Consider the following 563500-nt stretch of genomic DNA (forward strand, 5'->3'; position numbering starts at 1 on the left):
GAGCAGTTTACAAAAATGCAAAAAATGTTACTACGATGATAAATGTTAAAATATGGAGGTAAATATGTCCGCTAATCAAATATAAATATGTAGCATGCGTATTCCGCAAATAGCCAACGCAACGTGATGAATGCGTTTACGGGCAAATCTGACACATTCAACATGGTGAACGGATTTACGTATCCCAAACAAAATCCTATTTTGGTCATTCGCGTCTGGTTAATTTTCCTCTGCAATGATTGGTTCAAAAGTGATTACGCTGCATTTCCCAATTGGTTATTATTGTCACATGACAAGACGTTTGATATTCACCCAATCACCGTACGTAAAAGTTCTTCAGCACAGCGAGATGTCAAGGAATGTCTGAGTGTAACCTTTGAACGTATTTTAGCTAATCTCCTCGGTATGGATCACCTCCTTGTCGGCAAAACTCCGCTGCTGATCCTCGCAGTGTTCGGATGGTGTTTCGGGGATGCGTTTGTTGCCGGAGAGGAGAGCAGCGAGTTCACTTTCCTTTTGCAAGCCGGGAAATCCGAATGTTTCTTCCAACGAGCAATACACAACGGTTCGATGGAAGTCGAATATCAGGTGACTATATGGTTATAATGCTCCCCTTTTAGATATCTCGTCGTAACTGGTTTGAGCTTGAAATTATCCACGCATATTTTAACAACTGCAGAGATAGGCCAGCAATCAAGTGTGTGAAACATCACAGTTGCAGTCGAGTTTAATATTCGGGATAAAAGCAAAGGCAATTTCACTTCAAAAATGTATTATGTATCGTTGTTCGTCTATTTATTCCAGTGACGTATAACGAAAGTCGGATCAGTTACGCTTTCTTCTTTCAGGTGTCAGAGCAAACACTTGTGCTCTATATTTACTTTTCGTCTCATTCCGCTATCTATCTATCTATCTATCTATCTATCTATCTATCTATCTATCTATCTATCTATCTATCTATCTATCTGTCTGTCTGTCTGTCTGTCTGTCTGTCTGTCTGTCTGTCTGTCTGTCTGTTTTTTTTTTTTATCGTGGGCTTTGGTTCAATTATCAGGATGTGCCTAATGTTGTTTCTAAATTATACACATGCATTCTGATTTACAAATGATATACCTGCACGAGTGCAATGTTTGCCTCCGTGTCGGTGAGGAAACCTTTGTCTTTCATTTCCAGGTGATTGGAGGTGCTGGCATGGATGTGGATTTCACCATCCTTGATCCAGAGGACACCCCGATAGTTGCAGAGACTCGCCGCTCTGATGGAGTTCATGTGTTAGTGCGATGTCAAATCTCACCCAGACCCTCCATCTTGTTCCTGGATCCATTCATTTATTGCTGACCTGACCTCCTGTTTTTTGCTCTTTGCTCAGGGTGGAGCCCACAGTGGAGGGAGACTACCAAGTCTGCTTCGATAACAGCTTCAGCCACTTTTCGGAGAAGTTGGTGTTCTTCGAGCTGTATATCGAGGGGCAAGGCGGAGATGTTGGCGGTGATGAAGAATGGGCTATGTTAGAGCAGGTCGATGAAACCATGTTGCAGTACAAGTTGCGGGATATGAGGGTGAGCAGTTCACTTATTTTATAATGACAAGGCATGGGCCGATAACCAGTTTGACGATATAGCATGATTTTTAAAACCGCCCAAACCTGCCGGAACAGGTAAGTTGTCCCTTTGAGCCATCAGCCCAAACGGGAACCTCCAGAGGCAGCCTCATCTCATTGTGTATCTAATGTGAGTCCTCCGCTGCAGCATCCAATCACATTACTGCAGCTAACTACATTGAATAAAGAGGCTAACATGTTAACATATACTAGTTCAAATCACGTTGTGTTTATATAAGTCCCTCAAGGTAGAGGGGAGCAGTGAAGGAATCATTTTTGGGCCATTTCCTTCCACATCATTTTTCTTTTGGCCAAGGGCTGGCACACTGGTAGTGTGTTAACAAACGGTCGTACCAAGGTGAACTTTTTGACATGTTGTCACCATGGGTGAAAATTCATCTCCATATGTCTGCTTTCAATGCTTTCCCTTTGATATGAACGTCAAAGGATTGGACAAAATACTCCACAAGGCTTAAACTCAATCCTTTTTTGAATTATTGTTGTTCTGTAGATCTATACTTCTAGAATTTCAGTTCGAATTTGATGTGTTGAGCCAGAAAGAAATAATGTCGAGTTTTAATTGTTGAGCTCTGAGTTTTGCTAACTTGTGCGGTATCGTGTCTAATTCTTGGACATGTAACATCTAAGTTGTGTTACATCAAAAGGAAAGCATTAAATATTTGAAAATAATCTATTTTAGAGCTGTAAATCCAATACCGTGACACGTTGATATTAAAGCTTAAGGTTATAGGGAGTATGTGTAATTTTTCGCATGTGCCCGTGGGAGTTTTATGGGCATTACGGTAAATGCAGCAATACACACTCCTCCTCCGGCTGCCCATAGCTATAACAGACATGGCGACCTCCGGAGGAGTGCCACTCCCAATGTAATACTCATTTAATGATATCAGATCTACGATTATATTCAAAACAGGACCGTTGATCGTTAACACATTTTTTGGCAAGTTTTTGAAATGTATAATTTAATTCATTCATTTTTAATGTATTTAATGTCTATCTCCTTCCTCAGGAGTCCATGGACTTTGTACACAAACGTCTAGAGCGTAGTCGGCAGATGCAAACGGTGTTACGAGCTTTTGAGGCGCGGGACCGAAACCTTCTGGAGGACAACTTGTGGAGGGTCTCGTTTTGGTCGGGCGCCAGTGTGCTGGTGATGCTGTGCGTGGCCTTCACCCAGGTAAAACGCTGTTCATGACTACTCGCGGGGGATCGGATGGGCGGCGTTTACAAGATTGTCTGTCACCTCCCCTTATTCAGGTTTACACCGTGCGTAAACTGTTTGACGACAAACGGAGGGTGTACACATAGACGGAACTCTCTGGCGTGACAAGACGGGCCGGAACGGGACTCGCAATCCGCTACAAGGGTGGAGATATTTCATTATCCGTCAAAGGCAGCTGTCGGCACCGAGTGGTGTGGTTCACGTTGTCATGTACCAATCTGAGCAATAACAGTTGACAGTGAAGAACACTTTCCATGTTGGTGGCCTATTTGTTTTCTTTAGTGCCTTTTTAAAGTGAAATCATTCTACAAAGTGATGCAAAAATACATTTTAAAAGGTACTGCAGTATATTTTCTGAGTTTTGCTCTATGTTTTTTTTTTTGCCAAAGTTGAAAGGTCAGTGACTTGGAGAACCTCTAGGCCTTTTCAGTCTTCATGTGATAATGTGCAATAGTCTTGGAATTTGTTCTAAAAAAATTCTAAGACGGACTTCCAAAAATAATGAGGAACATCATCATAATGTGCTTTTGTGCTTAAAGCTTCTGCTTTGTCTTTTTTTTTTCAAATGTGTCCAGGTACTATCGAATTAAAAGTTAAAAGCAAGATGATTAAAGCATGATTTTAGGGTTTTTCAGTTCAGACATGTCTTCAGTATTTGAACTGAACAATAAAATGAGAATTACAAAAAAAGTGTGACTTTGTAAAGTTATGACAATTTCCTGTTTACAAATAAACTTTTATATTGTAACGGAGTGGCATGTTTGCCGTATGTGAGACGTGAGCAAAATTGTTTGAACAAGCATAAATATGCTATTTTAGGAGCTGTTTATGTTTTTGCATAAGGTATTGAATTTATTGAATTGAATCATAAATCATAATTATTGTTATATTTAACTTAGGGGCACAATACAAGATGGCCACTGGCAGTTTCACTTCTCATTATGGCGATATAATGGACATTTTTAAGTCATGTATATTTATGTTGCTCTGATGATGTGTCCTATCACAAATGACACTAAATTTGAAATAACACATTTATTTTTGTGATCATCCTCTATCGTGTGGGAAACACAAATTTCTGATGTGCAAGAGCTGAGTGGGCCATCCACCCTTGCTTGCTGACACAGTTGGCCATCACCTTTGATTGCTACGAGAGGAGGGTGGAGGACGTCTGTGGGAAGAGGCAGATTTTTTTTTTAATTCACCTTTCAAACACAATGGAGAAGCTAATACAATACAGAAAAACCAGTAAAACTCCTGTTGCATACCTTTAAGTACTTCCAGCTCTATGAATAGCCCCATGCTGCACTGTCTTTATTCTGTTGCTCCTAGCAACTATACTTACCATAGCAACACTTTAAAAAAATGAATTGAACCCTAGAGGCACAAATGTTTTCACCTGACTCTAATATACGTCAGATGTTACCTGAGCTGACCTGTTCATTACAGCATATATTACATTAGTGGCCATGCTAGCTATTAAACTGCGCACAAGACCAATTAGCATGCATAAGAAGGTGGTAAAACACCCAAGGAAAGGTATGGCTGCAAAGTGAAGCAAGAGCACATTATCATTTTTTTTTCAATGACACCACCATTTAATAAACATTCTGAAAAGCAGGCACTTTTACTCATAATGATAATTATGGCTTTTGATGCGATAATCATGATATAGAAATAAAATCAAGGCAGGATTAAAATTCACCATTGGTTGAGCACAAGTAAATGGGATATCATAAAACCAATAAAGCTCATGTCCTATGAATGTTGCTGAATTAGGTCATGGGAGTCAATTTGCAAAAAATATTAAGGGACATTGTACGATGACAAAAAATATAAATTTGTAGATTTAAAAACCATACAAAAAATGGTACTTACATCATGAGGTGCTTAGTGTGTAACATTTTTGACAGTACATTAGCATACAGAAATCTCTTGATGATTATCTTGAAAACAATTCTACCACAACAATGAATTCAACAATAAACAATATGTATAAAATGTAATGGTTCTTAAACCATATGACTCATAAGAATATTCCCTTTGCATAATGTCAAAATAGTGAAGGAAAAATTCGGCCTCATGAACCACTTGTGCTATGACTCCTTTAGATGGCTCTCTTAGTTTAGAAATAAAGGTTAACGCATGGGTCAAAATAAGCAATTTTGCATTGTTGTTTGCTGTTTAAATTTAGTATGTAAACACATGGACTCGCTAGACCGAGAATCAAGCGGCCGCCGACGTCCAAAATAGTTTTTGAGCGACAGTTCATTTGTGTTCAAGTGCCAGGTTTTGTTAGCCTTAATCAGTGATCCATATGGAACAATGGGCTGCTGTTTAGGTCGGAGGAGGCAGACTACTAGTAGTAGTCATATTAAGAGGCGAAACACCATAACTTAACATGCCAACAAGGCGCTAATTAAGACAACTTCAAAATAAACGCACACAATGACATGGACCTCAATGCATTAGCCTTATCAGGCTTTTGTTTTGTATTTTTTTTCCTTGGAGTGGTCATTTCGTTTCGACTAGCTTGACACCGGTAGCTGCTGACCTGAGGAGACGTAAGGCGCTTTCAAATGCAGTCGGACGTTTCAAACGCATACAAGATATCAGGCCATGCATTAAATTTAGGGATCGCCAACCTTTTTTTAAACCAAGAGCTTCTTTGGTACTGAGTAATACAAAGGGCTACCAGTTTATGTGAAGACCCTGATCATGTTATTGATTTCTCACAATAATTAAGAAAAAGCTGTCGTAAATACATAAATCAAGTATAATATGTAATGTATATGTCATATAAGCACAATCGTTAGTTAGAAAATCACAATGTTCTATCACTTGTAAACTATTTGCAGAACAGGTCTGCGGACTACTCACGTGATACTCGGGGGCTACCCAGTGCCTGCTGGCACCACGTTGGTGACCCCTGCATTAAGTATTAACTGTAATACTACTACTACTAATAATAATAAGATTTGTTAATAATGTTATATTATTGTTTGAAATAGAAACCGTTGCTTCAGGTCCCAGGGATAAAAATGCAAAAAAAAAAAAAAAAGTCAATGAACCCAATATTTCAAGTCCTGTAATTCCCTGAAAATCTATTCAATTTCAAATACGTTTTTAACCCAAGAGTGCCATCTAGTTGAGCATATACTGTGTATCATAAGTATAAGCATATATCAAAGTGCTTCATGAGGCTTCATTTCACTTGTCAAAACTCACTGTGCACGTTGTTCAAGAATCAACGACACAAAGTCAAAACGTACTGCACATCTCTGAACTGCAGATATTAATAAAAAACAACAAAAAAAACACTGGAAGTATAAAAGTGTAAACTAAATGAAATGTTTGCATATTTTGTGTGTGCTTCTAGTCAAGCAGAGAGGGTTCAGAAGGACGAATGATGGTGGGTCTGTTGGGGGCGGCCGGGGGTCTCCTGCTGCAGGAAGAAAGAAATGGGGTAGAACAAGGGAGGAGAGAAACATGCAAGGAAGAACGTCATCAGCTATTCATGCATCATGATTCCCAAAGCACAAGCACCGCCACCATCAACTTCCCCATTGCTTACACCATACAGTAAAAAATGAAAGAAAAAGCATGGCTTCTGTGTTTAAGTGGTACGATGTCGCACACTTTACGAAAATGTGCTATTGCTAGCAATGCAGCCGTTCATGCTGCTTACCTTGGAATGCCTGGGGGCAGCGCGGGAGGCACACGCGCCGGTCTGGACGGAATCATTGGAGCGTTTGGATCAAAACCGGACTGGGCTGGCATCGGACCGGGCCGAGTAGGTACTGGCGGAGCTCCGAATGCAGGAGAGGGGTTCAGCGGCGGGGCAGGACCAGGCGCGGGTCCTCTCACGACTGGGGGTCGGTTTGGAGGAGGCGCTGCTGCAGGGGCAGGACGAATTCCTGCAGGAGGACTGAAGTAGATGAACATTTTAGTATAGTTGGGTCATTTTTACCAAGGCGAAGGGAAGAGAGGAAATCATTTGGGGCTTTTGAATGAATTCAAAAACAGTCAATGCTCTTAGGTAAGGTAATGATCAAACTAATAAGTTCAAGAACATTTTCTATAATCCGTTTATTTTTTTTAATCTCCATGATAGTGAGACCTAAAATTCCTTTACACATTTGTTACCTGGACTCTTTGATCCAGGTGTCGTCTACCGGTGGAGGCACAGGGGTTGAAACAGTGGTCGTACTGATGTCACCGATAATGACCAGCGATTCCTTCAGAGCATGATACATTCTGAGCATCTCATCTCTTCTCTGAGCCTGCTCAGCAGACTCCTCCATCAGGCTGCTCTGGTCCCCAGCTGAATACAAGTAGGCCAGAAGTTCGGAGTGGATGAAGTCCTTTGCCTGGAGGTCAAATAACATAATATATATATATATATATATATATATATATATATATATATATATATATATATATATATATATATATATATATATATATCCCGTGTTTTTCGCAGTTAATGGCAGCAGGAGTCAATCACGTGTCTTGTAGGAGGGCCCGTGAACTGACTGAACTGCGGGCTAGTTTATCATAACATCTACAAAGAGACCCTGAAAAGCTCCATCGGTGCCGATAAAAAATGGGACACCTACGCTGTTAATCATGAGATGCATAATGGTCTTGGGCATGAGGTCTCTAATGGACTTGTTGACAATGCTGATGTAGGAGTCCACCAGGTTGCGGATGGTCTCCACCTGCCGTTCCAACTGCGGATCCATAGACACGGTGTCGCTTGGATTCATTGCATCTTCGTTTTCTGGCTGGAGGGCAAGAGAGAAACAAGCCAGGTTAAGAAAGACAATGGCTGTCCTTTCATTGATGGCGCATGCAGAGATGATGGTGTGTGTCCTAATTGTCATGCAGGCATAGGGTTTTCTATGCCAGTTTGGCAGCCCACTTTGCACATTGTTGGGCATTCTGGTGAAATGAAGGTGTACTCTTAAAGATATGCAGAGCAGAGTGACAATATAGGCAATTACTACTGAAATAAATAAAAAATGCTTTTTCACTGGTTTCAAAATGTAGTATGAATTCAAGATACCAAAACTGACAATTCAAAACAAAGACTAAAGCCTTATGTCCACCTGCACGTTGAACACTTTATTCTTGAACCCTTTATTCTTTTTGTCCAGTATAAAATGACCTTATAAATATGACAAATTCAAGCCTCTTGCATTGCCTCTCGCATGCATGCACATGCACGCACACACATGCCACCATTTGGTACATTAATCATTTTCCTTTAACTATAATCCTTTGAAGTGTCAAGTCAAAATTGAAATCAATATTACATTTCAATTACTCATCCAGTTTCACGGTTAGCTGTTATGACCCCGTGGGTCATTTGCTGTTTTGTGTTTGTGTTGTTCTGCTGTGTTTTCTCTCTTTTTGGTTTGTGTCTGTGCTTTGTTTTGAATGAGTGAATTAAGAACAGGTGGTGAAATTTAAACAGCACTCAGTCTCTCTCCAGCCATCCCACTGCCAGGAAACGGTAGCTTTCAGAAACCCTTCAGTCGTGTTAAACTCATCTGTGACTTGTGTATTTTGTAAATAGTTGTAAATAGTTGGAGCAGTCAGTAGGAGGGGGATGCCATTTTCTGTTAATCTTTTTTTTCTTGTTTTTCATTCGGTAGGTAGGTTAGCGAATTGTCATGTTTCCTTTTATTTTGGCTAGTAAGGTAGGATTAATTTATTAGGTTTTTGTTTTTTTATTTTGGCACATGTTCTCCCACTGAAGGAAATGAATAAAAAAATGCCTTTTTTGTTAACATTAGCACATTTACAGAATTCTAATAACGGCTCTGATTATTTGAAACAAGTGTGTCGGTTGAAAGGAAACATTGAAAACAGGCTGGATTGTGGCTCTCGAGGACTGGACTTGAAAAAAACATGAAAATTGTAAACCCAAGTCTTCTTTGTAAGCTGGTCCAAAGAGTCTAAACATCCCAAAACTGTGACCGTCTCAATACTTCACTATCTTCAAACATTACCTGTTTAAAATGTTATTACCTGGTCTTTCTCAGGGTATACACCAGCTCTGAGGAATGAGGCTTTCCAGCTGTCGACATCCTCCTGAGTGTCACACGCCAGCTCGATCTGCCGCAGGTCTTTGTACACATTTCTGTGCAGCACACCCAGAAACATGCATAACAATGACAGGGCAGTCATAGATGTTCAAAAGCTCTAAAAGTGCAAATGATAGCAGCACTGCACTCACCTCTGCTCTGTGTTGAATATGGCAAAGACGTGTTTGCTGGACATGAATCCCTTCTCTACGTCTCTTAGCTTCAGGTTGTCAAGAGGCAGCATGTACTTCTTCTCTTTCTCCTGATAAAAACACATCAGCATCATCACTTTGCTGTGAAAAATGTAATAAATAAATGCACTCAGAATGCACTTCGATTCAGCAATAACTCTGCATTGTGATTACTGTTCTTTTCTAATGACAAATTCTTGGCAAATTGATCCTTTTTGTAAATTATAGGGCAATAGTAATAAAGGAGATTGAAACAAACATTTGAAACCAGTTTCACAACCAAACTTTAATACCAGCATGACAGAAAGTATTGTGCTGTCTCGCATCCCTCATGCGTGAGTAACAGGACACAACAGGCACTGTCATCTCATAAATTTGTCTTCCGTGTATTTTGCCACACTTGTGTAGCTAAATCTTTTGACAGTTTCCATTAAAACCGAGTGTTGTTGTTTGCAAAAGCAGAATTTCTGACACAATACTTGTATTGGATGTCAACAGTGTCATGTACATCATATTCAGTGTATATTTTTGTTATCCTATCTCTCTCTCTCTCTCTCTCTCTATCCATCCCTCCATAAAGAGAAAAAAAAATCTTTTCTTACCTCCTCATCTTTGTACCAGGAAAGAGACTCTGCAGTGAGGACGAACCAATAGTCCTTGGAGCCTCCCTTCATGATGCTAATGTTGATTGTCAACCAGCCTCGACGGATAACCTGAGCACAAGACACCGACAATTTACACAAAACCAAAAGAAAATGTCAAAAGAATTACGAAAACACCCAACCCTGAGTATAAAGACCAATCCTGAGAAGTTCCCAAAACCAAACATTGAAGGTAAACCCCTACAACGGATACAAAATATGACCACACGTGCACGCTCATAATGTGAACTTCACACACTTGAAAGAGTCACCTTCAATTCATCCTCTCTGCCAGACTTCGGCATAAGGAGACAAAAGGTAAAAAGTGTGTGAGAAAAATCAGATGACATTTGTAGTACACTAGTGTGCGTAACTGGAGAGACACTTATTGCAACCAGTTTGTCTGAACGTTTCATTTTTGTGCACTTTGTATGAGATCATGATAAAAAAAATCTCAGGGTATTACTTTGCCTCTTAAACTGATCATTTCCATTTCTCAAGTCATCCATGATTGATGTCTTTCATTTCCCCCACTGTCACAAAGTACCACTAAAAACTCAAAGAGATAGTGAAAACCGATATTTACCCAGGAGAAATAGAAAAAAATAGATGGGAGAAGGAAGATAAGATACAAGAATCTCTCCCTTGACCATGAAATAGAGGACAATATGGGAGAATCAAAACAAAAGTACACAAGAGCAGAAACATTTGTTAATGGGGATTAACAGAAAACGGCTCTGACATGCACCCACACACAGAGCAAAATAAATAAATCACCATGGCTATGTAAAGCAATTACCTGGTTAGGCATGACTCTCTTCTTGGTTGCATTGGCAGCCGTCCTCTGCTGGGCACTGCAAGAGCAGGAGTTGTACTAAATTTACCAATGGATGACTGTATGTAAAATACAATGCACTTTCATTACGTGGGTCATTACATTGCAATTAAATGTTTCTTGGGTGAAACAAAATCGTTTGGTTCGTGCTGACTCAATTCATCTTTTATTTCAAAATTTATCATAAATGTGTAAACTTGCTGTGAAGCAGTGAATTGCTTAAATTGGGGTTTTAATTCACGTTAATCTAATTTTTAATATCTAGATTCATACTTTCTCTGCGGTGTATACATTTTTTTTATGCATCGAGCTTCTTGTGCTTGAGTTATTGGTTGTTGGAAAACAAAGGTCAATCATACCCTGGTGGACACTGATTGGCTACTGTTCTGGGTGAGAGGGCAGGTTCAGGAGCAGAAGGAAGACGTGAAAATGGAAGAGCATGTGAGAGTTGTCCAATGATGTTTAATGTTTAAAAATGCCCTGACTGCAACTTTGATAAAAGGAAGTGACATGTATACTTTGTGAGGAAGAGCTTGCTTAGCACAGAGCAGTTTACCACATAAATGCAAAGCACCCAGGTGTATCCACACCTACAACTAACTATAGCAGCAAAGACACTAATGTAGTGAGCCATAGCAAAGCTCTTTGCCAAACATAACTTGAAAGCACCCCGCTGTCAAGAATGTCTGCAACAGACAGGATGGACGATAGATATATATTTTTTACTGTTATTTTCTAATTATTTGGTGATCGACCAAAGAAAAGAGGGTCATTCCTCCAGATGGTTGAAACTAAAGGTTGTAGCCAGCATTTTCAAATTATCGCAATTACAACAGAGGGGAAATGTTTACAAGTGCATTTGGTCAAAAAAAATAATAATGAATGAAGCCACTTTTTTGTTGTTGTATATCAATTGTTTTAATCTGAAAAAATAATATACGATTTGTAAATTTGAAAAAACTTTGGTTGCGGGTTTTCTCCAGAAAGGTTTAGGTAGGAATAAAATGGGGTGAATTATATTATTTAATTATACATCCTAATTATTAATCTCTAATTTTCTGTAATTTATTGACAGCACTAGTTTTGAATTAATTAAAACTGTTGATCAAAACTTAAATGGATTTATATCGACAAAATAATCAAAATAGTAATCGATTACAAGAACAATGTTAGTTGCAGCCTTATTCATCACTATTAAATATTATATTTAATATAATATTTATTCATAAAAGTATAAAAACACAGATTTGAAGCAGTAAAAAAAAAACAGACATTTGTTACTCCTGTGTAACCAAAAATTATATCTCACTTGGCAAACCCAATGAAGTCCTCATGATTAGTGTTGATGTAGGATAGTTCGATGTCAATTAACAGGAGCACCTGATGGGCCAAACATGACAAAGAATCGCTAAAAATGTAATTGCAAAAATTCTGATACACTTATACAAGCACACACTTATACTGTATATGCACTCAAACACACACACTGACCTGGTCTTTAGTCTTGCTGTCCCTCTCTCTGACATAAGTGGTGACGATTCGCTCAGTCTCTTCTCTAAGGCGAGGGTATGATCCAAGCTACAGAGAGCAAAAACAACAAACACTGCTGCAGGTACCGTAGTTAAAAAATAAAAATAAAAAAAAGTGTCAGGAGAGAAACACTAATACACACTCTCACAGACATTCAGTGTGCATTTTTAAGAAATGCCTGAAGCAAGAGTGAGTCATGCAAAGTGACGACTGTGGTACCTCCAAGTTCGATCACTTTCTCTTAAAAAATTTCAAAAAATTTTCCATTAGGCCCAAAAATAAGGGGACTTGTTTAATTTTCCTCCAAATTAACATTGAAAGAATTGTGTTGGAGCTTCGAGGTTTCACTGTCTTAAAGTAGCAGAATTTTAACCTGCACCAGAACTTGGGTGAGATCCTTGGAAAGGATGAGTGCAAAAAGTTGTAGTGAGGATTGAAGATGCTTTGAGGAACAGGAAATATAGTTTAGATCAAACCTCGCTGCTGACTTATTGTGTCTTGGGAAATTGGTTTAATCAGTGAGTGAGGGGTGGTTAAAAATCACTGCTCTTAGCACTGATGGTGTGAAGAGGGCTGGTCAAAGTCCAGGGTCAGAGGGGCTCTTAAATTTAAAGAGGGAATGAGATGGGTGCCGAGTGAAGCCTGGAATCATTAACAGCAGCAGACAGTCAGTTAGTTCTTTTCTCCCGCGCAATGTTCTATGCCGGATTGCCTTCCATCATCCTGTCACACCACCTCTCCGCATCTCCCGTTTACCTTTTCGGTGCACTTCCTGATCAGGGTGACAAGCTCGGTGACGACCAGATCAACACATTTCAGACAGGGGTCTTTCAGCTTAATGATCTGCTTTTTCACTATGGCTTCAAACGCCAAGTCAGGAGTGAACAGGCCTGTCCTGTGGTGATGCATCATGGGAGTCGGACAATTAATGGATGATGCGGTAGTGTAGCAATGTGTAGAGAGGTGGTAGAGAAGGGTGGCAGAGAAAGGAAAGCCCAAGTTTGAGGGGTAAATTGCGATGCCATTGAGGAAAACTGACAAACAGGGAAAGAAGGGAACATTTCAGTTAGTTTTGCTTCATGTTCTGGCTAATTAAACAAGCTGCAGGTTTAATCTGAAAAAAGAAAAGTGAGAGCACACCTTCAATCGCTGTTTATTTAATTAATCAAGGTAGCTCACTCAGTTGCCACTGGATCTTTCTATTTAATATGGGTAGTATCATAAGAAAGAATGATTTCCATTCCTTACTTAAAATTGCATGTTGGTAACAGCTTTGTTATACGTGTGAAAACACTGCCATCCAATGGTCACAGTTAGCACATTAGTGTACAATTGGCTTATATTAGTTAAGCATTAGTCAAGGTTGTCAGCTACCCACCATAAAAATTGCATTTGATGAGAATTTTATTTTATATTTCTTTTCGTTAGTACTATTTTGAAAAACGAGAATTCTCGTCGATGACACCTAAAGAGTTAATAGGGCCGATGCTATGGACTTTTTAGGCCGATGAGGATTGTTGATTGATTGAAACCATTAAAATGAATAAAATAGCATTTGTTTCCTCCTAATGCATTTTAATAAGCGGCATTTATTTGAGGGTTTCTCTATTCATGGCCGGCCTGGTACTTGTTCCTAGCTCATAGCAGGGGTCATCAGTCAAAAATCCTTTTCAGTTTACAGACAGCATAGCAGAATTAATGTCATCATTAACACATGCATGCTTAATTTAAGTTGCACTGTTTGTGACTTTAGGTTATGTGTAGAGCTGTCATTATTGGATATTTTTAGAAAGGACAATCGTATTGTTTATTTGATCGATTAATCAAATATTCTGACAAAATTGCAATTTTCATTTGTGTATCGCAAAAACGTTTTGTCCAATCATTGTTTATTAACCTATTACTTTATCGTCAGCATTTTTAAGTGAAAAAAAATAACATTAATGTGAAATGCATGACAACTGTCCATGAGCTTTACAGAGCATAACTGTAACTGTGTATAGTTTACAGCAGGAAATGCAATGCACTACCTGACACAAAACCACAAACTAAACTGACTCTGAAAAAAACAAGTGACAGGTGATTATAATCACCAAGAAGACAAAAACAAATTAAAACTGAATATGCACGGTCATAGATGATTAAATTGTACCCCACATGAAACCTTCTCGTTCATGATACCTAATAGATTTTCATACAGCTTTTTGCTGGTCTACATTAAGAAACATCTTAAGTGAGCATGATCCATGTGACAAATGACTATAAAACTAACACTTTAGATACTGTATATCCAGCCCAGATATAATAAAGGCAATTAGTGGTTCAACTTCACTTGACTCCTTCTCAATATGAACGTTTTTCAATTGAAAAACCACAAAAACCTGCAACTTGTTTTGTCACAAACCGGCACAGGAACATGTAGACCTGTTTCTGATCACACAGCTTCTCAGAGAAACCGCTGCGGTGAACCCAGTGCAAATTGGACTTTGCAAAAGCAAATCAATTTTAGCATTTTAAGGGAGACATATTATGATACCCGCCACCTCTCACCCAAACGCAAATTTAGCAGCTTAACCCCCATTACCGCAGAAGCAATGATAAGTACGCCTTTTGTTCAGATGATGATCAGGGCTGGAAGTAGGGGTGTCCTGACCCCAAACACAAACTAATCTAAAGAAACAAAAATACTTGAGTGTAATACTTGAGACCGAATTATTTATGAACCGTTATAATCCCAATCTTTCATAATATGTCACCTTTAATGCTAGTATAAAAATTAATCACAAAAAATGTGTATGTAGCAGCACAACAATCGGATCTGGGAAGAAAAAAAAAGGATGCTCCTGGCAGCATTGCAGTTGACCATGCTCTCCGCTGTACAAGCATGTCAGAGACCGTGCAGTGATACCTTATTAGTGCACTGCCTGACTGTGTTGATGAGCTCCTGGATGACCATGTCGATGCATTTTAGACACGGTTCTTTCAGCTTAATGATCTGCTTTTTCACTATGGCCTCAAACGCCATGTCTGGGGTGAACAGGCCTGTCCTGGAGGACATACAGATTGGACAGACATGGAGCAGGAAGACAGGAGGTGCACATGGGGAGGACGCTTAACTAGAAAATAAGCCAGAGTATTAAAGGGTGGATGTCAAAAGGAGGACAAACAAGGGAGGGAGCTAAGACACAAGCAAACAGAAGGAAGCAATGTGTTCATGCAAAATGTTTACAGGCTCTTCCAACTTGCCTGACTCCATGAATGTTTTTGATAGCGTAACTGATCTCTTTCCTCAGTTCCTTCTCATCAAACTCCATCTACGATACATGGAAGAGAAATCTTAAAAACGTCATAGATAGATGGAATGTTTTGCACATCCTTTCAAGCTCCATGCTTGCCATATGCCTAGCAACAAAAGAACAACGACAACATCAGCTTTGCTAGTAAACGCTGTATTGATAGTCACCTTCACCAGCTCAAAAGGAAAACGCTCATGAAAAATGCGGTTGATCTTTGCTCCTCCAGATAAATTGGATGTGTCCACCTGGTCCCCCGAGCCTTCGATGCACTTCTCAAAGTCCACGCCAAACTGCTGCACCATCCTGCATGTGAAGCAGTGGAGTCGTCTTTAAAAATATTAGCGCCGGTGTTATACGTGTGGGTGGGTGTATGTATGCACTGACTGAAGCAAAGCCTTGGTTTTGCGTGCAGGATCATCGGGACGAAAGTTTTTGTATTCTTCTACCTCTTTCTCCAGGGAGAGAAGCTGGCTTTGCAGCTTACTGCGTAACCCTGGTAGAGTGTCGCGGATGTGGTTGGTAAGTTGCTGGAGAGAGAGAGGGAAAAAAAAAACATGTGAATTGAAGTTTAATATTGTACAATGAGTGATAGTTATTCAAGCTGCACTAAAGAACTTTTAAGTTTTGTTGATTATGGCAGCACCATGTGGACAAAAGCAGTAGTATTTTGACATTTCCCATGAAATCTTACTAACCCAGGGTCTTGGTGCCTGCATACAGACTGAATTACTTTTTTGTTTCCAGTGGTGAATATTCAAAGGAAGAAGTGACACATGCTGTATAGCAGTCACCATATTAGTAGTTATTTGTGTAGCAGGGTACTCAGAAAATTTGTTCTCAAAGTTGTTTAGTGCCAGTAAAGGTGACACTCTTGGCATCCAACATTTCAGTATTTTTGGAATTTGAAACTTTTTAGTGGAATTGTAAATAGAATAAAGTCAACCACAGTTGGAAACAATTTTGCTATTTGTGGACAATTTGGAAGCCCTATTTGTATTCATCGCTTCCTCTTATTGGGAAAATTGTATTGATGTGGATACATACACTGCAATCTAGTGGCAAGATGTTGTCACTTCCCTGGTAATATAACTACTGGATCATGCATTGTGTGAAATGTAGTTTCTGTGCCATCGTGTTAACTGAAATTGTATGGATGGTTTGTATAAAGGTATCAAACAACTATGTCATTAATAGTTTATGTTTTTGTTAAGTAGATTTGTGACAGTGTGACAGTAATTACCCCGGCTGGGTTGATGCCTTACCTGATTCAGTGTCTTTTGCAGGTGTGGCGTGCCCATGCGCTCTGCAAAGTGTCTGTATGCAGGATGGGACAAGAAGAACTTGCGCTCAGCAGCCAAAGCTGCACGAATATCTTTCTTCCCATCAATGTCCTTCTGACTGCGGTTCACCACCCCTATGTAACCTGTAGAGAATAAACATAGCACATTCTATTGTTGTGATGTCAAACCACGAATGAACTTGATGGGAATGACAGGGAAGGAGCAAACACTAACTCTCTGAATCCCTGATTGAAACAGCTTCTCTAAAGGCATCAATATTGAAAAAAATGACACTTTTACTCTGCTTAAAGTGTGTTTTTGTTGAGTGTGTTAAGTGTAAGTAGTCTCACCCCTGCGGAGAGGAAGTAGTTTGTTTTCCAGAATGTCTCGAGCATCAGTCCCCTCATCCATCAAGTCCAGCTTGGTAATCACTCCAATCGTCCGCAAACCTGAAGATAAAACCTGTCACTAGCCAATGTTGCGTCTAAGCTGTGCATGTGTGCAACTGTGCATCAATTATTTATTTATTTATTAACATCAAGCTTGATTTGTATTGGCAATTTGCATTTTCATATTTGCCTCATTCAAAGGGTTTTAAAAGTTTATTTGGCACATGTGGCTGGCGTGTGAAGAAAAATAAGAGAAAGTGGAGAAACTAGGAGCACTTCAGACTGAAATGTGAACCATATCATGTAATCATTGTCACTTGTACCAGGCCCTCCGTCGAAAACGTATATTTGGTTAATTTTACCTAGTCTTACATCCTAGACACAGCTTTTTACCAGTGATTTTAATGTTGATGCATCACCAACATTACTCCTGTGAAGGCCCTGTTTTTGATCATTATGACTACTGTTTAGTTGTGGCCTATTTATTACCATGATTACAAGTGCAGTATATGCTAATCATTATGCATGTAACCCTTATTGCTCTGGATAGGCCTATTTAAAAAATACATCAGAAATCACAGGTTCACTGGTTGTTCAAGGTTCAAAATGAATCCAAAATTGTTTTGATGTGCTTGGACACTCATCACGCGTGTTGTCCAGCATTTGTGGGGTGACGTCTTGTCATCTCACCAATTTCCTCAAAAACAACATTGGATATTAGTCCCCAGAGGCTGAGTTATGCTGACATCCCATTCACTAGCTCAGGGGTCACCAACGTGGTGCCCGTGGGCACCAGGTAGCCCCCAAAGATCACGTGAGTAGCCTGCAGTCCTGTTCTGCAAATTAACAGCTTACATGTGAGAGAACAAACGACAACAAACTTTATCCTACCCTGAGGATCGACCTCCTTGGCAATCTTGAGGGCATCGGAGTTGGCCAGGTCAGTATTTGCAGGAGTGACGGCCAAAATGAGGCAGCTCTCCTTGGTGATAAACTGGAGCAGCATTTCTCTGATTTGGTGTTCGATGTCGTGAGGCTGGTCCCCAACAGCCACTTTAGTCATTCCAGGCAGGTCGATCAAGGTCAAGTTTAACACTAAGAAGGATTGACAGAGCAGTAATTAAACTTGAAGCATGGCATGGAATCATATGTGTGTTGCATTTGTACGTGTGTGTTTTCCTCACCGTTAGGGGAGTAGACTCGAAGATTGATAGGGATGGGTGAAATGCCCTTGTTGGACCCGGTGAGCCGGTCAGTTTCTGCTTCAATCTCCTGACGAACTTCATCAAAGTCCACAAATTTGCGGCCTTTGCAGTGCAGGAACTCTGCATACTCTGCATAGAGAAAATATGAAAATGTGATGATGCGGGGATGCAATAGAATAATGTTGGGAGCACAGATCTGGCGGCCATATTAGTAGTTTTTTTTAATTTATTTTGGATCATTAAGTGATTAAGAGGAGGGCATTTTTTCATAAAATGTTTAGGAGTCAATCTATTTTTCTATTATGTATACCACTGTTTCTTAATATGTTTGTTGCTGGTTTTGGGCGAGAGGCAGTTAAACCCTTTAACACATTGCCAGTCAGTCAGTCAGTCAACAACTGGGCACATATTGACCTAACCCTGAGCTCTCAAATGAAGAGTGTCAAATTCTTTTTATTTATTTTCATTCAAATAATCACTATAAGAATACTAATTAGAACACTTCTAATAAAATAAAATAATAATCTTGCACATTTAAAGACTATTGAAACACTACCGTACTAATGAAGTATTCAGATTGTACCAAAACTCATCAGCATGTAAAAATGCCCCTCGTAGATAAAGAAGAAAGTTCACTGGTGCTTTGAAATATATACTTTTTAAAAATGTGGACATTTGGCCATCAATATATGCACAAGCTGGTAAAGCCTCCTAGACTTACACCCAAGGAACGTCGACCATACTACAAGTTGATAGCATCAAATTACTGGGTGTCATGGTTGACTCCTCTTTTTCATGGTCCAGTCACATTAATTCTATTGTCTTAAAAATTAGAAGAACAATCAGATTAGTTAGGAGATGCTGCTCGCCTGTTTTGCTACATCAAATTGTTCTAAGGCTTGTTTTGTGTCACCCCGATTATCACTTGGTTATTTGGCCGTCCGCAAATGTCGAGGAGCTAAGGAAACTCCAGGTACTGTAGTTCAAAACAGAGCTGTGAGATTGGTACTCCACTGCTCTATGAGAACTAATGTCATGCTGATGATAACAGTCTCTCCTGGCTGACAGTTCAGAAGAGGTTGTCTTTTGCCACGAGCTAATGGGGAACTTTATTGAAATAAAATCAAAATATAATAGGGTAGAGACAAATACATAGAGGTTGGGCACTCAATGAGCGTATATGCGGGAGATGTGACCCCCCAGCACCATTTTTCACTTGCCTGCTTTGTTGTTAACGAGTTGCAGGATAAGAGGACGGCGGGTGACGATACCAGATCCTCTGGGCAAGAAGTCTCTGCAGGGGAAACACCAGTAATGTTTAACAAAAAAAAATCATGACAAATCAAAAACAACAATATCTGATTGTGTTTCCTGAAAATGTTAGCTAAATAAAGAGGTGAAAGGATTAATCAACACATAACTGAAAAAAACAAACAAACAGGAAAACCCTACTGGAGAGACGTCGGTCTGAGAACACACTTGGATACCCCTGGATAAGCTAAAATAAGTGCAAGGGGAGAAAGAAGTCTGGGCTTTACTCATTTGGTAACTCACAATCTGAGTCCACTTAAAATGAAGAAATTGGATAAATGGAAAAGTTGGACTTGCAAGGGAATAATGTACATCTTTTTTGTTTCCCTTTGTGCACATACAGTAAAAGTCAGTTAGAATGGAAACTCCCGTTCAATAGAATTGTGATTACTTCCAGGTCAGTGGTGACACAGCACTTTCGGCAATGACAACGTGTCTGTCGTTATTAGAAACACACTGATTCAATACTCTCAGCAAAATACACAGTAAGTGTCCAAATTATCAATGCCAATGAAGCAATATTACCAAAGTAATAATTCAAATGTTGATGTAATGTCTTCTAAGTAACATACTATACATTTATTATTACGTTAATGAAGTCATGGGATAGTCGGATTTCCAGAGCGACCAGCCCCTATATACTGTAGCTGCCACTTAACTTTTGTGACCAGCTTTGGCAAATGGATCTGTATGTCCAGCGAATACATTTTTGTATAAATGACAAATTTAGTTCTCATGGACAAAATGCTTGATATTGACATTTCTCAAAACAAAACAAAACAATGGGTCTCTATTTTCATTCCCCAGTAGCCAAAATGGTAAAAGTGTACTTGAAGTGTGTAAAAATAAGAAATAAGTAGACGACGTGCATCATTGCTAGCACATTTTTAGCCGACTAGCTAACTAGGGCTTCTGGTAGAGCTGTCAACAAAAAAGCCATAGATCCTAGACTTTAACTACATTTATTTGTATAATGCACACAGCAACTAATAAAAGTAAAAAATACACCATAATGTTACCTTCCAGCACAAAGTAAAACAGAAGACTGACTTAGTATGTATGGCTGTGTTGTTTACCATGTTTTGGCATTCTGACACCTCGTTAAAGAGTACAAACATGCACTTTTTTTTCCACTAAAGAGCTTTTTCTTTTAACTTTTGAGCTTCACTTGGACAAATAAGTGTGATTTTTATCTTCAGGGTTAAGGTTATTTATTTATTTATTTTAAAAAAATCAGATGTTTTCAGAGTATTATGCATCTTACTAAATCTGAGATGGCTATTGAATCAAATTGACTCAAAACCGAATTCAATTGTGAAGTTCTTAACAATACACCCCAAAAAAACTACATTTAAATTAGGGCTGGAACTCACAATTATTTTAATAATCTATTAAGCAGTCAATTATTTTGCTGATCAATTGATGAATCAAATAAATAAAAAACATGATTTAATAGCAATCTCTTTATTTAGAAAAAATAAACAGACATTAGTTCAAAATGCTAGGTCAGAAAATGCACAAATATTAGAATTCAGTCAACTGGTTTGGTCGTAACACATCGTAAAGTTGGGAAAATCATCAACATTTTTGCTTAAGTAATTATTTTATTTTTTACTTTACTGTTGCCATTGAACATTTATTGTTTGCAACATGGTCAAGATCAATTACAAACTTGATTCCTTACAGATGAGCTATTGCTGCTTCAATCTGGACATACATCAAAAACTCACTATATCGGTCAAGTTAACTGTCTGATATCCACATACTGTATACACATACACACACACATAGATGACCGTTCACACCCACTATGCCTGTTGTCCAATGCTGACGGAGCAATCAGGAAGTTACACAACAATCCCATCCTCATTCCTCAGTACTTCCTATCACTTGTGAAAGCACCAAACTAAATTCTATGACTGTACATATATGAAAGTTGAATACATTTACATTAAATGAATGAAAGAGCTGCTAAAAAAGTAACAACTCCAATCATTTGCATGTAGAAATACTGAATGGGTAAAGTTCATGGGTAAATCAGTATGTTGTAATAATAATAATAGTAACAAGAGGACCTGAAAGACCTACTTCATAACATTTAAAGCATTAGAACAGTCAAAACACATTTAGTCGCAAAAAGCACAATGACACAGAAATTTATCCTAAATGCAGAAGATAACTTGGATTAACAGACTCATGCAGTGTGCGAAAGAAAACAACAAGATGCCTCAAGATACACAGTAAACCTGTCCAAATATGCAAAAAAAAATTACGCAAATACAATAACATCACTGAGGTCCACTGGTCAAAATGCTACCGGTACATTAGGGTACATGTTTAATTTGAAGTTGTGCTCAGCAGTATGTCATGGCGTAACAGCTTTACTAATCTTTCTACCACCAATGTTGTTTTGTTGTTCAACACCGTACAACGTTGTTCCAAAATCCCTCCCGTTCCATTTTAATAACAAACGTAATAATCCATCTTGATGACAAAGAAACACTGAAATAAGGCATCTGTTGTCAGTGTTTACTAGTAGATCAGGCTTCATTATTAAATCTAGCTGCTAGCTACCAGCGCTCAAGGGCTCCATATAGGCAAGAATTATAGACATTAATGACTCAACACACTTTGATGTTGACAATCTGATACAATTGCCGTTCCTACTGATCACATTTTAACAAACCATACTGCTAATCTATCTATCTATCTATCTATCTATCTATCTATCTATATATATATATATATATATATATATATATATATATATATATATATATATATATATATATATATATATATATATATATATATATATATATATATATATATATATATATATATATAAATTGGGTTTATTTACATTCCTTATTTCTAATTGATCTAAATAATTGCTACAATGGGGTCAGAGTTACTTGCAAACAGATTAGTTCCTTACAAGTGTTTGAGACCTAAAAAGTCACCAAAACTTTCAAACTAAACAAAGAATATGGACAGCTTCATGAATAGGCTCATTAACAGACATGATAATAGCGCAGGCCCCCTTTTGGAGAATCTGCAAGAGTGTGTCCTGTACACATGACAGTGCAGCTGGTGATATCACTGATGACCCCACACATCAGCGCATCAATGGCTCTACTGTCTCCCCCAGGAACTGCTTGGGACCCACGGACAAAAGGCAAAAGGAAGGCATGGCCACATAAGCCACATTCCCCATTTCAACACTGACAACTTCCTAAAACCTAAACACGTCAGATGTTCCTTTTCTGAGCTTGAGTGAACAATAATTGCTTGCAGAAAGACTGTGCGCCTGCATGACCAATGATGTTCAAACAGTTGCTTTCTTGTTATTTGTCTGAAGGGGACCTCATTAAGATTCCGTCAGTCTCGTTCAAAAAGCTCACAAATTCAGCAGTGCTGCCACCCTAAAAGACTCCAACCGGTTCTGCCCATTTATGCTCATAATCTATTTATGCAAAAACAAAACAACAACAAAAAAACAACATTGCAGGCCCCTGGTGTCAAACTCAAGCCAAGGAGCCAGATCTGGCTCACCAAATTGTTTTATGTAGCTTTGAACAGCTTTGCTGTGTGTATGTAATACTCCGTATATGTCAATAGGAGGGGACCACCTAATGAAAACGCAATTTTTACAGGGGAGCGAGAAAAGGTCAGAACTTACCGAGTAGTCGAACAGAGTGAAGCGCTATTGGTTCATTTTTCACGCTATTTTCCACGCAACTTCCAGTTTAAGAGCATAAAGTACAGAAGAGAACTGAATATTAGTTTGTTTTGTGTTCGGAAAAACTGAAGACATGTTGACCTCAGGTTTTCAGCACATTGCTTCTGTATGTTCAACCAACATTTTTTTTTGTTTGTTTTATTTGGTTTTTTTTTAAACCACATTTAAGATCAGACATTGACCTGGCCTATATAGTGCATGGCCAATAAAATATGCATTTACAGCCTTGAGGTAGGTATCTTAAGACTTAGTTAATGTTTCATAAAATTGCTGAAGCTGAAAAAATATCCTTTGTGTGCGTGTGATAACTTTGGATGCATTTGTTCAACCAAATGAAAGCTTGGGTGTTTGTCTCGTGTCGAATAAATTTCCTTGCGTAAAAAGCGTAATTGCTATTGGTGAATAGCTCATCATTCCAAAATGCAAAGAAACCACTGAGCTCGCCGAGTTGGCCACTTTTACACGAGACAAAAGTAGCGAACGATTGGTGAGCCGAAAATATTTTACTTCATAAATGTCACATTCACATTCAAAAGTTGATAGAAAGCGGAACAACCTGCCAACGAAATTCTCCAGAACCGAGCTCTTCCCTGCGCTCTGGCCGCCGACGACCGCTATTTGGGGCAGCTCCAAGTTGCAACTTTGACCGATGGAACTGAAAGCGTCCTGAAGCTTGTTGATGAGGGGAATGAGATCTTCCATCCCCCGGTTTCCCATGGTGGCACCCCGGTCCGTTCAGCTACCTCAAAGTGTTTGCAATGTCAAAAAAAAAAAAAAAAAAAAGGCCGACGGATCGCTGATCCAAAGTTCCAGATGGAATTGCCAGCTCAGCCAAATACTTGGTATTTATTTTTTTCCCATGTAAAAGGAAAATATAATAATTCCTGGAATCCTCGGGTTGTAATACAAATAGGAAGCAGGCTAAATAACGAATTACTGTAGCCACATTGACTAAAAACTTCTGTCATCATCCGGTCAGGCGACACACACCCAACCTCCACTAGGATTCTAAGCCCCGCCTTTTTTACTACTCTCCTCTCTCTTTGGTCGTCTGGACCGTCAGTCAAAAAATACACACATATCCCAAGATGCGTTTTAAAAGCAATATGTACAGTAAATTGATGAATACGTGACATCACACGATCATAAAAAGTTACATTTTATGCAAAAAATGCATACAGTGTCAGTGGCTGTTGCTCTGGAGAAGATGACGTTGACCAAGTGAGAGGAAAGACGTCAAGGAAGCTCACGTTTCAGCATTCGATCAAATTCATATTCTGCCGCCAGAGAGCGCAAAAAAGACATATTTTACTTCGGCTCTAGAAAATGGATGGACGGATAACATTTTACTTCATACTTCACAAAAAATTACCAGACATCACCAAACAAAAACATTACAAGTAAATCTCGTCTCAATTTAATCGACCCTTTGGCAAAATCTAGACTTGCTTTGTTGAACGCAAACGATTCTTATGTTCTATAAATCGCGATAAAAGGTTTACACACTAAAGTAGGCTATAGTAAATTTGTGAGGCCACCTTTTTTGAGACCACAATTAAGTAGTACTGTTTATTTTAATTTGAAGTAACGCTATCCTCATGAATGTAGCTTGCTTACACCCTGAAGGAATAATTATAAAACTTGAAAGCCATGCTTTTTTGTAACATTTTTTTCATTGGTGTTCTGTAAATTTTCATTTTTTGCCTTTACTTAATACATTTTGGATGATACAGAGCTCAACAACATTGCACTCATACTGTACACATTCTGTATTACAATGCACACGTGGAGTGTGTAGATCGATCCAGGTATTGACAGAATTGATACAAAAGTCTATATTGGTATTCTATCTTTATCATAGCATTATTATTGCTCCTTGATATGATTATTTTCATTAATGTATGTGTTTCATGGGTCTCTTGAGCAATATCTTTTTAGTGCATGTGAATGGGACACAATTGTCATCAGCTATAGCGCCAAGGACGTGTATTATCCTTCAGTATTGTTTAATATAGTTTTGAAGCACACTTTATTCCTGTTTACATATTTTAAATTTCCGTTTCAGGTTTACCTACTGACAGTGTAGTCCTGGTTTGATTCCAATGTCCATTACTGCTCGATATTCCATTATTTTTATTCATGCCAATTGTAAAGCTTATATTATGGCATGGTTGAGAACTCAACAAGGAAGTCAAATTAAAAACAACAACAACATAAGAAGTAGGAACTGTGATGTAGATGTGCTAAATACAAGGACATGTGCTTAAAAAAATATTTTCTTCCAACTCAATATGTGACTCGTGCACCGTCGAAATGCTGCTTGATTCATGCTGAAAACAAACAATGGAATAGTGCACTTGGTCTGCTGGAGGGCTGACTGTGCCATGTCCTGGGAGGGACTCCATCTGTATCTCCTCACGCAGGTGATCAGAATGTCTCTGTTGTGGACAAGAAAAGTGGGTGTGGAAATTGACATGTAGAACTGAGATGAAAACAACCAGAAACACACAGCACTAACCTCATCCTTGGTTCCACCATGAGACCCAAACAATGATGAGCCTCCTGCAGCACGTCAAATCAAAATTAGGAATTTGAAACATTTGATGTTTCATAATACCTGTAATGATGGCTTGGGATACGCGCTATGAAGTTCCAGCACCTGAGTGATGCGGAATTGGCTGATTTTTATGCATCTGACATGATACTGTTCCATCTGTTTGAAAGTTAGTATCATGCACAACATCAGTGCACAACTCTTCCAGTGCAATAATATAGGTATTTTATAGGTAGATAGGTGGCTAGATAGATAGATAGATAGATAGATAGATAGATAGATAGATAGATAGATAGATAGATAGATAGATAGATAGATAGATAGATAGATAGATAGATAGATAGATAGCTTTATAACAAAAGAATTCCAATAAAAATTCAACTACATCCACAAATGATTCAATAAAATGTGTTTTAGTTAGCCAAACACTGCCCTCACCTTGTTTCCAGTTGAATTTGGAAATAAACACTATAAATGCAATCACAGGTAACACCAATAATATGGGACACACCAGAGCAGCCATATTGATACCTGGAATTAAACAGATGAATGGGAGGGGACTCTGAGTGTGATGTATGAGCTCCTGTGTGTGTGTCCAGTGGTAGCAACAATAGAATAACCTTTGATCATAGAGTGTGTTGATGGTGTTGTCGGTGAAGACAACATAGTAGATTTTGGTCTCAACACCGATGCTTCTGTCACATGCACAGCAGGATGTCTTGAATTTTTACTTTTGGGACTTTCATCTGTATTAAAAGTACAGAAAAGCATGGATACACTAAACATAACAGGGCACATTCACAACACCATAACTGATTTTAATCAAACAAACAGTCATCAAGAATTATACGTTGCAGTTTAGGAAATGTATACAATCAATCAAAACCAATTTTCCTTCATAGTTCTCTAGTGAAAAGTTTTCTAGCTTGGAATTTCAAGTAGCTAATAATAAAGACATAGTTCTTCAAATAAGGAGTTGTGGCCCCAACAATTAAATTGTCATCCTATTGCTTTGCGACGACAACTACATACATCTAAACAACATGATTTAGAATGTCACTGGTACTCACCAATGATAAGTTGCACCTTGGTATATTCACTTTGCTTCCAGGTTGTATTGGACCGACACCAATATGTTCCAGAGTCGGCTTGGCTCAGGTCACCGATGTTAACCAAAAACTGTTTTTTTCTTGTATTTAATCTCAGAAATTTTGCTTTGTCCATCCTCTCACAATTGTCAGGATTTTCCCCCTTGCACAAAAAGTGATCATCCTTGTCATGATTTTTTGGGTAGGGACACTGGATTCCAACAGATTTTCCAACAGGTTTCCGTATTACTTCCAATTCTGAAAAGAAAGAAGAAATCCACATCTACAGGAAGTGAAAATGGAAGATTCAAACTAAACCATAGAAGACTTTTGACATGATTTTGGCTTGTGTCAGTTACTTTTGTCTTTGAATTCAGAAGCGCAAAAAGGTGCTTATCTTAGTTTACATTAAACATGAGGCAGGCACCACATGTACTTATATATACTTATACGTATATACTTATATATAACAATTGTTCAAAGTCACTTTCACACCATCACCGAGTAGGAACTAAACACACCTGCTAGGAAGTCAGTCAAGAGACCCACTACACACTCTTTGAATTATTTTTTATTTTTAGGGGGTGTGATCTTGTCTTTAAATTCATTAAAAGTCTTTCCTGTTCTGTCTTGAATCAAATCACAGTGGATATTTAATTGTACTCACTTTTACTGCGGTTACCCTGAGAACCATATTTGCCTCCTGTCACTGTCAATGAAAGCACTGTCGCTAAAAAAAACATATTTGCAGCATATTTAATGGTGACATTAAAAGCATCACACAAAACACAAAACCATCTTCATTAATTAACAATAAAATAAAAACATATTACCTGTCATGATGTAAATGGAACCTTTCAAAACTATTGCCATTCTTTTTATAATTTGGTTGATATCGTTTGTTATTCCAATCAATACATTCTGTCATACAGTATGGCCCACTACTTATTCTAATTATAATATTCTCTGTTGTTATACAGTAACTGTGTTTGAAAACATGTAACGGTCTCTCTTTTAAGCCCCTGACTTAAAACATTTGCATATTTTTTTTAAAAAGGATGTGAGTCTTGCTGTGAATCAGAAATGAAAACAAAGTCAAACGAAGGGGGTGTGGGGGGGATAACAAGCAAAATACTTTTTTATTTAGATAAATAAAACATTTGGTTCAAGTTATTTGATTAAAAGTTCATCCATTACATGAAATACAATAATCAGAACTTTGACTTTCATCTCCATCAGACATTGCCGTACACTGCTGAATCATCTGCGAGCATAATGGTGGCGTATGTCACGTTTGTAGACTGATTGGAGATCTGGCCTCTGCTCATATTGTGGGCAACAGTGGAATAGTGAAGACTGTCAGAGGCAATCAGAGAGTCACTATATCTGCTGGTATCCTGGTTCTGAGCAGCAGATGATGGAAGAACTCCAGATGTATTGACCTTCTCTTTTGAAACTGTTGCATAATTTAGGGTTTCTTCCTTTTCCTTTCCTGTGATGAAACACATGTACATTATTTCGAAATGTACTCACTGTCAAATGTGATCTCTTTCTAAAGTTATTATTGACTAAGCAGTATGCAAAATGCATTCACAATAAACATTCTCTGTTAACTAATTTAGATGTCCTGAATTATTCTTGGCAATGTTGTGAACCTAATTTTACTCCTTGTGCGTATGATACGAACACATAATTTGGTTTTGAACACGTTCCAACTGTTTTTGACGCGACCTCAACGACTTTAGACCTGTTGTGCTGACGTGACGTCACATGTCATTAGGACAGTGCTTCTCAATTATGTTTTATTAAGCCCGCACTGAGGAAAAAAAAACATTTTTCTCAATCCTTACTCGCCATGCCAACTATGAATAAGATATTATCACTAAATATTGTATAAGTATACTTAAAATCTTTTTTACCATTAATAAGGGAAAAAAGAAATATATGCTAATATATATAAAAAAAAATGCTAATCCTTATTTTATTTCAATTACATTTCACATGACAAAAATAAAGCATTTCCCTGCAGTCATCTGCACCCTCCATTAATAAATAAAGCCATCCATCCATCCATCAATCCATCCATCCATCATATTTCCGTGGGTTATTCATACCAGATGAGCTAATCCTGTGTTTTTGCCGTGTGAAGTATATGAGAAGGACTAATGCCAGTGTTAGTGTGATTACTCCAAGGATCGCTCCAATGTAGAGTGGTGTCACTGCAAAGATAAACAAAATCAGTTATCATAATTATTTGCTCCAGCCATACTTTTCTTAAGTGTGTGACATTTCGCTTGATAGCTAACAAATAACTTACTGGAGTTACTAGAGGATGAAGTACCAGAAGTTGGATGAACTTGCAAAGGTTCGGGTGTTGTTGACTTGGGCTCCACTGTTGTTGCTTTTTTAAAAAAAGGGAAGAGAAACATGTGAAACAGTTACAAAGAAGACCCACAAACAAACAAAAAAAAAGATGTATTCTGCGTGTCTTTGACTTTACCACATTTTATCATTTTGAAGAGCCATTCACAAGACTCAATTCTTTCATGAAGAGGACATCACTTGTGAAGTGGGCACTTCCACTTTGATCATACATGTTTGTGTATGACTTTTTTTTAATACAGTTTATACCGTTATAAGGAGGAGATCGTATCAATAAACAAATATTGCAAATCAATTATTTCTCCCTATATTTGCTTTGGGCCAATTAAATAAAAGTGTTACGGTGACGCCTTCACAAAATATTGTATGCTTATATTTGGAAGTTTAATATTGCCGTGCATCGTCATTAGTGATGTTATATCTCAGCAAACTAGTGATAAATAAAACAGATGATGTTAGAAAATCTCACTTCTAAAATACATCCAAAGAAATCACAACAAATATTGTTCCAAGTATATTGAATCAGACGCGTATGCCACTGCCCTCTTTTTTAAAAGTACTTGGCTGAAAAATATTTCACAGTGGATACATCATTGACTATTGGCCAACAAAAATAAGCTGATATGATGTGGCATTTCAATTAATTCTGTCATTGCTACATCAGTCACTTAAACTGTGACTCATTCGGGACACAGGATTACTCTCATTGATGCTGATGGTACTTGGCTGGAAAAAAAAAACATTTCACAGGGGGTATATTGGCCAAGAGAAAACCTCTGATATGGAGTGTTTTGTCAAAATAGTTCTGCCATTCCTGCATCAGTCACTTATATTATGACTCATTCATATATTTTCTCTTGCTGTTGTTGAAAAACATTTTAGATGTAAAATGATGTTAAACCCAAAACACACACAAAAAAAACACAAAAATAACAATAACAATAACAAAAATAACAAGAAAATAACACAAACATTTAAAAAAAGAAATCATCTAAAATCGAGGAAGGGCATTATGTGTACAGAAGGTTATGAAAAACTGAAAAAAAAAAAAACATTACACTGTATAAACCAGTGGTTCTCAAATGGGCTTATGGCGATACATTATCAGGGTTTTTACATGTAGCAACAAACCTAATTTAATGCTTTTAATTTTAATGGCGTGGCTGGCAAATTAAATATTTCTTTTCAAATTAAGAGTAAATTAACTGGAACATAAAACAGAAGAAGATGAGAAGAATAGAAGTATGTACAGGTGCATGTACATTCCAAAACAATGTTTTGTTGCAATTGCATGTGAAATCACGAGGTGGTTTTGGTAGAATTCCAATACGCAATTAAGGGTTGACTGATATATTCTGCATGTGATTTAACGGGTTGGATTCCTGGATTAATTTCAAGTTTTTCCTCAGAGCTTACTCAAGTATTTTCGAATGGCTCCAGAATAACATCATTTTCATTGCTCATCTCATTTAGGTTAAAACTTTAGAAAGTTCATCATTTGTTTAGGATTTAGGGCTACACATTGTAGTTGCCGTTGGTTTAGTGTTTTTTTTAGGATTTGAAGGGATCTTGGGAAAATGTTCTACCTTGTACTAGGTGAAAAAGACCCCCTTGGTGCGAATCTAAAATAGAGGTCCTGAGTGTAAAGTTCTTTATCCACTCACCTTCTGTGACGGTGAGAACAACTTTCTTGTATATGTCCGTAAGAACATATCTTTCCCATACACACCAGTAGGTACCAGCATCCTTCTTTGACAGTTTAAAGATTGTAACATAGAAATTTTTTCCCGAATCAACTATTGTGTATTTCCCTGTTGAATGTGATTTCCCTCTCTTGGTTTTTATTAGGACATCTTCATCATATTTACAGTCATTCTTGCAGAAGTATTTGACTTCATAAAATGTGTGATAAGAGCATGTAATTGTTATGTCTCCTCCAGACACTCCAGTTTCTCCAGCATACACACTTTTTCCCCCTGGACCTAACAGAGAGAACAAACAAATAACTTATTTTGTGATTTGTATTCCAAAGGGTTAATGCAACAGTACAGAAATACAAATAAAGGTAACTCTTACTTACCTTGCATAAGAAATGCCATCACGAGGAAAAGTATGTCCATGCTTTCATAGGTTCGTTTTACTTTTGCTCTCTTGTCCCTTTTTTTTTATTATTATAAACCGTTGTTAGCTGTCGTTGCTTGGTTCCTCTTTATTGTTGCTGCACTTCCTCTGTTAACATCTGCCTCCAAAAACCCCAGGGGCATGAGAAAGCCCTATCGGAGCGTTTTAACGCACAATATTTTATGGCTGTTAAACTGTACCGTCACTGTGAGTGTTTATCTGTGGGTGTGCTGGTATTACACCAATAACTTCTTGATGGGTGGCCCTCGTGTCCGAGTCAACCCAGCAAGGCTTGAAAAGGCTTCTCAAGAAAGTGAAGAATAATTACATTAATTAAGTAAGATGCAATTAATGGCTGAATGTATCTCATTTTAAGCTCACCAAAAAAATTCTGGAAAGAACTCAACCAACCAAGAACAGAGGATAGCTATACAGCAACAAAAAAGTGTCTTTACTTTAGTCATTTATTTACATTATCAAATGCATTTGTAACTATTTATGAGACTAGTAATCGCAAATGTTTTTTGCAATGCTTAGTTTCAATCATCATGAGGATCAATGCTGCTTTCTTTTGTCTATTGCCAAATCATGAGAAAATATTATTCAAAAAAATCATTGACCATACTGTCCCAGTCACACTCGCGCTTTGTTGCGCTCATTAGCTGTGGCTGCAGCCACAGCTGGATGCTTTGCATTTATGTGGTAGGTTAAACTCGAGTAATGTGGTAATGTGGTAATCGAGCTCATTCATGCAAAGAACAAATATCACTCTACCTTCATCAAAAGTGTCGTTGGGACATTTTTAAAGAAAAAAAATACCATTCATCACCTCTCGCATGCTTTTCCTTCTGCTACTAAACTTGACCTCCCATCCCAGGTGAAGATCATCAATAGGTAACATTTAATTTTAGTTTCTGCCAGTGACAACATTCCTAGAAAATCACTGTGTCTCATCAACTAGGGAGATCGTTTTAGAATAGGCCTTTGGGCTGCCCATGTCTTTTTTGGGAGCTACCTGGAGGCTATGTGCGTTACAGCGTTGACCCTTGGTATACATTTTCTATCGCAGAAGTCAAATGGACTGTATAGAGTGTAAGACATTCAAACAAACAAAACTACAAACAAAATATAAATAAAATGGTCATTATGTTATTATTGAAACCATCCGTTTAAGTCCACAAGAAAAAATCCGTGACTCGAGAGCTGAATTTGGACATGTATTTTCTTATAAACTTCCTAAAACATAGAGACTGAGCATTCATCAATTCCTAGTTGTTTCTACTTCGGGGTTTTCTTTTTATGGAGGTTATAATACACATGCGTCTCAACTTGGCTGAGATCTAAGTCAAGGTATTCACTGAGGGCAAGGCAGGCTGTGGACTCTTGACTGGCCTCTCTACGGTCTTCTGATCCATCCAAACAAGTGATACACTCCGGACATGAGCTGTCACAGTCACCCTCACTGAAAACAGCCGGCATCATGGTCTCATAGTCAGAGGACATCTGTTGGATGAGCGCATTTATTAGTGCAATGATATCAAATCTTTTCCACCGAACAGATTTTCAAAACATAAAACTGGGACGACGAGTTTGCTGGAAATGAAATGTGCCATTTTTTCTCACCAGGAACTACTCATAACAAATTTTAATAAACTTAACTCTGGTGAATGGTGTTGTTTTTTTGCCAATGCTAAATGCAAGCATGGGTTACAAGTTCAACAGTTTTAATCTGCTCAATACACTCAGCATGATCCAATCTTTTTTTTTGGCCCCGGTGTTCCGTCAATGGTCATTGGTTTTGGTGCATTGAATTAGTATTTCTATTGACCTTTTCTATAAAAATTGTATACCTATACCTAAATCTGTATTGTTTTTAACAATAACAAGAGGAATAAGCAAAACATATCGACTCTTCATTATTTTTACAATGTTTATACGGGTGACAACTTTTCATCTAAAACAAAAAAGTGCATCAAAGTGCCTGAAATTAAAAAAAGAAACATAATAAATAAAAGATGAAATTCTTATTTTATTGGAACTACACCCCGAGTTATCACCCCACACACCCCCCCCCCCCCCCCCCCCAGTGAGGCCCTCCCAACTCTTTGAGAAGCAATGTCCTACTGTGTGAGTGGTCACTGACAGCATCTCCAATCAACTGCATGAGCATTTGTTTCTATAGATATTTTTTGAGATATTTCGTTTTTTTTCTGACTTTTTTCTGATTTCCTATAATTCATCAACACAGAAACAGGAAGTATTTCGTGTGAGAATAAACATTCCTTCCTTTATAATTGGTGTATAGTATAAATCCTGATACCAACTGTGTGAATGATAAAAGCAATGCCCACACAAATGGCTTGCTGGACTTAAAAAAAAAAAGAAGCAACTGACATTAAATCAGGGCATAACAATATGGCTGGCAAAATCCATTGAAAATGGGGCAATGTTCAAAATCAAATTAAAAAACAGTTGGGCAGGTCAGAAAGAAATTGCAAATCATTCAATTGAAGATAATTCCATGTGATGTGTGTTTCATCATGAACAAACCTCTCTATTCTGTTGTGGGATCACACGCTGGGATTTCATAGTTGCTAGCAAAATAAGTGTGTAAAGACACACACTTATTGCAACTGTACCTATCACGGCAGCCACAAAAAGCATTGGGTTAGGGTCTGCAAGACAGAACAACTCATGTTTAGCCTGGAGTAATTCATACATGGAGTAGATTTCAGCCTAGAAAATTGGACTCTTGTCATTAGAACTCATATGTCTTGTAGTATATTTCAACTTTCTTGATTCCAAACAAGGTAAATAATACATGGAAAAGTAACAATAAACAAAAATCTAATTATTCCCTTGTCAGTGAAGACTCATCTTTTGAACACATTTACATGCAATGCATACCTCAAAGATATTTAATTTACTGTAACAATAACACGAGCTTTATTTTGTGTCTTACTTACACTTAAAGTCCTCAATAACATTTCTGGGAGTTGCCAGTGTTCCATTTCCTAGAAAAAAAATCATTGCAAATATTAAATGTTGGAATAAATGAGCACTATATACAGACATGTTTGGTCCTGGAGTTAAGCGGCACATACTCGGACAGATCACTGCCATATGTGTGTGATTTCAAAATAACCAACCCTCAAGTTGTACTTACTGTCTACTGTAGACATTTTTTTTTACTACTGAAAATGGCCAATGGTATTGTCATTGAATATAAAATATTCTTTGACAAAATATTTGATCATTTTGAAGTTGTCTTACACATTCATGGACTTATTTTATTTACATATACAGTACTGGACCATTTAGCTGTAACTACCGGAATAATAAATTCAGGAAGGTAATCGCAAAAGAAAATATTCAATGCACGTGACACATGGTGTGGGAGCCTCACTCACGGCCAGGCAACACTGATTTCAAACGAATTTACCTTTCTTCTGTTTGCCCTTTCGATTTTCTGTGTTAATTTTAGTTTTTACTCCTATTTCCCTTTGACTTGAAATTAAGAGCCAATCGTAGTAATTTGGTTCCATATAATCAAATTGAAGGTGAAATTTTTCATGACCTTTGGTGCGCTTAGAATTTGCCAAAGTTCACCAAATGGATGAGACCAGGGGTGGAGCCAAAAAATTTTCAACAAGATAACATGACACTCAGTGAAGAGTGACCATCTATGCTTGCATCATTCTTTATCATACCTTTTGCAAATTTTTCCTAAGGTCTGCTGTGGGTGGCTTGAGATTGGCCATGACCACCATATAGTTCGGCCCATGGGTAAGACAGCCCAACTCATTCTTGCGTTAACAGTAACTGCAAGTTTCTGAACCTATGACCACTTCTGACAAAACAAAACAAAAAAAGCCTCCATTGATGTTGTTGAAAAGAGATCACCTTCCTTGTTGGACGCAATTATTATGTTCTTTCATTCATTAATCTCATTCCAGGCAATGAGAGGGCTTGTTCATCGATATTTTTGAAGAATATGACCTTTTGGATAGTTACCTCTAATGTCAATAATCTCACATTCCCATCCAAAAGGAATAGTATAAATGTTGGATTATTGTGTTATGATAAACAATGTAAACCTATGCATTGTACAGTACTTTAAAATAAGAACAGGCAGCCTACCTTGAAGATGTTGCATTATGATTATTTAAAATGTTCCCATCACTTTCAGGCTTCTCGTGAGTGTACCAAGGTTCTCTTATGCAGGACTGAGGAAGCATGTCCCTATATGTCCATGTGCTACCCCCGCTTCCTCTTTCAGGAGCCACCTTGTTCACATCTAATGCTCACCACCTAAAAATGAAATAAAGTATTCTTGATGGACTCACAAAGTTTTGCTCTTTGCACACTAAAAATGATTCGTTCAGGCAGTGTGCCATTTCTTACCGAACGAAAACTTTGTTTCTATATTCAGTGTGCACCCAGCAACAACCTTCCTGTAGACTATTACACACAGTAAAGAGGCCACCTCACAAAGTAATTATCATCGAGCTACCATCGATGATAATTAATAGCTGGTTAGCGTAGCTAGCTAACCCTAGATAGATTAGAGAGATACATTAAAATAGATACGTAGATTAGGTAGCTAGATCAGATTGATAGATTAGATAGACAGATTGAATAGACAGATTAGTTAGATTATGTAGATAGATTAGATAGATAGATTAGGTAGGTAGGGGTAGGTGGGTGGTTTGATGGATAGATGGATGGATGGATGGATGGATGGATGGATGGATGGGTAGGTAGATAGATAGATAGATAGATAGATAGATAGATAGATAGATAGATAGATAGATAGATAGATAGATAGATAGATAGATAGATAGATAGATAGATAGATAGATAGATAGATAGATAGATAGATAGATAGATAGATAGATAGATAGATAGATTTATTCATAGGTTTTTCCTCAGAGCGGTAGTTGTGTTTCGACTATCTTGTGACTCTTTTATCTCGAGTTATTGCCATCACTTCATAAAGCCTCTAAAACCAACATACCATTGTTAAAGAATTGTATTCAATGATTCAGTTTCACTGTCATTGCATGATTCAACACGAGTTTCCGCTACCTGCTAAAGGAGAACGAGACGTATGGTACAAATGCAGTGGAACATTTGTACTCAGACAGAAAAAAAAAACACTGATGCATTCAACATTAATAACTATAATAATAATCACCTTCATCATAACAATAATACTAGTTGAGTAAAAAAAAATACTTTAAGTTGCTGGGATTAGTCAATTTATTTGTGTGTGTGTGTGTGTGTGTAGCTTTGAATCACCAGTCACAAAGGGCATCATACAGAACATCACAAATACACAATAACATCCCCTATTAATCCCCTATTATACATATATATATATATATATATATATATATATATATATATATATATATATATATATATATATATATATATATATATATATATATATATATATATATATATATATATATATATATATATATATATATATATATATATATATATATATATATATATATATATATATATATACACACACACACACACACACACACACACATCCACATGCGCAATATATGAGATACAACTACAAGAATATTTAACTTCATCAGTCACTCCCACTCTTAAAGACATGAAATTTACAGTGACTTCGCTTTTTAGCTCAGGTAGTGGTTGAATTGAGCAGACAATTTGGTACAATACGTACAGATACTCTTTTTGACCTTTTAACATTTTTAGTACCATTAACTAATGCAAGTACAGAGTTTGCAAAAGAGATGATAATAGCCAACAGGTTGTGACAGACAGTTGATCATTTGATCAACTGACTTGATTTATTCTACAGTGAATGACTTGCTGCAGACTTGAAGGAAGACTGTAATGAATGGCACTCGTGACTAATTCCCACCTTTGCCTGACTGCATACCAGGGAAACTGCAGATTTTTCTCGTTTTAAAGGTAATTAACTGCAATGAGGCAACTGCAATGTAGACAAGCAGAAGTGAAAGTATTCTGTTTCAGTTTTCTTAATGCCTGTTTAGTATTGTCAAAAGTGTGCTTGGATGAAAGAATCTTGACATGTCTATTTGTTGTGTTATGAGGAAAATGTCATACAAAATTTAGGCTAAAGTTTATGGAGTTAGACAACCTGTCCATAAGTATATTTTCCGGGTTTGACTTACTTTCTGATATGTCAACACCAGACTAATTTTATATTGATTATGCAGTCATGGCAGTCATACCACTTCGTAGGTATGATTTTGTTGGTGTTTTCTTGAAAAACCATCAGTGCCTTCATTTTGATGTGATAACTTTGTGATTGATCTCTGTTGAACATACATCGTTGACATGGTAGACAATGGAAAAGTATTTCTGACGTTGATATTTTCATAGATAGGATGAGTTTGGTGACACAGGGCTGCAGTTGAATCCACTTTTGATTGGTGATCATGAGAGAACCTCTGGTTTAGTCTTGTAATGGACCGGAGTTCCTTGTCAACGTTAACGTAATCTTCATCCTGTTTGACATTAGGGGTGAGATGTTGTTGTTATGAAGTTGTTTTTTCTTCATTAATATTATCTCATCTATATACCTTAAACCTATCAAGATCATTTGCTATAGCTGTTGAAAACATGCTGTTAATTTTAAATGTTTTCATAAACATTTGGCATAGTAACAACACTTTTCCTATTAGGTAAACTCTAAAAAAGGCCCCGCGAGCACCTTGAAAAGGTAGAGTAATATGTATTCTTTGTAAAGCAGGAGCTTGCTTACCACAGAAGTAGCTCAAGCTTCGCCTATCACATAAATACAAAGCATCCAGCTAACAATAAAAACAAAGTGCTATTGTAGCAAAGTTATTTGCTAAACTAAACTCAAGAAAACCCCATCGTAAATGTGCGACAGATAAGATGGCCAATGTTTTATCTAAAAGCAAACACCACTTTTCATTCTTCGATGGCAAAAACTAAAGGTTGCAGGCAAAATTTGATACTAGTCTCAGCAGAAAGTAATTTGGGCCAACTGTGGTAAAGCAAATAAATGTCTGAAGCCAGTTAATTATTGTTGATCAAGCTTTTCGAGCTGCCAAAACGGATAAAAAAGGTTTAGGATTTTTCTTAGAAAATTTCGGTGACATTCAAATGCTGATATATATATATATATATATATATATATATATATATATATATATATATATATATATATATATATATATATATATATATATATATATATATATATATATACATATGATAAATGACCAAATATGATAAAGAAATACCCATCTTAATTGATTTCTTTAATTAGGTTTTTCAATCTCTTGGCATCATGAGCTAAAATCTTCAACATCCAATTACTCCAAAAAATGAATAAATAAATAAAAAATAAAAAAATAAAAATATGAAAAATAACAAATAAATTGTCCACACTGTTGTTCTCATGAATGATCAATTTTCAACATTATCCTCAGCTTCTTCTCTTCTTTGTAGCCCAGTTTGAAATGTTATGGTACTATTAAGGGGTCAACTTGAAGAACACCTTGGAATTGTTTTCAAATATTTAGAGACGCTCATGTTTACATGTGGCTTGATATTTTGTATGAACAATTTACTGAAAACATTGAAGAGTTGCTTTCGTGTATGCATGTCATCCACAAAGTTAGCACATTTGCAACTAACCTGTTCTGGTTTCCGATTTGTTATGCACTTCCTGAAACTTATACCCACCACTATGACCAAGAGCACAGCACCAGCAATAATATACCAAAGAGTACCTAAATCAAAAGAGAAACATGGGTTGACAGTTATAACTTTGCCCAATATATCAACATAATTCCTGGGCCTTATCTTTACTTCCATTACTAGTTTAAAGGAGGAGTCAAACCAAAATGTTTCCTTTGAATAATAAATTCCATGCAGCCCCACTAGTCTAAACACTGTATTCTGAAGCAAAGTCCACCTGTTTTTGTCCACCTTAAAGGGGCAGCCATTTTTTCACATGGTATCAAGTGATCATATATTGGGTCCATGGCAGGTGGATTTTTTGTCCACAGAATCAAGATTAATCTGAATGTCGTGTTTGGACTAACAATGGCACTTAGAAAACATGCTTGACCTTTAAGGTGATGATGCAATTCAAATCTCCCATCCGCATGTTTTTGGAGTTTGGGAGGAAGCCGGAGTACCCAGAGAGAACCCATACGGGCTTGGGGAGAGCATGCAAACTCCAAACAGGAAGGTCGGAGAGAGGTGGATTTGAACCCGGGTCGATCAACCGAGCGGCCCAATTTCAAAACGTAATCTTTTTTTTTTTGTAAGTGACACTTTAATTTCTCCTTTTGTCATTCTGTCTTGCAAAGAAGGCTGGAATAGATCGAGAACGTTCTTTGCACATCTATTCATTGAAGCAAAATTAATTTCCATTGAATAATTTTGTATTATAACTCATTTTCTGAATCAACTTGAAGACCTAAAAATCCAAATAGAAACAAATCAAAAGTCATGCAAAGATTATCACCCTTAATATTCATACTTGAAAGAAGATGTAGAGAGATGATCAAAGTGACTATTTTGGAGGTGCAAGGTTTCAGCCCGATGCCGAGGAAACAGGAAGACACATGAAGCGATATGTCAGTGAAACACATATGAGAGAATTGCATCAGAAACTAAACTCACTTGCACTACACTTTTTTTAGTCTATCTTTGTTAAAGATGAAGAAAAGTCTGAAGTTCCTTTCTGGTTAATTCATATACCGCAAATGTTACTATCATCAGAAGACTGTGTTTACAATAGTGGGTCGCATACTAGATCGTAAAGATTTTTTTCATTTGACTTCCCCTTCAGCCCTTTTAAGGCAAAGATGTTGCAACATCTCGATGAGATTTCATGACATTATTCTACTGTACGTAACACATGTGCATAACTGGCTGTCCAATAAGGTACATGAGAAATTTACTTGCCTGTGAATTGTATTTATGTGAAAACATACCCGTTGTCCTGTTTGCATTGATTGCGGTAGATTGTGTGGAGATTGAAATGGTCCAGGATCCCAGCGTTGTAGAACTGAAAGGCGCAAGTGCTGTGGGGACCACAACAGCTGTATGGATAATTTTACAACGTGAAAATGAATAATTAGATATATTGAAGAAATTAGAGCTTATAACAAATAGATTATTAGACCTTTTTTGACATGAAGTAGCACTTGAATGAATGTATCAAAACCTGGTCTGTCCACTGCACACCAGTAAGTCCCAGAGTCCGACAGCTGGAGTTGCTTGAAGGTTACCCAGAAGACCCCGTTTCCTCTGTCTTCTAAACATATCTTACCTGTTGAGGCTTTTTTAGCAGATTTCACTCGAGCGAGCACATGGGTCTTTGTCTTACATGGATCCTTGCAGAAATATTTATCCCGCCAAGCGGCATATTGGTGGGAACACAGAAAGGAGACTTCTTCCCCCTCAAAACCTTCCACTTGGATAGCCATCCCATCAGCCAAGACACCTGTCTCAAAAAATGTTTCTAAATGTTTACTCCTTTTTGGTAAAAGGAGTTTTTAAACCAAAACACACTTACAGGAAAGAACAATTAAACAGATGTGTACATGCCACATTCTGTGTGAGAAGGCCTCGCAGGATGTGTGTGCAAGTGAAATCAAACACCAAGTTACAAACACACACACACAAACACACATGAAAAAAATGGCATTGGTTGCAGTGTGACAGGTTGCTTTCACTTGCTACTACATTTCCGGTCAGGATGTCAACCATCTGCTGAGTAACTAGATGAAAACAAATTATATACCATAATTAAAGCATGAAAGCTTTGGCATAGAAATATGATGAGCTGGATCAGATCTTATCTGCAAGATAAGATAGATAATATCTAATGATTAGATCTTATGTGCAAAATTGCACATTTTGCTGTATTTTAACTGCTCTTTGGAAGAAATAATAAAATTGGTTGAGTTTTACATTGCTGCAAAAGGATGGAGATTACGTTAACGTTGCTATTGCCATGTGATAAGGCGGAGACATCAATATTCATGTTTCTGCACTTTTCGACGATCTCTATGAAGACCATTATCATGAGATGCAGCACTGTGCACTGTGGCATGCAGCCGAGAGCATGAACTTTTTCAAGTTTATGGTGCCCTCGACTGGCCCATGTTTGATGGTGCAGTCAGCCTGACAGACTCTAGTAAAAGCTTAATCGACTAGGTGTTTCTTGGCATTCTCAATCAACAATTAAATGCTTTGCTTTTAATGGAGGTGTTGGCAATGAACTAAGTTGTGTGCTAAGCGCTACGCCATCACAGGTGTGATGGCTAACTTCAAAATAATAGCATAGTGTACTAAGGCAAGTGAATTTTTTTTTTTAATAGATTGATTTGAAGACATTTTATACTAATTCTGAATTGAACTATACTTATACTTATACTTATACTTATACTTATACTTATACTTATACTTATACTTATACTTATACTTATACTTATACTTATACTTATACTTATACTTATCAATTAGGGGGGGGGGGGGCACCTCTAATAAATTAAGACGCAAAATCCACCTTGTTTTCCTCCATTTATGAGGGTGCCCAATTTGTTGCTTGCTGCATACAGAAAATGACATCACAGTTGCTCAGGGATCAGGTCATCAGATAAGGCCAATCATGGTTAGCTTCTGAACATCACATGACCAAACTCAGCCGCGATTAAGCCATGATTAATTGTTGCCTTTGACTTCGACATGACCTCTTTCCAACTGCGAAGCCCTTTGAGCCTTTGGTGATTCAGGGATATAGAAATAAAATTTGATTAATTAATTGTATGATTGATTGACCAATTTGTCATTTTGCTGGAATGTGTGATTTTGCCTGTGTGATTTGTTTTTTTCTGCTGACATACATTTTTAGTGCACAACAAAATAAGTGCCAATGTTTTCAGAATTCCTGAGGTCCTCAAAAAACAAACAAACACAACTAGGGTAAAGGTATATTGTTATTTATTTTCATTTGCATATATATATATATATATATATATATATATATATATATATATATATATATATATATATATATATATATATATATATATATATCCCACATTTTTCAAGTGTTTTGATGAAAGAAGGGTCTAAAAATTACTGGTAATATTTGAGTGGTGTACTAAAGTAATTGATTGCCATACAGACTTTTTAGGTAATAAAGACATTAGCCAACCACTTGGAAAAAAATATTAAATTCGCTTAAGTAGCTGGGACTGAATTCCTGGATTCTTGGAAAAATTTAAAATGATGTATTTGGGATAAATTAATTTCTCTGCAGTTGATATACATTTCAGAATAATTTCTAGTTAATGTCTAAACAAGGAGTCTTGATCACAAATTAGCATAGCCATCTCATCATCATAGTCAGTGCTTAGGAAAGACAAACAAAATTCCATCCAGTCAAGGTTTTCCAGATGTGGCTGGCTGAGTTGAGGATGTGCCAAAGAAGTGATTGTGCTCATTGGTCTATGAGCCACCACAGGAGTGAATGCGGTGCAGCATTATGGGTTGATTTCCCTCAGCCTGTTCACAAGTAAGAGACATCATTATAAAATTACTGTGTAAACCTCAGCGAATTATTTGCTTTAGTCACACTCACATCCCCTTTGTTTGTGCCTTGTCTGTTCTGAGCTCCTGAAAGAATCAAGGGGCACAGCTGAGTAAGGACGGGATGCCATTCATTGACGAGCCCTGAGTTCAATTTGTGTATGCGTCTCACCTGCGCTACTTCTCCAGTTTCCATAGAACATCAGCGGGATGATGCCACAAACCAGAAGGGCCAAGCTAACAGACACAATGATGACCATAGTGGTATCTGTAACAATCACAAAGGTCGGTGAGTTGGAAATGAACCTGAGCTGTTTCTTCATGCTGCCCCTCCTGCTGGCCCTCTTCAAACCAAAAATTGACAAACTGCTGTAGTTCAGAAAAGTTAAAAAAAAAGGATCATCATTAATTATCTATTGATAATGTGGCATTATATTATCATGCTTTCTCTGCAAATTTGTTTCCAAGCAGATACAGTCATGGAATGGATGTATCACAGGGCAGCTAAAATTAATTCTCAAAATTTTTATTGCTGCACTGGATCTTATTTTAGCAATCATTTTGGTCTTCTTCAGTTACCAGTGAGAGACACGATACTGTTAAATGACTTCTTCGGGAACTGCAGCCAAATGTATCAATTTTTGTCTGCTTATTCAGCTATACATATTTTTTTTATATATTCAGCTGCTTTGCAGCTGGCCAACAAGCTTATTTCGACTATGCATAAACGAGTGGGAAAATTAGTTTTTTGTTTACATGGGACCATTAGTCCCTTAATCTATTCCTTTAGTTTTCCATAAATCATACTGAGTTCATAGACTGGTGTCAAACAGTACAGTATATTTAAAAAAATGATCAAACATCAACACCCACCAATGTCTCTTTTCTATTGCGGTCCTCTTAATATACTGTTGAGATTATACACTATTGTTGACGGAAACATATTTTAAACATGTTCCTTCGTTAAGCATAAAAAGTATCATTGTTACCATCTGACCGATTTGACATGTACAGCATTGTTAGAGAAACCTATTATTGGAACCTGAGAGTTTGCTTGGCGATCTCGGGTGGGCCTGCTCCTCCGTGGTGGGCACCGCTGATGCTGTAGGCAATGTCACGGTGCTGGATGGAATGCTTTTTGTTATGGTCTGCAGGCTTGTTGAGGGGGGAGCTCCGGGAGGAAATGCTGACACTAAGACAACAATATATGCTTTCACTGTGTGATTAATGTATTACAGGCTTTAAAGGAAAAAAACAAGCCAAGGGGCTTTTTCACATTCCCATACATTATATGACCAGTCATATCATCTCGTAAGTAGAATTAGACTTTGGAATAAATAATTATAGCATATTAAACTATTGTACAATGCACTGAATTTTGGATAAATTTATTTTGGGGTATTCCGAGTATCCACCTAACTTGATGAAGTTCAAACAATAACAAAACAGACAAATCATATGCACATAAAGACTATTTTTTCCGCCTCTGCTTTTTCAATAAAGTGCATTACGCCTTTTGTATTTTTATAACCATTCAATAAACAGACATAATGTCTCTTTTAATGACAAATGACAACAATCCCTTGAAGAAAAAAAGAATGTTGTGTTTGGTTCGCTGTTGGCTCTAATACAGTACAAATTGAGTATGAACTGCTTTCATTTGGTCAGCGTGGCTTTCAGTGATCTAAATATTATATGTAAGAGTTAGAAATTAAATCTGCACATGCTTAATTACTGTTATAAAGTGAAAATCTCAAAGTACCAAAGAACTGCTTTGACCAAGCTCTAATATCCTAGACCAAAGTAATTTACATTCTTTTTCACTGGATTTAATTGTGTGCTAGCACTCCTGAGTGATGAAGTTAAACTGATTCAATTTTACAGTTGACTCCAAAAAACATTTTTAAAAAATCTGAAGCGCAATGACTCCAAAACAGTCTACAATATTGAATGACCTCACAGTACAAGCAAAAGCAATGTTTTTTTTTTGTGATGAAGAGTCGAAATACAGAACTCACCTGAGAAACAGCAAAACACGACAACATGAAGAAAATCCATCCTTTATCAAAGAAAAATGGTGAAAGAACGATGCAATCAAAGAACCCTCACATTGGTCTCCTGTTTATGACCATAAAACTTGAGTGCCTCACAAGCTACAAAGATGCCATTGTGTTTTGCATGAAGTGGAGTTTGATATAAAACCGGAGCCTTCCGATTGCCTCTTCCCCTCCCTTATCTGTTGCTCAGTCTGCCTATGACAAGCTTCCAGCCTGGACATGAGTGTTTGCAGAAAGATGCGGGCCTTGGTGCATCTCCAGCACAAGCGGCTCGGAGGCTTGAAACAGCCGTCTGCTGACTGTGTCACGGGAATCTGAAGTTATTCTTGGAAAACAATGTTATGTACACGTTCCTTGTGACTATCCATTTAAAGTGACTTATTACATCAATGGTGTACAATAAAAACAAGTGTTTAATTTGGTTAATAACGCACCTACCTGTGCTTCACATTGTTGACTACCGTGTTTTTCGTGCTATAAGCAGCAACTTTTCATTTCAGCATTTAACCCCTGCAGTTTTTAGTGCAGTGAGGCTTGTCTGCAGTATATATATGTGTAATTTTTGCTAGTCACAAGACAATTCACAGGTAAAGCACAGTATGTATCCGTTCAATGTGTCAATTGTATGGAACAACTATGAAATAGAACTGAAAAGGGGAATCAATGGTTGTAGTCAAAAAGAGTTGTAAAAATCTATTTTTATATATAAAATTACGTCTAAACCAAGTAAGAGCTTGTATAAAAGATTGTCGGGCATATTTTATCTACTTCATAAGCATACATACAGTAAATACCGGCATATAATGTACTGAACGACGTTGAACAACATGGACTGATTTGGAGTACATAGTATATATTCTAGGGTAAAATGGCTAAACATTTCAAAGTACACAATTACATATGTCAAAACAGTTTTACATTTTACATTTCCTACATTTGTTTTGTCTAATATGCTTTCCATTAAGTACCTAATTTAACCAATGTTAAAAAAAAAAAAAAAAAACATCTTCGAAAGCAATTGTTTTGGGGTTGTTGTTTTTTTTGGGGGGGGGGGGGTGTTAGCAGTTGCAGACCATCACCATTTTCTTAGATGCTTGTTCTGACTGACTGGATTGGGCTTGTCACGAGAGTGCAACTTATTACTACTTTACAAAAATTCAGATGTTTGTCCTATTTATAAGGTATTTTGTTTTGACTCCATACATAAGTATTTTTGACTGAAGTGGCTAAAAGATTACATATTTGAGTCTTAGACCTACCACAGCTCATTTGACTTGTCAACATCAATAACCACAAAAATATTCAATTCCTTTCACTTTTTTATTGCAGTGCACAACACCTTGGCTCAAGTCCTTTGACTGCATACATAAACATTTCAGCAAAATATTCTCAGCCAAAAAATGTTAACACGAAACAAAGTTGGCTTTATTTACAATCTAGCCGGTAATATGTTACAATTTCCAATGAGACATATACAGTATTGGTGACTGGGTATTATGTCCCATTTGTATGGTGTGACAACAGCACACAAAAAATTGTCTCCAATGTGGTGACATACAAAAATAAAATATAATTGGCATCTTAAGGAAGGGTTAGGGTTTGAGTCCAGTTTAGCCTGTTTACGACCGAGGCAGAACCTGGGCGATGGTGTCCCGAGCGCTTTGACTGAGCCGCTCTGGGAACTTGACCTCATATTCCACAATCAGGTCACCTCGACGATCGGGTCGCTTGGGATACGGCAGCCCCTCGCCGCTGATTCGCCTCTTCATGCCGGGCTGCACCACATCTGTTGACGTCACGGTGACGGTTCGGCCTTCCAAAGTAGGTGCGTTGACCGTGCAGCCGCATAAGGCCTAATGACAGAAGAAAAAGCCAAGTGAGCTATACATATTCATTTGGGCATTTCCGGCACATTAAAGTGTTTGTAGATATTGAACTTACATCTCTGAGTGAGATCTTTGCTGTGTAAACGATGTCAGAGTTGTCCCGCTTGAACACAGCATGTGGTTTGTCCTTTAACACGAAGACAACATCGGCTGGAATGTTTGTCGGCGTTTCATCCCCCTCTTTGGGAAACGTGATTTTCGTGCCTTCCTTCCATCCCTTCTTTATTTGCACCTCCAGGATTTTTTCCTCTCGCCTCAGCGTCCGCCCATCAGGATTCACCCTTTTGCGAGAGATCTTCATTTTCTTGGTGCAACCAGTCAACACCTCTTCCAGGGACACTCGCAGCTCATGAACCACGGGAGGGTCTTGCTGTTTCTTCACAACACTACTGTGACCGCCGAAACCTCCCATACCAGAACTAAAGGAGCGGGGGAAGCCACCACCGCCCATTCCAAAGCGGGCAAATGAATCATCAGTGTCCATATCTTCATCCATGCCGCCATTGCGCCCACCAAAGAATTGCTCAAAAGGATTGCGTCCTCCGAAAAACTCTTGAAAGATGACATGTGGGTCACCTTGGAAGGTGTAGCTGAAGTTGCCTGGACCACCGCCACCACCCGAGGGTCCGCCTCCTTTCAGACCTGAATGAAAGATACAAATACAAATGGTAAAATTGTAGTGTATGTTTTTTTTTTTGTCTCAATGATCTTATTGTATATTCTAATCCTCTACTGGGAACTGATAGTCATTAAAACCACGCCTGTAAACACGCTGTCAATAAAAAAAAAAAAAAAAAAAAAAAAAAAAAAATCACAAGACTGAAGTAAACATTTTAATAAGGCAAAAATATCTACATTGCCACTAAAAATGCAAATAAATGGCCTTTTGTGTTCCAGAAATGCTCAAAGCGACAATAATATACTCTCTTTGAGCTGGAGAAAAAAAAAAAAAAAGCAAGTCTGATGACACATTTGTGTTGGGTCTACCAAGGTTAAAAGCAGAATTTGTTGCTTTTTTCACACAAAACTAAGAGGGAAAAATGTTCTGGAGGAGAGAATGGCCTCAAATTAAAATAATTGGACATGCTGACATGTTACAAAAGAAATTACTGCAGTTCAAATTTAAAAGTCATGTTTTTTTAGATAATTTGGCTGATCCTGCAACTTGTAGTCTTGTGAAACCTGTATTCAACAATATTAAAGCTTGGACTAGCACCCTGAATCCCTAACCGTATTGACTATCTTAGCAGTTTGAGAATACTTTTGATGCATCATCTCTGTTGTCCAGAAGATGTCGGTAATGTCGCAAAAGCACCTACCAACCTCCTAAATAAAGTAAAAGCAGAAGAAAAAGATTGTATTGTATGTTTAGTAGTATTGCTAGTACTGGTTTAAGAGTCTGAAATATAAAGTACTTGGTCAACTACAATACTACAGTTTCAACAACAATATTTAGTAGGATTCTAATATTTAGAGATTAAAAAAAAAATCTCACGCAAATGTTGAGAGACTAATGTATATTGATTTAAAATTAGTATCTCTGCCTACTCTTTTTAAATGCCACAAATTAGTTATTAACCAACAAGTGTGCAAAATCCTAATTTCACTTGATAGCTCATTTTCAAATTGTCAACTTTTAAAATGGCAAATTGATAAGATTAATTCGACTTATTACCCAGTCCTCGAGTTAGCCAAAGTGTTCTTTTTTCCCCGCATTGGGATTTGCTTTGTATTGCTCATAAGGCTAATCAGTGTTTTTCGAAGCATGAACATGGCTCAACTTTTCCCTGAAAACATAAATGATAAACGCTTTCTTAACAGATATGTAATAAATAAGACTTAAAAAGGAAAGGTGTTCCTTTTGTCAAAGTATGCACTATATGTGAACACAAGTATTCAACATTCAAAATGTTTATGCAATGAAACAAGCATTCAGACTATAGAGCTAGGTTGATCCTTTTGTCTGCTTTCAAAAATACCACCACACCCCAACCAGCTCTCTCAGGTACTGTTGTACAGGTGGGACAAAAAATAATAAAAAAAATATATATTGAGAATTAAAAGCAGATACCTGGGGCAAATGTTTCCAACAAGTCAATAAATTACTGCTATTGCAGCGTACAAATGGGCAGAAATGTTCAGAAATATTCCTTTACACTTGTTTATTTTTATTTGTAAAAATACACAAAAAAAGATTTGTTCACGTTCATTAAAGTTACTAATAACTTTTGTGATTAAAAAGATTGGTTGGGAAAGTTCCTGAATGATTGAGCAACACTGATGCCGCTTTAGTAAACCATGTCATCTAATCACAGCCATGTTAATGCTTTGACAAATTGAAGTTGCTCTAAAAAATGATAAATTCAAATTTATTATAAAATAAATATCGTTAAACTTGCCTAACTATATAATTGAGTTTGGGAGGTAATTGAGTCTGTCAATATATATTAACTTTCAAAAAACAAACCTTCAAATTCAGATGTCACAATTGGGATGCTTTATATGCTTGCTGGCGTGAGCAGAGGCCACTGCCGCAAATTCTATGTTTTTCTTACATTGTAATTCCGAATTAGTCCACTCTATTAAGAAACGTGTAAGAAAACGTTCACTAAAGACAAAACTGAAATACATTTCTTAGCAATTATGATGTCGATTATGCTTTATGACCTATATTGACTTTCAGTTCACTACGGTGCATTCTATTTTGAATTTCCTTTCATGACCTCACAATGTCATCGACCATTTGAATTGAAAAAAAAAAGTTTCCAACGTTTTGGAATTGTGTGACATTTTACATTAGGAGCAAGTTAGATCTAGCTCACAGGGACACTTGTTTATGACGTTGCCATGGTAACATTACATGAGACATCAAAAATAGATGTTTCTCCAGTCAGAATTTCGTATTTAAACGTTCTTTATATTTACTGTACTGACATATTCTACTGTGAACATTTGTGACTCACATTTCCATTAGGGGGTTAGATTTGCCGTTCCGAGCATGAAAAAGCATGACGATGGATTGACTAAAAATAGTAATACACGTCACTTTCAAGATGCGTGCCTGCCTATTATTTGCATCCATCTGTTAATTCGTAGAATTTTTAACTTCAGAGGTAAAGACTACCAGCAAAGTTGCTGTTTCAAGATCGCTTCGGTTCTAGGACACCAAGTTTAATGCTGATTAAAACATTAGACAAACGGGACATCTGTGTGCGCCAGCTGTCAAAAGTAGACCACCGGGGGAAAAAAAATAAAAAATAAACAAGCATAGCTTACCTTCTTCTCCATAACGATCGTAAATGTCCTTTTTCTTTGGGTCGCTCAGGACATCGTAAGCCTCGGCAATTTCTTTAAATTTTTCCTCAGCTCCAGGCGACTTGTTCTTGTCAGGATGGTAACGAAGAGCTTGTTTGCGATAAGCTTTCTTGATGTCGTCCTCAGATGCGCCTTTCTTAATTCCCAATATGTCGTAGTAGTCTTTCCCCATCCTGCCTGCGGGTTGCCAGTCACCCAGCCGGTCAGTCGTCGGAATTCAAAACTATCAGGAGAGCCTCGAGTCTTCGTTCACTGTCCCGTTGCAATCTGCGACACGCCCGCGACCGCGTCAATATAAAGCGCATGGAAACTTCCAGATACTTCCATAACAAGCCAGCACAATCTACACTGTGGTGTGTCTGGCGACTGCAATAAGCCGCGCCCCCGCCTACGTCCCTTGTGATGCCTTCAAGTACAGTCAGAAATATTCTTATACAGTAAAGCGGCATCCCCATTTGGTCCTTCCATAATAAACTATTTTTAAAATAGCGTGTGCTAGTTCTTATTGCACAGCCAACAGAGAAATTTATGACTTGAATACCGTATAAAAACACGTAGGAAACACCCGTTGCTCTTTCTCAACCCAATGTCAAATTAAATTGCTGACTATTTGTTTCAGTAAGGTGTGGCCCAGATTTTACACACTAGTGAGGAATGCGGATAGTGGTTACTCAAGTCCTGTCACTTCTTTAAAAAAAAATATATATATATATATATATCCATCAACCATCTTCTTCATACTGCAAATTATGGCTGGTTTAATTTTTCAAAATCTACAATGATATCTTTCTAAAGAGCAAGTCTTTTGGGATTTTGCTCAGTTTTAGGGTCGTCAGAGACACTGTAACCCATTAAAAAATGCCAAACGCTGCATTGGTCAGCAGCCTGAATTCCATCTCTACATTCAGATCTAAAATAGGAACTATGTTCTGTCAAATACAAGCCATTTATTAAGCAGTTACTTTCAAATCATTCGTGTGACTTTAACGTTTTGTACCTTGACATAGAGCCAAAAGAAGGAAAACATTTTGCTTGTGAAAATGATCTTGAGTAACTACATGTTTAAATGCAAATAGTAGTATTAAAATATAATTCAACTACAAATATAAAAAAGAAAACGTAATTTGAATTTATTTCCCTTTTGTTTTTTTTCTTCAAACCACTTGTATTACATTTATTTTAAGTGTTTCGTTTGATTAATATTTAGTGAATGACAAGCTATGAATTTGTAATTAATAATATTGCTTGTAATCTGTTCACTTATTTCAATTGTGCAAATGTGACGGGAGGGTTTTTCTCTACTGGCTGCATTTCTTAGCGCAACTGTACACGTTTGTGTCGACAATGACCTCTCAATTCACTGAAGTCCTATTTGTTGGGAAGTAGATACTAAGGCGTAATCTTTTTAATAATGCGGCATCAGATTGGTCAACAGGCAAAGCAACCCGTCCAATAGTCTCTCAGAATTTGGGATACTACTTCTCTGATTGGAGATCGCCTTGTCAATCATTTGGGATACCAAGGAAAAGACTGACAAGATGAAGCACTACGAGGTAAGTAGTGACAGAATCACTCAACTGACAATGGATCTTTCATAGATTCGGCTAGTGCAATGAGCTGCTAAAGTTTAATGTGAACGTATCGAAGCGAACACCCTCTCAAATGTACATCTTTTGAAGTATAAATGTTAGCATAGTACAGCACGCGGCAATTTGTAGCGCCTGTGTGACCGAAGCTTTGTGGTTTAGCGGACATCAGCGCTTTTATTGTTGAACGTACCCTTTCAGTGACAAATTGGTTGTAATGTGGAGAGTGAAAACTAATGTGTCGCGATTATTTCAAACGCACTTTAACTCAAGAAATGTGCAATCTGAAAACGTGGATTTATGATTAGCACAATGTGCAGTATCACCGCCATCTCTGGCTGGAATGACTCATGGCGCTCCTTATCATGTTATTGCTCAATAATCCAGATGATAAAACAGTCTATTTTCAACGGTCCCTTTCGGGCCAGTGACGATTTTACATCTCTGCAAAAGGACATGCAAGTCGCGTATAAACACAACCATAAACAATGCAAAGCACCGAAAGAGGTAAAGAAAATGTGTCCTTGAGTTCCAATAGCACAAAAACCCAACAGACTGGACTTTAACAGAATGACAGAAACTAATCCAACCAGTGTCTCCTGACATTAGTGGGTTTGTGAGCCTGATGGGTGAGTTTAGCAGCCCGTGATACAAGTTAGAAAGCATCTTAAATAACGATGCTGGGGATAAAGCAACTCCTGAAAGCAACCAGCACAGTTGGTGAGGTTTGATGCATCAGGTGCATTTTTATTCACGTATTTTTTTACCATTATGGTAAGCGATTATATACATTCATCTTTCATCAAATTATATTCAACTGTATTTACGAATTACATCAAATGTAAGAGTTATGTCAACACGATATGCTTAATTGTAATGTGCAAAATCAGGGTACTTATCCAACAAGGTATTTTGATTGTTAGCAATAGTATAGAATGGCAATGAATATTACTGAATTAATATCAACACAATGACGCAACACTTCTGGATAAGACCTTATTTAACTTAATCTTAACTGTTGTTAAATAATATGTACCATCAGATGTAAAATTTGAGATATTTTAACTAGTTTTAACCTAATCTTATTATTTTTACATTTTTTTTCTTTTTAAGTGTTCTTGACTGGGGACAGTTCGTCACGATTCCACCATGCGTTAAAAGCTTATTTTGGCTTCCTGTGGTACTGTTTAGTACAAAAGTAAACCTTCATCTAGTTTTTGCTCCACCAAGGGCTGCAAACTTGTTTGGAATGTTACTTAAGTCCATTCTAATGTGTTAAAAGTTGAGTCGATGTTGACCAGTTGCTAGTGATATAATTGAAATCTTTGTTGTGATCTACAGTGATTAAAAAAAATCACAGGAGAAGATAATGCTTTGCAATAATATTTACTGGCAATAGATGTCTCTTACACTGAATTTACACGAGGTACGGTATATGTGTTGGAACACAAATGTACTGTGGCTTGAAGGTATTTCCAGACAGAGGAAAACAAAAAGTTTCACTCAGTGTGCTTGGCTCTGGAACAGTCAGGTACAAGTTGTACAACTTGGTCAAAAAAGGAAATCTGTCCTTGTTCTAGGCCCACTACAACAACAACAGGTTTTGAATGGTGGGCATTTGTGTTGGTCATAAATAATCATAAATCTCTTAGTGAGAGATGGAATAATTCCCTCCTCTTAATCCACCTTGATGGTGTAGGCCAAAAACTTGTTTACAATCTTTTTTCCGCTTCACTGGTTCTCCCTCACTTACCTAGGGTGAGCATTCAGAAAAAAACGATTATTTCAATCATTTAAAGTGAGGTTATAAGCTTCCAGTGCATTCATAAAAAAAAAAAAAAAGTCAATATAATCTAAATTTCACTGTAGAGTAGTCAACAAAGCAACTTGTCAGTACCACCCCAAATAGGCATAGCTGCATCAACCGCTTACATTTCGGATAACGCAGGAAGACATATACGTACATTCATATTTTTTACGGACTAATTTGTTTGAAATGCCTTTGATGTAAAGATCTAATGCTGCACAAGGGTTTCATGAATAATTCAGGTCGCCAGTAGCATTGTTCATTAGACAAAGTAAGAAGCCATTTAGTTTAATTCATGAATATTTCATGTGAATTCTATTAATGTCATATTTACATTTTTGCAGTGATTATCGGCACTTCTCATATTTTATGGTTTAGATTAGAACATAGGTCTCAGGCTCCATTCTTCGAGGGCCATAATCCTGCATGCTTTTGATGCTTCTGTCATCAACACATCTGATCAGGTTTGCAGCCCTCGAGGACTGGAGTTTGAGACCTATGGTTTAAAATGGTGGTGAATCTGATGTTAAAGAAAAGTTCTTACATATACTTCATAATAGTCAGATAATATTGTATGCTAAAAACAAAACACATTTTTTTAAAGTTGTCAGTTAATATCATGTTTTTTTATCGGGCAAAATTAGTAATCTGTATCATACCAGATTAAAATAAGTATCACACTTTGCTTGAGGTAAATTAAAAATCAGTGATTATTTTTGTAAATACTATTTATTGTGAATCACTTACTTTTTCATTTGTGTTTTCGTATTGAGCAGAACTTCCTCAGACTAACGCCATCTTCTTCTTGTTGAGAAAGAAACAACAGCACCTCTTCTGGTGAAAGCTAAATAACACATTCCATTTTGACCTAGTTGATAACACAGCAACCAATTCCATACATACGACAAAATACTAGACGGTTAGCATGCCGATCCATAATTGGAAAAAAAAAAAATCCACATATTCCTGTTGTGTAAAATGAACCTCAGACTGCGCTGGATGGCTATATACTGTAATTCCAGACTCTTTCTTCCACTATAAATCAACTGTGTCTAGTGGTTGCCTAAATTACAAAATCGGCACCCAACATTCAAGCAATCTTTACTTGACGATGAGTATCTTACCTTGGAGAGGGTTCTGGCAAATGAGTCAATCTTTATTTGTATTTACCGCAACAAGAGCTGTTTAAGTCAGTTCTCCTCGCTTCACCCTCAGGTCATCGTGCCTTACGCTGACCGGCTGTTGCTATTAGCCTGAACCTTTATATAGACAAGGATGAGAGGGTGTGTGTGGGGGGTCTAAAGTTGCCATGGGTATGCTTGGATGCTTGGCTCAGAAAACGGTATCAGGGGCTATATCCCCCTCATGCTGTCATTTTCAACACTTTTCTTCAATACACAGTCGATAGTATAAACTGATCCGCAAATTGAATTAATCATAGGGAATTGTGTGGACTAAAATAAATACAAAGACTATGTTTAAAAATGTTTTTACTGCCATTGACTACCTTTGTCAAAAAAGTTAGTCACATATTTATAAAATAGATGTTAACAAAACTTAATTAAGTGAAGGCAAACATGTCTAAGAAGAGCCCATTAAATTTGAGTGTGATTCTTATCCAGGTTCATAAGGTAAGGATGAAGTTATCATTTGTTTTAATTTTTGACATTGGAAATACTTTTGTATCTTCAATTCTTATAGCAGTCTTGTATTCTTAATATCCTTTAGTGACAAGATTTTCCAAAAATGGCAATCTGTCGAAGTTTTCATTCTGGTTTGAATGGCCAATTTGGCCTCACTATAAAAGTCTTGCATTTTCAAAATCCAGTGAACAATTCTGGAGGAATATAATTTTTTTTATGGGGTCTGAAAGATAGCCCTTATGGTAAAATTTTGTGTGATCCCGCGTACAGTCAAAATTGGCTTGAAATTAGAGTAAAACAGTATCAGGTCATTATTTCTAAACATATCACCTTGACCCTTTAGGGTTGTCTTATGGAATCCCTTTCTGACATTTCAAACACGCCAGAAATGGTTAGAAGGCTACCTTCAAAATAAACCTTAGTTTACCAAATAATATATGAACATAAATGCCTCAGTATGCTTTTATTTTGAAGCTGTTTCCGGCAGCGTTCCGTGGCGTAAGAAATTTACTATTATTTCTACCGCAGCTGTTGCTTCATACGACAAACAAACACAACCTCATTCTTAAATCACGTCCAGTCTTCTTTTCAACGTGGTAACAAACTACTACAAAGTGCTCTATATAGGCTGGCATGATAGATGTATGTAAATGAGCCTGTTTCTGTTGGCAAATTCATCTCATTGACCAAAATTTTTGAGGAGCGATTTGTCCAAATGCTAATGTTTCTCGAAAGGTAACCAACATGCTGCTAAGCACAGTTTAAGTACATAGCAAATGCTGGTCATCAAATGTTTATTAAATTCGGTCTTCATAAATTCATAATTAAGTGGAATTGTGCTATTTGGCCTTGTGTTTGTAATCCTATTTCACTTAGCCAAAAAATATTCATTGAATGTAAACGTCATCTAGTCTGTATATTTTGAATCATTTACATAATTTTCCATGAGACAGAAAAACATCTGCTAGCTAAATTATAGTGCTCAATGCTTCAATTTTGTCAGGTCAACCATACCCGTGATCTGCTCTAACTTGCGTGTGATGTAAAAATATTCAACGTTCATTTAGGTTTATATCAGACGGTAAACACGTCTGAGCTGAAGCGCCACTTTACAATATTTAACTGTATGTCTTTCAATGAGAAATGGCAACTGTTGGCCATTAGAGGGAGAAGTGGCATGGGGGGGCTTTGCCAAGGGGAATGCCCTAACTTAGCTGGGAGAATCGGAATTGGTATTATCACCCTTGGCTGTCAAGAAAGTGTAACTACCCCCTATGTTGACTGAAAGATGGGAAAGGAGGTTTTGAAATTACAGGTTAACTAACAGAACTTGTTGAAGATGTTTTTGAGACACAAATGGCAGTGCCAATCTAATGACATCACCTCATAGACATATTGAGGATTTGGGGGGTGGTTGGTCAGTAGTAAGAGGGTTGTGCAGAGTTAGCAGTAGTTTTATATTTAGCTGCAGGGTGAGGAGGAGATGGGGTCGCCCGGTGTTGGTTGTCATAACACCCACTCCCTCTGACGACCTAGCTTGTAGACCAGACTGAGCGGTGTCTTTTTTTTAAGGGCAAGATTGGGGACAGGAGTGAACATTGCATAATCAAATATTCTTCATATTTATGTGCCTGCTCGAGAGGTTTTCCACCACGTGATGTTTGCAGATGACCATTCTGACTATGTCCACACATGTGTCCACTCTCCGGGGGTCGGCTGGCAGTTAAAATAAGCCGTTGGCCAGAAGTGAAGGAATGAGACAGGGGCAGCCAGCTAGGGAGGGACGGGGTGGTTGGATGAGGTAAAGGAGGAAGAGGGAGGGGCTGCCAAAGCACCAAGCATGGAGAAGACAGATTTATTTCCACAGCTGAGTGCTGCAACTCTCCTGTTGGACTCAGAGCGGTTCTGGACGCTTGGGTGGGGAACAAGGGGTTAGGGGATTAAGTGAGTCCAGAAGGTGCACCATTGACATGGATGCCCTCGCGCTTGAGGCTGCCATTGGTAAAAAGTCAGCAAACGGGGCAGCGGCTGCACCTGTGCTGGCCCCCGCACCGGTCAAACGTAAACCTGCCAAAAAAGCTAAAAAGGCTGTCGTTTTCTTTGAGGTGGAGATACTTGATGCCAAGACCAAGGACAAGCTCTGCTTCCTGGACAAGGTGAGCAACAACATCTTTAACTATTTTCACTAACACTCATCTTACATCCTGTGTAAAATAATTGTTTGCATTGCTTGGGCGTGTGAATACTTTTTGCGTACAAATGGTCTCCTGTGATTTAAATAATATCTTACCGTGTCAGTGAGAGTCGAACATTTTCTAGAACAGTCAAGCTGCCTTAGTTGTCGTCAAAGAGTGTGCAACTGTAAACCCACACTTTCACACGTGACCCAACTCCGCCTGCTTGGTGGTTCGACCAAAATGTTGACAGATACAGATTCAATATACAGTGGATCCTCACTTTCTGCGATGGCACCAACGCAACCATTTTTGAAAGGGTTTTGGAAAGACAATTTAAAAACTTGATTTGTTGTCAAAATAGTTCAATTGCTAATATAGTTTAGGTTACATCAGTTAGCTCTCCTGATTCTGCAGGCTCTAGATAAATTAGATTGAGCTATAATAGCAGGAAAAAATAACGCACAAATTAAAAGCGGTGCAGCTAAGTGAAACAGTATGAATGAAAGAGGTTGACTGTTGTGACTAAATAAAAACAATTTGTGGAACAACTATACAAATTGAGATGTAAATGTAAGCCAGTGTTTCTGTTAGTGTTCAGACTAGCATATGCGGAATTGTGGGTGTCAACACATCAGCAGGAATCCTCGTTGGAAGCATCGCTTGGATTTTCAATGCCTCATCATCTTCCTTGTGTCAGTTCAGTCCTAGATGTGAGATTTGTAAATCAATGTGTTTGTGTGTGTACAGTTACGTTGGCTACTTCGTCACTTGGAGATGGCTGGCCTTTTGCAAGGATTCTCTGGTTTCCCTGATCAAACTATGGTGTTGCTTTGTAAAATTTTAACAATTGAATTAGTTGATTTAGTTAACTGTTTTTTTGGAATGGACGGGTGTCCCAATGCAACATCATGTTCTTTTCCTGTATGCCAGACATAGAAAGAATGGGGTTGCAGTGGTAGGGGATTTTTTCTTTAAATGGTTTATCATGTCTAGTCAGGGTCTATAGGACAAAGCCATGCTCTGACAACCTAATGAGGCCCTTATAGTCGTGGGGGTTGTAGGCACGTAATCCTAAAGGGACAGTTTTTTTAGTGATATAATCCTCTTGGCAATGGTGCAGGGCCCTCAGAATGACGTGGGCACATTTGAAACGTGTCAATCTTGCAACGCTGGGCTATAGTCTGTCTTTTTTTTTAAATAGTACATGAAGTAAGTTTAGTTGCCTTATATGCAAAGCAAATCCATTCAGTTAATTGATACAGGATCATCTGGGCTCAAGGCAGTATACTGTATTAATATTGTGTGTCGATTTTCAAAATCGATTCACAAGGCCTGAGCTGGTTAATAATGGATTTTGTCGATTCAGTTAAGGATTTTCCTCATTACTGATTTTACGTTTGTATGGAATACATTCTCAGATGAGCCGATGCTGATAATCGAAACATATTGCTTTAACTTGTTGCAGTAGTAAAAATATTAACATTTTACATCAGGTTTTTAAGCATACGCAGTCACAGTGCATGTATGTCACCGATTATCAAAACAAACCTGATTATCAAAAGATTTTATACATCCAACATGAATGATGATCAATGATGTCACCTAAGCTTAGCTAGCTTCACAATTAGCACCCTATGATGTACCTACATTAAGTGGTACATCTAATGTGGCTTATTTGAGCTCAGCAAGAGCCCATTTAATAGAAAACAGTTCCTCACGTCAATACGTGCACACTTTGTAGGTTTCTTCAAACTAACAAGCTTATTTTTAGAGAAATGTAAAATTATTACAAGCTGTATTGATTGATGTTTTTTTTCTCTGATGTATGCCAATAACAGCTCACGGTATGGTGATTACTTTTTGTAAAGTAATTCACAATTTTTGTTGTATGCGTGCATGCGTGTGTGCGCTATGCTTTTGGGTTCGTTGGGCTGGTTTGTCACGATGCCATCTGCTTTGGCCGTGTCCGTAGGATCCTTGAAACCCGAACACCAGCTGTTGGTTTGCTCACATCCACAGGGTGTGTGTAGGCACAGCCAGAGCTAAATTTACCGCTAATCACTGTCATGAATGGAAAACTGGATTGTTGTCTGTTCCTCTGTATGTTTACATCAATTTATTTGTCACGCTGTTATTTGTAGGTGGAACCAAATGCCACCATTGGGGAGATCAAGTCTATGTTCCACAAGAGCCGTGAGTGTTTTCTCTATTACCTCATACCTCCTAATTAAGAGCAAGCAAATGTTCATGCAGTTTGTCTGTTTTAGATCCTCAGTGGTACCCAGCCAGACAGTCCATTCGCCTCGACCCCAGTAAGTCGTTTGAGGCTTCATTAAAGTCGTCTCATAGTTAATGGCCTGTACAGTATGTACACAACAATTCTGATGATGGTGATAAAAAAAAAAATCTGAAAATGATGCAGGTGTAAAACAATAAACATTTGAGTGCACAGCAAAATTTTGGAATTATGTCAATAGTGCGGATGTGACAGAAGTGGCCTTTGGTTCTACAAAAGTCTTCATCTTTGACCTGTAATAATAACAATATAGGTGTCGTTATAGTAGGTTCTTCAGTGTTTAGTTACAGTAATCATTGGTTGTCTCAATTAAAGAAATGCTACAATGCAATACAAGTCATACATACTGCATTGAAGATCGGAATTCACCATGAGAAAGCAGAAAATATCTTTTTTTGAAATAAGGAATATCTACATATAATGTAGGTAAATTCACAAATGCCGGACTTGAATTTTGTCTCCTAAAGTCCGCTATCTTAATGCAAGTGTTGCCCCGACACAACAGTTTTCACTTTCGCAACAATACCGTTATTGCAAGCTGTCCAATTCCGGTATTGATCCGATATGGGAGTGCAAAATAGCAATTCTAGTTTGTTTCAGTACCTTTAGAATACACTATACATACAGTATATCCTAGGAACAAAAGAGGGTGACAAAAAATGGTGAAAAAATAATCATAGGAGCAAAGTGTAATGTACAGCTTCTATATGAGTGCTAAAATCTGCGCTTTGGGATGTAGACCAACGTAACTTGATTTATTTATTTTTTGCTGATATCTGACTTTTATCCAATACAAATACTCGATTGGGACAGCCATTCTTAACGCCATCATATAATTGGTCATTATAAACCTTCAAACAACGAGTCCACGTGACTCTAAATTCTAACGATAAACCACGATATAGCTGGGGACACTGCATTTCTCCACCTATAATACAGAGGATCTTTCCGGGTGTATGTTAAGTAACTGTGTGTGTTTCAGAGGGAAAATCGCTGAAAGATGAGGACGTTCTGCAGCAACTTCCTGTGGGAACCACAGCAACTTTTTACTTCAGAGACCTTGGGGCTCAAATCAGCTGGGTCACGGTAAGCAGGTTCTACCATATGCACATATGGTATAGTACAGTAAGTTCCTAAATTACGCTTTGGAAGTTGATTTCTTAATATTCTCTTTTACTGTGTTTTATAGAATTATATTATTGATACAGTATTTTTCTTGATTAGAAACATTTTAAAGAGCTGGAACAAATCAAAGGCATTTCCGTTTATTTGAAATGGGATGAAATTTGATTTAACATCCATTATTTAGCATAATGTTACTCTAGTAATTTGGCTGTTTGTCAGAGGTCTTTAAACGATCATGCTGTTTGTTCGTTATCTTTTTGCAAGAAATGGGATTATTCTGTCTTGAGCATTATACTACAATTAAAGGAGATGTTTTTACTATATTTATGTTCTTATTAAAATGTATGGGAGTAAAAGAAGTACTCGCAGTGAATGCATTATTCATATACTTACACATTCACACTGGTGGTGGTAAATAAAGTAAATAGCCACAACTGCCCTGAGGCAGGCTGAATATTATATGTATTAACTCATTCGGTGCCCAGCATCCTCAGACCCCATGTAAATTACCACGTTAAAAAAATGAGAAATTATATAATAAATGTGTATCTAAGATTGAATGTCTGTAATATTTATAAAAAAAAAAACACTGAAAATACGTCTTTGGCTTTGAATGAATCTATATTAGAACTTTTTTTATGGATAAATCTCAACAAGTTTATTAAAATAAAACAAAGTATCTTTCAGCCATGAGTAGCAAACAGCTGTAGCATTTCTTTGTACAATATGTGCAGTGCTTACCACTTTTATTAGACCAACACCTAGTGCAACCGCTGCCCTAAATTAATAACATTGATATTTACCAAATGTATAGTTTTTTTTATGTTTGTAGAAAAAAAAAATCAACAGTCCTGTTAAAATGATCCCTCTCTGACAATGGCAATCACATGTAGATATTATTTGTGAAGGAAGAATTATGGATATATACGTAGCTTAGCATACATGCATAGTTGGTGCAGTATTCAATGCGACCATGTGTCTTCTTGTGACTTGTAGGTCTTCCTGACAGAGTATACCGGACCTCTGGTCATCTACCTGATGTTCTATTTCAGGGTCCCCTTCATCTACGCTCCCAAATATGATTTTACGACCAGTAAACATTGGGTTGTACAGTAAGTGTCTAGGACAATATTGCTCAGGCGCTCACAGTGATACATTTAGCTAATCGGCGCCGTCAAACAAATATGCTTGGTTATGAAAGTTGAACTATCCGCCCTCTGACATGTATGAATGAGTCTTTATGTTGTTGACACAAAAGCCATAAATCTACTTTTGCTGTTAAATAAGCAGCTAATATTGATTTTTTTGCTTTTTCTAGTCTAGCCTGCATGTGCCACTCTTTCCACTATGTCAAGAGACTGCTGGAGACACTATTTGTCCATCGCTTCTCTCACGGAACCATGCCACTACGCAACATCTTCAAGGTGAGACCGTTGGACTATGTGAGTGCAGTCATCTTATTATGATGTACTGTGCCCACTTATTGTTGAAGCTCAGGTTTTAGTGCTATACCTTTAAAGATGTGTAAACTGTATTTTCAGAATTGTACATACTACTGGGGCTTTGCAGCATGGATGGCTTATTACATCAATCACCCGCTCTATACACCACCAAGTGAGTGTGCAAAAAGTTCACACTCATACTGTAATACTCACCCATACAAAAGAAAATGCCTCCTTGGAACTTCATTTTTTTTTTTTGTTACAGTTTATGGCGAGCAACAGATCAGACTGGCCCTCATTTTATTCCTGGTAAGAATCTTTACACTCAATGTATAACATCTCCATTGGTCAACACGTGCGCTGAGCAATGACATTTTCTTTCTCAGTTCTGTCAGATTGGCAACTTTTCCATCCACATTGCTCTCCGCAACCTCCGCCCACCAGGTACATGCACTGTTGTTGCACCTGACTATCTATTTATGTAATAATCTAAATGTACACAAATGTATATGGTTTTATTTGTATAAAATAAAAAGAAAAACATATTTTCATCATTCTCTGTGTTGCTAGTGCCAAAACCACTTAAGTCACATTTTGGTCAATCAAACGATTTTTAAAACATGTATACAAATATTTCTTGGTCAGTTCATACGTGTGGGTGTATATTTTACGATGTATTGACTAATCTGAAGTGACTTGAATAGATTTCTTTCATTCAACTACGAAATGTAACTTGGAAAAATACTTCCAATACAGTAGATGAAGATAAAATTCAACAAGTACAGTATTGTTAAAAAATTATTATATCGTAAAAACTACAATTACTGGTCAGTTAAATAAAATAACCTGACTGCATTTTTATTCAGGCTCCAAGACCAGGAAGATACCCTACCCAACAAAGAACCCCTTTACCTGGATTTTCCTGCTGGTGTCCTGCCCTAACTACACTTACGAGGTTTTTATTTTTATTTATTTATTATTTACCTCACGGTGTTAACTAGTCTTGGGAAAATAAACCTTCAACTTCGCTTCATGAACCAATTTTTTCCAATATTTTTCCTCACCTCCAGATGGCACTGTTGGTTTAACGACAAGGGCAAGTGAGCGTGTTTTAAGCCTTATGTTGAAGAAAGTGGCTCTCGATGAGTAATAAATACTACTGGTGCAGGAAGCATCTTAAAGCTTCATTTTCCCATCGCGAGCGTTGACTGAAGTCCAACTCTGGCATATGCTTCATTGCTTTGGAATAATGATATAACAATTGAAGTGTCAGCTATATTTATAATTTCCACATTCCGCCTCTTGTTGCAGTTGGGCTCTTGGCTGGGCTTCACTCTAATGACACAGTGTCTGCCCGTGGCCTTCTTCACCATGGTGGGTTTCATCCAGATGACCGTGTGGGCCAAGGGAAAACATCGCAGCTACCTGAAGGAATTTCGGGATTACCCTCCTCTCCGATCACCCATCCTGCCCTTTGTCCTGTAGTTGAAGGCTTCTTGATCTAAATCATTGATGGTAGCAGCTCCCCCTTTTCTGCTCAAACATGAGGAGCAACATGTCCCTTGCTTACAGTCCCAATTCTACACTGGAACTACATTGACTGAAAACATGCTTGCGATGCGCGCTGCTTGCATGCTTGATCGCGATAAAGCTGTTTTAACACATTACTGGTTTTGTTTTAGTTAACAAATTCAAGAAACCAAACAATTTTGCCTGTTTCGTGAATACTTATATTTTTTGCACCCCCGGGGATATTCTGACCTCCGAACTGGCTTCTGTGCACTGACATGATACAGCTCATACAGGTCTGGTTTATGTTTTGATGTTCAGAAATGTATGAATTGTTGTTCACATACATTCATCTGAAAAAGTAATTTATTGATTCATTAAAAAAACAAATCTGTGGCTGGCGGTGGTGATTCTGTTTCTGTCGGAAATATGTAGCGCAAGAAAACATTTGACAAGTTAATGAAGCATGTCTTTATAATGAGAACAGACAAAACAGCAAAGATGCATGAAATTTAGCTACAAGTGTTGAGAACACACCCACTAAAGGTGATTTTTTTTTCTTTTAAATAAATGATCGTGAAAACGTAATTTTACCATGAAAAATGTTGGAATTTTGTCAGCAGACAGAACACTGCCAAGAGAATGTATTGTTTCAGAGGATATTAAATTTTAGTGTGCTTTGCAAAGTTTTGGCACATCAGCAAGACCAATAAATAGATTTTTAATTGTTTTTAAATGTGAGAAAAAGTTGGTAGTAAGTGGAGAAACCCCACATGGTGGTGGCTTATTCTCCTGATGAATCTTCATACTTGCAAAATGTTCATTTATACACGATTGTTTTCATGAAGATTTTTAATACAAGATCTGCAAAAAGCAAAAAAAACTACATTTATTGCTCACACTTAAATTTTTGTTCAATTCGCGACTCAATGTCACAAATGCGTCATTATGGTCACTTCTGTAATATTCTGCCTTTCTTCACAATGGTGCCAGTACTATTTGCTTGTTTTACAACCACCGTCCTGATGGTTTGTGCTCCTAATTTTATTTGGGGCGTTTAAAGCCATTTCTAAATTTTCAAATAATGTAAATTAGATTCATAAAAAAAGTGAAATGAAGTGAATATGAAATGTGAAATCCAAACGTTTGACACGCCACCGAAAATGTAGAGACCGCAATATGTGATTTAGCAACACTGTTTAATGTGGGCAGTGTTAGTTATATACAGAGATGAAGAAACAGATGTGCATCATTATGCAGCTTCAGCCTGGGCCTCGATCCTTTTCTTCCTCAGCTGGAGCCTCCTCTCTCTCTCGTACTCCTTCATCCGCATCACATAGCTAGACCAAAAAACAAACAAACAAACAAATGCATGAAATAGACATTTAGCGTGACAGCTATGTGTATCATTTGAAGTGATCAGGATTTTGGAACTTTAGCACTTTGCCTTTGAACTGCACTGCATCAAACCATCACAACCATTGAAAGAACATAAATAATGAGAGAAAAACTCACTCTTGGTGTTCACAGTAGTCCCAATCATGTCTTTCATGTTTGCAGGCGAAAATGTTTGGCCAGTTGTCTCTTTTGCACTTCATGAGCTTTATTAGATGATGAGCACAGTAGTCCCTTTGCTCCAAAGGTAGCATGGCCAAATTCATCTGCTCCTGGGTTGCGACCATCTCTGCAACACACACACAAATAATCATGCATTTTCTTTAAAAGTAATACTTAAGTTTAAGCTAGCAGCTAAACTATCATGAGAAATTATGTTGTTTTGTTTAACAAAATCATCATCAAGCTGGTTAACAGTGTGTACTAACTAATAACTATTATTATTATTATTACTATTAATAATGAATTAGTATCAGAGCCCATATTTCATAACTATTATCAGTTATAGGTGAATTGCTTTATTTTATGTTTTGATGTAACACTGGGTCCATTGTTTTGTCTTACAGAATCATAATTCTCAGCGGTGACGCTTTGTAAAAATAATATCCGAATGGTATCCATCCATCCTCAATGACGCTTGTCCTCATGAACGTAGTGGGTGAGATTGAGCCAATGCCATGTGACCAATCATCAGTAATCACGGGAAACATTCAAACATTTACACTCACATCCAAATCCTGCGTCAATTTAGAATTCTAAACGAACCAAACAGATGTTTTGGGGATATGGGAGGACGCTGAAACATGCAAACTCTTTAGTGCACATGCGTTAAAAGTGTGATCCGGCCTGCAAGAAGATTTTCTGTGGCCCATGGGATGATAATTGATTTGTTATTAGAACTGGCCCGCAGGCCTAATACGGTTTGCTGGCCGCAAGTGTTTTGGACACGCCGTTTCTAGATTTCCCACAATGCAACGGTGGTGCATCTGAGTGCGAGAAGCTTCATTCCAATATTCATCAGAAGTCATTAGCTAGCATGACGGCAAAAGCTAACTTACAGATACCGATCATAGGTGATTTTTGTCCGGTAGGTTATGAGTACCCCCTGAAGTTAAAGGAAAACTGCTGATATTATTATTTCTCTCAAAAAAAGGTAAACTATTTTTGCCATTTCCTGGTGAAAATATACTGATGTTGCCTTGAATAATATCGTCCCGTTCATTTAATATGCATGTTATGGGGATTTCTGTGCGAAGTTTGTCTTTTGAGCCTGTTAAAAATTAAAATTGAGAGCCAGAGCCATCAAAAAATGTTGCATTATTCTTCCAATCATTTGTTGAGTCTTCAGTATGTTGCATTGGGTGCACTACTGTAGATTAAGTGTGGTCTTTTTTTACTTTTTAATAAACATTTGATCAGTCCGGCCCTCATATTGTCGTTTATTTGTTTTGGTTTTTTTCATTTGGCCCCCCTGTCCATTTGACTTCGAGACCCCTGTTTTATAAGCCTTCGAGTTATAGATTTAAACTCTCACCCTCTCTATAGGAAACATTATGACGAGACCCGAATTATAAAATGCAAATTCCTACACATTACGCCATCATAAATAACATGTAAGATGTCTTGAAACAGCTTCGAAAATGCACAGGCCTTGTTGCCAAACTATCGCGAGATTTGGTCTTGACAGTTTCAAATAGATGCGCTAATAACAATAAAGCTAAATGGAAAACGCCATCATTCGACGCGTAAAATGCTGCACAAGTTATTACTACTTACCTCGCTCTTTTCTCTCAGGAAAGCCAAACTGGGGGTCGAACTCAAATTTCTTCGTCGGGTCTGGTTCGGTGTCCGTTTCGGTGATATACCGTCTGGCCAGGTAAGCCCCCATGGTATCCTTTAAAGAAAATGCACTACAATTTGTTCAACCTTATTGTCTTTCTTACTGGGATATATTTTGCTTTAGCAATCTGCCATTCGGTCACCTACACAAGACCCTTGGATCCGCTTCCGTTTCTACCGGAAATAAACAGCTGACAAGTGAAGTCCTTCAAGAATGCCTTCCCCATTTACCGAATAACAAATGTTCCGCTCCGAGATTTCAACCAATGTGAGATTTTGTGCTTTCCTTTTTTACCACGATTGTTGGATCAATCGATTCCGCACAAATTACGAGAGGGATTATTTTTCAATATGCACGAATTTACTCGAGACAAAATAATCTGTTTGCGAATTTTTGCTGCTGCTCGTACAAAACGCATCTTAAAGTTTTCAGAAAGCCCCAAGAAATTAAAAATGGCAAAATAAACATTTCTATTTTTTTAAAAGCAGATTCCACGGTTGAATTCTAACCCTAAGCAAAATCTTGGTGTGGCTGAGACTGATAACAGTACAATTATTAATTCAATTCTCAACTAATCTAGCTATTTTCAGAAAAAAAAGTGAATATTTAGTCTATAATTTTTTTCCAACAATTAATCCTTTTGAAAACACCCTATTCCACTTGTTGGAACTGAAAATGACATGACTTGTGCTCAAAGATCGTGTAAAGACCAATGATTACTCAACTTGCAAATACAGTATCACATGAGCAAACCCAGGTAAGCTGTTATGGTCTTGCAGTGTATGCGTAAAATGGTTAACATTTAAGGTCCACAGATACCGTTTTGTTCATTCATGCATCAGGTTATATAATACTATAATGGTATCCATAAAGTCACTTATTTAAACTAAAGTGTGGTGCTACCTGTTAGGTACTATTAAGTCAATAATTTCCTGTTCTTCGTCATCTCCTTCCATGTCTTGATGAGCACTTTTGATTGGAAAAGATCCCAACCTATTTCATTCGGGAAACTCTGTCTCGCTAGCATTGCAACATTGTGTACATCTGCAAGAAAGGTTCATGTTGAAAACAGAGGCACAAAAATTGTTCTGGCAGAGTTTTGAGGTGGCTGTTTTTTGTCCACCCATTTTTAGTTGACGGACCCGACTTAATAGTCTTTTTTCCCAGCCCTAATTATATACCTGTAGATAAAAAGCAAAGCTTGGAGAGACCTTGTCATGGAAATAGATTAAACCTTGCCAAGAATCTCTCAAATATCAACACTATTTTTTGCTATTTTCTTCTGTATGTACAGTATTATCTTTCAAATCGCAGTAAAACAACTAGCCAAGCATCCGTTGCTCATTAAAACTAGTTGTAGAACCCTGCACAGTTTGCGACAGTTCAGTCGCGTTCAACCATGTTGCCCTGTCTGCGTTGGGGCCCAACCTGTTGCTTGGAGCCGGCTTCTGTGATGTGATTCTGGCAGGCAGCCAGGTAGACAGACAGAACCACCCAATGAGAGAGAGAGAGAGAGATACCGAGAAGTGAGCAAAATGTTCCATTGCATAGATAGAATATAAATTTGTGGAAGAGAACTGCCCACCTGTCGCCTGTCATGTCTTATAGTCAGGTTGATGACTCATACTCTGTATTTTGTTGATGATGGTGCCAGCACACGTGTTCTCAGGGTCATCTTTTTTTTTAACCTGTCTTGTTTGGTTGATAGGTCAAGAGGATTGAACGATTGATTCCCTTTAATGCCAGATTAATATTTCTGTTGTGTGAGGGTGTTGTCTTGTGGGTGACAACTGAGGAGCAAAAACAAAAATGTTTACGCAACACACTGTCATGTTTGAGATAAAACACCATTATATCTTGAGCAGTGATGTGAAGTAACGAAGTACAAATATCTCATTACTGTACTTAAGTAAAATTTCCTATGTACTCTGTACTTTTAAAAGTATTTTTCTGACAATTTTTTACTTTTACTCTACATTTAAAACACAAATGTCATACTTTATCATTTATATGTCATACTTTATTTAATACTTTTTAATTTCCAAGCCACTTACCCTCGCAAGGGTCACGGGTGTGCTGGAGCCTATCTCAGCTGTCTCCATAGGCGGGGGACACCCTGGATTGGTCGCCAGTCAACCGCAGAGCACAGATGAATGACCATTCAAATTCATAGTACTGCATGCACTTGCTCAAACGCCTGTATTACCTCGGTGCATGCACGCAACAAAACACACCCAGAGTCCCAAAACATGGTTACAATTACTGTACTTACTTTTCTCTAAACATGTCAGAGCGGAGGCACAATTATACACACACCGTTGAGATCGTTGTTTTTTTTTTTTTAACTTTATTAAGAAAACTTTGTAAATAACAAGCATGTCGGATAAAATTTGACCTTGTGAGGACCAAAAAAAGATGTTCAACACATATGTAACCGGTCCATCATATACCTCAATATGTACAACACGTATGTAACAGGTCCATCAGATACCTCAATATGTACAACACGTATGTAACAGGTACATCATATACCTCAATATGAAGTGAACATGTGTTCTTTCATGTTGAAGAGACAATTGGTGGGCAGTGAAAAAAAGAGGTAGGCATGCTTGTTGAGGACAGTAGTTATCAAATGGAACCACATACGTTATTTCAGTAACAAAATGAGCACTTTAAAACTGAAGCTCACTTGAGAGTCTCAGGCTTCTTTAAGATAGCAGCTGAGTATAACTTCATGTGTAGCATTTCTCGTGTGTTATTTACAAAGAATTGTATTGTATTTTTCTGAGGCTAGTGCCAGATTCTTTTGGGATCACCTACATCTCCATGGGTAGGGATCACCTACCTCTACAATATTAGGTACACTTGAGCAATAGGATGTACAAGAAAATTCTGTCTTTAGAAAAATAAAAACGCTCCATTTTTGATTGACTGTCAGTGGATTTAATTTACAAATGAGTACTACCGCACTTTAGTTTAATGTGTAACAGGGATGAAAATAAATTGTGACACACCACATTACTCACCATCTAAATTAAAGCCTCGCTTTGAAGATCTATGTTGTTCTTGTATGATGACAGTCTCTGCTTTTATGACAGTTACATTAGCACAAAACACTCGAACAGTGTGAGGAATTTAGTGTCATTTAGTGATGAACTATGAGAATGCAACGATTTTGAAGCATGTACACTGGTGTCTCAGAGAGACCGTATTTTGCAAGGCTACTACCATTACTCTACAGTCACAAAGTTCTTCTCTTTCGATATCTGGAGCACAAGAATGGCAGCAAAATATCAGCCTCTCTTAGGCAGTCGGGACTTGTGTAAGAGTAATGGATTACTTGCCCATGAATAAACAAAAAATAATAATGATGTGACAGAACATAATTATTTTGCATATTAAATTGTATTTGTGTTTCTTAAGATTAAGGATTTTTTAGTTTGGCACTAGATGTCGCTAATTCTCACACACTGTCCCTTTGAGTTATTTGCCCTTGTGCAACTATGAATTAAAAAAAATAGCAAACAGCAGAAATCCTCAATTCTTCTGTAGATTTGTTTGGATTGTCTCAAAACGCATGCAGATCAAGTGTAGATAGCCTCTTAACTTATAATTATTGACAATTTGCAACTTCAAGGAAGGTGTTCCTGACAGAAACCAACCCCAATTAATTGTACCTAATGTTTAACAAACATCCTTGTTGATCATTATTGTTGATGTTTCATTTATGACAACAAAATGAATATGAAAAACTGTAAGCGACTTTGTAGGGAAAGATACGAAAAATCTTCCTTCTCAAGGACTCATGTCATCATTGTGCACACAGGAAGACTAGATGACGTTTTTCAACAAGTTAATGTATCCATGACCACGTGTGATTAGCACACCATGATGTTGATGTTGAACGTGATTGTGATGTTCAGAAATTAAAAAAAAAAAAAATCTCAGGGCCAGTGATGAGGAAATGACGCTACACGAACCACCTGTAATATATATATATTTTTACTCTAGATTGTGTTCTTGATTTGAAAATAAAGAATAACGTCATGGAATTATATTGAGTTTCCATTGCATTTGTAAACTAGAGTGCCATCTAGCGGAGCAAAAAATATTAAACGTGGAGGGTAGATTGTATCCATCCATTTGCAAACGTTGGGTAATTTCAAACATTTTTTTCCAAAAGGCTGTCATTGTCAATAACTATTGTTGCACAGATAGAAAATACAAGTTTCTTTTAAATCCAGAAGTGTACACGTGTGTTCACGTGTGTTGTTTAGTGCATTTTTTTTAAGTTTGGGGGTTTTACATTCTGCGAGTTTCAAGCGCTGTCTTCATCCCCAAAGTGTGTTTTTTGTAAAACTTTCACATGACGCTCGTAGATCTTGAGGGCGGGGCCAAGCCTGATTGACAGGCCAGTCAAAACGTCATTACGCTGCATGAGAAGAAGAGACTTTCCATCGATTTCCTGAAGACAGCAAAGCCATTATCCAGTAAATAGACATAGAGATGTAAGAAGTGAATATGTGCAACTGTTAAATGTTCTGTGCTTTTCCCTGGTGGTCAAAAGGGAGCTACATCCTTACCTGTGTCCCAAAAGCAGCGGCCTGTTCAGGGAAGCCTGCTATGGTAAAATAAGTGACCACGTCAGACACAGTCCAGTCTAATGGGCTCCCCCTGTCCCCTTCCATCTTTGTAATCCTAGAAAATGAATGAATGAATGAGTTGATTGACGTACGCTACGTTCTATAATTTAGTGTTTTGTACTATATCAAGATCCATTGTTCAACCCAAGCTGTCATACTTTTACTGTACGTGTCGTTGCATTCAGGCCATCTGTACACACACACACACGGATGGTTGGGGAAAAAGGATGTGCTTACCCTCCATTTTTAACTTCATCATTCATCCCTTGTTCTTCAGCCAGGCTCCCGTCTCTTGGGGAGGCAGTAGGTGTGAGCAGGCACGAGGAAACACCTGCTTCAGATTTACATTCAACACCTGCCCAAAAAAAAAAAAAACTTTTGAATCCTTGTTCTTGTAGCAAACATCAAGTCTCTCTCTCTCTCTCTCTCTCTCTCTCTCTCTCTCTCTCTCCCTCTCTCAATCGCTCACTCACAAACACCTACACACACACAAGGAGAGAGAGGAACTCACCGTTAAAGTTTGACTGGGTGTGCTGGGTATGAATCTGCATGTAAATAAAATAAAAAAAACATTTAGCCTATAACATTCAGTAAACACGTGGACAGTGTAAGAGATTAAATCATATCAAACACATGTATACTTCTGAAATGACAAATTTGCTCTAATTACCTATATCTTCATAATTAGCCATTAATTTATGTGAAGACAGACCCTATGTTTTACTGTGCTCATTTGAGGGCATTCTGGGCTTTCCAATCATTACTTAAGCGTTTTGGGTGGTATACAATTAACTTGTCTTGCTGAGTCAAAATGGACACAACCGTGGACACACATACTGTATATAGGCTGAGTCTCGGGGATGGCATATGTTGAAAAAAAGATGGAACCTAATTAATTAACTAGATTTTTAAGCCAATTTGCCCAGCACAAGTCTAGCTCGAATTACAGTCAAACTGTGCGCTTGTGTGGAGCTTTTTCTTTAGGTATTTTGTAGACGTACACAGTTAAGAGTCAGGCGTTTTTGTTGCGAAAACATGTCATTGTCTCAGGAAAGATGCCCATTGGATTGACTTGTCAGAGCTGTATCTAGTGAACAAAAGATGAAGGAAAATCATTCTCAGTGACTCCGACGAACACTCGTGAACACTCGTGACGGTAAAACGAAGCCTCATAAAACACTTGTGATATTTTGTTGCTCCTCTAGATGGGGCTCTTGCTTTAAAGATGAAGGCTAATGAAATGGAATTGTATTGAAATTCTGTTTCATCTGTAAACTGAGAGTGCCCTCTAAAGGAGCAAAAAATATCAAAAGTGATTAACGAGGCTTCATTTTCTCCACCACTGCTGAACACTACAGCATTTACTGTTTTATGAGAAAGTAAAGTATAAATATATTCAGCCAATAATGATTAATATCTGGACGATAATTAATATTGGTCAATAAATTCAGCTCACTGATTAATCTGCCTGTATGTCCCTGTGTGTCCATTTATCCATGATCTATACAGCTAATACATTCAGCATTTGGGGAAATGTGCAGCCTATCTCAGTCAACTTCTGGCGAATGTTGACTGCTCCTTGGACTTGCAAGAAACTCACAATTACTCATTCAAAGAGTGGAGAAATAATCTAATGTAATGACTGCATTCACTTCACGTTTTTTGTTGTGATTTGATGATTGAATTGAAACCTAGCAATTTACCTGATCGGGTGTGGCAGGCCTTTGTTCTCCATATGCTGCGATACACTTAGATAGAGGAGCACCCATGGGAGGTGAACACCCGGTCTCACGGAGGGGATTCACTGAGAAGGCATCGGCACATAGAGGAAGGATTACTCGATAAATAGTTGCCACATAGATACGTATATCATCGCACAGTTAAATGTATTCCAGACACAATATTAGGTACACTTGCACAGTTTAACTAAACCCAACGTGCAGATCAATGAAAAGATTCTCAGTGTTGACTAACATGATCAGAGGTATTCATTTAATATGTCTGCAGAAGGCTACAACAAACAATTACTTGAATAATTGATTTAATTTGTAATGAATGAATGGGATTTTTTAATGCATGTTTTAAATTCCATCCCTTTATCCCTTTTTGTTCACAAATTATATTTGTACTACAGTACTATTCATGAGTGCACAAAAATTCTTGGGTCAAAAAATAACCCAATCAAGGGTTAAAAAAAAAAAAAGTACCTGCCAAATATTTGGGTCCATTTTACTCAACTTTCTAGGTTGTTTTGTAAAAAAAAAAAAAAACATTAAACAAAAAAAAAAAAACAGATCATTTTTCAAAACACTCTCAAAAAGTGGGTTGTTTTTTTATCAACCAAATCCCAAATTTGGGTCATACTTGGGGTCTTTTTTTTTTTTTTAAAAGGGGTTATTTTTAAACCAACTGTTTGTAAAATGAGCTTTTTTACTAGTTTCAATCAAATCTGAACAATAGTACTTTCGTGTAAGGAAACAACAACATTCAGCTTTTATATGGGATCTTATGATACTGCACCATGTTAAAAATGTCTATTAAGTGAATGGATGAATTCTTCAACAAACAACAAACAACAAACATGCACCTTCACCACAATGTGGATAATGAATGAGGTTGTCCACTTCCGGCGCTTTTCGGATCACGCTATCTTCACTGGCTTTCCCGGCCGGGGCTGCTGCGGTTGTCATGACGACCAGGGAATGTCCTCCTTCCTCATTAGAACTCCTGGGATTCTCCTCTTCTCCACTGGCATCCTGCACTTCATCTTCTTCACTGGCTTCTTCCATTGGCTCACTCTCCTGAAAGAACGTCATAAGCAGCAACAGTATAGAGACTTTTGAAAGAAAAAAAAAAGAGCACTGATTTGGACTTCACCAAGCTTCTTCTGTTTGCACCAGAACCTGCAGATACAACCCCAGAATCAAAATGAAACCAAAAGACGTGGGTGAGGTTGGCCCGTATTTACTCTTGCACGGGAGATAAGAGGGCTTGCTATCATCATCAGGCCTCTTGTAATTTATGTCTATCTGCTGGGGGACTGGTACTTACAGTGCAGAATAAGCAAAGAATGCCTCGAGAAGCACAACTAAAGGGAAATAACGGGGTGGGGAATCATTGTCATTGCAACATGGTTAATCGTTGGTTGTTTTAGAATGTTTGCCATGTTTCAAAATCAACATTCAAAGAAAATGACTGTAAATAATTTCATCAATGTATGCAAGCACTTCAAGCAGTGGGCGAGGAGAGAGGGAAGAGAAGAAGAGGGCGATACAAAGGACTGCATAATGATGACAGAACTTAGGACAAATGGCGAGGACGGAAAAGAGAAAAAAGGGGGATGGGGGGGCGACCGATCGGATTATGCAAATTACGGTAAAGGCGTCAAGGACCGGCGTCGGGTTGTCCGAACCTTGATGACTAAAGTCGACAACCAAAATGAAACGTCAATGATGCCACTTCCAAAGAACTCGCTCGTGCGCGCGCCGTGTAGAAACGCGCTCACAACAGGCGCGCGCGTCTTTTTTTTTCTTTTTTTTCGGGAGCGCTCCTGAGCTGTAACCTGCAGCTTTGTGCTTGAAAGAAGGCGAAACGGGAAAATGCACGCGTATCCCATGCACACGTCCCATTGTCATGAACGAGAAATAAACGTAGACATATGCAACGGTATTCTTTTTAATGTTGAGTGGGTGGAGGAAGTGCGATACGTTGCAACATGCACGATCGCGAACCGCTTTCATTAATTTAACAGCAGACAGCGCTTCGCCGCGCCGCACGGGCCCGGACGTGTTGCAAATATTAAGTTCTCGTCACCCACCTTTATCGCGGACTGCAGCGCGCTCTTTGCAAGACTCCCGGCGGACGCCAGCTCCGTCGTCATCGTCCCCCTGAGAGGAAGAGTAATGTTCCCGCAGCGGGTCCTGCGCCGTCGACCCCTGCCCATGTCTCTCCCCGTGACCACTTTGACTTTGCCCCTTGTCAGCTTTTCCTCAAAGAGGCGCTGCTCCTGGTTGTTCAGATAGCCCCAAATCTCATTGTGCCCCAGCGGCTTCACGGGGCCTTTGTCGGGGGCGGCGGCGGCTCCCGGGTGGTTCCTTTCGGACAGGCTCCGGACTGAAGCCGCCAGCCGGTGGCCCAGGTCCGAGACGGATGCGGGCCCCCCTCCCCCCACTGTAAGTTTGGGCTGCAGGGCTACTGAGTGCTTGCCCGTGCCGGTGCAAGTTTGGCTGCGGGAGTCATCCCCGGACGGACCCGGCTGCTTCTCTTGCCCAAGTGCAAGATCGTCGCGGCCGGGACGGACTTGGCGTGCTCCCGCGCAGGCTGCACTTGCTTTCTCTTGAGCCGCAAGGCCATCACCGCCGATGCTCCAGTTTCCGCTGGTCGGGCTGGAGGGAGCGCCGCGCTTCAGCTGAGACGGGCTGGGTTCCGAGTCATCCTCCTGGTCCGTGAAGCTGAGCGCGCTGTCGCCGCCGTTGTTGTTGTGGCTGCTCGCGGCGTCTTCACACTTCTTCCTGCTTTTCCTCTGCACCTTGGCCGCGTTCCGGTACGAGATGGAGCCCTTGTAGCTAACTTTAAGCACAGTCTGCTCTAGGATCAGTTTTTCCAATTCTGTCCTGGTTCGGTCCGGGTCTGACCCGTGCCGTCTCCGGACCATTCGGCAAATCCGCTCCAGATCCGGACGCGCTTTCCGCGAGCGGAGAGAGTCGATGGTTTCCAGGATCCACTCTCGGTATTTGTTAGGTCCGGACATGGTCTCCTTGGGCCTCGGCCCAAGAACGTGTGAGTGTGTGTGTGTGATTGTTGTTCCTCAAGTGGCGCTGCTGTGTCAAAGCTGGAAGCCGAGTGCGACTCCCCGGCCGGAGGACCGCTACGGAAGCCCGCTGGGCATTTCTGCGTTCGTCGGCCGCAATGTGCGCTTAAGGTGGACCGAAGATGGCGTTCGCGACGGCATTTAAGGTGGAATTGTCTCGCTTTTGGCGCATCACAGCCAAGTTCTTTGTTCGCCGTGTCATCGTGTACAGTCCACGGTGGCTGCACAAAGACTGACGCACGCTACGCGCGGCGGGCTGCGTGTGCGCCGCGTGGTGGTGGGGAATAGACGCTCAAGAGATGGGCGTCTTTTCCATCGCTTGAAGGGGGGGCCGGGGGGGGGGGGTGCTTTGGCAGGCGGCAGGACAATCGGAGAAGTGGAAGATGACTGACTTTAATGCTACAACAAAACTACCCTCAAACTGTACTTTGGAGCAAAAGTCCAAGTGTCGACACTATTAACACGGCTGGATATGGTTAAAGTTACAATCGGAATTACTTGTAAATATAGAACGAGGATGTACTCAGAACTTAAAGAATCTGTCTTTCGTAAATATGTGAAACTTAAATTAACGTTTTATTCAATTACATATCAATCATGAAAATGGAAGATCGAACCCTTGTTAGATATTGTAAATCTAAGTTAAATGATTGAACATTTGTTATAATTAAGTAATATACAATAGGCCCCCTTGTTACGAGATTAATCCGTTCCGCTGTCGGGCTCGTAAGGCGAATACATCGTGTGGCGGACAATCCAAACCTATAAATAGCTAATGCGTTTAAAACCCCACTATTAAAAACATCAAAATTGTGCATACATATTAAAAGTTGGTACCAAAATAGTATCGTAAGTGCTTTGTATGTATAACAAACATTTATACAATCAGAAAACATCATAAATAAAAAATAAAGAAAAGATTTATTTAACTTTGAGTGGCGCTTGTTATGCCCATATTCCCTAGTAAGGGTAGCCTAGGCTAGGCTAGCTTCATATTTCTTGATTGTCGCCAGTTTCATTTCCAAATATATCATCTTCTTACGTCTTTCTTGAACATCACCAGCAATCTTGGGAACCATGGATAACCCATTCAAGTTTGAATTAAGCAGTAAAATGCACTATAAACACGGTTTTACAACCACTCACAATCAAACAAAGCTTTACCGTTCCACCATTTTGAAATGAGTGAGGCCGACCAATACCAGACCAGCATCTCCGTGAGGAGACGCTGACCAATAGCAGACCAAAATTGTAGTGACGCGTTGCATGGAAGTAATTTGACGGCAATAGTAAATAAGTGCAGTTACCTATTACCGCCAGCAGATGGAGGCAAAACAACACAAAAATAGCCAACCCCCTAGGGAAATGACAGTTGTTTTTCTCGCAAAGCCGTGAAAAGAGGGGATGAAAAAACTCAGTATTCCACATCGCAACATGAAAAAAACGTAAGCCGGGGACGCTGTAACACGGGGGTCCACTGTATTCGAGTAATTTCACCCTCATCGAGGTTCTTGATATGTGGCAGCTTTATAGAATGATAAACATGTTTAGCTATTTCCAGTTATTACCATTAAATGCATAGTTGGACCGTTTTTCTGCCAGAGTTGTAAATGTCTGACTGCATTTGAATGAACCATTTAGTTAGAGGTTAGCGCTAGTGCTGCAAACTTGTGCCATATTGTACAATGAATTAACTAGAAGTTTCTTAGCCTCCTTATTCAGGGTTTGAATATGACTTTTTAATGGCTATGTTGATGTCGGTAGAATAGTGATGTGATGGCAGTAAAAATGGAGTCACGAAGAGAAGCAAAGCTAATTAATAGCAACCACACACAAACGCCACACAGGGGGGCCAGAGCGAGCATGAATTGAACTCTGGACTGTGAGGCGGATGTGCTAAACACTGTTCCACCACGACACCCATATTGAGAAAACATGATATTATTTTTAAAGAGGATTTTTTTTTTGATCTTCAAATAATGATAGATAAGGAGGGCAGACATTCTGAGGATAGGCCAGCGGAGCAGAAGAGGTTTTGTCAGTCCCAGGGGAAAAAAGACATAATTGAGCATAGAGCACAATGGAATCAGCAACATAACATATGTATAGACTCAAGGCAGGCAGGTAAATTCATATAATCTCCAGCAATGGAGAAAGAGAGAATATAGAGGGAGGATTAAAAAATAAGCATTTACAGTACCACTGTAAGGCATATTTTGCACCGCAACAGTTAAAGCACACAGCCATTGATAAAGTGCAACATTTTGGGCTGAAGTATAGTGTACAAAGTGAGCATTAAAATTGCTGCATCTTGATTGAATATCATGGAAATTAAAGGTTTCTTTAGTTCCTTGGTCATCTATTATGAACCACATTTAACAAAAAAAAATGTTTTCACCTTGATGAGTTTGTTTAATATGTTTATATTTTCTTTCAGTTGTCCTTTTAGTGTAGCTGTAGAGGAATGTTTGTTGGAGCATCAGTTCCTTATTTGCAGCATTTACTTGTTGCGGGATAGTAATTGACTTACAATTTAGTAGTTTTAATTACTATAATGTACTACAATGTACAAGGTAGTAGTTTCAATTACAGTAAGCTGTTCTATTAATCTTTTCTGCCCAGTGCACCCAGTTTTTTAATGCCCAATAGACTGTTACTCCTATTTGTGCCTGTCAGTTTTAAGCATGGCAAAGACAAAAAAAAATAGCAACAATTTTTCAAATATTATATTATTACTTTTGCAGATACTCGATGTAAACAGTATATAAGTATATGCAGTACATGAACCAGTTATATAAATACATATATTGCTCCATCTTAAGATTGGATCATTGACCGATTATTTTTAAATTTGCTGATCTCAGGGAGTAGTAGTAGCACACATAACAGAAAAATATACTTAGGCATAGTGACAGTGTTTGCATGTTAACTTTGAAAAAGCAACAATCACCCTTGGAGAAAGACAGGCAACTTCAAGATAACTTTACCAGTAAAACTTTATTGAAATGATATTCATGTTGCAAAATTTTACACTCATGTGGTTTTTTTTATATTACTGCTGCCATAACATCTCCTTGCTGTGTGTGCACGTGTGTTTGTGTGTGTTATGTACTGTATGGCGGGGTTTAACATGGTTCACACCGGAGTCTCTCATTTCCCTAAAAGTGTGACAACATATACCAGCATAGTGGCCGCTTGGAAAGGAAGTGTCACCGCAGGGATGGCGATAGACTCACGACATTGTTCCATTATACTGAGCGTAACTTCAAACTTTGTTTTGTCCTTGTTAGTCAACATTGAATTGGACATGGATGGGCTACAACAAGCGTTAGGTCTTAACAAGTGGGTTAGAACAGTATAAAAAAATTGAAATCATGATGATCGAAAGACAAAGTGGACTTGACATCAGAATGACGAGTCAATAATTACTCCTCTCTCCTTTTAAAAGCAAAAGCATTGTGATCAATTGTAGTTTTAAGCACAAGCATCAGTTATGGCCCATTTCTTTGGAATAAACCCTTTTAGATACATTATCGCATTTTCAAGGTGGTTCCAAGTCAGTCCCGAAAATTCAACAAACACATGTGTTTTGTTTATTGTTCCTTTGTCTTAGTTTTGATATGACACCGCTATAAAAAACAACAACTTATTTTCAGATTATGTTGGAGGTTGACCTGTGCAAGGAGCCGATAAATAAATATGTAAATAAAGAAAACAGTGCATGTTGCCTGTTAGTGATTTCAATCAATGCTTTAAGTGGGAAAAGCAAATGCCGATGCTCCCCTTATTCGACTGTTGCCAGGTAAATTAGGCGATGGGTCATAAAATTAATGAATTAAAAAGTACATCTATAACACATAATAATAAATAAAAGTTCTGCTTGAATTTAGATGTAGATGTGAGGTTAAAATACTGGCATGACATACTGCTATGAACCAGTCCACGTAAAGCACTGATTGAAAAGGAAATTAAAAAAGTGGCATACTAAACTATTACAGTTTAGTTTGGGTTGAACCAGTTTTGAAATAAGTATGATACATCAGAATATCCTGCACTAAACCATCGGGCACTGCATTGAGTCATCATGCAGACACAATGAAAGGAATGCTGGGGCAAACGGGGCTAAGACTTACAATGAAGTCATCACAATTTCAAATAGGGCATGGAGCCCAGATCAGCTGTACAAAATTCAGCTACAAGAACTGCTACACCACCAAGAGCTCCCTTGATTTTCCCTCCACATTCAATGTTAAATTCATAAAAACATGACATTTTTATAGAAACTACTGCAGATGACATATTTGCACTATTTACGGTGCACAACCTTTTGAGTAAAATGTGAATGGCAGTGCATTAAATTTGAGTTTAAAAACTCTCTGAAAGTGATCATTGTTTTGGTTTGGAATTGTCTATGTATAATATATAATAGGTAAAAAATATAAAATAAAAAAAGAAATTCTGCCTGAACTTGAAATGTCCGAATGCATTTGAAAAAAACCTAACGTCTGGCGCATCTCACAACACGTCAACATTCCTGCCGGTGACATGTGCACATCCTACATTGACATTGTCGTTATCTTGCAGGGTTTTTTTTTTTAATTAAAAAAAACAAAAAAGAAATATCTATATATTTATTTGATTTCAGTTTGGAGTACTTGAATTACTGAAGGAGTTGTATGAGGATTGCAAAGTGCAAGAGAGAAACATAAGAAGAGAAAGCAATGACGTGGGCTTGTGTAAAGTTCCAGTATGTTGTAAAAACCTGGAATTTCTGCAGATGAGTGAGGATAAGCGCCTAAAGAAAATTGAATGCCGGATGGAAACTGCAGATGAAATAAGTGCATTTGCACTATTTACAGTGCACAACTGTGTGAATGGCAGTGCTTTAAAATGTAGCTATAAAATGATATTAAAAGAATCTGATGTTTCTTTTGTTTTAGAATTGTGACAAACCACTTGACCATCATATGTAAATAGGGTATTGGCCACATGTATCATGTATATTAAAGTGTATACGGTGCACGAAGAACCATGTTAGCCTCTTCAACAACTAGCTGCAAATGCTTTCCGTTTTTCTTGGTCAGTTCAATGATATGCTATAGCTTTTTCTTATTTTATTTTATTTTTTTTTACATTAACACATGGAATAAAATACATTTAAAAAAGAGGTGATGGGCAAGAGCTGGGTATTTCTCGTTTTTAAAAACAATAATAAAAACAAAGACACAAATAAGACCAGCATCAATGACAGATCAAAGTGCTCTGGTAATCCAGAAGCAGTTTGAGATAGACTGCCTCAGATGGTCCCTTTCAGCGCAAAAAAGAACATGCAGAGTAGGTGAGATCTGAGCGTAGAGAACACAGGCTTTAGTCCAGTCACAAAACCAAATGGAAGGGCAAACGTGGAAGACACTAATCAAATATCTAAAAATTCCCTTTTGTTCCTTTGAATTCCGACCACAAATTTGCAATTTCCATGTTAGCTCTATGTTTATCCAATGTCCCCACTGAGTGATATGTTCAAACCTGAGATACCATTATGTAACATTACGTGCTCCTCGACGAAGGTGAGCTTGTCTATTTCCTTGTTCACGTCTTTGTGTTAGTTAGCGTGACATGATACCACGAGACACATTTAAACTTTTGATAGTGGGTGCCGTGGAGACGGATAAAGTCGCGACGAGAGTAAATACTTACACACATAGTCATCAACAGTGACTTCTTTCTGCAATGCATCACATGATTTATGATATCACACTGGTGACTTAACATACGCCGTCTACTACATGGAGAATGGAGTTAGTCGAGAAAAAAAACAAAAACAGTTGCAAAACCAAAGCCTTTCAAGTGTTACGTGTCCGATTCGAGCGTTTACTTGGAATCTCCCCCGGAGGAAGACGCAAAGCAAGCGCTTATCAATATGAATTTAAAAATTCAGTGCAGACTTCAGCTGGTCCAGTTCCTGTGGTCCTCTCGTAAGACGAACACATGTTGATTGTGACGGATGGATTTGCCACGCTCTTGGGCGGGAAGGATGAAACCATACCAGCAAGGGAGGCGATTCTAAACAAGAAGGGTTCCCCGACCCATGAATTTGAATTCATTATAAAGGGATCCGTAAATGAGACCGAATTGTAAAGAAAGAAGAACGGAAAAAGGCAACACTGCTGGTTATCAGTCTGCTCGCTCCATCCCTTTTCCCTCTTTTTGCAGCTGGTGCTTGTGATTGTGACAGGAGACGGTAACGCTCCTCCTTACATCTTGACCAATCTAGCACAGACTCCCCCCGGCTTTCTTGTCGACTCCCTCCCTCTCACTCTTAGACTCACTCTAGAACTCAGCAAACTCCTTGGCACATTTCTCATTGAAGGAAATGCGGATCTCCTCCTCCTCGTAGTCGTCAAAGTTGCTGGTGTCGCCTGGCCCCTTGAACTTGGGAACAAAAGGAGCTTCCACCTGATGATGGACAACAAAGACAATTTGCCTTTCTCAGCATGCAAAAACACAAAGAACCCCAACGAAGCAAGATACAGTACATACTTTTTTCTGGTAAATGGCAATCCAGTCTGTAGTTGAAAACCACTTGTGGCCCTTGATGTCATTGACCCCGTTTTTGAGGTTTCCGTAGCGTTTAGTGAGATCAACCTAAGAAGCAAAATGTTACAATTCCTCCATTATGACTAGGATAAAAACGCAAATGGGACATCATCATTGAAATAGCTTCATTTTTTTTTTTTTTTTTACCTGTAGCAGGTTCCTCAGGAGATCCTTCAGGTCGGAACTGAAGTGAGACGGGAAACGCACCTGGGGGCAGAACGCTAAGTTGCTTTCTTTTCTCAATCAATCATATTTTTGTCATTTCACAATAAACCAACATTGATCCTCTTACGTCTCACTTGCAAAATGAAAAACAAAATGTGACACAAGAATACTGTACAAGTTGTAAACACTGTAGTAGTCACGATACCAAGTACTGATAATACTAGTACTTTTGATTAAGGCTGGAAGATCGACTGATCAATTAAAATCAATTAATTACAGTCATAGTCAAAGCATTTGTTTTTAAAATACAATCTTATTTTTAATCTCTAACTTCCTGGTCCATTTTTGTGCATCGGGCTTCTTTTGCTTGAGCTGTTGGGTTTGGAAAACAACGGTCAATTACGCCCTGTAGCAGGCAGTGTTTGGCTGTCATTGTGTTAAGTGTAACCTGATTGGTGGGAAGGCAGATGGATTTTGTGAAAATGGAATAGCGTGTGAGAGTGTCAGAAAAATGAATGGTAAAATTAAACTTCAAAGAATTGCAGCATTGCCACCTCTGATAAATTAGATTAACTTATTTTTGTAAAAAAAGGATCTTGCTTACAATAGAAAAAGCTCAAGTTTAGCCTACCACATAAATGCAAAGTATCCAGCTGCAACTGCAGACAGAGCTAATAATAGTAACAAAGAGGTTAATGTAGCAAGCTCTATCAAAGCAATACTAAACTCCATAGTTTAAGCAAGTCTGTGACTGACAGGATGAACGGTGTTTTACCATAATATCAATTTCTAATTATTTGGAGATAACACCAGTGGTCGAAACTAATGGTCGCGGACAGCATTTGGGACTTGCCTCAAATACAGCAGAAGATTAAAAAAAAAATCAGCATCATCTTTTAAAATCTGTTAAGGAAAATAAATGACTGAAACCACTTTTTTTTTTTACTGTTGAATTTCTGCCACAATAACACAATGTATCAAATGGAAATGATCATAATGGGTTGATTACGACTAATGACTGCAATAAAATACGGCCAACAGCTTTTAATTATATATTTTGTTTATAATTGAAGTCGCCACATGAAAATGACAAGCATGCAGCACTGCTGCTGAAAACACTCTGTTCTGTACAGTTGTGCCTCTCTCTAAGAATTGTGTCCAGAAAAATACACATATTTTACAAATAAAACATTAAATGCGTCATAATCAATAAATACTGGCTCACATGGCTACAAAAAGACATGTTTAGGATTCGGATCCTTAATCTGTCACTTGTCTGAGGTGTATTTTAATCAAAAATGTCATAAACTTGTTCCCCCAAATTGCAATTTCCAGCACATTGCTGTCAGTAGACGGTGAATATATGCATCAGAGAGCGAGTCATACCTTCCCCGATACAATCTTCTCATAGATCTGAATAGGCTGATCAGCGAAGAAAGGGGGGTATCCAGCTGCCATTTCATAGACCAGTACCCCCAAGGCCCACCAGTCCACTGCCTTGTTATATCCCTAAATAAGAGAAGCCCAGAGAAGCTTGTTTCAATAAAAGGAAAAATAATAATAATACTTCCTCAATTAAAAAAAACAACCCAACAACAACACAAAAACAAATGATGAAATATGGTTAGCATAATAAATAATATGGAATATTCACAGTTTACGTAGTACATTATGTATACATACTGTACTAGATAGATAGATAGATAGATAGATAGATAGATAGATAGATAGATAGATAGATAGATAGATAGATAGATAGATAGATAGATAGATAGATAGATAGATAGATAGATAGATAGATAGATAGACAGACATGACACGTAAAAATAGCAAAAGAGTGGTTTACCTTGCTAAGGATAATTTCTGGGGCCAGATATTCTGGGGTGCCACACAGTGTCCATGTCCTGCCCTTTACACGTTTGGCAAAGCCAAAATCTGTCACCTTCAAAAGAACAAGAACAATGACTGACAAGTATTCATCCATCCATCCGGCATGCTATTTTTCCATGTACCTTTGAGTTATTATGTTGCATGATTGACATCTGCCAATCTGGCAGATTACTACTACTTTTCATGCGTGTAATTATAAACGGTACCATGGCTAACTAACAACTTCTGAGGAACGCTGCAAATTATGTACCTGGGAATGCCTGTTTATTGACTAATTGGTTTGATATTTTGAGGCAAAAAACCTATGTCAGAAACACGAGTAGACAGACGCAGATAGTTTTACCTGTATGTAGCCCTGTTGATCAATGAGAAGGTTTTCTGGTTTCAGGTCTCTGTAGATCAGGTCCAAAGCATGCAGGTACTCGAACGTCAGAACAATTTGAGCAGCGTAAAACCGAGCATGAGGCTCACTGCAAATGTAGACAAACATGCACAGGAGTACAAGATGTACAGATTGACAACTTTCTATATGCCCCCCAAAATGTAAACGCTATACTAACCTAAATCTGCCAATTCTCCGTAAATGGGAGAACATCTCTCCACCTGGCACATACTCCATCACCATGTAGAGGTTAGTGTTGTCCTGAAAAGGAGGGAGAGTGAAAATACATTTTTTGCTAATTTACATAAATCAGGTCCAAATCAATAACTACTTTTTATATTATCAAAATGAAAAACGGCCTAAAACTTTTACAAACTAACTAAATCAATATTTTCACTGAGTGAATGAATGCCCAGAATGCATAAATATTCTTATGGTGCCACCTGCTGGTAAAATCTTCAAACAATCTCATGATTTGGAAAGTTAACAATTACATTCTTCTATTACTGTTTCATTCTCGGCCTTCTCTTTTAAATATTGTTTTATTAATACCTTACGATCCATAATTGACACAAAATCATTAATTATTTATATCATAAAAATACAAATAGATGTACCATTAGTAAGTAAATGAAACAAATAAAGGTCCTGTAACAAATGGGGAAGTTGAGTTGATGGGTTTGACTCTCACCTTTTCAGGAATATTATTTTCATCAAGCTAAGTAGTACTGAGCTATGACATTAATAGTTTCTATTACAACAAAGAAGACATACTTTTAATGCCACCAAAAAACTGACTGTCATGTTTGATCAAGCGAAGCCCCTATAATCTACTCCCAAAAGTGTACCACTCGAGGCCCTGCTGCACAAAAACGCAGTTAAAAGCAAATGGGATTTCAGTAGTCCAGATAGATAGATAGATAGATAGATAGATAGATAGATAGATAGATAGATAGATAGATAGATAGATAGATAGATAGATAGATAGATAGATAGATAGATAGATAGATAGATAGATAGATAGATAGATAGATAGATAGATAGATAGATAGATAGATAGATAGATAGATAGATAGATAGATAGATAGATAGATAGATAGATAGATAGATACTTTATTCATCCCCGTAGGGAAATTCACATTTCCAGCAGTATCCTCAAGTCGAGATATAAAATATGAGAAATAAAATACACAAAGATACACATAAGTCCAGTACAGAAATATACTTCTGTATCAGAGGAATCTGTTCCCACATGGAATGTGGATGGATTCAACTGCTGATCATCGATGTTTGCCTATGAAATCAACAAACCAATCATTCCATATGCCGTTCAATTCTGTGAAATGTCAGGAAAAAAAACAACACTGGGCAAACCTACTGTAAATAGGTTTATCTGAGGCATCAAAGTATTCAGTCCTGGGGCATTTAAGGTTCATCCAAACAGCTTAAATGGATAAAGTCTTAAGTGGAGAACAGACAGCTGAGGAACAGATACAGCATCAAACAAGTCTGCTGTCAAGGTGTTCCCACATGGCATCAACATACAACCATACACTCGGAGCATAGCAAGAACCTTTTCTCCAGGGTGACACAACACCTGGCTGTCCATTTTTTTTTAATTATACTATGCACAGTCAGTTTTATGAAAATAAATAATTAAATGTATGTTAGTATACAATTAAATGTAAATGTGCAGTTAATAAAGTTAATATAACTCACGGCAAGCATCAAATGAAAATGAAGCCGTTGTGCAAAGTAAATTTGGCACTACTTTGAAACTGTTCAATCATTTGAGCAAGTACCACTCAAGTGGTGAAGTGGAAAGCATAAAAATGTGATTACGTTTGTGCAAACATAAATATCAGCTAGCAGGTTAGTCTCTACAAAATAGTCGTTCAGGCACCAGACTAAAACATCAATTAATCGTGCCATCTTTTGATTGTGCGCAGTCACAAGTAGTAGCAGTTGTGAAAGCCATATGTACTTAAAATGAACATTTATACATTTACAGTTTAAGTATATTCATTATCCCTGAGAGGTCCGTTTGCAGTAGTTCAGTGAGTGTTGTTTTTGTGTTTTTTTTTTTTTTTACATTTGTTGTATTGTTGAAAATTGTTTGAAGTGAATAAAACTAAATTAAAACACCTTTTTATTTTTGTTAACTCTAGTGCTTATGTTAATAAAATGTGTTAAAATGTACATGTGTTTGTTTTCATAACAATTGCTTTAAAACTGGCAATTTAAATGCGATAATGTGAAGATGGTTGTGCATACTCTCCAGTGCTCTTAGGTGAATGGCTGCAAAAAATAAGAATGTACTTTTATCAAACAGTACGTGACACAAAAGCGGTTGGGGAACACCGATGTGGATAAACTGACACTCAAAATTGTTCTTACCTTAAACGAGTACTCTAACCGCACGAGAAAAGGAAAGTTGACGGCCTGAAGAATTCTCTTTTCATTCAAAGTGTGTTCTATCTGCTTGAGTTTCACCACCTGAAATTGAGAGAAATTCAAAGAGTCAACAGCCTAGTTGTCAAACAGATTTTTTTTTCAATTCTTTAACAACGCTGCACAGTTATGAATTTCAGATTTTAAACTGAGCTTCGGCTTCCCTGGGGGAAATTGTTTAGTCCTACCCAGACTTGCTTTTCTGTGGGCATTCTAGTTTCCTCCTACTAACCGAAACCATGCATGTTAGGTTCATTGTCCATGATGCGTACGAGAATGTGAATGATACCTCCATTATGAAAGCGTATATTAGAGGCTCATATTCATTCTTTGAATATTTGGGGGGTATGAATTTCCGCAAGTAAGTATGTGTACTGCAGTAATATTTGTCTTAAATGTGTGAAGTATAAATAGTTTTCACATTTAAAACATTCCGGTACCCACATATTTTTTGCTGGGGGGTTTTGGTCCCAATCAACTGCGAAAAACTAGGGATTACTGTATTAGGTTCTCAGGTTAGTTTTTGATATGATTTTTTTCATGTTGTTGTGTTGATGTTTTTATCTCTGAGGTGTGATGGCAACTAAAAACCAGTTGCAAGGACTCATTCCAGCCACTCCGTTGCAACACCGACAAAGACCAACTTCAAAATAAAAACCAACTAGGGCTATTGCATTCTTGTACTTGTACCTTTGTATTATTTCCTCTGTTTATTTTGAAGTTGACCTTCATAACATGAGACGATTGTTGTTGACCTTGGTTGGTCGTGTTATGATCAAAATAATAATTAGAATCCCTGGCACCTCAAAGGACCTTTCCCCATTGTAATACAGTAGATGAGTAGTACATAGTTGTATTTTGTTTTGTTTTTTACAATTACATTGCAATGTTTGTAAACTGGCATGGGAGCAGAGAGAACACTCTGACCCCTGGACCCGACTGACCTTCTGCTTGTTGAGGATCTTCATGGCGTAATGCTGTCCCGTTTCCCTGTGCCTGACCAACATAACACGACCAAATGAGCCCGTGCCCAGAGTTTTCAACCTCTCAAACTGCTCCAGGCAAGCAGTGTTCTGAAAGCACAAAAATATAAAGCGTCGGTTCAGTTCTTTTGCTTTGGCGAAGGCCTTTCAAATGTTGGGCTTCATTCGGGAATTATCATTATGTCATTTACTGTATCTGATAAGGACAGCACTTTAGGCAGACTTCAACAACTTTGTTAAAATATGAATTACTGTCCTACAAAAATAAAAAACTATGTGTCATACCACACTTTCAAAAAATTTTGTGAGTTTAGAATCATGGCACAGTGTTCAAATGGTTTGATTTTATTCAAACATTTCAGTTATAGTTTTAAACTATAAGTCATTCTTAAGTTTCAGATGCACCACCAAAAAATCCTGTAGGCAGAAAAAAAATGTAAAAACATATTATAGAATAAAAAATATATTTAAAAATGTATATATAAATGTCACACTAGAATATAAATTGCATTTTTGGAGGGAAATCAGTGTCCAAAAACTGAAATCAAGAACAGTAGCACTACACCCATTCTCATCGTGTTGACGACAGCTAACGAGTTCAGGTTTGATTCAAAATGTTAAAGTGTAACAATGGATGGAAACAGTTTTCCTTTTAGTTTTAAAATGAATCGATGGTGACTAGAATTAAGACAATAGTTGGTGATTTAAAACTAATAAATAAAGAATCATTATCTCGTTCAACCTGCAGCCCAAAATATGCTCAGCATTTAAATACTTAATATTTTACACAACATGATATGATATTGATCTATCGTCCTCATTTATATACAGTTTCTTCCCCTTTATTGCCTACTTTATTATTTGCTCGATTGTGGAATATAGTCTGCTCGAGGAAGTGAACAGAAAGAGAATTTCATTATGTGGTATTACTATGTATATGGCAATAAAACTCTCGAATCTTGACATATCTATGAACAAATGTACTCTTCCCACGTGTGGTTTATTGTAGCCTAGCTTTAATATTATTCATACAGTGGCCAATATTTGTCTGGGTGGTTCAAGAGTAGAATTTTGATTTTGGCAATGGCTATTTTTTAGGATAGCAATAACAAAAGGAATTTCCAAAGGATGTATAATATATCAAATATGTTTATTGTTATACATTTATGAAAAGTTCCATATCCATTTCCATGAGAAGTATTCATGTATTTTCTAAATACAGTCATCTTCAATGCTGAATTTACAGACGATTCAAATTCTATGGCTTGTGCTAAAACAGAGGTCACCAATGTGGTAACTGTAGGCAACAGGTAAACCACCCAAAGGACCATTTGAGTAGTCTACAGGCCTGTTCTAAAAATAGCTCTCCAGTGAGCTGCTGTTTTGTGTCGCTAATCTTAAAAAAAAAAAAAAAAAAACTGTGACATGTACCAGTGAGTTTCTCCTACTGCTTCTTTTATCAGTGTAATACATGGAAATGAAAATATTAAAACAAATAAAAATGAACATACTTCAAAGGTCAGTATTGTGTGCATGGCCAAACCACAGCATTTGTGGAGATGAGATATTGTACGGCAAAATAAATTGATTTACTCAGAAATAATTTGAGCAAATGTGTTCTTTCAAAAGTGTGGATCAATCTGTTTGCTCTTTGCAGTATCCAAGAAATAGCTCCTTGTTACAAAAACTCGGTGATCTCCGTCCTAGAAGGTGTTACCATCCTTTATCATGGTCAGAAAATTTTGTTTCCTAACAACTGACCTACAACTCAAAAACATTAAGTGAAACTCAAGGAACATGGACAATATTTATTATTAAGATCCCTCATACAACCTCACAGTCTATTGCTACTTTTTTGTATTATTTCTAGTCAATATGTACAAATTCTGATTTGGCATGGGAAATAATATTTTGGGGTCAAATACAACCTCTTGTACTCTTTCGAGTTCTTGACAGGGAAATGAAACATATTTCAAACTACTTTGAACTAAACCAAATGTTTAAACATATGCAACTGAGCTACTTGATATTGCATGACAGCATTTGACATGTTGGGATCAAAAAATTGAAAAAAACAAAAACAAAAACAAGAAAAAAAGAACATCTTCCATCCAGGACTATCTACGCTGTTGGTCAGTTTCTCTCACCTGTTCGGGGCTCTCCCACTTCTTCAGGAAGTCCTCTTTGGCTTTAGCGAGGAACTCCTTCACTGCACAAGACAACACCAACAATGCTTCAATTTTGTTAAAACATTTTTGATATATGCGTCCATCTTTAGGGTGGTAATTCTTGACTGTCTCATGATTTGTGAATCACAACTGCTATGCTATTCTTTTTTTAAAATAAGAATTACTAATAAGAATTTGTTTATTATTTTAATTTGTTTATTATTTTTATATTAGGCATCCCTCCAAAGGTGTTTGCATGTAAGTATGTGTAATAGTCTTCACAATATAATCTTATTTCAAGAATTCTACTGAGCCGCACACAAAGTATGCACGTGCTGCACTTCTTTGATGGTTCTGCAACTTCTTCGGCTTGTACAGTCAGGTAGACCAGGCATGTCCAAATCCGGTCCTCGACGGCCACCTGCCCTTCATGTTTTTGAGGTTCTGTCCTCCCAACATCTGATTCAAATGATCAGTTCATCAGCAAGCTCAAGGAAGCTTGACAATTATTCTGATCATTTGAAAGCTTCACTGGATGAGAATAACATCAAAAACATGCCCTCGTGAATCGGGTTTGGACATGCCTGAAGTAGACACTCTAATAATCCTCTAACATGACTATTTTAATACATATTGAAATTGATCAACCATATTGATATTGATCAACCAGTCCTGATTCAAATTGATGACAAAAACATTTAGTAGACACATTATTTACTTTTATCGCCCACAAAAAAATCAAGTGTCAGGCCTCAACTGGTCCACGCGCCTCAAGTTGGACACCTATTGTCTCAGAGTCATCACTGTTGTGGATGGTACTTAAAAATGCCACGCGTGACGCAGAATTGTTTTTAATGGTTTCATTTAGAGATGTCGAGATCACTTTAACTTGCCCCTGAGTCCAAGTCACCTGATTTTTGAGAATTTGCTGAAACCTAATTTGACCTTGGCAACGGTCTAAGGATAGGAAAAAATATCCATATTGTCTTTTAATTTTGTTATTGTTTACAAAAAAAACACAACAAATTTTATATGGCAAGTAAAGCAGTGGTTTAAACCAAATAGCCTAAAATATTTAAATGTTCTCCCACGGGCAGTGTTTACTTTTGCGGTTTCTGCCTATGTTGATAATTTGGTATAGTACATTAAAATAAATAAATAAATAAAACAAATTATATATATACATATGTATATATATATATATATATATATATATATATATATATATATATATATATATATATATATATATAGATAGATAGATAGATAGATAGATAGATAGATAGATAGATAGATAGATAGATAGATAGATAGATAGATAGATAGATAGATAGATAGATAGATAGATAGATAGATAGATAGATAGATAGATAGATAGATCATTTTAAAAAGTGACATTTATATAACCCTGATCATTTTGCAACGTTTCAAACAGCTGAAAAAAAAATCAGCAATCACAAGCTCGGTTTTCAATCACGTGATCAGGATCCGAGCATCCCTAGTTTAGTTACCTAATTTGGCTTCACGAGAGGTGCAAACCATTAGTAAAGGCTGATGTAATGCAGTTCTACCATTGCAAGTAATCCACGAAATCAACATACTCCACAATACTTACATAATGAAGAGCGGCTCGGATCGTACTACTGGCAGTGTGTAGTGCACTATTTATTTGGATACATTAACAGCAAAGTGCGGCGTTGCTCTTAATAAATAAATCGCGAGGCCTCTATCGCTGATGTGAGGAGGTTGGCACCGGCCAGGTGATGCTCAGGTGTGAAGCGTGTTGCTTTGCTCTACTCACCGCTTTCCATCTCGCTGCCCTTCCTGGCCGTGGGCGCGTTGCCCATGATGACAACCTGTCAACGGACGATCAGTGGCTCTCGGGCTCCGCCAAGCAGGTCGATTAGGATTTGACAGTATTTCCTAAATCCCAAAGAAGGTGTTGATCTTGAACAGGCTGGTGCCGCGAGGGTGCAGCCGCCCGCTCACGGAGCCGATATCGAGCGACAAACCTGGTTCGCGGAGGAGCCTGTCTTCTCTGCCTCCTTGCAGCCCCCTCCGAGCGAGGCCCCTCGGTTTCCCACCGTCACCCCAGCCTCCCAAAAAAAAAAAAAAAAAAGGAAAAAAAACAACGGGGAGGATGGGGGCGCGATGTTCTCAGTCCAAATCCTGAGTAGTAGCAATCTGAGGCTTTTTAAAATATACGGTCCACCTATGTCTACGGGAATTCATCCAAATCAACATTGGTCCCTTGTCGCCCCGGAGATGAGCTGGATGACGGAACTACAGCCCAGTGGACGTCCCGCCCACTCAACGAATCCCACTTGATTGACAGCTGCGTCACGGTTCTCCATTGGCCAATAATCTACAGTGACATCCGACTGTGCGCTGTGATTGGTCTTGAGCAATCCAACGACAGTAGCTCACCGCCTTACTAAACCAAGGTGGGGTGGTGGGTGGGATGGAGCTAATGTCACCGATATTTTCCTCCACCGTTGACCTGGCGTGGCAAGACCGTCACAATGTTTGTGGAGTGCGATGCTATCGTTCGACTGCTGAATGTAGCGCACTCTAAAACCCCTCAAAACGTGCACAAGCTCCAGACTCCTCACTACACCCCCCTCCCTCCCCCCAATCGCCGTTAAGCGACTCATACTCCGAGTGACGTCAACCACCAGCTATTTTTAGAAATGTTGGTCAGAATGGAACGCACGCGCGGCGCGGTCTGGCCAGCTTGGCAGGACGCGGCATGGCAGACGGACGCGGGAGGGAGAACGACTCGAGAGCGGAGTCGTTCTGCAGCAAAAACCAAAGACCCATTTACTGTGCGTCGTTCTTCTCATGTTCGAACGTGCTCAAATCAGAACCCCGTGTTTAATGATGATAAATGTACAGTATCTTGTCACCCACGCTACACGCATGCAGGTCTGAAAAACGATATATATATATATATATATATATCTTCTCTCATATTATAATTTTGTAAAACAAAATGTTCATTTTCTTCAATGAACAAAAATTAAAACAGAGGTGAGAGGGTTTTTTTTTTCTGCGTCTTGAGGAGTTCCAAGCTTGTATCGTGGTCTACGGTTTCCCCCGAAGGGCTTTTATGAATATCGGAGGTCATCAACCCTTTGAAACTTTGAAACTGCTTGGGTGGTAATAATGTGGTGCTACCTTTGAAAACATCTGTTCCTTGAATTATGTTACTATCAATAATGAATGCTATTCATCGATGTGAAGAGGCTCATCATCTTAATGATTTCTCACAATTACCTATAACAATTTAACAACGTAGGAAAGGAGTTATTTCTATAAATCTCTGCAAGCACTGACATTCTTTAAATGATTCCTCCTACAGCATTCACGTCGCATCACTGGTGATCTATTTTTAGAAAAGGCTACTTGCAGGCTACTCATGTGGGTCTTGAGTGCAACTTGTGGTCATGTTAGTGACCCGTGGTGCATATGTACGCTGTGACAACCCAGCGACTTTCCATTTTCAGTTGTTTCATGTTTTCAATTATGCTTTTAGATGCGTGAAAACAAGCCCCCCTCCCTTTATTTTGCAGTTGTTGCCTAGCAACTTTAGGGTAGAGTGGAAACGTGGCAGGCGAGTGATGCTGCATTTTATGAATGAAATATAGAAAAGCAGAGGTGGGGGTGGGGGCGGGGGGGGGGGGGGGGCTGACGCTGATGTCTTATGTCACTATCTGGACTATGAGACTTCCACGGAATATGCTCGGAGTGGTCGTTTTTCGGGCTTTTTCATGAGTATGAGGTGGTTTGAAATGGAGGACATGTTGACGTGTAACGTGCACGCGCGTGCCTCATCCCTCGCCGGTCTGCCAAACTTTGTTTTTTTTTTTCAACACCCACCAGAAAATGAATTTAAACTTGCATTTTGGTGGGTGTTAATTTAGTGTTGATTGTATCTCTTCCTGTGTCAAAACAACGCAAATGTTAGCGAATCTTACAGATTTTTGTCAGATATGTTTCAAGCACGATTTTTAAAATCGTTAGTGCGCGTTAAATATACAACAATTTAAAAAAACACAAACATTTATTGGATTATTTAACTATAAAAAATAGAAGAGGTGACTCAATGTAGCTTACGTAAATATGCACATACACATGCATGGCACGCATGTATGTCAAATGCAAAATTCTGGTGAATGTTTTGAAAGCACATTACTGTCATTATTGTTCTTGTTGCTATTTGTTATTGGACCGTTGAAATGTTTGAGGTGTCACCAAAGCTAAAATGTTCAGTATAAATGTAATTGATGCCATGAAATATATATTTTCACAAAAAGCTTGTTTTCTGTTTTCTTTTATTGTCTAAAACGGAGATTTGGGTGAGAAAAAACATTTGCACTGGTGATTTGTAAATCCTGGAATAAGATAAAAACAAATGTTTTGTGATAAAAGAAGACTGTCTAATCTTTCATTTGGTAGTTTCTTCGTTTACATGGTAACAAATCACAATATTCAGTGATGATTTTGTAACGATCAGTCATATCAGGTCGAGCACTCAGGTTTTCTCCCTCTTTTTATTTTATTTTTTTAATATCTTACATGAAAAGAGTACTTATATCAAACTACTGAGCCGCGTCACTTCACTTCTTTCTCCAACTGTGAGCACTACTGCTATCTACTGGTTATTTGCTGAATAACCGCAACAATCTGCATTCAATTCACTGACTTAGAATCAGCATTGAAAAACGTTTAGTTGGAAGTTGCATACATAATCACAAAAAGCATGTACGTATTGAAAAAAATGATACGAATGTATTCATTTAGTTTCATGTGTGTCAATTATTTAGTTGAAAAACAAGTCTGAAATGCATTTAAGTGTGAAAGTAAAAGGTATTTTGCTAGCTTGGTACAATGAGGAAACACTACTTTATTTTTTAAATAAGAACAGCCAAAACAAGATAGATCTTGTGTTGTTCAGGGACGAGAACTCTAGTGACGTTTTTATCAAGACGAGATCATAGCTCAAAATGACTTTCCAATTCGCTATTTCAAAGTAAAACAAAAGCAGTGATATTAGTAAGCATTTGATTTTAATCAACACAGTGCAACATTTCATGACATACAAGAAAATTTACATAGTGAAAAAAATGAAATTGTACAGGCTTGACTTTGACTATTGCTCACATGCAAAACCTTCATATTTCCTTATCAGGAGCTCCATGCCTAAACATGTTGGTCTGTGTTGTGGGGTTTGACACTCGGCAGGTGTAGGCCAATACTCGATCCAGGTTTTCTCTCCAAGAATATAGTGGAAGCTGAAGAGAAGGGTGTGAAAAGAAGTTTATTTTTCAAGTACACCATACAAAACCAGCCTTGATTTAAAAAAAAAAAAAGGCAATCATCTTAGGGTTTGCACACAGCGACATTCAAAGACTCACCTTTGTTTCTCGTCATCTCTGTGAATATCTTTAGATGAGCCCATGATCAAATAGGATTTCCCTATGTCCAATTCTAAAGCTTCTCTGCAGTGTGGATAACTGAGGAATGTGCGCAGTTTCCCTTGGGCACCCATATCTTTATTTCCTGTATTTGCAACATGGGAAAAGGAAGAAAATATGTTTATGGGAAAAGTAGCAGTAAAAGAACATAAATATTCTTCGAAAAAAAACATCATTGGAGATGAGCCAAAAGCTCCAACATCCAAATTTGGTCACTAGTTACTCGTATTGCAATTGGACAGTCCTGCAGCCAGTCAAGTATTTTCACAATTTATTGACTCATTTATAGTGTTGAAACTGGCATGCTCTTTTTGACTGTGCAATATTAGTGGTTCAATATACACATATTTTTTTTTCTTTTTTTCCTGAAATGTGATTGTTTTATAAAAATGTGAAGCTTTTGCCTGACACCAGTGATATCTACAACACAAAATGTTCATATTTTATAATTCAGTTAAAATCAAATCCTACCTTCTTTGATGACTTGTGTCACCCGGGCTGTGTAGATGTCAGTTGACAGACCGTCTTGAAATTGCTCTATTTGTATGCGGTACACTGACGACAGACAAGTTACATGTTATCCTCCTACTTTCTCAATCTCTCCACCATCTAATATGACAAATGAAATCAAAATAATGCATGTTCTCTTACCATAGTCTATCTTGCTGGTGGGGGTACTTTCACAAGATTTTTCTGCACGCAAATCATTACTGATTTCGCCCTTCTTTTGAAGACTACAATTCTCTGGACGGGGAAAAAAGAGAATATTTCAGTGGATGTAATGATGTGTTAGCCCTGCAAGAAGTCAAGCTTTCTTTTGTCCAGTCCAGCAGGATCTTACAGCTAATTGGTGACATATAATGCACATATAGTGATGGCAATTTAAAGAATACTTGGGGAAAAAATAGTCTATAGGTAACTTTTGCCATTCACATTGACTCATATGTGGCTCATGGCGAGATACTGAAAGTGAATAATGCTTTACAAAAAAATGTTCATTCAAAAACTTTGCCAGAATCCAACATCAACATTCATCATCATGTACTGACGTTGAAGCATTCTCACGTTCCTTCCTTTCAATGTATTTCTCACAAAATACACATTGATTGAACTGGAAGTTGTCTAATACCTTACCTTCAGCACAGGTACATTCATTCTTTGAGCAAAGTTTCAGAAGCTGACCAGCTCTTCTTTCCGGATGGTAGAACTTCACACAATGTGTCTCTACAAAAAGACAAGTAATTTGCTGTTGTTCTAATAAGCAAGCAGGTAATTTATTATCTCTATTTGGCTTGTTAGCTAGGTATCTAGCAGTTATCTAAGTAGCTAGCAATCAGCATCTCTCTAGCTACCAACTATCTAGCTAACAATCTGGCATCACTCTTGCTAGGTGGCTAGCAAGCATCTATCAAGCTAGCTAGAAGCTATTTAGCTGTCTGTATAATTTATAAAGAAAAATACATCATAATTTTGTCCGCATCGTATAACTACAAATCTGAGTCAGATGTTTCCGTGACTCACGATCATAGTACTCATAAACAGACACAGCAGCTGGTTGTAAGATGCCAACTTTCAGGGTTTGTATGATCCTGAAGCTGATTTCCTCAGGACGCTTATGAGAGACCTGTGAAGGTGGTTAAAAAAAAAAAAAAGTGAAGCAGATCTAAATGATCAAAAGCAAAGCAGGTGTCAAAAGCAAGGTGAAGAAATATCTGTCTTACTTTGTCTAGGTAGATGATGAGCGAGCCCTTCTCTGACAAGACTGTGTTCATCTCATATTTTGAAATAGTGGGGGCATGTCCTTTGGACAGCTATACGGAAACAGAAAATCAGCAAGTGCCCAAAGCTACAGTATGTTATTGTAACATTGTAATGTTTGTGAGGCCTCGTACCAAGCCCAGGTCCCTTTCGTCAACACGGAAGCCAGTCAACAAACCAATGTCCAAGATTGACATGGATGCATCATGCTCTTTGTTTTTATACCTGCCCAGACATCAGAAATCACATTATTTCATAATACATTGAAAACAATTCAAACAGTATTTGTAATATTTTCAACTGGATTGAGGTCCAAAAAAAAGATCAAACTAGCAACCTAAAAATTGCTAGTTCTTTTTTTTTTATTTTACTTACATAACTTCTATTTTTAGCTTGTAAATCTTCTCTTCTTCGTCAATTTTTTCTAGAAACACATGCCACACAGATGAGCAAATTTCATTTCATGATTTTATGCAAAGAACTGAAACATTCAGGCAGATGAGCACATCACCAAATACATTTAAAAATAGAAATATTAAAATTACCTGGGATAAGTTGCACCGACAGGGTAAATTTGTCACAGACACTTTGTTTTTCAGAAGGCAGGGCGTAATACAGCGACACCATCTGTTAGATTGACGACAGACAATTCAACGGCGGAACTCATTTTAAAAGGATGAAATTCACCTGTCACTTTTCCCATATAAAGATTAATTTGCATATACAGTGCACACACATTTATATTTACCGGTACAGACAGACAGACAGACATATAGATAGATAGATAGATAGATAGATAGATAGATAGATAGATAGATAGATAGATAGATAGATAGATAGATAGATAGATAGATAGATAGATAGATAGATAGATAGATAGATAGATAGATAGATAGATAGATAGATAGATAGATGGATGGATATAGATAGCTTTATATCTAAAGCGATAACTGGCTATTTCCAATAGCAGACCAGAGCATGGACAATTAGTTGACTTACTGTAAATGTTGCTTCTCCACTTCCTTCCGCTGTCACTTTCACATCTTGGTTAATGCTCTTCATCTATGGGTTAACAATGCACATAAAGCGTATAAATGACCAGATTTGGACTATCTATTGATGATGCTTTTCTTTCTTTTTTCTTTTCTTTAGATTTCCATTTTCATTTTTGGTAAACAAACAATCAAGATTTAGAAATTAGCAAGAAAATAAATAATAAGATATAAGGCATTCTCACTTCAGATGTCCTTGTGGCATGTTGGTTTTGTTTGTTGAAGTTAAATTTGAGAGGTCTTGATCTGCCCGGCACATCAACATCTACTTTCAAGTCATACTCGGGCTCTTTGGCGCTGGACCAGTATTCCGATATAGCTTGGTACACTATGATTGTAGCCTAAACAGAGGAAAACGAGAAAAAAAATGTATGATGTTGAGCCCAGATAACACAAATATTACCATAAAACCTTCTCTCACCTGAGTTGATCCATATCCTCCGCCCACCTTTCTTTGCTTTTGGAACCATCGGACCACGGGTCTTGCTTCTTCAAATGCCTTTAAGAACACATTAAAAGAAAAGTTTAAAATGTTTATAAGTTTATAAAGTACATTATATGTAGGAACTATCAACTACTGTCAAAAGAGGATTTCATTAAGTAAAATTCAGTGTGCTAAACTTTGACTTCATCATTGTTTCAAGGCTTGAAAAAAATAATTAATAAATAATAAAATAATTATTTATTTGAGAAGCAATTTCTGAATTATGAGGAGCAACCTGTCTGTCTAGACCAGGAGTCCTCAAGCAATAGCTTTGTTAAACAATACAAGTACAGTGGTACCTCGGTACTCGACCGCCTCTATACTCGACCAAATCGGTGCTCGACCAAAAAATTCAAGTAGATAATGCATCGGACCTCGAACAGATTTTCGGTTCTCGACTAGCCGAGCCGAGCCGAGCCGACCCGAACGCGCTCCTCGGCCCTTCTCGGCCAGCGGGTAAGCGCCAGTTCAACTCAGACCCCCAGCGGAGTAAGACGTTTGTTCGAGTATTTCTTCCCGGATTTAAACTTTTTCGTGTTGCTCTAGCCCTTAATAATGGATCCAAAGCAAGACAGTGATAAGGGGAAGGCAAAGAGGAAAACAATGAGGACCACTATTGAACCGAAGAAGGAAATTATAGCAAAATATGAACGTGGTGTACGAGTGTCCGACCTCGCGTCGCAGTTAGCTAGCGTCATCATGGAAGGAGTAACTCCCTCCCATCCTCTCCACATCCATTCCTGTATGCCATTAACCACTCTCCAAAACGTAAGTAAATTATACAAAACGGTTTATAATGCTTTATTTATCTTTATCTTTATCATGTACTGCTTGTGCACATTTACTTGTGCACACATACTTTCCATTATTTCTTATGGGAAAATTGGTTTCGGTGTTCGAACAAATCGGTGCTCGACCACCACCTCAGAACGGATTATGGTCGAGTACCGAGGTACCACTGTACACCAATTTGAGGAATGAACAATTGGCTGTCTTGATATGAATAGCACATTTCAAGTCCCATTGTTTACAGTATTGTCTAAAACAATTCCAGTTGGACAATTTCCAAACACAAATACATTTCAGTTTAAACTTAGCACTGGAGGTTTTGCTGTCCAATGTGCTTTCATGACAGGCAAATGCAAATTTTCCCTGTCAAATTGCAAACAAAAATGCTGACACATAGCCTTAAGATTTGCATTGATTTTGATGTAGCAATTGTGACAAGGTCAACCTGGAGCACAATTTACATTTAGAAAATGCCCCTATTTTTTCAGTTGTCCATATTAGTCAAATTCACTTACCCCGGCCTTGACCAAAGCCAGAAGAGCATAAGCTGTAGCCTCAAGTGTATAAATATGTCCCTTAGGCACCGGCCAATGGCTCAACTCTGCAACGAAAACATGCAATTTGTAAAATATTTTCCTCCTTAATTAATATTTATAATACATTTTCATCCAAACACAAGAAAACATGCAACAATCGGATACATTATTAGTTATTTTGATTATAACATATCCACTTTTTAATTCAATAAATTGTTCATGACATTGGTCATCACAATACCATGGCTACAAAGTGTCAGTAGCATTTACCCACAATACAAAAAAAAGTAAAAAAAAACAAAAACAAACATTCACCTGGGGAAACAAATTTGTAGAGAATTTCCTTGTTCAGCTTATCCATATTTGCTAAGGCATATGATGTTATGGCTACAGCATACGGGTTGACAAGGCTGGGCAGACGTTTTTCCAGGTAAGAAACAGCTTTACCTTCGCTATCTTCCAAACTCTGGATGGAAGGAGAAGAAGTAAGAAGTGTGAATCCATGAATTTTGCTCACTTGCAAATATAATGATTTGACTTGCCGCCATTAGCTAGAAGTATTGAACTTGTGTGTGTGCCTATTCAGTGGATTTAATGTTTCTGAATGATGGGAAAATGTCACTTCTATAGTATTCACATGTAGTACTCACAGTAACAGTGGCAGAGCAAAGTGCCTTTGACTCCTGCATTGCAATGAGATTGAAGGCTGTCATGGAGGCGTCTGAGTCTCCACCTCGCACATCACCCTACACACAAATAAAATAATGATAAAGCAAGGTTATCATCAGAATCTTTGGCAAAAAAATACAAATGGATTTCCTGCATTGCGAAATGATCGCCCTTACAATCATCTCGCCGTGAGCCACCGAGCCTACTTCTCGAAACATGCCATCAGGTTGCTGTGCATGGAGAATAAGAAATTTGACAGCATCACAGATCACATCTCTTTGCACTGCCACCAGCTGGTTGGACATGGAGAACACTTTGGCAACATAGGCTGTTAGCCTGCAAGACGAGAGGGCACATAGTTGCGTTCACGAGCGTCCACAAAACTCTTACTGTATTATTAAACGTATTACAGATACATTTTGTTTGTTTGTTTGACTCACCAGCTGCTACTACCCCGATTGGTCCACACAGAAAAAGAACCATCTTTCTTCCGGTAAGCAAGCTGATTTTTGTAGCCTGCGCACAAAACAGAAATCCCAAACGACTTGACATCAATACGTTTCGTTTTTAACTGTTAGATTTTTACTTAATCTATTTAATGCCCGTTCCTCAAACAATACACTGTGAACTTACCAGTCTTTATGTGTTGCAGGGCTTCATCACGTTTCTGAAAGCCTACAGTTTCCCACTGGTTGGTTTTGTCCAAATATATGGTTGCGATTACAGGCAGGGTCATGTGGATCATGTTTTGCTCTCCACATCCTCCAGGCTGATAAATTAGACTACCCATTGATGTCCCAGCAACGGCATTCTCCACCAGTATGCTAACTTGTTCTCTACCTGCATGCACACAGAGAGACACAGTTAAAAGCAAAGAAACACCAGTGTATATTATATTATTATTGCATAGTTTTTCATTTCATGTGTCAGAACAGGTTTTTGTAATTTTATAGAAATGAAGATTGCTGGAGACAAAATTTCTTACCCATCACAGAGATCTGTGTGACGGTGTCTGTGCCTGGTACTAGATCTTTTGTGGGAATTTGACTGTTGATAATGACTTCTTGTTTACCATCTACAGTGTACACAAACAGGTTAGGATATGAAGTGCCAAATTATTGAAACGTTACACGCAAGAATATTGTTCTTGCGAAAAAGTTGTAGTGGAATTTGGAAACTTACTTTTTCCCTTTTTAGCAGGGTCAAGCTCTATTATTTGAGGAGACTTAACCAGGACGCCTTCGGGCTATAGAAAACCAAACAAAAAAATATATATGAACGTTCATTTTAAAATGATTCAATTAGGAATGTTTGAGTACGGAGTGAGATTTGTATCGAAATAATCCACACAAATTCATTCGCGACTTTTACATGTTTTTCTTATGCACAAACACTTTCATCGCGTGTTTTTAAGATCCACAAATGTGTTCGCAATTTTCAAGCTTTTTCAATTACACGAGAGTATTCATACATGTTTTTTCAGATTCACAAATATATCCGCAATTTTCACGTGTTTGTTGCTAATTATGCGCATGCATTTATCACGACTTACCGTTTGTAAGTATTAAATTCCGCTTGTGAGAGGTCGAATGTGCGTTTTTGGAAAGGCTGGTACGCGCATTTATTTTTGAGACAAATATCACGCAGTTGCAAAACAGCAACCCCCCCAGGTCCTCTAAAATGCCCGTTCCGCTTCCGTCCGCTAGAAAGCAGTGTTGCTCTCGTGAATGAACATGAACACGCCGCATTCCATTTTCATTTAAAATTGAAAATTGAATGACAGAAAATGATTCGTGTTTAATATGCTTTAAAGATAAAAATATGATGCAAATCAATTTTCCAATGAACCAGAAATTACAAATTAGAAGAGTAGAAAATTGCCATTAGTTTCATAAAATTTGAAGGAAAACGCTGTAGTGGAATAGAGGTCTTTCTTTAAAATTATACGTCACTGTTTTCTTTTCTCTTGAATCCGATTACTGTTCTTGAACGATTCTAGTTCATCTGTAAATTTGGTTGGAAAAAAAAAAGTAGATTTTCATACTCAGTAAAAGTTCATCTAATTGGAAGCGCGGGTATTGCAACGCAATTTTGTTATAATACATAGAGACTAAGGCAGGCAAATTAGGCCTTATGCAGATGTGTTTGGTGGATGTCATGATATGTCACTCACAATAATGATAACAGCGGGGGACAATCACTCTGAATCATTGTAGTAATCAACCCATTGAACAAATCATATTCATTATCATCTGAAAAATACCTAAACAGCATCTTGCAAAACTGTGGGCGGAATTAATCAAGATTCAGCATTTCTGAAGCGACTCTCAAAAATTCTTTTACCACAACTTTCAGCTCCTTCAATATTCCATCAGCGAGATGTGAACCTCTCACAGCTGCTTTGACCTCAATGCCAAACTTTCCTTTCTCCATGGGGATGATGATAAAGGGGACGGCTAGTGTAGTTTGGGCCCCCATGTCGACCTCCTGCCTGAACTTTGAGCGCTTGGAGGCAGCACTACACACATGCGCTGTCTCAAACAGATCCACACGAACCTGGAACACAAATATGAAGAAAGGAGCTGAGGGATGGTCATACGCACGGTCAGGAAAAGCCTGTCTACCCTTTTAAATATGGATTCATCTTCACAAAGAGTAGAGGGAACACACACAGACTTACTGTGATTTCATCGGGGCTGTAGTTGTGGAGGATCGCCTTGATTTCAATCTGCTCTCCACGCACAGCAGAATATGGAAGCTTTAGGTCAATGAAGAAATCTTTGCGTACTATCACCTCTAAAGGTTTGCTGACACAGATTCCTATAAGATATTTCAGATTCAAAACAGGTTCGAAGGGCTTTCAGAGCCAGCAGGACATCATGCAGTATATTGTTTTGAAGGAAAATTTAAAATGAGTGGATCCTCACCGTGTGTTTTGGATAGACTAATACCCATGAACTGCCATGTTGTTATAGAGTCTTGCATGGGAACATAATTTAAATGTGATGTGGTGTCACTGAAACAAAGAGAAAAATAAAGATAATTTTGGATGAAGAGCATATCGTGTATGTGCAAGAAAGTATATATATCTAATTTATTTAAAACATAGTAGAGCCAAAGGCTATGGCAAACTTAATTTTGTGTATACAGTTGGACTGATTCTTCTTAGCTGTGTGTTCAGGCGTACTTTCCTAATAATGGGTTGGAATCTTTGATTGTATCGCAATACGACTCTGTGCTTTAGCCTTACGATTCAATTTAGAAATGATTTTTGATTCAAAACAATTCTCAATTCCAAATTGTTTGATTGACAATGATTTCTGCTTCAATCTATGAATATGTGAAGATTCATCATGAGCTTCTCCAGTCTGCTTAAAGTGTATTTTTTAAACACTGATTAGATTTTGAATTGTAAGAATAGTGCTCTTTCCCACTAAATAGTGTGTTTATTACTGTTTATTAAAAAAAAAAAAAATCAGTGATTTCACTCCCATCATTCTTTTCGACATAATGTATGTTAACTTTTGTAGGTGTTAGAAATCTCAACTTGATGAGTTATTTACAGTGATTAAAGTTTAATACATGGATGGACCGTTTATTTCTATCTGAGTTGGAAATACATTTGAATGCATCACATAGTTAGTGGCTAGTGGTATCGCTGGAGTATTGCGCTGTTGCAAACAATGACGTATTGATGTTGGTCGAGATGTGATGTCATGGAGGACTAAAGCTAGCCGCAAAGGCCACTTTCAAAATAAAAGTGGACTACAACCATGGCTTTGACTTATCAATTCTGAGAACGTTGATTCTTTTGCGAATGTATTTTTGTCACACCTCTTTTACTTAATATGCATTAAATGTATACATATACATTATAGATGAATTCCCTTACCAGTTAGGTGTTTGTTTAGGACAAGCAGGCAATTTGATATCGGACCAAAGCCAACTTTCGGGGAAATTTGTGCGGGTAACAATCTCGATGTTGTCCATGTAAATGTGATCGCTCTTCTCACCTTGAAAAGATGTTTCAAAAAGAGTCATATGACAGAGTGACTTCACTTGGCTATGGATTGCGTCCCCATGCGTCCCTCTCTTACTTCGAGCTATTTCAAGTATATCTCGCTTCATCTCATCTCTCTGGCCTTGCAGCTCCTTGCAGCAAAACAGGAAGGCCTCAACACAAGCCGCTCCATCAGTAATGTACTCGCTGCGTGTTTCACAAGTGTACGAGAGAAGAGTTTCCGCCATGCCATCCAAACAACAGCCCTTCTGTTGACCTTCATATTTACTTGCTGAAATAAAGAAAACGGGAAAGACACAGAGGCCACAGTCAGTATCGTCTTGACTATATGACATTTAATGCTATTGCATTTCTTTTCAAATTTTTTATTCCATTGTCTGATCCTTACCTAAGGTTGTAGTAACCTGTAGCAGAGTTGAAGCTCTTTTCCTCCGACTAGGTGCTGGACATTTATGTTCTGGAAATGTAACACAGCGTAATCATGATAATGACTTAGATAAAACGAGCTCTATAAAAGTCGATCAAGTCTGTTGAGCATCTGCAAAGTGATGCAGCAAACCAGTCAGTCCATTAAGGTAAACCATTTAACATGAAATAATAATAATAATAATAATAATAATAATAATAATAATAATAATAATAATAATAATAATAATAATAATAATAATAATAGAGTCATTGGCATACAAAAGTTTTATTTTCCCCACCATAAATAATTCTGTGTGGAAGTTGCTTTGGAGTTACCTATTTTTCATTTTTTCTTTTTTTTTAAACAATTTTTCTCATGTTGTGAATCTTAATGTGTTGGCTTTTTAATACATTTTCATGTTATACTTTTATCGTAATTTTTTTTTTAACAGAGTCAAAATATAGCATTTTCAAATTGTCTATACTGTTCTATTGGCAGATAGGCTCATAGTAATGCTTAAGCACCTAGCATACATACAAATATACATAAATATATACATATATACATATGAACAACGTGAAAATATTACATCACACTGTACCTTACAGAAGCTGTGTGCATTTTGTTAATCTATTCAGGAATAGAAAAGTTCTCAGCTGAAGATGAAAAATGAGCATGACTCCTTTTATGTTTTCACTAGATCGTTATTTTGTGTTATTTTATCTTGCCCCGTTCTTGATATCACACTAAAAGTTTGGATCTGGGTCTGAAAGCGTTTGAAATCCCGCTTTAAACGGATACCTAAAGTACAGTCAACAGGAAAGACAACTAAATCTGTCACCTTGTCGGTAAGGGGTTCCTTGTGCAGCGTTGGTCTCAAACACCAGCCCAGCATCATAGAACACACTCATTGCATCCTTGCCTCCACCTGGTGTGCAACCTGGGTCTTGCTTCTCCACAGTTTCCCATACCTGGTAAGCGATAACCAAAACAATTATGGAGATCCCTAAAAGTATGAAAAACATCTGGCAGCACTGATCTTGATATACACCAAACAAAGAAGCCCAAAGAGATGACCTTTTTCTGGGTCAGACGATACTTCTTGTTCAGAACGTAAACGCCTTTGTCAACCGCCACAAGGCCCACGGTTGCTTCAGGGTCTCCAATGACCTTTAGGCCAAACATCTTGCGGGGTTCAAAGGATGGTGCCGGTATTGCTGATTCCAGTTTGAGCTAAATAAATGAGGGGATTTAATACGACATAGATATCTATTTTTGACCTTGCTCTTAGCTTCAATGTCATTTTACCGTGCCCATGCAAGAGTCCTTGACATCCACCCAAACAGAGTCCGAGACCACTTCGTTGTCATTCGGTCGGTAGTAAGCTACAATACGGAATGATGGCAGCATGTCTTTGGTGATGGGAATGATGACGGAGATCAGAACTTGGCCTATGGTCCTGTGACGGCCAAATTTCACCAGTTGTCCTCTACTAATGACCTTAAGAGACAAACATCAGCGTTCAGCTATGGAAATGACTGTCAAACACGCACGGGCATTAAACACCTCTCACCAAGTATGTGATGTCAGTATCTCGAGTTGGTGGCTTGTTAAGATTGAGGTTGATTTTCAGGTTATCTCCCAAGTCTAGCTCAGCTGTGTCCACACCTGTAACGGTTACGCTTTTATGATGACATGCTGAAATTGCTTCTGCGTTGTAGTATAATTGATGATGATGACATCCTTTTACCGATGTGGATGTAATTTTTGCTTTTGGTGTTATAAGGGAGGGCATCCATTCTCGCCTTTGCTTGCCTCTCTCTGAGTATTTTAGGATCATTGGTCCATGCCTGCAGTAGATTAGACAAACGGTGGTAATCCATGTGAGATGTCAATCACAAAAACCGACATGAAGTGTTTGTCCACATCCCTATTTTTCACCTGCACTTAACACAGGAAAGAGACTTACTTCGATCGTCAAACTGGCGTCCCTTGCGACTGTATTGACAGTGAGCTTGGCAATGCCGTTGTCGGAAGTGAAGCCTTGCACTTCACCCGGGTTCACCACCACAGGAACGCCTCGTGCTGGGGTTTCATCAGGATTCACAACCTTAAGCTGCCTCCCAAGACACACAAAAACTGCTTTTTCAACATTTACTTGTTTTTCATTCTATAGTATTACTGTAACCAAGTTGTATCAGTTTGAAACTCAAAGAAAAAAAATCTTATATTTTTAACTTGACAGTTTAGAATGATAATGACTGTGCGATAATTTAACAGCATCACATGAAAATGTCACCAATAATAATCCAAGAGCGGCATTGCATCATGATTACAACCATTTAGAATACTGTGTTCTAGAAGCCATCTAACGTATTAAAAAATCTTATTGTTGTTTTGTTGTACATAGGGATGTCAAATAACAGATAAACTGCAATTAATTACACTTTTTTTTCATCATATTAATTTTAATTTTCATACATTTTTTAAATCTATAAAGGAAAATGTTAAAACGGAAGAGCGTGTGCGAGTTGTTGGCCCAATGAATGGTAAATTTGCATTTGTAAATATAAGCATTAATAAAAGTGTAAAAAAAAAAAAGAAAAAGCTAAGTTAAAAAAAAGCATTTTTCTGCCCGACGATCAGAACTAAAGGTTGCAACCGGCACTTGGAACTTGTACCAAATACCGCTGAAGGTAAATGGCTACAACTACATCTGTTAATACATGTTTTGATGATACATATCAATCTTTTGATCCGCCACAATAACACATTTAATCTAAAAATAAAAGATTAAAACCAAATTTATTAGATCAATACATTCCTGATAATTAATCCCTCATTTTTTCATCTCTTGATAACGATAGTTGAAAGTAAATATGTACTTTACCGTAACATCAAAGGACATTCCTGGTTTGAAATATTTTGGCGTCTTTGTGAATTGGATGGTGTAAGGAGATGTGACAATCTGGATACCTCTCAACTCTGCTTCTACCATTTCACTACCTGTGAACGTAAATTGAAGACACACAAAAAAGCATATTTACACTCAACTTACACTGAACTATGATTGCTTGCTAAAGAATCATTCTTAAATAATAAATCATACAGAACATTTTCTTACCACTCAGAGTCATTACGCTGACAGACACAAATATGTGACTTCCCACCAAATCATCAATGTTTGGAACGGTTCGAGTTATCTGAGCTCTCTTAAGTGTGGCCACCCCATGGCCTGTTTCAATCTAAAGATCCAAAACACAAATGAAAAAATAGGTCAATATACTGTATGTGAGCTGCAGTATTTGAGCTCAGTCATTGAGTTAGCTTGTGTTTGTACAGTTTAGTCAGTCTAACTCTATTTATATGTACATTGTTTGTGTTCCTCAATCAATAAAATGAATGCCTCTAGATAATTTATGAGTTATTTTTGGAAAGAAGTTTAATTGGGTCACAGGTTCCATCCACGTTCTGTTATGTTGGCAGTTCTTTGCCATTGATTCTGCAGAGAATAATATTAAAATCAAATTTTAATTGATCACCGATAGTCCCCAGTGAAGAAAATAAATATGTATCTTACATATCACAGTGATTCTCAGCCTTCAAGCCAAGTAGTCCGTAGTTTTAGGTGGGGAAAAAAAGTGTGTCTGATTTATTAAACTTTGGAACACTATTTTTAGGGTTACATGGTGCTATCTTGGCATCTTTTGTAAAGCAACGCCAGAAGGTCGACCATGTATCATAATTTGTTTTATTTCTGGCTCATTTAACGTCTCTACAGATTTGTATGAAACTCAACAAAATAAACACAATGTTTTTCAAATGAGACACCATGACACAATTTAGCCATAAGTTGCTTTGTGTTCCAATTCATTTGCTCTTAATTTGAAAAGAAAACACCTGTATTGTTTCAGTCATAGCATTAAAAATGTTAAATTAGATTTGCTGACACCTGCATTGCCAATTTAAAGTATAATTTTAAAGAGTGCCTTCACATAACCCCTGGGATACTGGTTATACCCATTTGAGAACCACTGATCTAACACGCTGTACTGTCATTGGTGTCCTGCAGATGCCAGATTTTTGGTAAATTTGTGTGCAGTGTTAAATTTATTATAGTATGTACCTACCGGCACTCTCTGAAGAGATTCAGGAAAGCTCCTCTTTTCGCCATCCTTTAGAAACCCAAACACCACAAAGGCCGTCCCGTCTACCTCTTCACCAAACAGATACCTGGACGAGAAGTTCAAACAATGATCGTCAAAGGATGTTAAACAATGTGACTCATTTTTTTGCACCAAAAAAAAACCCGTTGCCTTACGTGGCTCGGATGTCGACCGCAAACTCATCACTATCCTTGTAGAAGAAGGGAACCAAAGGCGTTAATTTGACCTCAAAACTGGGGAGCACTGAAATTAATGAAAACATTTTATTGTTACAAATTGGATATAAAGTAATACGCTTTTGTGTGAAAGAATTCACAATATTGTAGGCTCTCACCATACTCTTTGACTTCAAACTCTGCGTAGAAGCTCTGCTGAGGATGACTTTGGAACTTGGCAACTATTTTCCACAATCCGGGACTACACACAGAAATTCAAAAAGGTTTTTCAAAACGTCTGGAAGAGTATGCATTTAATGTTGTACAATTTACATGTATATATGAAAAATAGAGTACTGTATATATAAATGTCATTTTTGAGAAACACAGAATATATGCCAAAAATGGAATATGAAAAATTCACCTGACGATCTCAGCAAGCTTGAAGTTTCCAGAGTAAATCCCTGACTTCAGAAAGACTGACTCAAGAGGCAAAACGATGTCTTCAGGCGTCTAGGAATAAAGAACATTGAACAAACTTGACAAAAACAATGACAAAGGAATGGGATTATCTGATACTGATTAGTGATTGGCTCTTCCTAACAATACATCTTGAACTACACAAGTGTAACTTCATACATCTCCGCAAAAGGCCCACCTACGATCGGGTTTGTTCAAATAAAATACAATTACGCACACTTGTCATGCAGAGCCTGTTTCTTATATCACCTTAAAATTTCTACTATAGGCTGAAGGTTAACACTAGGGTGACCATATTTTCAGAATTACAAACCAGACCACTACAATCTCACGGAAACTCAAAAATGCAACAAATTCTCACCATGAGCTGTTCATAACAACCTGAACCTTGGGTCATTCCTCTTTTATTTTTAATGCTCCCCTGTACCCCTGTATTTCTATAAACGTTGGAGCTCTTCTTCTGCGTGAGTAATCATTTCCACCCCTGTTCTCAGGGGCCCCTACTTTGCATGTTTTAGATATTTCCAACAACTGCTTCAAATGATCATAACCAAGCTGCTGCAAAGCTTGCTAATTACATGTGATTTACCAGCTACAAAAGGGCTCACTTGATTATCAGATTCCTAAAAAATCTCATGGTGTTTTTCTGTCCAGTAGCTGTCTGTTCAGCTATTGAGAGTATTTTCAATAAAAATGCTAACCATCATCTCAATGACTATGGCGGCGGCATCTGCATGATTTTGATTATCTCTCTCGATAGGTTCCATGCTTGGTGTCACTCCAAACATCCTGTAGTTCACTAGAAGAAAACAAAACAAGTTTTACAAACATACATACATACATATATATCCACATGGCTGATATTGACTTGCTTTGCTCACCTGTGCTGTCAGGAGTGTAAAGATTTTTGTCCGTCTGGATGAAGATGTATCCTGACTGGAAAGTGACTAACACCACTTTCTCCAACAGTCGATCAGGGAATTGAGCTTGCAGGTACACATATTGCTTCATGTTGGGGTCTGCAATAAAGTCTGCTGCAGGGATCTAATGAGTAAGAAAGACAACATAGGAAAGACAGATATATTTTATTAAAGTGCACAGAGATAAAATATACTCTGGTGACCGTTCTTTACCAAAATTTGTCCAAAGCCTTGGAAGTTATTGGCACTATTAAGGGTCACGGATGCACCCAAGCCAAGTTTCTTTGTCTTGGTTGGATGGTTCATTACGTTGATGTCCACTTTTATGTCGCCCCCAGTGCAGTCTTGACACTCCACAAAAATGTTTTCTGCTGCTCCTATCCGCAACAGGTTTGGGGAAGACATCACCTTCCTGCAGCATGTTAGAGGGAGAAATGTTAGAAGCTAAGGATACAGTAATTCTATGTATACTCTTGGTCAAAGCTTAAACAACACAACAAATACAACAAATACAACACCAACACAATATAATCAAAGTAGCAGAGCCTTGTCAAGCAATCAAATTTCATGACGGTAATTTTATAATTGAACTAAATGTTAGAAACAACATATCCACTATTGGTTTTCATTGGACACTGTAATGCTTTGTGAAGTGCTTTTAAAAACAGATTTACTGAATCCCCTTGTCTGTTTTATCATTTTTGACTCTGCAGTTCGATTTGTTTAATGAACATTAACAAATGCGTTATCCTTTCCTTTACCATCCCTTTCTTATGATTTTGATGGTACAACCCTTATCTGAGCAACTCATGATTGTGTGTAAGGACAACCTCTCTCGCACTCACCCTGACATGCACTCTGCAAATACTGAGTCAGCTATTGATTCTAAGGCCTAAAATCATGCATTTGATAAGTACAGAATTTCAACACTGCAATGTTTACCTTATTGATGCGCTGAAACAAATAAAGTTTATATGCCCGGCAATATTTGATCTAATTACCTTGACTTGTGGAACTCCAAACTAGTGGTCTGATAATAGTTATGTAAACGGGTGAAGCCAATATTTACAGTTCTTAAACCTTGTTAATCAGTCATAAACACAGTGAGAATTAAATCAACTGATCCAGCTTCATGATAGATAGATAGCTAGATAGATAGATAGATAGATAGATAGATAGATAGATAGATAGATAGATAGATAGATAGATAGATAGTGCAGCAACATCATTTACATATTAATAAACATTAATGATCCTAAAAGAGATCTTTGTGGTTTTCTCTGACTTTATGGCACTTAAACTTATACATTGCAGTCATCTCTGCACATAATTATTGAGCCACTTCAGAGCCTGGCCATAGAATGCATAAAAAATGACATTATTGACAGCATCAAAAGCTTTTAAATATTTGTGAAAATTACCACAGGAAAACTCTTGTCTCAAGCGATTAATTCTTGTCAACTAGTAAGGGAATCATGTGAAGAGAATGATTTTTAGTCACATGCACCTAGTGAGTCCAGACATTGTCGTCATGAAAAATGAATTGGAGAAAACAAAGTTTTTTTCACATTTTTTTCCATAACCGCAGATACTATGAGACGGTTTTGTTGAAAGCGTTAAAAGGTCAAAGGTCGAGTCTACTTACATTGGAGCACCTTAAAAGGTCAAAGGTCGAGTCTACTTACATTGGAGCACCATCAGCCGAAGATGATAAATAGGCAAAGGCCAGTGAGGCCAGCAGCCACAGAGGAGTTGCAAACATGATCTCCCCGATCCGGAACTGCTGTCGATGTAGACTTCAGCCCTGCAATGCTCCCCTTTTATAGTCCTCTCAAGCAGTCTCCTCCCAATAGGTCCACATAGGTAACGCAACAAAATTTCCCGGCAGCAGTTGCCAAACTGAGTACAGCAAAGGACCACGAAGAATAAACATTTAAAAATCAATGGCATTTTCAACTGTTTTTCATCAAAATGAAAAATGGAATACACAACTGTCTAAATTAACACAATAATTAAGGAAGGTATGTTTGGATTTGATGTCAGTTTGTGAACGTCAGTTTTATAAATACATTTGGTTTTACATAATTTATATTTGTTTAACAAGAATTCAGTTGCAACATATATATGTGAAGTTTATACATTTCCGTTTGTTTTATCCAGGTTGCTTATTCCAAGGACATGCTTCTTAGATTAATTTTATATATCCAATAGTCAATGGAAATAAAGATTGAACAACAGATCCAACAAACACTTTTTGAAATTCAAGTGTGCATTTGTATTTGCTACAGACGTTCAAGTTGATGTTCATTTTTTGAGCCTGCCGGGTCAATATGGTTTTTTTCAACATGCCCAAGCACACAAGGTTAACGTTGTGTAATCATTGGCAAACATTTTTGGGGAGTTTCAGCATCATGGAAAGTTCTCTGATGACAACTGTGTGCTTAGCGAAGGGAAACAACAATCAAATGATTTCCCAAAAATTGCTTCATTGATCAATGAGGTCTTTTGATAAATATTCAAAAACTTATACATGACTTTTATCCTTTATAATTAATGAACCTTCTGTTTCAGCTTGAGAAAAAAAAACTGTAGAGCATGCCAGAAAAAGAACCTTCTTGAGTCTGACTTTTATAACGTTTCTTTTCTTTTCTTACATGAATAAAGATGAAATCACATTTACTCACTTTTTAAAACTTCAACAAATCATGGCTATGAGCAAACATGCTGCAACCTGCATAACACAGTTAGTTAGTTAGTTAGTTAGTTAGTTAGTGGTCCTGTGGCGCCCTCTAGTGACCTTTCTCACTTACATCGTGTGTAGAAGACGGTCTGATTGAAAACGTCAGTTACTGTAAATGTTCTTTGCCAGCAGAAACTCGGCAGTCAAAATAAAAACACACAAACAACAACTACTTGCAGCGTTTTTGTATTGCAGCATTTTTTTCGCAGTTAATAAGTGTCTTGAGTTTTTTTTTTTTTTTTTAGGGAGTTTGCATTAACATGTTTTTATTTTTTATTTACATAACTAGTGTTCGTTCGGTAATATGGTGATTGAACGCGCTGTCCCTCTGCAAATAACGAATGAAAAACAAATGCATGAAATAAAACAAAAAGTGGCTGTCTAACAAGGGAATGATAGACGCTTGTGATTGGTCGACATGATTCACGTGATCTGCTTTATTTCCATATGCACGTTCAGGTAGCGTAGTACCAAATAGTTTCGGTTGTGCTGAGGGCGTGTCGCCGTCTCTGAATCTTCGGTAACGTCTTGAAACAAGGACTCCTAAAAACGCCCGGCTCCATTTCACCTGGACGAGTTCCCGGCTGTTGGACAGGTAAATTTTTCTCAAGTAGCATCGTAGATCTTAATTGTTGACCTCCAACAAAGAAGACTGGCGAGTGGCGGCGAGGGACTCATGGGTTCCTCCTACTTCTCGTGGCGGATCCTGGTAGTCAGCTGAGCGAACAGGTGGAGCAGGATGGGCTGCATTCCTTCCTGGGCCTCGCCCGCAGAAAAGTATCCCGATCGCGGCCAGGCAGCACTGCTATCAGGCTAACAGAAATAGTTTTTATGCACACACTTGAGTGGATAAGCGGCTCTGAAAAATGGATCATCTTTTTCTAGAACGGATATCGTCCTTTCTTTAGTGAACTAAAAGTCCTTTTAATGTAGTCCATTGTGACATAATTAAAAGGCCGATGACTACAAAACGTCAGTGCATCATTTTTGCGAGCCAACCTATTTCACACAGAATGAAATAGAGGTAAAAAGGGTTTCAACTGTTTTTAATATTAATTGGAACTGTTCAACATGTCTGTCCTCCGACATTTTTGAAACCAATAGAACTCAGGCAGTTTTCCAGGCTCCAGAGCCAATATGGTGCCCTAAGTTCGATTTGATTTAGTAAACCCCCCCAAAGACAGTTTACATCAGCTTACACGAGAAGTTGAATTTTTAACTTTGCCTTTAATTGGATGTCACACAATAAAATTAATCATTTTCTTTATTTCATCCCTGCTGCGTTACTGCCAAACAAATCATGAGTCACTTGCTGTTTTTTTTTTTTTTTAATTAGATCACCTTGCTCCTCTTCCCTTATTTGTTTGAATTTCAACCTTTCTTTTTCAATGAAATTTAGAGTTAATACTGTAGAAATAATTCATTTGAATATAACTTCCTTGAAGGTGAATTTGACCCGAGTTTTGGAGCTCTCTCGTGTCCGGCAACCTTAACATCTGACTGCACTGCCTGAGCCGGCTTGCCAGGCTCAATGTGAAAGCTAAAAATAAATAAAAAAAAATCTCTATTTGTGGGTCTAGGATCAGTAATTCCCAAATTCTGCATACACTTTCCAGAATAGGTGTATGTGAGCATCGTGTTGTGAAAATGCAATTTAAAATTGATCCAATCAATATTAGTGGACACAGTATTCAATTGTGACAGGTGTCCTTCAGCATGATAACGCAGGCATCCTTCCCGCCATTGGTGCCAGCACTCATCTCCACTGTGGTTCTGCTCCTCGGCTTGCCGTTGCTACTTCTGCTGTGTGTCATCAAGAGGAAAAGGAGAATGGAGGGAACCTACCGTCCAAGCGCTGAAGAGAGGAAACAAGCGAGAGCATCTGGATCTGAAAAAAACGGCTTGCCTTTCCCTTTACCCAAAGAAGAACGCCTCATATGATGTCATCTCATCTGTCTGGATTAATACACCCTCACTTCTGCTGATGGTCCATTCTCATATTTTGCACAAGACATCTTCTGACATACCACATGCTTCTTTTTTTTTTTTTCCTAAATGTTCACTCATTGGACTAAAGCAGGGGTGTCCAAATCCGGTCCTCAAAGGCCGGGAACCTGCATGTTTTCTAGGTTTTTTCCCCGACACACCTGATTCAAATGATCAGGTCATCAGCAAGCTCAGCAGAAGCCCGATAATGATCCTGATCATTTGAATCAGGTGTGTCAGGGAAGAAACCTGGAAAACATGCAGGACAGCAGCCCTCGAGGACCCAAGTTGGACACTCCTGGACTAAAGAGACTATCAGACCTATTACCTATTTCACTGCATGAAAAAGACAACACTCGATGAGGGACTTTGAAATGAACTTTACTTTGTACTTGAACAGAAGTTTGTCGAATTTTACTGCACTCTGCATTGATTTTTCTACACACAGACATATATATATAAATGAATGAATGAATGAACTCTATTACACTGTGTCATCTATTACACTCATGAAGGATATTGATTGACGCCGGCAATAACTATGACGCACTTTGTTCACTTTTGTAAGTAAAATATGTATAAATAAAGACAATATAGTATGCACACTTGGGGTGCGAATGTATGCTTTTCTCATGGATCAAGTTGATTCTGATATTTATGTCAATGATTTGGCTTTTGAATCTTTTTTCGATTTTTCAAAACTGCAAAATTGACAATGATTTCTGCCTCAATCTTTAGCTGTGTAGAGTATTGTCATGATCTAATCCAGTCTGCTTTGAAACACAGAATGACACTTGGAGACATTAAAGTGACATTTCGTAAGTTTCGAATTTTCCTTTTTCCATAAAGCAGGATGTTGTAGTCCCCAATGCTAACTCTATTCTTTAATTCTTTGACATTCCAATTACTAGAAAGGAAGATGGAAGCTTTATTATTTGATTAGGTATTGTAAACATACAATAAGTGACTGGATGGACCATATATTGTAATTAAAAAAAAAGTAGTTTCACCCCAATCATTCTCTCTTGATTGTCAGCTTTAGATGATTAATAGAAAGTGTACGAAGACACAAACTGAATTTGTTATATTTTTATTAAAATTTCGATTTTGGACATTTTGTATTGATTCTGAATTGTTGTGAATTACAATATTGAATATTTTATGAATGATGACAATGAGTTTGTTTTTTGTTTTTTTTTTTGGGGGGGGGGGGGCACCTCCAAATCACATTACTTCTTACTTTCTTTGGCACAATCTAAACCTTGCCAAAACATACATTTATATTTGGTTTAAGCGGAATCAAAATATCTGATTGCTTTATTGAGCTTCAAATATCTTTTTGAGTTCTGACACCTTACCAGGACTTGGATCTCCCGCCTCTTGCTTGATAGTGCTGTTCGAATTTGAATAGGTCCTTGAATACAACTGACATGTTGGAACAATATCACTGCTGTGGCCTGCTCTCTTGGTCTCAGCCAAATTCTTATTACTCGACATCTCCGGGATAGCTTTGCTGGATGCACAAGACCAGAGGCCCGCCTCCTCAATATTCTCCGCCAGGTTTCCTCTTTCGTCTTCTATTGCATCCGCTTGTATTTCAGCTGGTCTGTTTTCATCACATTGCTCATTTTTTGTCTTTTTCAACTTCTCGTCCTCAGCTGTTTCGTTCCCAAGACCCTGTTTTAAAGTCATTTTCTTTTCTGACTCGTTCTTCCATTTTTCTGACTCCAACTTCACTTCAGTTGGATTATTATTGCTGTTATGGATTATCACCTTCGTTTTATCCTGTACAACACCTCTCAGCAACGCTTCTTGTTCTTGATCCCCTAAAGTCTTGTAAGGGTCAAAGCTCAGCCAATCAGAGTTGTTGGTCTGCATTTGCACCTCTGAATGTTCCGGATTCCAGCTGTGAAGGCTGCCGCTGCCACTTGTGGATAGAGAGAGGCTCTCCTGACTGGGAGTGACTCGACCAAGCTGGACACAAATGTAGTAGTGAAACAAATTTAGGCATCTGCCAAATGATGCAGAAGATGCTTATTTTGCCATTTTGTTCAATTTGCATTTCATCGATTGAACTATGATTTTTTTTTTCAAGACAATTGATGGAACTGTGAAATGTAGTGACTGATGAGATGATAAAAGTGTGGCAAAATAACGATGGCAGGCTGATGATTAGGATTTTGTTCAGAGTAAAAAAAAAAAAAAAAAGATGGACTGTTGTTGACAGCATTTTGTAGGCTGTCCACCAAAATAAATTTATACTGAGTAGACCTGCAAAACTCAATAATATAGTGAGATAAAGGCATTCAATACAAAAGCTTTGTCAAAAATTCGATTTCAACCAAATTGACCTTAATGTTGTTCGCAGACGTTTCCTGAGATTTTTAATGCATTATCTAGATGAAAAATACAAAAATAGTAGCTCGTGGGAACGTCAATCACTTTCACCTTTAAAGTTCCACTTTTTTAATCAGCAGTAAAATTATATATATATATATATATATATATATATATATATATATATATATATATATATATATATATATATATATATATATAAAAAACCCTTTTTTTACTATAATCTTCAAATAGAAAAATATTGTCAAAACTTCTAAATTTGTCAGTTTATTTCTGCTACTCAGCATCGCTAGGAAGCAGTAGTGTCGCCAAATTCTGTCCAATCAGAAAGAGCCTCTGACGTATCCAATAAGAAAGAACCTCCACCTCTTAGGTCACCAATATCTGCGACTTTGCGGGGAAAAAGAGTAGCGCGATGACGCAAATCTCCGTTTAAGCTGTTTACACGCAACCATGAAACTGGAGGCTTGGGCAAATCTCCACTATGGTCGGTGGTTTTGAAACATTCGGTTTTGATGAAAAAAAAAAAAGACTTGCCACGTATAGCAAATAGAGCAAAATGGAGACATTTACTGCCCGTTTGTAAGAACCCCAGCTACATGTAGATAAGGCCTGAGTGCTCAATGTTTTTAATAATTTTTCCAATGAGCTTTTAGCAACAAAATTAGGCAAGTTGAGCTGCCACAGGAAGTCAATAGCCAGAGTGAGTGAATGTTTTTTCTAACGCTCTTTACAATTTAAATTAATCTCAAGAACTATCCTTGACAGTTTTAGTAATAATTTAACCCAGATGAAGAGTATATTTGAAAAGCTACTCAGCATTGATGTTTAGCGCAGCAATCTCTCTATGACGGTCAATTATTTCATTGCCTTATGATAGGGCTTCTTCTTATTTATAATTCATGCAATGGGGCATATGTGTTGCTTTTATGATCTTACCTTTGCAATATAGTCATGACTATCAGGCCCAAACAGATCCAGGCTACGTGTGCCATACAGCAGGCCCCGGTCATGTGAGCTGCGGGTGCTGAGCGTGTCAAAGATCTCACTTAGAAGATCCATTTCCTCGAGTTCACGTAGTGCCTCTTCCTCTTTCTCTACATCCTTTTCAAGCTCACAATCAGTCTTAAGCCTTTGTCCACACATTGCCCTTGATACAGGGTCAGACAAGAACATACACATGCAATTAATGTACGAGTATTTTAAAGGATAAATGGCCATTACTAAAGGAAGTTAACGTGAATTTCGTGAAGTTATCTGGGAAGACGTTTTGCACACCCAATTTGGTCGTGTGTTGAAGTGAGCTACGCTTGGTTAGCTAAATGGTTCGTGAAATTGAAACTAGGTGTATATCGCTCACCCATTGCATTCATCTTCAGCTGCCTTGATGTCATCGTCTCGCGCAACACCATGTTTGTGACCAGGGCGACGTGGGCGTGACTAACATGTAACATGGAAATAAAATAATCATCAGCACCAGACAACAATAAAACAAAGATTGACAGATAAGTTGTGACAAAAGAGTGGAAACAAAAACAACATGAAAATGTGATGCGAGATGTTAGTTGAATTCATTGTATTTTGTACTTTACTTTTCTCTTATGCATGTGATGGGTATAGAAATTAGTTGATCTCGACATTCTTCTTAAGGTCTATATACTGTTATGTACTATATTACTTTATTATATACTATTTTACTACAGTGATTCTTAACCTTCTTACAATGATGTACCCTCTTAAACTATTTAATCCCCAAAAATATTTTTACTTTAATTTGTTTTTTTTGAGTCCAGAAATTCAGTCCAAGGCACTTATTTATAATTTTATCCCCCACAAATTTTTGGTTTAAGAATGGTTTGAAAATTGAATTAAAAACTGAATTAAGAGCTAAATTAATCATTTATTTGAGGCAGGTAATTACAAAAGTAATTGATTACTTACTAGTAAAGGTCAAAAGTTTTCAATTACTTTGGTAACTTAGTATCAATTACTTTGGTAACTTAGTACATAATTACTTTAGTCTTTTGGTTCCTAAAGTACTTCTATACTTAATTATCAAAAGTACTGATTATTTTAGTACCAGCAGTAGTTGATAACTTTTAGCTTGTAATTACCCTAAAGTAATCGATTACTTTAAAAAACATCAAAAATCCAATAGGTAAAAAATTGCTGAAGTACTTGATTGCATCAGTACAGTACTTAATTTAATAGCAGATCATTTATTTCTTAATTCATTTTGCAGTAGAGATTTTTAGACACTTCTTCAGTCACTTGAAAAAAAATAGTAAAGCAGTAGTTGGGATTGAATATAAAAAAAATGTAGAATTACGTCTTTGGGATTGAATGAGAAGAAATATTTTTTTCATCAAAGTAGCCTCTAAATAGAACAAACCATCTTTGAATGGCAAATGAAAAAAATATATTAAAAAATCAAAATATTAATACAATTTCATAATTATCAAATACATTGTGATACATGATTTTGTTGCCTCTTCTTTGGCAGTGTGCATCCGGTCTAGTTACACACAGGAAGGAGATTTGTTTTGATTATTTAAATTATGAAATCAATTACAGGAAATTTTACATTCATACCGAGTCTTGATTCCTATGTGAATCAATTTTTAGCACACCTCAATTATGTATATACAAGTGTAACTGAGTTATTCTACCATTACTCTGAATTGCCTAACAAAGGGTATACAATATTAGTATTTGAACCGAAAGATGGACGACAAGAAGCATAATTTTTGGGTTGTTACCATTCCAAAGTGTTGAGTGATCGGCAAACGATTCTGCAGACAGTCAGACTGAGCACAATGGTATGACACAGATCCACCTCTCTGAAGGGCCTGTTTTTGACCCAAGGCCTGCCTTACACACACGCATCAACACGCACACTTGTTGGTGGTGCCAGAAATGTATTGTACTACGTGTATGTACAGTATGTAAGACTGCCAACCGTGACTCTAACTCACCTTATGTTTCAACTTATTTTTCAAACCTGAACTTGTGAAGCCTTTTGCCTGATGAGATGGGTTGAGAGAGAGAGAGAAAGAGAGAGCAAGAGAGAGCGAGAGAGAGCGAGAGCGAGAGAGAGAGAGAGAGAGAGAGAGAGAGCATTATTGTATCATAACAGTAGTTCAAGTTTACCCTCAGTTTACACTCACCCGTAAATTCTTTGTTTTGGATTTCATGTTGAGGATCAGTGCTCCTCCCCCTCTCTGTCAAAGGTACAACGGCATCAGGAAATTTGCTACAATAAGGGAAAAAACTTTGTTCCAATGGCTAACTTACTAAATTATAACTTACTTTTAAATTACCCGCTAGCTGTTGATAAGATTTACTTTTTCCTGCAAAAAAAGGCCAGCAAGACAATAAACGAAAACGTTCACCATCCATAATCACGCTACACCATAATATATTGTACATACCTGGTGTTTCACATTCAAGAAGTGCCTCTTCAAAAAGATCCTGTGGTACTTTTCCTGTGTTTAGAATATCCAGGCGTCCATCAATAAACTGAAAACATTTCAAAATTACTAACGAATGCAAATATCGCATAAAATAATTCAAGGAAGGCTCAGTCTTTGAAATGGACTCATATGGGAAAGGTTCTGCAACACAACGCTCTTTTATCCTTTCGCTGTGGCCCTCGTTGACTGGAAAATAATGAGCTCTTCATATGAATCTAAATTACTGTAGTTTGTTGGACAGTTTAGTATGTCCAGTTTAGTATGGCTCGGGGAGAATGATTATGCAAACTCCACACAAGAAGGCCGGGCTGGATTTGACCGCGGCTCCATGAACTGTGAGGCGGACGTGCTATACTGTACCACTACTCTTATGGGAGACAGTTAACATTTCTTTTTGAATATTAAAGGTTGCTTACCCCTGATATAGGACAATGATGTCAGGCCACAAAAGAATAAGTCTTTGGACACTGCACACGCAGGTGCAAGATTAGATGTCACCCTACACCTGTTCACCAGAGTAAACATGCATGCTATTACCATATAGATGTTTACTGATAAAGATGAGGTGCATTCGTTTCTCCTGTCCTGGTATAAACTGCCAATATTAACAGCTAAAACCATCCAGTTTTATAATAATCCTCAATAGAGTCAATGGAAAGCTGTCAGCACCTTAAATTGGTGACCAATAAACCACAGGACACAAGAAAAAAAACATGTATTCTAACATTTACTGAATTTAGTCTTCGAGAGTCCCAAAGTTAAAACGTCCTTGAAATAAGCAATTATTTTGTGCATGTGAACGAAACCCTGCCAGTTTTTCATTGCGTATACAGTACGGTATAAATAATTTTGTCCAGTAGAGAGCAGCAGACGCTTAGAAGAGTCACGCACTGTACCTGTTTGAAAAACTGTAAATGAATGGCACTCTGAAGAAACTCTCTCATACCGGGTGACTTGTGATCTAGAAACAAATCTTTACTGAAGAATACCTCACCCCCCTGCAAAATTACAAAAAAGATTACGAAACATTCACAACAGCAACAACAATAAAAAACTAATATATTTTATGATTTCATTATTTTATTTATTTTTAAATTCTTCTTCTTCTTCGTATTATTATTATTATTATTATTATTATTATTATTATTATTATTATTATTATTATTATTATCATCATTATTATTGTTTAATGTACGAACGATAGAAAAAGAAATTACATTTAATCTCAAAGACCAACATATACATCCAGAAAAAAATCCAATGTAAAAATGCAAACTGCAACATCGCATCGTAACATGAACAAAATTTTAACTAACAAAGATATTCACATTCACACCAAGCCAAATGTTGATAGGAAACCAACCTCGTGATTCTGCAAAGCATCCTTGTACCCTCCAAACAGGCCAGATTGGGCCTTGAGAAAAGCCCGTGACACCCCACAACCAGCAGAAACCACTTGACGCTTCAAACATATTTTCAGTCCAGACATCTGTGGACAGATATAAAGTACATGAAGGAGATACAAAGTGCAAGAGGTCCACACATTACCATTGAAATGTTGGTTGTTTGTGATTTTAAAAAGAAATTACTAATCATTTAAAAATGTTGTGGTGGCTCGGGGGAGCACTGGTTAGCATGTTTGCCTCACGGTTAAGAGACTCATGTTCGCATCAACCTGGTTCTGGCCCTCCTGTGTGGAGTTTGCATGTTCTCCCCAAGCCCAAACTTTGGAACTACATTTGTAGTGGTATCTACGTCATCTGTTTTTCTTTTTTTCTTTCATGTTTATCTGCAGGAAATTGGCAATCCCCTGTGGAAAAGTGTATGTACACAATGCAATACAATTTAGCAAAAAGTGGCTTCATGTTTCAGATAATTTGCTCTTAGTTTTAAAAGACGTACTGTTTCTGTCATGTTTTAAAAAGCATTAAAGGGACAGTGTGTAAGATTTAGACCATTTTTATTGATTATAAATTTCAAAATCTTGAAATTAAAGTCCGTTTCACGACCAACACTATGTTTTAAATCATAGGTCTAGTTATCATTAAATTATATTACATGTGGGTGGGACTCCTCTGGTGGCTACCACGTCTGTTATAGCAACGGACAATGGTAAATGCAGCACCTCCTGTTTTCCGTAAAGAAGAACGGTCTAAAACTTACTCATTGTCCCTTTAAATTAGATTCGCTGAAACCTGCAGGGAGACAGAAATTGCAGGAAATCATCCTTTACCATTTGAAGGACGGCTGTGTGAACAACTACACTGGTTTATGCCGACACTGTTTGAATAAACACGCACACACACGATATATAATACCACTTCTGAAGGTATCTTCTTCAGATCATTGAAGGGAGTTTCCAATGTGTTTGAATCCACATTCAAAACGACCACTTCTTCCAATCCTCGACTCCTCACCATCTGCCAAACCCACAATGTGATTAAGGTAAGCGCGTTCATAAATTGATAACTATTTTAGTGAGTTTATTTTAATACAATTTCTTACCTCTGCAAGACTGCTGTGAACCCCAATAAGGTATGGCATAGGTGCACTGTAACAGTTAATACGAGATGTGATGCATAGAAAACAAAATGACAGACTGACAAGGCTTACCAGCAATAATCCAGAAGGTGAGGTGGTAGGACTGGGATGAAAATGTGTTGCCAGTGCATTGGGTATAACAAAGCCCCAAGTGCGTGAAGACAAGATGTTAACTACAAACAAGACGGTAGCACAATGACACCATACCATATGTGTACAAATGTCACCAAAATTTTGATGCACATTATGAAATAAATACGTACAGTGCTGAGTTTGGAAGCAAATATGAGAATGCGTCTCTCAAACAGCATGCTTGCGTAGAGCTGAAGAATGTTGAGCACGTCTACTGCAACTATGAGCTCTGTCAAGTTCCTCTTGTAAATATATGTCCACACGCACACACACACACATGCACAGGTACAGTAAATGCAAACAGCAGATATGAGAAAGAAAAACTTCAAAGACTAGAATTTCCAAAATACTCACATTTTCAGGAATAGATGGAAGAGCTCTGGGATCAGGCGCAATGAAGTATGGAACCTTGTCAGAAGAAAATGAATGGTTTTCACTTTTCGCAGGGGTTGTTTGGTCTCCATTAACCGTCAAAAATGTGGGATTACTGTACTGTAAATTAGTGATGGGAAAATGAAGCCTCATGAACCACTTTTGATATTTTTTGCTCCTCTAATTGATACTCTTAGTTTACAGATTCAATTGAAAATCAATTATTTTCCATTGCTTTAGTCTTTGTGTTTAATTCAAGAGCGCCATCTAGAGAAGCAAAAAAAACATGACAAGTGGTTAATGAGAATTCATTTTCTCATCACTACTGTAACTTTCCTCTTATTATTTGATTGAGCACTGTTACGCAGGCCCCTCTAAACCACAAAATGGATTCTGCTGCTTAGTGCTGGGGAAAAAAAGTCAACCAAGTCAGGTAAATCAAATTTACAGAGATCAACTGAAACTATCTGCCTCAAATCTACCTGCACCCTTGTTTTCTACATGGACCTTTCTTGCAGGTAATCACAATGGTTCAGTGACGGCCACAGTGACTCCTTTTAGGAATAATCATAAGAATATACCAAAGTGCAAGAGAAAATGTAACAAGAGAGGGTACTGTGGGCTCATGTGAAGTCTAGTCCAGGTAAACTAGTATAGATTAAAATTAACAAGTGCTGGTATGCCATTCTGCAGCATAACGGCACACTTACAGCACTGACAGTATATGAAATTTTAAAGATTTACCATCTGCAGTGTTATAGATCCAGCTGTCAGTTGTATGGGTTGCTTGTAGAGTGCAGCAAGCATCACTTTCATCTCATTGGTCTGTAAGTATATGGAAGTGTTCAGTGTAATCATGTAATTCGGAACATAGGAGGCTTGCCTACAATGCAAACTCACTTGCTCCTTAGTGACGTAGTCCGCTAGCGTATTGAGTAGTTTATAAAAGACCTCAAACCATGGAAGGTAACTGTGAATACAATCAGAGTTCTACTCTTGGGAGTGATTTAACTTGATAAAAGTGATTAACCTGACATGTTCATACCTGAGGATGCAAAGGCACATTCGAGCTCTGTTGGTAAGGCGACAGAAGCCAAAGCGTTGGCATCCCTCAATATCAGTCAGAACATAAGTAAAGTGCTGCACAGCCACTTCCTCGTTCACCCTGGATAAAAAACGTTAGTGGAAATAGAGTGCAGTCCGAAGCCAAGCTTTGAATGTTGGCAAACGTTATAAAAAAAACAAAACAGATGCAGACAAACGGTATTTGTTTGCCCTATCTGATTGTGATGAGATGCAGCTTCTGCTTTTAGTTACTGTAGAACAGGGTAGTAAATGACAATGGAGGAGGATTTGTTACAAGAAAATTTCTCGCATGAATCAAAAGTCCTTGTATGTGCACAAAAAATCACATGCAATCAAATACAAAATTACAAAAAAAAACTCTCTCATACACATAGGCTATCTCTGAGACTTTGTTTCTCAATCATTTTTCAGTGTCGTACCCCCTGTGCTTTTTTTTTTCTCAGCCAATTACACGCTAACCAGTGCAAGGCATTTGGGGATTTATACAAACGAAAAAACATTGGATCTGCAATTAGAGTGGCTCTGAGCCTATTTTATTCTGCAGCACCAGAAGATAGATCTTATAAATTCAGTCAGTTTAATTTCTGGCCCATCTGCCAGAAAAAAAAGTGCCAGCAATGACAATGCACATTCATTAAAAATGAACAAAATAAAGGCATGCAACATTTTGCGATTCACTATAGTACAATTTACAATAGCTTCGTGCTGTTCCAATTAATTTGCTCTTTATTTGAAATGAAAAATGTCACATTCCTCTCACACTTTTAATCTCAAATTTAAATCAGGCTTGCTGATACCTATGAAAACCCTGTAATGTGTATATCTAAATGGCACGTACACACTTAAGGTTTCTGCATGTACCCCAAAGGTCACTTGATTGGCACAGATTTGTGGTTTGCAATAACTAAGAGAACTATTTCTCTGCTTGTATGAGTTTTTTCTTTTTTAATTCGATGTGTGTAAGGTTTTTTGAGCCAACTATATGAAACAGCACTGCTAAATTGCAACAAATGCTGTGATAAAAACAAAGATACAATCATCATTTACTCAGTCACGAAAAAAAAGTGCCAATCGGTTCTGTAATTTTTGGGTAAAGTAAAGATGAAAAACTCACCTTTGTACGTCAAATGGGAAGCAGAACTTGGATAAGGTTTGACAAGACTCCTAGAAAGCAGAACACTGTTTTTGTGTAATGTGGATGTCATTCAAACCTGACAGTAGATGGTTGCACGCAGCAGTGGATAACATTTGACCAGATGCAACCAAGGTTGTACCTCATCTCTGAAGTCATCTGGAAACTGGAAATGTATACCTGGATCTGTAGCACACAAATATATAATACTCTAGTATTTGCAAAAAATATGGAGCCATGGCAACCATTTCACTTGGCTCTAGCTAAAATACACCATACGGCTCCCTAAGTGCTTTCCCAAAAGCCCACATTCACCGTTACACACATAATTGCTGCCATGGGGGGGGGGGGGGGGGGGGGGGGGGCTAATTATATGTGCTTTGCTATTTGCTGGGGACCAGCTTGAGGTGTATCTCGCCTTTTGCCCAAAGTCAACTAGGATAGGCTCATCTACAACCCTATTCATGGATGCAGAAAATGTAAGGATGGATAGTTTTCATCAAAGACCATGACAAATTTAATAAATAATACAAATAACATGGAAAGAACATCCTGTATATATATGTTGCATATTAGCGGTAATTAAAAAATAAGTTTAGGGTCATACCAGGAGAAGGATCACATTCACTTCATTTTCTGCAACAGGACAAGTTGTGTGGTTTTCAAACCACAGAACAGGAAATACCCATTGTTACAGATCATCCATTTCAGGGCAGTTGTTCAGCTTGACATTGCTTTACTATTTTGTAGAAGGCTAGAATGAGCGCTGGAGTGAAATGAACGTTTATCTTAGGAACAGTTTCCAATTTGTGACTGTTAGATAAAGTTGTGTATGGAAACAAAAATGCTCACCTGCCTTTGTACAAGGTCACAAAAACGGACTCACCTTTGTCTCTGGCTGTAGGAAATGTTGCCTTAAAGAAGACGTTAAATGCTCGCTCAGGATTTTGTCTGTCAAAACAAAGAATGATAGAATCCATCACAGCAAATATAGCCTCATAAAGGACATTTATTTGACAACAGAATGTGCAATCTGTCAAATGGAATACTGGGAACATTTACATTTGTTGCTTTGACTAGGATTAAAACACTCAAATGATGACTGGTTGCCTTTTTTGTCACTTGTTGTGTGCAATACAGATGCAGGAAACTCATAGATGTGAGGAAGTGACAAAAACCGAAAAGGACAGAAATTTTGAAATCATTGGGGGGTCGGAATTGATGTGTTGAACTTACTTGACTCTAGAGCCCATGCTGCCTAGGTGTGACGGTGTCCATGTGTCAGTACAGGGAGGTGGAGATCTTCAGCAGGTGATCCTTGATGACTTTCAGCAAGACAGAAAAGCGGCGGACTGCACAATCAGCGCCGTCTGCGTGTGACTGAACACTTCCTGCTTCATGTCAGTCTTGTGTCATCGTGTGGGCATAAGCATATGACAGCACGCCACAAATTGAAAAGTTTGATTTTCACTTTACTCCAAATGCAATTTGTACTGACACAGTCAAACCTGCTGCCTCATCTTCTATTGTGGATAATACTCACAGAAGGGTCAGACACAGATTTATTTTGATCAATGAATTAGTCGTAGTAAAAGTGTTATTTTTTTCTTAAACGGTGGCATTCTTCCTGATGGTCAAAACTAAAGGTTGCAGACAACACCTAGGACTCAAATATGGTAGAATGTAAAATGGCATCTGTCAAAGAAAATCAATTAAAGAAAATGAAGGAAAATAAATGGACACATAGATAGATAGATAGATAGATAGATAGATAGATAGATAGATAGATAGATAGATAGATAGATAGATAGATAGATAGATAGATAGATAGATAGATAGATAGATAGATAGATAGATAGATAGATAGATAGATAGATAGATAGATGTATTTTATGTTGCGTATGGGATTTACACTGCAATGTAAAAAAATGGTTATTTACATTATTTAAACATTGTATCAGGGTTAAACCAAAAATGTAAAATATCCAAAGTTAACCCTATAATAATTGCATTTGAAATGCGTAAATGTCGATTATTTAAAAGCTGTAACATTCTATACACAGAAGCCATCATGATACTGTGTGAGAAATAGTTTATTTGCTCAATGACCCATTTAATTGCCATTCGGGCAGATGAATGAGTGTGGTAACCTCAGAGTGATTCCGTTAGGTAATTATAGAGTTGAGCACATTTATTTTTAAATTGTTCTTTCACGTTTTGTTTTATTCACCTGTAATAACATTTGTATCATTGCTTTTATCTTTTCTTTGGTAAACAAAAGCAAGGGGAGTCTTTCTTTTTTTTTTTTTACTATACAAAAGTTATGGTATGATGAGGAAGCAACAAGAGTGTCATAAGGTTATATTAGGAAACTGAAAAAAAATGTTGTTTGCCATTATATTTATTGAAATTAGATACCAAATTAAACAAATACATTAAAATACAACATTTGGACAAGATTTTTTTTTTTTTTCAAAAAAAAAAAAACCCTCAACATAAAGCTGATGACAAAAAAAAAAGAAGCCACAGAGGTAAGGAAGAGAATACAGTGAACTCAACTTTGACTGGATGAAGAGGGCAAAGGTTTGACAAAAGCACAAAAGTCACAAAAGCAGATAAGAGGCAGGAGTGATAGTGCAGATAAGGCATACCCGAGTTGCATTAACTGCATGGTACCACCATGTGCAGTAAATTGTATAAGCTAGTGGTCCCCCAGCACAGTCCATAGGCCAATACCGGGCCACAATTTATATGGACCAACATTTCTTTTTTTTTCGGTGGAGCATATTAGTCAACCACTCCTCACCACCACCAAAACCCTTACCCCATTGTTTACCATCCGAGAGCTAGCGCTACATATTAATATGACTGAGAATTGTGATACTGTGTGACCAGCTTGTCAACCAGTCAACCAATCATCTAACTTTGGTTTACAATCTGGATTAAATGGGAACCACCTGTGGCTAATTTTTTAGTAAGTTACTGCGTATTTATAATATTGTTCTACATGTATTGCATTGTTGAATAAAAGTGTTGAAAATTAATTTAAAAATCACTTCTTTTTTTTAACATTCCTATGCTGGTAAAAAGTTAAATGTTGTTGTATATGTTTTCTGTACCTCTGCTTTAAAACTAGCAATTTAAAAGCAATGATCCAAAGTCGGTTTTGCACCACTAATTCTCTTCCCCTGGTTGCTGGTTCGTCACTCAGAAAAGGTTGGGGACACTGGTAGAAGCCGTATATAGCTTAGGCCAAGTCCTCCTCCGGTTCTTCTTCGAATTCTCCATCCTCAGCGGTGGCTTCCTGGTACTGCTGATACTCTGACACCAAATCATTCATGTTGCTCTCGGCCTCGGTGAACTCCATCTCATCCATGCCCTCGCCTGTGTACCAATGGAGGAAAGCCTTGCGGCGGAACATAGCAGTGAACTGCTCAGAGATGCGCTTGAAGAGCTCCTGGATGGCAGTGCTGTTGCCGATGAAGGTGGCGGACATCTTGAGGCCGCGGGGCGGGATGTCGCATACGGCCGTTTTGACGTTGTTGGGGATCCACTCAACAAAATAGCTGCTGTTCTTGTTTTGCACGTTCAGCATCTGCTCGTCAACTTCCTTCATGGACATGCGACCGCGAAATATGGCAGCCACGGTGAGGTAGCGCCCGTGGCGGGGGTCGCAGGCGGCCATCATGTTCTTGGCATCAAACATCTGCTGAGTGAGCTCAGGCACGGAGAGGGCCCGGTATTGTGTGCTCCCCCTGCTGGTGAGCGGGGCAAAGCCCGGCATGAAAAAGTGCAAACGAGGAAACGGGACCATGTTGACCGCCAGTTTGCGAAGATCGGCGTTCAACTGGCCGGGAAAACGCAAACAGGTTGTCACACCGCTCATGGTGGCCGAAACCAGGTGGTTGAGGTCTCCGTAAGTGGGTGTGGTCAGCTTCAGGGTACGGAAGCAGATGTCATACAAGGCTTCGTTATCGATGCAGTACGTCTCGTCCGTGTTCTCGACAAGTTGGTGGACGGACAGGGTGGCGTTGTAGGGCTCGACCACTGTGTCTGATACCTGCGGGTGAAACGTTCTAGTTAAAAACTTGACTTTTAGTCAGCAGAGTGTGGAATTGAATGTTTTGAACCAGTTTTTGATGCCGTCCTTGTTATTGTTTTAACCTCTTAAAGTGGTGCAGGTACATCGCTATTTGTAAAATGTTAGCACCAAAAAACACCTACATATCTGAATTAGCCCAACATGAACGCAGCCTACCTTTGGAGAGGGCACCACACTAAAGGTGTTCATGATCCGGTCGGGGTATTCCTCACGGATCTTGCTGATGAGTAGAGTTCCCATCCCAGAACCGGTGCCACCACCCAAAGAATGTGTAAGTTGGAACCCCTGAAGGCAGTCACATCCCTCAGCCTCCTTCCTCACCACATCCAGAACCGAGTCCACCAGCTCGGCTCCCTCTGTGTAGTGACCCTTGGCCCAGTTATTTCCTGCTCCGCTCTGGCCTGGAAAGAAAGACCTCATTTTGATCTTCTAGGCCACAGTGGAATTTCATAGAAAACTGATTTTACTTGCAATCGTCAAGAAAAAGTAGTTTACCAAAGACAAAATTGTCGGGTCTGAATATCCTTCCAAATGGGCCGGACCGAACAGAGTCCATGGTGCCTGGTTCCAAATCCACCAGGATCGCTCTTGGGACGTATTTTCCTCCTAGGGAATAAATCATTCAATGAAATGTTACATCTCAAATCATTTAGAACATACAAGTCATTAGAATTGTGCTGAGGGATTTCATACCTGTAGCCTCATTGTAGTAGACATTGATTCTGTCCAATTGGAGGGGATCGTCCCCATGGTAGGATCCCGTTGGGTCGATGCCATGCTCGTCGCTGATCACCTCCCAAAACTGGTACAGACAAAACAATTCACACTCAGGAAACATTCTGAATACATACTGCCTCTAATGTTGTCAAGAAAATAAAAAATGTGTGATTAATTGACCCAATTACCTATTTTGACCTATATAATCTATTTTTAATCTCACTTGGAAAGTTCTGTGAAACCCCCTCGATGAGACTTTTTGTTCATTCCGAATTTTTTAGATATAGAGGGGCAACCATATTTGTTTAACGGCACTCCCTGCGACCGTTGCAGTCGGGCGGTGTCAAAACCTGTCTGTTTTTTGAAGGGAAGAATGGGACTGGGAGTCATCACTCTTTTTCTTCCTGGTTTGCAAATGAATGCAAAACAAACTTGTTCGGTATTGGTGTCATAGGAGAAGCAGCTGCAAACAGTGCAGCCTCTCGATACAGTCAAGCATTACATTATTGAACAACGTAAATGTGTGTATTATGTGTATTGGGTGTTTTACATTTTTTCCTAAGTGTTTTGAACGTTAATGTTTAATTTATCATCACAGTCGCTCACATAGCAAAAAAGGAATTCAGCTAAATTCTAAAACACTGCAAGGAGTATTGTATCATGTCTCATAAAATGTTGATTTTCACATGCTTGGCTTGGAAAGCTGCACGGTTTGTACTGTAGTACTGATTGGTATGATATGTGGGTCACAATTGTAAAGAAACATTTAAAACATAGAATGTACACAATAATTCACACAGCTCAGTTTTTTTTTAATCGTTGAGTATACAGTATAGAGCAGAGTGCTAACTTGATTATACTGACAATATCACTAAGTTTAGTTTCCATCTGTTTTTATTATCTTTGTCCCTTGTGTTAACCAATCAGCTTCCTGCAACCCTTTGTGTCTTGTCCAGGTGTTCTCTATCTCATCAATTTGCATGTCATATGTATATGCATGTGTGGCACAACACAGACGCGTTCCATCCATTTTAAAAGCTGTGTTTGTTTTTGGGATGCAAAAGAGTACATTAAAAGATAAGTTTGAAAAAAAATCAAAATTATTTATAATGCCCCACAATGTCAACATAGATGGTTAGTTGCCTGTGTTATGAAATCATGCCTTGTTTTGTGTGTGACAAAATTTGCCGAAGCACTCTGCTTTTGTACTAAAGTACAAAAGGTCACATGGTATTCCCAATGTAGGTAGATAGTTTTTTTTCTCCTTTGAGCAAGAAAAAACAAACTATTATTTTTAGTATTTTAAAGATAATATTTGAAGGCTTTTAAGTAAAAAAACTGCAAAATAGGCATTGAGGGCACAAATTACCAGTCCATTTCATGGCTGCTGGATGAGAGGCTTGGTTTATTTACCACCAAGCAACAGTTACACCCTGTTGAGGAATCCCAACAGGCCGGTGCAACACACGAAGTGTGACGTGTCTTGCAAGTATAACCGAATATTATACAAACAATATTTGTATTTAATTTTGCATTTGAATGTGGTCAATTCAAAAACAATTGAACCATATTTGAATATATATATATATATATATATATATATATATATATATATATATATATATATATATATATATATATATATATATATATATATATATAGAGAGAGAGAGAGAGAGAGAGAGAGAGAGAGAGAGAGAGAGAAGAATTTGTCCAGTGCAAAGTAAAAGAAAATAGTCACTGAGTAATACATGATAAAGTAATCATCAATTCTCAAATGAATATATGAACATCCTAATTATGTGTTCAATATCAATATGAATTAAAATAAAAGTCAAAGGTTTAAGTAAGATATTGGACAAATCAAACAAAATTTTTAGCTGTAATTTCAATTAATTTTTGTTCTTTTATTAAAAGCATTTTTGATATGTTTCTGTTTTATTTTTTTTTCCATCTGGTTTTGTTAATGGCCTTGGCTTTCATCCAGCGCACAGGATAAGTGGCGGGAAGACCAACACCTTTGATTCTCACATTATACGCTTATCCTCCGAAGGTTCTTAACTAGTTTGAATTACAATGATTTAGATTCAAACCAATTTCTTTACATTTTTCAATTTCTGAGCAACATCAAGAGGTTTTCAGGGAAATACTTTTTGAACCAATGACTAGTGATTTCGAAACATTATATTATCAACTAGGAACCAACATATAAAAAAAAAAAAGACAAGAAGTTCGATCAGTCACATTTTAGTGCAAATTTTTTACAGGTTTCAAACTGTTACAGAGCACTTATCGATGTTGACCTATTTATTATTCATGGTCAAAGAATGACAATCAACAGGTCGCTAATCACGAATGTACCTTTGCTCCAATCTGATTCCCACATTGGCCAGCCTGAAGGTGAACAATCTCTCGCATTTTGTCGCTTTGTGTGCTGCGTCGAGGAGCTTCTGTCAAGTGCTGACTTTATGCAGAGTGTGTGCACTATGCAAAGTGTACTTTGGAGTAGTTCTCTGCTTTAACCCGCCCTTCGCTCAGTGTCCTACTTTGCTACTTCCTGGATTGTGATTATATCTTCTCCTCTGAAATGACAAACTGACATGATTGGTTAAAGTACCTGGGCAAGTCTGGGCAAAATGGAAGAAGAAAGATTCAAATATTTTAGGACGGTTGTAAAAGTCTGGGAAGAAGAAATAAAAAAGCTAGTAAAGATTGCTAAAAAGCTGTACAGTAGTTAATTAGGGGTGTCAAAGTTAAAGCGGAAACATTGGAGATTAAATTTAATTTCATAAAGAGTTAAAAAATGATCTCAGTTAACCTGTTTCTCTTTTCTTCTTGTGGCAGCTGAACCTTGGAACAAAAACTAGAGGAGAGTCACTGGCACAAAGACAAAGACGAGAGTTTATGAAGTTTTGCTTTAAATATTTGGTTGATGACTGAATGGAGATATGAAACATTTGCACACTTTTCAAAGCCGATTTCAAGCTTCCTATTATACTGTACATATTTAGCATATCATCAAAGAGCAAAACATGTTGCTCAAGTTCAATGAGAAGACTATGAGAAAAAATGCCTGTAACGATGAGCACAATTGGTAGTTTTGTTTAACAGTTGTATTTAAAAGAACTGCATTAATGGCTCAAAGAAAAATATTACAACAGTGTGAAATGAATCATTATTTATGATTTGATGGTTTTACATTCACTAATTCCACAGTTTTACTTTATATCTTTTACAAGCTTTGTAGAAAATAGTTGTTGAAAATTGTGATTATTCACAATTAATCGTGGAAAATTTCATGATTAGGTAAAAAGATTGACTGCATTATCAATGAAAATATGTGTAAAGCAACGGTGGCTCTGAACATTTATTACTGTGCATGCTCCAAGCTCACACTTTGCAAAAGGTCAGTGACCCTCAAATACAGTATTCAACCCATGAACTGAAAAGTAATGGTCCAAATGGGAATGTGCCAAATTTAGTCCTTCACTTTAACATTGAGACTGTCATTAATGTTGTCTAAAGCCACTTCTTCCAACCAATGAAAAACACAAGACTTTACAGTTACATCAACCATCTGGTTTACCAGAATTAGATATTTTACAGCTAATCGGTAGTTAGTTTTAGCTGGACGGGCTATTGACCAGGGCTTGGCAGTTTATAGAGCTACAGATTTTGATGAGTATGATCAAATCACCACGATTGTGAAAAGACAGAGTTCACTGAAGTAAGTTGTCGGTGGATCGCTAAGCTCATACAGTATACTTGGGCACACATACAAAGAGATTAAAATCAGCAATAAAGAAAGATGCTGAATTAGAAATAAGGCAGTAGCTATAAGGACAAAATGAAACAGTTTCCATGAATGGCTTAAGGCTCTGTAGTTATTATACCTTGTGATTTATTCAAACGGTGTCATAAAAGTCAACGTTTTTTTTTTTTCCTGAAGTAATTTAGAGTTCTTGATCATCACAACCTATGACTTTACTGACATAAAAACCATTACAAGTATCTTATTAGATTGTTAAAGCCTGAAACATCTAATACAAAGTCATTTGGTCACGCAGGTTTTTTTCTAGTCAGTAAAACTGATAATGATTTTAAATAACAGTGCTAAATTTTACCTACGCCTTATATTAGAAAAGTCCCAAAGTGAAATGGCATGAAAGATTCATTCATGCAAACAAGTTTTCACTTTTGTTGTTTACCCTTGCACTCTAATTGTCACAGTCCACCATTTCAGCCACCTCACTTCCAGCTTCACCACACCCGCTCAGCCCTCCTTCTAATCAGCCTCGAACACCAACACCTGCAACCATTTACCCGCTCAGTATAAAACCCGGTCACTTCCCTCCACAACCCGCCAGATCGTCTCTATGCGCTACGCCGAGCTTTCCAGCAATTCCTCCTGCCAGCCTGCCTGTTGTCCGACCCTGTTCGCCCTTGACCTCCCGATTGCCTGCCGAATTGACTGGATCCTTGGTATTTCGACCTTGCCTGCCTCTGACCACCCGCTAGCCTGCCGTCTTTACCTGTATGCCCGAGCCCCCCTCCCGTCTCGCTCCCTTTGCCCGACTCCCAGCCAAACCCCAGCTCTCCCGACTCCAGAACCCCCCAGACGTCTGTGCCACGCTCCCGTCAGCTCCCACGACTACCCGCACCTTCTGTTCAATAAACACTCTGCCATTGCCCTTACCAGTGCGTGCGTGCTCTTGGGTCCTCCCTCGTCCCGCCGTAACACTAATACAACTGAACCAAATGAAGACAATCTAAATTCCTGAACACTAATTTCCAAAACTTTCTTTTTAACAAATGAACATAAACAAACAGAATGCAAGTAATGCGAAATTGAGGGAAGGAAGCCAACTTTGCATGCATCTGAGATATATTTTGTGTGTGCTTGCTTAACAAAAGCAATCTAGCAAACACATTTTTTGAAAACTTAGATTACAAAGAATACAAGGAACTGAGTTTCAAACGAGCCGAGAAAGTGAAATGAAGACTCATCACGCACAGATGCAGCCTCCTGTGACAGCCAAACAGCCAACTAATCAGCCAAACAGCACAACCATAAATTGTCTTATTGTCTTCATTTGGTAGAATCCCCCCCAAAATCCGATAAAATACTGAAGCATACCTTTGTTTTGTATTGCATTACAAAAAACACATTGAAAAATTACTTGGGATCAATCATACTATGTGGCCAACGATATACACTGTACAAACCTGTAGGAATATTCTATTTTTAATTTCAGATGATGGTAACTAGTTTGATTTGTAAGGCAAGATTTGTGTTCTGCTATAAATGTATAGTATTCAACAAATAGCAGCAAGCATCTATAGCACACTGGGGATGGGGGAGGAGGTATAATAATAAGCCATTATCATTATTATAGCCATTAGAGAGTTAACACGTAAACAAGCAAATAGCTCAAATTATGGGCTAATGAGGAGGAGTAGGTAATTACATATTGTTATGCAGATTATTCATGTGTTTTTATGGGCGAAAAAAATCAAATACAGTACAGAGAATACCTGAAATACTGTATTATTTTAAAGAAAAACAGCTTGCTCACTTTTACTATTATTCATTTCAAAGAGGTTTGATACGTGTTTAGCATTGTAGTGATATCGCCCATGAGGGCAGCAATATTTTTATGTCTCTTATATGATGTTTTCACAATACACTCAGATTTACACTGTGGGAGGCAGTCTCCTTCAGTATTGCTTTAGTGACCACAAGAGTACACAGGTTCAAAGTGGGGCTGCTCTTGTATGCACACAGCTAGCTAGCTAGCTAGCACCTACTGTAGATAGGTTCTTTGATTTCGCAAGGCTAAAGGTTGATCTCATTGGAACGTACAGATCACAGATTGTGGAGAATGAATGCAGACAGGCCAGACAGCTTCTCAGCTTTTTGGCAGAAAAAGATTCAAGAGAGATTGTGCGGAGAGGCAACTAAATTACTTGAGCTTGAGCTCACAGCATTGCAATAGTAGCTGCACATTTCTTGCCCAGCAGCTTGTCCACCCCCTTGTCATCTAATTAGTCAAAGTGTGACTCTTACATGATTCACAGAGCCATAAGAACCAAACGCTGAAATGCAAGATTATACATTTAAGATGTAACATTCCATAGTTCCTCAAACTACTGTATTTAATATAAATAATGCACTGTGGCATCATTTATGTTTCTACAGGTATGTCTAAGACCAAAAATGCCTTGAGAGGATCTTGTGACTGGATTTGCTGAGATGGTGCACATATAAAACCATTTCGCAAATAATATGTCTATTACTCATGCTTAAAAATAGAGTTTCACAGTTTTTTTCCTATACATAAATTATTCACCAAAAAATCAATAGGGAGCTGGCTAACAGAAACGGGACACCCGGACAAACAGGTCATTTATACTTAAAAAAAAAAAAAAAAAAAAAAAGTTTCATTTGAAGGATGATTTTTGCTATTTTGAAGCTGCTGGTTGTATCGTTGTGTTTTTTTTTTTAATTATTGTGATAACTAAAGATGCTAGACACGACATACAAAAATGGCCACAAACAGATCAATCAAAAGGCTTATTTGTAGCCATCGATTGCAAATGTACTTGCTTATGTATTAGTTACATATATGTCATACATGTCAATTTTTCCATTAGGCGAGTTCACAAAAACACGTATTGGATTCCCTGAAAGGTGAATTTCTTCACCATAAATATGGTAGAATATAATTCTTCTGCAGTTGCTAAAATTAGAAAATCTTATATTACTGAATCTCACCTCAATGACTTTCAACACATGAGACATTACATCTCGTCCGGGTGTAGTATTTATTTTAGAGTTATATGTTCATTTATTTCTAGAACATGATGGCAACCTTTTACTTAGGTTCATATTTTTATATCATTTAGTCCCAAAGACATATTTATATGTGCTTTCAGAATCCAGACCCTCATTGCAAGATGCACATTTATATTTTTTTCAAATCTTTTCAAATGTTAGGGCAAAAGAGGGTCTAAAAATGACTGGTACTCAATGTTATTTTCGACAAGGGGATTCGGTTTCTCACCAGTCACAAACCTCACCCCAAGTACAAGTCACGACTCCTTGCTCGCTTCTGACCTTTTGAATTATGCAATCCAAACCTACGCCAATATCCAGTAAACTTTAATTACAATAATTAACAATGGTTTTTAAAAATGATCCATTAAACAGTCAACAAAGTAATGACAAATCATATTAATATTTTTAAATGCTGGAAATGATAAAGCACATTTCAGAGTATAAATCACAGAAGACATTATTTCTTATCAGCTAAAGTACAGAGAAAATGAATATGACTGAGACCTGCTGCATCAATCAATGAAAAATAAGAAAAAAAAATATTGTGTTGTCCTCTGTTGCAGTTCAAATTGTAAGAAAAACAAGTAATTTTCTGGCCTCTGCATTTGTTCGTGTGATGAATTCCCAGAAGTACAACATATTGTCATTACCTAAAATATTCTATTTGCCAGACGTATGAAGAATATTATTATTGTAATATTATAACAAAATTACAAATTGTACATGTCCCCTTTCCTTTATTGCAGCAATGTTACTGAGAGTGAACTATCTGGGACAAGTCTATTGCCGAAGCTAAGTACATAAACAAGCTTTCAGGAAAATGATCAGAAGAACTCCATGTTGTGTGCGTTGTTGTTGTGTGTGTAGGCTGCAGTGGGTGAGAAAGGCAAGCATCCATGTTGTTACAATGGACAGACCTTCACCAGGATGAATGATTTGACACCCACGCAACATACCGTCGGAAAGCCATGTTTCCTCTGCCATTTTGTTGCTTTTATTGATCAGCTAAAACAACCCACAGAACAGCGCACTACCCACATTCTCAAAAAAAAAAAAAAGACCAAAGAACACCCTTATTTGATGTGCAAAATGCTAGCGCCATGCAGATGAGAATGTGCAAGTTTGTTTTCATACTGAGAAAGATAGTCATATCAGATCCTAACGTCTGTGCTGGTAGAACTGGTGCAACCGGTTGCGCCGCACAGGGTTTGGTCACATGCGTTTTCGGATCAGTACAACATGACCATATTTGTTGATATAAAGTCATTTTGATATGGACATGTCTTAAGGATTGACACTGACTCAAGATATGAACTATGCTTTGTAATAAGTAAAACATCAAACTAATTTAACCTCCATTCTGATATATGTCAGGGTTTATAGATTGGTAGAAACCCACATTCTTTCAATATTTGCAGTTATTAACGTTTAATGTCTGGATGGACTTTATAGTCTGAGTTTGAGAAATCACACTGCATTTGAACGCATTTGTGGATAGCTTTAACGCTGGAGACTTCAGCCGTATTATCCATTGACAGCATAATTGACCAGTGGTTTCTTAGCACTCTTAGACAGCGACTTAATATGTTTTTTTTGTTTTTGTTTTTTTTTTAATGGCAGTGTTTATGTGTCTGTAATGTGATGTCAATGAAAACATAGTTAGTTGCAGTGTCCAGCCATGGAAGAGATTTGAATAAATGACTAGGATTTACAAGTGGTAGGCCACAACTTCTCAATGAATTTAGAGAAAACACTGTATTTTCTGCATTCTCCTCCCAACTGGGTCCCATCATCAATAGTGATGACTTGCTATCTAGCTTGCAGGAGGAAGCGTGAAGCAACAACATTTTTGTGATTATTATCCGGTTATAATTGGAGAATTATTTCCTCTCCACGATTTAATTTTTTTCTTTTAGTTCAAAATGGAAACAAAGAATCAATCAAGTCATTCTCAGGGTTGGCTTTAGAATTGTAAGGATGTTATTTCAACAATTCCGGAAAAATGCGCTCTGTTTGGCCTTGGGTGACTCCATTCACCAACACTTTAGCCTCGTTTTTTCACAGCAAAACAAAATGTTTGAATGCTTTTTTTTTTGAAGTATTATTCACAGATAGACATATTCAAATGACAAATCATTTTTTATTTCATGAGAAGACCAGATTTGGGGGAAATAGAACTTCATAATAACTAAAATAACATCATTTTAGCACCCGTTTGTTAGTTGAAGCATGGATGGTATTATGGGCTTTGTGTGAAAATGGCCTTTTAAGTATTAAAGTGTGTTAACCCCTGCTTTTATGAGACAGTCAGTAGTATTTAGCATCATTGAATGACATCTAGTTGATTTTTAGAATACACGCTACGGTGTAACTTTGGAAATATATGTCTACGATGGATGAGGCCACATATTCAGTGTTCGACCAGTTGTTTGTGCGAAAAGTGAGTCCTTGCAGACAATTAACTCCCGTTGTGATGCGTGGACACTATTTTTGCCAAACACATCAAAGATAAGACAGGGGCATCCATGTTTTGGAGCCATGCTTTGTCTTACAAGTCAAGTAGAAAGCATTCAAGTGAAGCATCACTTTCCAGACCATGTTCAGTTTTTTTTTTTTCATTTTTAGTTTAATTAGCACATTTGGTATTTTAGTCAGAAACTTGAAGTCGAAGACAGATTGAGAACAAAAAATGTTTTGTTTGTTTGAAGACAACTAACAAGATAGGGATTCGAGCCAGAAACTAAGTCAAATAAATATTTTCCAGGCCACATTAAAATTATGTGGATCTGGCCCCAGGGCCTTGAGTTTGACACCTGTGATCTAGTAAAAGCAGCGCCACTAACCATAATATTTTACCGCAACCGTAATATTCTGTTCTATCACGATGGCTCGGGACAATTTCTTTTGTATGTAGTAGATGACTTGAAATGTGTAGAATAACTGTTGTCATAAATTTGGATGATGAATGAGGTGATGCCGGGAGGGCACAAAAAACTACAAGGAAAAGGATTAAACGTAAACATTCAGGCTTAAAAGTTACCATTGTTGAAAATGTATTGATTTTTTTAGTTAATGTCTAAAACGATCCAACTTTAGTTTATTTATTACTATTTTTTATAGACAATGATCTTATTTACACTCATTGTGGCAAGTGCGGAGGGGGTTGGAATTCTTTTTCCTCGGGGAGGATTTGAAGAACATAATTGAGAAGCATTGCTTTAAAGGATGAATGCAGTGCTCATGCATTCATAGTATGATGACGATAAAGTTCTATATACTGTATGTGAACTCCATTTGAAGAAACACACCAAGGGCAGTTTCTCTGATCACAAACCACATTTGGCTTCTTTCATGATCCCCCCCCCACCACCATGACAAATTCAAAAACTCATGAGCTCATGAATCTGTTATGTAATGCACCTGCAGGCTTGCAACAATATTCAAAGATTATTTCTCATGCCAGTGATGGGCACATGTCTCAAGTCAAGGCCAATCCTTTGGCCATGACTCCACTAAAAATACGTAGAATTATTATTATTATTTTTTTTTAGAAATGTTGTAAAAATTCCTTAAAAATTGACGTTTTGCAGTATTTTATTCAATTGTTTTCAGGTCACAATTGAAACATAAGATTTTGTCGTTCATTTGTTACTAATAGTACTCATGTTTTTGCTTTATTCCCAGCAGTACTTTTTAAGGCATAAAAGATGGCTTTTATTTAAGTAAATATTTATATTTACTTCTTTTACTATTTTTTATTTAATATTTAAGTATGTATAGACTCAAAATATCACAAGTCCTAAAAGAAGAGTCAGAGACTGACTTCGAGTTCCAAGTCCTTAATTCTTTCATGAGTTGCATGCTACCTGAGGGAGCCCCGCCTACCACACTTTGAGAATCCCTGGCATGGAGACTTAACCCAAGTTTTTGTATCACTGTTTGAAAAATTGAAAATGGTTAGTGATTAAGGGGTACTCTTTAAGTTTCTTGGTGCAAATGTGCTACTTTGGTGCTTAAAGGTAACCCTTTAGTTTATTATCAAACTAAAAATAACAAATTTGAAAAAACACAACTTGCTCGAGAAGTTGTTTAGCTTGTTTTTACCATGTCATAATTTTTTACTTCATGCTGTTGAACCCTGGCCATAAAAAAGAGAGCAAATGCAGATTATAGCGAGTTGAAATTCCCTTCCCACCTAAACTAAATATGGCTTTGAATGTCAAATGTGCTCAGAGACTGGAACAGGTTGCGATGGTGTGCGCTGTGGTATGATGTGTGCACACAATTGTTTACATTTTTCCTTCCTCAACTGAACTATGACCACCATTTCAAGTTTTAACCCCAAACACATGCATATGCACCATAATGATAAAAAGGTAAACTACCACCAAAAATCGTTTGTTCAATTAATCTTTATACAAACACTGCGCATAATCTATTTATACAGACAAGAGCAAGAGAGCAGATTACAGCAGTGATTTCACACCAACAACCAGATGCAGAGGAGAAAATGTATATACAGTATTTTAGGGCTGCAGCTGATAATCGTGGTAATCATTTGTTCTGTCAATTATTCTGTTTATTATTGATTCACCAATTTTTTATTAAATTTCTATCCCTTTAATTAAAACCAGGATGTTTTTTCTTTCTAAATTGGCAGTACAAAAAATGTATGAGCATGTTTTTTTTTATGATTTATTTACAGGTTTGGTCGGTAGTATCACTAAATCAGCTAAAGTATTTATCATTGCTTTTTTTAAAAGCAGGTGTGAGTAAATAGTTCATAATATTTTATTTCAAAAATTGTAATTACTTGTGTGCTGTCGGTAAGGTCGAAACTAACAATAATTAGCTGTCACGCTCATTTTTTTTTTTTTCATGTTTCAGTGCCTGTTTTCTTTGTCCGATGCTTAACCAATCTTTAGTTTCTTTAAGGGCTTTATGTACAGTATTTGTTATTTATTATTACTCTAGAAGAAGAAAAGAAATGCTTATTTGCTCATTTCCTCAAAGTCTAGGGAGTGCATGGAGAGGTTAACGCTTGTGATCATTTTCAGAGGTTGAAGGCTCTGAAGGATGTTCACCTAATAACAAAGAGCCCATTGAAAATGTGAATTAACGGCAGGTTGCCTTCTGGAATAATTTTTTGTTCTAGTTCTGAGGGTCCACTGCTGAAACACAGGTCGTAGTATGGCCCCATGAGGTAGGCAATCAAGGGTTATTAAAACTTTACTACTTTTCCCAATATTACCTTATTTCATTCAGCGAGTGTCAATTGTTCCTTTTTGACTCAACTCAACTAGTGCACACAACATAAAGATATGAAATGGGCTCTCAGAGCAAATTCAAATTTCAGCTGTTTAAAATGTTGAGCCATCGTTGGGAGAGTTGATTGAACCATCACATAATCATGCATGAATCTTTAATACATTCAGTCGTGCATTCATTAAATATAGAGAAGAGGCATTTTGTTGAAGACAGAGCCTCAATTGGATTAATCTTCTCTGCCTTTTCTCAATTGCGTTGACCTATGGAATGTAATGAATTTCCTCACTTCCCCCTAATCATGAATGCCTGTCAGCAAGCTTCTCCATCCATCCATTTTCTAGAGCCGCTTATCCTCACAAGGTGCTGGTGCCTATCCCAGCTGTCTATGGGCAGTAGGCAGGGTACACCCTGAACTGGTTGCCAGCCAACTGCAGGGCACACAGAGACGAACAACCATTCACAAAAGTTCATTTTGTAATAAGATCTAATTTGCTTTCTTGAGATGTAAACAAACATAGAATCAAGTTAGTGAGAACTTTACTACTTTCAAAAGGTGCTATATGATAAAGGTACACTTCAACATTACATTTAAAGCATCTTGGTATTTAGAAAAGAATTACACGTTTTTTTGAATGGATTAGAACACCTTTAATAGAATACACAGACACACAACATTGGCCTTCTTGTGCTACTTGCCACCTGGTTTCACATTACTTTTCAGCCGCATCTGACATTTTAAATAATAAACCTTTTCTTTTTTAGAATTGATTCAGTTGTCCGGAAATTTGTCTTCATCATATTCAATTTTACCGAAAGTATATTTACAGTCTAAATTACATTGTCATACTCCAGTGCAACAAATTAATCTTTCCCACACCGTTGGAAGAATAATAAATAATAAAATAAAACATAAATACACATTTTACTATATTATATATTTTAATAAGTAAAAGAAACACAATTGGCTACATGTGGCACATTCCGCTTCAGTTGAAAAAAAGAATAAAAAAAAGATACGTGTAAGAACTGCTAATGCAGCAACAACAAAACGTACCATCTTTCCCTTACAATGGAAAGTCATTATGAGAGGACTTTTGAGTACACACTCTGCATACAATTATATACGTGGATGCATACTTTCCATTAAATGTAGACCTGAAAAAGTGAGTTTGACAGAATAGCATAATTATTATGATCTCATAAAAAGCACCATCTACAAGAGAGCAATTTGCATTACTTTGCTTTTCAACTATACCACAAGGCTCAAAATGTTTATTTTTTATACATAATGATTATGTCATATATTATGTGTGTGTGTGTATTAATAAACAATAATATGACATTATAACCACTGTTATTACATATATTAATGTTGAATGTATCAATGGCCTTTGCATTTGAATGCACCGTGCTCATCCTCACGTTAGCAGTTGTGCTATATCACACAGTGGCAGTATAACTGACGAGCGGTTTCGTAACATTTTTTTAATGGCAGAGTGTTGATATTGGTAGCTAGCAATCTCATGGCAAAATTTGGGATAAAGGACAGGTCAAGCAGACAGCAACCACCGCTGCGAGGAATAAATTAGCCTAATGAAGCTATGGTATCCATAGCTTGCATGTGTTTATTTAGAGGTTGGCCTACGTAGCGCATTGGCGGCGTGGTACGTAATGTTGTTGCGGCTTCCTTGGGTTGGCGGTGCGCATCAAATATGAAAATATAATACGAAATTGAAAAAAAAGGTCCTCACATATTTTTTTAAGTACACGCACCACTCAACGACTCTTTTTAGTTTTAGTTGCCAAAATCCCCCCATACATGCGACTTACATGATCTGGGTGGGTTTCGCTCCTTTTTCACTTGACATGACTACTCCTGCATCAAATGTGCAATGTGAATTGGACGCGCAGCCTCCAGGAGAAGAAAGATTTTTTTTTTTCACAGCTATCCAAGAACCATGTGCAGCACGAATCGTGACGATTGTTTGATATAGATCACGGATTAGGTCTAACAAAACCTGGCACTCTTGAACACAAATGAACTATCGTTCAAAAACCATTAGTTAGCAGGCACATTCTGTTGAGCGATTTCATGGGTTTACGTCAAAAATTTACATCACAAAAAGCAATGCAATACTGCTTTTTTTGAGCTTTGCTTCCACATGGCAAAAACATGTAGCCAGTACACTTCTCTCATAATATTTTAAGTCACAATTGCACCCATATTTAACCATCATTAAAACATAGACAAAATATCTCAAAAAGGATTTCAATGTAATTATTTAAGACACTAGTGTAAATTCATTTGTCTATTTTTTTTCAACCTATTTGGCTTTGGTCAAATAAAAATATTTTTAAACAATGCAACACACACTGGTCACTATGCTGTAATACTTTCGGGACTGCACTTGGTGACAATACTTTCAAGTGATGCATGCTGTAGTTCACATTCTGTTCTGTAGAATATCTTTTTATCTTCTGTATATATATTTTTTAAAGAACTGATACTGAGAGATCTATTTTTGTAGATTACCAACAAATGTGCATCCGTTGCAACAAACACACACGCGCGCGCAGACGCAACAAAAGCTTAACTTGAGCATTAAAAGTACAGTCACTAACATTCACACACTATACAGTACATGACTTTAGTTGGCTTCAACTGTCATGAATTCATTCTGCATGTATGAAGTCCACAGAGCTTCTGTTTAGGTGTTGTTTTTTCTGAATACCCTCACAAACCATTACATGTTCCTATAATCTCAGTCATTGGTTCAAAGCATCAGTCGTGCTTATCAGCGCACATTCACAAAAGACTCAGACATCAGTTTCCTGTCCTTCCATTTGGTAAGAGTGGCATTGCACGTCATTTGAGGTGTTGGCGGCGTGGCTGGCGGCGTGGCTGGCGGCGCCTCGCTGGGACAGGAAGGACAGGTGAAAGCTTTGTTTGTTGGCTTTCCTCATCTCGTTGCTATAGGACACGACCAACTGGCGGTTTTCATCAGGTGCGGTGGAGCTGGATGAGCCTCTGTCCGCTTTTTTGTGCTGAGGTGTACCCGTGGAGCCCCCGCCGGGGTCACTGGTGTTGTTGTCATGGAGATCTGGCAGATTTGCTGTGGCCATGCTGCCGCTTTTGATGTGCGGCGTCTGGCTGTGGGTGTGGCGGTACTCCTCGTCGATGTCCTTACCCAGCTTCCATCGCTTCCACTTTTTCAGCATCTCTGACTGCACCTGGGGGATAATGGGATTGCGGATAGCCGCCGGCAAAGAGCCATATAAAGATGATGAGGGAGATTAAATAAGACACTCAAGTGGATGGATGTTTCGAGCCAAAGGATACATTTCAAAGTTTAGCGATCAGTGGAATGCCAATATGCTTGTCACATTTAGCAGAGAAAATGAAAGCACGACAAAGCTTTCAGAGATGAAAAAGAAGAAAAAAAAATCAAGGACGCTGATGATGACATTTTTGTCATTCCTCAGCACCTCAGACCTTCATTACATGAATAAAATCATTCCCCTCACCTCTTTGTTGACAAAGCAGTACAAAATAGCAACGAGCAGCCCCTGCGGAGAAAAGTAGCGTTGGAGAGTGTGGGAATATTATTTTTTCTTCCCTTTGGATTATTATAAGAACATGTTCAGCAACTAAATTGGTAAAAGCGGTATTTTTACAAATCCAAATCATCCATCTTGGTTGGCAAAGCCATAACATTTCCTTGTCCAAATGTAATCTTGTAAATTGTAGCAGCGTATTGACTTTGTGGTACAACAAAAAAGCCGTGAAGCACGTATCCTACTTCATACCTGGAAGGAGTTGAAAAGGAGGTCACAAAAGAGCCGTATCAGGCGCAGCATGGAACCTTTTGGGACCGACTCGTCAATGACAAAGGTGAAAAGAATAGCATGGATCCCCAGTAGAGGGATAAGAGTCAGAGTAGACTTTGCTAATCTGTACCAAAATAGAACAAAGACAATGGAAAATGGACTCATTTACGGTGACCAGATTTTCAAAATTAAAATCTTGGATACTACAGTTTAGCTTGAAATAAAATATGCAATGAGTTCTCAGCAGAATTGATTCAATCTAGTGACTGGTGGTTGTGTTATGGCTTTAGCTAATGCTAAAGGCTGTCCTGGTTGACAGTTCAACTATGCTAAACAATTTATTGCACTCAGCATTATTCAAATATTGTTTTGCTAATGTAGTAAAATTTGACACGCAACTATTTCGATTTTGGTTAGTCAAATAAATAATCAAATCTTTCCACATACCCCCACCCATCTAATCACGGACTCGTCATTGCCGTTTGCCGCATCGAAGGTGTATGAATTGAGTGAAATGCTCTGCAATAACCAAACGGGAGCGAATACAGTACTCTACATTATTTCTCCTTCTCCACGCAGCTGTGAATCTCAATTAATTGTGATCCCTTTTTTGGGGCAAAGCCTTGTTTATAAAACTGAAAAATCAATTGGAACAGCATATCTTGTTGTTCCATCTTGGAAACAGACCACCAGAAACACTCGGCTGGATGACAACATTTGCATCTGCCATCAAATGTGCAAGATACATAACAATGTATCCTTACATTCATTTAAAAAAAAAATAAAAGATCTAACCTGAACTTGTAGTCTGTGTATCTCATCTGATGAGCTCTGAGTTTAGACATCAAGATTTTGATGATTCGTATAAAAATGAAAAAATTGATCTGTAATGAGAGGAGGAAATGACTGTAACGGTTTTTCTTACATTTTATAACACTTACACCCATCTCAGTACAGTACTTCCTGCCAGACTTTGTCCAACTGCACACATGCAAAAAAAACAAGCAAACAAACATGCACACACACACGCCAATACATTTAGGTGATCTAGTCCAGAACACTCTCTGATGACACAGCACATCAATTGACAGAACAACTTTCCATTTGTTACAAATGTTTATGTTGGTGTGTTTACAGCAACTTGTGTAAGTCTCCGCGTGCACACCAATACTGTTGATTAGACCTTTTTTTTTTGATTAATTGTGAACAAGACCTATAGCAAAACTAAAGTGTAGCCGAGGAAACTGTCTCATAAAAGACATATCCCCACACCCACACTCACATGTGTACACATATCTTAAAGGCATAACTTAATGTAGCGTTGTTATGCATGCACAGGTTTGCGTTTGCTCACAGAGATTGATGTTAATCAGCATTTGAGTCAATAGTGTGTGTTTACTTTTTATTTTTCGCTGGAAACCGCAGGTGTGTGTATAGAGTTACCTTGTTTCATTTCATTCATAAAAGTATCTTATGTTATGATTTTATACTTACCAATTTAACACTATAGCATTTCTGAGTGGCCTAATTTGCAAAATTCTTCATATTTAAATTGCAAAAACTAAAGACAAAACCTCCAAATTTAGTCACTATATTAGACAATTTCAAACTAAAGTTAGTTTTTGCAACCGTATTCTTTGCTGTACTTTTTTTTTTACCAGCCACATCTGCTTGATGCACATATAAAACATTTGCCACACAGACACAAAGGCAGACACACGGGATAGACTTACCAGGTAAGCAACCAATATTGGGGAACGGATGATCCACCAGTATCCCATGTTGATATTTCTCTCCCAGCACCTATGCACACACACACACGCACCCACTGTACCCAGTGTCTCGCAGTGCATAGTCACGAATATGCAAAAAATGTTTTAATGAATTTATTCGAAGTTCTTTTTCCAGTAATTGCACAAAATAAAGTCAATCACACAGTGTGGCCAAAGGAAATGATAACATTCCCAATCGCTTGACCTTGGCAGTTGTTTTTTTTAATGTTAAAGATTAAAATCACAATAGCAGTTCTGGGGAGGCTGTGAACATGTGTGCATGCGCTTGAGTTTAGGGCAGGGGTCTGCACAAAAAAAAAAAAAAAAAAAATGCACACGGGCCTATTACCTTGATGTTACGCAACTGGTACAATTACATTAAAAAAGATCACTCACTCTTCATTCTCATAGAGGTACTTCACCGTGATCCAGGGCGAAACAAATACAAGTGGTGCACCTGAGAATGAAGGAGAAATGTGAAGGTTGATGGTCACACAACATTTTAAAATACTGCAAATCTGGTTTAATAAAGGTGACAAAAAAGGTGTGAAAAGTGAGTTCATAAACTTCGATTTACCCCATCCGATGGCCAAGTAAATGTAAAAGTACTTCTTCTCCCGGAACACAGTGATGACAAGCAGACTGTGGAGGTAAATTCCCTCTACCAACAGCCAATAGTTGTTGGCCATCACGGTGTATTGCATCATCACCATAGCGCCCCGACACCACATCACAGCCTGCAACCGCAGAAACAGACAAATAGAGTTCACCAAGTACACATCTAATGCGTTCCTTCTGATCAATTAAAGTTGATTGGCTCATCTTCATGGTCCTATGACTGTAATCTCAAAAGCATGTGTGTAGGGATGTGTGTCCATAACTGTGGGTTACTTTGCTTGCTTTTTTAGTTAAATAATGAAAGCAACAACATGGGATCGATTTACAGTAAAATGTACTTGCAATAAAGCCAAGTGTGCTTGTGGCATTGCTATAGCAACCACTGTTCACCTACTTTAGGGTCTAAAGGAGTGATTTTTTTTCAATGACTGCCCTGTGAAATATTTTTTTCCCAGCAAAATAGCCAGTGCAAAACATTGCTAGCAAATTGTGTTAGTAATGCCAATGCGCATTTGTATCAAACTGACACAAATTACTTTACCAGAATTTGGCTGTAAGTTGCCTAATGTTCAAATTAATTTGCTCTTAAATTGAAAATACACCATTCCTGTCACAGCATAAAAAAGCATTACATTAGATTTGTAGAAACCATGTTAAAATTTCACAGCTAATCAAGCTAATGGTTCTCAAACGGGGGTGCGAGTACACATCATAGGATGTGTAAGAATCGAATCGGGTTTCTGCAGTAACCAGACATTTTTAATTTAAACCTTCAAAAAAAGTGACAGGAATTGCACATTTTCTTTTCAAATAAGAGAAAATTAACTGGGACATGAAACAACGTTTTTGATGAACTATGCTGTAATGATTTCTTCACAAAGCATTGAATAGCTTCATTTTGTATGGATGCGCATTGTCATTAGTTATGAGGTAGAAATGTAAAAAATGATGTTAAATCATCTAGGGTTACTGATTCAAATGGGCCGACAAATGTAGTTCTAAAGATTAATAAATCAAACATGGATGGCACAACATCCTTGTTTTTTTTTGTTTTTGTTTTTTTTTAATCGGTGAATGCTTTGTGTTGTTAGGCGGTACTTGGTGGAAAAAAATATTTCACAGGGAGTAATTCAATTAAAAAAAAAAAAAACATGATTTGAGACAAACTGGTCTATATAGTATTCAGATCGCGCCACTGTCAACACTTTTAACGACTTCAATATAAATGTGTATGTTTGGACTATGCCCAGAGGGGATATCTTTTATTTTTTATTTTTGTAGCCAATTCACAGCCTTTTTGATTTCCAAAGCAGCCTAATTAAAGATAATAATCAGTCACATAGCAGTTTGTTGCTTTGTTTTTTTGTTTTTGTTTTTTTGTAGCCAATTCACAGCCTTTTTGTTTTCCAAAGCAGCCTAATCAAAGATAATAATCAGTCACATAGCAGTTTATTGCTTTTTTTTTTTTTTGTCTGTTGCATTCCTCAAATGTATTGACCACAGTGGCTTCCTTGAATTACATCTCATTGTGACAAAATTAAATGAGCAGAATTTTTGTAGAGGCTGTCTTGTTGTGTTCTCTAACCGGTATATTGATCCAGGTTTGAACCCGAGATTCACCGCTGCTCCTTGGGTCCAGCGTAAGGGTCAGCAGGGCATCTTTGACCAGAATGGACACGGCTCTCAGGATGAAGGAGGCAAACAAGTTCATGTGGATGTTGTTCCTCATGCAGTGCAGCTTCCTGCAGAGTTGACACTGTGACTACCCTTGTCTTGCCCTGTCACTTTTTTTTCTGATGCAGCCTTTCATTATGAAGAGTAGCACTTTTCCTTTCCTCATAATACACTGTAGAAAGAAACTGAAACCTCATGTAACATTTTTGCAGTCATTAAACTTTGTATTGCCCTTTCAGCTATTTTTTTTCTTCCTCTGACATCTTTTCTCTATGAATGTCCCTTTTCAAACTTCTTTCTGTCCCGCTGCAGTTCCCCCAAAAAATCAATCACAAAATAAACAACCACAGATGGAGTATATATACCTGAAGCTGATGAGAATTCCCAGGGCCAGTAGCAGAGCTCCAAGAGACAGCGAGTATCCCACCGTATACATGATCCGAAACTGACTGAGGATGCGTCCATATTGCTGCTGCTGACATAGCAGAAGTGCTGTTTTACCTTAACCGTCGTACGGTATTTCGTCCAATCTTTAAGACATTTCACATAAAAAGGACAGGATTGGCAGAAGACACTAGGGAGCTAAAACTTCACCCAGCTGGTGACAACATGCCAAAGTTCAACATGGCACAGCCACTTAGAAATCACACTACTACTAGGAGTGTTCCATCCCTTGGGTAAAAGACTGTGAAAATCTTGTGGAAAAAAATGACCCAAAAATTGTAAAAAATACTGCACAAGGGTCATTGCAAAGTTTTTACACCACATGCAAGATGTATAAAAGCTATCGGAACAGACAAGAGACATTTCACTAGATTCATATATTAAGTATGTCAAACTAGACCTCCTTATAGCTCCTCATCTTCTGCCTTATGCACAAAAGGTGATCAAGCATCTCTTGCAACATGCACGTACACACACCTCACCTGGCTAGGATCATCCTCGCATTCACTGGTATTCTTCTGGGCCCATTTACCATCTTTACCACAGAATCTGTAGACCAAACCCTGTTGGACTGTTCAAACAGACACACACATTAATGTATAGAGCAGTAAACTAATTTTAAAAAAGCTGTCAAGAGATTAAAGAAATGATTCATTAATCAAGATTTGTAATTAATAATCTAATGAATCTCTTTTAATCTCACCTAAAGGTGTATGATAAAAACCCTTAACCAAGGTATTTCTTAAGTTTTTATTTATTTATTTTTTACTTTAAATACTTACGGCGGACCAAAAGATTGATACAGAAAACAAAAAATGGGCTTCGGATGCATTTGTATCCATTTAGCTTCTGCTGTATTTGAGAATAGCCCCAACTGATTGCTGCAGCCTTTTTTGACCATCATGAGGAATCGTGATGTTTTCTTTTAATGGCCAAATGACTAGAAAATAACATTCAAATGAAACATCATCCATCCTGTCCTATCGCAGACTTTCTCAAACAAGTGTGTTCTCAACTCTAGTTTAGCAGAGAGCTTTGCTATGGCTTGAGCGACAATGTTGCTTATCACTCTACATTTATCAAAGTTTACCAATCATTCATTTACCATTCAACTTCTTCCCTCTGCCTTCTCACCCACAGCAAGAGCCTATCAGGTCATGCTAAACACAATTACAGCCAATCAGCGTCCACTTTGAGGTGTGATTGACATTTTTTTTTCCCCAGTAGGTTATAGTTGTGTGCCTTTGTTAAGGTCTTCTCACTCTACAGTGCACAGTGAGTAAACTATGTAAAAAAAATTATCTAAAGTAAATCAAGCAAAGTTGCTGCCTGTTTATGAGTCTGTTGTGTAAGTCTTTAGCCTTCACTTCTAAGTCAGGTATTCAGCTGAAAGAAAAGCATTTGCTCACTAACTACATTTGTACATTCCTTAAAAAAGAAGAAAAAAAAGGCCTTTTCTGATGGAGAATTATCCATTCATCCACTAATTATCTGTACCACTTATAAAAGTCAGGGTTGCAGGGAGCTGCGCCAATCACCGGTGGCTTTTCAGCAAAAGGCAAACTAGTCTGGACTCATGGCCACTTAATCTCAGGGTGCATATTTGGAGACAAATGTCATCAATTAATCAGTTTTGTATTTTGAAAAACTTATTTCATCACTCTCCTTTGCAAAAAATTCTGTTTGGGTGTTTTTTGTCTTGTGTTTGTGATTCTCCCCCACAATCTAACGTGAAAAACTTTGATGAAAAAAGCAAGTCAGCTGCCTTCACTCCCACAACGGCACAAATGCGGACTTCTACCTTTAGGTTTCTACACTGAAATACCAGCCAAGTAAAACTCTATAAATGCGCATGGTTGAACTGTGCTTTGCACTAGTCTTAAACTAGACCTGAAAAAGGGCCCTACATTTCTCGCTGAATCTGTCAAGAAATTGGGATCCTCCAAAAACTGCAGGATTAAATGCGTAATTGTTTAAATTTGACTAGTAAAGTTTATTTAGTGAGTTGTTACATTACCTGTATCCATTGTCTAATTGTCCATTGTTTTAAAATATATATTTTTAACCCTAGGTTCATTCTAAGTAGACGGGTCATGTTTATGCAAATCAACAGCAAGTGTGCTGATTTTCTCGCTTGTTTCCATTATCCTCCAGCTTCACATTTGAGCGCAAAACCGGCATAAACTCATACATTTATGGATGCTAAGCAGAAACGCAGTTGAACACAATCATACAAGCTGACCTTTACGATGCCATGGCAAGAACCAAGGGCAAGAAACATTGACTGTTGTCCCAGGGAGTCCATCAGGCCAGCAGGCATACTGGTCAAAGGTCCTGTTACAAACCACCCCTGCTGGGGTAAAAGAATGTTGGATTAACAAGAGTAGTGACTGTATTTGTCTGCATACTTGTAGACACACTGGAAAAAGAAGGCTCACCTGTTGTGGGGGCCGCAGAACTCAAAAAATCTAAACACTGGTTCTTGTAGCTGGTCCACTGCTCCTTCAAACGCTCCAAAGACGTGGTAGGAGACACCTATTGAAGCAGCACATTTCTTGAGGCCCGCTTGAGTGTGATTGTGAAGATCAGTCATGACAGGGGGTGTACAGGTACCTTTGTGCAGCTGCAGAGCACGAGCAAGGCCAAGAGGAGACAAACGTGGGACATCCCACTGAAGCTGGTAGGATGAGGGGAGGTGGGGACCAGAACACAAAGTAGGAAGCCCCACACATGAGGCGCTCCTGGCCCGATGTCACCGTGAGGCCTGCATATGTGACAGGCAGGGAGTAGTGAAAGACCGGGGATGGAGAATAAACATTTACAAATCATTTGTTAATCTGCATCTGTACTGGCACTTTCAACCAAAGAACAATGATATTTCATTATTATTTGCAGAGGGAGGAATTGAATCAGTACTTTTTTATGTATCTGTCATCTTTTTGTGTACGTGTGCAATGCTTTAGGAGTTTCTTTCATGCGGATGCGTTTGTGTATATATAGTCCATGTGGACTAATGACTTTAATTACAGGAAGCTCCGCTAATATAGAAAAGTGTGTTCCTTTCCATCGCTTGTTGAGAGAACGCTTTGTGCAATTTTCATGCAGTTGTTCCACTGCTTGGGCAGGCTTGGTACAGTACATTGGACAAGATCACATTAACTGTGCAATATGCTGAAGTGCTTTGCGTTAGTTTTGTGTATTACTACATATGTTACATGAGCTATCATCAGGAGAGCCAATGGAAATTATCCAGTCTGACTTAAAACCATTTCAACTGTAATTTGTTAATTACCACAAATATAGTGATAGAACAATTAATATAAGTGCTCTTTATACGGATTAGACGGTAGAGCAGCGGTTCTCAAATGAAAAGGAAGAGAATGCAAATGTAAGTATAATTTGGTTCGCGTTACAAATAATTTGTTCTTAAATTGAAAATGTTGCTAAATTGTGTTGTAGTTGTAGTGATTCCTTTTTATTCATGAAATACTTTATTTTGTTAGGTCCTATACAGTTGTGCATTGTGCATTAGTGATGCCGTTGTCATTAGTCACACCAGTGGGAACCACAACAAATATAGTTCCGAAGTTTAAGTTTAAATGAAGAAACGCTGGTCTAATGCAGTTCGCACCTTTATTCCAGCCACAGTTTAATCAAGTATTGGAGCTAGTTACCATTGTGTTCACTGGAAAATCTGACACAAAACAGACCATTTTCATTTCTTAAGATTTCTTTTGCCCCTTGCATGCAGTAACATCTCCTGGCACACAAAGGTGAGGCAGCAAATAAAAACAGGGTTGAACATTTTCCAACAAAAAAAAACCCTGAGAAGTGGATTGAAAAAGGACGGAATGTAATGATCAAACAAAATACACAGCTGGGTCTCACAAAAATGCTGCAAGTGAAATCTGAAATAGCCAAAAATGAGTTTGACCGACCTCCAGCTGCAGTGCCATGACGTCCATGACGCACAAAGAAATCACTAATGTGAAGCAGTTACACAGTCCATTCCCTATATAACGTGGAAGAAACAATTCATCATCTAATCAGAAATGTTTCGAAAGTTACCCCATGCAAGTATGTAAGTATTGTAAATGAGCACTCTATTCAGGTGGTTATTTACTAGTTGGAATGCGTTGACTTTCTTATATACGATTTTTTGGAGCAAGCTTTCTGCATGATTATATTTACTCATGTCCTAAAGAGAATAAGACGTTTTTGAATGCATGTACACTTTGCTATTTGTCAAAATGAAGCCATATTTGGCGCGGTTAAAATACATGCCTAAAGCATTACTTATGACGTACAATAAGACAATGTTAAATGTTCCATCACTTATACACTATCTGACTTGAATTGCGATGTATCACTAACCCCAGTGTTTGTGTTAGGGAGTAAAACATTGAAGTTTTAGTATAAACTCCAAAACGGATCTTGTGAGTGAACGGTTCGTGAATGAATCTGTCCGTTCAAGAGACAAAAGTCCCATCACTAATTTCTTGTGTATGGGATGAGAACAAATGCTATTACATTCGAAGTGACCCACAAATTTCTGTCTACTTTTTCCTTTACCCCCAAATTTTTGTCTATTTTTTCAAGCAATCATTTGGTAACTTCATTACTCCGATTTTATGGACTTTAAATACATACTTAAACGTTTCAAAATGTTTTATTATTATATATATATTTTTTTACCTCTGGTTGGTAAGCTATTGTTTAATGTTCACATTTGGTTAGGTGAGTCACTACCTTCTACTTTACAAGACCCACTTGACTCATCACATCATACTGTTTGTCTTTTTCCCTCCAAGCGCAATTAGTCATTCAGTGCAACCAAGGATGCATACTAATAGACATCAAGTGTGCAAAAAAACAACAAAAAAAAAAGTTTTAGATGAAACATATTCCTGTCCTATTTCATTTAAATGAACTGTGTTTACATATGCTGTGCTAGAGTGACATGGCTCATTGATGGAGTGTTTTTCATTCAGTCCTGAAGACGTTCCATGCCAGTGAGAATTGGCATTATTATGAGACATCGGTTGACCATCTTCACATTTGAAGTTGTAGAACAAAACGGAATCTGAAACGTTTCTGCAAAAAACACCTTATGTGTGGAAACATTTTTGGCTAAAACGTTTCAAATTCCATTCTGTTCCAATCTGTCTTCAGCTGTAAAATTCACTTCCTTGAAAAACATGCAAGTCTTATTGGCAAGTGACAAAGACAGATTTTTATGTTTTGGTTCCCAGCAGACAGTACATCATTTTTTTACAGATTTAAAAAGACCACAATTAAATAAATTAGAAAAAGGAGCCATATGGAAGTTGAAAATAAAGGTAAAAAAAAATAAAAATGTTATTTAGTTGTTGCTCTGGTGACAAATGACACAGGCTTTTCCAAACCAACATTACCCAAATATCATCTGTCCAAATTGCAAACAATATTGTTACATTAGATTACCCGTTTTCTCCTAAGTGATTTAAGAAATGCATCATATTCATTTAGGATATTGCATCTCTTTTCAACCTTTGGTGTGCGTCTTCCCAAAAACAGCGCAAATTGCACAATAATGAAATCTTTATTTTATGTGCTACAGTTTGTGATGCCTGAATATGATTTTTGAGGGCATAATGGTATGTGTTGCAGAAGTTCAAAAACTGCATATACAAGCAAATGAAAGAAATAACATTGATACATACGACCTATAAAAGTCTTTACAACAATGATAACAACCACTTTTGTTTATTTCTCTTTCTCTGCATATTGGATGAAGTGGAGTTGTAGCAAGGTTTATGATCTAATAACACAAGGAGAAGCACGAAGACCAGACAACAAGTTTCAGGCATTTGTACAGTATGCATATTTGTAGGCCTGTCGTGATTAAAAAAAAAATAAATAAAATAATCCAGATTATATATTTTCCTAGAAACCATCACAATAAAGAAATGCATCAATGTTTTTGCTTTTTTTTAATGCGGCTAATATGGTGATGTTAGTGTAAAGGCTTTCTAGTTGCATTCTTTTGAAGCGCATGTACCGTATTTTTTGGACTATAAAGTGCGACTTTTTTTCTTATGATTTGAGCCCTGCGTGCTGTTTATAGTAATATATATATATATATATATATATATATATATATATATATATATATATATATATATACACATAGACATAGATATATACACACACACACACACACACAAACGCACACACACAAAAATATTTGAAAGTGTGTCTCCTGTCTGTCATGTCATGCATTGGTGAACGTTGTCACACGCGTGATAACTGCAAACATGAGGGACACAACAGTGCTGGTTATTATGCTGTATATCTTTTCAGTGAGTATGTGCCTGTGTGTATGTGTGTGCGTTATGTCTACATACATGGCAGCACCTGCGCTGTTTAATAAGACAACCATGGTACCCAGATGAAAACACATACACGAGGATGGACAAAAAAACAAAACAACGTTGCAGACATTGCACTTTACTTTTATTACTTTGTCTTGAATTAATATGTTTTGTTCGCATTTTCATCCATTCAGTGCAGGTTTGAATGCATAATAAGAAAGATTAGACAGAGACAAACAGTAAAACAAATAGGTTCATCTCAAGCAATAGTCACTCTGAATCAAAAGCTGCTTTTTTATGACACAATTTAGAAAAAATTGCAACTTTATGACCGTGGTAGTTCTTTTTATATTCCTGCTTATTTGCTCAGTAGTAAGGCTGGTCAATTTCAGTAACATAAAATTATAAGACCTGTCAGAAAGGCTCTTGGGCTGATGCCATAAAAACTAGATAGGAACCATGTTACTCTCGACTTGTTTTGGAATGTACTTTTAGCACAAATATTCATTTTACTCCGCTTTGTTTTTTGTTTAATTTATTATTGTATATTTAAATACTATATATTTTACATCTATTTTTGTTCCTATTAAATCCTATTTGTTTATTGCAGCACCGTGGCATCTCAAGACGTTAAATTTCAATTCTTTATATTAGGGATGGGCGTGTACCTATAACAATTATCGGTAGGAGGCCAATATTGACTTCATTCAAGGTATTGACTAGCACTGTCAGAATAAATTGAATCATCGACATTGATCCATTATTTGCAAACCCCCCCAGGAAAGAGAAAACATTTCATGCCCCCCGCACTTGCCATGCCAATCATAAATTAGATTATTAGCAGCAGTATTTATACAGGTTAAAAATTTGCCGAAGCAGAACACCCAAGTGCATCAAAGTACCTGGAAAAAAAAAAAAAAATCCTTATTTTACATGGCAAAAACAAACCCTTTTCCCTGTAGTCCCCCGTCCCCCCCCCCCCCCCCCCCCCCCCCATCACCACTAGGGGAAGGACCGTTTGAAGTCATTTAAAAAAAAACAAGTCAAAGGAAAACTAACATTTTATTAAATCATTCAATTAATCAATAGAATATTTGATAGAATAATCTATTCTAAAAATATTTGATGGTGACAGCCCTGGTCGTGTGAGTGGTGCAATACCCGACACAAGTAAAACATAATTTTACGTACGTAAATTGTGGTTAACAAACATACATAAGTAAATATAGCAAGTAGACATTTGCAAGTATTTGTTCCACTGTACACTAAAACATATTTTCTATATTTTAATAAAGTGTAATTATACGAACATGCTTTTAAGTGGCATATTTAGCTCCAACTCATTAATTAAAGTTTGCTGTTATTCAAGTTTTTTTATGAACTTTTCAGTATCTTTTGTTGAATTCAATCTCTGTATACAAGCAATAGACTATGCTAAATGTTGGTACTGTAACAATATCCATCCTTTTTCTATATAGCTCATTCTAAAGAGTGCTAGAATCTATTCCCTTTTAAGTTTGGTGAAGTAAACTGGACCGGTGGGCACCCAGTAGCAGGGCACAAATTGTAGACAACCGACCATTAACACCGTGGGCAATTTAAAGTACAATCAATCTGACATGCTTGCTGTTACAATGTGGGAGGAAACAAGAGTACCTGAAGAGAATCCATGCAAGCGCATGAGGAACATGCAAATTCCGCACAGGAACTCTGGAGCCTGAATTCAAACATCCAAGCTCAGAATTGACAATACATTTTCAACAGTACATTTTATCACACTTTAACCAAAGGTCACGTTTAAGCCTCAGTTTCTCCTGATGGTGCATGCTCGTGTGCGCATATCCACCAGCGTAAAGGCAATCTATTTAGGGACCCCACTTTTAGAAGCACAGATCTAAACAGTTTAATTTGAACTGCCACTTTTGATCAAGATAACACATTGGCCTCAGGGGGCCAGAGGAATTGACGGAGGTTTGCATGAGCTTCCCAATGACAAAACATGGTTTAACTCTTTAAAGTTGACCATTGCTGCAAGAGAGGAATAGCTTAGGTTTACTCAACTCTGTCAACTATTACTTTTTACTGAGAAAGCGTAGTCAGTAACAGCAATAAACTATATGAAACATGACAGTAATGCTAATTTCTTCCCCCGAAGTGAATTAGTCATCTGTGACACTTTGAAATACAATTGTATTGTCAGATAATATGTTACCGTGGCAACAGACAGTGAGAATCCCAGCGCTCACTCTGCAGTAGTTCATAATCTTTAACTGACCGTTTTATGACTACTTCTAATTTTCAAATGCTATCAGGGGCTCAATCAAGTCATTTTATCTACTTCTTTTTCCCTCCAGTCATCAACTTTTTACATTGTTTTATTTCATTCTTAATGAGTCCTGTCTTTTTTATTCATTTAAAAGTTATATTCCGAAACTAAATTCTATGTTTTATTTTTCCTTAATATCTCGCATCAACTGCATCATTATTCATTCATTCATAGTACCGCTTATCCTCACTAAAGTCACTCTTAAACTGCTCTTTTTATCATCTACATATGTGGCAAAATATTGGATTGGATATTCGTTTTTGTATATTATTATTGAGAATAAAAGTTCGGCTCAGAGTTAATGTAGAGCTAATTTTCCATCTAATAAGCAGTAATGAAGTGGGTACATACTGACTCCCACTCCAGGGGGCTTCTCATCATTTTTAAACAGATACAGTATGTATCCATGCGTCCAATGCATAAATTAAGAAACCTTCACACAAAGGCAATCACAAAGCCCATTCCATCTCATGTGCAGTGGCTTGCAGAGAAGACATGTGATCCAGAGAAATTCCAAGGAACTGGAAACATTTCAACATTCCAATTGATCGTGTATGATCAAACAGATTAAATTTGCAGTCATAACAATGTAGCCCCAAATATATACAAACACTCATGACTGTGATCAACATTTGTCTGTAAAAGACCTCACTAATGTTGAGACGCGCTCGGTTTCTCACACCACGCTCTCTTGTCAGTGTCCTCATGTCCGAGATGGAATTTCTAGTTGGAGGCGCGAGCATGGACATATAAAAATTAAATCACATTTGTTTTTCGCATTGTGAACCACTACATAAAAAGAGCAGATTTCACAAAAGATCCCAATTTTGCATCAGGTCATGCAATGTGAAGGTAGATCGGAATGCTCTTCAAAAACTATGGCTAGGTTCACATGCAGCCTGAATTGACACAATTCCTTTTTTTTTGCCCAGATACGACTTATTTATCTGATTTTTTAATAGCAGTGTGAACAACAATGGTCCATTTTTTTCAAATGCAATTGAGGCCATTTGTGTATGTGGTGTACGACCAATCCACCCGATGTTTTGGCATGCTGGCAAAGCACAAATCGCCATGGCCAAAAACCTCACCAGTCCCCCAAATCCAGAAAATATTCTGGCTCCAGTATGACAGCATCACCAGGTACTTCCATAAACACTAACATTATGCACGCCTGAATGTGCTGCATAGTTTTGGCTATTTTACATACACACACAGATCACATAAAGGTCACATTTGGTTGGAAATGTAAACGACCTCACAAGAAAATCAGATTTCACCCCAAAAAATTGGAATTGAGCATTTAGCACTGCAGTGTCAACCTAGCCTAGGTTGATATGGAACTTGACATGTGTTAGACATGCAAACCTAAATAATCTACTGGACTTCTTTACAATTTTGGTGGAGGAGCAAAGACAGCACTAGCATCTGCTCTAACAATAGTTTGGTGTGGCTTGCTAGTGCTAATCTTAACACCTTTGGGGAACAATCACGAAGAACGTATTTTGCCTCCTGCTATTTTAAAGGGGACACATTATGGAAATGTGACTTTTTAATTATGTGTATATAATTAATGGGTTTTGTGCAGTGCAAACCCATAAAGTGTGAAATTGCGAGCAATCTCATTATAAGATCTATCTATACCATGAGAGGACTTTCAATGTGTTTTAAATGTTTATGCTTTGTGTATTTTGGCCAAAGGATGTCAAAGACCTTTTATTAAGACATAGGATCTGTGTTAAATTACATTTGCTCATCCTCATCACCACAGAAGAATCATTTCATTCAATGCAAAGCAAATCTATGCCAGTGGTTCTTGGCTTTTTTTCAATGAAGCACCCCTGTGATATTTTTTTTACCCCCAAAACAGCGTTACCAGTAGTAAGTAGTAGTAAATATTCTAACCTAATATGATACAGATTTTGAGCGTTTCATTTCAGGTAAAAGTTACAAATTATGACAAAGAATTACTATTGCGCCGTAAATGTGCAAAAACACATTAAAAAAATAACTAGGCAAAGCAAGATGAATCCCAGTGACCCATATTTCCGGAATGAGGTTTTGGCATAATCAAAAAGAGTATGATCCTGGCTTTCCAATTATATATCAACCATTATGCTACACAACTGATTGCATCATTAATACTCATTACTTCATTACCACAGATGTGCATAATTGATATGACACATCTGACCAATCAGAGGCCTGTATTTTGACGCCACGAGGAACTCTCAATAGCAACCATTGCCAGGCAAATGTTAATGAGGATTGTGTATGGAAGATCATGTGGATTTATTGTTAATCTGTAAAACTATAGTTAATATAATATCCTTAGTTTACACATTTGCTGATTAATATCATATGTGAGTTTACAGAGAGTTAATTTTGAATTTATTTTGTCTGGACTTGGTAAGGAAAGTCACAATGTTTTGAGAATTGTAGTTTATCTGACTTTATTACACAGTAATGAAACTATGAGAAAACGTATTTTTGTTCCAGAACTCTACTAATCTGTAAACAGTAAAGGTCAGTGAAAAAACAAACAAAAAAAACAGACTAAAACTATATTTTTAAACTAAAATGAAGTATTTGTGAAAATATAAAAACTCATAAATCTATGCTAAAAAAAACTTGATGAAATTAAGAATGATCAAATATTCATTAATACAGTATTTAATAACATATTCTACTATACAGTAGTATAATTTATGTTTTCTTATATTTTTTGTAATTGCCCGTATAAAGTAAAATGTGATTGACATTACACTACAGTCTGTTATTAAATGTCTATCTTGTTTTTATTGTTTTATCTTTTTTTTATTGTTTTATTGAGGTGTTCTTAACTCTGGACCAATGCCACTGAGCTTTGTAAATTCAACTTTTACTCATGGTCATCATTGTTTTATTCTTTTCATAATGACCTGACCTAAAATTAGCAGCATTGTCAAAAGTGCCCACTGTCCAACAGATAGTGGTTGTCAGAACGACTGGAGCCATGACAACAGACAGGCAGCATGACTAAAATATTAACAAAGGGTCATTGAAAAACATGAAGCGGTAAGTGATATCCCAGAATGTCTACCTGTCAAATCCTTTCCATCTGCTGTACAGCCTGAGAGGAGCAAGACAAGCCATTCACAAATCTGATAATCGTGAGTCGGTCAGATGGGAGAAAAGGGCAACGCTTGACGCATGCTGTCAAAATGTCCCACATGACCCGTCCTACACACTGCATTTGACACCTGTCTCTCTTCATCCTTCCACTCGAGCATCGTCTACACATATCCGTGATTCCTGCAAATGCTCCAGATCGGCGTTTGCGTGTAGCAATCCTAAACCGGAGTTTTATGTCATCATTCTATTCTGTTTCCCACCAAAGACACAGACGACATACTCTCCAGAAATTATCCAGATCTGTGTTTGCATGTGGATGTGTTTGCAATCATAAACCAGAGATTCACATCATCAGTGTACTTTATTTCTCGCCAAAGACGCCGACGCCGGTGACGTTAATCTTTCTGATTGATTGATGGACGGATTTTTTTACACACAACGCGGGGAAAATAATCCAGATTTAAATAGCCCTGGTTACGTGTACCCAAGGCCTTAGTTACCTGTCAGATGTGCACATATAGAATAATATATATTCTTATGATAACGTCTACTCTAATTATCCATCCATCCATTTTCTAGAGCTGCTTATCCTCACAAGGGTCGCAGGCTTGCCGCCTTGTTCTAATTATGCGGCTAAGTGCTTCTGTTCCATGGAAACTCTGATAAAAAAAAAAAAAAATTCCACCACTCTCCTCTTGCTTTTTTCATCTTTTAAAAAGATACTCTATGTACGGTATTTAATATATTCAAGAAAATAAATTTCAAAGGACTGGTCAAATATTAGATTCCAATCGGAAAAATAGGTACACAGCTAACATGTCTATATTTAAATACGCCTATGGACTATCAGAGCAGATTCAGGTACGTGTGCACCATATCAAAGTAGTTCCCATAAAAGTCCATAAGCTTCCCATTCTCATGTTACAGCATGTAAGGCATAAATTATGCGTACCGACATTTGTACATAATTAGGGATCTAATGGAAATCTTACTTGTTCACCAAAACAAAAAAATAATAAGAGAAAATCCTAGCTGGCTAAAAGACGAAGCATTTCAAATAGTCATAAATTATTGCATGTTTTCTTATAGCTTTTCTGAGTCAGATTCTTTAATGCAACATTGCTAAAACAAGTCCAAAAGTTCAGCCCAAGTCTTCCTCTGCCTTGCCAGGGCTAAACTTACACGGCATTAAATATACAGTAAAGACTATGTTCTAAACAAAATGATACTGGGATGAGTTGTTAACATAAGTGAGTAATCCATAAGCCATTAATATTTAGTTTACAGTATATATTGATGGAAAGCATGACTGTATCATGCTTCACCCTGGTGGTCAATTTGTGCCACAAGAAATTAATCATGGTTTGAGCATGCTTACGGGGGTGTTATTATTGTATTTCTAAGTTTAGAAAGTAAAACATGCGAGCATGCTTATTTTATGTGTATTGAAAAAATGATAAATAAAAACATTACAAATAACTGTGTGGATGAGAAGCTGGAACAAATCAATTCATGTATTTTCCATTCATAGGGGAAACTAATTGAAGACTGCAAGGGCCCAGCAGAGGTGTACAGCATTGTCAGATTTATGCTTTGGGTGTGTGAGAGCAATTTGAAGGATAAAGATGGTGATTTGAAAAGCAGCCGTCAAAAAAATGTCAGGAGCTTGGAGATGTAGAAGATAGATAGTTCGTTTAGAGCGAAATAGTGAATAAATCCATTCATCATCAGGCAGTGAGGAGTATCACCATTTATGAGTGAGCAGTAGAGATGAGAAATTTGGATGCAGGAGAGGTGAAGTGAGAGATGACGCAGGTGAGTCATGAATGTGACATAGCTTTTCCAGCTTTTCCATTTCATTGGCCGTCAAAGACGTTGGCGAGCGGCATGAAGATTAGATTTGTCTGGATTAGGAACAAACAAACACCCGTGTTGCGCATGCACAAACATCATGGCACATTAACATGCACAGCTCTGACTACATTATGAAAAAAATGTGTGTTTATGGACTCGCGCAAAAGTATTTTAGAGGACTGTATTACGCTACATTGTATTTTACAGAGGGAAAATGTTACAGTGGTTGTGAGTGTTGAACACAAAAGAAGTTTGCTGTGGTCATGAAGACACGTTGAAAAGAAAAGACAATTATATTTGTTAGTAACTGCTGTAACATAATACTTGACTTCAACACATTTACGAAAGAGGGATTGATTTTCATTTACACTCACGTTAGTAAATTGAAAAGAAACTCCTCGAAAATATCTCCAATTTTGAAATATATATTAGTCAAAAATAATTGAAACAGATCTGTTTTGACGTCGTCACCTTTCTAAAAATTTGCTCTCATATACAATTATTGATTCTCATGCAAGTGTAAAAAGAAATTAACTAGTGTCTAAAACGGAATAATTCTTGAATTTAAGTTTTTAATCATGGCCACTGTAAAAGAAATTCTTATTCCACTTAGCTCACCAATCAGCGAAATGCCGCTGCAGACTATATCATAAAATATGAAAATTGTCAATGGCTCTCCATGACACCCATACGCCTAGAAGAAATCTCTTCTGAGGCACTCTTTTGACACTGCACACTAAGCTAGCTTCCGCTGCAGCAGCACAGACAACTCGACTTTATTTATATAGCACTTTAAAGCAACCATTGCTCCGGACAAACGTGGAACAAAAAGCCAAGGAAAACAAGAAATGAAATTTGGAATTGTATTTGTCGCAATAGTCTTGCCACAATTTTCAATGTATTATGAGGATTTTACCTGTTGCCAAGAAAGTTGTAAGTTCGAAAGTGTAGAAAAAATAACATTCAGCTAGAAAGGCTGGGGGTGGGGTTCTCATTCTTTTTGCTTCATGGCAACAGGCGAACATGACTTCCTTCCATGTGGTCATTTACAGCTTTATTTAGCCACGTTGGCGACATCAGCCTTGGACTAGGAGGAAATGTATTAATGTGATTTTAAAATGAAGGAAGCTTTTGTGTGTGTGTGTGTTTGTACGCTAGTACATGTGTGTTCATGTGCGGGGATACATCCATGCACGTGTGTGACAGAGAGCAGCATACGTCAGAGACCAGTCTCTGTCTGTGTTGATTAAATAAACAATTGTGTTTGTAGCGCAGACCTTCTCTCACCATGCATGCATAGGACGCGCACACACACATGGCACACCTTTTTACTGCACTACTTTTTTCCACAAGACAATCATTTTTAAGAGAAAATTATAAGAACTGCACTAACAACGCTCGCCAAAATGGTCCACGACCCAATCTCTGACTTTAACTAATTTATTAAGTCCATTATGGTTCAACTAAACAATAAAGGAACTGAAAAACGCTTGAGCCTGCGTTAACATTTTGCCTTTGTTAATAATGTACTGACTTTGTATAAGGAGAGGCGTGACGAGACCCCATTCAAGATCAGCCAACCAGAACCAGAACCCGCTAATGAATAAAGAACAGGGGCAGATCAAATGGAAGATCATACAAAGAAAAGAGATATGAAATATTCAGGACAAGCTTTCACACAAGTCGGTTTCGCATTCCAAACACGTAAGCAAGTCTTCGAAGGCAGTGCAATAATAAAGAAATTAGCATTCAATCAGCAAGATCTACTACAGCATTTTTGTGTGATCGTTTTTTAAAAATTTTTCCTCAAAATGACTGATTTAGAGGAGCACACTATTATTCTTTTTTTCTCTAGTGCATGCAGAGTATATCAGAAGTGACCAACGACGTTCCTCTGCTCTGGCAATAATTGTCAGACTTCTTATGCGAGATGATATGCTGATGAGAGCAGATGTTCTTGCAGCTTTCATTCACTCATACAAAATGATATCGCACACTACAGTATGTCAGTGATTTCGCAGGGGGAAGATAAACCGCAGCAGGGTGATTACTCACTGTTCAACCGTTGAAGTCAACATCTTAATGTACTATTTGTAGAACTTATTGTGTCAAGCATGAATAAGGACGAACTAATTAGCACAGTACATACAGCGAGGATATAATAGAGTTGAACCAGACCAAAAAAAGAAAAGCCACAACGACCTTGAATGTTGACTCATCCTCTGTTATTTAAGCATTCCATTCAACATCGGCATTGACAGCTCAATAAAGTGGTACCCAGACTTGAGTGTGGCATTAATTCAGTGCTTCTCAATTATATTTTGCAAAGCCCCCCCCCCCCAGGAAAGAGAAAACATTCCCACCCCCCCACACTTGCCCCGCTGACCATATATAAGATTATTATCGATTAAATTTGTATAAGTATACCTAAAGCTGTATTCTTTTTAACATTGACAAAAGGAAAAAGCAAATATAAACCTTCTTTTAACTACTTTTTTCCCAGCATTTATACAGGTTAAAGGTTTTTTCAAAACAGAACAAAACCCAAAGGCATCAAAGTGCCTGGAAAAAAAAAAAAGGTGCCAATCCTTATTTTATCGCAAACACTTCACATGGGAAAGATAATTCAAACGAACTGAAATTCCATTCCTGTCTATGTTGGAAATATCCGACTGCATTTGAACTCATCGGGTAGTTAGCGGCTAGCACAAACGCTGGTGACTTGTTCCGTACCATTCAATTATAGTATAATTGATTAGCATTTTCTGGACATTTTTAATTATCTATTGAATGTGTTTTAGTAGCTATTTGATGTGATGGTAATAAACAAAGTCATGAGGTTAAGTCAAGCTAAGTGCTCTGCCATCACAACAAAGTTAGCTGCTACGCAACCATAAAGGTCAACTTCCAAATAAAAGTGTATCATTTTGACATGCATTATGCATTACATTTTGTGTTTATTTTGAAGTGTACCGTCACAGCACATCATGACATGATGTTTGTTGTGTTTTCTTTTGTAGTGCACTTTTGGGGACTTTTGATTTTGATTCTGAGTCATAGCAAATGAGAATCTTGATTTTTAAGTGAGGGAAATGGTTCTATAGAGCAATGGTTGTCAACAATCTTCAATAATATTCCCTCTTTGAAATAATATGTGATTGAAAAAAAGGCTTAAAACAGAGTGCTGCCCTATCCGTGTCGATGTTTTTTTTTTAACATTAGAACTACATTTGTAGTAGTATATCTAGTTGTCTTTTATTCAGCCACACCAAAAGATAAGGTCGTGTAACATTTTATTTCTGGCTCGTCTGCCAGAAAACTGTGTCACTAATGACAATGTGTATTCATATAAAACTCAATCAAATAAAGGCCAAAAAACTCTTTCCAAAAGCGTCACGATAATATAATTTACCAATCAGTTGCTTCATGTTAAAATAATGTTCTCTCATTATAAAAAGAAAAATGTACTTGTTCCTGTCACAAGATTAAGAAGTCTTGCATTCGATTTGCTGGGGAAACCCTATTAAAATCTCACACAAGCCCAGGGGTTCATGTAATACTATTTGAGAACGGCTGGTATAGAGTGTAATTAGCATACGCTGGGACAAACTGAGTTGAAATTAAAATTGAAGCGAATCCTTCGCACAATGTAGTAGGCCTTTGTTTTGTTAATTTCTAAATGGATGTGCATTGTCATTAGTGATGCAATTTTCTGCAGACGGTACTTGGCTGAAAAAAGCTATTTCACAGGGGGGTACGCGATGAAAATTTGATGACAGGATCTTTAGGGCATAACGTAAGAGAAAACAAAATGCTAGAATCTCAAGAAAACGTACAGATCAAAGGTAAGCATTCATCTCTTTCACCTCATGTATGTAATTGGTAATTGTGTTCATCGCTGTTTGAATGTTGACTACAAATGAAATAAAAGTAAGAGCTTGAATCTTTGATTAGTTCCCTTGGCAAGTGGAACGAAGTAATTTCTTTGTACGTTTAAAAGCACAGTTGTGCGCTTTGTTGTGATCTATCTTCATCGTTAAATTGATACTGTGTTTATTCCTAGAGAGTTTTCACTATCTGATAACAGATGATACATGTTGGTAATAAAATGTAGGGCCCGACTGAATAAGTCTCCATCGTTATTTGACCTGTGGGAAAGTATTGAGCGCAAATATTGTTCTGAAGAGTAGCAAACAGCGACTACATGCACAGATTACATGTTGTTTTTATTGTTGGGCTCTAAAGGGATTTTGTATGGATGCTACCACAACATCAGTTTTATGTCTCTTCATACTGCTGGCCTGCACTCTTACAGTATTTGAAACCGTCATGTTCACTCACATGCTTTCTTAACTTGACGTTTGTGCACAAAATACAGTAAATGCAGCGGGCCCTTTGCTTGTGTAAACGCTGACTGTAGAGCACTGCCCACAGAAGTTGTAATCAAGAGGTTGTAGGGAAGAAGCAAAAAGTTCAACCACAACAAAATGGGTACTGGGGAGTACATTTTGACCTGCTTTTGAACACTCTACTTTGTCAAGACTTTAATGCTCCTAGCACAGTAAACCTAACTGTGACGAGATGGAGGGAGGCCTCTTCAAGTTGTGTTAACACCCACAACAACGCAAAATGCCCTTTTTTTGACTGCGTCTAACAGTGTGGAAAAATAGCAAAACCTTGCTCCCCTTTACTATGGCAAAAACTGTCGTGCCCCTTGCGCAGAACGTTTTCGGGCAAGAGAATGAGAGGAGACGCTTTGAGCTGTCAACCTCCACAACGTAGCAAAATGCTCTTTTTTTTTGTGAATGCGTCAAAACTGTGTGCAATACCAAACCTCACATTTGCCAACAGATTTAAACCACGCCTTCATGCTGGACTTGTACTGGGCACAAAAGATAAATAGATCTGTTGGTAGCATATCGATGATTATTTTTTACATGGAAAATGCTTTATATATTAGATGTATTAATTTTGTTAATCATCATAATAATTATATTATATAATGATGGTACAACTTAGCCTGAGATGTGTACAAGCTGGTACAAGGCAGACAGATACAACAACTAAGATGATTAAATATATCAATAGACTCGAAGTTCAGGGGAGCAATCACTCCCTTGTCTTTTGTTATATCGCTGCTTCTGTCTGCTTATTGATCAATAAATTAAATTTAAAAATAATCTTGGCTTTCAACTACGGCAATAAAGGCAACCAATACATTAATGGACATTAAGCCATTAGTCTACTTTGTGTCTATTTTAAGACTCAAATAATTCAATATTCTCCCACTGTGTGTGTGTGTGTGTGTGTGTGTGTGTATGCATGTGTGTGTTTTCGTGTGTCTACTAAAAAACTTGAGTGAGTGGAAAGTGACAGTTTTTGTACAATTCCGCTGACTGGCAGAAAGGCCGGTTATTGTGATGTGGGTAATAACAAAACTTCTTTGGACAAAGTTATTAGGGAGTTCTTTCCTCAACTGATGAGAAATCACACAGATTTAATGCTTCTTGTGGTTACCACCACGAAAACTATTGAAAAAAAAAACCTCTCATAATGCCATGTGACCAAAATTGCATGTGGATGCATGTGAAAAGCAAGCAGCAAAATAAGGGGTAGGAATTACATAATTGAATAAATATAGAGAGTGATGATCACAAGATGCTGGGAAACTAAGGGAAACTGATGATCAGCAACAAGGCAAACGGAAAAACCTATCATGAAAAAGTCACCTTCACCGTATGAACTTGAAATTCGAACCAAGTTGTAATCAGATTACAAAAAGTGAGGAATCAATTCCACGTCAGAAGCATACATCAGGTTTCATTAAAAATTCAATTTGCATTTGATAATCTATAAAATATGAAATATGTAAAGATATAAATGTATCTTTTTTTGGTTTACCTAAGCTTGTAGACGTCTTCTTGCACCCCGGGGTAACACACACCTCCTGAGGTCCATCACAATCCAAGCGCAGTCCATGCCGCGCAACCAAGATGCATCACCGAGTGCAGCAGAAAGAAAGAAAGAAGGAAAGAAAGAAAGAAAGAAAGAAAGAAAGAAAGAAAGAAAGAAAGAAAGAAAGAAAGAAAGAAAGAAAGAAAGAAAGAAAGAAAGAAAGAAAGAAAGAAAGAAAGAAAGAAAGAAAGAAAATGAAAAGTGAACTGACTGACCTGAGTCGTTTTTAAAGCAATTCTTGAACGCTCTTTGACTTTTCAGTTAAAAGACTCGTTTTCGCTGCAGAGCGAATGTTGAGTGTCTTGGCGCGTTGCACTCGAAAGAGATATCTGTCATAGCAGACAAGACCATGGAAGGTGATCGCCGGTTGAATTTTTCAAAATAAAAGTAACGGACAATATCCGTCAAAGCAGTAAAGATATGTATAGCAGTCGCGCGTTCAAATTTTCAAAATAAAAGTTAACAATTCCAAACACCTGTTTGCTCCGCAGAATTTAGTCCTTGATTTTTTTGGGAGGTGAAGTTACGCTCTCTTCCAGTTAGTGCAGCCAATTAGTCAAAGACCTGAAGACTGATCACAGGTGGTTCGTAAAAACATTATTTTACATGGTTGATTGTAATGTGAGAAATGCAAATACTGCTTGTGCTGTGTGGGGTGACGTTTGTTTGGCGAGTTTTTTTTGGTAGAACAAGAAACTATCTGATGAGGTAGACAAAAGAAACATTCTTGGTATTTAAAAAACACGTCTCGGTAAATGGTTACTTACCATACTTGGGCGTTTTTTTTCTCGTGCTTGATTGACTTTTTCTTGTTTTCTTGAAACTCATTTTCTGTACGGTCTTAACCACTTACCATGTTTGTATGTTCGTTTTTTTGTTGTTGTTTTTTTTTTTACCAAAAAAACTTACTGTGCATTGTCGTTCGTCCCCATAAAGTGGTTAAGAAACCTCGTGGGGTTTTTTTCAACACCTCAAGCGTGTTCATTTAAATTTAACCTCGTGTGTTTTTTAGTGATAGTGTTTTAATATACAAGATCACTTTTTTTAATAACATTTACGGTGATGTTTTTTTTTTTAAAAAAACTTTAGTCTATCTAGGTTGCCATTTTTTCTTGATTTGTATTTTTAAACTATTACATGGGTGTTTTTCAAACATAAACATCTCTTGGTCTTTTTTACTTTAACACATTACTATCTTACTATACTTGGTCGTCTTAAAAAAAACGTCTTACCATACATGGCTGTTTTTTAATGCCATCCATGGTGTTTTGTTTACCACCTAACTTAGTTTAATGCCTTAAATATAGTCTTTTCCTCGAGAACTTATCTTGGTCATACAAATACCTCAACCGAAATGGACAGAATACGCTTTGCACAACATGGATTAGGGCTGCTGTATGTTTACGCTCTCTTAGTAAAGTATAAATTGGGGACATCATCTAAACAGCTTATTCATTAAAAAAGAAAAAGTCTACAATAAGGTATGAATGTAAAATCACACAAACACATGTGCTTTATTAGTGTTTAATAAAGAAATTAATTCAAAAGGAAAATAAACAACGCACAGCAACAGCTTGGTGTGCTCATAAAGCTGGGTTAGTAAGGCTGAACTGTCGGTCACATTAAAGGATACACAGAACAAGTCAAGCTGGTGGTTCTGAAAAAAAGAAATCTATGAGCTGATGTTATACTGCCCCCAGGAGGACAAACACAGTAAGGCAACATGAAATGGATTCTCATAGAGACGACGAAACGGGAAATCTTCTCGATAGTCAAATGGCACATACAACTACTGCTTTCTTTCAAGCAGAAACACGTAAAGTTCCAAAATATGTTTAGGTATAGAGCAGTCAGTTAATTAGCCCAGTGCCTTTCTCAAAACTATACAATCCTAAATCAAGAAATTGACTTGCATTAAACTTGATAACAGTAAACACTTCTTTTAACAAGGGATATTGATCGTTTGCATTAAAATGCTCTTATTCCTATTCAAAAGACATTTTTAACATTGAAAGAAAAGACTTGTGTGTGGGCCAAAAGAGAGGCAACTTGGACCACAACGCAACAATTAAACTGAAATGTTAACAAATTAGTGGAATGAGGCCTCAAATCTCATTAACTGCTACTTGAGTTCCAGTTCTAAATTAAGTACAGTACCAACAATTGTGTAATGCAAAATAAACTGTAGGACATTTGGTCAGTACCGATGGGAATGAATAATATGCAAATGTATAGATATTTTAAGTTGTATTTGTTTACGATGCATATGTTATTTATTGTACGTGTCAATATTGTTAGCTTATTTTGGCACGTGTTTGCTTTCCTGACAAATACCTGACTGATATTTTTCCGACAGCAGTCGATTATCGGCATATTTATTTTCATCGGCCTCCAAAAGAAAAAAAAAGAAGTGATGACATTAGGAATTAGTTTGTCACAATTAAAGTCAGTCACTTTGATTAAGATGTTACCAAAGGAGGCTTGAAATAATCAAATCAAAACTACATCACATACCTGAAATGAAAGTGGACATCTTTGTTTGTTAGGCTATTCCAAAAATCCTGACACTACACCTTTAAATTTTCATTTTTCAGAAATAGCTTGTTCCAGTATTTTTCCCTCCCAATGTGCAAACACTCATCTTGACGCCATGAGATAAAGATCGAGGTAGCGCACGAGGAAGCAGCATGCCAAAGCCATCCGACGTCCGTGGCTTCCTCTCTTTTTTTTCTGTTGATCGCAGCAGAGTGGTTCAATACTGGTCAGTGGCACTTTGCCATCAGGAGATGACAAGAATCCCAAAGTTCTTTTTCAGCTGCTCCAGGAAGACAAATGTTAGCACTGTATGAGGAATCAAGCGGATTCCTGCTGGAACAAGGCCCTAAGACACAATGTAAGCAGATCACATGATATGGAAAGTGCAGCTTGGAAGGGGGAAAAATGTCGAGAGAACATTTTTTTTTTAATCAAAACATAATAATTGTGACTACCTTATAGAATGCCAGGGGACCCAACTTGGCAGTCTCCTGGAGGCAATGTCGTACTCCCTGAAAGTAAACAGATGCTGGTTAACTCATCTGAATATTACACGGTGACAATGAGGAAAAAAATAAGAGGCACTCACAGTGTACTCTCCTTTTGAGTTCATGAGTCGAGTCTTGAGAACATCAAGAGGTTGACAAAGGAACGTTGCGCAACCTCCCTGCATAAGGTTCACATAACATTGGTGAAATTAAAACGGCAAACTCTCACATGTACTTACAGTGCTATTGATTAAACTGATACTTACAGCAATGAAGCTGGAGAGGAAGTGTGTGAGCATGTTATCTCCCAGTACCCCCGTTGCCAAAACAAGCTGCTTGGCCTGGTCGTAACATGCCAACTGAAAAGGGGAGGAAAGGGAAATGACGGTGAGAAAAGTAACTCATTAAAAAGCATCATTTCTTTGTCACCACAGTAAAGCTTAACAGCCATTGTATGTAATTATCTTGGGCCTCAAAAATTCAGACAACTCATTTTTATTTCGCTTGCAAGATGAAAAGTTCTTCACACTACAGCCCAGGTGTAAAATTCAAGGCCAGATCAGGCCCATCATCTCATTTTTTGTAGCCTGGAAAGCAAAAACTTGAAGCTGACCAAACATGTTAACGATCAAGAGTTTACCCTTGTAATTCCAATTTATTACATATTTGAGTTTCATGAGGGAGACAGGCACTCCTACAAGACACGTGATTGGCTTCGGCCACGACCATCAATCAATGAGGGCAGGGGTTGTAATCTACTCCCACCCAAACACCTGCCCTAATTGGTCGATAGTCACACCAGACGCCAGAAGGTTTTTCAAAAAAAAAAACAAAAAAAAAACTTTGCGATGCATTGAGGGCGTCATAGAGGTGGCCGAAGTAGCGAGGGATCACTGTACTCTAGCCTAAACATTTTGCACAGGATTTAATTTTGAATGAATCAAACCTGTGAATTAATTAAAATTGCAACTTCCCAGAAAGACAGTTATTAATAATAATAATAATAATAATAATAATTTAAAAAGCCTACTTGCCTGACCCACAGTGACCAAGGCACCTCTGCTGGACGCCATGGTGGCTCCTGAGAATAGCTTCCTCACACCCTCTGGGAGACAGCACAAAGGTCAGATTTTTTTTTCCTCAGTCCTAGAACAAAATCCGTTACCTTCTCTGAAGACTCTGTAGAGGCCGTCGATGGCATGTTTGTAGCTGATAGAAGAAAACACAGTCGGTGAACATTTTCCATAAAGGTTTAACATTAGGTGATATTGAGCATTGCTTACTTTCTCCTCAGTTCTGCTGGTAGTTTCATGTCATTTTGCATCCTGGATAGAAAAAGGCATATAATTCAATTGCCAAACATGGCTTATAGCTGAGTGCATTCTTGCCATGTTACCTGACATTCACCATGTCTGCTGGCGTGCCAACAAAGCCCCCAGTAAATCCTATTGAAGTGCAAATATTATTAGTTTGTTGTTCCATTGGTGTATATCTCGGTGTAAGTGGGCGAGCACAGACCTCCAAAAGCTCCCAACAAGACTTTTTGGTAGAAAGGCATGGGGCCCTGGTTTTTGTCTCCTATCATGTCCCTTACAGTTTCATAAATGGCAAATCTGGTCAGCGAATATGACATCTGATGAAAGCAGAACAAACGAGAACTTTAAGCTACAAAACATTGCTCTATTTTCAGTCGAGATAAAAATGAAATGAATAGGAACAATATTTGAAAGAGGTACATGGGGACAAAAGGTGCATGATTTTATTAAGTGAAATAAGGCTTTTAATAGTCTGAGTAAATGCAAAATGTGATTTTCTAAACAAGGAACACTTTGCAAAAACAAACAAAAGGTAAAAAAAAGAAAGGTCTTTTTTTTAACCACAATAATGTCTTTTTATTTACCCATTGTATGTTTGTCTTCGTCCTCTACGTAACCATAGCCACATAACTGGCCTGTGCATTCATGTTTTTTATTTCTTCTGTTTAGTGGTGCGCAATTATATATTTGGTTTCCTCATATACATGAAGTACCTTTGTGCAATCCAAAATTACGTGAGCAAACACTGGATCTAGTGCATCTAAATGCACAATACATTCAATGAACCTTGTATTAGTTTAATTAATCTTGGATCATTTCCCCAAGGCTTGTGCCACCTAATTTTTAGGCTAGCAGGTAGCAATTCATCAGTTAGAAAATTGCTTGTAACCTAAAATTTGGCTAGGGTGTGAATGACATTAATTAGTTGTAAAAATGAAGCTTAGTTTTACCTAAGAGCTTCAATATAATTTTACCTTGCTCCAAAGTTAAAAGTAAATTACATATCTACTTTGAAAAGGACTCTGCGGTTAAACATAGCCTTTATTTAACTGAAGGTAGAATTCTTCTGCTTTGATAGTGATGACATATTTTAAATCCTTTAGTTTGAGGGCATGATATGAGTGTCCATGCATTATCCTGAATAGATAAGCAGTTAGCTTGTGCAAGTGAAGCTAATGATGTAGAGTGACTGCTAGGTGGATGGTCATTAATTAAATCAATCTAATTCAATATGACACCAAGTAGACGCTTGTCAAAACCATACTGCACCTGTCTGCATAGGGAGGCTGAAAGGCCATTGTAAAGAGCAAGCACCCCATTGTTCTTCACCACATGAACAGCCATGCCAAACATCCTCTTCTTTACCTCCTGCTGTGTTTGTAAGTGCACCTGCAAACAACATATAAAGCATAATTATAGGGCTCCACGATTGTCCAAAATTACAATCACGATTATTTTGGTCAATATTGAAATCATGCTTTTTAATCACGATTATTCATCGTGTTTGCTCAAACATCTATTTATTTATTTATTTATGTATTTATTTTAATGGCACGCAGAACAAAACAGCTAACTTACTTTCTGAGAGCAAACCAATGAAAAAAATTAAGGAAATTTTAATCAATTAGCCGTCAAAATGTCATTTCAAACCGAATTTATTCCAATTTTTTGCCAGTCGAATTTTTCAAAATGGGTCTCAATTGACAGCTAGCACTGTATATATTAATAATCAGCTGAGAAACTCAACGCCGTGTCACACTTGTAAATAATATATTAGGGTGAGTAAAGCAGAAGTGATTGTCATGCAAACATGTGGGAAACATTGCCCCCTGGTGGTAGGATGACAACGTGCTTGATTTGACATGTACTGTAGTGTCGGCTTTTTATATCTTAATATCGCCGAGGATCAGCTCAATTAATCGTGACTGCCAATATCGAGATCGCGATTAAAATTTGATTAATTGTGCAGCCCTATTAGCATTTCAAGCAAAATTGGTAATAGATCATTGACGTCATTGGTCAGAACAGAAAATAACATAAGGGTTTTGGCGATTAGTGGGCCAGGCGCCTCCCAATTCCTCACAACAGCGGGGGTCGTAAAGATCAGTGATCAGTAATCGGTTTTGTAAAACTCACTGGAGTTCGGTTACAAAAATCCAACATTATAACAAGGTTGAGAACTTTTACATTTTTAATATTCCGAGCCAGAGAAGCATTTTCAAATATTACCATTTGACTCTACCATATCATAAGCAAACTATTTTCCTCAATAAAAGATAACGTTGTGACAGCTTTACAGGAAAGTAACAGTTCTCTGAACAAGGGATGACCTTAAGAGGGCAGCTATTTCACAATGTGGCCTTTGTCCTCAGATCTACAAGAATTTCTATTTGACTACATCTGAGTCTTTAAACCAGTATTATTTCAATCCGTGTTATACTTAAACTGCATTCATTTTACACAGCTCACCATTATTTGGTCTCTTTTATTAGTTCTGATTCCTATACAGATGTTTAATTTTAATTTTAAAATTAAACTACAGATGGAAATGTTAAGCCAATTCTTAAATACTAAATGTTGCCTACTTTTCATTCATGCATCAATGATGGAGTAGACACAGGAAATACGAAAAATGCGTGATGTCTAAAAGAGAGGTTGCGTGCATGCGCCGAATATCACATTCATTCATGCATGCTCAGAAAATTATGTGAAGTGAAATTCATTTTCGATAATGAGCTTGACAGTACTTCTCTCATGAAGTGAAGTTACTTTGAGCAGCCAAGACACACTCCTGCCATGGACTATAACTCATATGGTCAACCCAAATATACACCAAATGAAACACAGCCCCTCAACTGCACCTCATTGTGTCAAGAATGGAGTAACAGGAAAACACTTGCAGAACTGACAAACCAAATCAAATGTCCTCACTTTTACCCATTACAATGTTTTTCAGGAAGAACCTTTTTAACATTCTGCATTAATCACTTGTCTCTTTAAAAGCCCGCCTCCATGCAACAAACACACTGCTCTCTGATTGGTTTATAGAAGTTGGAAAGTGACAAAAAACCTCAATGCTTTGGAAGAATGCTGGAAAATGGCCAGTGGCTACACAAGAAAAAGTTGACTAAGCAGTTTTTTTTGTAACTTATTCTTCTGTCTCAGTCATAATGTGCAATGTGATCACAATTCAGTAGTGAAATAGATGACATGTACATGCACAAAGCTGACGAATAAAGTCAGTGTTGTGTTATTATATTCTGGATATTTTATTTATTATACTTTTTTTATTAAACGAATTTCAATGCTTCTTTGTGATGTTCCAAACAGTCAAACATACAGCAAAATCCAGTCACCAAACTTTTGTTATTACTGGCCTCCTGTCAATAATTACACACCACATGACCCCCCCCCCCTCCCAAGGCTGCCAGTCAGTGCTTTCAAGGTCATGTGATGCAGCACTAGAGTGACATTGAAGTGCGTTTTTGCTGTCTTGTATGGAGTAGTTTCTCCAGGAGCAGCATAGAAATAATTGGTAACCTGGAGCAATCATTTAGGCGATAATGATCAAATTGCTGTGTATCGTGGGTCAATGATTCTTATTCTTTCCATTTAATGGACATTGGAGTGCTTGCACATCACATAATCGTGCTTAGTAAACGAGTCACACTTTCACTAGTTTCACTGATTTCAGCCTAACTGTTTAAAATATACTCAAAATGAAAAAAACACAATGATTGGCAACTAATTAATTATTATAAAACAAATTGATAAGTAGTTTGCTAATCAATTGTTTGTGTGGGGGGAGACAAAGTTAAAATTACAATTGTCCAAAATGTAGGAATTTCAGACTATAACTTTGCGTTTAATCGAAAATAAACAAATTGCAAACATTTGCTTTAACTTTGGGAAAAAATTCAGCGTTTCCGAATATATTTAAAGTTTTTGCATTGACAATTTTAAAATGTTTCATGTTGAATTAAAGAATGGAAATTGTAAATATGATTAATCAAAAGAAAAATAAGATTGTCGTGATTTTTTAGTCGCAACCTGCGATAGATAGATAGATAGATAGATAGATAGATAGATAGATAGATAGATAGATAGATAGATAGATAGATAGATAGATAGATAGATTTGGTTTTTGATAATGAGTCAGACATTATTATTATTACTATTATTATTATGACCAACTGCCCTATTTATGAGCACTGACCGTTTGGCCTACATCTTGCCATGTGCACGACAGAAAATAGTTACGGCAAAAAACAGCGGTTGCTTGACACACTTTGAGCATATAATGAGTTAACCGGCGAATACCACATATTTTGAGCGTTGTTGAAAACAGCTGCAGCCTGCGTTTAGGCCTGCACCCCTCGACACCCCACCGGGAAATAAGAAGAGGTCACCTCGCGTCACAAGCCCCCTCACCTTGAGGAGATCCAGAGGATGCGTGCAGCAGGCGGCTCCGCAGGACGCCAAGCCGCCGAAATACCACCGCGACATCCGTTTCTCGGCCATAGCAGCGTCCTGTAGCGTCGCGCAGTGCAGCAACAGCCGAGGCAGCCTTCGTTGCTTCCCGGTCCGTTCTCCTCTATTGAGCTCTGCGCTACCAATGGAAGAAGTCGTATAGTCGTTGCACGTCCACGATAAACTCGTTAATCTTCAAGCATTCCGTTAAGAGGCGTGCACTTTGGCTCCAGATGTAGTGCACACACTCCTGTCACATATTTATGGAGACCAAGCGCGAACGTGCATGGGCGCACGGTGCGCGAGCCCAATGTGCAGCGATTCAGGAAGCAGCTGAAAGCCAAGAGAAGTGGAGCAGCCAATTGAGTGCGTGGACAACCGGGCTGCCTACCCGCCCCTCGACACCAGTGCCGAAGACCTCTGTGGACGCACGCGCACGCTCACGCCACTTTTCACAAACTGCACTGTCTCGCGGCTCTTAAAGAGACATGTCCACCGGTATGTCGTGGGGTACTGGGCCTCCATTTGTGCTCAATGTCTCTTTAAGAGGACTCCCCAAACGATATAACTAGCAATCTATATAGGTGACCATATATTGCCCAGCAAAGGACCTTGTACTCTGCGTTGTTAGAGATGTTCCAACTATACTCGCGTGCCTGACATCCTTAAATAGAATGACTTTATGGGTTCGAGTAAAAATGGGTTTTGTCAAGCAGTTGAAGTGTGTGCATCGTTAAAATGATGTAACTGCACAGGTGTTTCAACATACCAGTTACTCACTGCCCTTCATTGTTTTCTCACTATTGCATACAGAAAACCGGCTATACTGACTTACTGAAATGAATGGTTTAATTGAATCGATTGACAACAAACTACAGACACTACACTTTCGTTGACTATCTATAGTCTAGAGCAGGGGTGTCAAACTCATTTTTTTTGTGGGCCATATTGTAGTTGTAGTTTCTGTCAGAGCCCAGATGACTGGTCAAACAAATTTTTAAACTTGTTTCCCGCTTTTGCTAGTTTTGAAATTAGAGGCAGGTAAAAACTGTTCAAAAGAGAGATTGGGAACAAAGAAAAATGTTTTTTTTTTTCCCCACAAAACTTTGAAATGTTGAAGACAACTCACAAGTTTGGTATTTTAGCCAGAAAGTTGAAATCAAATTACAATCTCGTGGGCCACATAAAATGATGTGGCAGGCCGGATCTGGCCCCTGGGCCTTGAGTTTGATACCAGTGCTCTAAAAACATCTGGAGCATACAAAAACTGCAAACATAAAAAAAAAGACCAAAAAGAACTATGCAATCACAAAATTTAAAACAAAACAAATGCAAAAGAAAAAAAAATCAGTTGAAAACTGCAATGACAAAATATGCTGCAAGTTGACACCATACAAGAGAAAAGTGACACCATGAAGGCATAGGACTGAAAAGCATTGGCCAGTCAGTCACACGACAGGGGCGCTATAGTAGCAGTACATTATTAAAATATGAGCGAGAGAGAGAGAGAGAAAGAGAGAGAGAGAGAGAGAGAGAGAGAGAGAGAGAGAGAATGATGGTGCGTTTTTGGTTTTGGCTCCCACTTTCACCCTTTCTAACTCTGCAATACACTGTACCTCTAATTTCATCAATAGAATTCGTATCACTGTGTAGTCAGCCATTATTTATATCCTCAAATCGATATGTGCTGTGCAGCGTTTCTACCACTATGTGTCAGTAATGTATAAAGTTATGGAGGCATACAATAGTGGAGTATCATAATCAGTGAAACTGTTCACATTATATTATCAATTGATTCGCTGTAGGGGAGTGAAAATATTCTGAATATGCGACTCCTTTACATGAATATATCCTCAACAGTAGCTGAAATTGAGGAGTATGGTCTCAATGAACACTTTCAAACAACTTTTAAGCTGCGTATGTTTCACTTAATTAGAGTTTAAAGAGTCTGGGTGGTGTTAATGAAAACTGCTGACTAATGTGTGATTATTTGCCGAATGTTTTTCTCTTGTCCTGTCAAACCTGTTTTAAGTGTTTGTGCCTATCGTGGCCAGGGCAGTGTTGTAAAAGAATTCTAATAACAAAATGAGGTAAATTCAATTGCATTCGGACATTTCAACTCATGCAGGATGTATTCATTTATGATTAACCATCGTTAATTCATTAACTTGATCTGCTATTACACATGGCCTAATTTGCCCAGCAACATTCGAATAAGCAGTGATAGCATTTTTTTTTTTTTTTTGCCACTAAAAATATGCCTTCTGGAGTCAAACATGACCCTGTTAAGGACAAGCTTGACAGCTTTGGATGAATATTTTTTAACGACTTATTGGGTTGATGTGAACTTTTATTCATAACAATTTTGACACTTTGACACAGAGATTGTTAATACGTTTATTTATTTATTTATTCATTTATTCATTTATTCATTTATTCATTTATTTATTTATTTTCCTTTACCGTTGCCCAATAATTCAAGATCACGTTGGAACATTCTGACTTGTTATTGCATGTCTGAATGAGGGCAGCTTGTATTGAGCAATTAAATCACCGCTCCCAAAACTAAAACGGTGTCATTAAAACACTTCCTCTGGACGTCGTCGAGTTACTGTTTGAGTTTGTGCCATCATCTACCGTCATCCTTGACCTGCAATAACGCTTCAACACCTCTGTCCTGCACTCAAATTATGTATTTATATATCTGTCTATTTTTTTATTTGGGGTGAATTACAATGACCTACAAAGATCTGGAAGACTAGAGACAAAGCAAATTCTGAACTCCAGTATTCCTTAGATGTCGAACTTGCCACTCAGTAGTCGTAACTCAGTTAATTCAATTCCTTCCATTACAAAATTCAGATGTGGTCTCTGCTGCCCTCTTGCGACCACTATTATCAATTGCAGTCATTCGTTGTTCCAAATGCAGGTCTCCTCAAAAACTATGAAGACTCCCACAAATATGTTTTATACATGTTTTATTAGGTACTAGTATTCATTTCTTTAGTCTGTGATTAACCAACAAGGAATTAAACGTAACCACTTGTCATTACACTTATTTTATGCTCGGCACAAGTCTCCGGTGCATTCAAATACAGTCGGATATTTCGAAAATAAACAAAATTGAGAAACTCGATGATTTGTAAAACTGCCGTGCAAACAGTATTTGAATTGTTGTAAGTGAAATACATTTTCCATTCCAACAAAAAAAACTTTTAAAAAAACGAAAACTAATTGAATTGTTTCTGAAAATATAGATTTTCACATCTGTTGTTGTAACACTTTTGCTGTCTTAATTGTGACTGTAAACAACATTGCGAAACACAAAAAAAGGAAATTACAAAATTTAAGAAAATGATTGACGTGTAAAAAATAAAACAAAAACATCATTTTAAATAATCTTGAAAACTGAATTTCTCTACCCTGAAAACCAGTGCACAAAGAAACAAGAACAGTAGGAGACACACACAAACACACTGTATATTGACAAGATACACTAGCCCTCTGTGTGTTTACCACCCACGCACAGAGGCAGTGAAATTTGACAATTGTATGTTACACGCATTAGTAATCATCACAGCATTGAACATCCCCAGTCACTCACATGAAACCATCCACTTATAACGACGACCTTTTCTCCTGATTTGATTTTTTAGTTGTGTATGAAAACAACACTTGTGTTTAGCTATTTTTTCCGTGTCTTGCTTGTTTAAGTAACAAATAAAATGTAATCAGCTGATACGTCCAATCAAATCCAAGGCATTTTACACAAAAGATTTTTCCTGCGGTTTAGCTTCTCCGGCTGCCCCCGAATGCGGGTTGTCTTTTGCTACTCTCCCAACAGGCGGAGTTCCTCTTCCTTTCGCAGAGGAACCAACGTGTAAGAGAGCACCCCCCAGTAGAAGCAACACACTGGCCACCCAACCCAGATAGAGCGCCGGTCCCAGCTCTCTCTTTAGCGGCGCCGCAACATTCGGATCATAAAAGTCCCTGATGATTGCATAAGCGGTCCAAGAAACGGGTATAAAAAAGGCCAAACCGGCCACAATGAAGAGCACCCCTGCAAGCCTGCTGAGCCGAGCCTTGGTGTCTCGGTTGGCATCGCCCAGGCAGTGGGTACATTTGGCCCCCATCACCCCAAGTAGGAGGGCCAGAATGCAAAGCAGCAGAGAGAGGACGGTCAGGCTGCGGGCGGCTTGAGTGGACGTGGGCAGGGCCAGCGTCGAGTCGTACGTCTTACACTGGATTTGACCTGTGGTCTGAGACAGGCAGTTCATCCACAGTCCTTCCCACATCACCTGGGCGATAACCAGCTCCCCACCCACGAAGGCGGACACGCGCCACAGAGGGGCCGCGCACACAAGTAGCCCGCACGCCCAGCCCAGCACTGCTAACACCAAGCCCAGCAGCTGAAGACTCGTCGATGCCATGTTTGCTCACTTCCAGGAAGCCTTATTGTGAAGAGGTCTTGGAAAATTGTCCGATTGTCATAAGCCCGCCCAGATGAATCCACGTCTTCGGCTCGGCTGACCTGCAGAGATGTGTTTAGCACATTTTAAATAGATCTTTTATATTTAAAAACTCTTTTTGTTTTTCAGATTGCATGAGAACTGAAGAGACGTTGGCAGGTGTTTTTAAAATAAAGTAAATCAATGGTTCTCAAATGAGGGGATGTGTACCCATGAGGGTACATGAAGGCACTTCACAGGGTCCGTGAGATTTTTACCAGCAAATCTAATTTAATGCTTTGTAATGTCGTGACAGGAGCTTTATTAGTAAACAGATTAACTGTGACTAATTGATCACTTAGGGGGTTTTTTTGGTATTGATCTTGTTTTTAATTCCTAAACGTACGGTTTTTGTTTAGTCATTGGATCCGTTTTTATGCATTGGGCTTCATGTGCTTGAGTTGTTGGGGCTGAGAACTTGTCGGTCAATCCCACTTTGAAGTGGATACTGATTGACTGTTAATGTGTTTGTCATAATGTATAGACTATTGTTGTGCATTGGCGGGCAATTTCTGGATTAGAAAGGAGACATGAAAATGGAAAAGTATCAGAAAGTTTGTCAGCTCAATGTATGGTAAATTTAACATAAAAAAAAGAACCATGATGGCATCCTTGACTAAGATTGAGTGATGTGCATTCTTTGTAAGAATAAGTTTGCTTAACCTCAGACGCAACTCAAGTTTAGCCTACCACATAAATGCAAAGTACACATTTACCAACAGCAACAATAACGGCAATGTAGCAATCCATAGCAAAGCTCTGCCAAACTAAACCTGGGCACAACCTGCATTTGAGCAAGTCATGTTGGATCACGTCTTAATGTGCGAATTGTCGATTAATATAACAGCACCATTTCTCCTGCAGGTCAAAACTAAAGAATGCAAATAGTACTTAGGGCTAGTCTGAAATACAGCAGGAAGTAAATGGTTATAGTTGCATCTGTTAAAGAAAATAGAGGATGCCACTTTTGCTGTATCAACAACAAATATTTCTATCTGCAACGATAACACAATTCAGTATATCTAATATAAAAAAATGATGGTTGAGGGTTTTTTTTTAAATGTTTAGGTGGGATTAAAAATAATTATTCAGATCAGTTAATTAAAGCTACTTTAATAACCCCTCGTTTTTAAAATCTTTTGATGACACTTTTTTTTTTTTTTTTAAATTAAGAGCTAATTAACTGAAGGATTAAAGAACTCTTGCTAATTTCTGCTTGGCTGACTTCTTTGCATAACGTTATACGCCATTATTTTGTTTCGTCTTATATGGATGTACATTGTCATGATGTTAATTTTCCAACTGAAAAGACAGAAATAAAGCAAATGATATTATATCTGGAGTTTCTGATACAGAAATTCCATACAGAAATTCTTTGCACCGGTTAGGAGGTGCTTACCTGAAGAAAAATATTTCACAAAGTGTGCAGCATTGCAAAAAAGGTTGAGAACTACTGCAGAACATCATAGAAATCAATAGCATAGCCTGAAAATACACCAAGTACTGTAGTTGCTAAAAATAGGATAATGATTATGGCAGATTTGATATCCTCTAAGACATTCAGAGGCTCAAGGAGAGAATTGGGGTCCTGCAAAAGTTTTTTTTTTTTTTTTCCCAATCCCTTTTCCTCTATTTTACACCTCCCTGATGACATTACTCTATCATTGCTTTCTCTCACCTACGAGTCTTGTATAATGGAAACGAAAGGTGTTAGGGCTAATGAAAACCATTTTCATTTTTTTTGGATGAATCTGCAGAGCTAGAATGTTAGATACCATAAAGCAATTTTTTTTCATCATGAATGTAGTAAATGCACGAACCGAGTCATACCAGTTTTGATGGTGCGAAGTGTCGGTCCTCACAAAGTCTTTCACTCTTCTATTGTGAGTGACCAGCTTGTTTGGCCAGCACTCGTATTGCGGAGTGTAGGAGGGCTGCAGTGTGTCATACTGCATACTTAATACTCACACGCAAAGAGTTATGCCACAAATGACAACACAAGGACACTTTGTTAGAGACGCATGTTCCACAAGAGGATTCCAATGATGGCTGGCTGTTATGTCATTTTTTTTTAGCTCAAGTGAGTTCCACACTAGACAATGTCAAGCACAGCTCAGTTTGCGAGCATCACATGACAAGATCTAGAAAAATTGGGGAGTTGTGATTGGTGGTTACCTGAATTTTAGGCTGTGATGTTTTTCCAGGTCACAGCAATTGATAAAATGCGTACTTTTAGATGTTAACTGCACATGGAAAATATTTTAGCTATCAACAAAATAATTATAGACAATCTATTAACTTTCAATTGCTGAAAATGGCTACATTATCCCTTTAAAATTGTAATTACTTTAAAAATTCTGGGAAAAAAAATCCGCATTGTAGAAAACAAAAGCGTGCTACAATAGTTCCTTAAGTTCATGTTTAACTTTTTAACTTTAAAACATACTGATGTGACTGCGAGAAAACTTTTTGTTAGAATTCTAAAACAAAGATATCTGTTGTCTAAGATAAATAGGATGTTTTTTTTTAAATACTTGTTAAATAAGAAAACATTTTTACCTATGAGCAAGTGACAAATATTCACTTCTGACTCTCTGAAAGTAATACCAACAGTGCTTCTCAAATATATTTTGCCGAGCCCCCTTAGGGAAGAGAAAACGTTTTGTGCCACCCCCAACTCAATGCACTAACTATGAATGATATCGTTATAAAATTATATATCGTATAAAATTGTATTTTTGTACCTAAACCTGAATCCTTTTTAACATTAACAAAAGAAAAAAGCAATATAAATCAACTTTCAACAACTGTTCATTATTTTTTACAGCGTTTATACAGGTTACAGCTTAGTCTAAAACAGGAAAAAAGTGCATCAAAGTGCCTGAAACATTAAAAAAAAAAAAAAAAAGATGAAAATTCTTATTTTATTGCAATTACCCTTCACATGACAAAAACAAATCCTTTTTCCTGGGGTCACCCGCGCCCCCCCTGGCATCACCTCCCGCCTCCCCAAGGGGGCGCGCCCCACTCTTTGAGAAGCACTGACCTAAGACAATGTACTGTAACAATAATAATATCTTCAGGTTTTGTGTTTGAGTAAACTGTTGTTTGTTAGCAGTGAGGTAATGTAAGTATGATATGAGGTTACTCCTCAGGATGTTTCCTCTCTTAAATGAAAATGCTGGCATACAGACATTGCCCATTGTCTTTCATTTCCTGAGGGGAAGTGAGCTTGTAATGTTGCTAACTCTGCAACCAGCACATGACTGCTTAAATAAAGGAGACAAATACATATATATATATATATTTTATTTAGCACTGATTAGGGCTGAGCAGCTCAAACCAAGTATTGAAATCATTGATACCAAAGTCGATATTTGTATATTTTTAAAACAAAAGATTCATATTGATTCTTTACATTCATTTGTTTGATTCTTTGTTATGTTTCTCATGGTCTATCAAACTTTTTTTTTTTTTTTAACATTCACATCGGACAAATTTGCCAGTCTAAATGAGTTTATAACAGCAATACTGGCATCGGTATGATGATCGGTATCGATCGATGCTCAAAACTCAAGGATCACACAGCTCTGACACAGATATGACACATGAGTTGAGATGTTGTAATGTGCTTCATTTATTAAGATTTACACTTTTAATTTAAATTTCCTATTCAAGTATGGTGTGTTTTTTTTTCTTTATCAAGACAATCTATAGAGAGAAAATACAAATATCATCCCATTCACTTTTTAAATGTGTGTTCATGACCTGTGGCCTTCTGCATAGTTCTTTGAATTTTTGTAGATTTTGTAAATAGAAGACACAAAAATAATATAATTCATTCATTCCCACTCCAAACAAATAACGTGTAGAGAGGACGGTGCATCGTGTCCTTGGCCCTGACCTCCTTTTTAAACTGGAATATCAGCTTTGGCTTTGCATCGAGTTCCTTTCCAAAACCAAAGAGCAGCTAAGCCACACAAGACTCCCAAGACAAGAGTAGGCGCTCCCAGAGCCAACGCCACAGTGGTGTCGGCCCCCACGGCGATGACCATGCCCGCCAAAACCAGCACCACAGCAGCGGCCGAGGCCACGCAGATGTTCTTCTTTTTCGACTTTTTCTCCTTTTCCCTCTTTTTCTCTTGCTTCTCTCTCTCCGCATCCCACATTTTTCTCTCCTCCTCCTTCTTCTCTTCCTCCTCTTGCATCTTCCGTTCCTCCTCCTCTCTTAGCTTTCTCTGAGCTTTCTCATACATTTCATTCGTATAATGTTTGCCGCCGTTGTCTTGTATCATTTCCTTGATCATAGTAACAAGCTCTTTGACCTGGACTCGATCATCTGCGTCGTTGTTGTTGAAGGCGTGGTATCTGCGTCCAAATGTGATGGAGAGTCTCCGCAGCTCCTTGCACTCCTTCAGCGCGTTGTCGGCTTTGGCCTGGTCTTTGCATGTGAATAGCATGATGGTGTACATAGAAGCATCGTCGCCAAAATTATCCTGGATCCACTTGACGGCGTTTCGCTCCTCCTCGGTGAACCTGACTCCAAGCCTGATTACCAGCAGGAAGGCGTGAGGGCCAGGCACTGACATCTTGACACATTCCTCTATCCTTGACTTTAATTCTTCTTCCGTGATGGCGGTGTCAAACAGACCCGGTGTGTCAATGACCTGCACCGCGGTCCCGTCCACTTCCCCGCTCTGCGTCTCACAGTGTTTGGTCACCGACACCGGGCTCGGATCTTCTCTGAAGGCGGCTCTGCCAAGTATGGTGTTTCCGGTTGCACTTTTGCCAGATCCAGTCTTCCCCACCAGGACTATTCGCAGGCCTCCGGATAGATCCACAGCTGTAGAGAAGATCTAGATTCGTTATTTCAAATACGGTAAAACTGCATTTCAATTTTATGTAAAAAAAATATATATATATTAGCACACGTTATAAGTGTACCAGACACTAGAGGGTGTCAAAAACTGGATTTCCTTTTTAAATTAGGATCGAAACCACTTTGGAATTGGGTTACCTATTTTCTTGTTTTTGAAATGTAAAAATTCAGTGAAAATTCATTTTAAAGGATATGCAATGTTCCAGATTAATCATGACAAAAACGGTAAATAGTATTTTTTATATGTACCCCTGTTATTATGCATTTTGCTTGAAATTTAATTTTCACCAGTGAGTACAATTACTTATTTCCCTGTCTTTAAACCTAAAACTTCAGCTAATATTTATACGTCAGTGAAATGTTTCAAATGAATACAAAGACATGTTTAAAGAATCTTGAAATTTAACTTAAAAAATCCCAAATTAAAGACAGACTGGTTTGTTAAACACAAATGGCCCTCTATGGTACCAGATGATGCAAATAGTCAAAATGTGGTGGCCAGTGAAGTTTTGATCAAATGCTCAAATACTCATCTGCTAGAAGAGTTCTTAAACAGATTTAAAAAATAATCCAAACTAACCCATGTGTTTGGTTATAAATTTAATCCAAGTTTTGGGTCCAATGAATTACCCTCACTCATAACTCACTTTGTGTCAAAAAGAGACTGACCCACGGACAATAGGACAATTTTATCCAGTGTTATAAAAACAATTGAGTCAAAAATAACCGAACTTTGGTCAAAAATAGACTGACAAGAGTAAAAAATAGATAACTTGGTACAAAACAAGTAAAGTAGTGGTTTGGTCCGTTATTGACCCAAATTGGGTTATCTTTGACCCAACTGTTTTTTACGTGCATAAAACATCTCAAATTGTTGGGTTGTTTTGTCGTAAGGGAAAAAAAATAGTTCTTTTGATGATTTTTTTTGTATACACACAACCTTTGGGGTTAAGTAAATAACTCTCCAAAATCACTTTCTTTTTTTTTTTTTTTTTTTTTACCCATTTACGGTTCCTTTTGGCCCAACTGTTTTTAGAGTGTAAGATATTGTGACGTTATGATACAGTGCCGAAATGCGTACTTTAAACGTTCAATTTCCAAAATAATGACAATAATGACAGACCATTGTTACAGCCTGGAAAGCAACATGAAAGGGTCAAATTTGAGTATTTAACTATAAATGATGATAAAGCCATTAGTTGATTATCCGTGGACACACACAAATCATGAGTGATAAGGAAGGAGACATGAGCGTACCATCACAGTTATTCAGACCACACCCATCAGATCGAGGTAGCGTTTTCTGCTTCTTTTCTCGCAATTGTATTTCTGCAAGTTCAAATAATCATGTGGAAACACAAAAAGAAATGATTAGTCATTGACAACATTACCACTTACTCCATGATTGATCCATGATTTGCGTTTCTCGGTCACGTTCAAAGCAACTTTCCTTGGTCATCACACTATCGATTTTTTATATATGATCAAACCTTTGTCTTACCTTCAGCCATTACTTTAGGTCGATTTTCCAGCGATACAAATGTCTTTCTCCAGGTTTGAACTGAGATTTTATTTAGCTTCTTAACTCAGTTTTCTCATTCCATTGACTGAGCAACTTCTGGCAGCCCGGGATATGCACAAAGGGCGCTTCCTATTTCCTTGTATTGTTTTAAATAGAATTTGAGACTGAATCCCCACATTGGAGGTCCAACACGCTCTGTATATCTGAAGTTGATTGGAATCAACACAACTGTTGGGTTCTGGTAAAACGAAAGTTAAACTTTACACAGCAATGCCGCTCTTGCACTTGTTAGATGCGACCTCATTGACACATACTGTATGGTTAGATAGTGATTTTAGCTAAGCTGTCATGTTGCTGTTACATTCCTTGCTCTTCCTATCTGTTTGCACCCTGGCGCACATCATCTTGCCGGAACCAGATAAGACCTTAAGGTGTGACCTTACGGTCTAAACTGGTCATATGGGTGAGGCAGAATCGTCCTCCCTGAGGGTGGCCGGCCAGAGTAAAATAATAGTAGGAACCATTTTGTGACATCCAGTCCTTCTTCTGTTTCCAGCAGAATAAGTCTCCACAGCTGTGTACTCCATCTGTCTGGTATAGACTAAACAATTTAACATATATCATGCAAAAGTGTTTGATCTTCTAACACTGGCAAGTTTTGTCTGGGTTTCATTAACACATCAAGGTAATTTATGCTTTTATTTTTGCTTGGGTTGCATTGGTGACTGGCTCTCCAGCAACCGTGTTAGTAAACACCAGCTTGCTCTTTTGGTCTGGAATAAGCTATACAGTTCAATCAAATTATTGATTTATTTTATTGAACATATAAATATGAATTCCATCAAAATAATTAAATTACAAGAAAAAAAGTCAGTACATAATAGTTCAGTGCAATGTATATGTTCCAGAGGAGTACGAAGAAGTACAAATTTATCAAGTCAAATCTATTTCTGCATTCTGCTTTACAAAATAAACAAAGCCTTTTATTCAGTAAATGTAAAAGTGATTTTTTTTCATATAGCCTTAATGAATAAATAAAAAAAATATATGACATTGAATTACACTTCTCACTACAGGAAGCGCCCAAGACTTGTTGCCCCATTTCTCACTTTCTTTCAATGTTTTAAAATACAAAAGGGCCAGCAACTCGTCCTTTACACGCAGCATAATCATCACCTTTACATGAACCTAAATGACTGCAAACAAATATTCAGGCATAATTTGGAATCAAATCAGTTGTAAAATAATAAACCTGTTTTTACAATCTACAACCATACAGTGAAGATTTTCAAAATTACTCTTGTTTATTGGTGCTACTATGTTTACAAGCAAGAAAGATCAACACTGCCTTGCTCATGAGTATGCTTATGCACTCTGCATCACCATCAGCACCTTTGTTTTGACTTTGGTGACTAAAAGCACACACACACACACAAGTACAAAGAACAAAAGCTGTTGGAATTGTATTTGTAGTTCCACCCAGACAATATAGCAAACACACATTAACCACACAGTAATTAATAAGATAAGATGAGTGGCTTGTACTCTGGCAGATGGCACACTTGTTTGTTTACATGTGATTTAGCTGCCCTTTCATATACTTGGGTGACTCACTCTCTACATCTCTATTGAATGGTATCTGCCAGCTGCTGTGAACTAGAGACTGAATGGACTGTTGACAGACACAACCGCCTTCACAATGATCTGACATGCTAACATTTCCACCAGATGTCTCATGTTACAAGACCCAAACTTGCTCAATGATTAAAGAGCAATTTATGTGATGATCTGAACTTGTAAAGACAATAATGTGTTAAAATAAGATATGATTGTATAGAGGAGTTCAACAACATCAAAAAGAACTGAACTGAACATGAATTGCTGAGTATTAGCTGTACAGAGTATTAGCTGCACAAAATACAGTTTTTAATAAGCAACTTGCTGCATATTACAAAAGGAACTTTGTGTATTTTAAACACAATAGGATTGCACAGTGTGACTCCTCATTGTTTACATATTACTGATTACCTGCTCAAATTTGTGTGTGTCTAATTGTTTGATCGTCTGCACACAAATTAATTGACATAAAATCTTCCACCCCGTCTCAGTCTGGTGACAAAGCCATTTTTTATCACCACCATTATTTGCCTATTAGTTTGGTTCGTATCATGCCAGGAAATAAGCAAGGAAATTCATCATTTTCCAAAATAAAAAAAAAATGTTTGAAATATCTGATTTTGATTTGTTGAAAGTTGTTGTTGCCACTGTTGCCTGCTGCCTAGCTTAAAAAAAAATATACAACTTGCGTCAGCATGGCTCATGAATGTAATTTTTACTAAGAGGGGATAAATGAAGAAAATGAGGTTTGTGCTTGGTTCTGAGTGTGGTGGACATTGTTCTACTGTAGATATGTATGAATTGCCACATACACACTTGCACACACTTGCATTGGAAATCAATAATAGACTTCATACTGGAGAAAAGATATGATTTATTCTAATTCAGTATAATGCGCAACAGAGAACGCACGCACTCTGCTGAATTTTATTTCCATTAAAATCCTATTCTTCCACATGTATATACAGGAATAAAGTTCTATATATTAGACAACTGATGCATTTTTTTCAGTGTTTATGCTGCTTGGTTTCTCATTGTATCTGACATCTTTCTTTTGTTTTGCTGGCCTTGCATGTGCTTTGCGGTCCAGTGATTTGTCGCAGCTCAGCGCTGAAGCTCGGCCTACGGGCCAGCGGGTACAGCAGGCCGCAGGCGTCATCTTCGGCGTGCGCCATCAACTGGACTGGAAGGTGACCCGTGCCAAGGGCCTGATATGAATGGAGGGACAGTTTGCGGTGCTGCGACGGTCCAGTTTCAGCGGGAAGTCCGCCACATTTTGCCAAAGTCTCAAATACTTTCTCCAGATTGGTGCTGTCCTTTGCTGAGGTTTCGAAGTAGGCGCAGTCATCACCGAGAGCGTGGAGCACCTCTGCTCGGGAGACTTCCCTCTCACATTCCTGGAGATCCACTTTATTAGCGCAGACCACCAAAGCCAGATTCTGCTGTTTCAAATTTTGTGACACTTGAGTCAGTTTGGATTTGGCTGCCAGGATCTCTCGTCTGAGAGCGCACACCTCCTCAAAGGAGCTCTTGTCATCCAGACTGAAGACAAGCAAGAAAATGTCCCCTGCAGGAACAAAAATATCCATTTGATTACCGCTTTGAAAAAGTCATTTACACTTTGTGTCATAGGTGTCAAACTCAATTCTTATTCTAGTTAATTAATTGGTAACAAGAAAATGGTTGAAATTTCTCAATGCAATTAGGAATTAGCTATGACAATTTGAAATGTTGGAACAGATTTTAGTTATTATTATGGAAGATGATAGGTGTGATTTGCTTTTGTGGGCCACATAAAGTGATGTGCTGGGCGAGATCTGGCCCTGAGTTTGACAGCTGTGATTTAAATACTTCTTATAGGTGTCGTGGGAATAATCACTTCTTTTTGCTGAAAGAGACTAATTATCAGGGATATATTTGACCAATTTGTCAATGCTAGGAATGTACAACGACAGATGGCTGCATTTAACTCAGTAATTCCCAGACAAATTTTTATGATTTTTGAGAGTACATACATTCAATCCCAGCTGTTTATTTTCTTTTTTTTTTAAAGTGGTTGGCTAAAAGAGTGTCTAAAAAAGGCTGGTACTAAATAAATTAATTACTAAGAAATTGATTACGTAACACGAAGTACAAAAGTTATTGATTACTGTTGTACTTAAGTACAAAGTTAATAGTTTAGTGTTCGTATTTAAACACAAAAGTAATAACTTTACTTTAGGTACAAAGTAACAAAGTCATCAATCGAATTGAATTCCTTAAAATATGAGTAATTGATTAATTTAGGACGTAAGTCTCAAAAGTAAAGTACTGTATGTAATAATTACTAAAGTTGATTTTAGTATGAGTAATTGATCACTGTAGTATTTGAGTGAGTGATTTCTTTAGTTCTTGATTACATAAAGCACTTGTACTTAATTAATTTAGTGCAAGCTATTGCGGACCATTGAAAAAATGTGGTCGATTTAAAAAAGGTCAAAATATTATTTCTGGATTGAATGGTTTAGTATGCTCTTTCATTCATGCAAAAGAATATTATGCAAGCAGTACCATGTTTTGCGTTCAAATAGGTTCAAATTGGGAGTAAATCAACATGAGATCATTATTTCAGTTGGAAGCGCTGCCTCCATACGCACCTGTAAGGATAGACAATCTCCGCTTGGCTGGGAAGTCTCTCTCCCCGGATGCATCTAATATGTCAATTTGGTAAGTTTCCCCGCGTATGCGAAACAGTTTTCGGACAAAATCCTCGGAGGTGGGCTGGTACTCCTCCACGAATCCATCTCGCAAGTACCGCCGCAGGATGGAGGTCTTGCCGACCCGTGGCGCCCCAAGAACCACGATGCGCTTACAGTTCTGAGGCTTGGTGGAGAACGAGTGATCCTGTCGAGGTTCTTCAGCTATTTGCAGTCGTCGCGTTTGGCAATGGAGAACCAGGGCTGCCAGCTGGTCCAGCGGAGAGCTCTTGCACATCTTGTCACAGTTATTAGTCGGCTGCCTCGTGGCTGCGCCTGTGTGCGTCTTCTTCTCCTGCCTCCATTGAGACGTGGCCACTTTAAGTATACCTAACCCGACTTTGATTCCCGACAAGTTGAGGTTTTGCGATGCGTTTTTGTACGCCAGTACAACTTTTGAGGATCCAGAGCTCTGCGCGTCTCTGCTACCAAGTGGACCATCCGAGGTAGAGCGGCAACTAAATCGATACGGAATGGAAGACGTCTGTCCACCCGAGGAAATGCTCCCAACTTCCATCGTTGCAGCTTTCTATCCGTGGTGTGAAGGAGTGTGCCGAGTGTTTGTTTGGCGCCGAATCATCTGTTCTGCGCATATATAGCCTCAACCACGTGATCCACCTGCGTCATGGCGATGGCCAGTGTGTTGTTCATCAGGCCATCATGGACAATCTGAACTGAATCTTCTAGAAAATCTGATTGGTATCAGTATAGCGGCTCAGTATGGCACCGTATTCAGCTGTTACCTGCAGTTGCAGCTTAATACTATGAAATTTAGCTATATTTTCGGCTGCAGAGTCCACATAACACCGTGTGGCTCTGTCTTGTTAGCTCTCCTTGTTCCAAGAAATTGCTTGTTTGTTTGAAATTGCTGTTTTTCTTTTCTGCGCTGCACGTGTTTTCTTTTTCGCCCCGGATGTCAGCCTATTTGCGGTGCCATGCCGCTCTGATTTGTCGAGAGCCATCGGAGTCAACAGTGGCTGATGCACAAAGTAAAGTATATGCACAAGGATTTTTGATTGTATTTTATTTGCTAACCAACATTTCAAATTCATCCACATAAGCCAGGTGGTCTGCAAGCTTGGTTGGTCAGTGCAAAACTTGTTACAACCAACTTTGACGAGCAAAACATATTTAGCACATATTAATATATTTGATTATGTGAATCTCTGGTGAGTATTATTTATTCATTTATATTTATATAATTGTGTGTTATTTTATCAGACGAATATTAATTCATCAGTTTTGTTTTTGCTCATTTTCTCGTCACGCTCACTTTTATGACGTATGTCAAATGTATCTGCGTCACGGTCCTAAGTATTACGGTAAAAAAAAACCGTTTAAGCAGTTGCCTAGTGCTTCAGATGACAACGAGACGCGCGTAGCTCACTGCTTGGCGACGGAAAGTTTTGGGCTGATCTGAAGAGCACAGAGGCACGTAATGCTGTTTGTGAATTGTGTTTTGATTCAGGGCATAGTGTATTGTATGTATTTTTCTTTATTTATTTTCTCTTTTCTGTATTCTTTATTTTTCTGAAACAGGGAGGACAATGAACTTGTGCTTGAGTTAGTTAATTAGTTAGTTAATCGTGGTTTTTTTTAATGCAGTGTAAGACATGACATGACAAAGTGCATGACAGTATTCCCGTAATGTAAATGCAAAGTCGTCAGTGAAACGAGTAGCGTGGCAGTAAAGAATAAATAATGACGTAATTAGAATATTTTACAGATAAATTCATTTGTAAGTATTTGTAACTCCTGTTTATCAACAATATAACAACAATATTTATTTTATTAACTGGGAATAGGGATCAGGCATAGCAAAAATCTATATATGAGAGAGACTAATTTTTTTCAATTATCTATCACTATTTTACTAGTCTGCCCTCCTTGAGAATACATTTTCCTCCACCTGGCCCCAATACTGTGTGTACAACACTTTACCTGTGGACTGTACCTGCCAACATGAGCGTGTCTACCATAATGGATGTTGCAGGCATTAAAAAGCTCAAAATCATATCTTCTGATAACTGTAGATATTCTGATTTCTATGTACCCCCTGAAGTGCCTTCATGTACCTCATGGCTACTTTTACCCCCAATTGAGAACTGCTGCAGTAGCTCACCACTGTTTATGATTTCCGTTGCAGATTCTTACCGTTAAAGACATCTTACAACAGATTAATGGCTCAAGCGTTCAGATCTCAGTCTGCAGATGGGAGCAAACATGTTCATCCAGCGATTCGCCGCATTGGGTCTCAATCTCTTGTTCATTTGGGTGTGTTCTTTCACAGTGACACAATTCTCAATGTGGATATTGTATTTATGGAGAAAATGTGTGAATTTTTCAAAAGGCATGGCTTTAGGACCTGAGCGGTTTCAGTTTGATGACAAAGGGATGCTTCTTCCTCACAGCATCCTGGGTAGCTTAGATACCTTCAGGAAGTACCTGGAGACAAGAGGAGAGACAGAGGTGAATTCTTAGAAAACGTTTTCATTCTTAAATTTCTAAATGTATAAATGCAACTGCATTTCTTCACATTGATCATTGTAAAACTATTAAATTATTGAGAAAAATATTTCTGTCCATGTTAAACTTCTTTCAGTTGATTAGACAAATACCTATTTCCAGAAGAGACCCTTCATCTCAGATGCGAAGGACACATTCTCATGAGGTTGCACCAAGCCAACGAGATGTTTGTTTAGGCCAAAGAAACTTTCAAGCAAATGCCCTGCAACATTGGGATGAATGCATTAGACAGCGCAAACGACAGCAGAACAACTTATCGGGTACTTAGAATACCTTAAAACTACATTCATTTCTATTGCTGCCATAGTATAGAACTCTATTCGATGTAAACAGTTTTTTTTTTTTTTTTTTTTTTGCATGTTGATGATTCCACGTGAGTCCAGGACGTCTCCAACGGCCAGTAGAAAACTTACTGATGAGCAGAGATTACCCTTTCAAAGAACTAGAGGCACAAAGAGAACTTCTACGTCGTGTCCTGCCTCTCATCCAGTCAGGATATGTATGATCATATTTCCATTTTTGCCGTCTGGATCTGTTGGATGTCACTGACTTCTTTATTACAATCTACACGAGTTTTGTTTTCAGTGTCTTGATACAATCTTCTACCGCATATGTTTTTGCTTCATTGCCATATAGGGTCACCGTGTGGGAAGTGAGTTTTGGAGTCTGCCCCAAAAATATGGAAATGAATTAAGTGGTATCCGATCCACTCTGACACAGACGGAACAAGGCAAATGGAAATCTGCTACAATAATCGAACAACCACACAGCATACTCCAGGAATCTGGTATACTTTCTTCAATGCACACATGCATGCATGCATATGCAATCACTCAATTTTCAACTGTGATCAGATTGCACGTTGAAGCAAACCCAAACAAGAATCCCTTAAACATAACGTACAAGCACATGTGCACACTAAAGATCATCCAACATCATGTCATGTTTTCACGCAGACTCTTTCAATTTTAGTGATAAACTATATTTGCCTTTTTGCCATTTTGGAAGTGTTTTTTTTTTTTGTTACTGCACTTCCAAAGAAATAAAGATAATTTGCAAATTAGACAAACATTGAAATCCCCCCCAAAAAATGTAATTTCTGGTTGACTACCCCAAACATTATATTCTATCTATCTATCTATCTATCTATCTATCTATCTATCTATCTATCTATCTATCTATCTATCTATCTATCTATCTATCTATCTATCTATCTATCTATCTATATATATATATATATCTATATATATATATATATATATATATATATATATATATATATATATATATATATATATATATATATATATATATATATATATATATAAACTTAGAGACTGACACATTAATACATTAAAGGCTTACAGTCTGTTTGTTTTTTTCTTTTTTTTTTTTAAATCCTTCTGGGCAATGCTGAGGCATCACTTCTGCTGAGATGCTGCGTCGGGCATCTCAGATTTTGGACCCAAATAAGGACATCGTGCGGCAACGTGCACTTAAAGAGGTCTTGCAGGGCTTGAAAATCAGCAAGAAGGTAATGAAAGCTAATATTAGCATTTCATCTCTCAATCTGTTTATTGTCTGGTTTATTATAATACTGTACAGTACAGTTTACAAATGCGAGTTGCTCCTGTGATTTGATATTTTTAAGTTATACTAATACCAACTTGAGATGTTTACCATTTAAAGCAATTCCACGAATGTCACCAAGACATTTCAGGGTTTGCATATTGTGTGATAAACAAGCACAGAATTGACACAAAAGATTTTATTTCACTGAGTACATTGGCATTCAAATCCGATCCGAATATATTTTCAAAATGCACGTCATCACATCTTTTTTTTTCAGATATAATTAAGTATGATTGATAATCAACTACAGTAGATGGGCTTCAGTTTTTAATTCTTGTGTGTGCTATGCCCATGTGTCTCAGTACTTTTGTTCTAATAAAACTAACAAGGTAGGACACCTTGCTACAGTTTTCATTCATTCATTCATTCATTCATTCATTCATTCAGCTAGACCATTTTTAAAACAAACTTACTGTATAAGTGCATAAAATTACAGAGGAAATAAAAAGGTTTGGCATGAATTCAAAGGATTTCAGAAAACTAACCTGAGTCTGCTCGAGGAAATTGATAGCCATATGCTTGATTATTCAGGAGATGTGTGACTTACAAAAGCCAGGTTGTAATAACTTTTCAAAGCCATTATGTGCCGCTTTAATTTCAGGATCTCAGAAAACTAGAAGTGGTTGGCTCGAGCAAACCTGCTGCTAAAGATTCCCACAGAGCTTCATTGGAAGATGAGATTATGAACAAGGATCATCTGGAGATAAAACAGGAGAACGTGTGAGTAATATGTGTCTTTTGGCCAAAGTAACTCTGCCACAGTCCCAACACCAAAACAGAAGAAGTTAAAGTTTGTCCATTTTTCTTTTGTGATCTGAAGCTAAATAAACCAACTCTGAAGTGTAACATTGAAATTGGCAATGAGAGTCACATAACATTAGTGATATAGTTCACTTAAGTGGAGTATATATGGAGTGGAGTGGAGTAATATAACAAATCAAAGTTTCATCAACATCTCTTAGAAGCTAATTTTGAAGTTGTTTGTTATTTTTGTTGATTAGGCAATTGATGTAATTTACCAACATGCATGGCTGTCAATGCAATAACCACAAGGCTTTTATTTTGAAGTTGGCTTTCGTGGGAACATGTATTCATAGTCACATGGATATGTTCATTTACACACCACCATTAAAAAAAATCATTCAAGCTGATTAAGAATACTAAGAAACTGTTTATCAATTATGCTGGCATTACATGATACGGCACAAGTCTCATTAGCACTAGCAGCTAACTATGTGATGCATTCAAACACAAGCTTTCAAACTCAGACAAAAAAAGTCCATTTCTGCATTAAACTTTAATAACCTCAAATGTCTACATAATGTAGGCATCCTATCAATCTATAAAAGCTGATACATTTTTTGTTTTATTCCCTACCTTATTATTTGTTCGATTATGGAATGTAGTCTGCTCAGGAAAGTGAACAGGATACAAAATTCATTGTGTAGTATTTATATGGATATGGTAATAAAACTCTTGAATCTTGACTATATCAGAAAGAATGGTGGTAAAATTCTGTTGTTTTTTTTAAATTAAATTACCATTACCCATCTCATCACTTATGTTTACAATACCCAATCAAATAACTAGGCTTCTGTCATCCATTCTAGTGGTTGGTATGTCAATGAATCATTATATAATATACAGTATGTGTTATATATAAATATAACATTTACTACAAAAAAATGAGCACATTAAAATGAGTCCCCTCTAAAAATGCGTTAAAACACCGAACAAGAATAATATTCAGAGCCGTACTTTTCAGTTTTATTTCAATTTCATCATTTATTTACCGACCTGTGCAGGACACTGCTTGTGATGTTACAGTCTGTTCCCAAATTTGTTAACCTACCACGTGGCGGTTTGCCAATTTTTGCTTTTCGAACCAAGCATCTACCCTTAGCAGTTTTCAATTACGTCCCTCGTATTTTTTTATGAATTTTCCTTGACAGTGACCCACTGGAACATCATGATGATGGTCATTCTGATACTCTCCTCATTCCTGCCATGAGTTTCGCTGGTCAGCTTGCTAGATGGACTGGAAACTCTACTAGTCAGCAGGTACAGAATGTCTTGCAGTACAGTGTATATTGGTATCCCTGTTTGTTTTTTTTTCAAATGTTGTATGTGGTGACCAGGGAGAAGTAGGAATCACAACTACATTACTATTTGAGGCTATTGTTGGAGAACGAGTCTCGTCTCACCTGGAGATATCAAATGTGGGCAGCACAGCCCTCCTCTTCAGCTGGCAGCAGCTCCCCCTGCCGCAGAACCTTTCCAATCTACGGTCACAATCAAGCTGCCCACACTTCTACTTCAACACCTCCTCAGGTACAAACGCCAACACAAACTACTGACATCAGCCTCACTTGTTCTGTTAGGAACTGTATGTAACTTTGACAGTGCCGCCCTGTATTGCACACAAGATTTAAAATACAGTGGGCCCCCGGGTTACGAACTTAATCCGTTCAGCGGCTACGCTCGTATCTCGAATTGCTCGTATAGCGGGCAATCCAAACCCATGTTAATTCGTGAATGCGTGCAACGCGCGCCGAAGCCTTAGGTAAAAACGACACACTGTATACATATATTAAAATTGAGTGCCATAATCTGCTGTACGCTTGCATTATATAATAAATACAATGGATAAATAGCTTTTACCTTTGATACGACGAGACTTAAGCTGGGTGTAAGCAGAGGGGGGCAGAGTACAACGCTCAAAGTTAACACGGCGATAGATATGCTATTGGTCTTACAGTGTTACAGTAACTCTTTCAGTCAGGGTGCAAATCACGCAGATACTAAAACATCATCCTCTTATTTCTTTCTTTACCGCTGCTAGTAATTTTAGAAGCTATGTCTAACAGATAAAGTTTGCAAAGTCTTCACAACATTCCGTTTTTCACTAATTTTCTCTCCTTCCTTCCATCCTGTCCCATCAAGCTCGATAAAGGCGTTCGGCCAATAGCATATCGGCATTTCTGTGATTGACGTGTGACGCCGGCCAATAGCATCTCCGTGAGTGAGACCGGGTGACCTTAATCGACCAATAGCATATTCGCATCTCCGTGACTGACTGATAATTATTCGCACTTTTTTTTTTAAACGGTTGGAATGTATTGACAATTAATTTTAAAAAAACACACATTTAAACCAATGACAATTCTTTGTCCTGCAATCGGCACATTTAATTTCATGTCAGCTGTTTTTCCCTTTAGCTGTACAAACACTACACTTAAATGGTAATATATTTAGACACCGTGAGTGAGACAGTCAGTGTGACGTTGTAAGACCAATAGCGTTCACGTTACTGCCACAAGTATCTACTAATGATTAATGATGACGCTACTGTTGATTTTATTGACGCAATTAAACGAGAACATTTCTACATACTCAATGGCCGGCATGTCGAATTGCTCGTAAGGCGAGAGGTTTGTTCGTAAGCGGAGGACAAAAATCTCCCTGATCCACGCTCGTAAGGCGAATTGTTCGTAAATCAGGGTGCTCGTAAGCCGGGGGCCGACTGTACTGTACTTTTGACTTTTTATAACATTCTCCTCTGCCATCCAGGGGTCCTTTATCCAGGTGACACCCTGCAAGTGGAGTTTATATTTAAGTCAGCAAAGCCGGGCATTTTAACTGAGAAGTGGCAGCTCGTCACCCACCCATTGCTGCTGCAAGGAGCCTCGATTCAGGTCATATTGAAGGGAGTTTCCATCTTTCAGGACAGAACTGCAAGGCAGAGGCAATTCATAAAGGTATGCTTACACTGTTAGGAATACAAATGACAGAATTGTTCCTTGCATTCTAAAAACGGGTCCAAAATGAACACATACATGGGTTAAAAAAGGGGCCTGAAAAGGTACAGAAAAAAGATTATTTTGTTGATGTTCCACAGACAAAGCTGGAAGAGACAGCAAGACTAAAAATCTGCCAGACGATTGTGTATGAGATACTGAGGGGAATTCAGACTCCAGACAGATCCAACTCTCCAGCAGAGCCTTACACGGTATAAAACATGACGGTTCACTCTTTTCATTCCACATTTCACCCTAGTATTTATTAGTGCATATCTGATCATCTTGAACTACTCACTTTTGGCCCTGCACTATATAAAGAGATATGTTGCCATGTTACCTAACTGGGTCGATTTAGAGGTTGATTAAATAGTTCAAAGGAATATAGGACATAGCCAAGAGTATTAAAACCCTCATAGCCCAATTACTATCAGACAAGGAAATCCATCATGAAAAGAGACATTTGATTGCAGATAATATGAAGTCATTTCATTTGATATAATTTACAGCATACATATATTGTATTATTTTATTTTATTTTATTTTATTTTATTTTACTTTATTTTATTTTATTTTATTTTATTTTATTAGCCTTCCATTTTCTTAGCCATCCATCCATTTTCTATAGCCGCCTATCCTCACCAGAATCGCAGGCTTGCTGGTGCCTATCCCTGCTTTTTATGGGCATGTTATGTTATGTTATGTTATGTTATGTTATGTTGTTTTAGGTTTTGTTTTATTTTGTGTTGTTTCATTTGAATTTGTGCTGTTTTGTTTTATGTTGTGTTGTATTTTGTTTTATATTGTTATTTATGTTTTGTTGTAATTATAATGTTCTTGTAATTATCATCTTTTTCTGCTTGTCAGTACAGTACAACCACCATGAAAGGGACAACCAGTTTCTAAATATCCCAGACAAGTGTCACTACAAAAATGCTGATGATCATTTAGAGAAGGGGTGTGACAAATGAACCATACTTGGCGACACAAAAGCTATTGAAACTAAAACAAATTGGCAGCTGGAATTTGAAATCTGAGCCTTCAGGAATAACTATGTTATGTAAAATTAATGCCTAGGCTCAATTAAGGCTGTGGAACACTGCTATAAGTTTTGTTTTCTTCTTTGTTTTTAGTTGCAGTTCCTTGAACCATCAGAGGAGGACCTAAATAAACTTTTGCAAGAAATAAATCCAGAACACATCTGGGACCTCGCTAACACATTGAAACAGGTATTAACATCGTGTGGTGAAGTACAGCAATGACACACCTTTTACATCCTCTTAATGGTCTCTCTGCTTTCTTTGTCTGTGAAAGCAATATGAAGGTGACATTGTGGTGGTTTATATGGTCAATTTATGAGCAGTTGTGTGTATGATTGATCTTTTTTAACTGAATCTGTGTCATGTCTCTACTGAGAAACAAAGTCATGTATTTTTAACACTTTAGGTTGGTCAGTAATACGTAAAAAGATCACAAACACATGGACAGAGAAAAAGTGTAAAATTGCCCACATTTTGCCATAGGATGTTTTGGCCCAGTAGCAACACTTTTATTCTTAGTGTTTTTTTCTCTCATTTCTAATAGCTGAGTCACAGGTAAGCTGCAACCTACTACTTTTAGCGGTGCCATGGTAACAGAACACTAAAAATGGTCACCTGTATTGCTCACAAAGATTGTAGATACATACATAGCTTTACATTGCCTCAACCCAGCTTTATTAAGGTGATAGTGATGTTTTCCTCAAGTTGTGTTCTGCTTTTCTTTATGGTTGACAAAACATTTGTTGTTGCTATTTAAATAGAAGGCATAATAAAACTTACACTAAGTAGAGTATAGGAGTCTTACAATATTGAAAATTGATTTTTAAATTTTAATAGTTTCTCTGTGTGACACAACGTATGAAAGTTAAAATATTCAGTCAGTAATCATGTCAACAGTTGTAAAAAGTATGGTACCGTATTGGGTCAGTCTTCTATAATACACATATTTTGACAGGATGATCTTCTGGATGAAGAAATGGAGAGCCAATGTGCTTCCGTGGATAAGTTCAATGAGGATGAGCAAGCTGCAAACTGTGATGACACACAAGTCAATACAGAAGAATGATTGTTTTAGACTCAGCAGCTTTACAGGGGAAGAAGGGACTGGTTCTGATTTATGATGCATTATCTTTTGGAGGGGGGCAGGGGGGTGGGGGCGGTCATCTGACTTGTTGATCCCACGGGAGAAAAAGCTTGAGTTTTTCAACTTCCTATCTCTTGTAACACTCAAAGGTAAGTTTAGTGTATGTTAATTTCATTTCACATCCGCAAACATTACAAGAACTAACATTTGCCAGTGCAGAAAAAGCACTAACATGATTTTTTTTTAATAATAATTTGTTGACTGGTTTTATTGGTAACATTTAAAAAAAATTGATAAAATATTGATGATTTCCTAAGTAAAAGCCGATGTTTGTAATAGTCTAATTGTGATTAAAAAATGTGGTTATGAGTCTGCTTTCATACAGTGGAGAACTTAAAAACAAAATCTGGATATTTCCTGTTGAGACACTGAATTTCTAATAATGATTGTAAGTCTCTTTATTAAGTCTCTTTATTTCTCTTTAAGGCAAATGTTTTCCCTTATAAGTCTGAGGGGAGTTATGTTTATTAAATGCTAGCTCAAATAAAAGTCAAAACTTGTTTTGAATTTTCTGTCATTTTTACTTTTATTTTCTACACCCAAGGGGGCGGGGATTGGAAAAAATCTGAAATCGAATTTTTGTGAAAATTAGTGGAGAATTTCATTCAATTGGATGGATGGATGGATGGATGGATGGATGGATGGATGGATGGATAGATAGATAGATAGATAGATAGATAGATAGATAGATAGATAGATAGATAGATAGATAGATAGATAGATAGATAGATAGATAGATAGATAGATAGATAGATAGATAGGATTTTGCGAAAACTGGTCGTGAGCCATTACCATATATGTGCTTTTAAAAAGCATAACGTCAATAATTCAATTATAGGACTGCAATTTCTCTTTGAATGGTGAAGCCTTCCTTAATATTCCAACCCTGTACCTCTTCAGCGCGTCATGGTCACGTCATGTATTAATATAACTTCTAGTTCTCACTGCGATAATCTTGGTGAATCCTGACTCATTCATCCACGCATCAATCACGACTGTGGGCGCACCGACCGCTGACGCGGCACAAAATAAACGCCCCCTTCGCACTCCCCTTCTCTGCGCGTGTGTCGGCGAGTGAGGAGGGGGCAGAAGCAGTGGGAGAGCTACAGCACGTCCTATGCGGATTTCATCATTGACCGCCCGCCCGGCTTTCTTGCGCCAGAACCGGGACTGGACTACGAAGGATCTTCAACTGGTTTTGCATGATATCATCGCTGCGCGGTTCACTGTGGTCACGCGCCAGGGAGGACATCATCTCGGACCTGCAAGGGGGAGAGGCAGTGCGGCGAGGGGATGAGCAATGGGAAAGGTAAACGGGAGGCGATTCTAATTCATCTGAGTTCAGAGATGTACTGGTTTTCAATATTTTAGTCCAAACAAGATCCTCTGTACATTATGTGCATGGTCAAGATACGTTGCATGGTGGGCGTGTGTGATGTGTGGCCATACGTTTGGAGGAGGCGGCGGCGGGTGGGCGGGTGTCATGAACGTGCTCACGCATGGTGAAGATCTACTATAAACGCCCTCCCTCGCCACCTGAAACATGCAGTAAAGAGGATCTGCTTTCTACACGCGGCTGCACTGCCGTGCAACGTGGTGACGTAAGCACGTGACCGGACCACAACGCATGAATTCCTGGGCTATACTAAAGCGTACTGGGCCGTTGCTAGGAGGTTTGTGCACCGTCACAGGTAAACGTAGATTTAAAATAGAAGTTAAGAAAAACGTGCTAGCATGAATTATGATGACTCTTTTTCTGCAAATGTGTTTCATGTGTTTCATGTGTTTACACTTTCTAGGAGCCCAATTCTTTCATTTGTTTAACTAAGGCAGGGTCTACAAATGGTTGACACCTAAATGAGTTAAGCACTAAAGTAATAATTTACTTTAGTACATAAGATAATTGATTTCTTTAGTACCTAATCAGTTTAGTACATGCTTACTGAAAGTAAACAATTTCTTTAGTACTTAATTGGCTAAAGTCATTACTCCAGTACCAAGGAATGAATGTTTGGAATCCTAAAAAAAATGTTAAAAATGTGTCTTTGGGTACAGTGGTTATCTTATCTACTTCACAGTCCAGTGAATCAATTTTAGCACTGTGACTCTTTTGAGGATAAGCAGCTCTAGAAAAGGGATGGATGGATTGAAAGAGTTAATAAATATGAGGTATTTTGGTGGCTACATTACTAACTCAGAAGTTAGATGCATGGCTTACTAAAATTCCACCCCTCAACGCATTGCCATGTGTGAATGCATTGTTGAGTGCTTGGCAAATGTGGGCATGTATTTGGTATGGGCAATATGGAGGTAGTCTTCAATTGGTGACACAACAAGATGAGGATCCAGTCCTTTGCTTGGATGGGCGGGGCTGGTGCTGAGACAGAAGCATTGAGCAGAGTGAATTGAGGAAAACATATTGGGACTAGTTTCTTGTAAGAAAGTAGCAGTTAACCTGGCCAAATCTCAAAAAAGTTGATTTAGCATAACATAGCCCCCTTAAAATGTTCCCCCAATTTATCAGCTCAGTCACCTGCTGCTCTTGCTCTTCTGTTACTATCTGTAACTCCCCCATCACCTGGCAACATGAAGGTTAATGTTTCTGTGAATGGTTTGTGCCTCAATGCAATTATCTGAGGACCTGCAAAGTGCATCCCACCTCTTGCCCATCTGGGATAGACTCCAGTTATCTGTGATCACACTAAGAACAAAAAGTGTTGAACACGTCGTGGTTGGATGAATTGTTTTGTATTCGACAGTGATGTAAAACTGTGCTGCATCATACTGACAGCTATTTATAACAATTTGCTTACCTGATGAAAAGGCAATATATGAAACATCATGATCATCACACACTCTATGATGCAATGCAGTTTCATACAACAATGAAATTGGAAGCAACATTACAAGCAAGCGTGAGTTCACTCTTAAAAATGACTGAAAGGTTGTCTGTCTTAATGTGCCCTGTGATTGAGTGGCCACCAGGGTGGAGAGTACCTTTCACCCAAAATCAAATGAGATTAGGGAATCTCATGAGAATGTGTTAAATTTGCATGATGAGAAATGCTTTTGCTATGTTTTAGGGCTAAGACAAGCACAAGTAGGCCGATGGATAATGTCTGCTGTGTTCTAAAGCACTATTCTTTGTTGTTTGACGGATCAAGAAGCTTTTATGTAAACTTGTGTTCACAAGAGAAGAAAAATTGCAAATTCTGCTGTTGGGGGAAATCCAGTAACAAGTTAGCAAGGTGGCCTTGAGCATGACATCTAATCCAACACTTCTCCACCTTGTCATTTATCGTGTCAGCACTGTACTGTTATCGTAGGTTTCTTGGTCCCAGTTTGTCCACTATGTGAAGAAGACTGATTTTAGTACAGTCGTTGTGTATATGTTCTGCATCTTCTAGATGCTCAATCACTGATAAACCATTTCAAATGGATTTTTTTTATATGTTGTCCAGTTAAAATTGATATTTGATGACTGTAGTTGTTAATGGCAGTGAATGATTTAATGACGGTCAGATTTGCCAGAGAGGATTTTCAGAAAGATTATCCTTGCAGGCACTTTGGTAGGTATGCCCCTCGGTTGTTCCATTTTGTGTATAAACAATGGTACCTTTAAAACCGCCATGCAAAGAAGGCTGAATTAGGTGTCGGATGTTAAATAGAATCACATTTCTAGCAAAGCCCTTCATGATTGTGTCCCTTGTGCCCGCCATCAACCGTTTTAATAGAAAAAATTATGTTGTGTGGTGACCTCAATAAGCTAAGCGAAAAAGAAGCTTCATCAGACACCTGATTGCCAGTGCATCTGACCTACTTTCTCCTTAATGTGTACCAAATGTGAGCCACTCATTCACTTACTGTTATCAGCCATTGATTCTATTGCTTATTATGGATAACCTGTTCAATTCCCCACAAGTTTGGATGTTATGCACAAACAAATTAAATCATTTTATCCCAGACCTTATTTTTAGTTTTTCGTGAGAGTCTAGACATTCCCTACAAGGTATTACTCAATTATTTCAATGTATTTGTGTTAAAGAAGGTTTAAAATGACTGGTACCAAATCAAATAAGCAGTTAAGTATTTGATTACTTTGTATTTGATTTACTTTATTCTTACTAGGTTCTTAATTTGAGTAATTAAGTACTAAGGTAATCAATGACTTCAATTAAGTACTAAAGTAATCACTTTAAGTACCTATGGTAATCAATTCAAAACTCTAAAGCAATTACTTCACTATAGTACCTAAAATAATTGCTGACCTTTAGTGTTTTAGTAATGATTTAATTCGCCTAAAATTATCGGTTACTTTAGTTTCTAATTACCTAAAGTAATAAGTAATTTTAGTTCTTTAACTAAAGTAAATATCTTGCGCGCAATTGATTAGTTTAATACTTAGTTCATTTTGTACCAGCTTCCTGCAGACAAACACAAAAAAGTTTAAAAAAAGATAAAAAATATAATACAAAAGTAGGTACCTGGATTGAATAACTAGACTCTTAAAAAGTAAATGAATGAATAAATTAAATAGCTGATTTAAACATAATTTTAAACTTACTGGATTGGCTTGAATATAAGCCAAAGAGGAAACGGTGGTCCCTAAACAATTGGTCAGTTTTGCTTAATTGCGAACTGTAATGTTCCTACAATATGTACAGGTGGTAGGAAACATCAAAATAGAGTATATGTACAATACTGTAAGTCTTACATTTCCTTTCATTTTTTTCCTAACAGGAGTGTCTTGAATCTAGAGGTAGAAGAGAAGTATTCTTTGTCTTAGTTCCTTTTTCTTCAGTTCATGTTCTCCTTTTCAGCTTCACCTGTTGAAGGCCTGCTCTTCACTTACTATCACTCTGACTCCTCCATCCCCTGTCAACATGACAACCTCAGCACTGCGTAGGCAGGTGAAGAACATAGTGCACAACTATTCCGAAGCAGAGATCAAGGTACTGTGTGGTCTTTACGTGTAAATAATGGCGGATGAAGAAAAATAAAATAAATGTTACACTTTAGAGGAAAGAGCAAACCATTAGTCTTCCTCTGCTGATGATCTGTAGGTTCGCGAGGCAACCTCGAATGATCCATGGGGGCCGTCGTCATCTCTCATGTCAGAAATCGCTGATTTGACCTTCAATGTGGTGGCTTTTGCTGAAGTCATGGGCATGGTGTGGAAGCGCCTCAATGACAGCGGCAAGAATTGGAGGCATGTGTACAAGGTGAAGGACACATCGCATGTGTAGTCTAGAAATGAGTAATAAGTTAACCATTTAAAGCTCTATAAATCAAATATTTGTTTTAAATGGGCTGGCGGTGAATGAGTTAATGATATTACTGAGAAGACACTGGTCATTTTGACGATTTCTTACAAAAATAAGAAAACACATATCAATAAGCAACAATTCACTTTTATTAATATCTGACAGTGTGTAAACTTTTAAATGCTCACTTTTAAAACATTACTATAAAATCGTAAGCTCCCACCAACGATTAATTGAGACTAAGTTAACTAAGTTAACAAGAGAGGTTGTCCTGCTAAATTTGTTTTTGTCTTCTATTTTAGCATAGCAAAATCTAATTGATAATGAGCCGTGTATATTTTAACTGCAGTCCCTGACTCTACTGGACTACCTTCTGAAGACAGGATCAGAGAGAGTGGCTCAACAATGTCGAGAAAACGCCTTCACTATTCAGGTAATTAACAGTAACTACAGAAATACTTTGTGAATATGTGAGCCACTCTAGCAAAAGGATTCACGTGTCAGTGAATAAAGTTTTTCATAAATGACAACTTTAGATCTTGTGGACAAAAAAATTGATATGGAGATTTCCCAGCAAACAAAAGGTTAAAATTGTAATTGAAGTATTTGAAAACAGATGATGCACATCATTGCTAGCTTGTTTTAATCCAACTAGCTAGCTAGAGCCTACCACGTAAGCGATCAAAAAATAAGCCTAAAATTTAAAAATTACAGCCTGATTCTTAAATCATCACAAAGGTTTTTTTAAAACAGCATGCAGGAAGCAGCATAAGACATGTTTACACATATACATTTGAAAACAGTGACTTTATCGTCATTGATCAAATTATACGAAAATGACCAAAAACATATCAATACTACATATTGTCATTTCAAATCGTCTCCAGTATTTTACACGAATAATCCACAGGATTGTGTTTTTCTTGATTCAGACGCTTCGTGATTTTCAATATGTCGACCGTGATGGCAAAGACCAAGGTGCCAATGTCCGAGAAAAAGCGCGCCAACTTGTGTGTCTTCTCCGGGATGAAGAACGTCTTCGCCAAGAGAGAACTCAAGCTCTGAAGACCAAGGAGCGAATGGCTGGAGGAGCTGGTGGTAGTGGAGGGGCCTTTTATGGAGGAATCCCCCCATCCTATCACCCCGGAAGGCGAACAAGCCAGCCCAGCATGGCTGTTCTCTATGGTGAAGATCTAAGCCGCTCCAGAGGTTCTCCATCTTCCTTTAACTGTGAGTGTTCGGTCTTTTCTGCATTGGCGTCTTTACTACTTAAGTCGGGATCACACTGCCATTGCTGTCCCGGAGCATGTGCCGTTGCATCGACCTCACGCATACCCTTTGGTAAGTCCATGTCCGTTCGTGTCACCATTCACTCGCCTCATTGTCCCGGGGCAGCCTCACCTACATCTCCTCGGGGTGCCTCGGACCTGGAACAGGCTCGACCTCAAACCAGTGGGGAAGAGGAGCTCCAGCTCCAGCTGGCTTTAGCCATGAGCAGAGAGGAGAATAAGAAGGTAAAACAGCAGTAGGTTTCACATGAGGTAACATTGAACGTCAATATGCAGTTTAATTTATTCTTTTTTTGGGGGGGGGCTCATTGGCCCCTGATTCCTCCACCAAACTAGATTGCTAGTGTTTTGCTTTATTAAAGGGGGTAGGAAGGAATCCAAAATATTTTTCATTTGTTGCTCAAGGAATATTTATTCAACCTTGGTTGAGGTCAATGCTCCGCTAGGCAGTTATGACTTGCGGTTTAGTTTGTTATGTACATTTTAAAAACAGTTGGGTTAAAAATAACTCATTTATGGGTGAAAAAGGGAGTGACAACCCTTCAAAAATGGAGTGTTTTGGCTGAAGGAATCTCAAAAATTGGGTTGTTTTGTACAAACAACATTTTGTATGGAACTAAACCCAAACATTGGGTCAAATCCACCCCAAAATCGGGCCAGTCCCTTTTTGCATCATAGAGGAAGGTGTTTCATACTCTATCCAATGAACTAAATCCTGATACACGAGAGCAGTTTCACTAAAAACTGAACAATGGTTATGTATTGGAAGGCCTGTACTGTATTAGCATTCTCTATTACAGTGGTTCTCAAATGGTGGTACCTGAATGCATCAGGGTGTACGCAAGCTTTTAAACAAGGTGTCTGCAAAATGTAATGTTTTTTTATGCCACTACAGGAACATTATATTTTCAAATTAATACCAAATTAATTGGAACATGAAGCAACTTACATTATAGTGACTCCTTTGCAAACTATTTTATGTCTTTGTAAAATTTTATACGAATGTGCATTGTCAATAGTGATGTATCAATGGACCGCTGTGATTTTATCTTTGCCAAACAATCTTTTTTTGTTTACCTTAAAATAATATTGTACTGTATTATATCATTATGTTCATTTCTCAAGAATCTCATTAATATAAATTTACACAAAAAGCAACACATTAATGTCATACCTACATTAATTATTGTAAATCAGCGTGATATTAGCAAATATAATTACACTCAGTTAACCGAGTTTAGTTCAAGCATCTTTCCTAAAGTTGATATACTCACTAATGACATCAATGATACCACCCCAGCAGGAACAGCGCTGTCGCCAAGGAGACGAGTCTGTCCTGCAGAAGGCCCTGGTTGAGAGCAGGAGAACGGGCCAGTCAGGGACACAGGATGTGAGTCTGAAAATATTTGTGCATGCTTTCCATGTGGGTGTATGCGCTATGAGTCTGCACTTGCATGTTTGTTCATTTGTGTGGCGCTGACTGTGGACTTGTGTGGTTGAGAGTGATATGAGGCAAAAACACATCAATCAGCATAATGAGAGCGAAAGGTGAGAGAGGAGAAAGAGGTGCCGTTAAATGATAACGCATTTGTCTTGTCTAACCTTGAGCTCAACGAGACCTTCCCTCCAACACGATCACCTTATCTGGTTGCACAGAAGCTGCTATTCTTATAGGCCGGTTGACAAACCAATCAGAGTCGCTGGCTGTTGTGCATGTTGATTTACATGCGCTCTGCATCCCTTGAATGCATTTTGTCGTTCAAATGAAAGTACGTAAATAGAAATAAAGTAGATAACATAGAGATAAAATGATGGAAATTAGGTCTGCAACTAGAGCTGCGGTTATCAAGTATTTTTGGCATTTGGATTTTCTACAGAACATTCAAATTGAATATCAAGAATTCAGCTTTACATTTGTTTTATGATCATTTATTACCAGTTTTATGATCGTTTATTACTTATTAATTACTGTATTGCGTTTATTTCTGCACTATTATCAAACCAACACAAATTTAAATACTGTGCATGTTGCATTTTGCATCGTTTGCCTCATAAGTCTCATTTTGATGAATATTTTTAACAAATATTTTAAAAAGTGCCAGATTAACAAATTAACTCTGATCAATTACGGTAATTACAGTCAATCAGTTAAATTGTCTATTTTTACAAGCTTTCTATATGTTGATTAGATCCGTTTTATGGATCGGGGTTTGGGGTTGCTTGATTTGTTAGGGATTGCAAAACGAAAGTCACTCACACCCTGAAGTGGACACTGATTTGCTGTCATTGGCTCCTGTTGTAGAGAGGGGGGCAAATTCAGGGGAAGAAGGAAAACAGAAGAGCATGTGAGGGTTGTCGTTTTGAGGAATGGTAAATTTATCTTTCCAAACATCCCGACTGCAATTTTAATAAACATATAGTGACATGCATGCTTTGAAAGAAACAGCTAAAGTTTAGACTACCATAGAAATGAACAGCTCGAACTGCACCACAGCTAATGATAGCAACAAAGTTGCTGTTTTAGTGAGCCATAGCAAAGCTCGTTGACAAACTACACTCGAGAACAGTCCGTGTTGGAGCAAGTTTGCGGCACACAGGATGGATGATGTATTATTTGAATGTTATTTATTTGGTGGGTACAACTGCATCTGTCAAAGTCTATTAAAGAATGAAGCGATTTCTTTGTTATGTATCAGTCTTTTCAACAACAAATTATTGATCATTTGAAGTGCTGAAAATGACATGCTCTCTTTGATAATGCCATGCTAATGGTTATATAAGCTTTCCATGTTTGTGGTCTCCTGTAAGGCTTTTCGAGATATGAATGATGATTCCATCCAACGACAGCGAAAGTCTGTTTGGCTTGATATGCACATGAACTACAATATAAACATACGTAATATACTATATTTGATTATCGCTTTATAGTCAACCATGTTGGACCTAGTAGACTTTTTGGGCACATCCTCTGAGAGGCCACCTCCTGCTGATGACCCCTGGGACTCTGCAAGGCCTTCCAGTTATGTCACTTCTGACCCTTGGGATTCTGTGGGTGAGTGTCCAGCCATACTCACACACAAAATTAAGAGGGGGATTTTTTTCAAACAGCACCTATACAAAAGTTGTTCGATCCGTCCCCACAGCCATCACAGCCCCAGCCCCTTCCTTGAATGCTGCTAATCCTTGGGTTCCATGTGCCAACTCGCACAGAGACCTATGGGAAGGAGCACACAACATCAGCCCTTCAGTCCATCACACGTGGGACAGAAATTCTCAACAAGGTTTTTTTTCAGAATATCTTTTGTTCTAATTTGCTTAAAATATTGCTTGAATGTCATGAAACATGGTTCATTCAGGGAGTGATGGGGCAGATCCAGTCGGTGCACAAGAAGAGGAGGTACTTCAACAGGAAGTTCCTCAACTGTGTTCTCATCAGCCAACTAGTCCGACAGGTAAAACTAATGACATGGGATTTGCGTTTTATTCAAGTGATACAAGTAGGGATTTCACCATGGAAAGGTCTGGAGTCGACTAGCCCATCGCTGTATTGTATAATATTACAATTTCTTGAGAGTTGGAACTTGGTGAATTGGGGGTTTTTGTGAGATGTAAGATAGAATTATCAGCATTATGAGGTACCATAATGTTTGGTGAATGTTTCAATCTTTAAGGGCCATAAATGGTCCCTGTTATAAGCGTGTTGAAACAATAGAAAATAGGATTCCAGTCCTCGAGGGCCGGTATCCTGCATGTTTTCCAGGTTTCTCTCTTTTTGGGGATTGAATCCCTGAAATAAGTTGGACTTCCCATGATATTTTAACTTAGAATAGAGTCACATGTCCTGTAACTTTTCCAGAGCTGGGCAATCCGTCACCAAGGTGACAGCTAGCTGACGGAACGCCCGCCTTCGGCAAGCGCTTTATGATGAAAACCCTCGTAAAAATACACAGACCGTCTGCTGGCCTGGATCGACGACCAGAATCAGTCAGTGCTCAGTCCGTGTATTTTTTATATACGCTTCACGTCATAAAGCTCACACGGGAAATGCTGAGGTGCTCATTGAAGGCGGTGGTTCCGTCAGCGACTCGTCACTTTGACGATGGATTTCTCAGGTCTGCTTTTTCTATGTTTTTGTACTCACACAATGACTATCCACATTGCAGATTCTGAGCGACATGGATCAGCAGACATGTTTAGTGGAGCAGATTCAGGCACTGATCCATTCAGGAATGAAGCACCTGCCAAACCCCAGCTAAATGGACGGGACACGGACAGTCCAGAGATGTTTGATATGTCTCGGCTGGCGCCCCCCGTAAGCACTAAGACACGTGTGTGTCAGACCCCCGAGTCCTTCCTTGGACCGACGGGGGCCTCGTTGGTCAATTTAGATGCACTGATACCTCCGACCCCACCAAGCAAGACACACAACAACCCCTTCCTCTCAGGTAACAGTTTAGTCAGGACTTACCAAATACAATTTAAATTTTAGATTTCTAACCATCGAATTGCCTTCACCGACAGGTCTGAGTACGCCATCTGCCACCAACCCCTTCCACTGTGATCAGCCTCGCCTTACCCTCAATCAAATGCGTCCATCTTCAACATCTCCCCTGCCCCCGCACATGCTGCCCTACAGTCCGTCACTTCCACTCCCTCTCCTTCACAGGGGTACAACCCTTCCTTCCTCGCACACCCAGCCTCCTGCCAGACTTATGGACCTTCCTTCCAACCTCCCCAAGCCCCTGTTCCCCCTCTCTCCCCGGCCGATGGCTTGCACTCAATCCCAAGCACAGACACACAGCCACAACCCGTTCCTCTGAGGTTGCATTTGGTTTCCTACTTGCACACGCTAGACCAGTGGTTCTCGAATGGAGGTATGAGTACTCCTGAGGGTACATGGAGGTACTTCAGGGAGTTTGAGATTTTACCAGGGTTAATGCAGGTATGAGCAAATATAGTTGAATGTTTTGTAATGCCATGACAGTTACAGCACATGCCTCTTTTCAAATTAGGAACCAGTTAATTGGAACATGAAGCATCAAATTGCTAAACTGTGTTTTGGTGACAACTAAGCAAAACCTTATATGCCTTTTATGTCATTTGTGATTCAATTTTCCAGCAGGGAAGTCAGAAATAAAACATGTTACATGATATATCCTTTGTAGTTGCGGAATAAAATATGGCTAAAGATCTCTATAAATGTTAGAAGTGTGCCAAAAAATTGAGTCACATGATCAAAATTATCAATTACTGTGATTCAGAATTGATAAAAAAAAAATCAATGTATCTTTTTTTAAATTAAAAATACAGTTCCTGCCAACCTCTGTGTCACTACACAGGACACACACTGCCAAGAAAAGGCAACAATATTGTCACATGACCAACGAAGGCCTGCAAAGTCCAACTTCAAAATAAACACCAAATAATCCATGGAAGTCAGTGGGCAAGTACAAGTCGTACGCTTTTATTTCAAAGTTGGCTTTTGCATCAGTGGTTGCAACCAGCTAGCTTTACTCTGTTTTTGTTGCCATCGCATTACATCTGAGACAACATCAAAACAAAAAAATGGTATTCGATGATATTCAATCACTGAGTAAGGAGGCTAAGAAACCGCAAGTTAATTATACTCTCATTGTACTGTACAATACGGCACAAGTCTCCAGTTTTAGCGCTAGCCACTAAGTGATGAATTTAAATGCAATGGTTATACATCAAATTAAGACAAAAAAAAGGTCAATCTATGCTTGAAACATCAATAACTGCAAATATTTAAACAATGAAATAACAAGGCACCTGTCTTCCATTATAGTTGATGGGTGGTATGAAAAATGCACTTTCCTTGCAACTCAAAGCTTAAAAGCTTAAAAAAAAAAGTAGACTGGTGTAGAACATGATGATTTGCACTTCTCAGGATTGAAGCAGGAGTTGTTAATCAAAATGTTCATTACTTGGCTGCAAAAGTCTTTCAGAGAGGTACAATACTGAAAAACTGTTGAGAACCACTGCTCTAAACGATAACCTGAGCCTGAACCATAGTCACGATCTTGTTGAATATTTGTGTGCACAGATGAAATGGATCAAATGTGGACCGGATGTATTTGTGTTTCCAAAGACACATCAGCTGCTATATGTAACAAAACTTGAGATACATTCACAAATCCCATTGACAAACTTGATGAAGTTAGACAGCCCTGCAACAAATACCTTCATGTGGATCATGTCATTTGATTTTTTTTTTTTTTAATTAATGAAAACTGTTCCTAACATTGTCACTCAAATTCGTGCATTGGTACACTATCATATAGAGTCCAAGAGACCTGCAAATTTAAGACTAATAAGAATCCTGATGATGGGAGGATTAATAGCCTGTGTTGCAGAGAGGTTCATGGTGCATGTTCTGCATTGTCCTACATTTTTTTTTAAATCAAAAAGACATCTTCAAATGTATCATACTGCACAGTTTGGTTCCCTCAATGTTTACATTCCTATAACTCAAAGCACTATTGCTCCGCAAAAATAATATGCTCACAATATTGGTCATTGTAAACTAATGTGACAGAATGTGTCACATTTTTTTTGTAACATTAAGAATCGGATACTTACTGCCTACTAACATTGATTATTTTGCTTAAATCCAAAAAGGTGTTTAGTAAGAAACACATGAACACTCTCGATAAAGGAAAGAGGTACAGAAACAGCAAAGGAACAATGAATAAAATGATCAACTATCCTTATCAAGTGTCTTTTTCTGTGCATTGTTATATATACTTTCAGCTGGTTGCAGCTGGTATAATTCAGCTGGTCGTCTCACTTGATCTGAAGCGAAGGAGAGGGGGGAAATTGTGCTGAGCGGAAGTCTATTGGCAGCTAGGTGATGACAAATCAGGTGTGGGCGGGCACCAGGGGTGTTTAATGTGCCCAATAAAGAAATACTGTACACAGTACCCATATAAACAGCCATGATGAATAACATTGGCACAGTAGAAATTTCCAGGGTTTTCTTTCTCTTATTCATAGTTTTATACAGGGACACTATTTTTTTCCGCTCATTTGTTATCTTGGTGGTTTTTCTGTGGCCTTGAGGATCACGATGGTGTTATTGTCCATCCATCCATCCATCCATCCATCCATCCATCCATCCATCCATCCATCCATCCATCCATCCATCCATCCATCCATCCATCCATCCATCCATCCATCCATCCATCCATCCATCCATCCATCCATTTTTTAGAACGGCTTATCCTCACAAGGGTCATAGGCTTGCTGGTGCCTATCCCGGCAGGCTTCCCGCAGCTGCCTGGGGACACCCTGAACTGGTTGTCAGTTGCTGCAGGGCAACTGTGTACACTACAATATTTGTAGACCTGCAAATGCAGTTTGTAGCCCGTAAATTGGCACGCGCAAAGTGGCCACTAGATAGCAGTATTGCCGTTTTAAGAGTTCAAGCTTGCTGCTTGCGATAACGGTGAGTTTTTCTTGTATATAATGGGATTTATAAAATATGTGAGTAAGTGTGGCCACACGGGGAAAACGTAGAGCAAAGTCCACAGTTATGGTAATAGCCTGTCATCATTATTTTTGGTTAAAACTGTTTGTATTTGCTGAATGTAGATTTCATCTGGCTAGAAATGACACAAAAAGTACGTCTTTAAGATGTCTTGAAATTATACGTAAATTACTGTATATTAAGGTACAAGAGGCAAAGACTGTCCATATCTTCCATTAGAACCATGCCGCATACAAAGCAGGATTCTCCGTCGAGCGGATTTACTTCCACCATAAACAGAAATACCGAATTAAATAGGGCTTTGGTTACATTTTATGACGTTAGAGGTACACCAAAAGAGAGGGGGGAAAGTGATAGTTTCTCAACAAACTGCTGGGGATTGTTTCACCGGCAGAAATAAACAGAATACAGTATATTAATTTGTGAAAAGTGAACCGCGAATGTACAAGGGATTGCTGTACTGTATTGCGCAGCGTACTGTAGTGTCAAAAGCTGTGAGTTTAATCATTTTGGTGTTTTGTATCTTAACCCTATCACTTGGTTTCGAACGACAGCAAACTGTATTGCAAATTGCAGTGTAATTTAGCTGAATATGACATCCCTGCACAGCCACAAGACCAATAAACTCTGTTCCAGGAAACGCTGTAAGTTGATGTTTTTTCAAGACTTCAACTGTTTGTACAGCGCATTGATCATTGCATCATCATTGCAAGAAAAAAAAAAAGCTCTAGTCTGCATATGCTAAACATTATACACTGTCTGATGAGGTCATTTGAACACAGTCCCCTTTTGCCTAACATCTGCTTCTGTCGAAATAAATAAAATAAATAAATAAAAAAACAGGTGCAGTATGAGCCCAGACCTCAACAGATGCAGCTTCGTGACACATACTTCTATAAACTGGTCGCAAAAGTTCTACAGTAGCTTATATAGTGTTGGTTTGATGCAGAGAGTAAAGTGAACAGATACAGAAGAATAATAGTGAGAATAATATTCTGGAACTTTGAAAAGTTCCTTCACGCTTCATTGATCAGTGAGCAGTTTAAGTGACAATCATAATTGATTCAAAACCTAAAATAGAACTCTCGAGTCTAAAACATTGATAATGTACTGAATATATGTCTCCTTCTGTCCATCTCCATCAGTGTAAATTAAACATCTGGTTTGCTTCTTGTACGGTAGAGGGCCGAATTCTAATGGTTTATTTGGAATCAGGCTGTGTTTCCAAGGCCAAGCTGTGGTTCAGCCGAGCCAAAAGTTCACATGATTACACTTATCATGCACTCAAGCATGAAAGTATATTTCCTAAACTTGGCTTCACTCTTGTGTCCCCTGGAGTTGTTGTTCCTGGCCTGCAATAATATGGCCCATCAACTTTAAAAAAGGCATTCTGATAAAGGTCAGTGTGAACAATGTGGAAACAATTAGTCTGCACAGAGACTAATTTAGTACACTACTGATACATGAGGCTTATTTAGTCAAGTCCACCATAACTGTATCCTGTCATAAACTGTGCAATGATTGGTGTGGATTGAGTGACTGTGCACATGTGGAGTGAAATGCAAATGAAAGACATACGACAAAAAATATGGGGAGGTTTGTTGAATGTTTCTAAAATAAAATTTTGCTGCTGTTGTCAATGGCCCCTTTTAAATGCCTCAGAGTTCTGAGATTTTGGTTTGAACCACAATGCAGATCTTCGAGAGTGACGTTTGCATGCTTGTAATGTAATGTAATGTAATCTTGGGCGTTCATTTGACGTCACTACACGTTGTCCACAGTTAGCCAATCAGAGAATGAGATACATTATTTGCGGAAGTCATGGCACAGTGGCGTTTTTGTGTACATGTGAAAGAGCCACAGTTGTTAAAAGTGCCGTGTGGACGCCAACTATTCGAATTAAACACACAGAATTGATTCGGTGAATTAAATCGTTTTAAAATTTAACTTCATGACGCATTTAACTTGTTCGTAGTATACAGTAGTTTACTCATCGAGGTAAGCATGGAATGTCCAAACGAGGAGTTGGTGATCATGAAGCCACTAAAGCGACTTCGCACCGAACAAAATAGAACCGAAACAGCACCTGAAGGGCAGAAGGATCGTCAGATTGCAGTGGACGTGGTGGGTGAGAAGACGCTTATTATTATGTACCGGTTGCTGTCCAAAACTGTGCAGTTTCTAAGTTATCACAATTTTGTTTTGAAAAGTTAAATTAGCTCCGACCCTGGTTTCACAAATAAACGCTCTAAATTACAAGTTATGTCAACCTGTAGTATTACAAACCGGGCTAATTGTTACAGAAATTGAAACTACCCTCTGGCTATATGTTAACAAAATAAGTAGCAAACCATGGTTTCACATTTTAATTGATTCTATGCTAATTAAGTAATGCGTTAATAAAAATATCTCCTGTCTCTCAGAGTATCATCATGCCAGTGTACAATGCCTCCCGTTGGCTAGATGAGTGTCTACAAGCAATATTCAACCAAGACTTCACCGGAATTATGGAACTATCTATTTTTGATGATGCCAGCACTGTATGTTAATCTCATTTGCACATACTTTGTGCTTTGTCTTCCTTAAATATAAATATGTGTAGAATCTCAGTATGCATCCATCTTCTCTTTCTCCTAAAAATTCCAAGCATCCTCTCTATCTATCTATCTATCTATCTATCTATCTATCTATCTATCTATCTATCTATCTATCTATCTATCTATCTATCTGTCTGTCTGTCTGTCTGTCTGTCTGTCTGTCTGTCTCTGTCTCTCTCCCCGTCCCCCCCTCCCTCCCTCCCCCCCTCCCTCCCTGTCGTTCTGTCTGTCTGTCTGTGATATTAATCTTGTTATCTCTTTAGGATGGCTCCAGAAAAGTGGTGGATGCTTGGAAAGAGAGGTTGGAGGAAAGGGGCATCTCAGTGGTGATCAGTGACCACAACTCGGACCAACCAAGAGGAGGTCTGTTCTGCTGTGATGAGGGATCAGTACATGTTTTGAAATTAAATGGCTTCCAGATTGTACAACTTTGTAGCCAGACACAATTTAATTTGAAAGTGTGTTGTATCTGCAATCATGTAATCACAATCTGCTGTCCCAATTTCCATAATGATGGCATCAGTTGGCAAATTCTGCATAAACAGGTCCCAGACATGTAAGACCATTTTTTTTGTACTCACTAGCTTTGATTTTTAATATAAAGTCATGCCTAATAAATCATTTTCAGAATTGTATATTTTACTTCACATAAATCAATGTTGCTGACCCTAACCCATCCGCACGCAAGATGTATCTTTCACCTTGCTGATGCAAAAATGTGTTATCATTTTATACCAGCACTCATTAGAATGAATAAATAGATGAACGGACGGATGGATGGATTGGAAAAATGCCCATTAATATATAAAAATGCTAAACTGTTCTACACAATGGGAACCTAAAGAAACATTTTTGTTGTTTTTCTCTTTGTTTTTGTTTTTTTTGTAGTGGGATATGCAAAGAATAAGGCCGTAGCACAGAGCTGCGGAAAGTACTTGTGCTTTCAGGATGCGGTAAGTGTGTGAAGGCTTATGTTAGTTCTATTAAAATGTCAGTTGTCTTCTGGGGTCCGACTTGAGAAACCTGTAATGGAAAGGCCATCTGGAGCTTTCTGTCACTAATCAAATTAAGTGACCTCATCACTCCTTCTTCGTTTTGCTTTTAAACAGCACATAAAGACTTTCCTTCCTTCCAGTTGTGGGTGTCCATAGAAAAACAACAGAAAACGACTTCAGTTAGCTTGCTTATATTTGTATCTGTTTGACACAGTTCAAGTCCTCCTGTAAACTCCTGAAGTAGATCAAGCAGAAGCATTATTTTAGACTTTGTCTAGCACATGTTAAATGTTGTTACAAGAGTGATCTTTTCCTCCCGCATGCATGATTACATACATTCAGAGAAAATCATTTCCAGATGAGGAGGGGATGGGGGGGAATCTGCTCAGATTCCTTCATGTTGGGTTTTTGTCCCTTCAACATAATCAAGTTTAATATGATTCAGTGTTTCCTCTAGGATTTTTTTTTTCAGCAGCAGGGGCAGGCTTTCTGGAGTACTTGACGTGCTTGATGACTGCGACCCCAAACAAGGGTCATGCAAATGAGCATGCTCAAGTATTTTACCGTACTGAGCAAGATAAAATCAGGGCTCTTTACTAACTTTTGCACTGGTAGCACTGGTGCTACTTACTTTTTCAGTGTGTCCCCAGGATTCGGTGACACACTTTCTTGAGGAGAAAGCCTAGTCATATATATCTGCTTATGTATGGTCATCTCAATTTGCATAGTGACTCAGAATGTCATATGTGCAAAATATTTTACTCTAACAAGAACTGTGTGCAACAAGGATCTGCTTGCAAAATAGCTGATTTTTTTTAATCTAATTTTAAAACAAGACATCAAAAAGACGACTTTGCTTTTAATGTGAAAAATATTTTGTTTAATGCAGAGGGGCAAGCTCTTAAAGCGATTCTGCCTCTCCCTCTTGGAAAACTAAAGCTTCACATTAGTGCCGAGGACTTAGCATCATAATCAGTCAAGTCTGGCCTCTTAACATTGCCTGAAATCATATCCTCCAATGCACTGTTTCTAAACCAGAAATACGTGAGCACATTGCACATTTTAACCATGCACATCATTTTTGCCAAATATTTTATCATAACATAAACTGTTTGCAGCAAACAGTGGCTAACAAGACAGGCCAATTATTTCATATACTGTAACTTTAAAAGAAAACACTGGGAAAAAGTTTGTACTTTTATGTTAATATTATTTTGTTTAATGCTGGACCAGCGTTTATTGCGCAATGAGCTCCTTCAATGCAATCGTTCCCAACTAGGAGTACGTTAGCACAATGCAAGGGACTTATAGAAACACATCAAAACTCGAGTGACTGATTAAAAATAAAACCGCATACTGTGCTTCCGGTTGTTGTTTTTGTTCATTATTTTAACACCTATATAAAGGGCAATAGTTTAAAAGTGCTCCGTTTTTTCCTCCCTTGTCACAAACAGAGTTCAAGCTCTACTATGTTTGCATCCCGACTGACATTTGGCCTGTATTGTAAATTACTGATACTGTGTATGCTGCAGGATGACATCATGTTGCCCCAAAGAGTTCGGCTGCAGTTTGAGACGGCTGTTCTCCACTCAAGCTCTGTAAGTTTTTCTAGAAGTGTTTTGTTACTGACTTCCTTCCCTTTTCTTCGACCCAGGTTTTTTTTATTAGCTGTCTTTTCACTTTCTGTCATCTGCCCTTCGGACCGCTCACTTTCCAAAAGGCTCTCTTGAATCAATGTGTTTTGCAGACCCGAGTACTGGAAGGGAGTCAAGTCCAGGTCTTGTTAATATTAGCACAATGTGAGCGCGAGTGTGTTGGCATGCTATGATGGTGGCATGCTGAACAGTGTGAGTATCCGGTGTTGATGCTTTCTCTGGCCCTCCAGGTCAGGGGTTGGGGGTCATGTGTGTGAGGGAAGTGAGGGAGACAGCACAGAGACAGCAGGCCTGCCGCCCTGCACAAACAGCCTGTCCTTTTCTGTTACGCCTGTCATTTTTATCGCTTGACAGCTGCGACACAAAATGCAAAACAGATTTCTTTTTTTATTATTTGGACAAGCGCCTCAGCTTCTCCGTCTGTTGACGATTGCATTTGGGTCAACATTATGACCAAAAAAATATTAAAGAATTAATAACTATAAAGTAGTCTCTTTAAGAAACTTCTTCTCTGCATCGTCAATTGCTGTGAAATTTAATGTATATAAAGAAACTTTAAATATGCAGTGTGTGAAGAATGGCACAACCTTCGTATTCAAACGCTTTTCCTTATTGATTTAAATTGTATTTACCTACTATTTTCACTGTGTCATTGGATGACACCCTGTGTACAGCACTTTGTATGCAGTGGCTGTATTTAGTGTTACATGAAATTAAGTTGAGAAATTCAATACATTTTAATTAACATGTTTTTAATTACCAAATAATTCCACCAATATTCCTCCATAATGCTAATGACTTAAATATTAATCAACAATTCAGGGAATTTAATTAATTGTATTTTATTAATTTTTAATTCAATTAACAAGTAAATGATCATTCATTATAAATGCTAATTATTTTTGATCACCAGTTTAATAATTATGAGACCTAAAAGTGTCCAAATTGAGACCCAAAATTGTCAGAATTTCAGCCCCTCCATTGTGTCCCCCAGCTCCCAGAGTACACGTTATAATAGTCATCAAAACAAATCATACTGATTATGATTGTTTTATTTTCATTTTATTAATTTAGGAAGCAAGTAGACAGTATAATTTTATCTGCCCTTTTCTTCCCAGAATTCACTTACAAATAACATAATTAAAAAAAACAACAACAACATAAACAATAAAATACAACGTGTTAAATGAAAATAAGACACTTGCAAAACAGTAATGGAATGATAAAAATATATGCTTATTTCTATTTATGCACAGTCAATTCCAGAAAATGCCCCATTTTTGAATAAATGGGTGGAAATAAACATTAAAATCTAATTTACTGATTATTAAACATCCTAAACTGACACCCTCGTTTTAACACAGACTAACCACTGTATCATTCTGGGTGAGGCAAACCTGTTGTAGTTTGATTTGTGGTTTTGATTTATGTTCATCACCATCAACAGTATTTCTAAATGTTAAAAAAAGAGAAAAAAATCACCAAGTCATCAAGATATAAATATTCATTTATATCATGTTTTGTCCTTTTTCAGTCACAGGGCACTACACCAGCCTGGAGAAGCCATGCTTGTTATGTTCAGTGTAGCAAACAGCATAATTCAGTTTCAGTATATGTTTCAAATGTTCTCCAAGGTTATTGGAAAAGAAACCATGTTGACCTTCTCATAAATGTGCATTTTCATTATAGTTGGTCGGCTGTCAAGTTCGGAGGCTTCCAGAGGGATCCACGGAACGCTACACCCACTGGATCAACACAATCACTCAAGATCAACTCCTCACACAAGTAAACACTGTGCTCCCTATACTCTTTTTGTGTAGACCTTTCAAAGGGGTCATGTGGCAGATCAGTTTAAAACAGGATACGTACCTGCCCCTCGCCGTTTCCACGGAAATAAGCCAGCGAACTGGCCATATGCTACAGGATTACTGGCGACCTCTATGTCCCTCACAGTAACACCGGAGGAAACTGCTCACGCTACCATCTGTCAATAGTGGAAAGTGTTGGTAGCGGAATTGTTAGTTTTGCAAGCAAAACTGCACTTTGAGTTTACTGAGCAGATAGTCAAGCATCTGCATGGGACATCTGGGTATGCTTATTGTGCTGCAATAGTACATGACGTTCACATCCACACTGCCAAAATATTAAAGTTTAATCCAGATGGAGCTTGTTTCTCCTGACGAGTCAGCAACAAGCACAATGAGACAATGAACAAAACTGTAGGAGACAGCCGATCTCCTCACTGATCAGAAGTAAGGTATTTCAAGGGGAAAACAGCTTCCTAATGTTGAACGGCATCCAAAATCATCCAAAAATAAATGGTGGTGCAGTACAAGATGGGTCAGTGTGAGTGTAGTGGTTTTTAGGCTTGACCTTCATGCCAAAGGGACCGTGAGATTGGACAAAAAGAGCCGCTCAACTCTTTTAATGCCAGCCATTCATAAAAAGAGTGAGCAGGAGAATCTACAAGCCAATTTCAAGTATTCTTACAGACCGGCGTTAGTGTTTTCAAAACTTTTCTCAAACATTTTCTCTGCTCATTGTTATTAAAAGCAAAAAAAAAAAAAAAACTTCCATCAATTGATGTTGATGGTGCACCGGTAGGGTGTCAATGGCGCACCAATTGTTACTTACAAAGCAGAAAACCTAAAAGCTGACAAACAAATTTAGCTGAAATAAACTGAGTAAAGTGTATTTTAGTTCATGCAGCAATGGAATGTAGAATTGGGAGTGCTGTTGCTGTCGCAGCAAAACACACTGTCACCAGGGCGACAGATCTCTCTTGCGCTGTCTTTCACACACACACACTCACACACACACAGCCTGCATAATGCCTTAGCAGGCATTCAAGGATATTTATACTGTATGATATTACATTTCATGAAAATGTGGTCACTCTTCCATTATATAGCTTTAAACCGCTCATTTTCCTTGTACCTTTCTTTCTCCGCATTATGTGTATTTGCCTTCACTTGCCGGGTCAAGAAGCCGTGCCTATGTAGACGTAAACCAGAGATTTACTCAGGGTGGTGCTTGCTTAACTTGATCCAGAGCAGGACTCTTGAGTGTTCATCTGCAGGACATTAGGTATGGTTATCAATAACCTTCCCAACCCAGCTCACTCGTCACATCCCCAGAATTTCTCATGCTTTCCCGCATTCTTGTTCGCCCGATTCATGCATTTGGCCATTGCTTACATCTGCAAAGTGTTGAAATATTGCAACATGTTCATACACATAAACACACAAATATTCATACTGAGCAGATTCATCCAAAAGACTCAGGTTTTCGCAATGATTATCATCTGTGATCATTTGTGCATATAAAACTTAAGTATATAATGAGATTTCTAAATGTGTGAAATGTAGTGAGGGAACTAAGGAAAGACCACCACTATCGTCCACTGAACATCGACAGCTGACACAGGGCAGACACCCAGAGGACGAGACGATGGAGCGAAAGAATATTGCAGAATATTTGGGTGGGGGTCTGTGAAGATATAAATACTGTATGCAGTTCATAATGAGGTCCTGGAGTGTTTCGGAGATGCAGCCAAAAGAAGAAGAGGCCAAAACAAAGGCATTAGTCTGCGTTTCAGGAAACGCACACCTCTGCCTGTTGCTAGGAGCACATTTTTGGCAATCTTGAAAGCCACTGCACATGGCTTACTGATGGGACTTTTTGAGGCCAGCTTTTGCGAGTTTATCCAAGCTGTGAATAATGATTACGACTTGAACAATGACTTTACATTTAACAAACATCTCGTAATATCTCCTTGAAGTAGATACGCAGGACTAAACCGTTTTCAAATATCTTACTGAATATTACAAGGGTAGGACGGTTTATTTGTATTTAGCAGTCTTTTGAATGTAAACTACAAAACATAACTATAGAGGGAGCCCTAGATCTAAACAAGTACACAAGTTTCTTCCTCATGAGTGACCTTTTGTCACTGATGGTGCATTCGCCTGACTTTAGTGCAGTGCTTCTCAATTATCATTTGCAAAGCTCCCCCCCAAGGGAAAAGAAAACATTTTGCTCCCCCTGCAGTTAATGCCTTTTCTTCTTTGATATATGCCAGAGACATGTGGTAACAGACTACTAAACTCATTCACTGCCAGCCCAGTAAAAAATGGATACCTGACATTGCACGCTTTTTAACATTAACCAATGTTCATTTTACCTCTGGAAAATGTTTGGTACCCAAAAATTGCAATACTAAAAAGCTATGAGTCCCAATAAAAAGGACAAAGTCTCATGTTTAAAAAAAAAAAAAAAAACAGATCCCAGAATCTGTAATGAGCTGCTGTTGGTATCCCAAAAACCAGTGATAAATAAACTGAAATACATTAAATTAATGTCTCCCCTTTTGCAGTGATATCACCAAACAAAGTTTAGTGACGACACAGTTTAGCAGTTTAGTTTGCCTTTCTCCAATAGTCAGCTAGGGTATACCCCAACTCCAATACTAGAACTGTGAGTTACAGTGTTATATCTCTGAAAAATTGACGAGTTCCTGTCAAATGTTCGAAACACTTTGATTTTTAAAACACAGTCTGTTTCTTTATACAATGCAGTAGAATAGTATATGTCAGTATAAGACAGTATATTGTATGTCTATGTGTCTGATATTAAGACATTCTTGCCTCTTAGATATATACCTCACATGGACCAACAGTCATCATGCCGACATGGTTCTGCTTAAGAGACTGGTTCTCAACTGTCGGATGGTTCAGTGAGGAGGGCAAGGTAAGGCAGTATTGTAACCCCCAAAATTGTGAATCTTTTTTTTTGTTTGTTTTTGGGCAATTATCCTTTGTGTAGCACACATTCGGATTTGAGGTGACTTGTGCAGTGTTTCTCTGGCAAGATCTTCTGTTGCACAGAAATTACCTTCTTGTTCTTGTCTACTTGACTTACACCCGTCACCAGGGAGTCCCGGAGGACCTGATCTTCTTTTATCAGAGTCTTCGTCAAGGAGGACATGTGACCAGAGTCGATCATTGCTTGGTGGTGTACCGTTACCACGAGGAGGCCACCACACACTCTGTGAAGGAGTGAGTTTCATCGTGCAGCCCTCCTCCACTCAGTTATTCGTGCTCAAGTGCGTGTACTTGGACATACTGTAGATTGTCCACCTACTCACAGCTGTCCTACTTGGCATCCCAGATCCCAAATATACGCAGTACATCACTTTGCCCGGATGTTTTCAGGAACGTCAAACTTCTCGCCATTACGTCATTCTCACTGTGATTCTCTCAATGAGTGTATGTCATATGTGTGCACAATTCTTCGCCAACCTTACTTATTTTGTCATCATCTATTAGCCGTCTTATTTTGAGAAGCCTATTTCAAGCTTGCCTACCGGCTCCTTGACACCCCCTCCCATTCTGCTTCTTTCTCTGACAAATGAAACCATCATCTCCCATTGCCTTGCACACCTAAAGTAATTATAGAAGATGTTTGCGAGGTGAGAAGTGCTTTCGAAAAAACTTGAGATGGTGCCAAAGACGCACTGAGATGACTATCTAACACATTAGGGCGTGTGAATTTATAAACGTGATTGTGCGTCCATTAAGAGAAATATGTGAGCGTGTTGATGTGGGTTAATGAGAAATGGATGTGTGTAGATACTTAGATTTACCATAACCCTTGTAATGCCTCCTTCATTGTCAGGGAAACCATTTGGAACCTGCGAGTCCAATTCCTTCAAGAGAGAGTCATTTGCCAATGGGAGAGCTTCACCATATGGAATGCTGGGAAGCAGGGCCGGAAGCTGTACCGTTACCTGAGCGCTACTAATCAGAAGAAAGTATGTACTAACAAGTGTTTTATGTATTATATTATTATTATTATTATTAGAGCATATATATATATATATATATATATATATATATATATATATATATATCCCACCCACAACAGGACCCTTTCACGTTCTGCCTAACACAACGACAGCCAATCAATGTCGAAGTCAAGGTGTGATTGACCTTTGTTTTACAAACCCCAACAACTAAAGCACAAGAAGTCAAATGCTTAAAGAAGGACCTAAGCAGCATAAAAAATGTTTATGTATAAGTCTATGTGCATGTATATTTTCATGGGGCCCACCGCTACTGCATTCATGCCTGTGATATCATTCTTAAGGTCAAAGCTTTCTGTGATGTGGACAAGAACAAGATTAAGAAGGGTTTTTACACATATGAGTATTCCAAGGTGAGGCAAGACACTTAATATCTGGCATCTCGAGTTACCATTGATCTTCCTTTTTATATGCTCTGTTAAGGAACGACCAAAACCAAAAATCCCAGTCGTGCACTACAAAGATGCGTCAGCCCCTTTTATCATCTGTGTCAAACTGGTGAGCTGAAAGTGTTTTTGTGTGTTTGCTGTTTCTGACCCCCAGCTCTGCATTCTAAGTTAACGACATAATGAGCGAGGGCGTGTGCCCGGCACAGGACGTAGCACACGGGAGTCCTGCAGGAAATGGGTAGAGACAGCAGCCTGATCTTTGAACACATGGCGCTTTGTATAAACATTAACAGAGCTGCTTATTTAAAATGGTCGAAATAAGCTTTCTCAACTACTCCGACCATGTTTTGCTAATTCATTCATTTATTTTGTCAGCGCCTTGCAAAATGCAGATGCTTAAAGGAGAAAGCTGCCAAATGACAAAGTGCAACCATATCGCCCATATCAGACATTAAATCTACTCTGACCCCATCAGCGGGCCATACTAATTGGTCAATTATGAGAATTAAACATGGAGTCAGCGTAATTTTCTCTGAAACACCTGGACACAATCCCATGTTTGTTTGGGTTTGACTGAATCCCAACAATAGGATAGATGTCTTTAACCGTGCTCATAAGCCAAGGTTAACCTTGCTAGTCCAAATCAAAGGCTTTTCAAAGTGGGTGTAAATGTTTGTGCGTTTAAAAACTCCAATGAGAGCTCTGGAGAAAGGAAGCATCCAAGAAAGCTGCACAAATGTGTGGTTTTACTAGAAATACTGTTGATATGTAATGAGATGTTGAAACTTATTATTTGCTTTGTCTTTTTCTTGTGCTGTCTTTTTCACTTGTTTTTTCCTCATGTACAATGTTTCTGTTGTTTAGGACATGACAGGTGGCCTTTTCGAGAACAACCTCAATTCATTACAGTTGAAAGAAGGAATAGACTTCTTCCATTTCAACTGACTGCTCGGAGCAACATCACTAAGCGATGCTGGTACATCAATTTTCAACCAATTATATCACAGTATATTTTTCAACTTAGATGCTACCTTACATCATTTTTGGGGGTCTAATTCTATTTTATTCAGACATACTTAAATCCACCAGAGCTAGATTAGCCTGATAAATGGTAATAGGCCTTCAATTACCCAAGTTGCAATCATTATTGTAGAAAAAATAATACAAATAAGTGACCAGATGGACTGTTTATTGTAATTAAGTGAAATATCAAAGTAATTTAACTATCATCATTCTCCATGTCAACTTTTATAGATTGAGAGAAAGCCCACATTAATTTGACATTTGCTGTTTTCAACTCATTCGCTGCCATTGATAAAGATAGTCATCCACAATCCATTTTTATTGGGCTGGCAGTGAATGTTTTTTTTTTAGTCTGTTACCACATGTCACTGGCATATACCAAAGAAGAAAAGGCATTAACTGCAGGACATACTGTGAGAGAATATCGCCATGACACTCCATTTTGCTGAATAATAGGATAAGGCATACATTCCTGTCGATGGCCATCGATGTCAAAAAATACATTTTTACTGCATTGGCAGAGAATGTGTTAATGTTCAATGCATTGATTTACTATTTGTCTTTTATTGTCTTTGTTTGAATGCACCACTGCATACATGGTGAGTTTGTGCACTAGCACTGCAGACTTGCGCAGTATAATACAATGACAGCATATGTACATTATATACAAAGAGAAAATAAGTTCAGATTTGTTGTCCAGAAATGTTGGGACTATGATATTAGCTAGAATATGCTGTAAATAGCTCTGAAAACTTCAGTGCAACTTTGTGATCAGGATAAATGATCGCAAAGTTAAATCAGAGTTTACATGGTTTATGTGGGTCATTTTCATTTATCATCTAGATCTGTTTTCTGCCCTGTTTTCTGTTTATGCCCGTGGAAGTCATTACTATTGGAGAGAAGCGTGCCAGCTTTCGGCGGTCTTGCATTTAACTACTCTCACCTGCTTCCTGATTTGCTGCACATTTCATACACATATGTTATGTATTTTGTATCCATAGTGGCAAGAAGATAGAATCAGCTCTTAAGATGGGACACTCCAATGTTAATCCTTCATAGATGACACGATTGCAGCTGTAAGTTGTTAATATTTATAGGAATCAAAGGTCTGACTTGACCACTTGAGACTTTTAATGTTAAAAGATGTGAGCGAGTGCGTGTAGCATCAGAGCATTCAACTTTCAATGGGTGCGGCCTCCCTGTCTGCTGCAACCACACAGACACATCTGCTACAAACATGGACACGGCCTGCACTTGTTTAGCATTCTCCAAGACTCCTATGAAACAATATTCTCTCCAAGAGAGAACAGCTCAGATACGTAAACCCTCACAAAAAAAGTGTATTTTACCTCACAGAGCCTGAAACCTTTCTGCCTGGAGCCAAACAGACCACAAATCTCCTTCAGTGTGTTTTTTTGCTTTTCTCTAAATCTGCAGCTTGTAGGAGGCAGCAGGGGCACACTGCAGCATTGTTTTAATGAATTGGCACAACTGTTTGGACTTGATATTGCTGTTAGTCCTTTCCAAGATAGTCACGCTTGCTAAGCACTCAATGGCAATTTTGTACATAGTTAGGTAAATAAAACTATATGTACTGTATGTACCGTATTTTCCGCACTATAAGGCGCACCGGATTATAAGGCGCACCCTCAATTAATGACATATTTTAAAACTTTTTCAATCACAATATAGTAATACTCAAAGTAATAACAATAATAACTCAAATAATAACTCTAAACTCTCAATGGCATAACTCAATGTCAATATGACCAACCTTTTTCAACTGTAAACACACAAAAGAAACAGGTAAAGCTTACTTTATCAGTTCATTCCCCATCTACGAATCCCAATCTCAATATTGATCCATATATAAGGCGCACCTGAAAATAAGGTGCACCATCAGCTTTTAAAAAAATTTAAGGCTTTTATGTGCGCCTTATAGTGCGGAAAAAACGGTAATTGTGTGTCCTTGAGGGCAGAATGTGGTGGATTTTAATCAAGGTAAATGTAATAAAATACAATATACGCTGCACAAAATGGCTGTAATCCTGAATTTGTGAACCAAATGTTTTCTCTATCATCAAACTATTGTAATGGGCCTTTAGCTAATAATGAACACCATTGTTTATCTTGCTCTATTGTTTTCAATTACCGTCATTTTTTCATTGAATGGTCTCTCATCAAAATAGTAAAACAATGATTTAAGAATAAAGAAAACCCGAAGGTGTTTATAGCTCACAGTTTGGAGCAAATTCTTTGTCATTGAGCCAGTTAACATCTTTGGTCCAGGATGATACATTCAACATCTGCAGGATGGAACGCTACACATTGTTTGTAGTGGCTCCAGGTTGAGCTCACTTGTCTCAGCTATCCAAGCCCCTCCCTCTTTTGTAAGATTCGGCCACAAATGATGCAAAATGTGGTTCCCATTCAAAACAAGTGTTAATATTTTTCCCAGCCTAAGCTTTTATTGGTCCCATCATGTTGATATTTTTACACAGGATCATAGAAAGAAAAGCAAGGGTGTGGCAAGAATAAAATGTGATAACGAACAACAAAGGGGGGAAAGAGGGTCTTTGGTGTTTACTTCTCAGCATGAGACTGTTTGCTATTGCAAGATGTAGACACATTTTCAAGCATGGCAGAGCTGCAAGTTAACTCTAATTAACTCATTCAATCCCCATGTAATATAATTTAATGATAACTAGACCTACGATTATATTTAAAACATGCTTGTTTTAAAAAAACATTTTTGTTTTTTAAATGTATTCTTTATTTATTTTTAATGAAAAATGGTCTAAATCTTACACGGTGTCACTTTAAGTCACTGTCGATCTTTGCGTCATATAAACTTATGGTATGCAAGTTGAGACAACTGCACATCCGCAAATATGGTCATGCTGCACATCCTTGAAAAAGTGTGCGACCAAATCCTGTGTGACGCAAACAACTTTTTTTTCCCATTGGTAGCACCAGTGTTACCAGTGCAAACATTAGTATAAATCCCTGCTATGGGTGTGTCGACGGAATAGCAAACTTCCCTATGAGGCATGTCTGTATGTTGCTGGACTATAAAAATGGACTACAAAATTGACTTGGTTCTATCTTTACAAGACTTAAGTCTAAGATTAACGCTGTACATAATGCAGAGTAACAAACTAGCGCCATTTGGTTGAGTGACTTGCTGTTTTTCAAATATAAACATTCCGCACTCCCTCCTTTATGACAAAACTCTTGGTACATGATCACAATGAACACTAATGGCGAATCTATGAAAAAGAGCCAAGTCGAGAGTAAACAGCTTTATGCTGTGTTTACCCTCCATCTCTCTGCAGACATCAGTCCTGATAACACACACGCACACACACATGCAGAACAAATGACACTGACCTCAGAGGCTGCTGGCCAAATAAACCTGCACCAAGAAGGGCAACTGATAAGAATCGGGTGTGTTTGGGTGAAGAGCGCTTGTAAAGGTCAGATGCTGAAGGCCTTTTAACACATTCCTTTGTTTTGTAGTCTTTTTTTTTTTTTTCCACCGCTCATGCTTTGCTATCTTGCAAGGCCAAAGTACGCAAGAACAACCTGGTCTGATGATTTCGGACTTTCTGACATTTCAACATAAATCTTCAAATTGGGCTGACCGTCACTACAAAAATGCTTCACTGACACTCCCCACACAGGATACTATCCTTTATGTTGCACATTAATGATTCACTCATTAATAGTTGGCTTAGTAATTGTGTTGATAGTCCAAGCGAAAGTCAGTAGGTTAAGATGACAAATCAAAGTGCACACGGAACAATTGCATGACTTGACTGTCATAAATTAAAGAATAGAACACAAAGCAGTGCAATGTCATAAATAAAAAAAAACGTGTATTGCATTTAAACATCAAAAGACGTCTGAACTTTTTTGAATACGTCTACAATGTTTGTTTTGATTCTTGCCAGTTATGCATTGATTGTGAACATTCTTAAAGTTTTTGTTTTGTTTTTTACGTTTTAATATTCATGAGGAGGAATCTTTTTAATTAAACAAGAATATGCTTTCAAAATGTCTATAGTAATGTTATAGCCCATGGTGGGCGGTTCGTCAATACCGACGTACTGTCCGTCGGTCTATCGATGACGGACTAACGTTTTGCTGACGGATCCCCCAATGACGAAAACATTTTTAAAATCTGTGTCACCTGTCTCCATTGGCTAAGCAAACAGTTTGTCACTTCTCTCAGTTAAGTCTTTCAAATTTTGAGAAAGGTTTAAACTGCAATTTACTTGAGAGCATGGAAGTGAAAAGAGGCACCTACCTACATACTGTACAAGCACCCAGGATTAATTTGCTAAGCGCTTGAGTTTTAGTAAGTAGCAACTTCAATTAAGAGAAAAAGTGTCATTTATGTATTGCTAAACAACTTAGGACCAGAAACACCTGGTAACAGAAATTCAAAGTTCTTGAACTTTTGGTCTCAAAGCCACTATCCTATCTCTCCATTTTCTATAGCCGCTGATTCTCACTTGGGTCACAGACCTGTTGGTGTCTATCCCAGCGACAGACAGTAGGCCCTGGACACCCTGAACTGGTTGCCGTCCAATTGCAGAGCACACAGTCATGAACATCCATTCACGCACCCAATCACATCTAAGGACAATTTAGAGTGTACTGTAGAATACTATGCTATGCTACAGGAATGAATAATGCAATAACTATCAGTGCTTGCAATTTGTACATTTGTAGTATGGAATTGCGTATCAATATGTGTGTGTGTGTGTGGGGAGGGGGGGGGGGGGTACAGGGGTGCAAGGAGTAGTCACACGTGTGCGCTAAACGCCTCTTCGATTTTCCCGTGAGAAAACAGTCGGAACGGCAATCCTATTACCCTTTTGTCACATTCCCACAGCAATGAAGTGCATTTTGAGAAATACCAAAAGACCACTCGTCCGGTTCTTTGTGTGCTATGTATCCCAAACCAGATTCTATATTATGACTCACCAGGGATAAGAATTGAGTCCCAAAAAAAAAATCGAAATTGACAGACTTTGATCACTGTGCCAAGATTTGTAGCGGCTGTAGAGGGAGTGTCATCCTGCCGCCATTGCTGAGGAAGCCACTGATGTGCGTTTTGACCTCATTTGCTCCTTCATCGTAGTATACTAAGGATTTGACCCGCTCCCATATTCCACCTGGCCCCTCTCATGAGGGAGAAACATTTCGTCTGTCCACGCACAGCTTCCTGATGGTGACACGCACACATTCCTCAGTCTCTGATTTCAACCTTCATGGCTTTAACTTCCTCCATGCTCACGCACAGCCCACTCCCCTTTCCTCAGGGAAAAAAACAATCCCTGGAGGTGGCATCTGAGATCCACATGAAGCTCAAGGGCACCTTGATTGCTGTATACTTTAATACTGTCTTTCTTTTGTCCGTTGTAGATGGTCGCAAGTGTGCTTAGCCAATGAACTGTTTTAAAACAAGTCTACAGTTTAGGTAATTGCTGAATCCAAAATTGTGCAACTGCTTATAATTCTGCATTGAATCAACATTTTAAGAACACAAGTATTTCTTTTTGCTTTCTATTTATTTTTACATTACCACAAGTAGTGCGGTTATCGTACCATTTTTGGCCCTTGATACCAATTCCGATACCTAGCTCTGATGTATCAGTTGATACCGTACCAATACCACCCCATTTGGCTTGTTTTTTTTTCCATTTACAAAAAAAAAAAAAAAAGTGCAAGTTTATTTGTATGTGGTCAAGCACTGGTTTAAAAAATACTTTATGAAACAAGAAAAAAAATAATGATATTGCATACCTGGTGTGGGTGACTGTGTGTGGGTGACGATCAAACTCTTCTAAAACCTGAAAGTTTTAGTACATTCGTATGGGAAAATGGCATCGCAAGTTATTTGTTAGTACACACAAATATCAATAACGCCATTTTAATACCCATATCAGGACTTCACCCCATACCAGTATCCAAACAACACTCGACAACTTCTCAATTCCATTTTTTTCAACGATAATGGGTGGAGAGTATCTGATTCTGCTCCACTGTAAATGTCTAATATGGGAACAACTTTATTGATGCAAAACCACCTATAGATGGCAACAAATCCACCATTTTAAATATGAGACCAACTCATTTTGAGAGTTCACTGGTCAGCTGGTTGGCATCAAATTAAGTAGAAACAAAATGTTAGCTTTTTTATTACAGAGGGACAAGAGGGACAAAACCTATTCTGTGAAAAGCAACACGAATATAGATGGATGAACCAAGATAAATTATGATTCCCAACAGAGTAAGTGAAACTGGAGATTTTCAGTAGTTTGTATTAGTAGTAGTAGTTTCCCACCTAATTGACCCAATCGTCTTATTTTTTTACGTTTAAACTAAATTTGGTAAAGTATGTTGGCCATAAGGGCTAGTAGCGCTGAGTCGTTTTCACTTTTAAACTTCACGCTCACACGAGCTTGCGCAGTGCACGCGCACTGCTGCGGCAGGCGGTGTGGGCGTGGCTTTGAGCGAGTACTCGCGTGTCCACTCAGCTTCTGGCACGCGCCCGCCGTGCCCGTGCAGGAAAACTTTTTAAACAGGCGGTCAGTGTGCACGCGCCACACAAGACACGGAGAGTGCATAGGGTTTTAATCTTACCCGCAAACGTACGCTATAGGTTCAAACCTAGAACACGAAATGTAGCTGACGCGGATCTCACATCATACGTGGATACCGTTTCTTGCGGTTCGGAAGCGGACGGCAGAGAGGTCAGCATGATCTGGTCGTGGGCTGTTCTACACTGGCTTTCCGTGGCGTTTGTGTACCGGGCCGTGGCTCAGTACTCCAGCGACCAATGTAGCTGGCGAGGAAGGTAAGGATGGAGATGAGGCGAGAAAACTTCTAAGCACAAATTCAACTTCTGGCTTCTCGTGCATGCCATCATTTATTGTTTTAGTTTTGTATTTATTTGCTGTCTTTTTAAACAGTATGTGTCGCATTTTGGCGTCTCACGAGGCGTTTAAATGAAACCAACAGGCTGTGTTCTATTTTGGAGAGATTCAAGGCCCTTGAATGGGATTTTGGCGACCAACAATATCTTAATAAACACAATCTATCATGTGCCCAATGAAGGATTTAAATGCTCTGCCTAGCTGTCACTATATGTTGCCGTAGAAGATAGGATCATTTGTTTACATTGCACGCTTTGTCTAACAATGATCATGTGCCCCTTGTGTAATCTTCCTTTCAGTCAAATACCACCTAAAAAGACTTTAAATTGAGTGTTGTGCCATATCTGATGTAGTTGGTGTATTTTATTTAGTAACTCCAGAAGATAAATCATGTGTGCATTCATATAAAACAGCAAAATAAAGACAAGTTACAAAGTTTTGCAAAGGAGTTTGAAACGATTCAGCAACGTGTTGCTTCATATTCCAATTGATTTGCTCTTAATTTGAAAGAAAATACGCTCTTCCTGACACTGCACTAAAAAGCATTAAATTCAATCTGGTGAAGACTGAAGAATTCCTATTAAAGTCTCACTGCCTTCCCCTCCTTTTGAGTAGTGCAGCTCTGTGATAAGAATAAGTAACCCAAATGACAAATTTTTCACCTTGTTTGTTTACCGGTGTTTTACGATATACAGTACCTAGTTATGGCTTTAAATGTTTGTTCATAGATCAGAATACAACCTTTTTTTTTTTTTTTTGAAGATCTGTTTCTAATTAAATCCTGCCACATATGACCTGACTTTTTCTCTTACCTAGCATGCTAATCTAAAATGTTGAAATGCAATCCACAGTACCCAGCACAGGAATGTGTAATCTCCAGTTCCTATCTTAAGTAAATAAAACCATATGGAGCCTTTGATCAGTTGGCCCCCTCCTAAAGTTGAAAAGATGAAGAGGCAGGACTTCACATGTGGTGCTGTAAACTTTATCTGACTCCTAACAACTTAATAACCCCCTGTCATTTGGGTGTTGAGGTTGCTCGTGCACGCTGACCACATCAGTAGAAGAGAGAAATTTTGTCCGTATTATCTTTACGCCCCATGAACCAAAACGTTTTTCTTTTTTTCCCTCTCTCTTTCATAGCGGTCTGAGCCACGAGGCGCATCGCAGAGATGTGGAGCAGGTTTACTTACGCTGCTCCCAGGGCTCTCTGGAGTGGCTCTACCCAATCGGCGCCATTATCGTCAACCTGCATCCAAATACAGACTCCTCGTTGGCAAACGTGGCAGGTCTCCATGTGTGCATCAAACCCCAGCGTCATTCGCAGGTAGTGACTTCGATTTGGAAACAGTAGTACCTTGACTTATGAGTTTAAGTGTCTGGAATGTTAGAAGTTTGGCCCCCAAAACATTTTCACTTCTCCCCCGATTCATTCCGGACAATCGCGACTTTATGATGTAATAACCCTATCAAACATGTATTTAAAGAAGGTTGGATTCATTCAAAAGTAAATCCTGTGTAAAAATTTCAGACTTACTGTCCTAAGATGTCACAATGAAGTAGATAGGAGCTTTTGCGTGCACATTTTGTAAACTACTAATCCAGAACTCACTCTCACTCAAATTCGCGGTTTAGATCATGTTCAAATCATTAAGTTTTCAAAAGACAAATTGAATGAATTAAATTTATTGCCTGGCCCCAGTGGGCTGTGACGCCTTCATTCACAGTGCCAACCAATGATGATTTATGACATTGTAACACAAAATTTGCATAAAACTCAAAATACCCGCCGATGTCGCTTATCAGATGGGTGAAAAGTTGATATATTTTTTTCTCAGTATTTACGATTACTTATGTATTTATTTTATAGTATTTATTTAATGGCCCATTCAAAAGCGCATTTGAAAAAATGCTGAGCTCCAAGTACAATAAATAACATTCAGGGCAGGTTACCTCTAACTCATAATCAAAAACATCTTGGTGTGCTCATTCGTCAAGGTACAACTGTACAAAGCACCTCTATTTGATGGCATGTGCTCTAATAAGCGTATCATCATAAAGGGCTCTCACTTGTATTTGGAGCGAAACGGTGAACTGAGGCTCCTGATGGCCGAAGGCGAACAGCCACAGGGAACCATTCGTTGTTTTAGCCTCAGCGACGGAGCTCTGTTTGTGGAGGCCGTCCATCAGGCAGATATCAGTCGGAGGATTACTGCTTTCCAGTACGAGCTGGTATCCGGCCGAGGTCCCGGAGCGCACTTGTACCCACATCTTCATCCTGGTTTTGGTAAGAGAATTCCACCATGTTGTATGTAGTAGCTTGTAATTTATAAGTAATTAATCACATTTTTCAACTACTATTTCCAGCAACTATGTTTCAATGACTATTTGTAGTGTTTTTTTCGTTTTGCAAATTCATTGAGCATTTTTTTTTAAGTAAAATCATGTTTCATTGTGTTGGTTTCAAAGCTAGCAGAGATCCGCTGCCACAGGAAGTAAATAGCACAGAGATTTAGTTTAATGATTCATCACAATTAAATGAATCACCAAAGTTAATGTTTTAACTTTGACAGGCCTTATACACACACACACACACACACACACACACAAGTGGATTGTGAGAGGCTGGCTGCTAGACAAAAACGTTTGGGCACCCATATTCGTATTGTATAATTTTATTTGATTTTAATGAAGGAATAGAATAGAATGCCTTTCAGTGTCTGTGTGTAGGTAGTATACAACAAAATTGGGACAAAAATATGCTCCAAATGGAGCATAATAAATAAATACACAATGAACAATAAACACAAACAAACATTTATTTAAAAAAAAAAAGTTTGGATTTATTCAAAATAAAACCTGTGCAAAATTTTCAGGACAGTAATGTATGTGTATTTTAAATCAATTATAATGTTGCTTATTGGCATAACTTGCGAAAATACTGCTTAAGCAGTTCGTCGCTTGTGCAAACACATTTTGTAAGCCACCCAGAATTTTGAAAACCACAATTTCATAATTTAGCCCATTTTCAAATTTTAGAGTATAAAACAAATGAATCAAATCAATCTAAAAATATAAATCTATATACTGAAACTCATTGTCAACACTCAGAAAGGCACCATCACAAAAAAATTAAAAAAACAGCTGTCACAAGTCAGATTGGGTTAGTTTTCACATAGTCTATTATGTAGTTGTCCTCAATTTGTAGGTGATCATCTCTAATACGTTGTTAATTTGCTCAGCACTGGCCTGTCTACTCGGTGACATGAGTGAAGGTGACAGTGCAAAATTGCAAAAGGCCATTTTGCCCCTTTCTGCCATCTCACCCAGCATGAGAGCCTCCCCTCTCCCCGCCGTTGCGTCTCAGCCAGACTTGCGAAAACAAACGGGCCAATCAAAAGGTCACGTTGGGGTCAAGCACAAGAGTCGGCAAATCATCCCTTGCCTGTCAATCAAGTGCAGATGCCCCTTAGATTGTGGCTCTATGGGCGGGCCACCTGTATGAATGAAGCAGCTTGGCAGCGAGGGAGGAAGTGTGTTGTTGGGCTCCCGTCTGACTATTCGTCAAGTGGCCGTTTTACAGAACTGCGCGCTGAACTCTCCTATGTTGCACTTGGGAATAACGTGATCCTGATATCTATTTCCTGTGACTACTCTAGCCACATGTCAACCGTGTTCTGATGAAGAGGTCCTCTTGGCTGTTTGCACCAGTGACTTTGGTAAATACAAACACCAGATGCACTCAAATTATAGTTCAAAGAGTATTCATTCATTCATTCATTCATTCATTCGTTTTTTTCTTTTTTTTTCTGATATGATATAAGAGGGAAAAATCTTAATTTCTTCTGGACACCGAATACAGAGAAAGGGACAAAGTCTTCATTGTATTAGACTTTAAAAAAAAACTATAAATGTAAAAAGATTTTTTTTTTTTTCCATGTAAGAGATCCTCAAGTTGCTCCTGTGTGGTGCGCACACATAACAATATCTCAAGAAACTGAGTTTTAGAGCTGCAATTAATTATTTATTTAATAATTCATGTTTGTCAATTATTTTGTCGATAGATTGATTGCATTTTATAAAATAATGTCCGTAATTTTATTCAAAAACAGAACATTACTTTGAATTGACAGTTCAAAAATGCTAAAAATCAGCTAGCACTCGAAGATTGCCTTTTCCAATAACGCTTGATACTGAAAGAGTAGGACAGGTAAAAACAAATCTTCATAAAAATATGTTCTGTCTAGCCCCACTCGTCTTAACACGATATTCTGATTAATATTGAATTTGGGAAATGTAAATTAAGCTGCAAAATGCAGTATGTTTATCAGGACTCGGCCATTTTGCCACTTGCCGTCAACTGAAAATGACGTCACAGTTGCTCGGGGATCGGGTAACAATAATCACGGCTCAGCTTGCGAACATCACATGGCCTAACTCAGAACACAGGTGAAACGTGAGTGGTCATGACCTGAACCTGTGATGTCATTTTCAGGCGACACCAAGTGAGAAAATGGATAAAAACGTGTAGATTTTGCCGCTTAGGTCATAATCTACAAATCTAATATTATTCCGAGTATCATGTTTAGACGTAGGCCACAGAGGACTGATGCACTGTTAATAAATAACGTGTGTGTTATCTTTGTAGCGGGCAGCGGCGTCTTTCAAGGCATGCTGTCGGTCACGGGTGAACACTCCCAGGCCGAGCTGACTCTGAGTCGGCTCTTCCACCAGAAGAACGGGGTGTTTGCCGGTCGCGGAGGTCGAATGCGGCGCTGGATGGGGCGTGTCAACGTTCCCACAAAGTGCGGCCTTCCCCACGGAGGAGATGAGTACCTTTTGACAGGGTCGGTGCATTTCGGCGAAGCGTGGCTTGGCTGCGCGCCCCGCTACAAGGACTTCCTGAGGCTTTACGACAGAGCGCGCCGAACGGGAAACAACCCTTGTCAAGTTGACGCTGACTGATGGAATGCAAAGTTTAACGGCCTGAACGCTTGAGAATGGAGGTCATCTGGAGCCAAACGCCACCTTGTGCGGGATCTGCGACCTTGTATTGTTGCTGTGCAGCAGAAGTGTAAACAGTGGACCTCTGCCAAGGCTTCAAAATCATCACCTTCAAAATCAGTGACTTATTGATGGCACGGGTGGGGTTTCGTCAAATGGTTCCAAGGGAATCAAATGTAATTAGATTAAATCAGCATATCATTCTTTTTAATAACTGATGGAATATGGTCTCCTAAATCAGTTAAGTGTTTTTAAGCACACAAATAGCATCAGCCTCTCCGTGGTGCACCAAAACAAGTAATGATACCATATGTGAAGATGGTCTTTGCATGTTTTGTTTTTGTTTAGGGTTTTTTTTTTTGGTATTTTTTTTCTTTGGAGTGATACTACATGTGATACTCCCTTGCCGCCTCCACAAATGGTCCTTGTTGAAAGCTGAGGAGTCAAAACTATTTTGAAAATGGACTTACCCCACTTGGTCAACCCCCCCCCCCCCCCCCCCCAGTCCCAATGTCAGGTATTTGGTAATATTTTCAAATTGATATAATTTTATTCTGGCATTATAAATAGGCATGTGTTGATTATATTTTTATAACGTGTGAATCCTTATTTAAAGGAAAGAGGGAATGTGGTGACACTGCAAGAATATGTAATACTTTGCTCGCCATCAAAAAATAGTTCGCTTTATCAAACAATACATATGCCTTGGTGGAGGTAACAAGTAACACAGTTTATCTATGTTTACTGTACCTCGTCACTGACTCATTGAACTGTCGCTATAACATTGGTCAACGTATATTCGTTTTAATTCAGTTGTAATAGAATATAGTGCAATCACCCAGTGATTGTACTAGAATAAGTGTAAATAGTTCAGCATTGAAATGTGTGAAGCACTAACTTGTTTGGAGTATCCAGAAACTTTTACTGTATTGTGACCTTCCTAAAATAATGTCAGAAGTCATCCTCACAAGATGTTTAAGACAAAAAAAAACAAAACATGTCAGAACATGTCTTCCGCCAGTGTTTTAAGAAGGTGGCAATATTTTTCCTCAAGGTGATACTTTTCTTATCATCCTTGAAATGAAAGTTTGCTTTATGAAAAGCTCTCTGTAAAACAAAAGCATCTTCTTTCAGAAGTGTACTATATGCAGCTCTATGAGTCTTTATATGGCATGGTTTTTTTTTTAATTTGCCAATGTGTTTTGCAAGGTGTGTTTACATAAAGTAATGTTGTGATCACTATTGTTACAAGTGTGCTATACTGATTTTGATCATTTACATGTTTCTGATCATTGTGAAAAAATGTTATGCAAATAGTCAGCAATTGAAGAACTACCAAAATGCACAAAAAAACATGTATTTTGCATTGACTGGGGGCAATAAACGATTTTTGCATCTTCATTGCTTGCTTGTGATCATTTCCAAACTTGACTCCCCATCCCAAAAATCTCTGAAGTGACAGAAATTCCATATGTAAGACATCCACGAGGCTCATTGTATCCCCATTTTATTGTGAACGTGTATTGTGAAGTTATAAATTTCTTCATTATAGCTTTCTGTTACAGTTGACACAATTGGTGAAGGATTTCGTGCAGGTCCATGTACATTGAATAGAATTGCCCCTGCAAAGACGATAAATCACCTCTTTACATTTAGAATTAAAACGACCGCAATCTATAGTAAACTCACCATTTTTAATGGGTCATGATTGTGAGATTTCCACAAATTTAATCCTAACGTACAGCTGAAAGAAAGCTAATCATTTGTACTTCCGAGACTCACTGGGGCTTAATGAAGACTTTAGGTTACTAAACAGTCGATGTGGTGACAAATGAAAGGAAGCATCCAAGAATAGACATAACACAGTCTGAAGGTTGCAGGAAGACCCTGAAGACTTGAGAGGATTATCTATAAATATCAGACCTTCTTGCGCTCTCTACTCGGCTTCGTGGGTGCATGTTAGTCGTGGTTTGTTGTTTAAGAAGCACACGTGTCAACAGCAGAAAGCCAAGGACCAAGTGGCCTATGTGCCTTCCCTTGGCAATTTCCCCTTACAACAGATCCAGCTCCTCTTGGCATCCTCACTAATTCAGGACACACTCTATCCCTCTGATTAGGGTTCCCTTTGCTAACCTTTTGGTGTATGAGGTATGGAAAAAGTTTGCAGTATGCGAGAGGCACAGCTGTGCAGTCAGCTGGAGTCCAGGGAATGGCTGAGCTCAGGGAAAATAGTGGATGGTCCCAGGGTATCACCGACATGGCCGCGCTCGTTCGTGGAACACGGGCCAGGGCGTGGCAAGGTCAGCAGGTTTAAAAGGTGGCAAAATATTTTAGGCTGCACAGGATGACAGATGCACACAATTTACTTCGTGTCAGCTTCCACAAAATGATTTATTGCCGTTAATATAGACAGGTCAAAGACCATTGGGGCCTGAGCAATAATTTTTGCTGGGGGCCTAAAATGTTATGAAGTATTAAGAAAACTGAACTCAGTTCTATTTCTTTCATGTGGCAATGAATACTGCTGACTTCACAGTCAAAGTGAGAGGCGAGTGACCGGCACAAAGACAGACAATAATGGACAGTTCCGATGTTTAGCTTTAAAAACAACTAAAGTGAGAAGCGTTAAGATTGTCTCCATGAGAAGATTATGAGAAAAAAATAGTCCTTTCTATTAGTGTAACACTGCCACAATGAATTTGATCAGTCATCAATATTACTGATATAGAGGGCCCAAATGTCCAGTAAAGGTTACAGCCACATGGAAGTGTCGGTTCCGCATCTTTTTCAAATGAGTCTCCTTAAAAATATATAAATAAATACATAAATAAATACATAAATAAATAAATAATTAAATAAATAAATAAATACATACATACATACATACATACATACATACATACATACATACATACATACATACATACATACATACATACGTCTTGCATGTTAGTTGGTAAACGGCGCCCTCTAGCGAAAACTCACTGTCATCTTTTGTACAACTTGTAAAATGTAGAAAATACATATTGAAAGGTTTACATAATTGCATTCATGGCGAGATTTAATCGTGGAGCGACGTGCTTCAAAGGATTCCGTTTGGATGACGAGATGAGATCAGATTTGCGGAGCACACATAGAGGAAGCAGCTCTGTTACACGCGCCGTATAAAAAGGCAGAAAGGTCGTCAGAGTCAAATGAGAAGTTTCAGCTTTTTGGGCTACAAGTATTTTTATTCATTAGAGGACTGACGGCTTTTTTTCCTATTTTGTTTTGTTTTTATTCTTCACAAGTTGTTGTTCGTTTAATTATTATTGTGTCATATGCAACTGAACCAATCATGACTGAACAACTCGATATGGATTCCTCCAAGCTTAACCAAATAATGTGCAGGTTAGAAAATTGCATATTTGGGGGATATGGGGCCACCTTACTTCATGCTTCCATAATTTATAATGTTGCATGCATTGGTTACACATCTCGAGTTTCTGGGTTTGCTTCTTGTATCCATGCAACCCGTAAACAAACATTCCACATGTTGCGCTTCCCTGTGTCTTATGTAGCATGCTCACTGTTTTTTCTGCTCTATTTGAATTGTTTTAGACGGTGCAAGAAAATGAGCGCGGAAGTGTTAATGTCAAAGCCACCCTATGATGGTGGTTCGGTGACTCAGGGGCTCCCTCAGGAAAAGGGGGCCCCTTTGGAGCTCCCCTGGGGCTTATCTGCCGCGGGCTTCCGCTCGGGTAAATACACCCCGTGCGAGTGGTTTTCGGCCTACGGCAGCCTCCTCCAGACGGCCGGCGCCGACCACTTCACGTCCCAGACCATCCAGGAAGATTCCAGGCTCTTGCGCAAGGACACCGAGGCCACCACTGTGAAAACCCAGACCACCGGGACCCGCCTGCTGGGAGAGAGGCTGCAGGACATCCACCGCTGGAAGACGGAGCTGAAGGAGCACATCGGCCGGCTGCTGTCCGACACGACGGCCCTACAGGCGCTCAAGATGAGGCTGGAGAGAGCGCTGGACGCCACCGAGACGCCCTACGCCATCGCTATCGATAACCTGACCTGCAGGAGCCGACGACTGGGACCAGACCTGGTCCGGGACTGTGTGGAGGAGGAGCTGCTCAAGGTAAGCCGTACGATGCGCCTATATCTTTCCTAAATGTATCTTACAGTGCTGTCAAGAGATTTCAAAATAATAAGAGTTTAGATATTTAATTGATTGATCTAATTAATCTTTTGATCTCACCTAAAAACATTCTCCACTAGTAGTGGCAGATCAAAGGATATAAAACAACATTAAATAAAAGGACTGATGTAGATATAATCATTTGCCTTCTGTTGTATGTGAGACTAGTCCCAAGTGCTGCCTTCAACCTTTAGTTTCAACCATTGCTTACAATAGTGTTTTTGTTGCTAACATTAGCTGTGGCTTGCAGTCGCGGGTGGGTGCTTTGCATTTATGTAGTAGGCTAAAATTGAGTTGCTTCTTTATTAAGCAATCTTCCTCTAACAAAGACTGTGTAAGAATCCATCCCAAACACAATGACAGCCAATCAGAGTCCACTTCAGGGCACGATTGACCTTTGTCGTCCAATCCTCAACTCCAGCACAAGAAACTGAAAGCATAAAAATGTATCTTATCAGTGTACAGAAAGCATAGATTTAGAGATTCAGAGTCAGATTAAAAGAATGCCTTAACTATTACTGGAAATAATCCATCACAAATAATCTGTTATTTTGACAACCCCCATCACAAAAAGTTATAGAGAAGTATAGATATAGATTGATATAGATGAATATACAAGAAGAACAACCAGTGGACATGAAAATGCTGACGTTATGGTGGACCAGTTAGCAGGCCTTTTGTGGCAAATTTGATAGTTGCTTGGTTCATGAAACAGTTGCACTGCTAATACAGTAGAGTTTAAGCGGCATCGATCAACACGATTAATTCCGAACACCGTGGGTATCTCAAACTGACAAGGCATCACAAATGGTTTATGTTTCACATCTGTGTGTTCAAATAGGAAGTGGAATTGATTAAGAATGTCCAGGACCTTCTGAGGAGAACCATAGCCCAGGTCGCTACTCAGATCAAGTGAGTATCCCATTATGTTCTCTTTCTAAAAATGCTTTGCCACAGTCCACTTTGATAAAGGCCGAATACTGCACCGGGGAAGGTTTTTGGACTTGTTCAGCTTCTTAAAAAAAGTCTAGTGATTTTCACTCTTATATTTTTGTGTGTTAGGTTGAACAGAGAGTCCAAGCAGGCTTTGGAGTTTGACTGGTCAGATAAGTACGAGGCCTACGCCTTGGACCTTCAATGTGGAAGATTCAACGACAAGAGTACAGACACGCAGCACCATCCTATTTCAGCCGGCATGCTGGAGCAGTGAGTAATAGCGTACATAGAATTAATAATTACGTAAACATAGGCATGAATATTTTTTGGGTCCTACAGGATGTCCGATGTCCCATCGTGGATAAAGTTCACACAGGAAAACCTCAACAGGGCCTACCGGGAAGAACAGGCCTCCAAGGATCTCAGGCTGGGGCATTGTTTGGTTCTGACTGTGTGGTCCACAACAAAAGCCATTATGGGTACTAACTGTTCTGTGTGTTGTATACCAGTGCGCTGGTGCAGCAGGTGTTACTGGACACCACTAAGGACTTGAGAGTCCAATGCTCCATTGTGGATCAAGCCTTCCTGCAGCGCTGTGCAGAGCAGATGGATGCCAAGATCCAGCTAGAGATGAAGTTCAAGCAGGTGAACAAAAGCAAACCTACTGGGTGACAAGAAAAACACATTGAGGCGTTTTTGCAGTTTGGCAGGCTGGCCTAAAGCAAGGACTTCACTGCTGGTCTTAACATGACAATTTATAATGTCCAGAGCCTTCAGAATCCCTAGCACTGAGTCTTCAACCAATTGCTTTTCATCTCAAGAGCGTTGATGACATTAGCATTTGCCCTCTGATTGACCAGTCTGAGCAAAACTTGTCACGGCTAACTTTGACTAGCAAAACGCGTGTGGCAATGTTCACACTTCATTACATTCATTCATCAACATCGCTGATAAATGTGACGTATTCATAGTATCAATGTCGTCAGGTAGAATCCCTGTCATTTTTGGGGGGGAAACCCAAGTTTGTATTTATGTGAACAGTGGAGCTGCAACTATTAATCAACATTAAAATCAATCAATTCCATTCGATTCCATTCTTTATCAAAAAAAGGAAGTACGATTTTACCTTATTCCCTTCTTTACGAATCACTATTTGAAAATAGGTCATTTGCGTGACTCCAAGCTATTTTGGACAAAAGGAGAAAAAGAGCTTTTTGTGAAAAGACATGTTTTCTGCTCAGCAGTGACTTTGACACTAATACTGTATTACTTTAGGAGCATCCGAAACATCTTAACAGTGCTTCCCTTTGATTAGAAAAAAAAAAACTGTGAAATTTTGTTTTTGATGTCAAAATAAGTTTGTGTATGTATATTAATACATTACAACAGTGCTCAATTGGCTTAATATTAAGAGGGATGCTGGCCATTAGTGTCATGTATTCATTCATTTAAAAAAAAAAAATAGTTGATGAGAATTCTTATCACTGGCACACACCCTGAGTATTTTACATGATGAAAATTCTTGTTCATGGCACTGAAAGAGTTAAGGTGTGCATTACATCAATTAAATGTCCCTACCGAAGGCCTAGTTGTTTTGAATTGATATTCTGCATGTTTCGTGTATGTACAGACCTTGGAGCAGATTGGAATCCAGGAGAAGAATATAGTGGCCCTGCAGAAGGCCATCGATGATAAAGACGCCCCACAGAGAGTGGTCGAGTCCAGGCTGTACCGCCGCTATCACAGACCCAACATGGAGCTCTGCAGGGATGAACCGCAGATCAGGTGCAAACGCGCATACACGCTTGACCACGCGACGTTTCTATGCTGTCTCACGTTTCCGGTTGTCTGCCCGACTACAGCTTGGAAGGGGAAGCGAGGGAGATTGAGGCCACCCTGGCATCTCTGCACCAGCAGCTGAGAGATGCCCGCAGCTCACTGGCCAACCTGGAGGAGACCCGCATGGCACTCGAGAAGGACATTATGTGTAAATCCAACTCTCTCTTTATCGAAAGAGAGAAATGCATGACTCAACGCAAATTGTACCCGACAATCTCCACCCTCTCTGGGTACTGAATAAAACATGTTTGCTTTGATGTGGCTCTTTTAAGACAGATGATTGTATTTTAGTGGGTTTCTGTTCTATTTGCAGTGTCAGCAACCTTATCATTTTCATTTATTGCTGGGAAAGAAAAAAACACTCACATTTTGTTGGACCACTTTCAACTTCATGATAAAACTCATTCCTCCTGAAATCACTTCAATAATACAATACAATAAGCATAATTGTGGAATGTCTTTTTTTTTTTTCAACAAAACATTCTCGATAGTGATTTTATGTGGATTCTGGAGTGGTCACTATGTTTCAAATTTAGGTTTGATGCTACCCGAGCCACTCCGCACTCTTTGAGCCAAAGTGTAGCAAGCTCTGAGGAAAACTAATCCATCTGCAATTTTCACCCTTGTTTCCCATCACTCTTAAACTGCGGAAAATCTGAATCAACAATGTTGACTTTTTAGGTCCATTCATTGACAGGTCAAAGATTCAAAATAAAGAATACTGAGTAGCTGTTGACGTCCATATGCTGTTTTGATTGATAAAATAGTACTTTCCTTACAATCAAAAACGTAATACATAATGTAGTGTAAAAAAGAAAATAAAAAAATCTCCAAGAGATCACTACAAATGTAAATCCTAAGTATAAACAATCTAACAAATGACACATTAAGATGGTCGCTCTGGTTCAGGGGTATTTGGCTGAAAAGTAAAAATGAAGTTGGTACCATTGAAAGAATATTTAGAAGCAATGCTCTAGACTCCAATAGTATTGGAAATCATGGAAATACTATTCCCACCATTTAACAGAGAGTTGCACTGTTTTGATCATTTCGTCCCTTGCCACGACATTTTTCAAACCCAATTTCTCCATTAAGGATTGGGATTTTATAAATGTAAATTGCGACTGGTTTATTGTTTATTTGTTTTCGACGCTAGAGGGGGCACTTGAGCCCCATTTTTATCCAGTGGGTGTCATCCCCATTGTGGTTCTTTGAATACAGTGAGCAACGTCAACATACGCATTCAAATTTCAAAATACTAAACATTTTACTAGTACTATTTCCTGGGAAATTTAGGGGATATCTGAGGTTCAATAGATGAGAATCCCATTGAAAGTTGACACTGCCAGAGAGATTGAAAGCCGCAAGGTGACAAACGTTTATTTCATTACACTTACATGTTTCTAAATTCTAACTTATTTATCCCGATACACAAATATCAGAAACACAGTGGAATACCACAAGTCCTATCAAGATGAAATGATTTTGTGATTTATAACTCAAAACAGGACTTATGTAGAGAGGTGCCACGACTTCTAAACTTGTGTTAAACGTCATATAAAGTGGGTGGGGGTGGGGGTGGGGGGACATTTTATAACAGCTGATTTCCAAAACTACCCCTACCACCATTGTCCTTGCATGACAGTGCCAAGCCCCCTTGGTGTGAGCATGTCTCTGTTTACATTGTTTCTCTTGAAGTGTACTTTGTGTGTTTTTATCATTGCGTGGGATAAACACATAGCATGGGAGGGAAGTAGCATTTAAAGTTTCACCTGAGTGATTTAGTGTAATTGAGGACCTGAAAGAAGCACATATAGGAGAGCGTGAGCAATGTACAAAAACATGAACTTGTATAAGTTAACAAACTCACGTGTACACAGATCATGTGACCCTTCTGAAAGTGTGTGTGTGTGTGTGTGTGTGTGTGGGGGGGGGGGGGGGGGGGGTTATACAATAAAATACACATAGAATAAGCTTAAAGAAGCACCAATAGTTGTATAACTGGAAAAATTTATACAGCATATTTGAATGTTTTGTCTGTAAGGCGTTTTGTAAATGAATCGATTAAACACGTGAGAAGTATAACGAGCAAAATTGAAGGGAGGGATGAAATTCTCCATCCGAGGGAGTGACAAAAATGGAAGAGGGAGGGAAATGTGGAGAATAGAGGGACAGAGGGAGCAAAAGTCATTGCTTTTTTCATCCGTTGCTCCCTCACTCCTTTCCTCCCAGTGACTCCAGGTTGAGAACAACAGATAGGTGAGTTCCTCATCACTCTTATTTTATTTTTTTTGTCAGGTGAGTTCCTCTTTATCCTACTTGCTCTTGCAAAGATTCATCTTTAGAGTTCATTTACAACATTGGAGCAGCAGGGGCTTTTGATTTTTTTTTTTAATAATATATATATATATATATATATATATATATATATATTTTTTTTTTTTTTAATCATAGTTTTCCTCCAGAAAATGTAATGATATAGGTATTAGTGGAGGTTACTTATGATTTTAGTAGTGAATTAGAAACAGATCCTACCCTGGTATAGCTCATCCTATATAACTATGAAAAAAAAAAGCTTTTCATAATCACTTCTAAAGATAACATAGGTGCTGTTGACAACATTTTCACGATGGTGTTTGTTTGCTTTTGTGTCTGCTGGCGGATTGCACGCAGCCAAACTAGAGGGTTTGTGGAAAGCCAACGTTTTCTTTGGCTGGATGGAGGGACTACTTTTAGCTCTGTTAGCCCTCTTAGCCCAAATGGTTCAGACTGTTTTTGAATCCGTTTCTCAACCTGCTCACGCTCCTTTGGATCACTCTCAGCGTCAATAAACATTCCAAATAAAACCATCTATAAACTCCGAATGCCACATTAGGGAGAGAGGAGTAATTTCTAATTATATGCTCTGTCAAAGGAAGGAATGTCAATAAGGCTTTGAATGATTTCAAGGAATTTTGCGGTGTTTCCATCTCGTTGCCCGTCATCGTCTAAAGTGAATGCTTGTCTTTCATCACTCCCTGTTGAAGGATGCTGTTCCTCAGCTCCCTATCCACCGTCTTCCTGCTGCTTCTTCTTTACCCCTCTGAGCTGCCTGCGCAAGAAGTGAAGGTGCGGCTTGCGGGTACAGGCCGCCGAGATGCCAACGAAGGCCGTCTGGAGGTGTTCCACAATGGCGTGTGGGGCACAGTGTGTGACGACCAGGTGGATCTCAACCTGGCTAATGTGGTGTGCAGACAGCTTGGCTTCCAAAACAGTCTTACCTGGGCGCACAGTAGCAAATTTGGTCAGGGACAAGGTATGTCCTGCCCAGTCTTGAGATATGGTTCCAATATAGTCCTGGGAGTCAGCCCAATCATTTGTGTCCCCTGTAGTAGACATTAGTTTTTGGTCTATATATTTTGACTTATTCAGGCTAATTTATGAAGTTCTATTGTGGTCAGGAGAGGGCGTCTTGAGGTGCTTTGTGCGCTCTCGCTAAGACTAGCCAGGGGGCCGTTTGCAGCCCGCCATCCACATTTTTGCTGCAGCATATGCTAAAAACATGTTTTTCACATGGCCCACAATGACATTTAAAAGTTCTAAAAAGGTTAAATGTTAGACACCGTTAGAAGTATGAAAAAAAAAAAACACACCTCATCACCTTTAACAGAATTCTTTGATGTAGAAATATTCTTTTTGGATAACACTATGTAGACAATATGTACAGTATTTGCTTGACTGATTAACTTTTACAGTTCAATAAGCTAAAGAAAAAAAATGAAATAAAAATACATGGCCCTTAAATCTTTCTACAGTATGTTTATACATGCGTCCATCAATGAAAAAAGTTTGGACATCCCTGTACTTAAGATTTGGAATCGATCGATACCAAGTAACTACCGCTGTCAATATCACCGATACCAATACCAAGTTTTAGGTTCATAAAACAGCCATGTAATTCAATTTGTCCTATTAATAACTTTTTTTTCACAAATTAAAGTTTCCTGTTAGGTTCTTAACCATGACATGATTGATAATATAAAGTTCTACAATTAGCTAGAATAATAATAACAAAATACAAATAAAGAAAAATGGGGAATCTGACAGATAATTGGATTTGTAATCAAAGCAGGACTAAACTCAGGCAAACCTAAAACTAGGATTCACAATATGTAAGAGTCAATAAACTGTGCTCCAAAATACTGAAAATAGAGATGATTACAGCTATAGCATGCATCCCATGAGCATGCGCTAAAAAAGGATCACGTGAGGGACCCATAATAGTAAATAAATAAATATAAAAGATGGATGCTAACCCGTTGGTCCTGATATGATACCAATATTGGTTTTAGTATCAACTTTAGGTCTCCTCCGCAACAGTGGACACAAATAAATGGGCTGGGTCTCAAGAGTATATAGTTAGTGTGTAACCTTCTCCCCACGCTCTGTTATCCAGGCCAGATTTGGTTGGACAATGTGAACTGCAGAGGCCATGAGCGCTCCATTGCAGAGTGCGGCTCCAATGGATGGGGAGTCCATGACTGTACCCATTCCGAGGACCTGGGGATCATTTGTAGCCCCGAAAGAAGGCCCGGCGCCTCTGGAGGGGAGAGCCCACCCCCCTCCAGACCTGAGCAAAGACAACCGAGACAGAGAACCCCCCAGCAGCCAGCTCCGGCACCGGCCTCATCTAATGTCCCCTCTCCTCTCAGTCGAGGCCACGAGATCGCACTCCACCGCAACCCGCCCTCCTCGCGCCGCAACAGGATCTCACCGCAGGAGAACGGCCATGAGATACAGATCCCACGAAGGTATAGAGGGCAGCAGGTATCATCATCTCAGCCGGCAGCCAGCACCACGCAAAGGCGGGAGGAGGAGACGCCGAGAAGAGGACCGCCTGCATCAAGGCGCCAGCCGGAGAGAGAGCCCGATAGGCAGACGTACCCCCCGCCCCAGCCTGAGAGGCAGCAACCGTATAGTGGAAACCATATCGAACCAGATCCTGTTTATCCAGATATGGGGCTGGAGACAGATACCCAATACATTCAGGTAAAACACATACACAGTATTTTACATTATAAAAATGTTGTATTCGGAGTGCCATGACATTTTACTAATGGGATCCATTACTGTTGATTGTACTTGAAAGCCACAAATGGATTACTAAAAGCAGTGGTTCTCAAATGGGGCTACATGCGACATTTCAGGGGGTACCTTACATTTTAACAATTTCTGCAGGTATAAGCAAATCCAATTTAACATTTTAAATTCTGTGACAAGGGCAGCTCGTTTTCTTTTCAAATTAAGAGCAAAGTAATTGGAACATGAAGCTACTTATTGCTAAATTGTGTTAGAATGACTTCTTTGCAACAGGTGGGTCAGAAATAAGCCCATTTTGGGTCAAAAAGGATTGATCCAAGATTTGGACAATGAAAATTGCAGAATTTACCCAATATTTGTGTCAATTTGACACAACTTTTTGGGTTGTTTTATACAAAATAACCAAATTATTGAGGTTGTCTGGTACAAAACGTATCATTTTTGGCATTATTTTGTTTGAAACGACCCAGAAAGGTGGGTAAAATTGACACAAATATTGGGTAATGCAGTGACAGGAGCAGTTATTTTTTTCTATTTAAATTAAATATGCTTATAAATTGTTTTAGACTGACCCATTTCAAAAATGTTCTATTATTTTATTTTGGTATATTTCATATATTCTAAAAACAGTTTGCTCAAAAAGAAACCATTTATGGGTCAAAAAAAACTTTGACTCAACTTTCTGAGTTGTTTTACACAAAACAACCCACATTTTTATATCTTTTGTGGTTGCTTTGTGCAAAACACAGAAAGTTGGGTCAATTTAACCCATATATTAGGTCGGTCCTTTTTGGACCCATAATTTTTAGAGGATATGAAATCTTTCAAAATATACAAAACAATCTAATTTTTCTACAAAATAACCAATTTTTTGCATCAAAATTGTAATTATTGGGTTGGTCCTTTTTCTGACAATTAATTGAGTTATTTTTGGCAAAAAAAAGTACATTTTTGTACCTAAGCATTGTCTTTCTGGACGCAATTGTCTGGCAAGGGGGAGTTACTGAATAAAATATGCAGAGAGATACCACCAGACAATGTAGTTGCAAGGTTTAACAAATGAGACACGGTTGTAGCCGCACTCTGTTTTACGTCTTTTTTTTTCCACCAAAAATGCTTCTTTGTCAAAATATGGCCACTTTTTGTGTCGTTCCATACAAAACAACCAAATTTTCGAGACTGTCTTGAACAAAACGACCTCATTTTGCAGTTGCTTTGTGCAAATCACAGAAAGTTAGGTCAAATTAACCCCAATATTAGGTCAGTCACTTTTGGACCCATAATTGGGTTATTTTTAACCCAACTGTTCTTCGATACACGCATGCAGCTGTGGCCAATTAGCCTCTGTAATTACGTGAGTAACTGGATTTGACAGTCACTTGTGTTGAATTTCTTTGAATGACACCATCCTGTTTTAGGGTGGATTATCCGAGACAAAAGCAGTTTCTAATTAAGAAGCTTTGTTGAGGATGAAAAAAAAAAAAAAAACTATGGAGCCTAACTCCAACTTTTCCCATTTCCAGAGTGGTGACAGTGTTCAGGTGGCCGAAGCCCGTCTCCGACCCGTCCTATCCGGCAGCCGCGGCGGTCTGGTGACGGAGGGCGTGCTGGAAGTGAAGCACGCTGGGAAATGGCGTCATGTGTGTAGTCACGGCTGGGACCTCAGCAGCAGCCGCGTCGTCTGCGGCACGTTGGGATTCCCTTCTGCCGAGGCGTTTGATCAAAACGCCTACAGGTGAGTGACTCAGGGTGACTCTGTGTGCGCGTGCGTGCGTGTGTGTGTGTGCGAGTGTATGTGTGTGAGCAGGCACGTGCACACACACACACACGCGCAGGCTATGAAAGGGATGGAAAAGTGTGGTCGTAGGCACTTCCTTTTGCGGACTAGTCGCTCCCATGCCTGAAACGCTGTTCCATCCTTCTCGGGGTTGGCGACCACAACTGCTACCGTTAGAACGACCACACTTGGCATGACTCGTCCGTTGCGGTATTAGCCAAAGCCAACTGTCCACCAAGACTGTCTGGCCCAATGGCTGACTGGGCTTCAATGCGGGCCTTGATAAGAATCCAAGGGAGTGTGTTCTTAACCCAGTCACTGCCGCTGACGGCTATTGACGTCAATTATCAATTTTGACCAAACTGATAGTCAATAAGTTCATGTCTGCCGCAGGATGTAAAAGAAAAAAATATTTGTATGATGTGTAGTTTACTATGTTTGGTAACTCTAAAAAGTAACTTAGTTACTTTGCTATAAAAAGTAACGTAATTAGATTACAAGTGACAAATTTTGCCACTTAATTGAAAGTGTGTTTTTAATAATAATGCTAAAAACAAAAGTTTGTTTTTAACAACTCAGCCAATCATAAAGACATCATTTCATTTTTGAGAGTCTATTCTATCCCAAGTATTTATATTTTAACTTATATAACTTTATATAACTTTCTTTTAAATAAAAAAAAGACTTTCCATAATAATACATTTTTAATCATTTCTAAATTGAAGACATTCTTACATTTCCCTATTTAATGTCGCGTGTTGTCATGGGAAAACTCAGTATTTACAATGTACACTGTTTATATGTTTAATTTAGTATGTTTATGTTTAGTTTTGTTTAGTTTATATGATCTTGGACTTATATATGATATTTTTTGCCTTGAGGCTATTCGCAACTACAAGTAATCGAATCTGAAAAGTCAAAAAGTGATCGACAAGCAAAATTATCTCGTGCAATCCCAAAGACGTATTTTTACATTTTTTTTAAATCACCGATTTGCAAACAGTCTAATCCATAAGTGAATTTGGTGCCTAACTCCTCCCCCCATCCTGCATAGAAAAGCATCTTACAAGACTTTTCATAAACCAAATCCATGTAGGCACACAAATACGCATGCCAATGCGCGCATGCAAACAGTCCTCTGTGTGGCTGCCCACAGAGGTCTTTTTCCAGCCTGGCTAGTCGCACAACGAGACTGACCGCTGGTCTGCAATGTGCCATCTGTCGCCAATAATTACCCCTTGTCCTCGCCCTGCACCGCAGCTTGCCAATAAGACACACGCTCAACTTGTCTAGCACCAATAGTAATAACTAGAAACAGCTCACTCTCTAATTACCGTCATCATAAGTAGGATAGAAAAAGGATGGACGGATCTCAAAGAACGTCTTTGCAGCTGATCCATCTAAAAGTATTTGTGGGTGATTCATTCTGACTGTGAAGGCACTGAATTTTCAGCCTCAGAAAAATGATGTTTTATGTTATCGTCAGAAAGACCATTAAAACCAAAACGATATGCTCGAAAATGGGTGTTGTAAATACCCCTTGGGGCACTTTTCAAGGAGAATGCGGCATTCGCCAATATGTACGTAGTTGCAAGATGTCAGGTCGCTCGGGAGGATGCGCCTAAAGTAACACTTTCTTGTAAAGCTAACTTTGTTTTGGACCAAACACAAATGAGTCTTGTGATGACTTTTGGTAAAGTTGGTCAACTTATTTGAGATCAATATTTGTTTGAGGCTATTTCTTAGATGTGTTTCACAGGCGCTGTGACAATGATTCTTCTGACACTCGGGATTTTGAGGGCTCATGACTCACTGAATAACATACAGACTGGATTTAACTTTGCCCTTGTGCAGCATTTTGGTCCAGTCCTTTGATTTTTACATCGCTGGCAATTCACATCAAAGGGAGAGCATTTAAAGGAGACACTAGGGAGCTGAAATTTCACCCACATGGTCACATGTTCATGTTCACATGGCACGACCACTTAGTTATCACTCAGTTATCAATTGTGGGTTTATTTCATGTCAATTTGCGGTGCTTTGATTCATTCACTGTCAGACATTTGACAGCGTTTTGACACTATCAAGAGTGGACTCTCAAACTGTGCTAATCTCATATACTATGTGGGACATTGATGACATCTACTGGCAATTGTGCATTAGTAATGTTGTTTCCCAAATTGAAATTTACAGTGGAGTAATATCAAACATCCTTCTGCCCATTGAAAATGTTTTTGACAAGTATACTCATCAATGGCAGTGAAAGAGTTTTAATTATAATCTAATTGTTCCTTTAATTCAGAAAGTTGAAATGATAGACCTTGCTGCTGTTGGCTGAGTTAGGTGGTTGTTGTGTTTCTTTTTTTTCTTGCACTGCTTCCAACAAATGGTGCTGCCCAGCAATTTCTTTCGGGTTCGCTTTCATCTTGTTTTGTGAAATATATGAAATTTAACATTATGGTTAAAAAAATAAATGCTTTGTGATTTTGCTCGGTGTGGTGCACGTGTGCATGGAGTCAGTCAGACCTGCCACCACTTGACACAGCCAATTGTTCCTTTCAGGCAGCTTCATGCTAGTGCTGCATAATAACAGGTTATTTCTTCTCGTTTGACGCTGAGCTGCTCTTTCCAATCTTGCTTTTGGAATTGTGCGGTCAGGCTTGCATAAAGGGGGGCCAGGCCTCTTCAATTTAAGAACCAGAAAACATTTTACTGCTGATGTTGCGTTTTTTTTTTTTCCTTTTCTTCCACTCTCGTACCTTACAAAGATAGCCACGCGGAATATATCTAGACATGAACCCAAAAAAAAGAGAGATTTGTTTGAGGTTTGGTGAATACTATTAAAAGTTCACAGAGACGCTTACATCACTCTCACACGACGTTGGGTAATGGTGTCGCTTTGGGCTTTAAAGGCTTTTTAAATAGGCGGCGACAGAGGGAAAGTTGATATGTACGTGCATATTTCCACGTCTGGTGTGTGTGAACCAACATGCTAGCGCTCGAGTCGACCACACAGCAGACACTGCCAAGCACAGCAGGCAATTATACAAGTGACTCTCACCTCCTCCTCCTTCCCACTAACCTCACCCTTCTGAATCCCATCGACTAACACCACCCCCTACTGCCTCAATTGTTGCTCAACTGCCAGGTTACGAAACATCTTCATCAGAATGCATAGGCTGACGCCACAAAATGTCATCTACATAAAGAGCTTGTAGCGAAAGTCAAGTCATTATTATGTATGGTAGGACTGGGTACGGATTCAGTGGAAGTCAATGGAAAAAAAATCGGTGCAATTTTCTTTGTATTTTCTTTGGCCTCAGTTAATGACCGATCATGGCTCACCCGTTATTGTCAAGAATATTTTAGTTGACAATGTATATTATTGAACACAACCTGATAAAAGCCACAATAATTTAAATCAATTCCATAGCAGTAAACTCATGACATTTATGAATTGATATCAGGCTATAATATGGAAAATCAATTGTACTTAATAAATAGTTGGTGGTGGTAGGTTTAGTTTTCTTTTTTTTTTTTTTTGCAAGTTTGAGCATACAAGCTTAGGTAAAATTCCTGGACCACCACTAGCACTAGTCACAGTAAAATGGTAAATTAGCACCAAAATACAAAACTAATTCAAAGAAATATTTGTAGTGTAACCAAACAGGCGCCTGCTCCTAGAGACATAACATTAACACTTTGGTGGTATTTGTCCATTTTTTGGACTTTAATTGTCCAAAGAGGGTTTAAATACTACTACTACTACTACTACTACTACTACTACTACTACTACTAATAATAATAATAATAATAATAATAATAATAATAATAATAATGATATATGGATAGCTGTTATGTCCCGGAATATTTTGAGTGATGAAGGTAAAAAATATTAAATTAAATATTATTTAAATATATATAAATATATAAATATATTTAAATATATAATATATAAATATATTATATTACCATAAAAAGAATTAATAAAAATATTACCTATGGTTAAATGAATTAATAAAAAAATAACAAATGTCAAAATTTACTGTATTTGCTGAGAAACCTTAGACAAATCACAATGACAGCATCGAATGCCCCTGATATGAAAATGCTTGTGTTTGCTGTAATGCTTTGTGTTACTGGCCAAATTAATAACGTCACAAATGTAATCACGGCATTACAACCGATAGTTGATTTTGCATAAATTGCAAAATGTCTGCCCATCCAATCCAGCCAATCAGATCTGTATAAAGTCTACTCTTAAATGAAATAACATGCCTGTTTTTAAAAACGGAGTAGGAATCCAAAAAAGCAGAAACCCCACACACGAAGATTGAAAACCATGCCAAGACCCAAACAAGCAAATACGATGTTCTACAATTATTTTTTTTCTATTTTTGCTGTGGCAGTCTTGTAGTTATACAGCACTCTTTATAACTTTGCTGAAACAACAAATCTTTGTTCTGGATGTGTCAGAGCAATCATGGCATCAAAGGAGTTTGTCTGCATGGCAATTCCTGATTTAGTAACCGTCACGAGCCATCTCCCACTTTAGTTTGCCCAATATTTACCTTTGCATCACTGGTCTAGTGGCGCAGGGAACTAACTCTTCCTCTGAAGGATACACTTGTTATATATCCTGGGTGTTCTGACTCACTGAATTCACAAAGGGTGTTCGTGAGGCTGCACCTGCTTGTGGTGGGGCTCGTGGATGCAAGCGGTCAACTTTAGTGTGAGTGTGCGTGACAAAATGACACTTTCCAGGCCCTCTCTGGCTTATGAAACCTTATATGTTTCCACTCGTTCTTTTTTTTTGACACATGACAGCTTCAGCCGGTGTGTATGTACAAGCGTTGGACACAAAATACGAGTTAAAATAGTTTAATATATGACATATTGGTTAGTGTGTGCTCATGTAAATGTAGTGCCTCGTGATGTATTCTTGTGTTCCCTCTACTATATAATTGGACTTCAAGATTGATGTAGCCTATTCATATTTGAACATTTTTAAATCCCACACAGATGTCCCAGACATACTTCTATAGACATAAACACCATGTATGACCAAACCAAAACTGCACAACAGGAAACATTTAGAGAGGAAATATTTTAGTTCTTCCACAAATACAGATGAATGCCTAAGTATGCTTGTATGAAATGAGGATGATTGAAAACAGTCAATTCAAGGGCCTTTGTGTATTTATTCGCTGCTGTTGTCTTTCAGGAAATTGTGGGACTCCAAACTCGCAGATCCATCATCCAGGTACACTCTATTCTTAAAAAAAAAAAAAAAGCACCACTTTCATGCCTGCCTGCAATTGATGTCAAATGTTTCTTCTCAGACTGAGGACACAAATCACCAAGAAGGCCTACTGGGTGGAGCGCGTGCAGTGTCAGGGAGTGGAGGTGTCCTTGTCCCAGTGCCAGGCCCAGCTGTCCCTCCGCAGAAGAGATGGTCCATGTGCTGGTGGCATGCATGCCGTCGTCCGCTGTGTCCCCGGAGCACAGTTTGCGCGTAACGGCCGAAGACAGGCAACACACTCAGTCTCGGTCAGTTTGGGGCTCCTTATTATTCAATTTGGACATATTTTTTTTTTCTAGATTTTTATAATAGAGTTGTAAAACTCTTTTTGACCACAGCCATTGGTTCACATTCTGTTTGTTCCATTTCATAGTTGTTCCTTAAATGGACACCATGAACAGATACACACATTTGCTTAAAAGGTGGATTGTCTCCTGGTGGCTAACAAAAAAAAAAGAAAAACCTGCAGATAAGCCACACTAGACTATAAGCTGCAGGTCTCAAATCATGAGAAAAAAGTTGTGGGGGCCTATTATCCAAAAAATACAGTAATACTCAAAAAATAATCTGCTTCCGTTTGGCACATAACTCACTTCAAGTTGGCATTGCCAGAGAAATAACATTCAACACTGTTTATCATTTATCATTATCGTAGATTTTATTTTCTGCATTGCATCATACCCAAAAATGTTTGTAATATTTGTATTTAAAACAGAAAGCGGTAGAGTGTTGACATGTGATGCAATTCAGGTCTTCACTATTGCCTTAAATGTGTGTATAGTTCATTTATTTGAAGTGCATTTGACAAGCATACCATCCAAGTTGACAGGGTCTTCTTTAAATGCAATCTTTTTTTGTCTTCGATTTAGCTTTGGGTAAAACCACAAAGAGGTTTTTGAGAGAAAATGTCAACAAACATTTAAGAAAAGAAGTGAACTTGAGAATCAAAATGGAAAGCTCAACATTCTAAAATTAAAAAAACATGTTTCAAAAGAGCAAATGTTTACCCATTCTGCTTTTCCTACCAGAGCAACGTGCGTCTAAAGGCGGGGCCCCGCCTTGGAGAGGGTCGCGTGGAGGTTCTGAAAGAGGGCAAATGGGGCACGGTGGCCGACCACTTGTGGGACATCACCGACGCAAGCGTTGTCTGCAGAGAGCTGGGCTTCGGAACGGCCAAGGAAGCCCTGACCAGGGCTCAGATGGGAGAGGGTAAGACCAAAAAAAAAAAAACTGCACACATTGTATCGCACCTCATTACGAAAGGTCGTAGCAATTAGTCTTCTGCTTTGTACTTGAAAAGCTATCCCCAGCTGACTCCGACAACCCTTCCCACTCACATTCACACCTAAATGGGTAAATTAGAGGCTCCAATAAAGCCAGCCTGCATGTTTTTGGACTGCGGGAGGAAAGAAGTGAGCAAAGCCAAAACTCAAGAATATTCCTTCTTTGATGCCACTGTGCTAATCAGTGTGCTGCGTGACTTTATTTTTAAAATCATCAAACCAAGACACAAGGTTTCTCAAGTCGTCTTCAAATAAATATCCCTTTTGACAAGAAATCTACAGTATATAAAACATTTTATTTAAAGTACTCTAATAATAACAACTTATTATAGCATCATGAACGTCACTGCGTCTGCATGGCACACATGCTCGGCTGTTGACACTATATTTGCCCATAATTTTCAAGTGGTTATGGTTAGGGCGTTAGGATGAGGGCATATTATTTTCATTCATTAATTTCAAGAGAAAGATTTAAGCCGTCCCAAAATATGTTGTTTTTCGACTAATTACAGCTCATTACTTTCTGACTACATTGACATCTGACTAAATTCCCATGAGAACAAGATGAGACTAAATGGCACTGTCTTTAACTCACACAATCCAAAAAATGTATCGTCGAGTGTGTGTGTGCGTTTTTTATGTTTTTTATTTTGTTGTCCAGACATTGAAGCCCAGGTACCTAATTAATATTTTCTTCTATTTTTTTTTTTCACAAGTGTTTGGCTAAAGAGGTGTCTAAAATGGCAAGAACTGAATGAAATAAGTATTAAAGTAATTGATTCCTTTATGAAAGTAAGTACAGTACCAGGAAATCTATGACTTTAAGTAGTTAACTCATTCAATCATTTATTAATTTATTTATTAATGTTAACTTTGTGTAACCAAGCACTTAAGTAATCAACTACTCTTGGTGCTGTAGTACTAATCAATTACTTGAGGCACCAACACAATAAAGTAATTAATTACCCTTGGTGCTGAAGTAGTAATAATCAATTACCTGATGTACTAACACAATAAAGTATTCAGTTATCTACGGTAGTTAAGTACCAAAGTAAATGATTACTTTATGTACAAATTAGAAATTAAAAATGCATGAAATTGCATATTAGTACTTCAAGTAATAAAATACACGAGTATTTAACTACCTAAGGTAATTCGTTAGTTTAGTACGTCAATTATTTTGTACCAGCCATTTTTAGACCCTTCTCTTGGCAAACACTTGAACAAATTTGAAAAAGGTATAAATACAGGGATTGGATATCTGGACTCTAAAAAAAAAAAAAAAAACACATCTTTGGAATTGAATACTTAAATGCGTGCTTTGAAAGCGCCTGCCAGTGAATTTAGAAAAACAGAATCCAAGCAGACAAATAAACTCTGACAAACGTTTTACAGCTGCATGTATCCGGGAAGCTGATGGTTGACTGCATCTACTCATGACCGGTTGTTTTTTTTTGGCCAGTAGAACACCTGAAGCTTGAAAAACGGGCACGCAGTACACACACATTCTCTTGGGATTGCTTCTGTTGCGGGCGGCGCTGAAAACCCTGCGAACAAAAACATTTTTTTCCAAACAAACGGGCCTCACTTTCACAAGCCGAGCAACTAACTTGCTACCCATTTTCCTCGCCGAGCTCCTGCTGCAATTAAGCTATTTCCTGCCATTATCTTTCCGGCCAAATGAGAACACGCAGCGGTATGATCCACAAGGGTGGCAGCATTTCCTTTTCTCCACTTGCCCTAATGAAGTAATTCATGGAAAGCTTTTAGGGTTCTTAAAGTAGGCGCTTTGCTTGTGTTATGTCTAAATAATGACGATGGTAAATGTCACGTTCTCCTCCCATGCGGGCTGAAATGTTTCTAGTCAAAGTTCAGGCCAATTTAGCCATATTGCACAAACACGGGAGAGTGGTCTGGGCCTTGCTAGAGTTCTGGGAGGGCTCATGGGTGGTGCACTTTCAGATGAGTGACCTGACTCAAGGCTTGATGACATCAGTGGCTATTTGTGTGAAAAAATATAGGGCTAAATAAAACGTTGGCCTCACACACCTTCGCAGACTTCAGCAAGTTCAAAGATTTTTGGCTGAGGCTTGATTTGGACAAAAGGCGCTCTCATAGACTTGCTGCATGAGCAGCATCAGAGTTCTGAGTGTGAATCGCGAAACATATCTGTATAGCGCCGATGTTTTTCCACTTTATTTTGCCGTGGATTGGTGGAATGCTATTCTGATGTTGAACCTTCTGAGATCCAGCTTATTCATTTGTGTCCACTGTTGTGTCCATTTTGTCTCAGGAAAAGAGCAAAGTTCAGTGCGTCCCATCCAAACACATAAGGCGTATTTGGAAGTGTGCGGGATGTCCTCACGTGAACACACTAGGACGTAGTAGGATAGCTAGCATGAGTCAAATGATATAGTCCAAAAACAAATGTCCACTACAGTGGACACAAATAAATAGGCTGGGTCTCCGAAGGACACAGCCTGTTGCTCAGACTGAGCCGATGAATTGTTTTAACATAACAAGACGAATGTTGGTAAAACTATTTGTAGGTCTGGGCTAATGTTGTTTCCAGAAAACTGTCATCAAAATAGATTTATAGTGTTATTGAAAGCAGCTCCTTCTCATACACTCTAAAAACAGGTGGGTGAAAAAAAAAAAGCCCAATTGTGGGCCGAAAAGGACCCACCCAATGTCAGTTTGACCCAAATTTTTGTGTGTGTGTGTTTTTTTTTTTTTTTTAAACAAAACAACCCAATTTTTTAGGTTGCAATGTGCACCAACTTACCAATTTTGGGGGTTCTTTTGTGCAAAACAACGTGGAGAGTTGGATCAAATTGAACCAAATATAGGGTCGGTCCTTTTCTGATGCATAATTGGGCTATTTTTGACTCGACTATTTTTAAAATGAATGCATACTATTGGAACAATAAAGAAAATATAGCAATCAAACGTTCCAGTGTAATAGATTATGTGTTATAATCTAATCAGCAATTTTGCACATTCCCAATTTTTTTTATATACATTTCTGCTTTTTTTTTTCATTGTCAAAATGGTTGGTACAAAAATAACCAAATCTGGGTAAAAAAGGACTAATCTGTGGGTCAGGTTAGACCTACTTTTTATGGAGTTGTTGTAAAAACAAAAAAAACAATGAAAATTGGGTTGTTTTATTCCAAACCGTCTGGATTAACCTTTACCGTTGGATCAAATGATTGGTCAAAAAAAGGACTGACACAATGTTTTCTTTTTTCAACCCCCAAATTGGGGGTTTTAAATAAAACAACCCATAAAATTGTGTCAGAATGACCCAAACATTGGGTCGGTCCTTTGGCCCATAACTGGGTTATTTTTGACCTAGCTGTTTTTAGAGTGAATTGTGAAGAGTAGACTCACATTCACATCTATGGGCAACTTTGAGTTATCAAATAACCTACACTCTAAAAATATTTGGGTGAAAATAACCCAATTCTGGGTGGGACGAATCTCAACCTTCACTTGGGTTAGTTCAACCCAATCCTCTGGGTTTTTAAATTCTCCCGAGATGTTGGGTGAAAATAATAACGTAAAGCAACTAAAAATGTTTGGTTACTCAGTGGGTTACTCATTTGACCCAACCTCTTGGATTAGCCATTTCACCTGTACACAATAACGCGATTTTTATTTTAATTTATTTTGGTTCCAACAGTTTTTTGAGTGTTCCTAAACTAACAATTCATGTTATTTGGCCATCCTAGGTTCAGGTCCCATCCACATGAACAGCGTTCAGTGCACAGGCAGGGAAAGGTCCCTAACTGAGTGTCAATCCAAAGGGGTTCCCCTTTACACCATCAAACACAACCAGGACGCATCAGTTCGCTGCAATGTCCCCAACACCGGAATGCAAACCACCGTGAGAGACACACGTCCACCAGTTCTACACTCCAATCTCTGGTGGCGTTCAGTCATACAAAACAAACTCTTTTTCCTCCAGGTGAGACTTGCCGGAGGCAGAGACAGATCCGAGGGTCGCGTGGAGGTCCTGATAGAAGCGGGAGGAGTCAAGCGCTGGGGCTCGGTCTGCAGCGAGAACTGGGGAATCAACGAGGCCATGGTGGTGTGCCGACAGCTTGGTTTGGGTTTCGCCTCCAGAGCTCATCAGGTGATCAGCGTTATCAATATTCATGACAATATCCTATTTCGCCCTTTGCGTTACTCCTTTTCTTGGCCTTTCTCCTTTGTACTGTCACATTTGACTTCCCTCCGGGCTGCTGTTTGTGTGTCTGTGCTGTGTTATTACCGAGGCCTGAGGTAATTATAGGCTTCCCGAAGGTCCACTTCAGGCGCTCTGAAAATAAAAGAGGGAAAGCAAGGCAAAAAGAAATCGGCAGAAATTCTCAGGGAAAACAAGATGAAAATAGGCCTGTTCATGGAAAGGACAGAGTGGTTGCCTTGGGGCATTTAAAAGGCGCATTTAAACTGTGAAAAACAGTGTAAAATGTGATAATATGTCCTGATAGATTCTATTAAAAAGAAGGCTTGAAGTCTTAAAAGAGAGGCAGCTGTCTTTGGTTTTTAAAGGGCAAGTCAAGTCAAAAATACTAAAAAAATTAAATAAAAAGTACTTGGGCGGGCAGTTTGTCAATAGCTGTCGATTGAAAACAACATCACAGTTGTTCAGTGTTCGGGTAACGACCAATCATGTTTTAGCTTGTTAACGTCACATGTCAAAAATCAGCAAACAGGTGAGCCGTGATTGGTTGTAGGTAGTAAAATGGCCGTCCTGTGAGTAGCAAAATCCGTCAAAAATCCGGCAAAATTTTTCCCCTTTAAGCATTCAACTGTGCAAAAACGCTCCTTTCCAATGTGTATACAGGAGACTTGGTACTGGGCGAGCTCCAGCGATGCTCGTGAAGTCCTCTTGAGTGGAAGTCATTGTGTGGGCTCTGAGCTGTCCATCCAGCAGTGTCGCAAAAACACACACGTCTACTGTCCAAGAGGTGGCGAAGGCCGAGCCGCTGGAGTCACCTGCGTGGAGAGTGAGCAAAAATCACACTTTTTTTTTTTTTTTCAAATATCTGGACTGTAATGACATGCAACTCCCACTTGTCCCCTTCCAGGCGCTCCCGACCTGGTGGTGGATGCCCAGTTGCTGCAGGAGTCGTCTTATCTGGAGGACAGGCCTCTTCACTTGCTGACCTGTGCCAATGAGGAGAACTGCCTCTCCTCTTCAGCCGCCAGGATGAACTGGCCTTACGGACACCGCAGACTGCTGAGGTTTTCCTCTCGTATCATGAATAATGGCCGTGCTGATTTCCAACCCCGGGCCTCAAGGGAAAACTGGATTTGGCATCAGTGTCACAGGTACGAGCCCATTACAATCCCTCAACCCTCAAACTTTTACCAGTACCTCCTAACAAGATTTTGTATCTGGCCCTAAAGTGTAATGATGCTATTTTTATCCGCCCTAATGTGATCCTTTAAAACATCATGAGCTCACAACATTGCATACACTCTAAAAACAGGTGTATTAAAAGTATACAATTCAGGTCAAAAAGGACTGACTTGGGTCAATTTGACACAATTTTTGTCCTTTTTTTGACCCAGAAATTTCTAGAGTGCATGTTTGGGTTTATAAATTGTATCTCAAGCAGGAGATATTTGTGAAAATTCGACATGAATTAGAGAATGTCTAAAAATTGATGGGTCAAAAATATTTTAGAAAGATGGACCAACCTGCTACTTGGATGTGTTTGACCCAACAATTGGGTTGTTTTGTAGCAAAACATTGTTGTTATTTTGTTTTCTTGTGGGTTTTTTGTACAGAACAATCATAAACATGGGATTGTTTTCATACAAAACAATCTAATTTTATACAAAACAGTACAACCAACAAAGTGGAGTCAGCTAGTCCCAATAGTGAATTTTTCACTTTCTCACCCATTTTTTTTTAACCCAACTATATTTACTAAGCAGGTTTGGGGTTTATGAATTGGATTTCATGCAGGAGATGTATGTAAAAATTAGACATAAAATGGAGAAGGTTTACCCTTGAAACAGAAGTGAAAATATTGATGTTAATAACAAAATATTAAGTAAAATACCCTTAAAAATGTTTTTTTTTTTTTTTTTTTTTAATGGCTCAACCAGCCGCTTTGGCCTATTTGACCCTACATGGGATTGTTTTGTATCAAAACACTCCAATGTTTTGGATTGTTTTGTCCCAAAAAAATGTGTTATTTTGTACAAAATATGTAAAGTTGAATATGTCCCTTTCTGACCCATATTGTGTTTTTTTTTTTAACCCCAACTAATTTTGAATAAAACATGGGCCTAAAAATTGCAATTTCAGGTGACATGTGTGATAATTAGGCATTAATTGTAAAAGTTATGCCTTATAATTGCTGGGTAAAAAAACAAGAAATTTTGTTTTGACTCAACATTTTTTTACATCTACTCAGTGCATTTGGATCTTGATGACTTTATTGTCTACAACCATCTGACAAAACAGAATTAAATAAGTTCAATGCAACAGTTTCTTTCAATGATTAAGTGAGTCGATTCCAATTTTCACCAAAAATGGTCCATTTTTGACCCAGCACGTTAAAGAGTGTAGCAAGATTGATAAAAGAAAAATCACCTGAACAGTTACTGTTAGAGTCCCACAAGTATTTGTATTGTGAATAACATGCAAATAAATTGTTTTTATGCAAAAAAGAACAATCTGAGGTCCACCATCTTCCTCATTGATTATCTGATAGTTAATATCAGCGCTAAGCCTGACCTCAGAGCAGCTTGACTTCAGTTGCTGAGGTTTTATGTTCTAAAACAAAAAAGGCAGAACTCCCAGTTTCTTCCAGCCTCAATCACTACCTCCCCAAGCAGCCAGCACATTGGCTTTGGTTTCCCACTTTTGCTTTTGTGCCTTTTGCGGGAACGCTTCTATAACGAGAGACGGAGCGACAGCAAACAGATAAACAAGCCACCGTGTGACGCTTTTGTAGCTGCACAACAGGATGTGTATCCCTCCTATGGTATATTTAGAATTTGAAATTCCAAAGGCCAAATGAAATCCTACGTTAAATGTTGAGAAAGGATGTGTTGCTCCAGACAAAAGAAAAGAATGCGCAAGAAGCGAATTGCGTAACATAACACTATACTGTAGTTACGGTCCTCTCCCATTTCTCAGGCACTACCACAGCATTGAGGTGTTTACCCATTACGATCTCCTGACACTCAATGGAACCAGGGTGGCTGAGGGTCACAAGGCCAGCTTCTGTCTGGAGGACACCTACTGCCCCGATGGTCAGAAAATTTCACGTTTCAAACGTTGTCAGTCATTTGGAAATGCATCACGTTAAAACTACCCAACAGTGTTGACTGTAGAGGGCGCCCATACTATGATGTTCACTTTGACTTGCAGGTCTCCATAAGCGGTATTCCTGCTATAACATGGGACAGCAAGGCATCTCAATTGGCTGCTGGGATACTTACCGCCATGACATTGACTGCCAGTGGATTGACATCACGGACGTGCGACCCGGTGAATATGTCTTCCAGGTGACGATGCATTTTTTTTTATTGAAAAATGCCTTGAAGTTTTTACATGCACAGTAAGCTGCACTTTTAGTTTGGGATTTTGTCCGTACACGTCTTTCACTCTGGAGTTGTTGTTGGGCCACGGCTCACGGTCAGACACACACATACACGTCAAACTCAATCTGACCAAGACACGCCTCTTAAAGGCACGTGCATGTCTATAGACACGTTTTTTTTTTCTAATTTATGTTTGCATTTTCCCCCTTTATGTTTTGCAATATGTTTAAAATTGTCAACCTCATTCAATCTCGAAGACATGTGTTTCAGATTTTTAAGGGTCCAGATTGAACCAAGTTACTTTTTTCTTTTTCTTCTTTTTGCAAGTGTTCTAAAAGGAGGTTTTAAAAATGGCTTTCTAAATGAGGTAATAAGGTAATAAAATAATCAATATTCATTTCAATAAGTAAGTATTGAAGTGAGTGATTAAGTATTGAAGTAATATTAATTTTAGCAATAATTATTTTTAAAAAAGTAAAAATATGTCTGTGAAATAACTAGAACTAAAACGGAGATAAAAACAAGATCAAATCAAAAGGAGTGTTGAAAAAATTTTAACTATCCATTCATCCATTTTCTATCGCTGCTTATCCTCACTTAAATAAAATTTACATCCATAAAACTAACCAAAACTATATTGTAATGATTTTGAAAATATCATTTTGGGTTTGTCACGATGTATTCATTTCATACATGGGTTTTCATTCTTTATTTGAATTGATGTTTTTTTTTTTTTTTCAGTAATACTGTACAGCTTTAAAACAGCTGTTTGGGGATTGTTATTCAATTTGTTATGCAATACTTAGAGAATTTATTTTAATTTTGCAATTCACAATTGCTCCATACAGCTATAAAATCATAACTAATGTTAAATCCAATTTTAAAAATAGACTAAAAAACTAATATTAAAAAACATTAAAAACAACAAACCCACTCTAAATGAATTTAAAAACACACTCAAAATAAAGCTAAATATGATGAAAAATCTAAAACTGTTATGTGGTGCAAAAGTCAATTTTTTTTCAAAATTCTTGTAATGAGACTGAGCAGTGTTGGTGTTTTTATTAACGTTTCCAGTTTAATGATCAAAGCAGCCGATTACCACAAATAAATCCACAGTTGATGTCAATTGACAACGATGGCACTCCTTGGTGTTTGACGTCTTTTCACATCAATGGCGCTCAAAGTGTTAACGTCATCCGTTGATGTAGCGGATTTGCACTTTTGCAGTTGGGTAACCCACGATAAACTTCAAGTGTGATTGTGTGTGAATAATTTATCGTCCATCCACAGTGTATGTTTTAGTTCTGTCTTTGAGTAGTCATCAGTGTGTCCAGCTGGGATCGACTCCAGCTTCCCTTCGAACTTCAACGCTATAAACCGTATAGAAAAAAGATGAATGAAAGTTCACCCATCTGGCCAATACACCCAAAATGAGTGCCAAGTTGCAAAATAAAACAGAAAAGCAAGAAGTTAAAAATCTGCAAGCGCATGTGGGATAAAAGCGATAACCAACTGTAATTGTAGCAAAGTGGCTCTTGGCTGCGCATTCAGCCATTCAGGTGCACCATATGCATGCTGTTCTAGGGTGTGTGTGTACTTAAGGCGAGTACATTTAATGTGGCTTTATATAGAAAGTAGACCTGCTATTAGTGAGAGAGTGGAGTTTGTTGGCCAGCGAGTAAACTCTCAGCATTATTTTTTTTTTTTTTATGTTGAAGTTGCTTGGTCTTGTCCGCTCCTAAACTGCTTCGCTGACCTATTCATCTGTTCTCCCGCTCTGTTATTTGTTCTATTTTTGCCTGCAAGCTAAGTGGCACCACATAGATGATGCGTACGCTTTCTAATTAGTTTTCAAGTGTTTGCATTATCAGAGATGCTTTCATCAGACGTGCATGCGACCTTCAGCCTGGCACGCACGTGGCATCAAAGCACGTACTGTACAAATGTAAAAGTAGACGTTTATGATTATGTGACCCGGCAGCTGGCCATGAATTTCATAAGGAAGGGAGAGCTGGGGGGAGCAGCAGATGCTTGCTCAGGCTTCTTCCACCGGCTGGGTGTGGACTTTACCGAGAATGGCAGCCCTTTTTAGGACCATTTGTGCGAAGCCATGAGTCACGTTGATGTAGCCCAGTGCCTCTCTTATTATTTTTTGCAAACGTTTTGAACGCCTCCTTCCGCTGTGTTGACTAAAAATAAGATCAATATCTAAGAAAATTGTACAAATATACCTAAAATCATTACCTTTTTAACGTAAACCTTCAACAAATGTAAACTTTACTCTTTACAGTGTTTATACAGGTTACAGGTTAGTCTGAAATAGAAAAAAATAACTTGCTGCATCAAAGTGCCTGAAATAAAACAATGTTTCAATCCTTTTTAAAACTACAAATATTTTGGACCAACTGAACCGTTTGTTGCTGGTAAACAAAAATTAAATCCATATATAATAATAAATGTAAATTGATCCTGAACATGAATTGATTTGAAACATTTTAACCTGAAGAAATACACTGAAAAAAAATGGAGACAGAAATTTAAAAAGTTTGTAACCCCCCCCTGGCCGACTGAACCTGATGACAGTGATCCCTCATTTAATTGCAGGGGTTAAGTTCTTGAAAAAATACCTGTGATAATCTGCATTTGGCTTTTTTCCTTTGTTCAATTTTAAAAATACATCAAATTTATACTTTTGTTGTCTGATCTGACTCGGGGGAAATGTATCCAGAAAAATAGCTCGGTGAATCTGCAATACATATGGTCATGTAGTAGTTACTGATTTCTTTTTACAGTGAATAAATTTGCAAGAAAATAGTGATGTAAACCTGAAAAATACAGTCATAAATGAAAATCCGTGATGTAGCGAGGGAACACCGTAATGTTCAAACTCAGTAGTCTATACCGAGTCCAAGAGTGACAACTTCCACTGGTGTCTGAAATAGACTCTTTTTACATTGACATAATAAAACTTCATTGAACTTAATTGAAAAAAAAGGGTGCTAATATCCTTAGATGTCTTGGATGACTCATTTTGTCTAAACCAAATCAAAAGAATCATACTTATGAGTGAGGTTATGTATGTAGGTTATATATCCATCACCTTCAGGGCATTAAAAGTCGGTTTTTATAATATGACAGTATGTGGTCACATTATCTGTTTGATGTGTGCGTGGGGAACATTAATTTACAGTATGCGCTTTGCTCATATAGCAGCAGGCAGCGCAGACTGGGTGGAAAACATCGTCGTGGCAACCAAGCATGGCTACAGTCTAATGACAGGCTGCAACTTGAATCAAACCAAAACTGTCATCTGAATCCCTCGGCTGTTTTTGTACGCCGCACAGAGATAACAGTGGAAAGTGATGTCATTCATTTCTTTAACCCCCAATTTGAGCTATTTCGAAAAAGAGAGAACAATAATCCTGCGCCTCTTCACGGAAAGCCGCCTGTTTCCTAAAAGTACTTGTATCTCCTGTCGCACCATTAAAAAGATCCTTGGGCTTAGTCTCAACAGAAACGCACTTTAGGGGGGGTCAACTTTATTACTGTATAGTAAAGTTACCAAAAGATTGAGAGTGAAAGACACACACACTGCCTGCAAATATTTATGGATGTATTCTCTCTTTTATTTACAGGTGGAGGTCAACCCATCTTTGGACATGGCCGAATCTGATTTCAAGAACAACGTGATCCGCTGTCGGTGTAAATATGATGGAGCGCGCGCCTACATGTTTGGATGCCATGCAGGTAGAGTTTAAAAACAAGAGATGAGATGGAATGAGACACTGGGGGTGGGATGAATGGAATGAATAGGAAGGGGTGGTGAGGGAGTGCATTTTCAAAAATGAGGATTTTTTTATGAGAAATATGATGCAAAACAATCTGGAATTAAAAATGAGATGGGATTGGTGATAAAATGAGACTGAGATAAAAATGGGGATGAGATGGATATGGCTGATGAGATTAAACGAGATGAGAATTATTTTGCCATTGGAGGATCTGAAATTGAAGATGATATGAAACGGCTTTAGATGAGGTTGAGGATGGGATGGGATGAAATGAAGGACAAAATGAGATTTAGGATAAAACGAGATAGAAGATGTGATGATTCGGGCAGATGATGGAGGTGGTCATTTTAGATGAGATGAAAATGAAAATGAGACAAGATTGACGGTGAGGTCATATTGAGTGGGGGATTGAAGATGAGATTAAATTCAAGATGAGACTGAGCATGATATTATATTGGAGGGTATGATGCAATATCTTCTCCATCTGCTTTTGTGTAATCCCCTTCAGGTGACGCTTACAGCGCCGATATCGAGGACTTGTTTGACCACCAGCGTCAGATCACCAACAACTTCCTGTGAATGGATGATCACACCGCTATAGAGACAGAAGACCCATTCAACTCCTCTGTACACCTCAACACAGCAAGACAGAGAGGTTGAGAGGCAAAAAAAATCATAAATGAGAGGAAGAAGGCGATTTTGAAAGGAAAAGAATTTTAGTATTTGGAAACAGTCCGTCAGAGGCAGTTCTAGTCATGATGATTAAAGGAGAAATGTTTAGAAGTATAAAAAAAGGAAAGCACACAACATTGAAATTGTCCACCAATTTGCATTTTCCTTTTCAAATGATGTGGATGACTGTTTTCAATAAATAAATAATTGTAAAGACTAAATCACGACGAGTACGAAAAGACACGAGGGCACCACATTGACACAGGTAACATCTGTCAGCTTGCATTCACTTTCTAATTGCAAAAGCATTTTATATTGTTACAGCTGTGTGCTTTTTGGTTTTGAAATGAGAATCAACCATTTTTTAAACTCCATGGTGCTATTTTGCCTTATTTGAATAAATATTGTAATGTATTGCACATGTATTGTCATGTACAGTTTTATATTACCTCTCTGGAACAATGTTAGGTCTCTAATTTATGCAGATTTTATTGTACTTTTGAGTTGGCATTGTCCGTGTGTGGCTGTGTTTTGTATTGTTAATTTTATTATGAGAGATCATTTACTTGTTTGTTCTTCACCTGTTCAACAGTGCTAACACCGAATGAGACCTGGAGGCACCGCAGTAATGCGCCTTAAACATTACTTAAATGGTAGAGCAAGAATAAACATCAGAATGACAAACATGCTTATTTAAGGAATGGTTATTTTGCCTGCAGATTTTGCACAATAAAGATAAAGATTAATGTTAGAACTTAGCCGAATCTGCTCAGTCAAATATTTACCTTTAAAGTGGACCTTCAAAGTGTGGTAAAATGCGGTTGTTTTTAATGCATTGTGAAATCGGAAGCTCAGGTGCTCGGACTCCATTGTTGCCTTTGACAGTTAGATTACAAACAAGCAAAACTGCCATGATGATTCGTTTTACTCACGTATATAAATACTGTATCCGAGGGTTTTGTACAGTTTCAAATTACTGGTCCTCAAGAGCCACATTCTGCATGTTTTAGATGTTTCTCTCCTCCACCATGCCTGATTCAGGAATCTGATAACAAGTGGAGGAGAAAAATATTAAAACTATGCAAGATAATGGCCCTTGAGGACCGATGTTTGATACCTGTGATGGACAGTAAACACCTTCGCTTTGTAATATCTGTTATTAAAAAGTCATATTCATTTCGTTCAACAAAAAAACATGGCATTCTGGTTGCATTTGGGGAATATGATTCAAGCAGCAAAATCTAACTGCTTTTATCCATCTCAGGACGCCTATTTTGAAAATTGCTGTCGACTGAAAATAACCTCACAGTTGCTTAGGAATCGACGGATCACGGTTCTTCTGTATGACTTAGATCATGTAACATTTGCAGGCAGATCCATGATTGGTCGTTGCGCAATTGCGATGTTATTTTCAATTGGTGGTAAGTGGTAAAATGGCCGCCCTTTGAGATGAATGAAAAGAGGTGGCTGCTCGGGTCGTATTGCAGAAACTCAAAATTAAAAAGAATGTAGGGCTGCATAGAAAATATTATTGTAAAAAAATAAAAAATATCTTGACTCAACTCCCACTTCCAGGGTTTAAATAAGACGGTCAAAGAATTAGAGAGCACTACTGTTTCCTAACATCCATCCATTCATCCATTTTCTAAAGCTCCTTATCCTCACAAGGGTCGCAGGGTTGCTGGTGCCTATCCCAGGTTACTTCGGGCAGTAGGCTGAACTGGTTGCCAGCCAATCGCAGGGCACAAAAACACAACCATTCACACGCACAATCACACCTAAAGACAATTTAAAATAAGTACGATAAGTAATAAACAGTATACAGTAATAAATACAGTAAAACTGCCTTGCATGTTTTTTGATGAGATTTTGAACGAGTGATGAGGACGAGTGACGCTTTCAGCTGGCTATTCTGTGGCATATGCAAAGAAGCAACTTTTGACTCAGAGTTTGGATCGCACACGATGATGATTCAGCTGCATGAATGACCTCAGCGCACAGAGTGATCCACCTCTTTTATTGAGCTAATTTAGGAAATTGGATCTATATTTGCTTTAATTCCTTAGCGCAAGTGAGGCCTTTTTAAAACAGAATGAATCACCTAACAAAAAAAAAAAAAAAGAAAATGCTGTAAGTATGTTCAATGCATTTTACAATTGAGGTTGTAATAATGACACATCTTAATATCTTATATTTGTGATTAGATTTTACTTAAATGTACACGGTTTAACTGCATGGATTTTCCTGGGTGATTTGAGTAGGAAGCTTTATCATTTCCTAACTGTTTGTTTTTTTGTTTGTTTTTTTGCATCAAATAATTAGACAGCAATTGTACGGGATGTTCTGAATGTGTGTATTCAAATCAGCTGAACAAAGCACTCCAGAAAATGAAATCTTGCCAAAGTCGCTTGGATCTGGATAATAGCTTCATGTGAGTCTACATTGAAAAAAATCATTTACCAATTTTTCATCATTAAATCATTCAACCCCAAAGATGTATTCAGATGTCTTTACAGAGTCCAGATATTTAATTCCAGGAACTTTGTTTTATTTTTTTTTTTAATTTAAAAAAATAGTGTAACGTAGGGTCTCAAAATTAATTCTTAAATTCTATAGTAATCAGTTACTTTATGCACTAATGTAATCAGTTACTTTAGTAATTATAATAACCCCCAAAGAATTGGGTCAAAAATAACCCTGGAAAACAGTATCAGCAGAAGATTTTGAAATGTAGTTGTTTGGCAGTCTTCTCCTGCAATTATTATTGGTATAAATAGTAAAAAAAAAAAAGGTGAGCTCACGCCCCCTTGAGGTACACTCGTGCTGCACCGTCTTAAACTAGAGAGAAAGGAATTTATACTTTTACTTGCTGGGATCTGTTAGTTAGCAGTGATAGAATAGAAGCAGCTAACAATATAAGATTCACATTCAAATCGACTAACTTTTTGGCAAGTAACTGAAGGGCACAGAACACTGAAAAGGGCGAAGATAACACGAGTGTACGTTTTTGGTTCCTCTAGTCGAAGTCTTTGCTTAGAAGCTGAGTAATTCCAACAACAGCATCCTCAATACTGCGCCCAGTCCTAAACGCAAATTGTAATGGGTCAAGATGGGTAGCGACCTCCGACTTAAGTTGATTTACAATCATTCTTTCAAAACACTTCATGGTCAAAGCAATAGGTCTTTAGTCCTTATTCGTAGAAGGACATCCAAATTTAGGAAAAGGGATGATTAAAAACTTGTTTCAGATCTCGGAAACCATGCGATTGTCCATTGACTGCTGGAATACAGGGCACCAAGCAGCTCTAAGCTCTTCTGAGCATATATTTAGAAGTTTTGCTGGCTAACCATCAGGTCCGGTAGTGTTTGAGTCATGACTAGGAGGAATAAGTCATTGAACTCATTTGCCTTGGAGGATTCGTCTCATGTGACATTTTCATTAATTTTGGTGTTCATATTGGTAATTTGCTTCATGAAGTCCCAGACTTTTTTACTTCATGGAGACAAAGCATGACTCTGACCTGCCTTGAGCAATCTATTCAATTCTTTTTGGGCCGCAGCCATGCCCTCGTCCCTATTTTTAACGGCTGCTTTCTTATTGTTTATGCAAAGTTTGACGTCCTTGGTGATGTAGGGCTTATTGTTCGGGAAGAATGAGACAAGAACTGATAATGAAAAAGCTCTCAAAACTTGTATTTTTCCTCCAGTCAGGCCATCACTTTCAAAAGTTACATCAGCTGAAAAACATGGCAGCGTGCCGCCTTTCAAGTCGTATATTTAGCTATTGTGCCTTTTCATTCAGCAGACTGTACTTAGCTTACATAAAATGTTTTCTCCTTTGCTTTGGGAACAAAAAGAGTGCTGAGAAGACAAAACGAGTGTGCAACCGTTAATGTGAGTGAAATTCACTGCGAGCCACATTCATAAGAATATGAGTGAGCAGAAAAGTGAATTATCTACATGTTCATGAAGCACACCTTCAAAAGCCTAATTGATCTCTATGTAATTTGTCTCACACGTTTCACTTAATTACTAGTTGATGAGTCAATTGGAAAGCAATGCCACATACCATTTGCTGCTTTTAGCTTAATCTCTGAAATTTGGTTAAGACTTTTAACCATCTCCCAGGCTCCACCTTGCTCAATGGTTACTAATTCATGTTTCCCGAAATAAAGAGCGGTCATGTTTTTTTTTTTAATTCACTTCCATATATTTCCACAAATATGTTATAGACACAGAGTTGTCAGTTCATATAATCACGTTGGAGGAAACATTCACCTCAAATGACTCCCGGGAGTCACTGGGAGGTTCCTCATACAAGACATTATGTACATAACTACCATTGCTCCCTCATTTTACACTAAAATCATTTAACTAACTCAAATCACAGGGCAGACAAGCCTAGAGAAAAGTTTTTACACTACTGGACAATGACACCCATACCCTGAATTTCACAGTGATGAGGACCGCTTGTATGTGCACAAGAAAGTTGACATTTAACTGCAACTTACATAATAAAAAACAACAAAACATTGAGCCCCTTTTTAAAATCATATCTTTAAAATTGTAGTCTGGCTTGACAAGAGGGTTACAGTATAAACTTATGTCCCCGTGTGCATCCTCTAAATTGCAAGTGCATGTGACAAAGAGATGCGTTTTTTGCTTATAGCTTTCGGTGAATTGATGAGTCTTTGGAAAAGCAAAAGAGTTGAGTATAGACAAATGTTGAGGGAAGGTAACCTCAGGGGAGTATCCGCATAAAACAACCAAACTTGAGTGATGTAACACAGCACACTTGGATAATGGTGGGACTCCGTGTCTCCAGGCGTGGCCTAAAAGGAGTCAAGCGAATCAAAGCGAAGGAGTTTTCGCTCCAATCACCTTCCTTCCCAAGCATCTTCCCTCTGTTTGGCTGCCAGACGCTTTTGTTCTGGAGGATAAATCACAGGGCCAATTAGACTCATTTAAGAGCACCAGACAGTTCACACTGGCATGATTTGTGAAGCCAAATGTAGATCTACCATGTACAGCATAAATTTGAGTAGGACCATAAATACAGTACGACAGCGAACATCATGGCATGTGGCAGCAAGGCCGAGGACAAAATGTTCAGGACATGATGCACTTCTGCTACAGAGCTCAGCAGGACATCCATGCTGAGGACAAAGGAGCTTTTTTTGCCTTCCTGGCTGGCAGTTCACTTGACAGCCACTTGTGGTTTATTGTGCCTATATACTTATGTTCCCTCTGTGAAGGGAAAGGCTGCTGCACTGATTATAGACTTGCCTTGAGCCACACAGCAGTGGACAGAGAGCAACTTCATTTTGCCCCCAGCTGCAACGCCACTTTTGCACTTGATGTGCCAAGTGAGAAAAGAGCACCTACTTGTGGTGAATGAAAGAAGATGCAAGATGCAAAAATCAGTTAGTTTGCTGTGACCAAAGTTAGAAGAATTGGCACCCTCTAGCGGGGAGTCTTTGTAATCACGCCTTTAAACCAACGGTGTTGGGAATTGTTTTTCCAAAAATGTATAAAATTACAATGCATTAATCCCCGTATTTGAAATAGGCGCAGTCAAGAAATAAAAAAAAAGTTGTATTAAGACCTTTAAAAATTGCATATATTTATTCCCTTTTTAATCTTATCTTTCATCTTAAAAATATCTGAGAAAAAATCCTCAACTATAGTTTTTTTATATTAAAAAACATTGTATTGTTGTAGAAGACTAAAAGATTCCTATACAACCATAAAAAAGGGGCTCAAATTGTTTATTCGTTTTAACAGATAGATGCAGTTATCTTCTGCTGTCTGCAAACTTAAATTTTGACCATTAGGAGGAATGGTGCTCACATTAAATAAAAGTGTCCATTTTGTCCACTGTAGATTGGGCTGTTCTCAAGTTTAGTTTGACAAAGAGCTTTATTATGGCTCCCTACATTAGTGTTATTATTGTTAGCTGTGATTGACCTTTATTTTCGTCCAACAACTTGAGAACAAGAAGCCGGATGCATAAAAACGGATCTAACCAGCAAACTGTAAGCAAATAGGTGTAGAATAGCTGAATCGTGAATGCTGGACTACCAATATGAGTAGGTCCATTCAACAAATTTTTTTATATCTACCTCTGGCCTCCTGGAGCTTCTTCTTCTCTGCCTCCCGCTGCTCCTTTGTTACATTGCTTTTCACACCGAGTGCACCAGTCACGAGCCTGCGAGCCAGAGCTGCGCTGGTCTGCGGTCTCTCCTTAGAAGACACGGGGGATTCTGAAGATGGCAGGAGGAAATGTGTCTTCCATGACAAAAGAAAACCAAAACAAAAAAAACAGGGTAATGTAAATCTACCAGAGAGGCTACGAGCAGTTGCCTTCGTCTCTGAAGTGGATTTGGACAGCGGCCGCACCTTCATCAGTGGGTGTTTGGATCTTAAAGCCTCGCGAGCTTAATAAAAAAAAACAGACAAGATTTTAGGCAAAAATATGGAATATTTTACTTTAAAATGACATTTTGGTCTTCACACATTTTGATTTTCAATGTGTGGTAAGAGGGCAAATAGCTTTCCTGTTGTCATCATGATAACCTGACCTCACTTTCAGTCAAGAAATGCACATTTATCACTGTATTTTTTTTGTTTGTTTGTTTGTTTTAAATGGTTAAAATTTCCCAAACAGATATTGGAATAAAAATGTGTCTGTTTTTGGAGGGTTGTTTTTCTTCAGCTAGAAGTGGGAACTAGACTCAAGGTCATTTTAACAGATCACATCTCCATTTAGTGCTAGTACAAAACATCCTGGCTTCTTGAAAAAAAAACTACTAATAAGACTTGGGAAAAGCCTACTAGAACTTCAGAACTTCATATAGGGTTAATAGGTTTTCTGTTGACAACAATGTAACGCTAATTTGGATCAGACTGTTTCTTTCAAAACTCAGCTTTACATGCCCATTTTTCTTCTCGTCTTTTGTTTGAATCACAAAATCCTGCCATTTGAACAAGAGGATGTGGAAAGTTTATACCCTCTGTCTGTGAACCACTAACACAATACTTACCAGAAGCCGGGCTTGAAAAGATCCCTAGAGCGTGTGTGTCATCAATCCACTTAAGATCAAAGCCTCTGTGTCTGAAAAGAGAAGAAAAATACATTTAAAAAAAAAAAAACATGCAGGAAGTCAGTGTCTGATCCATACACTGTTGGTCAATGTTTAGTAGGTTCCGAAAATAACTACATTATACTTCAGCGTGTTTTTTTGTTTTTTTTTGTTGGCCTACTAAATGACTTTGACATACTTCAATTGAATTATTAACTTACTGAAAGTGCTTTGTATTAATTAAGACATGATTTTCATCCACCACTTTGTGCTGTATTATATCATGCATTTGTACCTGATGCTGTATGACAGTGAGTGTAAATGATGCAAAACTGACATATCGGTACCCTTGAAATAACTTGAAAAGATCCTCTGCTTTAAAGTCCGGGGTGATATTGTAGATCTCGATGATGTGAGAGAGATCTTCCTCACTCTGGTCAGTGACGTCGTCATCAAATCGGTGCATGTTGTAATAATCAAATCTGGCCTCTTGGATTGAATTCTTCTTTTGACCGTCACTCAAAGACAGCTAGATAAAAAGAGGAAAATGAAATGACAGCGGAAAATAAGTGTTTCTGGTGATACCAAGCCACAGATAGATAGACCAAAGGTCCCCAACCACCAGCCCGCAGTACAGGCTGATTGGTATCGGACCACACAGACTTATAGAGCACCGATCATAAATTTGGTCTCCAGCACTTTAAGAGGTCAAGGATTTCAAGATGTTCACTCCTGAAAAAGCACAGCTTTGTGCTGAAAGTCATCAGCCACATCATAAATCAAACAGAAAAAGATGTGGAAAGCTATTCCATCATAGCAGATTATTTTCACTAGGGTTGCACGGCTTCAGTTGTCTCCATGCAGTAGGCGGGGGACACACTGAACAGGTTGACAGCCATTCACAAGGCAGACATTAACTAACAAGCATTCACAGACCCAAACACACCAACGGACAATTTGGAGAGTCCAGTCTTTCACTGTGCCCCCCTCGGGATTTTTTTAAATACGAAAGAACACTGGATTAGAAGATACTTCCAAATTTATGACTAGTACTGTATATAGATTTTTTTCAAATTTAAGATGACCTAACCGTACATTGTCATACTCGCGGGAAGGTTCGTCAGCACCTTAGAAATTAAATTAAAGTTCAGATAAAATGATTACGTCTTTGTTGATAAATTATTGATATAATCAAGGCCTTCACAAAGATGAATAAGAGTAACTTAACAATTAAAGCTAAGTGTATCGTTTTTGCCATAGTCAGACCAGTCAAACTGGTACCTCAAATTACTAAAGAATCCAGGGAAGTAATGATCAGCTTTACTCCTGCTTTAAAAAGTGTTCAAATAAGTTTAACGTCTTTCTTGATCGATGGAAATACGCTACACCAAAACTGTTTGTCCTTAGGCAACATTTTAAGACGACTTTAACACTTTTTTGTTGTTTCTTGGCATTCACTTTGCTTAAAAGACTACCAACCTCTTCAAGCAGCCGCTGATTGAGACAATCTCCATCATCATTGAATAAGGTGTCCCAACTGTCCTCTTGTGCCTTTTCATCATGACATGATGAATCGGTAACATCGGCCGAATCAACCTGTCCATTGGGCTTCATCTCTGGACCTTGTAGCCGCTCAATTTCCACAGCAGCATTTGTGCGATCGTGGCCGGTCTGCATCTCGGTTCCATTCCCTTCTGCAGGCTCGTCGTGCTCGTCCCCTGCTTCGACTGATTTGTTTTTCTTGTTTTTGGCGTTCTTTCGAGACTTGTCCGTGTAGCGAGGCCTGGGTCTTGGTTTTACCTCACCCTCAATGTGAGGTTTGGCTTTCGACGCATTCAGACGTTTCTTTGGAACAGAAAGATCCTGGCTTGGCTTCTTAGATTGAGACGTACTTAGTGTGTCTGAAGCACTGCCGTTCTGTGGTTGTTCCGTTTCCATTGTAGTTTGGTCGGTGTATCTACAACAATACGGCACGCCTTGGAGGGGGTAATGAAACCACAAATATCAGAAATACTCATTCATTTGTCAAGTGAAAAACCCTGATCATGGATGGCTATCATAGTGACTTGTGTGCTAAGGTACAATTAGCAATACATCGAAAGCTAATTTTCTATTAGTCAAGATTGCAATGAAAACTTTTAATTGAAAACGACACAAATAAAATGTAACCACTTACAAATTCTGCTTTATACTTCACATTTCGATCAAAATTAAAGGTTAAAACGTGTGACTTAGAACCTACCCGTTCTGTGTTTTGATTAGCGTCAAATTTTGTCGCAGGAATGACGCACGCAGTTTTCCGGGCGCATAGGGTTATGGGAAGTTGAGTTCCCGTCACCTGTTATGAAACGTGGAGTGGTTTGGGAGATTATGTTGTTCTTTTTTATGATCGAGTAAACGCTTTTTAAATAGGTGTTATATTGTAACCCATTAACGTGTAATAATCTAATCTTCCCTCAGAATTTCCATTTTGTAGCTGTTTTTGACTCGTCAGCCATGGGACAAGATCCTGAAATTTGATTGGTTATCACGTTCCTGTTTCGTAAAGGTCCTTGTGTAACACAATTGTATAGCTCACAACAACATCGCTGCCACAGCATCTGGTCGTACTGCGGTTTCATTTCCACTCAGAACTATCAGGTATAGTACGGTCGTAGGTATAGTAATAAGACTGCATGATTAGGTTGTTTGTTTGTTTTTTTTCTTAATTGCGAGTTCATCAAATGCATGAAGCAGAGGTGGAGAGTTTTTTCTTAGGTGTGCGCATTTCATCTCATTACAGCAGAGGTGGTTCGGGTAGACCAAGTTGCACTAAAGTAAGAGTGTCGTTGTATTAAATTAAAATTAAATTTAAAAATGATTTCAAAAGACATGCTTGACTAAAAGTATCTAATAAATCTGTGAAATTGTCACTCAAGTACTGAATAACTAGTAACTTCTGATTTAGGATTTTTTTTTTAAATTACAGCATGAAAATGAGAAGAAATGTAAAATGCTTATGGTTAAAGTTTAAGAATTTACAGTAAGAGTGCAACATTAAATTCAATATCATTTTATTTGTTTTGTGTACAATTAATTGAAATATAAGGAATTATTAAATAATGACAGCCATTGATTTTCTTCAGCCGCTTATCATCAGAACACGCTGAAAACAAATACATTTCATTGTCAAGTGTATAAAATTCTTTAGTTATGCAATTGATTACTATTTGAAAAACAAATATTACATGAGACTCATGAATAATAAATTAACTTGTATAATGTACCGGCCTTGCAATGTGATTTGAAGTCTTTCTCTATTCTCCATATGATCAAGTACAAGAGATAATGTAAAATATAATAATCCTTTTTTCTCTTTGGCTCACCTGAATTCAGAAATGTGGGCGACCGGATTGTTGGTTCTCCTTATCGGATTCTGGAAGCAATGCCACTCTCAGAACAGTAAACCGATGTTCCAGGACATTACACAGACCATGCTTCCTACTGACAGTCTTCACAATCCAACACAGCTTAACTATGGAATGGCTGTTACAGACGTGGACGGTGATGGCGATCTCGAAGTAGTGGTGGCCGGGTGAGTGAAAAGGGTTTAAAGATGATAGGCTGGTTGATGACAGGTTTCTATGTCTGGATTGTTCACTTTTCTCACTCCAACTACAGATATAACGGGCCTAATCTGGTGCTGAAATATGACCGTACTCAGAATAAGATGGTAAACATTGCTGTCGATGACAACGCCTCACCTTACTACGCTCTGAGAGACGTTGCTGGGAACGCCATAGGGGTCACGGCCTGCGATGTGGATGGAGATGGACGGGAGGAAATCTACTTCCTCAACACTAATAATGCTTATTCTGGTAATTCGTAATCACCCATCCAGCAATTTCCTATACAGTATAGTCTAATCCTCATTACAGTCGCTAGTAAATTGGATCTTATTCCAGCCGATTTGGGGTACACCTTGGACTGGTCGCTAGGCACTTGCATGGCACTTCCACAACTATTCACAACAATAGGAGATTTTGAGCTGTTGGCTAAGGGCCTTTTTAAAATGGAGCTCGGTCAGGTCATTCATGGATGAGATACAAAAAACGCCAATGAGTCAGTATTATATGTAAAATACTTGATTTGAATAATAAAATATAATTACTTATAAAAAATAACAACTATAACCATTTGGACAATAATACAATAAATAAATAAATTACAATAAATAAATACATTAAAATTACAATATATACTAGGAATAGACCGATTATCCGCCTGGCCAAAAAAGATCAATTTAAACATGTTACCCTCAGGAAACTATTAATAAAATTTTAATAATTAATAAAATTAATAATTCATTATTAACAAAGACTAATTACAATGTTAATAAGATTGAAAAATTGACAAAAATCTAGTGCTGTCAAAAGAATAAAGAAATTGAGGGATTCATTTAGATTTGTAATTATTTGATCTAATTTATCTATTTTTAGCCACACATAAACATTTCTGATAAAAAAACCCTGGACCATTTCTTTATTTAGAGACAGTGTGTTTTTGTGGCTTCAGTCATTTATTGATTTTCACAGAAAACAAGAAAACATTTGGATAAATATGTCAACTACAAGACCCCGTGTCACCTGTTACTTATCATGACTATATTGTTATTATTTTAGTTAGTGCACAATATATGAAAATAACCACAGACTAATATTGCAGGTCTGGCCACTTACTTTGACAAGCTCTTCAAGTTTCGGAATGGCCGCTTTGAGGATCTGCTCAGTGATGAGGTCAATGTTCGCCGTGGTGTCGCTTCTCGTATGGCCGGACGCTCTGTGGCATGCGTTGACAGAAAGGTCAGTCACCCCCCCCATCGCATCGCACCTTTCCTCCTGCTCTTCTTATTACTCCATTCCTGCTTCTCATGCGTTCCTTTAGGGAACTGGCCGGTACTCAATCTATGTGGCGAATTATGCCAGCGGCAGCATCGGACCCCACGCTCTCCTCGAGATGGACGCTGCTGCGAGTGATGTGGCAAATGGCGTTATCGCCCTTACTGACGTCGCTGCCACAGCCGGAGTCAACAAGCTCACAGGTCTGAACGTGAATTTGAGATTGTTTTCAACTTGAGGTTATTCACACTTATATTTTGATGCAGGTGGACGCGGGATTGTAGTCGGGCCCATCCTCAGTGAGAGAAAGTCTGATGTTTTCTGTGACAATGAAAGAGGACCCAACTTCCTGTTCAAGAACAATGGAGATGGGACTTTTGTTGACGTTGCCAGGCAGGCAGGTGAGAACGACAGGAAGCAAGGTTGCCTTTGAATTAGGGCTGCACGTTTATGACCAAAATAATAATCACGATAATTTTGGTCAATATTGGAATCACGATGCTTGACACTAACGAATAATGAAAACAAATTGACCCAAGACATGGCAAAAACTTGGCACATAGGTCAACACAGTCAACTTAATTGCTGAGTGCAAACCAATGAAAAAAATAAGCCTACTTAGAACCAAACAACGCTCCCTGGTGGTAGGACGGAAAAGTGCTTGATTTGACTTGTAATAAAAACAAAGTGCTTGACTTTTTAAATGTTAATTTCACCGAGGATCATCTTAATTAATCGTGGCACCCAATATCGTGATCGCGATTAAGATTCGATTAATTGTGCAGCCCTTCTTTGAATACACCCTAACTTCATTTTCATACTGACTTCTACATAGACAGGCTAGTTAACGTTTGGATGGATGGATAGATGGACGGACGGAGGAATGGATGGGTTTCACCTCCAATGCTGAAGCTAATGTTGTCTTTGAAAAGAAAATAATGAATGAATTACAGCTACACTCTATTTTTACCATACAGGTGTAGCAGACCAAAACCAACATGGTAGAGGAGTAGCCCTTGCTGATTTCAATGGCGATGGAAAGACAGACATTGTCTATGGCAACTGGAACGGCCCCCACCGACTTTACCTGCAGGGCAGCAATTCTAATTTCAGGGTAAGTAAGGAGCGCAGCATAGTTGGGCATTTGGACGGAAAAAAAAACATTACATATCCTCGTTGCAGAATATTGCGACCGCAGGATTTGAAGAGCCCTCTCCGATTCGTACAGTTATAGCAGCGGACTTTGACAATGACAGGAATCTTGAAGTCTTTTTCAACAATATTGCCTACAGAGGCAATGCACCCAACAGGCTCTTCAGGTGAGTCCAAATATCCAATTATCTCATTCAGTAATTCAGGTCTGTACTTTAGACCTTCAAGCAAAACACACACAAAAAGACAAAAATATATATTGGTATTGAATTCTATCGTCTTCAGGACTGAATGAGTTGAAAAAAGAGATGTCCAACATTTAACACTTTGAGACATACAGTAAGTACAGTCGTTATTTGAAGTTATTACTGCTATCAAAAATCGCACAAAGCTGACAAAAAAAATCACACTGTGCCTGCCCAAAAGTGGCCAAGATGATGCTATGCAGGATATGCCTTTATTTTAATACTTTATTTAATACTTTACTTACTAAACCATTCTCAGTACTTCGACATCACATGTGCTCACGTGTTTGAATGGTAGTATCTTTGTTTTATGTTGTATTGTATTAATTCACAAAAAAATAAAGATTCTTAAAAAAAATTATGCCAATTTTGACATTTTTATATCACCGAATTAAATTGGTCAACTCCTAGTAATGCTATTATTAAACGTAATTTACCATTATTAAAAGTAAGTTGAGCAAATGTGTTATTTCAAGAAGTGTGTATGAGACTGGAAGCCCTTTCCGTTATTTCTTTGACAAAGAAGTAGCCCTCAATTTCAGAATGATTGGGGATCTCTGCTCTATTCTTTCTAGATTTGTGAATACGAGTGACGCTGACTATGATAACTGTAGCATTTAGTGTATGGGTTATAACAATGTGATACACAGATAGACATCTAACATCTACAATACACAAGAAGATAAAGAGACCACAATAAAAAGTCACATCAGCACTGTCATTAATGTTTATGTGGGTGAATTCTATGTAATAAGATGGACTAGTGCAGTTCATTGCATATCCATAATATCCCACCCTAATCCCAAACAGATAGTTTTACATATTTGTAAAGTATGCCATAAACTGTATGTATGTTTGCAGGGTGTCAAGAAGAGGTGATGTTGACCCTTTAATCCAAAAGCTTAATGTGGGAGAGGCTGCAGAGCCTCAAGGCAGAGGAACAGGTCAGAATAAAATATGGCTATGCAACATATTTTACGCTTGTATGTGTTATAAGCTTCTGCTCTTAGAAATGTTTTCCAGCGCAGAAGCCGTTCAAACACAGCAAGGTTATTTTTTTAAGTCAATGCTGCAGCAAAATCTTGTTGCCTTTTTTCAACAGGCGGCACTGTAACAGATATAGATGGAGACGGGCTTTTGGACCTTCTGCTGGCACACGGAGAGAGCAAAGCGCAACCAATCTCCGTTTTCAACGTCACACAGGTATGTGTTTTTCTTATGATCATCTCACCCAATCTGTTATCATCTTAACTTGTCAAAACGGTTGATAGGGCTGGACAAACAAATGGCTTCGAGTCATCCCTCGCACCCAGTTTGGCTCGTTTGCGCGAGGTGCGAAGGTGACAGTCTTTACCAAGAAGAGTGGCGCTCATACGCGCATCATTGACGGAGGATCCGGATACCTGTGTGAGATGGAACCCGTTGCTCACTTTGGTTTAGGTAACTGTATTCTATATTACTATTCAGTAATCATTTAGAATAATGTCAATTCAACATGGGACATTTTAATTTGTTTGTATACTGAACCATAAAGTGTTTCAGACTTTCATATAAAAAAGCAGAGCCTTCAGTGTAAGCCTCATTCCAGAATTAGTGGATATTCTACATCCCACCCATCAAATTTTAAATAAGCCACACACAAAATAGTAAAACATGCAGTTCTTGAGTAAAATAAGTCATCCTGAGACCAAATCCTCAAAAGAAAACAAAGAAAAAAGAATGCAACCCTATTAATGTGATTAAAGTCAAACCCACAAAAGTTAAGTTTTATTCTTCTAAGAATCTTAAAGCCCAAATGTCCAAATTCTGGAATGACCCATAATATTTATGTAGCTGAGTAAAAACCAAATCAATGTTTGATTTTCTTTTACAGTAATGTTAAAGTGTAAACTAGCTAAAATCACAACTATCACAGAACAAAAAGACCACATTAATGCAGGGCACATATACACTACAGTAAAAAAAACAACTACACATTCACCAACAGACAATCTTAATGTCTTCAGTTGACCTCCCACAAATTTTTGGGAATGTGGGAGGAAACTCAAGCAGGCACGATTAGAGCATGCCTTAACATCGCACAAGACACACAAGACCTTCGAATTGAGAGGAAGAGGTACAAAGCTGTAGTCAGCGAGCGTGCCGCCAAAAAATCAAATAATGTACAAAACATACAGTATAGTGCTTCAAATAAGTATATACAATATTAGTTTGGTTAGAACAGTTTGACTTAGCAACTGATTCACTTTTTAAAACACCCAGTGGGATCATGAAGGAAAATAAATCTGTTATATGCTTAAAAAGAAAACAATACACAAATACTTGCAATAATTTGACTTTTATGTACAGTGCTAATAAGAAAAAAATATCTTTAAAAGGGAAGCCAACTCAAAAGCTTTCTTTGCAATGATGTATTCTATTCATCCCCACTACACTGTAAAAGGTGATACTATGTACTGATAGTTTCTATTAAAAAGAAGGCTTGAAGTCTTAATAGAAAAAGGGGAATTCAAGTCAAAAATACTAATTTCAATATGCAATATATGAACTATGTGGTCTAAACATGGACTTCTGATTAATGTTACATTTGTGGAATATGGATTAAGCAGCAAAATACACCTATCATTTTGTCACTAGCTGTCGCCTGAAAATGACATCAGAGTTGCTATAGGCTCCCATATAACCTGTTTCTTGAGTTAGGCTATGTGACATTTGCAAGCTGAGCCATGATTGGTAGTTACCTGACTCCTGATCACATGTGATGTCATTTCATTCGACAGAGAGACACTATGCCCCTTCTGAGTTGAATGGGAAAAATCGGTTGGATTTTGCTGCTTAATCATTATTCCAAAAACACAATATCAGTCAGAATGCTGCGTTTAGACTATATTGTTGTAAAGAAACATTCTGACAACTTCCCCTATAAGCGCGGCCAGCCTTAGTGTCAGAATGTATCGGATTGCATAAGAAAAATATTCTCGTTTGTGACTTGGATTTTTCAGTAATTGGTTCATGTTCATGTGTGTGATGTTTTGATGATGATTTTCAGGAAAGGATGATGTGTCTGTGCTGGAGGTCTCGTGGCCTGATGGTAGCTTCATCACACGTGTCCTTCAGCCGAGCGAAATGAAATCAGTGGTAGAAGTAGCATATCCCAGCAACGGAGAAATGGCAACGCTTGACAGTGACACAGAGGTAAGGATAAATGTTTTCGATTCACTTTGTCTTTTTTTTCTATGTAAATAAATCTGTTTTGTTGTTGCAGTGTGGTAAAGGCTTTATTGTGAAGGACGGCCGCTGTATGGGTAAGCCTTTTTGTTGTTGGTTGGATTAAGTTATTGAACTAAGTCTTTCTTTTTTTTTTTTTTTAATTCTAGTGCATATCCAGGCATCTGAGGATATTTTCATCTAACCCAACGTCAAAAAAAGCAATTATTTCTTCAAACGTTGTCTTGCCAAGCTCTTTTTGTTCCGTGACTGAGTATGAATAATCCTGGTATTTTTTTCTATTGCACTTAAACATTTCATAGTTTATCGTCATGATTATTCGTGTCTTACATTCTTTGTGTCATTACAATGCCTGAAATAAAATGCTTACAGTCAACCTGTGGGGTGAATCTTATTTCACGCTCGACCCCCCCAATACCATATGACAACTTGTGTCTGCTCTACCTGACGTCCTCCTCTTTCCACCCCATGTTTTGTTTGTTTTTTTGCTTCCTACTTCACTCCATGTTTGTTTTTTTTGTGTTTGTTTATTTTGCTACCCTCTATCTCAGCACCAGTCCCATTTTTCAGCACCTACTCCACTTCTAACTCCAGGTTGAAGGCCTCCCATTTTCAGATGGTGTTATTATTGTTCTTCTGGCAGACCTGAGAGGCCGATGTTCATCCTGGCAGCAAATGATACTGTAAGTCATTTTTCCAGCCATTTGAACAGCTTTATTAGTCCATTCTCTTAAATGAACTGGATTTGTCGTCGTTATACCATTGTAAACAAGCAACATGAATGAACACTTATTACGCAAAGATCATGTAAATTTGGTTCCAGGTTTACTCATCTGTTTCCATTCAAAAAACTTGAAACACCATATTCAGTTCTTTATTTGATTTTTTTTCCACTGAATGAAATGGAAATTAATAAAATAAAAATTAAAAAAACCCTTGAAAAGGTTGTAAAATAAAAACAGATTGCATACTGTATAAATATTGCTTGATTCAAGTCTGCTATGGTGCTTTATGGGTTAAATATGTACTCAATCAAAATGTATTTTTGATTTTAGAGATTTTTAGAGATTTTGTAAAAACGATGGAGATAGTAGTTTTGTTTTGTTTTTTTTGGATGATATTTTATGACCAGGAATGGCTTAATAGCATGACATTTTCATGTGTTTTGAGAGTTGACTTTTGCAGGTGTTTCCAAACGTTTACTCTCACTGTATACGCTCCATTTCCTAAATTCACCATTGTGATGACATACAGTGCTTTAAGTGGGCTGGTACAGCGTACCAGCACTTCTGTTTAAGCCTCTTTTTCTCACTTATCTTTGTGATATTCCTAAAATAATAATAATAATCCTGATAATAATGATTATTAGATTTGAAAAAAATAAATAAATGACACCATCATTTTAGGATACGGCTCAATTCTGCGCTAGAATGTGGTGCGTTCAAATGCATCCAGACATTTCTAACTCAAGTGGAATTTATTGATTTATTTATTATTACTTATCACCTATTATAGAGTGTAGATTTATATATTACTCAATTAATTCTCAAGTGTTACGCGCTGCCAAATTCATCTCAGAAGAGTCAAATAAAGGGAGGACTGGCACTTATTTTATGCCATTTGAAGCACTGTATTTACATAAAAAAATACATTCAGTGATGAGAAAAAGTCTAACTGTTCATTTTTTATTTTCTGTATATAAGAGCTTCTCAGTTTGTGGGAGCCAAAAATAACAATAAAAGCAACAAAATGCATTTGTGATTAAATTATATTTATTTAACAGCAGTCATAACACTTCATCGCAATGTCTATCAAACAATTAAGCTGCACTGAAGTTTGAGTGAAATGTCACCAACATAATTGCAACATTCACACGAATGAGACTCTTTTTTTGGCAAATATTTGTCTTTGGAGGTTTGGTCAGAAAACTATTTTGCATACTGTGTGTGTAATTTAACACATGGCAGAGAAGATTCAGGAAGACTCTTATGACTAGTACTTTGTTTCACATGCTCACCTTTGCTACGTCCTTGCATACATCAAATTTTGGAAGATTTTGTTTAAATCAGGGAAACTGAGGTTTTAAGATAAACATCTGTGGATTTAGTAAAATATAGGCTTCGCGTGTGGAAAATGGAAGACTTGCTACATTACTGACATTGATGAAAAACATTCATCTGCTACGAGACAATATGAAATAATGTCTTGATCTGGACTTAGTTGAGATTTGGACAAGGTTAAGTGACATGTATACTCACACTTCACATCATTTGACATTAAGTGATATGTATACTCACACTTCACATCATTTGACAATGTTGAAGCTACATAGAAAATATTTCAACACTAGTGTTGGTGTGCCTGGTTAGTTATGATAAGTGTTGGTCTATTTCCTGGTAGGTTCAATTCAGTCCAAGAAATGTAATTTAAATACATGGCCGTGCCACCTAACCCTCACATCTGAGTTGACACCAGTTAAAAAAAATACAAAAAAGAAACTACTGGTCCAGTCACAACAATAATAACCAGCAAAAATTTTTTTGTTCCTTGGAAGCATCACAGCAAGTGAGTAAAGTGCATATTTTGCATGTTTGCAATAATGCAGCTGAGGAGTAAGGTGTCGTTCTTAGGTAACATTGTGTGGATCCTGTGTGAGAGCGAAGGAAGCAATGAAGATGGGTAGGAATGTGAATGTCCAATGTTGGGTTATGAGTGATCAGCGGGACACCGTTTTGCCAGAAGTACCCAGTCATCGAGCTGTGCTGCTGGACACGGAGCTGCTCCCAGAGCTGCAGCCGCTGGAGCCCCTGTCTTCATAGATGGAAATCTCAATCTGAGGAAATGATGTTAGGGACTGAAAGCGCCACAAGGATATGCTTATATAAACTAGCAATTGTTCCAGTTTTTGTAGACATGTACATAGACAAATATTGAATGAGGATACAACTCGCATTCCTCTCTCTATGGGATCGGTGATTAGCAGACCCCTGGGAGCATAGATCTTTTCATTCTGCTCCTGAATGTACCTGGCAATCTTCTTCAACACCTGCATACACAAGTAAAGCACAAACTACCACAACAAATACGCTAAAAGGAAGATTGTATAAGATGTTGTTAGGAGAATCATATTTAATGTGTGGGGGGAAAAAAAATCATTGCATTTCACCAAAATGTAATGAGGTCATCTTTGTTCGTTGTAGAGGCCTTTAAATTATGTCTTTTGCCCCTTACATAAAAATGCTAGGTCAGGGGTTGGCAACCTTTTACAATCAAAAAGCCATTTTGATCCTATTTCCACAGATAAAACAACCAAACACTTTATTACTCCTGAAATGAAGATGTTAATACATATATGTATATAAGGCATATATATTAAAAGAAGCAAGCAGACCGAACCAACAACTGAATCCATCCCTGTTCACAAACAGGGGCATTAAAATGAGATTTAGTCAGTGTTCAGAATACATCAAGCGTTTGTATTGTTTACTTACCTCTATTATCTTATTTTGAAATATCTGATTTTAATCTGGAAGGCCGCGCTGTATTTCTCGTTTACATTCTCTGTTTGTCACTTAGCTTTTAGCGGTGTTTATGTTAGCCAGGTTGTTACCTTCTTCGTTTTAAGAAATGAACTGGCAGAAATGAACCCTAACCCAGGTCGCATAAAGGCAAATAAATTGGAATTAGGTCACTACTTGTCTGAACATAGCCTGAGATTCGCATTGATAAGGTCACTTTCCATCAGCTGCATTTTCAAATTTCACCTTCTCATAGCGTGTCTCCATGCAGAGGAAGATAAGATATGCTGTAGCACATGCAAGGCAGCCTTCCAAGTAAGACTGGCCTCCGATCTTTTCTGCTTCCGCATAGTAGTTATTGAGGGTCTTGACTGTGTCCTCAAATAGAGTCCGCTCAATCTGCACACGCAAATAGGAACAGTGGACCGCAGGGCTGGTTTAGCACAAAATAAAAAAGACAACATAACGTATAACATGTACAAAAAGACATGATGTGCTCTCACCCTGCTCTCCAACTCAGAGGGGAACTTTGTCTGGAACTTGCAGGTGGTTCCTTCACTGTAGTCTCTTTGGATGAAGACTTTGTTGGCCAGGGATGCACTGTGCCTCAACTCTTGTAGGTTGTGGAACTAAGGGGAAGGATCAGGTGTGCCCATGACAACAAAGCTCGTATCATACATTTTTTTTAACAATTTTTTACTTTGTTGTTGTTAAATTCAAAGAAAATGCATTGCGTTATAGGCAATTTTGTAACTTTGTTACAGTTATGTATTCTTTTGTATATATGCAGAGATAAAGGTCACAAAGGTGAGAAGTAAGAATGTAGATGAAATTCTTCAGTGCTAATTTGAATTTCGGTAGTTAGTGTTTCCAAACAGTTGAGAAGCATGATTCAATTTTTAGTCAGTTCGCACCAGTTTCATTTAGGTAATTGCAGGATTTATTTGAAGGACATTTATATTATTTTTGGGCTATCGTTAAATTGATTATATAATTATAACTACAAAATACCTTGAGGGAGTGCTATATACAGTAAATATATGTCACACAAAAGCATTTTTGATTTATTAATTTATTCATTCATACCCTATAACCTATAACTAGGTGTATCGTAGATAAAAAAAAAATATTTGCAACTAATTACAGTTTTAGTTGTTGTAAAGCATTATTACGCATACATCTAATTTTGATTTTTTTTACTTTATGCTTTCTTATGCTTATCAGATCCGTTTTTATGCGTCAGGCTTCTTGTGCTTGAGTAGTAGGGGATTGGAAAACAAAAATCAATCACAACCATATGTGGGCACTTATTGGCTGTCTGTGTTTGGCACAACCTGAAAGGCTTGTTGTGGGTGAAACAGCAAGTGCATGGGGCAGAAGGAAGACATAAAAATGGAGGAGCATGTGAGAGGTGTCAGTTCAATGAACGATCAGTTTAACTTTAAAAAGACCCTGAGAGCACCCCTGATAAAGGTAAAGTGATAAGCATTCTTTGTAAGAAGGAGCTTGCTCACATCAATGCAGAGCACCCAAATATGACTGCAGCCACAGCTAACGATAGCAACAAAGCCATCGCAATGCTCTTTGCGAAACTAAACTAAACAAATCGCATTTACTCAAGCCAATTTTCAGGTTGTTTGTATATAAATCTTTTGATCTGTCATAATGTAATAATTTATCTATTTTTTAAAAAACTCTGGTTGAGGGTTTTTCTCAGAATTCGGGTGACGATTAAAAATAGATTAATCAGATCAAATAAATACATGATAGTTAATTAATCTCTCAATGCTTTTAATCTCCTGACAGCGCTACCAATAAAATATCTACCGTATTGCACAAGCACAAGATCAGACTGTACACAATGTATTTCTAGACCATGAGTGTGCGTTTACTTATGATACTTCCTCTTGAGAGACAATTAAGGAGTGCTGTTCTTTAACACAATTTTTTAAACAGTTCCCTGGGGAGTGATGCCCCTATCTGATTTCACCAGTTCAGTAATACTGTGTGCAAATAATAGCTGTTGTAGTGGTCTTGTAAACGTGTAGGATGTTATAGGAGAGGCAAGCTGAGAGTGATTATCCATTTGTGTTCCGCAAGCTGCTGGAGAGAAGCCCAGCGCTCGATACACTATCCTTACCAGTCACTTGCCAGTCTCTCACTCTTGCTGCTTCCTGAGATATATAAAAGAGGCTTTTGCTGCTTAATCATTACCACAAATGCCACATTAATCAAAATGGGATGTGCATAGTACATATTATTGTACAGAATATTTTTGATCTGACTCCTGCATGAATGTAAGTTTTTTTTTTTTTTTCAGCCATGTCATAACCAGCGCAAAGCATTATGAGATTAAATAACATTGCCCATAAACAGAGTGCTGTGCCATTCATGTTTGATTTATTCAACTTTGGAGATACATTTGTGGCGGTATCTCTATTGTGTGTCATGCATTCTGTGATCTTGACAACTCTGAGCCATTTATAAGAAAGAAGATTTTGTGTCTCTCCTCTTTTATCTATAAATAATTACAAGGCATACTGTATGTGGAAATGTCACAGTTTTGTATTATGTATTCTGTTGGATTGTTGTTAAATGTTGTTGTTGTTAGATGATGAATGTTTTTTTAATGTCATATGTTTTCTTTATTACAGTTATGTATTGTATAGTATATATGTAGAGGTGAAGGCTGGCAGTTCACACAGATGTAGCGGCTCCAAATCTCAGATTTCTTTGTACACTTGTAAAAATGACAACAAAGGCATTCTATTCTATTCTATTCTATTCTATTACCAAAATAAAAGTACAAACGAGGCATTATAATAAAATTTAGCAATAGGTTGCTACATGATTCAATTTATTTGCTCTTAATTTGAAAAGAAAAATGTACTGTTGCTGTCTTGGTATTAAAATGATTTAGTTCAATTAGCTGATGACTGCAAAAACCCTGTTAAAATTTCACCTACCCCCTAAAGTGTCTTCACATACACCAGTGGTACATGTACCCCCATGTTGGCTGTACTGGGCTCTTAGCAACAATGTAATACTGTATGTTGCTTAGAGCCCATTGTAGGCTGTTTTACGGGACTTTAAAACTGTGGGAATAGAGTGACACCATTATCCTCATCTTAATCTTTTTGTTTTTCTCACATTGCACAGGAATCATCATGCACAGTAAATTGGTGTTGATAGACCGTAACCAGAGTGCAGGGGCACAGACTACACTACTACTAATCCTGAAGTCTGTGACTTAAAGGGGAAGCTGGTGAAAACTACATCCAAAAAGACTCTGGGGTCTCCAGATGTTTTTGAACTGGGAAGCCCAAGATCTACTCTGGGCTTTAACCTCTTTCAGCATGGTTGTGTCCTCTTAGAGAATGGCGCTTTTTTTTTCCCGTCAATTATCGTTACCTTTAGGGGTACACATAACCCTCTGTTTGAGAACCACTGAGCACGACTGACAGTGACCTGGGTACAATGTAATTTTCTATCATGTTTGTAAATATGACTAGTGAATATTGCACTGTAAAATCATGAATGGATTCAAAATCGCCAGAAAAAAATGCACTTTCATCTTTTACTAAAGCTTGTAGATCCACTTTTTGTGACATTGTTCATTTTTAATATAACCATTGTTTTTATCTTTTGTAAAATATGTGTTTATAAACATTGTTCTATCGCCGCCTAATCTTAACAACAACAAAAAATGAGGTCGTGTTCGTGGCCTCTGTCCGTGGTGCTGAGCGGGTAGGGTTTGTGTGTTTGTGCGTGCGTTCGTTCGTGCGTGCGTGCGTGTGTGTGTGTGAGTATGCATCAACTCATGGGACGTTGTCATCGGATTATTCGAACGCTGCAACCCATAAAAAACACATTTTGGTATTTTTTGCTACGTGATTATTGATACGACGTACAATCAGCATAGTTAGCGTTAGAGTTAGCGTGCATGTTTGACAATGTTGGAAAGAGACATTTGGGCGAAACTAGCAAAGAAAAAGGATGTTCTTGCGTGTTCTTATTCCACTGACAACGTGTATCCTTGTTGGTTTTAACCGCGTCCACTCGACGAGATCAGGCAGGCTACTTCGAACAAAAATGCTGCTGACTGTGGCTATGTTTATCATTCAAATGCAAGATAAGGAGTACATTGCGCAAGTCTTACCTCTGTCGCCATGTTGCTGTTCGAGTCCCGGTGTGCGCTGATGACTGACACTGGACATTGACAGATTAAACGATGGGGGAGGGGCTAGTCCGCAGGAACACAGGATTTAGCCCTACATGTTTTTATTTATCTAGACATTACCTCAATCCCGTGACGTCAAGCAGCCACAGTTTTTATACAGCTCAATTGACAAAAATAAGGTGGCCACGATTGTTTAAAGAAGGAGATGGGTGTCGCGGTTTTAAATTATAATAATAATCATCATCATCATAATAAGAATAATGCAATCTCAGGGTTTAGTTTGCCTCTCGCAATCTTCAGCAGAGCAAATGGAGGAACGAATAAAATTGTAAATACATTTTAAAAAAATGTATCAATTAATTCGTTGTTTTACATTTTATCTGTTTTTTTAATCGTATCATATCTATACTACATTTTTTAAAACAAAACAAATAAAAAACACTATGTACGTTTCAACCGTATGTTGATTTTATGTTTTTTTTGTATAGTGGTGTGAACTTTTTAAGGCAGATAAACAATGGAGACGCTCAAGCGAGATGTGCTTACAGACAATGAAATCTCGGAAATTTCCGGAATGAAAAATTAAATCGAATTAAAATGGGAACCTGTGTGTCACATAATTCCTCTGAAACTGTAACTTTTTGCTGCATTCTGGCCAGGAAATAAAGGTTAAATAAAACAAAAATATGGACACACAACAATTTTTTTACAACTTTTTAGATTGTTTTACTGACAGCATGATTTTTTTATTTTCTGACTGTTCCTTCAGGTTCTCATAGGGGAGTTGGACAGTGTGCCCCTTATATATATAATAGTGAGCTGGAGTGAGATCCTTAGGTGAAGAAAAAGCAAGGTACAAACTTCAGAGATGTTATTAACGTCTTCCAAAAAATCGAGACGTACTGAATGTACATTATTCATACGTTGTACATTATGGAAGAAAACAAAATCTGGAAGAAAAAAATCGAGCAGCAATGACATCATATGGCCAATAGAAGGCAACACTTGCTCAACTCGTTTTCCAGCCTGCCAGAAAAGAAAACAAACGAAAAGTGGAAGAAGAAGAATTGCTGCTTGAAGGAAGAGGAGGAAGAAAACGTTGCAGCATCGGCTAAGCATAGAGATAAAATCGTGTTTATGTCTGATCATGAATCACGTAGACTTTTTGTTGAGCATGCGGTTCAGTAAATTGCCGCTGGAAGAACAGTTGGAAATAAAACGTTTAGGGCCGCACAGACCAGAAGACTTTGTCCTGCTTCAGCATAACGACGTGATGACCCGCACCTTCAAAAAAGACTGGTTTGAAAGAAAGAAATGGCTGACCGCTAGCACGAGCAAAGGTGCGCTCTTCTGCTTTCCCTGTATTCTTTTTGGTGGCTTGGACTCCATTTGGGCATCGACCGGGTTTAGAGACCTCAAACATTTGTCCGAAAGAACGGTGAAGCACGAAAGCTCCTCGTCTCACCTGAGATGTGCCATGAAGTTGGGTTTACTTGGGCTTCCCCCCGTGCACACCTGCATCAGTGACGCCGATAGGCTTGCCGTCGAGGAGCACAACAAACTTACCGAGGAGAATCGCTACGTTCTGGACCGGCTGATATCCTGTGTTAAACTTTGTGGCACGTACCAAGCGGATTTGCACGGTCACGACGAAACACTCAACTTAGCTCTCTTCAACTGCATCTTTGAGACCATGTGCGAAGGAGACAACCGGCTGAAAAGACACTATAATGCACAACCTTACTTTCATTTGGCTATAAGCACCATTCAGGACGAGCTCTTGGATTGCATGTATGAAGTTTATAGGGAGGAAGTGGACAAACAATTGCAACAGACTCAGTTCGTCGGTGTGCAGGTGCATGGAATTACAAATACATCCTGCAATTTTCAAATGGCCATCGTGTTGAGGTATGTGGTCGACAACACGATCAATGAGCGATTCCTTGAGTTCGTCGAAGTCACGGATAAAACCGCCATCGGCCTTTCCGACGCCATTCAACGAGTTCTCGTGCCCTTGCGGCTGACCGAGAAACTCATCGCGCAATCCTACGATGGAGCTGCCATGCTAAGTGATTGCGAAGGCAGCGTGCAAACTCTTATGAGTTTCAGATACCCCAATGCAGAGTTTGTGCATTGCTACTCCCACCAGTTAAATGAGACCCTGCAGCAAGTGTGCGCCTCTAGAATCCGTGAGCTGGAGGTCTTTTTTGCTGATTTAGCTGGCTTTGCAAACTTCTTCACTTCACCCACAAGAGCGTCGGCTTTGGCGCAGATGTCATACAACAACGCCCAGCGACCGCAGTGGAACTTCCAAAGCAGGACCGTTAATGCAGTATGGGACAGTCAGGATGCCATACTGGAGTGTTTGGATACCATCCGCACACAGCCAGGATGGGACAGCGTGACTATCAGTGAGGCATACGGCCTGTACATGCATTTGAGAGACCCCAAGTTTCTCCAGATGCTGCATTTCTTTGCAGAAATCATGCCGGAAGTGGACGTTCTGCAGAGCATACTGCAGAACCGAGAGATTGACGACTCGGTGGTGAGATGCGCGGTGGAGAACTTCGTTGGCAATGTGAAGGAGGTGAGAGAGAGGGCAGACGCGATTGCCGAGCTCACCAGCGGTGGCGAAGCCAAGCGTAGGAAAAGCAACGCGGCCGAAGTTATGATGGAGGCTTGTGACATCATGATTGCGCAAGTAGAAGGCCGCTTCTCCAACAGTGACTATCTTATTGCAGCGCAGCTCGTAGACTGCTCGCTTTTCCCCAAATTTGCAGAATCGTTTCCGGTGAGCCAACTCAACTGCGCTATCAAGCTGTGGCCTTCAGCTCTTAATAACAAGGAAAAGTTACAAAGTGAATTAAAGATTCTTTACCAGCACAATCAGCTTTACGCGGGGAAATCTGCACTTTGCTTACTTCAGACGATTAATGAAACCGGATTGCACGAGATCTTGTCAGAAACATGCGGTCTTTTGAAACTCTTCCTCGCAACCCCCATGGCATCCTCTGAGCCTGACAGGAAATTTTCAGCAGTGGAAAGGATTAACACATTTGCAAAAAGCACACAAGGAAAAGAGCGATTTAACGCTCTTTGCATGCTTTCCAATGAAAACCAGTTTGTTCAAGGACTGGCGGATTTCAACAGGAACGTTATGGACAAGTTTGCACGGACAAACAACCATCAGGTTTCATTTCTATTCAAGTAAATGAGCCAATTGGGTTTTATTTTTATCATTCTTTTTATCATTTTTTGTTTGTCTGGAAATAACAATGGTTGAATGTACAGTAAGCTATTCAGTGCAAATTGAGTTGCGAATATGGTTTACGGTCACCATTTAAGGGTTTTGTGAAGCTCAATGTTGATTTTAGGTCTGCAGCTAATGATTGTCCAACTAGTAGATTAGACTGCCTTATTTTGTTGATCGACATTTTAAAGAAAAGGTTTTATTTTGAGAGAAAAGTCTGTTTTTGTTTTTTCAATGTAGCATTGCAGTTTTTTTTTCAACTCTTTGGTCCATATCATGTCAGATCTGAAAAATGTTGAATGTTTTCCAAAGTAAAAGCAAATGTTTTCAATATGTCTTTCAGCACATGGGTATTCAGTCTGCTTTCATACAAACTCAAGAAATCTGAGAATATTTCCTGTCGAGATACTGAAACTGAGCATTTTTTACATTTCGGTCTAAATTCTCATAACAATTATCAAAAATAGCTATATAATAGTTCATTGATTGACAATCATTGGACCCCCATTTGGTTTTAAAGATTTTTTTAATCGTAATTACACTTGATCAACCTTAACTCATTCGCTGCTAGCCCACTACAAATGAAACTGACGTCTATAACCGTCAATGGCAGTAAATGTTCTAAATGTTGTTATGGCAGTGTTATTTCCTGTGATTAATTGTTTGGCTGGCAACCAGTCCAGGGTGAGTGGGGCGGGATCCAGCACACACAACTCTCATGTGGCTGGGCAATGAAGGCGATGGATGTTTTATGTTGTGTCTATATAGCCTTAACATTTGAGTCCTTGTCTATGAAAAGTGGTCTTTTTTGTTCATTTTGAAATATACAAATCAAACTAAGCTATTTTAGAATGTTCACTGCTTATTGTTCATTTGTAAAAGCATATCAGAGTGTAAAAGTGTACTACTGTAACATTTTAGATCACTATTTTTTTTATATTAAACTAGTTTTGTATCAAAGTCAAATAATTGCACGATAGTTCCAGTCATTTTTTAATACATTCAGCAGGGGGTGCTTCCAGCCTGCTAAGGTGCATTGTCATCAATATACAAAGGGTTTGGGATTTGACAGTTTATTTCAACAAGATTTCACTCATAAAAGATTTAGCAATATATACAGGACAAAAAAAAACAGATTACTTGCATTTTAAATTAAATATATTAGCTCTAGAAGGGATTACATTAACCATTGTATGATTACAATAAAAGCAAAGCAAACAATTACAATCATCAGTGCCTGCATAAAGGTTAAAACAACATTGCATCTAGGGTCAGCTTCCAGTTAGAATGCCACCAAATCCATTATTTTAAGTCCTGCTTGTAAGAGTGTGAGGCAGATGACTATTTGACCCGTCCAGTTGGCTGAATTTTGATCCAGTTAGGAGTAAACACGTGATCCCGTAAAGTTCAAATGACACAAGGAAAAGCATGCTGGTCCACGTCACTTTTTTTTTTTCTTTTTAACAGAGTGCATTGTCACACCTCATGAAACATATCACTCTTGGGAAATACATTTATTTTAAAACATGATCCTCCAGGGTTCAACTTTGATCATGTTGGTAGTCAGTCAAAGCATTTTAAAACCACTGATCTTGTAAGCAACGCCTGACAGATCAGTAATTTTCTTATTTACGTATGCGTTCACTTCCCTCTGCTCAGCAAAGGGACAAATAACATCCAGTGACAAGGACGGGTATAACAAGAAAGGCAAAGGAAATCTTCAAGGATGCATGTGTCTCAGGTTGAAAACCAAGAGATATGTCGTTTAGTTACTTCAAGGGTGCAATCAGCAGAGGCGCAAAAAGTGATAAATATCATACTGGGTCACACAGCCAATGTCATGTCATGGGAACTTGTTGAGTGAAGAATTACAGGCAGCACAAACAAACACAGTCTCTCTTTGGGCCTCTGGAGCTAGCAAAATAAAAAAAAGGTGATCAGTAGGATAATGTGCTGTATTTGAAAAATAAATGCAGTGAAACCTTAATTCTTAACTTTGAAAACTGAGTGCAACATCACAAGCAGAGTCCTGAACAAGTCTGTAAATGATTGATGAAAATAGCCAATTTGATAGCGGAATTATTTCTCATGTACAATTAATTCCACTTGAGGAAAATGACATCACAAGTCCTCAAAGCTCAGGTAACAACCAATCAAATATCACTAGTTCATTCATAAGATGAGCCATGATTGGTCATTACTTGAAGCCTTCAGCACATGTGATGTCACGTGATTGTACATGAAAAATATTTCGGCTATGAATTACAGGCAAAACATGAACTTTTTACAGATGAAAATGGCTATGTCATGCTTAAGTGAACTGCAATGTCATCACGTCCGACTTTTTAAGGCTTCTTTATCCAGCAAGGTTGATGAACACTTACTTACTATTGTGTAAAAGAATATTATAGAAACGTTATAGCATAGAGCCATTTAAAATCAGGAGTTGCTTTTGTGGAAACCCTGTTTAAGCCTCAACCTTAACGAATCCACAAAATTTGATCTTTATCTTACCAGTGGCCCCCATGCAAGACCTCAGCACTTTGAAAGAACAGCACCGCGAGCAAAAGCTGTTGCCACAGTTACTGCAGTTCTTCTACAACACGAAGAGAGACTACTTAGAATTGAATTAAAGCAAATGTGCAGTTAAAAGATGACTTCATCACTCTCACCCTTTTCTTCAGCACTGAGAAGACAGCATTGCAGCTAGCACAGTTGCCTTTAGAAAAAGAGGAAAACAATACGCCTCTTGTGAAAATTATTATCGCATCTACTTCAAAATTATGATAATAACTTTGTCACAGTGCTGACCTGCACTGGTGGTGGGGTAGCGTTTGCGTAGTTTCTCTGTCAACTTGGATACTTTGCTGCGTATGGGTTCATTACGACTCAGAAGGCCATTTTCAGAGATGGTGTCAAACTCCGGGGCTCCAAGTGTACCATCATCATCCTCCTGGGGGGAAAAAAAAACTAAATTAAAGACCCACAGTCTGCACCCATTATATAACGGAACTATTAATGTGATAAATGATACACCAACTTCAACTACAGTATATATAACTATTTACGGATACGTTCCAAACATTAGATTTTTTTTCTTCAAAAGTCAGAAAAAAAGGTTTGAATTTGAAATCAGCATGGGTGCAGTCATGCAAAATGAAGTAAATCCCACATACCCTTTTCCTCACTTAATATTTTGACTGAAATTGTTGCCTATCCCTGGCCTCTGGTGTAATCCTGCTCTCTCCAAAATAAACATTTTTATACCCCAAAAATGTCAGTTTGTTCAACCATTAGCATTGCATCAAAGTTAGCAATTTTCAACACTTTCGATTGGTCAATAATTTGTTAAAAAATAATAATATCCACATGCGGGTATACAAAAATAACCAAAATGTGACTAATGTGTTTTGGCCTGAGACCACCGCTGTAATTTATCAAACACAAACACTGTCCTTTAGCATATAGTGATCCAACTTAGATGTTCCACTCAAGTTTAGTAAAAAAAAAAAAAACAACACTGCACATCAAAGACAGCAATGCCCCAAGATACTATACAGTATATGCAGCAAGAAAACATATACAGAACATGCATGGCAAAATGATCTGCTAAATATAGGGACAAGCTTTCTGAAATGCTCGGCATAGACTCACAGTGGAAAGCAAACAAAACATCAGTTCAAATACGGCTGTAACTACACAAAATTAATCTTACACGAGGAATAAAGAAGCACACGGAAATAAGAAAGTCTCGCATGCAGAAAGCATGAAAACAACAGGCCCAATACACCTACTGAACATCACTGATTGGCGCAAAGAACAAAACGTACTGGAAAATCCACTTACCACCAATACCAAAGGGGTTTCCTTCGTGCGATGCAGTGTAACACAGTACAACTTTACACACAAGCATTCATGCTACTACAAAAGAACCATGCTACAGATTCTAAATACAACAGTACTAGTACTAGAAAGGCCCAAATTACCATGGTGCAACACTCACCTGTAGGGAAATTGAACTTTCCTAATTTTCAGAGGAAAAGCGGGAGATAAATAGGAATGATATAATATAGATATATATTACATACATAACACAACACAACACAACATAACACAATTTGTAAAGTACATAAGGGCTGCAACTAATGACCATTTTAATAGTCGATTAATCAATTAATAAGATGATTTTATTAAATATGTTGTTACCATCCCTTTATTTTAAAAAATGACTTTTTTTTCAGTTTAACATGGTGAATATGCAATATTTTTTGTGATCTGGTTGTGAGTTTAGTCCATAATATGTTAGAAAATCTGCAAAAGATGTTGATCATGGTGTTTCAAAGTAGATGTTTGCAAATGTTTCTAGGTCTAAAGAAATCTGAGAATATGTCCTGTCTCTGGATTAAAGTTGAGATAAGCATGTCTGACCAAGTTTTAACAATTTAATCATTTATTATCAACGAACTTAAAATGAATTTCTATCAGTAATCCATGCGATATGTGCAATTACGCCAAAGAGTTGAAATAAAGCATGCTTTAGCTGAAACTGGTGTCTAAATGCAGACAAAAGGTAAAACTTTCTCACCTCAATTGCATCTTTGAATTCATCATCAGGCTCAGCTTCTTCTGCTTCCTCTACGCTGCCAGGTGATATGTCCTACAAGAAAACACCTTTTTTATTTTATGTATTTATTAAGCCATTGACTTATATCGTAATACACATCCTAGTTGTTTTAATCTAAGTGTCTCTAACCTCCAGACTGGTTGGTGTAGGTGTCCTGTCCACTACATTACTATGCTCAATTATATCACATGCTGCCTCTGAGGTTGGGGTCTGGCTGACTTGGAACAGCTTTTTTAGGTCCAACAAAACTGGAATGAAATTAACAAAAGAATCAATATCAAGTGTGGAAATAGACTAAATGCGCAATCTTATTCATTTGTAAATTTGAACTGACCTCTATGGAAGTCTCTATTCCAAAGGAAGATGGCACTGTTCAAACTAGCAATCACCCAGCCCACAGGCGCGAGGTAGAAAAGACACATCACTGTAAACAATCCTACATAAAACCTGGGGAGAGGATGAGATGTAAATGTTGATGGATAAGACGGTATTTTTAAACTAGTTTCATTCATGCAGAATGCGTTCTTGGTTAAGAGTTCCACAATTCAGTCGACCAATTTTACAGGCCAATATTAAAGCCCTTGTCAAAATAATAATGGGCCAGTGTTTTGTGATTTAACACCAATATATTGTTGCTTTCTTACGATAACCTCCGCACGATGGAAATCCGACCATTCAATTCAATAAGCATCCAAACGCATGGTTATTCCAGTTCTCACATGGCCATCAAGAAATTTGAATTGATCACAATTGCACATTTCAATGTGATAAATGAGTAAAAAAGAATGCTAACTAGCAATTGGCATGAGGATAATGCTAACAATGAATAGCCAACCACTACGTAAGCAGATAAATTACATGAACTACTTAATGTAGGTACAATGTTGGGTGCTAATTGTGAAGCTAGTACAGCCAAAGTGCTAGAATTGATTTAAAGTACCGTATTATTTTTCTGATCAGGTCTTGCTTGAAAAAGTACATGACTAATGTACAGTAACTGTATTGGGTTCCGTTTTTAATTGAAATCTTGATATTTTGACTGATGCATCAAGTTAGGGCTTATCAATTAATTTGGTCATTAAAAATAAAATTGGTATCGCATCAAATTCTAAACTGGATTGAACATCAAAGTGAACCAAACTCTTGCAAACTGAATCAAGTCAATTTTGGAAATCTAAATAGACACCTAGCCCAAATAATTAACCGGTGCGCTTTACCTTGATGATGTGGCATGATCGTCCCAGTACAGGACCTTGTAAAGTGCTTCTGCTGATTGACAGGCTGAAGACAGCAGGTCATCTAAATGCTTCAACCTGGAGACAGGAAAGATGAGCGCATGATGAGAAATTGAAATTCCTCTTTCGCATAAGCATGGCACTATTTCCTGGTGCACAATTTAAAGAGGCCCAACAATGGAACCTGACTTTTGATTTGCACTAGAAAACTGTACATATAATGGTACACCCAATTCCCCTATCTACACATTTCTTTTGCCTCAAGAGCCCTGTACAATGAAATTTTATTCCGTATATATAATAATTTAGACGTACAACACTTTACAAACATTATAGAGGTTCTCGATTATATTTACATTCACATACTATATGTAAATCAAGACTACAGTGACAGTAACAAGAAAAAGTTTAATATTCTTTTCAAAAGTTGTCTCATTATTTTGACATCTTTCAAAAGGAGTTGTTTGAGCTTTTTCCATTAACATGAAACACAATCAGTCTGTGAAATGGAAAATGCAGCATTTCTTACAGGTCTTTGACTTCCAGCATAGCCTCCTGTTTACTGAGGTGCACGGTCTGCAAATCTCTGCGATGTACAGTATGATAGTGTCTCCTCTGAAGTTCTGCTTCTGAGGCTCTGCCCCAGCACCTGTCCTGCAGGTATCCCAGGGCAGCAGGCACTGTGACTGCCACCAAACAGACTGACAACCAACCCACTAATGATGAAAGAAGAATCCAGTTAGTTGTATTCAGTTGCTACCGCCAAAAGATTTGGCCCTGACCTACCTTCATTAATGGTGCAGAAGAAAACATTAAGGAACATACAAACAACCAGCGAGCACAGGGGCATCCTCCACCTAAGAAATAAAGAACATAATATTAAGAAAAGCTCTCTCTGCTATTGAAAACAAGAACATGCATGTTTAATTGGTTCAGTGGTAGAGAAGAACCTGCTATCATGCAAAAAAAAAGGCCTTAGCTACCGTGATATTATAAGATTATAGCTCAAAGCATCTCAGGTGTATGTGTACCCAGGGGTATGTGATTGTTCAAGATTTTACCTGAGTTTCTGCAATTATCAGCAAATCTAATTTATTAATGCTGTGACCGGAACAATACGTGTTTCTTTTCTAATTGAGAGCAAATTGAAACATGAAATAAAAACATGCAGCGATGTATTGCTAAATTGTGTTCCAGTAGCTCCTTATTTTCTTAAGTTTAACACAGATGTGCACTGTCTTTAGTCACAATTTTCCGGAAAAGAACCCATCAATAAAGAGATGATGTTATGCATCTATCTTTTGAAATTGCTTACTAAAACATCCCTAGCAATACCACAACAATCTGTAGCTTGAAGGTTAAAAAGTCAAACATGGGTAACACAGCACTCTTTCAAGCCATCTTTTTTTTTTTTAATCCAAAAATGCTTTGAGCTGGTTAAGGGGCACTTGGCTTAGTTACTTTCTTGTGGTAAGAAAGTAACTAAGTCAATCGATCATTTTTGCTAATTAATTAATGAACATATTGCACTGCAAAAGCATGGCCTTTTTACAAATGAATCCTGTGTGCAATGACCATCTGAATCTGGATGCCAAACACATACCCGAGCAGGAAGCGAGCCAGCTCCATAACATCTGTAACTGGTTCCAGAAAAAGGGACATTCTCTTATAGGATACAACCATGTTGAGGAGGTCAAAATTCAGTGTAGATCTTGGGCTTCCCAGTTCAGAAGCATCTGGAGACCCCAGAGTCTCTTTGGATATAGTATGCACCAGTTCCCCCCGTTCCACTGCAGACTGGTAAGGGTCCGATGACACTGCTGCACTCTGCATCATCATTCCTGTGCAGTGTGAGAAAAATGAAAAAATTACAATGAGGGTATCATTGGTGAGCCATATTGCCCTGCTGTAACGTAAGACAATATGTCATATTATTTAGGGGACATGCTATCCCCATGTGCACAGTTTCTGCAGATATCAAAAATTCTATTTTATTATTAAATGCAGTGACAGGAAAAATATTTCTATTCAAATTAAGAGCAAATCAATTTCAACATAAAACAACTTATTACTAAATTGTGGTGTATTGATTCATTTGCAAAATGTTGTACACCTTTCATTGAAGTTTTACACAGGTATACAGTTTCTTTAGCAAAGCAAATTGTCAGAAGACAAGCCAGAAATAAAACAGATAATACATTATTTATCTTCTGGGGTTACTGAATAAAATATGCCCTGAAATTGCACTACAAATGTAGTTTTCAAAGTTTAAAAACTCAGACACTGATGGCACAGCATTGTTTTAAGTCTTTTTTTTTAATTATTTATTTATCCAAAAAGGCTTGTTAGGATGTACTTGGCTGGAAAACCACTGATTGAAATGCATTGTTTGAGCTAGATATTTGGGGATTACATTAACTATACTAATAAACATCTAAACGGTAGAACTACAGCATCTGTTCGCGTCTCTAAAACACAAATGATGAAAATATGTCAACGCATAGCAACAAACAGTTCCTAGAGCTGATGGATGAGAAAAAAATGGTCGTTTTGGGGCTTGGAATCAATACAAAAACGACACTTTGACCCCCAGATATGTGACAATCAATGTAGACGTTAATTGAGTTACAGTATATGCAACAAATGTGTGTTTACCAAGTCTCTTTAGCTATACTACTTAACTTGATGAAATAGGTTTAAGCGCTTGAGCGGCCAAATCAACACTTAAATATAAATATATGGCCATGAGGCTGCGAATTAAGTAATTACGTCAATCTAGTTCGTTGATTAGATCATTTACCCGAGCTACGTGTCCAAACACAGCAAACTTGGGAATGGCAGCAGCAGCTAGAAGCTCAAGCGACACTAGCAAGTCCAGCAGACATCGTAACCCTAAAGGATCGAGAAACCTCCAACTTCAACGAGATGGCCAACATGACAGCAGCGTACGACATCAGCACCGACCTGTGCTAACGAAAAATAAATAGAGTATCCTGTTGTTGTTGTTGTTTTGGATGCGCTGTTTATGTCTGCGCACGACGAGCTAAGCTAGTGCTCTCTTTTGAGCCGTAAGATTATCTGCTTCCTGTTTTTCCAGACTGAGCAATCGATAGTCGAAAAGTGACAGCCAATATTGATTGTGCAATTATCCAACATACTAATGCAGTTTAATCAAAGGAAATGTAACAACAGGTCAGCCTTTGTCATCAGAGAACGTAAATCAACGTAGACAGATTATCCCCAAAACATGCATGGTAAGTATATGGACAGCCCGTAAATATTGCCCTTAAATGCATTTGTGGGCGTGAACGGTTGTTGGTCTCTGTGCCCTGCGATTAGTTGGGAACAGCGTGTACCCTTCCTGCTGCTTTAAGACAGCTGGGACAGACACCTGCATGCCCGCGACGCTTGTGAGGAGGCAAGAAAATGGATGGATGGACAATGGGTCCATATTTTCTGCAATACACATTTTAATGACTGAGTCATCAAATACAATATCAATCAAATCCAAAGTAGTGATCGCACTACATTGCCATGCATGTTTTTTGAACGTTCACTAATGACGAAGTCAAATGTATTGTTTCATTATGTTGATCAAGATGTGCCTTGTGAGGTGAGAAGATGCAGTATTGAGACAGACACAATATGTGTTTGCAAACAAAGCAAGGACCCTCTCCCCCAGTACCACATGCACAGCTTGCCACTGCATTTAACAGTTCTGATTTATTGAGTTCAAAAACTTTCATGAGCATCATTGAAACACATTGACTTGAACTTGGCGATCATTTTGCAGTGTGCAGTAGTAGCCTTGTGTCAGTTGGAGTTTTTATAGTTGTTAAGGTGGGAAAGTATCCATCCTGAAGGACCGAGGGTGGTCAAAGTCAGTGAAGTCAGCGCAAACACTGTTTCCTAACAAAGAAAATGAAATAGTTAAGGAAGCATTTTCTCATTAGAAGGCTATAGCAGGAAACAACCTGTTTGAGCTTACCAAAATCCCAATTTTATATTGAGGAGGCTTGCTGTGGATCAAAGCAGATCGCTGATGAATCATCATTTTTGCACAGGGAGCAAAATGCTGCTTAATTCTAAACATTCCAAACATGTCCAAGAGACAAACACAACGGTAGCTCACAACTCAAGACAATGAGACATTTGCTGTCAGTTGAGACAGAAAAAGGACTCAAGACACACACCTGGTCACTAGCCTATGTTTAATTGTGGTGCATTCAAGTGCCGTAGGAGTGGCCGACTTTAATTGCAGGAACAACATACTGTAGTTCATCACCACTCAGTGGTTTGTTTCCAAGTTTAGTGTAGCCTGATTTTTGCTTTTCCTTTAGGTATTGTCAATTAAATTGTTGATGTGACATTGAGCTTTAGCTCAGATGCCACTTGTTTTTTTAGATTTATTTTGCTGTCTTTAACTATGTAGTTTGTAAATGTTTTATGTTTGATTGGGTTAATGTACTGTTTTATTTTTACATAGCACTTTAATAAAGTTGAGTTGGGTTACTGTTATTAAGTGAAAATTGCAAAAACAAGAATCTAAACAAACAAAAAAGATAATTGAAAACAAAAAGCAAAAACACATCTCAAAAATGAAACAAATGCAAATAAAAAATACAGGAAAAAACTTACAAAAGAAAATGAATCGCAAACTAATGCACATTACAAGACAAAACACAACAGCAAATAAAAATCACCAACAAAACACAAACAACTAAAGAAAATGAATCACAAAGCAAAAATGTTACAACAGATGGAACATAAACCAAAAATCACAGTCAAAATTAATAAAACAAAATGAATCACGAACAAAAAACAACCATTACAAAGGATTAAACACAGCAGCAAACAAAAATCACGAGCAACAAAAAAATAACATTAATCACAAACATTGAATTGACACATTACAAAATACATAACATTAAAAAAAATCTCATAAAGATGTGCTTTTCATTTTTTTCTTTGCAATTACTTTTTGTTTGTTATTGTGATTTGCACTTAGGGCCACATTGCTGAAAGTAATCACTACAGTTAACCAGTATTCGTTAATGTTAAAAGTGGCTGGAGACAACACATTTACTTAATCCAAACTTTCAATGACATCCTCGTTGAGCTTTATAATTTTTTATTTTTTAAGTAACAAAAATGCCGTGCATTTACTAATACGGTCTAGCCACGCCCCAGAAGGAAGATGTCAAAATGACGAGAACATACTCGACCGTAAATAATTACAAATTTCTCGATCTTACTATAATGAGGATTGCGGACTGCAGACTGCAAGGTCACAACAAGGACGTCTCTTTCGAACCTTATTAAAGTCGAAGGGCGTCACCGTAACTGGTGCTTGTCTGGCTTCCTGGTTCCGAAGGAGTCGCTCAGATGATTACGCGACATTTTAGGGGTTCATTTTAAGCAACACGTCCGTGAACAACGGACATCAACATCTGACCGCCATGCCCCCAGAGTTTTTGTGCGATCGATTGGTGTCAAATTCGAATCCGGATCCTTTGTATCGTGCTATGGAGATCCGGAGGTAAACAGCCAACGGGTGAGTGAGGGAGTGGCCGCATTAAAATCGGATAGAGTTACGCATACTTGGGAATTTTGTTTTTATGTTTGAATCCCAATTAAATGTCCATGTGTTAGAATCTCATACGATTGTTATTGATATCTTAATTGTATTTAGCAAGGACGCTTTTATTAATTCAATAATCATTCAACCAAGATCAATGTAAATACTGTACATGTGTAAATATGCATTATGTATTTTGATTTTGTTGATTAAGCCAAATGATTTTTTTGGTAGCTTTACTTTTATTCCAGATCCCCAATAACAGATAGCCATTGATCTTTTTAAAACTCTCTTTCTTGAACACCTGGACTGGAAGTCCAGAATGTTTTCTTCGTGGTACTAAAGGTAATCATCACTAAATAATTAATTGTACTATATGTATGAATGGTTGTTTGTACTGCCTGTGATTGATTGGCAACTAGTTCACATTTTGTTCACACTCGTTTACATTTTGCCCAAAATCATCTGAGATCTGCTCCAGTTACCAAGTCGCCACCCTAACGAGTCAAGTCACCAGTAGTTGGAATTTGGGAACTTGCTTGGCTTAACTAGTTAAAGCCTTGACTTATATTTTGAACGAAATATTATTTTCATCCACAATTATTTGCCACCTTGATAAATGAAATGTATCCTTTATTCAAATAATAGGATGATTCGATCATCATTTATTTTACTTTAAACAGACTAAAATTAGTGGTTCTAATTGAGACACCTGAATGAATGATTACAGTTATCTAACCTAAAGCAGACAAAGAAGGAATGTTTACCTTATTTTTTTCCTGTATTTTTATTATTGGAAATCAGGCTTCGTTGGTTGATTTGATCTGATACATTCTACCCAGCTGACCAGGCAGCGTCATGGCCCCTGCCAGGATTTGGCACCTCCGGGCTCACTGCCAGGAGAGAATGTCCCCAGAGCCAGACCAGGAGAGAGAGAAATTCTGGGGAGAACTGTTCGATCAGCTGGATCTCAACAAAGATGGATACGTCGACATACATGAGCTACGTAAAGGGCTGGCGGGTCGAGGGCTGTCCAGAGCTTCACTGGAAAGGGTAAGACCTTTCACCTGCACCCACCTCTTTTACAGTCCCATCAGTATGAGGACCCACTTCTGCCATCGCACAAACTAATAGTCGGTCCATCAGCCAGTTATCAACAGCACTTCCATCAACACGTCTGTCATCACTTGAGTCACCAAAATCCATTTCAGTACTGTTTTTCATCCTCTGCGCAAACATTTTCAGTTGATGTTTACATATATTTACATTATATTTTGAACCGAATATATGCTCCTTTACAGGATCTCTAAAAGTAAGGCCAACCTAATCGTATACATATTATGTGTCTTCGTCTTCTCAGTGTCCCTCCACTTGTTTTGGCCAAAGCAAGTGGGTCATAAAGTTTTCTGGCTGTCACTACCCTCAGTGTGTGCATATGTGTGCAACATGATGTCTATTTTGGTTACGTGTAGCAGGTCTTTGTAAGATGAGAATGGCAAACTACCAGGGTGACAAACCACCAGTGACTGCCAGGGCTCCACTGTCCTTGACCGCAAAAATCATGATTTTTAAAAAATGTAGAATTTTGAAATTTGTGTGAATTATTTCTTTTGCCAATAGTGAATGAGTCTTTTTCATATCTTATGAGTTATTTTGTAATTATCTCACCTTTGGGATTTGTTTCATTGATTTTAACCAAGTGCTGTTTTAAAATAGAAACTCATCTCAAGTTTGATGCAAAATTAGAGAAAAGATAGCTTGAAAAAAAACCAAACACTGTTTGCAATTTTTGGCCTTTGTTTACATTTTAAAATCTGAAATAAATTTTAAATATTCGAAATTGTTATAACGACTTCCAGGTTCAAACTGTTGCCATTATGTTTTAAATACACTGAAGATAAGACATTCTTTTCAGGTGTAAAAATATTCTTTACTTTAATGTGTATGATATACTAAGTAGAATACAAAAGTCCATCGCATCACAGATCCACTCATGCAATTCATTGTAACATTCTTGATTGTCATGGTGAATAGAGTTAATTATAGTTTATTTAAAAGCTAAACACTGCGCAAAAAACATCCTATTTGAGATGCAACTAGCATGTATTTTTTTTTAAATAATCTAGTAATCTGTATTTTTTTTGTGATCTGCTCTTTTACACCCTCAGCGATATGTGACTTCACAGCTTCCAATGTTTCCCTGAAAGCACCCAGAAGTTAGCAATTTTATTACCATTTTTTTCAGATCCAACTGTCTGTTTTCAGATCGTGAAGACAGGGGACACCAACGCGGATGGAGTTCTTGACTTTGAAGAGTTCACCCACTACCTTCGTACCCATGAAAAGCAGCTCAAGATGATGTTTCGCAGCCTGGACAAGAACAATGATGGTCTGCGGCAGCCCACCAAACGCATTTTAATGGTCTTCATTGCTTTAAAATTTACATACGGCATGTCTCTTACTTTATTTTGCTGGATGACTACATCCAGGTGAGATTGACGCAAAGGAGATCCAGCAGGCTCTACATGCTGTTGGCTTAGACATCAGTCTCAGGGCTGCCACCAAGATTTTACAAAGGTCGGTCATCTATGTGTCATTATTGTAAAATTAACATAATCTGCACCGCTTTCAGATGAATACAATCTTTGACAGCGCAAATGTTTCATTGTGTTCTTAGCTAGTATGTACTGTAGTTGTACCTCTTTTGTTTTGTCTTGTTTTTGGCATTAACCCAGTAATATTTTACCCTAAATATTTCGGTTAACCAGTGTTTTTTTTTTTTCTTTTTTTTTTTCAGTGTCATCTCCAAACACCTATCTCTGTCTTTGATCAACCCTGTTTATGTTTGTGTGTCACCCAGTATAGACAAGGACGGGACCATGACCATTGACTGGACTGAGTGGCGGGACTACTTCCTGTTTAATCCTCTCACAAGCATGGAGGAAGTGGCACGCTACTGGAAACGCTCAATGGCAAGCTTAGACACATAGAAATGTGTTATAAAGTACAAAATTGCTTTTCATAATCAGCCTGGCCTGATGTACTGTATTTGATAGCTTCCAAGGCGACACAAATTTCTTGAACCTGAAAATAATAGAATTCTTCCTGACATTGTTTGTAAACAAAACATCTTCTCGCTATCACTTTCGTCATTAGATGTTGGATTTAGGTGAGCAGCTGACAGTCCCAGATGAATTTTCTGAAGAGGAGAAAAAGTCTGGCTATGTGTGGCGGCAGCTAATGGCAGGAGCCTTAGCTGGGTCCATATCACGGAGCGGAACCGCACCCTTAGATCGTCTCAAAGTCTTCCGGCAGGTCAGTCAGGAACACGTGTGATCAGAACCAAATCACCATGGAAGGGAACGCTGGATTCCTGTTGTTGAAACCTTTTCCCTATATGCTTTGGCAGGTTCATGGCTCCTCTCTGTTTCGTGGGAATGTGCTAAGTGGTTTTCAGTACATGATAAAAGAGGGAGGAGTGCAGTCTTTTTGGAGAGGCAATGGAATCAATGTTCTTAAAATTGCCCCAGAGACAGCAATCAAATTTACAGCTTATGAAAAGGTGGATAATTGCTTCCTTACCCATTTTGATTTTTGTGTCTTTTTTGCACAAAAATAGATGTTTTATCTGTTTTTTAGTTTGTTTGATAGAACATTTGTCCTCAACCTTTTTTCAATGTTGTACCCCTTGTGAAATATTATTTAGGTGCCCCCTAACCAACACAAAATATTTGGAGCAAATAAAAGAGGGAGACGGAGTGCTGTACCATTATGTCTAGTTTAAGAAACCTTAAAACTACATTTCTCATGGTATTTCTAGTTATATTTCATTTCACAACTCAAGAAGATAATAATAATAATATTTTTAGCTGCCAGAAAATTAAGTCACTGACAATGCGCATCCATATAAAGCTAAACAAAATAAAAGCATACGACAATTTGCAAAGAAGTCACTATAACACATTTTTTGCTACATGTTCCAATTCACTTGCGCTTAATTTAAAAAGAAAGCTGTACTGTTCTTGTTTAGGCATTAAGAAGTGTTATATTAGATTTGCAGCTACCTGCAAAAACATTTAAATCTCATGTGCCTCCATGTGCCCCATGTAAGAACCACTGTCCTATGAAGATTACAAACAATTATCTGACTTTCTGACCTTTTGTTAATTTTAGTTTGTTATATCTTGTTTCTAGATCAAGCAAATAATGTATGGCAAAAAGGATACAAAAAATCTTAGGGTTCATGAGAGATTTCTTGCTGGCTCGTTGGCTGGTGCGACCGCTCAAACAGCCATCTACCCATTGGAGGTGATTTCAAGTCATAGCAGACATCCTCCAGACAGTAATACACCATACATTCTCTTTCATCGATTCCATTGCTGCTTTTTCGTTAACAGGTTCTGAAAACACGACTCATCCTTCGGAAAACAGGCCAGTTCTCTGGAATGTCAGACTGCGCCAAGCAGATTCTGCAGGGGGAAGGAGTTGCTGCCTTCTACAAGGGTTATCTGCCTAACATGTTGAGTATTGTGCCTTACGCCGGCATTGATCTGGCAGTCTATGAGGTCAGCAGGACTTGATGGTAAAACGTATCTACAATATACTTTATGTTTATCTTGTTTATTTCTTCTAACTTGGTATCTATTCCTTAGACATTAAAATTTGCATGGCTAAGTAGGAATAGAGGAGTGGCGGACCCAGGGGTCATGGTCCTGGTTGGCTGTGGTGCAATCTCTAGCACCTGTGGCCAGCTGGCAAGTTACCCACTTGCACTGATCCGCACCAGAATGCAAGCTCAAGGTTAGGAAAAGGGAGGGCTGCAAATATTGTGTCAAATAAGGAATGTTTAGAATGTTATAGCCATAATTTAATGTATATATGTATGCTGGATTCCAAATGATATGAACATTTTCAGAATTTCCCAAATAGCAGATGCAAATTTACAGTATTTTTTTCAAATGCACTTTTTCAAGTTATTGTAATTTTTTGAAATGGAAAAAGGCCGCATTTGCAGAATTAGAAGGTCATATTTTCTGAAATCAAAAGCTATTTAAGTAAAAAAATATATATATCAGAGCACTTACTGTTACTGTATATAGAACTTTGGATTGTAACATAAAAAAAAAAAAAAACGTCACCAGAAAATCAGTTTTGATTGAAAAGAATATATATTGAAATGTAGTGAGAGTTCCAGTCTTGAGGCACACAAAGTATCTTTTACAGTGACATAAGTAGTAAGTGAGGTTGTTGATTTTTTTTTTTCCCCTCTCACTTTCTCTCTCCCTAAGCCTCGATGAAAGGATCCACTAAGCCATCAATGTCTGCCTTAATTCACACCATTTTGACCCAGGAAGGTGTGGCTGGCCTCTATAGAGGAATTTCCCCCAATTTGCTGAAGATCATCCCTGCTGTCAGCGTGTCCTACGTTGCATACGAGTACACAAGGATAGCTCTGGGAGTGGATGTGGAGGGTAGGCAGGGAGGGAAGGGGAAACTTTAAAATAATGTGTGGATTGTTTCTACTAAGCCTGCATGAAGAAATTGACTTTTAAGGTGGATGGGTTCACACTCCAGATATTGCAAGTGTTGATGAATGAATAACAAGTGACAGCACTGCCTTGTCTTTGGATGACCTCATGTGACAGAAGATGCTGTGGACAAATGTATGTGTGAGTTGCATTGCACTGCATTTACTATACTCGCATCTGCGTTCATATTTGGTGACAACTTGCATGAACTTACCTGAGGGAGAGACGTGTGCCTCAAAGGGGTTCTGTCTTGCACAAATAACTGAAAGAGGCTTTCTCAGCCTTTTCTTCTCCTCACAGGTGTCATGTAAAGAAGACAAATGACGTTCAAGAACATTATTTTGGTGTTTGAAGGTCACCATAAACGTTTTTAACTGTTTGTGGACTGAAATGTCTCAAGCAAATGCACTGAAGCGCAGAACAACTCATTAAACAGTTGCTATCAGCACAACAATCATTATTCAAATAGTAAATGTAGAATATTATCATTTTTTTAATAGTGCTATTACAAGCAAAACTCGAAGTCATGTCTGGAATTTTTGTCACAGCTCTCTCCAATGTGGATTTGCAAGTAGACAAGTTTGAGTTAACTGTCAAACAGCAACAGTGTAAATTGTCTTTAGTAGGCCTATCATTTTAAAATACAAAGATTAAAAAAGAACTCATTAAATACTTTATTTTTTTTATATTTCCAATGAATATATTATGTACCTATATTTATTTTTTCCAACTGTTATACTGTATTTCTAATAAATGCAAATGTGTATTTTAGTGCTTTTATGTACTCTATTTTAAATGTTATGTTGGATGCTGTGTGTTATCTTGGCAATTGGTTGATTTTATATGCAAACAGTTTTCAGTTTACCGTGAAGTTATACTACACAGTCAGAAACAATGAGTTTGTGTAGTCTATCTCTACCCTGTGAACATAGTGAAATCTTAATTACAGTAAACATTTTTATAAAAACATCTGTAGGCATAAACAAAATACCTAATTCCTGGAAGCTATCAACGGTACATGGTTCTGTGTGTGGCTTCCAGTTTTTTACTTCCAAAACAAAAAACCAAAACTCAACTCTCCATAGGTTTCATTACACAGAGTGGGTACTATTCTTATTATTATTTAGAAATATTTCTGTTATATGCCATAATTTTTGTGACCTTTTTTTTTTTAATTCCGCAGTTTCCTCTAAATATTTTCCCAATGTAATATTGCCGCTTCGATTTGAACTGTCATTCTTCTCAGGCAGGCGCAGTAGGTCGAGTACCCTTAATGCTGATTGCAGTTTGAGGTGTGGCGTGGAGCTAAACGTTTGGCTCCGCCCAGACTTAATCTAAGCGCCTTATACTTTTCTATTTCCTTAGTGAGTTTTGTGACAGTCATCTTGTGGCGTCACGGTAATATTTTTTAACACTTTACCGACCATCAAAATACAGTAGCTACAATATATAAAATATCAACTGCTCCAAACATATTAACATTCAGCGAGCGCGCCCTCTGCCGGAGACATGTGATGCTTCACCCCAGTCATTTCATGGTCATCAAATGGCTATTTTAACCACTTTCAAGGGGTGGAGTAAAAACGTCGAATAGGCGTACTTCAACGTTTGTTTCCTCCCAAACGTTAAGCCGCGCCTATAACTGTACTCTGCAGCCAATCGTGTACTTGTCTCTACGACCGACAGCGATCAAAAAGGTCATCTCCGCCACGCTGGAGGGCGGAGTCAAACGTTAGTGGGCGGGTAATCGTGTCTGACTCCACCTATACCGAGACACGCCTGTAACTGCGGTCTGCAACCAGGGGGACTCCTCTGGCAGGTGCGAGGTTATGTTGGTTCCACTCCAGACCAGGAGGTGACGCAGTTTTTAAGTTTTAGCATCGGCTCTCTAAAGAGGAAAAGTAATGAGAAAACCTGTCTTGGGAGGGCCGAACCAGAGCACATTGATTGGTTATTTTAGGCAGGGAACTTTACCGGCGTTGTAGAAGATCTCCCTCACATTGGCGTTCTTGTTTCGCCCACAACAAGCTTTGGCCTTCCCGCATCTGCGCAGCCCGATCCGGCCAAAGTCACACGGCCTCACTCCCGTGTGTCATTTCTCCTTGTGATCACCATGTCCGAATTCGGCTCTTTGCCGACTAACGGCGTCGGCGCCGGAGCGAAGAAAGATGCTTTTGCGGACGCCATGGAAAGAGCAAGACAGGTAAACAGTTATAATCGCACACTGGAAAAAAATGCAACCGTCGAGCCATTTAGCTTTGGTAGTAGCAACTAGCGCGTTTATACTTGTCGTTAGCTTCAGTTGACTAGCTAGCTTGTAGCGGTATGCTACCCGGCAAGTGAATCCCGCTGTGGCATCAATTGTGTTGTGACCTGAGTTGAGCCGAGATTCCTATAGGTCCGTTGTGAACTCCAGAATACTGACATTGCCGCTATGATTTTAAGGTTCATTCTGACATCGTAGAATTTCCGTTCAATTTGGTAATTTGATGTATATATCGTTTAACTAACGGTCACGTTAGTCTTATTTGCGAATAACCCGACTGCAATGTTTGCCGTATTGCCAATTATGTTTTTGTTTTGTCTGCTTGTTTTTTGGGGGGCTCCACTGTCATAAAAAATGAAAGTGTTGTCTTTATTTCCGAAGAAAATTCAAACACCAACTGATTTTATCGAAGAAAACAGATTGCAAATTCAAAGGAATTAAGTCACGCAATTATTTACTTTCAATCAATCTGAAAGTATCTGTCATTTCTATCATCCGGAAATTGATACAATTTGTGGAGCTTGTCCAAATGCAACCACCAAACAGGTTATACCATTTCACCTGATATTTCCCAAATGAGGCAGCGAATACTCTCATGTTCAATATATTGTATTCCCAGGACATTGAATCAATTACAAATTGATGTAGTTCAGGTTGCTTTTGAAAACACTAGTGTTTATGTATCCATCAATTCGTTTGCTGTATCGCTTATCCTCATTAGGGTCACAGTGATGTTGGAGTCGGTTCCAGCTGACCTTGTGTGAGAAGCAGGTGCACCATGGACTGGATGCTAGCCAATTGAGCGGCATGCTTTGATAAACAAACATTTATAATCACATACACGCCTGAGTACAATTTGAAGTCTTAACCAAACATGCATGTTTTAGAAAGTGAGGGAAAACTGGAGTTCCCAGGGAGAACATGCAAATTCCCAACTAGAAGACCAGAGCATGTGCTCAAACTTGTGACCCTGGATATACGAGTTTGCTGCTAACCAGTCAACAACCAGGCTGCCCCCATAGGAGATATTTCAGTTGTAAATTGTGATGCAGAATACAAGGCTTCACCAGTTCTAGTCAAAGGCTAGATATGCTTGACATGGTCTGATGAAGTCATTTAAAGGTGAGAAGAAGTCTTCTTAGATCACACCAACAGTCTTGTTCTGATTGATACAATGCCCTTAGAATTTCTCAAATGACTTTCTTCAGCAATGCATTTTAATGGAATAAACTTCAGCCAGCTCAAATTTTTAAAATAAAAATATTTATTTATAATTTACATTGCCTAAGCCCCAAATGTCAGAGGTTAATATGCATTCCTGCACTCATAATATTACAGATTGTGTGTTTTTTTTTTTTTGCATAGCCTACAAAATAGTCTAGTCAAATAGTTGATACCCCCCTTGAATGTTCAAGCGAGTTTATCAATTTTCCTAGATTGCAGCTAAAATCAGTGGCGAGAGCGGTCACATGGCAAGCAACAATGGAGGAGCTGAGGGTTTTCCATTCGCCGCACAGAAACGATCCCTTGAAGAAGGAGGTTGACTAGCAGTTCAAATTGTCTTTTTTTCTGAAACTGTTATGTTATAGGCTTACCATTTCATTTTTGTTCAGATGAACCAGATGCCAAGAAGGTAGCGTCACAGAATGAAAGAGATTCTTCATTGTGTACGTTGACTATGCACATTGATTCATCACAACTGCTGGATCATCTAACTTTCCAGCCCCTCAAATATTTCTACTTCTCTTGCAGCCATTGGAGCTCAACTGGCTGCCATGGCTCAACAGAGGTATGGGTTTGCTTTTGATATTTTTCTTTTTTGTTCTTCCGCAACTCAGTAATGTAATAGGCTATGTAGCCTATATAATTTCCTCTATTACTGTTTACAGTGTCAGGCCCTCCACAATGACAATAACAGAGGAGTGTAGAGTGCCTGATGGCATGGTTGGTCTCAGTAAGTGCATCCATACCTCCCAAGTCATAGAAAAGAAATTAGAGCTGTGCTGTCATACACATGTTCAAACAAAATTTGGAATTGTCCTCTTTCCTTTAGTCATTGGCAGAGGAGGTGAACACATAAACAAAATACAACGGGACTCTGGCTGCAAGGTCCAGATTGCACACGGTAAGAATCAAAATTACCACTTGACAACATTTTGGACTTCTCTGCTATTTCTGCTTCCACACATTTGTCTCGTTTCAGACAGTGCTGGTCTTTCGGAAAGAAGTGTTTCCTTGACAGGTTCAGCTGATGCCATAAAGTAAGTTTGGGTTCATATTTTAACTTTTTTTTTTCCCCTTTCATTTCAAGCCATTTCAATATAATCTAAAATACTGTATACTGTAGCGTTGATATTTCACTGAGCAGTGAAAGCTACTCATGAATAGGTGGGCATTGGTCACATGGTCTCAAGCATCAACTAATTAAAAAAAAAAAAAAAAAAAACTTCGGTTACGTGTCCTATGATAATTTACAAATGCATGTGAATGTTGCAAACACTTGCCACCATTTGCAAAGAGACAATCCAACACTTTTGATATTGGTACATGAAACAGCATTTGTGACGGTATGGTTTATCCCAGTTTGCTTGCTAATTTAGACTTTTCTGATTATCTGATTAGTCAATGAAAGAGTCGTTAAAATAATCAACTTCAAAATTATTCAATATGAATGCATATCACATTCTAAACCCACAAATGCTCTGGAGGGGGGGTTGGCAAAATCTAGTTTATTTGTTTGCCTATCAAACCTTTTCAAACTGAGGTAGTGAATGTATCCCTTGTTTGTTGCAGGAGAGCAAAGGCACTCATAGACGAAATCATATCCAGGGGGCATGATTCGCCCAACGGACAGCCAAGTTCAATGCAGGAGATGGTTATCCCTGCGGGCAAGGCTGGACTTATTATAGGCAAAGGAGGAGAGACCATTAAGCAGCTACAGGTTAGTAAATTGGATCAGAAAGCACTAATTTAATTTCAAGAAGTATGGGGAGTGTCAGAATGTACTTGTACTTTTGAGGTTTAACCTTTTTTCCGCTGTGTTGCAAAAAATCATGCACAGAGCTTGATTTTCCACCATATAGTGGGAAATGTGTCCCTTCAGAGCAGTGGTTCTCAAATCGGGGTACAGATAGTCCTGGGGGTACTTGAAGGAACTACAGGGGGTACTCGGGATTTTAAATAAAACAAACAAACGATGCAAGTTCATAAAACAAATTTTACGTCAGTAGGCTATTCGGTTTCATTATTTTAAAAACCCAGATTCTCCCCCATACTCGAATGGTTTGACCCAACTTTTCATGTGCCACCTCTCGTTATCTGTCAAATTAATGATTTATTTTTGGGAACAGATCTCTACTATGATCTCAAAAGAGGACGCTTTAAGTTGACTGTTTTTCTGTGGACAAATATTTATAATTGTTTCTTTTTGAGAATAGGTCTGACACTTTGTGTTGATTATTTTTTTGCGGTCAAATATGTATTAATAATTAAGTTAATGATTTATTTTTGTGAATAGCTATCTAATGTAATCCCAAAAGAAGATGCTTTATGCTTAGTATTTTTCTGTGGACACATATTTATTTCTTATTTCTTTTTGAGAACAGGTCTGAGACTTTGTTGATTATTTTTGGTGGACAAATCTTTATTAATAATTATTTATTTTTAATAACAGATCTCTTCCATGATCCAAAAGAAGACACTTAATGTTGATTTCTTTTTGTGGACCAATACAAATGAAGTTTATAAGGTTCTAAAGTTTAATAAATCAGACACTGATGGCATGTTTTAAGTCGCAAAATTGCTTTGCATCGGTTAAGGGGTACTTTGCTAAAAACATTTAACAGGGGGTATATCACTGAAACAAGGTTGAGGATCACTGGTTTAGAGGATAGATAAAGGAAGATTTTTATGGATTTGCAAAATATAGGTTGTTAGGCTGATTTTAATACTGTCCAATTCCGTTATTCAGCTGCATATCTGTAACGTTCTTGTGCAACTTTGAAGGAACGAGCCGGAGTTAAAATGATTCTTATTCAAGATGGATCCCAGCCGCCAAATGTAGACAAACCCCTTCGTATCATTGGAGACCCATTCAAAGTGGAGGTACTGTTGTTGAAAGTCCGATAAGATTTTAGGAAAATGCTTTCAGTTTCTTAAGTATTTGCAGTCCATTCATTTGGTTGTATGTTGTTTTGTAGCAAGCTAAGGAGATGGTCAATGAGATTCTACGAGAACGAGAGCAACCTGGTTTTGGTGAAAGGAATGAATATGGATCAAGAATTGGGGGAAGTGGCATTGATGTAAGTGTGATTTAGCTTGAAATTTCGGTAGCAGTCATGTCAGAGTGACTCCTTACATCAGTTTCAGCTTGTTGGATGCAGAGCACTCGTTCCTCACTGCATTCCCATTTTTCTCAATGTCATATTTTTGTTTTATTGTGAAAAAGTCAAATTGATCGGAATTGTCTTGCACACACATGGTATTATTTTTTAAGAATTTAATGCACAGCAGGTAAAGCACGATGGACTTAAATGGATCTTGTAATGTGCTTGAATTCAACGATGCGAGTCATTTGACATATTTGTGGGATTTTTACAGATAGGTGTTCCTCGCCATGCAGTGGGGGTCGTCATTGGAAGAAGTGGGGAGATGATTAAGAAGATCCAAAGTGATGCTGGTGTGAAAATACAGTTTAAACCAGGTAAGTGGTCTGAGAATCATGTGTTGCATGTATTCATGTAAATGTTCTTGTCCATTGTCTTCCATTTTGTCTTGCTCTTTCATTTTTGGATTTTTAAAGATATGTCAGGGACTGTATCAAATAGTATGCGCCGACTTTTCAGATGATGGCACCGGTCCTGAAAAAATAGCTCATATTTCGGGTCCACCAGACCAATGTCAACATGCCGCTTCAATCATCACAGACCTGCTGCAGAGTATCCGTTCCAGAGATGATGGGGGCCAGGGGGTAAGTATGCAATAAGCTGAAAGAACCCCTTTTAAGTACATATATACCACTTCCATATATACCACATCCATACCACTTCACCAGCCTGACAAAAATCAGTCGCTTATTCACCTTGAGGGTTTTGTTCCAGGCGGACTATACTAATGCTAGGGGAAGAAAATAATCACAGTTATTTTTAATTGATATTAAAATCAATAATAAGAAACATGAATATAATCAATATCATAACTTCATACTCAATATCATAACTTCAACTGTAAAAATGCATCTACTCAAACTATCATCATCACTACTAGCCTATTAATTTTTGCCTAAAGAACACATTATTCTTGAACCCTCCTTTAATCAAGGCTAAAATGAACTTGTTTCTTAACCTTCAAAACCTTTAAAATTTTCTTGAGACGGTGGGAAAAAAAATCACTTAAACTGTCAGCGAAAGACTGAATGTTTTGCGGACATATGTGACCTGGAATGCTGACATTAACCAGCATTTTGCTTATCTTTGCTGATACTTGAACATGTTTAACCCTCAGTGGGATAGTGGCTTTAAATGCTTGAAAATCTCAATTTGAAATATAACTGGTAAAATAAACCAGAAATTAAATTATCTTAAGAAAAAAAAAGGAATACTGTATGTGCAAATATTGCAGTGTAAAAATAAATTATTGCCAGCTGTTTATGCTGTTTGGGCATTTGACCATTGACAGCTTGGTGCTGTGTGTGCATTGAGTATACGCTTGGAGTAGAAGAAGAAAGTTGTGATGGACACTCATTCACAGTCAGCCTAGTAAAAATATAGTCAGTGAAGTTAAAGAGTTAATCAAACTCATTTTCCACAAATTAGAAGGAATGCATGCCTTTGAGTACTGCAGTATCTGCTATTTTTATTTATTTATTTATTTATTTATCGTTTGACCAAACTTTTTGGTTCACAGGGCCCTCCTGGTGCAGGTATGCCACCTGGAGGACGAGGACGGGGGAGAGGCCAGGGGAACTGGGGTCCTCCGGGAGGAGAGATGACCTTCTCTGTTCCTGCTCACAAATGTGGTCTTGTGATTGGCAGAGGAGGAGAAAATGTCAAAGCCATTAATCAACAGACTGGTGCATTTGTAGAGATGTTGCGTCAGCCATTACCAGATGGGGACCCAAATTTCAAACTGTTCACCATCAGAGGATCCCCGCAACAGATAGACTATGCAAAGCAACTTATAGAAGATAAGATTGAGGTATATTAGTGTTCCTTAGTTTTCAAATGACTAGCTGGGCCCACCGGAGAATTTACTAATAAAAGTCTCGTTTATCCAGGCCCCGTTATGTCCTGTAGGTGGTGGTCCAGGTCCAGGAGGCCCTGGACCCGGGCCCTATAATCCCAACCCGTATAATGCTGGACCTCCTGGTGGTGCACCACAGTATGTAAATCCATGAATATGGGAGATCTTTTAACCTTTAATCCAGGACTGGACTATCTGGTGTACTAAAAAGCATTCAAGTTATGGCCTCTATCCTTACAGTGGCAGTGCGCCAGGCGGGCCCCAGTACTGTACTCAGAATTGGGGGAACAACTATCAGCAGTGGCAGACCCCAGCGCCACAAGACCCCAGTGAGTACTTGACATTTCATTCATGATGCATCATGTATTGTCCGCTTCTAGGATCCCCAACCAGCTAATCTGCACACAGACAATGAAGATCAAATAAATTGGTGATCATCAGATTCTGAAAGAAATTTCAGTTTGACAGTCAGGTGCATATGTCTGTCTTGTGTCAAATTACTTGTGATACCTGAAAAAAAAGCTTACAAGCTAGCAGAAATTCACATGTTTAGAGCTTCAAGGGGATGAAGATTTTTCAAAGAAAAGGTTTAAAGACTATGTGATGGCCACTGGCATCATCAAACGTTAGTTTACTGTGAATGGCTCTATTATATACAAAGACATATTTTCATGTGTTTTTTTTTTTTTCTTCAAAGATTCCAGACAATAAAACCAATTACTTCATGTTCTAAGGGAATCAATTACTGTAATGAATGATGTACTAAAGAAATAAATTACTTTAGCACTTAAAGTAAACAATTGTTTATTACATCATTTCCTAAAGTAAAGAATTACTTTAGGCACTAAAGTAATTTGTTACATTAGTTCTGTATTAACTAAAGTAATTGAGTACTTTATTAGTTGACTATAATAGTTAATTTCCATATTCATGTAATACCAGTCATTTTTAGACCCTTCACTAAGCAAACACTTGAAAAAATATATGCATAAATAAGTACTCGAGGATAAAAACCTTCCCCTGATCTCATAAAAAACTTGAATATGTTTTTGGGATTAAATGGGTTGATTAAAACTACTAAATTTATTGTAATTTTGAGTTGTACTTTTAAATTGTTTTTAATTCTTTCCATGCTTGTCAAAATTTCTTCAAACTGGTCTTGTGCATAAAATGGTTGGGTTCCTGGTTCAGTTATAGAAAAACGTGCGATGCTAGTCTTGTAAATATAGAAAAGTGACTCCTATTCCAATCCCACCCTGCCATCAGATAAAGCAGCAGCAGACCCTAACGCAGCATGGGCAGCATATTATGCACAGTACTACGGCCAGCAGCCAGGGGGCACTATGCCAGCACAAAACCCAGCAGATCCTGGAGCAGCGGGTGACCACAACCAAGCAGCACAGACTCCTGGGGGTCAGCCAGACTACACAAAGGCTTGGGAGGAGTACTACAAAAAGATGGGCATGGGTAAATGTTGATCATAAAGTTAACTCCTTCATTGCCAACCCAGTAAAAATTTATTTTTTTTAATTTTTATTTCATAGCTGTCGATGGCAGAGAATTAATTAATGTATCCACTGTCAACACAGTAAAAATGGCCTCAACCTCTTTTGTCCTCAATGGCAGTGAAGGACTTGATGAGTCTTTTAAATTAGGATCTGGAATGCCAATTGAAATGATGTAATTATGTGCTTTGTGCGATTGATCCCCCCCAGTCCAGCCTACAGCAGCGCCAGCGGCTTCTCCAGGAGCTGCAGCGGCACCGGCTGGAGGAGCAGCACCTGGAGGCCAGCCTGATTACAGTGCCGCCTGGGCAGAGTATTACAGGCAACAAGCTGCTTACTATGGGCAGGGGGGGCAGGCCCCTGGGCAAGCAGCTCCGCCCCCACAGGGACAGCAGGTACCCGCTCCCACACAATATTGTAGTGCCGCAGTACCTCTACTTATGAACTGTAATGTTATAATGCTGTAATGTAATACTTCATCACAACCCGCAATGTTTATTTGTCATCATTTTTGATGCACTTTTATAATTGATTATGATGCCGCCTTATCCACAAAGGAGAGACACTAATTTTTTGCACTGTTGTTTATCCACACTCCCCACCAACAACAGTTCACGCCGTATAAATAACAAACATAAAATTGATATTAGCTACAGCTAACATTGTACAAATTCACATAAAAACTCACATAACACTTTGGGTTGTCGCGTCTGATGTTAGCGGCCGTTAGCACGTTAGCGAGTGGGCTGTGTACAACATCACACAAGAAGCAATTTGCATGACTGAAAACTAAAGTTAAGTAAACTTACATGCTCAAAATTTTCCATTAATATTGCTCCTCTTATGTAAAAAGCAGCTCTACTGACAAACAATTCACGTTACAAATTGACTGTTAACGAATTATTTTCGTAAGATACCACTGTACTCCAAATACTGCTCCAATACTGTCATCAAATCACCTGAAATTGTATCTTTCCTATTTCTCTTTGCAGGCGCAGTAAGGAAGTTTCGCGTGGGTAAATGGTTTTGTTGGCTTTTGGGACTTCTGCTGTTAGAGATTTCCGTTAATGGCTTCAATGATTCAAGATACAGTTTTTGCCTCATCTCCTCTTTGTTCGAAATCTCATTTTTTAAACTTGAGAAGTTGACTGACTGACATGTTTTTCCCGCCCCTCGCCAAATGGAAAAAGGGAAAAAAGTTTTGCTCATTCATTGCAACAATGCACTAATCATCTGCCTTGATAAGAATTTGTTTCTTTCTTCACCAACACCTTGTATTAAGTCTGTTTTTCAAATTAAGTGCTGTAAATTAAGAATATCTTTACTGCAGAAGCTCTACAGTAATAACATTTAAGTTACTGGTTTTCATCTGGCAGTATGTTTTACTTTGAAATTCTGTTTAGATAAAAAAAAAATATCTGGTACTTTTTAAACATCATAGAAAAAGATGTCTCCTACAATTATTTTTAATTTCAATTCACTGTACTTTTTTTTTTCTCTCAGAGGTTGTGTGTGTCTATGCTATACAACATGTGAATGGATGCAGATTTGCTGTAAAATGGCACTGGCTCGCTCATCTGTTGGCTGACTGTGTGCTCATGTGCGGGTGTGTCTTCCCCTCTGGTTACTTCTACAGTTTAAATCAATGGATGTTTTTTTTTTCACCGTTCAGTAAACTCTTGTCATTGTATTTTGTTATTTTTTTACAGCTTGTTTTTAAATACTTAAAAATAAAACGTTCGGATCTACATCATCTCTAGGTTAAATCAGATGACTTAATTTGGCACATCTTGATAGCGTAGATGTAGCGATGTCAAATTTGTTTTCATGACAAACCATTGTAGTTATGCGTGCCATTTGTCAGGAGGCGGGGGGTATATACAGTGAAACCACATAAATGTATAATCTTGTTTATATCAGATGAACACTGTCAAAAAACTGGTATGTACTTTAGTTGTAAGCAAAGGTGCTTTTGGCACCACGGATTCCTATTAAGTATGTCAAACTATTCAAGAACATGACTACCCAAAATCACATTTTAGATATTGCAAACTGGTGTTAATAATATAAAGCTCCAATTCCCCAGATAGAGGTGACTGAATAATACCAATAGATTACAGTAAGAAATCTCACACATGAATGGTAACGGTGACATTTGTCCTCAGCAAAATGATGTTGCCAATATCTGATACGGAAAACAGAATTACAAAACCTGAGAAAGGGCATTTGCATAACTATTCACCGCCTTAAGGTCGGTGCTTTTTTTTTTTTAGCCACGTTTTGCATCACGAGTGTTTTTGCTCTGTTTGCTTGTATATTTCACTGTGGGGTTGCTGTTCTTGGGGTGATGTGTTTTGGTATGCACCAGAGAGTTTTCCCAAAAAGTATTACAACTGTTGTCTCTACTGCCTCTTTCAACTGCAGAAAGTAACTGTGAAATTGCGCCATAAGTTTTATTTTGTGTTTTTTTTTTTTTTTTTTAACTGGTGGGTCAAGACCAAAATGTGGGGCTCATGGACATCTAGTTAAAAAAAAGTGTTTATATTCAGATTCTTTTCAGAACAGTATTAACGTGTCCCAAGTTTCTTCATAGAACAAGAACATACAATTTGGGTAAGCTTCAGGAAATGTTTCTCATTTGTGCTCTAGTCACTGCTATGCAAGCAAATACAGTGCCGCTCAGCATTTGTCTTAACTGGTGTCATTGCTAGCAATATACATTTGATGGCGTTTGAAATTGCCTTTAAAATGTACCATACATTATCTGTACATATCAAAAATTGCTCTTGTTTTTAATTTGTATAAAGTGGATCACAAAACAGGTATATGTGGGTCTCAAGGTGACAAGATTTCAAAACCACATGTCAAAATGTTTCTACTTCTCCAAGAAAAATACATCAAGTTTATTTGTAAATAATTAGATGATCAACATGTGTAACAACTATTGCAAAACAAAGACTACAATTTTGGTATTTCGAAAAAAAAGTAGTTTTTGAATGGAGAGTTACTTCTTTTATTGTAGAAAGATGCCCTCTACTGCCCCACAAGTTATTTTTATTCGATCAATTACAAATTGTAGAACACATGTTGCACAGCACGACTTGCAAAAATGTTTTTTTTTTCCCAATTTCAAATGATTAAGTCTAAATTGCAAATAGAAGATATGAAACATATTAATTAGTACGTCAGGTTTCCATCTCAAAAAGTATATTACTAAGTAAAAACCGCAAATCATCAAAGAAATAAATAGTACCTGCAATAAACATTCGATCAGCGAAGGCAACAAAAACTTAATTTTGCAAATTTAATTAGATAATGCATTAATAATAACATCTCTAAAGCTAAAGGAGCATGAATCAGATAGAGAGCAAAATGTGTAGGAGAGAAACTTAGCGTACTTTTGTAGACTGGGAAAGAAGAGACAAGAACGGAATGCTGTAAGAACTATACTGATGGATGACCAAGAATGTGCCGATCCAGATTTGATTTCAAAAGAAATTTTAAATTTTTACAATAAATTGTATTTATCCTCTTTTTTTTCCACATATATTACTCAAATTATCTCAGACACGTAATCTGGATTTATAAAATGGTGGCCATTTGGTAATCATTTCCAACTGGTACTTTATTTCCAATCTTTTAATCGAAGATGATAGTATTTTATTTTTATATAAATGACGTCTGAGCGATGACGTCAGTAGCGTTTTTTTTTTTTTTTTACATGTCTTTTTCTCTTCCCTGTTTCACTAGCCGACACCTCTAAAGCGTAGAAGTCCCCTGTGGGGGGCAGTTAACATAGGCTCGCGTATGGAACGAATACTGAATTGAGATTCGGCTCGGCGACTTCGACTGGCGAAACGTTTGACTTGGTCGGGTTCGTGCAGCAACGGGCCAATCAGCGGTGTCCGAGCCTCGACGCGAAAAACAGTTTACTCAGAAATGGCGCCCAGCTCGAAATCAAAAAAGAAGGATATCAATCACAAAACACAAAGAAGATACAAAGACCATATCGTAAAACTTCTTGTGCGAGGGAAGGTATGTTTTTTTTTTTAATTTACTTAACACTTTACTTCAGACGGTCAACATTGGTTTTGGAATAATATGATGAAAGCTTGCCTTGTTTTTCATGAGCGTCGGAGGCTAACTTGCAGCTATTAACCTAGCATGTTTGCTAACGAACGCAACTCAACGGAGATCAATCATTCAAAGCTAGCAGCACATTTCCTTTCTTCCGCTACGATATATTTTCGCGTTTATCTTTTTGGTTTTGTTGTTCGTTCTTGCTTGTATTGAATACTTAGGTTTCGTTTGCGAGCTAGCGTATATCATTTAAACACAGGGACGTGTGGGGATAGATGTAAACAAAACTTTTTCAATCCAACATCGTCAACGATTTCATCATTAAAATTATTAATATTGCCACGTTCGCGTAAATTTGCGTTTATATCGTCAATGGACGCGTTTAATCACATGTGCAGAAGATGATGACGTTCAATACCTGTCTTATTTGTCTTTATTGATGCAGTGTTCTTTGTATAGAAAATGGATGATAGCATGTACGTGTAAACACTTTAGGACCACTTTGAATGTTTCCTTCCACCAGCACACCAGATTGAAATGATTAATTAATTGACTAATTCTACAGAGGCATGATAAAGCAGCCTGATAACAATTCTGATCATTTTAATCAGGTGTGTTGGAAGAAGGAAACTTGCAACAGTTGCAGGGTAGCAGCCCTCAAGGACTGTAGTTGCCTGCATCAGAACAGCACCTCCCACTGCAAACTCCCATCAAAGCAGCTGGACAGAGGGGCCGGTTAGTTGGGACTATAAATTTTTCAGGGGTAATGAGAATATTGCTCCCCAAATTTGTCATTTTTTTGATGGAGATGTCTGCTAAGGATGACATCCAATCTAATGCATATCACAAATGCATGTCTGCATGGCAGGATTACACAATAAATCATCAACATCACCAGTGTCAATTTATGGATTTATTTTTCAAATCTGATTAAGGTGAAATATTTTGCTTCAGCATTGTTCATCATTGTAAATTTGATCACACTCGGATTGTTAGAATGTTTCACTAACACAACAGTAACTCGTCTGGTTGTGTTTACTAACTGAAAGTGACCCCTGTTGTTGAGTGAGAGGTAGTTACAAGTTCTTCTATTTTTGGTTCATATTTTTATATGTAATTCCAGAGGTATCAGTACCTCACCATTCATGAACCTCACAGCTCGTCGCTGACTAAACATTTTGTAATTTAATTATAAAGGTAAGTTTAATTACATTCGGCTTTGTCATTACTCATACAAGTGCTGTTTAAGAAGACAGACATAGTTTCAACTTAAGCTACTTATTCTGGAAGCTCAAAATAATGGAGGACAAGTTGACCACAACAAGCAATGTTTTTGTGAATCGCCACATATTCAATAAAGATGCTACCTAATGTAATTTTTTTGACAATTGTTCCATTATGCAGCTTTCAGGGCACTTTTCTCAGCATCTGTTTAGGAAGCTCCCTCCTCGAGTGTGTGTCCCATTAAAGAACATTGTCAGTGAGGAATACCTAAGAGCGGGGTAAGTGTTAAATTGTTAAGTTCACTCACTATTTGACATTTCTACAATTAAATTGAAGCAAATTAGTGTAGATCCAGTGGGTGATACAGTGACGCAGTTAAAACCTTTGGTTTTCAGGCATATCTTTCTTGGGTTCACCAAGTGTGGCCGCTACGTTTTGTCATACACCAGGGACTGTGGAGAGGATGACGATTTCTCTTTCTATACCTACCACCTCTATTGGTGGGAGTTTAATCTCCACAGTAAACTCAAGCAGGTAAAACAATGTGGCGTTTTGTTTTTTAAAATGATCTCCAGCTCAAAAGGACTGTCAACAAATACAAATTGCATTTAGTTCAATTTTTAACTAGGGTCTGAATACACTGGGCTTAAATGTTAGTGAAAATATGCTGTGCGGTGCAATTGCTGTGCGTGTGCTATTACAAATGCTGTTACAGCAGAATGCAAGTGAGACATACAATTTTGTGCTTTGATTCTAGGTCCAGTATGTACAGCTGTTTGCAGGCGAGGAAATCTACAATGATCTTTACCTCACTGTGTGCGGGTGGCCAAATGACCAGTCTAAAATTGTCATCTTCGGTTTTAAGTAAGACGTGGTTTGCATCACTTATCCGTCACATACGGCTACTTCAGATTATTCTACCATTATTATGGTGTCATCATGTTTGTCTCTGTGGCGCCATTGTCAGCTCTCTTCTGATGAACTTGCTGAGTGCCGAGAACTACAGAGATGTTTACATCACCATCGTTTCAATGCCGCCACCTCAGTCTTGCACAGAGTCCTACATGCTTCCCTTGACCACGTCCATACACAAGGGTAACTACACATACAAATGCATGCCTCTGATGACCTCGCTTTCTCAGCCCGTCTCCTCTAAATACAACGTGGGTCTCTGCAGAAGGCGGCGATTTTCTGGAGCACGGCTACGTCCTTAACAGCAGGTACCAGGTGGTGTACCCATTTCCCACTTTCCAGCCTGCTTTCCAGCTGAAAAAGGACCAAGTCATCCTGTTAAATACGAGCTACTCTCTGGTGGCTTGTGCCATCTCTGTCTGCCAAGGTAAATATCTCTCTGTTTTAGTAATATGTGTGTGAAGAAGAATGGACTCGGACAGTGGCTCAGCCTTCTCGTTTCTTTATTTTATAAAATATTGCTGTAACAAGCTCAGCAAACATGAGCTGCTGTTAGCTGCAACAGCCAACGCCCTTTAGCTTGTCTCGTTATGTTAATTATTGTAAGTAAAAATACGTCCGATATTAAAAAAAAATGCACATCTGTGCTTCAAAATTCGGCAGTGTATCAAACCACTTGTTAACCTCCTAGCAAAAATCTAAATGGTGGTTCCCTGAGAGAACTGTCAGATTGTCAAATGCATTTGGCCACTTAAAGGGGACGTCAAGTTAAAAATATTGTTTACAATAATATGTTCTATGCAACCCCACAAGTTTAAAAAGTCTAGTATTCAGATGACTACTAGTGTTTGTGGAATATGTATTAAGCATCAAAATCCACCCGTGTTTATTAATCACTGGGTCATTTTGACTGAAAAAGACATCAAGTTACTCGGCTCATCACATGACTTATCTCAGATTGAAAAACCATCCCACACCCCTGAAAAGACTGATTAAATGGGTGCAACATGTCATGTTTTTTTTTAGACATACCGTAAAGAAATTAGGGCACCTTAATTGTTTTTTTTTTTTTTTATATATTCTATTGCCTATATGCCGAGTATGCTGTCATGTTGTTGTTAGATTCCACCCATCCGACAGTCCATAACACTTAATTGGGTTTGTTTGTTTCAGGCAAAGCTGGTCCGTCGTCCCAAATTCTCTACACAAATAGAACATCTTTGTCACATCAGGCGCCTGCTTCATCCTCTCCCGCCGCCACAACTTCCTCCTTGCCTCAGGGATTTCTTGATAGGCAACCACCACAGAGCAATTCACCCCCTGTCCCCTCTTCTTCCAGCCTTCCTGATAGGCAACAACCACAGAGCAAGTTAACCCTCACCTCCCCTTCCTCCAGCCCATCACAAACAAATATGCGATTCCGGAAATATGTAGCAGAACTCCTCGGGCTAGCCCAGAGTGGAGCGGGCGGAGGTGAAAAAACGGGAGCACAGAAACCATCGGAGCCGTTAGTGGGAAATACTCAGCAGGAAGAGCGAGATTGTCCCAAGACGATACAGAAAGAAACACTGACTTGTTTGCCACAAAAGTTGGTATCCGACCATAGTCTAATGCAACCATCAGAGCAAACGACGTCTCAAGCATCCTCGTCATCATTGCCTTCATCCCCCTCTGCTGCCCCAGTTGCATCTCAGGAGGTTGACCCCACTGAACCTGGATATGTCAACTATTCATGTCTGCACTACTCTTTCCAGCCAGGCGTATTGGAGCAGAATACAGGAAGCGATACAGGTGAAAAGACAAAGTATATGCTCAGGCCTCATTATAGTTGCGGTTCTCATTGGAGCGAATGGAGATTTACAACTTTCTCAATCTGTAATCGTTATAAGAGAAATGCAATGTTACTTGTCTTACTTTAGGGAAATGTACATTTGAAGTTAAGTGCAGTCATTTTGCCCAGTAAAGATGTGTTTTTGACTGATACAATGCCCTGCGAAAATAGTAGCCCCCTTGAACTTTTTGCCTTGTAACACCATTTTAGCCTTCAAAGATCCAAAATTGGGAGTAATAATTGGAATAACATGTTCAACTTTTCGTTTTTTTGTTTGTTTGTTTGTTCCAAAAATGTTTAAAATATATATAAATGTTGTTCCCCTTCTGGATTGGAGTTGATTATTTAATTAACAAAACATGGTATTTTAATTCTTTGTTTGGGACCCTGAAATGTAGCAAACGGTTAAAAAAAAAATCAAATAAGGAATACTTTCATAAGGCACTGCATAATTATCAATAGTTCCGGCCCCGCAAAAACTGATTTTGACTTTTGAGCTGTCATGGTCAGTGAATGAGTTAAAATTCCAAGCTGCAGGCCAGATGCAAAATGTTAACTCATCCAGTGATTGCTCATTTAACACTATTTTAGAAAAAGTAAGTACCGGAGGTTGCATGTTTAAAACTGTTACAGCTGTATTAATACATGTCTTTGGGATTGATGGGATTCTATAAAGATGTCTTAAATGTGTTATAGATGTATTTTAAGCTAATTTACAGTTCCAGACTCATGTTTCTAGTCATCTTGTTATGCTCGTTTAAGATTTTCTCTCCACTTTTTTTTTTTTGCATCAAGGTTACCAAGACGATAAAGTACAGCTAGCGTTTACAGTTACCGATCTTAAAGGGCGAAGCCTGCAGCTGGTCAGCGAGCCACACGATGGACGGGTCAGTGACCTTTTTACTCCCGACGCTTCCTCTCTTGACACCGCTCCTTGTATTGCCTGCATGTGTGAATTTGGGTGTATGTGTGTTCTTTTATAGAGTGTGTTTGTAGAGCAGCTTACGCTGGACTTTGAGTATCTCATTAATGAGGTGATCAGGAAAGACGCCGCATGGGCGCCACAGTTCTGCTCTTTCAGCGACTATGATGTAGTCATATTAGAGGTAATCACACAACAATTACTACGCGTTGCGCAATTGAACTGAAGTGTGTGCCTGATAATGTTTTCATATGTGTGTGTCAGGTGTGTCCAGAGACCAACGTTGTCATGATTAGCATTGGCCTGCTGTTACTGGCCTCCCCTTCAGAGAATTGCAGGTACGGCGCCTATTTTTTTTAACATTTTTATAGTACAAACCCTAACTCGTGATTTAAATTGCTTGGAATCTTGCAATCAACACAGAAAACCTCTTCTGTCGCTTATGCACACACAAGAGAATGTTTTTAAGTGGAAATTCGGGCAATGACGTCACAAATTAGCAGCTAGTTGGGTGTTCGCCTGCAAGCCGCTTCGATACCCACTTTTTACTAGGGTAGCCCAGAAGGCGAGCGGGGATTCAAGACAAGGCAATGCTATTTTATTTATTTAGCACGTTTAACCCCTGGTTGTCTGGGGATTTTTCACTAGCCTGGCTTTATTATCACCCAACTTGGCTGTCTTTGAAAGGGTCATAATGTTGTCAAATTTAAATATATATTTACTTTTAACCCCTTTCAATTTTCAGCGATTTTCATTGCTATATATGACTCTCACTACCGATTGGCTCTGGCTCTTACACGGCCACCCAATCAGATTTTGCTGTGGGCGGGACATTGCTGGTGTGAGACTCCACAGACAGAAGTGCAATGATGTATTAGGCTTAATGACGGACTTGATCAGAGATTAAAAAAAAAAAAAGACAGTGCGAAATGCACAGATATGGCAAACATCGGCCCTGACAATGAACTTTTTTTTTTAACGTGTGCTTTTCCTCTTCTCAGGCCCAACACGTACCATTCTAACCTGCAGGTCAGCTGGGACCTTAACACAGGTGTGTGTTCCACTGTGGGTGTCGGTGATCTTACAGAGGTCAAGGGTCAGACCAGGTAAGCAAACGTCCGGTGGGATACTGTATATAATTGTCCGTCTGGCCTCATATTGCCAAATCATTGGTCTTAGTTTAAGTATGGGCCGCATACCACATCAGTCCTCTGAGCATTGTTGCTGTAATGTAGCTGTAGTTCTCCTAAAACTGCTCAAAATGACCTGTCTTGCGTCAGCGGACGTGTGTGGAGTTCTTATCGCAAGTCCTGCGTGAACACGCTGATGAAGTGGCTCGTTCCTGAGAGCAGCTCGCGATACATCAATCGCATGACCAACGAAGGCTTGCACAAAGGTCAGTCGGAGCAGTGCGCGTCATTGCACGCGTTAAGTTTGCCTTTTTTTTTTCTAGTGGGACTGATTTAGGTATAGCCATCTAGCCCAATCGTTGCTGCTTCCAACTCATGTTGAAACCTGCTTTCTTTGTAGGGTCATCTCTGCAGGTGTTAGCTGATAGCGACAGATGCACCTGGATTGTTCTGTGATGTCACAACGACATAGGTACAAGTCTAAAAGAACAGCCTTAGGGCCTAACTGCACTGTGAGAACATGTAATCTGTACTTTTGTCATATAACTGTACATACTTTTTTTTTTTTTTGAAACAATGTTTACTTTGTAAAATCCAAAAGCTGGACTGGAAAAAGGTTCTGACAACCATTCTGAGTATGCCTTAAGTGTATGCAATAGAGAGCATGTTTGCACTGTATGTATTCCAAGCTGCACCTGCGAGATAATTGTATTTGTGTGCAATGGGACTGATTATTGCTGCTTGTTAGTAAGTTGTTGGCTGAAACCGGCCTGGCCCCATTCTGTTCACTCTCAAGACTGCAAGAACAAAGCAATCCTGTTACTCTAAATATCTTCGGGTGAGGTCTTTAAAATCCTTTCGTGGTTGGCAAGGAGGTTAGTCTTTTTTTTTGGTCAAAATGAATTTAAAGAAAATGTTGTGCATCAAAGTCAGATGTTAAGATTGTGTTTTTTCCAATTTGATTCATGTTCACGTGATTAAAGTATTGATGCAGATGACTGGGGTTTTTAAACTTTATTCAGCCAAGGCACCCATTTTACATGAGATAATTCTCACAACACACCACCAAACAAAAATAGCACAAAAAAGTATCAATACTGAAAATGATTTTGTCTCGATTCAATTTTTCCTTGTGACGTCTGGGCTTGTGAAATTGACCACCAAACAAAATCATACTTGCTGTCATCTGCTGTCCTCTGGAAGAACATTAATCGTGCTTAAGTTACGAAATGTCATTCCCATGAATGACACAGATGAACAATGATATTTTTGTAATAAACTTGGGACAACTTGGGGGATTTCCCGCATCACTCCCAATAATCTTTTTTGCCGTAGCAAATACAATATGCACACATTTAGGAACGCAATCACAACCTTTAAATCAATGACAATAAAGCTACACAGATTGTACATAGGTCTTCAGAGGGACATCAAGGACCTCAAAAGGTACAGCAGCATAAGCTTGAAGGTAGAATCCACGTTACAGTACATGAAAAAGGAACAAGATTACAAATGTCATTTTAGATTTTTTTTTTTCTTGCTCATAAAATCCTGATAAATCTTGCAAGCAATCTTGATAAAACTTGTTCATTGTGCTCTTGGTAAAGGGTCAGTTTCATAGTTCCAACACATTTACAGGCCTGGTCCAACATCACATTAAAAATAGAGCTTAGTATTCTGTAGATATACCACACATGTATCCTAAGGCAGTTTATGGTCAAACTATACAATTTGGATATATGACATGAGGGTGAGAAATATTTAACACTGCGAAACGCCGTTCATCTTAGATGGTAAATCAAGGTAATAACCAGGTAACCATGGACAAAATATAGATGCATCTGAATCAAGCTCATTCAAGTTTGCGTATACCTTGGATGACGCTTTCTTTGATGCGTGTGGAAAAAGTGACCGAGCTGGCGAAATGAAAAGGATGGAAAATGAGTTGTGAGGACAAACAGCAAAACTGGCAGAACCATCACATGGATCACTTTTTTTTAATAGCAACAATAGTTCATGAAAACGAGACGACAGAACCCCGATATATATGCAACAAAACATCAGATAACAGAATACAAGCTCAATTAGGCTAGCAATCTCTCAAAGGCACAGAGTATCGGTTGGGCAAATGAAAAAGGGCGTACGGAAAGTAAATCAAACTGGCATCCACAACCAGAGCACACAAAATCTATTCATCCTGATTTTAAACACCCCTGCATAGACATTGCTTAAAAAGCAATGTGAGTGATTTTACAAATCACAGATTTTTTTTTCCACATCCGGTGAGTGGTTAAGGCGGGTCAAGGGAGACTCATGGCGATATCATGAGCGGTGTAGTCTTATCGGTTAAATTTGTGACGCTTGTGCAGGGCTGGCCACTGAATGTTCCGGGAAGGCGCAGGGATCAAACAAAATTACGTGACGAAAACAAAACAACAACATGGCTGCACGAAGAGCAAAAAAAAATACATCATTGGCATAAAGGGCACTCCCACTTTTTGTATACATGCTCACACTGGACAAACACTCAACACCAAAGTATCTTTTAAGCAATTTGGAGGAGCACGCGGGACAGTGGGATGGGAAGAATGGATGGATGGTGTTAAAGTGTGTTTTCTCCTCTAAGCCGGTGCGTTGTGTGACTCCGTGAGACTGTGCAGGCTCAAAGCCGTCCGAGGTTGCTTGGCTGGCGGTTCCAACAGCTCCTTGTCTTCCAGCATGTTTAGAGAGCTGGACTGCAAGACCAGATCGGCGCTCTCCTCCTCGCTCTCCTCATCCTCGTCTTCGTCTTCCTCATCTGATTGGGGACAGACGGCGAGGCGTTTTAAGAACTGCAAAAAGTACGCTTCGAAGCTCAGCCGGAACCATTTTTTCTTCACAGACTTTTCTTGCAGAGATATACAGTGGTATGATTGCACACTTAAAAATACGGGCTTCATTAAAGACAGCATTAGCGCATACATGTTCCCAAAATAAAGGAAAGAACTTCTCAAAAAGTAAATCCACGGTGTTATCTTAGAATAAATCCCGTTACTACAAACAATGGAGTGGCTTTCGCTTTTAGGTGTTGAAATTTAAACCAATAGGGGGAGGTACCAAATGTGCCTAATCTGCTCATCAAGAAGAACAGGAAATTAGTGACTTTAAGAGATTAACAGGCAGCAAGCTCTTCAGTTTACTAATATTGTTGAAGCATTGTCTGTAGACACTATTACATGTGTAATGTACATATAACATTTTGTATGTATATGTGAGCTAAATGGTTGTTGTTTGTTGACCTTTAAAATGGTAATCACTAATACGTTAATGCTAACTGAAATTGCTCACCGGCTAGCATTGTTGGCGGATAATAGGATAACAAGATAATAGCATAATGTATATATGTATAAAATCATCTCACATTCAACCTTAGCAGATTAAACAAGAACAAAAAAGATAAAAAGTGTGTGTTTGTGTGTGGGGACCAAAATCCCTGGTTTTACTTCCTTTCTGGGGTCCTCTTGCACTTGTAGGGACCATTTCGGTGGCTGCCACAAGTTCAGAACATTTTTGATGGCCAAGATTTGCTTAGGTTTGAATTCAATTTAAGGTAAAGATTAGGCGGTCTGTTGAGATGGTTAAGGTTATGCCATTATGTCAGCCTTGATGTATGTGAGTGTGTGTGAGGGCGGGGCTCGATGTTACCTTTCTCCAGGTCTGGAGTGGATCGGCTCTTGACAGCGCTGGCAAACTACAACACATTAGAGGAGCATACAAAAATCAGGCAAAGTCTCGAAAGCTCACAGAAGTGGGACATTTGAAAGAAGAATAACCCACATTTTTTTGGGTGTATGTTATTTCCCAGTTTTCAGACACTTACTTCTCCCATGACCGCAACCGGGGTCTCTCCTTTAGCCTGAGCCACTCTGTGCTCGATCAGGTAGTACATGTACTCGTCGTAGAGCAAGCGGATCAGGTGAAAGGATCCGAAGCTGGCAGCGCTGCGCAGGGTCAGGTCTCGGATGACCATCGAACTGGCGGTGGCAAAGTTGTTTTTTTTTTTTTGTTGAGACTTTTAACACGCTGAGTGTAACACACGGAATGCCTCACCTGTAGAATGACCAGTTGAGCAGGAAGACCTTAGCGGCCTTGGGCAGGGCGACGGGGTTGGCCTCGTAAGGTTTGAGCACCTGAGAGACGACGCCGTCCAACCAGGAGGCCCACTGCTCCAAAGAGTTCTGCTGCTGCAGGGTCATCTTAAAGTCTTGCTCCAGCCGCTGGACGATGCGGTCCTCGCACTGACACACCCACGACGCTTGTTCCTGATGGGGGCGAAGCGGGGGAGACGAGTCCGTTAGCTTCCGTTGCGCTTCTTGTCCCGAGCGCGCCGGCGGACCTGAACGTTGGTGAAATCGACGCGGTTGAGGTCGGAGAGCATCTGGTTGATCTGAGCCGAGTTCTGGAGGACGGCGCGGGCCGCCTGGGCCAGGTGGTTCAAGCTGGTGTAGCGACGCAGCGTTTGGGAAAAAGAGCTCACGCACACCACCTGAAGGGGGAAGAAAGAAAACGCAAGTGGTGATAAGATTTTCAGAAATCTCTACAGTTAAAAACAATCCTGGTGCATTGTCATTTGCGCTCGGTTCATGATGTTAGTATATTTTGCGGCCGCGTTGTTTTGGCAGCATACGTAGTACCATTCAAAATTTTAGGAACACCTTCATATTCAAATAGTCTCACCATGAACCGCTGTGTTTTAAAAGTCATTCCAGATCACGAAACATCATACACATTATGATACATACTGAGATAATAGTTACCACTGTTGTTTGTGAGTTATGGTTATTATTTTGTCTAATCAGATTTCAGCTTCTTTGTGCTCCATGAAGGCTCAGGACAAAACTCACTGCCCACTGCTGTTAATAAAAATACACTTTTTTCCACCCCAACATGAGTCGCAGACTTTTGACTTTTCACGAAGGTCTCAAGAAGGTGAGAAGTCAAAATGATCCCACTCGGATATCAAAAAATGAGCGTTCCATCAAGGTTGCAGTTACGCAAAAATCCTGAGGATGTCGCTGTTTAGCAACTACAAGGAACTTCATTCATGTACAGCACCTTTAATTGTATAGTGCACGTATTTTTGCTAGCACAAGAAAATTGTTGGATGTACACAAACCTTAATGCGGACCATTTCTTCTGGGATGTTCATCATGGCGCCGGACAACCAGCTCTCCAGACTCTTAGCAAAATTACGGATGGCCTGAGTTAAGGCACCTGAAGAGCAAAGTGTTCAAATGTGTTGAAATTTAACGGGTCCCCCTCACCTTTAACATCACACTTACTGGGGATGGGTCGGAGCACATCTGGGATGAGGATCTCCACCAGCGTCTGGTAGAGCAGGTTGTCGCACGCTTTCGTCCAGTGTAGTACAGGCTCGAACTTACACAGCAGCACAAGGCACGATTTTGGCAGTCGTTTTTCCGACTCGTGGTGACTGCAAGAGCACACCGCTGCTTTTGTAGGCACAGGGCTGGTAGCTTCGTTTTTTTTTCCTTTACATTTGACACTCACAGGTTGAGAGTTTCTGGGTCACTGCTTTGGCTGAACCTCCAGAAGGACTTCCAAAGTGTCTCCACGAGAGTGAACTGAAGGTTTACCATCACATCCAGCACGGCCTGTTGACGAAAAATATTCAAAAATAATAGTAAGGGCAGACTATGAGAATTTCCCACCTGAACAAACATGCTGCGCTAACATACCAGAATACCAAAGTAAAGGAAAGCGCTCTTAGATGAGTGGAGAGCAATCTTGTGATTCTCCATTTCCTACCTCACAGTGTTCCCTGTAGAGCGTCTGAAAGGCTTTGAGGTGTTCGGGCAGGATTCCATCAGGCAGGCTGCGCGTTTGCACATTTATGTCGACAAAGTCAGGCAACTGCCGTGACGCTTCTACACAAGATGGAGAACACGCTGTAGTCACCCCTGTATAGTTGGTTCACTTTCTATCGATTGCGTCAGTCAAGAGCAAACTTGGTGATTGTTTTGAAGTACACACTGCAATAGTAACTTATTTGACACAGTGAAATACCTTATGCAATAGCTGCTATCTACTTTTTTTCCTTTTTTTTCAAGTTTTGGGCTAAAAGAGGCTCTAAAATTTTTGGTTTTAAATGAGTTTATCAACAAAAATAATCGACAGATGAACTGATTTTAAAAAATTGTAAGTTGCAAACCTACTCAGGCACTAAAGAAGGGTCAGCACAGTTTGAGCCTAATGATGTGTCAAGTGTTGGTTTTTTTTTTTTTGTTTTTTTCCAATGGAACAGTAATAAGACAATGGTGGCTGCAGCCTATGTGTAAGGATTCAACTTAAATGGGCCAGGTACTGACCCAGGAACTGCTGGTACTGCTGCACCTGGGCCGAAATATCACAAATGACTCCTGCCTGCTGCTGGGACGTCCCCCCTGATGTCCCATTGGTGATCACCTCTGTTTTCTGAACCGCCTTTATCCTTTGGGACAAAACACATCCAGGTCAGAACAAGTTCAGTATTTTAATGGAGTGCCTCTTTGTGTAACAGCTCACTAGAATACCTGTTTTTCTGTGAAAAAGGCTGCTGCCGCATTGCCATGTGCTGCTGTTCATCCATCAGTCTGAGCAGCGGGGAGCCAGACTTGATCCTGAGTCCGTAGTAGTGGTACTTTGAGTTTCCCCTGTAACGAGCGTGCCAAGACTTACAACAAGGTGGTGCGCAAGTGAATTACAGCAACGAGCATTGCGTACGTACCGGGTCCCGAGCCTTCGAGTGCGGAGTCCCATGAAAACAGACCTGATGAGTTTGCCAAAGGAGGCGGCATTAACCGGTTCCAGCTTCTGCTCCTGGCAGTGTAGCAGGTAGTGGTAGTACAGGGTGCAACGGGGTAAACTCACTCCCTCTGCACCTTCGTAGTTGTCACACAACCACTGCACCTGAAAAGCACAACCACTACCATCATGTCTTGTCCATCCACATTTTGTCCCATCACCATTCCAAAATGGAACAAATGCATTTTTTTTTCTTACATCAAAGCTCTCGCACTCACAGTACCTCATCATAAAAACATGATAAATGTACTCCAATTATAAACCTAAGAAATGTGTGTTCGTTGAATCACATGAAGCTGGGCTACTCACAGTAGCTGGTGGGGCACGTGAATTTGGGCTGGCATAACTCTGGCCTCCTCCCCCTGTCCCCCCCCCTCCCCCTAACAAATAAGCCCCTTGAATGACATAACCGGCCCCGCTGGCGGACGTGCCCCCGCTCGTGGCAGCTGCTGCCCCTACAGAGGAGGGGAGAGTCTGCGAGGTGACCGAGCCGCTGATGTCGGATTCCGAGCTCGATGTGGCCTCGTAGAAGTTGGAGGTGGAGGCCGGGGGGGTCTGAGAGAAGAGGGGTGAGTCGGAGAAAGAATAGCTACCAGGGCGGCTGGAAGGAGAAAAGAGGCAAAAAAAACTGTAACTAGGCAGCTGAAAGATGAATAATGCAAATGTTTTTGTTTCTCACATAGCGGAGGTGGTGAAAGCATTTTCCGCGCCTCCGCTGTCCACATACTGCACCTGGCCGGAATACACTTGCTCCACCTTCAAACAAAAAAAGTACAGAAGAGTTTTGACCTGACCTTCTAATTTCATGACAACCCTTTATCAATTAGAACACAAAGTGGTTGTCAACCTTTTTTCAATGATGCAACGGCAAAAGTACCCCAAAGCATTTTTGGATGAAATAAAAAATATGAAAAACAGTACAGTACTGTTTATTAAACTTTGGAACTGCATTTGTCGTGGTATGTCTACACTAATTTCTTTCAGCAACTCAAGAAATTGATTGTGTAACCATTTATTTTATTTATGGCTCATTTGCTGGAAAATTGCTTCAATAATGACAAGATTTAAGCCAAATTTAAGATACTTTGGAACTACATAGAAAAATCACAGAAAATTCAGTTTCTGAAAAAGGTTAAGAACCACTGTCCTATAATACAGTACTTTGTGTTGTGAATATGCAAGTGTGTAGTGCTGTTGTAGTATTTTTTACTAATATTATTTCCTAAAAAAAAAAAAAAGTTTAAATTGGTATCCAGCATCACAGAACTAACATTTCAACTTTGGTGGTTTTACTGCAGATTGTACTGCTGTTTGTAATGAAATAATTCTGAATGCATGTGTCTACATTTACCTCTTGGTTGATGTGTACAGACTGCAGGTTGTTAACGTTAACGTGTCCTGACTGGATTCTTTTGCCTGCCTGAGACACCGTCTGCAACACTGACCTCTGCTGGTGAACACATTTACTACATCAACATAAACCTACCATGGAGACCATTAACCTCAAATAAAGTATGATGTCATACCTGGGTGGTGGTCTGCACTGGTTGGACCACTTGTGTGGGCACACCTGGGGCGGGTGAGCTAGACTCTGACAGGCTGTCATTGGAGTGAGCAGAACCCTCTAGGACCAAACAAGTAGAGTGTGAGAGAATAAGAGACTTGAAGAAGCTACAAATAAAAAATCACGCACGCACAATGTGACAACTCACGACATGCGGTTTGCAAATCGAAATAAAAGCCACTGTAGAACATCCCATGTGTATTTTTTGGTTCGGCTGAGGAGAAACTGACACAAAGACACCCATCTCTGCTTTATATCTCGTGCAGAGAACGAAGACCCGGAGGAACAACTTCGGACAGCTAATCTCCCCAGATGGAGAGAAATCCCTCCATTTTGTAAACATGCATATCAGATGCGAGGTGGAAACGAGACATATGAGGGCTGTTGGCTGCGGGTTGATTGACCATGTAGATGGAAGGCTCACTTACTTCCTTTTGACCCATTTGACCATATTTGGCTTCCTGCAACGTGAAGTTGTACTCGTCCAAGTAAACAAAACAACCTTCCACTTATTTGAATGTTAAATCCAAATTGTCAACAAACATTTCAAAACTACCGCCTTCATGACAAACCATGTTCTAAATATTACCCCTATGTGTCCCACTGAGACCTCACCTCACTGAGCTGCATCTTGTGACTTGTGGCTCAAACCTTTCCGACTTTCCTGTGAGGAGTGATTGTGTCACCCAATGGACTCGCTCGCTCCCTTTCAAGCACGCTCTCTCTGTCTGTCTTGGCTACTACTCTTCTCATTTAGTGGCTGACAGGTGTGATAGATGTTCTGCTGCTTCTACCTTGTCAATACATCTGAAATGAAAGCACACCTGTACACAGATATATGAAATTATGGGAGACACTATGAAGTGCTCAATTGATTATTATACACTGACACTAACTAACTGTTTAATTTTTTTGTACTTCACTGTACTCCTTGAAAAGAAGTAGTACAACCACGTTTTCATTGGGGCATTTTCCTTCTTGGATATTTGTGTTTCAACTTTTTATTTATTTATAGATCTTCTTATGGGTTCAATACAAACTACTGTATGTATTTAATGAACAATTGGAAAAAAAATTATAACAATATAGTTAAAGCTGACCACCACTATTTGTTGGGAACTGGGACCAGGCTGCCACGCAAACCAAAAATCTAAATAAGTAACACTAATTGTTTCTAAGTTATACACTGGTATTTCCCCACTCGCCCCACTTGAAAATATGTTTTCCTCCATGCTAAAATGAGTTTGATACCCCTAATTTTAACAATTCCTTGCCTCATTCATTTTTAAGGCCCTTTATGTGTAAACTGCATTACACAGGCTTCTATCACATGTGTAAACAGTTTAATGAAGACATAATAATACAAATGTTTATATATTGGCCATAATATGATGTTCTACTTCAATAAATATGCACCCTTATCAAGATGATTGAATAGAGCGTCTCATTAGAAGGCAGACCAGCCCAACGCCCGCCTGTCCCGCAGAGACTTTGTGGGTGAGAGTATACTGTTACTTGACACTAGCAGGCAAAAATATCCACTAACAGACAGACCTAAAATAAACTTCCAGGGTAAGAACAAGTCAAAGGCCTCATTTTCTTTCATTCTCTTCTCATTAAAATCAGATTTTTGAAAATGCTAACGATTATTTTGACATTTAGAAATATTTTTCACTTATAGGGAACAGGCTACATTCATTTGGCCATCATTGCCAGGAAACACTTATTTTGTCACATTAATGGCCAACTTAAGTTGCCATGGATACAGATTTCTTTATTAGTATTTGGGAATGGCTGCTTTTTCACAAGCTACATTATTATCACACTAACTACAGAAAACACACAAAAAAAAACTGCATTCCATCCTTCACATTTGGTACAGTGTAACCTAGCAACCACTTGCATCACATTATATTGTTGTGGTCTGCTCCTCCACATGCACAATATTACTTGGTGTGCTGACTATGACGATAATGACTTAACACTAAGCTGGCTAAACATCATGACCACAAATTAAAATGGTTAGACATGGAAAATAATTATTTCATCCTTTTTTATATTTTGTGCCTTTTATGCTTGCAATTCTCATAGCTCATCATCCTTAGTTACAACACTGCCTGATTTGTGAAGAAGGTAAAAGTAAGGGAAGAATAACAACATTCAAATGGAACAGAAACAGAGAACAAACGACCTTTGCTTTTGCCGTGTGAAGTGTTATTGCACATCTACGGCACCAGGTGATGCAGTGGCACACTCATTGCCAAAGTCTGTGTGGGAGTTATCACGTTTTTTTAAATTGCTGTCAAAAACATTTTTTATATCACATCAACGATTATAATTACAATTAATTACAACCTTTATAATTTTTTTCTTCAAGCTAAAATGTTCATGACATTGGTGCTTCTGTGTTAACTGTTTGAAATCAATTTACATTTATTATTATGTATCAATAGTTTTTCAGCATAGAACTGTTCAGTTGGTCAAAACTGTTTAAACTAGCATTGGCAAAGTTTTTATTTCAGGCACTTTTGATGCAGTTTAAATTATTTTTTCTGCTTCGGACTAACCTGTAACCTGTATAATCCATGTAAAATAAATAAATGTTTGTTGAAAGTTGATGTATATTGTTTTTTCCTATGCTATCGTTAATTAGGAATTCTGGGTACACTTATACATTGTTTATTGGTAATAAATTTATTTATAGTCACCACGGGGAGGGGAGGTTATGAGCTGTTTTGAAAAAATTGCGAAACACTGTCCTAATGATATGTAAGATATACAATAAGTATATGTGTCAAGTATTGAATAGTTTGTCACATGTCGCTCACCTGTAACAGTCACTATGATGTACTGGGGTGAGGTGTTCTGACCATTACTCTTCTGGGCCACAGTGTGCTGGATTTCAGGACTTATGTAGTGCTGTGTGGGAGCCGCTAGAGAAGCTGCCTTCTGGCTCTGAGCCTGGGTAGATGGGGCTTGAGGAGAAAGTGTATCTTGGCCGGTTTTGACCGACGCAATGCTTCCAGAGGTTAGTGATAGTCCGGTCAGGAAGTGTGCTGCCGTCTTGGTAGAAGAGGGTGTGGTGGAAGCTGCCGTTGCTATGGTTACCGTGTCGGTCGGCTGAGACTGGAGGTCTTCTGAGTATCCAGAAGTTGCCATGGCAACCAATGCTTTGAGGCGCTAATTCTGTAGATTGAAAGAGGGAGACGAAGCTCAATCGTGAATATCCTATAAACATGCCTTTGACGTCACATCCACTTGTATGTTATTGCCACACAGACCTTGAGAGCGTGTGTGTCAAGAGGAAGTAATGCTTTTTCTCTTAAGCAATATTTTTAACCTTTTCAGTCCACTACCAAAGTATAACAATCAAGCAATCCCCAAGAAACAACTCATTATCAATTATAGTAGTTTAAGCAATGGCCATTTGTGCGAACTGTAGCATACTGTGATTTATAGACTACGAATATTGTATGTAACCTTATCACATGAAAAAAAGACTAAATTCAAATGCGCAATTTTTCGACCCAGCCATTCAGGTCTTTACACAGTCTTAACTTAAGAAAAAAGCCCTGGTGTGTGCAGCCACACGGCGAACACGGACGCGCAGATGATCACCGAGCCCGCCGCGTCACGGGACTGACTTCAATGTCACTACAAAAAACTTTTCCCAAGTGCTTTAAATAAGTATCGAACACAGAACTTCCGATCACGCACGTTTAGATACAAAAGGCGCTTCAAGAAAGTGGATAAAATGTGTCTGATTGTAACATTGCCCCGTTTACTTGAAGCGGTGCTAAGTTAGCGAGAGTGAATAGCTTCTCGAGCTAGCAGCTCATGTCAGAATCGGAAGCTTCATGTGCGTTTGAGCTTCCAAGCCGTTGGCTAGAAACCAATGCTAGCGTGCATGTAATTTTTTCATTGGGACTCTAACGCGACGCGGGGTTAATTGTACTCGAAGTTAAACGTGACACTCAACGAAAAGTGACTGCCAATAGTCGGGGGAAAAGTGGGGTAGTCACAAGCATTAGAACGCACCCGCCATCTTGTGCTCTGATCAGAGATCTGACATCGCCATAACAACCGCCCTCGCACTCACAAAAAAAAAAGCTAGCAACCACTTTCATCATCGACATGCCCGAGCACTTTCACCAAGCACAGACGAATGCGCCTACAAAAACAGCCAAGCAACTTTACACAGCATGAAATAATAATAAAGTCTCATTTTGATAAGTTCACCTCCGTTTTCCCCCGGTATTGTCCTTTTTAGTGCTAAGTTTTCTCCCTTACATTCGGGTTGTTGTTGACTCCGGTTGCTTGGTTCTTGTCGCCAGGACTACCGTGACTATGGCGCTTTGCCTTCACCGGGGCAACTGTTGCTAGCCTCTTGCCTAAGCCCTGCCCACCACTATATGTTGATTGGACCACTCGGGAGGTGGTCCTTACGTCGTTAGTAATACTCGTCTCCTAGTGGACATTCGCCACTGTCACTCTAACGCCAGCCGAGCGACTCATGACCACTTCCAGTTTCAGCGAATTTAAGAGTTGGCGATTGGAGTCCAATGGAGGTCGGAAAGAAGTTACTCTTTGGCAGCATTGATACCTTTAGTATCTTTTGCGAACCTAAATACACTTCTTATTCCAACATCACAAACAATAACTTTATTAGGAAGACAGGTCTCAATCTTTGCAAAACAACCAAGAAAGTGTACATTCATAAGCTTGTTTACTGTCTTGCTATTTTTAGTAGGATAAAACAAAACAGTGGAATCGAAATAGTTGAGGTCTATTCCTTCAGATTTGAAATCAATGGATGAATATGAGCAAGAGATTAAATTGTGCATGTAGTGTTCAGAAGGAAAAACATGGATTTTCAATAAAACCGTAGCCAAACATGTTCTTTCTTTTGTGGGTTTCATTAAAGCAATATTTAAAGAGCTCATGATAAATATTAGCATCATCAGTTTTACTTTCCAGCTCATCTAATCTATTTTTCTAAAGACGCTACACCTTTAGTGCAGATCCGCCAAGCAACACAGTTAGCTTGCTTAAGTAACATTTTTTTAAATAACTTTATTTCACAACATTAATGTGTGTGAACAACAGACACACAAAAAAGATTTACTCTACCAAAGATGTTGAGCAGCCTAAATTGATGAGGTGCAGCAAGAAAGTGATCTCTATTCAGTTTCTTGTTGACAAGATATCATGACTAAGATACTGTTGTATATCATACAAAGCAGAATAATAACAAACGATGAGGGCAAAAAGGGCAAATAAAAGGTTACAGGTGATAAGATTGCAAAGAGCTCTGTTGACGTCACCCCTGGCATCATTTGCTATAATCAGAACTTTTCCGTTACTGGATGTGTATTGTTGCCCATAAAGGTCTCCAGTTCTTATCTCTGGACATGACAAAGGCTTGAGGTGCTTCTCTGAAAAACGAAGACCTATATAAGATATCCAAAATGAAACACAAACCACATCACTCAAGTCTTTTGGGTTTATCGAGGACTTCTCAGCACAGCGAAACAAACGGCAAATTTTTGAAGACCATGTGGAAGGCAGCACTCTTGACCCTGTGTCTCTTGGTGGCATTGGTAGACAAGGTACGGCCGAACGAAGCCCATTCTTCTTTCTATGGAATGAAGCTGTGTGGCAGAGAGTTTATACGTGCTGTCATTTTTACGTGTGGGGGCTCTCGCTGGAGAAGAAGCATCGGAGAGTCAGGTAAGAATGTATGTAATGTGAAGTAATCTATGTACTGTATAAAAATGTTAAAACTAAAATAAATTGTCATTTCTCTTCATGTCAGCTCTTTTTGAAGACGAGGGTTTTGATCAATGGAACACAAAAGCTTTCCCTGAGGTAGACAGTGAGCAGGATTCTGCAAAATCCGGCATATGGAAGGACCAGACATTTGATGGGACATCTGCGGCGGCTGGATTCAGCCGCTCGGCTCGCTCGCCTATATCGGAAGACGTCCTGGAGGCTCTTCGAAGTGCAGATAGGAAAGGACGCGATGTAGTGGTGGGGCTATCCAATGCTTGTTGCAAGTGGGGCTGCAGCAAGAGTGAAATAAGCTCCTTGTGCTAAACATTGTCCTCACTCCCATGCAGCATTCTGTTCTTTTTTTAACATTACAGTCATGAATTGTATCAGTGTTTTCTCATCTAAAGGTGGACTGTGGTCTCATTTCCTGTACACATTGAATAAAGTTTTGTGTCATTGGTAAGGAAGTCTCTCTTTTTCTCCTCTTCCTTGATTTGCCCTCCCTTGAAAAAAAGGCCTAGCCCGCAGGCCTTAGATTTAAAGCTTGCATGAATCTTGGGATTACAACAATTCACGCACACATTCACACCTAAAGATAATTTAAAGACTTCAATTAAGACAAGAAACATGTTTTAAATGTGGGAAGATGCCAGAGCTCCAGGAGAAAGCCCAACGCCCATTTTTCCCTCTTTTTTCAGGCCCCCCCCCCCCCCCCCCCCCCCCCACTCCACACACACACGCACACACACACACACATTCGCCGATCGATGCATAGTGCCCCCTCCCTGAGCTCCTCTGTTCCACGAATCGCCTCTGATTGTTACCGAACGCATCGGTTTATGAACAAGGGGCTAGATGAGGTGAAAAAAAATACAACACCAGCCCAAACGTGCTTAAAGTTGATAAACAGAAATGCAAACATTTGAATGACTATTCTGCGGAAATTTAAAAGTGCAGCTTTACTTGTCATGTTAAATCACGTACATGACGTTCCTGCCACTACGGAAGCCGATTGAGCTCACGTTGATCACCGGCTTGATTGCAAGGCATGCAATCTCTGTCACATACCAGCTAGCGGCATAGCACTCGCACAAATCTCCTCAGTGCTGAAGTTCATTTTGGTTTGGACGAAGCCCATTTGTCTTTCGTTAACGTTAGTATAGTGTAGCCACTGGATTGCCTACAGAAACGTACGTTTGATATATCGGAGTGAACAGGTAAGAATTTTCGCGGCACATTCAAGAAGATGCTAGCTAGCCGCGCTACTTATTAGCAGCCGGGGGTTTTGATTCGCGACGGTGCTGTTATGAATATTAATACACTTCGGATGAACGGTGTTCGTAGCAGGGGTTTCAGGAAAAAAAAATCCCAGACGCCGTAAAGGTGCTGCAGTGGTAGTTAACGCAGGACTGCCTGCGATCGTATTCCATTCTCCAGGTTACGTATTAACGATTATAACGACGCTTAGCCTGATCGCTAAACATTTGTTGCCGTGCAGCCTGGGCCTTACGTTATAAGATTAGACGGATCATGACTTCATTATATTATGCTACTTAAAACGAGCATTTGCTAAATGACGACCGGGCAGCTAAAAACAAACAGGTAATACATATAACCTAACATGGCGATGCTCGTTGCGTCACAATGAGACATTCGCAATGTTTGGTATTCTGCGGTATGTTCCTCTTAATCTGATCCTCTCTTGTTGCTTAATTAGACTACAGTGTCGTTAGGTGTGAAGTGACTGTCAATGGTTCTATGTCTGTATGTAATCTGCGATTGGCTGCCTTCCAGTCCAGGGTGTATCCCGCCTCTCTCGAAGTCAGCTGGGGTAGGCTCAAAAGAGGATGATTTAGAAAATACATTCATGGAGGTTATAGTTTCAACTCTATAGCAACAGAGGTCTAACCATGCGTTTTATGTGACTGACAATTAAGGTACCACAGATTATCATTTGTGCTGCAGGATGGAGTGGCAACCAGATGAACAAAGTCTCCAACAAGTGCTTCAACTTCTCAAGGACTCCCAGTCTCCGGACACCGCAACACAAAGAGCAGTGCAAGAAGTATCCTTACATATGTCTGAGCAAAATTAGCTTCTATGTTTTCTTTTTAACACCACTGTTATGTAGTCAAACAACCATTTAAGGTATGTGAGGGTGTGTTTGCTTCAGAAATTAGCTGGGTGAACTCCTTAACGCAACCTACAGAAACTGGAACAACTTAACCAGTTTCCAGATTTTAACAACTATCTTATCTTTGTCCTCACAAGCCTTAAGTCAGAAGGTGAGTATCAATCAATTTCAATTTAATTCAAATCAACTTGCTTGTTACGCAAAGTATGGCATTTGTGCGTTGTATTGTAACGTGGCCCTTTTCCTTCCTTTTCTAGATGAGCCCACTCGCTCTCTCAGTGGCCTGATACTAAAGAACAACGTTAAGGCGCATTACCAGAACTTCCCTCCCAATGTGGCGGATTTTATCAAACGAGAATGTCTCAACAACATTGGAGACCCTTCACCTCTTATCAGAGCTACAATTGGTGGGTTGTGTGAGAGAGTAAATGAAATTACAGTACTGTAAATTTTATTTTGTAGCTACTGCGTCAGACTGCTATGTCGGCAGATTAAATTCTGCACTAAATTTGGTGGTGTAACATTTTCTTCTTATTTTATACATATATTTTACAAGAATTTTATGCATTTTTTTAGTCCATGTCTAATATGTTTGTTATTTATGTCAAGGTATCCTGATCACAACTATAGCCTCCAAAGGGGAGCTGCAGGCATGGCCGGAACTGTTGCCACAGCTTTGCAATTTACTGAATTCGGAGGACTACAACACCTGTGAGGTGAGATTGTCATAGAAGTACGTGCGAAGCAAAAACACAGCTTTTGTTACAGTAAATACTGATTGCACTTGTGTGGTCTTTTTAATCAATTTATCAGGGTTCTTTTGGAGCATTGCAAAAGATCTGTGAAGACTCTTCTGAGTTGTTGGACAGTGATGCATTGAACAGACCACTCAACATCATGATTCCCAAGTTTCTGCAGTTTTTCAAACACTGCAGCCCCAAGATTAGGTAAGTGAGAATTGTATTTTAACACGGTCTTCATGAAAACGAATAAAAGTTGAACGCTGTTTGTCACAGTTGTGAGTCTGAAAAAAATATACATTGCTTTTTCCATAACAAATAATTTCATATTTTACTTGTTCAATAAGGAAACTAAATATGTTAATTCATCAATTAACTAAATGAATTTTATTTCATACTAATGTCTATTCAAATATACACAAAATAATCATTTCAAAAATACATGTGTATGAATGTGAACAGTAATACCCTGACTGTAAATTTCTAGAAAAAGATTGAATTGGACCCTAGAAAATCGTTATCAATCAAAATCCCATCTGCTTCCACGTACTCGTCTTCTCCTCAGGTCCCACGCCATAGCATGTGTGAACCAGTTCATCATTAGTCGTGCTCAAGCGTTGATGGATAATATAGACACATTTATTGAGGTGAGTACTTTAGGCACTATCTTGTTTCAACCTCTTACCTGAATCTAGCAAGAAAATGCTATAATAACATCCCACCTAAGTTCAAATCAATTACATCTCTGGCCTGACTGATAAGCTAAAGAAAGTAAAGAGGTGCATAGATCGCAAGGGGTGAAGTATTGAAGTAGTATCCTTTGTTGAGTGTAAGCTTGTTGATTATAGTGTAGAGCTGCTATTTCTCCATATTATTGAGGTTCAATGGGGGTTTGGTTAGTAGGCCTCCTATACGATCTCTGGGCATTACACCTCTGAAAGGTAGACGCAGGACATGCTGAAGAGACTCTCAGCAAGCCTGGGAATGTCCCAGCGTCCTCCTTCAAGAGATGGATGTTGTGACTTAGGTACAGATAGAGCTGAGGATTCTCTTTTTGGGTCGCTGTGCGTGGTGAACCCCTGATACCTGGGTAGTACACTGAATAACTGTCCCGAATCATTGAATGATTTTAGACAGATTGTGTAAAAAGGAATGGTCAAATATCGCGCTTACTGCATTCATACTGTAAAATCTTTTTGGAGAAGATTAGGCTTCGTCTTATAGACAAAAGATTTTTTTTTTTCATAAAACTTCATTTTTTAATTGTGGCACACTATTTTGCTGTATGTGATAATTATTTCTTGTAGTGTATTTTTTTTGCCCCACTGAATAAATGCACTTCAATTGAAGTTTGGAGTCCCCTCACGATTTTGCTGTGTTTGTGGGACGAGTACTGTCACGAAACAACTTAAAATTGGATATCAAGGCACTATTGTATATAGCGCAAAGGGGGAATGTCTCATGGCAAAGAAACAATATATAAAGCTTATAGTAAGCAATTCCAATTCTTATGTTTGTTGCCAAAGGGGTCATTATAAATCATTTTATACCCACACACATTACCCTAAGGATTGGGTACAGTAACTACCTTTAACAGATATTATACCATAGTTTCTAAAATGTTTAGTACAGATTTGTCTTTGTATTTGCCTACTCCTGTGAATGTTGAAAAAAGCTTTATTAATCGGATATAATTACCTATTCTTGTGGTTTGCAACTCTCCTTGCATCAGTTCACACCACTGATTTGTGGGTGTGATTGTGCGAATGTGCTTTGCACCACGTCTGCAGCAAGAGTAATAAAATGTGATTGTGACTCAAAGAGATGCTTTCAATTAATAATTGAAGTGGGTGTAACTGCTGTGAGTTATCACTCGCCCTTTCTCTGTTAATTCTTTTGTATGGTTTAAGAACAAGTAAACATTCTTTTATACACTTACACATGTGATAAACTGTCAAGATGGAAATGTGGCATTGCATTTTGAGGTTGTATGAAACTCCATTTTCTTTCTTTATCTTCAGTCTTTGATTTATCTTTCTAGCATTGATGGTCTCTTTGTCCTTGCTTCTTTCCTCCTCAGAGTCTGTTTGCACTGGCAGGTGACGAGGACAGCGAAGTGCGAAAGAATGTGTGCAGGGCTCTGGTTATGCTGCTGGAAGTCCGCATTGACCGCCTCATCCCGCACATGCACAGCATCATCCAGGTGAGCGGTTCAGTCATGCCGCCATAATTAAATCAGCTAGTCTTGCGCTGTTTTTGTTGTCATCACCAACATTGTCCGGTTGTTCCCGCCAGTACATGCTGCAGCGTACTCAAGACCCAGATGAGAACGTGGCACTGGAGGCCTGTGAATTCTGGTTGACTCTGGCTGAGCAGCCTATCTGTAAAGAGGCTCTGTCTGGCCACTTGGTCCAGTAAGTGCCCACATGCCAGCCCCTTAACGGACTGGATTGATGTCAGAACAAAGAAAATCAAATATGTCTGATATGCAAAACAAAATGTAAGACGTCTTTGTCTTCTCGATCTTTTCAGACTCATCCCGATCTTGGTGAATGGGATGAAATATTCTGAAATTGATATTATCCTTTTGAAGGCAAGGCCGTGTCTCCCATGCAACTACCATCAGCTTTCCTGTCCTTTTGTCTTTATCGCCATCCTTTTTCTCCTTGCTCATTTGTTGTTTTCCTGTCCTCCAGGGTGATGTGGAGGAAGATGAGGCGATTCCAGACAGCGAACAAGACATCAAGCCCCGTTTCCACAAGTCCCGCACTGTCACTCTGCAGCATGAAGGAGGGGAGGGTGAGGAGGGGGAAGACATTGACGATGATGAGGACGATGATGATGATACACTGTCTGATTGGAATCTACGTAAGTCCGGTTTTAAATAGACTCAAGTCAAATCATGAAGCAAATGTTATCGTTCTCCTTTTGTTTACATGCATCATAAACAGATTTCCAACTGATTTAACTTATAATGCAGTACGGTATTTAAGATATCATCATTGCGTTATTGCAATTTCTTTACTAAATGTGATTTTTCTCCTGGTTTCTTCTTTAAGGGAAATGTTCTGCTGCGGCCTTGGACGTTCTGGCCAATGTGTTCCGAGAGGAGCTGCTTCCTCATCTCCTGCCTCTCCTTAAAGGTCTGCTTTTCCACCCCGACTGGGTCATCAAGGAGTCTGGCATCCTCGTCCTGGGTGCCATTGCTGAAGGTGAGACCTGCTGTCGCTGTGCCTTTTACCACAGTATTTCGCTCAAATTTACACCTATGGGTATTTTAGAGTCTTCAAATATCTCTTACATCTTTTGTGTAACGCATATTAATTTATCCTGTTTAATTTCCTCATATGATTACTGTCCTCATTATACCTCATCCAATCACTATAGCATTTTTCTGTCCTGCCTTTTCTTGTTCTGTGATTTAGAAGTAGTTCTTATAAGTGGCCATGGCCTGATTATTTGCAATGTTAAATATGAAACCCATAATAAGGTTTTATTTCTGCAGGATGCATGCAGGGTATGGTACCTTACTTGCCCGAGCTCATCCCCCATCTCATCCAGTGTCTGTGTGACAAGAAGGCCCTGGTTCGCTCCATAGCATGCTGGACCCTCAGTCGTTATGCACACTGGGTGGTCAGCCAGCCTCCTGACGCTCACCTCAAACCTCTCATGACTGAGCTCCTCAAGCGAATTTTGGATGGCAATAAGAGGGTGCAGGAGGCAGCCTGCAGGTACACATCAGGTCTCGATTATTTCTTCATCTTTATGTACCACTCCTAATTCTTGACCCTTCAAATCTTGTCTGAAGCGCGTTCGCCACACTGGAGGAGGAGGCGTGCACAGAGCTAGTGCCTTACCTCAGCTTCATCTTGGACACTCTGGTGTTTGCTTTTGGGAAGTACCAGCATAAGAACCTACTCATCCTTTATGATGCCATAGGAACCCTGGCAGATTCAGTGGGACACCATCTGAACCAGCCGGTAAGCCAGAAAGCCCTCACGTATTCTGACTGGCCACATTTTCACCACTTGCAAAGTAGAATAATACCCAAACAAGAGCTCTAACAAATAGCCTACCTTTAAAAAGGAATAATCTTTAATTTGGTGACGGTCAAAAAAGTGGCTGCAAACTCAACTGAGAGTTTGACAGTAAACAATTTTTTTTAAAAAAATCATTTCAATGGAGAGATTTGATTTGAGATGCAAATGCTTAGTTAAGACCATAGTCATGGAAACGTACCCTTTTACAATGTCGTTTATATTGTTAAATTAATATTTTTCTGACAGTGTTGAATCAGTCCAAAATTTCAGCTTTTTTTATATGGCTCTTGCATTAAATGTCATGAACTAAATCACTGGCTAAAACTTCTTGTTTTTAGGAGTATATCCAAAAGCTGATGCCTCCCCTGATCTCCAAGTGGAATGAGCTGAAGGATGAAGATAAAGATCTCTTCCCCCTGCTTGAGTGTCTGTCATCTGTTGCCACGGCACTACAGAGTGGCTTCCTCCCCTATTGTGAGCCAGTCTACCAGCGTTGCGTCACGCTTGTCCAGAAGACCCTAGCACAAGCCATGGTGAGCTTTACGGGAAAAAAAAACATGTAATTTTCAAGACAATTTAATTGTATTGTGAATTCTTCATTGGTCATGGATTTTGTGCTCTTTGTGTGCACGCATATTAGATGTATAGTCAGCAGCCAGATCAGTATGAGGCACCAGACAAAGACTTCATGATTGTGGCTCTAGATCTTCTCAGTGGTCTGGCAGAAGGATTGGGTGGACATGTGGACACGCTTGTGGCTCGCAGCAACATTATGACTCTGCTCTTCCAGTGCATGCAGGTGTGGTACACCCCCCTCCCCATTGCTGTGCTCATTCCACTGCCCACATTCACTGACGCATTGTACTCAACTTACTTGTGTGCATTATGGCTGCTTAGTCTACACACTTTGCTATAGATGCTTACTGTACTTTCTATGTAATTTAATATAATTTATATATGATTAAATAATTTAAGGTTGAATCCTGTAAAGACATACAGTAAGTCACATTAAAAAATGTGTTCTTGTGTGTATTTTGGCACTCATCTATTTTTTTTCTGGGTTTACATTTGTCTGTGCCTCACTAATTGTATTGTCTCAGGACACGATGCCTGAAGTTAGACAAAGTTCATTTGCTCTACTGGGGGACTTGACCAAGGCTTGCTTCCCTCACGTCAAACCTTGCATCGGTAATTCACTTCCTAGAGTAAAAACATAAAGCTCCTCATTCTTTCTGTTTGTCTTTGCTAATAATCTTCTTCGCTATTCACATGTGCCTTTAGCTGAGTTCATGCCAATTCTCGGAACCAACCTAAACCCAGAGTTCATCTCCGTCTGCAACAATGCCACCTGGGCCATCGGAGAGATATGCATGCAGATGGGTGTGGAGATGCAACCCTACATTCCGATGGTTCTGAGCCAGTTGGTTGAAATTATTAATCGACCAAACACACCCAAGACCCTTCTGGAAAACACCGGTATATAAAAATCTACTAGCAGCTCTCTGTGTTCTTAATCAGGATAAGCTCCATTTTATAGTCGGTTTCACAATGTGATATTTGACCCGTTTTGCTCTCTTCCAGCAATCACCATCGGACGGTTGGGTTACGTGTGTCCCCAGGAAGTTGCACCAATGCTGCCACAGTTTATCCGACCTTGGTGAGAATCAGCTTGAACTTTTAACCCTAGCTTCATTTGGCATGCTTTACACACCCATTCAGCAACAGTGTCCTTTGTAGACTCACAACCTCATTTGGGGTCCATTCCCTCCCCTCTTTCTCCATTCTGCTCACAACCCTGTTAGCTCCGTTCCGGACTTTTAAGGCCTAAGTTTCGTCAATTTTCTGTCCGCATCAGAAAATTTGAGAGAATCTGTTGTTTTCTGCCATTTTCTTCCCACCTCGCATCTATGTGACTTCATTACATCGCATGCTTAGGAGGATGAGAGGATTTTAATGGATACCCATGTTGTTCAAAATTTGTTGTATTAACTCTGCATGTGCTCACTTTGGCTGTCAATATTTTTTTTTGTGTGGCAGGTGTACATCACTTCGCAACATTCGAGACAATGAAGAGAAAGACTCTGCTTTTCGTGGAATTTGCATGATGATTGGTGTCAATCCAGGAGGTGTGGTGCAGGTAAGACCTCTCCACATTTTTTTCAACTCAAAATTGTACTGATTTTTTTTTTTCTTCTACAGGACTTCATCTTCTTCTGCGATGCAGTGGCCTCTTGGGTGAACCCCAAAGATGATCTGAGAGATATGTTCTATAAGGTGAGGTTAAGCAGGCTGGTTAATGGGTTAAAATAAGGTTTCATTGCTTTACTTGTGTTAACAAAGGACATTAATTTGGCTAAATTAGTCTCATGTTTTAACCGAGCAATTTTATATGGAAAAATCTGAAGTTAGTTATGTTTTTGTAAATTTAGGGCCCATGCTTTTGAGAGTATTTAGGGCACCAAAAAGTATTGTTTGAACAACCAATTCATAACGTTGTTTCCAATCCGCCAAACAGATCCTGCATGGTTTTAAGGAGCAGGTTGGGGAGGAGAACTGGCAGCAGTTCTCAGAGCAGTTTCCCCCTCTGTTGAAGGAGCGACTGGCGGCCTGCTACGGTGTATAAAGCCTCCACACCCATCCAAGAGGTGACTATTTAATGACGGCACGAGCACTGCACGATACAATCTGATGAGACCGGTCCATCTGATGGTCAATGAATAACTAGACAGAGGGCCCGTTGAATTAATGAGATGTAATTGGATTTTCAAATGTGCAATTTGTGGCACATTCAAATAAAACTCAACAATTTTGTTTAAAACTGAAGGTTAGGTCAGTCATGATCCTTCGGTTCATTGGGACGGTAGATTGCAACATATTTTTTGGGAATCACATTAAAGATTAATGTGATTAAGAAAAAAAAACCTGATGCACTATAAGTCATTTTTCTTCTGTTTCAGACTAACCTGTAATGTGTATAAACCCTGTAAAAAGTAAAGGGAACATTACAAAGTTGATATTAATGGCTTTTATTATTTTGATAATGTTAAAAAGGTTACAATTTTAGGTATACCTGTACAATTTGTATAGATAATAATCTCATTTTGAGTCGCCATTGTGAGGGGGGGCTTACAAAATGAACAAAGATGTGCTATTTGTAGTAAAGAAATGATTTCCGGCCAAGTAAGTGCAATTTCCCCACAGCGTACTTGAGGATTTCTCGAGGCACTCTGCTCGGCAATTACTGAAAAGCGTAATGAATCGTTCACATTCCATGTTGTTATCGGTGCTGGAAACAGATTTTCTTTGAAAAATAAATAAAAGAAAGAAAGAAAATAGTTCCCCTTTTTGATGTGTTTCTCCCGCGTCTTGTCTGTGCAGGTGAGCCAGCAGGAGGAGGGTGAATGGGAAACTCATCCATCTGTGTATTGCACTGCCCTGATCTGGGGGGAGGGAGAGGGACGCTTATGGCCGCTCCCCCTGAAGGACGGCCCCCATGCCCTTATGTGTTTGTCCATAGACGAGGGTGGGCGGGAGGGTATGGGAGGGACAGGGGGGGAACACCTCTAGATTAACTAGGCAGGGACCCGACACAGAAAAACTAACTGGTAGGGACAGAGAGAGGGACCGAGAGATGAATCGGAAGGACGGAAACGTGGCGAGTCTGAGGGAGGCAGGGACAGAGACCGGCATAGAGAACGTTCAGGGAGCCAGAGGGAGGGACTTCATTAACAAGGCAGGGAATACAAGCCACGGACAAGTCTGTTACCTGGCTGGGAGGACGGAAAGGGTGCGATTATTATTACTATGTGCTAATTCAGATTCTTAATCGCGAGAGTAGCTTGACCAACGGACAGACAAGACAGACTGACATTTCTAGACGCTAAATCACTTGCACACGGTGCTGCTTATGCAGTACTTGGAATTGACTGTGGGCGGCACTATACTATGGACTTTTTACAACCTATTGCATGCAGTTAGAGACAGACAGGTGTCTGGAGGACGGTATGTTCACGTTCAGGGTGACATCATACTTTCCGGGGTAATAGGATTCAATAAGAGTTACTTTCATCTGACGTCTGTGAGTTCTTCATGGCTTTCGAATACCCTCGCTATCTGCCGTCAATGTTTTCTTACCTTCGTTATGACCACAGTGCTGCTTCATACAACTATCCATTGGAGACATTTATTGTCACTTTTTCTACCTGATCTGAAGAGAGAGAATAGCCTCTATTGTGTCTCTTTGTGGCGTCACAGACACCGCTCCTCTATGAAGGGAGGATTAGGGCTAACACATTTGTTTTCACACCAAACGGGAGCAAATCATAGTGAAGAAATCACACCCTTGGTTGTGCTCATGAGGGTTAATTGTGTGTATATAAATCTATGTGCGTGCATGTGGAGTTTGTAAACCCTTCGTCATTCTGTGTCCACCAATTAAATTGTGCTTTGTTGTTTTGACATGGTACTGAGCCTAAACTTGACCCCCACCGCAATGTCCTTGGCACCTGTTAACTGTGACTGTGTGAGTATGCGTATACGTGTGCGCGCACGTGTGTGTTAAGTTCGACATATGTATTGATATCCATTTGCTGCCATATTGATAGTTTTAAGTAAATATCTATGATGTTTTACATCTGGTCCACTTTCATTTTTGATTTTTTTTTTTGCTGCTACTGATGTCTTGTTAATATGAAATTACACAATAACACAAATGCCCCCTTTCAGTTGCCGCTGAGTTGTTTTTGCACTTTTTGTTTTACCTTTTTTGTACAGACTTTTTTTTAACTGTACCCATATGTGTTTACCCTAATGTCAGTGTTCTGTCATTCTGCACTGTGAACCTATTTGTCTTTGACTTGCAAAAAAAAAAAAAACCTCCCAATACTAAATGGCAAATAAAATCAACTTTGTGAAACTGCGACTAATCCGCACTTTTACAATGACTAACCTTGCCATAATGCTAGTGTGAGTGTGAGTGCGTATGTGTGCCCGCGCGCGTCAATTGGAGAGATCCTGCATGAGAGCTTGTTTGCCTTTAAGCATGATTTTTAGATCCATTGAAGAAATGTGGGAAATTTTCCTTGTTGGCGTGAGTAGCTTGCCTCGGTCTACTCTGTGAGCATGCTTCCTGCTTGTGTTTTCACTAAGTGGATGCCTGATGTTTCTTACAATGATGAAATACAACTGGCCTTTTACATACCACAGCAGAGTTTAGGAAAAAACTAGGACCCCGCCTAAAAGCAATACTAAAGAGAAAGACTTGTGTAGAGCGAGAAGCAGTTTATTTCATCTCATTTATAATGCTAAGCGATTTTTATTGACAACTTGCTAGTGTTTGCTGTCACACTTGCAGTCTGTTTGACCTTAACTGTGACCACTGAGATTCAAATGTTTCTATTGAAATATAAGACAATCCGAACCTGAGTCAGCTCTTATCGAAGAAATCAAATTAGTTTAAATCCTGTACATAATGATGTATTTTTTATGTCAGTGATTTATTGTGAATATTTTACAAACTGGTGCCAAAAAGATGGGATCAAATGATTAAGAAAGAGATGTCAAGATTATGCTTTTTTTTTTTTTTAATACACATTGAGTCTACAATAAAGAGCATGATATTTGATTGAAGGACTCATACATTTTTGTTGTTGATGACTTCAGTCTACCATCTCCCCTGGTTTCATATGGGAATGGAAACAAATGCTAATACGACTCTTTTATGTGTTTAAAATGATTAGACGGACCCAAGTGGGAGTGTTAAAATAAATTAATGCACGCTAAATGGTTGACACCGGGGCCTCCAGCCCATAGAGTATTTGGGTTCTGGTCAAAATAAAAATGGGCTCTTAACAATAAAATGTCTCAATTTGCAGATCTTTCTGAGTCATCTATCCAAATCACTCTTTGATTCATCCTGCGATGACATTACACAGCAGCGATCAAGCCGCCTCCAGTAGTAGAGCAACATTTGTCTTCTGCTTTATACGGGGATGGACTGCGGTCTTTAGGAAAAGTGCTTGTGGTTTACAGAGAACAAGTCATGGTAGTTCAGCATCCTTGGAGGATTTATGAGGGTGGATCCAGGCAGGAAAAAAAATTACAACATCATACATACTGTATTCCTCAAAGTGTGCCTTGGTCCAGAATACCACTATGTTACTATGGTAATGTTTGCTACTTGCTTGCATAACGTTGTCCTCCATGCATTAGCAAGTGCTGTGCTGAACAACATTTAAGTCATAAATCATACTTTTACAGTATTTTTGTCATTCATTCTCCTGCTCAGAGACATCAGAGATTGCTGAAAATCTCTTGTTTTTTCTTCCAGTCCATAGGGGGCACCCTCTTTTTGTTACGTCTAGCGAGAGCCTTTTGTTTGGCCTCAGCTGCTGTAGGACTCAAACGCAGGCCGCTGTCCATGAAAGGGTCCAAAACCCTACTGTCATCCTCATCGGGAACCTCCAAAAGACACACATGCATAAATACATATTTTCTAGGCATAACCTTTCACTACTTGGAGTCCATACACTCAAACGCAGACATTTTCCTTACCTGGAAACTCATGTCAGAGCTGCTGAGCTCTGACTGAGTGGCAGAGCTGGTTGAGGACTGGGACGTGCAACTTCCATTGGCCCTCTGTTTGGGAGACATGTTTGTGATTGGGGCATCTGTCAGTGTGACATGTATGATTGGCCCTTCAGTGGAGGTCGGAGAAGGGGCAGACGAGGCAGCTTCTACAGCTGATTCGTCCATGTAGACCTGTGTTTAACAGGAAAAGGGAATGTTAAAGATCTTGGTGGAAGAGCAGAGATCATCAGATGTTTCCCTGGCAGTTCCCTGGCAGAAAACAAAAGATTTATTTACTATAATGTATGCATCTTACACACACACACAAAGTATATATGCCAGTGAGCTATCATTTGTGACAGGCAAAACAAATACCAAGTCCTTTTCCATAAAATGAACTCATTCAGTACCATTGACGGCTATATACATGTACATCAAATAATCATTTTTACTGGGCTGGAAGTGAATGAGTTGATTTGTTGAATATTGAATAATGTGTAGGCCAACAAGTTTGATGCATTTCTGTCTCCATCTGGTCTGTATAGCCTGAATGTGTTCAGATATCATGACGGAGGTTAAAAAAAAAAAAGAAAGAAAATGTACATGGCGTGCTGTGGGTGTGATCCCCAATCTGTGGAAAAGCTCATCTGTCTCCTGGTCGACGAGGAGGAGGCGCACTTCTCGCTCTCCCGCTTTAATGAACGCCACCACCTCAGAGTGTCTCAGACGCTCAATGTTCACTCCGTTAACCTGAGAAACAGCAGACATTGGAAAGGAAACCATGAGGACAGCGGGAAGTAGGATTGCGTGATGCTAATGAGAAACAGCGGGGATTAGGAGAAAAAGGTTTCACAGAACACAAACAGATCGAATTTTCCTGTTATGTTCCAGGTCAAATTGACCCATTTGGAAAGTCTAGGGAGGCAGACTTTATAATTCAATAGTATGTGAGACTTAACAGGACTTCTGCAGCTATATGTATAGATATTCAAGAATTTCCTGGAAGCCTCCCGGAAGTCGCTTTCCACGGCCTTACTAAACTCCTCCCACACTCACGTTTTTGCCTCGGTTTAAACATTAGGGCAGGTCACAATGAGCCATTAATTAATGTTAAGGAACAAACAAAACAGAGGGGCTGTAATTTTTAGGAGAGGCATCTTGATTTGCATGACACATTTCGCATCTTGTAACATACATTTAAAGCAACAATCTAGCTGTCCTTTATACCTTTTGAGGTTATGCAATGTCAAATTTGTAGCCTTTCACCTCTTCAAAATCATCTCTTCCACTTCCAGTCTAAGACACTCTAATTTCGGCTAATCTGTTTTAATCCACTCACATAGCAAAGTAGCAAATCAGTGCACGGATTTGATTAATCAGGAAAGTGGTGTGTCCTTTTTTTCCTCTGAGTCCACACTTGACATGTAGGTCAGCTTGGTTAGATGCCCGGTGTGTGTTTCTGTTTGTGTGTGTGGGAAACGTACCTCCACCAGTCGGTCCCCTGGGCGGACGTCAGCTCTCTCGGCGGGTGAATGGGGGTCCACCGAGCGTACAAATTGCCCACCCTTTGCCTTATTACTGTGCAGGTTGAAGCCATAGCCCATTTCCCCCTTGACCAGATGACACAGGCGAGGAAGCAGCTCAGTCGATGATGGCTCTGGAGAAGCCTCTATCTGTAGCTGGGTAAAATAAAATTCCAAATGGGGAAAACATTACTGGTGGTACAGATGAAAAGCTCATTTCAATCATGGCGTTTTGCAGAGCTTCTCCTTCCGTGGACTGATTGGCAGCTAACTGCAGGACTTGAAAATTACCAGGCAAAGAAGCCACTATAACACAATTTAGCAATATGTTGCATTGCATCATGTTCTAATTAATGAGCTCTTAATTTGAAAGTGTTGAAAATTTGAAAAGGTACTTTGTGTCACAGCAACAAAAATAGATTTTTGATAGCTTCTGAAACGCTTTTCAAATTTCAACGTACACCCAATTTAAGAACTGCTATGTTAGAGGATATCTTTATGATATGTTGATGTTCACAACAGCTAGCACATATAAGTGCTTGTCTAAAATATTTTCTTTTTAAGTGATGCTGATCTAATTACACAATTATTTATCATACCGTATGATGTCCTGACTGGCGTGGTGGGGGCTAATCAATGTTGGGAAGGAACGGAAATAGACTGGGAATTGACCCCAGACTACCTGTATTAAAGTTAGCTATGGCGCTGAGAAAACCACTACAATAGGTAAGCCAACATAAGGGCTTTGTGACAAATGTCACTTCATTTCGGATCCATCAACAAACACACGTATGCACGCACATTCACTTATGTAATCATAAGCTGCTGCTTGCATAACCTTAAATATATTGTATCTAGTATAAGTCATTTTTATTATAATTAATATTCAAGCTCAATGCTCTGGCAATGGATGGTTTACTCTGGTGACAGATTTTGATGTAATTCACCTAATTTTGTTGATCCAGCTGCAAGACAAATTCTGCAAACTTGCACAATAGCCACAATTATCTGTAGGTACATCTTTCATGTAGGAATTAGTCTGAAGAAAGACTAGACAAATTATTGTTTTGAGATTATGAGATTGTGATGGTCATTAAAATGATATTACAATGGTCACAAAACTTTGAAGCATAAAACTTTTGGATTGGAAATATTAGTTTTGAGACCCAATATTTTGCATTAGGCTATACCAGTGCTTCTCAATTATATTTTGCAAAGCCCCCCCTCAGGAAAGAGAAAACCTGTCGCGTCCCCCGCATAGACTATAAATAAGATATCTATAAAAATTGTAGAAGTATACTTAAAACTGTATCCTCTTTAATATTAACAAAAGAGAAAAGCAATATAAGTCAACTTTCAACAACTATTTCTTTACTTTTTTACAGATTTTATACAGGTTACAGGTTAGTCTAAAATAGAAAAAAAGAGAAAACTATTTGCATCCCCCCCACTCGCTCTAAAGATGATTATTATCTATCGAAGTTGTTTAAGTATACCTAAAACTGTATACTTTTTAACATTAAAAAAAAAGAAAAAAGCAACACTAATTAACTTTAAATAACTGTTCACTACTTTTTACAGCCTTTATACAGGTTACAGGTTAGTCTGAAATGGAAAAAAATGGCATCAAAGTGCCTGGAATACATGTTTCTTTTTTCAAAATTGGAATCACACTTGACATGGCAAAAACAAAGTCCTTTCCAAGTCCTTTCCAAAGTCCCTCCTCCCACCCCTATTTGATAAGCACTGGGCTATACAGTATATTATAATGTTTTACACCTTGTAATCTCACTCTATGGTCTGGTTAAAAAAATGCAACTGTCATAACACATGATACTTGATAAAGATCAAATATCTTTCAATCATTTAAGAGAAAACAAAGACTTTGAAACAATGACTACAAATGAAAAAAAAGTATATTTTCTGTAGTGTCAATAAATGATTTGAACAAAACTATGTAATATTTGGACATGACCTATCCCATCAACACTGTGGTGACATCGGCCTTTATTTGGATGTCTGCTAACCTCATGGAACAATGAAATTTTGTCTGTGTTTACATGTTTGATAAATGTCAAGCATTAAAGCGGCGAGATTAAGTCGTGCCGGAGGAACTGGTTGAAACAGTTCTGTCACGGATGCGGCCATCTTTATTTAGAATGTGCAATCAACAAAATATGGGAAATAATAAGTGAAGTGCATTCATCCGACGCTTTTATCAAAATAATTTACACAGCCTCACATTCACCAATTCACACACACACACATTCATAATTAAAAGGGAGACTATGTGCTAGGTGAACATTTAACCAATGGCAGCAAACAAACAAATGCTATTAACAGTATTGAGTATTACGCATGTGCATGCATAATAAAAGATATGTGTATGATTATATAATGAATTATGCCACAAAAGATGTTTGCAATCTACTATGTGTTTTTATACATCTGCAATTTCAACCAAGAATACGAAAGAGAATTGTAACCACCAGCTAAAAAGCCTCCACTATTTACCCTGCCTTCTGCAAAATACCACGATGGTCGGATTTGAGCCGTGGATCTGACGATCGAGCTCCGCTTTGTTTGGAGCACAAACACAGAGCTCTGACAAAATGTTCAAAAGTCAGCTAAAATATAGATGTCACTGGAAGATGTGCTTGCTGCTAAGGGGACGTTCATCTCTGGCAATATATTCTTATGTGTGCAAACATTGAAACCATCCATGCAGATAATGCAGATATGTGTATATATATATTCATTACCGAGGTAATTAGCATTACTCCAGGTATCGTTTCATGCACGACAAGTAAGTTTAACTACCATCCTAAAGCCTATCATACTGTAGATAAAATAAAGAAAGCTTTTTAAATTGTGAGTAATATTTCGGGGAAGATCTTCTGGACAGACAAAGAATGGGTGAGTTTGGTTTGTAAGGCCTCATCAAATTATGATGATCCAAAACTAAAGACTCTTTTGCGCAGAGATCCCATAATATCACTGCAAATGTTGTAATATTTTTGCTTGTATCGTGCCCCAAATTTAAACCAGTATTTAAACTCATTCATTGTCAGCTATTTTCATATGCTCCTTTACCCTAATAATTGGGAAAAATACTGTATATAAGTACCTGGAATTGAATGTCTGGACTCTGTAAAAACATATAAATACGTCTTTGGAATTGAATAACCATTTTAAGCTATTTTAAACCCTTCGTCTAGTCTAAAATTTGCCCCTCCACCTGCCCAAAAAGTACTGTAATAATTCCTGTGATTGAATGTCTGTACTTTGTAAAGACATATAAACACGTTCTGGGGATTGAATGAGTTAAAGAGTGAATGGACAGAAATCTCTCTTTCTTTTTTATCTCTCAAGGTGAAACAAAAGTATCTTTTCCCACTTCAGTGACTTTATTAAATTTGACCAATTGTTTTGAGAATAAACCTAGCTGAAAAAAAAATACTGTAATCCGATGTGGCAAAGATGTTTATAGTGCTAACACTATGCAGAAAGAGACAGCAGTCATAAAGTACGAACTGTACAATGTTGAAATGACCACACCTCAGAGAACACAGAATTTGAAGAAAAATGTACACTGACTCTGGATCTTTTGAGGGACACCGTGTTACAAGTCAAGAATAAAAGTTGCATTGTGTGACTAAGAATGCGAGAGCATGTTTTCTCTCGCTTCTCATGTGTTGTCCTCTTGTTGATGGTCATTAACATCTTTGGCTGCCAGACTGCTTTTAGACTGAACGCAGACAGCACACTAGCCAAGAGTTTAAATCCAGATTATTTCTCAACAGACATCAGGTTTAGGGGGGGTAATCAACGACACTCTAATTATTTAACACCATAGATCATTGGCTGTCAAGTAAGCAATCAATGAATTCAGTGGTTCTCAACCTTTTTTTAAATGATGTATACCCTATGGAATATTTAACTGGCTAAAATCATTTTTGGTTAACTAAAATAAAAACTTCCATTCGTTTCTGACCTATTTAACTTTGGAACTAAACTAACAGTATTGGTATTGTGAAGTGAATTTTATTGTGTAATTCCATAAATACATCAGGCACAATATGCACATGTACGTTTCTGCCTTGGCTGTTGGAAAATTGTGGTTTAACAAAATGCGCAGTTTAACAAAAAACAGGCATACAACATTTTGCATTATAACACAATCTAGCAATAAATTGCTTCATGTCCCAATAAATTTGCTCTTAACTGAAAGGAAAAATACAGTATTTCTCTCACACCGTTAAAAAGCACAATATTTGATTTGCTTTTACCCGCAAAAATCCTGTTAAAATCTCATGTATGCCCATTTGAGAGCCACTGTATTAAGCAACTCGAAATGAACTCAATTAACTCAAATTTAAAACAATGCTATCAAGCGATTACATTTATTCCACCTAATTTATTGTAAAATTTTCCATAATTAAAGTTTTGTATTTCCTATTAAATTCATAACAGATATTTACTGTACTGGGGCGGCTCGTGGCGCAATGAATAGCACATCTGCCTCACAGTTAAGGAGACCCGAGTTCAAATCCACCTTGCTATCGCCTTCCTTTGTGCGGTTTGCATGTTTTCTTCACTCTGGCTTCCCTCCAACACTCAAAAAACATGCAGGTGTATTGGACATACTAAATATGGATGGATGAATATTTACTATCTATCGATCTTTCTAGAAAATTTGGGGACTTTTTTGTCCTTTAAGGGACATTACCTTGCACATAAAATGATTTTACATACTGGATGACTTTGATTTGACCCCTGGGCCTTGAGTTTGACCTGTGATTTTGAGTTTTTAATGTCTATTATGTACCACAGTGGACAAGAACGTCTTAGCAGAATGCTCCAGTGGAAAGCAACAGTGTAACCAATTAATGTTGGTGTGTCACTAGCTACAATTATCTACTATGTGTTCTAGTGCCATTGAGGCTATCAAGAAGATACTTACCTCTGTGTCTGTCACAGTACTTGATGTCACAGAGGACCTCTTAACTTTGCCTTGTGAGATCAAAAAAGTAGGCGAGTTTGCGGCAAGAAGTGTGTGGTCCGATTGAGGGGACCTGGGTGAATTCACCCGAGATAAGGGAGAAGTCGACGGTGTGTTTCTTGGTGAGAGACGTGGGGAGAGGGTACCCATCTCTATGGCCAAATTCTCTGTGCAAGCCAGGCCACAGCTTTTAAGGTAATCGTCTGTTTTTCGGTCCACTACCAGTAATCTGGTGCGATGAGGTACTTCTCGGATCCGCTCCACCACCTGCACATAATGGGTCATAATGGGCTGAAAATCATTGCATTTGCATACTGCTTTTTTTTTTTTTTTTTTACAAAGCTCAACTAGAAAAGTTTAAGAGAGGATTTGTTAGGCAAAGGTTTATTGTGTATAGCATACTGCACTGTACACCATAGCAATAGTGACAGAATTCACAAGACAGTAATGTTTTAAAATGGATCTGAATCAAATTTGGTGCAGCGTTTTACTTAGCACATGGAACAAATCTACAACTACACTTTTATAAACAACTGTGAGAAATTAAACATTTGTCTCCCTAGCACACACTTACCAATTTATTGACACAATTGTGAATAGACAGAGAGTAATTACTTTCCATTTTGGAACTGGAATATAAATGTTTCCACATACCCCTCTGTAATGTTTCTACCCGTGCATGGGAAGCACTGCAGCAGATTAGAGCTTTATAATTATTATAGCTTTTTTTTTTTTTTTTAGCTTTGACTTTCGAAGAGAAAATACAGTTTGTGTCTGTATACAGTGTGAAGTGATTACATAAATAATAACTGTTGACTGTATTATGGTATATAAACCCAGTCTGCTTGTCATTAGGATTAGCCTGCAATGTGTGAATAAATCAATGCAAAAAATAAAGCTACACAAAATTAGAAAGTTGCTTCTTATATTAGGTTGCATGAGTCCATTCATTCATTCAACAATGATTCACAAAACTGATCTAAAATATGTCCGTTCTTGTCGATGGTAGAAGCTGATAAATGTTTCCAAAATTACTGTACAGTGAATTACTCACTGGAAGATGGGAGAGACTGGATCAAAGTAACTAACCATTTCAGAAAAATGGGGGTGTTGCTGTTTTTTTTTTTTTAAATATTACTGACCAGGAGAGCACTGTGTGCAACTGATTCTCTTGCCTGAAATGGACATATATTTAAAAAAGTAGAACCAAACAATCTTTTGAATTTTTGGGGTGCTGACGTTCAATTCCAGGGTGCATGAGTGCCCCACAAAAATGGGCTATAAAAGCCAAACTGAAACAATTATGAAGAGATTGGGTGAATCAAGGACAGTTTAGCAATTTAACAGTTCCTCATGCATACAGTATAAAAGAAACTTTTTTAATACTCCACTCATTCATTGCACACGCTACTGCCTACTGTTCTGGAAATAACATCCTTTCAACATGATCCCCTTTACACAAGGCTCGCATTGACCCATTTAAGTACCCCCTCCTCCTCCACCTCAGGCGAAGCAAAAGTGGTCCAACAGGTAGGCATTTATTGTTTGCGTCTCACAGAGGTGATGTCGTTCTTCCACGCAAAGGCCACCTCACCTCACCTGCAAATTGAAACACGGCCGCAGTCCGTGCAGGTGCAACTCACCTGGTGGTGGCTGTCGTTCTCCACATTCTCGCCGTTCACTTCAACCACTCGGTCCCCGGGTCTCAGTCCGGCATAGTCAGCCGAGGAGCCGGGCTCCACTTGCCGGATGAACTGTCCGCCTTTATTCTTCTCCCCGTGCAAGTGGAACCCATACCCGCGTTCTGTCTTGATCAGGTAGCACACTCTGGGCCTCAGCTCGCTCTCCATTTTCAGCAAGTCCAAAACAGGTCCGAACAACTTCAGGAGTTGTCGGAGATTAAACAATTTGCCCTGTGGGGAGTCGAGGATAATCCATCACGAGCGCGGCGCTCCTGTGCCCAAAGGATCATCATCATTACGCACCATGCGGCTCCATTAGAGAGAGTCCAAATCGTCCAAAGTGCAGATGAAAACTAGGGTAAAACTAATGAAAGCTTAACCCATCGCGCGCGCGCAAAAAAAAAAAAAAAAAAAAAAAAAAAGGGGGTTCCGTGAATGGGGCGAGAAGGATGGAAAGCGTCAAATGGTGTCGAAAAATCAGGAACACACAGGAAACTCCGTCCATGTATTATCAAAGATCACAGATTAGAAAGCTGCTTCTCGAACGTAATTCTTAATTGTTCTTGTCAGAGGGGCGTTTCCTGCTGTCTGAGCCACACAGGAGGAGGAGAAGAAGAAGAGGAGGAGGTGTCAACAACAGATCCTGTTGAAAAACTGGCGCTCCACTGCGAGCGCCAACGAGTTCACCGGACACTCAATCAGGGGCCACAAAGTGCAAAGTTACGACCAGGTGAATAACTGAAATCAAATTGTGAACAAAATGCCTCCTTATTTTGTGGTAAGCTTTAATACTGACAGTACATTAAGTGTCGGTGCAATTTAAGGAATCAAATGAGCTATGGGTGTACTAAATACAGTAATTCCATTGAGATTTAGCAAAAAAACAAAAAAACAAAAACAATTTAAACAACATTTAAAGTTATCCTCGAGACTAACTGTTTATAGTTCCACTATAAGAGTGCCGTGACTATTAACGACACAAATGATACACTCGAAAAAGCAGATGGGTTAAAAAACAAAGAAAAACAAAATAGTAATTGGTTAAAAGAGGAGACACAATATTCGAGTCCTATTGTGTCAACCTTTGGATTCTTTTGCACATAAAACCCAAGAAAATGGTTGGGATTTTTTCCAAGACAATCTCAAAAATAGGGTTGTCACTATCGAATGCTTTTTAGAATCAATTTAGAATTGTTTATTCCATCAATTAATCAAATAATTGAATACAATCCCACTATGCATTAAACTGTATAAAATATTTTTTTTCTTTCATTTGAGTTTATGTCATGTTTTTTTGTGGGTTGGTGTTTTCTACTAATGAGGTCTTGGGGTATGTGTCCCCTTCCAAATCCCCCTGCCCCTCCAAAAAAATTCTCTTTCTGAAAGTAAAAAAACAAAACAAAACAAAAAAAAAATCACGCACATTTCTTTTATTGAACCAAAATTTACTGCAACAAAAACCTTCATAGAATGAAAATAAAATCAAAAAGAGAGCTTTATTCAGGCATATATGGACTGTATACAGTATATTAAAAAAATCTGTCTGTGTGTGTGAAAGGGAGCTAAAAAAAAAAAGAAAGAAAGGTCAATGGGGCATATATATGTTGAATTCTGATTGGCTCTGCCCATGCGTTAAGTCCCTCCCTCTGTTGGTGGACAAGAAGTAAGAGCTTTTTGTTATGTGTGAGATGTTGTTTATGGTATGTGCAGGATGCAAATGTGATTTTTGGCCTGTATCTCACTCCATGCTGTTCTGTGAAATACATACATAATTTGTGAAATTTTGCAAAATTTACACGTATATTACAGAGGGTCATTGAGAATTTTACCAAACGTGCTGCAAATCTATGTATCCAATGAATCAAATATGTTCATGCATCATGATAAAACTAACAAAGCAGCTACTGAAACACACAAAAATAAATATGGCCTAGAACAATGGAGATGCATGCGAACTCATCCTCTTGATGTTAGATGACAATTTGTCATGGATGAGTACTGTGACCTCACTTTTTGAAAATAAAGTACATAACCTCCAGCCCATCTGAACACGATACTTTACTCAAATCTTGAATTTCTAAAAACAGGAAATAAACCCAGATTAGCCCAATCTTTAAACTTGTCTTGCCTTATGTAATATTACAAAGACTGAAGCAGACAAGAAAAACAAAAACAAAAAAAAACTTAGGGCTGCAACCAACGCTAACTTTAATGTCGATTATTTTCTGGATTTATCAATGACTGACCTTAGGAACGTTTTTATTTCCATCCCTTCATTAGAGAAAAAACTAGAGATGTTTTCAAAGAGATACTGAAGTTATTTAGCCATTGCCAGCAAATAAAAAAAGTAGCGGTAATGTTTTCTCTGTGACGTCCACAAGCTGAGCCATGATTGGTCGTTACCGAAGTCTTGAGCAGATGTGACGTTAATTTTAGTCGGTAGCAAGTGAAAAAATGTGTATTTAAAGGTATTAACCATTGAGGTACCTTAACATTTGGTGAACGTTTAAACCCTTAAGGACCATATATGGTCCTCATTATAAAGGTTTTGAAGCAAATAATACAATAATATACAGTATATATTTTTTTATTTTAAATACATGAGATATTTTCATTACATTTTGGTCCATTAATAGATAAAAAGTTTGTCTTTTTTTTGTTTTTCTTTTGAAGTTTCTGCTGTTTCTGTCATAAAGAACTGTTTTTATATGCATCATCTCCTCCCAAAAAGTTTCAAAGTGGAATAATTGACATTACAATAAGGCCTTTTATAACGTCAATGACTACAATGTATGTTTATTCTCGGAAAACTGGAAGTATTTTGGCAAAAAATAACAAAAAAAAAACCTAGGGACCAGAAAAGGTCGACTCATTTTTACATCTTCCCTCATTGGGCTAATATGACGAGGAAACCAGTCCATTTCAAATCATCTCATACTATTATTGCAGTACACAATAAACTGATGGCTTAGTAGTTTTGAAATCTGAAGTAAAGCATAACAGTTTGTTGATTTATTTTTGAGGTTACTGTAATAAAAACAACCCCCAAAATATTGCAAGATCTCAACTTTATGAATTTTTTTTTTAGACAAGTTAAAATTTCGGAACTGAGTTTAGCAAGGGTCATGGAAATTCACATAATTTGCTTTTGCGGACCACATAAAATGATGTGGCAGGGCTGATTTGACCTCCGAGCCTTGAGTTTGACACCTGTGCTCTAAAGCCTTCTTTACAGCAAGTGAACCTCTCACCTTGACGTTCTTGATGATCCGCTAAACGGTTGAATCGGTTGCAATCTTTCCAGCAGCAATACTCTTGCCCGTAAAGCCCTTTGTTGCATTGCAATGATGATTGCAAGCATTTGCTTGCCAGTAACTATGGTAACAGAGGAAGAACAATGATTTCAAGCACCGCCCTCCTTTTGAAACTGTTATTCTGAGTCAGCATGACAAAGTGTTAACGAGAGAATCACTGATACGATGTCAGCTGGTCCTTCTGTGCAATGGAAAGATGCGGGGGGGATGAAATTCATTTCCATGTCATATAGGGGCTTTGAAGTTAAATTCATTTGAGCTGATTACTTCTCACAACGCTCAAATTGCCATCATAAAATATAAGGCAGTAGATTTTGTGAAAATTGTGTGCGCGCGCATATGTATGAATTTGTATTGCTTTGTCCGCATGATAGCTTTTCAATAATCCATTCATCGATTTTCTGAAGCCGCTTATTCTCACAGGGGTCACAGGCCTGCTGGTGCAGGAGCTTTTCAATGATAACAGTAATATAATACTATAACGCCTAACTATAGATAGAAAGTTTGTAATCCTTTGGTTGGAACTACAGCTTTTATTCAAGGCATAAAAAAACACAACATTTGAACTATTTCACCCCCCAACATTTCAAAGTGGAAAATTTTAGATCATTAATATGACAAATAATTTAGCTATCAAAACACCTAGAGACAAACTAAATAAGTTTAGTATCCTTTACATTGACATTGAAGACTTTTTTTTAAGATTTGGTGGCTGATTTGGACCGTGTCATCAGAAAATTCGTAAAGAATGTTGATAATTTTTTTTTAAGTAAAAGCAGATGTTTTCAAATATCTGATTTTGATTCGACATGATCAGCCTGTAGTCAAGAGGCTGACGTCCAGAGCATTTGGACAACTTTTGCTCTTCAATTAGACGATCAAACATATTTTGTAATATGATGTGCCATATGAATGTAAAGGGTCTTAAGGCAGCAACAACCAAGAATTTATTTAATTCCTAAACTCACAAAGCAGGTGAAAACTATGTACATTGTAAACTGTAATTTTAGAGAGGGTTTAAATCAGTGTTTAATTTTGCGTTTCAGTTTCCTTTTCTGTGTGGTGGGATTTACACTCTGTGACTCTTGATTTTTTGTCGCCGCATTAACAGTCTGTTGTTCAGATTCGGTTTTTACTTTGAGGGAAGAGGCTGGACATGGAGGCCGCGTGGCCTGAACTTCAAGCAGCTTGGCAGGAGAGCTTTGGTGAGCGGACGGGCAGCTATGCTGGTTCAAACACAGGAAGCAGAGCGGGTTGGTCGGAAGGCAAACCTGCTGTCCGAAACCCACGAGCAGCCAGTTGATCTCGCTCCACAGATCCCTGGAAGCATTAGCATGCAAGTAACGCAAATGGATGAATAGAAAAATGGCATTGCTTTTTTATTCAGGTACATTCTTGGTAGCGAGAAAACCTCTTACAAATAAACAATTTTATTTTAAAGCTTTAGTGCAAGAAAACTATTATCATTAACTCATCCTATGCAAATGATGTATTTTATTGATAAGTATTTTTTTTTCATCTCATTTACAGGCTTAAAATCGTCCAAATTGTTTATTCATAGTCATCAAAGCATTTACCTGGGCAACCACTCCTGCAGGGCCTTGCGCGTCGCCTCAGGGTTCTTGGTGGGCTTCTTGAGCCAGCCCAATCTGTTTGAGATGCGATGCACGTGTGTGTCTACACCTGTGATATAAAGTTCAATCATTTTTGACGCTGTAACCTCAAATGACTGAATCACCCAACAGCAAGCCCTACCTATACCAGAGACCTGGTCCCAAGCGATACCCATAGCCAAGTGAGCCATCTTGGGTCCCACCCCTGGCAGACGGACAAGCCCCTCCACACTGTCAGGGATGTCACCTCCATAATCCTTCATGAGCATGGCCGCTGTCATCTTCAGAAATTTAACTTTGTTCTACAGAAGATTAAAAAAACAGAAACATCAAGGGGGCGGGGCTGTACACTGATGATAAAAACTTTTAAATGTAGATTTAGTGGATGTACCCTCCAGAAGCCGACTGGGTAGATGAGTTTTCCCAGAATTTCATCATCTGTAGACAGAAGGTTTTCTGCTGTACAGCCATGCGCTCTAAGCTTCTGCATAGCAGCTGCCGTCACCTGGTCTTTGGTTTGACTTGATAGCATCAAAGACACCAACACCTGGAAGCGTCTCACCTGCATAAAGAAGGGCACATTTTCAGAAAAACATTTTTTATACTTGAGCGCAGGGTTGTCCAAACATTTTCATTTGAGGGCCACATATGGAAAAATGGAATAATGCAATGGCCATTTTAAAATTTTTCCAATGTAATTTCTTAAAGACACAAACATATTTTGTTTATATATATTTGTTTTGACTGCTACATAACACCTTTCTTTCAAGGTGATTAGACGAGTTCAGTTTTTCAAGCTTTTGGGTAGCCAATGGACCCGCGTTTCCCGAGACTTGATCCACCCCTGCATTGAATCACAAGCTAAGTCACATCTCCAGACTCAGAATTAAAAGTATAGAAAACTGTAGTAAGATGATCCTTTGTCAAACAGCATCATTAATGTGTTTTGTTCACCTTGACAAAGAGCATAAAGTGAAGTATCTTTATTCACCACAGTGTTTTGAAGACGATTTCTCTATTTCAGTTATAGCTTATTTGGTTTCTTTGCGCATCTAGAACATCTTTACTTCATAGAAAATAAACATATACTCCGAGCAGCAGTCCCTATTTTTCAACTTTCTTTATCACACTGCTCGCCACCATCACCATTTATTTATTTAAAGTAGCCATGGTGACAAGTTTGGATGTCAGTTTTAGCAATTTTGCAACGGGCCATTCAAAAAAGCATAACAGGCTCCCAGGTCATTGTTTGGACACACCTGTTATAGTAAACATAAGTATACACCAACATTAGCTGGAGCCTCTGCATCATAGCATTTCTCGGCCCCCATGCTGTCCACGGGGGCATCGCGGCTGCTCCTCATCTCGCGAATGTGTCCCAACTGTTTCTTCCAATCAGGAGGTTCCCAGTGTTCCGTCTTTGCCGGTGATCCCTCTTCGTCATACTCCACCTTTATTTGCCTCCGCCTGTGACCATGCCAAGATAACGACGGAGCATCTGATTCTAGTTTTGGTTGAGCAGGGGCCAAATGGAGGAGGTCCCGACTACCATCTGAACAGAGAGAATGATATGGGTGTTGAGTGTTGAGATATCAAAGTTATAGTGGTAATAAGCAGGATGAATGTATTCTGAACTATATAATTGAACCTCAAAACTCTGATTTCTATTCTGTTTATTCCATTTATTGTTCAACCAATCGGAGCATGACAACATGTCATTACTTTGATTAAAATTTGGAATATGTACTTTTTTTCTTTGAATATGACATGTAATTGTGTTTTTAGGACATTTAGTGTATCAGAAGCACTACTGTTATCTGTATGATTTCGGTGACTAGTCAAGATTTAAGTACTCGCACTGATATCTTCTGAAAAAAAAGTGGTTGGTATCTGCCGAGTAAAAAAGATGTATTTAACATGCCTGAATACGTTTTTAAAAATGCAGTTAGGTACTGTCAATCTTTTGTATGGTGATGTGATTTTAAGTTTGAAACTGACTGGTTAAGGGATTCAATTCCATATGAAAGTTATTGCACATCGTTGCGATATGCACTTGCTATTATTACGATGACAATATTTTTGCGGTATATTGATGAACAATATTACTAATTTCAACAATGACACGTTTCCAGGAAGAATGAAGGACTACCAATTCCACTATCTTACTTATGAACATTACCTAGCGTTGCCAAGGAAGGTGTTTGCTTGGAAACACTCGCCCCCTCTTCTACTTTGACTGCCACCGAAGAAATGGCACCCGCGTCCCTTCGTCTGGACCGGAGAGAGGCAGCAGCAGCGCAGTTGGCAACCTTATCTGCTCTGCGAGTGACAACTGACATGCGTTGAGAGAATAAAGGAGAGGTCATCGTGAAACACCACACCGCACTGCACATGCTGCGTGCGACCACACTAGATATTTGGGAAGCATGGATAAACGGAACTGTAGTCAGTACAGTGTTTGGAAGGGGAAAGAAAAAAATGAACTCTTTGATAACATAATATTTGTGTATTCACACACAAAAACGATATGAACATGGCTGCTTACGAGTAACCAAAAATTACTATTACAACGTATTGAAGATGCGTGATAATTTTGGTCATCTAAAGACAAATTGCGTGTGAACATTGATGTAAACATTTTGTAACTATTGGACTACATTTCCCATATAAGTGCAGTAAACGTGTTTTGCCGGAAGTCTCCGTGTCACACCGTCGGTGTGTCATCCGATCGGCTAGTTGGGGGGACTCTGCTATGCTCGCTGCAGAGCAACCCTCCGGCGGAGTGCATTTAATCTCAATTCAATTTTACAAACGTGACCAGCACTCCTTCAGCTCCAGAGAGACGAAGCTGTGTCTGAATGACTCACAAAAGGACTGCATTATTAAGGTGCGAGGACAAGTAAGCGAGAGCGAGGAGGGGGGCGGTGTTTAGCAGTCAAGGAATGCTAGCTCCCTGCAATCAGTGGTAAAGCTAACGGGTCAGTCTGCAGCGCCATGATAAAATTGTCTTAATTGAGCCTTGTTTAATGTTTAATCCGAGTGGTGTGCATGTCCCTGGACTAGAGACGACCTTTCAACAACATCGTTGCTGAACGGAGAAGGGATTTGTTTGCCTGCTTTACTGCCTCGCACTCTGCTTCTCTCTTGTCAAGTGCACATGACAAACATTTATTGTATATATCGCCTAAACCTAACGCTTTCTATTGTGTCTTTTGGGGTCTTACACTTATGCTGTATTTTAAAGATGACAGAATGATTCGTACAGAAATATACAATGCGCCTTGGCTTTATTAAATTAAAAGTCAATGACCATGTGCAACTTTATTTCTCAACTTTTCTTCTCGTGGCTGAACCTTTTTCCTTTGAGATCATTTTTAAATAAGTCAGCTTTATTATTATACTGCCATGTGACGTACAAAAATCAGTGTTGCTGCACAGTGAAAGCTCAATTAAAATACACTCTTTTCACAGCCCTCCATTGTAGACATTACACCCTGCTTTGCTAAAGGATGAATAAGCAACCAAGCAAAGAAAGCTTAAAAGACAAGGTGAAGGGGATATTTGGGCTAGGACCTCCACGTCCTCCCAGCAAACAGAATGACCACAAACCATCTGAATTTATCATTACAACGGATATCATCAAGGTATGTTCTAAAGATTGTTCCTGTATGCCAAAGCTCATCATGTCTAAAGGATTACACCAGATGCTTTTTTTTTTTTTTACATTGACAATAATTGCTGATGATGTCATTGATGTACAGTCTAGATAAAAAAAAGAGTGTAGCGTCTCAATCTTTTTATATTGAGACTACGTTCTGATTGCATCTAAATATTTGAAAACAAAGAGTTTTGAAAGTTTTCTGGCATCGATTTTTTTTCTTTTCATTTCCTCAAGTTACAAACCTAAAAGTTGCTGGTTATGGGTCACTGTATAGATTATATAGATTAGTGGTTCTCTCATAGGGTTAGGAGTACACCAGGGGGTACATGCATGCACTTCAGGTGTACGTTAGATTTTAACATGGTTTTTACAGGTATTAAATATCTAATTTAGTGTTTATGCAGTGACAAGAGCAGTGCAGGTTTCGTTTTAAGTTTGAAGCAAAGGGGTTTGAAAACTTTATTATTATCCGCTGTATTTTTGACCTTTCTAACCCCAACTTTGTTTTTAGGAGCTTCATCCCGAATGTGGCCTAAGCAACCGTATTCGTACAATGAATCACATTTGCGATCTTGCCAGGACAAAAAGATTTGAGGATGTGAGTGCTCTTGTATTGTGTTTGATGCCTGAATTTGTTCAAACCTACCATACCTATATATTTCATTTGTGCTTGGTAGCATGCAGTAGAGGCAGTGTGGAAATCTGTGGAGGATATGCTGACACAGGAACAGCCTCCTGAGGCCAGACATGCTGTCCTTCAGCTGCTCAAGGCCATTATACAGGGACAGGTAGATAAATCCAACACAGAGAAATCCATGTAAAAATATTCACAGATCTTTTTTCAACGACGTATTCATTTTGCTTTTGGAAGGGCGAGCAACTCGGGCCACTGAGAGCTTACTTTTTCAAGGTGATACAAGACTACCAACCATGCAACGAAGATCTTTCTGATAGACTGGAAGTATTCAAAGCTTTAACCGAGAATGGGAAGGACATCACATACCTTGAGGAGGACATAGGTGAATGAGTTGGAAAAAAAAAAAAAAAAAAAAAAAAATATATATATATATATATATATATATATATATATATATATATATATATATATATATATGTATATATATATGTATATATGTATATATATACTGTATATATTTTCCCTTCCCTTTGTTTCACATTTTACCTCATGTATTACCTCATGTATCATTTAACTACTGTCTTATCTGTATTCTGTCCTTATAGCCCGTTTTGTCCTGTTATGGATGGACATAGGCCTCACTTCAGACTTTCTTCATGTTCTTGTCAATCTAGTGAAATTCAACAGTTGTTACTTGGACCAAAATGTGTCCATTATGGTCCAGTAAGTCACACAGACAATGCTTTCAACCTGCCTTATTTTCTCACTAGATTTGATTTAGATATTTGCCTTTCTGCAGAAAAATCTGTCTTCTCTGCAACAGAACGACCTCTTCAACGGATATTGAGGTTGGCTATTTTTAGGCCTATTTTGATGCAGAATATGAATGTGACAAGCCACTCTTAAAATTGGGGTTTTTTTTTTTTGCATGGCTTTGGAATGCAAAGTTTGAAGAACCTGATTGTTCTCTCCTTGTGCATTTCAGGTGGCTCTCCAAGTGCTTGATGCTGTGGTGTGTTACAACTGTCTCCCCTCTGACTCTCTTTGTGTCTTCATCGTCACACTATGCCATACAGTCAATGTTAAAGAGTTCTGCGAATCCTGCTGGAAAGTAGGTAGAAATGTGCAGTGCACAAAGGCTACAGTGGCACTGTAACCGGTGGAAGCCTACAAACACAGGAATGAGTTTAAAAAAATGCAAAATTAAAAAAACACGGGAAAAAAAATAAACCAAAAATATATCGGAAGAAAACTCTACAGCAAAACAGGTGCAAAAATAAAAACCCACACCAAGATCAAAACAGTGTGTTTTTTACCCTTGTTTTGTTGTAAGTTTGCTTCTGTTTCATCTTAGTTTTTGCTGTGTATTCTTAATATGTTGGCATTTTTTTTCAGTTGTTTTTGCTTTGTTTGTTATCCTCATTCCTGTGTTTGTTGTGTTCTGGTTGCAAGGCTTTGCCCATCACCCATAATAGAAGATTTAAAGGCAAACAATTAACACCCTTTCTTGTTTATTTTTATTTTTTTGCGGCCCACCCTTCCCTCGTACTGCCACTGCTATTCCAGTTGATGAGAAAAGTGCTGGGCACTCATCTTGGTCACAGTGCTATTTACAGGATGTGTCGCATCATGGAGGAAAGGTATTGGTATTTCTCTGTCCCAATTTAATTTACAATTGAACCACACTGGACTTTCTTATACTGCTCATATTTAAATGAGTATACTGCAAACGACCTTTAAAAACTGTTAGTACGAGAATAACCGAATGATTACACCTTTGAAAAATGTATTAAGATTTTTTTTTAAACTAATCTAATATCTATAACCGTTTTAAAATTTTAAATGGCATTTGTTGCTTTTATCTTGTGAGTAGACTAGCACAATTAAAATGTAATATCTCATTGTTACCATTGTGCTTTTGTACACATGACAAATACTAGATTAGTCTCGAATGTCTTTTTCTAATTTGAATTGTCGTTTCATTTACATTTGAGTTTTTAACCTCCTGTCCTGTTCATCAGAGTGTACATGGAAGATGCACCATTGTTGAGAGGAGCTGTGTTCTTTGTTGGAATGGCACTGTGGGGGGCACACCGGCTACCGGCTCTCAAAAACACACCCACGTTGGTTCTACCTTCTTTTTACAAGGTAAAGGCACAGTTTGTGAACGGTCTGAAAGTGCTTTCTTATACAACTAAGCAATTGTTTAAAGTGGAGTAAAAAAAAAAAAAAAAAGTCTACTTTCCAACCGCACAAGTGGTCAGCAAGTAAGTACGCCTCACAGTTCTCATGCTTTTGTTTTAAATTCTGGTGGCTCAGGCTTCTTCCCTCTATCCTGAAAAATTCTTAACTAATCTCACCCTGTTCTGCAAGTACATGCAGAATAATGAGGGTGACTGCTGTGATTTTCTGTAAGGCCATGTCATGCGCCAACGAGGTGGTATCCTATGAAATCGTCCTCTCCATCACTCGGCTGATCAAGAAATATGGCAAGGAGTTGCAGGTTGTTACTTGGGACATTCTCTTGGGCATCATAGAGCGACTGTTGCAGCAGATTCAGGTACACACACACACACACACACACACAGAGCTGACATCTTCAGTGCAAAATGTCCTTTTTACACAAACGTTCCCAATTATCCTCACAGGCTATTGGTGGTCCTGAATTGAAGGCCATCGTCTATGAGCTGTTGACAACAATAGAGGAGCTGTATGAGCAGAATGGTTACCATGGTTCCACAGAGAAGTTCTTCTCCCTGGTGGAGAAGTGTGCTGACAAAAGACCTGTTAGTTTTGTGCCTTTTCACATGCTGTTGGCAGCCCATTTTCATATTCAGTATCTCTAACCCTCTTGATTCGTGTGAAAGGATGCGTCGGTGCTGACCCTCATCTCGTACAGGGCACAGTCAATTCAGCCCGCCAAGGATGGCTGGATTCAGAGCCTTCACCGACTGATGGAGAAATTCTTCAGGTGGGATGAGCACATTTGTTTGGTGCATTGTCCCACACACACCCTGAATCTGTTGTTTCATAATTGTTCCGGTTCACTTTTTTCCTAAAGAAATGAGAACCGCAGCGTGATCAGAATCAAAGTGCTTCACATTCTTTCTTTTGTTTTAAGCACCAACCGTCAACTTTATGAGGTATGTTTGCGTTTTTATTTTTTTATTGGGGTGAATCCCAATACCCTCTGTTCCATTTTTGCACATTTTCTGCTTGACTGTGCTGCTGCCACACTTTCACTATACCTTAATTTCAATGGAATTTCATAATTTTCTCTTTCAGGATGAGTTGATAGAAATGGTAGTAATCCCCCAGCTCAGTGGAATTGCTGAAGACCGAGACCTGGCCGTAAGAAAACAGGCTACTCAGCTTTTGGTTGACCTGGCTGAGGGTTGTAACACTCATCACTTCACTAGCCTGTTGGACATTATTGAGCGGGTACGAGCACATTCAACAACTTGGCTTAACCTGAAAAGTCGTATCAGACATTGCTGCTTTCTAGGTTGCCAGCCGTGCTCTGGTGTGTTCGGGACCTGTGGACGTTTCTGAGAGGGAGCATACTGCAGAATCACCAATGGAGGATGTCAAGACTGCCATATTGGGATTACTTGAGATTCTTCAGGTATTTTAACACTAATTACTTGTATATTGGCCTGCCATGAAAACAAATGTTTCCGGGTGATATATTTTCCCACAAACCATTTTTATTATATTTTATTTTACTTTATGCTGGTTGTGAGATTTTTGTCTGTCTGTGTTTTACTGTCTATCATTGAATGATAAGGGTTTTACTATCTTAGCACTATTAAATGGAGGTTAGGAAAACCATTGATTTAAAGGGCCTGTATCATGAAAATACAACTTTTTGGTGCTTTTTAACCATGCTATTATGTTACTTTATCACTTGAAACACCATCAAAGTGTTATTTTCACTCATTGATGCAGTTCAAAGAATTCCTTGCTTATTCTGCACTCTCAACACGGGCATCGCCTGAGCAGGTACAGTTCTTGCGCCTACTTGGTATGTCACAGGTAGGAGGAAGGCCCTCGTACCGCTCCTGTACCGCCCGTGCATGGGTATATACAGGCCCACCTTATCCAGGCGATGTATATGACTTTTACCTTCGTTTTCATTCCTGAATTAGGGCGGAGAGATTTTGCACCGAGTCGGCCAAGTAAACAACAGCCTTTCATATATGAGTTACACATTTTTACTGTAGAAAATATCCAAGTGGTGAAAATGCATGTTTGGGGAACACTGCCAGACAATCACTGTCTATATAATTCACCTGCAGGCGGAACTGTTGTTTGAAGTAGTGGTTTCCCACTGGGATCAATTTGATTGGAAGACGGGTGTTGTTTTGTGCGCTCTCTTGACGAGTTTTGCTTTTTAGGCTGTCCAATTGATTCCGATGTCTGTAAAATGCATTTTTTGGTTCTTTAATTCATTCCGCTGGGATAGGCTCCAGCACTCCATGACCCACGTGAGAATAAGTGGTCAAGATGACGGACAGGTGGTTGGATGTATTGTCGCCGGCTGGCTTTCGAACGACGTCATGGAGGTGGCGCGGCAGCCATACACTTAGAGGCGTGACTTCAGTCAACGAGACATTTCACTTCATGGTTAGAAATTAAGATAACACCTCATACTTCATAAGAAATTGAATCGCCAATGTGTCCAAGGTAGGATTTCATCATTTACAGTATGTGCATAAACTGTGAAACGATTAAATTTAAATGAAAAATTAATTTAAAAAAGTTTGACAGATCAACATATCAACCCCCCAAAAAAATCCAAAATCCAATGTTCACATAAGAGTTCCTTGAAGTAACATTTAGTGTTTCTCTGTGCATTATTACATTGTGTACAGTAAATTGGTTTCCCTCCGTAGAGCAAACTTTACAGTCTGCCAGCCAGCCACGCCACTCGTGTTTATGAAATGCTCATCAGCCATCTTCAGCTCCACTACAAGAACAAGTACTGTTCTGTGATTGCTTCTAGTATCAGATTACAGGCAAGTGCCACTCCATCTACTTTTTACTAGATTAATTTCTGGTCAGTTTTCTTTGGTTTGAAACATGTCTTTGTCTTTAGGTGTTTGACTTCTTCCTCATGATGCGAGCAGACTCCCTTCATCGTATTGGTGTTCCCAACAAAGATGGTGCATTTAGATTTAGCCCTTACTGCTACTGTGATATAGGGTCAGTGCTTACACACACATACACACTCACCGTGTCAGTTATTGATATCATGTTCTCGTCTTTCAATTCGTCAGGGAACCAGAAAAAAGAGCAAATGAGAAGAAGCCACCAGGTCCGACATCCCCGCCTGCCAGTGGCGTTCCTCCTGTCACTGCCCCACCCCCTTCTGCCACTACTCCAATACGCTTTGCCTACCTGCCCTACTCACCTGCATTCAGTGTTCTTCTGCAGTGCCTCAAGATGGTACGCATCATTATTTTACTTCCACTTATCAAACATAGGTCAACCCTTGTCCTGATACAACTTTCTCACTTTCCAAGCAATCTTGATATTGGAGCCTAGACTACAGTCTCATATGGTCTTTGATATCAATCTGTTCTAGCTTTTTTTTTTTTTTTAATGGATTTTTTGCTTGATCATACTCATTCAGTCCCACTGATGACTGTCAAAGATTTCAAAGTTCAAAGATTTTTTTAAATTAAGAAGTCAAAGATTTTTTTTTATTTATTTATTTTTTTTACTGGATCGACAGTTAAGAATTAGCCTCAAACTCAGATAATGTGAACACGTATGAGTAAGAAGTTGTTTTAATTGTGCAGGAGACGGATTGGAAGGTGGTGAAACTGGTCTTGGAGAAGTTGCCATGGACGCTCCAGTACAAAGTTCTGCTGCTAACATCACCTTGCAGCTTGGACCAGCTTTGTTCTACTCTCTGCTGCATGGTAATAAATACCCAGTCGAACTATCTATGTCCACCATCAATGTGACTTGACGATGGCGCAACTATTCCTATTGCTACTTTTGCACAATAGGTGACAGACCGGCTGACCTCAGAACGATTGAAGAGGACACCAGAGGGATTTTCAAGAACGGATGTCCAGCTGGCAGTGGTTCCCGTCCTAACAGCAATCACCTCCTACCACGCCTACCTGGAGCAATCAAGACAAGTACAAACCAGCAGTCTGTAGAAATGCACATCGCAGAGTTTATGCTCAACCTTTTAGCTGCTTTTGATTATTAATCCTCTAAACGTTTAGGACTGTCATAGTCAAATGCTTTTAGGATTGATTATCTTCTCAATTATTCCATTGAGTTAATCGAGTAATCAGTACTCCATCACCTACCATTTAAAATAATACCAAGTTGTACCTGGGTATATTTATTTATTTCAAATGCTCTACCGAGGTTAAATGTGAGTGGATATATAGCTACTCATTTATTATCTTCCATACTGGTTGAAATTTTAAAACCTAATACCGAGCCACTATTGATTGTTTGTAGTGCTGCCTGGAGTGCTTTTTGTGAAGGTTAGGTTTAGCCTTTAATGAAAGCCTGCCAACTACTGAGGTTTTTTCTATTCTTGCACACAAACGGCATCCTCCATTTGGCGTGTTTAAGAAAGGTCTGTAGAAAACGGTTCCACAAGCGTTTTTTTTTTTTTTTAAACTAGTACCAAGTTTCACACTTGAAAAAAATGCTTCCCTACTCCTATATCTGAGCCCAGCAGCAGTGATATTTTCTCTCATTTCTTACAGAGAGAGTTGGTCCAGTGTCTTGATGCAGGTCTCATTTACCGCTGTGCCAAGCAGTGTGTGGTGGCTCTTACAATGTGCACAGTGGAGATGCCTGACATCATGATCAAGTTGCTGCCTGCTCTTATGGTCAAGCTCACACACATCTCTGCAACAGTTGCCATGGCATCTCCAATGCTTGAATTCCTTTCAAGTGCGTACCAGAAACACTTTCTTGCATGTGTGTGTGTGTGTGTGTGTGTGTGTGTGTGTGTGTGTGTGTGTGTGTGTGTGTGTGTGTGTGTGTGTGCGCACTTTTTTTTTTCTTTGTTGAAGCGGCCAAATAAAGAGTTTGGCTGTTATTATTTCTGTCCCATAGCTCTGGTGCGCCTACCTCACCTTTATGCCAACTTTGTAGCTGAGCAATACGTTAGCGTGTTTGCCATCTCGCTACCCTACACCAACCCATCCAAGTAAGTGCTCACTAAGCTACAAACACTATGTCAGCCGCAAGAAACACTCTGATCTGCTACCATTTACCATGTCCGTCAGGTTCAACCAGTACATCGTATCTCTTGCCCACCACGTGATTGCAATGTGGTTTATCCGCTGCAGGCTTACCTTCCGTAAAGATTTTGTTCAGTACATCACCAAGGTTAGTGCTCATGTTTTTTTTAAGTATAATATCCTACGAGTAGACCATCATGTCACAAAACAGCTAGCCCTCTTTGCCCCTAATGTTTCCGCTCATTTCCAATGAGTTAGAGAGAGTCAGTCAGCTTTGCTGTCGGGTGCTTCACATGTGCAAGACATACAAAGGGATCAAAACGTCATTCCTCGGTGCACACGCAAAACGGCAAGGCCAAGCATATTCAATTGTAAGGTAATGTAATACACACTGTGTTTTTTATTTCTCCTCCCAGGGTTTGCGTTCCAATGCCCTTCTGCCATTCGATGATGGCCACGAGCAAAGTTCTTTTCGTGCCCGAAGCACAAGCCTGAATGAAAGACCCAAAAGGTAAAGAATACATTCAGACACGTTTGCTAGTGGGGACGAAACTCGGGAGCAAGGAGCACCGAACCATTTTTTGCAAAAAGGTTGAGGTTGCCAAGGTAACAGAGAATTGGCATTTGCAAAGAGTGCACCCAGGTTGCCATGGTGATCACTAGTCTATTATAGTTAGATTTTTATTTTATTTTTTTGCTTTTAAATTTGTGTACAGTGGATGGACAAGATAACATTCAAATGCTGTGGTGTGAAAAACCGCAGTGACAATTTTGCTGAATTGCATGAATACTATATATCTTATTATTTATTATTATTATTATTTAGTTTTTGTTGCCTTGTCCATCACCTGTGTTTTGTAAAAGTACGTACTTTGTTTTCGTGTCAAAAGGTCAAGAGTTTTCCCCACCCCTACTTTCATGTCGTGTCATGATTTTGCATGTACTGTACACAATGGGAAATAGTATTTCTCATACAAAATGATGAAGAGGCTTTTCCCAGCAAATGTCGTTTTAGTAATAAAATCTTTCTATAGCTTGTTGGAAACTTACGAAAAATGTGATACACACATTTTCTGTGTGAAGGCTGAAAGGAGAAATGAAACTCCATGTTCCAAATGTAGTTTCACACAAGGGCATTGAACTATTGCATAACCGTATATATTTTGTACTGATAATATTGTCACATTTTAATATAAATGTATTTAAAAAAATGAATAATTCCGCAAATTAAGTAGACATTTAATATTGCTATCTATGGTTTGCTCATGGCTTATTGTGATATCAGAGATCTCAAGCACAAATCATGAACCTAAATGAACTTTACCCAGACTCTGATTCGTCTCGTTTTAAAATGAATAATTTAAATGTTCATTCGGTCAAAGGCGTTAACCTTAGGATAAAAATAATAAAACAATGAACCTGTTGGACTTAACTTTTGGCAACAAGAGATTTTGTAAATGATGACACTATTATTGTGCAGCTTTAAAAACTAGCCTGCTTACTGTGCATAACTTGCGATTTGTGTAAAATGCAAAAATGTAGCTCTCATTCCACAACATTCATCTGGTGGCGACTCCTTTCTGTGTTGTTCAGGATGTCGGATCCTGTTTTCTTGTGCTGAAGCTTCCTTGTTTGTCTTTCTCCTGACCGACTTTGTCTTCTTTGTGTACATTTTTTAAAATTTTGTTTCTTTACTGGATTCGTTGCTTAATTTTTCCCTTAATAAGATTTTTGACTTTTGCTGCAGTTTGTGTTTCCTTTTAAGTGATCTTTGTCTTCTTTATCAGTTGAGTTCTCCGTTTTTTTTTGTAACCTGATTCATAATGTTCAACTGCTGTTGATTTTCACCCTGTTTTGTTTTTTCTTTCAATTTTTCATTTGGCACCTCCCCTGCTTCCTGCGATTGGGCGCCGTGTTGCGGTTGTGGTTTTGGGGGGTGGTCGTGTCATCCTGGATTCCTTCCACACCCCCCCCCTCCCCTTCCTTCCCATCTCCCTTTGACATCGTGACCTTGCCCTCTCTCCCCCACCCCCCGCCACCACCACCGCGTGTGGTGCGTGTGGCTGGCTCACATGCTCATTTCGCTATGGTGTTGTTGGAATGATTCCTACGGCCTCCTGATATACCGTCACACACCATATGCCCCATCACCCCTTAAACCACGACTCACCCCCTTATTACCTACCGCCGCCGTAACCTCCACCCATGCCCATTCCTGTCGACCCTTCGCCATGGTATTCATCTCCGCTCAGTCTCCGGGCGGCAAAAGTGGCAAAGGCGGCAGCGGTGGTAGCCAATAACAGCAGCTCTCCAGTTAAAGAGCTGAGGGACCTGTCAGCCATGGACGCTTTCCGATCCCGCAGCATCAGTGTCTCCGATCATGCGGTCCGCAGGTTAGAGAGTCCTCTGAGTAACCAAACTTAAAAAAAAAAAAAAAAAAAAAAAAAAACAGCAACAACTTCCAATCGTTTGTCTCCTCCATGGGATGGTTGATGGGGTGTTTGGTCATTTTCATCCCGATGGGTGGACATTTTCTTGCCAATGACACCTTGAGTGGGTTTTGCATGCTGGAATTTGTGGTGCTGCGATCATACACTTGAAGTTGTGGATTTTATTTGTATATATTTTTTTGCATGTTGCAGTGTTTACAGAAGACACCGAAAAGCATCTTATGTCCATGTGGATGTTTTTCTGGTTGATTTTATGCCAACACTCATTTTTAGGGATGGGATGAGACACGAATGCCACGAGACGAGACGTCTCAAGAGAGTGAGATGAAATTATTGCAGTATTTATCAAGTATAGAGACTCGGGCTCATTTTTCTGAGTTGGTTTTCCTCTTAACTGAATAGTTTTAACAAAATGCATCGAGCTCTTATTAGTTGTGTTGTACGATGTTTTTATTTATTGATTTTTTTTTTTGCAGTGTTTATCAACTACCAAAATCTCGCCACACAGATGATCTTAAAGTAATCAGCATCCTGTATTTCCTCCATCGAGTTGCTCTCGTGGCATTCTAATCTTGCGAGGTCTTGTACAAGATTTCGTCCCATCCCTACTTGTAGTAGTTTCATCTCATTTAAATGTTTGTTTTGCTTGGTGTGATCCTGACTGAGTTTGATTGGCTTATTAACAAATATTTGGCTGGAGGGAGCGGAGAAACGCATGCGCATCCAAAGCGTTGTCATCTTAAACTCTCTGGACTGGCAAGTGTACTTTGCAATGCTACATTTTTTCTCCTGATTGGTCACTTGATCAGTGATGGGGACAGCATCAACAAAACAGTTTTTCTTTGTTTGCGCAATATGTTTGTCATTTTGCATCACTCGCTTCACAAAGACGCTCTACGCTGCTATGACCATGGCAATCTCCTTCAGTAGGATTTTGGGACTAGCTGGGCTGAATGTGATACTGTTTGGTCAAAAATACATTCATGAAACTCTCAGTACAATCCCGCACTTGCACACTTTCGGCCTTTCTATTCTTCATGCCTTCTATGCTGAGCTTTTGTTTGTTGGCCAGCTTCTGTGTGTCTCATACTTTCTACATTGCAGTTGTCATGCTCAGTTTCTCACTTTGGTGTGGCATTCCATTCCTGCTCAACATGTGGCAGTAATACCTTTCTAATTGTAATTTCAAACCAAATTGATTTGATTGAATGAAGCAACTGCAATGTCTTTTTTTTTTTTCTAAAAGTACTTCTGAATGGTTGCTGATTCATTGTTTTAACTCCTCGACAGTTAGTCGATATATGATGGCACTCATTTCACAGTCATTTTAATCTTTAAGTAGCTAAACATTACAAATAAAGGTAAAAGGTAATAAATTAAGGTAAGTGTATGTTTAAACCAGTGATTCTCAAATGGCAGAATGCAAAAGCACTCCATAAGATTTTAAAATTTATTTATAGAGCAGCATCCATGCAATAATCCTTTAAAAATGATTGTTGTAAATATTTCTGGAAAGTATACTGTAAGTTCATAAAACATGATTTTCTCTTTAATAGGATTTTTGATCTCATAATACTAAAACCTAGTGTCCCCCATATCAGAAGGGTTCGACCCAAACTCTCATAGCACCTAGCATCTGTCAATCAATCACTTTTTTTGATTTAGTTAATGATTTCGTTTAGAAAACACATCTTTACTGTCATCCCAAAAGAGGACACTTCATATTGATAATTGTAAGGAGCAAACATCCTTATTTACAATTAAGGACTTTTTTTTTAAACATTTTGCTTTTCCAAAGAGTTCAAGAGCGACAACTGTACATATGGAGTTCCAGAGTTTATTAAATCAGAAAATATCTGTGGAGAACTCTCAAGGCCCCCCCTCAAACAATGCTTTGCCCTTACTTACTTGGCAGAAAATCTATTTCACAGGGAGCACATCACTGAACAAGAGAACCACTGGCTTAAACAAATTTAGTTGATTTTAATTCATTGCACACTTTTGCATGGCTTTATTCAATTACCTTTTAATCACACAAATTGAATAATTTTTCCAGAACATTTTACAAAACAATCTTACTTTGAATTACTTGTGTTTGACAATTATTGACTTGAGCCAAAGTCCTGTAAAAACCTGTGCTTCACTATGAACCAAGTTCAATACAATACCTCCTTTCCAGTTTGCTTTAACTAAAAAGGAATAGCGGAATATGATTTTGTATCTTGCAAAACACTGTCGCTTTCCAGCATGGGTCTTTTTTTTTATATGGGTTTTTTTTGGGGGGGGGGGGGGGGGTGATCGGACATGCATGCTTCCGCTGTATACCCATAAGGTATGTGATATTTGCATGCCTCCGTTTTCCTAGACATGTTGAATTAAATCCAAATGTCATGTGTCATCCTGTAATTGCATTTCCGCTTTGTCCTTTTTCTCTTGTCTTATTGTTGAGTACTGTAGGATGCAAACATCCACTACCACATGCAGTCTGGGCTCCGCTGATGAAAATGCAGTAACTCAGGCAGATGAGGGGCTGAAAACAGTCCACTTGGAGCTCACTGAGACCTGTCTGGACATGATGGCACGATATGTCTTTTCCAACTTCTCAGCGCTGCCCAAAAGGTAGCTGAGGATTTTTTTTTTACATTTTTTTTTCTGCTCTGTGATTTCCACCATTCTGTATATGACTTTTCTCCCTAGATCTCCAATCGCAGAGTTTCTCTTGGCGGGGGGTCGCAGTATGACATGGCTTGTGGGCAATAAGCTTGTGACCATCACCACCAGCGGAGGGGTTCGCACTCAAGCGCTGCTGGGCCTGGACATGGCTGATCGTTTTGGAGGAGGAGGGGAAATGACCAGGTTCCACACTCAGCATTATGAATCCTTGTCTGCTTTTGTGTTGTTTTGTGTCGTTTTACTGTTTCTTTGTGACCCAGCAGGTCAGATCCATCACTACACACGCGAATAACTAAGGAGGCGCCGGCTAAATTGGAGTCCCAGTCAAGTCAACAGCAAAGCAGAGCCACGCGCATACGGGTCCGCTCCATGTCAGGTAATATTTAACTTTTATTTATAGTTTCTGGATTAGCAAGAATTATTAGTGCCTGCGCAGATTCAAAGAAGATCAAAAATGCATTTCCAATTATTAATGACCACCATTTATCTATATTTTTGGTAAGTTTTTTTTTTTTAATTTAAACTGTGCTTAGCAGAACACTATTTTCTTCACTTCCGGCAACAGGCGCTGTACAATACCATGTCAGAATAATGAAGTTGTTTTTATCTCCCTAAATTGGTAACCGCAAGTGATTTCAGAACGTACAGTTTGTCGTGAACAGCAGTTATTGGAAAAAGTCTAGCTGCCGTGTGCAACTTCAAAATAAAAGCATGCCAAAGCATTCGTCTCATTATTTGGTACGGGAGTTTTTATTTTGAAGTTGGCCTTCTAACCAGTGCATTGGTAGTGTCTTTTACACGCACGCAAACCATTAAATATATTGTCGCTGTGACTAGCTAAAATGTTTTTTTCAGACATGTACACTAAATAAGTTGGATCACGGGGCAAGAAAAAAAAATGCCTCATGCGTTTTTCTTAACCAAGGTACTCAAAATTACTCAAGGAGTGGTTTCAGCCTTTCACCCAGGTTATGGTCATTTGCAAAGATGAATTCTCATATTAATAGCAGGGCCCCTATTCTGCCTGTCCCTGTTTATGTACCAGGTGGTCACGCACTTCGAGCTGGTCCTGCCCAAAGTCTCAGCCCCCTTGTGTCCCCCTCTGAGGGGGAATTAGCTGCTCAACTGTCACCCTCTTCTGCTCCCACTCTGGATGGTCTCAGTCCTTCCTCCTCCACCTCTGCCACCACCTCGGCCCCCCCACCACTCAAAGACAATCACGGCCTGGCTGAATTTGTCCCCATGCTTACCCAGGGCTGGGCTGAGATCTTCATTCGCAGACCTTCTGGTATGTAAGAACATTTCAAGCTGTGCTTTGTGTGAAAATCGTAGAGCAAACTCATTAAAATTCGTTCAATTATGCAAGCTCACCCTTGCACGATTATCACTGAAAAAGTGGATTTCCCAGGCATAATTGCGGCAACCTATTTTTAATGTCGACTAAACCAAATTGGTGGACTTTTTTCCGACCCCACACACAGGTGTCTTCAAACTTGTGATCAGGCAGGCTGCATTTTTATTTTTTTCAGTAAAAAGCTATGCTTTAGTCAATTATGCTAACGGTAAGTATTTGGTTTTGCCCGATATCTGCAACGTTGCGATGAAGTTCACGGACAAAATTTTGAATGGCAGTGGCCCCCACTACAATAGCAATCTTTATTTGACATTAATTTGTATGTCTCCTTCTTTCCATTGTCCTTGCTAAACAGGTAACACCAGCTGGTTAATCTGTCTGGAAAACCCACCCAGTCCTTTCTCCTCCGAGCTCTGCAACATGCCTCTGCAGGAGATCTCAACTGTCCTGATGGCAATGGAAGGTGTGAAGGAAGCTCCTCCTCAGACAGCCAGTGCTCCAGCTAGCACAGCTACCCCTGCGCCAGCTGAACCTAGTAGCCAGCATAGCAATGCCGGAGGGAAACCTCACATGATTCAGCGTTCCAACACAGGTGAGTGTCACACATCGAAAGGGAATATTAGGATCAGCAAGAATATAATCATTGTTTTCATGAATGCGTTCCCATCATCAATGTACCCGCACATTCAAATTATGCTATATTTACATAAAGGTAAAAAATATAGTATGTATGCTTAATTGGGTTTTAAATCAATCACAACGAAACTGCTCGGTTTTAGAAGTCTTACGGATATGGCCAATCACGATTTGAGGGGCAAACATCTTCTAAAGATGTCATTTCTAATGTGGCTTATACTGTGAATCACAGTTGCACGAGGCGATGTCACAAATTGTAGACAAAATAGACAGACGCTACCGCAAAGACAAAAATAATTTCAATGTTTAAGCGAGTACAACAGAATTGCCTGCCTGCTGCCTGCTATTGTATTTTCCACCAATGCTTAACCTTATTCACAATTTCAATTTCCTGTGGGAAGGAAGTCCGTCTGTGTATGTATACTGATTAAACCAAGTCCTACCGAGTGGCTAGCTGTCGTTTTTTCGATGGTTGGCTTCTCATCACATTCAGACTCAGCACACAGATTGCAGTTACTCCACGACAAAGAGCAGGCCACTTGTGTTTGATTCAATATCCTGAAGAAGAAAATGACCTGCATGAATGAGAATATCCAAAGGCAAAGTCATTTTCTGTTTTAACTGATACTTTCCCGATTATCTAAATTCCAGAGTAAGTGGTGGCCCCCATTGCAGTCCTAGGATTTTGATCATTTTGTTTACAAGAGGAAAGTGTTTGTCATTCCACATATACGTACCATACTTCAGGTCATTTATACAATATTGTATGTCAACTCAAACTCTTTTTGGTTGTCGTGTACACCAAGGTGAATTGCTATTTTTTTCAAAATCTCGTGTCTCGTTTGTATGTTAATTCTACTTGTGCGGCCAGCTGAATATCCCTTGGCATGTTTTTTTTTTTTTTTTTTTTTAATAAGTCTTTCCTTATTGATGCTGTTTTCATGTTTGTTTCCAAGGTCGACTTGGTTATTTGTCTTCACACCCTCCTTTGTTCACTTTCCAGAAGTTTGCCTCGACATTCGTGCCTTTGTTGTGACGGCTTGGTTTGTCATGTTTGTTTGTTTGTCTATCATCACCACTGCGCTGGCTTGCGATTGACTTATGTGGCATCCTGCCTGCAGTGAGCGGCTCTCTCTGGTTTCTGGGTCAGGGCTGCGCTCCCCTAGGCCCTCCGGCCCCTAGCAGGTTGTACAGGAGCATTTCTTGGGCAGGTACCGTCCCCCCCATGTGTGCGGTCCCCACCATTTACACGCAGACCACCCTCTAGAAAAGTCGCAGTGTAGTCCATTTCTTTCCACTCGTGCATTATGCTTGTCGAAAGCTGCAAAATAGAACTAATTAAAGAAAGTCGTGAAATACAAAGCACTGATTTCCAACTATTTCTCTTTATTACATGTCATAAATTAAGTTTGAAGTGTTTATTACAAATATATATGTGTTTGTGTGCGTGTGTGTGTTTAAAAGAGATATTAAAATGTATATATTAAAAATGTACATACACTTTATAAGTTAATTTAAAGGTTATCAACCGTTAAAAAAATATCTTGATTCCATTTGCTTCTTTGCAACCAATCTGAAAGGAAAGTCACTGTCACAAATATGGAGGTTTACTCTAAGGGTAACTTTTTAACTATAAGACATTTTAAAACTTGTTTCTAAGAAGGCTATAAGAAAAAAAATGCCTGTAATGTCAAATTTGTATGGTTTTGTTCAGTTGTTTTTTACTGGAAAAAATCGTATTGAAGTATTCGAACAGTACAACAGTATTTGAAACAAGGGTTATTTTTTACTTGCTGATTTTAAAAGTCTGTTACAAGCTTCCTAAAAGGTAGTGTTTTAAAAATACACACATGCACACACAGTATACATTCTTATACATATATAGTGAGTACATCTTTTGGACGGTTTCTTTACAATACTGCGCTCCACAGGAAGCCTGCACTTACCGAATTGAGTTTAGGGATTGCTTATACTCGACAATATTGACAGTTATCACTTACGTAATTTAACAAAGTACGTGCATATTTGTTAGGATTGACAGTATGATCACAGACAACTTGGTGCTGCAAGGGATGGCGCCTTTTTTGTTTTATGATTCTCTGATTTGCCCTTAGTTGTTTTGTGACCAAAGGGAGGATGGACTTACAAATCATTCCAATCACTGATTTTTTTTTTTTCCTTCTGTCATTTTTCATGATTGATTTTCTGAGTTTGCGTTTGAAATCTCTCCCTTGACCCCCTGAGGTTGTCAACAGGAAAGCCCAGACCTCACTTGACTCACTCACCTCACTGGTTACCAGTGTGGCATCCGTGAGAAATTTCATAGATTCAAGTTTAAGCTGGCAGACCATTATTGTCCCCCCAAAAAAAATAGTCATCACCTTGGTCTTCTCCTCTTCAGAATTTGGGTCTGGGCTGCTGTTACAGTGTGTTTGTGTTGACATTACCTTCAAAGCAACCATTAGATGCATGCAGCTCTTTTCGGGTTGGGCGGTAATTGTTTTGTTCTCCAGTGACTTCAATATATTTCACTGTCTACCATTCTAATCATTTAATTATGCAGGAAACGAATAAAGTGTTCATATATAGATAGAAAGTAATGTTTATTTGCATGTGCCTGTTTGTGTGGGTGTCGGCCTTTTTACGTTCCAGCCATCCACTTTATTCCTAGACTCTATGAACCTCTGTGTGAATTATGGGCGCAACTTCACATATGACCCAAAACTGTTACATGGCAACTGTTTGCGTGATTATTTTGGAAAGCTACTTGTTGCATCTTAACTCATTCCATGCATAAGACTCGTTTTTACGTTTCAGTCCGGACGTTCAATCCCAGTTACTTATGTTTTTTTTTTTTTTTCAAGTGGGTGTCTAAAAATTTCTGGTTAAATTTAAGGATTTACATAAAATGTAAAACACATATATATTAATAATTAATCGCCAACATGCCAAATATAAATTCTAAGCATATGTTTAACTGCGGAATATTTATGATTTCATTATATAGGCCCTTTAAAAAATAGCTTTGAGATTGAATGAGTTAAAAGAAGAAAAGATTTCAACTACTTATGTAGTTGGAGGATGACTTTAAAAAGTAGCCAGTGACGACATACGTGCATGTTAAGCTACTTTCTTAACTGTTACTTCAAATGGTGGAATAATGAGCAATCTCAAAAGTGCCAATGTGTGTCTGTAATAAAGATGGTTGCGTTTTGTAAAGAGTTTGCATGTTTTTTTTTTTGTTTTTTTTTTACTTAAAGCAGACGGAAATTGCCTCCAAATCCTTGATTTTGTCAAAGGTGAACGCATTCACATACGAATACCGATTCTTTCGTATTTTTTTTTCCTCCGCTCACTTGCTTGTCCCTTTTCAACTCCCACGTAATACATCGGATTTTGACCATTCCAAATTCACTATGCTCCTCAGGTCCATGCTCACTGGGATATTTATTTTTCTTGTTCAACATACTTAGTTTTCCCACAAGTAGCGTTACCTTTACGTCGTTTTACTTTAAAAAGTTGCTCAACTGCTCATTGGAAGAGATAAAATACACACAAAAGACTACTACATCATAGGCCTCAGGAATAAGGTGGATTAATGATGCCACATACTGCAGTTAAGACCTGATGTTTGTGAGGTGTTCAATTGCTTACTGACAGCTGTGGTGATTGTCGTTAAGACTAACAGGTTGTTTGTGAGGAGGGAGGTGTTTTATTTGTCCGCGGTGAAGCACTCACAAATGCGTGTCGTTGTGTCCTGCTGTAGACTCTGTCGTGGTTCTGGAAGAAGGCTCGGGGGTGTCGAGTGCGCACACCCCATCCGACTGGCTAGAAAGTGAGGAATTTGAGCCTATGCCGTCTGACCCCATCTTCATTTCCGCTGATAAATTCTCCAAAGCTCCACCTGCTGGAACACTCAGTAGAGTCAGTATAAAAACGGTTGAAGTGCAAGGTGTGATGTCACGTCTCTCGATTTTCAATAATTCAAGTTTCTTTGCTTTGCCCGCCAGTCGTCTTCCACCTCCAGCCAAGATGATGAAAAGTCCACTTTGGAAGAAGTGAGTGAGGGGGCCATCCCCATCGATCAGCCGACTCAGGGTCTCTCCACGCCCGGCAGCCAGGAACTCCTCTTCCAAGGCACCAACCAATCCCAGGGTCACGGCCTCAACAAGTCCAGCTCCTCCCCGGAGCTTCAGACCTTATCAGAAGCCTTCTCCAAAGTAACCCTGGAGTCAGAGACCGCATTAGGAGATGCGGCCCAGCCCAGAGGTCCTTCAGAGCCCAAAGCCCAGCCGCCCGTCGAGAGGGACAGTGCGGGAGGAGACCTCAACGGACCCATAACGCAGGCTCAAACGCTGGACGGCTCCTCCTCTTCAGGTCCACCTCAAAGCGGGGGAGCAAGAATGAAGTTGGACTTTCCGCCGAGCGGAGCACAACCAGGACCCATATCGCCCGGTGGGGGTCACCGACCTCGGGGGCACACCATCTCTGTGTCGGCGCCATCTTCCAGGAGAGAGAGGAGGACTGAAAGAGACTCCTACCACAGTAGGCCTGGACCCGGAAACACGGAGAAGACGGCCGGCCTGTGCCCAAGGTACTAAAACCATATTGATGACTTGCGTCAGAAATGTGCAGTGAGTTGCCTCGCACGCCCCCTTTTTAACGTTCCAAAGTGGCACTCGGCTCTAAAGGCGTTACAAGTTGTCAATTGTTAAATGTGCCAATGGCGATGCCATAATGCTGTTGTAATGAGACATTGCACTAAAATGTTTGGTTGAAACGGAAAACCAAAAAAAATAGAATATTTAGCTGAAAAAAAAAACTACTTTTTGTGCACATTGCTTCGTGACAGCCAATTGAGTTAAAAAACGGGCTGCCCTGCACAGGTTTGTAAAAGATTGATGAAAATGAAATAAAAATGCATACTATGACCCTAATTATTATTATCGTTTAGGGTTTTAATGCCTGTTTAAAAGGGAATAAGCTTAATGTGTTTTTTTTTTTCCCCCTTTAATGTTATATTTTTATGAAACAAAGACAGAATTAGTCTCATAGCCAAAGGGACCCGAGTTCAATTCCACTTGGCTCCGGCCTTCCCGTGTGGAGTTTGCATGTTCTCCCCGAGCCCGCGTGGGTTCTCTCCAGGCACTCCAGCTTCCTTCCACACTCCAAAAACAATGCATGGCAAGTGAATTGGGCACACTAAATTGTCCTTGGGTGTGAATGGTGGTCTGTCACCGTGTGCCCTGCGATTGGCTAGCAACCGGTTCAGGATGTCCCCGTCTACTGTGAGGTTAAGTGGCTTTAGAAACTAGATGGATGCATGTGTTTGAATGGACCACATGCACTGCTTTCGTAGTTTAGCGGTTTACCCTTAATTCAGGAGACTTGTGCTGTATTATACAGTGAAAACATCATTGATTAGCAACATTTTTGTTGCTTTATCACAGCGTCCTTTTTCAGACTTTTTTTTTCTGTTTTAATGATCTTTCTACCGAAAACCAAAAATGCCATTTTTTTTCGGGAGAAAATTTTCATTGGGCAAAAATTTGCTGCATCTCGAGTTATATTGTATACTCTGACAAGAATCAAAGTTCATCGATTTGTTTTACTTCTCCCATTCCCATTTTAGCTTCGTATTCCTCCAGCTGTACCACTCGCCTTTCTTTGGGAACGAAGCCAATAAGCCAGTGCTGCTGCCCAAAACCCAAGTGAGTGTCCCTCATAGGACTCTCTTCACCAAACAACTTGGCTTACCTTGAAAGGTTCTTTGTGCAATGTTGACACGTGTACAATGTGTTCTTTGTGTGAAGGTAATTGACCGTGCCGTCAAGGTTCTGGACCAGATGCCACCTTATGACACTCATAAGATTGGAGTTATCTTCGTTGGAGCGGGTCAGGTGAGGACGCTTTTAGTACCTTTGTGCTCAGATTTTGTCTGTTGCACGCTTCCACATTTCTTGACCAATTGAAGCCGTATTAACATTGAAAGTCAAAATGTCAGATATTTTTTTTACATAGTCACCTCAAACGGCTATATTTTTAGATCAATTGAACCCATTCCAACTTTAACATAATGAGCTTAATCGGCAAATTTTCATAATGGAATCCCCAGATTTACACATTTTTAGATGTTTGTCTAAAATGTCCACACTTCTTGATCCGTTCAAGTCATTTCAACTTTTAAAGTGGTTTGCTGATTTCCATTTTCTGAATTCCATAGATTTACAAATAAAAGCCTCAAATCAAGACTTTTTGTATTTACCTCCAATTTTCACATTTCAACGTCAAACCATTAGTCTTGTTCCAATTCCTAAAAGTTCCTTTTTATTAATCCACAAATGTTTTAGTAATTACCGCTAATTCTCACGTCATCAGACCCTATCGACATAAAATGTTAATTCAGAAGTACTACGTCATTCTACCACTAGGAGGCAATGTTTCACCCATGCTTGAATGACAAAAGCATCATCTTTGCTCACCCTAATAAATTACGTACCTGTGTGAAATGGCGTTATTTCTCACCCGATTTCTAATATGTACAGTGCCAGCTGTCAATTGAGACCCATTTTGAAAAATCCGATAATTGTAATAAATTCGGTTTGAAATGGCAGACAAAGACATTTTGACTGCTAATTGTTTCAAATTAGTAAATAATGTGATTGGTTCTAAGTAGGTTTAATTTTTTTCGTTGGTTTGCACTCAGCAAGTAAGGTAGCTGTGTTGCTCTGTGTGCCAAGTTTTTGCCATGAATTATGATTTACTTTATTTTAGTTTATTATTATTCTTTGTCAGTATCACACTTTGTTTATATACTGCTTGTTTTAAAAAAAAAGGCAACAAATAGACATGTTTGACCAAACATGATGAATAATCGCGATTTCAATATTGACCAAAATAATCACGATTATTTCGGACCGAATGGTGCAGCCCTACTTCACTATCATCATATTGACAGTTCTGAATCTTGGCGGCTTCTGTTGAAGGTTAACAACGAGGTTGCCATCCTGTCAAACGAATATGGTTCGAACCGCTACGCCGCCTTCCTGACGGGGCTGGGTAAATTAATCCACTTGAAGGACTGCGACCCGGACCAGATCTTCCTGGGCGGGCTCGATCAGTACGGCGACGACGGCGAGTTCACGTACTGTTGGCACGATGACATCATGCAAGGTGTGTACAGTAATGCGGCCACTTAGAATGTTGCACTGCATCTTTGTTGTCTGCTATGTACAGTACTATTAAAGTTGTGCGTGTGTGTGTGTGTGTGTGTGTGTGTAGCTATCTTCCATATCGCCACACTGATGCCAAACAGAGAGAGCGACAAGGGCTGCTGCAATAAGAAGCGCCACATTGGCAACGATTTTGTCATGGTGGTCTACAACGATTCTGGCGAGGAGTACAAACTGGGCACCATAAAGGTAGACGCGCACGCATAAGTTGCGTTTCCGTTAAAGGGACAATGTGTAAGATTTTGACCGTTTTTCATGACGGACAGCAGGAGGTGCTGCATTTACCGTTGCCCGTAGCTATAATCCTCCGGAGAAGTGCCACTCCCCATGTTATATAAATTCATGATAACTAGACTCATGATTATATTTAAAACATACATTAAGAAGATATTCATTTGCAAGATTTTCAAACTTACAATCATTTAATTTATTTCTTTTTATTGAAAAAACGGTCAAAATCTTACACACTGTCCCTTTAAGTGGAACTGTTTGGTTCGGTTTGCCATTGCATAGTTATGAGCAGAAAAAAATATTTGCCATCCAGCTTTACAATACATGCAATTTTATATTCCAAACTTGAATGAGTTAAGAGCTCCCCAAGAGAAATTGAATGGGGACGCTGCTGTTTGGAGGTCCGATTATCTCATTCAATCCCAAAGATGTATTTTTAGTCCAAACATTTCAAGATTCTTTATTGTTTTCAATATTTTTCAAGCATTACGGTAAAAGAGGGTCAGTAAACGGCTGGTGCGTACAATTGATTAATCGACAATTTATCATCTATTAAATTAACCGATAACCGTTTTTGGTCCATCGTTTGGTGAGTGATCTTGGAATTTCAGCCTCTCAACAGTAAATACTCAATATCTGTAGTCCTCCAGGTAAGATGCATTATCTTGGTGTTGAATCCAAATACAACGTTTGAAAACATGTGCTTTTACTTTAGGTGTTCGAAGCACGAAACATGTTTGCTATACTTGAGTCTACTGTAAATCTCAGGTCAAATAGTTGGTTGTGTTTTGAGGTTCTCACCTTAAGGACCAAGTCAGGGAGGAAGAGTCTGTCCTAATTTGGTCCAAGGGCATGGAAGGATCTGCAAGCCCACTTGAAACTAAGCTCTCTCGTACCTTTTGTTCATGTCAAGCATGCTATTTCCAAACTAGCTGTTGAATCGCTGTTTTTTAAAGGTATTTGATTATTTCTTTATTCTTTTCATGATCTTTTTTACCCCCTTTCTTAGGGTCAGTTTAACTTTGTGGAGGTGATCATCAAACCGCTGGATTATGAATGTAACCTCGTTTCCCTGCAGTGCCGGAAAGGTGAGCCCAACACTTTGTCACATCGTCTCTTTTTGCCCCCTTGCTTCTTTTGTCATCTCATTTTTGCCGTCTTTCAGACCTGGAGGGCTTAGTCGATACATCTGTGGCCAAAATCGTCTCCGACAGCAACCTCCCGCTATTGGTCAGACAAATGGCTCTGCACGCCAATGTGAGTTTGCACTCAAGACGAAGCAGCAAAGTGCTAAATTGTGTTCTAACGACTTCTTGCCTGCCCTCCTTAGATGGCCTCGTTGGTGCATCAGTACAGAGCCAACCCTTCAGATGCTTACGCCTCCAAGTGGCTGGCAAGGTTACGACACATCAAGAGGATCAGGACAAGGGTAGGAAGGCTCGGCGCCACTTCCACAAAACACCTTGGAAGCGCGCGGCAGTTCAGTATCGCCGTCTCCCCTCTCAGGCTCACGAAGACATCCAGTCCCGCTCGACTCCCGGCATCGCGCTCACGCAGGGACACGCCCAGCAGAGCAAGTCTTTTCAGCAGAGCACCTCAGCCGCAAACGCAGAAAGCTCAGGCCAGCGGAAAAGGCTCGTTTCAACCGTCGACGACTTCACGGATTTTGTGTGATTACAAATCCAATTCCAATCAAATTGGATGATTTTAAAATTGTAAATAAACATGGAACGCAATGATGTACAAATTGTTTTGTTTTTTTAACCAATTAACTACGAGGTATGTAAGTATTCAGTCGTGGACCTGACATTATCATAATTAAAATGAACTATAATTAATTTTTAAAATGTTTTTGTAATTTTATTTCGTTCATATTCAATTAACGGTAAAGAAATAAACTGATTTTCTCAAACTGCGATTCGTAATTTAGCGTACTGTCTTGTTAAAGCTTGCTTGCTCTTGGTGGACAAGTAAAAAATAATTATTTTTTTGGTTTGGCATTATCGCATAGGCTATAATAAGTTTTAATTACTGATGCAGGTTTATTGACATTTTTTAATGCTGTGGAAAATAACCTGCGTAGCCCAGTAATGCGTATGATAGATGATTGGTAGGGAGGGAGGGTGTGGGGCTTTTAGGAGATTACTCGTCTGATCCTGAAATTTCTTTTTCGTTTAGAGATGTGGACAGGGTTAAAAAAATGGATGAATTTGTATCAATTGCTAAAAGATGGCAATGGCCTTTTCCGCAAAGAATGTAAATCACAACAAGGTCAAACTGTAGCACACTGCAGTTGGTCTCTAGATCTGCAGAACGAGCGCAGCACTTATTCAAGAGATTGTATTTACTGTTGAGCCGTTTATTCAACATTGTCAAGTGCAAAAGCATGAACAGAACCACAACAGCAAAATACAGATGGGAGAAAACGACAACAAAAGCTGACAAATTGGAAAAGGTTTTACACAAGTTGCTCCTTTTGAAGCACAATAGAAAGTCACATGAAGATAGTGGACATGAACTCTTGTATAGGTACGTGCTTCAACATATCTTTAGCTTAGACCGCAAACCACTCCTTGCAACATTTGTGCTTCAACTGACCATATATAATTGGACCAAGAAATGCTAACACAAATATATACATCATTAAGCACCAAAATATACAGACTTTTACACACATAATGCAAGTTTTTGTTTTTTTTTTAGAATCAGGTTTCATGAAATGCTCCTAACGGATGTGGCAGAAAGTAAAACAAAATCTTTTAGGTTTTCAACTATTAATGAGACTTGCCACACATTTGTTTCAACGCGTTCTTTGGAGGAAGCAGGTGGTGTCAATTGCAAATGACAATACTGCATAAAGCGACTTTTCCACCCTTGGTTTGTTTTGAGGAAAAGTGTGTGTTCCCTGAGATTGTGCCCACTGGAGACAAAGTACATTTGTTGATCAAAAAAAAAAAGTAACTGCTCCAAAACCATATTAATACTCTAACATTTTCATAACATCAAAACAGTATACAGTTGATGAGTTAAATACGTAGCCGTTTGACAATAAAGTGCTAAGTACAAAATGAATTAAAGACCTGGTAAAAGTCATAAATGCTGCAAAAGCTTTGGATTTTTTTTTTTTTTGTGTTAATCTACAGTATAAGTAAAGCTTCCTGTAATGGATTTGATACCAAGCTTATTACGTCGGAAAACGCCACACTGCCTTTCAGAACAAACGATATTAAATCCAAAGTGCATTTCCATCACAACCATATTGAACACAATCAAAATAATACACCATACTGAGAGTCAATATAGCTTCATTGCGAGTGAAGTAGTAGAAAAATCCTCCTCATTTCCGACTTACATTTGTGTCCTTTTTGACTTGAACCTTTCTGTCCCCCATCACGTCACTTTACCGTTGCTTTCTGTACCGCTTCCACATCATTGGAACCCTGAAAAATTGGCTGCAAAAGCCAAGCCCCCGCTGAGGTTTGTCTACGTGCGACGCGTGTGCGTGTATCTGCATTTGCCTTGCATGCAAATTTGGGGTGGTAACGCATTGTGTATACCAGATGGGCTCACAAGTACCCATAGTAGTAATAGTACCATAAAGGAAACACGTACACATAACGTGGCAGAAAAATATCCATTTTTTTCAAACTTACGTCTTCATGTGAGCACCTTCATGTGCTTCTGTCAGTGACCTCCGTATGACCTCCAGGGTCGATTGTAGCTGTGTGAGGGGGAAATGGAGAACATCGGTTTCTTGGTATTTGCCTCGCTGGAGTCGGTGACCTGCACCTCGTTTGGGGCAATTACCGCAAACCTTCTCCTCCTTAACACTTTGAGCGCCATTGACGTAAAAGGACGTCAATGGAAACCCTACCGAGGGGCGCCATTGACGTCATCTGACGTCAGCCGGTTCTTAGAAAGCATTAAAAGAGTCGTTCCTCATCCGCGAGGTTTAGAGAGGAGCGTCGGAGACAAAACCCGCAGCCCCCGCCCCCCTCTCGTCCTTAACCTCACATTCTCCTGCCCCCCTTTTCTCAATTGGGGTGAACCTTGTTTTTTAGCGGAGGCGGCTTGCGTTTGCGCTTGTGCGTAGGGATGGTGGTAGTGTGGGCCGGATGGTTGAAGAGGCTTGAGGAGGGGAGGGGCTCCTTCTCGTGCTCCCAGGCCGTGGGCGACGATGCTGAAGGGGCGCGTGGAGGCGCCGTGCTCGATTTGGGAGGCTGGGAATGGCCAAGGGGGCTAACGGGCGACGACACGGCGGGAGTGGAGGCGTCTGTTACCGGAGTTGGCGGGGGAGTGACGAGGGAGGCTTTGGAAGGTGGTGAGGTGGGGAGCAGTGCTTTGGTTTTGGCAACGGGAACGTTTGACGCTCCCGAAATCATTTTGGGATTGGCTTCGGAGTCTTGACACTCCTTTGGAAGTTCAATCGTCTCCTTTTTTTTGGCCTTCTTGCCTACTTTGTGTTTGTCTTTGCCGCACTTTTTTTCTTTCGGTCCGCAGTCTTTGTGCCCCCCCTTTCCACTCTGTCCCTGATCCTGTCCTCTCTTTTTCCCTCTGCGCGTCCTCTTCCTTTGCGCTCGCTCCAGTCGGCATTCCGCGTGGAGTAGATCCTCCGTCGCCACGGCGACGCGGTCCAGCTGCTGCAGCAGGGCGTCAAAGGTCGGCAGCAGCCTTTTCAGAGCGGCCTCCGTCTCGGCCCTCTCCCTCCAGCCGGCGCCCGCCGCCGCCGCCCCGGGGCCCGGACCCAGCCCGAGCCCCGGGCCCACTCCGGGGGCTTCGGTCAGGCTGCAGGGGCTGGAGGACGCCGGGCACCAGGAGGCCTCGGAGCCGGCATCGATGCTGTCGGGCGTGGACGGAGAGTCGGGGCGGTCCAGCGGCGGTAAACACAGGGACTTGCAGTCGCTGGTTGAGGAGGCGCGCGACGGGGGAAGCTCCATGCCTTCAAAACGAACCTTGTGGCGAAACTGAAGCGAAATCAAAAGGACAAAATTGTCACTTTGGGGGAACATTACGGTAAATGCAATATACTGTGTAGCAATTTCTTTACGCGTGAGTTGACGTCATTCCTCCGTTTACACAAAGCACTGAAATGCAATCGATCTGCTCCAGAGCGCCCCCTCACAACACTTTTGCATGGTCGGTCACGACACTTTAAAACATAGCCAGTAACTGGTCTCTACCGCCACCTATTGTCTTGAGGTGAAACACAAGTCAATAATTTTCTGTTTGCAGACATAGTTTGACCGCAGCTTAAAAGAATATTGCAAAAATCGCAAAAACCTGTCAGAAATCCTATTAATATGCATCTCAAAAATTGTTATTATATTGGTTCTATATGGTCCAAAATTTGGACAATGTCTGTACACAAAATCTCACTTGTCCAGCTGCAATCACAAAGAATTGTCAGACTTGTTGCATTTTGAAATTTTACATGTTTTAATCATCTGCTGAAATTTCAGCTGCAGTGTTTTTTACCAATTGATTCTTTAATGTTATCATAAAAAAAAATCTTAAGGAATTTCCATAATTTGTAACATAATGCTACAAGGGTTAACCGTTTCCACGGCAAGTCACCGATACAATACCGCTGACGTTTTTGATATATAAATTTTCAATCACATGCGGAGTGTTGAAAAATGACCTCAGTATAAGCAAGAAGCTTTGAAAATTGATTCTACGTAAACTATTACACCAAAAAAAAATACATATCTGTAATGATGAGTCAGATTCAGTAGTATTGGTTTTTGGGTACATTCGTACCAGCGCTCGCTCATTTACTGTACAGCAATGTATTACAGCGGTTCAGTACCTCCTTGGTCCTGCTAAGTCCCATCCACATTTTGAGCCTCCTGAGGAACAGCTCGACCATCTCGTAGTCTTGCAGATCATCGGTGGGGCGGTACAACTCTGCACGTCCGCGCCGGTAGTTTCTCAGTAAAACCGAGGTGATCAACCAGATCAAGACCAACCGAAGCACGGCGAAACTGGTGTGGAACACCAGTGAGGAAAAGGAACTGGAGGGACCGGTTAGTGTCCGGGAAGGTTCCCATGACAACAGACCTCTGCTGCCGGCGCCCAACAAAGCTAGACAAGTGGAGCTGACGCTAGAGTAGCCATCAAAGACGGAGTGGAAGAGCTGGAGTGACAAATAAAGAGCGACATGAGAAAACAAAGGTGAGATGACTTGAAACCAAAAACACAATGTGTATTTTATTTGTTCCTCTATAATTAAAGGTCAAAGTGGACTTTCTCACTGTACAGGGTCGTTGGTTTTTTTGGCGGGGGGTGTGCCTTCGGCACTTCGTTTTTTTTCGAAAATGAAAAACTTTACCACAGTACATGGTGGTCTCCCCCACCCAAAAAATCAAAGAAAAAAAAGCCTGCCTTGTTGCTTGTGTGTTTGGTAGAGACACTGACCAGGTGTCCGGTGTGCGAGAACGCCAGCAGCAAGAGCAGTAGGGCCAGGGCGACGCCCAGCAATTCCCAGACGGAACGTCGAAGAGCTCGTCCAAACACGGCCCACTCTCTCAAGAACCGCAGCTGATGAGAGGCCTGCGTGATTGCGCACAGGGAACAAAACGTATCAAAGGAAATCTTCCAACTTCTTCAAAAGCACGGGCCTTTGAATGATGTCTGAATTTATTGCACCAACACCAGCAGATATTACGCCTAACTCGAATCAATCAATATTATATCTCACTGGCGATTTTCTCATATGAAGTATAAATGCTTATTTTCATGTCCTGCCTCTGATATATGCAGTAATGGTACACCGTGTTAACTTTATTATTTGGCGCCAAATCAACCTTTTCACACATTTCCATTGTGGAAGCGACAACAATGGAACTTAACACTGCGATCTGTTGATTAATCCCACCAGAATCATCTCACAGGCATAATGGTGCGATTGCGTTTGATTATTTCTTACCTTAAGCACCAATACGAAGAGTAGCAAAGCGGCCATGACGGTGTACGTTTGATTCTGTTTGGCCAGGGGGTAGAAGTCCGTGAAGGTATCCCGTGGGTGATGGCGGTATAAGGCCCACTGCCGCTGGGCCATGACACAACGGCTCACATGCAACCCGCATACAGAAGTGGCCAGAGCAAGTTTACACACACCCAGGAGTCTCCAGCTGGACAGGAGGTATGAGTAACCTTCGCGGAGGAAACCCAAAAGCCCCCGTACCAGGAAATAGAAGACCAGAGCGAGAAGGACCATCTAGTAAAACGGAAAACAGCAGTCGTAATTTGTCATTTATTCGCATTGCGCTAATCGGGATGTGCCCTTAAAAGAAGTGGTTACCATTAAAAGGAGCTGCAGATCCAGTCCTGTGATCGGCCACAGAGTGATGACGATGAGGTCGAGGCTGGACTGAGAACGTTCGGAAACTGCAAACTCAAAGATGAAGGAAGAGACTGCCAAGAGTCTTGTGTTGATGTTGTAGAGTGAGAACTCCACAAACAAAGCACGGCTTCTACAAAAAAAAAAAACAAACAGAACAGAATTGATTTGGGTGTTAACAACTTATTGCAAGTTTTTTCCCTTAAGCATAATTTTGACCATTTTTGGGTCCTTTGTTCCATATCATTCACGCAGTATTTTTGCCGAGGGAATACACAATCTTGGTATAATGTGATAACTAAGTGGTCGTGCCATGTTGAACTTTTACATGTTGTCCCCATCTGGGTGAAATTTCAGCCCCCTAGTGTCTTCTTTCATGCTTTCCCTTGGATGTGAAATGCCTCAAATTGGACACAACACTGCACAAAGGTTCAAACCCATCTTCCTTCAAACCAAATGGGTTAGAAGCAGGATGACGAATAGCTTCTGAACTTAAGAGGCAATCATTATCTGATGATTTCAAAATAGAAACCTGATATGCATGGCGCATTTCAGAGAAGCTCTTGTGAAACGGCCCACATGTGGATATCACTTAAGACTGACAATAAAACAAAGCTAGACAAAACGGTAAGAAAACTCATGATACAACATTTCGATAACGATTTGTTGATTTGCGTAGCCCTCATACTACCTTGACTGTTCAAAAAAAAAAAAGGAAAAAAAAAACCACCCACCTGTGACTAAGCCATTGTTCCTCCTGTAGCTGATGCAGGGATCTGCAAGCCTCCTCCAGACTTCTGTTCAGATGGATGACCAAGTCTATGGAGTTATTGAGAAGACTCCTCTGATCCATTTGATCTTAAAGAACAGACCAAAATACAGTATGAACCATGTGCACATACAATGTGATTGGAGGGCATTTATCAGATCTGCTAAGGTTTTAGGTCCATGAAAAGCAACAATAAGGCCATCTCACCTTTTACGTGGTGGATTTGTCGGAGTCTCATCGTGCCCAGTAAGACACTTCCTGTGCCTCCAAGAAGGGTGGAGTCATTCAGAAGGTGAGGTAATAAAGATCTGTTCAGCCACGTCAGAACATCATGGCGGCTAAATGATAATGAAAGACAGATTAGAAAATACAAGCAATTAATGGCAAGACTTTACAAAGATGACGATCTTGAAATTAGATTAAAAAACTGGAGGGGTTTTCTGAATTCCCTTGAAAAGCAACTTTTTAATTTTATGCAGCATTTTTTTAATGATGGTCAAAAAATGCCATATACATTGTTTTCTTCAGGGAAAAAACGTTTTGTTTTTGTTTTTTCCGGGGGGATAAAAACTGACTATAGATGGGTTTTTTCCCTGCCCCTGAAGAAAAAACGCCCGATTGAACATGGTATTTTTTTTCTTTGAAAAAACACCTCACCATATAAGTTACTTGCCTTACTAGACATTTATTGAAAAAAAAAAAGCCTTTCCATAGATGGCTGTTTAAAAAAAATGCCATAAATAGACATTTTTATCACCTTACTACTGTATACATCATGTGCTTCTCAAATATTTTTTGTCATGAAAGAGAAAATATTTTGCATATTCATGGCCATTTTCCTGAAAAACCCCTAATCATACATGTTTTTCTTTTTAGCTGTACTATATATGGTTATTTAAAATAACGATCTAAAAATGAAAATAATGATCTAAATGATAATTTTCTTAAAAAAAATATAGCTTGCTCTGTCTTGAGGAAAAAAAACCCAAAACAAAACACCTGACTGTAAATTGGTGTTTTTTTGTTTGTTTGTTTGTTTTTTATCACCTTACTGTATACATGGTCAATTTCTTTAAAAAAAAAAAAAAAAAAGCCTTGCTATAAATACATTTACTCCCCCCAAACCATTTTTGGTCATTTTTTTCCCCAGAAAAACACCTAACTATATACATGGTCGGGGTTTAAAAAGACGTTTCTTTTTCTGATAAAACCCCTTACTCTACACAGTCGTTTTCTTAAAAACAACAACCAAAAAAGCCTTATGTAGTCATTTTATCAAAAAGTCTTACTAAAAATAGTGGTCCTATGTTTCTTTTTTTTTTTTTTTTTTTAAAGGAAAACACATCTTATAATCCAGTACATAGCCATATTCTGGTTATTTTTTTAATGTCTTACTATTAAAAGAATCCCTTTAGATACATTCTACACTACACTAAAGCACAAGCCTCCAAATATCGTTCGAACTCATCTGTTCAAAGGCATGACCATGATTTTACCTGCTGATGTTGTGGTACTCAGGTGTATATAGCACATGTTGCAATTGAGTACGCAGTCTGAGGCTGTGTGTGTCTTTGGCAGAGTCCGAATAGTTCAGTAGAAGAACCACCAACAAGAAGAACATGTAGACCAGGAAGTTCTGCAAATAAACAAGAACCATGGTCATTTTGCAACTATTGAGTAGACACAACGAAGCGCACATAATGCGCGTCTTGCTTACCTTCAACATGTTGTGCAGCATGCGGACCTTGCGGGCCTGGTGCCGATCCTGGGACAAAGCGTAGCCCTGAGGCGGCCGCACCCTGTGGACCCGCTGCACCACCCTCTCCACCATGGGGAATTCCACCAGCACATCCTGGTCCTCGGGGCGCAGGCGACACACAAACACCGCGTAGTAGATGGCCTCACACAACACCTGGAGGAGATATGGACCAATCGTGAAACCCGATCTGACAAAAAGGTGCGCATGCAGAAATAATTCATCGTCGGCTCGGGTTCTCTTTCTCTTCTGGTTAAATGGTTAACGTTTTGCAAGCGTATTTCGCGTCTTACTTTTATTGGTTCCAACAGCAGACAGGAGCAAAGGAAACTGATAAAACAGGAGACGAGCCACATCGTGGCAACATTCTGACTGAAGCCGTGAGCTGCCCAGATGGATGCGCCGTTGGCCAGGGCGATCGTCGCCCAGCTGCCCCACAGGGCGGCGCGACCGCACCAGGGAGGGAAGCGTCTGGGACGACACACATCCGCCACAACTGGACAAAAAAAACACAAAGAGCCTTTGACTAAATCGCAAACACGTTGTCAGAATAGTTTCGGGACTCAGGAGAAAAACAAGAAGTGCCAAAGAAAAGCACAATTTGCTTGATGATTTTTGAGACAAACGGGCGCAAAAAATACACAACTGATAAACAGTTGGGTCAAAATAACACAAATTGGGTCGGAAAGGGACCAACAGAACATTTTGAATTTTATACCTAACCCACAAAGTTGGGTCAAATGAATAAAACAGAAAACACAGGTGTCCCGATCCAATGTCTATATCCAAAATCACTAATATTAGCACTCATATACCGTTGCATTCAGTTTATTTTTAACTTATTTTATTCACATGCAGTACATTTTCATGTTTGAGGTGCAATATCAGTTTTTAACTTTTTGGGTTCAATGAAAGCCCCCGAATTTTTCTCTGACTCTTTTTGACTCAACAGTTTTTAGAATGTAGTTACATGAATACCCCCATACACATCCACAAAAAAAAACCTTACACTTGCACTTAAGTAACAGCTATGTTGTAAGTGTGGAAACACTGCCCTCCAGTGGTCATAGTTATCACTACAGTCCTCAATTGGCTTATATCAGGTAAGCATTAGTCAAGCATGTCATCTCCTCTCCAAAATGTATTTGACCAGAATTTTATGATTTATGATTGTTATTACTTTTTTAAAAGATGAGAATTCTCGTACATGGCACTGAATGAGTTAAACTTGCGTAGTATCCCCCTGTTGTTGTTGTTGTTTATTTAAAGAAATTGTGTTTATACAAATCCAGCACTGTGATTTTCATTCATGAATGCAAACACACCAGTATTGGAGGAGAAAGCTGTTCTCGGGGGTTCTCTTCTGACTGATTCAAGGGGAAGAGGGTCATTGATTTTCTGGAGAAGTATCACCTCGGTGTTGTCTTCTAAAATACTTGACCTGATGCACGGGACAGGAAGGAAAATAGAATTCAATTTAAGAAGATTCCTAAGACAGCAGATCTTTTTTTTTTTTTTTTTTTGCATTACGTCGATACTTACAGATCAGCCATTTCACTTTCATCCGCTTGCGGGAAAAAGTTCTGGCCATCGCTCAGAATGTGTTTGATAAGGTCCTCATCTGTGAGGAAAAAGGAACACCGACACAATGTGGACCCACAGTTGCGAAAATCACTTGCACACTGAGTCAATTCATCATCATTTTTGAGTCAAATCCCTTCTAGATGACAAGATAAAACCGATCAATTTGATTGATTGCCCAGAGGTATCTCCGAAAATAGAGCTGCCCTGTACTCATGCACATTGGATCGATTTTAATAAATGATGTATAAATGATGTTCATTTGATCTGAGCTTACCCGATGAAGTAAAATACTTGTGACGTTGCTCATCCTCTTCATCGGGGTTAAAGGTCATGTCCACACCAAGGCGCCTGCTTCCTTGGCCCCTCTTCAGCCTTGGCAGCCCTGCCCCATGTCCCGCCCCTCCTGTCACAGACGCGTGACCCAACAGCTCGGGCCAGTCTCTGTCGTCCGTCTCCTCCTCTGCCATGCACCAACTCTCCAAACTGAAATTGACAAAGTGTCCCATTTATAGGAATGCAATCAAAACAAAAACAAAACAAGTGCCACATCAAAAGAATCACTGACCTTTTGGTGGATGGAGTGGGCAAATCCACATTGGTTTCCTCTGAATTGGTCTGAGGAGAGATTCAGAGAGAAAGAGAAAGAAAAAGAGGGACATAAAATAGACTTTGAGAAGGCCAGAGTAATGAGCAGTATTAAATACGTAATAATAAGTCTACATTTACATATGCAATAGTGTCACTTAAGGATGATGCTTCAATAATATTTCATGGGTAAACCTATTAGGGAGGAGCTGCGCAGCCTGTTAGCTACTATGAGGTCAATAACTTCCTGTTCTTCTTAATAGGAACACTGGACATATTTAGAGCTTGACTGCCTCCTGCTGCTAAAACTGAGCCATTATGGATTGTTTGTAGAAGGTGGTGCACCAAGACAACGGGGCCGTATGTCAAGACTGTACATATGTTTTTGCCCCAAAGTATTGCTGCAATATGACTTTTCCACTTTACGACTTGAACATGACTTTATTCTTTTCACTTTTTAATAAATTGGAAATGACCCCAAGCTTGTGACATCCCTTGTTTTTTAGAGGAGTGTTTCTGCCTTCTCACCATTGCAACACTGCAAGTAAGTAAAGTCAATGTAGAAAATGGCAGCGCAAACATGATTCCGACAAAGCCTTGAGGCGGATATTTTCAGTCGACCTATTTTTAAAGTCGACTTACCCAGCTTGGTCAACTTTTCTTTCTTTCTTTCCTTTTTTCTCAAACCCCATCCCTAAATAAGTTCATGCTTCAATTAAATGCAGACTTTGAAGAAAAATAACCAGGAATCAGCAACAAATGTTTGAATTATGTTACAAGAATTTACCTCGCCATCAAAGTAGAGGAAAGAACTTCCAGCCATGGAGTTCTCCAAGAAGTAATCGATCTCCACTGACTCGTGGTCCTCTGGAGGAGGCACCTGCTTCACTGACACACACTAATGTTTGCACAAAAAAAAAGAGAAATAATCAGCTTTTGTGCCAGAGACTGTTAACAAACCAGGTTTTGGTGTCATCACCTTGCTGCGGCTCATTCTGAAGAGTGTGAAGATCAGGAGATAAAGTGGGTAAGCAATTAGACATGTCACCACACCCGCTGCCACAGTCTCGCCATTTAGTGAAGATGACTGCGCCACGGGCTGTGAGCTGCAACAAACACGGCAAAAAAAATGTCAGGACCAGAGAGATTAACAGAGCACACCTCCATCAGGGCTTGAGCAGAAGTCCACCTTTGAAGGGAAAGTCAACTGTAAAACGTTTTCATTGACAATAATATATTACATTTACACAGAAAATTATAGATTTGATTAGATTTAGTTTCATATTATTAGATTATAATATCTTTAGATAGATAATAGATTGGGTAATATAAACAGTATTACAGAGATAGAGAAAGAGGAATGGACAGATAGGCAGACAGACAGACAGAAAGATAGATACTAAGATACTAATACACCAAACAGGGCAACAAAATCGTACAAGCACCCACCTGCTACGCAAAATATTTGTTGAGACAACACCAGACCATGCACACTTTATGAAACCATAAAGCAAACACTGCAGTAAAATGGACAATGCACAGGGCAGAATAACATGTAACACAAATGTGCACACACCTAACTCTCTTGTCCACCACAATGCTGAACCACAGTGTGTTGAAGGCCAAAAATAGCTGCAGTAACAAAGCACAGCATGTGGCTCTCTGCAAACGAGTAAAGGGGCTGCGAGGGGGCTTCTCCCACAGCGACAGCCACAGGTGACTCTCACACAGCGCTCTCTGCATCTCACAACGCAGGAGGCGGGGAAACCGGCGAAGCGATCCCTCCTCTGAAGAAACCAAATAAGAAGTCAGCAATCGCCAGTGCTGAGCGCTCGGTGCCAGCAAACAAAGTCTCTTTCAAGCGGATGTGAATGTTAGTTATTTTTAAGACTGCCAGAAGTCCCTCTTTTAGACATGAATCAGGTACCGAGGTCTAAATTCCTTACCCGAGGCCTCCACCTCCATTTCTAGCCGGCCATCAGTTTTCTCGTTGTCTACGGACAGCCACTCATCGATCAGGAAGTAGTAACTACTTCCTGTCTGTAAGTCCTTGACCAAGACATATTGTAGCATCCACGCTGGGGACAAACCTGAGGCAAAGTCAATGATTTCCTTGAATATCCAGTAAGACGGCTTTACCAATTATCACACCATGCATTTTGTTGATGTCGTTACCCTTATTGTCATGCCAAATGCGTATCTTCCACACGCTGCCCAAGCTGGTGTCTGTCGCGACACGGAAGATGTCCAGGGCGTTGCGTGTAAAGGCGCCCCTGCTGTCAAGATGGCGGTGTCCGGTGCGGCCCTCGCGACCATACAGACTGATTCCTACATGAGCTGTTGTGCCTGAAATCGTAAGCAGTTAGAAGTTGAACTTTTGCCTATAATTGGAAAAGCTTGAGGAGGAGCTACCTATAATTATATTTAAAACATACTGGTGGCCAGTAAGAACACATTCATTTGCAAGTTTTTGAAATTTACAATCATTTATTTATTTTTAATGAAAAATGGTCTAAATCTTACAAACTGTCCCTTCAAGTTGCTCAGTTTTCTATTTGGTTGACAGTCACTTTTAATTGAGTGGCATAAAAACGTTTGAAGCATATATGCCTATTATTTTGTCATTTCAGTTCATTTTCGGGGTATTTCACTACGACTCTTCTGATATCATACTGATATTGCAGCCGGCAATACTGACCAATACAGATTTTGATCTGATTTTTAGTATACAATTTTAGAAGATGTCAAAGAAGTTCAAGTGATACAATTTAAAGAGCAATAGTCAGAAATGAGACATTTGAGAAAATATGGAACATTTATTCCAAATATTTTGAGTTTGGTCGAATATAAGAAAGTACGGCACTTGAATAAAATAAATACAAAATAAATTTAAAAAGCCTAACCGAAAAATACTGGCAATTTTTTGAAAAATATTGAAGTTTTTGGCTATTGATGCGCTGATATCCAACAGCAATATTGAATCAGCTTGCCTCTGGTTCATTGCAATGGAAATGGGTTTAAACTGAAAATAAATAAATAAATACATTGGGGTTGGGACTGGGAGATATGGCCAAAAATAAAATCTCAATTTGTTTCAGACATTCTGATTGATTAAAACTTAAATCTAAGTAGTAAAACCAACAAAGTTTATTTAAAGGTTGATTTAGCGAAGAAGAAAAAACTGTGTATACTAATTTTTCAGCAGTTTTTGTGTACAGTAAACCTTACATTCCAAGCTTGTGAATGACTTGCTTAAATGCCACAATAAGGTAGCATGTAACAATGGTAAACACGCTTTCAACACTCTGTCACTAGAACAAAACACCAATTTCACAGTTTAGCTCATTTTTAAATTCGGTTTATAAAACAATTTAATGAAATTGATATAACTGATATGATCAAACAGCTCCTATCACAAAAAACTCATATTGCTCTCAAAAATAACAATATAAATAAATAGTAAATATTTGGCTCACCTTTCCCTTGCGTGGGGGCATTTCAGAAAAAAAAGATCAATAAAAATACTATAGGATGGCTATATATTATGTATAATACAATACTTCATTCATAACTTACCCGCACCACGATTCCAGCCAGTTTTGACTTGAACCTCATATTTAAAGAGTCCATCAGTGCCACAAAGAGGAACCACGCCAGCCCGGCGCAAATCCAGCTGGTCTAACTTGTGCAAGATGGCAGCGGCGACAACATAGCAGAGCAAGCCAAGCACACACACCAGCAACACCACTAAGCTCGGTGGGCCCGAGCGCACCTGAAAAACACGAAGAAAGTTACCATGTTGTTGATGTTGAACACTAAGGAATATCTCATAGTAGCATATACGTAGTACTGACTGGTACTGTAAAGCTGACGGCATGAGGTGGTACAAAGAGGCCCGCTGCGAAGGCGGTGAGGTGTCTGGTGCGACAAACGGCTCTGCTGGAATTGGTTTCTGCTAGGGGCACCATGCCATCCGTTCGCCACTGCTTTTCGCTCTCGCTGAAGTACTGGCAAAGCGAGGCGAACAGCCCGACCTCAAGATGAACGCCGGCGTACTGGGAGCTGGGCCTACAGGGCGTGCTCACGTTGATGAAGTAATCAAGTGTGGTGTCATATGTCCTGGGGAACATATGGTAGAAATGTACAGGATTGACTATTTACAACCATCAGGGATGGGACCAGAGACAAATCCCACACGACAAGAACGAGACAAGATTTTTTTCAAAATTTCTCATATAATCATGCCTAAAATTAATTTTCCAGTTTTCAGAACGTGGAGTCAGGCTTATTTTTTCCAGCTGCAGCTGAGATCTTTCCTAATACTGAATAGTGGAACAAAATGCAATCAGGTCTTGATAGTTGTGATGTATGGCATCCCCTTTTTTTTTTGGCTTTGTTTAAAAGCGGTCTTTGTCTTATCTGCCAGTGTTTTGCCATAGTTTTCTTCAACTGGGAAAACTGAAATATTGCCAGAGGTGACTTGAATGTAGGGCTGCAAAATTAATTGAATTTTAATCACAATCACAATATTTGGCTGCCACGATTAATTTAGCTAAATCTCGGCGATATTAACAGTGAAAGAATAAAGCACTTTTTTTATTCCAAGTCAAATCGAGCACTTTGCCATCCTACCACCGGAGGGCGTTGTTTCTCCAATTGTCAATTGAGACCCTTTTTGAGATTGGAGTAAAAATTGGAGTAAATTTGTTTGAAATGACCGAAAATGACATTTTGACGGCAAATTGATTAACGTTTGCTTAAAAGTAAATATTGTGATTGGTTCTTACTTGTGATTGGTTCGCAAGTAAGTTAGCTGTGTTGCCCTGTGTGCCAAAACAAATACAACCACATTTCCGCTTAAATTTGAATGGCCAACTTTTATAGTTTATTTTGGACAATCAACTTTTTTTGTTAAATATAATCAGTGAGATTTTATGATGGTTTCATGTAGTCTGGGTTTCTCAGCACATTTGATGACATTTGACGTATTTTAATATCATGCAGAACAGTAACAAGCCGCCCATTCTGCTGCAAAAAAATCAGCCAAAAGAATAAAGATCTCGTCCTATGCACGGACGAGAAATCTTGTGGCGTTCTCATCTCGCAAGATCCTGTCCCATCCCTAACAACCATGTTTGACATGCATCTATTGAGAGGCACTTACTCAGGTGATAGGAAGAACGTGTACTTCGTATGGTCAAGGCCTTGGCTTCGGGTCATGCTGAGTGTGATACGTTTTCGATCCGTGCAGTTGAATTCATTAGGCCGTTCATGGGAATGAAGGTAGGCCTCTATATATGGCTCCTCAGAGGCTTCATCCCTCTCGGTTCTGCCTCCTGCATCTGATATAATAAATAAAGATAGGAATACAGTGTTTTTTGTGTCTTTTTAAAGATAAAAGAATCCATTATCTCTCTCATTCACACTTTCACTGAGCGTGAAATTTAAAAATCACATTCTTCCAAATGTGCATGTAGTGATTCTCAGACTTATTGTATGCCATGGGCAGAGGAATTTTTGCCATAGAGACAGAAAATACAGAAAAGACGCCGCAGAGAAATCAATGTACTCAAGCAAATGGCGATGCAAGATGGCCGTCGGTGGCTTCACTTCTACAAAAGTGTGTAAGGCTGCATTCGAGGAAGCCGTAAAATCGGACTTTTCCAACTGCAGAGTAGGAAACGTGCTCTCAAACATCCCTTTGAACTAGGGGTCCAAGTTGCAAAGTCGAAAAAAAAATGGCCCGACTTTACGGAGCGGCTTCAATCTGATGTCACTCATTAATTGCGACCACCATCGGGACAAAGACAGTGAATTGTAAAACAAAGATCAAAGATCAAAACGTGTTGTGATGAACCAGAACAAAAAAAATATTGAACCTAGCCATTTTTGTTTACATTAGCCTTGAACGCGTTGAGGTCAGAAGTGGAATTCCCCACCTTCCTTGAACGCGGCAAGAGCTGTATTATTAGATTACATTGTATATTTCTAGGTTAGAATGATATTTTATGTGTTTTATTTGTTTTATAGCTGTCCTGCAAATAATTAAATCCATGTCCAAATGACTGTAAAGATTTTGGTCAGGGTAAAATGTAAGCTATTTATTTGTATCGACAACCAGGTATAGAAATATTTGAGAAATGGCATTTGTTTTTGGTTATCTGCAAAACCTCTATTTAGAAAAAGTCAAATTTGTTCTCCACTCGGCATCAAATTCACACTCTCACATGTAAATGTGCCCGCTTGCTCACATTTGAATTATATCAAGGTGTGCACTGACCTTCCAATGCGGTGAAGTTGAGCTGAACAAACAGCCCGGCCTGTCGGTTGTTGTTCCCTGTGATCACCTTGACGATGACAGAGTCGCACTGGCTGATGTTCACAGCGCCGGCCGTGGGCACGCCCCCTGCAGCTGAGGAATCTGCGCCGAGCTCTCCGCCGGTGCCATTGTTAATGGCAACAGTGATGGCGATACTGTCATCAAGTCCGGAGATGGGAATCTGGGTGCCGTTTTGAGTGCGAAACTCCATGGACGCCACCTCTGTGGAGACTGTGTAGTTGGCTACATAGTTGAAGGGGAAAGGGTTGGACTCCAACTACGGAAAAAAAAAAATGGGGGTCATGTAAGGAGTATTGGCCAGTGGCCTTTGCAAGTGTGCAAATTTAAGTGTGCTTACCTGGAAGAGTAACTGCATAACGCTATTTCCTGCAGCCGCTCTGCCAAGACTGCTGTTGAATGCCCTGGGGATGGAGAACCGCTGGCACTCTACAAACATACAAGATGACACAATCATGACACATTGATCCTGACAGTCCTCCTAATAATTTACAACCATCTTCAGCCCGCAAGGTGATAAAAGCAGACATGATGGTATGCTCCACACTGAATAAACAGGCCCACCTGGACTGCTGTTGCCGTGGTAACAGAGGAGGCTCTGAGGGTCTGCCAATTTTCCCGTGGCAGCTATCTCTGATCCCCTGAGCACAAGCGGTTCCTCGTTCAAGACGCGGCCGTGCATTAGGATTAGCATGAGGACGGAGGACAGGCTGTAGGCTTTGGCTGCCACTCGCAGTGGGTGTGGCTCTAAGGAGGAAGGAGAGGGGTCCAACTGTATTCCGCCAGGGTATGCACCAGACGAGGTCAACGGAGAAGTAGAGAAGACAGATGCGGAATCCACGTAGGCTGACTGGCTGACTTGATGGATCAGATCACCTTTTGGGAGACGTGTGAGAAAGAGCTGGAGATTTGAATTCTGCTTCCAAAATCTGAACCATCATTTATTTTTCTATCTACATGAGTTGTGTGATAAGAGGAATGCTAAAGGAAATGCCACCTGAGTTAAATGAATGAGTGGTTATAATTTATGATCTGTTGAGCCAAAATAAGTTAGTTTCATCCACTCCCAACGTTTCTTCTGCATCCACTGGGACATCTACACCAGAAATTACTTCAGTATTGAATAACAGAGATATTCGAATGCATTAGATGTGATTTTCCATGTTGAATTTAGAATGAAATAACATACTCTAGGACTTATAATTTTTTGTCCATCCATTTTCTCTAGCTGCATATTCTTACTAGGGTCGCTTGCTTGCTGGTGCCTATCCCAGTTGTCTTGGGCAGTACTGGTGGGACTCTGAACTGTGAGGTGGACATGCTAACCACTCTTCCACCAAGCTGCCCTGTTTTTAACACAGGGTTATTTAAAAACAATTATCGACATGTGGCTTGTCGTTATTGGGGAACTACGGAGGCTCTAAATTGTACATCACAAATACAAATAACTAAACAAGTGAAAAACAGAAACACATTTAAAAAAAACAAAAAATGCAAAAGCAAACAAATGAAAAACTTGTTTTGTGTTTCATAATAAGTTTTTGTTTTTTTTGTCTGTTAATATAACAGCCTTGTGATGGAAGCTTTTTTTCATGATGCCATAGAGAACTAATAAATTCCAATGAATTTACCCATGATGTTGAGGATGTTGTCAGCAATTTCAGTTGGAGTAACCGTTCCCTGCTTGGTGTCATTTTGCAGAATCTCTAACATGGACTCAAGTTTGTTTAGTGTGCTGTTCTGACACTCCTCACAGATGAACTCCCTACTCACTGCCTGAAAAGAAAACAGAGGAAACAACAACCAGTTCTTTGAAAGCTCTTTCATTTTCAAAGATGTTTTTTCCTGGTTTGCTCTCTTCAGATACAGTAGAAGATCATACTCACTGTGCATTGCGCCAGGGCAGCAGAGGTTTGCTGAATATCATTGACGGTGTTCAGATCCAGTGCAGTCAGCGCCCTGGTGATGTTGCTGCGGACTCTGACCCGGTAATCTCGCTCCGCTAGAGACACTTGAGTTGACTCCCTGCTCTGCTCGTACTGTTACAAAATACAGTCAGGATTTATACAGGTTATGAAATATATACACTCAGTAGTGGTCGGTCAGGTCCAAAAAAAAGGAATGAAAACAAGCATTGACCTACATTTACGAATTCATAGGATTTGTTTCAGAAAATTGTAACTTATTCTTGAGACTAACAGATGAATCGTTTATCTGATCTCAGCGTTTTTTTTTTTTTAAAGTCATCATCATCGCAGAGAAAATATTGTAGTACAGTGCTCCCTTGCTACAATGCGGTTTGGTTATTGCGGCTTCCCTTATGAACATAACTTTGTTTTATTGCAGGCTTACCTCTCTATTTTTCTTTCCTTAAGTCGGACCAGTCAAGGAACAGCAATTTTTTTTATTTAAAAAAATTGTAGTGGAAATGTGGTTTAATCATAAATAATTCCGTTTTATTGGGAACTTCCCTTATTGTGTTGCTAAATGTAAAGCCAAATTCAACAGATAATACTGTATGTTGATTTTTTTTTTTTTTTAGCCTAAACAGATTTCTGATTCTTTGCGCTAACATGTCAAAATCAAGTCTCCACAGGGCCTTTCGAATCAGTAGTGCTGGCCGATGTCACTTCCGCTACTGTATTTTAGTGAGGGCGCCCTTTAATTAACAAATCATATTCATACAGATTCAAATCATACAGATTTGAGCTACGCATTTTGAGGTCGTCAAATGAGTTGGTCACAGAAAACTTTGACAAGCAAAAAAAGAAACATGATTGTTGTGATAGGCACACAATAACAATCATTATTTTTTACTGAGTCTGATGTATTTTATGTTTTTATCAAGTTAAAGCCAAAACAGTGATTCTGAAATTCTTTTGGTTTCATTCACTGTGATGTTATTGTAGCGGTCATGAATTGGATAAATGCATGCAGTATGTTCAAGTCTAGATCTCCCTTACCTCATTGAGAACAGTAATAAGAGCCAAGGATAGCTCCCGGACCCTCTGGGAGTCTCCTTGCTCTAGCAGCTGTTTGAGTCTGCTGTCAGTCAGCTCAGCCAGCCAGTGAGGAAGACTACTATATACAGCTGGTGGATCTGGCAGCACCACCTCAATTGATCTGTGTACAAACACAAACTTGTATAGTTTTGCTTGATACATTTCTCTGATTAGTTATCACTAAAGGTGCGATAACTGATAACTAATCGAATACACAGTAAAATGATGAATATTTTTGGTCATCGAGTATCCGTGTACAGACTTAAAATTGTCCAAATGCTCAGAATTGCAGCTGCTTGACACAAAATATTTTTCAATTTATTCAAAACCTCAATGAAAACTGACAGATGAACATTGAGTTGAATCAGTAGAAGATAGTTTGAAAAAAAATTTGTATTTTCTGCACTATCAAATCAAACTTTTTGTTTGTTTCTTAACTCATTTATTTTCATTGACAGCTTAAGATGCATTTTGTTACTAGGTTGGCGATAAATTACTTAACTCATTCACTGCCATACAGTTCTAGCCTCCTGAGACCCAACCTATTCATTTATGCCCAATTGTTGTGTCCATTCTGTGTCCATTCAGAAAAGTTACGTGGATCTAACCAAATACGTGAGAGATCATAGGAAAGATTAGGATGTTCTCTACTGAGGATACTTGGAGACAGCAGGGTAGCTTGGATGACTCCAAAAAATACTGCACAAAAGATACAAAAGTTACAAAGACAATGCGAACATAGTGGACACAAATGAATATGCTGTGTCTCAGGGGAACAGTTAAATGTTTTGACCTTCATGAAACCTGTACATTAATGTTACAGTATATTCTGAAGTATGTTTAAAAAAGATTTAGAAGTAATCAAGCCTAGTTAATACCTTGAACTAGATTTAGCAGTATACAGTAGATTCCATCACTTTAAACTTCATTTTGCATTCCAAAATTTTTCATGATAAAAACCATGAGAGGTTCCAAAAGTAAAAATCCCTCTTTTAAATGAAGCAGTCTCAAGCGCTCGTACACCTGTTGACAATCTTTTGTGCCCCTTTGAAACTGCACTGTCTTTGTATGAAATAGTCGCATGGCAACAACTGACAGGTTGCCCAAATTTTGAAGCGCTGACAAAGCAGCCTTGCCGGAACAAACATGAAAATTTTGCCTCCTGTTAGACCGCACCAAAAGATGAATCTTTCACGAGATATCATTTTATATTTTTCATGCTTTAAATGAATAAAGTTTGATTTGATTTAATAGATTTGATAAAATAGTTCAACCTTGGGAGATGTCAAAAGAAAATCTAATCCAAACATTCTCAACTGTAAAACATAGTTACTTGTTGAGGGCAGTGATGGTTGCTCCTTGAAGATCCTCCACTGTGATGGACACAGCTACGCGATGTCGAGCCGAGCTGAAGCCCGGGGGAAGAAAGGCCGAACGCTCTGGGCTGCTGCCTTTATACACGCAAAATTCCTCACAGTAGTCTTCCTTGCAGCGGGTCACCAATAAACCGTAGAGTAAAGGTGTCTCTGAGACTCCACGATCACTGTACCCTGGAGAGAATGAAGGAGGGAAGCGCAATTCAGTGTGCGTTTAGGACAGCGGTTGGTAGCCTTTAACTCATTCAGTCCCAAAGATTTTTTTTTTTTTGGAGGGTTTTTTTGTTTTTATTTTTTGAGTGCACACATCCGATCCCAGATTGCTTTGTTTCCAATTTTTTCTTCCAAGTATCTGGTAAAGGAGGGTCGAAAAATGGCTAGTAGAAAGTAATTGATTAGTTTGAGTAATGCACTCTGTAAGTATTGAAGTATTAAAAAAACAATTGCATTAGTCACTAAAGTACGTACTGAAGCAGTCGATCACGTTAAGTAAAAGCAATCACTAAAGCTGATTTATTAGTCGGGGCCATTTCAAGACTCTTTTTTTAGCCAAACTAGAAAAAAAGGAAAAAAATAGTATAAAATGAAGAATTTTTTTCAAAATTAGTTGGATGTAGGGAACTTATATATGTCATTGAAATTGAATTAATTACTATGCAAGGAGCTATTTTGACTGTCTATCATTGAAAAAAAAAAAAACACTGTAAGCCACAATAACTTTTTGACATCTCAAGTGAGGATAACGCATGTAAAAAAAAATTAAATGTGACCTTAAAGGACAGTGTGTAAGGTTTAGACTGTTTTTCATTACGGACAACAGGAGATGCTGCAGGTGCAGCATTCACCATTGCCTGTAGCTACTGTTGGTCATTATGAACACATCATTCACAAGTTTTTGATCCTTTTGCAGCAAACCAAAAACGCCATCTCTTTAGTGAACACTTCATCACATGTGAATCATGCAATCAGCTTTCTAATTGAATTTAGGACTATTACACTCATTATAAAATATGTGGTAGCTACAATACCCAATTAAAATATTTACAATAGCAGTCAAAATAATGAACACCTGTAAGTGCAAACACTCTTTTAAGCATTAAAAGGTAAAGAAATTCAAGCGAATAACTCCTGAAAATGCACAAATTCATCCAGTTTATGCTGTTGTTTTTGCTTTTTGCAGCGCACACTCAGGAGAGCACAATAGCGCTTTACCTAAATGGTCCCACAAGGTTGGCAAAAATAAAAAAAGTACAGTAATAAAAAAAAAAAAAAAAAACAAAAAAAAAAACATTATCTAATTGCAATGAGCGTATGCAGTGGCGATGAGTTTGTGCAGTGGCAATTTTCCAACATTAAACGGCTAGGAATGTTGAGGTAAATATAGCTGTACACATCAATAAAATAAATAAATAAATAGATAAATCATCTTTCTCCTAAATTTGACTATCAATCTGCAAGTTTTCCATTTTCTTCAGGATGCCCTTTGCCATGCATCATTATTCACACCGTTCCACTTGATCAAATAGAGAACATTCTTAATAACTGTAAATTCAGTCCATGATTTCTCTATGACCTGACTTGCATGGACATATGGCAATGTAAATGGCCATAAGTGCTTTCACTTTAAACGGCCAATTGATGGGGGCTTCACTTTTACTTCTCCCTAGCGTGAATAAGTATTAAACAGCATTGTTCGTCCACAGTTTCTTTCATTGTTAACAAATGCGGTGATTAAAAGCAGAAATGAGGGATGGGCATTATTCAAGAAAGCAAGTCTTCATGTCTGCTCGAATCAATAATAGCAATTTGTTAGCTCCTGCCTAACGTGTAAAGAATGTACCTGAGCAGTTGAAGTGCACTCTGTCCAACAGCGTTCGAATGGTCCAACCTCCAGCGTCCGCTTCACCATTGTCTCCCCCGGCTTCGTCTCCCGCTTGCAGGTGACACTCCCCTCCAGCCGGAGGCATGTTGTGGTGCAAGGTGATGGACGCAGCACCCTCACCATCCAGCGTGTCGTCAGTTACGTGCAGCGTGAAAATGTACGAGTCTCCGTGGCGAAGAACGCCCTGCCGCAGCACCAGGTTCATGCAGTCGTTTCCCGTGGTGGTTGAGGAGGAGTCCAGGATCAGAGTCTCGTTCTGCAGTGTCATAGCGGTCCATCTCTAATGAGGACAAAGGAAACAACAACTTTTGATTATATGCACTCCTGTGACAATGAGTTGTGAGTTAAGCTAAGCCACATAAGCACATCCAGCTGCAAAACACCCTTGAACACCAAGTGACTGCGCGTATTTTGTCTTTTCTGGTTGTTTTCCATTTTTAGAAAGGATAATGAATCTCTCTGGCTGTAATTATACAATGACCTCAGTGTCACACCCACTCACTAATACCTGCGCCAGAAATGTTGGAATAACAGAGCATGGAGAAGCTGCAGGAAGAAGTTGGAAATAATGACCTCACTGTTGTCTGTGTGTAGCAGTGACCTCATCTAACTGAGGCTGCCATAGTGGGATTGTGAACGTCTGTGTGTCCCAGAGTGACTTGTGTGTTTTTACCCCGCGGTGAAAGCCCTGGCAGTTAGTGCAGGTTCCTCGGAGGTAGACGTAGGAGTTCTGACTGACTTCGTAGATGGACTGTGCCCTACAGGACACACACTCCAGATATACCATGGGAATGTGACCACTTTGGACGAGTACCTGTCACACACACACACACACACAAACACAAACACACTCACATATTAGTGAGCTTTGGTACAGTGGAACAAAACCATCCAGTCTGTCAGCAGTTCTCAAATTGGGTCTGCGAAGGCTCTTCAGGCGCCACTCGAGACTTTAAACAGGGGTTCTGCATTTCTTAAATATAATTTAACGCTGTAATGGGAACAGTTCATTTTTCTTTTCAAAGTAAGAGCAAATTGATAAGAAGATGAAGATGAACCATGAGCAGTAGGAGGCAATCATGCTCAAAAATGACCAGTCTACTTGTCGATAAAAAGACCATCAACAATAAGAAGAACAGCAAGTTATAGAACTCATAGTAGCTCGTCAGCTCTACTCTCAAGTTTACTAATGGAATATTGTTAACACATCGTCTGTCAGTTACCTTAACAACACTATTGCATGATAAAAGTACATACAGTATAACATTATGTATGTGTGAAGTAAATGGTAGTTAGAATTTGTTGGCCATAAATGGAAATTGCTAACGCGCTAATGCTAATCGCAATTGATAGCCAATTAGCAAAAGCAAGTTTTGTTGGTGTCTAAAAATTCCCATGTAGAGAAGATAATAATGAATAGTTATAGCCGCTAACTTCAATTCGAGTTCAACAATAATAGATTAAAATAACAAAATACAAAATAATTAAATAAATAAATAAACAGACACACATTCAATCTTATTTACCTGATAAAAATAAAACAAAAAAGTATAGGGGCAGTTACTTGATGAAATAATTGATGGGATAATTTATTTAAAACAGATTAAATAGTGAAAGCCCTATATGATTTATTGGTGATTTATGACCAGATTTTTCACTGAGCAATACAAAATAAAAGCTTTCTCCTAAAATGCCTATATTTCCCAGGCAAAAGTCTAAATTTCTCCTAAATGCATCATCTGATTTTCAATCACACTTTATATTTGATATTTATATTTGAGCAATCTTATTTTTTTTTCCCACTCATTTTTTTTTTTTTAAATCCCCAAAAACCTTACGCCATTTAGGGGCTGAAAAAATATGGCACTGAGGGTACATCAATAAAATAAGGTCGAGAACCATCATATCACGATAATGCTTCTAGCCTTTATAGTTTCCTGAAAATGTGCTCTTGAATAGGTTAAATTAAATCAACTTGAACTTTCATATAATAAAGGGAAAAAAATATATTAAAGGTTACTTAGAATGTTTAACAATAAACTAGAGACAACACACAAGAATTAAGGCTGAACTGTAAACTTTGTGATGGTCAGAGTCTGAGATATTATATATTGCCCCTTAAAATTGGGTTCCCTAAGGCCTGACTATATTTTTATTGCTCATGTTTATTCTTAACGCAACACAAGGTGCACACTCACAGCTTGCGTGGTGGACTCTGGCGTCATTCCATCTTTACTGATAGACAGCTTGAAAGTGTATTCAACATCTGCCTCTAACTCCGAGCCAGATATTCCCAGTACAGGACCGCTGGAGCCCAATCCAAAATTCAGGCTGGAGCAGTGTTCTGGACCCTGCAAAAAGAGATTTGACACCAGTCTTCAGAAAACTAACAAATACTGTACATAATGTTTGTATGCAGGAAAAGAACATACTATTTATGTAAAGGTACACAGGGGACTTCACTAATTATGCAAGACACCATATTGTGTATGTGTGTTTAAATATAATTTCATTGTCAGGGTGGGGGGCTGTGATCATTTAACCGTTGAAAAACCCTTGAAAGGAACGTGTACACTAAAACACACACACACTGGACACACCCATTCTCGAGGGTCTTCAGTTGCAGTCCAGCCGAAAAAGTGAAAGTAGTGTTGAGTGTGAAAACAAACAAATTCACACCCACTACATAAAAGCACAAAAGATTACAATGTGTTCATCCGCCTTCGCTATATCCGATGGTCAGAACCAGATGACCAATTATATAACGTTTCCACAGCTACAAATTAGTACCAAACCATAGCACATCTGATACATTTCCTGTTAAAAACTGCCATGGAGATATTTTTCTATGGGGTTCCCTTTTCACTAAATCAAAGTCCAATGTGTAGAGAGTTAAAAGAAAAAAGGCAAAAATGTTGAGAGTGGACTTACTGGAATACAGTAAGCGTACTCTTATTAGAACGGCTGAAAAAAAATCCCCCAAAATGATGTACTTTTGCATTTCTAATCTCACCTTTGATGTGCTTTGACATTCCCAATGGTAGTGGAGTAGTGACTGGTTTTCAGGATCCATATTTGGATCGTAAGACTGCTCTGCACTCAGCTGGAGGTCTTGAGTCATGGACCAGACCCTGTAGGTGCCACCCTCTATGATCGGCATGAGCCTGTGAGAAAACAGCAAGGGAGGGGGTACGACTGGCATCAAATAATGTATAACTGCATGCTTTCTACAGATTTTCACAAACTATAGTATAGCTATCAGTTGTTATGCAGTTAGTGATTGTCAGAGTAGAAGTCAGTCAGTAATATGTAAGTAATGACAAGCACATTAATTTTCTTGATTATATTTAAGTCTGCTTGTCGAGAAGAAGAAGTAGAAGAAGGCGACAAAGAAGAAAAATAAAAAGTTAATGACCTCATTGTAGCTAACATGCAACTCCACTTTAAAGTTTACACAAAGAAAATTGTTGAAGAATTATCTGTGAGTGACTCAAAGGGCACTATTACGCGTGTAATGTAAATATAACATTATGTATGTAAGAAGTAAATGGTAGTGAGTGTTTATGAACCTTAAATGGTAGTAGCTAGCGTGCTAATGCTAATCACGATTGCTAACCGTTAGCATAGGGCAAATTTTATAGGGCATAGGGCAACCGCAGATTAGTTTAAAAAAAAATGGTAAATAAATGGGGGTGTAATTACACAATGGAATAATTGATAAGATAATTGGTTTTAAAAATATTCAATAGTGACAGCCCTAACATGCGACAATAATTCTCTACAATCTTATCAGTTTATTATATATTTTGCGCCAAGATTTTCAATAAGCAATATAATACAATATTGCTCCCCAAAAAATTTAAATTCCTCCTTAAACTAAAGACTCCATTTCTGCAGAATGCGTCATCTGACTTTCAAGATTCTTTTCGAGTGTACTCGGGCTGAAATAGTCCTTCCAAACACACATTATTCATTTATTTTTAAATCTTGTCAAATCGTACTATTAGATTTGTGCAATTTTATGGGAAATACTATATTGGAATATTTAGGTCTCCATCTTTCTTTCTATCTTTTCTATCTGCCAGGGTCAATTATCAGTATTTGTGAGTACTCACTGCTCAAAAAGTTGAGTAATACAGGGAAAAAATTGGCATTGAACATGCCTAATAAATAACATTTCTGAAATACCTCTTTTGGGCTAGCCTATTTTTACATGACGATAAATGAAAGTAGATTTGTTCTAAAACTTGTTTTGACTAACCTTGCTGCCATGACGCTGAGTTGCAGACAGGCTGCTTTCCTCAATGGCACGCCTTCATATGACAAAGAAAACACCAAAGTGTAGTTCCCTGTAGGCAGCACCATCTTGGGCAATGACAGTTGTAGCCGTCGCACATCCACCTCCGCTGGGAGGGGGATTTCTGTATTAGGGGCTGGCTGAGAGGGATTGGACAAAACCCCGGATGGAAGAAGGTGGTCGCTATTATCACAGGTTTGTGTTGCGAGTACTTGCCACAAGTACTGCGCCCCATATAAAATACAGCCTTTCAGGTCCACAGTGGCTTCAACAAAAGTTGGCTGGGATCTCCAAATGGCGAGGCGGGGCGCTTCGATCACTTGTACTTCTGGTTCCTCACACTCCAAGACACTGACATTTACTTCAACCTGGGCCAACACCCAGCTCACCAGATTACTACAATTCACCTGGCAAAAAGAAAAAAGACCCGGTGAGGACAACAAGCATTGAAAAAGAGCTATCCGTATAATCGCGCTCCTATCCATTTATGAAACGTACTTGGACCACATAGTTTCCTGGGTTCTTGTACTCATGGCCCACAGTCGTGGTGTTGGTGTGAACTGAAGTAGAGCCGTCATTAAAGTCCCAAAAGCACTCTAGAGAATTCGATATGGGTGTGACAGAAGCTACCATCGTGACAGTTTTGTTGACCAAAGTGTCCTGAGGTGTTGCATACAGGACTGCTGCCGCCAGCAGGTTCTGCACAAGGATGTGCTTGGTGATGTTCTGAGCATGCAATGCATTAAAGGCCTTCAGGTATATTGTCAATAGACCTGCTTCCTCTGGTATGTAGGCCACCTGGTTTGACAGATGAAAAATCACTACTTGCTTCACAGTTGACAAAGTGATGACGGGATTATAAACACGTCTATGTAGATGAAACGAGTTTTACCTCTTTGCCAATATGTGATGTCTTGTGGCGGTGATGCAGGTCAAAAGTCCAGAGAAAACTAACAGGTTTACCAGTCACAATACTGGCGGAAAACAACCTCTTCACACCAACTGGGATTGCTGCGCAGCTTCCTTGGATGGACAGTCCGCGTACTGGCTCCATCACCTCAACCTGGAGGTGTCGCCGCTTGAAACTTACCTAGGTTGATATAAAACAGCACATGCATATCAGATCTTGCATTGGATCAGAAAAACGGGACAAAAAGAAACATTTTGGCAATAGTACCACTGTGATTATTTGGGTGAGTTGCTCGTACCTGATTGTGAGCAGTGAGGTTGACCATGTAGGTGTCTACTCTGGTGAATACGTGCACATAGGTTTGGTTGAGTTGCGGTGTAACAGTAGCATCTCCGCTGATGCTGAGGATCAGCTCAACATCTGAACCAGCCGCCATAGAAATGATGAACTCCACCCTCTCACCGACCACTGCAATCTTTTTACTAGCCCGCAACTCCAACCCCTGAATCTTGTCCTGAACAAAGAACTCCTTTGAAAGCAGTTGCTCACTGATATCATTGGTGGCATTCAGTGTAACAATGGCTGTCTTTGGCTCTTGGAACACCATCGATGTATCCTGTCCCATTACTGTTATTCCGTCAAGTGTCCATGTCCACGTCACATTGGTCCCTTTCACCACTTCCCCGTGGAGTATGACAGGGACCCCAGTTGCTATGTAACTATGCTCAGTCACATCGAATGCTGTGAACGCAAGCCCGGAGATGACCTCCTGGACGCTGATCCTCTCAGACACGAGCTCTGAACTAACTTCATTGAAGACCTCCACAGAAACCACATATAGCCCAGGACTCTCAAACATGTGGGTCTTCCAAGGCTCTTTGCAGGTCAGCATATTTCCATTGACAAACCAGCGGTACTGCAAGTCAGACCCCTCTAAGGTGGAAACGGTCAGATTGGTGTGAGCATTGACAGCTACGGGGTTGTTGCTGATCTGCAGATACACTCCTCCGGCTGGCTCTAAGAAGTGGACGGTTCTGTTTATGGACAGCTGGCCCAAAAGGTTGGTTGCTCGAAGAATGATAAAACATGGCCCTGGTGTGGAGAAATTTACCTCCACAGTCTTGCCACTGACGTTGAATCTTGAGCTCAAAGGATCTAGTTTACTGATGATATTCCAAGTAAAAGTCATGTTGGTTCCTTCTTTTAGGCCTGCATGAAGGTGGAGCACACGGTTTGTAGCAAAGCAGCAAGCATCCACTCCCGTGTCTCCATCCGCTTTCATATAGAGCCCCTCCAATTCGCGTTGAACGAACAAAAAGATGCTGGCTTGGGCCGTCCCAATGTCATTTTCCGCTGTCACGATGATGTTGAAAGTGCCGACTGAGCGGAAGGTGTAGAACATGGTGTGGGTCCCTGGTATAGAGGTGCAGCGGTCGCACAAGATCCAGGAATATCGGACATCGTCTCCCTCCTCAAGGTGAGCCTCAAAGTGGACTGAGGCATTCAGGGGAACATTTATTAAGCTGGCATTAACAGTTAAGCCACGAATCGGCGAGAGCACAGCAACCGGTAGGATACTGTGATTCCTACTGACAAAGTTGGAAGCTGTCAGTGTGATGTTGTAGTTTCCAGAGAGATTGTAGGAGTATTGGACACTATGGCCATTGAAGAGATTCCCATCTCCAAAGTTCCATGTGTGAGTAACATCAGGGGATGAGACCGGAGTTGTGAAATAATAAGGCTCCCTAAGTGTAAGGTAATTGTATTTAGTGCCATTATGTAGTATAACAATGGGCCCTATTGGCATCTGAACCTCAATCAGAACACTAGAATTACATGTGGAGATGTTATTGGAGACAGTTACGGTCACAAAGTAGCGACCTGGATTTTGATAGGATGCCACGAAATTCCCGGAGCCATGAATCATCAATGGTTCTTCATCTGTACCCAAATTCCACTTGTAATTGTAGGTATACTCTGGCTCGGCTTTAACTTGAAAACGAATCTCTTCTCCGACAGCATAGTGTGTTTTCTCAAGGGTAAGGTTAAGGCTGGTCAAGGCCGGCTCGACACACACCCATTTGAGGAAGTTTGCCCTTGAGGCCTTGTTGATCCCACTAGAAAGATTAAGATAGAGTTGATAGGTCCCGCTTGTCTTGTAGGTATGTGAGACTTTGGGCGTCCCGAGATGTGTCTCGTTTGGGCTTCCATCTCCAAAGCTCCATTCGTAAAGGCTGGTTGAAACATTGCCGGACACCCATGCGTCAAAATTGACGGGGGTTCTTTCTTGGACACATCCAGATGGTTCTACCCTGACAACTTGGAACACATAGACTTGCACTGTAAGGAGTGTCCAGCCAGAGCTCACAGCATTTGCAGCAGTCACATTCACCGTGTAGTTGCCATCTTTCTCATAGGTGTGTGACACGTAGGCTTCAGATGAAGTGTAACTGCTGCCATCACCCATCGAGAACGTCCATGTGATATTATTACCGGCTTCAAGGTGTGCTTTCACTATAGTGGGAGTGTGAAGTTCTGAAGGGGAGGAGCTTTCAGCTGTCAACTCTTCTATCTCCTCAAATACAAAAATCGCAGCACAGGCCCTGGTAAAGCTTATGGTGTTGTTGACGGACACACAGGCATTAAAGGCACCGCTGCGAGCGTATGTGTGCGCCACTCGCCGACCTTGAGACTGAGCAGAACCGTCTCCAAAGTTCCAGTCATAGTGAATGCCGTAGGGCGAGGGCAAGGGGTGGGCTTCGAAATCTGCGGATTTGCTCGCAAGGAGAAGTCGCGGCTCCGTTTGAATATCCACACTGGTGAGGATGCTGTAGACACTCATGTTAATGCTCTGACTTTTGTTCTCATAACGATTGGACACTGAGACCACTGCTGTGTAGATTCCTAAGGACACAAAATGAGATGAATAGATCGAAAGATAAACTGTGAATTATCTATAAAATGCTTCAAGGAAAATCACTATTTGAAAGATGGACTTTGGGGTACCTGGCTGAGAGTAGATATAAGTGATATTGTTGCTTAGGAGGACCTGTTTGGGGGAGTCTGGGTGAAAAAGGGTTGGTGCATAGGGAGGCTTATATTCAAACTCCTTATATCCCCCGTCGCCAAAAGACCATCTGCAGCAGGGAAAATGCAAAATAAATTGAACAGGTAACGAACGAATGTATGCCATGATTTTCATTTACATCAACACACACACAAGCACGCATTCATACACGCAGGCAGATGCTGACTGGAAATTGGAAATTGCCCCTGACGAGGCAATGGAGACTTTGGATGTGGAGGAGTGGAAATTCAATAAGTCTCATTGGACCGAGACTGGTAAGACCAGTGGGAGGCAAAGAGAAAGACTAGCCCACAGTAATGACGGCGGTTATGTCAAGCTGGAGGAAAGTAAATGTGGAAAAAGTGGAAGAAACCGGAGAAACTGCACAGGGAAAAGAGCAGAGTAGAAGGAAAAATCTGAGTCAGCAATCTACTCTAACCACATGGTTATAAATCTTAAGTTGGGAGAAAAAGCAGAAAAAAAGAGTAAGGAGGAGAAAAGAGAAAAACATACAGTCCCTATATCCTTTATATCAACATATAGTCGCTAATATATATATATATATATATATATATATATATATATATATATATATATATATATATATATATATATATATATATATATATATAAATATATATAGCGAGAGAGAGAGAGAAATCTAATCAAAGTATAAGGAAAGAATCATTTTTCCATCATCTCTCTTGTCTTACCGAAAGGTAGCCAAGACGGACATGTCCACAAGCACAGAAGCAGTCAGTGTCTGAATGGAACCTTGAGGTACCACATCTGGAACACCCCTAACTGTGAGGTTGGTCATGGGCTGCAGGCGGTCCACAGTGACATTGAAATGCTCTGTGAGGCTGCTGATATGGTTCATAGCCGTCACCTGGAAGAGAAAACAGTGGCCCAGTTTTACTACGCATCAAAAAAAACAAACAATTGGATATCCTTAGAGCTAAAATCATGTGCAGACAGAAATCAGATATGATATAATCTTTGTCAGGACAGAATTTTTCTATCCCTCGTATTATCATTAGATTGCACCATTGTAGCTGACTTTGTGGCCACTGCGAACAGATGGGCAGTTAAACACATGTAATGGATTCAGGAAACTCACTGTGAGCTTGTAAATGGCAGCATGCTGGTAGATCACATTGAGGACGGTGTTGTAATACGTAAAGTAGGGCTTATCATCAACAGTCCATTTGAATGTTGGATTGGAGCCTTCAAGCACTGATGCGGTGTAACTCTAAAACACGTAAATAATCAGGAATAATGTAAATAAAAAAGCGATGAACAGGGCAGTATAAAGCAAAGTCACAAACCCATTAACATGACGTACAAAGCAGCAGTGAAAGAAATGTTCAACTCACCACAACGGACTCCATCAGCACCCTGTGAGTAGGACAAGGCTGGATCACCAGTCCTCTCAGCGGTTCTTCCACATGAACAACCACAGTCAAGCGGGATTCTGTCAAATTATTATAAGCTTGCAGCTCCACCTGAATTAGACCACCATGATCCTCTGCCACTAAACTGAGATCCAGCACAGCATATTGGCTTGGTTCTGTGACCTCCATCCCTGAACGTGACTTGGGCTTGCACAGCGTGGGGTTGGCAAAATTGGAAGGACAGTTTGGCTGAAAGGTAACGGTGCGATTAGTTCCTCGTTGCAATACTTTTGCGGTGTATCGGGATTGGACGTGGAGTAGCACGCGAGTGTTGTTGGACTGCAGATAGAGGCTGCCGTTCCAGAGAGGTGGATGTAAAATGGTTAAGCCCAAAGGAGGAACCACATGCAAAGGGCATGATGCTGAGGCTCTATATGAGGGTTCAGCGGAGGTCACCTGAAATAAAGTTCACAAAGTCAGAAGTTGTCTCAGTTTTTGCAGAGATCACAAAGCGCTACTCAAACCAATGTACCGATAATCACTTTTTTCAGTTTAAATCGACAAAGGTTAGGAATGGACCGGTTATCAGTAGGGCCAATTATTGGTCCAGATATTCATCATTTTGACATATATCGAGTTTTCTTTATTAAAACAAACAAAAAATACGCTTACGAGAAGGTACTCAAGCGAATGTTATCTTCATATTTTCGGTTTAAACTAACATAAGTTTGGAAGGGACCAATATCTGTTAGGCCAATTATCGACAGACACTTTTTTTTTTTACATTTACTGGCATTGGCCTTTTATTGAGAAAAAAAAAACTAAGATTTTACAAAAAGGTACACAAATCATTACAATGTTCATATTTTAAATTCAAGCCAAAACTGGTTAGCCCGACTATCGGATGGGCCAATTATCAGATTTTTGTAATTCTGTCAAATATCAAATACCATCTCTAATACTGGTATGAGTCAAGTAGATATGATGTGTTTGTGGCACCGCCACATTTGATATGGGTCAAATGCATGCTGGTATCTGGTATACTTTTACGTTTTACCTGCAGGGAGTAGAGTCCAGGCTGTGATAGGCCAGCAGACAGCTGTGCTCCCTGCAGCAGGATCTGGCTATGTCCCACATAGAGCACTCTGATTGGGCACACCACTTCTTCCAACCAGTCTCCCTCACCAGCCGCCAGCAGTGAACCCAAATCAAGGTGGGGTCGAGGGTCAACACGGTGGCCAGCTGAACCATCTGCTGACTCTCTGCTGGTGTTCATCAAGATCCACTGGGAATGGTTGAGGACTAAAATGGTCTGGCGCCACAGTGAGGTTGAAGAGGGCTGGCATCGAAGAAGGGAGGCTGGGCCAGCATCGTGTTGAAGGCCAATGACGTCACCGGGAGAAACCAAAAGATCTTCTAACTGCTCTTGCACCTGAGCAAAGCAGGGTTTACGCGTGTTAAAAGAATACGCACATCACTGTCAAAGAGATGATAGTCATAGTTTAACCCAATGGTCTGCAAAACAAGGCTCAGGCCTTAGCTTGCAGTGGAATTGCAAACAGCTGCAATCCCTTAGCTGTTTATCCAAACTCTCCGTAAACAATGTCAAAATTCAATCTGGAAGTCCTTAACTATTTCCATTTGAACTATTTCACATCCAAAGACAATCACTGAAAACGCTGGCTCAGACTAAATAACGCTCTCTCACCAGAACATCTGCAGCTGGTCCCGCGGGCAGTGTGAAAGCCACTTCGTCCTGGAGGGTATATCGAGGCCTCACGGCACCGGGTGGAAGGATGGACGCTTGAGTGCAATTAGAACAGGAGGATGGATGACAAGGACTGGAAAGTTCCAGGCACTGGTGCAGGAATGGACACCACTGTTGTAGTCGGGGGCAAGGGGGTGGATTGGTATTCCTGGAGGCATCCGGAACGCATATCGCCACTGGTGCACAGACTGGACCATGACAACCTAAAGCAGATCAGCATTTATTTGAAACCACTCATCAAATTTAGTCCTAAACATGCATTCACGGGACCATTTAGAAATGAGATCTGAGTAAATAAGACACAAAATGTATTGCAAAAATATTGCCTTTATAAAGAATTTGCCAATAAATGTATATATAAGCTCTTACTGTGTGATTAGGTCCTCCAATTCAGTGTTCCCCAACCAGAAGTGATGACTGATATAAATGAAATAAAACTCTATATAACTTAGTATTCTTGTTCAGTGTTTTAACACCTGTGTTTTTGTTTTTTTTAAAGTATTCTAAGCATTTTATACTAAGGCAGGCTTATTCTTTATTTTGATTCATTGACATGCAAACCACCTGACTGGAAGATGGAATCCCTTGATTGGATATTGTAAACATAAGTGAGTGGCGGGACCATTTGATGTAATTAAGTAGAAGATCAAAAGATTTTATCCACATCAATCTTCTTGATATATGCCGCTTTTATAGATTGATAGGAAACCAAATATTTGCAGTTATTAACATTTATTGCATTGACAGACTACTTTCTGTCTGTTTGAAATGTCAGATTGCATTTGAATGCAACCCATACATTGTTGGCGGCTAATGCCAACAATGTATTACAGTGTATTTGACTAGCGGTTTAATAGTGTATTTAATCACCAAATGAATATGACAAATATGATGAATATGAATATGATTTTTTTTTAAGGGGCAGTGTGTTAATGTTGGTAGCTATGTGATACGATGGCAATAAAAATGGAGCCACACGAAGGATTTAATCTTGCCATTACGTCACCACCACTGCGAAGGCCGACCTCAAAATAATCGCCTACTACAGCTATTGCATTGACGTCAATGTATTATTATCTTTTTCAAAACTGCAACATGAGGATGGCACAGAGAATGAAAATAGTGTGGAACATTTTTTCCACTATTTTGATTACTTTTTGGCTAAGTTAAAGGACATAATGTCTTAGTGCCATTTACGAGCAGTATACCTTCCTTGATCATCACATCTTTGATTGTTCAGCACATCTTCCCGTTGTAGAGATGCACGAGAAAAAGGACAGGAGGAATTCAAGCAGGAAGTTTCCGACCATTCAAACCATTGCTTGTTTGCCTACATAACAACTTAAGACAAGCTGGGCCAGTGTGTGCCTTGTTTTGTGTCGGTGTGAGCGCAGGTGTGTTTCTTAGCGCCTGCTGATGCACAGCAGGAATGTTCAACTGTTTTTTACGGGTCATTTGTGGGTGAGACTCACCGGGTAGGAGCAGGTGTAGTCCGGGATAAAGGCATTGGGGTCGGTAGACTTGCAATCGGACGTGGACGTTTGAGCTGCGCTCCCGAATGACAAACTCAAGTGAGGACAGACGACCCGGGTGAACGAAGCTAAGTGCCGGAAATAGCATTAACTGAAAGAGAGATCAAATAAAATTGAAACATGTCTGAAAAATAATTCTGAGAGTAAATTAGGTACAAAAAGCTGATTTTTCCCTTCACCTCTAAGCCAATGTTGGCGGGTTGTGCAGTAGAGAGTGATGTAACATGCACTTGAAGCAATGAATTATGGGAGGGAAACACTGCCAGGCCAACCATGTAGATCCCTGCATCTGGAACTTGTACTATTCAAGAGAAGAAAAACAACAACAAAGAAATTAATGATGAATCAAGCAAAGAAAATTAGTCCATTTTCCCAGAGCTTTATTAACGCTTTGATTGCTGTAAACCTACTGAAGAGGACTAACAACGTCAATTGACGTAAACTGTGTTGTTTTGTGGAAATGGGGAGAGGAAAGGTTTGAACGGCTCTGCTTTAATAATTGAGCTGGGAGGGGAGCTGGAAATTGGCTGGAGGGTTCTCCATTTTTAAAAATGGCTGCCATTAAATGAGTTGCAATGGCCTTACTTTATTTAAAAACTGGTGAGTAGAGGCGCAATGATTAACAGAAAACCAATCCATTATTAAATGAATTGTGAATGATTTTTGATCATTGGTTAATCATTCAGATACAATGTTGATTAAAAATTCTCCACATCCTTAGAATTTAATCTTGACATCAATAATTACTCGTCAATTTCTGTTGTCAAAACAATGATTAACATTTTTACCTATTTTTGGCCCAGTTAAATGTATCTTTGACATCTATAATTGTCACTGGCAGTGAATGATGTTCTTCTTTTGTTTTTTTAACTAAAGGATGTACAATATGAACAAAGACTAATGTAAGGGTGCTCAATTAATCTGCAATTTTGCAGACCTTTTACCTCATTCACTGCAAATGACTATAGACGTCAAAAATTATTTAAATATCTAATGTAATTTGTTCACTGCCTGCCTTGTCAAATGGATCAGACGACAATAACGGTCAACGGCAGTGAATGAGTTTAAATAATGAATGGGTGCAGCCCAAATGGAGAGTTTATTAAAAAAAAAAATACTAAGCATATAATTTGCATTCCATTTTATGCTCTTACACATGGAAATGCCAATGTGCGATAGACAGGAAATGCAAAATGGAAGTTTTTGAATTTTTTAAATTCCCTGATTAAAGACATTTTTTTATACATTCAACCTCACAAATACATTGCTTTACTTGTAGTGTATATGACAGATAAAATTTAAGATGAAATGTTAAAGAAACTGTCTTCTATAGTTGTAAGGACAGGCAGTTATAAATGAGAACAGACATCCACCAATAGAGTGCCTTGTAAAATAGGTGCACATAAGTGCAAAAAATAAATTCATCCTTGGTAAATGACTCTAACTCCACAAAATATCGGTGAAGGAGACATTTTGGACCAGCAATATTATGAACACACTGCTAGTGTATTTATACACACACAAGAACACTTTTATCCATTACTGCTGTGCATGATAATAATCTTTTATGCTTTGGCATAGCAGTGTACATCTGAAAACATACCTTGAGGACTATACTGACAAACAAACGCCCGCTTGTTGTTGCACGAGTGCAAACTGGTCCGAGCGCGCTGATCAAGGGACACGCAGAAGTTGCCACGGGAGATTGGGAAACGAGGTGCCAGGCCTTCTTCTCCGTTCTGGGCCTCAGAGCCGTTGACCCAGCGGAGCCTGCCCGGGGAAGTCACATCGCTCAACCCGAGCCACACTCCTCGTTCCCTGGTGAGGCAAATGACAAGTTAAATGTTACGTTCTCAGAGTTTCGGTCACATTGACAAACACAAGGGAAAACCTTGAGAAATTATTACTATCATTTCCAACAGGTCTCTTGACAAGACTTTCCCACATAGAACCAGGCTGATAGATTAGAAAGGAATTGCAATCACCAATTTGGTCCACTTTGTGTGCAATCAGTAAGGATAGGTCTGAGAGCAGTGCTTGACAGTGTTCTTTGATTGGGGCGCAGTGGGAGGTCTTAATATGTCCTTTTTATTTAGGTGCGTACATTAAATTTTCACGATATGGCTCTATTGATTTCTTTCAATCTATTTGACTGTTTAACACTCTTTTGTCTTCGAAAAAAATCACAACAATGTGTTTCGTACTTTTAGTTTTCAAATAATGCTGATTATTTAGCTCGGAAATCATTCAATTTGATTTAAAAAAAATAAATAAATAAATAAAAATATCACCAGACGTTCACCTGTACTGCTCTTGTCGCAAGGACATTTTGTACATGGTCAAATACACAAACACAGTCTCTTCCTCGTAGGGTGTCAAAAGTCACTGTGCAGCTGTGCTTTTCCAGATGTGGGGTTCTTGACCTTACAAACTAAACACTACAGTCTCAAACTGTAAGAAGATGAATCTAGTGTAGCTCATGATATCAATCACCTCATATAAACTACACTGCAAATGGCTATTATATTAGCTTAGCATTACCTGCAGCTTAACCTGCAGCTACACGAAGTGTGTCTTATCAACTTATTTATATCTATGATTGTTTGTATTACTCAAGTGTTAGCTCTTGAACATGCTATTTTAGTGGAAAAAATCTGTAGTCATTGGTACGGTCTCCTCCCAACCAGTTAATATGATATTCAGAGGTGGGCACCGTCAGCACCTGACTTTACTGAAGATTTATTTGGAGTTGCTCCCTTTCTTAGTCCTGGTTTCAGGTTTCTTGCTGATAAGAGCATTCTGGGAAAGCAGAACTAACTTGCATTCTTTCTCTGTTTGGCTCTTAGCCGGAAAATGCGAGATATACGTTTTTTGATTCTGTGATTAAAGATGTTTTTTTTAGTAAATTCATCCTCAGCAATATTTTGTTTTACTTGTAGTGTGTGACAGATGAAATTTAGACACATGTTAATGAAACTGTCTTCTATAGTTGTAGGGCAGGCAGCTATAAATGAGAACCGAGATCCCCCAATTGACTGCCATGTAAAGCGTGATAATGCCATCCAGTGGACATGATTGTTGCACTCTTGTCTCCTGCATTTCTCAAATGTGAGAAAAATATACATGATGGTGTATTAAAGCCTAGGGCTAAACCCCTTACCTGGCTTCGTTTTCGTGTTAAACTTATATTACTGAGTTTTTTCGTATTCAACTGCATTGTAACTGTGAAACCACAGATATGGTGTTACCTTTAAGTGTAAGTAGTAAAACAGAAAAAATAATTAGCGAGAGAGCAGACAGAAGGAGGCCAGCGCCTGACGAATGACGGACCAGAAAAAAAAGTCAAACGTCGTAGGGATGCATAAATAGCCGTTAGGGAGATGGAACATGTGTGTGATTCCATTTTGAGTCCAAAAAAGCATCAGAATGACTGCCACTTGGGTAAAACATGGTGAATATTGGTGGGTTTTGATTGGTGGAACTCAACAGAACATATTATTATTATTATTATTATTATTATTATTATTATTATTATTATTATTATTATTATTATTACTACTATTATCAAGAAAAAAATGGACTTCCTCTATAGCCAATTTAAGTGTGTTTTATTGAAATGTAAAATATTAGTGACATAATAATATAGTTACACCATTTTACGAAGACGCTTGCAGGTAATGGTCATGAGCCATGATTTTTTTTTTTTTTTTTTTTTGTCAGGGTGATAAACAGCAAGTGCCACAGAACATTCCAATGCAAAAACAGATCCCAAAGATAACGCTTCAACACTTAATTGAGACGGAAACACTCACTGTGTGACTTTATGAGCCAGCAGGTTACGCAGCGTGTCATCTCTGACTATTGCCAGATTCCCGCCACGATCTAAACATTGTTGTTGAGCATCAGTCCAGCTCATCTCCCCCGGAACAACGTGGAAACAGCATGATGACTCGACATGGTAAACCCCATCTTTTGGACAGTGAGGAGAGGCTGGCAGAAGAAAAAGCAACATTTACGGCAAAATAGAATTTTTTTTTTGGATGCAAGGACCGGCAAAACATGCACTTCCTTCCAAAGCTATGGTAACAAGTAAGCTCATTTCCTTCATGATTTTATTTGATAGAAAAAAATTGGGTTTGGCGTAAAATATTGTTACCAAAAAAGAGAACAATTCAGCCTTTCCAGATATATAGAGCATATTTGTTGCATATTTTGGATGGTTTCCCGTCCCTTTCTTAACACACATGATAGGATTTAAAGGGATACTAAAGTTACTTAGCCATTTTCATCAGTAAAGATAATATTTTGTCTATAATTACAACTTATCACAAAAATACATTCCATCTAATTTACAGTGTCACCAATTGTTTTGAAAATATGTTTTTTCACCAAAGGTAATTTCTTTGGCAACTCCAGGGCAACACTACGTGCTAAGCTAGCTTGCACTGCAGCAGCTCAGACTTCATATATGTGTAAATCCGTGCACAGCAGCAGCAACAAAAAAAAGAAAAAAAAAACAAACTGCGTGATGCAGATCCTCGCCTCTGTGGAGAGAAATAAATACCCCTAATAATAGCACTTTCACCCAAGGCGAACAAGAAGTTGCTAAGCATGCATGAGCTGGTAAATACTCAAAATAAGTGCTTAGGTGTAGAGTAAACTTTCCACAGGAGTCTGGCTAGAATCACATTATAGCGGAGAGCCAGGCACTATGAACAGTAAATTTGATCACGAAGACTACATATCTTGTAGAGTAGGACGGCAGCTACATTTTAGCACAATTTAGCACAGACAAACAACGGCTCACGCTAAATATCAATGATGTTATATGTACAATTTTGCAAAACAAACTTCCAGAATTTACACAACTGTAAGGCTCAAGGTTGTGATTATCCTATTTTTATATCATTTATTATTTACTAATGAATGCACTAAAGCTGGATTTGAAGAAAATTGAATATCGCTATCAATAGCAGTCACAAAAATTGCACTTAAACATTGTTTTTCTGAAATAATTCGGCCCTAGTGTAAAGTATTACTTGTGTATTTCCTTTTTTGTAATATGTTTTGCTGGGGTATCCCAAAGTAAAAAAAAAAAAAAAAAAAACTGTCAGTAGCGAACAGTTCAGCATTCAGCACCTGGGGCTTGCGTCCTACAAAATGACAAATAGCCACACTAGCTCATTATGTACATTTTTGCGACAAGGTTACTTCCAATAAGCCAATATGAAATAAAAAGGAAGTGTTATGTGGCAGAATGAACAGTCAGTGCTGTCCCAGCTGTCTGCTAAAGCCTGCTGTTGTGCATCTATATTTTAACTACTCTAAAGATCCTTCTGTGGTCAAAACATGTTGTAGCTGTAGTGTACATATTTAACATACTGTGCTGTAGGAGCTTAATGGATTTGATGGAGTTTTTTTTTCCTCACCTTTCGCAACCTGCACATCATTTTTTGCAATCATCCAGTCTACATTTAGGCCAAGAGCTCCCCAGCTGACAAGCGTGACTTCCAGGCTCTCATTGACCACTGTAAGTGGTGGGCAGTGCAGCTCCAGTTTGGGAGGAAGTGCCACAGTAACATCTCCACGTGCAGACACCTAAACATAAATAGGGGAAAACTCATATTTAGAAAAAGCACATTTATTACATCAACAAGAAAAATAATATGTCCCTCTCACCTCTTTGTGTCCAGCCCAGGCTGTCAAACTGACCGCATACTTTCCTGGAAGTCCGTATTTGTGCGTTGCCACGGTGACTTCTGTTGCTGAGGTGTTGACGCGAGGTGAAAGGTCACCAAACTCCCAGGACATTGTTACTGGCATAACCGAGGAGCTGGCTGAGAAACTGACGCTGTCGTGAACGCTATGCAATGGGAGGGGCTTCAGTACGATAGAGAAGTCGACTGCAAATACATCATGGGCAAGAGTCCATCCGCATTCCTGTGACCCACAGCAGAGGCAGGAAAAATCATTAAAATAAAACCTCGGGAACACTTCATTTCTACAGTACAAATAAAATAAAATAGCAATACAGAAGCAGAACTATTAATTGATAATCGATAAGACCCAACCGTTGAATAATGGTCCCAAATTATTAGCCAAATGGTCAGTGAGGTTTTTTCAAAGGTGATGAGTAAAAAGGGCGACTTTGTCAGGCTGTGAGCATTAATGTGTGCAGAGTCATTCAAAGCTAACACACCAGCCTATATGGAGCACCCGCAAACACTGGCCACAGGTGTCATATGTCATCGTCAGCGTAATTAACCCATGTGAACACAGTTTACAAACTATACACATTGCATTTTTTCCCTAATTTTGTAAATGCTTTTAAAGTGTAGTAATTAGTTATTTATGAATATTTTTCCACAAAAAATTGAAAAATAGAAAGCTCTGTCTTTGTAGTCTGTGATGTGAAGATGACCCTAAGACATTAACTGCCATTAACTTTTCTGTTTGCTGACGGTTTGACCACCGCTCAACGGAATGTTGCAAAAATCACAGAAAAATCAATGTAATAAATCCATTTAAAATGCATCTAAAAAATTGTAATTATAATGGTTTTATATGGTTCAAAATTTGGACAATCATTATTTTTGTAGACAAAATCTCGCACGTCCAGCGGCAATTACATAGGAATTTCAGAATCAGTGCATTTTGACATTTTACATGTTTTAATCATGTAGGGGAAATTTCAGCTGCCTAGTGTTTTTTCCTCATTTGATTCTTCTATGATATCATGAAAAAATAAAAGGAATTGCCATAATTTGTAACATAATGCCACAAGGGTTAAGTAGTTTGCTATATTGAATGCGATTTCAGAACAACGTTGCGTTGTTTATATCGGGAGTCGGAAGCAACGAAAGACTAGTCAAGCTATTAGGCATCCATGTCCAAATATCATTTGTTAGATTGAGGGTTATTTTTTATTAATAAATTTGGCCTTGTCGCCACATTTCCGTCTTGTTTTATTGTCATGCAGCGCATATAAATTGTTGCAGTAGTTGGCTGGACATCAGTGCGTACCTTCATGACACTGGGGTTGGTACAGGCAGCAGAACACTGAGATTCGCTGATTAAGTTGGGCGCAGAGTTTGTACTGCAGAGACACTCCTGGCTGGCCCCCAGGCCGCCATAGCGGTGCGACGCAGCGAAGCACATGCTGTTACACTCTTCACGTGTGAAGTTTCCCGGTGTGGAGGACGAGAAAATGACAAGCTCGCTACGTCCTCCTCCACCACTGCTGTTATCCTCAAGACAAGCGGCGTAACTCAGACCTGGAAAAAGACAAGTGATTGAATGCTTTAATCTACTTTGACCAGATGGGCTTCCATCATAGTAAAATCATCCTATTTTCTTTTCTTTTCGTAAGAGACAAAGGTTTTAATGCTTTAATTGACGGTTAAAGATTTCATGGTTGTTTAACCAAATCATGGTGTCCACCATTCCAGTCTTAGTGGTACTTTGGTAATCCTTCATGATAACAAATAGCAGTAGCAATTTTTTTGATTGTTTGTTGTCGGTGTTGCTTCTCTGCCATGATGTGGATGCAGAACTTAAATAAACTGGATAGGAAGACCTAAAGAGATGCAAAACTTATTTAGCGATGTTTAGTATTACAAAGTTTTGTATATGATTTTTAACTAGATTGTTTTCATGTACAATTATTACCTTTAAAAGCCCATTTTTCCACTTGCTGTCGACTGAAAATGGCAAACTTTGTGCTCAAAACTCAGGTAACGACCAATCACGGCTCACCTGCTTTCCAAGTATAGCCATTAAATGTTGAGCTGTGATTGGCTGCAGCAAGTGGCCAGAAATATGCTTTTAAAATATATTATTTCATTAATTTACTTGAGCTCCACTTTAACTACTTGTTACTGATGCTTTACCTAGAAAAAAAAAGTATATATATATATATATATATATATATATATATATATATATATATATATATATATATATATATATATATATATATATATATATATATATATATATATATATATACACACACACACACACACACACACTTAAAAGTCTTGCAGAGACTCAATTGATTTAAAATGAAAGTAAATGCTGTAGAGCAGTAGTTCTTTAATAGCGGTACAAGTGTACAAGTACCTCAGGGGGTACATGAAGGTACTTCAGGGAGTTTGAAAAGTTATAACTGGGTTTCTGTGGACATGCTATAAAAGGAACAATGCATTTTCCTATTAAAAAAAAAAAATCCAATGGAACATGAAGCGACTTGTTGCTAAATTGTGTTGTGACTCTGCCAAACGTTTTATGCCTTTATTTTGTTAGGTTTTGCATGGAAGCTCATTGTTACACCAGTTTCTGGCAGATGAGCCAGAAATGAAATCAGATGATGTTACACTATCGTCTGTAGTTGTTGAATAAAAACATCTAAAGATAGCACTACAAATGTAGTTTCAAAGTTGAATAATTCATACAGAGATGGCATAGCACTTTCTTTCATCTAAAAGTGCTTTGTGTTTGGTTAGGAGGTATTTTGCTGAAAAATATATTTCATACTGTCATGGGGTATATGTTACACACCCAGCCCTAGTTGGTAAAAAAATATATACATAAACAACTTTTATGTCTTCCACACACTTAAAGCAAATTTCAAACAAATGCAATATTGGAGTGTATAAAATGTTTGTGAGTGCATGCACGTGCTGCGTCTTATATTTGAGTGTCATTGTTTTCGTACCGCAGGTGAACTTTCTGACGGTGAGCAGAGGTCGACCCTGGAGCTCAGGAGGCTGGTTGCAGAGCATGGCATCAGGCCGGCGAACTCGTACCCCTTTCTCCTGAAGCCAGTTGACCAAATGGAAGAGCTTACAGTCGCACTCAAAAGGGTTACTGCTTAGGTCACTGCATGAAAAAAAAAGAGACTATGATCAATACTTAATCATACCACAGATTGCTCTGTGTGTGCATTTCTGGGTAAAAAACAGGGGTTATAGTATAACGGAGTTGATGTTACTTACATTAGGGTTAAATTGCATAGGTCGTCACATATTCTTTCTTCTATCTTGGTAATTTGATTGTCGCTCAAATCACTGGCGGAAACAAAGCAGATGGTCAATGCTGGTGTCAGGAGCAAAAATATCCGATTATTTCTGGTAATGACCGCCTCATAATTTTTAATGAGGAAGACTATGCTCCAGAGCCAAATATCCATTTCGTACATGCTCTTGCTCTATTTGTTTATACGGACTGGACTTTGTGTATGTATATGTTTAAATGTATGTGTATATTGTATACATACGTTTGCTGGACCTAATGTATGTAGATGTTTAAATATACTCTATGTATATATACATATACATACAAAAAGTCCAGTCCCTGTAAACAAATAGAGGAAGAGCCAGCAGATGATTGATGATTGAAAAGAAAACTAAAAGAGAGAACAAAATTCGGTTACTGTGGGTATATTCGGGAACATAAGTCCCACAATAATTGAGGAAATATTGTACATAGTTAAGTGAGAATAGATACAACAATTTAAATGAATAATAAATTAAATACAATAAAAGGAGGAAAAGGCTCCCACGCTAAAGTAAAATAGATGAAAATAACGCATCAAGTAATAGAGTGAGAACCACGGAAAAATTCTTCACATATTCACACACAGACTAGAAAACTACATTAAGAAGACTGTACTTTTGAATAGTCATAATATTATCAACACAAATATTTTTTCATACATTATTTTTCACTTTTTAATACTTGAAAATTGATCAGATATATATCCATACCTACAACGGAAGCCTGCAACCCTAGTCATAACTTGATTAAAATTGAAGATGAGACATCACCTTTAAAAATAATCCACTCGAAACTGAGTATATTGTGTGCAGTAATATCAAGCACCTAAAATTGCAAACATCTGCTAATCCAGCCATAACCCTTGAGTTTATGTTTAAAGGCTACAATAAAAAAATAAATTAAAAAAATAATGACAATTAAATGCTATGGAGCTCACGCTGACATAATTCAGGGCAAAACTGTTTTAGGATGTAGTTATAAATATGGTCATGTGTATAAATGTGTATCAACAACTAACTTGATTCTATTCATGCATCAAACATTTATTTCTCTCTTCTCCCTTATTCATGCTTCTTTCCAGCCTTCAACCCAGAACACTACATAATGGGCCCGTTGTTGTGGTGGTTTTGGACGGAGCTGATGGAAACCACCAAAGACCTCCTTCACCACTCACATTCATAAACCCTTTCTTTCTTTTTTTAATTTAGAGGAAGAAATAAAGCAATGGAAGAAATAAGCTAATGAATGCAAGAAGCGATGGATGGCCAAGGAGGCTGGAGAGTTATGCAGCTAACCTGGAGCGGCAAACCGTAATTAAACTTAATCACAGTTTGATTAGCGTGTAAGGGTGGTTTATTATTCGTGAGTGAATGGTTTCTCTTCCATTGTATTCTTGGGTAACAGTCCCCAATCTTTTTTTTGGCACCACAGACTGCTTTCACATAAAGACATATTTTCAAGGGCGCTGAAGCAAATGAAGACTAATTATCAGAGGCGGGCAGTTCATCAAAACTGAAGGACTGTTCGTCAGCGATGGACCAAAATTTTACACTGCCGAATGATGAAAACCTTTTAAAAACGACAAACTACATCAGATGGACCATGTGGATTTCGTCCTTCGTTTTAATCCAGGGATGCAGGGATATCTCTAAACAAAAAGTAAAATGACCCAGGCAGTATAGGGACATTTACCAGGCGGTAACAAATCGGGATGGGCCAGAAGTGCTATGAAATACAGTAAAGTATACGGGGAAAATGCGCTCTCTGCCAATCTTCTCCATTTTAGTTCAGCAGGAAGCATTATGAGAGGCCAGCAGGAAATGGTTTGATGAGCCAGTCATCGCTTCATATTAAACTGCACCGTAGCAAGAAATGTACAACACAAACTGGCTTTGTCTGGTTTTACTTTTAAATTTCTCTCGGAAGCATGGTGACAACGGGCAACTTGAGCTTTCCTTCCCAGAGCAGCTCTCAATGTACTAAACAGTACAGTGGGTTTTTTTTTCAGCTAATTTTTAATACTAACAACTTATGAACAAGTTCAGCTAACTAACAGGTGCCCAGAACGTAACTTGTTCATATGTAGAGGAGTGTCTGCATTTGGGAGCATAGACATCTTAGTGGGGAGGGAACATTTGAAGAATACAGCTCTTTTCTATTTCTAGTTGGCTCCATTTGTGTACCATTATTTGACCAGTTCCCTTTTGTGAAGTCTTCAGACACGTTTGTGTTTTTACTCATTTTTGCTGTCTCATGGGTTTATTTTTTTCCCTCTGAAGAAACCTGTTTTATGCATCTCTTCTTGACCTGATTTGTTTCTATACAATTACTTGACATTGTACTCACAGGACTGACAAACGTCCACAACAGAATACTCCTCTGGGCAGAATGGTGATTCTGTTACCTTGTAGATATCTGTAAAATGGAGCGTTATATGATTGACTGAATGGTGCGCAGATGATGTCGCCAATACAAAAACATATTGTCTGTACTCACAGCTCTCGAAGACCGCAGAGTCGATTTAGCAGAGTTGTATCAAGAGAGGAGATGTGATTCTTGGAAAGATCTCTGTGGAACAAACCATCAAATTCATTGTAATGCCAGTCCCATATTCATACAACACATGAACATACTGTATATTTTCTAAGCTGTCCATTTTCAGAACTAGAACGCAGTGCTTGCAAATTAAATATCATAAAATGAGAGAAAAAGCTATTGCTCTATGTCAGACATGAGCTTTGGCTTCGTGACCAATAGATGTGCCTGTGCACTATGGCCAAACCCTTAAAAAAATTCTAAATTGAGATTACACAACATGGTAACATGGCAACCTAGCCAGAGAAGCAGAAATAAACACAGCTAGTGAGGGGAAGGTAAGATGATGAAGAATGATGTGGAAGAAATGACCCAAAAATGGTCAAAGTACTGCACACGGCTTAAAGGGGCAGTTTGTAAGATTTAGACCGTTTTTCAGTAAAAAGGAATATATTAAATGATTGTAAATTTCAAAAACTTGCAAATGAATGTGTTCTTAATGACTAACAGTATGTTATATTGTTAGTATATATGTTGTATATATTGTCCACTTATTTGGACATTTTTGGCAGTAAAAGTGAATATTTGTCTATAATTTGATAATTACTTTTACGTGTACAATTAATACCTCTAAAAACATTTTTTTTACTTGCCGTCGACTTAAAATGACATCAGCTGTTCTCAAGGCTTAGTTAATGGCAAATCATGGCTCATCTATTGGTCATGTGACATTTCCGAGCTGAGTCGTCACTGCTTGCTGCCTGAGCCTTGAGCACATGTGATGTCATTTTAGGGCAACAGCAAGTGGAAAATTGCATTCAGTATTCATTGTAAATTTGTTATCAAATTAATTATATACACATTTTAAATTTTTACTGTTAATAATGGCTAAATAAGTAGACCATTTTAATTGACACAATGAAGTCACAGTACTTATTGTAAACATGCCTTGTAAAACACCCATCCAGCTTCCTGCCACTTTTTCAAAACCTCATTTTCATTTCACTTTCATTTAAAGTGACGAATAAATTAAATTAATTCAATTAATTGTCCAGTTCTAGTTACAAGGAATTTGATGCCGCTATAGCCAGGAATACCAAAAACTTTCCCAGATTCTTAACTCATCTTCCAGCTTTCAGTTCAAATTTTACTCTCCTTAACACAAAACGTGTGCCTTTGCCCAAAAGTGTCTTCGCACTTCACCACTTTGCGCTACAATGTCATCGCGCTAACCCAAATTGGCGTTCGTTCTGGTGGTAGCTTAATCATGACAAAGGAAGTGAGAGAAGCCGAACTTTGGCCAAAACAAACAAGGAGGGCCAGTGTGGAACTTTGTGACTTCAGCTTCTTCACAGTAAAACTCCAGCTCTTCGTCAGGTCGATGAAACAAAAACCAGAGAATAAACGGAGCCCAAGGTTGCGGGAGGACAATAAGTGAATGCAAGGCAACAAGTTTCTGTCGGATTCAAGTTACACGATTAACTAATAAAGAGCACTTTTAGCCGAACATGTTTCACCGTCATTATATGCACAGTAGAAACTATTATCATCTCAGGGGGGTATTTTAAAAAACCTGCAAATGAGCGTTTGAGTGTATGGGAACGCACCCCACGTTCACTCTCTTTCTAGTGTGTGTGAACCAAGCAGGACGCCCATTCCCAAAAGGAAACATCTGTACATTCCAGACAAGCTGTGTAAGAAAGATGGAGAGCGAGAGAGCCTTCTCTTCTGCTAAAGTCATCAGCAGATAAAACAAGGGAGCGCAACCACGCTTGATGCATGAGATGATAGTTTGCACATTAGACTGACACCTCGCTTTATGTAACTCCCTCCATGACAGGTGTGAGAATTCAAATCTGCTCCGAATAAGGAAGGTTTTTTTCTCACCTTCTGCTAGTGGGAAGAGTCTTGGACAAGGCATGAAGAGAGAGAGAGAGAGAGAGAGAGAGAGAGAGAGAGAGAGAGAGAGAGAGAGAGAGAGAGAGAGAGAGAGAGAGAGAGAGAGAGAGAGAGAGACAGTTTGTCATAACCAGATAACATGACCTTCAAGCATGTCTATTTGCAACGGGCTCCCGTTCTCTCGGCTACCTTCGGTCACACGTGCTTTTAATTAGATGCGAGCACACGGCAAAGTCACACTCCGACTATAGTGCTGCTCACAAACACCCGCTGCACACATATGGTTCTGTTTTACTAACGGTGTGGCCAATGATCTAACCACTCCTTATATGGCCTGTCTGGTGCCACTTATTCTGAGCTGGTGGATGAGAGTACTGATAAACACATACACACACACTCACAAGAGGGAATACGAATTGCGGAAAAGATACTTGTCAACAGAAAGAGGAGCGCTCTCCAGGTGATAGCGATGGAAGTTTAAATTGACTAAATACATGAAAGCCGCAGCCTGGAATATGCGTCGTGGGTCTGGTCAAATAAGAGATCAGGTTTTCTGCATCGGGGTGGTGGAGTGGTCAATGTCTCCAAGAGTGGAGACCAGCGCTCCACTAACCCACTAAATACAGACTGCTCTGTGGTCGCTTTCATCCATCTTTCCCTGTGCTGCTGCCTCACCCTTTCTTTTGGCCCTCCTTGTTTTTCCATGCTCCTGCTGCATTAAGGTTTTTAATCAATATGACATTCAAAGATAATGAAGTTGAGAGACAAGAGCAGCAAAACGCAAGGGATATCCAGACAAGGAGCAATTGAGAAAATGGGGGCACATTTTATGTAGTGGTTATTTTTGTAAGTTTAATATGAAATGGATTTTGGAGCGCAAGTCAAGTTAATTTGTATAGCGCTGAGTCACCACAGTCTCAAAGGGCTTTACAGGTGAAAAAAAAATCAGAGAGCCTCACATAGAACACTTACAGAATCACAGGAGCATTCACTTGAAAAAACTTTTGGAAGAGAAAAGAGAAAAACTCCAAAACTCCATCTGGGGAAAATAAGAAACCTTGAGAAAGGACCACAAGTAGGAGAAGACCCAATCCAGACTCAACAGGTTGCACTAAAAAAAAACACATGCCATTGGGTATGTTCCATTCTGAACGGTGGAGGAACACCTGTGTGGAGTTTGTATGTTCTCCCTGTGCCTGTGTGGGTCTTCTCCGGGCATTGGAGTTCACCGTGGCGAAACACTGAGCTTGTGGTTAGCGCAACTGCCTCTGGTGTGAATATGCCCTATGATTGGCTATCCTGTCATGACCTGTACAATGTTAGCCCCACCTCTTAACAGCTGTTATTGGCTCTAGGCTCAGGCATGCTCAGGCAACAATGCTACTTTATTCTTCTTGCGCCAATCCACTGACAAACGTGGCACCTCAACTCATCCGCCAAAAGATTTTATGTTGATTTCCTTTTCTATAAACAAATGAATGAGAGTCAACCCCATCCACAACAAATTCAGCAGCAACGAGGAGTTTACAACAGTCGTCATGACTAAGCTTCCGGAAAATAACTTTAAAAAAAAGCGTAGCAAAGACATTCATGTCAAATGTTACTTGTACCATAAGTACAGTTTATTTTGAAGGATTGACTGACTTCCTCGCGGTTTGGCTTTGACTACGATACCGTGGCTTTACAAGCAGCACATTGTCTCATACATAAACACGTCTAAACAAATAAACAGATCACATTCCAAAGACCCTCCCGCCCAACTGTAGAAGTTTATAGTGAAAATTTAATCGTGAATAATTTGCAAATGTAATTTAATTGTAATGAAGGTATATATGTTTAATCTTTCCAAAAGTCTTCTCTTCATTTGGTGTGGTCTTCAAAAATGATTTTGTGATTTTGGTAAAAACTTGAAAAGAAATAAATAAATGAAATGAACGCCACTTGCAAATAGAAAAAAAAATCATAACATAGTTCATTTGTATTTAATGTTATTGGTTGAAAGAATGTCAGGCGGAATGGCTGGCACCCACACATTTTCACCTTACCAAATCTGGCCCTCTTCGAAAAACATTTGAGCACCCCTGCTCAAGCTCACCTGCCTGAAATGTATTGACGAAGCAAAGGTGGCATGATAAGGCATCATCAGAAAAGTGGCAATGGACGTTAACATGATGACATTTCAAGAAGCATATTTTGCAACCCTCTATTGCCTTAAAGGCATTCTCTATGAACCTCAAGGCCCCAATCATATTTGCATATGCTACCTGTGGAGAGCTAAAATATGCAGTGAGCAGAAATAGACTTCAGTGGCTTTTTCCCATTTTAAAGGGTATTCCTGTCATTTGCACATAATTCTCAAGGGAAGGGATTTTGTCTAGAGTTTTAAAGGACCCCTCTGCATTTGGAGAAACTAGAAGGACGTTGATTGAAGACGTTTGGTCTAAAACGTCTTAATGTTTAATTCAACAGCCTGGTTGGGTCACAAACACGCTCCACTCCTCTTTAGAACATTCTGTCCATTTTTCCAGCTGCTGCTGTCTACGTTGTCTGGTATCCAGCTGGAAGACATTGGGCAGCTGTGTGCAGCGGTTTAACGCACTCACTCAAATAAGGCCTTGCACACGCGCATTCACATACAAAGACACACACAAATAATGACCATGTCGTCAACGCGTGCAAGAAGAACGAAAAAACTGCTAGCAGTTGAGCTCACTGGACACTGTTTCTGCTAGGGGTAAGTTGTGTCGTGCTGCGCGAGTCACAAAAATTCTGTATGAGAAAATTAGTATAAATGAGAGAAAAAAATCAACTCATTGTATTGTACTGCAAAAATATGTCGATTTCACTGGTATAAAGCCACACAATTACTTTTTGTTTGTCACCACGCAAATATGAAGTTGATCCCTCATTAACTTCATTTTTACCCACTGTGCAATGACCAAAGTACTATTTTATACAATTCATATATAACCTAACCCACACACACGTACTTATACAAACATGCTGTACATACATATATAAGTACTTACAGTATATGCATATATACATACATATCCATATGTAGTTGATAATGTCTGTAATACGAAATTATTTTAATGCTGAAAGCACCTTGTGTGCAAGTTGAGCATTTCGCACGGCGGAAAAGGATACAGCTGTGTTTAAAACAACTAATTGAATACACTACATTGAAAACAAATTCCACCCCTCTAAATTCAGCTTGCCATGCATGCTAGTCGGCCATGAGAGATCATCAGAGGTGTTGTAGGAAATAATGCCATTTCAGTACATTCACTTACTTATTTCAATTAATTATCGATAGAAAGTAAACCTTTGCTCATCAACATATCTAAGACACCAATCTATAAATGGCCGGTAGAACAATGACATTTTCCAACAGGCAGAAGCAATAGGAGGTTGGAGAAAAAAAAGCTATCCACTCTTTGAAGCATTTATGTCATTCGGTTCACGAGTGTGCTGAAAATGTTTCTGGAAATGCAAGTCATGCTTCATATTGTTTTGATAAACGCAGATTATGAATTTTGGCAGGGAGAGTATGACATAACAATATAATGTGGATGTGACTTCATAATCAAACTATGCTTTGCGCATCAAATGAGATGCTATGCTGAAATGAGCAGAAGCTACATATTTTAGGAAAATAAATACATTAATTAATTAATTTAAAGATTCTCTGCCACCGTATTTTCATTTAAACGTATACCAGACATATGTCAAGCCCTGTGAGTACAATGTCATAGTTCTTTTAGTTCTTATAGTTACAAAAGCTATGTGATGCAATGATTTCAAAATCAATTCCTCAGCCAAGAAAACATCCATACGCTTCAATTTATGAGCCTCATTGCTGCGCTGATTCCCCCTTATGCTTATTTTCCTTTGTCGGAGATTTACGGTAACTTTTTCTTCAGGTTGAACTGTTCTTTGCAATTTTGTAGATATATAGCACTACTATTTGTTAGCATGTGCTCCACAAGTTTAAAAATAAACAGCGTTTGCCATGATTACTGCCAGAGGCAGCTTGTTTTGTCAAATCAATAACAAACTGCACTGTTCTTCCAGGAATGTCCGAAGTGGAAAAATCCCTTTAAAATAATGTGACATATTTTTTTAAACAACTTTGAATGTTATCACTTGTAAATTATACAGAAAGCAAGTTCGTTTGACAAGCATGAGCATTAATTTGACGAGCATTTGATTTGTGTTTCTTCATCAAAAATGAGCACGGAGGGAGTGCTGAGTGACATAACTTGATTTCAATTGGTAAAGCTTCTCAAATCCTCTCACTGAAATCGGTGTCGTCATCAAAATTCAGTGTATTTATTGGTTTATTTATCAAAATTGTCATGTTTTCCAGCATGCTGGATAGGTTCGAAAGACATTGGCCCTTATCCATGCATCCAAGAAGTTTAAAAACATAATAATAAAACAGCCATCTGAATGTTTTCATCCCCTTTGTTAGAATAAGCAAAAAAGAAAAGCACTTACTTTTATTGACAGTATTAGTGGTTATTGAAACCTTGAATTTTCAACCTGTAACTATCAACTATCAATAGGTCCATGACTACTGACAGATAATCAATACTCAAATAATCACTTTATCATTTGGGGATTGTTCAAATCCTCAAAATTTCAGCTTCCTGACAGCTACACCAAACATTCACATTGATTTAGCCCTCTGTGAAAGCAGACTGATAATTATTGTATAAAATGTAAATATTTACAAAAATCTGCTTTTACCTTGACTCATCTAAAAATATCACCATTTACTTTTGAAAACACTTTGTTCTCAATGATGTACTCAATGATGTGGGTGAGCTTGTCTACTAAAAATTTAAAACAACAAGTCCATAACTGAATCATAGCCACTTTAATGTTTGTGGATTTCCTGCACTGCTATTTGAAATAAGGACATTATTTTTGAATAGAGGTATGGAAATGTCAAAGTGTTTGATCCCATTTAATGATTAATGAAAAAAAATAATCGAGAGATTCATTGGTTCCTAAAATAATAGTTACAGCCCTAAAACAGCATTGCATTTCCTTTTCCGTGGTGCAACGATTTTTCATGCAGAGTGCAAAGATGACTCATATGACGTTCTGTCCCACAATGACTCACACATGGATTTTCTTGGGACTCCTTTTTGCTAATAATTATGTTCTACAAATGCGGACAACAATAATAACTGCACAATATGGTTGGTACTTCATTTTATTCTAGGGCTAGGATTAGCCATTAAATTGTCTTATGTAATCTTATTGGCCACTTCATTAGACACAATCTTAATGAGTCATCGCATTGAAGACCTGTGTCAAAAATCCAGATGAATGAAGATATGAAGTTATGAAGATATGACTGCTCAAATTTGACTGACAATGGCAGAAAAGTATTGATTCAGTAGTTTTCTTTACAGTGATGGCTGTTTCTAAGACCGTATTTCGCTTCATTACAAGGACAAATTATTGGAAGCAGTTCAATAGATAACACAGCAAACAGCCTCATTATTAAGCATACAGTGCGTGGGAGGATTGTTTGATTTTCAGGGCTTGGGTAATGAAGATGAAACAGATTCTGGTTGGACCACGCAATACAACGTATGATGGGCATTACCCATTCTTCCCCTGGAATATCTGCACTCACTAATTGATGTAATATTTGACTGTTGCCACGGTAACAATAAACTCCATCACAAAAGGTCAACACATTCAGTATTTGTGTTTGTAAGTGAAAACACGTTTGTGTATACATTACAGGTATGTGTGTACAAAGGTGACTGTCACGATAACTTCATCTGGTGGAGAGAAGGGACGGTTTGTGTATTTATGTGCGCATGTATGTAGTTGCCGTAGCAACCCCACAAAGTGCTCTAAACCACAATACAGATGTCCTAGGGTGTACAATTCAGGTAAAATGGATCAAGACAAGACTGGTGACATCAGGGTTGCCACTTGCTAAATTAAACGTCTTCGCCAATCGTTAAACAGCCTAAAAATCTCATTGTCACATTTGACTGTCGTTAAGCTTGGTTATACCTGACGAAAGCGTGGTGAAATCAGCGCAGCATCAACAGGCGCATGAATTTTATGGCGTGCCTAATTTTCGCAATATGTACCTGCTGAAATTTCTAAACTATGCAGAAATACTTCAAGCAATGCTTAAAGGGACAATGTGTAAGATATAGACCGTTTTTCATTAAAAAGGAATAAATTTAATAATTAGACTTTTCAATAACTTGCAACTAAATGTATGTTTTAAATATAATCGTAGATCTAGTTATCATTAAATGATATTACATGGTGTGGTGGCATTCCTATGGAGGCCGCCATGTCTGTTATAGCTCCGGAAAATGGTAAATGCAGCACCTCCTGCAGCCCAAAATGAAAAACTGTCTAAATCTTACACATTGTCCCTTTAAGGAGTACACGCGTTTGTACAATTCAGCTCATAAAGAGCATCGTGATCAAAATGTTGTCAACAACACTTGGAAAGTAATTGCTGGCACACTTGGGAGAGACAAGGAAGCAATTATGATGAAATGGAAGAACCTACGAGTTACATAATAGCAAGAAAGGGTGGCAACTACAAGTGTGGTGATCGAGGAGGAACAATGAATACTTCTTTTCTTATTCATAGTAAGCAACATTAACATTCTTCTTCTTGGTATACGTCCATATTTTTAAAAAATGGGTCTCTAATCCCGGTCCTCCAGTGACGCTATCTTGCATGTTTTTCAGTCAAGTGTGTTGAAGCAGGGAGACATCTAAAAAATCCAGGATAGTGACCCTCAAGGAACCGAGTTTATGTTTGCTGCTCCCTATAATTTGGGGGAATAGCTGCTAATTGCCGAGGCCATCCATGCAAAATCCAAAATGCTGCAAAACCTGTGCCAGCTAGATTTCACTCGGGCTGTCACTTTCGTGTATTTTTAAAATGATTATCCTTTCACACACACACACACACACCCCTCCTATGAAGTGCACATGAAATATGTGATCACCATTAACGATACATCCAGCAAAGCCTGTCAGTGTCTCTCATTTCAAAATCAAACATCGCAATAACTAGTTACTCAGGTCTCCCCATGTGCAGGTATTATTTATCTTTCACAAATGTTCACAAATTGCATTGATTAAATCAATCATAACAGAATTACAAATACATTTCATTTCAATACAAAACAACAATTAGACAATTAGACCTTGCATATGATAATTATGTACCAAAGGAAATACCTGACACAAATAGAAATTATAACGAACTAAAAACATACAAGGCCGCATTAGCTAACATGTTATCCACAGTCACAAGTTGTTGGAACAATAAACAAGATAAATTTGGGCAATAATTGACAACATTCTTACAAAGAAAGTACAACTTACAGAAACTTGTGGACCAGATTTCACAGAGACAGAACAACGTGTGTCACCTGTTCTCATCTGAGGTTACACCGTCCTTCCTCACTACACAATTTAACATCAACAGTGGACAGAGGTGGCGCCAAAATACAAAGATCAAGCCAAACAAAGCACAAATAAAGCACAGAACTATAACTGTTAAATGACAAACTAGATCAGTTGATCCAGGTACCAGTTGAACCACGGACTGGGCTGAGGATCTGCGGTTGAGGACCTCTGTACTAAGGTTGAACGTGAGTTGAACGTGAATTGAATGAATATACAGTAAGTACTCTGATACATGTACTTAAATACAAAAATTAAATCTAAGTGTAAAAGCAAATATGTATTTTTGTTTCAAATTGCTCCACTGAAAATTTCTCTGTTGAAAATGTTAGGTGCAGGCCTGGATTCAACTCTCTCATTATATTGTTCTACTGTTATTGTTTAAAATCCTTATTTCAGGTAACTGGGATTAACCAGCAAAAAATTAACCTGCAAAAAAAAAAAAAAAAAAGCTCCTTAACTTAAGAGTGCTTTCAAATAAACCCATTTATAAGACAAGACGGTCCTCTAAAGAACAATGTTATTTCAAACCTTGCCATGGTGCTTATTGTGTGCATGTATTAGCATTAGTTCAAAGAACTATTATGCAAATTGACCATCTCACACAATTGCAAAAATGGCTGTAGAAATCAAAGACTCCATTAACCATTTGAAAATCAGTTCGTATACCGGCAATAAATAGAGCCTATTAAATGCTTTTTTTTTGTTTGTTTCTTTTTTTCAGGTAAAGGCTGACTGGACAAAAAAAGACAATAAATTAGGGCCCAACAAATATGGATTATTATTCAGCCGAATGGGTGTCACATTTAACAAATGTTAATTTATGCTTAATTTATATTGCACAATGTATCTTATAATTTTTTTTAAACAAACTGTGGCTTTATATTGTGTGTAAAGGAGTGACATTCAGGTCAATACTTTGCACATCTTACGTGCCTTGCTCACCTAAGCATTGCTTGTGAAAATTAATGGTCTAATTTGTTGTGAATTACAGGTCAACACAATAAGCCTATCAATAAATTTCATGTTAAGTTTAAGGATGCAAAATAATGGTATGAATTTATGTGTGATAAATAATGACACCAGTGTTACTTTTATACAACTGCAGTAAATATTTAGAGTACATAAAAATAAAAAGTTCAAATAATCAGCACTTTAATTAATTGGACAGGTCAAAAAAATTAATTACCGTTTTTTTTTGTTTTTTTTTTACTGTATAATGCTTTAGAGCTTTCAGTAATTTAAATTTCTAATCAATAAAATAAACGGGAAATGGCTTTTCATCAGCTTGAAAATTAAATTGAATATATATATATATATATATATATATATATATATATATATATATATATATATATATATATATATATATATATATATATATATATATATATATATACATATATTGGTTTATAGCAAATCACCATGTTCTGTGTTCATATATGCTATTCTACAAGTTAAATGAGTAAGTGGTTTGAATGGAAATAAATAATTGACAACATGTGGCTTGCGTCTGCTCAGAACAGAATGTTCTTGGTTCATGCAGCAGCACTAGAGAGCAGCAAGATCATCCACTACAAAGTCCATTTTCACCTTTTCTGGTGACCAGCTTCACCCTGAAGCACCACAAGGCATTCATGCATACTACAAAAAAATACAGCCTTGCATCTTGACCCTTAATAGAGGTCACACAAAAAGATTACTTGCAAAGAGCATGCTTTCTAGTAGTTTCATGCCACAAGTTTACAATTTGACGAAACACTGGAATTTCAACAAATCCGTTGGTCAAGAAGACATGTGTGCAGCCAACAAAATCTTGAGCCATGACAATGACTATTTTACATGAGAAAAATCTCATGAGACTTCTAAACAAACAAAACAAAAAGTAAGTATAGAGACCAAAAAAAACCCCAAGTCTTGTTTCATATTACTAAAAAAAAAAAAACCTGTGAAACCTGAGCCTGCCTCATTGAACACAAACCTATTATCTGTTTGTATGGCAACATCGCAGATTCAATTAAATATTCTGCCATCTAGTGGAACTTAATTCTTCTGCCTGTCAATATACGTCACTGGCAACGTCCGATGAACAAAGGTACATTGTTTGATGTAAATGACTCATTTTCTGCGCAATGAAGTGAAACTTGAAAATATTTTCAGCAGACAGCTGCTATTTTGCGAAACAGAACAGAAACAAAAAAAAAACAGAAAGACATTATCAAAGGTGTAGCAAAATTTCTGCTAACGATTACAAGAAAAAAATATCAGAATTATTGTATGATGATAAGATAAGGCAATGATAAGATCTAATGAACTAAACGTTGTCGTAAATGATGCAAAGACGCCGTTTGTAATAATATCATAATAGTGTTGCTCCTTCCTTGAAAGTTGGCTTTTGCTTGCCACGTGAACATTATTGTGGCTGAGCATAATTCCCGCATCGAAACAATAGCATAGTGTTATGCGGTGCGGTTAATTGGACTCACAGCACTGCGGTGTCCAGCGGGATATCTGCCGCCCCGGGGGCCCTCTCCAGGCCGACGTTGGAGCAGTTGACCAAGCAGTCGTGCTGGGGCCCCGCAAGCGTGCAGCTGCAGTTGACCGGACAGGGCGTGCAGCTCCTGCCGGCGGCCGCCTGCGAGCCGAGCCTCCACGGCTCCAAACAGCACAGGGCGACCAGCAGGCTGGGCAACAAGTAAACGCTGGGCCCGCGGACGCCATGTTTTCGCTTGGTTACAGTCGCTCCATTTCCACAAGGCATAGCTCACTCACATCTCATCGCCTCTGATGGTGGAAGTCCTCGCAGGCTGGGAAGGACCAAAGCAAATACTTTTTTTTTTTTTTTTTTGCCCTCGGGTTTCATGTGAAGAGAGTCCCGAGTTGGAAAGATCCACTTTTTTGACGAGGTAAACTGCGAGTAGTTATCCAAAGTTTCCGCTGGTTTTCCCGTTCCTCTGAAAATCTAACGGAGAGTCTCCAGGAATCTTTCTCTGAGGAGAGAAAAAAAAAAGTTTTGGAACTTCCTCTTTCCACCTCCTCCTCTCCTCCTCTTTTTGCATTGTGCAGTTCCGCAAATCGCCACTAAGCTTCGACTTTTCCTAAATGTATTCACCCAAAGTTTAAACAGCATATGATTTACAACAATAAGCCACCAGAAAGTACAACGTTATGATTTATAAGTTCGATTTATTACGTAACAAGGCTTTTAATGCAAATATGCATATATTCCATTTCCACATTGAAATGTCTTGAAATGCCATTTATCGTTTCACCACAATCGTTTTAAATAAACAATAAGCTCCAAATATTAGGATTCAATCATATAAAAATAAAATCAACTCTAAGCATCGATCACTTTACTTTACGACAACCATTGTTGCATCAAAAGTGCTGTACATGGAATAAAATGTGTCCCACAAAAACGACTAATAATAATAACAATAATAATAATATTAATAATAATAATAATAATAATAATAATACCAATAATTATGAATATAACAGTAAACACCACAAAACTACGCCACAAAAGCTTTTTGACATCTAAAATAAGTATAATACCGCACATAAATAATGATAATAATAACAAATGCAATAACACAATTGATAAAATATAACAGAAAACCGCAAACATCACAAAACTACATATAATTAGTATAATACTAATATAAAATAAGTACCAGCATATAATAATATTAATAATAATAATAATAACAGATCTTTTGTGTAACCCTCTCAACCACATAAGGGTGCAATTAACTTATCTGATTTAAGTAAAACCAAACTTTAATTATCCACCTACAGCACCCCAAAAATGCTACCGGTTTTACTACAGTTTTACGTGAGCGAGCCAGTTGAATCAAAAACTATTTTGCTTGATATTAAACACTGTTACAAAAAATACCACATTTAAAGCATCAGTCAAATGCGTTAAGACGACATAAAATTCAAGCTATGAACTCTTGAAAATGCATAACTGTGAAAGAAAAGTCATTCCAGACCATTAAGCTGCTATTGACATCTACTATCAAAATGAAACTGAGATTTAGCTCAGTTGATTGAGGGGCACTAAGCTGTACAGGTTGTCACTTAGACCAATTCACAACAGCAACAAGCTCAACGGGTGACACATCCACATATTTATTGCAATGTTTTCCGCTTTCAAGAACTGCGCACACGTCAATGCAACGCAGGGCACGGCATTATCATGCTGTACCATTAGGCGATGGTCATCGATGAACAGCACTTCAATGGGACTCGGGATCTCTTCACGGCATTTCTGTGCACTGAAAAAGCCATCAATAAAAGGAACCTGTGGTGGTTGTCCATAACTACACTTGCTCGTTCAATAGCCTCACCGCCACCATGGGTAACTCAATGCACAAATTGACATCAACAAAGCAGGCAATTACTGAAAAAATTGATTCCTTTGTAAAGAAAGCATGACTACGTTGGCCCTGAAATGCGAAACACAAAGGAACCAACTTAAAAAAAACAACAACTCAACCTATTACATTAAAAAACAATAAAAAAAAATAGCAAGAGGTGTAAAAAAACAAAAACAAATGACCACGAACCAGGAACAGCAAATATGTCATCAAAGTACGGAGAATCATTTATAGCTATCATGCCAGCACGAGTACTACTACTACTACTACTACTCTAGCTAGCTGCTAATTTATGCTAAACACAGCTTCAGCCTAGCCTGAGGCACCAGTAAACAGGTGCCGTATGACAATGTGAGCATAATTAAGTTGTTTGTTACTGCCTTGAATTGGCGGCTCAACATAATTTCAGGGCTACATAGTGTTGTTTGTTCTTACGTCTTATCTGCATCATATAGAAAAAAAAATCAATGTAGTGTGGTGTTTATGCAACTTGTTTGGTGCAAAATGAAGAAAATGCATAAGAATTATCCGTATATGAACTTGAATTACAACGGTGAAGTCTTTTTTTTTTTTAGTTTGCTGCCATTGCTGCTGACTTGAATGTAGCTGTTTGAACACCCCAACAACCCGCTTATATGAATATAAAAGAGAACGAAATTCTTGTACAAAAATCTAAACATGTAGCTTTTATTCCCATCTGAAAAATGAGGTGAGCTGCTTTGATTAACCAGTATGTCCTTACTCACGAAACATATTGTTTTATATTTGTCTGGCCAGAATGGGTCCAGTCTGGGTCGGGTGAAGGTAAAATGAGCTGAGCTTCTGTTTGGTTATGGGGAGGGTCCATGGGTCCAGGCAGGAAAACAGCACTTACTGAGGCCACTATGTGTTATTATAGGGCTTCAGAAAGAAGGTGGAACAAGGAGGGCTCTATTGAAGGAGGGTCTGTTGTACTAGAAGGGGGAGGGTTGTACAGTATAAAGCATAACAACTGCCACGTTTGTTGTGTGTAGTCGAAAAACAAATAATTGCATTACATACATACATTCATACCTTTCTCTTCCCCTTTTGATTATATATATATATATATATATATATATATATATATATATATATATATATATATATATATATATATATATATATATATATATATATATATATATATATATATATATATATATATATATATATATATATTAGAGTAGAATTACTCTAATCTAACCTCTCTCTAATCTGTCTTCAGGCAGTAGGAGGTGTGCATCCTGAATTGGTCACCAGCAAATAGCAGTCCTAGCATTCATGTTTGTCCATTTGTGTAAAACAATGATGTTTCCCTTAAGTCCTTGTGGTGGAAGATTGCAAAAACACAAAAGGGTTGCACATAGGACAATAATGTCCCTTGACAGGTCAGTAAGGTCAACCTTTGTGTCGTGTAATAGTTTCGCGCCAGGGGATTTTTGTGGACACTGGCACATTAATAAAAGACCCCCCCCTCCACACACACACACACACACACACACACACACACACACACACACACACACACACACACCAACCAACCTGACACAAAGATATTCCAATCCAACGTGTGTGTTTACATGAATGCTTGATGAGCTTGTGACGAGGCGGGTGGTTGCCATTCTCTTCCCTGCAGAGAAGACCAGAAAAAAAAGACCACCAAGAAGTGCATGGAGAGGTTAAAGGACATGTGGTGGTTACACGAGCGTATGAGCATATTGATGTATCTGGTTTGTCTGCAGCTGTTTATCTATTCTTTTGATGCGTGTGTGCGTGTGTACCTGCGGAGAGAAAAGAAGTGTGTTTCTTTGGTACACCTATTCACATGACTGACATTGACAGATGCCACATTGAGCTTACATTATTGAAACAAATGGATATGGTGAGGGAAACATATGAATTACACAAAAGACACGTTTGCACTCTACTGCAATTTTTATATAATTAGATAAGATACATGACTCATTCACATTATGTGGTTGGCACATCACCTGGACTTCACATATTCTCCTGTGTTTGTGTGATTTTTCTTCAAGTAGCCCGGCATGTTCTCAGATTGCAAAAACATGCACACTTGCCTCGCTGAAGACTCTATAGTAAATAATTGTCTGCAGGGATGCATGTAAGTGTGAATGGTTGTCTGGTAGTAACATGTCAAGAAACATTCAGTGAGACAAGACATTCGAACGGACAGTTGCTGGGTGATTGGATGCATAAGGCGAATAAACATGACGTGTGTGTGTGTGTGTGTGTGTGTGTCTGTCTGTTGCAAAGGAGTCAAAACAGCACAAGTAAGCAATAGATTGCTCTGCATTCCAATTAATTTGCTGTTAATTTGAAGATAAAAATACTATTTGCGTCATGGTGTCAAAAATAATTCAGTTAGATTTGCTGTTACCTTCACTATACCTCTAGAGTTAGCCTATCCGTACACCCCTTTGAGATCCACTGATATAGAAAACGTTAAACCATTTTCAACTGCCAATATAGGGACAATTATTACATGTTGAGTGACTCTCTGCAACAATAGTGCACTCGGTCAAATTAATTGATTTTTCAAATGCATTTCAGTGAAACATGTCTTTAGCATTATTGATCAAATTACATGAAAATGACCTTTTTCATGGCTAAATCTGGTTAAACATGTTCATTATTTTTATTCTTGAACAGATTTTTTTCTTGTTTATCTATATATATTAATCGCATATACATATACGTTAATATTGTATTTATTATTATGATACGTAATTACACCAATATAATATTGTTGATATTCTAAATATTACTATAGGGTATGGTTACTTTATATTTATTTATTTGGGTTATTTGGTTTTACTTTATAAACTTGTTTTGGAGCAGATTTACTTGTCTGTTAAGTCTTGCACCTTTGAACACGAACAAATCTATCTTGGGTGCAGCGCAGTCAGAATCCGTCATTGAAGCTCGCAGGCGCGTAAAAGTCGAGCGTGACAATGATTGACCATTGACGCAAAGCTGGAGCCAGTCATCACTTTTGTCAAGAAGTGCAGACACGGCGGACCGAGGCTCGCGGTCCCTTGAGAAACTGTATTTTGTTTTCTTCCAAGAGGATTCTATCACTTTTGCGGAGTGCGTCGCTGATTTCGAATCACATTTTCAGGCTTTCTGGGCTCAGAGTGGCGTGCGCAAAAGAAGTCTCTCAAGAGACTATTTGCATCCAAATACGTTTTTTTTCCCTCTTAACCGTACACTCCGGAGTAACTCGAAATTTAAAAAGTGCAAGCTCAAGAACGAGCCCTCCCAGTCTCGAATATGGAGCAAGTGGATCTGCTGAACTGCTCTCCCCCAACTTTCGCTCTTCCTGCCCTCAGCAACGGCTCCTCCAGCGAGTTCACGCAGAGTGTTCCCTTCCAGGGGAGCAGCACCCCGCTGACAGCCCTCATCTCCATCACAGTCTTCTTGGTAGGTTTGGTCGGCAACAGTCTGGCCATCTACGTGGTGATGCGCTATGCCAACATGAAGACGGTGACCAACATCTACATTCTCAACCTGGCTGTCGCCGACGAGCTCTACATCATCGGGCTGCCTTTCCTCACGACGCAGAATGTTCTCTCCTACTGGCCCTTCGGATCCTTCCTGTGCCGACTCGTCATGACGGCTGACTCCATGAACCAGTTCACGTCGATTTTCTGCCTCACCGTCATGTCCATTGACCGCTATCTGGCCGTGGTGCACCCGATCCGGGGCTCCAAGTGGAGGCACCCACGCGTGGCCAAGGCGGTGAGCGCCGCGGTGTGGGCTGTGTCTTTTGTGGTGGTCCTGCCCGTGGTCATCTTCTCCGATGTGCAGGTATGAATCTGAAAGACTTTTTCTGGCGATGAAACAACTTCGTATACGCAATATAAAACTATAGTTCCATTTCGGGGAATGTTTTTAAATGTTAAAAACATGCACATGCACTTTTGTAAATATGGTTGTCCTGGGACCAAATACAACTGTGCTTTTATTAAAACGATTGCTAAATATCATTTAAAGCATGGGTTCTCGAATTTTTTGGAGTCCGGGACCCCTTTCAAAAAGCACATTTTCCAAGGACCCCCATTCCAAATGTTTGCGGAAACAAAAACAAAAAAATAATAATTTAAGCCATACAATACAATAAACAATATACAAGTATATTTGTTAGTTTTATGCTATACTGAAATTGCACGCCTCCTTATAACAATGGTGTCAATTTCCCTCGTAAAGGTTGCTAGCAATTATTCAGTCAAAAACAGCACTCTAAAATAAAATGCCGCTTTAACTCTCCTGGCTTCACTGCTTCATTAGCAAGCAATAAGACACAGACACAAAACGCATTTTGATCAATTTAAAAATTATTACATCATTAAAACTGGTTGAATTGATTGCTGTATTATAGAGTCATGAATACTTTCATAATTTCATATAAAATTAAATTAACACAAATATATATAATTTTTTTTATTAATAACCCAAATTATTTCACGGACCCCCTGCAGTCAGGCCACGGACCCCCGGGGGTCCGCGGACCCCACTTTGAGAACCACTGATTTAACGACCCAAATAGCTCCTGAATGTCCCCTAAAATTGATTTTCCTCATGACCAGCTTAGTTTTAGATATGCTGAAAAAAAAAACAGAGAAAGGAGTTTAATTCTCTATATGCTTGTCTACTCAAAAACCCCCAAAAGAAGACTGTTGTAAAATGTAATTTCATTATCCATTGTACATTTTGCCCACCAAAGCGCAACCCTAACTGGTTCTGAAATGTCCCTTTAGGACACCTTTAACTCATGCAACATGATCTGGCCAGAGCCAAAAGACGTGTGGTCAACGGCCTTCATTCTCTACACCACCACGGTGGGCTTTTTTGGACCTCTGCTCATCATCTGCCTCTGCTACCTGCTTATAGTAATCAAGGTGTGTGCGTATACGTACAATATTGTACGTGAGTGTTTGTGTCCATGCCATTCGTACATGTGTCTTTGTTTTCCTGCAGGTGAAGTCCTCAGGAGTGCGGGCGGGCTTCACCTCGCGGCGACGTTCTGAGCGAAAAGTAACTCGGATGGTGGTGGTTATCGTGGTGGTGTTTGTACTCTGCTGGTTGCCGTTCTTCATCATCAACATCATCAACCTCGTGGTCATCATCCCTGAATCCAGTGTCACTGCAGGAATATACTTCTTTGCAGTCATCCTGTCATATGCCAACTCCTGCGCTAACCCTCTGCTCTACGGATTCCTCTGTGACAACTTCAAACAGAGCTTCAGAAAAGTACATTGATGAGTTCATCCTTAAATGCCGGGGATGATTCAGTGTGAATACCATAAATTTATGTATATAAATGACAACTAAAATGCATTGTGGGGGAAATTCTGTTTATAAATGTATGGCAGCAGTGGTAACTTTTGGTAACACTGTTGACTTGAGTCTTTTTACGTGGGAATCCCATAGGGCAAATCTACCAAAGAACTTAACTACTTGATTTTTTTGTTAAACCGGTAGCCTCCTCAGATAAATTTTGACTGAAGTGGGAACAACACATTAAAACAAGTACTATTGGCCTGCTTAACATTACCTTTAAACGTATCCATCTTCTGTCTTTTTTTCTATTCAGCTTTTAGGAGGGGACCTTGAAGGACAGGAATGACACATAGATTTTTTTTTGTGTGTCCTGGGTCATGACCTCCTAGAGGAGCGTGGTCAGTTATGCTCAAGCAAACTCATCAGGCTTCTCTACATGCAGATGCTCAGTGTCTCCACTGTGAGCCCATCTCTGCCGAAGAACCCCAACAATCTATGCAGAAAACTTGTTTTAGCTTCTTGTACTGTATCTGCTATAGCTGTGTCTTTCAGTCACGACCCCCAATTAGTGACTATAGGTAAGGGTAATCAACCGATAAATTTACCTTTTGGCTCCGTTCTTTTTTTACCCAGATAAATCGATGCAGAGTTCGCATGACTGCACACGCTGCAACAATCAGACTGTCAATCTCCCATTTTATTCTTCCTTGAGAGCAAGACCTCAAATACTTGAACTCTTCCATTTGGGATAAGAGCTGATTAATGACACGAGACAACAACACCATTTTTCAACTGAGAGTTCTCGCCTCAAATTTGGAGGTGCTGATTCTCATCCCAGCCCTATGCTCCAAAATGCTCCTGCGAGAGCTGAAGAGCATGGCTTGATGGGGCCATCCGAATCACATCATCTACAAAAAGCAGAGCTGAATTACTGAGGGCAACAAAAACAGACCCTTCATTGTGTCTGTCGTGCTTAGAAATGTTGGCCACGAAGGTAATAAACAAAATCTGTGATAAAGGGCAGCTTCAGGGAAGTCCAACCCTTACTGGAATCAATCCGAAATACTTCAGGCAATGTGGACCATACCAATAGTTTTACAGGGAATGTCCATATAAGGGGATTGGGTACTTTACTCCTGGAGCGCTCTTCACGAGATCACCCTAAGGAATACAGTCGAACATTTTTTCCAAGTCCACAGAACACATATAGAGTGGTTGAACGAATTCCTTTGGACCTCTGGAAGCCCGCTGAGACGTGCTCCATAATTTCTTCTTCATCATTCTAGATGCAATTCTAAAGCTCACCCAAATAGACCTCACTGCGGAAATCGAGGACTGTGTTCCTCCTGTATTTGGAACACTCTAACCCTTATCCCACTTTTTGTAGAAGGGGGACCTTCATCCCAGTTAGCCAACAAAGAGACATCGTCCCTGATGTTGATTCAATGATGCAGAGGGGCTTCAACCAGAAAAACACAACAACATACAGAACCTTTAGGAACATCTCCTGGGCCCTGACTCCAAGGAGCTTTTTATCCCCCTAGGCAACTTCAACCCCAGAGACAGGAGAGCCCACCATCTTCAGACTGCTGCGGGTCAATAGTTATGCCCATATTTGCTTGACACCTCCAGGGTGGAAGAGAGTCCAGATTCTCTCAAGAAAACCCTCAACTGTCTAGTCGAAACTTCATACACCAGCTCAGGCGCTTTTCCTGCAAGTGAGAAAGTTCCACGCCCCTAAATCCTGTATAGCTTCTGTAGGCTTGGATTGAACCTTCCGCACCCACCTTTGCTCACCCCCAGCTCTCACTGGGATTTTCAACAATTAATAACCTGTGTGAAATTCAATATCCTTCTTTAATGGATTCCATAAAAAGGCGCAGGAAGATGATAAATTCCAGATCTTGTGTTATGATTTTTGAGGCATCTCTGAGTGCAGAACACTGAGTGCAAATAACACTCAATTGTTGTGGGGCTGCAGGTGCTGTGTGTGAAGAGGCTGAGTTGCAAGGCCAATGGTGTGGATGACGGCGACCCCAGCGCTCGCCGTATTGTGAGATCAATGCCAACTGATTGTGCACCTTACTCTCCGAAACACCAGGTATCTTACCACCCCCAGACCAGTCAGGTATGTTCACAGGCAGTTTTTCTGCATTCAAAATCTGCAGATTTACGCCTTTGCAGTCTTCACATAGTTTTTGAGAGATTATAGCCTGTCACATAGGGCTGGGCTGATATGGCTGAAAAAAAAAATCATCTAAATTTTATTGCAATCATAGAGTTTAACCAAACATATGTTTATTTAAAGGTTAGATTCATTTTTTTAAAAATGTGGAAAGTATTCCGACAAAGTAACAAATACTGCATTAAAAGCAGGTTTAACATAAACTCAAATTAATTAGATAAACTTTTCACTTTTTAAAGCTAAAAATGGCCAAATAAGTGTACTATGAATACCTTTGAATGCTACAATTAAATAGTTTGTACCTTTTGTAAATACGTTTTGTATAGCACCCATCCAGCATTTTGCCACTTCTGTAAAGTGTCGATTTTAGCTTACAGTATTTTCAAATCTTCGATTTTTAATTAATTTGGGTATATCGTCCAGCCCTACTGTCACAATCATCCGTGCTTCAATCATACTCCATTCAGATATACAAAAACCTTCAAAAGCTTTTCTCACTCATTCTTCTTTTTAGATCCTCCTCTCTAATTTGTCCTTTTTTTATGTATTCTGTCACTGATGGTTGTTTCTTTAACCATATCGTCGCTCTTTCCCTTTGTTGAAGATCTTTCCTCAACCTTCAGGCCTCCCGGTTTCTGGCGCAGCTGCCGACTTGCACGGCTGCGTCTCGGCATGCAAGCCGGCTTCCGCCGCAGTCGAACAATTCCCCAGGACCACGCCGACAATTACAGCAACCTCCCTGAGCACTGTGGCTGAAAGTCCTGCTATTACCACGTTAACTGCAGTGCCTGCCATCTCTTAACGAATATGACCTCGAAGATGAGGCTGAGGATAGAAAAGTGTGAGATGGGAATATGAGAAGGTGCAAGCACGTAACATAGGTTAAAAAAAAATCTATTTGAAAAGAAATGTGTGTGTAAAGACTGTCTATATGCAAATGTGAGTATTGTATATGTATGAGTATACGCTATTTGTGTTTGGACATGCATAATTTTATTTCATATTTTAGGTAGTACATATGGTAGGACAAGATGTGCTTGTTCATATTGAATCATTGATTGTTCGTAAAACAATACATAGTGTACTGATATGTTTTGCATAATTGTAAAGATACTTACGTTTGCAAATTTCTATTAATTTTTAATTGTGTAACTGTGACAAGTGCATTTAATGTAGGTGACCCTCGTGGCTGCTGTTTGTAATATGTTCTGTGTGTTTAATGATGTAAGGTAATTCAACAACCTTTAATTATTACCCATACTACGTTATTTACTTTATATGTATATTTAGGAAGCAGAAGCTGTGACATAAAGCATTGCAAAAAAAGGAAATCCAAACCGGCTGATCACAAAAGCTGGAATGTGACCAATTTTGTACCGGCTCCAAGCAAACAAAATACAACTTCGGATCATTCAGATGTCTCTGTGTTGTTTTTATTTGCTGTGTTTCTTTGAACTAGGTAAAAAGCCGTGGTCATAAAGCAGACAATTTACCTTAGTACTGCCACTCAGCACATATTAAAATTGACTTTGATGACATGCAAATGAGCTTGAAATAAACATTCTGTGAGCCAAATCGTACTGGAACTAGGCAACCCTGATATCAGCTTACTGAAGAGCTAGTCCAAGGGAATTAAATTGCCATGAAAACAATGTGGAAGGTCACCCTAAGCGTTCCATAATTGAAATCTCTGCATCCTCACAGGCCATGATGGCTTGAATCATTATCAATCAACTCTGGAGCCTTCTTGCCATCTGGTCAGTGTTGTAGCTTCAAGATCTCTTCAAGACCTCTCTTTGCTACACCCTTCAATCACAGAATCGACTGGGAAGGGATCAAAGATAATTACCCATGAGTCACCCACATTTTGAATCTCATTCAGGAAAAGAACACTGATATATGACTCTGTGACAGTGTCTCGGTGTGTTTACCTCCTTTTTTGAAAGGTCATGGGAGACAGACCATCTGCATAAAACTATCAGGTTAGAGTAGTCTAATGTTGTGTGATTTTCGCTCATGATGATTGTCCTGTATCAAGATATTGCGAGCAAAACCAAACTAAATCTAAGATGTTGCATGTTTAAATAATAATTCAAGTCATATTGCCTACGTGAAAACTACAAATGAGCAGAAAAAGTGCTGCTTATAAGATAACACTGTGGAGCACAACTGACATGTTGAGCTCACACTTCAAAAGATCTGTTGATTGGTTGTATTCGCTTGGGATTTTGAAAGTCAGCAATTGGTCCTGACAACAGAAATGTCAGTTTGAACCTTGGCAGGACAGTTCTTTCACTTTTTTAGGAATAATGAAGGTGTGATAATGTGAAGGGTATGAAATGGCGGAGAGGAGGAGAGTGTCAAAGAGGATACAGTACTGAATTGTTTCAATAAACGCCTCATCAGTCGTCTGTCCAAAAATAGATGTCGTCAAGCCATAATGTCTGGAACATATCAACTCATTGCCTGAACTAATAATATGTTATTGTTGGAAAATTCATCTCATTCATTAAATAGGAAAAAACAACAAGACATGAAACCAAATGCATTCTTATCTTGAATAAAAAGGAGCCAAAAGTAGAACATTTTCATCTGCGATGCATTAATTTGCATAAATAAACTCTACGTGCCTCAACCTATTTTCTGTCAAATATTTTTTTCAACAACATACTTGAACAAACTTCACTCTGTCTATAGTTCAAAATCAACTGTTGTTTTCCTCTTTATCAGACATTTTTAAATTCAAACCTCTTAGAAAATTGAAGATTTTTAATTTTTTTTTCGTTTTTAAATTAAACATTTTTTAAGTCTTTCACTGTCTGATTAAGAGGAAAACAACAGTTGCTTTTTCAACCAAGTACCCCCTAACGATCACACAGCATTTTTGCATTATGAAAAAAAAAAAGAAAAAAGAAATCGAGTGCTGTGCCGTCTGACGGAAGAATCGTTTATGTATATAGATGTTATCATATAAAAACACATTGATACACATTGATTGCACACAAACTAACACATACACACGCACACACACGCTCACACTCACACAACAGACGAACCAATTCCTTATATGGTATTATTTTCAAACCTGTAACCGCCTTCTTTGTAGCCCTTGTAACAAAACGAGGAGGAGAGCCCGAAAACCCTGAAAGACCCTGGTGCTCTCTCCCTCTTTTGCAAAAGATCGTGTTTGACTCAGAGTTTTGGCTTTTCTCCAGTCTTTCATTATTGATAACTCTGACAGCGTCTGTCTCTGATTTGTTAAACTTTAAAACTCCATATGCATCTTGGAGTATTTTTTTCAGAAACCCTTGAAGATAGCGCTTTATTATCCTTTTCAGTTCTGGCTCATTTTGCAAAGGAGTCACTATAAACAATTTAGCAAAAAAAATGGCTTTGTGGTTCAATTAATTTGCTTTTAATTTGAAAAGAAACCTACACGCTTTCTATCACAGCAATAAAACACCTTCAAATAGATTTGATAACATCTGCAAAAGCCCTGTTAAAATTTCACAAACCCCCAATTGTGTCTTCACATACTCCAAGCGTACTCATACCATTTGCTACAGTAAAAATTTGTAAGACTTTTTAATAAAAATCACTGAAAAAAAATGAAGCAACAGGTTGACATCTGCCTCACATTGGCAGGTTGTGGGTTAAAATCTCAATTCTGACCTTCTGTGTATAGTTTGCATGTTTCGCTTTTGGGTTTTTTCCAGGTGCTCTGGTTTACTCCCACATTCTAAAACGTGCACAAGAGGTTAGTTCATCCATGCATTCAACATTTTTATGTTCAGGGATGTAGGGTGGCTGAGGAAATAGTGGACAACACCTTGGTCAGCAGTCAATCGCAGGGCACACTGAAAGACGGAAAACCATTTGCACTCACATTCAGACTATCACTAAGTGACAGCTGTACCCGGCACAGATGTCACCATAACCCCTGCTATGGGTTATTTGAAGCTTCTAAATTGCCCATCAGTGTGAATTTAAACGGATGCTTGTTTTTCTCTTTGTGACTTGTGATCAGCTGGCAACCAGTACAGGGTCGAGTGAGAATATGAGAGAAATGATTTTGAAACAGAGTTTTCAAGGCAATTGCTTTTAAAATTGTATTTCAACTGAATTATTTTGAAAATCTAATTAAAATAACCTGAATGGAAAATGATTTTGCCTTCACCCTAATATTTAAGACAATCAATGCAATCAAACTACAGTATGTGTCTACTTCCTAGAGAGACTTGTTTATTTTGAAGGTTTGAAGAGTATTTCGGCACTGTTCGCAGTCATTTAATAGGCATTTGTTCATAGGTTCGAATCCTGAAATTGCTGTTTATACCTTCCACTGAATAGAAGTTCACCAATTCTGCAATGATAATGCTACTGGACAGTATTATGATATTTTGTATTCATATTATTGTGAGTATTCTTTACAAGTAAAAAAAACAAAACAAAACAAAACAACAGCAAAACAAGATGGTCTAAAATGATTAAATGTTTCATTCCAACCTGAGACCTGATTTGTAGAATAACTTGGTTCAATCTTGCAGTACCCTCTAGAGGATTTCAGAAGAAGAACGCTTCATTTCTATGTATTATTTCAGGAGATGCTCAACACAAATTGACAGTGGAAAACGTAAGTAAGTAGCAATGTATGTTACTGTAACATCATCAATTTTACATTCAACATAATACAACAGAACACAGAATATGGAAAAGAAGCAATACATCAGCAAACGCAGCATCAATCGGTCATCCCAGCAATAGCAAAGGGAAGCAACAAAACAAACCACGGTATTGAACCAGAAACATAACAAAACCTACATTTATACTCAGCAATACAGTAACAAGAGACGCTCACATAAGTAATAAATGTAATGGTTAAAATACCAAGACATCAACATGACTAAAACAAGGGATTTATCTGTAAAAGAGAATTGTTTGACATGTGTTCTTTTGTTCAATACATTTATGCAATATTATAAAAAATGTTTTTTTTCCCCCAAAAAATTCACCAAACACTCCATCAATTAAAACTGTAAGAGCTTTATAATTTTATATTTTTAATACAATACTATGAAGGGCTCCTGTCAGACTATCACCCCACTACCACCATGATTGAATTTTTGTAAAATGTCTTTTTTGACCGCTTTTAGTTTCCTTTTTTTTCAGACAGCTTCTACCATATATAAGTGATTTCTTGATTGAGCTGGTCTGGAGGTAACCATGCTTGGGTGTGGTCAATTAAAACAACCTTTGCTTAAAAATCAAAAAACATGTTTAACAAGAGTTAATGTATGATTTGACCAGGTGCGGCAAGTACTTTTTCACATTGGACCAGGTAGCTTTGATTAGCACTTATTTCTCTTTAAAAACAAGCATTTTATTTTTAATTTGTTAAATTGTTCTTGGCATTTGTATTTGATTTATTTTAAACGTTAATGTGGGGGATTATGCACAAAAACAAATATACAGTACATCAAGTGAAAGTGAATAATTGCGCCCACTGCTCAAGATGACTATTAGATCATTGTCACCAGATACTTGAGGGATAATGGAGGGATTATGGGATGGGCCATAATTGACAATGTCCTATTGGACAGACTCAAGTGATGACAGGATTAGCCAGATTAGAGATAATGTGCTGTTACTCAGCACTTGTATTTGCTTGCTTCCATTTACCAGTGGTCTTTATGTCCCTGTGGAAGTACTAACCCTCAATATATATTCGATAAATCACAACTGTTTGGAAGAAACAGGTACCTCGGAAACCAACAATTTTCCCCATTGGACATTAGTGAGGTTTAAGGAGTGATTCACAACCTTTATTGAACAAGGGCACATGTTTTATATCACAAACTACCTAAAGTGCCAGAAAAAAATCACTTGGCTCAAACAAATATTTCACAAACAATATGGTACATACAATCAGTTGTTTAAATGGTCAAGTACACAATTTTAGCCTCTAAGAATAAACTAAATTCAATTTTAGCAGCATAACACTCTTCTATTACATTTCTCGCTTACACTTCGTGATAGTCATGTGACTACTTCAGTAATTGGGTAAACGTCATCGTAGGATATGGCATAAAAGTCTCCGGTGCAGTTTGCATGTTCTCCCTATGCCTGCATGTATTTTCTCTGTGTACTCTGGCTTTCCTTCTTGCATTCCAAAAAATAGGTATATTAAACAATCTTTTTTTTTTTTTTTTAGATGTGTTTGTGAGTGTGAATGATTATCCACAGGTGTCAAAATCAAGGCCCGGGGTCCAGATCCGGCCCGCCACATCGTTTCATCTGGCCCGCCAAATGTTGATTTGACTTCAGGTTTCTGGCTTGCAAGTTATCTTCAACTTTTAATGCAATCGCAATCCCAATCTCTCTTTTGAACAGTTTTTGTCAGCCTCTGATTTCAAAACTCGGTAAGTGTGTAAATTAAAATGTATTTGAAAGTCATACTGGCCCTCCGACAGAAACTATAACTATGATAAAACTATGATAACCATGATAAAAATGAGTTTGAACCCCCTTGACCCGAGGGTGTGTTAGGTCCAGGATTCCTTGTCCTCTGAAGCAAAAACCTGGAGGAGAGTAACAAGCATATATTAGTATTAGGAATCTGAACATAATCAGGCTTTTTCAACTCTTATCTTACTTTGTTCGCTTTGCTTCTTCACTCGTGTGACAAGCAAGTACCTACTTAGTATCTGGATGAGACTACTGCTCTGCTTTACTTCCAAGTTTGTTTGTCTCATAGTTTATTTGTGTACCGCAAACCAGCTTCTCTAGTGTCTGACTGTAATCTGTCACTGAAGTCGTATATGCCAACAAAATCCTCTTCCGCACTGATCCAAACCGGCTTGATTGCCAATTTTCACGGCACCTGCTGATTGTCATGCCTCCCTTCAGATCCTGTCCAGCTCCAGATCGACATGAGCTCATGTCCAAGGCGGGAGATTAGTCCACCCTAAAGGGAGTCTTGGCTGAGGGATAGGCTGTTATGTAACATTTCCTACAAGGATGACCACGTGGCCTCAGAGCGCGGACCATCTGCCTTCACCTTTCCAAATCCCTTCCTCACTCAGCTAGGCGATATTTTTCATGGACACCTGCGATGGGGACGATTCACCATTTGTTGTTTTGATCCGCTTTGGCGTCACCATAAGGCAAAACAAAAAGAAGCCATCCCATTTCAGCTATGAATCCGCGCAAAGAGAAATCCAGTGTAGGAGTGGGACAATAACAGAAAATTTAGAGGAAAAAAACAAAAACGCTTCAACCTTGGGTGTGAAGTGGTGTGCTCATTAATGCTTGTTATTTCCTGGTTGGATGTGTGCTCCAGCAGTCTCTGCTTCCCTTACGTGGGTGAGCTCCAGCAAAACTGGGATTGCAACTCTGTTGACACCTCCGCACAATCAACATGCAGCAGGGAGAGAGACACATGCAGACTTGACTGGGATGAAGATGACAGAGGTTGCCAGAGAGACCAAGAGACACGTTAAAACAAGGAGAGAAAGAGAGTGAAAGGGACCCAAACCAGATATTTGAAGATTAGGTAGAAGTAGTCAAATAGTAAGTACTTGATCCTCATTTTTAGCAGACTGGTTGTGTCACAGCAGCAGCAAGACACAATTTAACAAAATAACCAAAGGGACATTTTCAAATTCAACATGGAAGCTGTTTGGTTCCTGCAAACCTGAGGATTTGAACTGGGATTATTTATTAGGATTAGTCAAACTCTTTAAATGATGACATGAAGAATATGATGCCTGTCCATTGTCACTAATTACGAATTGAAGCTGCTGAGCTATCAGAGGTAAGTCGGAAAATGTAACATTGAAATGATTTTGTGGTGCTTTGTTTCTTAGAAATAATTTCAGTTTTACCCTTTGTGCCGTATTTGAATCCTTTTATGGTCATTTTCTCCCACATCATTCTCACAGTATGTTAGCCAACAGATGGCACATTTCTGGTAGTGCGATAACTAAGTGGTTGAACTTAGACATGTTGTCGCCATCTGGGTGAAATTTCAGCTCCCTGGCGCCTTCTTTCAATGCTTTCTTTTCAATGTAAAATGCCTTTGAAGTAAATATCAAAGGGTTAAATGTGAATGTTCCCGAAATGTGAGGATGTTTAGAACAACATTATGTACTGTACAGTGCATGTAAATGAGAGGATTGCTTATATCAAGGACCTAACAACGATGCATAATTTTTGCATGCATGTGTGTGCGTTTTCTTAAGCTCGACTCAAAGCGCAGCGTGCAATGTCAGCCCACGCTGTTTCACGTTGCCAAGGAAACTATTGGCCAGTGCTAAAATCATTTCTCTTCTGTGCTGTGAGCGCATGAGTGTGTTTCCAAAGAGAAGAACATTTCTGATCCGTCAAAGCTTACTTTTTAAGCAGTATTGCATAATTGAGCTCTATTAAGCGCGGGTATTTTTGTCATAATTCGATTTGACTCTGGTTTTGCGTCTGTGCTCCGAGTCAGATTCGATTTTTGAGACACTTTGTTATTTGATTAGGTTTTGTAATAAATTTAAGCGACTTGTTGGACGTTTTAATGCAATTACGTAAAAGATCAAAGCAATTTCACTCCTATCATACTTTATATACATAGGCTTTAATAGATTTATGGAAAGCCAAAAGAGTTTAGGTACTTTAGTTTTTAATCTTTGATGCGCAACATGAATAGTGGCTACACAAGTCTTGCCAATTGTACAATTAGCATCACTGATTCACGGTTTCTTAGCGTTCTTAAAGGTACAATATGAAAGATTTAGCGAGATCTAGTGATGAAGAAAACATTCTTTCATTTTGAAAACCCATTCAAAATTAAAATAATATGCAAAAAAATATGTGCCATCAAAACATACATTCTTTATGGTAGTAGTTACAGGCAAGCCGACAGCAAGTTGAATTTTATTAATTAATTTATTAATTAGTTCATAACATTGATTTGGGCATTTAATGTTGATTCTGAATTGAAGCAAATGAAAATCTTGTTTTTTGGTGAATCAATTTGGGGAGGGGGGGCACGCCTCTAATCTCTGTAATGCATCTGGTTTTCCTGCCTGTGTTTGTCTTTAGCATCCCTCTAAGATGGCTGTCAACAGTTTGCTCATCTTCCTCCCGCTACTGATTGGCTCTTGCACATCGCACCCATCACCTCCGCCTCCACTGGGATGTAGTGAGCGTGTGGAGCCCCAGTACAGAGTGCTGTGTGACCTGGAGTCAGTGTGGGGCGTCGTTTTGGAGGCGATAGCCTGCAGCGGGGGCCTCACCTCCCTAATCCTTGCCGCACTCCTTGTCGTCAAACTTCGCTCCATTTCCGACCCGGCCAGGCGCTCCGGGGTGGGACCGCTTCTGCTGCTTCTGGGCACGCTCCTTGGGATCTTCCCCATCTCTCTGGCGTTCCTTGTGGGAAAGAACCAGGTCCTCTGCGTGGTTCGGAGAGCCTTCTGGGGCCCCCTCTTTGCCCTTTGCTTCTCCAGTCTGCTGGTCCAGGGCCTGAGGCTCAGGAGGCTGGTAGCTGGGAAAACCAGCCCATCGGGAAGCACCCTGGCCGCACTGGGCTTGGCATTAGCCTTGGTTCAGGGGATTATCTCAGCCGAATGGGTCCTTCTCACCGTCGTCAGGGAGGGTCATCCGGCCTGTGAGTATCCACCTTTGGACTTTGCCCTGACATGCAGCTACACCTTAGGGCTGCTCCTCATAGCCATGGGGCTCTCTCTTGCGGTGGTGCTGTGCGGGGGGGAATTGGTAGGAGAGGCAGCTCATGAAAGTGACGAAGATAGAGAAGACGAGAGCGACAAAAGGAGATGGAAGTGCAATGCGGTGTGGCTCTTCCTGGCAAGTCTGGCGTCGGCGTTGCTTTGGGTGGCCTGGCTCGGCTTTTATCTCTATGGGAGCCAAGCGGTCAGGTTCAGGGGGAAAGGGGGTAGGTCAGGAGGAGGAGCTGGAAAGGTGGAGGAGCACGTGATGGATGAGCCCGCGCTGGCGGTTGCCCTGGTTGTGCAGGGCTGGATCCTTCTGCTGTTCCACGGAATTCCAGAAAGCCACCTATGTCTCTGGAACCGTTCGCAATGCGGCAGGCAAGATTTCTTTGACACCAATGAGACAACTCCGCCTCCACATTTCAGAGATGAGCTTCCAGCGCACTCTCACCAACCCTTCCAGGAAAACCAGGCCTTTTCTATGGAGGAGCACGGTGCAAGTATGCTCAAGTTCTGTGTGTGTGTGTATGTGTGTGTTATTGCTACAAATTTCATGTAACAGTGCTTGAATTCAGCCTTCAAGTGGAAATTGCAAGGTCACACTTTTGGCATCAGTGCAGCAGAAACACAACAGCTGCAAATGTACAGTTGCTAGGCAACCAGAAACACAAACCATCGGGTTTTGTTTCCAATTCAAAGTTAAATGAATGAGTGTAAAATTAAGAGACGGCAAAAGAAATTTCTTTTAAAGATGAATCAATAAGATCATGACTTAGATTAAACCATACCCACTTGAAGGTACCAGCCTATCTTCATCTAAAGTACAACAGAGCAGGAGACTTCATTTAAAGGGCTTACCAAAATATGATGAGAGAGAACCATTAGAACTGACGATCATCCCAAATCATGTTCTCTAGATTTGTTTTCCAAAGAACCTGTTCAACTAAACACAATCCATTCAAAGCCTTCGATTTAAACCCTAATTATTTGTGTAACTTCTTAGAGAGAGATGACTCATCCCAGCTTCTGTGCTCATTGGAAAGCTAAACAGCAAGACACAAAGACAAACCAGTCCAAAATGATACTTGAAAGAAGACATTAAAGGGGCCATCAAATTTAACAAACTAACAGATTGCTGTTGTCACATTTAGCAAAAAATATTTATATACATGTCAACAAAAACTGAAAATTGTGTTTTGATTTGAAAGATGTGAGTTTGATTTGAAAAATGTAGCCCAAACTCTGACATCCGAGGTACAGGGACCGAACAGTCCGTGTCAAGGTGTTCAGTACCTCGTACTCCCAAAGCACCCCCCACAGGACTTCCTGAGGGACACGTGGATAGCAACTGAAACTAGTATTATTTGCCAGCGTGAGTATCGATACTCATTGTCCAAAAAATAAGTATCACACTTATGAGTTATTACTACAGCATTACGAAAGCCTTATTTCCAACTGAATAAACTAAGGGGTGTCTGGTTAAAAAAATTGAAAACTTTAATGACCATTGTAATGCAACATTGTAAAACAAATGCTACACCACAAATTTGACGACACTTTAGACTTTGCTGTGTTGTCTTTCAGCTCTCCGAAGTGGAAACTACCAAAGCGGTCATGGGAGTGTTCGCCCAGGCATCTCCTTCAGAGGTCACGTTTACCAACCAACTGAAATGGCTCTTGTTATGAATGGTGGTACGGTAAGTGAGCTTGTCATATTATCACTCTTCAATTGCAAAATATGTCCAGCTGATTCACTTTTATTTCTTTACCATCATACAGATACCCACAGCTCCCATTAACTACACTGGAAGACGATTGTGGTAAAGCTTGCGTCACATTTGTGATCCTTTATTTCCTGATGCCTACTTAGGAGTAATAATTTTGAAAGACGTAACATATCATAAAGGACGGACTTACAACAGCTCAATACATTTCAATCTTTCTGCATACATGTTGGAAATCTGCATTTTGAAAGCAAATTTGGAGAGTTTGCATCGCTTTTTGAAAATGAAACGTCTGTAAAAGACAATAAAGGGACATTTTGCTGGTGTGACTACCAGTTACAGTGCTTTACTCCTATCATTACACAGATGTCTGTAATATGTAAATAAGATAAGAGGAGGCAGTTGAGGTGGGACGATTATGCGTGGGGTTGAGAATTATACAAACCTTCAGGATGTGAATTTAAAGGGATGCTTGCTTTGTCTCCGGTTGTCCTTGCCATTTGGCTCTTCCGTTAGGCATGCTACAGGACATAATATGAGCTGCATTATAGAGAAACCTTGTCCATATTGTCTCGTATCATGTGCACATGAATGTAATAACAAGTCTATGGACTACTTAAAAAGCCATCAATACACTCAATGGTGAAATCATTAGGTACACACACCCCTTACCTGTGTGATCTCTCAATGGCCAAAACAAGACCTGAGTCTTTATTCTCATGTCCAATACCCAAAATATTATTTAAAAAGTTAAAACAAACGAAAAAAAAGTACTATATGATGCACTGCCACGTGACCACTGGCCACCTCGCAAATGCTCATTGGAATGAATGGAGCCACGGCGTTCTCTAGTGGCCAATCGGTGCCAAGTACATTCTCCTCGATTCCTACCGAGCAGCATATACTTTATCATAAAAGATTAAGAGCAATCTATGTCGGCGTTTTATCGGGCAAACACTGTACGTATACACGTATACACAAATGCAAAATTTGCAAAAATGTGTTTCCATTAGATTGTACAAAGAAAAATAAACCTGTATAGTAATCTTTTTTTTTTAACATTCATACACATAATTTGAAATGCTCTGAGTACAGTACAGTATATCAGAAACGGCTTTAATTTAACAAGGCGAGATTTCACGCATCAAAAGTCAGTTTGCGAATACATTTAGCCAAATTGATATTTGTTTCAGTATTCATCAGTTTTGGCTTTTTTTGGGGGGTGGTGTTCCATGAGATATTAGTTAATGTAAAATGGGTGCCTTGGCTCAATCTGACCTGGGAAACACTGCATTGAATTGTGCAACTGTACCTAATGATGTGACCAATGAGTGTAATATTAGGTATTACAGCACAAGGTTTAATTTATCCTGGAAGCTGTATTTTGCACTTTATAAGAGTTGATGGGGTCTCTGTATAGTATGTTTCTCTATTATCTTGTAAAAGGTCAAATATTTTGATATGTTGTCAGGATTATTTCATGTTTTCTAAGGTGTTGATGTCTACTGAATATACACAGACACACACACATACAAACACACGCACCCACGCAAGAATGGGACAGTGCTCAACCGATTTTGGTATACAGTATTTTCTATTGTGATGTGTGAGTGTCACCACAAGGTTATGTATGACAGTGTTGCTTTTGTGTATTATGGCAATGTGGTTCTTACAAATTTGAAACTTTTTTTTCTAGCTTTGTCAGTTGAGATAAAACATGAACAAAATCATGTTTGCAAACGCACCCGGTTTCCAACCCATGCAGTCTTTTTTACTGGCATTATAATATCGTACAATGTCTGATTGTATGATTGTTTGAAATTATTCACTATATATGTGGGTGTTCAAATGCATCAGTAATAAGACTTCAAGCAACAGTATTGTCACTGTGGGTAATTTAATCAAGTGCCCCACTTTGTACCAAATCTGATTTTCTGACTAATTAATGAATGTTTGTGTAATATTGCTTTATTAGTGAGGTGTAGGGTACAATTTTGTAACTTCAAATACCTGTATTAACTTGACATTTGTTATTTAATATCCTAATATAAATGACTTTTAATCAATTGTGTCCTAAAATGTGAAAAGCACTGGTATTTACACTTCTAATAATTTTAAGGCAATTATAATGTCACTGTTTTATGGCAGCATAACATGAATGTTTGTAATGTAATTTGCACAGAGTGACTAATACATCAGTGCACATTTTCTCTTCAAGGTCGTCTTCATTTATCGTCAGTCTGCTGTTCTTGAATGCATGGGCATGTTCATTTTCTACATCATTTATAATCATTAGGGTCATTGCTGAGATGGAGCTTATAGTAACCGACTTTGGGAAAAAGACTGGTGGCAAGTCAATTGCGAAGCACACATACAAACCTCCTAGTTAAGGAAAGAAGAGAAAAAAAATCTGCTGTTATCTATTAGTATTAGGCTTATTATGATAACACTGAGTCCGCAGCAAGGTTGCTATTAACAGTGATATACGTAACAGAGTTACAAAAGTTTGAATCTCCATTAACTCCATGACATTTGAAAACTGAAAAATTATGAAAATGAAGAGAGGGCTTACTCTTATAATCATGATTAAAATAATTAGCTCGATGATGGCATTGCTTTTAAGTCTTGTATTAACTTTTTCTCATTTCCTTTCAAGAAGAATAAAATGATTTAGCTACATGTATACAGATGTAAATTTAATTTAAATTGGAATCCATCCATCCATTCAATTTCTATGTAGGCCTGCAGTATAGTTTTCCTTCTACTGAACAAAATTCGATTTGTTCAACAAATCCTGAACAGTTTTTCAGCCTAACCTTCAGGTTTGTCATTGTTTTGTCAAAAGTGTGATATCAGTATAAATAAAGACCATTTCAAAATAGAAATAAAATAACATGAATAACGCAGAAAATAACATGCGGTAGTGGCGGAGTAATTCGTTGGGCGGACGGAATCAAAACCTTTGGCTCCGCCCATATGTTGAACTTTTCCTCGAACAATGCTCCACAGCGATACCACCGGTTGTGGCGTGAGAACAAGTACAGTATACATATTTTCAAAAAAAAACACACAGTGCACAAAAGAAAAAAAAATCGATGTTCAAATTCAAACAATGATTTATAAACATATCACTCCTGAGTGGACTGTTTAGATACGAATCCCTACCGGAAGTCAATACAATAACTTCCGGGTCGGGAAGCTACTTTTCCTACACGTGAATGAATAAAATGTGCAAAGTAAGTAAACTAATATCATGTTTAGGTTCCTATATTTTCCAAACTATCAACACTGCATTGTTTTATTCGTTCTACGTAATAAGTGTAAGACAAGAGTTCAGGTTGTTGCTTGCAGTAGCTTGACGATGCTCGTATCTGTCAAATGAATTCTGTTTGTGTGAGTGCCTTTTTGTGTCTACTATAAAGTAGGATCGTGAAGCGTTCCTTCAACTCTCATCTCAAAGCAATCGAAAAATGTATCATGGTTTACTAGTTTTCTGGTGCGTGTCAATAATTGCTAAACGACCACTAATCATTGTCTTCTTCCGTTAACTTGTACTGCAACTGACGGCGCTATTATAAGTTAAAACAAATGTAAGTAGCTAATATTGTTTATTTCATTCACGAATTTATTTCAGACGGATTCCGATGATTTGATCTTTATTTCTGAAAGCGTTGCACCTTTGTCCAGGAAAACTGTTGTCATTGACCAGGTAAGCATGCAATTGCAATTACTGAATGTCTACTATTTTACTGAAAATTAACCAAAAAAAAACGTGAAATGTTGTCAAACGTGGTGTTGAGGTATTTTTTGATATTCGGCAATTGCTGATTTCGATTTTTTTTGTACATTTATTTTAAATGTTTTTTTTCCCAAGATTATACACATTCTCTGCCTATACTGGCACACCAAATGTATTTTTTTTTTGTAGATTATAGTTGTTCATATGTTGCTATTACACAAAATGCTTGAAACTACTAAGAGCTTTTGCACTAGTGATACTGGTTGTATTTTCTCAAAATTGTCAGAGATAGTTATTCTTCATGCACGACTATCATTCCACTCTGAAATATAAATCGAAATACCTATTAAAGCGTTAACCATTGGAGTGGTATGTCTTGAAGGAATTTGCATGATTAAATAAATACTTTAGATTTTGGCCTGGATTAGAATTAATAGAGCAGTTATTAGTGATAATCTGAAGAATCTATGCAGTTTGAATAAGTATAGATAATATAAACTGAAGGAACTTGTCAATGTAATTGTAGTTTGATGTCAGTCATACTGAATTTGGTTGTTGCCCAATAGGTAAAGCGACTTGCTCTGCAAAGAGACATTGATCAGGAATCTCTCCCAAAGCATTTCCCAAAGGTTTGTTATAAACACACCTTTATGTGATTGGAATGGTAATTAAATGTAACATATTGAACTGAAGCTATAATCTTATCTCCCCGGTCAAAGGAATGGTATGCCCTTGTGCAAAGACCTGAGGAGAAGATGAAAATTAAAAGCGAGGATGTGACATATGAGAACTTTGAAGAAAAATATAAGAAACAACGAGAACAAACATCACTCCTAAAAATGAACGACACCGCTTGTGATGAAGGGACAGCACAGTGTGTGGAAAAGAAAAAAAAACAAGTTGAAAAAGAGGAGTCAGTAGTTAAAGTACATGGATCATTAGAAGTAGGTGGTGAGGAGAAAAAGGTGAAAAAGAAGAAGAAAAAGAAAGAAAATGGTTCCACGAAATTAAATGGAAAAGGCAAAAAAGCAAAGGAAAAACAGACTGGCGGTCAAGAGGGAACCAAGAAAAAAAGTCTTGGGAAAACGTCAAAAAATATAAGTAAAAATAAACATGAAAACGTTCTTAATAATGATCAAGTGAAAAAGAAAATCAAGAAAGAAACAGCCGAGATTAATATTACTAATGCTTGCCCAGTTACAGCTGACAGTGCAGTCATACAAAAGAAGAAAGAAAAAAAAGAAAAGGAAAAAAGCGTGTGTAAGAAGAAAAGGTTGAAAGATGAGGGGACGCAAATTCAAGGTGAAAACGCTTTGGAGCAGGTCAAAGCAGAGAAAGTAGCAAAGAAAGCCAAGAAAGAAAAAACGGAGGTTCATTATATTAATGATTCTCACGTTACAGATGACAGCGCAGTCATCAAAAAGAAGACAAAAAAGAAACAACAAAAGGAAAAAAGTGAATGTAAGAAGAAAAAGCTGAAACATGAGGGCACACAAATTAAACGTGAAAATCCTCAGGTGCAGATTGAAGCAAAGAAAGTCCCAAAGAAAGCCAAAAAAGAACAAAATCCAGTTATGATTGCTGAGGATAATAATAAACACAAGGCAAAGCGGAAAAAGGACATAACGGAACAGAATGAAACAAAAAAGAAGAAAACGGCTAAATTAAAACTAACCAAGCGAGAATTGGCCCAAAAAAGTTCAGCCGGACAAGAGATTAAAGAGGTTAAACTAAAGAAGAAAAAAAAGAAAGGCAATGAAAAACACGAGGATTCAGATAAGGAAGCACAGAAGGAAGAAAAAGATGTAAAAAGTGGCGCCGGCCTAGAGGAACCTGAGACAAAAGCAAAGAAAACAAAAGAAAAGCCCAAGAAGAGAAAGTCTTCTGAGCTCCGCGCCGAAGAAGAGACTGAATCTCCAAAGAAGAAAAAACAAAAAGTAAAAAAGCCCAAATGTGAAAAAATAGACTTCAATGAACCGAGCAAGAAAAGAAAAAAGAAGAGTTCTCTTCAAAAAGACGATCATGAGGACGTATTTCTCCAGAAAGACAAACATGTTGAGGATGTGTTTCCTGACTTCCCGATGAAGAAAAAGAATGGTATTAAAGAAGAAATAGAATACCAGATGGTGAGTATGTCTTTCTTCAAGATTATTTACAAATTTCCTCTTTTGCCTGGATAACTTTTTTGGGGATTGTGATTTCAGCATGTTCCCCAAGTGGACGTCGTCTTCTTGTCAGCGAAGACCGGAAACACAGACGAGGTGACCATCAATAAGGTAAAAATCCAGCATGACGTTGCTTTGCTTTGTTTTGTTTAGAATTTTCACATTCTTTATCATAATCCAAATCTAAAGGTCTACGACCTATATTGCTTCATGTGCCATTTTGCTGGTCAAATAGTAAATAGAAGGATAGACACAACGCGACCGTGGACAAACCCTGACGAACCTCTGATGTGCACACGCATTTGCTATTTTTGCAATGTTCGACGCTCACCGTGCTTAAAATCCCATGGATGTTGTGTAGGTCTGGAGGGGGAAGTTGACCAAGTTGGGTAATTTAGCTAAAAACAAAATATTTGTCTGGAACCTCCGCTGGAATATTGTTTGCACCACTGTTTTCGACTCGCGGCTTTCTTGCAAGCGTACGTAGTGCTGTAATGATGGCAAGGGAGAAAGATTGACCCAGAAAACAGGATACTGTATCACAAGATTGGGGTCTTTTCCAATTTAAAAAAAAGGTACATAAATCATGTTCAATAATTGCAAGGTGGAAAAGCAAAATGTGCGTGATCAAATTACCATTGATTGTTTTGGTCTGGTGGCTGAATGATTATTTAGCAGGAGCTGAACAGCTAGCTAATGTTTATTTATTCAGGCTTAGCAGCTCTGCTAGCATTGTGCTACATTTTAAATGATCCAACAGGTTCTAGTCCGTTGACTTAATTAGCTTCATTTTCTTCGCGTCACTGGAGATACCAACATACGAATTATTCTTAGAAAGATGGCTTAGTCGTCATGGTTGTTCATCAGGTCCAAGTTCAGTTGCACGTTCATTCAATTGTTTCTATAACTTTCTATTTTCTTTCTTTTACTACTGGATACTGCTTAACTTAAATCGCAAACCAAAGTTAACAGGAAAAGCTGTTCTCTGATTGGTTGTGGTAACACACATTTCCACCTTGTCCGATTGAGTAAATATGCTCACATAATACAGTATCACGATTCTCAATTACATTAATTTGCATGTTTCTTGATTTAGTGTTTCACTCTGTCGCAGGAAAGACGGCAGGCTTTACAGATGGAGGTCGACAAGGCCTCTCAGCCTGAAAATATGGACCAACTTTACGTCAGTGATCCTATTTTTCTCTTTTGATTTTTAAGTGCTTTTCATGTTCAAAAAAGCAACAAAAGACAAAGAAAAACGGAATCTTTGACAAGATTCTTTGCCATCTTACAGTAGTAGTCAGATTTAGCTGTGGATTTTGAGTGGATAAGTAAAAAAAACAAAAAAAAAACGAGTGCATTAATTTGTGTCACATTCTAAATGGCTCCCCAAATCACATTTCAGGGGTTTGGTCAGTGGAGCACCGCCCAGTTTGAAAGCTCTCAACAGCAGCAAAAGTTCCTCAGGCTGTTGGGCGGCTTCAAGGACCTCCAGCCAGCCGCCGCTATAAGCACGCCCAAAACGAATATGGCGCTAGGCAAGGACGGGGAGGAGCTTTTACAGCGAGACCTCATGGGATCGTTTGAGCGTGCCCACTTACGCCAAGCAAACTTTAACAGCAGAGCTGCGGGACTTGGCTTTCACGAAGCACCCAAAAAGACATTCTTTATCGATGTCAACGCGTGTCGATCTGTCCGCTTTGATGACTGAGAAGCAAGCACGCCTTCGTAGGTCTCGACGAGGTGAAATTTTCAGTTTTCAAGTTGCTTGCACTATTTTATCAGATGTGACCCTGATCAAAACCTCGCTTTTGGTTTATATACCACAGACATGTTTTCTGCATAGGACACTATTTTGAATTGTTTCGGGAGCTAGTTCAGTTTTTTAACTTTTTTTTTCTTTTCTTCTGATAGGATTAAATCTGCCCATAAACTAAAAATGTGAGGCTCGGCCACGTGTGTCCCACTTAACATTGTATGAGTGTGTGTGGCAATGAGAAATGGTGTTTGTAAAAGGTCATTGAAATAATAATCCAGTTCATACTGAGTTTTAACATGACAGTATTTTGTTTTTTAAACCGCAGACAGATTTAAGGTTGTTTTAACGTCATTACATCAAGCGCTTTGCAGATTATGGTTTTCTGTAAATAAACTAATGCAACACTCTTTGTAATTTACATTATTTGTGACAGACTTGAAAAAAATGAACTGGTAAAAAAATGTTTAGTGGTCAAAGAGAAAAAAAAAGATTGAATAATTGATCACCTAAACATTTCAGAGAAAACCCTGAAACGTTTTTTTTATTTTTTTTTTTTTAAGATCGTTATTGTGGTAGATCAAAAGATACAGAACAATAAAAAAGTGGTTTCAGTCATTTCCATTTACAAATGCAGTAGTTAACTTTACCTTTACTGTATTTGAGACGAATTTTTAAGGCTGCAACCTTTCGCTTCAGCCACCAGGAGAAACGCTTAGAAAATAACATGACTATTCTGTCCATAGCAAACTTGCTCCTATGTGGGGTGAACTCTAGTTTGGCAGATATTCGCTACATTTGTGTCTTTGTTGCTAGCATTAGCTGTAGCTGCAGTCGCAGCTGGATGCTTTGCATTTATGTAAGAGGCTAAACTTAACTACTTTTATCAGAAGCAAGCTCCTACTTACAAAGAATGCAAAACACTATCAAACTTTTGTATCAGGGCATATTTAAATTTTACAATAATTGGACCAATACACATGCTCTTCCATTTTACAGTCTTTTTTTTCTGCTTCTGAACCTGCCCTCCTGCTTACAACAGGAGCTTATCAGGTTATGCCAAACACATTGACAGCCAATCAGTGTCCAGGGTGTGATTTGACCTTTGTTTTCCAACCTCCAACGAACACATTCTCTTTATATGACACTCCTAGTTTCCCATTAACCCCAAAGTATTTTACAAAAAGCAAACTCAGAATAATACAGTATTTCCATTTATTTCTTGCACACATCTGCAGTAAACTAGACGTGTTTTTTCTTCATTTCATTAGACAAAGTGTTCTGCTTGTGTTCTGTAGACTCATAATATGCCAGAAAACTTCAACTCTCCATGAAATTGACACAAATGGAATTGGTGTGTGATGGGGGAAAAGAGCACCCCCCCCCCCCCCCCCCCCAAAAAAAAAAAAGTCATGTTGCGTCAGTGTTTCCAAGCTGACATTCCGACAAAACTGTGTACAAAAACAACACTATTTGTCAAAAGCAACACCTAAAGTGTTCAAAGCATGTCATCCAGTCTTTCCTAACAAGTAGGCATGATTCAGGGAAGCTGTGTGTTCCTTGTGGAGAAAATCAAGTGTCAAGTTTGTCACGCCTGCAGGTACTCAGGCTGGACCCTTGCCACTTTGCGAAATTCCTTGGCATGTGTCAGTGGACACTGCATCTCGCACCAGCTGATAGGAACCATCTGTGCACCTGGTTGACAGGGAAATATGACAATTTTACGGCATTTACCGAGCTTTCTGGACAAATTATCATCATCTTGAGAGATTCAGATATTGGAAAACATACAACTAAAAACTTAGTCCTTTGTGACCGCACCTAATTCTACAATTAATATTTTACAGTAAAATCTCTCATCACACCACCTAATAAAACATCACTATATAAACACACTATATACCCTGCCTATTTTTACCTTCAAATTAAGTTAATCAGTGTGAAATCTTGCTTTGTTTGGTTGAACTCAAAGAAGGCAGACTGGCAGGTTAATTGCATTGAATTGTTCTAGCCTATTAGTAAATATTGTTGGCATTGAATGACCATAAATATATTATTTGTGGTAAATAACCATTTTTTGGACCGATGATGTGAAAATTGATTATTCTCTGCTGCACTCATGTAGTACACATTGAAAGCTGTAAGAACAAGTGAAGCCTCATTAAAAAAACCACATTGTTTATAACAAAACAAAATTCTGAACCCTAAGTTGAATTTTCGTCACAAAGATGCAGCGGACATGTTTCATGGAGTCTACCTGCTTCACTGTGGGCCACCACCACCCCAAGTTCATTTTCAGCTGTAGTCAGCAGGTAGTTTGACTGCACATCACCCAGCGATATCTGTCACAGCCCAGGTCAAGAACATAACAACATGCTGGTGAAAGACATTGTTAGGCCACAAACATATCAGTAATACTATAGTACATTCATTTGAATACTACTACTATGTTAACATGCATTATCAAATCATACCGAGGCGTTTATGTCCATAGATTTGGTAAGGTCTATTCTGAAGCCTTGGCTGGCTTTCTCACCACATTTGGCGACGTGTTTTACTGTCATGCATAGCAAAACACACGACGCATTCTCTTAACACAAGACAAAGGATACCACTTTTGCCAGGACAATGTCACCAGGTCGAAAACATTTATACGTTTCCACCTGCAGAGATGAAGCAAAGCCTTCTTATTCATCTTCAATCCTTCCTGATATGCAGAAGTGGCACAAAACAACGCTTTATACTAACCTTGTCTTTTTCTGTCGCTCGCACATCTTCTTTCCTGAGGATTCAGAGATGAGTCGTTGTTTTGCGTTATACTGTACTTACAAATGATTGTCCTTTGAAGCATACTTGAGATGTACCTTATGGTTCCTCTGAAGCGGTCCTTCAGCGGTGTGGACCCCACATAAAGTATGTGGACCTTGGCAAACCTGGGATTGATACTAGTTACCTGAGAACAAGAACAAATAATGTCAGGGGCTAATAAACACTTATGTGCAAACTCAAAATCAAATTACATTAGAAGAGTAAGTGTTTCCCCGCAATATCAGATTTTTAAGTGTTCACTTTTAGTGTGTTTTTACAGTATACAGGAGTCTGAATTTGAAGTGGCACAACTTCAGTATAGTACCGCATTTGTGCCAAAACAATAACATTTTATTTTGCATTAAAGTGTATTACAAATCAATGTGTTTCCTCAATGAGTTTATTTACAAATTATTATTGTTTACTTTGTATTATAAGTGATAAAAACAACAATTTGTTTGAAATGGATTCATTCACTAGTAAGATGTCTTATTTAGATTAAACATAAACGATAAACAACTTTCACAAAGGACAGCAGGAATCGGATTCACTACTGTTGAGAGGCTACTGTCCAGCAGTTAAAATATTTCATCCTTCCTTTTTAAAAATACTGTGCAACATCTAACAATCAACACCAACTGGTTATTTAATTACCTTACAAGTGACAATTGCGCCAACATCTGGCAGTAGTTGCCTTTCTGTTTCTCTCACAACAGAGATGACTGGTAACTGGACAAGAGGACAAAAATAACAAATGACATTTTTTAATACTCAGCTGTGACATTCTTCTGATTCCATTTGTTGTTGAGTAGCCTGAAGACATGTCACTCAAACAATGGTGTGACACATTCCCACATGTGTGAATACCTCGGCGGCTTCTGCACACAACTCACAGCCACTCACCTCCTCGCCTTCATTCTTCTTGAGCACGTAGCCTGCTAGCGAGGAGTAAATGTAGCCATGCCGCAGGTAAACGCCTGTTCCAGGAGTGCAGTCTTCGACACTGCAAAGTTTATCACCTAAACACAAATAAAAACCGACACATTGAGAAAGAAACATTGGTACGATCATGGTGTCAAAAAATGATGTTGTCATGTCTGCTCAGCATGAATAATAATATAGAGGCTATATCAGGGGTGTCAATTTTTTTTTTTTTATTGTGGGCCACATTGTAGTTATGGTTTCTGTCAGAGGTCCGGTATGACTGTGAAGTCAAATCAATTTTAAATGTGCTTGTAACTCGCATAACTAGTTTTAGACAGAAATAATTCGCAGGCCACATAAAATTTTGTGGCCCAGGCATTTCTTCTTGTTTTTGTTTGCTATTGTTTTTGCTAATGTTATAGATACCAATCTTAATTTGAAAGAAAGGCAGGAAAGGACTCTCCAAAATTTAAGATTGTGTTTGATTTTCATATACCATGACCAAGGTTCAAATTTACACCGCAGAAAATTCCAAAAAGAATTCTCTTTTTCGTCTTGTAAATGAAATTTGACATTTTAACGATTTACAATGAACACAAGCAGTAATTGACACACAGCGGATTAAAAAAAAAAAAGGCATTAACGGAATGCTGCTATCCTGCCCCTGGGCGATGGGCAGGGCGACTACTGATGAAGCCTGCCGTAAAAAGTAAAAGTCAACAATCCACACCCTCCAAAGTATACATTAAAATTATTGACTTGATTAATATATAATAACGTGACAACGCGGAAAAACACACGGTAATACTTGAATGATTGCCACAGCTCGTACAACAATGCAAAACTTTATTCTGCCCACGCGTGATAGCTCTTTAGCATGGCTTGCCTCTTCCAAGCGATGGCTTGACGTTATCCAGGAAACAGCACCTTAAAACATATCGTTTATATGTGATTCAAACTAATCAAGCTACGGTGAATACTTCAACCACGGGTTATCCTGTTCAAGTAGGAACTACACAAGTTAACGTCAACAAAAATAAGGAACTCACCAGGAACACACAGCTTCATGGGTGACATGTTTGCGGGAAGAACTACATGCAAGGCGATTGGTTGTGACCAAACCTTGAGGCTGATCCTGATTGGTCGGTTAAACCCAGAGAAAAAAGGACTTCAAGAAACGTGAGAAAAACGACGCTTAGACAAAAATGTGCAGAAGTAGCAGCCATCTTGGATGTGTATGATTGGATGCGCGAACCACGTTTTAACAGATTAAATACCACATTTTATGTTAATTTTAAACAATATTTCTTATTTAGCTTTACATTGTCGTATTCCTAAAAATGTTTCTTGAATCATTTTTGTTTTTTTTAATCTACTGAATACGCAAAAAAAAGAATCAAAAACTGCTACTCGATGTGTTATTGAGATGAAACGTTATTAATAATTTTGCAAGATCCGCTCAACTGGGGTAGACGATTTTAGCAGAGGGGTTAGCATCCTTTTGAGATGGTCAATACCATAATAATAATGATAATGATGGTAATAATAAAAATAAATGTCAAAACATATACAGGACACTATTTTACCAAAGTAAAAAAAGTAAATAACAGTGAAACAAAATAAATAAAAAATGCTTCCAAATATTTCCTGAAAAATATGCATCTATATCAGAGATCACAAACCTTTTGGAAAGTGAGGGATAATTTTTGGCTAAGACTTAAAGCAAAGGGCTACTAATAGTTTGATCAATGCTTTTGACGTGTGAAATTTGCTAAGATGTAAATTAGAATGTTTCAAGTATCCATCCATTATCCATAGCCGCTTATCCTCATTAGGGTCGCTTGCGAGCTGGTGCCTATTCCAGCGGTCTTCGGGCAGTAGGCGGAGGACACCCTGGACTGATTTATAGCCAATCGCGGGGCACACAGACACAAACAACCATTCACACACTCAAACACGCCTAAGGACATTTTAAAGCGGTCAATACATCTGCCATGTATGTTTTTGGAGTGTGTGAGGAAACCAGAGTACCTAGAAAAAACCCACGCAGGCTCCGGGAGCGCATGCAAACTCCACACAGGAAGGCTGTAGCAAGGTAGATTTGAATTTGGGACTCTGAACTGTGAGGCAGATGTGCTAACCACTTACCACCAGGCTTCCCGTTTTTATTGTTATTATATTAAAATACATGACAAACTGAAAAGGTTAATTATTTTGCAATGATCTATAACTATCAACAATTATTAACAAATATTTAAAAGGTAGAAAACAGGTATGAATATGAAGCGCTATTTCTGGAAATCTCAAGAAGTGTTAACATTTTGAAAGGATCACTTGTACAACATTCCAAGGAAATTACAATGTCTCAACACTGGTGAGCTATTTTTAGAACAATTATTGCTGATTGATTACATTTGAGGGAAATAAAGATTTCAAAGGACATTCGTGGGTATTTGTAACACTTGATTGTTTGATATCAGTGGATTTCTAAAGAAAGATATTGTAAATAAAAGGAAGAGCTTGGTGTCTGAAGGAATTTGTCATTGCAAACCTTTGTGTTAGAAATAAATATTAGAAGCTAGAAGTCAAACTGGCACTTCTTTTGAAGTTACAGTATGTGATAGAGATGTGGTTTAAAAATGTAAACACTTCAAAAAAAAATTCAACATGTAACATTTTGTCACATTTATTATTTTATCATTGTCACAGCAAAGACAATTGCAAAGTAAAACAAGTCATTCTTTTAACAACAATGCCACTATATTTAGTCATCTGTCTGATGATACTGCCAAAATCCAAGGTAAATACATACAGTACATCATAATATTCTCCAAAACCTTGTTATGACAAAATATAAGTTAAACATACAGTGTGAATGAGAAGTGTGTGATTTTAACAACACTAACTGGCTTGCTGACGAAGTTAACAGAAGAGCACTGCAATGATCTACTGTAAATACCGCCATCATTCGAGTGGTGTTTATTTTTTAGCTTTGCCCTGAGCCGCTACAGCAGCCATGGCTTTCTGTACAGTTTCCTCGTCACCCAGAAACTGCATGGGTCCGACAGGCTTCAGATTTTTGTCCAACTCGTACACAACAGGAATACCTGTAGGAAGGTTCAGCTCCATGATGGCCTCTTCAGACATACCTGTGGTGCGATAATAGGCAGAGCTTACAACTTAGTAGCATTATTTGTTATTGAACTGACCAATGTATTTCAAGATACAACTGCCTCATTCAACAGTCCAGACAGAACGGGCCTTTTACTTATCTGCTTTTATGCACCACCACAACCACAAGTGTCGGAGCAAGATATGGTTTGGCCACTCTGCCTGCACTAGTGTTTATCTAACGACAAATTGCTCTTTTGTTGCAACAATCTAATAAATTGGATGCCTGGTAGGATTAATTGAACAGTCATAAAATGGCTCAAGTCATGCTTGAAGTAGAGCAGTTGTTTTACTGACAGTTGGAATTTTTAAATCAATTTGAATGGTCATGGCATGTGGTGTTTTTCAAGGGTCAACCCTTGGGGCCCCTTTTGCTCAGGCTGTATGTGTTACATTTGGATTAATTGCTTCAGAATGTTAAAGTTGGCTGTCGTGGCGAGGCGGATGACCTGCTGCAATATTCATCAATTTTCCTGAATGACAGCTATTCAATGACCATGTTATGTCACTGTCTGAGACAAATTAACAACTGGATGAACCAAAATCAAAACAATACTGAGGTTTTTTTCCCACTAAAAAAGTAGAGTCTGAATCAACTTGAGATGTCTTGTGTGTGAAATGTTACATATAAAGTTGCATTGCCTTGCCTAGACATTTTAGTCAAACATCGAATTGATGTGTGGAACAGTGGAAAAAACATGTTTTTTTGTAACCTCATTAAATTGTGAATGTAGTCTTTGTCATTACAAAGAGCCCTTAATAAAGTTTCACATTCTTACCCTCAAGGTGCTTGACAATGCCACGGAGACTGTTGCCATGGGCGGCAATCAGCACTCTCTTCCCTTCTTTGATCTGTGGAGCTATCTCATCATTCCAAAATGGAAGAGCCCTAGCAATAGTGTCCTTCAGGCTCTCACAAGTTGGAAGCTGGTCCTCTGTCAGATCAGCATAACGTCGGTCCTGCAACAAAGGAACTACTTGGTTTATTACTTTACAGTCATGTGGTACTAATCAACACTGTATGGCAAAACCTGGATGACCCTGTGTATCAGTCCTGGGATCAGCATATTTTTTTCTTGTATTAATTGTATGCTTGTGATTTAGTATTTTAACCGTGTTTACATGTATGTGTTACAGCTCCAATGCAATTGTTTTTCAGGATCATAGGCTAATTAAATTGTCATTTATATTAACCTTGCTTATTGTCTGATAGAAGTTGTGGCCTTCATCCATGGGTGGGGGAGGGGTGTCGAAAGAGCGCCTCCAAATTTTGACCTGGGCCTCTCCATGTTTAGCTGCTGTTTCAGCCTTGTTCAGGCCTGTCAGACCTCCGTAATGGCGCTCATTGAGGCGCCATGTCCTGTGCACTGGTAGCCACATCTGGTCGATACTGTCCAGAACAAACCAGAGAGTGCGGATGGCCCTCTTCAGAACTGAGGTGTAGCAAATATCAAACTCATAGCCAGCATCTGCAATGAGATAGACACAAAGACAACAATTGTTTTCAGTTTGTTTTGCTCCTGCCCAAAAAATATTTGCATTTGCTTTTTTCGATTAATTGTAAATGCTGGTACAGATGTTTTCAAATCATACATAAGGTCCCTTCCATTCCATGACCCATGCTTTCTAGAAAGGCTATTCTTTGCAAAATATCTTAAATATGTGCATCATCCTCCATTCAGATGAATTGCAAAGCTTTTTTCTACAGATGTGCCAAATTTGGGGCAAAAAATGGGCAAAAAAAAAGCATTTTTGTTTTTTGGGCTATAAGACAATAAAACCAAAGCAATATGTCGAAAATGGATGTTGTGATGATGCAAAAATCAGCAAGCATCTAAATTCCACAAAAGCACCCAGGTGAAAGAGGGAGGCGTCAAGTACTGCAGAGCTTGTACTTCTTTTCTAGGACTATAGGCGAGCCAAAAAAAAATAACTTACCAAGGAAGACACACACACACACACTTCACAGCATGTTGCAAAGATCAATTTCAATGTAGTTTTGAACAACACCACAAGCTTGTACAAATCCCAAACTATTTGCCTTATAGAAAGATATTGAAATAATGCTTTTGAAAAAAAAAAAAAACACTAATATACTAAAATACAGCATGGACATATGATCGAGTGGTTGATTTTGGTGTGATTGACAAATTTAAGTTTAAAAAAAACGATCAATGTGGACCTGGCATCCTTCCATTTTTCTGATTGCGGTCCTCGGAGGAAAATGTTTTGATACCTCTGATTTACTGAGTACTGTTAATTCAATCGAGGTTGTGAAAAATTGCACCAAATGTTTACATAGTTACTGTATTTATTGTCATCGTCAGTAACCATCCAATGCATCCCATGCTCTCTTTTTCTACTGTCGTTCTGGGCCCATAACCTGTTTCCCCCATCCGGCCCTGTTGCATAAGCATACAGGCTTGCAGCTCTCTAATCCAATGACCGACAGAATGTCCGATTAGGCCGAACGTGGACACGATCGTACCTTTCAAGGCCTGCCCTCCTCTTTTGGCCTCCTGCTCCCCGGTCTCGCTCAAATCCGCGTCGAACCACCCGCAGAATCTGTTTTCCTGGTTCCAGCAGCTCTCTCCGTGGCGGATCAGCACCAGTTTATACACCGCCATCCCTATGCCGATGTCCTCTGTGCAGTATTTCCGGAAACTTTGAGTCAAGGGACCCCTCTTGAGATGCAGCAATAGCAGCGAGCACAGCTTTAACCTGGAGTGACTGCAAGCCGCTTGCAGATAATTGATCAATTTGCTTCTCGAAATCCTGAGAGAATTTGACAGCTCTCGTCAGGGTCGTCGCTTGTCTTCGTAGTCTTGTCGGCTGAGACCAATCAGAAAGCGAGCTGGGTTTGTGTCGCAGGAGGAGGAGGCAAAGGGAGCCTTGAGGATGCGCGCAGTCGCACGTCCACACGCCCACTGGAGACAATACAAACTAGTTTGCTTCCATAAATAATACTTGGTTCAAAAAATGTCATGTATTGTTGGATAAACGTTCTCAACAAACCTGTTTGTGTTGGACAAAAAGCAGAACTGGAGACGCCTACACAAGAAGACCAAAAATATATATAAAAAAATATTAACTATTTGTTTAAAGATATACCTGTAAAGGTGAGACTATTACGTAAAAATAAGAGCAAATATACCCTGTTAAATTTGTTAGTGTGTTTACTATGATGTCCAAAGTGATCAAGGAACATGAAATGCATAAACTTTCGTAATTCCGTTGCAAATAAATTACTGATTTGGCAACACATTTCTTACATCATTATCGACAGTGTTTTAATTTTGACGTCAATTAACCAACAAACTGTTTCGAGCTCACGTGTCTTCCGTGGGCGGTCGTACTCTGTCCAATCCCACTTTGAGAATGCATGATTGACAAAATGTTCTAAGCGATTATTGGTTGATTATCAAAACACCCAACTGGTTCCGCCTTTTCCCGGAAGCTGACAGTCATCTGATTTTCTTTTTCTTTTTTTTCCCTCTTCCTGGTTAGCTACCCCACGTCCAAGCAATCAAACAATTGTGCCTCTTGATTGCTCAATCGTGTTCGCCTTTTCTTCTCCGTTTAACAAACTCTAAAAACTTGACGTCAACGGCCGGAATTATGGACGAGACGAGTCCGCTTGTCTCTCCGTTACGTGACTCGAACGACTTCAGCTACGGTCCCACTGAGCCCACCAGCCCGCGGGGCGCCTTCGGAGGCACGCCGGGCTCTGTGGTGCGCATCCCCGCCGGCAGTCCGAGTCGCAGCCGGGAGAGACAGCCGCTTCTGGACCGGGACCGTGGTACATCACCGCGAGAGCCGCACCGGAACGAATTCCCGGAGGATCCCGAGTTCAGAGAAATCATCCGCAAGGCCGAGCGTGCCATTGAGGAGGGGATCTATCCGGAGAGGATCTACCAAGGGTCCAGTGGGAGCTATTTTGTCAAAGACTCAAACGGGGTAAGGTGATCACCACACTGGACTTCTTTTTCTTACTTACCAGTAGTTCTTTTCCCCCCTGCCTTATAAAATCCAAGAAAATGCAATTCACGTAAGATACTACATATGTGCCAGGTAATGTAATGTTTGTGCGCTGATGTACACAACAATTTGGTATAATATAACAGTTGAAGTAATTGAAAAGTTCTTGAGATATTTGCTTAATATTTGGAACTATCAAAATTGACCGATTAATCGGAGTAATTGATAGCCAGTTTAACCTGCAACTATTTTTACACCCGAGTACCCATTTAGAGCTATTATTTAACTTAAACTGTTTAAATCTTCTCATGTCAACCTCTCAACAGTAATTATCCGTATTCTTTCTTTTCTGTTGACTTTCATGAAAGCAGAGTAATTGTGTCTGATCAAGACTTTTGGAAACTTTAGCTACTACTTTGGAAAGCAGAACCAATGCCTAAATCAGTTTCAAAATATTTGTTGAGTACAACATCAATCCCCCTCATGTGGAATTGCTTTATTGTTCTTAAGTTGTTTGTTTTCGAAGCAATACTAAATAAATAGTGATTGGATAATTTACCATAGAAAATGAATGGCCGGATGGGGGGAAAATGGCTTTGCAGTATAATAAAAATATAATGAAAAATAACCAAGTAAACCCTCAATACATATGGCCTTAAATAAAAATCCATGTAGTAGAGGTTAAATATATATATATATATATATATATATATATATATATATATATATATATATATATATATATATATATATATATATATATATATATATATATATATATATATATATATATATATATATATTTGTCAATATAATTGCTATTTTTTGACTTCTCTGACTTAAAAAGAAGAAAAATGGCAAGAAAAATAACAATGTAAACCTGCAATAGTAAAAAAAAATATGGTCAAAAAGAAAAATCTGTGATACAGTAAAGCCGCCGTAACCAAATGGCTAGGGAACACTATATTCTAATAAATGATGAAATAATCTCTACAATAATGGATTCTAAAAATATTTGATTGTGACAACCCCACACTAAAAGGTGTTCATTTGGACCAGTATTTTAACGAAGCATTTGTTGTGTATAAAAACCTAGTTAAGAGGTCTTCATAGTTAGTGAGGCTGTAAAGTTGTTCAACTGAAGTAAATAGCATGACGAATGAAAATAAAACAAAACAACTTACAGATATAGGTAGTTACCATATTTTGTCTTGTTGGAATCCTACATTGTTTTTATGAGCAAAGAACAAAGTCCCATGTGTGTTATCATATACAGTAGAAGGTTCTGATTTTCTGCACCACCTCTTATTGATTGCCTGGGAATCGTTTCATTTGGCCCATAGTGATGCTCTCTGTCAAATCCCCACTACAAAATGTTTTTTTGTTTTGTTTTTCCAGCTATGCAAAATCAATGGAGCTGACCAAACAGCAAAAGTTTTGCACAACTCACAAATTGTTACTTTCCTCCATGCATGTGCGAATAATCCTAGACACTAACAAATCCTCAGCAGTGAATGTGTGGGATTTTTATCCCTCAATCCCACTTTCTTTACTAAGTCACCATAGTGCTTAGTAGTCATGTGCCTGCCTGCTCTTGGATGTAATTCTAATGGCCAAATTTGATGTTTAAGCATTGTGTTGGTTACACCATCGGCACACTAGTGTATTGAGGGAGATCATCAGGTTGCTGTTGAAAACGATCCAATTTTACATGTAGTAGCAATCAAAATTACATTTTTTTTTCCTTGAATGGCAGTATTCAAACTTTTTTTTTATGACATACTATGTATACCATGTGATTTACCTAAGGTAAAATAAGTGCCTTGACTCAACAGAGGTTGGGAAATACTGGGTCACACAATCATACACCAGGTCACTGAACTCTCCATAATAAATAAGACACCCAGTTATCCCACATAAGAAAAAGTAAGATTGCAATTATTAGCAATGTGCGTAAAAGAGTAAAAACTGAATACATTCTCAACTGCTAACATTAGCGCTGCTAGGAGTTCACTACGCAAGCTCAGCCTAGTGACTGATGATAAGCTACTTGCACAACACTGAATCATCTCCAGTTGCATAAATACTTGTGACACAGACATAACATCGATTCCCCTTCCAACTGCATCGTCGTCATCAGAAAAAAATCAGGACATGCACCAAGTCTTCCTTTTTTGCACACGAGTCAGCTTGCTTTGCATAAATCCCATTGTATATTGTTCACTTGTGTGAAATTTGTTATGAATCTCACATTCCAAAGTTTTGTATAACTTCACATTGCAATGTTTATGCTGACTATCAAATTGTACTATTTTTAAGGACATTTTAATGTACAACTATCACAGCGCAGACATTTTCTGGGTGATGTCATTTTCAGTTGAATAAAAGTGACAAAATGGCTTTTCCTGAGATGGATATAAATTGGTATTAAGGTTTTATTTGTGTACTTTTGATTATTTTGTTGCCTTGTAGTCTTTAAAAATTGTAAATAGTAAAAAAAAAAAAAAAAAAAAATCAACTTTCTTAAAATCACAAATCATACCCCTGATTCTTTTTTTGAACAATTTAAAGCGCTAAACAATTAATAAATGATCAAAAATAATTGATTTTGTAACAACAATTGTCGATTAATCAATGAATCGTTGCACCTCTTGTGGCTTTCATCCGCTATTGTCAATTTGTTTTTCCCTATGTCCCTTAACAGAAGATCATCGGTGTGTTCAAACCTAAAAATGAAGAGCCTTATGGTCAACTTAACCCTAAATGGACTAAGTGGCTCCAGAAACTGTGCTGTCCTTGCTGCTTTGGTCGAGACTGTTTAGTTCTCAACCAGGGCTACCTCTCAGAAGCTGGCGCTAGCCTGGTGGATCAGAAACTGGAGCTCAATATCGTTCCGAGGACCAAGGTAGACATGGATACACATCTGTAATAACTAGCGACGCACTGAATAAAAATATTTGGCCAAAACTAAAATTGCGAAACGATCAGCCGTAGATCAAAAACACTGAGGAAAAAAATTCTTTTCCGGCACACCGGCAGCCTTGACTTGTGCTGTATCATACAAAGAAGCAGTTTCTTAACATCATTAATCAGTGATTGATTATGATGTTTTTTAATGGAGGTATATTTATTGTTAGCTCTGTAATGTGACTATAATAACTTTGTACGGCTATTGCACTGACATCAATGTACTGTATTAGGGTGTGTGTCCCCCCCAAACGAGTCAGAACAGGTTTGCAGCTAATTAATGTGGTCGTTTTAGGTGGTATACTTGGCGAGTGAAACATTCAACTACAGTGCCATAGATCGAGTTAAGTCTCGGGGCAAAAGGCTTGCATTGGAGAAGGTACCGAAAGTGGGTCAACGCTTCCATAGGATTGGACTGCCTCCTAAAGTAAGCTTATTCTTGTAATTTTCTTCTTTATGCGGGCTAAACATGAGAAACTGTTGATGACTTCTGTTGCTATCCCTCCAGGTTGGCTCCTTCCAGCTCTTTGTGGACGGATACAAGGATGCAGACTTCTGGCTTCGCAGGTTCGAAGCCGAGCCTCTGCCGGAGAACACCAACCGTCAGCTTCAGCTGCAGTTCGAACGCCTCGTAGTCCTGGATTACATCATCAGGAACACAGGCATGTTGTCAGTCACCTCCCCCTTGTCGGCACGTGTCCGTGTGGTCATCGTGGTCCCACGCAGCGTGGTCATTGACCGACTCATCATCACAAGGTTTGATTTACTTGTGTTCCGTTCTAGACAGAGGAAACGACAACTGGCTTCTCAAATATGACTGCCCTATGGACGCTGTGGGCAACCGGGTGAGATACCTTCACACAGTCTTCTCAAATGTTTTTCTAGATGTATATTTGTAATTCCTTATTTATCTGTCCAATGGAATTGCTACTCACTCCATGGCTACAGGAAACGGACTGGGTCGTTGTAAAGGATCCAATAATTAAGCTGGCAGCCATAGACAATGGTCTAGCCTTCCCCCTTAAACATCCTGACTCCTGGAGAGCATGTAAGATCCTACTGTAGATCACATCACTGCTTTTCACTCATATTTTATAAGTTGTTTTGTTTTACTGACTGTGATTAACCTACTTTTAGATCCTTTCTACTGGGCCTGGCTCTCCCAGGCCAAAGTTCCTTTCTCCCAGGAAATCCGAGAGCTAGTCCTACCAAAACTCTCCGATCCAAATTTCATCAAAGATCTCGAGGAGGACCTCTATGAACTATTCAAGGTACATGAAAAAGTATGGATTATTTCTACAGCACTTGGTTTCCATGGCTCTGTGATGGAGAAGTTTCCTAGAGAAACTTCAGTGATAATAGGAACAAGCACGCTGCTCTGTGTCTTTACCCGAGCATGCGCTGTATTTTACATGTACATGTTGTCCCACAGAAAGACCCTGGTTTTGACAGAGGACAGTTTCACAAGCAAGTTGCTGTCATGAGGGGACAGGTCAGTCTCAAACTGATGTCACATCATCACTAAAGGCTAAATTACACTTGTGCACACACATCTCTTGGTGCGCTACCTGGTGTCCAAAAGGCTGATGCTGTTTGTGTGCTTACAAATATTAACTGTTTTAGTAGTTTGCGCACTTTCCGAATGGTGAATACTAGCACATTGAGCTTCCCAGGAGATAGGAACGACCTACTGAAAGAGTACTAGGACTTTATCATGTCATAAAAACAATCTATAGTGGTTTGGTCTTAGATGTTTGAATTTTTAACCACACATAATGTGCCTAGTCTGCTTTTTAAGAACAAGAATAGGAAGTTATTGACTTCTTTGTAGCTAACAGGCAGCGCTACACAGCGCTATTGTTGATTCATTATTTTTAAGTTACTTTAAGGACACTATTACATGTGTAATATACATATAACATGTATGTGTGAACTAAATTTTAGGAAGGTAATCGCTAATGCTAATCGTGATTGCTAACCGCTTAGCAAAATTTGCTATGCACTCACTTTAACTAAGTTCAACCGTAGTAAAGTATTTTTTTTTAAAAGGAGTCGATTGCTTGATTTTTCAATGGAATAAGCGACGGGATGATTGATTTTGAACAAGATTTGATAGTGACAGTCCGATTGTTAAATTTAGTTGAACAATCCACTGAGTGATTCTTGATTTTCATCACTCCATTCTTTCTTCGTTCCAAGATTCTGAACCTGTGCCAAGCCCTAAAGGATGATAAAACACCCCTCCAGTTGGTCCAGATGCCCCCTGTGATTGTCGAAACTGCCAGAGCACCCCAGCGAGCCAATACTGAGTCGTACACGCAAAGTTTCCAGAGTAGAAGACCTTTCTTCACCTGGTGGTAGGGAGCATGCTTTTGGAGGAGCAGCAGCAGGAAGTGAGAGAAGTGAGTACAGCTTTGTCTCATGGAAATGGATTTCATTACCACCGTCCCCTTCTCTCCGAATGGACACTGCCGTTCCAAAAGGTGAGCGTTTGGGTAAAGAGATGAGGCAAAAACGGGGAAGGATTTCACACCGTTATCTTCCTAGTTTGCCTTGGTGCCTTGTTTGGATGTGGAGAAGTTTGAAATATTCTTCTTTGCAAAGAAGCGGAGTTAGGCTGTTCTATCGGCCTCCCCAGGGGGCATGTGTGATCACCCACATGTGCATGCCAATCAATCAAAAGCAAACCTTGTCGGGGAAATGTCTCGCCCCGCGTCCATGTTTTCTTCATGCCGCTCTGCCTTTTAACAGTCACCTGCATATTCACCGTTCCCACACCGTTAAATTGGACTGCACTGGCATGACCTATTTTAAACCGGTAACACAAGCGTTCATTCGAATTAAGCCCTGAAAGTTCAGGAACACGGTGAGCACGGCCATGTGGCCATGTGGATTCACAGCTTGAAATCGATTCTCCCTACAGTTACCATGATGGTATTGGGAGGTATGTGGGGTGACTTGGAAGGTACTGAATGGGTGCTTCCTGAAGCATTTCTTGTGTTGGGATGATTACCAGCCTAATTATTACACTTTCACTAATGACTTAGTAAAGAAAAAAAGTCACCCGGTCTGCAACTGCAAGTGAGAAGACAGTGATTGATGGGGTCTTTTTTTTTTACTTGTCAGGTGGAGCCGCATAAAGTAACTTCCTGCTGTAAAAAAACATACATTAAATGTATTGTGACAATGCACTGTATAATTTGTATGTAATATTTAATAATAGATTATAATAAAAAAAAAATCTTTCATTCATACATGTACTTTGTGCATTAATCATTAACAGCTCAATACTACGTGGCGTGTATATTTGGCAGTTTTAAAATGTGTGCAAAGCTACCTGAAAATGGCACTCACACATAATATTTATTCATCCAGCTTATTCATCATTATTAGGCTTGCTTTGGTTTAGGTTTGCTGTCTTGCATCACCTCTAGCAGGAGGCAGAATTCTTGATACTATTTATTTAATGATCCAATGCTCTACTGCCATTCATTTCCTGCACTTTGCAGGCTGAACTAGCACGAGCTTGAAGGCATACTAATATAATAACGTAAAAGATTGATTAATCAAGCGAAGGAGCCGACATGAAAGGGTTTACTCACAGAGAGATCTAAGATGAGGGATCTGAAATGTTCTATACTCCCACTGAACCATCTTACTTATCCAGCAAATTTAATTTAATCTCAGTGAGGAATGTCGACAGGACATGACCAATGAGCGTGACCAATGAGCACATGCGCGTGCGCATGCAGTCTTGGGATGTCGCGGTGTGTTAGTCACATGACAATCTGCGCAAGTTTGAGGAGCCTCGATTCAGATTCACAAATTTTCAAGTCGTTTAAACTGTTGCTTATGATAAGAAAATGCAATAAAAGTACTGTAAACAAAAGTGACACGATGTACCATTCATTCTAATTAAGTAAAATATCAGTCATTTCACTCACATTCTTCTTCTTGATGTTTGTCAGCTTTTACAGATTGAGACGAAGCCCACTTAATTTAGGGATTTGCAAAAATTAACGTTTCATGCATTGATTTTTATTTTTTGAGTTTGAATTGTCCGACTGCTTTTGAATGCGCCATGCATATTCAGCGACTAGCGCTAACTGGAGACTTGAGGCGTTATCGCACATTGAAAAGCGGAATTGATTAGAGGTTTCTTAGTGTTCAGTAAGATTTTTTTTAATGGCGGTGAGTTGGAGTTGGTAGCTCTGTGATGTGAAGTTAATAAAACGAAGTAGCAAGGACTCAAGCTAGCCATTCCGCTATCACAGCTGTCAAAGCTAACTTCGAAATAAAAGCCTTTAAAGGCATGTCGTTGTCCATGTTTATTTTGTAGGGGCAGTGCTTGCCCAAAACACATCAATGCATGATTATTATAAGACGATGACTCACTTGGAAAATTCTTGGAAAAATATTCATCAAAAATAACCGCAAAAACACGAGTCATTTCTCACAGTTCAATATGCTTTACTCATTTAAAGCTTTTTTCTTCTGCATGTCCTCAGTAATTTGAGGCTTAACATCAAAAAGATCATTATCTTCCCACATCATGCACAGTCACGAAGCTTAAATATTCTGTCAAACATATTTGTTGTCAAGTGCTTTGAGGCTCCTTTTCCATTTTGACATGCGAGAAATTAAAAATGTGTTGAGTTTTACTGTCAAAGTTCCCGTAGCGTATAAACAAAATAATCATAATTTATCCGAATGGAACATTCTTAACTTTGCTTTTGCAACACATTTACATACCGTTGTCCTAATGAGAACTAAACATGAAGCAATGCTTACTTATGTAGACTGGTTGTTCATAAAATTTTGTGCAAAATCATAGCAGTTAGCTAGCTTCCATTTGAAAGATCAGAAACGCACGTAACAATAAAATGATACCACTTAAGAATTCCACCATAGTCATTAAATATTTCCAAAGTGGACCGGTCCACAAATGTCGTATTGTGCTCATGCATCTCAGTCCAACATCGCCATTAGACATATTCTTTTAGTGATTGCGTCATTTTGTATGACAAAAGTCCTTCCAATTTAGACTTGGTTGCCTTCATTCTTCTCTGACTGGGGAGGAGATGCGGAGTCCAAGCATCCAAATAAATTACCCCCCCGGCCCACTTGGCACTTTGCAATGAGGTAGATTTTCCGTAGGACGGTTCGGCGCAGCAGAATGTAGACCCAGGGGTCCAGGATCTGGTTCCATGTGGCTAGTCTCACGCCCATCACCAGTAGCGTTTTGTAGTAGGGAAGGTCCTCTCCAATGGATCCTGTGTAGGAGTGGATCGCGGACATCATGCCAAAGATCTGCAGGTATGAAACATGCGCTGTTTGATTTTGCTGTTTAATATCTACCACATTAAAGATAGGCTAAATGTTGGTGAAAAATCTCATTTTAAAAAATCCATAATATATTCTATGTGACTCCACTCGTCTAAACACAGTATTCCAATTAATATTGCGTTTATGGAATGTGAATGAAGCAGAAAAATCCACTCGTTTTCAAATAATTTTGTCTTTCATTCCGTCGCGGGAAGATGACATCTTTTAGGCACTGTGATGTCATTTTCCAAGCAGCCAAATAAGCAGAATGGAACACTAATTCGCTTTCAAGTGAGAATCTGATTATTTTTTTTCTCAGAATTCTCGCTTCAAAGAAAAATTCTGACTAAAAGGATCATTCTGAGAATAAAGTGAGATTCTCACTTTTTAAAGTAAATTAGTGTTTCTTTTAGATTTTAGAAATGCTCAGTCGTATGGAAGATTAGAGACAGCGAAGAAGAATTTTAAAAAAAATGTCAGGATTCACATTTTGTTCACAGAATTCTGTGAATTATATCAGAGTTCTCACTATAAAGTAAAAAAATGAAACTAATGGAAGCATTTTGAAAGTCACAATTCTTTTTCTGAATATAAAGCAATAATTCTCACTTTCAAGTGACAAATTAGTCAAAATTCTTTGAATTGAATTGATATGACTTTATTTAAAAATAGTCTTTAAATTCTCTGTTTGAAATCAGAATTCTGAGAAAAAAAATGTGGCTTTTGAGATAAAAGCTAGAATCCTGCCAACCATTTTTTTCTTCACTGGCCCTAATCCTCTTCTATAAGTATGACCTTTTCTGAAATCCGAATCAAACACATATTAAAGTTATTGCAAAGGATATTGATCTTCCTATATGATTTTTTTTCCCTACTATATGGAAAAGGTTTTTTTCAATCCAAAATGCTCGAGTGTAGCCTGCTGTATTGTTGTGCCTGTCAAGTTGTTGTACTTGCTGATACTCACCAGCAGAGGGCACCAGCAAATGCACGAGGTGACTGTGATCCCTAGCAGCTGAAGCACCATCTCAATGTCGTGCGACTTGGCCGAATGATGAGAGCCAGGCTTCCTCCTGATCCTCGCCAGCACCAGCGTCAGTCCGCTGACGGTGTTACACACCACTGCCGCGGCTAGGGAGCTCAGGCCTAGCCCGGAGAAAAGTAGCACAAATGCCACGTCCGCCTCGTGGATGTCACTGAGGACCTGAATAAAGCACCAGGTGCCCGGGTCCTGATAGGTGTACGAGCCCAGCTGCAAGCAGGGCAGCAAGGCCACACACAGAGCGGCTAGCCAGATTGCAGACAGGCACATTTTAGTGCGGGAGCTTGTGACTAGGGAGGAGTGCAGGAGTGGCTTGGTGACACCTAGACAACGCTCCGCAGCCATGGCACAGCCCAGGAAGAGCGGGCAAAGGCCAAAAAACACCATGCATCCTCCCAAGAACTGGCACATGCCGTCAGAGGCACCGGAGTCTTCTGGTCCGGAGAGGTAGAGTCTCAGAACCAGGGCGCCTGGGATCACGTGGCCCATGAAGTCCGTTACCACCAGGGAGGTAGCAAAGAGGAGGAACGTGGCTTTGGAACGCCGTCGCTGGAGCCAGTAGGCGTTGGCCAGGATGAACAGGGCCACGATGTTGGACACGATCCCCAACGTCATGGGTAACACCACCACCATGACGCCGCCGGCCGTCAGGTTCCCCTGCTGGGACATCTCAAGAGCCACCGTGGCCGCCGTTTTCCCTCCGCTGCCATTTGAGGAAGGAGGGCTGAACGGAGAGGATGAAGAGTTGCAACGACCCAAAGCTAACATGACTGCCAGCTGACGCCTGTGTGAGCCATGCTTGAAGAGGCTGCAGGGCAAACAAGGAAATCATGAATGAAGATGACTGTGCTCATAAGTCTAGTGCTCACAATATACTTGTCTTTGCAATTTAAACATGTAATATTAATCAGAATAACACGTTTAGTGGGCGCACACTCAATACATTATTAGGGGTTCAGGATTAACAGGTTAATTGCAGTCAATTAATTTCATCGTTAAAACGTGATGTTCTTTAATTGTTTTAATCTACACTAAATTTCAAACTACAAGCACCTTATTATAGGTTGCGACAACAAAATGAACACTGGGATTGTTAGAATACTGCACCAACACTACAATAACACACCCAATTGAAAGCCTACCCAAAATTATTGAGCGCTATCGTCTTCCTCTTTACACACTGTACTAAAACTGATGTCCAGTGGGTGCAAATATTTTGTTGTGCGCCAAGGAATCACAGTATTGAGCTTGTTTTTTAATGACTGCTTTCACAGAATCTGGTGGAGATTGCTCCTTGGTGGCAAGAAAAAAAAAAAAGATAAAAAAAAGAAAAACTGCAGATACGCCACATTGGACAATAAACCGCAGGGTTCAAAGCATGAGAAAAAAGCAGCAAAATTTAAGGGTAATTTTTACTTTCTAAACTTTATGCTTTCTGAATGCTTCTTATATTGATGTTTATACAGCAGGCATCTTGTGCTGGAGTTGTTAGGGATTGGAAAACAAAAGTCAATCACACCCCGGAGTGGACACTGAGTGACTGTATTTGGCATGACTTGATAGATAAATAGAAGCGGATGTGACAGTTGGCAGTCTGATGACTGGTAAATTAAAAACGCCCCAACGGCACCTTTGATAAAGGTCGAGTGGTGTGCATTCTTTGTGAGACCCAAATTTAGCATACCATATAAAGGCAAAGCACCCATCTGCAACTTCAGCCACATCTTAAAAAAAAAAAAATCCATGGATCTTGCTTCTCTAAATCTGTTGCATAGTGATGAATGCTCCCTGCTTCACGATCTTCCATGTCATGGCAGCTCTTGTTTTCATGCATAATAAGACATAAGGCTACACAATTATGACCAAAATCATTATTTTGATTTTTTGTATCCGTCTTTTTAATCAAGGTTAATCAAAATTAAACATTGTTTGTGAAAATATGTATGGATTCGAAAATTTAAACTTAAAAAGGGCCGAAAGAGTAATCATGGTGTTGCAGAGAGCAATCCAAAATCCCAGACAACAGATGTGGACCCCTTTGGAGGCGCTAGTGATTGCTTGTTATTTTTGTATCTTAATGAAGCCTGAAAATGCATTCGCCCCCTGGTGGCTGGCTGACTGCGGGCCGAAAAAGTGCTGGATTATTTATATACAATAGAGTCCACATTTTAAATGTAAACAACACCATCAATCAAGTTAAAATCAAACTACAAACAATTGTGAGCATGATTACAATTCCAGTTAGTTGTGCAGCCCTAATAAAACTTCATGTTATCCACTGTGGTTGACTTTATTTTTTTTTTCCTTAAAAAGATACAGTCTTGTAAAAATATTCTTAAAAGTATGTTGAGGAAATAATATGACCTCTCAGGAATATTCCTAAAGGTACAGTGTGTAAGATTGAGACCGTTTTTCACGACAGACGGCAGGAGGTGCTGCATTACCATTGTCCGTAGCTATAATAAACATGGCCGCCTCCGGAGATGTGCCACCCCCCATGTACAATTTAATGATAACTAGACCTATGAATATATTTAAAACATACTGTTGGTCATTAAGAACACATTCATTTTCACGGTTTTGAAATATACTATTAATCATATTTATTCCTTTTTAATAAAAATGGCCTAAATCTTACACGCAGTCCCTTTAAGAATTCGAAAACAATTTTTAAATCCATTTTTATTTCAATTGCTCATAGAATTTCAAATAAATGATCATGTTTAGTTGTACTTTTTAACAAAATTTTATTTTCATTTGTAAAACACGCAAAAAATAGCCAATACTATGATTCATTCAATTCAAAACGATCAAGAATTTAAACTCAAAAACTCAATGAAATCTCTGATTATACTTTGTTAAGAACGTGTGAGGTGTTGCAACACACTAAAAAAAAATAAATAAACGGATTTTACTTGTTTTTATAAATACTTTACAATCCAAATGATGAGCTCTTTTAAATAATTAAGTTTGCATCTCATTTGGAAATGATGCAGAAAACAATAGTGCATAACTCACCACTTAACGTTGTCCTGTCCAATCCCACACACAAATAATCCGATACGCAATGAACAAAACGTTCCTCCTAAAATACTTCCACTGTTGTTGCAGGATTTTTTTTCCCCCTAAAACGTCGATGTTGTTCGTATTATATCCAGTCCAAGTGTGGGAAGGTTTGGAAGGACGATGACGCTTTATAGGGTTTCACAGCGCGTGGGCGTCTCTGCTGCTCGGTGCGGCTCCACTCATCACCAGCGTGCAGCTTGCATCCATTCTTTTTAGTTTATCTGAACCGCTTACTCACGCCATCAGTGTCACACGTTGCTTTGAAAAAACGCCGCATTAGCTTGAGTTATCCTTGCGGACCAATGACGCTTAATCATTGTGGAAAATTAAGTGTCGGTACTCCCCTCATTCGACTATTGCCAGGTAAATTGGGCAGTGGGTCACAGCAGTTCATTGGGTTGATAAATATAAATAAGAGGTAATAAACAAAAACAAATTAACCAATAAAAATACTGCACACGAATACATAAATTTAGCCTTATTGAAATGTCTGAATGTATGTGAATGCACCTCACGTCGCATCGCGAGACCACTCCCAAAGACTTGCCGTATCCTACAATGAAGTCGAATATAACTTGCGTTTTTCAAAACTTTTTTTTAAATATATTTATTGATTGCTCCAATTAGGAGTTGTATTTGCATCACAAAGTGCAAGAGAGAGAGAGATGTAGGTCAGGGGTGTCAAACATTTTACAAAGTTTCTATTTGTTCATAAAATATATTTTTTCATAGACCACAAAACAAAATGAATTAAAAATAAAATAAATAAATAAATAACTACTCATTGTTCAGTGGCATACGTTCTATCCATACATATGTAGGTTCTATTTATAAACACCCACAAAAACATTGAAAAATGGAATGGTATGTCTTTGTAGTCTGTGACATGATGGTGACTCTTTAAGAAATAGCCATGAACGGGTCTCTACTGCCACCTACTGTCTTGAGGTGAAACACAAGTCAACTTTTCTGTTTGCTGACATAGACTGACTGCCGCTCAACGGAATGTTGCAAAAATCACAGGTCAATCAAAGTCATAAATCCTATTAAAATGGATCTCAATAATTGTACTTCTAATAGTTTTATATGGACCAAAATTTGGACAATGATTATTTTTGTACAAAAAAATATCGCACATTCAGCTGCAATCGCAGAATGTCAGAATCGTTGCATTTAGAAATTTCCCATGTTTTTATTCATCTGCTGGAAATGTCATCTCCTTAGTTTTTCTTTTTCCCATGGATTCTTTTATGATATCATAAACAAATTGAGAAGTGCTGGTCTGCAGTACCGATGTGTAACAAGTATGTAGATGTGCAAAATGTTGGCATGGCTTATAAAACGACCAGAAGACTTGAAGAGAAAGTAATTCTTACCCATTTGTTGAAAATGGATGACAGAACATTGACATGACTTGGCCTCGGTTTCAAACCCCATGTAAATTCCTGCCTTGTGGAGATGATTATGATTAGAGTAAAAGAGCGGACTCAAAGAACACATAAGCACAAAATCGTTGATGATTTTGCTGGCAATTGGGACCTCATTCACCAAGAGAGCGGTTGGTAGCACACTTCATTGTAATGGACTGAAATGTTGAAGCGCCACAAGTTGCCAAGTGAAGTAAAAGACACAGGGAGGGTTTTGGAGAAAGTGATGTGGTCAGAATAACCAAAGTTAAGTTATTTGGCATCGACTCGACCCGCATGTTTGAAGGATGAAGAAATGTAAGTGTGACCCAAAAAACACTGTCCTCACAGTCAAGCATGGATGTAAAAACAGTTTGAGGCAGTTATTCTAAAAAGGCTCCACATCGCAGCGACTTTGCTGCACTGAAGGTAGTAGTGTCGCGATACAATTTGGGGGCGGGTTCTGTTGTGTTGCTGTGCTATAAGGTCACACTTCAGTAACATGACCCATCTGTCAGCATCCTCGAGATTAGATTATTGTCCCCTGTTTTTTTTTTAAATAATCTAAATTCTAATGTAAATTGAAGTGAGCAGTTATAAATATTTATTTATCTTCTATACATATGAATTTTTAGACACTATCAAAATTTGCCTATGCTGGTTCGCAGTCATGATTAGCATTAGCACTGCAGTAATTACAACGTCAAAAAACGCTAATGACTATTTACACATACATAATGTTATATGAACATTATATACGCAATTGTGTCCTGAAATCACTTACAGGTGATTCTTCATCAATATTTCATGAGTACACTTAAAGGTGGAGCCTATCACATAACTACTTTGAGGTCAGTAACTTCCTGTTCTTCTTCTTCTTCTTCTTACAAGCAGCCTGGGCACATTTCGTGCTTGACTGCCTCCCACTGGTTAAAATTGTGAACACCTAAAATCATCCATCCATTACCTTATCTGCTCGTCCTCACTCGGGTCACGGGCTTACCAATGCCCTCAGGCAGTAGGCGGGGTACACCCTGTGCTGGTTGCCAGCCAATCACACATAGCTGAGCAACCATACACAGCCAAGGGCAATTTGGGGTGACCAATATACATGCATGTTTTTGGGATTGTTGGAGGAAACCAGAGTACCGGGAGAAAACTCACGTAGGCACAGGGAGAACAAAAAAACTCCACATAGGAAGGCCAGAGCTGGAAGCAAACCGGAGACTTCAGAACTGTGAGGCCACGGCGCTGCCCCACCTAAAAACCAAGCCACTATAAATTGTTTGTACGGATGTATTATATTTTTGGATAATACAGCCCTCGTGCCTTTTGAGAAGTTCTTTTCTTTATTTTGCGCCATGTGCTAAAATTGTCTTTAAGGAAAGCCCGCTACTGTATCAGAAAAAGTTTTTGAGTAAGGAAATAGCGAGGCCATTCTGCTACTTGGTGGTGACCCAAGACAAAGCAATGAAACCATAAATCAAGATGGTCTTTGCGCATGTGTTTTTAATTTCTTATTGCTGCCGTATGGTTTTCCCACTTTGCAATCATAGAAAATTACTTTATTTCTGTCACCTTTTTACATTTTAAATGATCTTAAACTTGTAGTATCTCCTGTTTTTTGGGAGGCTTTCCCCCTTGCCGTCATTGCAACACTTCGTGCGTCTGCAAAAAAAGTCCGTGTAGAAAATGGTGACTCAAACATGGTTCCTGCGGAGCTTCGAGGCAGATAGTTTTAGTTGATTTTGAAAGTTGACTGACCTGGCTTTTTTTTTTCCCAGCCCTTCTTGATACGCAATGTCTTTGAAGTGTAGCCTGCTCAAAATTGAGTCCTGAGATGCCTTTCTAAATGATTATCTGATGGACTGGAAACTCACAGGGAAAAACACGGAGACATCGTTCCGCCTTATGAAAATCCAGCTGTTCCTTGGTAACACTGAAGATTGCTGCAGCTGCATTTTGATTAACATTTCTTCCTTACTTTGTTCAAAAAGCCGAGGAAAGAAAAGTACAAATGAGGCATCAAGCCTCTGGTTGTGATTCCTTTTTCCGCGTAGGGAGGACAGGTGGTCCTGTTTGTTTTATCTTTACAAGCAGACATCCAGCTCGAGCCGTGCTTGCACATATTGCACCTTGTAAATCGGAGGTTGTTGAATGTTAGCTCTTGAACCATAACGCAGATGTAGGAACTAGATCCCAGTCAGAAAATGTCAAACGTCTACAAACTAAAAATGTATTGCCGGGATATGAGGTGTGTCTATTGTTGATTCCAAATCTAAAAATAGAGTCATCTGGACTATTTGGATTTGTGTGTTTCCATCTTGGAAGCAGATTTTTTTTTTTTTAATCTTCCAGCGTGACTGTGAATGAAGGTCCATAAATTATGCTTAAATGAGTTTGGTGTGGAAGAACAAGAACCTTGACCTTCAACTCATGAAACACATTGGAAAGGAAGCATTTATTGCAACAAGCGTGACCCCATATTTTCTTCCTTTTTCACTGTTTCCCGTGGATACAAATCATGACCAGATTTTCCTGGACATTTGATCATGTACTTTGAAAAGAGTGTGAGATGTGACATTTGATACCTCACCGCATACAACATGCAAACTAGCCCTTTAAGCTAAATGCTAACAGGCATATGTCAGTAATAGATCTTTCCAGGACAAACTATAGACCAAAGAATGGAAACATTGGTTCACTGGAGGAAGAAACAACTCAAGTTCAATTAGTCTGGCCAATTCAAAGCAACAAAAAGAAAAAAAAAACTGGAGAAATCCTAAAATGACTTCACCCTTGTCTGCCATGAATAAATTGCTGTAACACGATCCCTTTTCTTCGATTCAGTTTTGTAGATTTGAGGCTCGTCCTCGTTCTTTTTCCGCACTGAACACAAACTAAAAGATTTACTGAAAGCCAAGTTTCTCATGAGACCCCAGAAACACATCAATCTGAAAAGCATGTTTTCTTGACGTTGGAAATTCTTGTGTGTGGGCAAGTGTACAATATTAGCATTGCATCTCAAGCCCCTTTCCAAATCTATTCATCAGTTCTCTGCAGTTGGCCGACACACTCTGAAAGCCTGTTACTTATTTAAGTACCTGTGAAGTCCGTTTGACGTACCAATGAGTGTGTGCTAATTTCTTGGAAAAATATTTGTTCTGTACCGCAGGAATTTTGATCTTCAAACATATCGGGGTAAAAAGTAAGAAGATATATTCCACAGTGACATTTCAAAGAGATGTTGGCTTGTGAAAGTGGAAAGCTACACGTTGTCTGTCTGTGTGCCTTTAAAAACACACTGTGGACAAAAGCATAGAATATTCATGGCAACCAGTTAAAAAGGAGAAGATTTAAGAGACGTGCTGTATATTGAAATGCAGCACAGTAAGTTGATTGCATTTTTTTTTTGTAAAAGTGGACTGAATATTACTTCGAGGGTTTTAAAATTCACTTCTCATTTTGTTGCTGCAAAAATGAATTTTTAATATGACAGCAACACTGTTATTCCTCATAACTATTTCTTTTGTTTTGTAGCAGGCAAAATTAGTCTTGTTATTTTAAAAAATGGGGGATTAATTAATTAGGTTCTGTAATTAGGGGATCTAATTCATCTTTTTTTAATCTTACATCAGAAAATTGAGGAAAAACGAAGAACATTTGACAGATCAAAAGATAGATATACAGCAGCAGAAAAGTGGCTTTAACAAACTTTAACAGAGTCACTTGTAATCACTAACCTTTTGTTTCGGCCATCAGGAGTCATTAGAATAATTAAAATAAAACATCGTCCATGTGTGCGAAACAAGACTTGTGCAAAACGCGAGCTTTGGTATCACTCATTACGTTAGAGTCTCAATTGCTGTTATTAGCTGTAATTTTAGTTGCACAGTAGTTGGGTGCTTTGCATTGCTGTGCTAGGCCAAACTTGAACGGCTTTTTTCTCATTCAATCCCAAAGACATATTTCAGTTGAAATATTTATACAAGTCTCTGGGACCGAATGTCAGGACTTCTAAAAAAAAGTGTAAAATATGATTTTGGGATTAAATGAGCAAATTACTTGATAACACTAGTCCAGACTATTTCCAGCATTTAAAGTCAAATATATTACACAGGCACATTGTTTAAAAAGAAAAAAAAATCAATTCAATTTCTGGCTATATCCGGGACATCTAATAATAATATGGTGGTTATTGTCAGATTACATGCCATATTGATTCAGTATTTCCGTTACATAACATAAATGCTGCAATGTAAGATTATATAAAATCTTTGTCCTAACACCATCACTGCTACAAAGAGAGGAACAGTGCGGGCTGGTAAATGCATAAAGGAAGGCTGCATGTTACATGTTCTTATGCAGACTACTTCCATTTTCGCTTCTGTTCTATACATCAATATCTCCATCCGTTTTCATACTTTAAACTGATTCAATCTAAAGACAATGCCAGTACATAGATGAGCATGGGGAGACATCTCAATCAATGCCAAGAGCAACATCACCCGCCACGATCTAACGTGTGCCATGTGCTCGGCTTTTTTTCGCTGATGTGTGCAGTAATGAAAGTGCGGCCGCGTGGTGATTCATGAGAGGGGCTGTCAGCATGAATGAGCAGGGATGTGGTAAGTGAATCTCCATACATTGAGGGGAGATTTAAGGCCCAAAGTCTGTTAATCAAGTCTGCAGAGATACAATAAATAGTAGATTGTGGCAAAAGCACACATACGCATTAACTTCAACACATTCTTCGCTCTCACACATAAAACATCATTCATGAATGGGACAGTCTGGATTGTATCACTGGAATGGCAGATTGTTCATTTGGTTAATAGTAAAAATTCAAAGAAGAAATCAGAACAAAATTTCTTTTCAGATTTAGATTTTTTTTCTGTTTGAATTTGTAGAATCCTACTTTGGGAATCTTCCATTTTCTACCTTTTTTTCTGAAAATGTCTGTCACCACTCTTGATGAGAATCAAAGTCAACCCAAAAGTTTGCTTAACAATATGTCCATTGTTCCCATTAGTGCCCCTTATAGCGCAATCTCTGCAGCTCTGCTTACCTTTTGGCTTCGATTCATTCCTTTGTGCCCAGACTGAAAAGAAATGGTCAAATCAAAACAGCGTGGAGTTTTTATCCAGCCATTGCAGATGCCATTTTGACAATGTTTCCTTTATGGGTCAAATAAGACAGTTACTGCATCCTTAGGATATTATGACTGAAGTGAGAGCTGCAGACGGTTATTGATTGACTAATAAATTTAGAAAGCCAGGGAGCAAGAACCCTTATTACGTAGCATATCAATGTCACCGAGGTTGCATGCTGCGCACGGTGATTTATGCTGAGAACATTTGATCGCAGTCTCTTCCCTGCAATTCATTTCATTTGACATTGTCCTCCTCACCACCTTGATGAAATACGACTGACATTTTTGCTGCATCTCAATCAGAGCGATCACAGCGGGGTTTTTCGGGTAGTCAAATATTTTATTTAGTTCTAATGAGTCCAAAGGCGTTATTTGTGGGAGGGGCTTGTGTAAGAAGCTGGATACTTACTTGCATGCTCAGACGCTGGGATGAGTACTGTGTGGGACAGATTTAGTGGAGCCCGCACACAGCGGCGACATCACGGGCAGATAAGTCACTATGTTCAAACTTGTGCTTCCTGTAAACTTGCTCAACTGAGAATGTTTCCGGAGATTATGGAGCACTGCAGTGATGCATCAGCACACACACTTTTCTAAATAAGGTTTTAAGTAGTACGAGGCTTACATATAAAAGGCACCCTGCCGGAAATATCTTACATTAATATCCATATTGATCTGCGTATGACTCCTAGACAGACTGCTTCATGAATGACTTCCATCCTTTATTCTGATAGATCAGCGGTTCTCACATGGGGGTTCTTGAAGGAACTCCAGGGGGTACTCCAGATTTTAAATAAAACATGCAAAAGTCCTCTAAAAATAATTATTAAACTAATTAAACGTTTCAGGAAAATATACCTTCATAAAACAAATTTTAGGTTCATACTAGAATGGTTGCACTCAACTTTTTTGCCTTCACTTTGAGTTACGTGAAGGCATCAATCCAAGTAATGTGATTCTAGATGTCGTGGTCACACAGGTGACGAGTTCAGAACAAAGGGATCAAGCAGTGGAAGGACAAACTAGCAAACCAAAGTGAACCTTTAAAAACAATCACAACCAATTTCCTTTAAAAGAAGAGCTCCTCAGAAATATATTGATTGGTATACACTCTGCATTTGTATATACTATTTGTATATACCATATACTAAGGATGCGTTGAATTTTCAGCCATCGGAAATTTTCATAAAATTAGCAAATAGCATTTCGTTTTTCTTCCGAAACAAACAATAAGTAAAACAGAAACAATACGTTTGCTCTTAATTTGTAAACTAAATATACTGTTTGGGTCACTGAATTGAAACGATTTCAATTGGATATGCTGATACCTGCAGCCAAGGGTCAAAAACTCATGTACCATCTTTTGAGAATCGATGACATGGTATGAAGAGTGTATATAGTTCAATCCTTTGATCTTTACTGCAAAATTTAATATCAAAAGCAAAGCATTCAAAAACCCAAGAGGCTGAAATTTGACCTAGGTGGTGACAAAATGATGAATTTCAACATGGCATGACCAAATGGTCCAAATATTGCACAAGGTTGTAATATGCATTAAGGATAACATGATTGATGTTCACCAAAACTTGGAATTGGGCCATTCTGTCTTAATTTCAATCAACGGGGTGAAAAGCAGAGCAGCGATGCAGTACTGCATTGCAGTGCATTTCTCATTGGGCCTCAGTGATGCTTGAAGCCAAGAATTTGATCCCAGCGGTGGGGCTGGGAAGGGGAATGACGCTAGAGGTGAAGGGTGAAATGAAAATAAAAAAAATGTAATGAAGCTTAAACGGCAAGCTGCATGTTTTGCAAGGAGTATTTTTGGCACTTTGTCCAACAACTTGGCTGCACACTTTGTTTAAAAGCGCTCCACGTGAGACCTGCCGCGACATTATTTTGGATCATGTTATGTGTCTGTTGGAGGTTTGACATGGAAATTGAGAAGACACTAAAATTGTCTATTACAGGCCGGAAATGCCTCCATGCAGGGATATGATGATGATGTAAAAAGAAATAAATAAATCACTCGCTGCTTTTTCAGACCTTGAGTGGATGCAGAGGAGACATCGAGTCACACAGTGAGTGGGCGGAGTCAGAAGGGTGACTGCCCCCACCCTCTAGTGAGCTCATGAAACGGTTGAAATATAGCAAAGATGTATCATAGACTCATCGCAGAAAAGGACATGAGTCATAGACGACGCTTTTAGTTGTTAATGAGCACAAAATCACATTTTCTTACATGTTTTGTATTAAGCCTGCATTAAAGTCAATCTGATCAGTCTGTTTTTCACTCGCTGCTACTGAAACATTTGATGTATTGCGCCGCAGCAACACAGCTGCCAATAACCTTTGAGGACTAAACAAGATTTACAGTTTTGTGAAAAAGGTCACTTGTGTCTGTGTTCTCCACTTGACGGAGCAGGACATGAATTATAATGCTCTTGTTTACATAAAAAAAAAGATCTATTACCTCTGACAAACGGGGAATATTTTGGATAGTGCTTTTGTCAACGCACTGGCATTTTTATGTTAAAAACAAAGCATTGAGCCTACTTTCTGGCAATGAGTTGGCCCTCTACCAGTATACTGACTCGATTTTCAATTTTGTGACTTTTCGGCTTGAGCAATGTCTGTGTTTTCAGCACAGGCAGTGTAACTACCGTATTTTCCGCACTATAAGGCGGACCTAAAAGCCTTAATTTTTTTTTAAAAGCTGATGGTGCGCCTTATAATCAGGTGCGCCTTATATATGGATCAATATTGAGATTGGGATTCGTAGATGGCGAATGAACTGATAAAGTAAATTTTACCTGTTTATTTTGTGTGTTTACAGTTGAACAAGTTTGGTTATATTGACATTGAGTTATTATGCTATTGAGAGTTTAGAGTTATTATTTCAGTTATTATTGTTATTGCTTTGGGTATTACTATATTGTGATTGAAAAGGTTAAAAAATATGTTATTAATTGAGAGTGCGCCTTGTATATGGAAAACATTTTAAAATATGTCATTAATTGAGGGTGCACCTTATAGTGCGGAAAATACGGTACATATAGTAGTAGCTATCTTTGTGTATACATATTATTTTGGACTTATTGAATAGCTGCTCTCTATTCACTCAATCCAAACTTTTTACTTGCTCTACAGTGATGGTTCCCTCTTGAAAATAGGGAATACCATTAATTAGAAAAAAATAATCATATATATATATATATATATATATATATATATATATATATATATATATATATATATATATATATATATATATATATATATATATATATATATATATATATATATATATATATATATATATTAGTGTTATATTGAATGCAGCACAACTTGTATAGTTGGCATCAGCCAAATGGAAAAATATTCTGAACACATCCTGTGTTCTATTTTTCCCCAAAACAGGAACCATTTTCTTCTACTTGTTTGGCTTTCGGATTCTACTTGCGGTTTTAGCTCTGCCGATAGGGCTTGCGTGAAACTGCCAAGCCTTCAAATATTTCCCTCCACACCTGTGCTCAACTTGAGTTCTATGCATTCTAATGTTTAGCCTTGGCAGAGGTTTGTGCCCTACCGCAAGCTATTCATTCATTTGACAGTAATCATTAGAGATCTGAAACGGTAAAAATCCACACAAACACAGCTTATTGTTGTGGGTGTTTTCAAGTTTGATTAAGTTCGGTTCTGTGTTGATTGCTTCTCTGTATTTCTGCGCTGTTTTTCTTGTTGTTTGCAAAAACTTCTCACAGTATGTGGAGATGAAGCCTGGTGACAAATCTACAAACAGTTTCTCATTGAATAAGGTTGGTCTTCCTCTGTTCAAGAGCCAAACACAGCTTGGTGTGAGACAGATTCAGCAAGTCCAGCAGCTGCAATAGCCTGAAGCATCTACATAAACAAATCTGCTGCTTTTTCACATTTTGGTTGCTTCCTGATGTTTTTATTTCCATATTCGGAACGTGCACCGAGCTGTTCAGCATTAATGTTTTGCGGAGCCCTCTTGCATTTGTCATACTTTCAGAGTCCTGCGTAGTGTAAAATTTCAAATGTATACGTTCGTGATTACACTCAACACATGATGTGAGTCATGTGTTACTGATGCTTGTGTATATGGATGCCGGAGCTACTGAACTAGGGTCAACACATTTGATGAACCAATCAAGTTTAAGCGATCGAGTTTTTACCTTTTCTGACAAGTTGAGAGCTGCGGCAATCAAGCAACTGCTGATTGAGTGAGAGGCGCTCAGGCATCAACCCCCTGAAGCACTGAGCCTTCTTTCTGGATTTTACTTTGTTGAGTCGGTCTACCATTCACTGATTCTGTGGAGTAAAATTGTGTGCCACAGACTTTCTTTGTGTGTACAGGTATCGTCAAATACATTACATTTTAATGCCATAACAGTAACAGTACATTTCTCTTTTCAAACTAAGAGCAAATTTATCGGAACATGAAGCAAACTATTGCTGAATTGTGTTATAATCAGTCAACTTTATATGTCTTTGATAACTTTCATAGGCTGTGCATTGGCATAAGCTCATTCTATGGCAGGCTGCAGCCATCACACTCAGTGAATGATTTAAAGGTTCTTCTGTATTATGGCAATACTGTATTATTTATTTACTTCAAGTAATGCGTTTTTATTGTTTGATATATGCCAGTGACATATAGTGACAGGAAGAATAATTAACTCATTTACTGCTAGCCAATTAAAAATGCAACTCGGACGCAAGAGCACAATGCTGTGGATGAAACTGTAATAAAGTAAAGGCCTCTCTCGTCTTTTTCAACTACAGTATATACCCTCTGTGAAGTATTTTTTTTTCCAGTAACAGACCCCCTAAACAATGCAAAGATAAACAAAAAAAAAAAAAGACTTAAAACAGAGTGCTGTAGCATCCGTGTCTGATTTATTTACATTGGAACTAAATTTCTGTGTATTTTTTCAGTAACCCCGTAGGATATCTCCTCTAACTTCTGTTTTTTGGGTTTGTCTGTTAGAGAAATGTGACACTAATGACAAAGCACATCCATATAAAATACACAATTTAGCAATACGGTGCCTCACGTTCCAATTAATTTGCTCTTAATTTGAAAAGAGAACTGTACTGTTCCTGTCACTGCATTAAAACACATTTGTGCTAATATCTAATGAAACCCTGTTAAAATCTCACATACGCACTGAAGTTCCTTCCATTTGAGAACTGCTTCTCTAAAACAATCTGAATAGTTTGATTGTTATTGATTTAATAGCACTAAGAATAAAATGACCGGGATGAAGGAGCACATTCAAAAGCAATCTGGTAGGAAGCAAAGTTGAGAAGACACAGATGGGAGAATTCACAGTAATAGGCAGGGTGGAACTGATATAAAAAAGGTGGAAGAAATGTATGGAGAAATCAGAAATCAATTTGTGGTGACACAGAGCGAACAAAATAAAAACAGTCACATTTATTTCTGTGATTTCTCATGCAGCCTATAGAGCATCCAAAGACGAGTGGGCTCAAGTGGTCTTGACAAAAAGCTGTTGCCTCCTACATGGTTTTATCTTAAATGAATATAGGAGGCGAAATTGATTTTGCTTGTTAAATGAGTACCTGCACTTTTCATTTATGAGAAAATACAGTCGATAGAAGCTGCATTTCCACCTTCCAGTCCACCATAATGTATATATTCGTCATGCATTTACAGCAATCAAGCCAGAATGCAAAATCAATCAACTGTGTCAATAGTTTACATTTATGCAGGCAACATTTAACCCTTTCAAGGAAAGGGCAGCTTCTTCCTTAGGGGTCAGTACAATTCTGGTCCATTTACATCATCTCTTGCTATTCAGATATGTGTTGTGTCAATCAAGGATTGAAGGATAAAGCCCCAGAGGCCGGCATCTGAATAATCGAGGCCCAAGATAACAATGTCAAGACGGAAAGCAAAGATTGAAGAAATCCCTCTAATAGGGTTTGCTCTTAAGTGGTACGCTACGCGACCTGCATACAAAGTCATCAGGTTGTGTGCTTGAAGAGGTTTCAGTAGAGAAAAGGAAAAAGGACAGGTACTGCGCCGAAAGCCTGTCTAAAAAAAATAGCAGAACAAAGACAGTTACGATACATGGATTATTCTGAGGTCATATCACTGTGTGCTTTCACCAGACTGAAAACCGGCAATCAGAACCCCCGAGGTAGCTCATGCGCATTTTAACATTCATGTAAGCATTTTTGTTAGGTGACACTTAACTTAATGTCAAAATGCAATTTAAAAAATGGGTTGAGAGGTTCAGGGTGTTTTTTTCTGAATTTACACAAAAAAAAAAAAAATGTAGTTGAGTTCAAGCAAAGGTGGACTGCAGGGATTTTGTTGTGTTAGTGCTGGGCAAGATGAAAAATATACCACATTGCTACTGATGCCAAGTCACTTTTATCAGGGCGATACAGGCACTCTCACTTTATCTACTTTGGAAATGGGGGGAGCCATGATTTATTTTACTTGATGGAAAATGCATTAAGGAGAAATAATAAATGTGAGTATATAGTAAGCAATTGATTCTAAACCTATCACATCAAATTGATAAGCTCCAAACAACTTGAAATCTACGCTCTCATCACATGAAATTAATCCACCAGATAACACCACTGTATTTGCATTTGTTTTGCTTGTGTGTCTAGATCATAGTCCAGCACTTCTCGAATGGACGCAAGAGTATCCGCGGAGGTACACGAAAACATCAAATAAATCATGACTGGTGTGATACAGAATCATTTCTCAACCGTATTGTTTGCTTGCTTCGGTGTATAATTATTATTTTGATTGAAGAAGGCAATAAAAATCCAACATTCTTTACTCTATATTCTTTCAGAGTTTGTATTCAAAATAAATGCACATTTATTCGTTAAATATACAGTCGATATAAATAAATTGTGGCAGAGTATCAGAGGATCTAAAACAACTGTGAAAACGGCAGAAAAGTCACAGGTATCAAATTTTTCCCAGAGATGTGGCGTGGACAAGGAGTAAACAATGGCTGCCACGCCCCCACCGGCCACCATGTAACTCCGCCCCTTGTATACTCTACTGTATGTAACAAGTGAGTCAGAAATGACAGAATTGGACAGGGTAAGGCAACTGTAAGTTAAGACTAAAAGACGTCAAAGTGTCCATGAATAATATGCATCTTGGTCATAAAAAACGTTCTGATGAATGAAATCCCTAGAAGGAATTTTTAGGTGTAAAAAGAGGCCCAATTTTCTCAGAATTTGGGATTTAATTTACATTAAAAATAGGTTAAAAGGATGAGACGAATGTCATGCACCTGCTGACAACATTAAGGACAAAAAAGTCGGGTTTTTGAAAGTAAACAATGTGAATCCATTATGTATTCTGCTATATTTTAGTAAAACACTTAAAATACAACTTTATCACAGTGAAATTTATGTATAACATCAAGTGTGGGTGTTTACACAAGGATCACACACTTTAAAGTGCAGCTTGTTGGCATGTGAAAGCAAGAATAAAATGCATTTGGTCCTAAATTATGTTGCAATTAAAAAGCACTGCGCCGTAATGAGAGTGACATGAGCTCATAGATTCAATTAAAGACCGCATCAATCCATTCATCTATACACACAAAGACGTTTTAGAAATAGAGTCGTTCAAACTACACAGCCAAAGGATGGATGAGACCCGGAGGAGTCACTGGAGCCGCGGGGGGAGACTCTTGACCTTTGTAGCCCAATGACAGGATGTGTTTTTGCAGGTGTGTGATCCACTGCTCTTGGACAGACAGAGGCCCATGAAAAACTTTCTCACAGAACCTGTAAAGCAAAAAAAATTCATAAGAAAATCTGATCTCAAAAGCAGTGCTTGTCAAATGGGGGAATGCAAAGGCACTCCTTGAAATATATTTAAAAGGTAGCAAACAAAAACAACTTTCAAAATTATTATTAAATGACGTAATAATAGTTACAAAACTTTAAGTTTAGAAATAAATAGTTGAATTTCTTTTCATTATCCTAAAATTCCTCCCACATCGTCAAATGGGTTGAACAGTTTGGGTTGAACCAAACTGCCATTTGCTATAAAGAATCACCTGTTAATTACTTGAAAATATTCAAAATTCAGTTAACGATTTGTTATTTGAGAATAAATTGCTACAAGGATCCTAAAGGACGCATTAAATTAACGGTTTTTATGTGCATAATTTATTTCTTTATAATGAAGTTAATTGTTTTTGTTAGCGTTTTTATTTCATAATAGTTCAAATAAGATCACTATACAGATGGTGTTCCTAAGTACAATAAATATTCCAAACTAAGATTCACTGGGGTGGTACTTCCTTGAAAAAAGTTGAGAACTACTGTTGGAGAGAATGAAAATAACAGTTGCTAATACAGTACCAGTCTTTTGTTGAAACCTTGCAATGAGTGTGTCGCCATCTAGCGGCATCAAAAGAATTGCCTTTACCTTGGGTAAAAAAGCAAACTCTACTTAAGGTTTTGAATCTCAAATTACGATACGGCAAATTTAGAAAGCAAACAAGATTCTTGACATCATATATAAAGCATTTTTTTAAGCATTAAAACATACTGTATAACATTTGAGCTGTCATTATCAACTCTTTTTTAAAACCGTTTTTGTCCTACTGATTATTCCATCAAATAAACGAGCAACCACTGCAATTTTTGTTGTTACTATGCTGGCCACTGGTTAGCATTGGCAAATTTTCTGCGACTAGCATTAGTGAATACTATTTAAGCTCAAAAAAACACTAACTTATTACCATTTAGTTCATGCGTACATAACGGTATATGATCATTAGATATATAATAGTGTACTTACAATAAAAACACACAATGCTTCAACAATATTTCAGAAGTAAACTATACAGCGGTGTTATTAGGTACTATGAGGTCAATAACTTCCTGTTGTTCTTCTTTTTGACGAAAATTCAAACACCTAAGACTGAGTCGCTATAAATTATTTTTAGTGCCGGGTTATACTCTCAGCCCTGGTGCTTTTTTGGGAAGTTCTTTCTTATCTTTTAGGAAGCTACATATGCTAGTACTTTCTTTAATAAAAGCCTGCTAACTACATACTTGGTAAGTGTTTAGAAGTACATTTATAGTATCTGCTTTTTGGCCACTAGGTATGTGTTTTTTATTGCTGGAGTGTGCCTTTTTTTGCAAAGATTTCACATTATTTTTGTCACTTTTTTGCGGTGAAAATTGTACAAACATGTGATAACCCTTTTTTGCGGCAGTCTTTCTCCCTTGCCACCATTGCAAGACTACATATGTCTGCATGAAAGGCCCGTCTAGAAAACGGTAGCGCAAACATGGTTCCGGCGGAGTATGTCGGCAAATATTTTTAGTCAAACTATTTTTAAAGTCGACATACCCTACTTGGACGACTTCCCCCCCGGCCTATACCCATCATAAACAATTTTCTTGACTGGCTGATCAAAATAACATTTTTCATCAAGAGTGGGTAGTGGTCAAGTGTATAGTGTGTGTTCTGACCTGCACTTGAGAGAATAGATTTTTCCAACCAGTTTGACCAAAGGAGTTAACGGGGGTTTGGGCAGCAGAGCCGGGATGCTTCCAGACCGCGACGGTTGCTGCGAGTTGGCGTCTTGATTTTCTTCTCCAGTTGCTGGAATCCGTTTTGGAAGCGCTGACAAACACAGAGGAGGTGTTACGGCCGACAATGTAAATCTTGGTGTGGTTTTCTCACCTCTTGGCGAGCGCACCCCGGCGCCACCATACGCTGCCACAGTGTGTGTGTTCCCTTGTGTTTTTTTGCCAGAAACACCCTGATCATCTTTGACCAATTTATGGCCTGACGCCTTCAAGTTGCTGCTAGGCAACGATTCCGAATCCGACAAAGTGGACAGCGAAACAGTTTTCTGGAATGAAAAGAAAATGAAGACAACTTTTTAATTGAAAGATCTTCAAAACGATTCCAAACATGCTTTGTAATTATTATCAAAGTAGACGTAGAAGAATGAAAAACAAAGAGCGCACCTTCTTAATGTACAGGTCTCCCTCACGATAGCGACGGGTGACAGCGGCCACCTTAACTGGGTCCTTCCGCATCAACTCCCTCAGGTGCTCAATGGGCGAGGTGGCTCCTACTGATTTCCATTCCAGCACACCCAGTTGTCGAAGGTGTGCCCGCGCATGACTAGCTAGTGCCTTGCGATTTTCGAAGCTAAAGCCACAAAGCTCGCAGGATTTGCCTGCAAACAAAATACAAAAGGGACACAAGATAAAGATGTTGACATTCTGTAGCTACAACTTAAAAAAAAGCTAATTTAAGCAACTTGTTTTAAAACATTTGTGTGACAAAATATTCGATTATATACAGTATCAATATTAAATATTTGATTCAGATGGCTAGCTGGGACCTGGGATTTTTACTAGCGCTCCTCATCCACCATTGATGTTAAGGTATGTTAAGAAAAAAAAAAGTGTACTGTTTGAACTGTTAATAAGACGTATTACATTTATGAATTAAAATGATGCCAATTCAAACACTTCCAATATATACAGCCAATACAGTTTTAATGATGGGGGCCAAGTTTGAACCAGGAACAGAAAAAAAAAAAAATTACCATACATACATATATATATATGTATATATAGATATATACATACATATACATACATACATATATACATATAAGTGTTTTACATTAGAGTAGAGATGCTATGATAATCGACAAATAATCAAATACCAACCTAATTGATTAAAGTGGGGGTAATCGATTAATCATTTAGATAACCAAAGAAACTCAAATGCTCAAAATGTCTGCTCCTTGACTGAAATATTTTTTTTTGTCCTCTATGGAAGGTGACTGGTTATCATTGTATTGACTCAAAATAAAATATTCATATACATCTCCTTTTATTTGGTGAAAAATATTTTTTTTTGCTTATTTCAAAATGTTACGGGCCAAACCAGCAGTTTGTCTCTGCATTGTCCATTAGAATAAAATGTCCATTTCTTTAATAAAAGCATGGATATTAAAACATGCCTCTTACAAGTCCAATAATCAATCATTCATTAGTTGCAGCCCAACTTTTGAGGTTGAAAATAACTAAAAACAGATTGTTAATTAATCTATCAATTTGAAATAATGCTCTGATTAAAAAAAAACAACAACAAAAGTAGGCACTTAAAAAGCGTTTTTTGTCAATTCTTCAATTAATTGTTAACACACGAACTCTTTTATTGCCACATTTTTAAAATAAGAGAACCTGACAGCCAGTTAGTTCATTTCCCAAACTTTTTGTTCATTCATTCCCATAAAACAAAACAAAACAAAAAAAGTTAGTAACGTCAATTGAAGTTGATGGTGTTCCTTGGTGGCATTTCCATTGACGTCCTTTTACGTCAATGGCGCTCAAAGTATCAATTATATTAGTTATCTGCAGCCAAGATTTAAATAGTTATAAACCTCTTACTCATCATTCTTAAATAAGACACCCCATAAATGCAGTCGCTGATTTCTTACCCCGGGTCAAATCTCCACTCTTACAGGATGGAGATTTTTCTTTCATGGAGTAATCCAGAGGTGAGGAGGACACGTTGGAGATTGTCTGCTGGCTCTCCGAATTACTTTTCGAACCTTGAGGAGTCCACTGGATTTTCCCGGGTGATAACTTGTCTTCCCCGCGCATCATGACGTCGTTGAGTAGGTCAATGGGTGATGTCTTGATGGACCAGGTGAGACCCAGCTGGCGCAGGTGGGCCCGGGCGTGGCACGACAGCGCTTTGCGAGTCTCGAAAAGCTGACCGCAGTAGTCGCAAAGGATTGTCGGCGGTGCGAGTTCATCTGTGGGGCGTGGGATGGAATTATAATTTTTTTAATGACATAGCAAAATCACTGTGGGGTGTTACCTGCAATGAGAGCCTTTGGAGGTGTTACGGTAGCAGATAGGTTCAGCGGGGGAGGACTTCCATGGCTTGAACCGGCTCCGCTTAGTTGAGACACATCAATCTCCAACGGCTCGGATTTTTTGAGGAGGGGGTCCACCGCCAGACGAAAGCCTTTCTTAGCCTTTGGGGCCCGATTCACCGGGCTCTGAGGAGACTTTGCGGGGCTTGAGAAAGAGGACCTAGATTGCGGCGTGACAGGTGAAAACGACTGGGAAGCCACAGGAGACGTTGGAGCTGAAGAGGGCGCTGCGGCGGAAGTGTTGGTACTGTCCATTTTTGGGGGGTTCGTGGCATCTAACACGCCGCTGCTCACCAAATCTTCCACAGTCTCGATAGCGGAGTCGTCTTTGCCCAGGAGGTCAAGAACCCCGAACTGTCGCAGATGAGACCGCGAGTGGCTCGCCAGGCCTTTCCGATTTTTACATACCTCCCCGCAAAGAACACAAGTGAACTCCTCTGGCGGCTTTGGTCGCTTAGTGGGAGGTGACGCGGGCGGAGGGGACAGTCCTGGTGGACGTTTCGTGGGACTGTTTGTGGAGAAAGGCTCCTGTTGCTTCTTACCGGGGGAGTTGAGCTCCTGTTCCTTCATGAGCTGAGAAAGAAAGTCAACAGGGTTGCCCTTGATGTCAGTGTTAGGGATTCCCATCTTTTGAAGATGGGAGCGAGCGTGACTGGACAGACTTTTTCGTGTCTCAAACCAGCAGCTACAAACCTGGCAAACATGAACCTCATCGTCGGACGCTGCAAAAAAAACAAACAAAAAACAATCAATGCTAATTTCATTTAGCCTGTCTTTGGCCTTCCACTATGTATGTTAGCATTAAGCTAGCAGACTTTTGATAGACAAAATTAAAACATTTCAAGTGAGCATCTTACTGTCTAAATGTAAACTGTGAATGGTGAATTTTACAGGAAACATCTTGTACTGCTGATGTTGAAAAAACAAGAAAAAAACGCATTGAATCGGGAGTCCAGAACGTTCAAATAATCGTCCATCCCGTTTAATAGCAACTAAACTGATCTCATTCATCAATTTTCAAAAGTAAAACGTTATCAATTTGACTATAACTAATTACGTTTCATGTACAACTAATATTTGTAATAACACATTTTGCCACTTGCTATCAACCGAAAATGATGTGTTCAAGGCTCAGGTAACGACCAATCAAATCTCAGTTAGTGAATGTCAAACGACCAACAGGTGAGTCGTGAACGTTTGTTATTCGAGCCTTGAGGACAAGTGACGTCGTTTCAGCAAGTGGGAAAATGTGTCCATAAAAATATTAATTGTATAGAAAAACAAGTTTTCAAATTAATCACTGACAAAATGTTGTCTGACTGATGTGCGTCATATTTCTCAACAAGTATCAATAAACTGACGCAACTTCTTTCAGTTTTATGTCAATGGTTTTGTTGTGCTTCAATCTCAGATGTCTTTTCATCTACTAAATCAACTGCTGTAATGCAGTTTATCCTTGAAATTGCACTAAATATGTGGAGGCGTGGAAAGCATTGCCTTTACATTTCCAAACATTTCTGACTAATATATTAAAAAAAAAACAGGTATGAAAATAAGTGACTAACTTTTTCTAATCTAGAAAGAATCCATAGAGCATGATCAAATCCACCACACAAATTGAAATTTATTATTATGTGGTCAGTCAGAAAAGGACAAACGTACCTAATCTGACCGGGGCATCCGTTTCAAGAGGTGCCCATATAGGCTTTGTTGTTGTTGGGCAGGAAGAAAAAGTTCTTCCCTCCTGTAGTCTTAAAGCTGAAGAAAGTGTGTCAGGAAGCAAAGCTGCTGATGTCCGGGCTGGGGATTCTTGTTGATCCGTGTCTTTTGGGGTCGCCATGATTCTAGAATGTTTGAATCAGCTGACTGTCAAACCAAGCAGAGAATGGACATTATATAAAGATTGAATTAAATATCGCAACTGACGCAGCATGTTAGAAAACAAACATTCTGTAATGATCTGTACATTTGCTTCAATTTTCAACCCCATTTGCTTGCAACCAGGACCAGATCTGCAGTTGATCATTTCCCCCAAGGTCTCTGTGATCTCATCTCAATGTTTCTTTGTCTAGTCCTTTTTTTTGTCGTTATATTTTTATCTTAAGTTTTTCCCTGTTCGATATGGGAGTTTTAGAACAGCGGATGTTGTTGATCATTGTGAAAAGCCATCCCCAGGTTACACGTCGGACAAATTAGTAAATATATATGAGGAAACTGATAAAAACAAAAAACAAACTACAATATCATTTGAAAAGAACAAAAACAATAGGCTCACTTTGTCGTTATATTTTTATCTTAGGTTTTTCCCTGTTCGATATGGGAGTTTTAGAACAGCGGATGTTGTTGATCATTGTGAAAAAGCCATCCCCAGGTCACATGTCGGACAAATTAGCAAATATATATTGGGAGAAACTGGTAATTAAAAAAAACATAATTACAAAAGAACAAAAACAATAGGCTTACCACAGCGATCTACCTTTTGTTTTGCAACGCATGCATGCTAACGTCACATGAAATTGTGTCATAAAAACAGTTGGGAAGAAATCAAACAGAAGTATTGTAACGAGCGCCTACCGGATGAACACAAACGAATTAATCGCTAGTTGAAAACAAATTAATTTACCTTTGAGCCATAAATGACTAACCCCACAGTCAACATCAAAAGCCTTAGATTAGCTAACCGGAACTAGCCACCATGGCCTATGTCTATGCCTTCAAAGTAAGAGTTGGTGGTTACACCCTTCAACTGTTTGCTTCAAACTTCATCGACTTGAGAGGCTTCTATTATTGGTCAATGATTGATTGATTATTGATTTTTCACTGCTTATAGCATTTTGGGGAGATTCTAAAGGACATCCATCGTTAAAATAGATTACTTGATAATGATACTATTACAAAAACAGACTGGGTATGGTCATTCTGAAATAATGGGATACTTCTAAATTCCAATATGGTGATTATTTAACATTGAAATAAAAAATTTTAAGTTGTCAACTGCCACCGTGCAACATCCGAAGCCAAGCTTTATTGAGTCGTTCCATTCCTGTAGGTAAACCTTGGATAAATTCTGGAAAATAAACTTTCTGGAGAAAACATGAAAATTAATTATAGCCAAACACATGTTTCTCCTTTTTTAACAGCTTGCACATGACTTTGCTTTGACACAAGTTAAACTACGCCTCTGAGCGCAACGTCAACACTTTACTCATCAGACAGGAGGAATTTTTTTGTGAAATTTAGTCACTTCCGGACTCCACTATTGCACCACCTATTTATTCTGCGCAGCCTCAGTCGATCGTCTGAACCCTCCATTGATTATCGTGCAGCGTTTTTACGTCGCCGATAACTTCGCTTCAACCCAACAGAGAGGTAGGAACTTGATATTTACCCAACTTTACTTTTGCAAGCTGCCACCGTGCAGCTCCTCCGTGACTAAAAGAAGCTTATGTTTGTTTCAGAAGCAATAAAAGCTCAAATGTGGTTGAGTGGCGATAGATAGCTAACGTGGAGCGAGGCAGGCAGTACTAGTCTCTTGGTGCTATTTTGAATGAGGGGGCCTAACGAGACTTTCTTTGTTCCTACCACTGCTCGCATGAGCTCCACTTTGTTGCTGCTAACTGTATTCAGCAAAAATGGTTCTCGTCCTGCATAAGAATAATTAGCTTACGTAATATATTGTTTTTGAAACAATTTGTCACAGTGAAAACATTTAAGTCAAACGGAATGTTTTTTCGCTCTGCCTTTGCAGTTAATATGGTATTTGTGACCTTTGTTTTTTGTGAAAAATTTGATTTTAGTCAAATCTTACTCTTTTTTTTTTTTTTTTTTTTTAAAGACATTTGCAACATTCAAAAGCCACTTTCTTGGGACACCCCCGCCCCCCAGCCCTCAAGGTTGTCAAGGTTATGCAAGTTTGCTAATAGGCTTTTGTTGCCTGCTGGTTGAACATGACTTGCATGTGATTCCATGGTTTAGGTCACTGAACATAAAAGCGGTGCACTGATCCTTCGCTGGTAGTCATAAATCACTTTGTGTTTGACTTTGGCATATTCCAACTTTTTTTTTTTTTTTTTTTTTTTTTTGGTTTTGTTTTGCAGTCTTTTGGTCCCAAGATGTCCTCTGGAAAAGCTAACATCGGCAAGCCCGCCCCAGCCTTTAAAGCCACAGCTGTTGTGGATGGACAATTTAAGGATGTTCAACTGTCTGACTTCAAAGGTGCTATCTCGTTGTGCTCCAGAGATCATATTTTGTTATATATATCTATTTTTTTTTAACACATTTGTGACCTGCAGGAAAGTATGTGGTGTTGTTCTTCTACCCTCTGGATTTCACATTTGTCTGCCCCACCGAGATTGTGGCATTCAGCGACCGCGCCGAAGAATTCCGCAAAATTGGCTGCGAGGTGCTCGGCTGCTCCGTAGACTCTCACTTCAGTCACTTGGCCTGGTGAGGAATCATTCAGATGATTTTTGTGGCACACTTTCATGCTGCAGAATATAATTTATGCAGGATGCCGTACATAAGCATTGGGCTTTAGTCTACGGTATAACGTTATGTTGGTTTGAGGAAGCCCCGCCCCACCGAGTTAGTTTATCTACCGTCACGCTGCTTCTCTGCATGCAAAAGATAAGTTCCTGGTTAAGCCATGAGTCTTTTACCCCCCCCCCCCCCCCAAGAAGTTTCTCGAAGGTGTGGTGTTTGGGGTTCATGACTCAATTGCACGTTTTGATAGATTTAGTTTGGGATCCAGTGTTAATCTTTTTGCAGTTTTACAGAGGTTTCTTAAGGAGCAAATCCAGTTTGTGCAGTTTTTCGAAACATTCTACCTACCCCTTCTCCAGGATCAACACACCAAGGAAGCAGGGAGGCTTGGGAAACATGAAAATTCCCCTAGTGGCAGACCTCACAAAGAGCATTTCCAGAGACTACGGCGTGCTGAAGGAGGATGATGGAATTTCTTACAGGTGATAAAACTTTGGAGATTGTGTTACAGTGTCACTGATTGAGGAGCTCCACTCTGGAGGAACCAACTGTTCTTTGTTAAAAGTCACTTCAGGTTAATTGTGTCACTGTGTCATTTTTACACAAACTAAGAATTGGTATTAGAGGGTCAAAGACTGTCAAAAAATAAACAATGCTAATTTCTCTTTTTTTTTTTTAAATGAGCAAAAAGTGCAAATCTGGGGGCAACAAAGTATCGCAGCAGGCATTCTCAAAATGTATAAAAGCTACACTGTATTTAAGTGGTTATTTCTAACGCTGACCTTCAAATGCAGCCTCTGACTCAGACTGTAAATCAGCAATGACTTTGTAATTTTGGGAGAAAGAACTAAACTATATCTTGTGTTCTGTCAGAGGTCTGTTTGTGATTGACGACAAGGGCGTTTTGAGGCAGATCACCATTAATGACTTGCCAGTGGGGCGCTCTGTGGATGAGACCCTGCGCCTGGTCCAGGCCTTCCAGCACACTGACAAATACGGTGAAGGTAGGCCAGAGTTTCTAATGTGTGTGTTTGTTTTTTTTTAAAACTAGTGATTGGCCAAAATAGGGCCCAGAAATGGCGGGTGTAAAAATATGTTAGGTATTAAACTAATGATTATCGTTCTAAGCACTTGAGAAAATTTACCTCGAATTGAATATACTCAATTACCTTAGTTCAGTAGTCCAAAAGTAACCTAGTACTTTACTACCTAAAGTAATTGTTTTCATTATTATTCTCAGTAACTGATTATTTGTACTTGATTCATTTTCTACCATCCACGTTTAGACCCTCTTTTAGCCAAGCATTTGAAACAAAAGTACATGCGATTGAATGTCAAATCAATTACCTCAATTCTATAGTACTTCCAAGTAATTCTTAGTTCTGTAATACCTAAATGATTACTTTAGTACTTGACTACATAAAATAAGCAATTACTTGTGTACTTCATTCAGTACCAGCCATTTTAGAACATAAGTTATCCAGAACTGGAAAAAAAAAGGTCTGAGTGAGATAATATTCACTTTTCATCCAGATTACTTGGCAACAGCGCTCTGTCTTTAGCATTGGGTTCCAATCTGTATTCAGTACCAGTAAAAATACTGGTCTCAAACTCATTAAGAGATCGAGAAATTCAAGCTAATCACTCCTTGAAAATACACAGTTGTGACTCAAAAGCAATTTCAGGTCATAGTGTCATCCACGTCGTAAAGGTAAAAATACCAAGACGCGCAAAGCTGTTGTCTGGGTAAAAGGTGTTGACTGACTGAAGAATCTAAATGATGCAACACTTTTTTTTTTTTTTTAAATTGACAATTCTATCTGTACTTCTCTATAATGTAAATGTTCAATTCGGGAAATATATAAATAATAAACACTGAATTAGGGTGTCTCCAACTCTTGACTGATATTCAAAGGGCTTTATGGTCTTATGGCGTTATCACTAACATGACCACTCGCCATTATTGCATTTTTCTCCTAATTGTGGCTATGGCTTGCGATGTACATCACTTTTTGAACTGTTAACCCCGCCGGGTGTTGACATTTGTACTTTGTGCATTTTTACTGCTGTGTGTCAATAAATGATATGTGAAGAAGCACTTTGTCCTCTCTCACAGTGTGTCCTGCGGGCTGGAAACCAGGCGGCGACACAATCATCCCCGACGTCGAGAAGAGTAAAGAGTTCTTTTCCAAGCAGTAAATGTAAAGAAAATCTTGGCGTTCACTCAACGCCAGCACTTGCCCTCGGATGAAATGCGCTTCTGTAAAACAGTCATTAGTGGCTTCCCAGTTTTTTTCCAAAGCCTGACCTATTCCCAGTTAGATCCTTATCTTTGTACGTTCGGTGTAAAACTGGTGGGACGATTATGTCCGAGTCTCAAACACTGAAAATTGAATTTCCTTGTTTTTCAGAAAAAGAGCGCATTTTCCTGACTGTTTCCTAAAAACGTTGCCTTTGAATAAAAGTGGAAGAATGAATTGTATTTGTCTTTTGTGGTTCCGACCTGTCATACCGCTTGCTACCTCTAAGAGGTGCTATTAGCTTGTAGTATGTATTTCTGGCGTTTACCTACGTTGAAGTTAGGGACGTTTTACATGAGAGAAATCCGGTAAAACGAATAAGGGCCGTCACTCGGATAGATTTGATCTGTTTTTAAGAATTAATTCAACTATTTAGATGTTTTTTGCATTAAAGTGGAATTCTATTTTTCAATGTTTTTTTTTAAGTACCAATAACCAGAACAACAATAAATGAATGTTTTCCTGTTGAGCACTGACTTCTCACGGCACAACACTGACCGGTCCCACCTGAGCAGCCTGTTTGCTGTGGTTTCATGTCAAGTTTTGACACGCACAATGCAAAATGAATAGGCCTGTAAATGATTTACTCAGGACTTCATAGATGAAACTAAAAAAAAAAAAATATCTACTTATCAATCACATTTTGACCCGCACATTGAGTACGTTACACTCAACTGTGTACCTCATCGCAAGGTTTCTTGCTACTTGTTTTTACTTGACAGGTTGACACTGGATGTCTTTTGAGCATCGAGTGTATCAAATGACCAGTTTTCCACCAGCTCAAACAAGATCAACATCTAAAATACGGCCTTTGACTGTGGCCTCGCAATAGTAATCTGCACCACTTCTTGTAAATTCCCAACCAAAACTGCTTGTTTGTCTGGAACATTTGCTTAAACGACTCCCTTGTTCTCACAGCTTGTTTGAGGAAACAGCAGAACTGGGGAACTCCCATAGCTCATGCGACAAACCATCTCGCACTCGCACCACCATATTTGCGGTGCCGCGGCCTCTGACCAGCACCGTAGGAGGGAGTTCCCGGAAACCTATCAGTGTGTGACGTTTGTGAGAAAAGTTTCCCATATAAGGGGTGTTAGTACGTCAATAGAAAAACAATCCGATCTGGGGCGTTGAAGGTCAGGAAACTGAAATGCTGACAGGGCAGATGATTCTGACAACAGCCCGTCAGTGTTCTCGAGAAATACCTCAATAATTCCAAGGAGGTGACATTTCGAAAATGCCGAGAACGCCGCGAAGAAAACTGACACATTTCTCAATTGCAACATTGCTTTTACTTAAATATACTGTACAAAAAAAATGTCAGGTTCAACCTGATAACAGAAATAAGTTACATAAGAATTCATCACAATGTACAAATGTAAACAGGACAAGTTATGTTCCAAAATGCCCAAAGTGTGTTCGTTTTCACTGACGGTTTCAACCGGCAACAATCCAGTCAGTGCAGTTCCAGTCCAGTGTTTTCAAAGTGCGTTTCAAAGTTCTGCTTCCTCAGTAGGACTTGACTTTGGGAGACAACATGAGCTGACAGCCGCTGCTCACATGCGTCATGACTTTCTGTTTGAGTTGGGCCACCTGCTCCCGTAGAAGAGACGCCGTGTTGGACAGCCCCGCGTTGTCTGTTTTCAAAACTTTGACTCGGTCCTCCAAGCGGGCGATGCGCTCCAGCTTGCGCCGCCGACACTTGGACGCCGCCAGCCGGTTCCGGAGCCTCTTGCGCTCCGCCTTGATTCGCTCCTGGTTCTCCAGGTCGATGGGGGACATGGGCGGCGAGCTGTTGTCGCTGCTCTGCATGTCCGGGACGGTCTGAGGCTCCTCCTTGAGACCGCCGAAGCGCGGTGCGTGCAGCCCGGTGCCGGCCAGCGAGTGCTGGAAGGAGTGGGGGGCGTGCGTCGCTCCCTGGGGGTGATGCGCCTGCGGGTGAGGGTGGGAGTGGTGGTGGTGGTGGTGGTAGGGGTGATGCGGCAGGTAACTGATGGTGGCGGACGGGTAGCTGACAGCCGACGACAGGCCCGAGTTGGTGGAGCAGCTGCTCAAGTTCGTGTACTCGAGCGGCTCCGGCTGCATGGGTGACCCGAACACCGCAGCGGGCGCCGAGCAGGCGACGCCCCCGGTTCCGATGGACACGTTAGGCGGTGCCATCTGGTTCATCTTGTGCAAGTCGTCCAGCGCCTTGACGAAACCTTCAGCGAAGCCTTCCTGCTCCTCCGTGATCCCGCGGTTGTACAGGTACTGACTCGGCGTCGGCGTGGTAGTGATGAGCCCGTTGCTGTTCTGGATGATGAGTCGCTCTAAATCCGGGGAGGCGAGCTTGAGGGAGCCCGAGTCCGCCGCGGCCGTCGAATACAACTCGGAGTCGGCGCGCAGGTGGTGAGACTTGAAGTTGGAGCTCCGGTAAGGATCAGAAAAGTTCAAGTTCATGTTCTGCTTTAGTAACTTGTAGTCTGGCAAGGCTGCGCCTGAATGGCCATAAGCAGAGAGAAACGAGTCGTCATAAAAAGGCTGTTCCATTATTGTGGACATATTCGCTTTAAAATCAGACAGGCAAAATAAGCTACAAGAGTTCGTGAAGGTGTCCCAACTCAATCTCCAGCAAGTCCTGACGTATTATTATTTTGAAGAGCACTATTTAAAAAAAAAAAAAAAAAACAGCAAAACTTCCAAAATAGAGGAACTACTATACCAAGTCGTCGATTTTGTACCTTTAGTTGGAATCAAAGCGCAGTCCAGTGACTAATTCAGATGTTTTCATTCCACTCGTGTGTTGGCGAGTCTTTAATTTTGAAAACCTGTCTGACTGCCTCTATTGTTTCCTCTAATATGAGAGGCTGCCGACCAGTTTCACTCTATTTATGCGCTCGGGACGCCGCATCTCAACAGCTTGAAGCGACACCGGATCCGAGCCCCTGATTGGTCTCCGTCTCCTTGTGGCCGCGCCCCCAGGATGTCAGACTCGCGTACTGACGCACGTTTCCAGTAACCTGACTGTAAACACGGCGTGGCCCTTTTGCCCGGAGGAAAAGTCCACAAAGTAAATACGAAACGCGACGAGAGCGTTTTCACGATCGACGAGCCCCACGGGTCCAATTCAGCCCAGTAGACGAGACTTCATGCAGGTCCGCGCTCACACTTTGCTTCATAGCCAATCAATACGCATACGCTGAGTCATGGCTCCAAACTGATATCGGTTAGTCCATATTTGGATATCCTGGCGCTCCGGTTCCTCCCTGACACAAGCGGGAAGCCACGCCCCTACTGGGGCGCTTCCAGCTCCTTCAAGCCTCAGGCACAACACATGAGGTGAGGAGAGGGTGTGACTGCTTCAAAAATGCATGAAGCATTGTGGCACCATGGTGACAAAAGACAAATGTTTTGACACTATCACGCATTACACCGGTTTCAAAATTACCATCCGGGACGGTTGTTTGTAAAATCACATTTATTCGAGCGCCATCAATCATTTTTCTCGACCATTTAGCCATTTGTTCCCCTATAAAGGTATTTTTTAGTTACTGCTTTTTATATTAGCTTGACTTCATAGATCTTTATATTAGCCCAGAAAAATGACTATCAAGAGTACTAATGTAATCGATTACCACTAGTCTAACACGGTACGGTATTGTGATTAGGGTTTAGGCACTTTGATGCACTTGGTTATTTTTTTTCTGTTTTAGACTAAGCCGTAACCCTGTATAAACAGTGTAAAAAATAATAAACAGTTGATTTATATCGTTTTATTCCCCTTTCGTTAATGTTAAAAAGGATACAGGTTTAGGTATACTTATGCAATTTTTATAGATAATTATCTTATTTATAGTCAGTGCGTCGAGTGGGGGGGGGTGTGAAAAGTTTTCTCTTTTCTGGGGGGGGGCTTTGCAAAATATAATTGATAAGCACTGCTTTAGTACATGATATTTACAGTCAAATTATTTTATTACATGAGGTACTAAAATAATAAAGCATTGATTAGTACTTAATTGCCTAAAGTAATCAATTACCTAATTCATTTCGGACCCCTTTAGACTTTCCTTTTGACAAGCACTTGAAAAAAAAGAAAATAAATTATTTAAAAAATAAATAAATTAATAAATCATTACCTGTTACAGAATGTCTGAATCATTAAAAAATGTATAAATATGTCTTTGGTATTGAATAAATTCATGTATTGCACCTGTGTCTCCGTCATTGTGTTTTAAAAACAAATGTAAATAAATCTCTCTGGTATGTTGAAGAAAGTTGGAGTCACATCATCTGCTCAATGATGACTTGTGAATCATATCCAAGTGGGCCTTGCACCTGTGGATGTGTCCCAGCACGTGTCCACATTTTGGCTCACCTTCCCGTGTTCTGTCATGTTCCTTCATATGACACAACATCATTTGTTCCAACCGATTTTTGACGGCAGCAAAGTGTATGAACAGGTTGCTAGATAGTTTTCAATTGGGTGGTCAAAGGACAACGGCTTAGTGAGGGCGTGGATTATAAAATGATCGTTCATTGGCAATGATGATTTTTTTTACAGTGTTTTTTTTTTTTTTAATTTCTTATTGCTCCAGATGCTCCAAACAGCTGACCTCACCTCTGTACGGATGTACGGGAAGCACAACTCAGACACCTCATACATCCGATTTTGTCGCTGCTGTAGAGTGCCGCCGTGATTCACGCTGACACCTACAAGCGCACGGAACAAAGGGGGAAAATGAGAAAACTACAGAAAAGCGTGTATGCGTGAACTTCCTCTTCGTCAGCGGCTGTTCGGCAACATCTGTGATTCAAAGTATATTCTGTACGAGGCCGAGTGTCGCTTTGAGCAATCGCCAATGAAAATTACCGATTTGAACAGTTACAGTGAAATAATAACAAGTAAAATAACGATAAAAGTTTCATTTTAAAGAAAAACGTGTAATGCACACCAGTTATCATGTTGGACGTTTTCAATCTACAATAATACATTTACAATACTGCTATGTGAAGTTAAATTAAGTCGTTTTTTTTTTTAATTGTTTAGACTTTTTGTGTTGGATACCTTGGACAAAAATATACATGCATAAATCATACACAAAAAAAATAAAAAACAGTTCAAAATAACCCAAATCTAGGTCAAAATGGACCAGCCCAATAAAAAAGGGTCGAATTGTTCCAACATTCTGGGTCGTTATATCGAAATCAACCAAATTCTTGAGCTATTCTTGTTCCCAACCAACAACCCGGAAAGCTGGATCAAATTGACCCACAATTAGCTCCGTCCTTTTTTGACTCATAATTGGGTTATTTTCAACCCGACCCTTAACCCTTTTTTCGAGTGTTTCACCATATAATGAGAAAAAAATAATCTGATCTTTTGATCAATTCTAAATTAATCTATGTGTTAACAATCACACAAACAGATCTCATTTAAATATTATAAAAGTGCACTCTTTTCAAAGGGATATTTTTCTGGCTTCTCGTGGCTTCAAATTCTGAAAGGATACTAAATTTACTCAGAGATTTTAAGCAGTATAAATGAAAATGTTGTCAATAATTAAGATGGTGAATACATTATTTTTCATGGTAAATTCCGCAAACACATGTTGCCACTTGCTGTCACCTGAATATGACATCATGTGCTCAACTAACGACCAACCACGGCTCTTTATTTTCATTGTCACAATGTCATTTCAGTTGACGGCAAGTGGGAGAAGGTGTTTTTAAAGATACTGATAGTACATTAAATATAATTTAGTTATCTAATTCATTATAGGCAAAATGATAACTGCTGAAAAAGGATAGAAAGTTTTAGTTTATGATCCCTTTATGAGAATCCATATTACAATCAGCTACATGAATAAAAAATAGTCCTTTGGGTTTTTTTTTTAACAATATTTGCACCTTTATATAACGAGGACTTTTTATTCAGATATGCTAATACAGCGCTATAAAATACATCAAGTATGCACATAAACAAGTGCTGCAGGACGACAATAGTGGAGGAGGAGGATACAACTTTGTATAATTATCTTGCGAGGCTATTGCAAGTCAGTGCTTGATATGTTGGAAATTAAATACATACAGCGAGCAATATACAAAGAGTCTACGGCAATTTGTAAGATTGCTAACGAGACGTTACATAATGCTAAATGGAAAGTAACATTTTAGATTTTATTACATCAAAATACAATTTGAAGCAGGCATTGAGTCATGATGAAAATGTTACCAGACAGGGTTGAATTTATTAGATAGGAGATATCAGGCAGTTGTTTAATGCAGTGGTTCTCAAATGGGAGTACGATTGCCACTTGTGGTACTTGAAAGCGCTTCAAGGGGTACGCGAGAGTTTAACAGGAATCATTGTATTTCAAGTCATGCTGTGACGGAAACAGTATTTTTTTTTAAACAGTACATTATTTGGAACAATAATAGACTTATTACTACTTTACTGCTAAATTACATAGTAGTGACTTTATGCTGGCCTAAACTTTGATCTAAAATGGTTCTCAAATGGGGGTATCCGAAGGCACTTCAGGGTAAATATGAGGGTAAAAACAGGTATGTTTTTTCAGATTAAGAGCAAATTAATTGGAACATGATATGACTTATTAGGCAAAATTTGTTGTACAGTAGTGACTTCTTTACAAAAAAATATTGCCTTTATTTTAGGTTTCATACAGATGCGTATTGTGTTGAGTGACACAATTTCACAGCAGACCACCAAGGAAAAAAAAAAAAAAGGACAACAAATTTGGTTCCAAGGTACAATAAATCTAAAATAAAAATGATTTGCCATGATTTGGGGCTAAAAAAATTATTTCCAGGGGGAATACTATTGAAAAACTGTTCAGACCCGCTGGTTTAATGCGACGAGTTTCTCCTTTGATTTCAGATCTAAAAGTTTCTGTCAGGAAAGGACGAAAGGCTCTCTCCCGGTGACTTTAACTCCGGCAAACAACCCCCACTGCTTATGCAGCGACTTAATGAAACGAACCAGAAGTAACGTTTCTCAGAGTCTTGGGCAAGGTCTTCCACGCTGCAAGCTTGGTGACCTGGAAGCGGCCTGTAGGTGTGGTGAGTCAGGTACGGCAACGAGCTAGCTGTCCCCGCGAGGTGAGAACAAGTCAGTCCAACACACGGCCTGCGTATGGAGTCACACTCTTAGTCACTCCTTCAAGTAGGCCCGGCTTGTTTAGTTTCACGTTGACAGGACCACACTGTCGCTTGTCCCGTCCTCCAAAACATGCTCCCCTCCCGCTCCCCGAAAACATCCATTCCCCACATCTTTGTGATTCGCTCGCCTGTGGGAAATCGAGCCCCCTTGCGCATGTAATCGCTTTAATGAAGGCCCGTTTAATCGGCGTATTTGCGGTCTGTAGCTGGCAGATAGCGGCGAGGAGCCTCGTAGCCATGGGAGACCTTTAGCGCAAGACGGGCCGATTGCTGGGGCCAAATGAGTGTGGCGGGAAAAGGCAGTCGGATCCAGCGCTTCCCTCGGGCTGACACATCACATATGGAGCTGTCCTTCCTACTTTCCCTTCATCCACGCGGATGCTTAAACTCCCTGTCACTGTGCCAATCTGTGAAATAGGAAAACAGCGGGGAAGGGCAGAACTTGATACTTGCTTGTTTGTTATTTTATGACTTTTTCAAATGGGGAAACTGCGACCCGAAATGTGGTTGACTTTCGAGAGAGGTTTAGTGATGTGGTTCCGTCGAATTATGTTGCAACGGTTAAAAGATTAAGAAATTCTGATGCATACGTGTTGCCTATATGCAGGTACTTGAAGGAAACTTGTAGCGTTTATTTATTTATTTTTTGCTGCTAAATAATCCCAGGGACCTGAGGCAATAGGTTTTACGAAACAATAATCTACTATTTTAACCACTTGTCCTCGAGAGGGTCGAGGGCATGCTGGATCCTATCCCAGCTGTCTTGGGGCAGACACACCTTCAACTGGTTGCCAGCCAAATGCCGGGCACACAAAGACAAACATTCATCAAAACAAACACACCTAAGGACAATTTAGAAGGGCCGACATACCTTCACTGCGTGTTTTCTGAATGTGGATGGAAACCGGAGTGCTTGGCGAAAACCCATGCAGGCATGGGGAGAACATGCAAACCCCACACAGGAAGGCTGGACCTGGAAGCAAATCCACGTCTTCCGCCCTGAGGCGGACTTGCTAACCAATTTTTTTTTTTTTTTTTTTACAGAGCAGTCCATCCAGTAAATGATCGATATAAAAAAAATAAGCTTTAAAAAGGAACTAAAAGATTGATTGATGTCAAGTTCTAATCTGCCTGTAGGGTTACATCAACAATAATATGAAAATAATTATCGGTAATTTCTTTCCTGTAACACTGTACCGAGATGACCTTGGCTAAGGAAGTGGTTCAGTGCGCACTTCAAACAAACAATAGAGGCCCAGACAGGTCATAGACAGGCAAGCATGATAGTAAATTGACAGAGGTGAGTAAGAAACCAAACACTCCCATTTCTACAGACACACATTTACAGGATACGTCACACCGTTGCGCGATTGCTGATATACTGTAAGTGACTAAACCATTACTCATGTTACAATGACATAATTCGCTATACATTATTCATTTGTGTTTTTAATCATTTAGTTACATCTCTTTTAACTTTTAGTACTACTTTATATCTTGGGTGAATTTTTGCTTGATGTTTTATTGACGAAAACATCTGCATAGAATACTTTTATTGTCATAGCTTTGCTAACTGAACTGAGTAACAAAATACAAAACGCCAAACAACTGAAAGCATTCATACTGTAAGTGTATGTTTTTCCCCAAGATTAATTGGGGACTTTGGAATTAGCACAAGGTAGTAATTTTCAGGCGGCACAAGACAATGTATCTTGTCGCCAAAAATGAAAAGTAAAATCTCTGAAACAACTGTGGATGGACGGTATTGTGGTTCTGGTTATTGTTCCCTTGGTTAAGGATCTTTTATGCCATTTGCTGTCTCGTTTTTCCACTTCATTAAAGCCAAAATCACAATCAATCAAGATCTTAGCAGGTGATATACCCTCTCATACCTGGCGAAAAAGATAACAAGTGGTTTGATTAATCGACAAGTAATTGATACCAAATTAATCGATAGTTATTCCTAATAATCATCTATTCATTTAGATACCTACAATATTCCAAATGCTCACATTTTTAGCTTCTTGACTGAAAATGAACTCAGATTGTGTGAGGTTTGATCAACATGTTTACTTTTTAAAGCGAAGTACTAAACTGTACATTACAGTTTCATCATAGTTATTCAAGAACAAGGCTGGACTGGCCCAAAAGAAATTGGCCCTGGCATGTAGACTTAAACAAGCCAGCCCACCAGCTCGAGCATGTGCAACACCGCATCAAAGATTTTCTTCTAAGGACAGATTCTTATATGATGTATATTCAGACATGACCCCTGACCACTCTTTGTGACCAAAATGTGGCTGTACCATTTGTGTTAATTGCTGCAGTTTGATGTCTATTTTGCGAATGGATTAATGGGCTGTTCCATCTAAATTGTGGGCTGGTATTTTAGGGTAGAATGAAAAAAAAAAAGAAGAAATACCATCTTGTTGGCCCTAACAGACGCCAGCCCATCGGGCATCTGCCCTGTGTGGCAGATGGCCAGTCCAACTCGGCTGAATAACACTTTGCGTGATTTCTGGGGAGATGCCAGGGAGTTCCTCTTTGCGTGAAAATAAGAGAAGTGAATGTGAGTCTAGGGAGGGGAGGGCGCATTTTCATTTCCCCAATAAGCTGTTGTCAGCGTAAGGGCAGATGTGGCACTGAGAGGTCAGGCTTGAAAATGCGCTCAGAGAGGAGCAAAAAGGTGACCGTGTGGCACTGAAATTTGTATGAAATGTATCTTAATATTCTGTTTCAGGAAGATTTTGTTGAGTTGACCACTATCCTTGATAACTTCAAAGGTCTCTGTATACCTTTGAAAGCCATACAAATATAATTTATACTACAGTAAAGGTATATGGACTGTGAGTGAGCTAATCACCGCATTTAATCCCAACCACTGTGCCGAAGCACATAATTAGCGCGGAGTGAGATATCATCATAATGATCTAATTTCCCTTCATTGCTCTGAAAAATTATCGTAAAATCTCCATTTCTTTAATTGCTGAGATTTTTTCAGTTTGGAACAAATGTGCCTTGGCTCACTAAATGTAGACATGAAGTTTTAGTTAGCATCAAAAGTTGATTTTTTTTTCGAGAATCTAAAACATTCAGTCATGAAGGTTTCCTTGAAAAAGAGTCACAGTCTAACCTTGTGCGAAGGTCGGAACCTCATGCTTGACATTTCTGCATTCTTCCTCAGCCTAATTAACATCGAGCAAAGACAAGGGATGACAACTTCATCATTAATCATGCGGTTTTAATCACGACTAAAAAAAAGTCAAGCAAAGTTCCCCATCTTCCATGGGAACTAATATGAATGAAAACATGATATGTGATCTTTATTCTGAAGCGTGTCTGCCAATTAAACATTTTTAGTAATGTTGGTGCATACGTTTTACAATTTTTACAACTGTTTCTCAGATACCCATACCCTTTCATGAAAACTGTCCAAGTTGTTTCACTCAACATTTTCAAAATTCCTCAACTGGGTTTCTCTTGGAAAATTGTCAGAAAACCTGTCAGAAAAGTACTGAATGAAGTACGATTCTTGTTGCTGTCAATTTATTTGAAGTTTTGCCTCATTTTTGGCTGAAGAAAACAGCCAACGACATTAGCTCGCATTGCACGTTAGCATGTTAGCACTATAAAGTTAAGCTAATAGCTAGTGTTACATGGCACAAATAAACATCTGTAAAAATTATTGCACACTAGCTAAGAGAAAAAGAAATAGACAATTAGTCAAACTGGACCCCACCTGTGGTATTCCTGCCATTTGAGGATCTTCTTTCACCTCTTTCGGAAACAGTTGAGTGTCTTTGGTCTCTTTGAAGCTGCGACAATAATGAAACCCCTTTCAGTGTATTTGACTGCAGCTCTACAGTAATGTTTATGTTAGTCAAAACTGAGCATTATTGTCACATTTGCACTTTGAGTGGAATCTATGTACCAAAAGATGATAGTGGTAAACTTAAATTGAGATCTTGCTCACATGAGGATAATAGTTTCAAAAAAGGTTAGGCGATAGATGATTTGTCGTTTTTGGTCTCTAGTTATGTAATGAGAAGTTGTGATCTTTGAGGTCAAATGCGCTGACACAATTTCCCAGCAGGCGCTTGCCGGTACAGTACATAGAGGCGATGACAAAACGGCGTCGGAAATGGTTCCACAAGCTGAAGCCTTCCCATACGTCGGTACATCAAATCAGCTCGTGTGCGTCCCCATTTTGTGCGTCCTTGCTTGCCAATGAGGACACCCGCGTTCAGGAAACATATGCACGAAAGATCCACAAATCAGATAGAGGGGAAGGACGCTCTGGTTGATGGCGAGATCAAATGGTGCGAGCGGAGTTGAAACTGCGTGGGCGCGTTGAGACAAACACTCAAGGGAGCGCGGACATTTATTTTCTGCATGCGGGCTAACAGTCAAAAGAATTAGGATCATTTTACCTAGAAGCCTTTTGTTGGGTGGATGGTGTGACTGTTTATGTTTTCATCCCTTTTCATGTTCGGCTGTCCTTTTCACTCAATTCAGTATCGAATTCCCCACAGTGTTAGTCAGAACACGAACGAACACAACCCTCTAATTAGTCAATCGATCCCCCTAAACTTTCACCCGCAGTCAGGTTTATTTCTGTAGTTCTCATTGTTGTCTTTCGCTTTACTGTTGAGATGACGCTTCTATTACCAGAAACAGCTTTCTAAAAAATTCACTTACAGTTTATAGCAGGAGGGTTCAAACTTATTTTAGGTCAGGGGCCACATTGAGGAAAATTGATTCTGAAGGGGGCCGGGTTTGTAAAATCATGCTATGTATTAAAGGTAGATTTTTGTGATGTGCCTTGTCCAAATTCGACACAAATGGGGGGATCAACCGTAAATATATTGCTGATTTTTTTTTTTTTTTTTTTTTTTAATTACAGATAAAGTAAAATAACTTCCTTTTTGGTCCCCTAAATATACAATGCAGATTTTTTTTCCCCCATAAATTGCATGAAATGAAAGGATTTTTTTTATGATCTTTTGAATATTGTTCATGAAATACATACATGTCTTTATAGAACACATACTACATTAAAATGAACTTATGAATAAATAAATGAATAAATAATTAAATGAAACGCAAATATCCAGATCAATACCCATACCCAAATCAAAACATGTGGTTGCTCAACCTCTTTTCAAGGAGTACGGTGAAGTGCATTAAATGAAACAGAATAAAGTGCTGTTTTTGTGTCTCGTTTTTGGACACTGGATGACATTACAGTTAATGACAGATTTGAAAAAAAGATGTTGAAAACTCATGAAGATGAAGTCATGAATGGACAGTGCCTTTGGTCCTATTCGTTTTCATAATACTTCATGAAATCGTCTTGTGAGCCGGATTAAACCTCCTCACGGGCCTGATTTGGACCGCAGGCCCTACATTTGACACAGACTGTCTTATATATTTGTATTAATTCAAAATAATTCTATAAAATTTAGCCAATGTTGATAGCTGTTTGGCTGGATGGATAAATACATGAGAAAGGGTAACAGGTGAGTAAATATCATATATATTATTTTTATATAGAAGTGTTTTATTATTCAGTATTACCAAAATAATCTTTTGATGGCATCCTGCTTTCATTTTAGTTTACCTCAGAAAGATACATAGAACACTATGCATTCTATCCAAGAAGGCCAATCAGTGGAAGTGCACCTGTTCTATATTTTAAGTGAGGACATGGCTTATTGAAATGCATTCATAGCTTTTGAAACTTGCTCCCAGTAATGTTTGCGTCTCTTTCTGAAGGACATGTAAATAATGTCTGTGGAAGAGTCTTGCTTATGACATGAAACTGCTCTAAATCGAAGCCATGCATGCACTTTGGGAATCTAGTGTTCATTTCTTTTTTTTAATAACACTTGCAAAGTCATTCGGCGTGTTGGATATGAATAGAGTGAGGGTGGGGTTGTCATTAACATTGACATTAGTCAAAATGTCCTTTTCATGTCTGAACAGGACATTTTAAATGGCTGAGAACTGCAGTTAACCAACATTCTGTCAAAGTCGGATCGTTTCAACAGCTTGATAGCAGTAAAAGTCACCAAAATCAAACAGCAAGCAGAGGTTTGAATCAAATTTGACTTTTGACTATTGATTTTGAATAAATAGTTATAATTTTATTCAACATTTGTCTCTAAAAATTTACAATACTGTATTATACCTCATTATTTATTTAACACATTTAAAAGACAACAAAAAAGTTGACACCAAAGTGCTGTACAGCACCCCCCTCAAAAAAAACCAACAAAAAAACTGAACTACAAATATAGTGTTCCCTCATTTATTTCAGCTTATGTTTGTTTTGTTTAAAAAAACTTCCAAATCTGGTCCGACTTACTGTAGAAGGAGGAAGAATGTCAAAAAAATAAATAAAAGCGAGGTAAACATGCAATAGATATGATCATGTTATGAAAAAAAAAATCACATTTTTTTGACTAGTCTGACTTTAAAGTAAAAAAAATTGCAAGAAGAGCGATATAAACCAGAAAAAGTTATGGTCATGAATGAAAAACTGTGAAAAACCAAAATGCAATTTAGCAAAGGGAACACTGCAAATAAATATTCATCCATCCATTCGTAATAAATAAATAAATAAATAAATAAATAAATGACATGAGGGCAGATTACTCAAGAAACATAGTTAAAAATATCAGCTATTGTAAACTAGTTTGTGGTTACTGCGCATAAAACCAATGAACTTAATGATCACTGCTTTCACATGCTTTCAAGTCCAGCCAATCGTAAGTTAGTTATGTCATTGTGCAGTGATCCAGCTATGCGCCTCGATTAGTCACCGGATGCAGCAGCCACAACAAATTAGTACCTACCCTCAAATAAAATGTTCTTTGTAACAATGCTTCTTACGTCTTGCATTGCTTAGTGAAAAGGTAGTACTGTAAAGTTGGAACTCCTCTTTGGTACATGAATTTTTGTGACGAGCATCACTATTTTGTATTCGGTTTTTGGCCCATGCCTTAGCCAAATAAGTCTTTCTGCTCTTGGTGGGCTACATGAATAAAAAACTCGAATCAAACCAACCTTATTTATAGAAAAATTTCCAAACACCATTCAAAGTGCTGTATATAAAGTCAAATCAAAATAACTGTGCAAAAATGACAATTACCACAATGAATGAATTATATGAAAATAGTCAACGCCATCAATCAGGCTACGTACTAAGCCACAAAAAAATGTTTTAAAAATAGACAGTCTAATGTTTATTGGAACAGAAAAAGCTTGCTGTCCTCTGAGCCAGCGTTTCTCAATCTGTCTTTGCTGTGCAAAATATTTTTTCCAGCTAAATACCACCCGCTGGAAAATTGTGTCACTAATGACAATGTGAATCTGTGTAAAGCTTCGCAAAATAAAGAAGTCAAAATAACACAACTCAGAAAAAAAGCATTAGAGTTATGCCCCCAAAAAATCTAGAATCAAGATCAGTGCAACGCTTTTATTTTGAAGTTGCATTTCACGGCACTGGTTGCTACCAGCTCGATTTATACCACCTTGGCACGCAGTTGTTGTTGCTATCACATCATGTGTCTACCAAGATCAACACACTGTCATTAAAAAATAAAAAAATAAAAAAATCAAGGACATAAAGAAACAAATAGTCAATCACAGTCATGCTGACAACGTGGTGCATTCAAATGCAGTCCGAAATTTCATTTTCAGATGAAAAAATGGTCCATCTATGTAACCGCAAATATCTAGAACGTTCTCTAAATGTATAAAATACTGACATATATAAAGAACAAAGTGGTGAACTTAACATTTTACTTAATTCAAATAAGGCTTCCGTTTTCCATTCGAATGGTTGGTAATGTCAATGAATCGAAATAAAGAGTAGCACATGCTGTTTTTGTGGAAAAAGGCACTTTTTTTCACCATACAATTAAAAACTTGATACATGTACACAAATGGCTCTTCAATTTCTTTATTAGTCATTCTGTCTTCAAATCAAATCATTTTGAATCAAAAATCCTTGCCGAAAACCTCTGTGAAGGGCAACTTCAAAACAAAAGTGTACTACGGCCATTACATTGACAGCCATGTATTTTTTGGTGCTTTTATTTTGAAGTTTGCTTTGAAAATAAAATAGTGATGCTGTCGCCTCCTCCTTGGCATTGCCTTGTTTTAATAAAATTGATTTAGGGACATTTTATCGCTATTCTAAATCATAGCTTGATTCTTTTGTGATTTTTTTCTTGTAATGGCACAACTGTAATAGAAACACAGTACTAGTAAAAAAAAAAAAAAAAAAATCAACCAAAGAGATTTCTGGACTATTGGTTTTTTGATACAAGTTTAAAAACATAGACATTTAGACAATTAATTCTTCTGGAAGTAAGTTTCAAAATGTTGGCAGCTTTGTAATGATGCATGTAGTGTATGTCACATGAGTCATCATCATTTGTTATGCAGTGCAACAATATTTTTCGACTTTAACGACATATTTAAAAGAGCAAGTATTCCCAAGAGTGCATGACTAGCCAGTCAAACAAATGTTGGGTGGGTGGTGGTGGTGGTGGGGGGGGGGGGTATGTAGATATTATAGTCATGCACTTTTTGTTCATAGACATTCTTGTAATCATTTGTCATCACTCCTGTCTTATCAG

General features: G+C 38.8%; 51 protein-coding genes and 5 long non-coding RNA genes across 106 annotated transcripts in view; 21 read left to right on the top strand and 35 right to left on the bottom strand.

The window, feature by feature from the left end:
- Positions 1-323: 323 nt before the first annotated feature.
- tmed1b (transmembrane p24 trafficking protein 1b) lies at positions 324-3595 on the top strand. The gene is made up of 5 exons (XM_088420407.1): positions 324-588; positions 1174-1271; positions 1370-1559; positions 2631-2798; positions 2879-3595. The coding sequence occupies exons 1-5, from the start codon at positions 406-408 to the stop codon at positions 2927-2929; spliced, it is 690 nt and encodes a 229-aa protein (XP_088276533.1). The 5' UTR covers positions 324-405; the 3' UTR covers positions 2930-3595.
- A 268-nt stretch (positions 3596-3863) lies between these two features.
- Positions 3864-24306, bottom strand: LOC148421285 (dynamin-2). 6 transcript variants are annotated; one of them, XM_088419298.1, is made up of 20 exons: positions 23912-24306; positions 19523-19596; positions 18282-18431; positions 17989-18192; positions 17059-17157; positions 16691-16851; positions 15813-15955; positions 15596-15731; positions 15379-15446; positions 15041-15179; positions 12094-12180; positions 11912-11982; positions 10567-10621; positions 9729-9839; positions 9088-9197; positions 8880-8991; positions 7463-7630; positions 6990-7213; positions 6532-6771; positions 3864-4014 (listed from the first exon to the last, which is right to left on the bottom strand). In XM_088419298.1, exons 1-20 carry the CDS (start codon positions 24070-24072, stop codon positions 3978-3980), a joined length of 2550 nt encoding a protein of 849 aa, XP_088275424.1. In that variant the 5' UTR covers positions 24073-24306; the 3' UTR covers positions 3864-3977. The 6 variants fall into 6 exon arrangements, with proteins under 6 accessions (XP_088275424.1, XP_088275423.1, XP_088275420.1 ...); XM_088419297.1 differs by lacking the exons at positions 3864-4014; positions 15041-15179 and adding exons at positions 4025-6285; positions 12889-13027; XM_088419294.1 differs by lacking the exons at positions 3864-4014; positions 15041-15179 and adding exons at positions 4025-6288; positions 12889-13027.
- A 1114-nt stretch (positions 24307-25420) lies between these two features.
- LOC148421286 (CMRF35-like molecule 8) lies at positions 25421-27949 on the bottom strand. Of its 2 annotated transcripts, none has more exons than XM_088420201.1 (7): positions 27831-27949; positions 27665-27727; positions 26980-27280; positions 26530-26655; positions 26348-26440; positions 25874-25917; positions 25421-25793 (listed from the first exon to the last, which is right to left on the bottom strand). In XM_088420201.1, the coding sequence occupies exons 2-7, from the start codon at positions 27689-27691 to the stop codon at positions 25599-25601; spliced, it is 786 nt and encodes a 261-aa protein (XP_088276327.1). In that variant the 5' UTR covers positions 27692-27727; positions 27831-27949; the 3' UTR covers positions 25421-25598. The 2 variants fall into 2 exon arrangements, with proteins under 2 accessions (XP_088276327.1, XP_088276326.1); XM_088420200.1 differs by having other exon boundaries at positions 26980-27255; positions 27831-27861.
- Positions 27950-28118: 169 nt separating this feature from the next.
- Positions 28119-31775, bottom strand: LOC148421287 (CMRF35-like molecule 1). Its single transcript, XM_088420004.1, has 5 exons — positions 31460-31775; positions 31044-31361; positions 29315-29398; positions 29112-29216; positions 28119-28489 (listed from the first exon to the last, which is right to left on the bottom strand). The coding sequence occupies exons 1-5, from the start codon at positions 31497-31499 to the stop codon at positions 28233-28235; spliced, it is 804 nt and encodes a 267-aa protein (XP_088276130.1). The 5' UTR covers positions 31500-31775; the 3' UTR covers positions 28119-28232.
- A 357-nt stretch (positions 31776-32132) lies between these two features.
- LOC148421288 (uncharacterized) lies at positions 32133-36240 on the bottom strand. The gene is made up of 4 exons (XM_088420123.1): positions 35641-36240; positions 34467-34514; positions 34051-34175; positions 32133-33003 (listed from the first exon to the last, which is right to left on the bottom strand). The coding sequence occupies exons 1-4, from the start codon at positions 35654-35656 to the stop codon at positions 32779-32781; spliced, it is 414 nt and encodes a 137-aa protein (XP_088276249.1). The 5' UTR covers positions 35657-36240; the 3' UTR covers positions 32133-32778.
- An 808-nt stretch (positions 36241-37048) lies between these two features.
- On the bottom strand, positions 37049-41200 carry LOC148421289 (uncharacterized). The gene is made up of 5 exons (XM_088419809.1): positions 41081-41200; positions 40688-41008; positions 40497-40604; positions 39187-39281; positions 37049-38024 (listed from the first exon to the last, which is right to left on the bottom strand). Exons 1-5 carry the CDS (start codon positions 41196-41198, stop codon positions 37743-37745), a joined length of 924 nt encoding a protein of 307 aa, XP_088275935.1. The 5' UTR covers positions 41199-41200; the 3' UTR covers positions 37049-37742.
- Positions 41201-42673: 1473 nt separating this feature from the next.
- On the bottom strand, positions 42674-45267 carry LOC148421290 (uncharacterized). The gene is made up of 5 exons (XM_088420311.1): positions 45120-45267; positions 44144-44293; positions 43274-43369; positions 43154-43188; positions 42674-43077 (listed from the first exon to the last, which is right to left on the bottom strand). Exons 1-5 carry the CDS (start codon positions 45157-45159, stop codon positions 43021-43023), a joined length of 378 nt encoding a protein of 125 aa, XP_088276437.1. The 5' UTR covers positions 45160-45267; the 3' UTR covers positions 42674-43020.
- Positions 45268-46464: 1197 nt separating this feature from the next.
- On the bottom strand, positions 46465-50736 carry dnajb1b (DnaJ heat shock protein family (Hsp40) member B1b). Its single transcript, XM_088420385.1, has 3 exons — positions 50321-50736; positions 47100-47686; positions 46465-47011 (listed from the first exon to the last, which is right to left on the bottom strand). The coding sequence occupies exons 1-3, from the start codon at positions 50529-50531 to the stop codon at positions 46778-46780; spliced, it is 1032 nt and encodes a 343-aa protein (XP_088276511.1). The 5' UTR covers positions 50532-50736; the 3' UTR covers positions 46465-46777.
- Positions 50737-51874: 1138 nt separating this feature from the next.
- On the top strand, positions 51875-64340 carry tecrb (trans-2,3-enoyl-CoA reductase b). Of its 2 annotated transcripts, XM_088419882.1 has the most exons (12): positions 51875-51912; positions 57501-57551; positions 59714-59765; positions 59840-59884; positions 60851-60954; positions 61990-62105; positions 62312-62417; positions 62535-62607; positions 62701-62744; positions 62822-62879; positions 63302-63390; positions 63747-64340. In XM_088419882.1, exons 1-12 carry the CDS (start codon positions 51898-51900, stop codon positions 63918-63920), a joined length of 927 nt encoding a protein of 308 aa, XP_088276008.1. In that variant the 5' UTR covers positions 51875-51897; the 3' UTR covers positions 63921-64340. The 2 variants fall into 2 exon arrangements, with proteins under 2 accessions (XP_088276008.1, XP_088276007.1); XM_088419881.1 differs by lacking the exon at positions 51875-51912 and having other exon boundaries at positions 57351-57551.
- A 784-nt stretch (positions 64341-65124) lies between these two features.
- Positions 65125-67431, bottom strand: ndufb7 (NADH:ubiquinone oxidoreductase subunit B7). Of its 2 annotated transcripts, XM_088419884.1 has the most exons (4): positions 67326-67431; positions 67116-67233; positions 65460-65628; positions 65125-65284 (listed from the first exon to the last, which is right to left on the bottom strand). In XM_088419884.1, the coding sequence occupies exons 2-4, from the start codon at positions 67225-67227 to the stop codon at positions 65197-65199; spliced, it is 369 nt and encodes a 122-aa protein (XP_088276010.1). In that variant the 5' UTR covers positions 67228-67233; positions 67326-67431; the 3' UTR covers positions 65125-65196. The 2 variants fall into 2 exon arrangements, with proteins under 2 accessions (XP_088276010.1, XP_088276009.1); XM_088419883.1 differs by having other exon boundaries at positions 67116-67364.
- A 2138-nt stretch (positions 67432-69569) lies between these two features.
- On the bottom strand, positions 69570-76787 carry samd1b (sterile alpha motif domain containing 1b). Its single transcript, XM_088419699.1, has 7 exons — positions 75640-76787; positions 74410-74623; positions 73526-73626; positions 72334-72367; positions 72060-72177; positions 71763-71877; positions 69570-71644 (listed from the first exon to the last, which is right to left on the bottom strand). The coding sequence occupies exons 1-7, from the start codon at positions 76570-76572 to the stop codon at positions 71498-71500; spliced, it is 1662 nt and encodes a 553-aa protein (XP_088275825.1). The 5' UTR covers positions 76573-76787; the 3' UTR covers positions 69570-71497.
- A 2823-nt stretch (positions 76788-79610) lies between these two features.
- Positions 79611-93562, bottom strand: prkacab (protein kinase, cAMP-dependent, catalytic, alpha, genome duplicate b). The gene is made up of 12 exons (XM_088419371.1): positions 93281-93562; positions 93070-93191; positions 91248-91309; positions 89062-89190; positions 88064-88162; positions 85845-85927; positions 85628-85754; positions 85241-85336; positions 84781-84903; positions 83377-83436; positions 83173-83277; positions 79611-83088 (listed from the first exon to the last, which is right to left on the bottom strand). The coding sequence occupies exons 2-12, from the start codon at positions 93113-93115 to the stop codon at positions 82963-82965; spliced, it is 1056 nt and encodes a 351-aa protein (XP_088275497.1). The 5' UTR covers positions 93116-93191; positions 93281-93562; the 3' UTR covers positions 79611-82962.
- A 2756-nt stretch (positions 93563-96318) lies between these two features.
- On the bottom strand, positions 96319-113971 carry LOC148421296 (complement C3-like). Its single transcript, XM_088420310.1, has 43 exons — positions 113870-113971; positions 112398-112596; positions 112146-112308; positions 111966-112063; positions 111209-111297; positions 110964-111046; positions 110785-110872; positions 110594-110696; positions 109588-109708; positions 109354-109469; positions 108433-108579; positions 108214-108313; positions 108037-108131; positions 107772-107963; positions 107541-107696; positions 107305-107434; positions 106443-106511; positions 106131-106325; positions 105926-106046; positions 104961-105049; positions 104714-104853; positions 104377-104589; positions 103216-103279; positions 103019-103108; positions 102667-102873; positions 102474-102549; positions 102210-102369; positions 102015-102110; positions 101680-101830; positions 101344-101429; positions 99977-100054; positions 99741-99896; positions 99503-99565; positions 99049-99130; positions 98879-98927; positions 98638-98728; positions 98467-98556; positions 98267-98369; positions 97880-97969; positions 97397-97489; positions 97217-97300; positions 96686-96830; positions 96319-96562 (listed from the first exon to the last, which is right to left on the bottom strand). Exons 1-43 carry the CDS (start codon positions 113944-113946, stop codon positions 96421-96423), a joined length of 4980 nt encoding a protein of 1659 aa, XP_088276436.1. The 5' UTR covers positions 113947-113971; the 3' UTR covers positions 96319-96420.
- Positions 113972-115333: 1362 nt separating this feature from the next.
- Positions 115334-117036, bottom strand: LOC148421297 (uncharacterized). The gene is made up of 2 exons (XR_015866276.1): positions 116770-117036; positions 115334-115737 (listed from the first exon to the last, which is right to left on the bottom strand). It is a non-coding gene; the product is annotated as an uncharacterized LOC148421297 (long non-coding RNA).
- A 238-nt stretch (positions 117037-117274) lies between these two features.
- Positions 117275-129371, bottom strand: dennd1c (DENN domain containing 1C). Of its 2 annotated transcripts, XM_088420479.1 has the most exons (22): positions 129241-129275; positions 128891-128955; positions 128147-128190; positions 127987-128036; positions 126832-126951; positions 126687-126756; positions 126531-126611; positions 125769-125822; positions 125546-125656; positions 125355-125455; positions 125247-125292; positions 125060-125161; positions 124105-124230; positions 123638-123739; positions 122700-122787; positions 122578-122618; positions 122436-122489; positions 122244-122291; positions 122028-122135; positions 120629-120708; positions 120208-120418; positions 117275-118884 (listed from the first exon to the last, which is right to left on the bottom strand). In XM_088420479.1, the coding sequence occupies exons 1-22, from the start codon at positions 129255-129257 to the stop codon at positions 118228-118230; spliced, it is 2376 nt and encodes a 791-aa protein (XP_088276605.1). In that variant the 5' UTR covers positions 129258-129275; the 3' UTR covers positions 117275-118227. The 2 variants fall into 2 exon arrangements, with proteins under 2 accessions (XP_088276605.1, XP_088276606.1); XM_088420480.1 differs by having other exon boundaries at positions 122578-122787; positions 129241-129371.
- Positions 129372-130387: 1016 nt separating this feature from the next.
- On the bottom strand, positions 130388-135364 carry LOC148421299 (tubulin beta-4B chain-like). Its single transcript, XM_088419361.1, has 5 exons — positions 135185-135364; positions 132800-132908; positions 132602-132712; positions 132263-132507; positions 130388-132064 (listed from the first exon to the last, which is right to left on the bottom strand). Exons 1-5 carry the CDS (start codon positions 135239-135241, stop codon positions 131252-131254), a joined length of 1335 nt encoding a protein of 444 aa, XP_088275487.1. The 5' UTR covers positions 135242-135364; the 3' UTR covers positions 130388-131251.
- Positions 135365-145588: 10224 nt separating this feature from the next.
- On the bottom strand, positions 145589-173170 carry gcgrb (glucagon receptor b). Of its 4 annotated transcripts, none has more exons than XM_088420452.1 (14): positions 172814-173170; positions 155879-156029; positions 155704-155800; positions 155508-155615; positions 153748-153836; positions 153187-153293; positions 152733-152889; positions 151107-151266; positions 150926-150986; positions 150491-150560; positions 149553-149641; positions 148737-148881; positions 148455-148496; positions 145589-148160 (listed from the first exon to the last, which is right to left on the bottom strand). In XM_088420452.1, the coding sequence occupies exons 2-14, from the start codon at positions 155930-155932 to the stop codon at positions 147747-147749; spliced, it is 1593 nt and encodes a 530-aa protein (XP_088276578.1). In that variant the 5' UTR covers positions 155933-156029; positions 172814-173170; the 3' UTR covers positions 145589-147746. The 4 variants fall into 4 exon arrangements, with proteins under 4 accessions (XP_088276578.1, XP_088276577.1, XP_088276575.1 ...); XM_088420451.1 differs by having other exon boundaries at positions 153187-153296; XM_088420449.1 differs by having other exon boundaries at positions 155508-155618.
- A 1205-nt stretch (positions 173171-174375) lies between these two features.
- On the bottom strand, positions 174376-182084 carry slc25a10b (solute carrier family 25 member 10b). The gene is made up of 11 exons (XM_088418885.1): positions 181638-182084; positions 178476-178595; positions 177409-177523; positions 177287-177335; positions 177174-177215; positions 177056-177099; positions 176925-176995; positions 176157-176249; positions 175992-176069; positions 175858-175914; positions 174376-175748 (listed from the first exon to the last, which is right to left on the bottom strand). The coding sequence occupies exons 1-11, from the start codon at positions 181725-181727 to the stop codon at positions 175647-175649; spliced, it is 861 nt and encodes a 286-aa protein (XP_088275011.1). The 5' UTR covers positions 181728-182084; the 3' UTR covers positions 174376-175646.
- Positions 182085-184671: 2587 nt separating this feature from the next.
- On the bottom strand, positions 184672-188058 carry LOC148421302 (claudin-4-like). Its single transcript, XM_088418886.1, has 2 exons — positions 188015-188058; positions 184672-186207 (listed from the first exon to the last, which is right to left on the bottom strand). The coding sequence occupies exon 2, from the start codon at positions 186104-186106 to the stop codon at positions 185441-185443; it is 666 nt and encodes a 221-aa protein (XP_088275012.1). The 5' UTR covers positions 186107-186207; positions 188015-188058; the 3' UTR covers positions 184672-185440.
- Positions 188059-189662: 1604 nt separating this feature from the next.
- Positions 189663-192693, bottom strand: LOC148421303 (GTPase IMAP family member 9-like). The gene is made up of 3 exons (XM_088419831.1): positions 192565-192693; positions 192321-192392; positions 189663-191027 (listed from the first exon to the last, which is right to left on the bottom strand). The coding sequence occupies exons 1-3, from the start codon at positions 192572-192574 to the stop codon at positions 190096-190098; spliced, it is 1014 nt and encodes a 337-aa protein (XP_088275957.1). The 5' UTR covers positions 192575-192693; the 3' UTR covers positions 189663-190095.
- Positions 192694-195056: 2363 nt separating this feature from the next.
- Positions 195057-197569, bottom strand: rasd2b (RASD family member 2b). Its single transcript, XM_088418884.1, has 2 exons — positions 196839-197569; positions 195057-195769 (listed from the first exon to the last, which is right to left on the bottom strand). Exons 1-2 carry the CDS (start codon positions 197452-197454, stop codon positions 195234-195236), a joined length of 1152 nt encoding a protein of 383 aa, XP_088275010.1. The 5' UTR covers positions 197455-197569; the 3' UTR covers positions 195057-195233.
- mycbpap (mycbp associated protein) lies at positions 197313-207041 on the top strand. 5 transcript variants are annotated; one of them, XM_088418881.1, is made up of 14 exons: positions 197313-197926; positions 199084-199211; positions 199349-199406; positions 199540-199723; positions 199847-199962; positions 200100-200250; positions 200882-200997; positions 201697-201815; positions 203048-203156; positions 203234-203426; positions 204666-204853; positions 204994-205104; positions 206026-206121; positions 206888-207041. In XM_088418881.1, exons 1-14 carry the CDS (start codon positions 197918-197920, stop codon positions 206996-206998), a joined length of 1689 nt encoding a protein of 562 aa, XP_088275007.1. In that variant the 5' UTR covers positions 197313-197917; the 3' UTR covers positions 206999-207041. The 5 variants fall into 5 exon arrangements, with proteins under 5 accessions (XP_088275007.1, XP_088275006.1, XP_088275005.1 ...); XM_088418880.1 differs by having other exon boundaries at positions 197314-197926; positions 199288-199406; XM_088418879.1 differs by lacking the exon at positions 197313-197926 and adding an exon at positions 198274-198368 and having other exon boundaries at positions 199288-199406.
- Positions 207042-208167: 1126 nt separating this feature from the next.
- Positions 208168-220363, top strand: epn3b (epsin 3b). Of its 2 annotated transcripts, XM_088420554.1 has the most exons (12): positions 208168-208385; positions 211897-212028; positions 212140-212298; positions 212690-212773; positions 213273-213570; positions 213736-213854; positions 214930-215019; positions 216558-216681; positions 216773-216910; positions 216986-217081; positions 217793-218074; positions 218151-220363. In XM_088420554.1, exons 1-12 carry the CDS (start codon positions 208377-208379, stop codon positions 218447-218449), a joined length of 1830 nt encoding a protein of 609 aa, XP_088276680.1. In that variant the 5' UTR covers positions 208168-208376; the 3' UTR covers positions 218450-220363. The 2 variants fall into 2 exon arrangements, with proteins under 2 accessions (XP_088276680.1, XP_088276679.1); XM_088420553.1 differs by having other exon boundaries at positions 213273-213854.
- Positions 220364-222960: 2597 nt separating this feature from the next.
- On the top strand, positions 222961-235892 carry qtgal (queuosine-tRNA galactosyltransferase). Of its 4 annotated transcripts, XM_088420580.1 has the most exons (13): positions 222961-223263; positions 223563-223679; positions 224000-224099; positions 224625-224689; positions 226264-226329; positions 228076-228171; positions 231040-231135; positions 231319-231443; positions 232063-232198; positions 232534-232602; positions 232673-232747; positions 233503-233614; positions 234663-235891. In XM_088420580.1, the coding sequence occupies exons 1-12, from the start codon at positions 223144-223146 to the stop codon at positions 233581-233583; spliced, it is 1146 nt and encodes a 381-aa protein (XP_088276706.1). In that variant the 5' UTR covers positions 222961-223143; the 3' UTR covers positions 233584-233614; positions 234663-235891. The 4 variants fall into 4 exon arrangements, with proteins under 4 accessions (XP_088276706.1, XP_088276705.1, XP_088276707.1 ...); XM_088420579.1 differs by having other exon boundaries at positions 233503-235892; XM_088420582.1 differs by having other exon boundaries at positions 223135-223267; positions 233503-235892.
- A 4361-nt stretch (positions 235893-240253) lies between these two features.
- metrnlb (meteorin like, glial cell differentiation regulator b) lies at positions 240254-247013 on the top strand. The gene is made up of 5 exons (XM_088419688.1): positions 240254-240529; positions 241752-241935; positions 242670-242895; positions 244268-244327; positions 245257-247013. The coding sequence occupies exons 1-5, from the start codon at positions 240432-240434 to the stop codon at positions 245571-245573; spliced, it is 885 nt and encodes a 294-aa protein (XP_088275814.1). The 5' UTR covers positions 240254-240431; the 3' UTR covers positions 245574-247013.
- Positions 247014-248781: 1768 nt separating this feature from the next.
- tekt4 (tektin 4) lies at positions 248782-252833 on the top strand. Its single transcript, XM_088419864.1, has 8 exons — positions 248782-249002; positions 249213-249741; positions 250643-250713; positions 250864-251007; positions 251077-251163; positions 251247-251382; positions 252368-252522; positions 252600-252833. Exons 1-8 carry the CDS (start codon positions 248950-248952, stop codon positions 252811-252813), a joined length of 1389 nt encoding a protein of 462 aa, XP_088275990.1. The 5' UTR covers positions 248782-248949; the 3' UTR covers positions 252814-252833.
- A 1928-nt stretch (positions 252834-254761) lies between these two features.
- On the top strand, positions 254762-278740 carry LOC148421310 (lysyl oxidase homolog 4-like). Its single transcript, XM_088420288.1, has 15 exons — positions 254762-254835; positions 255603-255871; positions 257012-257604; positions 259179-259390; positions 264657-264695; positions 264775-264982; positions 265763-265943; positions 269752-269906; positions 269988-270155; positions 270870-271032; positions 271114-271357; positions 273183-273298; positions 273417-273553; positions 277228-277339; positions 277889-278740. Exons 2-15 carry the CDS (start codon positions 255604-255606, stop codon positions 277957-277959), a joined length of 2667 nt encoding a protein of 888 aa, XP_088276414.1. The 5' UTR covers positions 254762-254835; position 255603; the 3' UTR covers positions 277960-278740.
- Positions 278741-282232: 3492 nt separating this feature from the next.
- Positions 282233-287538, bottom strand: r3hcc1l (R3H domain and coiled-coil containing 1-like). The gene is made up of 7 exons (XM_088419520.1): positions 287377-287538; positions 286614-287110; positions 285482-285663; positions 285096-285166; positions 284394-284489; positions 284175-284315; positions 282233-282982 (listed from the first exon to the last, which is right to left on the bottom strand). Exons 2-7 carry the CDS (start codon positions 287070-287072, stop codon positions 282930-282932), a joined length of 1002 nt encoding a protein of 333 aa, XP_088275646.1. The 5' UTR covers positions 287073-287110; positions 287377-287538; the 3' UTR covers positions 282233-282929.
- crtac1a (cartilage acidic protein 1a) lies at positions 287538-301753 on the top strand. 3 transcript variants are annotated; one of them, XM_088419508.1, is made up of 15 exons: positions 287538-287774; positions 288510-288708; positions 288795-288991; positions 289839-289975; positions 290058-290214; positions 290278-290412; positions 290989-291125; positions 291194-291330; positions 292270-292352; positions 292511-292611; positions 292680-292848; positions 294458-294603; positions 294674-294713; positions 295188-295319; positions 301314-301753. In XM_088419508.1, exons 2-14 carry the CDS (start codon positions 288512-288514, stop codon positions 295283-295285), a joined length of 1734 nt encoding a protein of 577 aa, XP_088275634.1. In that variant the 5' UTR covers positions 287538-287774; positions 288510-288511; the 3' UTR covers positions 295286-295319; positions 301314-301753. The 3 variants fall into 3 exon arrangements, with proteins under 3 accessions (XP_088275634.1, XP_088275633.1, XP_088275635.1); XM_088419507.1 differs by lacking the exon at positions 301314-301753 and having other exon boundaries at positions 295188-296390; XM_088419509.1 differs by lacking the exons at positions 295188-295319; positions 301314-301753 and adding an exon at positions 294786-295012 and having other exon boundaries at positions 287548-287774.
- golga7ba (golgin A7 family, member Ba) lies at positions 296391-302481 on the bottom strand. The gene is made up of 5 exons (XM_088419521.1): positions 302314-302481; positions 298658-298783; positions 298401-298553; positions 297581-297682; positions 296391-297469 (listed from the first exon to the last, which is right to left on the bottom strand). Exons 1-5 carry the CDS (start codon positions 302323-302325, stop codon positions 297386-297388), a joined length of 477 nt encoding a protein of 158 aa, XP_088275647.1. The 5' UTR covers positions 302326-302481; the 3' UTR covers positions 296391-297385.
- A 4080-nt stretch (positions 302482-306561) lies between these two features.
- On the bottom strand, positions 306562-314553 carry zfyve27 (zinc finger, FYVE domain containing 27). 4 transcript variants are annotated; one of them, XM_088419516.1, is made up of 15 exons: positions 314408-314543; positions 314244-314335; positions 313047-313284; positions 312230-312300; positions 311973-312159; positions 311426-311521; positions 310543-310655; positions 310338-310456; positions 310170-310241; positions 309588-309608; positions 309431-309451; positions 308396-308537; positions 308257-308303; positions 308099-308180; positions 306562-307498 (listed from the first exon to the last, which is right to left on the bottom strand). In XM_088419516.1, exons 3-15 carry the CDS (start codon positions 313280-313282, stop codon positions 307428-307430), a joined length of 1278 nt encoding a protein of 425 aa, XP_088275642.1. In that variant the 5' UTR covers positions 313283-313284; positions 314244-314335; positions 314408-314543; the 3' UTR covers positions 306562-307427. The 4 variants fall into 4 exon arrangements, with proteins under 4 accessions (XP_088275642.1, XP_088275644.1, XP_088275643.1 ...); XM_088419518.1 differs by lacking the exon at positions 309588-309608 and having other exon boundaries at positions 314244-314553; XM_088419517.1 differs by lacking the exon at positions 309431-309451 and having other exon boundaries at positions 314244-314552.
- Positions 314554-315237: 684 nt separating this feature from the next.
- On the bottom strand, positions 315238-317081 carry LOC148421315 (uncharacterized). Its single transcript, XR_015866153.1, has 3 exons — positions 316758-317081; positions 315432-315462; positions 315238-315352 (listed from the first exon to the last, which is right to left on the bottom strand). It is a non-coding gene; the product is annotated as an uncharacterized LOC148421315 (long non-coding RNA).
- slc25a23a (solute carrier family 25 member 23a) lies at positions 316630-323315 on the top strand. Of its 5 annotated transcripts, none has more exons than XM_088419513.1 (12): positions 316630-316997; positions 317256-317366; positions 317864-318074; positions 319287-319410; positions 319511-319598; positions 319882-319993; positions 320178-320336; positions 320431-320583; positions 321216-321329; positions 321419-321586; positions 321674-321821; positions 322310-323315. In XM_088419513.1, exons 3-12 carry the CDS (start codon positions 317880-317882, stop codon positions 322519-322521), a joined length of 1473 nt encoding a protein of 490 aa, XP_088275639.1. In that variant the 5' UTR covers positions 316630-316997; positions 317256-317366; positions 317864-317879; the 3' UTR covers positions 322522-323315. The 5 variants fall into 5 exon arrangements, with proteins under 5 accessions (XP_088275639.1, XP_088275638.1, XP_088275637.1 ...); XM_088419512.1 differs by having other exon boundaries at positions 317338-317366; XM_088419511.1 differs by lacking the exon at positions 317256-317366 and having other exon boundaries at positions 317826-318074.
- On the bottom strand, positions 321568-324899 carry LOC148421317 (uncharacterized). Of its 2 annotated transcripts, XR_015866155.1 has the most exons (4): positions 324836-324899; positions 324524-324720; positions 322764-324437; positions 321568-322672 (listed from the first exon to the last, which is right to left on the bottom strand). It is a non-coding gene; the product is annotated as an uncharacterized LOC148421317 (long non-coding RNA). The 2 variants fall into 2 exon arrangements; XR_015866154.1 differs by lacking the exon at positions 324836-324899 and having other exon boundaries at positions 324524-324823.
- Positions 324389-335385, top strand: khsrp (KH-type splicing regulatory protein). 2 transcript variants are annotated; one of them, XM_088419506.1, is made up of 18 exons: positions 324393-324752; positions 326252-326354; positions 326429-326482; positions 326568-326604; positions 326705-326769; positions 326869-326940; positions 327019-327076; positions 327609-327756; positions 328821-328919; positions 329015-329116; positions 329415-329517; positions 329660-329784; positions 330720-331010; positions 331090-331193; positions 331296-331384; positions 332322-332522; positions 332771-332955; positions 333553-335385. In XM_088419506.1, exons 1-18 carry the CDS (start codon positions 324663-324665, stop codon positions 333559-333561), a joined length of 1935 nt encoding a protein of 644 aa, XP_088275632.1. In that variant the 5' UTR covers positions 324393-324662; the 3' UTR covers positions 333562-335385. The 2 variants fall into 2 exon arrangements, with proteins under 2 accessions (XP_088275631.1, XP_088275632.1); XM_088419505.1 differs by having other exon boundaries at positions 324389-324752; positions 326869-327076.
- An 891-nt stretch (positions 335386-336276) lies between these two features.
- On the top strand, positions 336277-343657 carry dcaf15 (DDB1 and CUL4 associated factor 15). Its single transcript, XM_088419320.1, has 13 exons — positions 336277-336595; positions 338045-338142; positions 338260-338398; positions 338622-338728; positions 338832-338959; positions 339042-339203; positions 339950-340567; positions 341403-341494; positions 341591-341713; positions 341794-341867; positions 342531-342635; positions 342810-342925; positions 343060-343657. Exons 1-13 carry the CDS (start codon positions 336500-336502, stop codon positions 343113-343115), a joined length of 1914 nt encoding a protein of 637 aa, XP_088275446.1. The 5' UTR covers positions 336277-336499; the 3' UTR covers positions 343116-343657.
- A 1-nt stretch (position 343658) lies between these two features.
- Positions 343659-355462, bottom strand: rfx1b (regulatory factor X, 1b (influences HLA class II expression)). Of its 4 annotated transcripts, none has more exons than XM_088419319.1 (18): positions 355357-355462; positions 353895-354252; positions 351029-351126; positions 350854-350949; positions 350182-350258; positions 349812-350103; positions 349426-349607; positions 349232-349351; positions 349028-349149; positions 348468-348586; positions 348210-348313; positions 347981-348132; positions 347815-347912; positions 347035-347184; positions 346749-346960; positions 346519-346672; positions 346344-346389; positions 343659-345456 (listed from the first exon to the last, which is right to left on the bottom strand). In XM_088419319.1, the coding sequence occupies exons 2-18, from the start codon at positions 354223-354225 to the stop codon at positions 345281-345283; spliced, it is 2529 nt and encodes an 842-aa protein (XP_088275445.1). In that variant the 5' UTR covers positions 354226-354252; positions 355357-355462; the 3' UTR covers positions 343659-345280. The 4 variants fall into 4 exon arrangements, with proteins under 4 accessions (XP_088275445.1, XP_088275441.1, XP_088275442.1 ...); XM_088419315.1 differs by having other exon boundaries at positions 350854-350952; XM_088419316.1 differs by having other exon boundaries at positions 350854-350952; positions 355306-355403.
- A 1105-nt stretch (positions 355463-356567) lies between these two features.
- rln3b (relaxin 3b) lies at positions 356568-357301 on the top strand. The gene is made up of 2 exons (XM_088419818.1): positions 356568-356796; positions 356882-357301. Exons 1-2 carry the CDS (start codon positions 356622-356624, stop codon positions 357160-357162), a joined length of 456 nt encoding a protein of 151 aa, XP_088275944.1. The 5' UTR covers positions 356568-356621; the 3' UTR covers positions 357163-357301.
- Positions 357302-357873: 572 nt separating this feature from the next.
- Positions 357874-367269, top strand: tnpo2b (transportin 2b). Its single transcript, XM_088418627.1, has 23 exons — positions 357874-358055; positions 358804-358903; positions 359048-359123; positions 359230-359379; positions 359582-359688; positions 359786-359919; positions 360278-360359; positions 361793-361915; positions 362008-362126; positions 362245-362305; positions 362409-362580; positions 362772-362924; positions 363218-363443; positions 363521-363692; positions 364091-364285; positions 364393-364551; positions 364853-364940; positions 365034-365228; positions 365334-365409; positions 365790-365889; positions 365952-366026; positions 366268-366397; positions 367131-367269. The coding sequence occupies exons 2-22, from the start codon at positions 358805-358807 to the stop codon at positions 366373-366375; spliced, it is 2670 nt and encodes an 889-aa protein (XP_088274753.1). The 5' UTR covers positions 357874-358055; position 358804; the 3' UTR covers positions 366376-366397; positions 367131-367269.
- Positions 367270-369310: 2041 nt separating this feature from the next.
- nherf2 (NHERF family PDZ scaffold protein 2) lies at positions 369311-378923 on the bottom strand. 2 transcript variants are annotated; one of them, XM_088418631.1, is made up of 6 exons: positions 378488-378922; positions 376806-377111; positions 371804-371998; positions 370923-371069; positions 370305-370511; positions 369311-370211 (listed from the first exon to the last, which is right to left on the bottom strand). In XM_088418631.1, the coding sequence occupies exons 1-6, from the start codon at positions 378692-378694 to the stop codon at positions 370044-370046; spliced, it is 1230 nt and encodes a 409-aa protein (XP_088274757.1). In that variant the 5' UTR covers positions 378695-378922; the 3' UTR covers positions 369311-370043. The 2 variants fall into 2 exon arrangements, with proteins under 2 accessions (XP_088274757.1, XP_088274758.1); XM_088418632.1 differs by lacking the exon at positions 370923-371069 and having other exon boundaries at positions 378488-378923.
- Positions 378924-378995: 72 nt separating this feature from the next.
- nthl1 (nth-like DNA glycosylase 1) lies at positions 378996-385876 on the bottom strand. Of its 3 annotated transcripts, none has more exons than XM_088418629.1 (8): positions 385633-385876; positions 384743-385005; positions 383845-384015; positions 383596-383755; positions 383418-383523; positions 382977-383160; positions 381778-381901; positions 378996-379114 (listed from the first exon to the last, which is right to left on the bottom strand). In XM_088418629.1, exons 1-8 carry the CDS (start codon positions 385844-385846, stop codon positions 379080-379082), a joined length of 1257 nt encoding a protein of 418 aa, XP_088274755.1. In that variant the 5' UTR covers positions 385847-385876; the 3' UTR covers positions 378996-379079. The 3 variants fall into 3 exon arrangements, with proteins under 3 accessions (XP_088274755.1, XP_088274754.1, XP_088274756.1); XM_088418628.1 differs by lacking the exon at positions 378996-379114 and adding an exon at positions 379839-380603; XM_088418630.1 differs by lacking the exon at positions 378996-379114 and having other exon boundaries at positions 381790-383160.
- Positions 385877-386183: 307 nt separating this feature from the next.
- On the top strand, positions 386184-411468 carry tsc2 (TSC complex subunit 2). Of its 6 annotated transcripts, XM_088419167.1 has the most exons (42): positions 386184-386340; positions 386925-387097; positions 387626-387712; positions 387792-387902; positions 387986-388133; positions 388357-388474; positions 388551-388599; positions 388737-388862; positions 389318-389391; positions 389773-389899; positions 390168-390311; positions 390400-390537; positions 390619-390722; positions 390813-390894; positions 391037-391192; positions 391257-391376; positions 392647-392769; positions 392850-392956; positions 393031-393199; positions 393556-393678; positions 393769-393903; positions 394492-394681; positions 394847-394940; positions 395020-395122; positions 395391-395485; positions 397227-397367; positions 399882-400043; positions 400122-400280; positions 400361-400473; positions 401143-401385; positions 401807-402043; positions 403209-403298; positions 405854-406011; positions 406098-406681; positions 407720-407798; positions 407901-407987; positions 409074-409260; positions 409369-409508; positions 410560-410638; positions 410716-410807; positions 410881-410979; positions 411057-411468. In XM_088419167.1, exons 2-42 carry the CDS (start codon positions 386963-386965, stop codon positions 411222-411224), a joined length of 5676 nt encoding a protein of 1891 aa, XP_088275293.1. In that variant the 5' UTR covers positions 386184-386340; positions 386925-386962; the 3' UTR covers positions 411225-411468. The 6 variants fall into 6 exon arrangements, with proteins under 6 accessions (XP_088275293.1, XP_088275289.1, XP_088275288.1 ...); XM_088419163.1 differs by lacking the exon at positions 403209-403298 and having other exon boundaries at positions 386184-386431; positions 400358-400473; XM_088419162.1 differs by lacking the exon at positions 403209-403298 and having other exon boundaries at positions 400358-400473.
- A 426-nt stretch (positions 411469-411894) lies between these two features.
- pkd1a (polycystic kidney disease 1a) lies at positions 411895-470909 on the bottom strand. The gene is given in 56 exon segments (XM_088420199.1): positions 411895-414514; positions 415360-415686; positions 415968-416102; positions 416479-416769; positions 416854-417025; positions 417627-417750; positions 417789-417854; positions 417857-417999; positions 419158-419297; positions 419379-419573; positions 419711-419913; positions 420743-420858; positions 420960-421038; positions 421276-421484; positions 421567-421616; positions 422374-422484; positions 422566-422692; positions 423163-423373; positions 423533-423676; positions 423762-423932; positions 425163-425358; positions 425441-425705; positions 426751-426928; positions 427867-428182; positions 428264-428352; positions 428488-428799; positions 429555-429699; positions 429810-429962; positions 430887-431046; positions 432259-432475; positions 434142-434463; positions 434857-434997; positions 436382-436534; positions 437197-437347; positions 438445-438887; positions 438979-439278; positions 439373-439570; positions 439689-442294; positions 442397-442527; positions 443171-443346; positions 443578-443709; positions 443834-444307; positions 444909-445283; positions 445560-445822; positions 447092-447242; positions 447331-447452; positions 448755-448969; positions 450964-451141; positions 452581-452749; positions 452831-453091; positions 454175-454425; positions 455868-456031; positions 456148-456219; positions 458555-458623; positions 458705-458776; positions 470605-470909. Coding segments are annotated over 56 exon segments (13839 nt in total). The 5' UTR covers positions 470880-470909; the 3' UTR covers positions 411895-413584.
- Positions 470910-475492: 4583 nt separating this feature from the next.
- On the top strand, positions 475493-481426 carry sstr5 (somatostatin receptor 5). 3 transcript variants are annotated; one of them, XM_088420188.1, is made up of 6 exons: positions 475495-475968; positions 476110-476355; positions 477306-477446; positions 477526-477798; positions 479810-479956; positions 480618-481426. In XM_088420188.1, exons 1-6 carry the CDS (start codon positions 475819-475821, stop codon positions 480813-480815), a joined length of 1155 nt encoding a protein of 384 aa, XP_088276314.1. In that variant the 5' UTR covers positions 475495-475818; the 3' UTR covers positions 480816-481426. The 3 variants fall into 3 exon arrangements, with proteins under 3 accessions (XP_088276313.1, XP_088276314.1, XP_088276312.1); XM_088420187.1 differs by having other exon boundaries at positions 475493-476355; positions 479810-479929; XM_088420186.1 differs by having other exon boundaries at positions 475495-476355.
- A 4382-nt stretch (positions 481427-485808) lies between these two features.
- LOC148421328 (uncharacterized) lies at positions 485809-492245 on the bottom strand. Its single transcript, XR_015866160.1, has 3 exons — positions 492123-492245; positions 491896-491971; positions 485809-486591 (listed from the first exon to the last, which is right to left on the bottom strand). It is a non-coding gene; the product is annotated as an uncharacterized LOC148421328 (long non-coding RNA).
- On the top strand, positions 487106-493667 carry gprc5bb (G protein-coupled receptor, class C, group 5, member Bb). Its single transcript, XM_088419638.1, has 4 exons — positions 487106-487826; positions 489101-490226; positions 491311-491423; positions 491506-493667. The coding sequence occupies exons 2-4, from the start codon at positions 489113-489115 to the stop codon at positions 491548-491550; spliced, it is 1272 nt and encodes a 423-aa protein (XP_088275764.1). The 5' UTR covers positions 487106-487826; positions 489101-489112; the 3' UTR covers positions 491551-493667.
- Positions 493668-493808: 141 nt separating this feature from the next.
- knop1 (lysine-rich nucleolar protein 1) lies at positions 493809-499520 on the top strand. Of its 3 annotated transcripts, none has more exons than XM_088419635.1 (7): positions 493809-494686; positions 495085-495159; positions 495756-495818; positions 495909-497315; positions 497394-497465; positions 498469-498537; positions 498760-499520. In XM_088419635.1, exons 1-7 carry the CDS (start codon positions 494669-494671, stop codon positions 499063-499065), a joined length of 2010 nt encoding a protein of 669 aa, XP_088275761.1. In that variant the 5' UTR covers positions 493809-494668; the 3' UTR covers positions 499066-499520. The 3 variants fall into 3 exon arrangements, with proteins under 3 accessions (XP_088275761.1, XP_088275763.1, XP_088275762.1); XM_088419636.1 differs by lacking the exon at positions 493809-494686 and adding an exon at positions 494700-494843; XM_088419637.1 differs by lacking the exon at positions 498469-498537.
- A 980-nt stretch (positions 499521-500500) lies between these two features.
- On the bottom strand, positions 500501-503987 carry exosc1 (exosome component 1). The gene is made up of 8 exons (XM_088419629.1): positions 503892-503987; positions 502822-502937; positions 502573-502647; positions 501975-502063; positions 501859-501892; positions 501723-501773; positions 501368-501452; positions 500501-500805 (listed from the first exon to the last, which is right to left on the bottom strand). The coding sequence occupies exons 1-8, from the start codon at positions 503917-503919 to the stop codon at positions 500699-500701; spliced, it is 585 nt and encodes a 194-aa protein (XP_088275755.1). The 5' UTR covers positions 503920-503987; the 3' UTR covers positions 500501-500698.
- Positions 503988-505512: 1525 nt separating this feature from the next.
- LOC148421332 (phosphoglycerate mutase 1) lies at positions 505513-508884 on the bottom strand. Its single transcript, XM_088419559.1, has 4 exons — positions 508502-508884; positions 507208-507482; positions 506793-506973; positions 505513-505991 (listed from the first exon to the last, which is right to left on the bottom strand). Exons 1-4 carry the CDS (start codon positions 508638-508640, stop codon positions 505822-505824), a joined length of 765 nt encoding a protein of 254 aa, XP_088275685.1. The 5' UTR covers positions 508641-508884; the 3' UTR covers positions 505513-505821.
- A 593-nt stretch (positions 508885-509477) lies between these two features.
- Positions 509478-516210, top strand: pi4k2a (phosphatidylinositol 4-kinase type 2 alpha). Its single transcript, XM_088419558.1, has 9 exons — positions 509478-509970; positions 512696-512896; positions 513254-513385; positions 513467-513624; positions 513746-513803; positions 513907-514006; positions 514096-514229; positions 514391-514450; positions 515158-516210. The coding sequence occupies exons 1-9, from the start codon at positions 509632-509634 to the stop codon at positions 515317-515319; spliced, it is 1344 nt and encodes a 447-aa protein (XP_088275684.1). The 5' UTR covers positions 509478-509631; the 3' UTR covers positions 515320-516210.
- A 1307-nt stretch (positions 516211-517517) lies between these two features.
- On the bottom strand, positions 517518-522512 carry LOC148421334 (prostaglandin E2 receptor EP1 subtype-like). Its single transcript, XM_088419494.1, has 3 exons — positions 522344-522512; positions 519251-520133; positions 517518-518268 (listed from the first exon to the last, which is right to left on the bottom strand). Exons 2-3 carry the CDS (start codon positions 520091-520093, stop codon positions 517999-518001), a joined length of 1113 nt encoding a protein of 370 aa, XP_088275620.1. The 5' UTR covers positions 520094-520133; positions 522344-522512; the 3' UTR covers positions 517518-517998.
- Positions 522513-534246: 11734 nt separating this feature from the next.
- wiza (WIZ zinc finger a) lies at positions 534247-543612 on the bottom strand. 4 transcript variants are annotated; one of them, XM_088418523.1, is made up of 8 exons: positions 543536-543612; positions 542575-542778; positions 541606-541634; positions 540855-541485; positions 540469-540789; positions 538976-539190; positions 538472-538857; positions 534247-536767 (listed from the first exon to the last, which is right to left on the bottom strand). In XM_088418523.1, the coding sequence occupies exons 2-8, from the start codon at positions 542750-542752 to the stop codon at positions 536611-536613; spliced, it is 1917 nt and encodes a 638-aa protein (XP_088274649.1). In that variant the 5' UTR covers positions 542753-542778; positions 543536-543612; the 3' UTR covers positions 534247-536610. The 4 variants fall into 4 exon arrangements, with proteins under 4 accessions (XP_088274649.1, XP_088274645.1, XP_088274647.1 ...); XM_088418522.1 differs by having other exon boundaries at positions 534251-536767; positions 538472-538625; positions 538686-538857; positions 540855-541634; XM_088418519.1 differs by having other exon boundaries at positions 540855-541634.
- Positions 543613-544135: 523 nt separating this feature from the next.
- Positions 544136-547871, top strand: prdx2 (peroxiredoxin 2). Its single transcript, XM_088419414.1, has 6 exons — positions 544136-544281; positions 545010-545127; positions 545205-545358; positions 545754-545876; positions 546268-546398; positions 547511-547871. Exons 2-6 carry the CDS (start codon positions 545025-545027, stop codon positions 547591-547593), a joined length of 594 nt encoding a protein of 197 aa, XP_088275540.1. The 5' UTR covers positions 544136-544281; positions 545010-545024; the 3' UTR covers positions 547594-547871.
- Positions 547872-548963: 1092 nt separating this feature from the next.
- On the bottom strand, positions 548964-550827 carry junba (JunB proto-oncogene, AP-1 transcription factor subunit a). 2 transcript variants are annotated; one of them, XM_088419600.1, is made up of 2 exons: positions 550415-550826; positions 548964-550171 (listed from the first exon to the last, which is right to left on the bottom strand). In XM_088419600.1, the coding sequence occupies exon 2, from the start codon at positions 550131-550133 to the stop codon at positions 549204-549206; it is 930 nt and encodes a 309-aa protein (XP_088275726.1). In that variant the 5' UTR covers positions 550134-550171; positions 550415-550826; the 3' UTR covers positions 548964-549203. The 2 variants fall into 2 exon arrangements, with proteins under 2 accessions (XP_088275726.1, XP_088275725.1); XM_088419599.1 differs by having other exon boundaries at positions 548964-550827.
- Positions 549628-563500, top strand: part of LOC148421338 (uncharacterized) — a 35290-nt gene continuing 21417 nt past the window's right edge. Inside the window, exons 1-2 of the mRNA XM_088419601.1 lie at positions 549628-551012; positions 554572-554762. Coding sequence (XP_088275727.1) covers positions 551008-551012; positions 554572-554762 — 196 coding nt within the window. The 5' untranslated portion in view covers positions 549628-551007. The remainder of the gene's footprint in view (positions 551013-554571; positions 554763-563500) is intronic.
- LOC148421339 (uncharacterized) overlaps positions 558006-563500 on the bottom strand; it is a 6426-nt gene continuing 931 nt past the window's right edge. The window contains exons 2-3 of the long non-coding RNA XR_015866116.1: positions 558592-558667; positions 558006-558037 (exon numbers count right to left, since the gene is read on the bottom strand). This is a non-coding gene — a long non-coding RNA (uncharacterized LOC148421339). The remainder of the gene's footprint in view (positions 558038-558591; positions 558668-563500) is intronic.

This window comes from Hippichthys cyanospilos, chromosome 7 (genome assembly GCF_059441005.1).
Source record: "Hippichthys cyanospilos isolate Australia breed blue-spotted pipefish chromosome 7, RoL_Hcya_1.0, whole genome shotgun sequence".
Classification (NCBI taxonomy): Eukaryota; Metazoa; Chordata; class Actinopteri; order Syngnathiformes; family Syngnathidae; genus Hippichthys; species Hippichthys cyanospilos.

Bases quoted from the DNA above. Each gene is read 5' to 3' on its own strand.
- tmed1b (XM_088420407.1), top strand. From the start codon at position 406: ATGGATCACCTCCTTGTCGGCAAAACTCCGCTGCTGATCCTCGCAGTG. The intron at 589-1,173 runs GTGACTATATGG...TTTCATTTCCAG, and splicing joins CGATGGAAGTCGAATATCAG to GTGATTGGAGGTGCTGGCAT. The intron at 2,799-2,878 runs GTAAAACGCTGT...CCCCTTATTCAG, and splicing joins TGTGCGTGGCCTTCACCCAG to GTTTACACCGTGCGTAAACT.
- LOC148421285 (XM_088419294.1), bottom strand. From the start codon at position 24,072: ATGGGAAACCGGGGGATGGAAGATCTCATTCCCCTCATCAACAAGCTT. The intron at 15,956-16,690 runs GTAAGGCATCAA...CTCTCTCTCCAG, and splicing joins TGCAAAAGACACTGAATCAG to CAACTTACCAACCACATCCG. The intron at 15,447-15,595 runs GTGACTATCAAT...CATGTATCGTAG, and splicing joins TTCCTTTTGAGCTGGTGAAG to ATGGAGTTTGATGAGAAGGA.
- LOC148421286 (XM_088420200.1), bottom strand. The intron at 26,441-26,529 runs GTTATTCTATTG...GTTTAATTCCAG, and splicing joins AACACACTCTATGATCAAAG to GTATCAATATGGCTGCTCTG. The intron at 25,794-25,873 runs GTTAGTGCTGTG...TGTCCACAACAG, and splicing joins ATGGTGGAACCAAGGATGAG to AGACATTCTGATCACCTGCG.
- LOC148421287 (XM_088420004.1), bottom strand. From the start codon at position 31,499: ATGGACATACTTTTCCTCGTGATGGCATTTCTTATGCAAG. The intron at 29,217-29,314 runs GTAAGTTATTTG...TTATCTTTGCAG, and splicing joins TTCATCCTCTAGTAACTCCA to TGACACCACTCTACATTGGA. The intron at 28,490-29,111 runs GTATGAATAACC...GTTTCATCACAG, and splicing joins ACACAGGATTAGCTCATCTG to GAAAGGAAAAGGAAGAAACC.
- LOC148421288 (XM_088420123.1), bottom strand. The intron at 34,176-34,466 runs GTAAGTAAGACA...TCTGTCTTGCAG, and splicing joins TGTTATTGAGGACTTTAAGT to ACCCTAACCCAATGCTTTTT. The intron at 33,004-34,050 runs GTTTGTTCATGA...CTCATCCAACAG, and splicing joins TCCCACAACAGAATAGAGAG to ATGTCCTCTGACTATGAGAC.
- LOC148421289 (XM_088419809.1), bottom strand. From the start codon at position 41,198: ATGTGTGTTTGTGTGTGTGTGTTTGTAACTTGGTGTTTGATTTCACTT. The intron at 41,009-41,080 runs GTAAGTGTGTTT...TTTTTGAGACAG, and splicing joins CTGTTTAATTGTTCTTTCCT to GTGTCTTGGCTGATGGGATG. The intron at 40,605-40,687 runs GTCTAATAATCT...TTATCCATACAG, and splicing joins GCTACTTCATGTCAAAAAAG to CTGTTGTGGTCCCCACAGCA.
- LOC148421290 (XM_088420311.1), bottom strand. From the start codon at position 45,159: ATGGATTTTCTTCATGTTGTCGTGTTTTGCTGTTTCTCAG. The intron at 44,294-45,119 runs GTGAGTTCTGTA...TTGTTGTCTTAG, and splicing joins CGTGTTTTGCTGTTTCTCAG to TGTCAGCATTTCCTCCCGGA. The intron at 43,370-44,143 runs GTTCCAATAATA...TGATTGTTACAG, and splicing joins ATCGCCAAGCAAACTCTCAG to ATACCACTATGGTCATCATT.
- dnajb1b (XM_088420385.1), bottom strand. From the start codon at position 50,531: ATGGGGAAAGACTACTACGACATATTGGGAATTAAGAAAGGCGCATCT. The intron at 47,687-50,320 runs GTAAGCTATGCT...TCTTTCATTCAG, and splicing joins CGATCGTTATGGAGAAGAAG to GTCTGAAAGGAGGCGGACCC. The intron at 47,012-47,099 runs GTAAGTTCAATA...TTCTGTCATTAG, and splicing joins CAAAGATCTCACTCAGAGAT to GCCTTATGCGGCTGCACGGT.
- tecrb (XM_088419881.1), top strand. From the start codon at position 57,366: ATGGATGCCCTCGCGCTTGAGGCTGCCATTGGTAAAAAGTCAGCAAAC. The intron at 62,608-62,700 runs GTGAGTGTGCAA...TTTTTGTTACAG, and splicing joins CCCGCTCTATACACCACCAA to TTTATGGCGAGCAACAGATC. The intron at 62,745-62,821 runs GTAAGAATCTTT...TTTCTTTCTCAG, and splicing joins TGGCCCTCATTTTATTCCTG to TTCTGTCAGATTGGCAACTT.
- ndufb7 (XM_088419884.1), bottom strand. From the start codon at position 67,227: ATGGGGGCTTACCTGGCCAGACGGTATATCACCGAAACGGACACCGAA. The intron at 65,629-67,115 runs GTAAGTAGTAAT...TGTGTGTTGCAG, and splicing joins TCCTGAGAGAAAAGAGCGAG to AGATGGTCGCAACCCAGGAG. The intron at 65,285-65,459 runs GTGAGTTTTTCT...TTTTTGGTCTAG, and splicing joins GACTACTGTGAACACCAAGA to CTATGTGATGCGGATGAAGG.
- samd1b (XM_088419699.1), bottom strand. From the start codon at position 76,572: ATGTCCGGACCTAACAAATACCGAGAGTGGATCCTGGAAACCATCGAC. The intron at 73,627-74,409 runs GTGCATGTTTGT...ATGCCTTCTCAG, and splicing joins TTATCCACATTGTGGTGAAG to TGAATCCCCTCCGTGAGACC. The intron at 71,878-72,059 runs GTAAGCACATCC...TTCATTTTCTAG, and splicing joins GATGAAGTTAAAAATGGAGG to GATTACAAAGATGGAAGGGG.
- prkacab (XM_088419371.1), bottom strand. From the start codon at position 93,115: ATGGGCAACGCGCCCACGGCCAGGAAGGGCAGCGAGATGGAAAGCG. The intron at 91,310-93,069 runs GTGAGTAGAGCA...TGTCTTGTGCAG, and splicing joins GGGCAGCGAGATGGAAAGCG to TGAAGGAGTTCCTCGCTAAA. The intron at 85,755-85,844 runs GTTAGTATAGCG...CTACATTTGCAG, and splicing joins CGGAGAATTGGCAGATTTAG to TGAGCCTCATGCTCGGTTTT.
- LOC148421296 (XM_088420310.1), bottom strand. From the start codon at position 113,946: ATGTTTGCAACTCCTCTGTGGCTGCTGGCCTCACTGGCCTTTGCCTAT. The intron at 105,050-105,925 runs GTAAGGGAATTC...TCTTTGTTTCAG, and splicing joins CCTAAACAAACACCTAACTG to TGACACCACATCACATTTAA. The intron at 99,897-99,976 runs GTGAGAGAAGGT...TCCTCTGTTTAG, and splicing joins GAGGATATGGATCAACTCAG to GCTACAATCATAGTGTACCA.
- dennd1c (XM_088420480.1), bottom strand. The intron at 125,293-125,354 runs GTAAGCCTTGTC...TAACTGTTACAG, and splicing joins CACCTTCTGGATTATTGCTG to TGCACCTATGCCATACCTTA. The intron at 118,885-120,207 runs GTAAGATCATAA...ATTTGTGTCCAG, and splicing joins GTCATGACTATATTGCAAAG to CTTGGTCGAGTCACTCCCAG.
- LOC148421299 (XM_088419361.1), bottom strand. From the start codon at position 135,241: ATGCGAGAGATTGTTCACCTTCAGGCTGGCCAATGTGGGAATCAGATT. The intron at 132,713-132,799 runs GTATGAAATCCC...TTTATTCCCTAG, and splicing joins CTACTACAATGAGGCTACAG to GAGGAAAATACGTCCCAAGA. The intron at 132,065-132,262 runs GTAGGCTGCGTT...TTTCACCCGCAG, and splicing joins GTGTGGTGCCCTCTCCAAAG to GTATCAGACACAGTGGTCGA.
- gcgrb (XM_088420448.1), bottom strand. From the start codon at position 155,932: ATGTCCCACGTTTGTCTCCTCTTGGCCTTGCTCGTGCTCTGCAGCTGC. The intron at 150,561-150,925 runs GTGAGTGATCTT...GTGTGTGCATAG, and splicing joins TACCTCTATGAGAATGAAGA to GTGCTGGGAGAGAAATATCA. The intron at 148,497-148,736 runs GTATGAAGTAGG...TTTTCTCCGCAG, and splicing joins TCCTTTTCAACTCCTTCCAG to GGGCTGCTCGTTGCTATTTT.
- slc25a10b (XM_088418885.1), bottom strand. From the start codon at position 181,727: ATGGCCGAGAAACGGATGTCGCGGTGGTATTTCGGCGGCTTGGCGTCC. The intron at 177,524-178,475 runs GTGCAGTATGGT...TGCTTTCATCAG, and splicing joins CAGCCTCCCTATGCAGACAG to ATGTCATATTCGCTGACCAG. The intron at 175,749-175,857 runs GTAGTCACAATT...ATTGTGTCTTAG, and splicing joins GTCCCCTGGCATTCTATAAG to GGCCTTGTTCCAGCAGGAAT.
- LOC148421302 (XM_088418886.1), bottom strand. From the start codon at position 186,106: ATGGCATCGACGAGTCTTCAGCTGCTGGGCTTGGTGTTAGCAGTGCTG.
- LOC148421303 (XM_088419831.1), bottom strand. The intron at 191,028-192,320 runs GTACGCTCATGT...TCTTCTCTACAG, and splicing joins TGGTCTGAATAACTGTGATG to CTGTGGATCTATCCGGAGGC.
- rasd2b (XM_088418884.1), bottom strand. From the start codon at position 197,454: ATGGAAGTTGGGAGCATTTCCTCGGGTGGACAGACGTCTTCCATTCCG. The intron at 195,770-196,838 runs GTGCGTATGGAG...TTGTTCCTGCAG, and splicing joins GAGATTGTCTATCCTTACAG to GGGACATTTTCTTGCTTGTC.
- mycbpap (XM_088418880.1), top strand. From the start codon at position 199,118: ATGGCTCAAGCGTTCAGATCTCAGTCTGCAGATGGGAGCAAACATGTT. The intron at 199,963-200,099 runs GTATGATCATAT...ATTGCCATATAG, and splicing joins CTCTCATCCAGTCAGGATAT to GGTCACCGTGTGGGAAGTGA. The intron at 204,854-204,993 runs GTATGCTTACAC...GATGTTCCACAG, and splicing joins GGCAGAGGCAATTCATAAAG to ACAAAGCTGGAAGAGACAGC.
- epn3b (XM_088420553.1), top strand. The intron at 212,029-212,139 runs GTACTGTGTGGT...GATGATCTGTAG, and splicing joins ATTCCGAAGCAGAGATCAAG to GTTCGCGAGGCAACCTCGAA. The intron at 216,682-216,772 runs GTGAGTGTCCAG...CCGTCCCCACAG, and splicing joins TGACCCTTGGGATTCTGTGG to CCATCACAGCCCCAGCCCCT.
- qtgal (XM_088420579.1), top strand. From the start codon at position 223,144: ATGGAATGTCCAAACGAGGAGTTGGTGATCATGAAGCCACTAAAGCGA. The intron at 232,199-232,533 runs GTATGTACTAAC...ATCATTCTTAAG, and splicing joins GCGCTACTAATCAGAAGAAA to GTCAAAGCTTTCTGTGATGT. The intron at 232,748-233,502 runs GTGAGCTGAAAG...TCTGTTGTTTAG, and splicing joins TTATCATCTGTGTCAAACTG to GACATGACAGGTGGCCTTTT.
- metrnlb (XM_088419688.1), top strand. From the start codon at position 240,432: ATGATCTGGTCGTGGGCTGTTCTACACTGGCTTTCCGTGGCGTTTGTG. The intron at 242,896-244,267 runs GTAAGAGAATTC...TGACTACTCTAG, and splicing joins ACATCTTCATCCTGGTTTTG to CCACATGTCAACCGTGTTCT. The intron at 244,328-245,256 runs GTAAATACAAAC...TTATCTTTGTAG, and splicing joins TGTTTGCACCAGTGACTTTG to CGGGCAGCGGCGTCTTTCAA.
- tekt4 (XM_088419864.1), top strand. From the start codon at position 248,950: ATGACTGAACAACTCGATATGGATTCCTCCAAGCTTAACCAAATAATG. The intron at 249,003-249,212 runs GTTAGAAAATTG...GAATTGTTTTAG, and splicing joins CTTAACCAAATAATGTGCAG to ACGGTGCAAGAAAATGAGCG. The intron at 251,383-252,367 runs GTGAACAAAAGC...GTGTATGTACAG, and splicing joins TAGAGATGAAGTTCAAGCAG to ACCTTGGAGCAGATTGGAAT.
- LOC148421310 (XM_088420288.1), top strand. From the start codon at position 255,604: ATGCTGTTCCTCAGCTCCCTATCCACCGTCTTCCTGCTGCTTCTTCTT. The intron at 273,299-273,416 runs GTCAGAAAATTT...TTTGACTTGCAG, and splicing joins GGACACCTACTGCCCCGATG to GTCTCCATAAGCGGTATTCC. The intron at 277,340-277,888 runs GTAGAGTTTAAA...AATCCCCTTCAG, and splicing joins CATGTTTGGATGCCATGCAG to GTGACGCTTACAGCGCCGAT.
- r3hcc1l (XM_088419520.1), bottom strand. From the start codon at position 287,072: ATGGAAACGGAACAACCACAGAACGGCAGTGCTTCAGACACACTAAGT. The intron at 285,167-285,481 runs GTACCGATATGT...TTCTCTTTTCAG, and splicing joins CTTTTCAAGTTATTTCAAGG to ACACAGAGGCTTTGATCTTA. The intron at 284,316-284,393 runs GTAGATTTACAT...TGCCATCTTCAG, and splicing joins AACTGCTCGTAGCCTCTCTG to AATCCCCCGTGTCTTCTAAG.
- crtac1a (XM_088419508.1), top strand. From the start codon at position 288,512: ATGTGGGCGACCGGATTGTTGGTTCTCCTTATCGGATTCTGGAAGCAA. The intron at 288,709-288,794 runs GTGAGTGAAAAG...CTCCAACTACAG, and splicing joins CTCGAAGTAGTGGTGGCCGG to ATATAACGGGCCTAATCTGG. The intron at 289,976-290,057 runs GTCAGTCACCCC...GCGTTCCTTTAG, and splicing joins TGGCATGCGTTGACAGAAAG to GGAACTGGCCGGTACTCAAT.
- golga7ba (XM_088419521.1), bottom strand. The intron at 298,554-298,657 runs GTGAGAGCACAT...TTGCGTGTGCAG, and splicing joins CCTCTGAGTTGGAGAGCAGG to ATTGAGCGGACTCTATTTGA. The intron at 297,470-297,580 runs GTATCCTCATTC...TCATTTCCTCAG, and splicing joins TAGAGAGAGGAATGCGAGTT to ATTGAGATTTCCATCTATGA.
- zfyve27 (XM_088419516.1), bottom strand. From the start codon at position 313,282: ATGATGATGCAGAGTGCAGCAGTGTCATCGGACCCTTACCAGTCTGCA. The intron at 310,242-310,337 runs GTTAGAGACACT...GTTTTCTTGTAG, and splicing joins CTACACCAACCAGTCTGGAG to GACATATCACCTGGCAGCGT. The intron at 308,181-308,256 runs GTGAGAGTGATG...TTCGTGTTGTAG, and splicing joins TCTCAGTGCTGAAGAAAAGG to AAGAACTGCAGTAACTGTGG.
- slc25a23a (XM_088419513.1), top strand. From the start codon at position 317,880: ATGGCCCCTGCCAGGATTTGGCACCTCCGGGCTCACTGCCAGGAGAGA. The intron at 318,075-319,286 runs GTAAGACCTTTC...GTCTGTTTTCAG, and splicing joins CCAGAGCTTCACTGGAAAGG to ATCGTGAAGACAGGGGACAC. The intron at 320,584-321,215 runs GTGGATAATTGC...TCTTGTTTCTAG, and splicing joins AATTTACAGCTTATGAAAAG to ATCAAGCAAATAATGTATGG.
- khsrp (XM_088419505.1), top strand. From the start codon at position 324,663: ATGTCCGAATTCGGCTCTTTGCCGACTAACGGCGTCGGCGCCGGAGCG. The intron at 326,770-326,868 runs GTAAGTGCATCC...TCTTTCCTTTAG, and splicing joins TGATGGCATGGTTGGTCTCA to TCATTGGCAGAGGAGGTGAA. The intron at 332,523-332,770 runs GTAAATGTTGAT...GATCCCCCCCAG, and splicing joins CTACAAAAAGATGGGCATGG to TCCAGCCTACAGCAGCGCCA.
- dcaf15 (XM_088419320.1), top strand. From the start codon at position 336,500: ATGGCGCCCAGCTCGAAATCAAAAAAGAAGGATATCAATCACAAAACA. The intron at 338,143-338,259 runs GTAAGTGTTAAA...TTTGGTTTTCAG, and splicing joins GAGGAATACCTAAGAGCGGG to GCATATCTTTCTTGGGTTCA. The intron at 338,399-338,621 runs GTAAAACAATGT...CTTTGATTCTAG, and splicing joins TCCACAGTAAACTCAAGCAG to GTCCAGTATGTACAGCTGTT.
- rfx1b (XM_088419315.1), bottom strand. From the start codon at position 354,225: ATGGCAACTTCTGGATACTCAGAAGACCTCCAGTCTCAGCCGACCGAC. The intron at 349,352-349,425 runs GTACGTACGCAA...CGCTCGTTACAG, and splicing joins ACTCGAAGGCTCGGGACCCG to GGGAAACTCAAAGTACCACT. The intron at 346,673-346,748 runs GTGAGGCATTCC...TGCCACCGCCAG, and splicing joins CTCAACTGGTCATTCTACAG to TTCGATGGTCATCCGAGACC.
- rln3b (XM_088419818.1), top strand. From the start codon at position 356,622: ATGTGGAAGGCAGCACTCTTGACCCTGTGTCTCTTGGTGGCATTGGTA. The intron at 356,797-356,881 runs GTAAGAATGTAT...TCTTCATGTCAG, and splicing joins AAGAAGCATCGGAGAGTCAG to CTCTTTTTGAAGACGAGGGT.
- tnpo2b (XM_088418627.1), top strand. From the start codon at position 358,805: ATGGAGTGGCAACCAGATGAACAAAGTCTCCAACAAGTGCTTCAACTT. The intron at 362,925-363,217 runs GTGAGACCTGCT...TTATTTCTGCAG, and splicing joins CCTGGGTGCCATTGCTGAAG to GATGCATGCAGGGTATGGTA. The intron at 364,286-364,392 runs GTGAGCTTTACG...CACGCATATTAG, and splicing joins AGACCCTAGCACAAGCCATG to ATGTATAGTCAGCAGCCAGA.
- nherf2 (XM_088418631.1), bottom strand. From the start codon at position 378,694: ATGGAGAGCGAGCTGAGGCCCAGAGTGTGCTACCTGATCAAGACAGAA. The intron at 377,112-378,487 runs GTGAGTTGCACC...CATTATGTGCAG, and splicing joins AGAACGACAGCCACCACCAG to GTGGTGGAGCGGATCCGAGA. The intron at 370,212-370,304 runs GTAAGGAAAATG...TGTCTTTTGGAG, and splicing joins GCTCTGACATGAGTTTCCAG to GTTCCCGATGAGGATGACAG.
- nthl1 (XM_088418628.1), bottom strand. From the start codon at position 385,846: ATGTGCAGTGCGGTGTGGTGTTTCACGATGACCTCTCCTTTATTCTCT. The intron at 384,016-384,742 runs GTTGGTGTATAC...TTCTTTATGCAG, and splicing joins ATGCAGAGGCTCCAGCTAAT to GTGAGACGCTTCCAGGTGTT. The intron at 380,604-381,777 runs GTGAGAGGTTCA...TCCTGTTTTTAG, and splicing joins GGATCATCAAGAACGTCAAG to AAATTCAAGATTTGAGTAAA.
- tsc2 (XM_088419167.1), top strand. From the start codon at position 386,963: ATGAATAAGCAACCAAGCAAAGAAAGCTTAAAAGACAAGGTGAAGGGG. The intron at 389,900-390,167 runs GTAAAGGCACAG...ATTTTCTGTAAG, and splicing joins TTCTACCTTCTTTTTACAAG to GCCATGTCATGCGCCAACGA. The intron at 403,299-405,853 runs GTACCGTCCCCC...GTCCTGCTGTAG, and splicing joins CAGGAGCATTTCTTGGGCAG to ACTCTGTCGTGGTTCTGGAA.
- sstr5 (XM_088420186.1), top strand. From the start codon at position 475,819: ATGGAGCAAGTGGATCTGCTGAACTGCTCTCCCCCAACTTTCGCTCTT. The intron at 476,356-477,305 runs GTATGAATCTGA...ATGTCCCTTTAG, and splicing joins TCATCTTCTCCGATGTGCAG to GACACCTTTAACTCATGCAA. The intron at 477,799-479,809 runs GTACATTGATGA...GTGGGGCTGCAG, and splicing joins TCAAACAGAGCTTCAGAAAA to GTGCTGTGTGTGAAGAGGCT.
- gprc5bb (XM_088419638.1), top strand. From the start codon at position 489,113: ATGGCTGTCAACAGTTTGCTCATCTTCCTCCCGCTACTGATTGGCTCT. The intron at 490,227-491,310 runs GTATGCTCAAGT...GTTGTCTTTCAG, and splicing joins TATGGAGGAGCACGGTGCAA to CTCTCCGAAGTGGAAACTAC. The intron at 491,424-491,505 runs GTAAGTGAGCTT...ACCATCATACAG, and splicing joins TTGTTATGAATGGTGGTACG to ATACCCACAGCTCCCATTAA.
- knop1 (XM_088419635.1), top strand. The intron at 495,160-495,755 runs GTAAGCATGCAA...GTTGCCCAATAG, and splicing joins AAACTGTTGTCATTGACCAG to GTAAAGCGACTTGCTCTGCA. The intron at 495,819-495,908 runs GTTTGTTATAAA...CCCCGGTCAAAG, and splicing joins TCCCAAAGCATTTCCCAAAG to GAATGGTATGCCCTTGTGCA.
- exosc1 (XM_088419629.1), bottom strand. From the start codon at position 503,919: ATGTCACCCATGAAGCTGTGTGTTCCTG. The intron at 501,893-501,974 runs GTACATCTCAAG...CTGAATCCTCAG, and splicing joins CGCTTCAGAGGAACCATAAG to GAAAGAAGATGTGCGAGCGA. The intron at 501,453-501,722 runs GTATCCTTTGTC...GGGCTGTGACAG, and splicing joins ACATTGTCCTGGCAAAAGTG to ATATCGCTGGGTGATGTGCA.
- LOC148421332 (XM_088419559.1), bottom strand. From the start codon at position 508,640: ATGGCGGTGTATAAACTGGTGCTGATCCGCCACGGAGAGAGCTGCTGG. The intron at 507,483-508,501 runs GTACGATCGTGT...ATCTCATTGCAG, and splicing joins AGGAGGGCAGGCCTTGAAAG to ATGCTGGCTATGAGTTTGAT. The intron at 505,992-506,792 runs GTAAGAATGTGA...ATCGCACCACAG, and splicing joins CATTGTCAAGCACCTTGAGG to GTATGTCTGAAGAGGCCATC.
- pi4k2a (XM_088419558.1), top strand. From the start codon at position 509,632: ATGGACGAGACGAGTCCGCTTGTCTCTCCGTTACGTGACTCGAACGAC. The intron at 513,625-513,745 runs GTTGTCAGTCAC...CGTTCTAGACAG, and splicing joins ATCATCAGGAACACAGGCAT to AGGAAACGACAACTGGCTTC. The intron at 513,804-513,906 runs GTGAGATACCTT...CCATGGCTACAG, and splicing joins TGGACGCTGTGGGCAACCGG to GAAACGGACTGGGTCGTTGT.
- LOC148421334 (XM_088419494.1), bottom strand. From the start codon at position 520,093: ATGTTAGCTTTGGGTCGTTGCAACTCTTCATCCTCTCCGTTCAGCCCT. The intron at 518,269-519,250 runs GTGAGTATCAGC...TCATACCTGCAG, and splicing joins TTTGCTGGTGCCCTCTGCTG to ATCTTTGGCATGATGTCCGC.
- wiza (XM_088418519.1), bottom strand. From the start codon at position 542,752: ATGGCGACCCCAAAAGACACGGATCAACAAGAATCCCCAGCCCGGACA. The intron at 541,635-542,574 runs GTACGTTTGTCC...TTTTTTTTGCAG, and splicing joins GGATGCCCCGGTCAGATTAG to CGTCCGACGATGAGGTTCAT. The intron at 536,768-538,471 runs GTCAGAACACAC...TTTGCTTTACAG, and splicing joins ATCTATTCTCTCAAGTGCAG to GTTCTGTGAGAAAGTTTTTC.
- prdx2 (XM_088419414.1), top strand. From the start codon at position 545,025: ATGTCCTCTGGAAAAGCTAACATCGGCAAGCCCGCCCCAGCCTTTAAA. The intron at 545,359-545,753 runs GTGAGGAATCAT...CCCCTTCTCCAG, and splicing joins CACTTCAGTCACTTGGCCTG to GATCAACACACCAAGGAAGC. The intron at 545,877-546,267 runs GTGATAAAACTT...GTGTTCTGTCAG, and splicing joins GATGATGGAATTTCTTACAG to AGGTCTGTTTGTGATTGACG.
- junba (XM_088419599.1), bottom strand. From the start codon at position 550,235: ATGTCCACAATAATGGAACAGCCTTTTTATGACGACTCGTTTCTCTCT.